The sequence below is a fragment of the Balaenoptera acutorostrata genome, chromosome 5, assembly GCF_949987535.1.
Source record: "Balaenoptera acutorostrata chromosome 5, mBalAcu1.1, whole genome shotgun sequence".
NCBI classification, from domain to species: domain Eukaryota; kingdom Metazoa; phylum Chordata; class Mammalia; order Artiodactyla; family Balaenopteridae; genus Balaenoptera; species Balaenoptera acutorostrata.
Window position 1 is genome coordinate 59,147,128 of NC_080068.1, and position 576,716 is coordinate 59,723,843.

General features: G+C 33.7%; 1 protein-coding gene and 2 pseudogenes across 2 annotated transcripts; all 3 read left to right on the forward strand.

The window, feature by feature from the left end:
• The first annotated feature begins 120,858 nt into the window (after nt 1–120,858).
• On the forward strand, nt 120,859–368,066 carry LOC103004772 (mitotic spindle assembly checkpoint protein MAD1-like; annotated as a pseudogene).
• A 26,212-nt stretch (nt 368,067–394,278) lies between these two features.
• Nucleotides 394,279–396,030, forward strand: LOC103004485 (importin subunit alpha-1-like; annotated as a pseudogene).
• Nucleotides 396,031–423,573: 27,543 nt separating this feature from the next.
• TECRL (trans-2,3-enoyl-CoA reductase like) lies at nt 423,574–533,537 on the forward strand. 2 transcript variants are annotated; one of them, XM_007193542.2, is made up of 12 exons: nt 423,574–423,886; nt 457,977–458,028; nt 486,481–486,525; nt 491,360–491,463; nt 498,538–498,653; nt 502,991–503,096; nt 504,358–504,430; nt 510,017–510,060; nt 520,454–520,511; nt 528,418–528,503; nt 529,051–529,096; nt 529,972–533,537. In XM_007193542.2, exons 1-12 carry the CDS (start codon nt 423,653–423,655, stop codon nt 530,097–530,099), a joined length of 1,092 nt encoding a protein of 363 aa, XP_007193604.1. In that variant the 5' UTR covers nt 423,574–423,652; the 3' UTR covers nt 530,100–533,537. The 2 variants fall into 2 exon arrangements, with proteins under 2 accessions (XP_007193604.1, XP_007193605.1); XM_007193543.2 differs by having other exon boundaries at nt 491,435–491,463.
• Nucleotides 533,538–576,716: the final 43,179 nt, after the last annotated feature.

The following is a 576,716-nucleotide window of genomic DNA, read 5'->3' on the forward strand; positions in this document are numbered from 1 at the left end:
TGTGCTTTATGCTTAGAAATTAGTGATGTTAAAAATATCCAACATATTATCTCTGTTTATGATGTCTACTGTTCAGTAAAAAGTTAATCAACTTTAATTACAGTAAAAGATCCTTAATTTGGAAAAGTTTAATTTCCCTAAGTTAAAAGTATGAATTATATATGTTTCAAAATCTAATTGTATTACTTTCTACTAAAAACCATAAAAGACAGTTATGTAAAATATTAGTAGATAATTTATTTTAATAAGTTTTATAAGTATTTTTGTTTTCATAAAAACTTTCAAAAACATTTGAAATTATATAACCATTCTGAATAAAAGGAAACATAATTAGCTTTATAAAATTCAAATTTCCACAATCAAATTTTTATTACAATAAAAATATGCCTCTAGGTTGTTTTGCCTGAGGCAACCCAACACTGGAGCCTACCCGTGCTCTTTGGTGGGGTTAATGGCAGACTCTGGGAGGGCTCACGCCAAGGAGAACTTCCGAGGACCTCTGCTGCCAGTGTCCTTATCCCCACGGTGAAACAGAGCCACCACTTGCCTCTGCAGGAGACCCCCCAACACCAGCAGGAGAAGCTGGGGCCCCTCATCACGGAGCTCAATGCCCATCTGGCCCAGGAGTTAGAGAAGGTGAAGGAGGATTCAGGGGAAGGAGGAGCAGTTGCAGACCCAGCTGCCACCCCACACCCACAAAGCACATCAGCAGGCAAGTGACAACATGTGTGAGCCACAAAGTGGCGGCTGCTTGACTTCCACCCTCCAACCCTTACACTTGAATCTCTGGTCTCCCAGCCTATCGGGAAACCTACAGGTCTTTGGTGCATTTTTAAATTGGGTTCTTGAGAAGATGGCGGAAGAGTAAGACGCGGAGATCACGTTCCTTCCCACAGATACAGTAGAAATACATCTACACGTGGAACTGCTCCTACAGAACACCCACTGAACGCTGGCAGAAAACGTCCGACCTCCAAAAAGGCAAGAAACTCCCCCCGTACTTGGGGAGGGCAAAAGAAAAAAGAAATAACAGAGACAAAAGAATAGGGACGGCACCTGCACCAGTGGGAGGGAGCCGTGAAGGAGGAAAGGTTTCCACGCACTAGGAGCCCCTTCGCGGGCGGAGACTGCGGGGGGCAGAGGGGGGAAGCTTCAGAGCCACGGAGGAGAGCGCAGCCACAGAGGTGCGGAGGGCAAAGCGGAGAGGTTCCCGCACAGAGGCTCGGCGCCGAGCAGCACTCACCAGCCCGAGAGGCTTGTCTGCTCCCCCGCCGGGGCGGGCGGGGCTGGGAGCTGAGGCTTGGGCTTCGGTCGGATCGCAGGGAGAGGACTGGGGCTGGCGGCGTGAACACAGCCTGAAGGGGTTAGCGCACCACAGCTAGCCCGGAGGGAGTCCGGGAAAAAGTCTGCGGCTGCCGAAGAGGCAAGAGACTTTTTCTTGCCTCTTTGTTTCGCTGCGCGCAAGGAGAGGGGATTCAGAGCGCCGCCTAAACGAACTCCAGAGAAGGGCGCGAGCCACGGCGATCAGCGCGGACCCCAGAGACGGGCGTGAGACGCTGGGGCTGCTGCTGCCGCCTCCAAAAAGCCTGTGTGTGAGCACAGGTCACTCTCCACACCTCCCCTCCCGGGAGCCTGTGCAGCCCGCCACTGCCGGGGTCCCGGGATCCGGGGACAACATCCTCGGGAGAACGCACTGCGCGCCTCGAGCTGGTGCAACGTCACGCCGGCCTCGGCCGCCGCAGGCTCGCCCCGCCTCCTCCGTACCCCTCCCTCCCCGCGGCCTGGGTGAGCCAGAGCCCCCGAAGCAGCTGCTCCTTTAACCCCGTCCTGTCTGGGCGGGGAACAGACGCCCTCAGGCGACCTACACGCAGAGGCGGGTCCAAATCCAAAGCTGAACCCCAGGAGCTGTGCGAACAGGGAAGAGAAGGGGAAATCTCTCCCAGCAGCCTCAGAAGCAGCGGATTAAAACTCCACAAACAACGTGATGTGCCTGCATCTGTTGAATACCTGAATAGACAACGAATCATCCCAAATTCAGGAGGTGGACTCTGGGAGCAGGAGATATTAATTTTTCCCCTTTTCCTTTTTTTTGTGAGTGTATATGTATATGCTTCTGGGTGAGATTTTGTCTGTATAGCTTTGCTTTACAATAGCTTTATTTTACTTCACTATATTATAGCCTCTTTCTTTCTTTCTTTCTATTTTTTCTCCCTTTTGCTCTGAGCCGTGTGGACGAAAGGCTCTTGGTGCTCCAGCCAGGCATCAGGGCCGTGCCTCTGAGGTGGGAGAGCCAACTTCAGAACACTGGTCCACAAGAGACCTCCCAGCTCCACGTAATACCAAACGGCAAAAATCTCCCAGAGATCTCCATCTCAACATCAAGACCCAGCTTCACTCGACGACCAGCAAGCTACAGTGCTGGACACCCTATGCCAAACAACTAGCTAGACAGGAACACAACCCCATCCATTAGCAGAGAGGCTGCCTAAAATCAAAATAAGGCCACAGACACCCCAAAATACACCACCAGACGTGGACGTGCCCACCAGAAAGACAAGATCTAGCCTCATCCACCAGAACTCAGGCACTAGTTCCCTCCACCAGGAAGCCTACACAACCCACTGAACAAACCTTAGCCACTGGGGACAGATACCAAAAACAACGGGAACTACGAACCTGCAGCCTGTGAAAAGGAGACCCCAAACACAGTAAGATAGGCAAAATGAGACGACAGAAAAACCCACAGCAGATGAAGGAGCAGGCTCAAAACACACTGGACTTAACAAATGAAGAGGAAATAGGTAGTCTACCTGAAAAAGAATTCAGAATAATGATAGTAAGGATGATCCAAAATCTTGGAAATAGAATAGACAAAATGCAAGAAACATTTAACAAGGATGTAGAAGAACTAAAGAGGAACCAAGCAATGATGAAAAACACAATAAATGAAATTAAAAATACTCTAGATGGGATCAATAGTAGAATAACTGAGGCAGAAGAAAGGATAAGTGACCTGGAAGATAAAATGGTGGAAATAACTACTACAGAGCAGGATAAAGAAAAAAGAATGAAAAGAACTGAGGACAGTCTCAGGGACCTCTGGGACAACATTAAACGTGCCAACATTCGAATTATAGGGGTACCAGAAGAAGAAGAGAAAAAGAAAGGGACTGAGAAAATTTTTGAAGAGATTATAGTTGAAAACTTCCCTAATATGGGAAAGGAAATAGTTAATCAAGTCCTGGAAGCACAGAGAGTCCCATACAGGATAAACCCAAGGAGGAACACGCCAAGACACATATTAATCAAACTGTCAAAAATTAAATATAAGGAAAACATATTAAAGGCAGCAAGGGAAAAAAAACAAATAACACACAAGGGAATCCCCATAAGGTTAACATCTGATCTCTCAGCAGAAACTCTGCAAGCCAGAAGGGAGTGGCAGGATATACTTAAAGTCATGAAGGAGAAAAACCTACAACCAAGATTACTCTACCCAGCAAGGATCTCATTCAGATTCGATGGAGAAATTAAAACCTTTACAGACAAGCAAAAGCTGAGAGAGTTCAGCACCACCAAACCAGCTTTACAACAAATGCTAAAGGAAATTCTCTAGGCAAGAAACACAAGAGAAGGAAAACACCTACAATAACAAACCCAATACATTTAAGAAAATGGGAATAGGAACATACATATCGATAATTACCTTGAATGTAAATGGATTAAATGCTCCCACCAAAAGACACAGGCTGGCTGAATGGATACAAAAACAAGACCCATACATATGCTGTCTACAAGAGACCCACTTCAGACCTAGGGACACATACAGACTGAAAGTGAGGGGATGGAAAAAGATATTCCATGCAAATGGAAATCAAAAGAAAGCTGGAGTAGCAATTCTCATATCAGACAAAATAGACTTTAAAATAAAGACTACTACAAGAGACAAAGAAGGACACTATATAATGATCAAGGGATCGATCCAAGAGGAAGGTATAACAATTGTAAATATTTATGCACCCAACATAGGAGCACCTCAATACATAAGGCAAATACTAACAGCCATAAAAGGGGAAATTGACAGCAACACAATCATAGTAGGGGACTTTAACACCCCACTTTCACCAATGGACAGATCATCCAAAATGAAGATAAATAAGGAAACACAAGCTTTAAATGATACATTAAACAATATGGACTTAATTGATATTTATAGGACATTCCACCCAAAAACAACAGAATACACATTTTTCTCAAGTGCTCATGGAACATTCTCCAGGATAGATCATATCTTGGGTCACAAATCAAGCCTAGGTCAATTTAAGAAAATTGAAATCGTATCAAGTATCTTTTCCGACCACAACGCTATGAGACTAGATATCAATTACAGGAAAAGATCTGTAAAAAATACAAACACATGGAGGCTACACAATACATTACTTAATAACGAAGTGATTACGGAAGAAATCAAAGGGGAAATCAAAAAATACCTAGAAACAAATGACAATGGAGACACGACGACCCAAAACCTATGGGACACAGCAAAAGCAGTGCTAAGAGGGAAGTTTATAGCAATACAAGCCTACCTCAAGAAACAGGAAACATCTCGAATAAACAACCTAACCTTGCACCTAAAGCAATTAGAGAAAGAAGAACAAAAAAACCCCAAAGCCAGCAGAAGGAAAGAAATTATAAAGATCAGGTCAGAAATAAATGAAAAAGAAATGAAGGAAACAATAGCAAAAATCAATGAAACTAAAAGCTGGTTCTTTGAGAAGATAAACAAAATTGATAAACCATTAGCCAGACTCATCAAGAGAAAAAGGGAGAAGACTCAGATCAATAGAATTAGAAATGAAAAAGGAGAAGTAACCACTGACACTGCAGAAATACAAAAGATCATGAGAGATTACTACAAGCAACTATATGCCAATAAAATGGACAACCTGGAAGAAATGGACAGATTCTTAGAAATGCACAAACTGCCGAGACTGAACCAGGAAGAAATAGAAAATATGAACAGACCAATCACAAGCACTGAAATTGAAACTGTGATTAAAAACCTTCCAACAAACAAAAGCCCAGGACCAGATGGCTTCACAGGCGAATTCTATCAAACATTTAGAGAAGAGCTAACACCTATCCTTCTCAAACTCTTCCAAAATATTGCAGAGGGAGGAACACTCCCAAACTCATTCTACGAGGCCACCATCACCCTGATACCAAAACCAGACAAAGATGTCACAAAGAAAGAAAACTACAGGCCAATATCACTGATGAACATAGATGCAAAAATCCTCAACAAAATACTAGCAAACAGAATCCAACAGCACATTAAAAGGATCATACACCATGATCAAGTGGGGTTTATCCCAGGAATGCAAGGATTCTTCAATATACGCAAATCAATCAATGTGATACACCATATTAACAAATTGAAGGAGAAAAACCATATGATCATCTCAATAGATGCAGAGAAAGCTTTTGACAAAATTCAACACCCATTTATGATAAAAGCCCTGCAGAAAGTAGGCATAGAGGGAACTTTCCTCAACATAATAAAGGCCATATATGATAAACCCACAGCCAACATTGTCCTCAATGGTGAAAAACTGAAACCATTTCCACTAAGATCAGGAACAAGACAAGGATGTCCACTCTCACCACTATTATTCAACATAGTTCTGGAAGTCCTAGCCACGGCAATCAGAGAAGACAAAGAAATAAAAGGAATCCAAATCGGAAAAGAAGAAGTAAAGCTGTCACTATTTGCAGACGACATGATACTATACATAGAGAATCCTAAAGAGGCTACCAGAAAACTCCTAGAGCTAATCAATGAATTTGGTAAAGTAGCAGGATACAAAATTAATGCACAGAAATCTCTTGCATTTCTATACACTAATGACGAAAAATCTGAAAGTGAAATTAAGAAAACACTCCCATTTACCATTGCAACAAAAAGAATAAAATATCTAGGAATAAACCTACCTAAGGAGACAAAAGACCTGTATGCAGAAAATTATAAGACACTGATGAAAGAAATTAAAGATGATACAAATAGATGGAGAGATATACCATGTTCCTGGATTGGAAGAATCAACATTGTGAAAATGTCTCTACTACCCAAAGCAATCTACAGATTCAATGCAATCCCTATCAAACTACCACTGGCATTTTTCACAGAACTAGAACAAAAAATTTCACAATTTGTATGGAAACACAAAAGACCCCGAATAGCCAAAGCAATCTTGAGAACGAAAAATGGAGCTGGGGGAATCAGGCTCCCTGACTTCAGACTATATTACAAAGCTTCAGTAATCAAGACAGTTTGGTATTGGCACAAAAACAGAAATATAGATCAATGGAACAGGATAGAAAGCCCAGAGATAAACCCACACACATATGGTCAACTTATCTTTGATAAAGGAGGCAAGCATATACAGTGGAGAAAAGACAGCCTCTTCAATAAGTGGTGCTGGGAAAATTGGACAGGAACATGTAAAAGTATGAAATTAGAACACTCCCTGACACCATGCACAAAAATAAACTCAAAATGGATTAAAGACCTAAGTGTAAGGGCAGACACTATCAAACTCTTAGAGGAAAACATAGGCAGAACACTCTATGACATACATCACAGCAAGATTCTTTTTGACCCAGCTCCCAGAGAAATGGAAATAAGAACACAAATAAACAAATGGGACCTAATGAAACTGAAAAGCTTTTGCACAGCAAAGGAAACCATAAACAAGACCAAAAGACAACCCTCAGAATGGGAGAAAATATTTGCAAATGAAGCAACTGACAAAGGATTAATCTCCAAGATTTACAAGCAGCTCATGCAGCTCAATAACAAAAAAACGAACAACCCAATCCAAAAATGGGCAGAAGATCTAAATAGACATTTCTCCAAAGAAGATATACAGATGGCCTACAGACACATGAAAGAATGCTCAACATCATTAATCATTAGAGAAATGCAAATCAAAACTACAATGAGATATCATCTCACACCGGTCAGAATGGCCATCATCAAAAAATCTAGAAACAGTAAATGCTGGAGAGGGTGTGGAGGAAAGGGAACACTCTTGCACTGTTGGTGGGAATGTAAATTGATACAGCCACTATGGACAACAGTATGGAGGTTCCTTAAAAAACTACAAATAGAACTACCATACGACCCTGCAATCCCACTACTGGGCATATACCCTGAGAAAACCATAGGTCAAAAAGAGTCATGTACCAAAATGTTCATTGCAGCTCTATTTACAATAGCCAGGACATGGAAGCAACCTAAGTGTCCATCGACAGATGAATGGATAAAGAAGATGTGGCACATATATACAATGGAATATTACTCAGCCATAAAAAGAAATGAAATGGAGGGATTTGTAATGAGGTGGATGGAGTTAGAGTCTGTCATACAGAGTGAAGTAAGTCAGAAAGAGAAAAACAAATACAGTATGCTAAGACATATATATGGAATCTAAGGGAAAAAAAAAAAAAAAAAGGCCATGAAGAACCTAGTGGCAAGACAGGAATAAAGACACAGACCTACTAGAGAATGGACTTGAGGATATGGGGAGGGGGAGGGGTGAGATGTGACAGGGTGAGAGAGTGTCATGGACATATATACACTACCAAATGTAAAATAGATAGCTAGTGGGAAGCAGCCGCATAGCACAGGGAGATCAGCTTGGTGCTTTGTGACCACCTAGAGGGGTGGGATGGGGAGGGTGGGAGGGAGGGAGATGCAAGAGGGAAGAGAAATGGGAACATATTGTATATGTATAACTGATTCACTTTGTTATAAAGCAGATGCTAACACACTATTGTAAGGCAATTATACTTCAATAAAGATGTTTGAGAAAAAAAAAAAATATATGCCTCTAGATTTGCTTAGGAAAGGCAAATACTGAACTAAATTTAGACTCTAAATTCTAAATTATTCAAGTATAATTAATATAATATTTATATAGAATTAATAAAAAATTTTTTATGCTTTTGAAAGTGGAACATATTCTAAAATATATAATGATTATATTTTTAGCCTATTTATAAAATCAGATTTGGAAGAATCACTAAAGTTTTTCTAATTAAATCTTAATAGAGTTGCCTCAATAATATTATAATATCATAAATTAATGATTACCTTTTATATGCGTGTGTGTGAATTTGTGAGTCTATGTGTGTATACAATGTGTGTTTGCTATATATAGGGTATTTCAAAGTACTATTAGCTCAAATTTCTACCCCTTTTATGCTAGCTATTGAGGTCCTTTGGCGTTCATTTTTATTTCTCTACTGAATAATTGCACAATATCATGATGTCACATATGTGGCAGACATGCCATCACTCCTCTTTCCTACCCTCCTGGTTGACATCAATAATTAATCATGATATTTTTCCTTGCTAATTATCACATGCCTTTTCACTTCTCCTCCTCCTAACTGAGTATAAGACAGCCTCTAGCAATTGATCAGAAAGGGCTTACAAATTAAAACCCCTTGGCTAACTCTAGTAATTGTGTTCAATATTGAGAGGTCAATTTCATTAGTTTATCCCACTTATATTTATGGCATGGATACTATATATTAAACAATTATTCTTGTCTACATGTGTTATTTACCTTGTCTCAATGTATTACTGTCTCTATGGATTATTTATCTTCATGTAAAGAATGTCATCATTTTACCAAATGAAACCTAATTGAGGAAAAGAAAACGTTAAAAAAATACGAAGAGGGGGAATATTAAACCAAAAAAAATAGAGATGATTCCAAATTCTAGATTTATGGAGTGCGTGGGGAAAAAAATCTCATTTACTTAATAAATTTATGGAAATATTTGAATAAAGTGAAACATAAATATATACATATATCCAACTGTTTTGATCATTCATGATTTTTTAATAGACAAATGTATCACTGTTGCCTAACTAGCCAGGAGCATATGTGTCAGTGTATTCCTTCAGTTAACCGTGCATTTGCATGATTAAAAAAATAGTTACTAAGTATCATCTATGGACTATGCAAAGTTTTAGATCATAGATGTATAATGGTGAGCAAGATAATAGAGCCCCTGCTCTTATGGAGATTAAAGTTCAGTCAAGAAGACAGCTTAAAAAGCATATAAGTGCAGTGATAGGGGAAATACAGGATAGATAACATGGTAAACACAGTAGGACCTACTCTAGCCTAGAAGGACAAAGAAATCATCCTAGAAGAAATGGTCAATAATTTGTGCCTGAAGGATGCCTAAGAGTTATCTTGGCTAAGAAGAGAAATGGGAAAATATTGTAAGTAAAGCTATCAGCATATACAAAGTCCTGAAGGCCAAGAAGAATTAGGTAGATTCAAAAATTAAAACATAAATATTGCTGGAGATTAAAGTGGAGAGGTGAAGTGACAAGAGATGAGTCTGGAGACATGGGCAAGAGACAATCAAAAAGAGTCTTACCCTCATGCGTTGTTGGTGGGAATGTAAATTGATACAGCGACTATGGAGAACAGTATGGAGATTCCTTAAAAAACTAAAAATCGAACTACCATATGGCCCAGCAATCCCACTACTGGGCATATACCCAGAGGAAACCATAATTAAAAAAGACACATGCATGCCAATGTTCATTGCAGCACTATTTACAACAGCCAGGACATGGAAGCAACCTAAATGTCCATCAACAGAAGAATGGATAAAGAAGATGTGGGTACATATATACAATGGAATATTACTCAGCCATAAAAAGGAATGAAATTGGGTCATTTGTAGAGACATGGATGGACTTAGAGACTGTCATACAGAGTGAAGTAAGTCAGAAAGAGAAAAACAAATATCATATATTAACGCATATATGTGGAATCTGAAAAAAAATTGGTATAGACAATCATATTTGTAAAGCAGAAATAGAGACACAGACATAGAGAACAAACATATGGATACCAAGGGAGGGTGGGATGAATTGGGAGATTGGTATTGACATATATACACTATTGATACTAAGTATAAAATAGATAACTAATGAGAACCTACTGTACAGCACAGGGAACTCTACTTAGTGCTCTGTGGTGACCTAAATGAGAAGGAAATCCAGAAAAGAGGGGATATATGTATACATACAGCTGATTCACTTTGCTGTACAGTATAAACTATCACAATATTGTAAAGCAACTTTACGCCAATAAAAAAAAAATGAGTCTTGCAAGTTACAGTAAAGAGTTTGAACATTATTCCCAAGGGCTTGAAGACATTGAAAGGTAAACAGTAAGTGATGTGATACATTCTTCATTTTGGAGGAGTCACTCTCTCTAATTAGTAATTATACTGAATAGATGGAAACTGGAAGGAGGCAAAACAAGTAGAGAGATGGCAGAAAGTTCAGGCAGGAGATGATGGTGGCCTAGACTCAAATAATCATGGTGGATATAGAGAAAAGTAGCTGGTTCTTTGTACAGGTAGTAGTGCAGTTAGCAGAATTAGATATTGTGAGAGGAGCAGGTTTGTGCAGTTAGTTGGGAAAAGGAAAAGAGCATGAATTAGTTCAATTTTAGATGTGCTGAGTGTGTGTTATATCCAATAAGTATAACAGGTTGGCAGTTGGAAATACAAAATACATCTATGCTCTGTCTCTCTGTCTCTGTTTCTGTCTCTGTCTCTTTCTGTATCTATGTCTCTGCCTCTGTCTCTCTGTCTCTGTCGCTCTGTCTCTCTTTCTCTCTCTATATATATATTTATGTGTGTGCTTTGATTTTGTAATATATGTATATGCTTAAGAATCATCATATAGATAATAAATTGAGTTATATGAGTGGCTACAATTGCCAAAGTGTGGGTACGAAAAAGGCCTAATAAAGAGTGTTAAAATATAGTGCCAAAGAGACAAGAGAAAAACAAAAAAAGTAAAGTATAATAGAAGACTCTACCCCCAAAAAATGTGAGAGAGAGGAAGAAAAAGAGACATTTAAGTGTATGTTAAATGGAATAGTGGGAAGTTGAGATAAACAACTAGAAATAGTCATATGTATATATCCATACTTAGTAGCCTACAAACAAAAAGTAAAATTATCATTCAACAATATTGCTTTTTAAAGTAACAAGTATAAAATAAGTCCAGGCAATTGAGTGTTTGGTGAAATTAAAATATGCATATATTCAATACTCATGTGTAACACTAATTCATTCAAATTCTTGTCCTTGCAGAGACTGGATCATGATAACTGAGCATTGAATTCACTATATATTGGAGAAAATCTGGAATGCTATAGTTTTTCTCTTTTAACAATATCACTGAATATCTTCTGATTAGGATGAGGATATATTAATGTTAAGAATCTATGATCAATCATTTGCTTAAAATAAATATGTAATATTAGGTTTTGAAAATAAGCTGACTTAAAAATATAGAAAAAAAGATCTAGGAACGTTTCTGAACAACAATAGCATGTAAGATTGCTTCAGTTTAACTAGAAAATGCAAAAGAACAAAAATATATGGAAATATAATAAAGGTACCTAAACTTTTTTTCTTTGTGATTCATATCTTGATTTGAGCATAGAGATAAGCTTTAACCCTATCATGAACAATATTATACCAACCAAGAAAGTAATCTCATAGCATCTCATAGTTGCTTCCCTTACATTTTTGTCAATCAAAATCCTAATTAATGTACCTCAGTGTTCTCATTCCCAAAGCAGATCTTATGTCTACCTGAGAGCTTTAATATCATGAGAAAAATCCTCTATTCCGGTTTTGTCACCCCACTGAGATCTATACTCATTATCACTTCATCCACTGCAATCCAACTCTGTCAGTGCTGTGAAATCTACTGATTTTTTATTCTGAAACTTTTGGTGAATTCCAGATTTTCTGGTCTGATGCCAAGGAAATATGCCAGATGGAAGAAGGCTGGGAAGAAAACATGATCGTTGATGTAGAAGTTGCTGTGTAATATCGAAAATACACTTTTAATCTCTAGACCAAATGGGCATTTTTGAAATCAGTGTAGAGATTGACTTACCCACAGCTTTGCTACTGTCAGTATTTACAACACCAACCGTGTCAAAGGCAATATATATATTCAACCACATCCAACAGCAATAATAAAATTAGCTGGAAGCAGGTTAACATAAAATCCCACATTTTTTTAATATTGACTTATCCTGAAAGTGAAAGATTTCATTTTTTTTTAAAGTGTCATAAGCATAAGTTGGGATATTTTTGAGAGTAAAAAGCATAAGTTTTTCCAAAAAAAAAACCATTTTTTTCTCCCAGAGGCATATTTAAAAATGGTAGAGATAGAGAAAATGAACAGAAGTATAAAGTGTCATCATTTCATGACTTGCATTCACTCATTTAAATTAGTGACTTACAGATGTATATTTAAGCATCTATTCAATAAATATGTTAAGCAATGGGTAGGGGAACTATCATTTTCCTCATTCTAGGTATTGCCTCAACATTCACATTGAGAGTTAATTCACTGTGAAAGTTAAATATAAGAGAACAAAAGAAAACCAATGTTCATTAAATTACATCAAAGCCCAGCTTTCTGATTCCAACTCTTTTAGAATTTCACTGGTTATGATGATTACTTTTCTCTAAATTTTTTCTTAAAGAAATCAAACATTTAAAATACAGTTGGAGCCCCCTGCATTTCTGCCAATACTATTCTACAGTATTTTACACCAAGGAAACCATTATCTAAAATTCTTTGCTTCTTACTTTCATACAAGATTTTATTTTATTATAAATGTATAAATCCATAAACTATATAAAGTTTTTATTTTCATCTTTTAATATTTATCTACAGTAATTTGTATTTTTATATAAATCCATCTGCATTTTATATACATATATATATCCATCTATAAATTCTTATTTTTGTATGACAGCATAAGTTTTATTTATTTTTAACACATTCATATTAACATATGTAATTCTGATTCACTTTAAAAAGTTATAAAACTTCATGGTGTGCTTCTCTTTGGGGTGGACATTTGGGAAGTTTCCACTATGCTGCTATCACAAGAACTGCTTCATTCAACAGTCATTTACATGACTCCCTTGCACATATTGATGAGATTTTCTGGGGTTTATACCCACTATGCGTGAAATTGCTAGAGTATTGAACATATGCGTGTTAAACTTTACTATGTTTTGACACGTTTCTCTCAAAAGCACCAATCTGCATTCCAACCTGTAGTCTGTAAGAGTTTTCAGTGGGTGGAAAATTAATGAGTCAACTTACACTTGTGTTTAAATTCCTCAGAATTTTTTTTTGAGTCAGTTATAGTAATTTATAATTTTCAAAGTTATTTTATTTATTTATTATAGAAAAACTTGTTCACTTGATTTCAATAACTGTCATATATGTACTTATGTCCTGACTTTTACTTGTTCACTATTTTCAGTTTAATATAGAAAATATGTTTTTCTATGGTTGTTCTTATAGCTCATTTACTAGTGCATGATGCTAAAATGGTTTACGTCTTTGTTTTAATTGTGAAACATTTCAAACCTAAAGGGAAGTACAGAAAATGAAAGAAAAATCCTCTATAATTTAAATTAATAAATACTACACTTAAATAAAAAGAACACATTTTATAAGGAAGAAATTATTTTCATATTTCCTTCATGTCATTTTTAAGGGAATAAAAGGTTACTCATGGAGTTGATACCCTGTTATACTCTTCCTTAATTGTGCATATCTTTTTCACTCAACATTATTCTTTTGAGATTGATCTGTATTGAAAGTACAAATCCAGTTTATTAATTTTAACTGTCCAATATTATTCCCTTGTGTGACTATATTAGCATTTTCTTATCCATTTCTTTACTGATGGGCTATGTGCAGCTCCTCAGGGTGCATAGCCCTGAATGTGCCCATATTCACGCTGCAATGACAGTGGTTTTAGCAGGGTTCTGTGATAGTCTCTTTCCCTGACCACATCCAGCTATTAAGCTTCACTAATTGTTGGCTGATTGCATTATTGTTTTTAATAATATCCTGGGGCATAAATTGTTCCACAGACTAATCCAATCAAATTCAAGTTCTTTAAAAAGGATAGTTTCCTTGGATAATGTTTGAGATTTGTTCTGCTCCCAGAAGGCATCTTTCCACCTGACCCTGTTTTTCTGGCCAACTGTTCGGTCTGTATTTCTCCAGTGAATCTGCCAATCTCATCCTAGTTGCCTTTCACCACCATCTCCACTGTTTCTGAGAGTACTCTTAGTGTTGAACTTCACACTCAGCTGCAAATGAAGTCATTTCTTAAGGAGGGAGATATGGAGCTCTCTGTTGTATGCCTGCTTCTCCCCAGGGCAAAATCTCTGAGCAATGGCTCTGATGTTGGGGGCAGGGACAATGGTGAACTTCTTTCTAAATGACACCCTTGATTTAGTAGTTGAGAACTTGGTAGAGAGGGGCAGCAGCTCAATGTCTACTTGGCTTGCCTTTCCTTTTGTAAAACATTCTACCCCATGAGCTGGGGAAAGATGATCTAGGCCTCAGTATTCAGAAGCTTTGCACCCCATGAGTGGTGTTTGGGTGAAAGGGAGCCCTCACTTCTTGTTCATTCTGACTTGGAACTTAGTTTCAGAAACAGGGAGCAGGGGGCAGGAAAAGAAATGCTGACATCCTGCTCCTCCCAGGATGATAACCTCCACATCAGAGTAGGGGGAAAAGGAGTCTTGTGTTCTTGACTTCAACAACCCGAGTGGACTTTCCATATCACTGAGTTGGAGTGGGGAGGAACAGAGTAGGTCTTGGTTCAAAGACCATAGACTCTTGATTTTATTAAATGATTTTATTAGGCTTTATTAAACAAATATTTCTTCATTTGCTGTATTCCCTTAGGACTATTTTCAGAGACTTTAAATGTGCATGTTTAAAAATAAATTTCACCAGTTTTGCTGGAGGGGCGCAGGTCTGCAGAGCTCCTCATGCTGTCATCCTGGAAGTGAAACTTCTGCCTTATTAGCTTTTAGGTAGACTCCCACAGGTCTGATATATAGTGTTTTAGTTGTTGTTTACTTATACATATATTTATAATTGCCACATTATTCATTCTTTTCCCAAAAAACCATTTAAAAGCCTATGTTTTGTTTTAATGTATTATTTAATGAGTACGAGTTTTATAGAGTTATTTGTCATCCTCTACCATAGTACAGTCTCCTAATTGGCTCCTCATCTATTTGGGGACCATTTATGTTATTTTATTTTCCCCTTACATCCCAGATTCAAGAGCATATTTCTTCCTTACCATAAGCACTCATGTTAATAAATTTGATATATGTCTTTTACTATGAACTCATCCTTATAAAACCTATATGTGACATTGAATGCATGAGTTTTTATTTTTTTAAATTGTATCATGTTATAAAATTCACTTTGTTTCTTGACTTTTTCACTTAACGTATGTTTTAATATCTGCCTATTGTGCTCTATGCAAACTAGCTTTTTTCTTTCTAAGCTAATATTCCCAAGTACACATGTAACAAATGTTATTAGCTATTCTCCTAGAGATGAACTTCCAATTTCCCTCCAACTCTCTTTTACTAGAAATATCACCATAATGCACACCATGCAAGTTCAGACTGCAGCACATATGTGGGGAATAATGAAGCCCTTGATTTCTTCAAAATCACTTTTCATCTGAAATCCTAGTGATGAGATAAAAAGTTATATTTTATGGCAAGACAAGAAAACTTTAAACATGAAAAAAAAATTTCTCTGCCCTTGGCCTCCTCTCTCCCCTCTACTGTGCATTGTGTATCTGCATTATGCATCAACCAAACCTTCCCCATTGGCAGAAATACCTGCTCAACCATAAAGAGTACCATTCTCCTAGCACGTACAAAACAAATTCTTAAAAGATAACATTCCTTCTTGGTCTTGTAAGGGGTCACAGTGACTCACCACTTTGTACTTACAGATCTGCATTATGCAAAGTATCTACAGCATTTAATGTACAGCCCTCTGTCTCAAAAACCTATATAACTGTGCTTTGATTTCTAATGGACGGAACAGTTCTCAGAGCTTTGTGAGGGGTTGTTCCCACATAATAATCTTCATTTGGCTCGAATAAAATTCTCCGTTTCTTTCTTAGATCCACTGATTAATTTTTCATTGACACTGGTCACACTGCAAACTTCTTTATACTTGGTCTAGGCCGATGGGAAGAAGTGTTCTTTGTTCTGGATCCTGAGTTAGGGGAGCACTAGATTGTTTGGTTTTTATGGTGCACCTTACATTGGTTTAATAACAAGTTTCATGCCTTACAGTGAGCATTGGAAATCCAGATTCCTACTCCTAGATCCTGTTTTGACCTGAATCCTTCATAGGAGACCACAAAGTCACCTTGTCTTAAAGCTCTGGCTTTATTTGGTCTCTTAATTCGGTACTTGAGGCTATTCTTTTCTTTTGAATTAGGCTTCTTCTTTAACTGTTATGATTTCTCTAGCATTTCTATTTGTCTTAATGGGATAAGAGCACTTGTCCATCACCTGTATTTGTCATGTTGCTAAAAATTCTCCAAGCATTGCTTTCCAAAGTTTAATACATTTATATGGTTGGTAGTTGAGAATTTTGACTAATGAGAACATATGGTACTGTCAGTATAATGATGGTATGCTATTTAGAATGAAGTCAATTATCAATCAAAATAATCATTATTCTGCACTTAGAAGTGCAGTGCAGTTCTATGCACTGCACGGCCCAGAACACAATGCATAATGAGCCTCCTGGAGGTGTAAAATGTGGCAACATGGTAGACAATGAAAAGAAATATTGGTAAAGCAGAAATACTCATAAAAAGTAAACGTGTTATAAAATCAAATTTTCTGTGATCAGGTGGATAAGAATAAGTCAGAGCAACTACTGTATTGTAGCTTGGAGGAAAAATGAGACATTTAAATCAGTATTACCTTTATTCTTGATTTCTATTTCTTATTTTCTTCCCTCCAAGCAAAATTAGGATGTCAACCATCATTTCAGAAAGAAAAAAAGTTCACAATGTATGCAATGTATCCTAATAGGTTCATTGTTGTTCTTATGATGTGTTTATTAAAGTACAATTGTTGGCAGACCATTTGGAGAATGAGACTGTGGAGGAAGTGGGTAAATTTGACAGATTGCTGCATTGTTCTATAGCAATTTTCTGAAACTGTTTTGACAGGAATATCATTTTAATAGTTTTATTATTATTATTTTTGTCCATAATTGCTACTAGCAAGCAGAGGTATAGCAGAAATAGAGGAAAACTAAATATAGGAGCAACATAATCTTTTAGGGCTCTCTCTGGATTTGCTGAGGGTGGGGAAAGAAAACTAAGGATGATTTTTATGTCTATGAGAGTGTTTAGATATTCATTATATTTCATTTGATTGAAGAATAAAACTCTTAAGTGTTCATTTTGATTTGCAGAATTTTTTTAAATGAAATTAAGAACATGTACCTTCAAAGTTTGTTTAAAATGATTTGAGGCCTCAGAAATTCCAGATAAACAAGGTGGCATTTAGAGTTTAAGCATTTTAGCATGTTTTTCATTCAAAATAAAGTTAGGTTAGGTCTAGAAGACATTGTTTTAAAATAGAGGAGTTTAGCTTAACAATGCTAATCATATTAAAAACAAATGTTAGATAATAACCTTGGTATACCATGCTTAAAAAATTGAGAGTTGTTGGAACTTCATGAAGTTGGATACTAAAGTTTTATTTTTGATTGAGGAAATATACTTTAAAATCAAATCAGAGAGATCGTCCCTTAAAAACTGGTCCTATACAAATAAAAGTTTCAACTACTTATAAATGGTGAAAAGAAAAATATATAATTCTCAAATTTGATTTCTACAAAAACATTTTATTTTTATTATAAATAATATGTGCATAATAGGTGACTCAAATTAACTGGAAAGATGGTGATACTAGAAAAAATGTGTATAAAAATCTAACTAAAACATAGCCTTGTGTGCGTGTGTGTGCACGCACGTGTGTGTGTGTGTATGACAGGATGAACTGCTGAAATACTGGAGTGATTTGCTTTTTGCTATTGACTTTCAGAATCATAGAATAACAGAGTTGGTAGAATGCTTGGAAATTGATATGACATAATCTGTAGCTCTGAAGCTTGTTAGTGACTCAGCTATCTTGAATACATTTGTGTTGCATGCTACCATCTCAAAGACTTTCAGGGATAATATTTTATTATCAGGATAGTCAAAAGATATTTTATTTTGTTATTTCTATGTCTAGCTGAAAAATCTCTCTTCCTTTAACTTGATTCACTTTGGATTGTTCCTTTTGGGATAGGGAGAACTTGTCTTTTTTCCGCCCCCACAAATGCACAGACACAAATAAAGGCAATTGAGAGCTTGGTTTTAGCTACATCTTCACTCTCCAGCTACCTCTTTTTCAATGGTAATGAAAGTCAAGATCTTACTCCACACAAGAATTTAACTGTCTCTTAATAAGTTTGCCATTTCTCAATGCCATTGAAGATTTCTTCCATAGTCTTTGAATAAAGCAACCTAATGGGAATGACTGGATAAAACATTATAATACTAACATAGATATGAATCTTTAATACCTGAGTATAGTGGCTTTATTTTCTCTGATCCTACTTGCAAAATTCCTTTTTAATATCTTCCACTGACTTTTGTTGTGGTTTGGTCTTTTTCACTTAATAATATGATTTTGTTAGCTCTTACCAAACTTTTAATGAAGTATAAACCTCATATCCTTTTCCAGTTCTGTTGTATTGGACTCATTTTTTTCTCCATTCTTTGTTTATTATTTGTTGTTTAGAACTGTATGTATCACATGATCCTACCATTTACCTTTCTTTTAAATGCTTTCTACTTTAGTAAGTGTTACCTATAAAACTCTTAATTTATGTAAAACTTTGTGTAGATTAGAAAAATATATCATAGTGTCTGAAAGAGAAAAATTAGTTTTAATAACGGCAGGGCAATACATTCACCGAGGATGCTGATAACAAAGTATAGTCAAAACTATAAAAAAATTTATAATCAAAATCTCACTTTTACTCTCCCTGTAGGCAGATATTTTTATTAGTTTTTTTCTTTTCATTCTTCTACTCTTTCTTCATGAAAATACAAGCAAATACAAATTCTTATTTCTCCTTTCTTACACAGAATTGTAATAGCTAATATTTCCTTAATTCTTATTATATGTCTACTCCATTTAATAAATCATTACCTCAAACTTATGAGGTAGGTACTATATTATTCCTATTTATCATGGAAGGAATTGAAGTGCAGAACATTTTAGTATTTTGCCCAAAATAACACTGTTAAGTATGGGAGTTGGGCTTTGAATCTAGGAAGTCTGTCTTCTGAGCTTGAAATCTTAATCAATACACTCCACTGCTAAAATTATAGAAGAATGCCTAGGCTGATGTGCTTAAGCCTAACAGCAGATCTCACGATCTAAGTTCCATCAAATCATGTTCATTGATAAATGAATGAACAGTGAATTAAGCATAAGATATTCTTGTTTAAATGCATCTATATATTTTATTGGTGTTTATAAAGCAAATATATTATAGAAGTACAACACAGACTCTGGTATTTATCCCGGATTTTGCAACTCTATGGCCTTGACCTTAACTTCACTAAACTTAGATTTCCTGATCTCGACAAAGAGGATAATCATAGCATATGCCCACCTTCTAGTGCTGTTGCAAGGCTTAAGGGATATCATCTATGTATAGTTCTTAGTCTTGGACCTGTCACACTCTAGGTGCTCAATAAACAGCAGTTCAAATTCTCATTTGTGTTATGGCACATGAAATAATTACATATTTTTCAGAGAATAAGGGACATTATTTCTAACAAATCAAACTACATCACTGTTTTAGGTCTCTGAAGAGGATAATATATCCACAGGTATATCATCTTTATTGAGCAAAATGTCATATTATCCTGTTCACTTCTAATTGTCACTCACATGGGTTATTTCAATCTCACATACATGCCTAAGAAACACCTTAGTAAAATCCGACATCATTAGATGGAATTAAGGCTATGTGTTTGTACTTTTTTTTTCCTTTCTGGTTTTAAAGTGAACAATAAAGCATAATGCAAGTCACTTAAAATAACTTGTGGAAGCTCTCTTGCAACACTTCTGTTCCAAAGAAGATTTGCAGAACTATGTTTGACTTTGAGTGTTCTACACTAATTCTGGTACATTTTCAGATAGGGCACTCCAAGTGCTTCCCTCTTTAAATTCATAACGTTTTAGACTCTGACTTGAAATTTGAGAATTAGAATTAAAAATATGTAGTATAATGGATTCTTTACATTTGTGAACCTCTCGAGAAGAGAAATGGTATTTTTTTTTTTTTTTCCAAAATCTGGCACATAGTAAATAAAAACTCAAACTTGTTGAACTGGTTATTCAAAAAATTTAAAAGTACAACATTTTTTAAAGTATAGTTGGGTACTATATGGATAATGAAATTAGGTTTTATTACTTAATATAGTAATCTTTGAAGGCAATTGAAAATGAAATCCTGGATATGATTATCTGCAACGTGACTATCATAAAGGACAGTTTTACTTCCTATGGAAAATGGCAAAAACTCACTTTCTAACTTAAATATATATAAATATTATGGCACTAGAATTTGTATTCTCTCAAAAGAAAGAAATACCATAAATGGAAGAGTTATGTGTGTAGTCAGGCATTTCTTTATGCCAAAATATCATGAAAGAATATATTATAATATATTAGTTATAGGAACATTTATTCTTTTCTCTCTTCCTAAATCTTAATCTAAAAAAATGTACACAAGTGTCCCTACTAAAGATGACCATAAATCTATCTCTAAGTAGATTTAGGCTATACATTTATTTTACAGAAAATTAAATATCTATAATAAAAAGAATCCAAAAATCAGTTAATACATAATCCTGAGAAATTGATAATATCACAGAATGAGGTCCATTATTATTGGGTTGCTTTCAATTTCCTCCAAAAGACATAAGAAAATTCACTTTTTAAATTTTGACCACATTTTTCCTAAATTAGTCTCCCTCAATCTCTCTCTCTCTCTCTCTCTCTCTCTCTCTCTGTTACCCTAGAGTCATAAACTCTCTGCCAACAATTAATTGCCCTTAATGTGAAAGTGAGGGAGTAATTGGTGATCACTTGTAACCAAAGCTAAGCTACAAACATGGTACTTTATTTAGAGAAAAGAAAAAGAAATAGAAGCACTGTAGATGTCATCACAGTTGGCCTTCTCTTTGCTTATGAGTGATTTTTGATGGAGTATGGGGTCACAACATAATTAGTTGGCTTTTCTACCATGTGAGCCTCTGTAATATGTGATTTGGAGGCAGGATTGTGGGGAGAAAGCATAAAATATTTTGATATGAAAGCCAGTTTCATCCATCTGTGAGAAAAACAGATGATTTATGAGGCTTGTCTCCCTATAATTAAAAACAATATACAGACCTTCTGCTGTTTCAGAAGACACAATGATGGGCTAACTCATAGGACTGTGGGGATGTATTGAGTTAAGGTAAGTAAAGAAACTATTGAGGTGCCTAGCACGTATTAAGTATGTAACGTAAGTTTATAAGAACAATTATAGATGTTTTATTGCCGTTGTTTTGTTTTCACTGTTTCAATGATTTTTTTCTTTTGACTTTTGCTTCAGTCCACCACTACTTCTTGGTTATTAACTCTAAGACTTGAGCTGGCCTAGTCTTCAGCCAAGGACTTAACCATCCAACCAAACCACTGGCCACATCCCATGAGTTGCTATACAATCGAACCTCAGGCTATTTCTTGTTCCAGGTAAAATAAACAACGAGATGCATTGCTCAAAGTTCTGCCCACTGGAAGGATTCCTGTCACCACTGTCCTTCCTGGAAGGAGTGAGGCCCATGGGCATTTGGGCCATTTCCTCATAGTTTACTCCTGCTACTTTCCCTTATTCTCCTTGCCTGCATCTATGGCTTTTTTAGGGAATTTTCTACAATCAGTTGACTAAGAGAGAGAAAACAGGCCTAGTTTACAGATGGTTCTGCACAGTATACAGGCACCACCTAAAAGTGGACAGCCACAGCACTACTACTCCTCTATGAGATATCCATGAAGGTCAGAAATCCTCCCAGTAAACTGATTTGTTTCTTCAGGGTCTGCTGGAGCCTAACCATGCATATACCCCTTCCACTTGATGATGGGGTGCTACTGTGCATAATCTTATGGCTTGGTGGGTCAGAAGACATCCAGTTCATAGTGGACAGCTCAGGTGACATGGTAACTTGGTGGCACACAGCTCTGGAAAAGAGAGTAGCTATCTGCAGAGGATGCAGGGCTTTCCTCCAAAATCCTAAGGGTACATGCTGTGATTCGCATATAAGAGCCTGCCAAAGGCTAAAAACTGCATCTCTCTGCCACTGACACCTCAGGTACCATTGGATCTGATGAACAGTATGGCCAAAGTGGGTCTGTTGCTGAGCCTTCTCTTGTTCTAGGCCACACTGAAAACTAGCAGCTGTTTGAGTCCCTTGATACCAAGAGTAGCACTACCAAATGAGGAACATATTGCCTCCAAATCCCAAGAGACACCTTAAGTGCTGCGCCTCTCTTTTGGCTGTAAGAGGGACCAGATGCAACAACTTATACTTCACCTTAGAAGGGATATCTCAACACGCCCCCCACCACTGAAACCCTGGAGATTTCACTGAGGTGGAAAGGCCCCTGGATTTTTGTCAGATTTATTTTCTATCCTCTGATACGCTAATGCCTTACAAATAAGTCTAGGGTAGTTGTTACTTCTTGCTCACTAGGTTCAATCAGCATAATGTCATCAATGTGGTGTAATGGATCAGTGTGATGTATTGTGGAAGGGAAAGGCAGTTAAGGTTCCCACAGACTAGATTATGACATAGGGCTGGAGATTTGATATATCCCTAAAGTACATCTGTGAAATTGTGTTTCTAGTCTTGCCATCTGAAAGCAAATTGCTTCTGGTGGTTTTACTGACAAATATCAAGATTTGCCAGATAAACTGCTGCATATCAGGTACCAGGGTATGTGTTAATTTTCTCAAGCAGTGAAACTTCATCTGGTATAGCACCTGCAATTAGAGTCACCACATAGTTACCTTACAATAACCCACTGTCACTTCCAAGCTCTATTTGCTGCACAGGCCAAATAGGTGAGTTGAATGGGGATGAGGTGGGAAACAGTTCTCTACATCCTTTAAGCTCTTGATGGTGGCACTTTATCTCTGTAATCCCTCCAGGAATGCAGTATTGTTTTTGGTTTACTATTTTCCTAGGTAGAGGCAGGTCTAGTGGCTTCTATTTGAACTTTTCTACCATGATAGCCCACACTCCACAGGTCGGGGAATCAATGCGGGGATTGTGCCAGTTGCTGAGTATGTCTATTCCTTTGGTTACCTTCTTCTACCCCCAAGCTACAACACTGATTCCAGAATCTCTGCTTAATGGGCCAATATCAATGATTTCAACTGGATCCAACTTCATTCCTTCCATCATTATCCCATACTCCTATTTTCCATTCCCATACAAATCCTCCAGATTTCTATCTATGTAAATTGGATAACCCATGGAGTTCTATTGGCATGTAGAGTACTTCTTCATATTTCACAGATTTATCTAACTTCTCAGGGCTTGCTGGGACTTAAGTCTAGTTATAGGTCTAGAAGCAAAGAGAAGTGTTGGAGGTGGGTTCTGAGGAGAATCAGCAGGGTCTTGCAAGGAAATTACTTCAGGGGTAGCCATCACAATTTCCTCAAGCAAAGTGGGGTTAACCTTCTCAGATGACGGTGGGAGGACAACTACTGTTAAAAAGATTCATCAGAATTTAGGGTTCAGTATCTCCAGCTTCATCAGAATCTTCCCATATGTCCAATTTACAGAATCCAATTCCTTTCCAATCAGGTCCTCACTTTAACAGTAGACACCCTGCAAGGTTGGTAATTCAATTTGTACCGCAATTCAGGCGTTTGATGTTTGAGACTCTAGATTGGGGTTTTAGCAATCTCAACTCTGCAATTACAGGAGATAAAGACTTTTTTCAGAGAAGACATAGAAAATTTTAGGTCATTTATGTGATGCTTGAGTAGGGAATTGGAAGCCTTGAGCTCATCTTTTGCTATACTCATTTTGTTAGGTGCAATTAGGAGCAAGTAGCCAACTTCATTATACTTGTTGGTTTCACAAAAATGATCTAAGTTAAAAAATATATGGTCATCCATAACCTTGATTCTTATAAGTATTTGATTAGCAATATCCAAAGGTGATATTTTGCCTATCTCTATTCCGCATCACACCATGAACCATCCATGCTCTCTTTACTACTGGAAATTGTCATTAATGCCTTTAAAACTGATTAGCGAACCAATTAAACAAAACCCAGAACCAACTTAGAAAACACATTCTTAAGATTCTGTTTCTCTAGTACCACTTTAAGTAGCAAAATCTGTTCCCCAAAGAAATGCACATGTGTGTATGTGTGTGTGTGCGTGTGCGTGTGTGTGTGTATAAAATTAATGTACCCTTTCAGTACTTCCCAGTTCCGTGTCCCCAGGCATATTTTGCCCTCACGTTCTCTTCTCCTCCCCGTTATGAAACTCAGTATCAGGTCCTTTCCAAACATATACGGTTTAAAGTGTTGCTATATACCTATTTAGGGTGAGTTTATCTAAAGCAATGTATCTCTACGATTCAGAATTCTATCATGTGAGAACGGACTTGAGGACACAGAGGGGAAGGGGAGGCTGGGATGTAGTGAGAGAGTAGCATTGACATACATACACCACCAAATGTAAAATGGACGGCTGGTGGGAAGCTGCTGCACAGCACGGGGAGATCAGCTCGGTGCTCTGTGACCACCTAGAGGGGTGGGATAGGGAGGGTGTGAGGGAGGCTCAAGAGAGAGGGAATATGGGGATATATGCGTGCATATAGCTGATTCACTTTGTTGTACGGCAGAAACTAACATAACATTGTGAAGCAATTATGCTCCAATAAAGATGTATTTTAGGGCTTCCCTGGTGGCGCAGTGGTTGAGAATCTGCCTGCCAATGCAGGGCACACGGGTTCGAGCCTGGTCTGGGAAGATCCCACATGCCGCGGAGCAACTAGGCCCGTGCGCCACAGCTACTGAGCCTGCGTGTCTGGAGCCTGTGCTCCGCAACAAGAGAGGCCACGATAGTGAGAGGCCCGCGCACCGCGATGAAGAGTGGCCCCCGCTCGCCGCAACTAGAGAAAGCCCTCGCACAGAAACGAAGACCCTACACAGCCAAAAAAAAAAAAAAAAAAAAGATGTATTTTTTAAAAAAAAGAATTCTATCATGGTTTCTGAAGATTAGGCATATGGACATTCCCAGAGCAACACGCTAATACCAAGAGAGTGGCTGTCCATTCTGCTTTACTTTAAAGGGAAATGAATACTATGCATTTTAGAACTGGAAATAAAATTAGAACTAACTAAGTTCCAAGAAAACTTTGTAAATGAGAATTTACCACATATTTACATTGTTGTTCTGGATCAAATGTAAACCTCTAATAAAAAAAGTTTTGTGGAAGATGTGTGGCCTGGGGCTGAATTGTAAGTGGATGAACATAACTTTCTTTACTCATGCTGAACTGGGCCTATATATCAACTGATGTGACATTGTAAAATATCAGCTTAATTTGGGATAGAAGAGCAAATTCAACCTTATTGTTGATGCCTGGGGGATTAATGATTCTACATTTTCATTTTGATTCACTTATTCTGAACTTAAATTGTGAGACTCAATTACTAGAGATAAATCCCATCTAGTCTCATTGCATAATTGGTTTTTGTAGAGTCCATTATCCTAATAATTATACCCTAATTGGCATAAAAATGAAATATTCTGATAAGGAACATCAGGAAATAATAACAGCAATTAATAGTAATTAAATTCCACATAGCCATCATAGAGCACAGAGGTTGGAGGTGATTTTAAAAATTTTATCCAGGACTTAAGCAGAAATTACAAACACTTAATATGCATTTTGTTTGTTAATTTAGCTATACAAACTAAAATACATTAAAATTCAAAATAGAGTATTTTCCCCATACTTGAAATAATTCTGAGTGAATTCAATGACTATAGTTAAGCTAGAAAGTTTGTGTTTTTGCTCATTCATTCAATCCTATATGTCTACCCTATGTCAGGCATTGAGTTGAATCCTGAGGAAGAAACAACGTATAAAGACACATCCTGAACCTTAGAGATTATAAAAATTTTTTTTTTTTATAATAATTTTGTCTTTTTTTTTTTTTTTTCTTTCTTTTTTTTTTTTTTTAATAGCTACTTTATTTATTTATTTCTCTTTATTTTTGGCTGTGTTGGGTCTTCGGTTCGTGCGAGGGCTTTCTCTAGTTACGGCAAGTGGGGGCCACTCTTCATCACGGTGCAGGGACCGCTCTTCATCGCGGTGCGCGGGCCTCTCACTATCGCGGCCCCTCCCGTTGCGGGGCACAGGCTCCAGACGCGCAGGCTCAGTAGTTGTGGCTCACGGGCCCAGCTGCTCCGTGGCATGTGGGATCTTCCCAGACCAGGGCTCGAACCCGTGTCCCCTGCATTGGCAGGCAGACTCTCAACCACTGCGCCACCAGGGAAGCCCAAGATTATAAAATTTCATCAGAAACTCAGGTGATAAGGTCTCCTGATAGTTAGGGTATCTGTATATAGACTCTGTTGTGGCCTCAGCTGGTGGTAATGGTGGGGATGGGGATTGATCTTTTTCATGTGCTATTGCTTCCAAGTGGAGAGACAACAATAAAGATGGCATTCATGTCTCCTTTTCCTCCCTTACTGTCTACTGAATCCCTTGGGAAAAAGAAGTGTTATCTGATTAATTTGCAGAGAAAAAAATTGAGTTTGCATGGCCAAATCCCTTTTCTTTTCCTTTAAGAATGTTCCTGCCTGCACAGGGCATATTCAGTTCTGTTCCTTCATGCTGCAAGTTTTACATGAGAGAAATTCAACACCTATGGGGAGGGACTTTTAGTTGCCAGGCATTTTCCATGAGTGGGTGGGCATAAGACTATCTAATTCTGTGGTTCACTTTTAGGAAGCCAATTAGGCTATATACCTAAGCCATGTTCACCAACAGCCCTGTTGTTTGATCTACATCGGTGTTTTATTTACTTATTGCTATATAACAAACAAATTTAGTGGCTTAAAACAAATTTATTTTTTCTCATAATTCTGTGGATTCACTAGGCTTAGTTTGATACTTCTGCTGCTGCATATGGTTTAGATAAGGTCATTCATGTAAGCTGAATTCAAGGCAAGTCACATTACCAAGTCTGAGGTCAATGTGGGAGGGGATCGTACTTGGATGTGAATACTCAGATGTGTTCACTGGGGACTAACATGTAACAGTCTACCACAATCTACTTGACCCTTTTGTGTACCTCTCAATTGGTTCTGAACTTGGGTGAGGAAAAGGGTTACCATTTATTAGAGTCCTGAAACACCTTTATTCTTTCCATACTTCTTTCTTTCATTGATGCTATTTTTCCCATAAATGTTCTCTATTTTCAGAAATTTTTTCTTGCAATTCTATTATTTGAACTTCATTTACTGTGTCCCTGCTATGCCTGTTCCTAATTCCAATGCATTTCATATATTTCAGTAGTTAGCCAAGTCCCTCTGGCATAAGCAAATTATATCCAAATCATATATAATTGCTTATTTTTTATTTCCATGGTGGTTATTATTTTCACAAATAACAAAAGTTATATCTCATTAAAAGGTCATTTTTTCACCAAGTATTTATGATAATTTCTTCTTTATGATTTCTATAGTTTTCATATTTTAAACCTGCTAATACCATCTTGTGATTATCTGTGAGAGGTTTAACAAAATACTTCATACTTTTGTTCAAGTGTAATCTATCAGGTTCCACTTTAATGACATCCATCTGGCACACTGCTTTTCCTCAGAGTCACTTATAAGCACATAAGCAATACAGTGCTGAGGAGTACTATTTCGTTTGGATTAAGAAGAATAGCTTGAAATCCAAAAATGAAAAGAAAAGAAAAACTTGCAAAAAAAAAAAAAAAGGCAGAGAGGTAACCTTAATAAAGCACATGTTATGGCAAACAGGGTAGCAATATTGGATCCCACAAAGAGAATGGCCCATTTAGGCATGGACTACTCTAAATGGCAAAGATTTCAAAAAGTTTTTTTTTTTCATAAAAATGTTTGTGAAGATAGCACATACAGAGTATAACGACAGTGGGAATAATTGGATTTTTCTTGATGTACATTCCAAATCTAAACCAAATATGTAGACGTATATACTTAGATGACACTCCAGACGTTTAATATGGTTTGTATTATTGTTCAAGCCTTGGGGACAATTGTGCACTGATGCATTCATATCCTCTTATCCTTTTCCACTCATGATCATGCCATAAATAAGAGATAGAGGTTCCACTTGGAGTAATGGGATTGAGTGAAGCTAACTGATTCATGGAGTTCTGGAAACCACAATAAATAATTAATATCTGAAGGAGCTGGCTATATATAGCTTGGGGTTAGAATACAAAAAGAAAAATATGACTGTTTCAAACATTCAAAAATGACAGCTTCTTCAAACATTTTAAGAATTACCATGTGAAAATTTGAAAAAAAATTTGTTATTCTAGAAGAAAGACCTTAAGATCAATAAATAGTAATTATATGGAGGCAGATTTGAACTCACTGCAATGTGAAGCTTTCTAGAATTAAAGTTATCCAACAATAAAACCCAATTCAAGACAAGCAGAGAGATTTCCTTCATTAGAATTGTGTAAGTAGATGTAGCAACTCTTTGGCAACTACAGAACATATTTCTGCACTGGATGGAAGTTGAATTAGATGAACAATAATGTTGTTTCTAACCAGAAAATTTCACTAATTCTTTCTTAAACTTTATCGTAAGAGAATTTATAAGAGTTTACGATAATTACCCAAGTTTAGTGGGAAGAGAAATTAATACTATGTCTAATATTTTAAAGTAAATCAGTAATTAAAATCCTCTGACTTAATATTTGGTTCTAATATTATTTAGTGTTGTATGTCAGCATTTCTCTCTATTTGTTCCACAATTTCATGGAAAAATAAATGGCTTAGTTTCAAGATTCCAGGCACTTTAAATAATAATATTAATGCACATTAATTCTCTTAGCTGATAATTCTATTCCTATCCACCTTTTCTGTCTTAAAATCTCCTACTGATTAAATCAAGACCCAAAGCATAGACTTCTGCTAATCAGCAGTTATTAGTTACTTCTTCCTTTCTGTTTTCCTAGCACTGTAAAAAAGGCTATAAAAGAAGTATCAATATGTATATTGAACTGTAATTATTTGCTTATGTTTCTGTTTTTCTACTTAGATTTTGGGTATCATAGGTCAGAAAATGTATCTATGATTTTTGAACCCCCAATAACTTGCCCAATCTAAGAAATATTCATTTGAGTAGGTATTCATTATGTATTTGTTCAGTGAACTTTAGTCTTTCACTTTGTACATTTCTTGAAAAGTTTATGTCCAAGTACAGAAAAATAACCATGTATCATGGCAGCTGCAAAGGTTCTCCTCCTTATCTATATGCTATTGACCAGAGGCTAAACTGGCAGGATATACTGAATCTGAACCAAAGACTGTTTTGTTTGCTCCATTGTTTGGCTTGCAAATGTTTTTAAACTGCATTAACTACTAAGGTCTAAAAATAGTATTTCATGTAATAATCTGGATATCTAATTTCCCTTTAGAAACAGTCAAACTATCGTCTTTGTGTTTCATGCCTGACTCTTTAGACAGGACATATATTTTCTGATTTGCCACAATTCCCACGGGTCCCTGTTGTCTCCTGGTCACTAGAGCTCAAATACTGGTTGACATTTATCATTTTACAACCAGGACCATAATGTCCATTATGGTTTTTTTTTAGATTTATTTTTATTGGAGTATAATTGCTTTACAATGTTGTGTTAGTTTCTGCTGTATGATGAAGTGAATCAGCTATATGTATACATATATCCCCTCCCTCTTGAATCTCTCTCCCACCCTCCCCCCACCATCCCACCCCTCTAGGTCATCACAGAGCACCGAGCTGAGCTCCCTGTGCTATACGGCAGCTTCCCCCTAGCTATCTATTTTACACATGGTAGTGTATATATGTCAATCCTAATCTCCCAATTTTGATCCTATTCATCATTTGGCTCTAGAATCCCTGTAGATATGTCTTCTTAAGATGAAATCCAGTGCTTAGCTTTCTAATATAATATGCAGATATATCCCATACACCATTTTTTTGGTCGGGATTTGTACTCTTTAGAAGAAAAATATCAGGATTTTTATAGTGATGGGCTGGGAGTAGTGTGCAGTAGATAAAGGTTTATAGCAATACCTTTTATTTAGAAAGAAGTCTCCTTCATTTCACAAGTATGCTAATATAAGTGATCACTCATATCCCATTCTTAAGTAAACATCATTACTAATCTATAATTCTTGGACTACTAGATGCCATAGTGGATGTATTCAAACAGTGGTGTAATCAGTGAAGAATACAAACTGACCATTTGTTAAGAAACAACAGTGGAAAGCAATATAATATAGTGGTTAGGTATATAGGCTCTGTGTCAAAATTCTAGCTTTGATATAGCTAGACTGATCTGGGAGGATCAATGAATCTCTCTGTATCTCAGTTTACATGTCTCTAAAATGGGGAATATAACAATACTTATTTCTTAGTGTTTTGAGAATTAAATGAGAGTACCTGTAGAGTACTTCTATAAATGGCAGGTATATCAAAAGGACTCAATAAATATTAGTTATTTGGAAATTGATAGGTAATTCTCAATGTTATGTTTTAGTATTGATCCTAGCAAAAGTATTAAAAAAGTAAAATTTGAATTAGTATATTTTCACAATAAATAAACCAGATGACAAGTGTTTGCTATTAGGTCAATGCCAAGTAATGCAGAATTGATGGATGATTAATTTTCAATATTTATACACAGTTACATTTAAGAGCAAGTTAGTTGTGTTTTGTTATTCAACAAAAAGAAATGTATTTCAAATAAAACTCGTAAATTACAAACTTCACCTGGCAGAGGTTAGGATCTAACTTTCCAAAAGAGATTACTGAATATACCTACCAATCTATATATCCGTGTGAATGCTTAAGAAGTGACTCCCTTTGAATGCTAGCAGAAGCTGCAAGTGAAATCTTCAAAATATTAGCAAATGACTTCTAAAAACTATCTTTTTAGGTTCCCTTAGAGGCTATATAGTTCTCCCTAGCCTTACCCAGGTAGAGGCAACTGGACTTAGTGTTACCTGGAAATTTCTTTCATTACTTTTGTTTTGTTTCCCACTATTAAATTTTCCTTAGTATTAAAACTTGGGGTAAAAAGTAATTTCATTTCAACATGAGCACAAGTTAGAAATTTGCTACTTAATATAATAGTCTATATACTGCTTCAGATAAAAACCACATGAGTAACGGAGTGAGAAAGGGAGTTAGCAAAGGGCAGTCAAATGATTTGAGCAGGATTCATGGTCAGCCTGAGGTAGGATATCATTCATTTTCTGTTACTTGCTTTTGTGATTGTTTCCACATGTGCCTAGAGACTAGAGTTGTTCAAAAATAATTTTTCTCTGGTAATTTAATAATACAATCATTTTGTTTCAACTTTTATATACAAACCAAGTAATTTACCAATGGAAGATTGTATTTTCTAAGAACTTTTATAGGACTCATGAAACTTACCCATGCTGTTTAAAATTTGGGTGTCATTTAGGTTGCTCCTATGACCTGGCTATTGTAAACAGTGCTGCAATGAACACTGGGGTGCCTAAATGCCCATCAACAGATGAACGGATAAAGAAGATGTGGTACATATATATATATACAATGGAATATTACTCAGCCATAAAAAGGAATGAAATTGGGTCATTTGTAGAGACGTGGATGGACCTAGAAACTGTCATACAGAGTGAAGTAAGTCAGAAAGAGAAAAACAAATATTTTATATTAAAGCATGTATGTGGAATCTAGAAAAATGGTACAGATGAACCGGTTTGCAGGGTAGAAATAGAGACACAGATGTAGAGAACAAACGTATGGACATCAAGGGGGGGAAAGTGGGGGGTGGGTGGTGGTGGTGTGATGAATTGGGAGATTGGAATTGACATATATACACTAATATGTATAAAATAGGTAACTAATAAGAACCTGCTGTATTTTAAAAAATAAAATAAAATCCAAAAAAAATTTGGGTGTCACACAATTTATTGTTCAAACTGGGGTACTTTTGAGAATGAAAGAAGCACTCTTAATAATCACACTAGGAATATAGGATTAAATCAGACCATCCCAGGCAAACTAGGGTGTATGGGCATCCTGATTATAAGGAGATTTACTAGATATGTTCTATCTCAAATAACTTGCTCAGGTCAGCAGTTAAGACTTGTGAAATGATTCTAAGTATTGCTTTTATATGACACCATTTAAATGAGGTGTTAATTAAAGAAAAACTGAAAAGAAACAGAGATGAGCCTGTGGTATTTTAAACTGAGGATGAGGGGGCGGGTAGTCCTCTCTCACCAGTAACAAAGGTACTATTCTAGGTGTCAAGCCTGGATTTTAGACTTGACCTTGTTTCACATTCACACTCGACAACTTCTCATCACAGTGTCCAGAAACAATTGGATTTGAAGCTAATATAAGTTTATTCTTCCTGACTAGCTCACTAATAGCATATTTCATTCCACTAACTTTCAGATTGGTATAAAATTAGACAAATCATATCTGGCAATGCAGTCAGGATCTATATGAATTAGTGTATCTGTATCTGTCAATTCTCTCTACGCTGCTATTTCTGTTGCCTTCTGAAATATTACTTTATGCAACTTGACAGAATTTTCTGGTCAGTTTATTATCTTTACATTATATTTACATATTATGTGCAAAATAATTACATTTGCATATTTTCTGTACAAAACTCTGCTATGTGTCCATGAGTTGAGAATTTTATATTCCATACTTTTGTGAGATAATGGTATGGATTCTGTATCAAAGAGTCAACAAAAAACCCATCCTTGCCATGTTTTCTCCTCAGCGGGGCTCCTTGATTTTAATACGTGCAATAATCTTTTGATTCTATTTCCAGAAATTTTATTTCAAAAGTTATTGGGTGGTATCCAAAAACTAGATATTTTAACGATGTCTCGGAAAGTTTTGATGTAGATGGTCTATGGGCTTTGTTTTTTGAAACGGCTCTGCAACAGAAATTAAGGGATAAGAGGGCATACATGTAAGCCTCCTATGAGTTGTTCCAGTATCAGTTCCTAAATAGAATTTCTTCATATCCCAAGCAAGGGAGCTTAACACTCAAGCCCTCAATAAATGTTTACCAAAAACTCTTCTGGATGGTAAGGATGAAACGGTTCGAAAGGGAGACAGGTTATTTTCCTCCAAGCAATTTACTGGGATGGACAGATTAGGCAAGATGATGGATTACAACAGGGCATACATAATGGTATGGAAGCACATAGAAATATTCTCAACCCAGAAAGAAATTCAGGGAAGTCTTCTCAGAGCAAGTGTCTAAATTAAGAACCAGAAGTTAGTAAGATTTAGTTAGATGAAAGGAAAAGAAAGAGAGGAAAAATGGTCCTGCAGTCTAAATAGTTTAGGGAACAGGATAATTATGCATCCTGCAGTGCTGTCTGTGGGGGCCGGAGGAAAAAGGAGGTATGATGGTGAGAGATACTACTGGTTTGGGCTTAGATTCAGTCATAATTCTTCAATAACTTGTATTGTTAACTTTTATTTACTCTAATATTCTCTAATAAAAATGAGTATTAAATATCTCCTTTTATTTCATGTTTACTTTGTTTCCAAATGATTTCTGGTGCTTTTTTAATACTTAGATTACTAAAATATTTAACATATGTCTTTCTTGTAACTTTTTCATTTTAAGTACCTCTATTTTTAAAATAGTGGTACTTTTAATTTATCAAGCAAAGCGTCTAAGTTCAAAGAAGATATCCTATGCCTGTTTTTGCCAGTAGCTGGTTTTATTACAAGCATGCTGCTTCTAACTGCATGGATTCCTCTTGGCTGTTTTTCTTATTAAGGATAAACTCACCTGATGAGTTCAATACCTCAGAAGCTTTAAAGTCATCATTAATTTAATGTCACTCACTCTTCATTTATTAGTGGTCTTAATTTCTAATCAACCCTGAACTATTTGGAGAAGCTGACCTATACAGTTTGATTCCAGTTGCAAGTATTAATTAATCAAACTCCCTGACTGCTCTTATGTTTCCCTGACAGTTTTAATATTGAAACAATCTTTACTGGGATTATTATACTCCTTCACCTATAGGACTATCTTCTTAGGTCAGTAAAAGTTGGAAAGAGACCTTCAGAAGAGTGATGTACAAATCATGTCAAAATGTAAGCATAAGCATTTCAAGCTGCTTAATATTTATTTAAATCAAATTTTATTTTAATTTCTGACTAAAGATATCAAGCCATTTGGAGATGTATACTAGAAGCAGTTCCAAACTGGTGTATATATAAAATGTGATCCTCATCACATTTTGTTTTGTAGGTTTTTAAAATCAAGGTATAGTTCATATACAATATTATATAATATCACATTTTCTTTTTAAATTAAATATTACTACCTCTTAGAAAAGTGTTTTTAAATGTGTGGTCTGTAGACCACCTACATTACTTAGGGTACTGGCTTAACTGATACTGACTGAAGTTGAATCTTAGAGGTAAGCCATCAATATTTTTTTAAAATTGCTAGATGATTTTTCTTCATATCAAAGCTCAAGAACAGCTATCCTACAAGCATTTAGCTGGTAAGATATTTGAAAAGTTTCTTTTTCTTTTTTTCCCCACAATTCAACATTACAGCTTTACCCTCTCAGACAGCTATGAATATGGTTAATATATACTACATATTGAACCAGGTTTTTTTATAGGAACATGCAAATATAGTTGTGGATTCTTATTAGTCTAATGTGTTGTTACATTGTGACTTTTCTACTATAGGACATAAATTGAGCATCTACAGTCACATATATGGATGTCAGATGGATACAAATTAATTGGGTAAGGTTGGTATTAGGTATAAAGTTTTGAGACATATTGGTTTGGAAATTGATTTCTGATATTATTATCCGGTTAACTGAACTAAAGAAAACCTACCGTACTCTTGTGTTGAAAATTACCCCTTTTTAAATTTAATGTTAAGGCATCACACTGTGATGTACTAGGAATGTTTTAACAACTGGCTCTGTAAAAAAAAGCCCTAATTTTTAGTTTGCTCATATTTTGTAAATAATCCTACAATGACAGATTTCAAGCTACGAACGTGACACCACTTTACAAAGAATTCAGAAGAGATTCACAGTTGCATACATTTTATAGTACCACAATCATACAAATATAATAGATGTAATTAACTTAAAGAACATAGATAATAGTAAAATGTAGTAATATAATTAAGAAATTATGACTTTTGATACTTCATTAACTTTGTTTTCACCATAATTTATTTTGTTGGCAGTTTACATAATTTAACTCTTAAAAATGACTGAATTTAACAGCTAGATGGCAAAATTCCTGAAAATTTAAAATTGGCTCTCACAAGTTGATGTTAGATCCAGAGCACAGATGGCACAATAGACTTGTATTCTTTTTGATATAGAAAAAGTAAACAGCACAGTGTGTGTGTATAAAGGTGTGTGCTTGTCTATGTTTGTGTGTTCCATATATGGTTCTCTTTTCCACTTGTAAATACTTTATGTAATCCAGGTCTCAACTGGACTCACTTTCCCTTTGGTGCACACTCATGGCATATGGTAGAAAACTCAGCACCCTGCCAACAGCCAGAGAACCCTAGTTACATCTACCTCTGACTCTGCATTCCTTCTTCTGCCGATGTCACTGCCTTTATGTTTTTTATTTTAATAGGTTGTCCCTTTTCTCTAAGACATTTCTACTAGGCTATGCCTAAAACTTTTAATCTCCAAAGTGCCACTGGATCTTGGATCAAGACAAGTCTGTGTGTGTGTGTGTGTGTGTGTGTGTGTGTGTGTGTGTGTGTTAACTCAGGAAGAAAAATCATACTCCAGTTTGAGGGAGCAGAGAGAGAGTGCATAGGTTTGAAGCAATACTAAGCACAAATATCTTACATTCTGATCCCTCTCTTGATTTAGTGACGCTCTGATATGTTTATACCACTCAGTGCAAAAATCTTTTCACCTTGACAGATTATTTTGGTGAAAACTTGAGTGTCTAAGTACTATTTTTCAATTTAGTCAAGTTTCTATGCTTAAAGTAAAAGTAATTGTAAATGAAACCTGGAGTAATGTATTATCATATAAGACTGTGCTATATTTTTTACCAAGTGAAATGTCTTCTGCTGTATATATGTATAAAATAAAAGCTTATTTGACTTAAATGCTCTATATCTATTATCCAGGTGAATTCTTGCTGGGTTTCGAATACTAGATATAGATTTAAACATGATTAATACATTCCTATTTTGATAGCCTATAAGACAGTAGGTGTTCAGGCAATACCACCTTTGGTCAAAACAAAATTGTAATTTCTAAAGATCCTTTGAAAGTTTTATACTCTACTAAGCAAGTCATGTTATGAACTAGTATTTTACTGACTGGGTTTTATAAAATTTTACTATCTATCTTGGCAGTGGCACATGTCTATCATTTTTGATAACTCTCACCTTTCCTAAGAGCTTTTAACCCAGAACTGGAGTTCACACCATTCATTTTTCACCCTAGTTTAACACACTGAATATTCTGAACCTTGCTTAAGGCTGTCAGGAAAACTAAGGGCACATTGGGAATCTCTGTTGAGATTCAGCTAACAGTGTTCTTCTCTCTTTCTTTCTCTTTTTTTTTTCTTATAAACTATTTAAATAAAACTCAAGATAAGTGTTTGAAGTTAAGTACTATCTTCTCAGCAAAGAAGCAGTCCAGTAGCTTTGATAGTGTAACATTTAAGAACCTTTGAGTGTTTATATGACAATGTTGAGATTTAGACTTGAAATCTACTTGCACAAACACCGCTTAATATACATTTCACAGGTTTGTTAAGACAAAAGGAAGTATGTTTGTTATTTATGTGAATCCAAAGAATCGCCTTGAGATGAACAAATTATCTTAACCACATTTTACACAGGAGATTTTTAAGGTCATTATGGAAACTGGTATTGGATCACTCAGAATTTTAGTTCTATAATAAAACTTGAAAGACAAGATAAAGACCTTCATTTAATAAGGACTTCAACCACAGATGTCCTAGGTAACAAATTTAGAACAAATGGAATTAGAGAACAGTTCATAGATGAAAAAGTACCTATTCTACAATCCAAGTATGCATATTGATGTTATTGAAGTTGAAAGATAGTAATTATTACTATCAGTGTCCCTGTTATGGAAATTAAGGGATGAAATTAGCAGAGTTAAAAGAAACTCTCTTGATTTTCTCATAACATTTGTTTGGTGCCTAGAATTTTTTTTGTCAGGAATAAATATTGTAACTGGAAAAATAATTGTATTTTCTTGACTACATGTGAAAAAATAAAAATATATAAAGAACATCTGAGGAGTAGTCAGGTGAAGAAGAAGGTTGCTTGGTAAAAGAGAAAAAGGAAAAATTAAACAGAGAAGCAGATAGTTTTAGGTCTTTTTCCATTGAGTCATATACAAAAGATGAAGTTACTGAGCACAGACCTTCAGATTTTCGTATTTATATTTGGCTACTTCCATTGATTCCAAGTTTTCTCCTTCAGATATTTGTTGACTTAAACCCCACAATGCAAGTTGTGTTTGACAGTCTGACATAAAAAGATTTTACAAACACATACACACATGATTTTTTTAAAAAACATGTAAATTGTGAATGAAGTGTCTACTTTAATTCACCATCATAGTCTAAGCCTTAAATCTCATGGTTGATTACAATTAAACCTTTATTACTTAAGCATGACTATTTATATTCAAGCAGTAGGGAATCAAGCCTCCTGCCAAAGTCTGTCTAAATGCTGCCTTCTAACCAAATTAGAGGACAGGACCATGCCAACTTTCCCAGCCATCATCCTCTCATTACCCTCCCCAAGCCTTTGTTGCTATCCAGTCTCCTTCTCATTCTGGTAGTTTGATGTCTTATGGTTTTGATTATTAGATAATAACACTTGGCTTCTAAATTTCTTCAGCTTCCCCAGAGTTGTCAGGTAAGACTGATACTTTTAAAAATTGTTTCAAGAATGTGTGTATGAAATATGCCTATTCAGGAATGCTTAAAGAACATTTTAAACATTCTCACTGCAAACCAACATGTTTGCTCATGTTCTCTTAATAAACACAGCTTTCAACAACTTTAACAATTTGACATCGTTATTTCATGGAGTAATCAGAATTTTTCCAAAGTACAATTCATAAAAGTTTGCTCTAGATGTTCACTGACAAAGCTTCCAATGAATGAGAATATTTTAGACACTTGCAAAACCCTAAAGGGCTTTATTATTACATTATATCTGTTTAAATCATTTTTTGTCACAATTTAATTAGAAAATAAATATTAAAAGTGCTGCTAGAAGTAAAATAGCCAGGGATCAACAAATCCATTAAAAATATGGAAGTATAATATTTACAGAACAGACAGTTTCCACCTAACCTTTTCAAGCATTGGAATCTTTTGTCATAATGGTTCTGAGAGAAATTAAAATAGAGTTGAACACTTCAGAGATGTCCTATGTGAAAAAAATATAATAACAATAACTTACAAGATAGCTTCTTGGCTCAGATTTATTGGATATTTAACTACTTAATCTGTTATTACTTTTTTTTAGAGCAATTGCATGGCTGGAGGAATAGAAATCTTATGTGAATTTGCACTCTATTTTCCTGTTTTCTTTAAAGTTCTTCATACAAAGTAGTAGTCACAGCATGAATCACTTCTAATAATATTTGGCAATTTGAGAAAATTGCTGACCATTCAGTAGCGGTTTCTGTATCAGCAGGAATTTTTGTGGCCTTTCAATTAAAGAGAATCATTCTAATAGTTATATTTTGATACTTTTCTTACTCATTTTAAAATGGGATTATAGTGTTCTTACAGTTAATAGTAATGGTTTCTGTTAAAATACCTAAGTTATCTATAAAAGGGAGGTGGTTAAAATACCTATCTGCTAATTGCTTTTTCTGCAATATTATTGGCGGAATTTAAATAAGGGATATAACAAAATTTGAACTCATTTGGGACAAATGTTTAGAAAATTCTAGAGCAGGATTAATACAAGTAGTAACAAAAATATATTTGCACTTTCTTACAAATATGATTTTGGGAGTGGCAGTCCAAACTCTGCACATTCACTTTTTATAATAGTACTTTTTCTCTTTATTAAAAAAAAACTCTCATTTTTTTATTCTACAATTTCTTTAGATTGAAGGTAAATTCAACCATTGAAAAATACACTTTAAGAAAGTGTTTAAATGACTATCACTCCCATTCTATTACCATGATAGCACCAGAAATACAATGGGAATTTTTGCAAAGGAAAAAAAAAAGTTAAAGCATTGTTCCTAAATTCAGCCATTTGTTTTATAACTATGATGTTTATGTATCTGCACATATCTGTAATGTATTTATTTATTTTTTAATTGTATTAAATTAGGTCTTGTCAAGAGCTGAGACAGAGAGAGAGAAGTGGAGATGGAGAGAGAGGGGGAGGGGGAGAGAGAGAGACAAAGGGAGGAAATGCAGGAGTGAGCTGAGCTGGCAGATGGTCAATTAGAGCAACAAGTCAACTAAAAGCAAGAGTCAAGTCTTTATTGATTTGCTGCAATCCTGTAACCAAGATACCAGAAGGAAGGTGCCAACATCTCCAATGTTCAAATGGCAGATAATAGGGCTGGAGTGTTAGCTCACTGCGGAGGAGACCAGAATAAAAGAATCCTGATGTTTTAAGGACCCAGGGACCAGGAACAGGGAGAGGGAAGAAAAATCAGATTAAAATACTCAGTAGTGGAGAATGTTGCCTTTGTAGACTTTACATAAGGATGTCTCCCCAGAGGCCTTGACTGAGGGCCCCCAAGAAGTGGTCCTTAAATGGAGGCATCTAGGTTAGGAATGCCAATGGCATTAAGAGTATGGCTGGCGGTGTGGGGGTGGGGTGGGTGTGTAACTGAGTCTTTGGCTGCAATTCTATTCAGAGACTGCATTACTGGCTGTATACCATTTCTGGAGTAGGGAGGGCAGCTTTCTCCTGAGAGGCCTGCAGGTAGAGCCTTTGAAATTGACCATGGTAATTTCATGGATGATAGCACATAGGATTTTAGCTTGCAGTCTGATTCCTCTGATTTTATTTAAACAAAGGGAAATTTTGTAACTACCATAAATGAAAAGCCATGCCACTTGCCATAATTAATTAGGACAAATACATAACTAATAAATTTTTTTGTTCAGGTTTTTGTGTACTATTTAAGAAACATCTGTTAAACACAAGGTCATAAATGTTTTTTCTTATATTTTCTTTTAGGCTTTTAAAAAAAGTTTTAGCTATTATATTCAGGTCTATGATCTATTTTGGGTAATATTTTGTATGGTGTGAAGATACGCTTCTTTCAAATGGATTTCCAATTGTTCCAGGAGAAAACTGTTGAGAAAACTATGTCTTCCCCATTGAATTACTTTGGTACTTTTCTTAAAAACCAATTGATCATATATGAGTGGATCTATTTCTGGACCTCCTATTTGGTTCTATATGTCTACATGATCTAATTGTATATCCTTATTGGCTTGTCTACTGTGATATTATTATGAGTCTTGTAATGTGTCATTCAAATTGTTCTACCATTCAAAATATCTTTTGCTATTAGATATCACTTTAGAATGAGCTTGTTCATCTCTACAACATAAGGTTGATGGGATTTTTATTGAGTTTGCTTTGAATCCATAGATTAGTTTGAGAAGAACTGCCATCTTAATAGTATTGAATTTCTCTGATCCATGAACATAGTATACTTCTCCATTTGTTTGTCTTCTTTAGACTTTAGTTAGCTAGTTTGAAGACTGATGACCATTAATAACATTGTTTCTTTGAGAACACATGTTACAGACAAAAAAATTGGTGCTTCCCTGGTGGTGCAGTGGTTGAGAATCTGCCTGCCAATACAGGGGACATGGGTTCAAGCCCTGGTCTGGGAAGATCCCACATGCTGAGGAGCAACTGGGCCTGTGAGCCACAACTACTGAGCCTGCGCGTCTGGAGCCTGTGCTCCGCAAAAGGAGAGGCCACGATAGTGAGAGGCCCACGCACCGCAATGAAGAGTGGCCCCCGCTCGCTGCAACTAGAGAAAGCCCTCGCACAGAAACGAAGACCCAACACAGCTAAAATAAATAAATAAATAAATTTATATAAAAAAAAAAATGAACAAGTGAAAACGTTACATATATTTGGATAGAATTAGTTTCAAGGGGTCTAATAGCTCTTATTTTATTTAGCTAAATATCGCAAATGGCATTATGAGTTATTGTGAGAATATTCATTATAATCAATAACTGATTTTAAGTTTTTCATTCAGAAAATAAGAATTTGGCTTTATAAATAAAGTTTAAAACATTTTAATATTTATGGGGAAAGATGAGAATTATCAATTTTAAAAAATGACACGAGAACTGCAAAGAGCACGCTGAAAGCTCATTTTACTGATCATGAAGCCTTAAAGTGCCTGCCTGTTATTTTCAAGGAGGAAAAGTTTGAAATCACAAGGAAGCAGAACGTGATGGTTGTCCCATGCCAAACCTATTTCAATTTTATTTTTTTGCCATAGAACATCATAATTACAAATTTTATGTTTTGACCATGAATTATTTTATAGCCAAAAGGGCATTTCTCTAAAATTACCCATGATAAACTTGTTTGGGAAAAAGTGTGAGTATTATGAGAAAACAGATTTGAAATGTACTCCTTTAAGTAAAGGAAGTAGATAAAGCATTTTAATTTCATTAACAGATGCTTCCTTATTTTATTTTTTAAAATTTCACGTGTGTGTGTGTGACCAAACTTGTTTCACTAGGTAAGATAAGGATGTTGAATCAATATCAATTGTCATCCTAAGAACAGTTAATGATGTTCCATGTTTGTAGTGCCAAGTCGCTACATATCAAGGAGCCCTGTATGTGGTACCAACTGAAAAGGAGAGATTATCTATTATGCCTATGCACTATCATAGTAACATTACCCAGAAAAGTGGGCAACTATGCCGTTTGGGGTGAATTTGGACCAGTAACAAGTAGGGGGGTGGGAGGGAGCCAACTGATTATTTCCTCTTCCTTCCGCCAGCAATAAACTTTATGGCTTCTTAGAAGACAGTGATTGAACAAGCAATTGCATTTGATAAGAATCCATGGCGAGCTCATTAACATACTTCCTTCTATTTTTTTCTCCTCTTTCCTTGCCTCACATCCCTTTTACCCTTTTTCCTACTTCTCTGGTATTGCGATGCAAAGAAGTATCCACAGGTAAGCCTTTGAATCAGGCTCTCATTTATAGGGATTTGAGGCTAAGACAAATGGCAAAAGTTAAAATACATTTAAAATTTCAACTTACACTTTTCACTGGATTTTACTTTCTGGTATTTGATATTTCGAAATTGCTTTTCTTGAAAATTTCTATAATATAGACTATGACTAGCTCAAACTTGGGTTTAGATTTCTTCAAATTTTTGTTTGTCCCACATGGACCTGAAAACAATATTCACAGTCCCTCTTCCTAATTCTTAATAGGAAAAAAGTATGTATATATATATATACACACACAATATGCAGGAAGGAAAATCTTTAAAGTCACCTGGATCAGTTTAGCCACAGTTAAAACAAAATGATGGTTTTATAAGCTCCACCGCCATTCACAAGATCTTTTTCCTCAGGGCTCTCTTAGCCAGAGCTAGGCTTTAACTTTTTGGTTTCTTAATGCTTATGTTGTCCTTACATATTTTCATATTTTCCTCATAAAACTTTTTTCTTTATATCTAAGGTAAATTTTTTTCAGCAGAAAGCAATTTCTTTCTTTTGTTTTGCTATGTTTCTGTAATACTATTTACATTTGTTTGGCCTGATCAAAATAAATTCCTCTTCTTTTTTGTCTTTCAGTCCTTTTCTTTTTTCTCTCTGTTTCTTCCTTTCTTCCTCTCTCTCCTCCTTTTATACTTAATAACATCTTTTCTTTGTTAAGAACATTAAAGTAATAGTAAAAGGACATTTTGCCATAACCTAACAGTATCACGTAATTTTTAATATTTTCCATTATTTTCTTTTAATGAGTTTTTCTATGTAACAAAACAGAAAAATTAGAACACACTCAAAAATCTAATGAAAAGTGTATTCTGCTTGTCTACTTCAAAGAAACTAGAAGACAAAAACATTTTAATTCAAATTACAAACCATGTTATCCTTTATTATACTCATTTCCAATTGAAAAAATGTTTTTCTACTTTCACAGAATATGTTTTTTTAAAATTTGAACTTTTAAATGTAGAAATAATATAAATGCTAATACTAGTATAAAAATTTCCTATTCTTTTTATATTCCTAGTCAGATCTGGTCCAATTTATATGTGAAATCTTGCAAATAATTCCATTCAGTAACACTTTATACCATGTTTAAAATCTGAATTTCTAAATCGTTTGGTTGAAACTTTGAGTTGAATATAATAAAACTTTTGTATATACCAGTGATATAACCATGTATCTCTGAAAATATAACACTATTATCCAATCCTGCAAATTTTGTTACTTTGTGCCTACTTATTTTATTTTACCAGTTTAAAATAGATATCTGTGTATTTGATATTTTGTACCCTGTGCTTCTGTTTAAACTAATAAATTTCACAAACTTCATAACCAAATGAAATGGGCTTTCTAGCATTAGATCATTAACCAGATTGCAACAAAAATTAAACAAAACACAAAAAGTACTACTACTAAATGAGGTCCATAAATTGGACTACATTACCATTAAGCACTTCCGAGGTTCCCTGGGTGATTTTTAATCTCCTCAAATCCACCACCTACGACAAAAAGTGTATTTCAGTTGTTTAGTGCTGTATAACAAACCTCCTTAGGACTTAGTGGCTTAAGACAAATATATATATATTTTTTTCTCCAATTTGCAATTTGTTAAGGGATTGGAAGTAAAAATTCATTTCTGCTCTACACAGTATCAGCTCGGCAGCTCAAACACTGGGAGCTGGAATCATCTGAAAGTTTTTTCACTTCACTGTCATATTTAGCAGTTGATGTTGCTATCAGCTGAGACTTCAACTGGTGGGGTGCGAGGGGAGGGGTCAGTCCTAATGCCTGCAAGTGCCCTCTCATGTGGGATTTCCCAGAACATGCTGGCTATCTTCCAAGAACAATGGAGAGAAAGAGAGACAGAGACACAGGGAGACAGAGACAGATGTTGAGAGAGAGAGAAACCGTGAGCAAAGTAGAACTCATATTGCCTTTTATGATCTTGACCCTTGAAGTCACACAGAATCATTTAGATCATGTGTTATTAATGAAGGCAGTCATGTCTCAGTGAAGGTCAAGAGAGGAAAGGAAATATAACAGACTCCAGCTTTTGATGGTAAATGACAACTTTCTGGAAGTCCATATGAGATGGTAGATATTGTTGTGACCATTTTTGGAAAAAAATCAATCTATCACACATAACAAGCAGGACAGAAAAAAGAAAATGACCAAAAACACACCTCTACAGCAAAACTAAATGATAAAGTGTCCTGACTATGAACAGGAATATTTACTAACACTGGGGGAAAAAATCCCTGTGGTTTTGCTAAGTGTTTGAGAGGAAGCAGAGGGTAGGCAGAGTTCTGATGAGCCTGAGAGCTGGAGAACCAAAAAATCAAGTTTCCCAAGGTACTAAGCCACAAATTGAAGGATTCTCCAATTGCCCACACCCTCCAAAAAAAATTCCGTAAAATCTGAAAATGGGTTGCAGAGTTCTTCAGGCTGCGATTGCATGGGTGCAAGAAAACTACAGAAATGGTCCTCTGACCATTCAAAAATTAAATAACTGAAGCTTTCTTCTAAGACAAAGTCCTGCTCTGAGGAAGATCTGCTGAATAGAATTTATATTTAACTACATAGAAACACAAGAGACAACGGAAAGAAAACATCCAGAAAAAAGTGGGAGAGGGAAGCAGAGAAAGTGAGTATAGAATGCAAAAGGGCATATTTTTGGACACGGATTACATTAACAACAGCAATGGGAGTCCAAGAGTCACTTAACAAGGGAAGCTAGCCTAACTTACTCATATTGCTTGAGAATATATTTTTAAAGAAAATCTTGAGTAATAGAGTTGGCTAAAAAAAATGTATATTTTAAACTTTGTAAGAGTAGGGCTGGCATTAAAAACAGTTGAAAGTTGTAAGCATTTAAGAGACCTATTTACAAAGGAAATAGTTGTAATCATCACAACTTTTCTTATCTATTGATTAAAACTTTTATTATATAATAATTAGGAGCTTAGATTACTAATTACCTGAAAGATACATTTTTACATTTATTTAATTAAGACTCATAACCAGTTCAAATCACTAACCTCACCAATTAGATAAATGCTTTTGTTTTTCCTATTCAGAGAACTTAATTTTAACAGACTTATTTTTACATAACCTTGTATATATATTAAACCTTGTCACCTGAAATTTATCTTTACAAGATTAATACCTGATATAGCTATGGTTGTCCAATATGTGGAATAAATATTACTAAGGACTTTGACCATTTTTGTTTAGTTTCATGTAGTTTAAAATGCTTTAGTTTTAGTTTAAAAATGTTTTTACTGATTCTCTCTCCAACTGCTCCCTCCATTAATAGGAAAGAGAAGATGTTTATTGAAATGTCGTAATTTCCCAAGTAAAACAATTGACAATTGTTTATAGTTACTCACTCCAATGTTTAGGGAAATTAATTTTAACCTTTGATAACCCCTTTATCCAGAAAGAAGATGTCAATTAAGTCTTATTTAAAAGAGCTTAAGCTTTTCTATCTTTACTGGCAAGTGGAAAGTTTAATTGATTTAGAATAATTCATAGAGATGTGTTTGTTTACTATGGGTAAAAAAAGCAAAAGACATTTTTACATTCTCAAATCTGTAACTTCATTATCAATAAGATCCTATGGATGGAAGGTCAATTGGAAGAGAGGTTAGCAATTAGAGGTCAATTAGAAGAGAAGTTAGCAATGTCAGAAGGCTTCTAGGTTGTACCCAAGTTGGGGACATTGTTTGAAAGAGACAGGAAGAAATGAGCAGTAATTGAAATATGGTCATGTAGATAGTGCTCTTCCAATGTTTTCCTTTGGGTTTTCTTGCCATATGTTCATATTTCAAATGAAAGAAGTAGTTGCATATAATAAATATACTAAAGTGATCAAAATTTGATATATATGTAAGGTGCTCTCCTCTGTTATTTTGTGGACATAATCTTTCAAGCTATATTAAGTGAAAAAGAAGTTTCATGGCCAGATGGATTATGGGAAATGCTGAGTTAACAGACATTTGCTCTGGCGTTTATAGGCATGAGTGTTAATAGACTTGAAAATCAATTGGTTACTGTCACTCTTACTTTAATTACATATAGACATGCATTTCTCTTTTCTCTTCTCCCTTTCCCAGTTCCTCTAAAGATAACACTGAAGTCCTACTCTTCACTTTCCAAAGAATTACACTGTGACTCTTTTGTATCTCTCTCATCTCTTTTTAGGGAAAGGTTGTGGAAAATATGTGGTGCTACAAGGCGTGAATGTCAGGACTGAAAGTCTTTTCTTTTGGGATGGGAGGATTGTTCCCACAAGGGGCAAAAAAATAATAAGTTTTCTTTGCTTATTTTCTCTTTAATGCAGAAGGTAGGTCATTCCTGGAAGAAATTTCTGGTATTTCATTTAGGCACAACACTTTAGGCTTAATTTTTCACTTTGGAGAAATTATGTCAGTTTTATACCATAAAAACAAAATGATGTGTCTCCTCTGGTACTGATTGTATGATGACTTGGTTTCCAGTTTATACAGGTCATTAATTTCCCACTTGGTAAAGTGTACATATGAGCTCCAATGCATTTTTATTTTAGGATAAAGAAAACATATTGCCCCTGAAATAATCTATCCTGTCATATGCTTGCATCTACCAAGTTATGCCCTTAGCACGTTGAGTTAGTGCAGTAAGGACATATTTTAAAAATGTAAGACTAGGTTCTGTTTTCAAAGTTATCTAGTTTGACAGAACAGGTCAGAACATGCAAAACAACAGGGAATCCAATAAGAAATATAAATATTGTTCTTGGGCAAGAGTGAAAAAGAAGCCTCAGAGTGCTCCAGGATGCTGGAGAGCTTCACATTGGTTCACTCTCTCCAACCCTCACCGCCTCAACATCACGGTTTTCCCCAGAGACCCTCAGGATGACTTTCACATGCCCTACAGTCTTCTTTCCATTAACCCTCACAAGAATACTGAACCATCTGCTCGGTCATTCCTCACCAGCTAGGCTCTCAGCTCCACCAGACTCTAATATGTTCAATCTAACCCCATCTCCCACTCATACCTAAGTCCACAAAACCTTCCACTCTGTCTTATGGAACTCATGATCTGACACAAATAAAATTTCCCATACATATGACTTCCTTCGAAACGTTCCCTTCTACTTCTACTTTTTGATCTAATTGAAATCTGCTTCTTTCTTGGAGACATTAATTTCTCTTTGATCCTTTCAAATATGGCTGCTGTTCCACATCCTTCATATCTCTGACCCTGGAGATGATGTGATAGTCTACAATATGCATCATTGGTGCTTCTAGAAATTTTTCTCTCTCTTGTCCATAAAAATGCCAGCCTTAAAGTACAAGCCATGAGATTATATTTTCCATGATTGCTCTTTATAGCAACACCCAGAGGCTCCCAAAGGCACTTTGTCTCTGTCTTTGACTATTTCAAAACCTAGTCTACTCTCACTGTCTCCAAAGATATTCTTGTCATAATTATTAATAATTTCCATTTTCATAGACTATAACCTTGTCATTAAAAATAACTGCACTTTCTTTGTAATCTCATTTGCAAGCATTTCATTCTTGAAACACCCCAGCTATTTTCCTACCTCTCTCCTTGGATTTCAACTCCAACTTTTCTTGGACTCTACTGGGACCTTCTTTCTACTGACCTAACATTTTAATGTCCTTCATTCCCTCGGGTTCACATTTGTGTTTATTTGGCTTAAATTCCGTGTCCCATTAGTATAATTGCTTCCTTGCATATAACTTTATCTTTATTTCCTCTCTCCACTCATACTTACCAGACAAAACTCAAACTGGTCAAAACCATTTCTATGTGCTTTTCTCTTGAACTCTAAAGCGAAATGTTACCAGAGAAAAACTCACAATGATGCCAACTCTTCTCACTTTAATCATAATTGGTATTACGTAGAATGTTAGTACTGCCTAACCATTTGGCCTCATTTCCCTAGTTGTTAAATTTCCTTCTCTTTGCATGACTATTTCACATTTTCCTCTTATCACGTTTTCAATAGAGCATCTATCATTTACTCTCCGCTGATGATGCTGATTCTTATTTCTTCTAGAAAATAGAAACTGCTAAAAAAAAAAGAAAAGAAAAGAAAGCATCCATAAACTCATACTAAAACTACCATCCTACCTGTCTCCGAATCCACATACTTCAGTTTTACTATAATGGATAGACAGTCCTTGTTCCTGTATAAAATCAGTCTTTTACTCCTGCCCTGCATTCTATCTCATTTTCCCTCCACAAGGATATTGTACCATCAGCTGTCTCTTTTGTCCCTGACTTGTTATTTTTCCCCTTTACTGGATCATTCCCCAGGAGCATATAAATAGTCTTCAATATCTCCTATTTTAAAAAAGAAAAGAATAAACTTCCTAACTCCAACTATTGCTCCATTTATTACCTTTATAGAAAATTCCTTAAATTCTTGTCTCTACTCACAATGCCCCACAGGAAATGACTCTAATCTTATTGCCTTCAATTTCTAAGTCAATACCATCTTGGTTCAAGAAAGAGCCATATCCCAACAAAATTGCTGCAATAGCCTCCTGATTGACTCCTGGGATCCAGCCCTCTCTTCATAGGCTGCTGCACAAAACTGCTAAGGTGATCCTTCCAAAATATACGTGTAAGCATATCATTCCTCTGCTAAATCCACTTTACTCAGAGCAAAATCCAAATCCGTATGTGGCCCTACAATGATGTAAACTCCACCACCTTTCCCAAGTCCTTCTCTGTTCTTGTTCTTAGCATTTTTCCTCTCTTTCTCTTCTCAAGCTATTTTGGCCTCCAGTTTTAGGGCTTCTTTACCTGAAACACTTCCTCTAGATTTCCAGATTTCCACATGATTATTCCCACACTTCTTTCAGGTCTCTGCTCAGATGTTATCTACCTGTTGGGTGATAGACATGATGTTGCAAACTTATAACAAGTTCTACTCCAGAGTGAGCTGTACTGAAGTGGGGGTTTCAGTTTATTACACTTTTCAATCTATAATCTCTGATTAAAATAAATGTTTGCATGAATATATTTTCTGGACTGATTATTCAATTAGTGTTTAAATGATACTATATTGATAATTCTCACAAAAGACAGTTTTAAGTGATTAAAATGATGGAACATATTAATGTTTAATTAAATGTAAAGCAACACCAGGATATATATTAAAATACTATAAATAATTATGAAAATAGGGAACATTTTTAATGTGAAAGAATCTAAAACACCTTTTTTTTGGTCCAAATCCCTGGGAAGATAATTCAAGAACAACAGCTATGTTGAATAATTTTTCTATTACAGTCTATCTTATAAGGACCTATAGAAGGCAGTGCCCTTCACCAAACTAACTTCTCTTGTTTTATTATTCTCCTGAGATGGCCTGTCCTTAACCTCAAATCTTCAGGCTGTGAAGTTTAGTTATCTTTAAATGCTAACATCCTGGGAATAATTTTACATAAAATCTGCCATAACAAGAGATTTAATAAATTAACTTATAGCCATATACTTTGCCCTTTGAAGGTCCTATTGAATATATAAAGTCAACCTTCTCAAAATGTTTGTTCCAGTGTTTAACATGAGTTGGGATTTGATTTGGTTTGTATTTTGAGAGAAAGCTCATAACTTTGGGGATTGATTTTAAAAATTCCCCTGAAGGTTGGCTTGCTTATTTTTCTTCTTTAAGATGAGTTGTTTTTTAAAAATTTTATTATTAATGGACTCACTTTATCTTCTTATAACAATAGTTTTTTTATGTCAGAGAATATATACTTTCTTTCTTTATTCCCAAGCTTAGCGATAGAGTAAGTGCTAATTAAACCTTAAATGAATAGAAATTATGTATTTCTAAGAAAATGGATTTTCTGCATGTTTTTCAATTTTGCATTTGTTTGATTTGCTATGGGAGATCTATGTAATTTGTTTCTGTAATTTATGTATATGCGGATTTATGTAATATTTTCAGGTGCAACAATTATATAACATTCAACTACAACATATATTTACTTTTTAGCTGGGAAGCTAAGTGATATAATTAAAGAACTTTGAAATGTATATATTTCAAATCCTTACTGCACCTGGCTTTGATTTTCTCATTGAAAAAATAGAATGGAAAAGATTGTTTTAAAGTTCTTTTCCAATTCCAAAATTTCATTACCTCAAAGCACAGAATATCTGAAAAATTGTCCAGTTAAATAGGGTTCCATTCTGGTGCATTAAATGATAGCCTATTCCTCTGTCTCTGTCTGCCTCTCTCTCTGTTTCTCTCTGTCTGTCTGTCTCTCTTTTCCTTTCTTTCTCTTTCCTTACAGTAATAGAATAGGCCAATTCAATCCCAGTTCTAATATTTACTTGTAGTGTGTTCTTAGGTAAGTAATTAAATCTCTCTGTAGCCCATTCTTTTTATCTTTACAGTGAAGATGCTTATAGTATCCATTTTATGGCATTACTGTAAAAATTAAATTACACAACACTTTAAAGTACATAGTACAGTACTTGTCACAATGTAAGCAACCCATAAATTTTACCTATATTATTAAATGCATCATATTCCTTCACCTTCTACTCTATCATTACTTTTCATTCATTTGTTTATTCAAAAAAAATTTATTGAATTGCTCTTAATTCATTTATTCATTCAAAAAAGTAATCCCTATTATGCTCTAGGAACCTGGGATAAGGCGAAATAAGACAAAATGCTCAGCATTATGGAGATTACATTTTGTTGAGGAGGATAAACAATAAACATAAAACATGAATAAATTATGTAGTACATAGATAGAAATTATAGGTGAATGGGAAAAAGAGAATGAAGAGCAGGATAAAAGGAATCTAAATTCAGGGAGGATGGAATGCAATTTTAAAAGAGTGGTCAGAATAAGACAGAGTGACAAGGTGATACGTGAGCAAAGCTTAAAGGAGATAAGAAGTAGGAATCCACATAGGTCTATCATATATTTACCCATAATTTTGGACTGGATATTTTATTTTGGTAAAATTCACTTTCAAAGTACAATTACACTAACAATGTGTTCAGTGTGAGGATCACTTCCTCCAAGAAGAATTCTATGACCTCCTTGAGCATGTTGGAATCCTTCTTATGTGCTTCTATGTACATAGGGCATACTGGATTTATTTTGATTCTCATTGTAATTATTTTAATTAAAAAACATGATTGATTAGAAAATATTATTTACTAATTAGTAATCAATTGACTTAGTTGATACCTGGGCTTAAACTGCTGACCCCAAATAGTGATAGATAAACGTTCAATCAAAACAAGTTGATTTGTGGTTAGTGTTTGGACTCCTTTGTATATCATCTACTGTGAGATATTTATATAACATTGTAGGTAAACTATTTTAACTGAAGAGAAAATTCCATTAAACCTCATTATTCACTCAATAATTTATTTGTTAATCTGCTCATTCTTCCTTTTAAATTATTTTCCCTTATATATTTGAGTATCCCCTGTGTTCTCTAAGGGCTGTGGATATAGTGGTGAGCTGGTTTCTGAGCAAATCCTATATTCCTCTCACATTCAAAGAGGAAGGCTTTCATCCATTTTCCAAAGGCTAATCTTGCAAACCTTTTCAAACTTAGTTATTGAAGGAACATAATTATCAGTGTAGGAGTTCAGGGTAACATATTTGATACTCTATTATCTATAGAATGTAGTATGAGGCAGATGAAATAAAACAGCTTGACAAGTAATGTAAACAATATGAAGTCAGGAGAGAGGTCTTATTGACTTGTTCACATCTCTATGCAGTTCAGCAACTTGTATGTCCACGACTGCCCAAAGTCGAAAAATGTCAAGTTCTTCTTGCCTGTGACACGAACATAATGAATTACATGTGTCTTAAAGGAACATAAAACACCAGACCTGTAGAGTTAGAAATATAAATGTAAATAACCTCATGCTATTTTTCCTGCAGACAACTAAATAGCATGAAAACATCTTTGTAAATTCAATCTCTCTGATAAAGGGTTAAAGATTGAGCCCTTAACAAATTAGCCATTTGCAATGGACTAATTGCCTTCTTTTTATCTTATTTTTATACTTGTATTATAGAGTTACATATTTTCCTTTAGCTTAAAATGGCAAATAACTTATTTCTTAATCTTTTTAAACCAATAAAAAAGATTAAATATTCATTATAGATAAATTTTCTAATTGACTTTAACTGGTAAATCAAAGTTAAATTTTCCTGACTAAATGCAATAAAATAATGTCTTCCACAGTGAAAAAGATTAATAAATTAATAATGTTTTTGAAGTTAAGTGTATTATTAAATGAGTTCCATATCAATCAAAAAGTATGTAACCCAATACATTTCTAACTGCATAGATATTTTTATGACTAAAATGAATCATAAAAGTATGTATAATAATTGAAAGGAAAATATATTTTCATGGAATGAAAAGATAATGATTATTGTGATAGTTTGGTGATTTTTCTTTTCTCATTTTCCCAAATTTTTCATAATATTATGAAAGCAGAGTGGAGAAAGCATACATTTTGCACATCAGAGAGACCTGTGTTTAAAAATCAATTCTGAGGGTTATGAAATGGATAATATTTGGCAAGTTATTTAACCTCTTAGAGACTCAATTTTTTAATCTGTAAAATGGGAGTTAAGAACACCCACCTCATAAGGTTGTTATGAAGATGAATGACATTGAAAATTACCTCTGCTTAATTTAGTACATACAATAGAATGGTGACTTAGTTAACAATATGTTAAGAATTTATAAATAAAATTTAAATCACTTTTAGTTCAAACTTACTTTAAAGAACATCTCTAAGGCTAATAGTCAAGTACCATAGCTGTCTTGAAAAATTTACTTTACAATAACTGTGAGCTATGTATTATTATTTAACCTCATTTTATAGATGAGAAAAGTAAGTCTTTAAAGGGTCAAGCAACATGCCAATGGTAATCAACTAATAAGTGTCCAAAACTGACCTTTGAATCCCAGTCTCTCAGACATATTTACTCATGCTCTTTCAACAACATTTTACTAAACTACACAGTAACAACATTATTAGAAAAGGATTTAACAGTAGCAGAGCTCATGGTAGCAGAACAAGAGGTCCTCAAATCTGTGTAAATCTGCTGACTCCATTGCCTCCATGATAACATTTCTTATCTACATGATTATTACTGGTTGTACTGGTATTTGTAGATAAATTTTCCAGCTCGTATATTTCCAGGTGTGGTCTTTAGGCTTGGTTAGTGTCAAGATGGTCAGTGGTCCCTAAGACACTGGTAGCTACTAGGTTGATTCACCACACTTCCATAGTTTCAGTCAGTAAAGAAACAACGAACTTAAATGCATTTAGAAAGTTTATTACTCAAAGCACAGCAAGCACATAAGCTTCATATTTGTAACTGTTCCTCTCCTCCACTAAGTCTCAGGGGGGCAATTCAGAGGTGGTCTAATTGTGTCTGTGCATATGGTCTGTTTCATGGCTGAAGATTTCTAAGATTAGAAAATCTCCAACCTTATAAAAGAATTGCCAGCAAACCTGTCTTCCTCCCTTCCCAAGACGTATATTTTTTATAACCCAGGAATATAAGCAAGGAAGGTAGGGAGACATTCCCTACCTTCATTGTACTGGTTAGAAAATGTATATACCCTCTACCTCAGAAAGAGACTCTATCTCTAGCCTCCAAGGCTATTTGCTGTGCAAGCATCCTTGTCCAGGACAAAAGTCATCACAAGACATGAAAAAATGCCATGGAGAATTGCCCTTACAACAGTTAGGCATAGTAGGTATTCTTGTCCAATTTGCCTCAACTTGGTCCTTGACAGTAATTTAGGCCATTTGAGAATCTGCTATACTCTGCACTGAACCCCTGGTCTAGCTAATTTTCCAAGACTCTGTCAAAGATTTACTTCATTCCTTGCTACATGGACCCCATGGCAAGCCCATTAACTCAACTCAAAGACCCTTCTTGGGGCCTGAGAAAGTGAAATTCTAGCTCTCTCCCTGTCCCAATCATGCTGTATTTCTTTGCTGAATTTGGCATGGACACTGCCCCAGGTTGGGGTAGGAACAGCTTGTGAGGAAATACCTTTGTAGAATCTACATGGATATAACAGCAAGAATACCGTATTTCCAGGTTACCCTTAACCTACCTAACACATCTTCCTCTCATAAAGCTGAAGGTCAGAACCGAAGTGAACCCCATGCCTCTGTCCCCAGTTACTATCTCTGAAATGTACTAGGAACAGAAGGGTCAAGCTTTGTGTTTCAACTTTCAGTCAACTTCACATGCCAAAAGCATAGGATGTATCTGTCTATCCATCTATTTACCCATCTATCGATCTGTCATATGTCTGTCTATCCATTCGTTTGTCCATCCATCCATTCATGCATCTACCTGCTCATCTATCTATCTATTTATTACAAATGCTATTATTTGAGTTCTCCTGCCCTGACTTTTGTGGTTTAAAGGAACTCAGAAAACCTCTGCTCTCTCTTGTTCTCTACAAAGCCTATCTTTCAACCATGTTGCTTTATAGTAAAATATTTTATAGAATGTCAGAAAGTGATATTAATATTTTTTCACTTTTATACTTCTATGGTGATGATCTAAATGCCTCATCATCTCAGCCTCAGCCCCAAATCTTGCTCTGACTAGGAAAAATGATACATTCAGGAAAATGCAAATGAGAAATTATGTCAATGTAGCTCTAAATATTATCCTGCTTGCAAATAATTATTTATTACATCTTAGTTTTCTAGGATTAAATTCAGGACCACCATAGTTGGTTAACCGTTCCATCTAAAACTGATTAGTTTTCTCCATTTTAACAGTCACAGGTTTGTATCTGTCCCAACTATTGTTTTCCAGAGAATAATTTTATTATTCCTCAGAACTAGGGGTGGTGCTATACATGTTGGCACTGTTGTTTTCACAGGGAAAAATTAGATGCAGTTCTGGAAGGAATAACTTCTAGACAGAAGGCTAACAGGAAGACGACCCTTTTGAGTACATTATGGTTCCTTTTTATGGCTTCTACCTATTCCCAGTTCCTAGAGCTATGAACATGAAAAACAATGGTAAAATTCTAAAAGCTACATTCTACTTTCTAAGTGTTTCCCACATTTAACCACTTAACTATTTTGTTATATATTGATATGACCATGCTGTTTAATTGTTAACATTATATATTTTAGTACACATTATGAAAATGAATCAGTTTGGCTACTGAATCACTCATTTATTTTCAGCTGCCTAATATTCATTACTCTCCTCCCAGATGCTCAATTTTATATCCATTTTTATCTTCTGCATTCGTTTTCAATATAATGAATACAGGCAATAGTAATTTCAGACAATTAGCATCTCTTAGCAACTTCAAACAAATCACCCCCATGGCAGTTTACATGCTACCATTGATTTTTATTTTCAAATATTCAGAAGATATTCTTGAATATCCATACATCTTTGTTTTAACTATGGCCAAAAAATTTGACGAAATATAGGCAAGAACTCTTGTCTAGAAATTAGGAGGTCTGATTTTTCCTCTGTTCTGACAATGACTAAATATGAAGCCTTTAGAAAGAAAGAAACAAGTTCCATGAAACTCTGTTTTTTCATCCCTAAAGTGAAGAGGTTGAAATATACACTCCTAAGATCCTTTTCCATTCTATAATTCCATGATTCTTTCTATTTATTATAATTACTTATCCAAATAAAAGTATAATTTAAACAAAAGTATAATTGTGAATGAAGGCTTAAATGAACCTAAGTGTAATTCATTGGTCCATTAATTTGTTCAATATTGAATATGTCACATGTTAAATGCAGATATTCTACCTGAGTGTAGAGTAGAATGAGTGACACATAGTTCTCATCAGGACAGGAGGAAGAGGATGAGAGAAAGAGAAAAGTCAATGATGACTCAGAATTTTTTGCCTGATCAAATTGGTGATGATAATGCCAATTCTTGAAATGTTGAAGACTGGAGGATGTGCAGAGTTGCAGGGAGGAAACCGAGTCTCCTCTTTTATGTTTTATGTTTGAGAAGCCAGTTATGTGTGAAGGTGAACATGTAGAATTAGCAGTTGGATTTAAGAGTTTGAAGGTCTGAGAACCTATCGGGACCAGTAATATAAATTTGGGATTATTCAGCATGTCAATGATATATAAAGTCATGAGACTTTAATTAAACCACCTGGAGAATTAAAATTGACAGAGAAAAGAAAAAATTTTCATTATCCTGTGAGGTGAGACAGCATTGAATGTGTTATAAAATTGTAAAAATAATATAATTTAGGGGAAAATTGATTTGTTTGTACACTAGAGTCTGAATTGAAAATTAATTTTATTTCATATATCTCTCTTATTGGTAGGTCTTATGACATAGAATGAGAACTATCTCAAGGAGCTGGAAACAAAATTAGAAAAAAGAAAATAAGAATTACTGCAGAACAGATGATAAGGAATGAAAAGGAAGATATATATAGGACCAGCCTCATCTTTTATTTACCTACTCATTTACATTTAAGTATATTTATACTTCAAGCACTTTGTTTCTTTCATATCATAGTTTCTTTTATTATTTTCTTTTTGCCAATAACTCATGAAATATTTCTATATGACAATGAACAGTGTTTAAGATAATTTTTCTCTGTTTTTTCAATTAACAGGGATGAAAAGAGTTATGGGGAAATGAATTATGTTTCACAGTAGAAGTTAGAAATATCATCTAACTTGTTGAGTCAGATGGATACATGCTTCTATATCTGTACTACAGAACTGTAGAGTACGAAGAAAAGTAACAGAAGGTAAGTTGCAGGTAACGTCTAGATATGCATACATCTTCACTGAAAATAGCCACATTTTCCTACTGGTAACTGGGACCTGTGACTATGGGGGCTTAGTGTGAGTACATCTAGAGAATGATAGACTTGCAGAATTTTTACAACTAATAATACATTTATACACCTAAGGTATTATTAAATGTTTGGTGCTGAAGTTCAAGTCATCAATTATGCTGGAGCATTGTCCTTTTCCTAATAGATATTTTTATATTCTAAAATATTTTATTATACCTTAAAAATGACACAGAAGCATATGTAGAGATTCTCAAAATCCTTAACAGCCAGAAAATGTAATTTCAGACTAAAAATAACTTTATAACTATTAGACTAGCAAAAGTTGAAAGTTGGGTATTGCCAGGCACTGCCTGCAACATGCGTTGGTCTTGGGAATGTAAATGATAGAGTCATTTTCAAAGAGGAGAAATGCCTCAGCAATTCTCCTCCTAAATATTTTAAATAAATTATTTCAGAGATCCACACAGAGATATAGGCATGCGTGCTCACTTAGCTTTGCTCAGGGGATCAGTGAGTTGGATGTAATGTGGGTGTTCATTGCAAGTGGTAGAAACAAAAATTAGAAGCAACAAACTAGATGTACACAAAGCAATAAGCATAGCTCTTAAAGCATACTATTTAGTAGAAAAAAAGGAAAAAAGTAAGACACAATAAGTAAATCGCAGTACAATTTACTTAGAAATACATTTACATAAACATCTTGTAAACAATACAAAATGCATATTAAACACAATTGTGTGGTTGCTTATTGTTGGGGAGGGGGATGGAGGGAGAAGAGAGAGGATCCTTGAATAGAGAAAAGGTAATAATCTCACATAAACTGTACTACAAAGTATTAAAAACACTTTTTTTGGTCATAAATACATACATGCTATTTAAACTCATGGGACTTAATGAAGTTCTCTAGGGAAGAGTGTAAGATAAAAGAGAGGAAGAGTCCACCCATGTAACTCTAACATTACAAATATTTAGATGGAGGACAGAGAATATGCATGATATGGAAAAATCAGTAATACCTAACACTTAAATAGTCCTTACTGATTAGAACAGTTGGGGTTCTTAAACAGCAGACTAAACCACAATGCTGAGCAGTGGCAGAAAGGACTACAGATCTCAATGAATCCCAAAGAGAAATAACTTTTAAAGGAGCTCAAATGCCCTGAAGCTTTGAATGAAATGAAAAGCTGAGCCCGAATTCACTCAATATCCTCTGTGGACTATCACAGCCTAACAGAGCCTCAAGGATATTCCTACTATCATTGACTCCTAGTTATCAAAGAAAGATAAAATTATGTTCAGTAAACTTTCTTACGTATGTTTTAAAGTGTTCTATCAAAAACAAAGGAGGAGAGCTTCCCTGGTGGCGTAGTGGTTGAGAATCTGCCTGCTAATGCAGGGGACACGAGTTAAGGCCCTGGTCTGGGAAGATCCCACATGTCGCGGAGCAACTAGGCTCGTGAGCCACAACTGCTGAGCCTGTGCGTCTGGAGCCTGTGCTCCGCAACAAGAGAGGTCGCGATAGTGAGAGGCCCGCGCACCGCGATGAAGAGTGGCCCCCACTTGCCGCAACTAGGGAAAGCCTTCGCACAAAAACGAAGACCCAACACAGCCAATAAATAAATAAATAAATAAATAAATAAATAAATAAAGGTGTTAATAATTTAAAAAAAAAAACAAAGGAGGATTTAAAATGGAGCCCGGGAGAGAGGAGAAGATGGCGGAAGAGAAAGACGCAGAGATCACCTTCCTCCCCACAGATACATCAGAAATACATCTACACGTGGAACTGCTCCTATAGAACACCTACTGAACGCTGGCAGAAGACGTCAGACCTCCCAAAAGGCAAGAAACTCCCCAAGTACCTGGGTAGGGCAAAAGAAAAAAGAAATAACAGAGACAAAAGAAAAGGGACGGGACCTGTACCAGTGGGAGGGAGCCGTGAAGGATGAAAGGTTTCCACACACTAAGAAGGCCCTTCGCAGGCGGAGACTGCGGGTAGCAGAGGGGGGAAGCTTCGGAGTCACGGAGGAGAGCGCAGCCGCAGGGGTGCGGAGGGCAAAGCGGAGAGATTCCCACACAGAGGATCAGTGCCGAGCAGCACTCACCAGCCCGAGAGGCTTGTCTGCTCACCCGCCAGGGCGGGCGGGGGCTGGGAGCTGAGGCTCGGGCTTCGGTCGGATCGCAGGGAGAGGACTGGGGTTGGCGGCGTGAACACAGCCTGAAGGGGTTAGCGCACCACAGCTAACCGGGAGGGAGTCCGGGAAAAGGTCTGGAGCTGCCGAACAGGCAAGAGACTTTTTCTTACCTCTTTGTTTCCTGGTGCGCGAGGAGAGGGGATTCAGAGCGCCGCTTAAAGGAGCTCCAGAGACGGGCGTGAGCCGTGGCTATCAGCGTGGACACCAGAGAGGGGCATGAGACGCTAAGGCTGCTGCTGCCGCCACCAAGAAGCCTGTGTGCAAGCACAGGTCACACCTCCCCTCCCCGGAGCCTGTGCAGCCTGCCACTGCCAGGGTCCTGTGATCCAGGGACAACTTCCCCGGGAGAACGCATGGCATGCCTGAGGCTGCTGCAACGTCATGCCGGCCTCTGCCGCGCAGACTCGCCCCGCCTCCGTACCGCTCCCTCCCCCCGGCCTGAGTGAGCCAGAGCCCCTGAAGGAGCTGCTCCTTTAACCCCGTCCTGTCTGAGCGAAAAACAGACGCCCTCAGGCGACCTACATGCAGAGGCGGGTCCAAACCCAAAGCTGAACCCCGGGAGCTGTGTGAACAAAGAAGAGACAAGGAAATCTCTCCCAGCAGCCTAATAAACAGCAGATTAAAACTACACAAACAACTTGATGTACCTGCATCTGTGGAATACCTGAATAGGCAACAAATCATCCCAAATTGAGGAGGTGGATTTTGGGAGCAAGATATATTAATTTTTCCCCTTTTCCTCTTTTTGTGAGTGTGTATGTGTATGGTTCTGTGTGAGATTTTGTCTGTATAGCTTTGCTTTCACCATTTGTCCTAGGGTTCTGTCCATCCGTTTTTTTTTTTTTTAACTTAAAAATTTTTATTCTGAATAATTATTTTTTATTTTAATTACTTTATTTTATTTTATCTTACTTTATTTTATTTAATTTAATACTCTTTCTTTCTTTCTTTCTATTTTTTCTCCTTTTTATTCTGAGCCATGTGAATGAAAGGCTCTTGGTGGTCCAGCCAGGCATCAGGGCTGTGCCTCCTAGGTGGGAGAGCCAACTTCAGGACACTGGTCCACAAGAGACCTCCCAGATCCAGGTAGTACGGAACGGTGAAAATCTCCCACAGATCTCCATCTCAACACCAAGATCCAGCTTCACTCAACGACCAGCAAGCTACAGTGCTGGACACCCTATGCCAAACAACTAGCAAGACAGGAACACAGCCCCAACCATTAGCAGAGAGGCTGCCTAAAATCATAATAAGGCCACAGACACCCCAGAACACACCACCAGACTTGGACCTGCCCACCAGAAAGACAAGATCCAGCCTCATCCACCAGAACACAGGCACTAGTCCCCTCCACCAGGAAGCCTACACAACCCACTGAACCAACCTTAGCCACTGGGGACAGATACCAAAAACAACAGGAACTACGAACCTGCAGCCTGTGAAAAGGAGACCCCAAAAACAGTAAGATAAGCAAAATGAGAAGACAGAAAAATACACAGCAGATGAAGGAGCAAGGTAAATACACACCAGGCCTAACAAATGAAGAGGAAATAGGCAGTCTACCTGAAAAAGAATTCAGAATAATGATAGTAAAGATGATCCAAAATCTTGGAAATAGAATAGACAAAATGCAAGAAACATTTAACAATGACCTAGAAGAACTAAAGAGTAAACAAGCAATGATGAACAACACAATAAATGAAATTAAAAATACTCTAAAAGGGATCAATAGCAGAATAACTGAGGCAGAAGAACGGATAAGTGACCTGGAAGATAAAATAGTGGAAATAACTAGTGCAGAGCAAAATAAAGAAAAAAGAATGAAAAGAACTGAGGACAGTCTCAGAGACCTCTGGGACAACATTAAACGCACCAACATTCGAATTATAGGGGTCCCAGAAGAAGAAGAGAAAAAGAAAGGGACTGAGAAAATATTTGAAGTGATTATAGTTGAAAACTTCCCTAATATGGGAAAGGAAATAGTTAATCAAGTCCTGGAAGCACAGAGTCCCATACAGGATAAATCCAAGGAGAAACACGTCAAGACACATATTAATCAAACTATCAAAAATTAAATATAAAGAAAACATATTAAAAGCAGCAAGGGAAAAACAACCAGTAACAAACAAGGGAATCCCCATAAGGTTAACAGCTGATCTTTCAGCAGAAACTCTGCAAGCCAGAAGGGAGTAGCAAGACATATTTAAAGTGATGAAGGAGAAAAACCTACAACCAAGATTACTCTACCCAGCAAGGATCTCATTCAGATTTGATGGAGAAATTAAAAACATTGCAGACAAGCAAAAGCTGAGAGAGTTCAGCACCACCAAACCAGCTTTACAACAAATGCTAAAGGAACTTCTCTAGGCAAGAAACACAAGAGAAGGAAAACACCTACAATAACAAACCCAAAACATTTAAGAAAATGGGAATAGGAACATACATATCAATAATTACCTTAAATGTAAATGGATTAAATGCTCCAACCAAAAGACACAGACTGGCTGAATGGATACAAAAACAAGACCCGTATATAGGCTGTATACAAGAGACCCACTTCAGACCTAGGGACACATACAGAATAAAAGTGAGGGGATGGAAAAAGATATTCCATGCCAATGGAAATCAAAAGAAAGCTGGAGTAGCAATTCTCATACCAGACAAAATACACTTTAAAATAAAGACTATTACAAGAGACAAAGAAGGACACTATATAATGATCAAGGGATCAATCCAGGAAGAAGATATAACAATTGAAAATATTTATGCACCCAACATAGGAGCACCTCAATACATAAGGCAAATACTATCAGCCATAAAAGGGGAAATCGACAGTAACACAATCATAATAGGGGACTTTACCACCCCACTTTCACCAATGGAGAGATTATCCAAAATGAAAATAAATAAGGAAACACAAGCTTTAAATGATACATTAAACAAGATGGACTTAATTGATATTTATAGGACATTCCACCCAAAAACAACAGAATACACATTTTTCTCAAGTGCTCATGGAACATTCTCCAGAATAGATCATATCTTGGGTCACAAATCAAGCCTTCGTAAATTTAAGAAAATTCAAATCATATCAAGTATCTTTTCTGAGCACAATGCTATGACACTAGATATCAATTAGAGGAAAAGATCTGTAAAAAATACAAACTCATGGAGGCTAAACAATACACTACTTAATAACGAAGTGATCACTGAAGAAATCAAAGGGGAAATCTAAAAATACCTAGAAACAAATGATAATGGAGACACGATGACCCAAAACCTATGGGATGCAGCAAAAGCAGTTCTAAGAGGGAAGTTTATAGCACTACAAGCCTACCTCAAGAAACAGGAAACATCTCAAATAAACAACCTAACTTTGCACCTAAATCAATTAGAGAAAGAAGAACAAAAAACCCCCAAATTTAGCAGAAGGAAAGAAATCACAAAGATCAGATCAGAAATAAATGAAAAAGAAATGAAGGAAACAATAGCAAAGATCAATAAAAGTAAAAGCTGGTTCTTTGAGAAGATAAACAAAATTGATAAACCATTAGCCAGACTCATCAAGAAAAAAAGGGCAAAGAATCAAATCAATAGAATTAGAAATGAAAAAGGAGAAGTAACAACTAACACTGCAAAAATACAAACGATCATGAGAGATTACTACAAGCAACTCGATGCCAATGAAATGGACAACCTGGAAGAAATGGACAAATTCTTAGAAATGCACAACCTGCCGAGACTGAACCAGGAAGAAATAGAAAATATGAACAGACCAATCACAAGCACTGAAATTGAAACTGTGATTAAAAATCTTCCAACAAACAAAAGCCCAGGACCACAGGGCTTCACAGGCGAATTCTAGCAAACATTTAGAGAAGAGATAACACCTATCCTTCTCAAACTCTTCCAAAATATTGCAGAGGGAGGAACACTCCCCAATTCATTCTACAAGGCCACCATCACCCTGATACCAGAACCAGACAAAGATGTCACAAAGAAAGAAAACTACAGGCCAATATCACTGATGAAAATAGATGCAAAAATCCTCAACAAAATACTAGCAAACAGAATCCAACAGCACATTAAAAGGATCATACACCATGATCAAGTGGGGTTTATTCCAGGAATGCAAGGATTCTTTAATATACACAAATCAATCAATGTTATACACCATATTAACAAATTGAAGGAGAAAAACCATATGATCATCTCAATCGATGCAGAGAAAGCTTTCGACAAAATTCAATACCCATTTATGATAAAAACCCTGCAGAAAGTAGGCATAGAGGGAACTTTCCTCAACATAATAAAGGCCATATATGAAAAACCCACAGCCAACATTGTCCTCAATGGTGAAAAACTGAAAACATTTCCACTAAGATCAGGAAAAAGACAAGGTTGCCCACTCTCACCACTATTATTCAACATAGTTTTGGAAGTTTTAGCCACAGCAACCAGAGAAGAAAAAGATATAAAAGGATTCCAAATCGGAAAAGAAGACGTAAAGCTGTCACTGTTTGCAGATGACATGATACTATACATAGAGAATCCTAAAGATGCTACCAGAAAACTACTAGAGCTAATCAATGAATTTGGTAAAGTGGCAGGATACAAAATTAATGCACAGAAATCTCTTGCATTCCTATACACTAATGATGAAAAATCTGAAAGTGAAATTAAGAAAACACTCCCATTTACCATTGCAACAAAAAGAATAAAATATATAGGAATAAACCTACCTAAGGAGACAAAAGACCTGTATGAAGAAAATTATAAGACACTGATGAAAGAAATTAAAGATGATACAAATAGATGGAGAGATATACCATGTTCTTGGATTGGAAGAATCAATATTGTGAGAATGACTCTACTACCCATAGCAATTTACAGATTCAATGCAATCCCTATCAAACTACCACTGGCATTTTTCACAGAACTAGAACAAAAAATTGCACAATTTGTATGGAAACACAAAAGACCCCGAATAGCCAAAGCAATCTTGAGAAGGAAAATTGGAGCTGGCGGAATCAGGCTCCCTGACTTCAGACTATATTACAAAGCTTCAGTAATCAAGACAGTTTGGTACTGGCACAAAAACAGAAATATAGATCAATGGAACAGGATAGAAAGCCCAGAGATAAACCCACGCATATATGGTCACCTTATCTTTGATAAAGGAGGCAAGCATATACAATGGAGAAAAGACAGCCTCTTCAATAAGTGGTGCTGGGAAAACTGGACAACTACATGTAAAAGTATGAAATTAGAACACTCCCTAACACCATACACAAAAATAAACTCAAAATGAATTAAAGACCTAAATGTAAGGCCAGACACTATCAAACTCTTAGAGAAAAACATAGGCAGAACACTCTTTGACATAAATCACAGCAAGATCCTTTTTGACCCAGGTCCTAGAGAAATGGAAATAAAAACAAAAATAAACAAATGGGACCTAATGAAACTTAAAAGCTTTTGCACAGCAAAGGAAACCATAAACAAGACGAAAAGACAACCCTCATAATGGGAGAAAATATTTGCAAATGAAGTAACTGACAAAGGTTTAATCTCCAAAATTTACAAGCAGCTCATGCAGCTCATTAACAAAAAAACAAACAACCCAATCCAAAAGTGGGCAGAAGACCTAAATAGACATTTCTCCAAAGAAGATATACAGATTGCCAACAAACACATGAAAGAATGCTCAACATCATTAATCATTTGAGAAATGCAAATCAAAACTACAATGAGATATCATCTCACACCAGTCAGAATGGCCATCATCAAAAAATCTAGAAACAATAAATGCTGGAGAGGGTGTGGAGAAAAGGGAACTTTCTTGCACTGTTGGTGGGAATGTAAATTGATACAGCCACTATGGGGAACAGTATGGAGGTTCCTTAAAAAACTACAAATAGAACTACCATACGACCCAGCAATCCCACTACTGGGCATATACCCTGAGAAAACCATAATTCAAAAAGAGTCATGTACCAAAATGTTCATTGCAGCTCTATTTACAATAGCCAGGACATGGAAGCAACCTATGTGTCCATCATCAGTTAAATGGATAAAGAAGATGTGGCACATATATACAAGGGAATATTTCTCAGCCATAAAAAGAAACGAAATTGAGTTATTTGTAGTGAGGTGGATGGAGTTAGAGTCTGTCATACAGAGTGAAGTAAGTCAGAAAGAGAAAAACAAATACAGTATGCTAACACATATATATGGAATCTAAGAAAAAAAAAAAAAAGGTCACGAAGTACCTAGTGGCAAGATGGGAATAAAGACACAGACCTACTAGAGAATGGACTTGAGGATATGGGGAGGGGGAAGGGTAAGATGTGACAAAGTGAGAGAGTGGCATGGACATATATACACCACCAAACGTAAAATAGATAGCTAGTGGGAATCAACCTCATAGCACAGGGAGATCAGCTCTGTGCTTTGTGATCACCTAGAGGGGTGGGATAGGGAGGGTGATGCAAGAGGGAAGAGATATGGAGATATAGGTATATGTATAACTGATTCACTTTGTTATAAAGCAGAAACTAACACACCATTGTAAAGCAATTATATTCCAATAAAGATGTAAAAAAAACAAAACAAACAAACAAAACAAAAAACAAAAAACAAAGGAGGTTGACCTTCATAATAGACTGGGGTCTTAATGTATCCAGAATACAACACTCTCTACTGAAATCATGTTGGATAATGAAGGTGTCATAATGAGTAATTATAGATTGCAATGATATGCTATGGCTAGAACCTGACTTCTATATGCATGGTGTAGGTTTCTTCAATGTTCATAAATCATCATTCAAGGTAATCTTGATAAAAGCCAGAAAAAAATGAAAAGATATTAGAAAAGTTATTCAACATGTAATAGGATAGAATGAACCCATACATTTATAAAACAATGCACAGCAACGCAGGGGAAATAGTTATAACTAATCTTAACCTGAATGAGGATGCATGCAGAGGAGAGTTTCTAATTTGTTTAGCAAATGGTTTTGTTACGTTTAATTTTAGGTTGTATTGATAAAAGGAGTGTGATGCTTTTAAAAGAAAGGTCATAACATATATGCAAACTTAGCAGTACTAAAAAAAGAAGGTAGAGCTGATTAATTGCAGGCTTCAGCTAGAGAAAGATACAAATGAAAAAATTAATGAGTGAATGAATAATCTGATTGAGGAGAAGGATGGGTGATCTATAGAAAATGTGTGGAACAAGAATCCATGGTAATGAGTACTAATTTTGATTCTTATTAACAGAAAACACGTTACAAAAAGTCATAGTTGCTTTCAGGTCAGAATTTATATAAGACAAGAATTAAAAGATGCACTGACTCTGGAGTTAAATTGCTTGGCTTTGAATCACAGCTCTACAACACATTGGAAATGTAACATTGTTGATTTACTTAACCTTTCATGCTTCCATTTCCTTTTCTGTGAATTCAGAATATTAGCACTTATTTTGTCCGGCTGTTGTGAATACTAAAATATCTATTGTGTGTGAAGCACATAGAACAATACCTGGTATGTAACTATTACTATAAAAGCAAAGACTTAAACGTAACTCAGATGATGAACAATTTCTGCTGTTCTCAACTTTTTTTTTTTTTTCTTAACATCGTTTTTGGAGTATAATTGATTTACAATGGTGTGTTACTTTCTGCTTTATAACAAAGTGAATCACCTGTACATATATATATATCCCCATATCTCCTAACTCTTGCATCTTCCTCCCACCCTCCCTACCCCACCCCTCTAGGTGGTCACAAAGCACTTAGCTGATCTCCCTGTGCTATGCGGCTGCTTCCCACTAGCTATCTATTTTACATTTCGTAGTGTATATATGTCCATGCCACTCTCTCACTTCATCTCAGCTTACCCTTCGCCCTCCCCTGTCCTCAAGTCCATTCTCTACATCTGCGTCTTTATTCCTGTCCTGCCCCTAGGTTTTTCAGAAAATTTTTCTTTTTTTCTTTTTTTAGATTCCATATATATGTGTGAGCATACAGTATTTGTTTTTCTCTTTCTGACTTACTTCACTCTGTATGACAGACTCTAGGTCCATCCACCTCACTACAAATAACTCAATTTTGTTTCTTTTTATGGCTGAGTAATATTCCATTGTATATATGTGTCACATCTTTATCCATTCATCTGTTGATGGACATTTAGGTGGCTTACATGTCCTGGCTATTGTAAATAGAGCTGCAATGAACATTGTGGAACATGACTATTTTGGAATTCTGGTTTTCTCAGGGTATATGCCCAGTAGTGGGATTGCTGGGTCGTATGGTAGTTCTATTTGTAGTTTTTTAAGGAACCTCCATACTGTTCTCCATAGTGGCTGTATCAATTTACATTCCCACCAACAGTGCAAGAGGGTTCCCTTTCTCCACACCCTCTCCAGCATTTGTTGTTTGTAGATTTTCAGATGATACCCAGTCTAGCTGGTGTGAGGTGATACATCACTGTAGTTTTGATTTGCATTTCTCTGATAAGTAGTGATGTTGAGCAGCTTTTCATGTGTCTCTTCGCCATCTGCATATCTTCTTTGGAGAAATGTCTATTTAGATCTTTGGGCCATTTTTGGATTGGGTTGTTTGTTTTTTGATATTGAGCTGATGAGCTGCTTGTATATTTTGGAGATTAATCCTTTGTCAGTTGCTTCATTTTCAAATATTTTCTCCCATTCTGAGGGTTGTCTTTTCGTCTTCTTTAGGGTTTCCTTGGCTGTGCAAAAGCTTTTAAGTTTCATTAGGTCTCATTTGTGTATTTTTGTTTTTATTTCCATTTCTCTAGGAGGTGAGTCAAAAAGGATCTTGCTGTGATTTATGTCATAAAGTGTTCTATGTTTTCCTCTAAGAGTTTTATAGTGCCTGGCCTTACATTTTGATCTTTAATTCATTTGAGTTTATTTTTGTGTATCGTGTTAGGAAGTGTTCTAATTTCATTGTTTTACATGTAGCTGTCCAGTTTTCCCAGCACCATTTATTGAAGAGGCTGTCTTTTCTCCATTGTATATTCTTGCCTCCTATATCAAAAATAAGGTGACCATATGTGTGTGGGTTTATCTCTGGGCTATCTATCCTGTTCCATTGATCTATATTTCTGTTTTTGTGCCAGTACAATACTGTCTTGATTTCTGTAGATTTGTAGTATAGTCTAAAGTCCAGGAGCCTGATTCCTCCAGCTGCATTTTTCTTTCACAAAATTGCTATTGCTATATCACAAATTGCTATTTGGCTATTCGGGTCTTTTGTTTTTCCATACAAATTGTGCAATTTTTTGTTCTAGTTCTGTGAAAAATGCCATTGGTAGTTTGATAGGGATTGCACAGAACCTGTAGAATGCTTTGGGTAGTAGAGTCATTTTCACAATATTGATTCTTCCAGTCCAAGGACATGGTATATCTCTCCATCTGTGTGTATCATATTTAATTTCTTCATCAGTGTTTTATAGTTTTCTGCATATAGGTCTTTTGTCTCCTTAGGTAGGTTTATTCCTAGGTATTTTATTCTTTGAGTTGCAATGGTAAATGGGAGTGCTTTCTTAATTTCTCTATCAGAGTTTTCATCATTAGTCTACAGGGATGCAAGAGAATTCTGTGCATTAATTTTGTATACTGTTACTTTTCCAAATTCATTGATTAGTTCTAGTAGTTTTCTGGTAGCATCTTTAGGATTCTCTATGTATAGTATGTCATCAGCAAACAGTGACAGCTTTACATCTTCTTTTCCGATTAGGATTCCTTTTATTTCTTTTTCTTCTCTGATTGCTGTGGGTAAAACTTCCAAAACTGTGTTGAATAATAGTGGTGAGAGTGGGCAACCTTATCTTGCTCCTGATCTTAGTGGAAATGGTTTCAGTTTTTACCATTGAGAAGGATGTTGGCTGTGAGTTTGTCATATATGGCCTTTATTATGTTGAGGTAAGTCCCCTCTATGCCTACTTTCTGGAGAGTTTTTATCATAAATGGGTGCTGAATGTTTTCAAAAGCTTTTTCTGCATCTATTGAGATGATCCTATGGTTTTTCTCCTTCAACTTGTTAATATGGTTTATCACATTGATTGATTTGCATATATTGAAGAATCCTTGCATTCTTGGCATAAACCCCACTTGATCATGGTGTATGATGCTTTTAATGTGCTGTTGGGTCTGTTTACTAGTATTTTGTTGAGGATCTTTACATCTATGTTCATCAGTTATATTGGCCTGTAGTTTTCTTTTTTGTGACATCTTTGTCTGGTTTTGGTATCAGGGTGATGGTGGCCTCATAGAATGAGTTTGGGAGTGTTCCTCCCTCTGCATATTTTAGAAGAGTCTGAGGTGTTAGATCTTCTCTAATGGTTTGATAGAATTCACCTGTGAAGCTATCTGGTCCTTGGCTTTTGTTTGTTGGAAGATTTTTAATCACAGTTTCAATTTCAGTGCTTGTTATCACTCTGTTTAAATTTTCTATTTCTTCCTGGTTCAGTCTCAGAAGGTTGTGCTTTTCTATGAATTTGTCCATTTCTTTTAGGTTGTCCATTTTATTGGCGCATAGTTGCTTGTAGGAATCTCTCATGATCCTTTTTATTTCTGCAGTGTCAGTGGTTACGTCTCCTTTTTCATTTCTGGTTCTATTGATTTGACTCTTCTCCCTTATTTTCTTGATGAGTCTGGCTAATGGTTCATCAATTTTGTTTATCTTCTCAAAGAACCTGCTTTTAGTTTTATTGATCTTTGCTATTGTTTCCTTCATTTCTTTTTCATTTATTTCTGATCTGATTTTCATGATTTCTTTCCTTCTGCTACCTTTGGGGTTTTTTTGTTCTTGTTTCTCTAATTGCTTTATGTAAGGTTAGGTTGTTTATTTGAGATGTTTCTTGTTTCTTGAGGTAGGATTGTATTGCTTTAAACTTCCCTCTTAGAACTGCTTTTGCTGCATCCCATAGGTTTTGGGTCATCGTCTTTTTATTGTTATTTGTTTCTAGGTATTTTTTGATTTCCTTTTTGATTTCTTCAGTGATGTCTTGGTCATTTAGTAGTGTATTGTTTAGCGTCCATGTGTTTGTATTTTTTACAGATTTTTTCCTGTAATTGATATCTAGTCTCATAATGTTGCGGTCAGAAAAGATGCTTGATATGATTTCCATTTTCTTAAATTTACCAATGCTTGATTTGTGACCCAAGATATGATCTAATCTGGAGAATGTTCCATGAGCACTTGAGAAGAAAGTGTATTCTGTCGTTTTTGGATGGAATATTCTATAAATATCAATTAAGTCCACCTTGTTAAATGTGTCATTTAAAGCTTGTGTTTCCTTATTAATTTTCAATTTGGATGATCTGTCCATTGGTGAAAGTGGTGTGTTAAACTCCCGTACTATTATTGTGTTAATTTTGATTTCCACTTTTATAGCCATTAGCATTTGCCTTATGTATTGAGGTACTCCTATGTTGTGTGCATGAATATTTAAAATTGTTATATCTTCTTCTTGGATTGATCTCTTGATCTTGATGTAGTGTCCTTCTTCGTCTCTTGTAATAGTTTTTATTTTAAAGTCTATTTTGTCTGATATGAGAATTGCTACTCCAGCTTTCATTTGATTTCCATTTGCATGGAATATCTTTTTCCATCCCATCACTTTCAGTCTGTATGTGTCCCTAGGTCTGAAGTAGGTGTCTTTTAGACAGCATATATACCGGTCTTGTTTTTGTATCCATTAAGCCAGTCTATGTCTTTTGGTTGGAGCATTTAATCCATTTACATTTAAGGTAGTTATCAATATGTATGTTCCTATTACCATTTTCTTAATTGTTTTGGGTTTGTTATTGTAGGTCTTTTCCTTCTCTTGTGCTTCCTGCCTAGACAAGTTCCTTTAGCATTTGTTGAAAAGCTGGTTTGGTGGTGCTGAATTCTCTTAGCTTTTGCTTGTCTGTAAATGTTTTAATTTCTCCGTCAAATCTGAATGAGATACTTGCTGGGTACAGTATTCTTTGTTGTAGGTTTTTCCCTTTCTTCACTTTAAAGATGTCCTCCGACTCCCTTCTGGCTTTTAGAGTTTCTGCTGAAAGTTCAGCTGTTAAACTTATGGGTTTCCCTTGTATGTTATTTGTTGTTTTTCCCTTGCTGCTTTTAATATTTTTTCTTTGTATTTAATTTTTGGTAGTTTGATTAATATGTGTCTTGGCATGTTTCTCCTTGGATTTAACCTGTATGGGACTCTGTGCTTCCTGGATGTGATTGACTATTTCCTTTCCCATATTAGGGAAGTTTTCAGCTAAAATCTCTTCAAATATTTTCTCCGTCCCTTTCTTTCTCTATTCTTCTTCTGGGACCCCTATAATTCGAATGTTGGTGCGTTTAATGTTGTCTCAGAGGTCTCTGAGACTGTCCTCAATTCTTTTCATTCTTTTTTCTTTATTTTGCTCTGCGGTAGTTATTTCCACTATTTTATGTTCCAGGTCAGTTATCTGCTCTTCTGCCTCAGTTATTCTGCTATTGATTCCTTCTAGAGTATTTTTAATTTCATTTATTGTGTTGTTCATCATTGTTTGTTTGCTCTTTAGTTCTTCTAGGTCTTTGTTAAACGTTTCTTGTATTTTCTCCATTCTATTTCCAAGAGTTTGGATCATCTTTACTATCATTACTCTGAATTCTTTTTCAGGTAGACTGCCTATTTCCTCTTCATTTGTTTGGTCTGGTGGGGTTTTGCCTTGCTCCTTCATCTGCTGTTTGTTTCTCTGTCTTCTCATTTTGCTTAACTTACTGTGTTTGGGGTCTCCTTTTCTCAGGCTGCAGGTTCATAGTTACCCTTGTTTTTGGTGTCTGCCACCAGTGGGTAAGGTTGGTTCAGTGGGTTGTGTAGTCTTCCTGTTGGAGGGGTCTGGTGCCTGTGTTTGGTAGATGAGGCTGGATCTTTCTGGAGACTGCACCTGGTGGTCTTTTTTGGGGTTTCTGTGCACTTATTATGATTTTAGGCAGCCTCTCTGCTAATGGGTGGGGTTGTGTTCCTGTCTTCCTAGTTGTTTGGCATAGGGTGTCCAGCCTTGTAGCTTGCTGGTCATTGAGTGAAGCTGGGTCTTAGCATTGAGATAGAGATCTCTGGGAGAGCCTTTGCCGTTTGATATTACGTGGAGACGGGAGGTCTCCGGTGGACCAATGTCCTGAACTCGGCTCTCCCACCTCAGAGGCACAGGCCTGACACCCGGCCGAAGCACCAAGACCCTGTCAGCCATACGGCTCAGAAGAAAAGGGAGAGAAAAAGAAAGAAAACATAAAATAAAATAGTTATTAAAATAAAAAATAAAAAAATTATTAGAAATTTGAAAAATTAAAACGTATTTAAAAAAAGAGAAAGAAAGAAGAGAGCAACCAAACCAAAAACAAATCCACCAATTATAACAGCAGTAAAAAACTATACTAAAAACAAAAACAAAAAAACAAAACACGGGCAGACAAAACTCTAGGACAAATGGTAAAAGCAAAGCTATACAGACAAAAATCACACAAAGTCTACCATGTAAATTTTTGTGTGATTCGTTGTCTATTCAGGTATTCCAGATATGCAGGTACATCAAGTTGCTTGTGGAGATTTAATCTGCCGTTCCTGTGGCTGCTGGGAGAAATTTCCCTTTCTCTTCTTTGTTCGCACAGCTCCTGGGATTTAGCTTTGTATTTGGCCCACCTCTGAGTGTAGCTCTCCTGAGGGCATCTGTTCTTCGCTCAGGCAGGATGGGGTTAAAGGAGCAGTTGATTAGGGCACTCTGGCTCATTCAGGCCAGGGGGAGGGAGGGGTACGGATGCGGGATGAGACTGAGGTGGCAGAGGCCAGCGTGATGTTGCACTAGCCTGAGGTGTGCCGTGTGTTCTACCAGGGAAGTTGTCCCTGGTTCTTGGGACCCTGGCAGTGGCGGGCTGCACAGGCTCCCAGGAGGGGAGGTGTGGATAGTGACCTGTGCTTGCACACAGGCTTCTTGGTGGTGGCAGCAGCAGCCTTAGTGTTTCATGCCCGTCTCTGGTGTCCGCGCTGATAGCCGCGGCTCGAGCCCTTATTTGGAGCTTGTTTAGGCGGTGCTCTGAATCCCCTCTCCTCGCCCACCCTGAAACAATGGTCTCTTACCTCTTAGGCAGTTCTAGACTTTTTCCTGGACTCTCTCCCGGCTAGCTGTGGTGCACTAGCCCCCTTCAGGCTGTGTTCATGCAGCCAGCCCCCGTCCTCTCCCTGGGATCTGAACTCTGAAGCTGGAGCCTCAGCTCCCAGCCCCCACCCATCCCGGTGGGTGAGCAGACAAGCCTCTCAGGCTGGTGAGTGCTGGTCAGCACTGATCCTCTGTGCAGGAATCTCTCTGCTTTCCCTCTGCACCCCTGTTGCTGTGCTCTCCTCGTGGCTCTGATGTTTCCCCCCTGCCACTTGTCGTCTCTGCCAGTGAAGGGGCTTCTTAGTGTGTGGAAACTTTTCCTTCTTCACGGCTCCCTCCCACTGGTGCAGGTCCTGTCCCTATTCTTTTGTCTCTGTTTTTCCTTTTTATTTTTGCCCTACCCAGGTACGTGGGGAGTTTTTTGCCTTTTGGGAAGTCTGAGGTCTTCTGCCATTGTTCAGTAGGTGTTCTGTAGGAGTTGCTCCACATGTAGATGTATTTCTGATGTATTTGTGGAGAGGAAGGTGATCTCCACATCTTACTCCTCCTCCATCTTGAATGTCTCCCTGTTCTCATCTTTGAAATGTAGACTGATGTCATCTTTATCATTTGGATACTTTATTAGCAAAAATCAGCTTTATTCATATATATATATATATATATGTATGTATATAAACTTAATTATAACCCTATGGCAGCATAATTTGAAAAATCAAGAGGATTCTGAAAAATTAGACAGGTTATAAAGGGGAAAAATCAACAGCAAAAACAAGTAGCTCCAGAACAGACAGATGGAATAAAACTGCATATTCTGAAGTAAATTGCACAATTCAAGGCAAACTATAAGCAGGGGTATATGATGCCAGACATAATATTTTGAAATCAAATCCCAGATATTAGTCATTGCCAAATCCCTTCTGCAGATGATCAAATTGGTCTTGGAGACCATGATTAGGCTGACCCTGCTGGTGTAGCTTGAGTTTCTCTAAAGATGGAAAGAGAATAAGTGATAGAACATTGGAAAACAATAGTTGGTTTTCATAACAGTGGTTGTGCCATTCATTAATATATTTTTACATAGAATGGTAATGTCATCAATTAAATCATATTATAAATGCCAGACTTGAAAACACTTCTTATGTTCATCCCCACAAAACAGAATTCTCAAGAGATTTCATTGTTGTGTTTTAAGTACCTGTAAATATACAAAGAAGACACCTAGGATGACTCTCAAGAGACCAGAAAAAGAATCTTAATTGCAGTTGTTACCCATCTGTGTTTTAATGGGAAATTACTGCTTCTATGATGAAACCATCAGTCACAAGTTCAAAAACTGTAACTTAGGTGTTAGAAATTTTTAATACTTCTTCTATTTAACTGTTATGAAACAATGAGAAATTACATGTTGTAAAGACATAACTAATGAGTTTGGAGAAAGACCTAAGCTAAAATCTAGCTCAAAACTAAGCCCGACCAAGTCATTTAAACTCATGTCAATTTTCATTTTTGTAAATGAAGATGAATCAAACATGTTCTGCCTTCTACAGAGTCGTGAGAGCCAAATCAAGGAGTGAAAAGATAAAATGTATAAACTATAGAATGTCCTTTAGATGCAAGTTATTATCAAATACCACGGTACCTGATCTCAGTCTTGTTCTAGGGTAATCTATCATTATTTATATGCCTGAATAATCAATGTTTTCTGTTGGCCAGTGGACTTTACGGCTCTCCTAGAATAGGGTGACTCCAAAAGAATGAAACATTTTAAAATTGTGCTATCCAATAATTAGTTTATATATGAACATGTTTGTAAACACATTTGTAAAAGAACTATCACATTTATTTATATAATTTTAAAAAGATTCATTGTGTACTCCTCATGTCACATTGCATAATCAACCCTGCAGTCTAATTCATCCCAGAGTGCCAGGAATATATCACTATTATTGGGTGAAATATATACTGTATAATTTATCACCCACCAGGATATTTCTGACAGTGAAAGATGGTATTAAAAATCATTAAAATAATATTTTTTAAATATTTATTTTAATTATCAATGATTATTTATTATTCTGGTGTACTTATATAATAGTTCTATCCAAAGTAATTTCAAAAGATATTTTCTTTTAAAAATTGTAATATTATAATCTGTATATTTATAAATAAGCAAAATTTATAATAATTCTTCATATATATTTTCTGATCATCCAAAAATATATGCAAAATAGTTATTCTTGGCAAAAAGTAATGTATTTTAATCATTTTCTTAGCCATAGATGTCTCTAATAGTATGTCACTGTTATTTTTCTGAAAAATGTTTTTTTTCAAATATGGTCTATTATTATTAGTCTATATTATAGTAGTCTATTACATGGTCTGCTTATTCCTTTATAAAATTGGCAGCCATATTCCTCAAACTTTCATTTTATGGCTAATTGATTCTTCTCTGTAGATCATAATATTTTAATCAATAAATATTTTCTATATAGTAACTGACATACTTGGTAAACTCTGGGAAGATTCTGCTAAATGGAGGTTATCTCAAGTCTCATATTTTCCATGTTAAAAATATCGAAATATCTCAGCTTTAACATTTTTATGTATACTGTAGTTTTGCCTCTGAACATAGTCTGTTGTTTGACAATTATTTTATGAGCATTATATGTACACTCTCTGCCATATTTTATTACTTATTCAAATTGGACTCCAGAAAGTTTGTATATTTCCAGAAGCAATGAATATGAAGGAATCTTTTTCTCATATCCAAAATTTACCTCTAAATGAGGTTTTGTTATTTTTGTTTCATCAATTAGACAGGTGCAAAAAATAGAACCTTATTTTTAAATGTCTGTGTTTTTTTTAATCACCTTGTGAGAATCAAACTGCCTATTTGTATTTTTATGAGTTATAAAATTATGAGTTTAATACCAATAATGATGTTTCACATACTATTACTAGCAGTAATAATAGATTATTTGAGAATTACATGAGACAATTCAGGTTGTTATTAGCACAGTTCCTGTCCAATAGCAAGAGCTCCACACTTAAGCTGCAATTGTTATTTCTCAGGTAAGTTTTCTGCTTAGTTTCGTTTTCCAGTTTTCATTCAGTATGTTTATTCTTTTTCATTACCTTATGAATTCTTTATATATGTTAAAGTCACCAATCCTTGTTACGTATTTTACATTTTTTCCTGTTTATCATTTCCTTTTAACTTCATACATTGTATTACTTGGGTATTTAGGAGCTGGTATGACCTAATGCATACTTTATTTAGCTACTAAGTAAATCCACATTTTTTCAGGCATAATACTGAGTGGAGAGTTTAAACATTAGACATTGAAAGTAGGAAAAGATAAAATAAATCCAATAGTCACACAAGAAATTCCACAGCTAATTCTATGTTGTAGTAGGTAATACACAAGCAAATAAACAAATGTAAAAACAAAAGCTCCTTTTTAACTTTGATTCAAGTAAAAACTTAAAAATTAAAAATTGACTGCTCTAACATTTGGCATGGTTTTAATAAGAGACTTGCCTTGAATTCAGGATGATGTGTGGAAAAGCAGGATTATTCACAGAAACTAATCTCATGTTTCTTTTATATAAAGGCAAATCCCAAATCAATTCTGCTTTAAAAAAATCTGATTTGGGATCGGAACTACATAAAAATGCTGAATCAACATTCAAGATAACGAACTGTATTGAAGACATTCTTAATGCCTACTGACAGATACTAGACGAAGATAACATGATTGATCCTAGTTCTTGTTCTAATAATTATTCATTCATTCATTCATGTCCAAATGATTTCCAAGGAAAAAACCCTCCCCTTCCTTCCTTCTGTATTTAAATTATCTCCACTGTCCTAAAGTTCGAATTTTCTAAAATTTCCAGTTTTATTTATTTATTTAAAATAAATTTATTTATTTATTTATTTTTGGTTGCGTTGGGTCTTCATTGCTGCACATGGGCTTCCTCTAGTTGTGGCGAGTGGGGCTACTCTTTGTTGAGGTGTGCAGGCTTCTCATTGCAGTGGCTTCTCTTGTTGTGGAGCATGGGCTCTAGGTGCACAGGCTTCATAGTTGTGGCATGCAGGCTCAGTAGTTGTGGCTCGCGGGCTCTAGAGTGCAGGCTCAGTGGTTGTGGCGCATGGGCTTCATTGGTCCTCGGTGTGTGGGATCTTCCTGGACCAGGGATCGAACCCATGTCCCCTGCCTTGGCAGGCAGATTCTTAACCACTGCACCACCAGGGAAGTCCCAGCATTTTAAAATACATCTTAAAACTATTTGACACTCCTCCATGCCAAAGATGGAAACTAATATCCCATGCCTTTTGAATGTAGGCCAGATTTAGTGACTCTCTTCTAATGAACAGAATGTGACAGGAAGTGACAGTATGCAACTTCAGAGGCTATATCATTAAAGGCAATGCCACAGCACACAATGTATAAAGATACATTTTGTGACATCAATAACTGAAATAGGTGGTAACAAAGCAGTAAAGGAGCAGAGTTTTTGAATGTCATTGAAATTAAGCTGTTATAGAGTATTATAACTTTAGGATGTTAAATGTAATTCCCATGGTAACCACAGAGAAAATTGTTATAGAATATACACAAAAAGAAATGAAAAAGTAATGAAAATGTTTCACTACAAAATATAAACTAAACACAATGACAGTCATGAAGGAAATGAGGGTCAAGAAAACTATAAGGCATATAACCCCAATGTTCATTGCAGCACTATTTACAATAGCCAGGTCATGGAAGCAACCTAAATGCCCATCGACAGACGAATGGATAAAGAAGATGTGGTACATATATATAATGGAATATTACTCAGCCATAAAAAGAAGAAAATTGGGTCATTTGTAGAGACGTGGGTGGATCTAGAGATTGTCATACAGAGTGAAGTAAGTCAGAAAGAGAAAAACCAATATCGTATATTAACACATATATGTGGAACCTAGAAAAATGGTACAGATTAACCAGTTTGCAGGGCAGAAATAGAGACACAGTTGTAGAAAACAAACATATGGACACCAAGGCGGGAAAGTGGCGGGGGGTGGGTGGTGGTGGTGGGATGAATTGGGAGATTGGGATTGACATATATACACTAATATGTATAAAATGGATAACTAATAAGAACCTGCTGAATAAAAAATAAATAAAATTAAATTAAAAAAAAACTATAAGGCATATAGAAAACAAACAGTAATATGAGGAAGGAAGTCCTCCTTTCTCAGTAATTACATACAAATGGATTAAATCTCCAATCAAAAGACAGATTGGCAGAATGGATTTAAAACATGATCTAATTGGGAATTCCCTGGTGGTCCAGTGGTTAGGACTCCATGCTTTTACTGCCAAGTGCCTGGGTTCAATCCCTCATCGGGGAACTAAGATAGCACGAGCCGCACGGTGTGGCTGAAGTTTTCACTGTTTGAAGTCACTTCTTTGGGTTAAGGCGCTGTCTCCAGAAGGCCACTGTTAAATGCATGTTACCGGGACTCAGGGTGGCGGCGACTCTTCAGTCCCTCGACTAAGATCTAAAATTTCCAGTTTTAATATATTAAGAACAATTCCTAAAAAGCTAAAAGTACTGAGAAATTTGGTGATTTACTTATCTGAATAACTCCCTGGGAAATAAGCAAATTAAAAATTATTAATATTCGGGAATGTTATTTTGAAGATATTCCCTGGTGGATTTTTTAGGTGAATATGAAAATTTTTGTTTCAAATTTGAAAGATTAATATAGTTTTATGTCTGTTTTTAAATTTCTTCTTTCTCTCCCTTAAAGCTACCCTTTCATTTCTGGTTTCAATGTTACCGCAACTTCATAACTTCAAATATATATTTAATCGCCTTGCAAACATGTTCTTGTTTTCACCGTATCACTCATAGTGCCATATAGAACCTTTATTTCAACAGGACTATGATCTTTGACCTTACCAGTAAGAGTTAAAAATGTGCTGAACACCTTGACTGGTATCCTATGAGTTTATTAAGAAAACTGTCCTCCCTTCACCAACGCTACTGTAGTTGAACAGTAACTTTCTGCATAACCCTTCTACCCATGATTCATACACCCTCTTGACAATCAAGTTCGCTGGCCATAACCAATCTAAACGTGGCCTTATCTGACTTTATCTTCTTTAGTGTAAAAGAAACCATTTTGTTTTTTCGTAAATTTAGTCTTGTCTGGCTCAACACTTGTACTGGAAAGAATATATCCCATGATTCCTTACACTGACTTACTCCACTCCAAAGAATGAATTGTCTGATTAAGATTCAGAAAAATCTCTGCCTCTTTCTTTTTCCTCTCCCATCTTGCTCTTTCTCTGTCTTGTTCTCTTTCCATATGAAAAATTGGTGGTTCTACTTTGTTACTTCTAGAAGATATTGACCTTGCATTCTGGCCCCTTCTAGAGGTAAATATGGAAGCCCACTTTTCTCTCTGTTTCAAGTAAGGGACTTAAAGGATGGAAGATAATGATTCTAAATTGAGTGTATCATCTCTGCATATGCAAAATCTCCTTTGGTTGGATTGCCCAGAGTTCAATAATCTAATCATTTATGGAGGTTATAAGAATACTTGACTATGGCTTATATCTAACCCACAATTTCCAATCTAGTCTTTACTGGTATTAATTTATTAGTATTAATACCAATACTTGGATATCCTTCTCTTTGACTCCACTGTTTGATTTCTCAGTTGAGTCTGAACTTAGATGAGGCATTAGGGGTGTGGGAAATTATTACTAGTAAACCCGAACACAGGAATATAAACCCAATAAAATAGGTTTGTAGCCCTGACAGCCATGTTAGCATATTTTCTTCACCTTACCCACAGCTGAATGACCAGAGTTAAATATTTTGACTCATAAATGGATTTATCAGGTTCTATTTCTTCAGCATTAAATTTTATACTGAGATATTCACTATCTCCATGTATCTTAGAAACTATAAAATTACCAATATTTGGCCTGCCCTGTAAGAGGAAGGATATAAAATGTATTAAGAGAATAAAAATAAACCAAATCAGAGCAGAGATAACGTATTGAGAGAACTAGCATGGCTTGGTTTCAAGGTTTAGTTTGAGCTGAATGTATAACTTTGGATTCCTTGCATCTATATAATACTTAAGTTATGTTTAGGTGTCTTAAAACAAATAATTTATTATAGAAATAATTCTGCCTGTAGCAGATACTAATACCTAGTTAACCCAATACAAATTGCCAAGTTCTTTATTCCTTGTTTGCCTCCACTATGGGAAAAGTTAAATATTTACCTCCCCAGATTTTCTGGGAGTTAAGCATTATAGAAATCTAAGTCTACTTAGTGCTCCTATGAAAGTTTTGCTTTCTTCATAATAATGACTGAGTAAACTGGTACCAAACACTCCCTAAAACTGGGATGAATATCTCCTAGAACTTATTTTCCCAAGGGAAATTACTCATTAATAACTAGCTACCCCAGGACAAAGGGAAGTATTGAGTCAGATAATACGGATCCATATATGATATGCTATACTTAGAAACTTTGATTTCAAGGTCACTTTTATAAGGTAGAGTTTGTCTCATAGTGCTCAATTATACTGATTCAAAAGACGAAATTGTAATTTGACACTACCATTACGAAAACAGTGGTTCTAGGGAGTATAAAGGTTTCAGGAGTAGAGCTGAAATTACTGTCACTGGGAACAGTGCTTAATTAGTTTTAGATATCTTCTCTACTTAAGACTGATATATTAACTTGCTGGAGCTTTATTTTTCATTACCAAAGTCCCAGGCTGATTAACTTGTTCTGTGATCTGTGTAATCAATTCTTTATCATGCATTGAACCAACAGCTGCAGAACACAGTTGGAAATAACCCAGGAGTAAAGGAAGATATGATTTCAGGAATAGAAAAACAAAATGTAAGGAATCAAGCCAACTGAAATATAACTTATGCAGAGATGAGTTTAAAGGTGTCTCTTGTGTGCTACTTCTTATGTGTTAACAAGAATTAGTCACAGCACTTAGGTCTTAAAGTAAAAATACTGACACAATGTAGGAAGTAAATTATCTGTCAGCATAACTGAAAAGTTTGGGCTTTTACTTTTACACTGAAAAGTTTAATTATGTTGCCAGAAAAACTTACGGTGTTCTTCAGAGGTTTTTTATTATTGGTGTTCTAGTTATATACATCTATTGGACTTAAGTCCTTTTATTATTTTCATGTATAAAATATAATAAACCACTTTATTTACTTTTTGATACATTATTAAGGAACGCTTATTTAAAATAGATTTCTAATTTATTTATTTATTTTTAAATTGATTGATTGATTGATTGATTGGCTGCGTCAGGTCTTAGTTGCAGCACGCAGGATCTTTCATTGCAGCACGCAGGCTTAGTTGCCGTGCAGTATGTGGGATCTTAGTTCCCCGGCCAGGAATCAAACCAGCATCCCCTGCATTGCAAGACAGATTCTTAACCACTGGACCACCAGGGAAGTCCCTCAATTGTTATTTATTTTAATGACAAATTATGTTAGTAAATGGTTAGTGTGAGCTGTAAACAGTGCATTCCATAGCAATGAATATTCATTTGTTATTTATTTATTTTAATTTAATTAGTTAATATTTAACACTGAGGTAAATTACGTTTTCACAAAAATATTTTAGTATTTAATTTCAAAACTATCAGCTTTCAAAAAGAAAACAGCAGGAAATGATAAAATAGAGCAAATTTAATTTTTAGTTATAATTCAAATTTTAAATGATTTTCTTCATTTTGCTTTCATTTTGTTTATTTTTTCAGTAATTTGCCTTGTTTCCTTTCACAGGATTTGAATCTTAAAAAAATTTTTTGCACATCACACTCCACCTCAGCATCTGCTTCTGGAGAACCCAATTTGTGACAATATCCTACATGTAAATCAGTTAAAATTCATTTTATAGCATTTTCTTCTAAACAGTATTTATCTTATTAATTTAGAAGATTTCATTTTTCTTTCTGGATATAATTTTAATGACTTAGAGAAAATATAGTTTCTCTGTACAAAATGATTGATCTCATTAGTTTTAGAAGCTTCCTTTAAGAAAATTAATAACACGTCTTCCTAAACACCTCATTGACTGTCTCCACTATATCAATTCATTTTCTCAGAAAAAATTAAGGAATGAGATCAGAATGTGGATATGTCGCAATAGGCGGAGCTATAGAACAAGTGAGAAAAAATGTGCTTTCAAATTTTTCTAAATTTGCTTTACTATTATTTTTCTATCTATCTATCTATCTATCTATCTATCTATCTATCTATCTATCATCTATCTATCTATCTATCATCTATTTTTGTTGGGGAAGGAAGAAGGAAGATAGTATTGGAATCTTTTTAAAAGAAAAATATTAGAGAAACATTTATATTTTCTCTTTAACAATTTCAAGGTCAGTTTTATTTAGGAATTTTTTTTTTTTTTTTTTTTTTTGGCCGCATCACAGGGCCTGTGGAACCTTAGTTCCCTGACCAGAGATTGAACCTGGGCCCTCGGCAGTGAAAGTGTGGAGTCCTAACCACTGGACCACCAGGGAATTCCTTATTCAGGATTTTTAAATTGCCCAAGTTATTGTTACTTTTAAGCATGTACAAATTATCCACACTATTGAGAAGTGAGTATTAATTACATATATTTCATTGTAGATAATATGTTAAGCTTCAGAATGTAATTCTATTTTTTCTTTGAAAAAAGTTAGAGGTAAACATAACCAGAAAATATTGATATATTCATTCATTCACACATTCTTTAGATACTTATCCAGGTCCACTGCATGAAAGATAATCTGCCACACAAGGCAAATGCAAAGATAATTAACAAATTATGCCCTTTAAAGGGCTTACAACTTACTGAGGGAGATGAACATACAATTATGTAACTACAGTATGGTGTAACAATCCCTGATAAAGGAACTGTGATGAAGAAAATCATATGTACTTGAAGGAACAACTAAATCAAACTTGGATGAGCTGAGAGGGGGGTGGAAAGACAACACAACACACAAACATGCACACACAGACACACACTCCTTCCAACTTCCAATACTACAATTCTGTATTATATTCCATTTTTGGTTTAGTCATAATTATATGCAAAATGAATATTTAATAAAACTTATGACTATGTAAAAACTAATTCAAACAATAGGTACATAGCATATTCTGTTTCTACCTTTTACAATGTTTTCTTTTTTATGAAGTTATTTGATGCTTTTCTTTTTGCTTTTTTATTTTTCCATCTACTTATCACTATTTCTCACCCAAATGCTCTTCACAGGATCATTTCATGTGACTCTTTGCCACAGCCCACCCCACTTCCAACCCCTTGAAAGTTTTCATCATCTTACTCCAGTCTGCATCGGAGTTTCTAGGCTTACTATTCATTTTCATCCTCAGACTTCCCTCATCATCATCGTTGAAATTCCTACCTGTATTCTTTGGGGAGGTTTTAAGATATATTCATTAATCCTAGTATTCTAAACATTTAAGGAATCCTGACTATGAATTCTTTTCACTCATTTTCTTGACTGTTTGTGTGATTTATATTTTTATTTTGGGGAAAAATTCTTGTGATATTTATTTAATTATGACCTTCCATCTTTTTCTTATGTTCTTAATTTCTGGATATCTTACTGAATTGAATCAGTAGATTTTATGTGATATTTTACAATATTTTTCCTTTTTGTTCTGCCTTTTGAACAATTTCATAAACTTTATCTTCTGATTCTTCTACTGATTTTTAAATTACAGTAATAATGTTTTTATTTTTAAAATATATTTCTTATTTTCTGAATATTTCTTTTATCATTGCATCCAAGTATTTTTTCTCAGCTAATATATCTCCACTTGTCTCTGAGTATTTTTCAAAGACTTTTTTTTTCTGATTCCTTTGATTCCCTCTGTTTATATTCAGTTCAGTTTTTCTTTTTTATTGTTTTGGTTTTGGTGTCTTGTGTTAAACTTTCTCCTAATGTCTGATGATCTGGAAACCTTCATTCAGATTTAAGATAAACGTCTTTGAAACTGGTCAGAAGCCCATGGGGAATAGGTTGGGCTTGTGAACCTTGTGATTCCCCGATGGAGGATGTGACTTGCCAAGTCACTGAGAAAATCCTATAAAAGGAAGAGGCCTGCAATCTATTGACTTTCTGTACTAAAGGGATGTCTGTGGAGGAAAGAAAAGAAGGCAAGTGACCCAGTCTAATCTCTTTGTCAATCTTAATTCTGAGTAAACAGACTAATGATATTTGTTAGGAGCAAGAGAACTTCACTATGAAATGTCCTTAGCAAGATGTCCTTAGCTAGAGATTATCTATAGTAAATAACAGAGAGTCTATGAATCATTGGTCTCTGGAGGATGCCACACGGATTACATATTTAAGGCAAAATACAGAGAGTTGTGATCATTTAAATATTCCCTCTGTATGGGTGAACCTGTGACTCTCACATAGCAATCTTATCTATTCTGGACCTGAGTGTCGTGGACTAAATGGGAAGAACTTGGGATGCTATTCTTGATATCCCAGACAACTCACTGCCTTGTCTGAGCTTTTTTATTGGTTGTATCATTCAAATTATTTAGCAAAATCTTTGATTTGTATGAGTCTAATTTGACAATCTGAGCTTCTGTATTAGCTCACCTGACTTCTAACATTCTGAGAGCTAAGCATGGCAAGAAAGCTGGAATTATTTCTTTTTAGTCTGTAGTCTTCTGCTTAATCCAACTTCTTTTTTCATTATGACACCTGTTCTCCTGTTCCTTATGTACATTGTGTCTGATACCCTGTGTTTGGAGACACTTTGGTTCAATTTTTCCCCCAGAAATTAAATTTATTTTTTCTTTCTTGAAGAGGAGAAGTGCCCTGTCAGCTGAATGGGTAAGGGATAGGATAGAGAATTGTCCAACTTAACTTTATAAATAGTTTCTGTAACCTCCCCATTTCAGCTCCACCATTGTCTTGACTCTTATGGAGTTACTTGGGGTCTGCAATGTCTGAAAGTTTTTAGCTACTTCAGTTCTTTTTTTTTTTTTTTTTGGTTAACATCCCAATATGTAGGCATCTTTTTTTTCAGTTACTTTGAAACCATCACTTTTCTATTTTTCAAAATTGTGCTGCAAACTGTTTTCTGCTTTTTCCCTTTCTCTTTGTGCATGATTATGCAGTTTAATCATGTACTCTCATTTTTGTAGGGTTTACCTCCATATTCATTACAAATGCCTATCTTCAGGAATGGCCTCAGACTGGCACCTGGGAAATGAGTTCTGATCCATTAGAATATTATGTCTGAGAAGAACATTTTTGTATGTTTGACATTTTAGGCCAAGTGGCACAACTCTGATTAAATAGTTTATTCTTAGGATGTTATATATGAGGTATGCATATCTTTGCTCTGGGGGTCTGAAATCTGAATAGCTGAAATTTTTATGCAGGTATTTCAGCCTTCCTGACAGATTTGCAATAAAATTCCTGGACACCAAGGCTTGGGTGGGCTAATCTGACTGGCCAGACTTCATATGTGTTGACACACATCACTGCTGGGACAATTAGCCATATCCATGTAACTCCACTGGAAGAGGACACCTGGAAGTGTGTGCCTTGCTTCTGGACTTTGTCCCATATACCTTCAGGCTTTGCTAACTTCAGAGGATGTTCTGGGTTAATGGTAATGTTCTATACCTCGATAGTGTTGGTTACACAGACATATTTATTTGTCAAAACTTATCAAATGGTACGCTTAATATTTATGAATTTCATTGTATGTAAACTTTACCTAGAAATAATTTTAAAGAAATAGTAAAACCTAGTTAATGACATGTATACTGAAATTTTCAGGGTAGCCTGTGTGGATGTCTGTACTTATTGTAAAATGTCTCAAAAAGAAACATAGAGTAATGGATGGAAATTGGGATAGAAAAGTGGATAGATACTCATATAAAGCAAGTCTAGTAAAATATTAATGCTTGACTCTAGGTGATGAGTATATGAGTGTTCAGTGTAAACTCTCTTCAAATTTTATGTTTAAAATTTTCCTAATAAAAGATTTGAAAAATCACAACTGGAACATTACAACAAACTCTCCATTTTTACTGTGATTTTGAAATTGAAATATTGATCTCAATAAAGTTTCCTCAAGAAAGCTTTTTGAAAATTTTATGTTTTCCCTATTGACCTCTTACTTATCTTAAAAATGTCATGAGAAAAGTCATCTTCTACTGTTCCCACTATTTTGGTTTTAGAACTGTCACTACAAATTGCTACATACTTAAAATTTGCTAGTCTTAAAGCAACAGTCTATTTTAGAATCTTGGGATTATAGCATAAAATGCCAACTGGATCCATTAGTTAATAATAAAAAGAAATTGTTGCCTGTACAATTGTGAACTCAATAAAGAAAATGAACTAGAAAGAATGAAATAAAAAGTTCTATTAGGCTTATTATACTCTATAATGTTCTCATTGTTCAGAAATAATCTACTGGAATCTGTTTATAGTTCATGATTATGCCCTTATATTGTCCCTATTCTTTCTGTTTGGAAGGAAAAATTTTCAAATCATGTATATGATAAGGGATCAATATCTAGAATATATAAAGAACTCCTACAACTGAATAATAAGAACAGTATAAAACCAAACAACCTGATTTAAAAATGAGCAAAGGACTTAAAGAGACATTTCTCCAAAGAAGATATACAGAGGGCCAATAAGGACATGAAAGGACACTCAATGTGACTAATCATCAGGGACATGAGGAAAATGCAAATCAAAACCATAATGGGATATCAATTCACACCCATTAGGATACCTATTGTTAAAAAAAAGAAATCAGTGTTGGTAAGAATGTGGAGAAATTGAAACCCCTGTGTACTGCTACTGGAGACATAAAATGGTGCAGCCATTATGGAAAATGGTATGGCAGCTTCTCAAAGAAATAAATGTAGAATTACCAACTATTTCACTTCTGGGTATATACCCAAAAGAATCAAAAGTAGTGGCTCAAACATGTATTGTGCACTCACAGCACAGCATTATTCACCACAGCCCTATAGCAGCATTATTCACAATAGCCAAAAGGTGGAAGCGACCTAGTTGTTCATTCACAGATGTAGGGATAAGCAATATGTGGTATATACATAAAATGGAACACTACTCAGCCTTCAAAATGAAAAAAATTCTGACACATGCTACAGTATAGATGAAATTTGAAGATATTTTACTAAGTGAAATAAAGCTAGTTACAACAGGACAAATATTGTATGACGCCATTTACATATGAATACCTAGAATAGTCAGATTCACAGAGAAAGTGGAGTGGTGGTTGTCAGAGACTGGAGGAAGAGAATTCAGAGTTAGTTTAATCAATATGGAGGTTCAGGTTGCGAAGATGTAAAAAGTTCTGGAGGTGAACGGTGGTGATGGTTGTAGGGCAATGTGAATGTAATTGATGCCACTGAACTGTATGTTTAAAAATGGTTAAGGGGCTTCCCTGGTGGCGCAGTGGTTGAGAATCTGCCTGCTAGTGCGGGGGACGCGGGTTCGAGCCCTGGTCTGGGAGGATCCCGCGTGCCGCGGAGCAACTGGGCCCGTGAGCCACAACTGCTGAGCCTGCGCGTCTGGAGCCTGTGCTCTGCAACAAGAGAGGCCGCGATGCTGAGAGGCCCGCGCACCGCGATGAAGGGTGGCCCCTGCTTGCCACAACTGGAGAGAGCCCATGCACAGAAACGAAGACCCAACACAGCCAAAAATAAATAAATAAATAAATAAATAATTTTAAAAAATGGTTAAAATGATAAAATTTATGTTATGTATATTTTGCCACAATAAAACAAAATAAATGGGAAGAACATAGACAAATCTCCAGTGGAGAATAATTCTAAATAATTTATACAGAAACCTGCCATCATTAGAGTCTACCCAGTAAGTGCGAGCTACACATAATGACTTTCTTCCAAAGGGTACAGTATGTAAGAGAGGGAAAAAGAATAACTTTACAATGGAGAAATCTGGCAAATACCACCTCAGCCAGGTGATCAAGGTCAATATCAACAGTGATGTCATATTGATAGCATGTACTCTGGATGTGATGTAACAAGAATGGCAAATTTCCTTTGTGTTCTTCCTTCTAAAAATCCATAACAAGGTAAACCATGAGAAAATCATTAGACATAGCCCAATTGAGATATGTTCTACAAAATCCTTGACCAGTATTCCTCAAAACTTTGAATGTCATCAAAAACAAGTCTGAGTAACTGTCACAGTCAAGAGGAACCTTAGCTATGTGACATGGCAACTAAATGCACAGTGGTACCCTTGATGGGATCCTTAAACAGACAAAAGGTAGTAGGTAAAAATTAAAGAAACATGAATAAAGTATGGACTCTAGTTAATAATAATGTATCAGTATTGGTTCATTAATTGTAACAAATACACCTACTAATATAATAATGCGTTAAAAGGGGAAACTTGGTGTGGGATACATTTGAACTCTTTATTCCAACTTTGCAATTTTTCTATAAATCTAAAACTGGTCTAAGATAAAATATTTATTTAAAAAAGAGTGAGAAAATGAGTAGAAAACCACAGACTATGAAAAAAAATCATACAGTATTTATCTAGTAGGAATTTTATTTATCATATATAAAATTCTTATAATTCAACAATAAAATGCAAACACTTTAAACTGAGGAAAAGTTATTTTCTTAGGTTATTTTCAGGGGAACTGTTTCAGTTGACTTTTTTTCCTGGATGAATATTTTACTGGGGAGATCAAAGTAAATAGTTACTCTCTGTCCTCTAACGAACATGCTAACACATTAAGCAGAATTCACATTTAACCAGGGATACTGAGAGTGGTATCATGCTGGAACATACAGTGAAATTCTTCTCTATGAAATGATGTTGCTTTGCATTATAGGTTATATTTGAGTGGATGAATAGAGGGAGAAATAAAGGGTGAAGCCATAACTCATGAGGCTTAGCTAAGAATTTAAATTTCATAGTCTGCCTGACTTGGGCAAGTCAACTGCATAATCTGTGAATAGCCAGTATTAAGGCATTTGTCAGTATTTTTTATCAATTAATTTTTTTCTTAAATCAAATTAAAGTGCATGGTTCTTAACTACTCAAACTCAGAGACTATATTATTTATATAAATGTGTTATATTTACTCCACTTTGGGAAGACATTTATGCGTTTCACTAATAAGTATTCTCTTTTGTTCTGTTTACAGTTTGTATGATGAGTGGGAATAGGTAGTAAAGCTCTGGGTTGAGACAGGACACAAATATGGTCTAGAATTTCCCCTAAATGAACATGTCAGGATAAAAAAAGATATGATTTGAAGGTTGTGGACATAATGCTTTGTTTCACATAATAAATTTTTATATTTTAAGTTCTCAGTAGGAGCCTCTTCATTTAAAAGTTAAATTGAATGAACCAGATACTGTATTTGTTGCTTACTCAAAAATTAGCCATTCAATTAATAAGAAATGTTGGCAAGGGTTAAGGATCAAGGACACTGCATTATTCATTCATGTATTTATTATGTATTTCCTGCCACAGTACATTACTCCATATCTATGTCTTACAAATAAGAATTGGGAACCTTGCAACACACTGAATACCAATTCGTCTTAGCTGTGTGGAAAGGTGTTACATGCACATGCATTAAAATCACAGCACATTAGACTTGGGACTTTATAGGTCATTTAGTCCAATTTTATCATTTTTTAAATGGTTTGGGGTGGGGATGGGAGTTGCAGTGCAGAACTGAGAAAGGCTAGGTTAAACATCTCAAAATTCACAGGCATACTTGGTTTCAGAACTAGAGCTAGAATCCAGGCATCTTTATTTTCAATGTAACACACTCTACACTTCATTAGGCTGATAATTTGAAAAATGTGACAATTAATATTATATCAACTTTATATGAAAATGTATGAACTCTGGTAAAAAATAAAATTTAAATAACCTGTACATATATTTTAAACATTTAAAAAATATTATAGATTATGTTAAATATAATTTGCCATTTTATATGTGAGTGCAATAGGAAACCCTAGTCTGATATAATAAGGCCTAAACTCTTAAGATTCTGCATTTCAGGAGATTTAGGTTCTTTTCCTTTCCATTATTCTTATATCCCTAATGTAAGTATTTTTTCCTAAAAATAATTAATTTGGAAAATATGTGATTCAATTTTGCATATTGAATGTGTATAGTCTCAGTCTTCCTAAAGGTGAAAGATACATACATTCTGACAGTTTTTTATGTAAATTATTTTTTAATGAATTCTAAATATTTGGCAAAATATAAAAGGATAGAACATAGGGCAATAATTTATTTGGGACTGGCTAAAATATCATCCCAAAGTTTTTCTGTCCCTCTACTTCTAAATCTTTTCTTATCAATAGGCATAAATAATCTAAAAGGTAATTTTAAATAAAATAAATAAAAGCTAACTTTAAATAAAGCTGAATATTAGAATAAGCTTAACATGGTAGAAAGGAAAATGAATGAGAGTTAGAAGGCCATATACACTATCTAGCATTGCCACTGGCCTGGGTTACTGAACATTTCACTGGTCCTCATTTTCTTTAATCTTGTGGAACAACAGGGACAAATAACATATCTTTGCAACAGTTGTGTCTGCTTCATAAATTCCATGTTTATGATTCATTTTTACTATGAAAAATGTCAGGTCTTGTAGTTTACTTCACTGATTTTAGATCATACAAACTGAAATTTAAAAAAATAACAGCAATAATAATTAAAATAGGATACAGAGTTCACTGAAAAACTGGCATAAAATAAAGAACTAGCTATTACTTAAATGAATGTAGACTAAAAATCAACTATTTAGGACACTACAATTTAATTAAAGACTATTGAAAGAATCATTCACTAATTGTTCTTCAACTCTTCAAGGTAAGTAATAGCTTTTCTTTGTTTATCTTTAGAACCAGTTCTTCAAATCTCTAGCTGAAATGTTGTTTAAGGGTACAAATTTACAACCAGTATACATATAATTCCTGGAGATCTAATACACAGTGTAGTGAATATAAACAACAATATTGAATTATAATTATCAAATTTGTTAAGAGAATAGATCCCACTACAAAAAAGAAGTGAAAATTATGTGAAGTGATAGAGTTACTAATTATGCCCACAATGGCAGTCATGTTAAAATATATACATATATTAAATCAACATGTTGTATACAAATTTACAAAATGTTATATGTCAAAAAAATAAAATATGTATTGATGGAAAAAAGAGGTAGCAGAGGTTCTGAAATAAAATTTGACTTTCAGGAAGAAATAAGAAATAAATTTTATCAGATGTCCTATATTAGGGTCAAATAATGAATATCTGAGCAAAGTTTAAGAGTCTGATTGATTAGTGATTATTGATCAGTGAACCAAGTGGGTTAGAGAATTTTTTTTTTAACCATACCCCACATACTTGTTTTTGTACACTATTTAAATGTAGAAGGTCAATACACAGGCTTCTGTTTCCAGCAATGTGGCTGACTCAATGCCCTGAATCACCTTTGAAATATATAGCTGAGCTGACAGAAAAATAAGTAAAATTCCTATTGGTCAAATGAGAGAGAATTGAGAATCAGAGCAATGAGAGATGAGCTGACATTATAGTAGTTCTGGGTGGTTCTGTTGTCTTCCAGTCTCAGTAATCATAATCCTTTAGTTTTATTGTCCAGACATGGAAATGAAGAATGAGACATAGGGCCACATGAAGTGAGGGGGTTAGACTGTGTCCTCCACATAATACCAGGGACTATGATAGGCTGTGACCTCAGTGAAAAGGTGGCACATACACAAAAATCAATCTTACAAACAGAAAGCTTATGTCTACCTTTTTTTCAAAATGGTATAATTTACATTTCTACTTCATTTTACATTATTGTCACTTTTATTGAAAGCACTTACTGAAAATATATTCATTTATTTGCAGATTTCTGCCAAAATATACTGGCTCACTCAGTTCCAATATACTTTGATAAGAGAGAATTGTAAGAGTGCACACAAAACAGAGTTCGTTTGAGAAAGGTAAGACTACATATAAGTTTGCAAGCCATTTTTGTATATTTATGACATTTTCATATAATAATTATACATGGAGAATAGCAATTCAGAATGTTTTTGTAGTCAATGGTGGGAGGGATCTCGTTTTACATATGACGAAAATAAACCATACTTTTGATTGAAAGAATTGCTATTGTACATAATGCATCTGGAGCTTTTCACTTAGAAGTCAGATGTTTCATTCATGAGTATCACAGTCAGTGAATGTTAAAAGAAGGCAATGATTTTAGATTGGTAAGGCTGTACTAGCATCCTATTTTGTAGAGCATCTGTAATAGCTCTATAATTACAAGGGAATTACATGTTCCGACAAATTACTTGATAATTATACTTGATATTACCAAGTAATTCAAAGATTAGTTACTATGTAACTAACAATTTTGAGATCTCATTGCAACATTTCTCTTTCCTTATTTTAAGGGTTTGCTGATACCCGAAATAGTGGACACTCAGAGTATATTTCTAATTATGTTTATGTTATTTGCTACATAAATTTGTTAGAAAAAAGCAAGTGTTTCTCAGAAAGAATAAATTTGAAGGGATAGGTGATCATTTGTCTTCATACTTAATTTGTATTAATGATATATTTCAGCATTACATTTCCTTTAATCTAAATGGTTCTGTGGGACAAGCCAGAATTTCTGATAAAAATGACTTTAAACCAAATTGATTAATTAGGTAAATTAATGTATAGTAAGTTGATATAATCAAATATTACACTGAGTCCAAGAACTTACATCTTTATGTAGATTGACATCAAATCTTAAGGATCAAATGGAGTGTCAATTAGGTTACACCAGAGACTCAATAACATTTATTGGCATAAAGAAATTATAAGATTTTGGAAACAATATAGCTAATATAAATGTAACTATAGAGCAACTAAAATGTATTTGAATATTTGTGAGTTTTACCAGCAACCAAGGAAGAAACAGAATATTTGTTTGATATCCTATGTCTAAATGTCAATTAATATTTTATATTGGGATTATGAGATGCATAGATGTTTGCTTGCAAGGAGACAATGCAATGAGAAAAGAGCAGAGTTCTGCCACTACACCTTCTTTCATAGATGGAACAAGAATCACTTATTTCAGAGAATAACTAGAGGGATTCATCCAGATAGGCATAGCTCTGATGAAACTGAGGTATTAAGCCCCTCAAATAAAAAATCAGGGCCTCTTGTTCAAAATTAAGATTTTCAAGACAGTAACAGTTGAACACTAAACCAAACATGAGGCCTTTCTGAGCAGAAGTTGCATACCCATGTAGAATATTTGCTTTCTTGGCTAACATTGGGCAGGGCACAACAAAAGGGAATCCAGAATGGATGGCACTTAGAACTCCAAGCTAGTAAGTGAAATTACAAAATATTTTATAATCTTTAGAATAAAGAAGATAAAATAATTGAAATGATCAACTAGGTAGAAAATAATAAAACAATTTCACCCTAAAATGATTGGGACAATTTTAAAATTTCATTTTTGAAAGCAATTTAACCATATATGCTTTATTATTAAAAAAAACAAAAACACTGAACACAATGATATAGATATTAATTTCAAGAAATCAAAGACTAAACTATACACTGAAATATTATGATACATTATAGCTTAATTGAAGAATTATTTCAAATAATAAAGCATTATAAGAATCAATACATATTGATTCTTACAGAATCGAGTTCAAAAAAATGAAGATTAGGAAATTCAGGGACTTTGGTTTTGACTTAACAGATAAGTAGTGATGCAGAGAGGAAATTGACATTGGACTGTATTATTTTGGATTACAAAGTAAGTGTACTAAAAATAAGTAAAGCTTGGTCCATATTAGGGATGGGGATAGAGACCAATTGTCTGTGTTCTGCAAAACTGTATATTTGGTCAGACGAACGTGAAGAAAATGGAGGGAGGTAAGAAGAAGGGAAAAGACAAGGTTATCAGACAGAAGATGTTTGAGGAACCAGAATTATTCTGTTAACTGTGTGGGCATCAGCCTTTCCATATGAAGACAAACAGTTCATTGGTGGAAAGATAAAGAACACAGACACAAGGTAATGAGTTAGATTTTGCCATGATCCTACCTGGGATTTTAATGTATAATTATCTCAATTTATTTAGCATTAAATATTGAAGAACTCTACTTTGAGTAAATATGCTATAGTGGCTACAAAAATACAATAGACAGAGCTCTAGTGCAAATATTTCACTTAAGGAATATGAGAATGAGATTCAATATAAAACATGCTTATGAATAACTCAAATTAAGAACTGATATGGCAAACTATAAAACAGTATACAACTCTGTATATGTTTAAAGGAAGCAAAGGAAGAAGAAAAGAATACATTCATTTGAGTGAGTCAAAGAAAGTCATTTTGGGAAAATACTCAGTTTTCCTACAAAATAAGAGGAGATTCACAGATCTAGATATGCTATTTCATGAAAGAGTTATTCAAATACATAGAAAGCCATATCTTGTTCTTGGAGAGGAAGTCCTCACAATTTAATAATGTTATTTGATCTATAATTCAATTTAATCTGTGCATTCAAAGAAACTGGAATCAAAATACCAACAGGGTTTTGGAAGTAAGCAATGGGAAGAAAGGACATTTAGTAAAAGTTAAAAATTTTCACTTGAAAAATTAAACTTAACAGCATAAACAGAAAATGTCAAAAACAAAGAAAAATATGGGAAATATTAGAATGTATTTAAGCAATAATAATTAATCCAGTAATGTAGTAAGTTTAGAGAGGGTGATCAAAAAAAGGTAGAATACATCCACAGAGAAATTTTGTTCATAATGAAGTTTTTAAGTTAGTACAGTAATAGATTACTCAATAAATTGTGCTGGTGTATCCACCTATCAATTTTTTCAAAAGAACATATTTTTCACCTCACTACTTATATTAAAATATATTTCAATTTAATCAAGCTTTAAACATTAAAAATAATAATAATAGCTCTGAGCAAAAGCCAAAGAAAGTTATAGACAAGTACTTTATATTATCATGGGATGGAGTAGTTATGGAGGGAAAAATAGATAAAAGACCATAAACAAAGTTAAAGTAATTCAATACTCTCTCATTACCCATAACAAAGAGCTCTTAGAGTTAGGACTAATTTCGTTAATATACAATGAACTTTATACATAAATAAGAAACAGCCTAAAATGTAACGGAAAAATTTGAACTGAGGACATGAACATATGGTTCATAGCAAAAGAAATATTCATGGATAACAACCATAAAGAAAGATTCCCAACTTTCTCCATAAAGAAATGCAAATTAAATCAAGGCTTCATTTTCTTACCCTATTAGATTATCAAGCAGTAAAGATTTCGATGACTGCCAGTATTGGGAGGTTGTGTATACACAGGTACTCTTATGCACTGTTTTGACAATGTATAGTGATTCTACCTGTTCAGAAGACAATTTGTTGGGCTTCCCTGGTGGCGCAGGGGCTAGGAATCTGCCTGCCAATGAAGGGGACACAGGTTCGAGCCCTGGTCCAGGAAGATCCCACAGGCTGCGGAACAACTGGGCCGGTGCGCCACAACTACTGAGCCCGTGTGCCATAATTACTGAAGCCCACGTGCCTAGAGCCCGTGCTCCGCAACAAGAGAAGCCATAGCAATGAGAAGCCGGCGCACCGCAACAAAGAGTAGCCTCTGCTCGCCGCAACTAGAGAAAAGCCCACCCGCAGTTTGCAGGGCAGAAATAGAGACACAGATGTAGAGTAAAAACATATGGACACCAAGGCGGGAAAGTGGCAGGGGGTGTGTTGTGGTGGTGGGATGAATTGGGACATTGGGATTGACATATATACACTAATATGTATAAAATGGATAGCTAATAAGAGCCTGATGTATAAAAAAATAAGTAAAATAAAATTCAAAAATTCAAAAAAAATAAGTAAAAAAAATTAAAAAAAATTACACGTCTATGGGGGTGGCACAGGTGGAAAAATAAATACAGGTCAGTTGCTAGCAGCTGGAAATACTGGTGTATGTCTCAACTTGAGTTTGGATTCAAGCCTATTCAGTTTAAAATTGAAGTTTTGGAAAAATTGGAAGAAGGTAAGGGAGGAAATAACATTAAGACATATCTCATTTACTGTGGTGTATTATATATTTTGCAAGTTTTAAAATCAAATAAATTATAATGTTATAATTTGGGGTTTCTTCAAATTTCATCACAAATATGGAAAGAGAAGAGGAAGATGAGAGGATTGGAGGAATAAAGTTTGAAATAATCAGTTCTGATATCTAGTCACAATAAGGAAGCAATTAATGCATGGTGGTGTTATTAGGCTAGAATAAAATGTTTCATGAATTAATGGGATCACAGAATAGTTTCAGGAACTGGAGGAAGAGTGGAATCTGTAGTTAAACATGGATCCTTAGGGTTTAATGTTTTTAACGAGGAAACTCTCAAGAAATGGTCAGGTCAATCTTATGCCTCACCTAGCGTTTGTATAGAACAAGCTCAACATATAAAAGAATCCTGGTTTGAATAAGCAATGAAACATGACATTTACAAATAACAATAATCTAAACTATAGTCAAATAGAATGGGCATATCTATAGATATATAGAAATTGATACCCTGTTTTTAAATATTCATATCTAAAACTATTTTTCTTGTGTTTATACTTATTTTCTTTTACCCTCACCGGTAATCCATGTTTTGGGAAAGGTTTTGAAGAAGAAAATTAAGATTGCCTCTGAAAGTAATAGAAAGCATTCACAAGTCAGTACTAGCCAGAGGCTGGAGAGTCTGCAGCTAAAATTAAATTACTTGTTAGAAAAATGTAAGGCAAAAGGCAGTGTTTCAACAAAAATGTATACTTATTTTATGCTACAGGCTGTGTGCACATGAAGTCACATGTGAATGAACCCCATAGGGTGAAGTGGTGTTTCAGTTATCTATTGCTACATTTAAAAAAATACTACCAAACCTAAAATATTTGGTACTTATTTTAGACTGGAAGGTAGAAAGGGCCCAAGAGTAGCAAAGCTTCTCATTGGAAGCTTCAAAGACAGTGAGGAAAGTATTGAAACCTGAGAAAAAGTGACACATTATAAAGTGGCAGGATATTTGGCAATACTGATGCCTGTGGGCAATTCAAAAATATACCTAATGAACTTGTGGACGTGGCTATGAAGATTTCCAGGCAGAATGTGAAAAGTGACAAATGCCTCTTTTAACTGTGTATGATAAAACTGGGGAGGAGAGAAATGTATTGAAGAGGAAACTGTCCAGTTTCAAGGAAAATTTAAGAAATGTATTGAAGAGAAAAACTTACAGAGCGAATATTTCTACCTAAGGACTTGCTTGACTGCAAAAGAAAACTATTTCTCCTTTCAGGTTCTCTAGCCTGCAAAATGTTCTTAAAGTTAAAAAGTGCTTCAGGGCGACACTGGGGCTAAGAAAAAGCTCAGAATGTAGAGCAGACAGTGAAAGAGTACCAACCCTTGGGAGCGGAACTGGGTCTTTTCTACATCCAATTCATGCTCTTTATTAAGCAGAGAGATTTGGTGACATATGCCTGGCTCTGTCTCAGACATACTTTGAAGCAGTGACTGCTACATGTCTTTCATGTTCCTCTTTTTGAACTACTACTATTATCACAGTGTTACCACCATGACTACTATTTCTATTACTATATAACAATTCCCTTCCTGTGAATCTTTGTCTTTTTAGATTCAGCAACCCAATTCTCTTAAACACACATACAAACCAGTTCGTTGCCCAGGTATTTTAGACAACTGATCATCACAATTTTTTTGGAAATGTGGTTCACTTGGTAGGTCTTTGTGACTCTCAGACAGCATTTGGTCATTAAGAAAAATGATTAGTGAATTGATTTTGAAAAAATGCAGTTATATTGTTTGGATAAAATGGGATTAACATGTGGTGTAAATACAATACTGTACTCAAAATATCTGAATGTTGTCTCTTGAATAGTGAATACCCACTTCTTTACATTCATTTATGACAAAATTAAATTGACATCATGCACACTTCAAAGTAACAATACAATCTCTGGTTAAGAGCTTAAATGGTGAATTTTTCTTTCCTGGACACTTCTAGATGGTTGAGTTTTTCCTAGGAACATCATGTTGACATACCATTTATACTTAACGAGAATTTTGATATAGTTACAAAGCTATAAATTAAGCAGACTTTCCATAGTTCAAAAGGAAGACAGTGAACAAAATAAGGACCCTGAGAAAAAACTAATTACATTATAAATCCTTAGTCTTGGGGCATGTTATAATGGAAATAAAAGTTTCTAGAGGCTTGGAAGAGAGCCTTCAAAAATTGATAATTTTACTGCAGTGATACTGTCATTTAAAACTACATAAATTGGTGAGCTATATTTTAAGCTTAATTTGTTTCTTTGATTTCCAATCTACATAAATTGTACAACTACTTACGTAAATACAGTATGCCAAATAAAATTCATTGCCAAAATCCAAAAACATTGTTCAGACATGTCAGGCTACCACATTATAATGCGGTGGTTCTTGTAAGGAAAAATACATCAAAATTACTTTTTTCTATCCTGAAAACGATACAGCTTTATAATTATGTGCGCTGTTCAATCATTTTCATCTACATTTTTGCAATAGGAATTTCAGAGGATTTTAGGGAATTTGTGTTCATTTTTGAAACTAGATTTTTTCTTACAGCAAATTTTAGAGCAACTTTACAGGGAAAAGAATGTTGTCAAAATAAATTTTTCTTGAAGTATACCAAATGTAGCAATTTCAAAATAGCAAATTGCTATATCTTCAATAGTAATACGATGATTTGTAAAGACTTCTAGCGTTATATTAAGCATCTTTATTGTGAAACTCTAGTCTTCAAATAGTTTCACCTGTTTCTCCTCTGTGCTTATGTAGAAATTATTGAAACACTTTCTAAAACATTAAAAGTGACTCATAGACATTCAGCTACTGTCAAGGGGAGGGATATATACAGCCAGGAACCATCATCTAACATCCTTCTAAAGACTTGTCAAATCTGTATGTAACGGAGAGATCATTTCTGCATTATAGGCATGAAAATGGTTATAATTAACTTCTCAAGCCCAACTGCATGGTGAGAAGGATAATTATAAAAGAATTCAAACCAATCTAAGCTTAATTATTCTGCACAGTGATGGGGTGGGGGCATTTCCAATAGCCTCCTGTTGTGCTATTGGAACCAAAGCAAGCTTGATTAGTACAGATTACGTCATGTCCTTCTTTGTCCAAATAGTTATATTTACTTTCAAAGTAAAATTCAAGTGGTAACCTTTGTCAACTTATTGAAGTATTTCAGAGAATTTAGTTTAAAGGTATTTGAAAGAGGAGGGTGGGTTACAGATTAGGTTGAGGTTGTACACCTTGGAGAAAATACTCTTAGACAAGGATTCAAATCTGATTTGACAACAATGGCAACAAATTAAAACATGTCACTTTTGACAAGTTTGGTACTGAAAGGCCCCTTTTACTTGATTTGTGCCACTGTAGTCTTTAGTGTGAAGAGGAGTACTGCAATTTCTATTAAGAGAGCAACTATACAAGTGCTATTATTATTGTTATTAACCTGAGCATCAGTGTATTTCTGATCTTTATGATTTTAATTTACATAGTTTTAAAACTTAGTAAAATCTTATTTTCTTACTCATTTTATATCAAGAGAGAAGGATAGAATGCCACTGCTATTGTACTTAAGTATACAAATAATTACAACGATGGATGAAGCACATATTATGAAATGATAGGCGCTGAAGAGAAAGTTATTAAAGGACTAATTCATATTTTATGAGTGATTCCTATGAAATGCCCTGCACGGACCATCTCAGAGGCATTGCTATATGCTTTTTATAAACATATTTTTTTCTTTCTGTTCTGTCATCTAAAAATGATTTAGAAACTTATAATAAAATATACCCAAACACATAAAAATAAAGATTAAAAAAATACACCATGTAGAGGAGACTGCTGGATTATATCTACAGATAAGCTAAACCTATTTACTACAAATGAATCTCAAGCTCTGAGCTCCTGGAAGTCTGGGAAAATACAAAATAAATAACATAAACCTCATTGACTAATAGATATGAGATGCAAAGTATTTGTTATACGTAATTTTGAGAAGAAATTTGTTTACATAATATTAAGTAACCTGCCTTATACCAACTTTTGTTTAAAGAATAAGAGCATGAAAATTAATCATTATTTTATTTAACAATTGTTCTATATGTAATAGAATATCTATGAGAGTATGATGTTATGTAAGCTAATATATAGCCTTAATACATTTTTTTCTATTTTATATATGCACTCAGTTGTTTTAAAATTTTCAATTCCATTTATATATGTATATATTTTATATATATACATACATATATTTAGTTCAGTTCTGTTTTTTCTTTTAGTACTGGTGATAGAAAGTTACACTGAAAGTAAACTATGTGATAGGCTGAAAATATTTTGCGGAAAATGAGAGAATCAGTTATCTCATGATTGTATAGATATATGGACTATGTGGAGTTTAAATGATAATGCTTAATTGATTTGAATTAAGCCATTCTGACTTATTTTTCAAGTGTACATTTATGAAAGGTTAGTTTCTATAAATAGTAGGTACACGTGGCAAAATTATGGGATTAGCTGTTTAGAATTATTTTAAGGGCTACTAAATAAGTGATTATTCTTAGTTATTTTTTCTCCTTCTTAAATTTTTTGTCTCTCACTTCAATGGGTACTTCAAAATTATGTGGTCTTAAAATGTCTTAATAAATGTTCTAGAAAAATAAATCCTAGAAGCAGAATTTCTAGTGTTAGCTCTGAAAAGGCTAATGGCAGCAGTGATCATTTCTTTGTAACAAATATCTCATGGTGGCTTATAAGGACAATGATAAATATTTTGGCTAAAGAACAAAACAAAACAGGATCTCCAAATTGGGTAGACTCAAGATACAGGAAGAAAGAAAACATATGTTTCAAACACCATTTCAGTAGCAAAAGGAAAATCCAATACTTTAGTTTTACCTCAAAATTTCTACAAATTATCAACTAGTGATGATATACCTTCCTAAATTCACACACTGCCAATCACCTCACAGGCACTTCTTTGGAATCTCTAAATAACTTTGATGTTCAGGAACAGAACTATTATCAATTTTGTAGATACTCTCACGTAAAGAATCCTGGAGTTATAAGGCAGTTTATAAATATTTAGTCCAAACTACCTCCTATTATTAGGTTCCTTCTGCCAACTCTGCTAAATTGCATGCTTCCACAAAAGAATTAGCTGTACTTTTTTAGGGAAATGTAAAATGTCTTCAACATAGCAAATTCAAATGATATTTTATAAATATAATTGTGGTTCCTAATAGTCTTACAAAGCAGCAACACAGTGACAAAATTGAGAAGCGTGACTGTGTGTATATGTGTATGTTAGAGTGCATGTGTGCACATGTATCTGTGTTTTATTAATATTGATCAAGTTGATGGCAAGGCCCATTTTAAGCCTCTCTTCTGATAGAATCACTCCTGTTTTTACACTGTAGTAAGATATTTTTGCTTTACAATTAGAATTCAATTGAATGGTATACTTATTGCCTGATTTGGTTTAGATAGTTTTCTGTAAATGTGAATTCTTCCTGCTGGCTATTAAATTAATCTGCCACGATAAACAACAAGGATATGTTATATAGCACAGAGAATTACAGCTATTATCTTGTAATATCTTTTAATGGACTATAATCTGTAAAAATACTGAATCACTGTGCTGTATACCTGAAACTAATATAATATGGTAAATCAACTATACTTCAATAAAAAAATTCTGCCACGTACTTAATAAATAGTTCCAGAGTATTGTGCTAGACATTTTTCTGTTTGCTCTCAGATCTACTTCTCTTCTTTCTTCCTGCCTCACTGTGTGCTGACTCATGCAAACTAGGTTTTCCCATCCTCCTTGTCAACGAACCAAGCTTCCGTCATTGAGAGGTACTGGCAAGAGATTGGGGTGCGCAGGGGTCAGGAAGAAAGCAGATCAGTTCTGCCCCTTTCTCTCTCTGCATCAGTAGCATCTTGAGCCGTGGCCCTTTCTCATCCATAGTCCCAGCTCCCCCTAGCAGATTCCCTGTGCTTCTGCTGAGTGGCCACAGATCCTGGGCTCAGGTCACTTTGTCTCCTCCCTTTGCCCTTCCATCCCTCAGAGTGGTTGCCGCTTCCTGTGTTTGCTAATCTCTGGATTGCCTCACTAGCCACTGTTTGCACTTCTAGCATCTCTAGGCATATTGGCATTTAAATCCCCTGCTTACATGCCTTTCATTGAATTACTTAGTGTTCTTTCAGTTTCCTTGCTAGACAATGACTTAAACCAGTACTATTTTTTTTGATGATGGACCAAGTTAGTTACAATCTAGGGGAACAAATGCATTACATTAATATTATTTATTCCAACAAGTTATGCAAAACAAAGAAAAAGGGATTAATGAGAATAATAAAAAAACTGGCAATAATACCTCTAGACATAACGTTAGGGTTACTGTTCTGGAACAGAAAAACCTGAACTGATAAAGTCACAGTTTCCCTCAATCACAACTTGAAGACTGAGTGAAAAAAAATCTACAACAAAAATTTAGTCAGTAACTACTTTTTAACATGTAAACACATATTTTACATATAAATATTAAAATGCAATCCAAAATACCAAATTAGGTTCTGCTAGAATTTCCTGGAATTCCTCAGAGAAAAATGTCCAATAATACCCATTCATTTGCAAATATTCATAAACTTAAGTTATGCAGGTAATATTACATTGAATAAAGAAATAAATGTGACGTTCCTCCACCTTTTTCTACCACTGACACAGAATGTCATATTCCTTTCTGCTGTAAATCTCTAGAACATTTTTCTTTATTATTAAGCACAACTTTCTGCAAATAACAGATTTTGGCATTTTCATTTTATGCTCTATTAAACAGCAATTTTAAAAAATGAAACAAGTAATATTTCTTTTTAAGGCATTTTATCCTTGACTCCATTTTCTTTTGGAGTTTTTTTTTTTTTACCTTTGTGACAAGAGAAAGGAAGACAAAATATTTTCTTTTCCTATACTTGTGTTGCCTAGAAGTGGTTCATATTTAAACTTTATTCTTTCACCTTGGACAATCTGACAAGGACAAATGGTTCATATATCAGGAAATACCCCAAACTGCTAGGTGAGGCTGTCACACTTTGTGTACATAGTGTCTTACAGAGGTGACTATAATGACTGTAATACATCATTTGGAAATGGGGCTGCAGAAACAGGGTGAATCAACATCCCAGGAACAAAGTTTATTTATTTCCGCTGTTGTGATAGGAGCTGCTAGAAGCATTTTTCTAATGGCCCTAATGAGTCTCTGAAGACCTTGCTTCCTGTCTTATTTCTTACAGTACCTAAGAATAGAAGTCAGTATTTGTGTAGCAATAGAGCTAGATAAATAGCTTCAAAAGCATTCAACAAACCATGTTGATTCTTTTCCCCTGAATGGACTGCAGGAGGGTTTAAGCTTGTATTCTATGGTTAACTTTAATCTCCTCAGGAAGCACTCAGAGTTGATATAAAATATACGTAACGTATGCTAAAATTTTGATTCATATTCTTTGGGTCATAAAGGTACAGTACTTCCTAGCCATGTCCAGAATCATTCAACTATATTTTAATCCTATACTCTGCTGTTTATTTAGCACACTGACTACTATGACCTCTGAATACCAAATACAAAAAGTGCTCCTTGAGAGAAGAATTCTGTTTATTACAAGAGTATTAACAATATTCCTGGAAATTTTATAATTTTGGAATTGTGTACAATACTTTATCAGCACAGTAATTTTCATAATTTTGTCTTTAGCTGGAAATTTTATTTTATGATCTCTTAAAGTTAGGAATAGAAGAACCTTGGATTTAAATATTATTGGGACAATATAAGCAGTGAATCTGGGAAAGATTTTAAGCTGGACCCTATCAACATTGCAGCTGGATAGGTGATCAGGAATCCTAGCCAGTCATTTATCACCATAGGTCTGAAACTAGAACATTCCATCCGAGGAGGGATCAGATCCTCAGAAAAATCTGCTTAAATCTTAAAATTTATATAAACTTAATTTGGACCAGAGAGGAAAACTCAATGAAGCTTTTTGAGTTAATAAACAACTAAAATGGTTATATATTTATATTGAATAACTAGTTTATTTCTTTGTGTAGAGAAAAAATATATATATTTATGTAAACCTAATGGCTCAGTGACTTTGTCAAGCCTCTTGGCATTTCATACTATGTCCTTTTTTTACTTTTGAAAGGACACATCACTAGTCACACTTCTCCTTCCTTTGCTTCTTTGCTCATCCAATTGTTAACATCTTCCCATCCTTTTCTTGTCTTTCTCTTATAAATAATCTTCTATATGGTTCATTTTCTATTAAAGGGAGCATAAAAATTACTATTCAAACTTATTAGTGATATTATAAAGACAAATTTTCCAGTGTCCACTGAATTCCTGAATACATCAAATAAAGCATTTGAGTCCCTACACCATAAAAAAGAATCACTGCATACAAGAGGGAGTGTTTTTATTTTTTCCTCTTATCAACAAGAGTGGATATATATTTTACCTTTTAACTAGATGAAATGAATTCATGCATTTCTAAATATATACTACAGGTTTTAGTTTCTATTAGATGTTATATATTAAGTGAGATAAATAGTTATTTTCAAAATAACAAAAGCAAAACTGAAATTCTGCTAAAACCAAGAATGAAAAATGCAGATTTCCCCCACAAAAATTTGAAACTAGGAGAGTATGGACTCTTAACTCCATATGTAATAGCTTATTTTAAAATCTGTTTTAGCAATCAACTAAAGATGTCTAATTTGACCCCCAACTAAAGTCAATAAAATTTATAAAAATACATATGAAACAGAAGACTCTGTGTTGAACAAGAAAACACAATATGGATAGACATTAAAAAAAAACAAAGATTGTCTTATCTCTGAGTTAATTACATGACTGGATCAAGTCTTTTTTTTTTTTTTTGAATTTTTGAATTTTATTGTATTTATTTTTTTATACAGCAGGTTATTAGTTATCCATTTTATACATAATAGTATATATATGTCAGTCCTAATATCCCAATTCATCACACCACCATCCACAGCTCCCCACCACTTTCTCCCCTTGGTGTCCATACGTTTGTTCTCTACATCTGTGTCTCTATTTCTGCCCTGCAAACTGGTTCATCTGTACCATTTTTCTAGGTTCCACATATATGCGTTAATATATGATATTGGTTTTTCTCTTTCTGACTTACTTCATTCTGTATGACAGTCTCTAGATGCATCCACGTCTCTACAAATGACCCAATTTCGTTCCTTTTTATGGCTGAGTAATATTCCATTGTATATATGTACCACATCTTCTTTACCCATTCATCTGTCAATGGGCATTTAGGTGGCTTCCATGACCTGGCTATTGTAAATAGTGCTGCAATGAATATTGGGGTGCATGTGTCTTTTTGAATTATGGTTTTCTATGGGTATATGCCCAGTAGTGGGATTGCTGGGTCATATGGTAATTCTATTTTTAGTTTTTTAAGGAACCTCCATACTGTTCTCCATAGTGGCTGTATCAATTTACATTCCCACCAACAGTGCAAGAGGGTTCCCTTTTCTCCACACCCTCTCCAGCATTTGTTGTTTGTAGATTTTCAGATGATACCCAGTCTAGCTGGTGTGAGGTGATACCTCACTGTAGTTTTGATTTGCATTTCTCTAATAAGTAGTGATGTTGAGCAGCTTTTCATGTGTCTCTTCACCATCTGCATATCTTCTTTGGAGAAATGTCTATTTACGTCTCCTGCCTATTTTTTGATTGCGTTGTTTGTTTTTTTTAATACTGAGCTGCATGAGCTGTTTATATATTTTGGAGATTAATCTTCTGTCTGTTGATTCGTTTGTAAATATTTTCTCCCATTCTGAGGGTTGTCTTTTCATCTTGTTTGTAGTTTCCTTTGCTTTGCAAAAGCTTTTAAGTTTCATTAGGTCCCAATTGTTTACTTTTGTTTTTATTTCCATTACTCTAGGAGGTTGGTCAAAAAGGATCTTGCTGTGATTTATGTCAAAAAGCGTTCTTCCTATGTTTTCCTCTAAGAGTTTTACAGTGTCCGGTCTTACATTTAGGTCTATAATGCATTTTGAGTTAATTTTTGTGTATGGTGTTAGGGAGTGTTCTAATTTCATTCTTTTAAATGTAGCTGTCCAGTTTTCCCAGTACCACTTATTGAAGAGATTGTCTTTTCTCTATTGTATATCCTTGCCTCCACTGTCATAGATTAGTTAACCATAGGTGAGTGGGTTTATCTCTGGGCTTTCTATCCTGTTCCATTGATCTATATTTCTGTTTTTGTGCTAGCACCATATTGTCTTGATTACTGTAGCTTTGTAGTATAGTCTGAAGTCAGGGACTCTGATTCCTCCAGCTCCGTTTTTTTCCCCTCAAGTCTGCTTTGGCTATTCGGGGTCTTTTGTGTCTCCATACAAATTTTAAGATTTTTTGTTCTAGTTCTGTAAAACATGCCATTGGTATTTTGATAGGGATTGCATTGAATCTGTAGATTGCTTTGGGTAGTATAGACATTTTCACAATATTGATTCTTCCAATCCAAGAACATGGTATATCTCTCCATCTGTTTGTATCATCTTTAATTTCTCTCATCAATGTCTTATAGTTTTCTACATACAGGTCTTTTGTCCCCTTAGGTAGGTTTATTCCTAGGTATTTTATTCTTTTTGTTGCAATGGTAAACGGGAGTGTTTCCTTAATTTCTCTTTCAGATTTTTCATTATTAGTGTATAGGAATGCAAGAGATGTCTGTGCATTAATTTTGTATCCTGCAACTTTACAAAATTCATTGATCAGCTCTAGTAGTTTTCTGGTGGCATTTTTAGGATTCTCTATGTATAGTATCATGTCATCTGCAAACAGTGACAGTTTTACTTATTCTTTTCCAGTTTGTATTCCTTTTCCTTCTCTTGTCTGATCACCATGGCTAGGACTTCGAAAACTATGTTGAATAATAGTGGCGAGAGTGGACATCCTTGTCTCGTTCCTGATCTTAGAGGAAATGCTTTCAGTTTTTCACCATTGAGAATGATGTTTGCTGAGGGTTTGTCGCATATGATCGTTATGATGTTGAGGTAGGTTCCCTCTATGCCCACGTTCTGGAGAGTTTTTATCATAAATGGGTGTTGAATTTTGTCAAAAGCTTTTTCTGCATCTATTGAGATGATCATATGGTTTTTCTTCTTCAATTTGTTAATATGGTGTATCACATTGATTAATTTGCGTATATTGAAGAATCCTGCATCCCTGGGATAAATCCCACTTGATCATGGTGTATGATCCTTTTAATGTGTTGTTAGATTCTGTTTGCTAGTAGTTTGTTGAGCATTTTTGCATTTATATTCATCAGTGATATTGGTCTGTAATTTTCTTTTTTTGTAGTTTCTTTGTCTGGTTTTCGTATCAGGGAGATGGTGGCCTCGTAGAATGAGTTTGGGAGTGTTCCTTCCTCTGCAATTTTTTGGAAGAGTTTGAGAAGGATGGGTGTTAGCTCTTCTCTAAAGGTTTGATAGAATTCACCTGTGAAGCCGTCTGGTCCTGGACTTTTGTTTATTGGAAGATTTTTAATCACAGTTTCCATTTCATTACTTGTGATTGGTCTGTTCATATTTTCTATTTCTTCAGACTTGGAAGGTTATACCTTTGTAAGAATTTGTCCATTTCTTCCAGGTTGTCCGTTTTATTGGCATATAGTTGCTTGTAGTAATCTCTTAGGATGCTTTGTATTTCTGTGGTATCTCTTGTAACTTCTCCTTTTTCATTTCTAATTTTATTGATTTGAGTCCTCTCCCTCTTTTTCTTGATGAGTCTGGCTAATGGTTTATCAATTTTGTTTATCTTCTCAAAGAACCAGCTTTTAGTTTTATCGATCTTTGCTATTGTTTTCTTTGTTTCTATTTCATTTTTTTCTGCTCTGATCTTTATGATTTCTTTCCTCCTACTAACTTTGGGTTTTGTTTGTTCTTCTTTCTCGAGTTCATTTAGATGTAAGGTTAGATTGTTTATTTGAGATTTTTCTTGTTTCTTGATGTAGGCTTGTATTGCTATAAACTTCCCTCTTAGAACTGCTTTTGCTGCATCTCGTAGGTTTTGGATTGTCGTGTTTTCATTGTCATTTTTCTCTATGTATCTTTTGATTTCCTCTTTGCTTTCTTCAGTGATCTCTTGGTTATTTAGTAGTGTATTGTTTAGCCTCCATGTGTTTGTGTTTTTTACATTTTTTTCCCTGTAATTGATTTCTAATCTCAGAGCATTGTGATCAGAGAAGATGCTTGATATGATTTCAATTTTCTTAAATTTACTGAGGCTTGATTTGTGACCCAAGATGTGATCTATCCTAGAGAATGTTCTGTGTGTACTTGAGAAGCAAGTGTAATCTGCTGTTTTTGGATGGATTGTCCTATAAATATCAATTAAATCTATCTGGTCTATTGAGTCATTTAAAGCTTGTGTTTCCTTATTAATTTTCTGTTTGGATGATCTGTCCATTGGTGTAAGTGATGTGCTAAAGTCCCCCACTATTATTGTGTTACTTTCAATTTCCTCTTTTATAGCTGTTAGTAGTTGCCTTATATATTGAGGTATTCCTTTGTTTGGTACATATATATTTATAATTGTTATATTTTCTTCTTGGATTGATCCCTTGGTCATTATGTAGTATCCTTCCTTGTCTCTTGTAACATTCTTTATTCTAAAGTCTGTTTTATCTGATATGTGTATTGCTACTCCAGCTTTCTTTTAATATCCATTTGCATGGAATATCTTTTTCCTTCCCCTCATTTTCAGTCTGTATGTGTCCCTAGGTCTGAAGTGGGTGTCTTGTAGACAGCATATATATGGGTCTTTTGTATCCCTCAGTGAGCCTGTGTCTTTTGGTTGGAGGATTTAATCCATTCACGTTTAAGGTAATTATCAATATGTATGTTACTACTACCATTTTCTTGATTGTTATGGGTTTGTTTTAGTAGGTCCTTTTCTTCTCTTGTGTTTTCCACTTAGAGAAGTTTCTTTAGCATTTGTTGTAGAGCTGGTTTGGTGGTGCTGAATTCTCTTAGCTTTTGCTTGTCTGTAAACCTTTTGATCTCTTCGTCAAATCTGAATGAGATCCTTGCTGGGTAGAGTAATCTTTGTTGTAGTTTCTTACCTTTCATCACTTTAAATATATCATGTCACTCCCTTCTGGCTTGTAGAGTTTCTGCTGAGAAATCAGCTGTTAACCTTATGGGAGTTCCCTTGTATGTTATTTGTCGTTTTTCCCTTTCAATATTTTTTCTTTGTCTTTAATTTTTGTCAATTTGATTACTATGTGCCTCCGTGTGTTTCTTCTTGGGTTTATCCTGCCTGGGACTCTCTGTGCTTCCTGGCCTTGGGTGGCTATTTCCTTTCCCATGTTAGGGAAGTTTTTGACTATAATCTGTTCAAATATTTTCTCGGTTCCTTTCTCTCTCTTCTCCTTCTGGGACCCCTATAATGTGAATGTTGTTGCATTTAATGTTGTCCCAGAGATCTCTTAGGCTTTCTTCATATCTTTTCATTCTGTTTTCTTTATTCTGTTCTGTGGCAGTGAATTCCACCATTCTGTCTTCCAGGTCACTTATCTGTTCTTCTGCCTCAGTTATTCTGCTATTGATTCCTTCTTGGGTATTTTTCATTTCAGTTATTGTATTGTTCATCTCTGTTTGTTTGTTCTTTAATTCTTCTAGGTGTTTGTTCTTTAATTTTTCTAGGTCTTTGTTAAACATTTCTTGCATCTTCTTTATCTTTGCCCCCATTCATTTTCTGAGGTCCTGAATCATTTTCACTATCATTATTCTGAATTCTTTTTCCGGAAGGTTGCCTATCTCCACTTCATTCAGTTGTTTTTCTGTGGTTTTATCTTGTTCCTTCATCTGGTACATAGTCCTCTGCCTTTTCATTTTGTCTATCTTCTGTTTGTGTGGGTCTTGTTCCACAGGCTTCAGGATTGTAGTTTTTCTTCCTTCTGCTATCTGACCTCTGGTGGATGAGGTTATCTAAGAGGCCTGTGCCAGTTTCCTGATGGGAGGGACTGGTGGTGGGTAGAGCTGGCTGTTGCTCTGGTGGGCAGAGCTCAGTAAAACTTTAATCGGCTTGTCTGCTGATGGGTGTGGCTGGGTTCCCTCCCTGTTGGTTGTTTTGCCTGAGGCAATCCAACAGCAGAGCCTACCTGGCTCTTTGGTGGGGCTAATGGTGGACTCTGGGAGAGCTCAAACCGAGGAGTACATCCCAGAACTTCTGCTGCCCGTGTCCTTGTCCCTGCAGTGAGCCACAGCTGCCCCCTGCCTCTGCAGGAGACCCTCCAGCACTAGCAGGTAGGTCTGCTTCAGTCTCCTAAGGGGTCACTGCTCCTTCCCCTGGGTCCTGATGCACACACTACTATGTGTGTGCCCTCCAAGAGTGGAGTCTCTGTTTCCCCCAGTCCTGTCGAAGTCCTGCAATTAAATCCCGCTAGCCTTCAAAGTCTGATTCTCTAAGAATTCTTCCTCCCATTGCCAGACCCCCAGGTTGGGAAGCCTGACGTGGGGCTCAGAACCTTCACTCCAGTGGGTGGACTTCTGTGGTAAAAGTGTTCTCCAGTTTGTGAGTCAGCCACCCAGCAGTTATGGGATTTGATTTTATTGTGATTGCGCCCCTCCTACTATCTCACTGTGGTTTCTCCTTTGTCTTTGGATGTGGGGTATCTTTTTTGGTGAGTTCCAGTGTCTCCCTGTCGATGACTGTTCAGCAGTTAGTTGTGATTCTGGTGCTCTCGCAAGAGGGAGTGAGTGCACGTCCTTCTACTCTGCCATCTTGAACCAATCTCCTTGGATCTAGTCTTAAAGAGTCAGAATGACATCTTACTGAATTTGAAAATAAAAAGATACAAGAAAAGTGTTTATCTGCAGAAGATTTAGAATGTTAAATTATTGATAATTACCCTTGAATTTTCCCCTTGTATACATAATTTGAGAATATAAATTACATATGAATTTTTTCAAATTTCTTCAAAATTTTACCTATCATTGGAATTTATTGACACTCTCTAAGCTGAATTCCCATGAGCAGTCTGATTATAATAATGCACTTCTGTTGCTTTATTTTGGTGAGCAGGACCATTTATTTTACTTAACATGGGTGAGTAATTTACTCTCATGCTCCATATTATTTTAAATAAGTTCATGTTGCAAAAATAATGATGATTATTATTTTTATTGCCTATGACGATGTGAGTAGTGTATAACTTGCTCATAACTCTTTCATTTAGAATCAGTGCCATATAAAATACACATAAGGACAATTCATTATTAGAGTTTAAAATATACTATTTTCCAAACCCCAGAAATTTATCAAATCTGCTAATAAAGCTGCAATAACAGCAACAATGTTTTCCTTCATTGTAAATCTTTTATAATAATAATGCTTTATTTTTATTATCATCATTTATAAATAGAGACCAAGTATTTTCCCCTCAATCATAAACCTAAATGATATGGTACATTATTGACTACTTCATCAGTTTATAATTCAAAATCAGATGTGCTCCATTTAAATAACAGAATGAGAAATCAAATACTTATAAAAAATCATGTTCTAATATATTTTAAATGAATAAATTAAAATAGCAGGTTCACACTTACAGAACAAGTGAACATTATGATGGAAGTGAAAAATTGAGTCCAAAAACAGATTTCACGAAGTTGATAATCTGAATGGAAGTGATATATTTATAGGTCATGGAAAATACTTTGACAGAATTTTACTTTTAATATACTTTTAAAGCTGACAAATAAAATCACAGATATAATGCAAGCAGTCACATTCTTGAGGATTTTTTAAAAAGTCTTTACTTGTCTCTCTTAGGACAAGAATGATTCATGAATTAATGAATAGCTGCATTTTGCTTCACTATTAGCTAAGACCACACCTTTTTCTGTAAATGAGAATAAAACCATCCATGGAGTTCTTTGTAGGATGGTAGCCAGGAAATTTGTTATATTGAATGCATAAGGAAAAGGAATTGTTTAGGGTGACCCAAGGGTGTATAACTAGGAGTAATGGCATGAAATTAAAGAAAAAGAAAATTTAGGTTGATCTTCAGATCGATGTCCTAAGTTTATTAGGATACACAACTCTCTCCCAAGGGAAATGGTTAAAGCCTCATTATTTCAGTCTTTTAAAGTTAACCAGGCAGAATACCCCAGGACATAATGTAAAAAATAATCCTGTATTGTCAGAATCTGATGGAAGAGATGATCTAACAAGTCTTTTCCATCATTAATTTCCATGGTCATGAACTAGTGATTATGGCTGCAATTAGCACTGTTTAAAGGAAAGTGCAATTTCAATACTGAAACTAGCTTCCCTGGAGCTAAAAAGCCTGGACCTAATTCAAAGTAAAAACAAGGGGAGGAGGACTGGAGCCAAACCAAACTACAATAAATACACTTAGAAGTGACAAAAGAAGGAAATTCTGATATTGTCAGTGCTACTATACATGGCTGCTTAGTTCTTTCTCTCTCTTTCTTTCTTTCTTTCTTTTTTTTTTTTTTTATAAAGGAAACTTTGGTAGCAGTCCTAGTATTATTCTTTTTCATTCATGAATCATCTTGATTCACTGATTTATTTTCAAGTTTGGGGATGATGAGTGGAGAATATAAGGTTTGACTCTCTAGTTAGCTACTTGAAATTTGTCCAGGTCTTCATTCTCTTCATTTGTATGTTATTTTATCAAACAATTTCTAAAAGACTCAAAATGCACAAATGAATTCTCAGTGATGTCTGTAAAATTAAACTTCCCAGAGTAATGGAGCACAGGATTTCTAAATCAGCCTTAGTAAGCTACCCTTAGTAGCTATCCATGTGATAATTTTTTAAATTATTTAATTTTTCTTCAGTTATTTGTGAATTATTTTTATTCTCCTTTTTTATCATGCAAAAATGGGAGAAGTGAAAAGAAGCAGCTCCAGATTATTGACTCTAATTCTGAAAAATAATTTTCAAGAGAAGAATAATATTTGACTATCATATGTTCTAAAAGTAAATATTTCAGAAAGGCAAAATGAACACTGAATTGCAAAGGAGTTTCCCAAGGAAAAGAGAACCATTTTCATAACTATGATCATAGAAGTCTATCGAATGCTTGTGGAAAGGCAGAAAAAGCACTTAGCTGATTGTACTTTTAGTAAAAAGGAACAAACTGGCTTCATTATCCCCCTAATTCTTCAAACAAAATGATTCTTATGTTTTTGAACTCCACAGTTGTTACCAAGCCACATTCTCTGCCCTCAAAAAGTACATAGTCTAATGCGCAGGAGGAGATAAAAACATGCACTGAATATAGCACCAATTATAAGCAACTAGTTTAATAAATACAACTATATGTGACAGAAAGATGAATTTGCCTGACTGGTTCAAGGATAGGGCCACGGTTTGCTAATCTGTGATCTGTGTGTGTGTGTGTCTGTATTGTGAAGATATGAAAAGGCATTTCTACAAGTTGGGGCAGAATGAACAATTACATGGAAAAAAATGAAGTATATAATGTGTTTGGGGAATAACAGTTGTATGTTGCCAAAGAGAGGAGTTTAGAAATGAGTGGTAAGAAAAAGGTAGAAACAACAGAACAAGGATTCTGAATATTATGGATTTCATTCATTGGCAATAGAGAACCATTAAAACGTGTTTTTCATTTGTTTGTTTAGCTGGAGACTACCATTGTCAAATATACATACTGCGAAGATTACTTTGATGAACAGAATGGTAAGAAAAGGTTGCTGAAATCATGCAGATCAGTTAAAAGGCTAATGCAACAATGCAAACAAAAGGGTGGGTGTTTTTCTTTTCCCCAAATTTCTTCGAATTGAATTTGGCCCCTGCAGACCCATCAACAAAACTAAAAAATATTGCCAGATCTTAGATAATTATGAGTCTTTCTGTTATAATTCAGGGGAGATCAAATGTAATTAAGCTGAAAGAGATAAAAGAAAGTTTATCCATGTCACTTATGGGAAGACCAACGGCACAATAACCTTGGCAGAATTACATACAACATCAACAACGAGTAGTATTTCGAAAGGCTATCAAATGGAAGCAGAAATCACCCTGTAATCTAAGGTACTGAGTACAAAAATTTGCCTAAGGAATTTCAGCTGCCTTTGTGAACTTAACAGGGCAAGAATGGGATCTACTGCATTTGCTCAACTAATATTAAACTAGAAAACTTGAGAGGCAAAGCTTGGAAGACCACAGGGGGGCACTTTTACTGAAAGCAACATCATTCATTATGAAAAAGGAGCACCTCAAAAATACTTCTGAAGGAAGAAAAATGTATTTTTCTATGATCACTTTTAGAGACTTCTTTTTTCAGTCATATTTTGTGTGATGGCAGGCACATGAGCTTAGCAACATGAACATTCATGTGGCTATGGGCATCTTTAATGGAACATTCTCATAATCATTTTCGAAACCACCTCTATCACTGAGTACTACCTCGGTATGAACTTTTTTTTTTTTTTTTTAGCAGTTGCTCTACACATTGATGATTTATTTTAAACTTTTCAACTCACCTTTATCACAAACACTGGGACTTTCCCAAAGCCTATTACTACAGAGTAAACCTTACTACAGGGGCTGCTTAAACATCATCAGTGAAGGTATTTTCACCCATCCGATGTTTCTACAGCAATTGCTTCTGCAATTATTATCAAGCAAGCTCCAGTATGCTTAATGCCACAAATTGTTTATGTAGCCTCTCTTTGTGTATCCCAAAGAGAATATATACATTTTCCTAAAAGCTTTCTAGAATCTACTGGCACCTCATCCACCTCAGATGACCTTAAATCCCAAGGTCATCAGAGAACACTGAAGAGAATACAAAAACTGTTACAAATTTCTCAACACCTACATACATATAAACTTCCCTTCACTTACATTCATCTTCCTCTCCTTCGTTCCACTTTCATTAGAAGAGATGTTCTATGTGCATGTGGAAGCTGTTAAATTTCACAAGGTACTCAGAGCTAAAAATGAGTAGAAAGCAGGGCAACTTCAATGACAAGCACTTCCAAATCATGGGGCAAAACTGGCACACTCTTTGTGTCCCACCTAATACTGTTCCCCAGTCATCTCTCTTGACTTGTGAAACTTCATGACATGAGAGACAACTGAATTTAGGACAAGATTATGAAATATTGCACTGGATAAAGATATTTCTTTAAAAATTATATACATATACATATATATATATAATGTTTCTATTTGAAATGGACTTGTTGAACTCGAAAAACTCATTTTGATGTCTTTTTCCTTGTAATCCTAGGCTCTTAGAGAAAAATAAGATCTCCCAAGAGATGCAAGTCATAATCATCTCTGTTTTCATTAACTTACATTCACATGTCTGGGGAACCTGATTACTAAAGGATAGTGCTGATACCACCCTTACTCTGCAAAGCAGGAATTGGGTTTTTTTTGACCATTTTATAGTTGAGTAAAATGATCACTAGGTATTAAGTAACTATTCAAAGGTGACAAATTTGTCTGTCTGAATTCATGAAAATTTGCAGTAAACATTTTCAAAAACTATCTTTTTTTAAGATGTATTTTGTATGTTTGCTTTATGTTATGTGCTTTGCAAGTGTTTACTTCTCTTGTGAAGTAGGTATGATTATTCTGTTTTTGCAGATAAGAAAACTAAGGTTGAGTCTGATTAATCCTGGTAATGAAGTGTAAGTCCAAGAAAGCCCTTAGCAGACCGCCCTTAGCAGATCACCATCATTGGCCTGGCTAACATCACCATAAAGCAGGGCTGCAGTCATGACAGCAGGTCTTAGACATCATCTCAGTGACTGAGCAGGGAGGAAGGGACCTAGCTGTCACTCACCACTGAGTCTCCCTCAATTCTGGAAAATCGAGCCTGGAACCAGTGGCAGAGGTGAAGTGCAGAGGAATCAGCAGTTCAGTGACCTCATTCATGACATTTTCCAGTAGTATCTACTGTAAAAAGTACTTCATATATAATCAAATAAATGACACTGTGAAAGTTATTTTTGTGCAGAAGACTGCCATAAAGAAGGTAAATCAGGAAGCAACTTGGTGGTATAGAAGTGGAGAAACTAAGTAGTTTGATGTTATTGAAGGGAATTAGGTACAACAGCAGCTGTTACAGTTAAGTCCCCTACATCAGAACGAGCTCCATTCCGAGAGCGAGTTCTTAAGTCCAATTTGTTTGTAAGTCCAACAAAGTTAGCCTAGGTATCCAACTAACACAATCGGCTATATAGTACTGTACTGTAATAGGTTTATAATACTTTTCACACAAATAATACATAAAAAAAACCCACAAAAAATAAACATTTTTAATCTTACAGTATAGTACCTTGAAAAGTACAGTTGTACAGGACAACAGCTAGCATACAGGGGCTGGCATAGAGTGAACAGGCAAGAAGAGTTACTGACAGGAGGAGGGAGAGGAGGTGGGAGATGGGAGAGCTGAAGAATCATTAGCAATAGGAAACGGAGGGCAAGCTGCCCGTGACAATGTATGCCAGACACGTGAACTGACTGCATGATTGGACATACGAACACATGTTCGCACCTTTGAAAGTTCTCAACTTGAATGTTTGTATGTAGGGGACTTACTGTACAGATGGTGTTCCAGTTCAAGGCATTAAATATGTAGCAGATTGTGACCATCATAGGTGTTAACCACACCAAATTACCAACACCACCACCAACATAATGAGAATGGGAAAAAGGTGAATTCAAAGACTGGCCCCTGGAAAGCAACCCAATAATGCCATCCTTACTGCAAACAGTGGTGATTGTCACTTTGCTAGATGTGAAGACACTATGACCCTCAATCATGATATACTAAGCCTCCCTGGGCAGTGATGGAGGGTGCTGACAACCATGGTTAAGGTAAAGGAAGTAGACCAGTTAGACACTAGGGTTGCAGATTAATGCTCTGCAGAGGGCCTCTTTACCAATGACAGCCTAAAGAGGGCATCAATAAAGAGAATGAGTAAAATGGAGAAAATGAAACCCAGGAAAAACATCCACCTCAATTTTGGTACTGCTACATCTTCAATTACCTGCCCAGACATCCAGAAAACTATAAATTACAAGATGACAAAAAGAAGAAATGTAGCACATTAATCATCTGAAAAAATTCTTAGCGCAGAAAACCCTAAACTTAGCCAAGAAAACCTTAAATTCTTGCTACTCAAACTGTGATCCAGGGACAAATATCATCAACAACTCCTAGGATCTTGTTAGTGATGCAGAAAACTCAGGCCCCACTTCAGACCTACTAAATCAGAATCTGCAATTTAACAAGATCCCTAGGTGAATATGTATACACGTCAGGCTTAAGAAGCACTGCCTTAATTCACAAGAGGGCAAAAAGTTATTAGCATCAGATCCACCAGATGAGCAAAATATTTCTGCTCTGAGGCTGTGCAAGGGATTATTGATTAGACGCTGCCTTAGCAACTTTAACCTCATCCAGTTTTATCATTCAACTGGAAGTAACTGACATAAAATTACAGCAATAAGATTTGAGCTAAAGGAGATGGAAAGAACTCAGATGTTAGAAAAATATTTAGAAGTATAAATTTCTAAAGATTACTATCTTTGAAACCTTTCAGTTGATTCAATAAATCTTAAAATAAAAAGTAAAATAATGATAATTTATATGGCAAAAATAAGAAAATTAATATCACTTGCCATCTAAAGAAAAAAGTATATGAAAATGAGTAATCCTTTTGTTATTCTTGGGAACCAAATTTCCCACGTAGGAGACAGACTCTACAGATATAAGATTTAAGATACTAGGTTAAAAAAAAACAGAACCTCAAAACCCCATGAACTTCTAAATTTGAATTGGAAATACTGTTTTGAACTCATGATGCATATCTTTAAAATGTAATATTCCTTAGATATAACAAATAAATGCAATGTATGATTCTAATATGGATCCTAGATTGGAAAATAATTGCTATGCAGGATTGCTAATTAGTTCAAATTAGAATAATTGAGCTAGAATAATGTCAAATATGGGATATATTTTAGAGAATACTATTTTATCATTATTTTAAATTTTATATTTCTAATAGGGTTATCTATGATAATATTCTTATTCCTAAGAGACATATGGTGAATCTAGGAAATGTACAGAATAAGTTGCCATATGTGAAAGCAAAGATGCTATCAAACACAGCTGGAGTTGCATCATAAACTCCCTTGAAAAGGTTCCCACAAGGTCAAAGGTGGAAAAATATGAGTATTGATAAGAATAACCACTGCAATATATTAAAACATAATATAGCTAATTCTATGAATTTGTAAAGATACAAAAATATATATGTTTAAATTCCTATTCTTCGCTTTTGGAAGATATCTAGAATTAACTTGCTGTTTTAAAACTGGTAAATGAAAGGAAATGAAAGGAAAATGAAAAACCAGACATTTATCCTGACAATGATATCAGAGATAGCCAACAAATTATTGAGGACATGTTTCTCTCTATGGAAATATTGCAGCTAAAAAACACAGAAAAAAACATAGAAAAATACCATTTTTCAAACTCCTAATGAAATCCTGAATTTAGGCAATGGTAATCAATGGCCACTGGCATCATAAAAACAAAGACAACTAGCTAATTTGTACCTCCTGATGCAAGTACACAATCCACCTATGAAGCATTCTTGCCAAAAATATCTAACCTGAATCTAGTTCCAGTTCCAAGAAAGAAAGAAAGGGAGGGAGGGAGGGAAGGAGGGAGAGAGGAAGGAAGGAAGGAAGGAAGGAATGGAGAAAAAAGAAAAGAAAGGAACGGAAAAGAAAAGAAAAGGCAGGGAAAGGAAAGAGACAGAAAGGGAAGGAGGGAGAAGATGAACAAAAGAATGGAAATGAAAACTTTTTAAGTACTTGCTGTGTGCTCATTGACTAGATACCTAGAACTGTCTGCATTACCTACACAGCAGAAGTTCTGTTATTGTATTTATATAATGTCCCTTTTTGATTATATTTTTTCTTATGTCTAGATTTTTTTAAGGCACCTTTAGATTTCACGTTCTCATATACAGTCAAGTTGAACAAGTTGCAATTTTTGAGAACTTCATTTTAAAGTTGCAATTTAATTTTTAAAATGATTTTCAAGTGTTAAAATGTAAGCACCTGTAAATTAAGGACTTAAATAGCAACAACAGCTAAAATCAATAGTGGGAGTATAAGAAGGATAACGTTTGAGAATTTAGTCATTGAACTGAATGAGGAAACATGAGCTAGGCCTTCAGAAATAACAGATGTTATAAAGAAGTTGTGAGGGAATTTTAGAATTAATATCAAAAACAGGTCAAGCTTGGATGTTCAATAGAGACAAAATATAGCCCATATAAAATATTTGATCAGAATTTTATATAGAGAAAAGTGACAAATGATAATTCTCTACTTTCATGAACTTTCACAAATGTAACCAGCACCTAGCTTAAGAAACAGAAAATAAGCAGCACCCTAGAAGCCCTTTTCCTGGGACTGATGAAAGTAAGAACCAAAAATGGAAAATCAGTATGATGATGTTACCTTTAGTACAGGATAAAAAGAAGAGAGAAGGAAAGGAGGAAAAGACGGAAGGAAGGAAGGAAGGAAGGGTGGGAGGGAGGGAAGAAAGAAGGAGCTGGAACATGGAACACCTGGGGGAAAACGCCACCTTCCTATCCACCCTAAGGTCTTGAAAAATTTCATTTCTCAGGGAGTGGAGGGAGGATTTGGACTGGATGTTTCCACCTCTACCCAAGGTTCTCTGCAGACGCAGTACCAGCAGAGATGCAGTTGGACAAACACACAAAGCATATCCGTTCAGACTTGCCTCATCCAGATGGAGCGGGAAAAGATGCAGATGGCGCCGAGTCACAAGAGGGCTTGAGTGGAACTGGAGCGAGCGTCCAGCACCAGTGCCAGGGGTCGGCAGCTCGAGCCTGACCACAACAAGGAGCTCTTGACACGCATGCAGCAGCTTCAGGAGCAGGAGGCCGAGGCGGACGAGGAGATGAAAGAGCAGCTGGAGCGCAACAGATGGCGGAAGCAGAGCCTGGACGCAGCCAGCGAGAACCCGCGGGAGAAGGAGGGCCTGGCAGAAGCCAGCGAGACCATCAGCGCTTTAAAGGGGAAGGTCTCGGAATGGCAGTGGAGTGCGGAGCTAGGAGGCGCAGTTGAAGTTCCTGGAGTCTGAGAAGCAGAAGCTGAAGGTGCGTGCAGCTGGACTTGCAGCACACACAGGCAAAAAAAAAAAAAATGACAGGAAGCTAGTCAGAAAATTTAGGAATTCCAGGCCGGCCAAGAAGGGAGAGCAGACCAGGAGCATAAGGTTAAGGAGTTGGAGCATCAATGATTCCTGCTGCGAGGCTGAAGAACCGGAAGTCTGAGCGGTGCCGCTGCCCAAGATGGCGGGAGCTGAACGAACTGAGGGAAGAGAAGCCTCCCCGCCGGAAGAGTGAGAGACCAACAAACAGGCAGCTCAGACAAGAACCGGAGGGGCTGCAGCGAAGGCTGGGACGTCAGGAGATGCACGAAAATCTGCTGAATGTGGAGCTAGAGAAGGCGAGGCTGCTGGCGAAGCTGCAAAGCTGGGCGAGACCGGACCAGACCCTGGACCTGAACATTAGGACCCGGGAGACAGTTCCATGTTCTTTGTTGGGCCGCAGCAGAGAGAGCTTGCCCTGAAGCAAGCAAGGAGCAGCTCCATCACCAGCAGCGTCCCGGGCTGGAGAAGGTCAGGCAGCTGTTCAAGGAGGAGGTCCGCCAGGTCAGCAGTCAGCTGCTGGAGGAGAGGAAGAAGCGCGAGACTCGGGAGTCGTGGCCCAGAGACCAGCACCGGCCCTGCAGCTGAAGAAGGTGAGGAAGACGAGGCCCAGAGAGCGACTTGGCCGGAGCCCTTGTCAGGTAAGCGGCAGCATCCCGCCTCCGTTCCTTACCCAGACCCTGTGCAGCCTCCCTCCCGGGTGCACTTCTGTCCCTCAGAATCCCTGCCTTTGTCTTTGAGCATCTCCCTTCCACCTTCCCACCTGTACTTGGGCGGTACCCTGAAAGGAGTAGCTCCGTTGCTACCCGCTTCCGGCCGCCATCGAGTGGACGCTTCGGAACATCAAAAGTGCTTGCTGCGAGACAGTGGATACAGGTCTGTCCATTTCTGATGCTATGATTTCAAATTAGGAACTTGGAAAATGGTGTTAATTGCCTTTCTACCCCAATGAAAAGAATTGCGGCTTTCAGGGGCTTAGGGCGGGAAGGTGAGCAGTGGTGGCAGCAGGCGCCCAGGCTTGGAACAGGGCTCTGCCCTAGCATTAGACGGGGCTTGGAGACGCCTGCTCTTCCTTCTTCAGGTCTTTGGAGTCACCTGTGCTTGCTGCTGGGTGGGTTTAGGTGACTCAGGCAGCTCCTGATTTTCTTTGTCCCTCAGATGCCCTCTGAGCTAGGTTCCTTCTCCTCCACCTATTCAGAAGGTTCGCATACCCTGTCTTCCGGAGCACACCTCAGTCCTTTCCTCAATCCTTGTCCTGTCACTCCTCCACCACAGGCACAAGGCTAGGCTGCACCGGCCACACTGAGCTGTCGTAGGCTCGTCCCAGCTGTTTTCTCCAGACTTGCTTGATTGTGCACCCCTTTGTAAAAAAAATGTGCAGTATGCACGCCAATATGTGCATATTCATTTTTAAAGCATACGTGTGATCCACGGTCCATAATTAAATATTAAATAATTCAATATTGAATACATTTATTTTGAAAATTTTTTACAAATAAAATTACACAAAGTTTTGAAAATGCTTTTTTTTTAAATTGAAGTATAATTGACATATAGCATATTAGGTTCAGCCGTAAATGGAATGATTCTATATTTGTATAAGTTTTGAAATGATACCACAGTAAGTCTAGTTAACGTCAGTCACCATACATAGCTACAGATTTTTTCCTCATGATGAGAACTTTTAAGATTTCTTCTCTTAGCAACATTCAAATATACAATACAGTAGTATTAACTATAGTCATCATGCTGTACCTACATTCCCAGTGGCTTATTTATTTTTTAACTGGAAGCTCATACCTTTTGACTACCTTCACCCATTTTGCCAGCCCCCAGCCCCTGCCCCTGGCAACCACCAGTCTGTTTTCTGTGTCCATGAGTTTATTTTTCTGGATTGTTTTTCGGATTCCAAATATAAGACAGGCTATACAGTATTTGTCTTTCTCTGTGTAACTTATTTCACTTGGCATAATGCCCTCGAGGTCCATCCATGTTGTCACAAATAGCAAGGTTTCCTACTTTTTTATTGCTGAATAATATTATGTATATAATATTTAATTATATATATTATATATATCACATATTCTTTATCCATTCATTCATTGTTGGACACAGATTGTTTCCATGTCTTGGCTATTGTAAATAATGTTGCAGGGCTTCCCTGATGGCGCAGTGGTTGAGAATCTGCCTGCCAATGCAGGGGACACGGGTTCGAGCCCTGGTCTGGGAAGATCCCACATGCCACGGAGCAACTAGGCCCATGAGCCACAACTACTGAGCCTGCGCGTCTGGAGCCTGTGCTCTGCAACAAGAGAGGCCACGATAGTGAGAGGCCCGCGCACCGCGATGAAGAGTGGTCCCCGCTTGCCGCAACTAGAGAAAGCCCTTGCACAGAAACGAAGACCCAACACAGCCAAAAATAAATAAATAAATAAAAAAGTTAAAAAAAATGTTAAAAAATAAAAAAATAAAAATAATGTTGCAGTGAACATGGGGGTGCATGTTATCTTTGAATTAGTGTTTTTTATTTTCTTTGGATAAATACCCAGAAATGGAATTGCTGGATGATATGGTAGTTCTTTTTTTTAAGTTTTTGAGGAACCCCCATACTGTTTTCCATAGTGGTTGCACTAATTTACATTCCCACTAACAGTGTACAACTGTTCCTTTTTCTGCACATCCTTGCCAAAACTTTTTATTTCTTGTCTTTTTAATAATAGCCATTCTGACAGGTGTGAGGTTAAATCTCACTGTGGTTTTGATTTGCATATACCTGATGATTAGTGATATTGAACATCTTTTCATGTACCTGTTGGCATCTGTGTGTCTTTTTTGGAAAAATGTCTATTCGGAAACTCTGCCCATTTTTTTAATCAGATTTGTGTGTGTGTGTGTGTGTGTGTGTGTGTGTGTGTGTGTGTGTTGCTATTGAGCTATAATGCCTTCTTTATATATTTTGGACATTAGTACCTTATCAGATCTGTGATTTGCAAATATTTCCTCGCATTCTGTAGGTTGCCTTTTCATTTTGCTGAAGGCTTCCTTTGCTGTGTAGCAGCTTTTTAAATTGATGTAGTCCCACTTTTTTACTTTTACTTTTGTTGCCATTGCTTTTGGTGTCAAATTCAAAAAAAAAAATATCTCCAAGGCTAATGTCAAGGAGCTTACTGCCACCTATATTTTCTGCTAGGAGTTTTATAGTTTCAGGTCCTACATTAAAGTTTTTAATCCATTTTTTTTTTAATTTATTTATTATTTATGGCTGTATTGGGTCTTCGTTTCTGTGCGAGGGCTTTCTCTAGTTGTGGCAAGCGGGGGCCACTCCTCATCGCGGTGCACGGGCCTCTCACTATCGCGGCCTCTCCCGTTGTGGAGCACAGGCTCCAGACGCGCAGGCCCAGCAATTGTGGCTCACGGGCCCAGCCGCTCCGCGGCACGTGGGATCCTCCCAGACCAGGGCTCGAACCCGTGTCCCCTGCATCGGCAGGCAGATTCTCAACCACTGCGCCACCAGGGAAGCCCCTTAATCCATTTTGAGTTAATTCTTATGTGCAGCGAAAGATAGTAGTACAGTTTCACTGTCATCTGCAAATAGTGACAGTTTCAATTCTTCCTTTCAAAATTTGTATGCCTTTTGTTTCTTTTTCTTGTTTAATCGCTGTGGCTAGAACTCCCAGTACTATATTGCACAGAGTGGTAAGAGTGAGCATCCTTGTCTTGTTCCTGATCTTAGAGGGAAAGCTTTCAGGTTTTCACCATTGAGGATGACATTAACAGTGGGTTTGTCATATATGGCCTTTATTACACTACGGTACATTTCCTCTATACCCACTTTGTTATGAGTTTTTATCATAAATGGATGTTGAATTTCATCAAGTACTTTTTCTGCATTTATTGAGATGATTGTATTATTTTTTTATCATTCATTTTGTTAATGTAGCATATTACATTGATCAATTTGCTGTTGTTGAACCATACTTGCATCCTTGGAATAAATTCCAATTGATCACAGTGTATGATTCTTTAAATGCATTGTTGAATTCAGTTTGTTAATATTTTCCTGAGGATTTTTGCATCTATATTTACCAGTGACATTAGCCTCTAATTTTCTTTTCTTGTAGTATCCTTGTCTGGTTTTGGTATTAGGGTAATGCTGGCTTTGTGAAGTGAGTTTGGAAGTATTCTCTCCTCGTCTATTTTTTGGAAGAGTTTGAGATGGATTGGTATTAATTCTTCTTTGAATGTTGGGTAGAATTCACCTGGCCCTAGACTTTTGTTTGCTGGGAGTTTTTTGGATTACTGATTCAATTTTCTTACTAGTAATCAGTCTGTTCAGATTTTCTTTCTTTATGATCCTGTCTTAATAGGTTATATGTTCCTAGGAATTTATCCATTACTTCTAGGTTGTTAGTGTGCCAAAGATTTTAAACTGCTAGAAGAAAGCACATCCCTCAGGAAAAAAAAAATGACATTAAATCATGTTCTGAGCAAATATACACCTTATTCTGGCTCAAGGAGAATGAAACACATAATAGAATCTTTTTTTCAAAGTTAACTCCAAAAATTAACTCCTCCTCCTTAGCTAAGGAGTGTCAACAAAGAACAACAAATTTGGTGCCACTTATGTAAGACGTACTGGGAGACTAAAATCTAAAGTGTAACAGCATATTCCTTTTCATTCTTAAATAGGATTGTGCTTCTACAGGAGACTCCCTGAACAAATAATGCTATAATTTACCTGATACTTCTGTTGATTCAACTTCTGATATGAAATGCTAAAAATCCAAAACAAGTATCAAAATGTTTCAGCATGTCAGAATCAGCAGTCAACACAACTTTGATGTTTCTACATTTTATCTTATCTGCTTTGTAAATACATCAGTCTACTTAGGAGTTCTAAATCCTAGTATTAAGAGTCTATTGCTACCTGACAGGCAGCTGTCTTTCTAAAACAGCCTTTTCCCTAGTATTTCTAAACTTCCATTGATCAAAACACCCAAACATATTCCTCAATAAAAGCAGACATCTGGTAATTCAAGTATACTTCACAAATGCTGAATTGTTAAAAGCTCCTTTACAAATCAGGAAGGCAAGTGTGATTTAATAAGTAATAAACCACACAGAATTTTTTTTTCAGGGAAAGCACGTAAAAAATAGGAGGGTGAATAAACTGGCAAGATGTTTTCATTTACTCAAGTGACAACCTTGAAATAAACTAAAAATATACCCTGCCAAATTGATCTAAACTGAGGAAATGTCATTGTATAACTGTGGTTATGAATCACCTTCCCATGACGTAATATGACAAAGATTGTGTGTACCTGAAAATCTACTTAACACAATGAAAAGGGAGATTAAGCTTCTCTATCTATTTGAAAGCTATTTCCTCAGAAGTCTATATATTGGAAAATTTTTTTCTTTTCTAAAATGCATTTATTATTTTCAGTAAGAAGAAACCATTCAAAACTCTTATTACAATGGGGAACTTTTAACTCCCCAATTTTATGCTACCTTTTATTAGGCTAAAAATTAACTTTATATATCTTTTAACTAGCCCTTTTAAAGCTGAAAATATCTTTCAAAAATCTACACAATACAGCTTAAGCCTGTATAATAGTCCACTATGCCTAAAAATTACATAATAAAGTTCCTTGATAATAAATTCCATCATAATTAGTGGTGCCAGAGTACTCTCAAGAAAATAAAACTAGATTTTACCAGTTTGATTTCTCTTTGTTAACAAATTGATAAACAAATATTTATATTTTTTTTTAGATAAATCCATGGCTATTTTCTTTTTAATATATATTTTAAAAATGACACACTGGGAACAATATGCATCTTATTACTTTACAACCTACAATAACTTCTACTTCTGGCTATATAACGGCATAACTGCAATCTTTTTTACTATATTTTACAAAGTTAAAATTGGCCTTCATTACAGATCATTTGAGAAGCACGTTTCTATTCTACTGGAGTACAGATTAGAAGCAAGTTCAAATGGATTCTGCCCTGTTCCCCTCTTCAGGGGCTAAGCTTCCACTTTATGTACTATTATACAAAAGCATGTCCAAGTCCTCTCAACCCCTATTCTATTAGCTTTGAGGATTAATTAAATTATTAATACACTAAAATAAAATCTCTAGACACAACAAGGCATTCATTGCTCCAAACTGAACAATCAGTGGGTAGTTGGCTGGGTGCTAGTAACAAAATGTGCATATTGGCCCTGAGTTTGTTTCCACACAGATTGATGGTATTTTGACCTGTCCAACCACACCTAGTCTCTCATCCATCTTGTTTGCCAAAGTTAAAGGGCTCAGTTTTCTCTCTCCAGTTCCATAGAACCTGAATTTCCAAGGCACTGGTGTCCCTTCTCCTTTTATGTAACTTCCTCAAACAATTATCAAATTTCTGCTTCTGAAAAACTCTTCTTAAAAAAACATGCATTTGAATCTTTTTGACTAATGCCATAAGCAAAGCCCTTTGTCTGACTTTGTAATAAATAAATCTAACTATTCAGGGCAAAAAAGAAGAGGTACATGAAGTACAATTTTAAAAAAAGACCAAGAAGAAGAGAAAAGTGCACAGATTAATATTCTGGATATTATCTCAACCAAGTTTTTAATACTTGAAAATTTATTTTTATAAAACTATCTATTCTTAAAAAAAAAACCAAAAAAAACCCAAAAAACGATATATTCTTATTTTATATATTTTGAACTGAAATTAAGAAGGAAGCAAGGGCAGAACACAGGTGGTGGTAGAGCCAGTAATCAAACTCAGTTCTGTCCAATTTTAAACTTCTTTACACTAGACTCAATTTTTTTTGATCAGTCCATTTCACTTACACCACAATAATGGAATACATGAGTAAGTAACATTTTCATACCTTTCATTTATTCTTTTCTGGTTGGCAGCTAACCGGGATAATTGGAAGTTGTAGGTGACATGTTCAGAACGAATCTACTCCATAGGAAGCAATCTGCGTTAGTTACAAGACTAAGACTAAGGTTGAAGAAACACCCTAAATAAATGAAATATATAAATAAATAAAAATATTATCTAGCTTACTCAGACAGAAAAGCCTGTAGGGCTTCAAGTTTAAAAATAAAATTAGTCTGCAAATGATATTCACATAAATTGCAAAATAAGATAGGGGTTAGGATATGAGACAACATTACAAACATTTGTTTTTCTAGTATATTAGAATAAAATGAACATTAAAACAATATAAATCAGATTAGCATCTTAAGATGTCAAATTTTTTCCTATTTTCAATATTTTACTATTATTTTTTCTTTGCAGAGAGAACTGTATTGGGTGGAAAGAATAAAATTTCATTCCACGTACTTTACCTTGGCCAAATACAAATGACTTAGAATGGTGTTTATCTTATTAATCTAAATAGCATTAGGTAGGGGAGAGAAATGAACAGAAGTACAATTCTTATTTCTGAGTCTGCAAATGGAAATAGTTATCAGACTATAGTCTAACTGTGTGATCTGCTGAATAGAAATAAGGGAACAATGTGCATGATTTGTTAACTAGGTTTATCCTATGAAGTGTAATAATGTAATTGTCTGCTACATCAAACAAATAGAAGTATGCAGACTTATTCACTTAGTTTCATCTGAGAAATGTCCTAATTCTTTTTTATTTGTTTTTTATAATTTATTTTATTTTTATGATGCTAGTATATATTCCAAAGGAAGAAAAAAGAAAAAGAAACATGAGCTATTTTCTACAAATGATTTTAAAATTCTATTTTGGATTTAAAAAATTTATTTATAATAAAGCTAATTCCAGTAAGGAGCTATTAAAGTGTTTCTAGTGGTATATTCATTCTCAACTACATGATAAACACTTTTTAATACAACATGATATTTTAGGGTCAGGTATACATAAAAGTTAAGCAATGCTATTTACTTTGTGTTATGCTTCCAAATTGCTATCTATCGGGGACAGCATGTTATAATGAGCCCTCTGTAGTTCTTGACTACAGTAAGCTCTGTGCAGGCAGGAAGCACACTGATCCGGTCACTATCAAGGGAATAGATTCATCATTAAATTTACACGTTTATGTATAAAGAAATTAATCTACTAGTTAAATAGATGATTCTAAAAGACAACTAACCAAATGCCAACTTATAAAAAAATAAAACAAGCTCTGAGCTAAAATCAGGATATTTGACCTCTTATTTTGTCTTACAAGTTTTGTTAATCTAAATACTTGCTTAGATAGGCTTTTTTACATTTGCTTCTTCTCCAAGTGCTAAGCAAGACTCTTTTTTACAAGTCTCCATTCACTGGTCATCACTTTGCAAAATTACTTTCTACTGTGACATAGTTATGAGTTAATTGGTTTGTAAACTCTGCTTTAATTCTTTGATCACTTGCTTACTGCTCTGCTTTTGTCTTCACTGTCAATCAGAGATCAACCTTAACTTTTCCCAGGTTATAATTCAAAGCTGTCTTGCTGGATGTCAAGTCAACCATATATCAGATTTCAAAATTAATACTGTACACTCTATCATATGATTCTGTATCTTCCTCTTTTGTCTGAAATGTATTCCCTATTTCCATTTATTACATGGCACCTTATTTCTTAAAAGTGCCAGATAGTATGTTACTCTTAATGAATTAAATTCATTTATTTTAAAAAGGCAACTGTAGACAGAGCAGTATTCAAATAATTTTATAGGAGTTTCTTTAGGGGATTATTGTGTTTAGAACATTCATAGAAGGAGATGGGGAGAAGACTAGGGGCATCAGAGTAGGGGCAATGAAATCTTGACAAGGGAAGCAGATTTGAACCAATCTGACTAACTTCAGTTCCTTCACAGCTGGTCTATGACTAGATCTGGATATGCAATTAAGGTGTTGGGTGTGTGTATGTGTGTATGTATGTATGTGTGTGTGTGTGTGTGTGTGTGTGTGTACGTGTGTGTTTGCAAGGGACAGTGAATACATAAATCAATCTTTCTTCTCACCTATCAGAAAAAACTTAACAGGTAGCCAAAAAAGAAGAAAATGATAAGTATATTGCATTTTAGTTTTATGTCTCTTGTAATTAAAATTGACAAACAAAAATATATACCTTCTCTTACTTACGGGTTAAGATTTAATTCTCTGAGGCCAGGAATGGAAGTGATAAACATCTATACTTATGTGTAGTTTGTAAGACTTTTATTTGAAGCAGGCTAAAAATAAAAATATAAGCAATATTTAAAAAGGAATTTCTATGGAAAAATCTCTGATGTACAAGAATTCTAAAATATTTATGTAGATATCTCACTCTGAAGGAAGTGGAGCATAGCTCTCCACTCCAAAGTGGACCGTGCATTGTGACATCCTTCCAAAGACTACAGTACGGAAAGAGGTGGGGGCATTAACATTACAGTAGAAAACTCAGACAAACACTACCTCAGCCAGGCAATCAAGGTCAACTTCAACATCGAAAAGTCATGTTGATATATGTATTCTTGATATGATGTAATAAGAATGGCAGTTTTCCTATTGGTCTTCCTCATTAAAATCCATAACCAGTTTAATTGTGAGAAAACCACCAGACAAATCCTAATAATGGGATATTCTGCAAAATACTTGACCCAGTACTCTGAAAAACTGTTCAGGTCATCAAAAACAAGAAAAGTTTGTGAAATTGTCACAGTCAAGTGAGTCGTAGCTTTGAGACATGATAACTAAATGCAGTGTGGTATCTGGGATGGGATCTTGTGGCATAAAAATGATATTAGGTAAATCTTAGAAAATCTGAATAAATCATGGACTTTAGTTAATAATAATGTATCAATATTGGTCCTTTAATTATAAGAAATGTACCATACTACCATGTTAATAATAGGGAAAATTGGATGTGGATAATTATTTCTATAAATCTAAAGCTATTCTAAATTAAATAGTTTATTTCTAAAAAGCAATATCATCGTCAAATGATAAATTACATATACATATTTATTAATTTCATTCACTAAAACCAATAAATAGATATCGCTCTGAGTTATATACATGAAAATATTTTTCTGTGATTTTCCTTATTGATATCATTCAAATATTTATCAAATCTATATATATGTACATTTGTATCATATTTTCTCAACTATTTCACCATAAGTTTGATGTCACTGTATACAAACCAAAAAAGGTCAGGTGAGATTGTGTATAAGAGGTTACCAAAGTATAGTTTTGTTTCCACCCTGCCCACCTCCATTTTCTTATCTTGAGGGGAATGACACACAGACATCAAATCAATTGAGTGTGATGCAGTGAATATTAATTGACATCTACTAAATATCGTGTTTATGAACAACCCAATGAAAATAATGCAGTCTTCCCTCAAGGTGCTTACAGTTTAAAAATGACAAGAAACAATCACACCACATGGTGTGATTCTTCCATGATAGGAGTAAATAAAGGGTCATTATGGGAAGACACACCAGGCCAACTAACCAGTTCTGGGGTTGGGGGGCGTGGTTGTCCAGAATAATACTGACATCCAAAAATTATGTTGGAATTAGCCAGACAAACTGGTTGAAAATTATTTAGGCAAAGAAAATAACACATGTAAATTCCAGGAATAAAAGCAGGGCTTATTCAGGAACTATAAATAGTTCACTGTCTCAAACATACAGAATGCATAAGAGAGATGGTGACGTTGGGGAAAGAGATCATACAGAAGGGATCTTTTAACATTTGTTGAAGAACCTGATTTTACCTTCATGGCAATGAAGAACAAGTGGAGAATTGTACCTTCCTTTTGCCTTTCTTCCTTCCTTCTTTATTCAATCATCAAAGACTTTTCATCAAGAGAGTAACATGAGAGAATTTCCTTAAAAATGAATAAACCACACACCTATTAGAGTGGCCAAAATCCAAAACACTGACAACACCAAATTCTGGCGAGGATGTGGAGTGACAGGAACCCACAGTAGTTAATGGTAGGAATGCAAAATGGTATAGCCACTTTGGAAGACAGTTTAGCAGTTTCTTATAAAACTAAACATACTATTACTATATGATCCAGCAATTGTGCTCCTTGGTATTTACCCAAAGAAGTTGAAAACCTAGGTCCACACAAAAAACCTGCACATGAATGTTTATAGAAGCGTTATTCATAATTGCTAAAACTTGGAAGCAAAAGAGGTGTCCTTCAGTAGGTGAATGCATAAAGAAACTGTAGTACATCAGTGCAATGGAATATTATTCATTGCTAAAAAGAAATGAACTTTCAAGGCATGAAAAGACATGGAAGAAACAAATGCATATTTCTAAGTAAAAGAAGTCATTCTGAAAAGGCTATATACTATATGATTCCAACTAGGTGACCTTCTGGAAAAGGCAAAACTATGGAAACAATAAAATGATCAATGGTTGCCAGGGTGTTAGAGGGTAGAGAAGAAGAGAGAAATGACTAGGAGGATCACAGGGGATTTTTAGAGCAGAGAAAATACTCTGTATGGTACTCTAATGATGGATCCATGTTATTTTACATTTGTCCAAACCCATAGAATATACAATCCCAAGAGTGAACTGCAATGTAAACTATGGACTCTGGGTGATAATGAGGTGTCAACGTAGATTCACTGATGGTAACAAATATACCACTATGATGGGGCATGTCAATAACGAAGGAAGCTATGCCTGTGTGGGGGCAGACAGTATATGGGAAATAAAGTCTACTAAAAAAAACCAAAGCAAACAAGAAAACAGCACCAAGCCTGACCCCCAGATATATATCTCCTGGAATAATGGGAAATCTCTATACTTTCCTCTCAATTTTTCTGTGAACCTAAAACTTCTCTAAAAAATAAAGTCTTAAATAAGTAAATCTGGCTTTATTGTGGAGAGTAGACTTAGAGGGTAGAAAGACTGAAGAGTATGGATAAAGAACAATTAATGGATTAATTCAATTAATGTTTTAATTAATCATGGCCTGAATGGAGGGAACAGCTAGCCATGAGTTGAAGTCAGAGGAAAATAGGGTCAAAAGATCTGAAGAGATTTGCATAGATTTAGTGAGTCACTGGCTCCCTCAATGTTTTATCCTTACACCAGGAATCAAAGTCAAAGTCTTGACATAATTTACAAAATCTTTAGTTCACCTTGTCCTTGCTAATATAGCAGGTTCATCTAAGATGTTCTCTATCACTATGGTCATCCATCAATACTAATTTTCTTTCTGTTCTGTGAATGTGCCCAGAAATGTATATATGTACATTGGTTCTTTCTTCTTTCTGGAATAGACCCTGTTCCTTTATCTTTGCATGGCTGACTTCACCTGACAATGATCTTTTCATCTTAGATTATCATCTCCTCAGAGAGACCTTTCCTCAGTGATTCCTCACCCACCCTCCATTCACACTCTGTCACAGCACTCTTATATTCTTCTTTGGAATTATGACAGTCTGAAATTATTTTGCTCATCGATTTACATGACTATGAGTTCTTTACTTCACTAGAATGTAAGTTTCATGAGGACAGAAATATTTTATGCATCATAGGGTCTGGGAGGTACTCAATAAATGTTTGCTGATGGATGTATGAATCAATGCAGAAGATTTAGCCAGAGAAAGAGGAGGCAAGAATGACTCTTAGATTTGGCTTTAGCAACTATTTGAATAGTTAAGCAATTCAGTTAAACTATAAAGGAGGATGAGTAAGTTTGTGGGAGAGGAAGATGAATTCAATTTGAGATGTTTTCAGCTTGAGGTATTTATAGGACAACAGAGAAGAGATGTCCATTTGACATTGTAGATTTTCCTGGTTTACAACAAAAGATTTAGGCTGGGGATACATTTGAATAAGAACAGAAAAATCATAATTGTCCATCAAAATTCAAGTTTGATTGCACTGAAATATCATTATATTAAGTAAAGTTTCTATCTGCTAAGAATGGGATTTGAGTTTGCATCCCAGAAACTAATAGTCAAAACAAGAAAAATATTAGTGATCTAAGGGCCACATTAAATTTTTATTTGATATTATCAAAACAAGTTTTTTTAAAAATTTTCATCTAATTCCTAATTCCTTTATCTTCCCTCTTTTACTGTTATAAAAAACTGAGTGAAATAGTAAGTCCATAGTCCCTCAAGGTCCTGCCTATGATATGACATTATACATATATATATGTGGAAAGAGGTGGGGGCAGTGAGAGAAGGTATGCTATCCATTTTTGAGAGGGAAATCTAGTAATTGTGCCTTGGAATATTTACCCTTTGGCAGTGGAGCTCATATGGTGATAAATGTTTTCCCTGATGTGTGGAAGGCCCACAACATGAAAAGAAGACTGAAGACTAGTAGGGTGAGAAAAAGTAGAGTGCTATGAGCATTTTTAGTAACTGTACTTGTATTTTAATCATGTGACCCAACTCTTTAGATGTAATATAATATGGGTAGAATACAACACCACTAAATAAGTGTAGCAGAAGACTAATATTTACGGATATCACCAGGACACCAGGCAACCTATGACCTCACAACAGCTCTGCAAGGTATTGTTAGCCTATATTAGAGATAACGAGATTGAATTTCATCAAGATTAACTTCACAAAGCTAGCAAATGGCTGAGTTGTGATTTGAAAGAAGATATATCTGATTTCATAGACTATGTTCTTAGCACCATACCATGCTGCCTCCCTTGTCAAACTTACTTCCCCTGCATTAACTTTTAAATCCATCCAACATATTTATTGACTGCTTACTATGTGCTAGGCACTCTGTTAGAGCTTGGGAGACATAAATTAACTAAATAGACAAATATTTTTCCTCTCGTGGTTCTTACACGTTAATGATGAGCAAAGTCAATGAGAATAATACATAAATTAGGTAGATTATTATAAGGTGATGATTGCTATAAAGCAACAGATTTAGGTAAGGGGACTATGGATGCTGGGATAGGGGCAGGAGTTGTAATTTTAAATAAAAATGTCAGAATAGACCTCACTGAGAAAAGTGACATTTGAGCAACAACTTCATGGGAATAAACGAATAGCAATGAGGATATCTGGGAGAAAGGTGTTCCTAGCAGAAAGAATACTAAGTGCATATGCCCTGTAAAAATCAAAGTCCTAGCAGAGAATACATAGTTCATTCAAAATGGGTAACTGGAGAAGAGTTTAATAAAGGAACTATTTACAAGTGTGTGAACATTGTGTAGGGAAGCCACAGGAAAAGCATAATATCCTAGGGCTAGTGACAAAATGAGGGGATGAGAGAGCAGTTAAGACAAAGAAAGCAATGTAGAAAGATCACAGCCTCACAGGAGCTCCAATAGCCTTTGCTTGAGGAACTCAGTCCACTTGCACTGACCCCACTGGGAAGGAGCCAGGGTTAAAACATGTGGACCTCTACCCTCTTTCCTCCTGATCCTGTCTTGATGATCCCCATTGGCTGAACAGAGGAAGGTGGAGAAACATGAAGAGAGGATCTAGATAGGCAAACCAAGTTCTCCAGCCCAGATCTTAAGGTCAAAGACATGCCATGTCTTTTCCAGCAGGCATAAGCAGATTGAGCAAACTGAGTACAAGGGAGAGTGGTAGGAAAAGAGTGTGAAATGCAGTAGATGGGAGGCACAACAATCAAGGAAAGAGTGAGTTTTAATTTCGATTGAAATTTCAGTTTGAAATTACATGGGTACATGTAGCTATTGATGATGAAATTTCCAAACATCCTTACTAATTTTACACTTTATATGAAAAGTGTATTTCTCATTTGAAGAATTTCCAGAATTTAGTAGCTCTTTGAATGGAAAGAAAGCCAGAAATTCTCTAAAAAGAAAAATAACTAATTTAACATTAAAAATCAATGTTGTACTGTGTTTAAGACTCTGGGCCCCTGTCACAAGCCAGCTTATACTGAAATCTGTAGTTTCTATTTTCATATTACGTGATTTACAGTGTTGACCTAAAACAGGCTACCAGTTTTTTCTCCAGTAAAAATAGGTTTATTTGTGATCAGCAGATCATTGCAATTTGGGGTCTGCAACCATGACAAGCCACATGCAAGTCCCCAGCAAAAATGTTGAGAAGAACTCTTTTTATAGAGGGAAAAGGAAGTTGGGAGGGCTCTAGTAAAGAGTCCATGGCTTTTCATTGGCTGAGTCCTTGCCAGGAAAGAAGAGGAGTCTTTCTTTTTCCTGTTGGGCTCTGCTGTAGTCACAGCGCATGAGAACTCCCCATTCTGGCCTCCTGACTGTATTTAATTGAAGTTTCTGTTTATTCTTTTTTTTACATTATTTACTGTAACCTTTCTAAGCTGTAATTTTATCATCTAAAAATTAAGAATAATAATAAAACAGTTTAAAAATGTTGCTATAAAGATTGAATGAGTTAATATAAATATAAAGCAGTTATTATAATCCCTAGCACACTCCTATAAGTCTAAAGACAGTATTAGTTTGTAAGCTAAAATATATTTCTTAATCTTCCCCCAGTGCGTCACATAGTACCTTTCAGAAATTTAAGAATAACTCAAGGAAAGGAGATATCCACCCATGCTAATCCTAGTAGTGTACGATGAGATCCAATATAGAGTAGATAGCCACTTTTATCTACCAGACATTTTTCTAAATATTTTACAACACTGTTGAAGTGCAAGAACAGCTAGAATGAAGGGAAAAACATTGTGAGTAGACAGTAGTTTCATCCAATCTACAGGGCAATTAAAACAATTCAAATGTAAGCAAGTTCACATTAGCATGTGCCTTTAGGAACTTCTGAGTTTTGTCCCAAATCCTGGCCTATAATTTGGGATTTCCTCTATTCAAGTAAAAAGTTACAAAGTGTGTAAAATGAAGTGTTGGAAACTCCATATACATGGGGCTGCTCATTTAACTGGGGATTGTCTCTCTGTGTTATTGTTTTGTCAATTGAGAACCTAAGTGTCTTTGAAGTATACCCTTCTGACCACTCATTTTGACATAGAGCTGCCAGGCATCATGCATCGCAATAAGTGACAGTCCTAAGATTAAACTATCATTTCCTTATGAAGATTGTGAAGGTACTTTTACTTATAATTAGTATGCATGCTTTGACGAACCAGACATTTGCAGCACTCTTTCAAATAAAAAGACTAATTAACTATATATTAATATTTATAAGGCAATCTAGTGCCTGAATTTGACTATACATATAGAAAGATGATTCCAAAAAGAAAAACAATAAACTAGGGTTAGCTGTCTTTCTGGGGTTAAAAAAAAAAAAGTTTAAATAAGATCTGATCTGTTTTTTCTTTCCTGGTTTGAAGTATTTTATTTTGGGCTTTTAAATTTTTATTTAGGAAAAGCTCTTTTGACTAACACAGATTTTTCTATGTAGACAGGTGGTTGCATTGGCTGACTATTTATGTCTTAATTAAAAAGCATTGTCCTGAGTGGTATGCTGAATATATTCTATATGTAAAAGGAAGCTGTATTTGAATTTTATCCAGCCCTAAGATAGATAGATAGGTAGATAGATAGATAGACAGATGGACAGATAAAACCTAGTATCATTTAGAAGGTACCTCCAAAACCAGATGGAACCTTGAACATGGTATAGTAGAACCTAAGGAAATGCATAATAGCTCCATTAATGTTGGACTACAGAACAACTTTACATAGTTTACCTTTTCTTTGTTATTTTATACAGATATACAGTATCAATATTACAAAATCTAATAACACCTTTTCAGTCTCAATATGTAATACCATAATCACCCTATTTACTGCAGCAATTGGCTCCCTACTACAAGTCCCCCTAGAACCTTCTTGCTCCTTATACTACTTCTTATTTTTTCCCAAACACTGTTGAGTTCTAATATAATATTTAATTTGCCATTTATATATATAGCATAAACCATACAAGTCAACATAGGTAAGCTAGCTTGGACATTGAGTAAAAATCTATCATAGAAATCTGCATACCCTTTAGGATTCTTCTAGACTATGAGTTATTTTTAGTATTTTCCCAACATTTTCCTCCCTCTGTCCATGAACCACTGATCTCCTCCCTTCAAACCCACCCTCTGGGCTTCATTGTACAGTATTGGTAATTGAATGTAACTATAGTAATACAGCACAGCACTAATAGTTACTAAGAATACATTCCCAAACCTTTATCATCCTCTTCTTGGAACTTTCTTCATTTCCATCATGACCACCAACAAGAAGTTTTCTTTTGTAAAGCATGTTTTACATAATGGTAGTGCATACACGATGATGGCAGAGATACAATGAGGATGATTTCCTCTAGGCATTGAAGTGTTGAAAGCAGAAAAGACACCAATTTTTGCTTACCATTTTACTTCTTTCGTATCACATGCTGCTTGCATATGGTATGTAGAGTGAAGGTATTCTGGGAAATTTATTTGGCTCTGTACATTAGCTAGGTGACTGGTTCAAGTCACCTCTGCAGTATTGTTACACCAGGCAGATAGCTAGATATGAGCAGAGAGGAAGGGGTGGGACATGGACCAGGTGGCAAGAAATCACACATCTTGTAAACAGCGGGGGTCCATGGGCAAAGAAAAGCAGCAACCTTCAGACTGACAGGAAACCACACATTTTGGGGTGATGAGGGTCCTGGAGACAGGCAAAGAAAGGTGGGGAAATACATGAATCTCCTGCATCTGAATGTAACGTGTTGCTCATTATGCTTTCATTACAATAAAATTAGCCTTGCAGATAAGAAGTACCCACCATGCACTGATGCCATGACACTTCAGATAAAGCTAAATAAGGACAAAAATCCCTCCTCCCCTTGGGAAGGTGGAGCTGGGATGAAAATCAGGAAATACGACCCCCAAACTCCTCCTTCCCCAATGAATATTCTGCCCCTTCATTTGTATGCCCCTCATAACCGGCTTGCCAAAGAAACCCGGGATAGCTACTCACCTGTCTGCCCGCTCTCTGCTTAAATAAATGCTCACTTTACTTTCTTGATCTCCCTATCTCATCTCTGAGTTCTTTCTACAAGAGATAAGAAACTTGCCACTCCGGGAATAGTATTACCAGTGTAAAAAATCACTCTGTGCTATTTCAGGACTGCAGTGGATAATCCAGGTCATAGATATCAAATCCTCAAAACCCACAGACCTACTTCAATTGACATATGCAATATTTTTATATATGTTAATGTGTAAATTTTAATTGCCAACTTTATCTAGAGACATATCCAAGTCCTAGAATGGACTGAAAGAAGCTGTCAAGGAAAAAGAAAAAGGAAAAGAAACAAACAGCAATAAACACTCCAGATTTCTCTTTCCAAACCCAGCTATATTGAAAACAGGAATTCAACTCCAACTAAACATGAACATGATGACTTCAAGTAACTGCCTCCAACAGCATATTCAGTCCTTTTACAGACACACCTTGGGGGGAATCCAAAGCATCTTTAATTAATTTAATTAGACACAATTTTGTCAATTAACCTGATAAAATGGAGCTACCTATGGGCTGTCTGCTTATGTGCTCAAGAGCCCTGCTGCCTGGCTCCTGCCTTTTCAAAAACCAGCTGCTAATTATTTGCCAAATTTATAGGCAGTGCTTTTGTTAAGGGTGGTGTATTTGTTGAAACTATAACATGTTTTCAGCTGACTTTCAGCAATCTAGAATTTCCTGTCAAGTTGTATCTGTTGTATGTTGTAACCTCTGTATGCCTTCAGTTTCACATGCTCAGGAGAAGTGTTGGACTTGGTATATCATGTAGGTAACAGAAGAACTAATAAATATCAGTCCTACCATGTTAGAAATGGTTTCTCTGCCAACATAAACACAGACACACACACAGTTCCTGCTGCACCAGACACATCATTGGATATCACTGTGAGTAAAAACTTTACCGTGTGTTTACTATTCTGTTTCGTATACCTGATGTATTATATTTGAAGCTCAAATATTTAACCAGTGACAGAAACAACAAGACCTAGTTTTTTGTACAAATTACTGACCAGGCAGGATGAAGAGGATCAATAGAAAGGAATCAAATATGTTTGGTAATAAAGGCACAAATTTAGCCATCATGTTTTTGCCATTAACAACTTCCCTTTAATGGCTTTAGGCAAGAGATGGCAAAGATCAATAAGACTCACCTAATGATAAAAACCAAAATATAGACATTTCAAAACAAAGCATTTTTCTCTCAAAGACACTATATTTATTAGTTGGATTTCTATGACAGCTAGAACACTATGAGAAGAGGAGAGTAATACCAATCCAACTCAAGCTATATGTGTAGAAAATTAAGGTATAATTATATATAAACAAAGATATATATCTAATTTTTATGTTTCTAATATTTGTATATATTTATAATAATCCTCAAATAATACTCAAAATCCTTGGAATAGATGGAGTACATATTATAGCCAATTCACAATAACCCTCATAATATGTTAATGTTAAATTTCAAAATGGGAAGTTGAGTGACTCCTCTGGTTGCTCAGTGGTTAAGAACCCGCCTGCCAATGAAGGGGACACGGGTTCGATCCCTGGTCTGGGAAGATCCCACATGCTGCAGAGCAACTAAGCCCGTGTGCCACAACTACTGAGCCTGTGTTCTAGAGCCCATGAGCCACAACTACTGAGCCCACATGCCACAACTGCTGAAGCACATGCACCTAGAGCTGGCACTCCACAACAAGAGAAGCCACCGCAATGAGAAGCCGTCGCACCGCAGCAAAGAGTAGCCCCCACTCGCCGCAACTAGAGAAAGCCCGCGAGCAGCAATGAAGACCCAACACAACCAAAAATAAATAAATTAAAAAAATTGATTCTTTAAAAAAAAAAATTAAGGAGTTGAGGATGATAAAGAAAGAATATGATATTTCAAAATTCCTAGAAACACAATCAAAATTCCATGACACCTTTCTAAAATACCAGGTGACATCAATTGATTAACCTGCCTTTGATTTTATAATTTTATTAGATATGTAGTTTATTATATGTATTTTATATAAATAAATATATATCTCTCTCATTACATTTACATACATACACACGCACATGTAATCCTTTCAAGTGGTAGAACATAACTCTCTTTTTAACACTGGTGATTGAATCATGATAACTTCTTGAAGAAAGAAACACCAATCTGATTCAAGTAGGAATAGTACTTGAGAGTGTTTTAGAAGAGTCATTTTATGATAAAAGATGAAGATATTGAGTCATGATGAACAGGGGATATGATGGAAACACAGGAGGCAAGGAGGAAAATGAAGGAGGCAAGGAAAATACCGACTTCGATAGCTGTTACACCAGATGCTTTAAACAAAAGTGCTTGAGATTGGGAGAACTAGAGAACAGCTTTTCAATAAAATTATGCAAAATGGGTAAATTGGACCAAAAGCTTTTATGTTGGCAAAAATAAATTCCTTCAATTACTTTTAAGACTAAAAGGCTAATATATAGGAGACCCCAAAGCTGGATAACACATGAAAACTAACAAAAAGTATGCAGAAAACATGACTCCAAAATGCGATTATATGAAAAAGAACTATGAATTCATCACTTTTATTAATTATTGTTGATTCTTAGACATGATTTATAAACTTAAAAGTATATAACAAAATCACAGAGAATCATTTAGGGAAATAAAAGAAACAATGAATGATAAAAATTACTGAGCCTAATGTAAAAGATCATTTAAATGCATAGTTAAAAATCTTGCCAACCAATAATGAAGGGATCATAACATCCATACTAAATATATTTATACATAGTGCTTTCCATCATAAAGTTAAAGAATTCTATGACTATAAACAACAAATCCAAAACCTCAATTATACCACAACCAAGAAAATTATAGTGAACTGATAAGAAATCCCACTAAAGTTAGTGTGTTTTACAAAGACTATTGCTTCCTATTTTATTTTAATTGTTTCATTTGAAATAAAAGTGTTAAAGCAAGTCATTGCTTTTAACTAAAAGAAACCACTAGCCTTATTTCTTAATTTTACTTACCAAATGGCTAGAGTCAGTAAAGAAATAGTACTATTTTTCCCAGTTATTATTTTTTAGAACTGTGAAATATAAAGACCTATCTGAGCCTTTTCCATTTCTTCCCTTATCTTAGCCCTCAGATCTACAAAGTTTAGAACACAAGTTTTCAAACTTTATTCTGTAGTGTGGTGCTATTAAAAGTGTAATTTCTTTAATCCCATCTATTAATTCCTCAGGTCTGGGGTAGGTCCCAGGAACCTGAATTTTTAAAATTCTTTCAGGAAATTGTATGCATGTTTTCTACAGACATTTTCGTTGTTGATGTTAAACAATGGTTTGGACCACACTGCATCCATCTGAAGGTTCAGTTTTCCTTAGGATCTAGGCCTTTGAAGAAGGCACCTACTCTTCCATGCTATTCTTTAAAAATAAAAGAATATTACTTCAGTATCAAGATGATTTCTATATTATACTGCCAAGCATACAGTTCTAAGATATGACACCTACTCAAGTGCCTTGATGCATGAGGAAGCTTTTCATCTAGATGTTGCTAAATGAATACCTAATGTTATACTTATCAACACTAATGGGATCATTACTTTACAAAATTTTATAATTATACAAGTAATGAATGTTATGGTAACTATTTTTTTAAAAAAGAAAACTATGTATTGAAAAAAGACTCCAAGCTATATTCCCCCTACTAGGTCTTTTGTCTTATGATAACCACTATATGAACGTGATCAGGGTTTCTGTACTGAAAATTACTTTTTCACTTAAAAACGTATTTTGGATATATAGCTATACCATTGTAATTAATTATACCTCATTCTCTTTAATACTTTATGCCACTCAACTTTATGGTTATAATATTAATTCTTTCATCTTCCCCATTTTGAGGTTATTTATGCTATCTCTTATGATTTTCTCTCTAAATACACAATGTTGCAAACCATGTAACTTCTGTATATCTTTGTTAATTCACAAATATATTTCTAGGATGTATTCTAAAAATTGAAATTGCACCAAACGTATTCTTTTGATAGAAATGACCAAATCATTCTATCAAAAAAAATCCTATAATTTGTGAGCATTTTTCCCCCCATATATTCTGAACTGAATATTATGGCCATTTCTGTCTTTGCTTTTGCCCACTTCATAGGTGAAAAACTTTTATTCATGTGACATCTTTTATTACTTATATTTGTATTTCTCCAGTTATGAAACTTGTACTGTATGCTATAAGACTATGGTTATAGTTATGTTAATAGCTTAGATTATGGTTTAGTTATTTTTTATATCTGTTTATATGTACTTTTCAAAATTTTGATATTATTTTCTTGTGAGTTTTAAGTATTCTTTACATCAGGGCATTCAGTTTTTAGTATATTTTGTAAAGAGTTATCAGAAGGTTAAGTACTAAGGCGCTATGAGCATGAAATTCTTAGTTTCTGCAAACATGGAGGAGAAAAGGGCTAAATTTGGGGAGGGAGGTTTATAAAAAGGAAAGTGAAGAGTTAAATGACCATGTCACAAATTTGTCTTGAACTAATGTTGTATCCAGAAGGGAAAAATTTCCCCAAATTCTCCTTTAATAAAAAGGAGCAGCATTCCGATTTCAGTCTTTCCAGTGAAAGACAAGTCAGCACACCTAAGATCTGTGGGAGTCGAGGCTGGCTCTGTGTGCTCCTAAATATCCAGTTGGAATTGTGTGGGAAATTTCAATCCCAGATAGATCAGACTACTATTTAGGAGTAGGTATTATTTTTTCTGGGTTTTGTGGGGGTTTTTTTGCCAGTGATTTTTGATTTTTGTAATCATACCACTATTACTTTGTTATTCTCTGCTAGCATTATTAGTTGACATTTAATATCATTGCATTTGAAATCTGTTACTTTATTGTTAATTAGAATTGATAATAGTAGTAGTAACTCTTACAAATATGTGTTAGGTGTTTTAGGTACTTTATGTTTCAATTTTTTTCAGTTTCACAGTAAACCTTTGTGGTGGCGCGGGAGCTGGTGATTTATGCACAATCTTTTGTTACATACCTCTGATGAAGTAGTCTGATCCATTCCTGGGCCAAGAATTTAGAATTATTCTCAGACTTTCACAATTAAATACTATCTTTGATTAACTTGCACGTAGTTTTTAAATATTATAGATCTCACTGTGAAATAGTCTGGAGATACTTGACATTTAGACTCTATGAGATATCCATCTAGCCAACTCTAACTTAAGGCGTCTTTACATAAGAAAGGTAGTCTAATATACAAGTAAACCACAGGGAATTCATACCTTAGCAAAGACTAACATACATAATAGTGGAAGCGCGTTCCACTGTTCTTTTCTGGCAATATTTCCTCTAGTCAATCTTAGTCACGTGCAGGAGTCTTTCTAAGCCACTGAAACGTCTCTGCGTTTATAGACCCCAACTTTTAATCCTCAGATGATTTGAATGTCTTAGATTGTCTACTCAAAGTATGACACCTAAAAAGCAAATGACCAGACAACAAGCTGGCTGGCTGCTGTTGAATGTTGATCCTTAATGGAGAAAGACAGTAGGTGGGTGAGGACTCTGATTTCAGGGAATTCTCAGGTGCTGGCAAAAGACTGTGTTTGCTCATGAAGAGTCTTGTGTTCTCTTGAACATATGGTCCTCTTGTGTGGTCTTTTCTTTATCTCCCTCCTAAAGTCAATGGGACCAGAGTGGAAAACTGCTGATCAAGCGTGCATACAAATCTTTAGTCCAATGCTTAGGTGCATGTCTGTTAAATTTTAATTATCAAGATCTTCTTTCCCTTTTTCTTGCTTCATGTTTGTCTTCTTTCCCACAGAGCAGTGAATAATTAATGTCTGGCTATTTAGACTGGGATATTGGGTTGAGAAATCTTTAGTACCCAAGTGAAGGCATTTGATGAATGCAAGGACAGAGGATATTATTGTGGTTACTATTTTGAAATATATTTCCATCACAAACATAATGCAAAAGATAAAGTTTTTAATGAAGTTACAGCCAAATGTTCATAGGAAGGAGTAAGAAGTCAAGGAAAGGTTTGCATATAAGGTGACAGTCAAACATAAAGGGTATAGGGCAAAAGGTTCTCGTATATTTATAGTAGAAGTGAAAATTAGTACAACGTTTTTAGCGTGATACTTAGCAAGATCAGAGGTAAAGTATTTTTCATTTCAGGTCCATTTATATTATACTTAGCTGAGATTCTTCCCAGAATTGTTTTTTTGTTTATTGTTGTCTTCATAGCTATCACAAAATTATTTTTCTCACCCAGTCTTCATGAGACTAATACTATACTAGATAGATCTTTTTGTTATTTTTTTAAAAGCTCTTTAGTAATGAGTTTCTAAATCTACTCAACTGTGATCAAAGACTAAATCCTGTGTTATTTTCATCTATTATAGGATACATATAAAACATGTATAATGTTTTATAAGCATTAAAAAAGATACATTAATTTTAGGATACATTAAAAAAGATACATTAATTTTAAACATCTATCTAACCTTTAGGTATCTATAACTAAATCTTGATTTATATACATGCAAACACAATTTGATTATATTATTTACATTATCCAAATATTCTGTAGTTGAATTTTCATCTAGTTACCTGTCATTGACTTCTAGTGATATGACAACAGCTCTAAGTAAAATTAAGTTTTGATATGATCTACATTGATTGACTTGAATATATTGACATGTAATTTTACATGTAAGGATTTATATAAATTTGTTTTTGTTAAATTACTTTGTTATATAATCAACTAATTTTTATTTTGAAATCTATTATGCTTGAGATTAGTAATGACTCCATTTTTATTTGTATTTGCATAGTATATTTTGCTCATCCTCTATGAAATACAGATGTAGGTGTGTTATTATGAGCCTCATATCATTAAGTTTTATTTATTACATTAAATGAAAGTATTTTCTTTTTATTAGGAGAAGGTCAAATCATTTATATTTTTCAGAAAATGTGGTTTTATGTTTTCATTTACTTATTTAAAAAATGTTTTCATATCTTAATGTTTCATTGATATTCTTCTTCTTTTTTCCTGAATTAAATTCTTAAAAGATTGAACCTAAACTTTGTTTTGGGGCCAGTGCTTTAAGAAAATTTTTCTGTGACACTCTAACCTATGTCTTAGAAATTGTATTATCTGGTTCAGAATGGGGAAGTTCTCAGTATCATGCTCAGTATCATGCTCATGTTCTCAAGGTAGAAAATATAAAATCTGATAAATCAATTTAATTTTAGAAAAACATAGAAGCAGATGCCAAAAGTTCATGTCTTATTCCTTCTTAATAATTTGTTAGTTTAAGAAATGACTTTTCCCTGCTTAGAATTTCTCTCTTGACCCAGTAATTCTCAACCAGGGAAAATTTTTACTTCCCTGAGAGTGTTTGTCAGTATCTGGAGACATTTTTACTTGTCAGGATTGGTGAAAGGGTGCTCCTGGCATTTAGTGGGTAGAGGCCAGGGATGATGGTAAACATTCTACATTGCACAGAACAACAAGGAATTATTTGGTCAAAATATCAATCATGCTGAAATTGAGAATCTTTGCATTAACCTAAAATTTAATGTCTAAGCTTGGAAATATTCTGTTATTAAAGAGGTATTTTCAAGTCAGAAACTTATGATCCTCATAAGCAGTTGTCTGCTATACATATATGTTTTCCTAGAAAAATTCATGAGATAAGAAGTAAACTGAAAAAATAAAAATTGCCACAGTTCTTTCCCTCTGTTATGGGCTGAATTGTATACCCCCAAAATTTGTATGTTTAAGTCCTAAGTCCCAGTACCTCACAATGTGACTATATTTGGAGAAAAGGCCTTTAAATAGGTAATTAAGATAAAATGAGGTCATATGGGCAAGCCCTAATCTAATATAATGGGTGTCCTTATAAGAGGAGATTAGGACACAGACAGACACAGAGGTAAAACCATGTGAAGACAGTGGAAGAAGATGGCCATCTATTAACCAAGGAAAGAGGGTGTTAGAAGAAACCAGCCCTGCTGACACCTTGATCTTAGATTTCTAGACTCCAGAAGGGTGAGGAAATAAATTTCTGTTGTTTCAGGCACCCAGTCTGTTATGACAGCTTTAGCAAACTCATACACCCTCCCTGTAACCAGATCCCCTTGCCATGTAACTGAGTGCCATCCCATGACTTGCTTTGGCTAATGGCATATTAATAAGCATGATATAAGCAGATACTTGAGAAGGACTGGTACATGAGGCTGTTGCTTGCTTGCTTCTCTTGGAAACCCTGTGACCATCTTCATGTGAATAACCCTGGGCTAGTTTGCTGATGATGAGAGACACATGACTCAGCAACACTCCCCTACCATGCACCAGTCCATTTCCCCAGCCGACAATCATCCCACAACCAGAAATGGAGTCATTTTGTTGAGCAGAGTATTGCTCAGTGGAGCACGGTTCAAATTACTAACCCACAGAATCTTGAGTTAAATCTTGATTTGGGTGGTTTGTTATGACAGCCAAAGCTAATTGCCAGGGAATCAATAAAAATGTACAAGGTAAGGGTCAGTTTTCTTAGATTTTAGGGGTTTTTCCTGCAACAAAAGTTAAATCCCTTTTTTAGTACTCTAATCAGGAAAAGTCTACCAGTTACTATTGCCATTAGTGGGACTGGACATTTTCCTTAGTCCTTTATTGTAAATCAGATAATTTTCTTGCAACTACAGGATTCAGCAAATGTAGGCCAGTAGCCAAAAGCCATTAGACTGTGGATACTATCAAGAGGAAAATAGGATGCCTTCAGTACTCAGATAAGTGCTAAGCTAAACTCAAAAGACTGATTATAACAAAAGTTTTGGGAGTATATTTTTGATATCATTTATTACATTGCACTGTTTGACACAGGGTAGTATATTACACCTATAAATCAGTTGTAGCAAATTATTTAATGATGCATTAACTGTAGAATTTCTCATATATTACTGTTCTTTAGCCAATGTTGAGTGCTTTTTCAATAGCTTAATCCATCCCTGAAGTACTGGGGCACACATAGTCATCCATCATTGCAGGACACATAGTTTGAACTGCAGTTTTCTTATATTCTTTTATTTTATATAAAAGTAGCCCTATCAATATTAGGTCAGATACTAAATGAGAACTGCCACTAAAGATACACTTACATGTGTAGGCAAAATGTGTGCCCTTAATCCTTTTTAAAACTCATATCTTGTTTATTTTTTTTTTTTTTTTTTTTTTTTTTTTTATAGCTACTTTATTTATTTATTTATTTACTTATTATTTTTGGCTGTGTTGGGTCTTCGGTTCGTGCGAGGGCTTTCTCTGGTTACGGCAAGTGGGGGCCACTCTTCATCGCGGTGCGGGGACCGCTCTTCATCGCGGTGCGCGGGCCTTTCACTATCGCGGCCCCTCCCGTTGCGGGGCACAGGCTCCAGACGCGCAGGCTCAGTAGTTGTGGCTCACGGGCCCAGCTGCTCCGTGGCATGTGGGATCTTCCCAGACCAGGGCTCGAACCCGTGTCCCCTGCATTAGCAGGCAGATTCTCAACCACTGCGCCACCAGGGAAGCCCTCTTGTTTATTTTTTATTGACTTTTTCTTTCTTCTTCCACTGCTGTCTCTCCAGTGTACCTTACAGGTAAGAAATTAGGCAAAATAAAACTGGGAAATAAATTTTAAAAAAATGACTTGAAAAAATTACTTTAAACATCATTGTAAGAGATATTTAGATAGGGATAATTCAAATAACTTGGAAAAAAACAAGATTAATTTGTTTCATAGAAAATTTTGCATCATTAGTTCTGTTGTTTGCATTAATATAATAAACCAAATAAATCCCATATAGGTCCCAGGTAGATAGTATGTAGGGAATGAATTATTGGAGTTTCATTGAACAGGGAGGACTGAACACGCTTATTTATCCCTACTCCCTCCTGAAATTTAACTAAAATGATAGTAATTAAATATGAAAGTTACTAATCCATAAGGAACCTTCAAAATTAAATCTGGGATTAGAGTTTTAATTTTGAAAGACTCAATATATGGATAGCTTTCCTTCAAATGTTCACCCCCAAACCCTGGAGTTATCTTTAACTACTCTTTCCCTCAATGCCCACATAAAATTCATCAGCAAATCTTTTTAGCTCAAGTTTAAATTATATCTGACTTCTCACCGTACCCTTCATGATCCAAAGCACTATTATTTTTCACCTAGCTTATTACAGTAGCTTTCTTGCTGGCTTCCATTCTCATACCCTTATTCCTTCCCATAAATCACCAGTGAATCAAAAATGAAAGTCAATGAGGTATCACACCAGTCAGAATGGCCATCATCAAAAAATCTACAAACAAGAAATGCTGGAGAGGGTGTGGAGAAAAGGGGACCTTCCTACACTGTTTCTGGGAATGTAAACTGGTATAGCCACTATGGAGATCAGTATGGAGGTTCTTTAAAAAGCTAAAAATAGAGCTAGCATATGATCCAGCAATCCCACTCCTGGGCATGTATCCAGAGAAGATCATAATTCGAAAAGATACATACACCCCAGTGTTTATTGCAGCACTATTTACAATAGCCAAGACATTGAAGCAACCTAAATATCCATCGACAGAGGAATGGATAAAGAAGATGTGGTACAATGGAATACTACTCACCCATAAAAAAGAATGAAATAATGCCATTTACAGCAACATGGATGGACCTAGAGATTGTCATACTGAGTGAAGTAAGTCAGACAGAGAAAGACAAATATCATATATCACTTATATGTGGAATCTAAAAAAAGGGTACAAATGAATTTATCTACAAAAAGAAATAGTTACAGATGTAGAAAACAAACTTATGGTTACCAGGGAGTATGGGGGAGAGGGATGAATTGGAAGACTGGGATCGACATATACACACTACTATATATAAAATAGATAACTAATAAGGACCTACTGTATAGCACAGGGAACTCTATTCAATACTCTGTAATGGTCTATATGGGAAAAGAATCTAAAAGAGTGAATATATGTATAACTGATTAACTTTGCTGTACACCTGAAACTAACACAACATTGTAAATCAACTATACGTCAATAAAATTTTTTTTAAAAGTCAGATTATTAAAACCATCTTCTTAAAACTCTCCAATGTGAAGATATTCTACTGGACAAAGAAGTACTCATGTTGAGGCCCCTTATGATCTAGCCCTCTGCTCTCTGAATTTCTACCTCTTTCCTCTAGCTTACTCTACTCCAGTTCCTAGAACACACTAAGTAAGGCCCTGCTGCTGTGGATCTTTGAATGTACTCTTCTCTCCCCCTGAAACATTCCTCTATCAGAATGTTCACTCTTCATTTTTTTTCAGGTTTCTCCTAATTATTCCCATATCAGCAATACCTTCCGTTCACCCCACATGAAATAGCAACCCCTTAACCACTCTGATTCCTTAACTCTTAGTCTGCAGTATTTTTCTCCATAGCATTTATCAACATCTGATCTCTATGCCTAATTATTTATTTTTGTCTATCTTTCCATATTAGAATTTAACCTCCATGAATACAGGGACTTTTTCTGTTTCTGTAGCTATATTGCTCTATACCCAGCATATAGAAGAATGCCTAGTATTTAAAAGTAAGGGTTAATATAAGTTTGTGGAATGATAAAATAAATGATTACCTTGGAATGCATCATACCTGAGAGGTTCTCTACCACCAAGATCTTTCATTTTGGAAGTCTTTAGTTTGACCTATTTCCTACTTCTGTCTGTTCTATTTTCTGAATTACTCCCTTCAAGCTTAAAACTTCTGCCTGTTCTTATATCTCAACATACCCAATACATCAGTGGGCAAACCCTATTATTCTATCATTTTTTCTCATCTCTTTGATATAGATACCAAGAAAAGACCCCACAGTTAACCTTCTTAAAGGTGTTGTCATCAATAAATTAGTACTACATTTCCACATTAACTTCTATCAGGGCCCCTCAATAATGATCAGGCATGAGAAATCACTACTATGTGTTTTCTCTACAGTTTGACAATCGTACAAAGTTTCACAAAACTGTACTCTTTGGATGTACTATGCATTTTGCTTTCTATATATCCATGTTCAAAATGATATTAGCTCTTTTCGGGCCACTTGAATAATAATGTTTGGTAAAGAAAGCACATGCTATTTTTTAAAACACTGAATAATTCACTACAAAAAATAACAAGCTATGTTTCTTTCACCTGCTTATTTTAAAAATAGGTTCAGTTTAACAGATCTTGCTGTCTACTTGATGCCCAGTAATGGATCAAAAGTCTTTTTAAGGAATGGCAATATAGTATAATGTGCTTCGATTAATATATTAATTCCCAAAGACATTCCTATTGTACTAAAGACGTTAATTTACGGAGAAGTACCTGATGTTGGTGCCTAAGTTTCACCTAAGTAAATAATGATACGTAAGTTCATGATCTTGAGGCAAGTTTAAAAAACAAACAAGAAGATATATAATACAGATCACTGAAAGTAAAGCAATGGGTGTTTTCAAACAGTTCAGTGGAGAACTTGAGAGGGGGGAAAAAAAACAACTATACTCTATGGATTAGAACCAATCAAATCTTCACTGTTGCTTGACATACTATACCATTGGTTCTCTTCTAATCTCACCTATTTCTGCATATTGAATGATCTTATCACAAATTGTAGCTTTAATCCTATCACTGACATGATGGAAAATCTTATTGTCACACTATAGAAATAAGAAACATCTCAAACATGAGGAGTCTTAAAAACAAGTGAACATCGATGCTTCTTATAAGTTGTGGTTTCCAGTCAGTAAATTCTAGCCTGTTCTGGCCACTTTTTTACTAGTTTTAGAAATGGACTTCATCATCTTCACTAATGTATCTGGAACTGCCAGTTTCTCTGGGATCAAGGTCCTGTCTACCTTCTTTCAGTTGCCATGAACTTTACTTCCTATTATTAGGCCTTTGTCACATCTTGCCAAACCTACTCAGAGCCAAATACATGCTTACATTGTCTTCTCATCATTACTTGATTCAATACCTTCCTAACCATTGATTGTCTCCCTGGCTTCCTGGTGTTGTCATATCTTCAGGGCCCTTCCATTCCTGGACATACCAGTCTGTAGCCAATCCTGTCTCATGTCTTCTTGACTTTCTTTTGTAATACTTTATCTGAGTGTCATCTTTAAACTTATTTCTCATTCTCCTATTTTTGTCTTCTTTTTCTCTCAGATGTGACCTCTTACCTCTTACAGACACCCTTTCACCTAATATCAGGTTTTTATTATTTCCTTTCTTTAGAAAATTACTTTCTTTTCTCTCTCTCCCTGTCCTTTACTTCCTCTGTCCCCATAAACACAACCATACCCACTACTTCCCTAAACTAAAATGAAAATAATCTCTCTGAATTTAACTACTTACTGAATTATCTCGTGTTTATGTAATTCCCAAACTTCTTGAAAGGACAGTCTATTGACCTGATTTCTTTCTTCTCAAGTATTAATCTAGTCAGTCCTTAATACCTCATAAAAGGCAATTTTCATGATTCCATTCCATATTTCAACAAATGCTCCTCTCAAAGTAATCAATATCCTTATTGTTTCCAGATTATTGATAACCATTCTTTAGTTCTTATCTTTTTCTGTGGTATTTAAATTATCTCTTATTTTTAACATTATCTCATTCCTTGACGTTAATAGTCCACATACTTCCAGTCTTCTTTTTTCTTGGACCACTTTTTCTTATTCATCCCTTTGACATCTCTTCCTTCTTGTTATAGCATTCTTTTCTTGATCTAGTATGTGTTTTTAAATTTTTGTTTTAAATCCTTATTCTTCTCTTTACATTTTCTCTCTGATGTATTTCATCAGTCCCTTAGCTGCATAGAGATAATAGTTGAAGGTAATGAACAAATGTATATATCACAATCCTTTTCTCAAGTTCTATGAGTGGATTCCATAGGGTGCTGAAGATAATGACCTGAATATACAATGGCATTTTACATTTATAATAATCATATCCAAATTCATTATTTTCTCACAGGTAAACTCTTTATCCCAATTCTATTCTTAGTAACTAGCAGGTCCCATATTACAATTACCCCGAATTAATATTCAGAATAATACTCTACTTTTTCAAGTTTGTCACATCATATATCCTAATAGTTGCCAAAACCTGTATATTCTGCTTTCTGTTAAATTGTCAGCACTCTGATATAAATTATTATTACCTTTTGTTGGGTTGTTTAAATAGGTTCTTAAATAGCATTAGGGACTCCAACCATTACTGACCCACTATAAAAATAAACACTCCCAAATAGTTACTTAATCGTTCTCTCTGTTTATAGTATTAAACTTTGTCTTTTTATAACCTCCAAACTCTCAAAAATAAAATATTAATTGGACTTTTCAACAAGTATTATGAGTATTTTCCTGTACTCACTCATATACCATCAAATTTACCAGTCCTTGAGTATCTCTGTACTTTCTTACATTTGCTTGTTCCACTTGTTTTTACCGAAAAGCTTTCCCAATAGCTCATGTTTAATCTCAATCTCTCAAACCTGTACATTCTTCAAAACCTAGGTCTTATATCACTTTCTCTATAAAACTATTCCTAGTTTATTCCTTATTGATATAATCATTTTCCACAAGTTCTCATCACATCTCATCTTTTGGGGGTATTTATTAAACTGTCTTTTCTTAAGGTTTCAAGCATTCTTTTGAAAAACAATTGTTGAGGATCTCATGTCCTTCTTAATGAGGCCAATCCTACCCACCCATTTAAACATTGCAACTTTTCCCCCATACTGACAGTCCCCATTATTTTCTATTTTCATAGCACTCATCAACTTCTAATATACCATGCCTTTATATATTTATTATGCTTATTGTATACTCTTTCTTTTGTGCACTATGATGAAAGCTTTATGAATACAGGAGTTTTTATCTAATTTGTTCACTAGTATATTCCCAGTATCTAAAATTATGCCTAGTACCAAGTAGACATTCAACAAAAATTTGTTGAATAAGTGAACATCAACACTAGTCCATGTACAATGGGTACTGCAGTAAACAATACAGACACAACTCATGGGATTACTATTTAGGGAGGGCAATAGATATTAAACACAAAATTAACCTAGGTTTAGAGCTCTTGAAAAAGAAAATAATAACCTAGTTACATAAATGACATTTAATCTAAGACCTGGAAGATTTATGTATGTTTTTCTGCAATGAACTGTCCAGGTGAAAAAATAGCCTGTCTAAAATAGTTGCTCTAAAATAGTTCATGCAGCTTAAGTGATATAAGATGTACACCAAGTGGTTGGAAAGGGAAGCCCAGGTTATATTATATAGGATTTTAACCTAAGAGCATTGAGCAGTCATTACAAAGGACTACAATGATCATACTTATATTGTTTAAAATATAACCTTGGCTGTTTCTATTAGAAATGGATTGGAGGGAAACAAGGGTTGAGCAGGAAAAAAAAAAAAAACTGCTTAGTAGCTTATTATTACAGTTTATGTGTGTGTGGCAGGGGATGGTGACTTGGATTTAGATGGTAGCATTAGAACATGGAGACAAATGAAAGACAGTAACTTTTCACATATATGATTTTCACAAAGGACATTACAAATGGCTTAAGGGCAAGAACAAAAGTTCATACACTTTGTTGTCTGGCGCCTTCATACTGAGGAGATGACATTAGGTTTGGATTCAGATAAACCAGAATTTGTAGTTCACTTTCATCCTTTTTAAATGATGTCAGTTTATTAGATATTCAATTTCCTAAGCCTCAGTTTCTCCTCCTATATATTGGAAACAATCTCATTACTTATGGAGCTTTGGTAAAGGCTAAATATGATTGTGCGTACAAATCCCATAACAGAAATCCCTTAATAAACATGCTCCCTTAAGGGACTGTACAGTTATTTAAGTGCTTTTTTTACACTTATATTTGCTCAAAAAATTATAAATACTGGTACCAGATAATTTGGGGGGAATTCTGATTTCCTTTTCAAAAATACAAGTGAAAAAAACCTTTTAAATTATGTTAGAAATAATTTAGATAATCTCAAATGGTTACAGCCATTCAAAACCACCAATTTTAATAATAAGATATCTAAAATAAATGAGTTCTCTGATATTAAATTTATGTATGCTTTAAATATGATACTTTTTAATTTGGAGATAACCGCTCTTCCCACAGTTTACTGAGATTTGTCTTCTAATTTTCATTTTGATATATCTTTTTGGGTCCAAACAGAACAGGTAATCACTTAAGGACGTACATATAAAATTTATTAAATGGGATTCATAACATGGCTTTACTAGCAATTTACTAGCAGTTTTAAAATAAATATTATTTTTCTGCTGGCATCTCCTTCATGTATCTTCCAGGTGTATATATGCTTTACATATCCGATAATTTAATAATCCTTTTTTAAATTTTATAAATGAGAAAACTGCACCCAAAGGTAATTAATTGGTGTGCTCAATATTACATAGTTACCTTGATGTCAAAATTTATTTAGTCTTTTATTTCTAAGTTAGTACATCTTTTGGGTATACCAACAACTTCTTATAAGTTATTTCTTTTCTCACATATAACCTCTTCTACTAACATTACACGCCTGATAATCCAAAAAGATTCAATGAAAACAAAAAGCGAGAGAAAGCAAGCAAGAAAGGGAGGGAAATAGGAAGTGAAAGTGGGGCAGGGATTAGGGGAAATTCTTTCCTAGAGTCTTGGGAGAGAGCATGGCCCTGCAGACACTTTGATTTTGAACTTCCAGCTTCTAGAACAATGAGACAATACATTTCTTTTGTTTTAAGACATCCAGTCAGTGGTACTTTGTTACAGCAGCCCTAAGAAGCTAATATGGCCATAATCATCATCATCTTCTGAATAGTTTTGTTTTTGAGGATGACTGCTAAGGGTCCCTCTCGTAGAGTGATGTTTTTTGAACTGCTTACTAAAGCTCCCATAGGGAATACTCCTTGCATGTCAGATTTCAGGAATCTCAGTTGTTCCAAAAGCTTGATCTTTATCACCAGAATATAAAGAAAAGATAATTTGTTCAAGGACATGTAGATTAGGAGGTTTCAAAACTCACTATTACAGCTGATGTGAGCTGTGGATCTTTGCTGGGTCTGCAGATTTACAGTGAAACATCTGGCTTTGGGAAAGAAGTGCCTCAACTAATTACCAGGATCAAGAAATACTGTCTCAGTGATCAAGTAGGCCATAGTAAGATGAAAAAAAACACTTGTTAAAATATTAAATTATTAAGTCATTGACTGTTGTTTTTTAATATGGGTACAATCAATCATTTATAATGATTATCTTTACTATAAAATGTAGACTTAAATATGTTGAGAGATCACAGAAATTTTAAGCAGCACATGTGAATGAGTAATACAAAACCAAAGTACTGAAAAATGTCTTCTTTGGTTATCCACATGGAAACATTCAAGTTTTGATTTAACCTCATTTGATTGTAGTGTGGCCCATAAAAATATGGGGCAAGATTTTAAATGGCACCTATTTAAAATGAAATACCAATGAAACACAGGAAAATGAATCTCAGGGGAAGACAACTTAATAAGACTATAAATTTCTCAATATAAATTTAAATGAAATGCCTTACGAGATTGTGAAGGATTGCTGGTTAGCCCCTGGCTATCAGGGAAATTGTGGAAAGGTCCCATGAGAACAAGAGCTTCTGAGAAAGAAAGGTTTTCTGTAAAAGGGGGATGTTATGTTGGGAAATTAATCTCAACTGGAAAACCTAAAAGGGTCGAATTTAATGGGTTTTTGATAACCCTTATGTATATGTGTGGTATTACCTAGCTTTGAGGAACATTCTCTTTGTGTAATAGGCTTTGATATAATTTACAACTGCCACTCATTTTTTGAGTTGTAAGTGGTATATTTTCTTAACCACCCCAGAACTGACATGCTGTGTGTCAAATCAGAAAATGTTTCATTTCATATAAAAAGAAAATGCTTTCATCAAAAACTGTTTCTTTCCAGAGAAATACTTGCAACACACATTTTTGACATACATTTTGGGGAAAAATTTCTTTTTTATTATCACAAAAAGTCACTTCAGGCTGTGCTGAGGTACTGATTAATACTTGCCTGGGTGATACTGAAGGTACTCATGTTACACTGTGCTCTCTAGACAGGCATTAATCACTTCCAACACACCATGTTGTCATTTCTGCTCCCAGGTTGGAAGCACTTTTAAAAAAAATGCTTCAAACATGGGGCAGAAAACATGGTAAGGAAAAAAAAATATGAATGGGAAGTTGAAAGGACTATTATCCTCATTACCCAGTTTCTATTACCTAATTATTTAAATTACTGCTGAATTAGGAGACTGCTAAGCCAACAGAAAAGGAAGAAAATCTTTTTCAATCTTTTGTCTTCAAGTCTTAATAGAGGTAAAAATAAAATTGAAGTCAAGATTAATATAACTTTGCTACAACTTTGTAGGAAAAGTAAGGCTTATTGTTACAGTCGTCCTTGATCAATAATTTGTAGGGAGGACTTTATAAGTCTTTGGTCTCCATCTATTTGATCTGAATAAATTGCTTGATGATGAACTTAGACATTGATTAAAGTATGGCAGTCTTCGACCATGCTCCCTGTTTAGTGCTGGCTGGCTGAAAAACCAGAGGCACTCAGGCATAATTTTCAGGCATTTCTCCTTTGCACTTCCTTGAATCAGCTGTTAAACTTCATTCTTTGCACACTGTCAAAATGACTAATTATAATATCAGTAAAGAGTACATGGCAAATAATAACGAACACTGATAGAATGTCTCGTCTGTTCCAGACATTAAAATAAGCATCTTACAAATATCAACTTACTAAATTTTTCAGAATAATCCTGAAGTGTATTCTAATATTATCTTTATTTTGCAGAATTTTTATAAATTAAGGTACATAGAAATTAGATAAATTTTGCAGAAACACTAGGTAACAAGTGAAAGAACCAGAATTTAAACACAGTTATATTTGATTACTTTCACTACACTCTTAGCCACTACTCTAAGATACTTTACTGATAGCACCTTGAGTGTTTTAGGTTCTTCATAGAAAGAACAAAGAACCATAGCTATGAGCTTTATAAATCTATAAATAACAAAATTAAATGACTGATTAAAGGTGCTGGGATGACAGGAAAGTTTTTCATATGCATACTATTTCAGTCATTAGGGCCATAAATTCTTTTTAAGAGAAAAATAATTCTTAATAGGAAACAAGAAACATTGGCATGTAAAAGATGATTTCAACTAGATTGCCTACAAATATGTCCCTTAATCAAATCTATGCTTCAAATATTATTCCTTAAATATACTACAATAAAATGTAGTAAAGATTGCATGTTATTACCAAATAGATAAGTAAACAAAAGGTTGTGTACAGAAGGTAACAGAATGAACTTGTTGATTATAGTTATCATTCATCTTTATTGTTTTCATAACTCAATATTACAAAGGATATTTTTCTTAAGTGGTAGAACATCATGTGGTTTGGTCATGTCCAGGCTTACACTAAAGAACATTTGTAAAGTATAATGAGAGAGAAAGAGAGGAAAATAGAGAGCAAGAGAGATACCTGCTTACCTTTATCCAAAAGAATAGTAAAAATATTGTAATAACACAATCACTACTTTCATAGCTTATTCTATATTAAATATATTTCAGTTATTTCCAGTTTACCTTGAAGTTGATTTGTCATGAAGAAAGTTTTAGTTTATAGTAATTATATTGCCACAAATATACAGTATATGTAATGATGACACATTATATATGTAATAATTATATATATACGTATGTGTATATGATGGTAGGTACTTTTCAGTGGAACATAGCAAGGGGTTATGGGCAGTGGATATGGTTCTCTCCTTTTTCAGGAGATAAGACCTGCCTGCAGAGAATTTAAATGCAATAATAACAGTGAATAAAGGTTACTCTGTTTTTCATTATTACCATATGTCAATTCTAAATAATGCTAATGACAAAATTTTTCTTGATATGCTACTTTTTTCCTTGCTATTCCACTGATACTCCACTATAAAGATTTATGAACAACAAATAAGTTAATACTAGCTTATTTAGGACATTGTCTAATTGAGAAAATGTCATAATTCACATGGTGATTTTATGTTTGTTCATTCTTATATTTTCAAAAATTGTTTACTATATACCTGTAAATACAGGCCCTAGGAATTCACAGATGAACATGATATCACTTCCTTCCCAAAGGAGTCCAGCAGCAGGAATGCTGGAGAGAGACCTTTAAATATACAAATGAAATAAAACTAATATCATTAATTCTGTATCTTAAACTTCCATGTGTTCACATCATAAAAACTCATCAAGTACACTATAATGTGTACTCTTTATATGTATTTTAAACTTCAATAAAAAGTTGATTGAAAAGCTAAGAAGTTTAATTGAATATGTATGGAACCAACATCATGTTAACTTCATTAATTGTAAAATTTTTATTCATAAGTTTTCAATTATTACATTTTTTTAATTAAAAACTTTATTTTTAGGGCAGTTTTAGGTCCATAACAAAACTGAGCAGAAATTACAGAGTTCCCATATGCTCCCTGTCTCTATACAAGCACAACCTCCTCTACTATGGGCACTCTGCATTAGAGTGGTACATTTGTTAAAACTGATGAACCTACTGTGACTCATCATTATCACTCAAAATTCCTAATTTGCATTAGGGTTCACTTTCGTATAGAATATTCTATGGGTTTGGACAAATGTATAATGACATGTATCCATCATTATTATGTCATACAGCATATTTTCACTGCCCTAAAAATCCAGTGTGTTCTGCCCATTTACTCCTCCCTCCCCCTTTAGCCCTGGCAACCACTGATCTATATATATTTACTATCTACATAGTTTTGTCTTTTCCAGAATGTCATCTAGTTGGAACCGTATATATGTCTTTTCAGCCCAGATTCTTCCACTTAGTAATATGAATTTAAGTTTCTTCCATGTCTTTTCATGGCTTGATAGTTCAACTCTTTTTAGCACTGAATAATATTCCATTGTATAGATATACCACTGTTTATTTATGCATTCACCTACTGAAGGACATCTCGGTTGCTTCCAAGGTATGGCAATTATGAATTAAGCTGCTATAAACATCCATGTGTGGGTTTTGTTTGGATGTAAGATTTCAACTCCTTTGGGAAATACCAAGGAGTACAAGAGCTTATATGATATGATAAGAGTATGTCTTATTTTATAAGGAAGATTATATATATAATTTTTAAATTTGAAAGTCAGGTTTCTTGATTCACAGGAATTCCTAGAATACATGATAATTGTCATAACAAGCCATAGCCATTAGATGAGTTACTTTGGGCTAAATTTAAAATCCGAAGAAAGAATAACTATTTCATAATATTCTAAAAGAAAAATTGCAACGCAAAATACAGATACATTTTCATATAATGACATCAAGTAGATTGAGGCCTTCAAAATAATGGTACCCATTTCATTTTTTTCTCCTCCTCTAGATATTAGAAAGAAATAAATTCCAGAAAATTAGGGCCTGGTTAATCATACAATGGTTAATATCTTTAATATCTAACATAATCTAACTTGACATATATATATCTATATATAGATATATATATATCAGAAATGCTGTTTTGATCGTGCATTGTGCATGAAGTTTCAGTAAGTCATTTTGGAAATTAACCACTTCTTAAATAAAGTTTTGACTTAATTGCATAGAAAAACATTACCTACTCTAAAGTAATGTAAATTAAAAGCAAAGAAATACTGAACTTGGTAGAACGTTATAGAAACCAGGAAGTTTATTGAGCAATAATTAAATATCTAATAAATTATAAATATAATAGTGGTGTGCAGTAGAATTTCATAAAACTGATGTGCTTGTTCTTTATAAGGGGGATTTATACTAGAAAAAGAGGAAAACTGAATCTATGCTAAAAACTAAATTTTTTATCAATTTATTACTCTACATTTTTCTGCTTTTGAATTTCATTTTAAATTGAGTCCACCCCTATTAGTTTAAAAGAGAAAAACTGTGACTATCCTAAAACTTCTCAAGAGTTTTAAGCAAAGTACCAAGTATATTATATATGTATATGTATATATATATATATATATATATATATATATATATATATATATATATATTATCAGTTCTTGTTTAAGGCCAATTTGCATTCAAAAAATAAAGAAAAAAAGAAAAGAAAAGAAAGAAAACTTTGGAAGAATGAGTAGCATTTTATAGTGGTAACTGGGGTTCCTGGGCCCAGGGATTAATATATAGCAACTGTTGGTATAGCCCAGAAATGTCTTTCTAACAACCTGCCAGGTGCTGCTGGTTTTGCTGGAATCCCTGTCCCTACTTGCTTCTCACCCACTGTGTAGTCTGTACAGCAGCAACCTCAGCTTCCCCAGAGAGACTGTTAGAAATGCAGAAGCCCAGACCTACTGAATCTGATTTTAACAAGACTCCCAGATGATGTATATGTACATTATAGTTTTTGAGAAGCAATACCCAGAGCATAAGAATATGGAAATTTTCTTCGGGAAGGTGGCAAATATGAACGATGTATAACAAAATTAACTCTAGAGAACTACCATACTGTTATACACTCTAAAATTTTGTGTACATTAACATGAAACAGGAGGTAAAAGGAAATTGGAATGATACACTTTATGTGACACTTCATAAAATACAAACATATAGATAAAAAGATCATGGGAATTAGTAAAAGTACTGAATACAGATAGGATTATTATACAGCAGCTGAATAGCATTGATTATTGGATTATATGAACTATTGAGATCATGATTTATTTATATGCTGTCTATCTTCATTTCTAATTTGAAAAATTGTAATCTTAGTTTGAATGCTACTAAGAATCAATATTATGTACACTTAGCAATAGAAAAATAATCTCTTAGAGAAATAACCCTATAGGGCCCAAATGCAGCTGAAGGATGAGCCTTGTGTGTACTAAATGTCAGGAAAATCCAGGATAACCTCTCTCACTGTCATTCAGTGTAAAGCATGCCTTTTTCTGTTTCTTTCTTTCCCCATGATTCTTACTCTTCTAATGGGGTCATTTCTAACTTGACAATTCAGGTGCTTCATCTCTGCAGAGCGTATTTTCTAATGTGTCACCAAAGTGGTAATTTATCTCTCCTTGTCCCTTATCACTGGGTATGAAACATTTAATAATTGACACTTTACACGGTCTGTATTAAATCACTTTGTCAGCAGTCTTTCATTTACTGGGCTCCACACAATCATAGCTCTCAGTCCCCATGGTTTGAAAAGAAGCAAATATATATTGTCTTGAGAAACATCACCTTCTTCAATAGTGGAAGTGTCAAATAGTCATCATGTTTGTTTTCTAGTGAGTTTCAAATAACTTGAGAAAAGGACAATAGCTGCAAAAATTCAGATCCTGCATTTCTGGAAATTACAATCAGTATGGAAAAGGAAAGTACTGTGATTAGTGTGAAAACATTTCTTTAGGAAGAGTTAGAAAAGTCAAAGCACTCTCTTTTTTACGGTCTTGAGCAAGGCTTTACCTTTGAACCTATTTCTCTTCTATAAAAATGGACAGATTGTACCAGATGAGCATTAACTCACATTCTAGCTTTAACATTACCTAATTCTATGTGAATGACTCATGTTGCCTCTTGGAGAATAAAAACGTTATGAAAACTGTTTTATAAATTATATATCAGCATTTAAAACTAAACGTGAATATTGAATGCTTCTTACTTTATTTACCCTGAAGGAATGAGTACAGTGATGGGATTTGAAACATTATGTGCCGTAATGGCATAGGAATATCTGAGCCAGTGAAATTTTCAATGTCCTTTTAATTCCACCACAGTAGTAACCACACACAGACACACAGACACACAGACACACAGACACACACACACACACACACACACACAAGTTTCTGCTGTAATTTCTTGATGGGCAGGTCATATTAACACAAAAAATGATTCGCTAAAATCTAGAAATATGACCAATTAGTCATGTGGAGGAAAAAAAGTGATGAAGGATACTTCAGGATACAAAAAGAAATTGGATGGAGGTTCATGCCTCCCACCTAGACAGTTGTGTTCACGTGCTGAAGTGAGAGAGTAAAACCCATCATTATAAACACTATTAAAAAAAAATCCCAAAGCATGTCAGTGTTAATTTAAACTTGTTTTAATCCACAGTTTTTAATATTATATTGAACCTGCCATAGATCATGGTCCCTGAAACATATGATTACTCATTAAAAACTGATATATTCCAGTTGCTGCATAAGAAAACACCATTAAATAATTTACCTGAGTAAAATTAGAGATAAAAAGTAAGCATTGCTAAAGATTAGGAAACACTCCTTTTATAAGTATACTTGTAATAAACCTTTGGTTATATTTATATTTGATCTGTCAAAACTATGATTTTTCTTATAAGTAAAAGATGACTATATAGTTAGATGTTAAACAAAAACAAAATACTGCATTTCCTCTCAGTACATATACATTCTGGCACAATTGCCACTGAATCAACTTAGAAAGAATATCACCTGAGTTTGCTCTGATATTTCTTTAAGGTGCAAAAGTTTATTTTTTTCTGTGTATTCTTTCTGATAAATTTGCCTTTTAAGAAGAAAATTAAAATTGTATTTGTGACCTTAAGTTAGTGTGAAAAATGTCATCTGGAATAGGCCTAAGATATGATTATCTCATTTAATCTGAGTTCATCAGTTTGATACAATTCTGGCCTAAAGCGGAGAGACTAAGAGACTTTATGCAAAACAATAGGTTATTATTACTATTAATGTAAAAAGAATTTTATATTATTTTCTGACTGAGAATTTTCCTATTCAACTTTATAACCCTGCCATTGTAGTGGAAACTGATACATAATATGGTGAATATTTCCTAAAGACTTATTTGTGATGATATAAAATCTGTGATTCATTGGCTGAAAGCAACATAAAATTAGGTGTTAGTGGTCTACTGGGAATTTTTCCACTGCTGAGTACTATTATGTTACGTTTTTCATATCCTGGCCCCTGAAAACAATTTAAAAGATACACAAGTCATATTTTTTTGTTATTTTTTGTTCTTGTTTGTTAAAAATTGTAATATGTAAGATTTGGTTTATATTTTACAGTGGATCAGAGATCATTTTAAACTGGTCAGCCATGATTCAACAGAGAGTTATATTAATTTTTAGAACTACAAAAACTCCTTTTGCATTTATTTTTCTAGTAAGATAAATGAGACAATGAAGAAGAAAAAAATACATTCTTTTCTATTGAAATTAATGTTTATTCTTCATTATATAATAGTGACTATTCATTGTAGAAATGTAAAAAAATAAAAAGAAAGCATGAAAAATAAAATTAAAATAGCCTACAACTCTGAGACCCACAAATAATGGGTAAGTCCTAATTTTTTTGGTAATCGTTTTAATTTTAAGTATTTTTTAATCAAGCAAGTGATATATAAGTAAATGTTCCATAAAAGAAATTCAAATATTATTACAGAAAGTATTTAAATCCCCACAAAATAAAAGAAAGAACACATTCTGAAAACCAGTTCTGTTAAAAGTTTACTTTTCCTCTCAAATATATTCCTGTATTTTAATATGTGAACCATAGAAATAAATGTATGACTCATTAAAGAGATATCTTTGATTGTGATATAAGCAAATTTATCAAATTTCCCTCTGTGATTTTGTTCCTTGTGTCTTCTTTAATAAATCTTTTCTTAGTCCAACATGAAAAGTTATTCTTTTTCATTTTTTTTCCCAGTTCACAAGTCTTCATGGTTAGGTCTTTAACACATCTGGAGTTCATATTTTTGTATGAACTAAGTTAGGGTTTCAATTTATATTTTTATCCATATATTGGGTTGGCCAAAAAGTTCGTTTAGGTTTTTTGTAAGGGCGTCAGAAAAACCCGAACGAACTTTTTGGCCAATGCAATACTACTAATACTATGCCAGTTTTTACAAAACTATTTTAAAAATCCTTAATTTCTAACTGATCTTTTAACATTTCTTTGAAATAACAATTATTGCATATGTATAAATCTTTCTGTTCCACTGATTTAGTTTATTCCACTTTCACTAGTAGCACACCATTTTTATTATCATGAATTAAAATGTTTTCTTAATATATCTGTACAGGAGCATTCCTTGAAATGTGAATATCATTTCATAAATTTTCCAAGATATTTGTGAATCATTATTTTTCTATCAATATATACATTTTAGAATCAGTTTGCACAATTTCAAAAATAAAATCTAGCTTGGGTTTTGATTTGAATTGCAGAAGTGATATAGATTAATTTGAGGAATGTTGACATGTTTATAATATGTAGTTGTTTCTTCTGCAAACATGGAATCCCTATTTGTTTGGAACTTCTTTTATATATAAACATGTTTAAAAACTATCTGTGGTAGGCTAAATAGTGACCTCCAAGATGTTCACATTCTAACCTCTGGAATCTGTGAATGTTATGTGGATGGGAAAATTATCCTAGATTATCTGGGTGGGCCCTAAAAGTATTCACAAATGTTCTTAAGAGAGAAGAGCAGAGGAATATTTGACACAGAAGAGAAGGCAGTGTAACCCTGGAGGCAGAAATTAGGAATAAAGCTTCACAAGTTAAGGAATGCCAGCAGTCACCTGAAGCTGGAATAGTCAAGGAATGTTATCATCCTCTAAAACGTCCTTTTTTTTTCTTTTTCTTTTTGGCTGTGTTGCGTCTTCATTGCTGTGCGTGGACTTTCTCTAGTTGCGGTGAGGTGTGCAGGTTTCTCATTGCAGTGGCTTCTTTTGTTGCAGAGCAGGGGCTCTAGGCGCATGGGCTTCAGTAGTTGTGGCACACGGGCCTAGTTGCTCCGAGGCATGTGGGATCTTCCCGGACCAGGGCTCGAACCCATGTCCCCTGCAGTGGGGAAGGAGCAGCGTCTTGCTGACGCCTTGATTTCCACTCAGTGAAACTGACTTTGGACTTCTGACCTCTCCAAAAGTAGGAGAATAAATGTGTGTTCTTTTAAGTCACCAAGTTTTTAGTAATTTGTTACAATAGCCAGTGTTATATGGCTTTTGGTTAGGTTCATGCCTAGGTTCATTATAGCTTTTTTTTTTTTTTTTTGGCAGTTGCAGATGATATAGATTTTCTATTATATTTTCAATTAGCTTTTTTATGGTGATAAAAGCATCCTTGTATCCATCAGAAATATTAATGATCTTATTGATCTCTAAGGCTTTATATGTAAATGATCATTTTATGGGGTTTTCTTATCTCATCCATTTCTTACATATCTCTTTGCTTTTTCATTTGTTTGCATCGGTCAGGCTTTTTATGTTTAATAATCGTAGTGATTCTGATCTTCCTTGCCTTCTCAATAACAAAGGGAATACTTGTATCTCTTAAATATTCTATTTGGCCTGGATTTATTTATTTATTTATTTTTTTAACATCTTTATTGGAGTATAATTGCTTTACAATGGTGTGTTAGTTTCTGCTTTATAACAAAGTGAATCAGTTATACATATACATATGTTCCCATATCTCTTCCCTCTTGCGTCTCCCTCCCTCCCACCCTCCCTATCCCACCCCTCTAGGTGGTCACAAAGCACCGAGCTGATCTCCCTGTGCTATGCGTCTGCTTCCCACTAGCTATCTATTTTATGTTTGGTAGTGTATATATGTTGGCCTGGATTTATTTTTATATGAATTTTTTGACGTTAAGGAACTTGCTTTCAGTGGAGGTTTGTACATGTTAACTTTATTAGGCTGGAACTGTGTTCTCCAGAATGCATTTTTTTCTGTAGAGCTCCAAGTTAAAATTCTCTGAAGGAGAAATTTGCTCAGAAGTTGGAAGTCATAAGTGAAGCAGTAGCTATTACTCTGTGAAAGTCAGTGGCCTTAGATATAGAGACAGGGATGCAGAAGTGCTGGTAGTTTCCAGGCTGTTCTCACTTTATCTGCTTCACTTTCAACTCCCCTTTCTGATTGCTGACCACATAAACCAACTGCAGTCCAAGGTTTACTAGCTGATTCTTGGTGGTGGATCTACATGTCAGCTTCCCATGGACCAAGCTATGAATCTTCTATTCCTTTATATGGTGCACTTTACAGAGATTCTGGATTTACTGTGTTAGCTCAACTGGCTGGAAAAGGTTCTAACAGGTTGACTGTTTGTTGACTGAAACCAGGACATGAAGATGACCTACGTTAAGTTCTATTGACATGACAGAAATTCTTGGTATCCTGTAGAGGAAGATATACAAAGGCAAAGAAAGATTGAAAGCTGCTGTGGATTTATTATGTAAGATTTGCTTATCCTCTTGTTAATTATATCCTGTAGGAAGTTTCATAGAACAATCTCTTAACAAAGGCTTTGAGAAATATATTGGAAATGAAAGAATGACATCCTTTAAAGCCCTGTAATGACTGTTCTCTGCAGATTAAGAATAACAGTGAGAAATGCTGCTATTGAATGGCAAGGGCCAAGTGGTGTCATTTACACACTAGTGACAATGTACATATGATTACCATATAGAGGTCACAGAGATCGTTTGCTTTTGGTAGTTGATCATGATGTCCCTGGACTGCAGTAGGTGGGCAACCTACTAAAATTTCATTGATTTGTACAAGTAGAAGAGCTCAGGGCAGTTGAACAGAAGTCTGATTTGAATCACAACGGAATCACTACTTAAACAATCCTCAGAATTGAGCCAGTTTATAGATGCATTGCCTCTTAAATTAAGGAGAGGACATGTCCTTCTGAGGAAGAATCTTGATACACTGGCAAATTTTAAATCTTTCTTCTAACTTTCCCTAAAATGACTTGGCTTATACACTTCCTATGCTGTGAGAAAAACACCCCAAAACTGAGTGGCTCATAACAAAAACCTTTGATCACTTCTTAGGTATCTGAAATAAGTCAGTTGGGCAGATCTCCTGGTCTCAGTTTTGATCAACTGACCTGTGTTACTGAAAATTGTGGGTCTGGGAGCTGGCCAGTCTAAAAGGCCACAACCAGGACAACTCAGTTCTACTCATGTGTTCTTTCATCTATAGCATGCTAGATTGAGCTTTTTCTTATGGTAATGGTAGGTTCTCAAGAGAAAACTAGCCCGGGCATATTCTCTTATTAAAGGCAGAGGATCAAGAAAGAAGTAGAAAAGCTCAGCACTCTTCGAAGCCTTTTTATGCATCAAATCTGCTAACATTCTACTCATGGAAGATAGTCACAGATACCCATAACCAAAGTCAGAGGGGAAGGAGATCACATGTTTTCAGGGAAAGCATAGATAAAGGGAGATCATTAACTGAGGCCATTAATGATATCAATTTACCACATATATCTAGTTTTGTGATATATGTTCTTATTCACAAAGAGGTGATGAAATGTATCAGATGCATTAAAGGTCAAAGTTAAAAGGTAGTATAATGAGCAGCAATATTTGCAACATACAAAATCAACAAAGGATTGCTATTGCAAATGTATAAGAAGTGTTTAATAAATATAGAGAATACCCAATGCAAAAATGAGCAAGTAAAAAATAATAAATACAGCATAAACCAAAATATCAAATAAGCATAGGAAGATATGTTATGCTTCATTGTTAATAAATATGAAAAAAACTAAAATAATGAGATACAATTCTATACATATATTAGCAAAAGCAAAAAGTGTAAGTCTGATAATAATTATTGGTAAGGCTGTGGAGCGGCAGTAAGCTTCAGACTCTATTGGTGGAAGTACACGTTAGTACAGACATTCTGGAGAGAATGTAAAAGATATGTAGGGAAGTGCTTTTGTACACACATGACTGGAACCCAGAAATTCCACAGTTCCACTTCTACGTATATACACCAGGGAAGATCTCTTACAGGTACATAGAGATTTGTATATGGATGTTTATCATTGCATTTTTATTATGACAAATATTTGTAAACAAAACAAATTCCCATAAATGAAGGATAACAAGTAACATATGGCATATTTAGAATTTAGGAGGAATGAGATATATTCACATATAAAACAAATATATATATATATATGATATATATAAAACAAATAAAAATGAACACATCTTAAATCTGTATCTTTCAGCATTTGCATGAGGAAAATGAGTAAACAGAGTAGTGTACGTGTGTGTGTGTGTGTAAATAAACTACATAAAAGTGGATACCTTTTGGAGGGAAAATGAATGGGATATGGACTTAGCATTAATATTAAAATGTAATTAAATTAGACAAATATGTACACGCATATGTGCATGTGCACACACACACACACACACACACACACACGAGTGGCCAAGAATGGTTGAAGTAAGCTAGTGTGCCAAAAATTCCAGGTTATGATCCATCCTAGGTTGTGTATCCAATTTCAAAGAAACAGTGCTTGTGGTAGCCGGCCTCCAGGATGGTCTCCAATGAGCCTTACCCCTTGGTATTCATGCACTTGTATATTCTCCCTTTTTACTGAATTAACCTGACATATGTTACCAATAGGATACTGTGGTATTCACAGATATTATGTGGCATCTGAGACTAAGTAATTTGTTACACATTAATTTTTTTATGACCACATCCTATGTCCAGGTACAGAAAACTGTACTAGCTATTGCTGTGTAATAAATTATCTCAAAACTTAGTAGCTTAAAACAACCATAAACATTTATTATCTTACAGTTTCTGTGGACCATAAATTTGGGAGTAGCATAGTTGGATGATTCTCACTTGGGGTATGCCATGAAATTGCAGTCAAGATGTAAGCTAAGGCTGCAGTCACCTGAAGGCTTGACTAGGACTGGAGGATCAGTTTCCATGATGACTCATTCAATTTGTGTCAAGTTAGTGCTGGCTGTTAGCACAAAGCCTCAGTTCATTACCAAGAGAGAACAAGTCACAAGTCTTAGTGTCTTTTATGACTTAATCTCAGAAAGTCACGCACCATTTCCTCAGTTTCCTATAGGCTACAAAGGTCACCACTATTTAATTTGGTAGGGAAGTACAGAAGGCATCACTAAAAGGACATGAGGCACATTGGGTACCTTGTATGCATGGGTCTATTTCTGGATTCTTTATTCTATTCCATTGGTCCACTACTCTACTTGCACTAATGCATTACTATTTTAATGAACATGAACTAAAAATATGCATTCTTATCTGGTAGGACAAATATTCTCTCATTTCTTTTTTAATGTGCATTTATTTTTCCTTATGGGTTTTAAAACCTAAAATAATTTTCCATAAAAAACTCACATTGGGCTTTTGATCAGGATTTCATTGAATCAATAGATTAAATTATGGAAAATAAACATCTTTGCAGTATTGACCTTTCCCATTCGTGAACATGTATTTTTCTTTTTTGTTCTTATTAGTTATCTATTTTATACATATTAATGCATATATGTCAATCCCAATCCCCCAATTCATCCCACCACCACCCCCCTACCTGCCGCGCTTTCCCCTCTTGGTGTCCATACGTTTGTTCTCTACATCTGTGTCTCTATTTCTGCCTTGCAAACCAGTTCATCTGTACCATTTTTCTAGATTCCACATATATACGTTAAGATACGATATTGGTTTTTCTGTTTCTGACTTCCTTCACTCTGTATGACAGTCTCTAGGTACACACACATCTCTACAAAAGACCCAATTTAATTCCTTTTTATGGCTGAGTAATATTCCATTGTATATATAAACCACACCTTCTTTATCCATTCATCTGTCGATGGGCATTTAGGTGGCTTCCATGACCTGGCTATTGTAAACAGTGCTGCAATGAATATTGGGGTGCATGTGTCTTTTTGAATTATGCTTTTCTATGGGTATATGCCCAGTAGTGGGATTGCTGGGTCATATGGTAATTCTATTTTTAGTTTTTTAAGGAACCTCCATACTGTTCTCCATAGTGGCTGTATCAATTTACATTCCCACCAACAGTGCAAGAGGGTTCCCTTTTCTCCACACCCTCTCCAGCATTTGTTGTTTGTAGATTTTCAGATGATACCCAGTCTAGCTGGTGTGAGGTGATACCTCATTGTAGTTTTGATTTGCATTTCTCTTATAAGTAGTGATGTTGAGCAGCTTTTCATGTGCCTCTTGGCCATCTGCATATCTTCTTTGGAGAAATGTCTATTTACATCTTCTGCCCATTTTTGATTGGGTTGTTTGTTTTTTTACTATTGAGCTGCATGAGCTATTTATATATTTTGGAGATTAATGCTTTGTCCATTGATTCATTTGCAAATATTTTCTCCCATTCTGAGGGTGGTCTTTTTGTCTTATTTATAGTTTCCTTTGTTGTGCAAAAGCTTTTAAGTTTCATTAGGTCCCATTTATTTATTTTTGTTTTTATTTCCGTTACTCTAGGAGATGGGTCAAAAAAGATCTTGCTGTGATTTATGTCAAAGAGTGTTCTGCCTATGTTTTCCTCTAAGAGTTTTATAGTGTCCTGTCTTACATTTAGGTCTTTAATCCATTTTGAGTTTATTTTTGTGTATGGTGTTAGGGAGTGTTCGAATTTCATTCTTTTACATATAGATGTCCAGTTTTCCCAGCATCACTTATTGAAGAGGATGTCTTTTCTCCATTGTATATCCTTACCTCCTTTGTCATAGATTAGTTGACCGTAGGTGTGCCGGTTTATCTCTGGGCTATCTATCCTGTTCCATTTATCTATATTTCTGCATTTGTGCCAGTATCATATTGTCTGGATTACTGTAACTGTGTAGTGTAGTCTGAAGTGAGGGAGTCTGATTCCTCCAGCTTTGCTTTTTTCCCTCAAGTCTGCTTTGGCTATTTGGGGTCTTTTGTGTCTCCATACAAATTTTCAGATTTTTTGTTCTAGTTCTGTAAAAAAGGCCACTGGTAATTTGATAGGGATTGCATTAAATCTGTAGATTACTTTGGGTAGTATAGTCATTTTTGCAATATTGATTCTTCCAATCCACAAACATGGAATATCTCTCCATATGTGTGTGTCATCTTTGATTTCTTTCATCAGTGTCTTATAGTTTTCTGAGTACAGGTCTTTTACCTCATTAGGTAGGTTTATTCCTTGGTATTTTATTCTTTTTGTTGCAATGGTTAATCTTTCGTTGTTAGTGTATAGGAATGCAAGAGATTTCTGTGCATTAATTTTGTATCCTGCAACTTTACCAAATTCACTGATTAGCTCTAGTAGTTTTCTGGTGGCATCTTTAGGATTATCTATGTATAGGATCATGTCATCCGCAAACAGTGACAGTTTTACTTCTTCTTTTCCAATCTGTAATACTTTTATTTCTTTTTCTTCTCTGATTGCCATGGCTAGGACTTCAAACTATGTTGAATAGTAGTGGCAAGAGTGGACATCCTTGTCTTGTTCCTGATCTTAGAGGAAATGCTTTCAGTTTTTCACCATTGGGAATGATGTTTGCTGTGGGTTTGTCGTATATGGTCTTCATTATGTGGAGGTAGGTTCCCTCTGTGCCCACTTTCTGGAGAGTTTTTTTTCATAAATCGGTGTTGAATTTTGTCAAAAGCTTTTTCCCCATCTATTGAGATGATCATATGTTTTTTTCTTCAATTTGTTAATATGGTGTATCACATTTATTGCTTTGCGTATATTGAAGAATCCTTGCATCCCTTGGATAAATCCCACTTGGTCATAGTGTACAATCCTTTTAATGTGTTGTTGGATTCTGTTTGCTAGTAGTTTGTTGAGGATTTTTGCATCTATATTCATCAGTGATATTGGTCTGTAATTTTCTTTTTTGTAGTATCTTTGTCTGGTTTTGGTATCAGGGTGATGGTAGCCTCATAGAATGAGTTTGGGAGTGTCCCTTCCTCTGCAATTTTTTGGAAGAGTGTGAGAAGGATGGGTGTTAGCTCTTCTCTAAATGTTTGATAGAATTCACTGTGAAGCCATCTGGTCCTGGACTTCTGTTTGTTGGAAGATTTTTAATCACAGTTTCAATTTCATTACTTGTGATTGGTCTGTTCGTATTTTCTATTTCTTCCTGGTTGAGGCTTGGAAGTTTATACCTTTCCAAGAATTTTTCCATTTCTTCCAGGTTCTCCATTTTATTGGCATAGAGCTGCTTATAGTAGTCTCTTATAATGCTTTGTATTTCTGCAGTGTCCGTTGTAACTTCTCCTTTTTCATTTCTAATTTTATTTGAGTCCTCTCCGTCTTTTTCGTGATGAGTCTGGCTAATGGTTTATCAATTTTTTTAATCTTCTCAAAGAACCAGCTTTTAGTTTTATTGATCTTTGCTATTGTTTTCTTTGTGTCTATGTCATTTATTTCTGCTCTGATCTTTATGATTTCTTTCCTTCTACTAACTTTGGGTTTTGTTTGTTCTTCTTTCTCTAGTTCCTTTAGGTGTAAGGTCAGATGGTTTATTTGAAATTTTTCTTGTTTCTTGAGGTAGGATTGTATTGCTATAAACTCCTCTTTTAGAACTGATTTTGCTGCATCCCATAGGTTTTCGTTGTCACGTGTCTGTAGGTATTTTTTGACTTCCTCTTTGATTTCTTCAGTGATCTCTTGGTTATTTAGTAATGTATTGTTTAGCCCCCATGTGTTTGTGTTTTTTACTTTTTTTTTTCCTGTAATTGATTTCTAATCTCATATCCTTGTGTTCAGAAAAGATGCTTGATTCATTTCAATTTTCCTAAATTTACCGAGGCTTGATTTGTGACCCAAGATGTGATCTATCCTGGAGAATGTTCCACGCGCGCTTGAGAAGAAAGTGTAATCTGCTGTTTTCTGATGGAATGTCCTATAAATATCAATTAAATCTATCTGGTGTGTTGTGTCATTTAAAGCTTGTGTTTCCTTATTAATTTTCTGTTTGGATGATCTGTCCATTGGTGTAAGTGAGATGTTAAAGTCCCCACTATTATTGTGTTACTGTCAATTTCCTCTTTTATAGCTGTTAGCATTTGCCTTATGTATTGAGGTGTTCCTATGTTGGGTGCATATATATTTATAATTGTTATATCTTCTTCTTGGATTGATCCCCTGATCATTATGTGGTGCCCTTCCTTGTCTCTTGTAACATTCTTTATTTTAAAGTCTATTTTATCTGATATGAGTGTTGCTACTCCAGCTTTCTTTTGATTTCCATTTGCATGGAATATCTTTTTCCATCCCCTCAGTTTTAGTCTGTATGTGCCCCTAGGTCTGAAGTGGGTCTCTTGTAGACAGCATATATATGGTTCTTGTTTTTGTATCCATTCAGCCAGGCTGTGACTTTTGGTTGGGGCATTGAATCCATTTATGTTCGAAGTTATTATCAATATGTATGTTCCTCTTACCATTTTCTTAATTGTTTTGGGTTTGTTTTTGTGGGTCTTTTTCTTCTCTTGTGTTTCCCACATAGAGAAGTTTTTTTAGCATTTGTTGTAAAGCTGGTTTGGTGGTGCTGAATTCTCTTAGCTTTTGCTTGTCTGAAAAACTTTTGATTTCTCCATCAAATCTGAATAAGATCCTTGCTGGGTAGAGTAATGTTTGTTGTATGTTCTTCCCTTTCATCACTTTAAGTATATTGTAACACTCCCTTCTGGCTTGTAGAATTTCTGCTGAGAAATCAGCTGTTAACCTTATGGGAGTTCCCTTGTATGTTATTTGTCATTTTTCCCTTGTTGCTTTTAATAATTTTTCTCTGTCTTTAATTATTGTTAATTTGATTACTATATGTCTCAGCATGTTTCTCCTTGGATTTATCCCATATGGGACTCTCTGCGCTTCCTGGACTTGGGTGCTATTTCCATTCCCATGTTAGGGGAGTTTTTGACTATAATCTGTTCAAATATTTTCTCAGGTCCTTTCTCTCTCTGTTCTCCTTCTGGGACCCCTGTAATGTGAATGTTGGTGTGTTTAATATTGTCCCAGAGGTCTCTTAGTCTGTCTACATTTCTTTTCATTCTGTTTTCTTTATTCTATTCCACAGCAGTGAATTCCACCATACTGTCTTCCAGCTCAATTATCCGTTCTTCTTCCTCAGTTATTCTGCTATTGATTCCTACTAGTGTATTTTTCATTTCAGTTATTGTATTGGTCATCCTGTTTTTTTGTTCTTTAATTCTTCTAGGTGTTTGTTCTTTAATTCTTCTAGATCTTTGTTAAACATTTCTTGCATCTTCTCGATCTTTGCCTCCATTCTTTTTCCGAGGTCATGGATCATCTTCACTTTCATTATTCTAAATTCTTTTTCTGGAAGGTGGCCTATCTCCACTTCATTTAGTTGTTTTTCTGGGGTTTTATCTTGTTCCTTCATCTGATACATAGTCCTCTGCCTTTTCATTTTGTCTATCTTCTGCAAAAGTGGTTATCGTTCCACAGGCTGCAGGATTATAGTTCTTCTTGCTTTTGCTGTCTGCCCTCTGGTGGATGAGGCTATCTGAGAGGCTTGTGCCAGTTTCCTGATGGGAAGGACTGGTGGTGGGTAGAGCTGGGTGTTGCTCTGGTGGGCATAGCTCAGTAAAACTTTAATCTGCTTGTCTGCTGATGGTTGTGGCTGAGTTCCCTCCCTGTTGGTTGTTTGGCCTGAGGAGATCCAGCACTGGAGTCTTCGGGCTCTTTGGTGGGGCTAATGGTGGACTTTGGGAGGGCTCTCACCAAGGAGTACTTTCCAGACTTCTGCTGCCAGTGTCCTTGTCCCTGCGGTGAGCTACAGCTACCCCCCACCCCTACAGAAGACCCTCCAACATTAGCAGTTAGGTCTGGTTCAGTCTCTTATGGGGCCACTGCTCCTTTCCCCTGGATCCTGATGTGCACACTACTTTGTGTGTGCTCTCCAAGAGTGGAGTCTCTGTTTCCCCCAGTCCTGTTGAAGTCTTGCAATCAAATCCCGCTAGCCTTCAAACTCTGATTCTCAGAGAATTCCTCTTCCCATTGTTGGACCCCCAGGTTGGGAAGCCTGACATGGGGCTCAGAACCTTCACTCCAGTGGGTGGACTTCTGTGGTAAAAGTGTTCTCCAGTTTGTGAGTCACCCACCTAGTGGTTATGGGATTAGATTTTATTGTGATTGCACCCCTCCTACCATCTCATTGCAGCTTCTGCTTTGTCTTTGGACGTGGAGTACCCCTTTTGGTGAATTCCAGTGTCTTCCTGTCAATGATTGTTCAGCAGTTAGTTGTGATTCTGGTGCTCTCGCAAGAGGGAGTGAGTGCAAGTCCTTCTACTCCGCCATCTTGAACCAATGTCCCCTGTATGTTTCTTTCATTTCAATTCCTTTCTTTTTAAAAATTTTTTCCATCATTTATTGAGATATAACACTATATTAGTTTCAGGTGCACAACATAATGATTCTATATATGTATATATTACAAAATGAGCCCCACAATAAGTCTAATTGACATCCATCACCACAGAGAGTTTCAAAAATTTTTTCTTGTAATGAGAACTTTTAAGATTTACTCTCTTAGCAGCTTTCAAATATGTAATACAGTGTTATTAACATAATCATCATGCTGTACGTTACGTCCTCAGTACTTATTTTATAACTGGAAGTTTGTACCTATTTCAATTATTTTAATATTTTTGACTAAAATTCATTTTTTTCTTACCAAAATCTCACATATTTCTTGTTATGGTTATTTTTACATACCTTATCAGATTGTTGCAATTGTGAGGAGGACAATTTTGTGAAAATTTTAATAAATTGTTATCATTGCAAAAGAAAAGTTCTTTTTTCAATATTCTATCTCATATACATCCATATTTTGGAACTCTCTAATTTTTTCTAATAGTAAATCGTTGCCATTTCTCTTATTTCCTTTTGATCTATACATCTAAAAATAAGCCAATTTCTTACCTTTCATAAAGACTTCTAAATTTACTTGTAGTATGCAATGGCCTGTGGAGATAGAGCTAGAAATAATCTATGTGAATAAACTGCCACAAAGAATTGTCAAACATAAAAGACATAATCAGAGAGACAATTTTTTACCATTAGTTTCTTTATCCCCTGTTTCTCTTTCTTTTTTAAGATCTTATTTTAACAGGGGAGTGGCCAAGTATTTGATTTAGGATGCATGTTTTCAATGTTTTATCTTTGGAAAGCTGATGTATTTGTCAATAAACCTTTAAAATAAAGTATTTATTATATATTTTTCCAAATTAGGAATGTATATAATTCATAGGAAAAATAAATAATTAAAGTTGTCTGTTACTTTGAATAAATCTTCAATAGAAATTTCTATGTCAACCCATTTGGGAAAAATTGATAATAAATTCAGAAATTGTAATTTATAAACTGAAAAATTTCTATAAACAGATCCCCCCTAGAGAGCTGTGCCTTAAGAACTGATATTTGTATGCTTTGAAACTTTTGGATATAAGCTGAAAAAAAATCTGTTGAATTAGACCAACATAAGATCATGACAAATTAATTCTTTGATTCCATTCAGTGTTAGTCCAGCTTCTTGAATGGGTTTTTCATGCAAACTAGGTGATTTTCACTGGTTTAGCCAGATTTTGCCTCCCTTTTTCTCTCATGACATACAATTGGCATATTTTACATAGACATATGGTGCACAGCTGCACAGTTCATTTTCAGAAGCTGGCATACCTCTTCTTTTTATTTCCTTTGACTCACTCCTAGAACTCTTAATGTGAATGCTGTTTCTTCCTTAAAAATGATGAAAGGAGAAAAGGCATTTTCTCATAAATTTAATGTGTAGCTAATAAGTATACGATAAAATTTCCTGCAAACAAAGTTTTCAGATCAGAAATATTGATTTTTCTCAATACAAGGAAACCTGAGAAATTTCTTGACATAAAGATGAAAAGTAAAGGACCAAGAACTTGATAGGGAAGTTTGGAAACAAAACAATCAATATAGCTGAGAGAAGCAGCACTCCAAGTTGTGGATGAATGAATAGCTTGAGAAACCGGTAAAATCTTTCGTCATGCCAACTTGACCTGTTTCCACAGTGTTAATGTATGTGAAACATTAAGTCATTTCTGCTTAGTGGCTTTCTCTAGGGCAGCATTAGTTCTAGCTTGCCAATTGGAATAGGCCACATATATGAGATTGCAGATGTTCCAGAATAAAATAAATTATTCCAGAAGAAAATTAATTAAATTTAGATTTGTAAACCATAGGGGAAAAAATTTTATATTTTCAGAGTCCCAGTGCTCAAAGAATCTTTAAGTCTTCTTTTAATACCTGTTATTCAAAGAAATTAATGATTTGTTTGCATTAGGAGGGTCTTGCTGAGTAACATGTAGAGTTTGAGAGGGAGAGAAAGAGAGAGAGAAATTTCCTGGTATCGCTTTGCTTACTTGGGTAATTAGACATTGTATTTTCATGCCTCAAAGTAGGGATGCCTCAGAGTAAGTGCAGAAATGCTGAACAGAGCTAAATATTGGCCTTGTATTTCAAATTCTTGAAGCTCAAAGCAGAAAACACACATTACATGTTTTGAATATCTATAATTACCACATTTGAGGCTTTTAAAATAATTTCCCCAGAGGATATAGAGAATATGCAATCAGTGGCTAAATAGTGCTCCATTCAAAGACTAGTAAAAATTCCCTGGACTTGTGGAAGGAGGGAGCAAAGGGAAGGCAATAATTGTTTCAACTGTGTCTTCTGCAGTAGAATACCAGAGTGATATCAGGATTTGAGAATAGGGAAAGACTTATCCAGTATATGTGTATAGTTCTCCTAATACTTAGAGGGGAGAGCAGAAGAAACATCTACAGGGCTGTAAAGGGAGAGGTCACATTGACCATCACAGTTCATGTGTAGCCTAACAGTGGGAAGCCACAGTAGACATATCCATTGAGCAGACTAAAGGGGAGTGGTCAATATTTATCTCTGTGCCTAAGTGAGACTTAGTAATTCTCAAATAGAGGCAAACCTGATAAAGAGGAGAAAGAAAAATGCAGCTGTAACCACATACATTGACAGTTAAAAGACAGATAGGTGAGTGGGCAGGACCAGATAGGATGGTATAAGACTCAGAGGATACCAGCATAGACAGATGACCAGATAACCCCCAAACACAAGAACACTATATAAACACCTTGGCATTCACTCCAACTTTAGAAAAAAGATGAAACTTGAATTTACTGAGATTTTCATAGGGCAGAATTGGATTCCAAAGTTGAATCTATGTTCAGCCACAAGATAAAAATCACAGTTCTTACACAGCTACTTTGTGGGTGAAATATATGCCTTTTCTAGTACAGTTTGGGTGTTTGATTGAGCGCTTTCTCTACCAATGTATTAATTTGTCCTCATTACAACTTAAGATAGTATTTAGATCACTGAGTTAAACTGTAGGCAATCATGTTCTTAGAAAATTGAATGATTTGGTTGCCATAAGATAGACAAATGTGTTCTTTGCTTGCTTAACCTATAAATGATCAGTCTTTTCAAATGCTGTTAACTAATGTTTTTACAGGTACTTATTTATTTTCTTACCTTCTTATAAAGATCCAGAAGGATAAGAGGGTTAGGGGCATTTGTTAAAAACTCAAAGTCTTACATACAAAATCCTACATATATTTATTTATCTTTTCATTCATTAATTCGTTTAGCACAATTTACAGATTTCTATATTTTAGACAATGGAGCAAGAGTAATGGATAAGGCAGACATCGTCCTTGCCATCTCAGAACTTGTAATGTAAGGCATGAACCCAGAAATCATAAACGTTAATATTTAAATCAGACAATTATAGTGTATGTTTAGTTATATGAAGACTTGAGAGAAGGGGGTATGAGAAGAACATATGAAATGGAGAATTACCACTTGCCAAAAGATAAACACTGAGTTGAGATTAAAGGATGAGAAGCCTGACTAGAGAAGGTCTGGTAGGTCTCAAAGCTTGTACAATTCTGGGAACTCTGTTTTTGAAAAAGGATACTAAATTATAATAAAGTTAGGTTCAGGTGGCTAGTGCAATTGCAAGGTCTATGTCTCATTAATTTCAAGCAATTTGACGTATGGTAGGCAGGGGTTATATCATGCAGTTTTTTGGTTAGGTGCACAATCTAGATTTTCTCTTTTCTATCCTTTTTTTTTTTTTTTGGTAACGCTATGCTATTAAGTCCCTGGAGATCCCTCAAAGACCAGGTAAAATGAGAAAGCCCTAGAATGAAGTTCAGAAAAACTGTAATTTTTGTTCCGTTCCTCCCTCTAATTGTATAACCTTAGGCAGTTTATTTTACCTCTTTGTTTCGATTTTTTTCTCATGCTGAGGAGTTAAGAACAATTATTTAAACCTTAAGCATATGATAACTCTGTTTTTTCCAGTAGAAAATGGAAAAAACTGACATTTATTGCTCAGCAAGAAAACTTCCTATCAAAAAGAACAGTAAACATCAAAAATATGGAAGATAAACTTGTCACTCCGTGACCTTCATCTGTGTATGTGTTGCCTTCAAAAATGTTTAATCTTTATACTTCTCTGCATTTATTTTTAAATAAATGGTAACAATCAATGTCAATTTTTACTTTACTATAGAAAAAGAGGTATATAATTAGTTCTCTTAGTTTTACAGTTCAGAAAAGTCATTGTCATTCAATCTTTCATTGAAAGGATGGACAGGTTCTGAGTTCTATACAGGTTTCTAAGACACTAGGAATGAACCAGTTAAGAGTCTAGTGACAAGAAGGTGCACAAACATTATCACAATACTGACTACCAATGATGTGCATTTCTGCCATTCTGAGTCACTTTAATTTTTATTTTAATTTTTTTCTGATTAAAAAAAGGAATGCCTATGCCTGATTTTAAAATTCAAATATGGAAATGATTAACTTAGAGAGAATCTCTCCACAGAGATAATCACTGTTACCAGTTTATTATACATGCTTTCAAACACATACATATACTTTTGTGTGTGTCCAAAAATTGGATTATAACTTCTATAACTGGATACTTTCCACTTAAAATTATATCTGAGTAACTTACACAATGTTATATGTCAATTATATCTCTGAGAAAAATTACATCTGGGAGGATGATAAAACAGATATTGTAAAATGAGGACATTTAGAGAAGCTGGTGAAAGGTATATTGGAAATATTTGTACTAATTTTAAAGCTTATCTGTTGAGTTAAACTATTTCAAAATAAAGAAAAATATATATGGGTCTTCTTTCCTCAAATATATATTTCTATCAAAAATTGAGTGGGAAATCACCAAAGAGATCAGTTGCATAGCTGGCTACAAAATAGGATAAAAATATATAAGAATTTAAGTTTAGTATGAGGCCATGGGAGTTAAACTAGTGAGAGATGATGGTGGCCCGGTCTGCAATGGCCACGGTGAAGAGCAAAAGAGGATGGCCCCATGACATGGGGAGATAACAGCGACAGGAGTTGCTAGCAGGTCAAATGCGAGAAATAGAAGCAAGTGAGGAATCAAGAAAGACTTCTAGGAGTGGTGGCTTTTACAAAAACGGAAAGATCAAGGGAGGAATAGTTTTGAGAGTTTATTTTGGAATCTATTGAACATCCAAGTTGGCAGCTACATCAAAAAGTCAGGAGTGTGATGTTTGGGGAGGAAAAGGCTTGTGTTGTTATCCATGGGAAGACGCTAGTGTTATCCAGAAAGGGTAGCATATTTCAAAAGGTGCACAGACATTTGAAAGGGGTTCACATTTTGTCTACCCAGTACCTTTTGAAGATTAACCACTTTGCTAAGACTATAGCCGTTGGTTTGTGGAGACATAACTTTCTTTTCTTGTTATGTGGGGCAATGTCTTCATCAGTGTCATCAGTAAGGGACAGTGCCATATGCACTCAACTGGCAAGAGCTACATGTGTGATTTTAACATTGATCAACATGTACTTTATGAACTCCCAAAGAGAAGGGAAGAAGCTATTTCTTGCTGACACATCAGTGACTCATTGTAGGTCCTCAACAATTATTTGATGTGCTCCTAGAGATCACAATGTAGGAATCCTTTCAGTGAATGTTTCTTCATATTTACTACCATGTCAGATACCAGTATTGAAAAACTGTTGCCTAGTGGGGGAAGCATACAATTAAACAGACAATATAATAAATATAATAAAGGGCATAAAATGTTATTACGATTAAGCACTTAGGAGAAGATCCAAGCAGAGTAGCAGATTAGGCAAGACTGATCTGGAGAAGAGAATGCCTCTGCTGAGTCTAGAGAATAGGTGGTAATTAGGAAAAAAGAAAAAAAAAAAAAAAGTGGCTCTGCTTGGCCACTTACAGTGGCAGCACTCCCCTACTCTGTCTCTGGAAATTTCAGATTGAGGCAAGAACTTACATTATGCTGAGGCTAAAAAAAAAATTCCATTTAATACTTATCCATAATTGCATTTCTGCTTTGTGCAGCTCTATTGTGTCTACTTCCTTTCACATGACAGGACTTCAGGTTCTCTCTTTCAAAGGCTATTGCCCCAGTTTCTTTAACTATTTTTCAATAATATATTTTCAGAACATTCACCATCCTAATCACCATCAGCTGGTAACACTAACTTTCTACAATGTACTTAAAATCTTATGTGTAGAATTGAACACACCATTCAAGCTGTATTTAAAACAACAGGGAGAATTAAGGCAGAACTATTTTGTTTTTAGAGTATTGAAAACAACCATTTTAGAAGCTTTAAAGTGGTAGTTTTCACATAATCCATAATTTAGGCAATCAGACACATTTGTGTTTTATGAAAGGTTTCCATAGTTAAGCAGCATGTGAAACACACTTAGAACGTAGATTTATTACTCAATAGATTTTATGGTTCCTTTGTAACCATTAGTGTATATTGTGTGAATGTGTGTTTTAGCAAACTACATGACTACAGTGAAAAGGACATAGACGTTATCAAAGTCTTCATGAGATTTCTTAAGAACCTAATTATATGTACCTAAAAACTAGGGACCGCAACGCAGCAAAAGGAGCTCTGGACACACATATGTCCTTTAAATAACTTAATAGTATGACCCCCAATCCAATTGGCCTTCAAAATATATTTTACATTTAAAACAATGATTCTTAAAACAAGGTGGAGAGGACAGGTGTAACAGAATCCACTTTGAGCAGAGGAGAGAGATAAAACTGAATCATTTGTGAGACTTTTTCAAGCACCTCACTTACCTAAATGCTGAGATTTTGGCCATGGTTGAAATTTGAAAATTTGCTGGGGAATAGCATGTGTAATATTTAAAAGACTTTTTGTGAAAAGTTGCTGATTATTTTTTAATGAAAAAATGAGAAACAAACCTCAATTAAACACATCAATTTTGTGCCTCTCCCACCAAATTTTTCTGGCAAAGGTGTTTTTGTTCTTTTATTGGGTTTTGTTTTGTTTTAATTTACATGTGTACTCTGCATAGAAGAGGCTGGAGCAATCATTAAATACAGGGGAAATGTAGAAGGCTCTTGAATGAGTATAAAATTAGAACTCTTTCATGTGCCTGTCAAGAATGGCTGCCCAATATTTTTCATGTATACTGCGACTTTTCTGTCTACTGAACAACCCAAAGGGGTATCCTTCGAAAATTAGCATTTGAAGGGTGATGTGAGGAACTTTGTAGTGATGTAAAGGAGAACTTACCTTACAAACAACTCTACTTATTCTCACCTGACCCTATTTCAGTTAGAGACCAGGTCAGTTAGAAGGGCTTTTTAGATAAGGACATGCATATGCATAGTCTTGTAGCAGCCTCCTGCCAATGAGGAAGAAAGGAAAGGAATCTTACTTGTTTCCATGCCTCCCCCCCACATAAAACAACAACAACAACAAAAATTGAGGATGTGAGCTATTAACTAATGTGATGGGTTTTATATTTGGCGATATATATTACTATTTCAGTTTTGTTTCTAAATGAATGGGAAAGGGCTATAATTACTTAGTAAAAGGCCATATTTGAAACCTCATAAAATAAATGAATAATATCAGCATATTTTATCTTTTGCAAACGGATACTTAAAATAATTTTTCTCAAAAATTTTTACAACACCCACAGGCAAATCACAACTAGATAAATTCCTATTAAGTTGTTCTAAAAACCCCTCCTTTATATACATTTAGCATCATTGAGGACCTTAATTCCAGGCTAGAAAGAGAAAGTATGTACTTTCTCCAGAGGAACACTCACTTTGGATAGGAAAATTCTCTAGGAATGAAGCACATTTAAATATTAAAATTTTATTCTTGTAATAGTGAGTCCCATTTAAACATTTAAAATTTTTTTAAAAGATCTTTTTTTTTCCTTTCCTTGAGTCTGCTCCATAAAACTTTTGGAGGAAAAGAATGTAATTTTTTGTTAGAAAAAAATGATTACTTTTTCTTAGTATTTCTTAAAAATACTCAGCATTTTTAGGAAACATTGTGAAACACTTTGAAATGGGCAAATGAGATTACTGGTTACTATCTAGCAACCAGACAGTAACCAGTAATCTAGGATTATCTGATTCTATAGATGTATATATGTTTGACTGTATTCTACTAGGATATTTTGCAACTCTGTAAGCTGCTGATAGTAATGCAAAAGGTTCCTGTCTATAAAAATATAAAAGGATGTTGTCTGGGAGAGATGTGATTTATTTTAGCCCAGTAAAAAGATTATTCCAAATATTATATTTTATTGCCCTGTATGCTCTAAACCAATTTTTCATCTATTAACAAATTCCTATCAACATTACTAATTGCCTCTATACGCGTATGTTCTACAGATCTTCCTTTGAACCTGTTTTAACCTCTTATTGTTTTCCTTACTAATTAATGAGCTAGAGAATCTCCTTATCATGATTTCAATTTTTTGGAAAATTTTACTTTATCAGCATGCAAATAAAAATGTTTAGCAATGTAAAATCTCTATTGTACCCAATAAGGGTATACATTTTCTACTAAAATTATTGATAAGTAACATGTGAGTAAAATTCAGGTTTCTGGTTATGAGGGTAAATGTGCATTTTCTATACCATGATGAATATATTACCACTCATCCCTGTAAATAGTTCAGGGGGTAATGGAGTCATTGTAATCACTATCAATTATATTTCAAAAATAAAGTAATAAAGGTGACTATATAAACAGAGAATATCTTGTATGATTTGCATTTTACTGGTGTGATTTAATTCTTTTCATATATATGATGAATTATTTACATAATAATTGGAATTGTCTTTGGCATAAAATTGATGACTAAAGAGCTGAAAGAGACTTGAAAGAAAGCATGAAAGAGAGGCAAAGTGTCATGGGGAATCAACGTGAAGTTGTAAATTGAGTACTTGTAAATGCTCCTTTTCTGAATAATGATTCTTTAAATGTTATAAATGCTCTTCCATACAATTTGGATAGGTATTCAGAGGGTGACAATTCTGTCTAGGCGCCGGTCTAGGTATTTTTGTAATAACCACACATTTATATCTTCATCTGCTAAAGATAAAACTCTACCATATGGAATGACAATTTTTCTTTTTTTTCAAAATAATGTAACTCCTTAGATCACTCTTTTACATCAAATTTTTCATACCTTAGAACTAAAATCTTCCTCCATCAAAGCTAGGGTCTTCTCTTTTATAGACCTATATGTCATGCTCCCACAATCTTTTCCTCGAAGAACCCTTCAGGGCTACAGGGTTGGGCCTCTTTCACTGAGATTTTCCCCCATTGTTCTACCACATCAGGGCGATGCAAGTTATAGAGAAGATGTTTTTCTCCCCTCATTAGCATGAAGGCCTGAAAACGTTTCTGTGTAATTTAAAATTCCTTCTCTGATCTTTTTTTTTTCATATTAAGTAGATACCTATTGCAACCCTAAAGATTATGGAATAGGGTAAAGAAATCTCTATTTCTTTTATTTTTATGACACATTTTTACCAATAAAATGGCATTACTGTGACATTCTGAACAGTGAAGGAAAACAACCAAAATGAGTCTTTCATTCATAACTTTTCTTAAAGAAGTGCGACTCACAGTGTGTTCCATAGACCCAGCATATCAGCATCACCTGGGGGTGTTAGATATACAAACTCTTGTGCCAACCCTAGACCTACTGAGTCAGAATGTCTGGAGGTGGGCTCAGGAATCTGGATTTTTATCAGGCCCTCCAGTTATGCATTACAGTATCACATTAAAATTTGAGAAGCACTGCTTTAAAGCATCTGAGGATCTTGTTAAAATGCAAATTGCAATTTAGTAAATCTGAGGCTAAGCCAGAGATTCTGTGTCTCTTAAGTAGCTCCTGGGTGATTGGTCTGTGGACCACAATTCGAATAGCAAGGTCTTATAGAACCCCAGTGAACATCTGAAATTAATCTGATCTTGGACACTGCCTTTAATTTGCTTATTTGTTTGCTATGTGTTTATTTTGATGTTAAAATCAAGAAAAATCTAGAAAACACCGTGTTTATTTTGGTATGAAGACCCAGAAAACTGTAAGAAACATGGAAAATTATTGAAAACCTGCAGTTGTAAGAATTTTCTTAAAATATAAAACCTATATTGAGGAGAAATTTAATGTGTAACTTTATCAATAAAAACATGAGGAGTGTTGTCAAAACATAACTAAAATGTGTATTTTACAAAGTATAGTAAATTACAGCCCTATATCAAAAGCAAAATCCCTGTTTTGATGTATATGCACTGGCTACTGTTGCCACCTGACATATCAAATTGCCTACAATGATGCTAGCATGCAACTGTTGATTTATCACCACTGTCAGCGGCATATAACACTCAATCTCCAATGAGCTGGCACTACTCTAACCTTTCCTGTTGGTAATTTAGGCTTTCTTCCTTCCTTTCTATTTTGTTAATTCAAACCATGCCTAGATGGGTCGTCATAGCGTGTATTTGCCCTCCACTGTCACATAATAGTTCTAGCTCATTCAAACAGCTTACATCTCTTTCAGGATTCTCAGCTCCCACTTGTATGATATACTGATGACCTTAGTTTCATTGGTATTCTGTAAATGTCAGAGATATGCTTGCCTCAGCTGCCTGGGCCCTGGTGAGCAGGTGGAAAAATGACCAGTTGAAAATGAGTTGTTAAGACCACTACAGTGAAAAGATTGATGCAATTAATTTTTCATTACACACAGCGTCTGCAGATTCTAATCAGTGTGGATTGTTCCTCCTTTGAGGCACAAATAAAATGCAAATGGCTTTGGAATGAAAGGGAGCATTCTTTATGGTATAGACTTTCCAAAGCTGTAAAATGGCTCAGAACTAATCTGTGGCGTTAGAAATATTTTATGAATTAGGCCCTGGCAGGCTAATGTAAGTCCTTTCTGGGAAATCCAAGTTGTAGCAACAGCAGGAAGCAGCTTGAGAGGTAGATTTCAAGGGCACAAACAACAAATGGGAATAAGCCTTGAGGTAAACTTGACTGAAAAGGGAGAAGGTTGGGGCAGAGAATTTTTATTTACAAAACAAATTATGTCAATTAATATGATACAAATAATCTAAAATCAATCATTATATGTATAGACTTATTTTCATAATCCATGCAAATAACTTGCAAAAACAGGATTATGTATTTAGAGTTTTCTTTAGTCTCATGATGATTTTTTTTTTCCTTTGTTATGTCATCTACTACAATTTAGTGAAGTGGATATTGGCAGCCATACCTCATGAATTATCACAGACAATCCAAATTTAAAATCGTTAATATGCTTATAATAACATATATTCCATTTTCTCTTAAAATAAAGTCACTTTAATTATTAAACCAATGACTGATAATCTTTTATTGTTTATTGTTAGTTGTTATTGGTTATTGTTATCATTTACTGTTAGTGACTATTCAACTGTTTTCACTTGTTTCAGTAAATGGTAATACCTTTAAGTTATATATTGATGCTATCTAGACAAGATATTTCCTTTTATTTGGTTTAAAATTGCTAAGAAAAAATGTAGAGATACAATTTAAAAGTTAATCTTGAAAAAATATTATGAGCATGGATAACAGAGGAGGATGCTCTGTCGTCCTTAGGTGCCGTGTCACACATGTTCCGGAATTGAAGACATGTTCCTTTTTACGGATATTGTTCAGTGCATACAACTAAACTGTTTGCATGCTTTTTTCTAAGATATGTAAGGAGGAATTAAAATATGCGTATAGTGAAGCTATCTTTCAAAATGTGGTCTAAATTGGAGATCATATTTTTCTATGAGTTCTAAAAAGCTTTTTACAACATTATTTTGTGACATGATTTAGGAACAAAGAGTTGGAATTGCCACTTTTCACATCAGAATACTTCCTAACATGAGAAACTGAGAAAATCTTCCTTATACATTTCTTTAACAGAAAAGATACTATTTGTGATCATGCTTTACAATGCTTTCTTACAAAATTGACTTACCTAAGGAGATAGCAAATGTGCTGAAAATTTTAAATGTTCAACTCCAGAAGGAATATATATTTTTAAAAATTATTACTGGATATGTACATTTTAAACCTGTCTCAATTCTCTCTTTAACGTCAATTTAACCAAAGACAAATCTTTATGGGTGCATTCAATGTGTGTGATACAAAGAGCAGAAATCTGTCATCTCTATTGTTCTCACCAGAACTTTATTCTAGGCCTTACCAGTTTTGCCTAAACACTCCCCTAAAATTTCCAAATAGATAATGCTTTCTTTTCTTTTCCATTTTTATTCAATTCTCACTTCCTTTATTTGCTCAAGTGAGCAAAGCGAAACAAACTGAGGATCAGATTACAATAATTAAAAATCAGTTGCAAACCTCTCTTCTCTATTTAATATTAAAAATATCTGTGGTAGACAGGAGGGCAGGTAGAATTTGTGAGAACCTCCTGTCTACATCACATGTTACCTTTCCTAACCACTTCCTTGTCCTTCAAACACTAAAAGAATGTGCATCAGTAAAATTTCATCCAGTTTCTGAAATTTTATGTTGCCATTGTAAAACCTGAAAAATTATTCATTACATTTATTACCACTCTACTATATTCCAAACACCATGCCAGGACTCTGTAAGTAAGGAAACATAATATTCCTGTGAGTGAATTCACATTCTCTCTAGAAAGATGGGTATCTATCCAAATAATTATAATATAGGATATATGTTTTAAAAATAGAAATATACAAAGTGTTGTGGACACTTAGAGGAGGAAATTTCATCTTCCTGGAGTAGATTCTATTCAAGCAGAAGCTGAGAAAATGAGTAGGTTGAAAAAAGAATTCAGGTTAAAAAATGAGATTTTGGATAGAGACTATTGATTGAGCCAAGGCTCATGTGACCTTAAAATGCTATCATCTAGGAAATAAACTCCAGTAGTACTAATGGGTTTGGATGTTAAAAGTAGGTAAGAAATGGCAGGCAATGAGATTGGAAAGGCCAAATTGTAAAGTATCTATATTGTCCTGCTAATAATGCCTTTATGCCTTTTTTGGTAGGCAAGTTGTAAAATCTCTAATACCTCCAAAAACATTTGGGTAATCTCCAAGCACAAAGCGGACTCTGTGAAGACTGACAAACTGGAGAGTGTATACCACAACTTGCAGTCATTCAAATTTGGAGGTTTATTAAAGTAAGGTTTTGAATGTAATGCTGACAGATCTCTACTTCTCAGAGTAGATGGAAAATGGGTTTCTGACGATTTCCAACTCAGGATGGATAAAAAATCTCTTGATTTAAATTTGATAATTATGAATGCCTTAAATGTACCTAACTTTCGTAGGTAATGATGACCTATGAAAAGTTGTAAACAGGGAAATAGTATGACCTCATTTGTGCTTAAAGTGAAACAAATGAAGAATGAATGAATGAATGCATGAAAGAAGCTGTATCATCTCGTTTGTGATCTGAAGAATTGTTTGGAGAAAGAATAAGACAGAGATAGGAATTCTAAATAATATTTAGAAATCAAATTGCAACAGAAAATGGAACTATTTAGGGCTATTAGTGAGGTTGAAATGAATATTTTTAGGAATCGTATTTTTCCTACTATTGGTAAGACTTGATTAAAGATTGATTGAAGGGTGAGGTATTCAGCTTTGGCATGCTAATAAACCTAAATTTTAATTCCCATCCTTTAGTTTAGGAAACTGAGAAAAAGAGGTTAAATACTTTTTTCAGGGTAACACATCTGATGAGAAGTAAAGCCAAGAATGGACCCAGGAAATCTGGCTTCAGGGTCTTAGATTGTAAATACTGTATTTTAGTGAATCTCAAGCAGTAACATAGGTCAGTTCCCAAGGAATAAATAATTGTTTCAGTTATGCTCAGCGTGAAGTAACAGTGAAACTTCTAGGCGAAGATGCCCAGTTAGCACTTAAAAGAACTCTTAAGAACAGTTAAGACTTTTCAATCTAGATGTCAAATGTATGGAAATAAATGTTATCTGTGTGTGTGTGTGTGTGTGTGTGTGAGAGAGAGAGAGAGCGAGAGAGAGAGCGAGGATGGCTGAACATATTAAGAAAAAACAATCTTCATGAAATAGGTAGAGAATAAAGATCAAGTGAGAGAGAATGCCTAAGGCTAAAATGAAAATTAGAAGAATCAAAAAGAAAGAAAAGCCATTGCACAAGTTGACAGGAAAGAGATTCCTAAAAGATGATATCAAACTTGTTAAGCTAAAGTGTTGTCAAGAAAGAGAACACTGAATCTGGAAATAAAAAGGTATTTGATAGTAATAGAGATTCAGCAAATTCATGAGTGTATGTGGTAGGCTGGATTCTAAGATGTCCCCCCAACTTAATGACTCTCATGATTAGGTTATGTTATATGGTAGAGATAATTTTAAAAAATAGATATTATCTCGTCTTAACCTAATCATCTGAGCCCTTTAAAAAGCAGAGATTTTTCTCCAGCTGGTTGCAGAAGGAAAGTCAAAGTGTTTCAAAGCACAAAAAGGATTCAGTTCTCTGTTATGTTGTTATTGGATTTGAAGATGGAGCGTATGCTAGCCACTTCTAAGAGATGAGAGTGGCCCCCGGCTTCAGGGGACTTCAGTCGTGTAGCCACAAAGAACTGTATCCTTCCAACAATATGAATAAGTTGGAATTGGACTCTTCTTTAGTCAAGACTGGAGATGAGAACACAACTGGCCAACGCCTTGATTTCAGCTGTGTAAGATACTGAGCAGGGAACCCAGTCATGTCATGCTAGACTTCTGACCTACAGAAATGTGACCTAATAAGTGGGTGTTAGTTTAAGCCACTAAATTTGTAGTAATTTGTTGTAAAACAATAGAAAACTAATACAATATGGAAACCAGACTACTTTGGAAAAGAAGCGATGCAAAACTAAATGAAATGTCATATATAGATAGCCATGCTTTCATTCTTATTATACCTCATTCAAAAATCCTTTAGTTTCCTAAGGTAAGCTTGAATCTCTATAAACTTCCCTCTTAGAACTGCTTTTGCTGGGTGCCATAGAAAAATCTCAAATAAATGTCCTAACATTACACTTAAAGCACTAGAGAAAGAAAAACAAAACCCAAAGTTAGTAGAAGGAAAGAAATCATAAAGATCAGAGCAGAAATAAATGAAATAGAGACTAAAAAAAAAAAATGGAAAAGATCAATGAAACTAAAAGCTGGTTCTAGGAAAAGATAAACAAAATTGATAAGCCTTTAACCGGACTCATCAAGAAAAAAACAGAGGGGGCCCAAATCAATAAAATCAGAAATAAAGAAGGGGTTACAACCGGCACCACAAAAATACAAAGGCCATAAGAGACTACTACTATGAAAAACTATATGCCAATAAAATGGGCAACCTAGAAAAAGTGGACAGATTTTTAGAGGTACAATCTCCTATGACTGAACCAGGAAGAAATAGAAAATGTGGACAGACCAACTACCAATAATGAAATGGAATCAGTAATAAAAATCTCCCAACAAACAGACGTCTAGGACCAGGTGGCTTCACAGGTGAATTCTACCAAACATTTAGAGAAGTGTTAACACCTATCCTTCTTAAACTATTCCAAAAAATTTCAGAGGAAGGAACACTTTTGAACTCATTCTATGAGGCCAGCATCACCCTGGTATGAAAACCAGAAAAAGATATCACATAAAAAAGAAAATTACAAGTCAGTATCACTGATGAACATAGATGCAAAAATCCTCAACAAAATATTAGCAAACCAAATCCAACAATATATTTAAAGGATCATATACCATGATCGAGTGGAATTTTTCCCAGGGATGCAAGGATTTTTCAATATCCAAATATCAATCAATGTGATACACCCCATTAACAAATTGAATAAAGAAACCATGTGATCATTTCAATAGATGTAGAAAAAGCTTTTGACCAAATTCAACATCCATTTATGTACAATATTATATAAGTTACAAGTGTACAATATAGTGTTCACAGTTTTTAAAGTTACACAACATTTATAGTTATTATAAAATTTTGGCTGTATTCCTCGTGTTGTAAAATATTAGCTCAAGGGGAAAAATAAACACTATAAATGTAATCTCTTAACAAAGACCTTGTTCATATATTTTAGAATAAATAATGGTAGTATTGAATCATCATGTTTATATGCCTTTGGGTACATTTAAAAGAGATATGCTAAACTTCTATCGAGTGTCAATATATACAATATGCTAAACAGGATAACCTTTGCAATTAGAGGCATAGTTTACTGTGGAGCTAATGAAGCTTAAGTTCAGGACCCTTCATTTGCACAGGCTTTATCTAAGCCTGAGAAAGGCTCTAACAATGTGTTTATAGGGCCACATGTTCCTATTAAATTTTCAAAACCAAGTTATTTTAACTGTAATCAGTTAAGATCTCTGTTGCATTCCAATTCGACTTACCCTCCATCGTATTCCTTCTGTATATGTTTTTAAAGTGGCCTTGGGAATTTTGTGATCCAAAGGGGAAATTGAGTTTGCAATACATTTAGTTTGGTGAGAAAAATTTATACAGTTCAAACTCACTTGGTGTAGGGCTATTATTGCTAGCTGTTCTAGTGTAAAAATGGCTTCTGTACCATTCTATATCCTTCCCACTCACTGTGACAGCCTATCATTATCATCAAAAGGCCAGAGGTCATGTTGTGATATCAGCATGTCCACTGGCATCCAGCACTTGAAATATGTGGATAATGGAGGAGAAACAAGATTTGAGAAGAGCCAGAGCTGTTTTGAGAAAAATTTTTCCAGTAATGATATATATATACAATTGCTAGTAGAAGATTCTCATTAATACCTACTTTAAACAGAAATTCTCTCCTCTCAGAAATATACTTGATAATGCATTTTTTGACAATTAGAAATACACTATACCATCTCTAGTTTTTTGTCTAGGTATTGCACAAAACAGAAATTTTAGAATTTTAAGGTGCATGGGATAAAACCTGTGCATTACTACAAATAGTAAGTATATATCTTTGTAAAGTCACATGCATTATATATCCCAACCAAAATAATGGAAAATAAATTCCAACCAACTATATTAAAAGAGAGACGGGTTGTCTTTCTTTTCTTTGTAGAAAGTATGACAAAATCATTATCATATGAAGACATGATCAAAAACTATTTTGCCAACAACATTGGAATCAAAAAGTATTATAGATGACTATCAGGCAATAAATTAATAAAAATATGTTGTTTTTCTGGATATTTTCGTGTTTATGTTACTTGTCAGTTTTTTAAATGTGTAATTTGTTGTGATTTCTTTCTTATTCTATGTAAATATTTTTCACATCTATTTTTGCATTCATGATTTTGTATTGTTTTCCATAAAGAGAGTTCACAAAATTGTATAAATTTCGTGTGGCGCAAAATGGAATCCACTTCCATTTGCGAGTATTTAAACTTAAAGGAAAATATAAATATATATGTGTGTATGTATATACTATATATCTACTTGCACAGTAGTTTTGGAAAATAATTTTGAAGCATATAGAAGTAAAACTAATTTTAGGCTATTGCTGTGAGATAAACATGCATGTCAGTGAGCGGTAACAACTTCCCAATGCCTCTTTAATTCCTCTAGCAAGCAAGCCTACAGTTTCATTATTGATGTAGCCAGGGTGGAGGGAAGACTGTACCAGCCCACAAAGACCCACAGCCTTCGGTAATGTGCTTGGCATGTCATTGGTTTGGCAGGAGTGACATCGGCACACGATGGTCTGTGTTCTACCCTACCATATGTATGAAGACTAACTGTACCACAGTTAGATAGCTCCCCACTCCACTTCATCTGCAACACTGTCCCTACCCAATAGCCGATGCTTTATAAAAAAATCTGAAACTGAAGATAGACTATTTTAATCTGATTTTTCGTTACTATTATTTTAAAGATAATTAATTGATATTACCCATGACTATTTTACTCTTTGGTCATCTATAAAAGTTTATAATATGATAAACTAAATCATATTTTATTCAGATTATACTTCCAAAGAACATTTACACTAATTAAAGTATACGCCAGTTAAAAAATTCAGATGAATATGGAAATTGTGCAGTTTTAAAAAATCAGTAAAATTACAGTAGTTATATTAAGATGAAACAGACACTCGAAATTAACATGAAATGATCTCATCTTAAACTGCAAGTAATATATGACATATAGTAGAAGGGGAATTTTTAAGAGAAGAAAAGCTGAGAGGTTCACAAGTAAATCATAGTAGTAGTCAGGAACCATATCATTCTTAATGGTGTGAAAATGGGGAAGTGAAATAGCCACACATCCTGGGGACCATGGAGTCACACAGTGTAAGGGTTTCTTAGCTGAGCCAATGAAAGTTTCTGTCCTGCATCACTACATGATACTCTCATTTGAGGCCAATTCAGAAAACTTTTGAGAACATTAGACCTTTGGTCTCTAAATTTCCACCCTTCTTCTTTGCTATGAACTAGTTTGGCCTTTAGTGACTGTGTTACCCACAGATTTTCAATTTTTTTTTCATTTTTGTGTTTTTAAAATTGATATTTATTGTTAATGACTCTTTCCAAAGCTTTGGTAGAATGATGCCTGCAGTGTCTGAAATGTGGCTTTAGACAAATGAATAAACAAACAAATGCTGTATTCTAACAAACCGTCACATATTCTAACCAATTCCCTTTCAAAATGGGGAATTTTTAGCCACTAATAAATGCCTTTAGAACTACTGATTTCTTTATTAGCATTCATACAAAAACATTTTCAAATGATCTCTGACCATGGTAACAATGAAAGTTCTGCTGCAATGAATATTAATGGCATTTATTCTGAGCATCAGGCATTAATAGCTCAGAAGAAATACTTTTCTATTTGACACTTTTTGGAGCTATTTTTGATAAAGAACTAGAAAGCAGATTTCAATGGCAATCCTACACCAACCCTCAGGGTTTGACAAGATGACCTAATAAGTGTTAGGAAACCTCTATTCCTATTACTGATTGATTTTCTTCATGTAAAGTTATTACTATCCTATTTTCCTTGCTTTATTTGCTTTATCTCTTTTGAGAACTAACAGGTATGTTAGGAAGAAATGAAAGCAAACAGACATCAAAATTATATTCTTTGATATTCATCATGACTAAAGAATTCACAGTGTTCTAAATCCACCACCAATACTCCAACACTTGAAGAAATTTAATTATAAGGTTTTGCATATCAAATGTATGTATGCATATGAATATATATCAGATTTGAGTCAACTGAATGCATTGTAGTGCTCATGCTGGCATATGATACCTAAGCTAACAGTTAATCAGGAAAGAAAAATGACATGTAGATAAAATATATTTTGGGTCTTTATGCTTTACAAATTTTCTAACAGGGAAACTATGAGATACTCATTATGAGACTGTAATTGGGGTTCTGAGCAAATACTCTAACTCTTCTCCTTGTTAGCTAAGTGACATTAAACATATGTTTAACATATATTTAAGTATTTTAAGCTCAGTTTCCTCATTTGTATAATATGAAAAAAATAATGTAAAAATTCCTGGTGTATTAGAGTCAATTACATTATATATATTCACAATTATAGATGTATACAATTATATATATATACACATACACAATGTTATATACACATATGTATATATTATACCTATAAATAAAATAAAGTTATACACACATATATGTACACACTTACATACCGGCACATACTTTTACAACAGACCCTTACCACCCACTGCTGCTAAATAATATATACACTTTCTTTATAAATTCTGTCCATATATTATGCTTTGGAATAATAATAAGAATAACTACTGTGGAAATTCTTATTTAAAATCTCAAGAAAAATATCTATAACAACATTGGATTGTAACTGTCAGAGTTTGATCCATTGGAGGAGTCTATTGAAAATCCTAAGCCCGTTCTCCTGTTGCTTGGAGGAGGTGCTAGAGGATCTTAGACTCTTCCTCCTCATGAATTTCCCTAAAGCAAAAGTAATAGCCTTAACCACCCACTACTTAAATTAGAGTACCCTAAAAGGATGCATATTCAATCTAAAACATGATTCTCCCAATCCTGTAAGGTGGGCTAGGGCCCCAGCTGTAGGAGCAGAAGATTGCATCCGGGTCCGCCACAGCAACTCCTCCTTCCTGCCACCATTGCACACTCCTGTTTCAAAAGTGCACTTGTGGGAAGGAATTCTTCTAGGAAGGCCACCTATCTACCTATTGTCTCTTACTTTACAGCTCTTTCATACCATCTTTTTTTATTTATGCAAACCACATATCCTTTTTGGAGGCCTGCTGTATACTTGGCAATGTGCTCAGGTACAGGAATTAAAAGTTCTTACTCTCATGGATTACATTGGATCATGAGAGAGAACAAATCAATCATGAACAGGTAGATGAATAAAACTCTGTGACAGAAACCAATTAAAGCCTGAGACAGAAAAAAATGGAGGGAAGAGAGATGCTGAGACAGATGTGGGTGGGGGCAATCAGATATTTTGGATATTTCATTTTTTTCTGAAGAACTGAAAGCTTTCAACTCAAAGAGTCTTAGTCACTCACTCATTGTTCTGTTCAAGCATGAGACAGAATTGTTTTACTATATGGTAATAGGTGGGGAGAGGGGTATCTCCCCAGCTATTGATTGGGCTTTAGGGAAAGTCTGAGATGGTCTCCAGCTACAGCCTCTTGAATTGACGAGAACAAATGACACGGTGGGTAAGAGGGAGTCTAGATAGTCAAAAATACAAAGCTTAGGCAGTTGTCCTCAGTGTTGGTTGCATATTAGAATCACCTGAGGGTATTTTTAAATCCCAGAACATAGTACAGGAATATTACACAAGGACCTCTTGGGATGGAACCTAGGATTTTTTAAAAGCTCCTCAGATATTGAATGGAGACAAAACTGAGAACCATTGGATGAGGGAACAATTCTCTTAAATATTACTATTTTTTTGTTAAGGAATCTGCCCAATATTGGTGGCTTTCCCACCACCCATTACCAAAAGTCTCCCCTTAACCAGATAGAAGGTAGGTTGGACCTCAGGCCTTAATAATGTTAAATGACAAATCATGTAAGACCGTGTGTGTATGTGTGTTTGTACATCCCTAAAAACTTTAGTGACACTTTGTAATTTAATTAATATATTTGGAATAATCAGACCAAAGCTCTTTTATTTGCACCAAACTGTTTCAGGAGGTGGCTGTAGTGTGGGGATGGTTGTTTATTGGTAAATATAAAGGAGCCTCATTACTTCCAAAACTTTTGGGCAAAAATTATCTCCTTTGGAGAAGTACTGAAGATGCTTTAATGTTTAACTCCTCCTGAACTATATTCAGAATTGAACACAATGTTTCCTAAGTCTATTATATCAACAACATATTTGGGTTTTATTAAAAGTACTAAAATATTTTTAAGAAAATGTATTTATCACATTTTGTTAGAATGTAAATGGCATATTTTGCAAATGTCCAAGCAAAATGTGAACAGTCATTGAAGAGGAATGCCCCTGTGATGCCCTAGGCAAAGGGAAGAGGTCAGGGCTGATTGCTGTTCATTCTTATTTCCTCTGACACATGCTAGTTTAGTCATTACATTATAGCTTATGAATGGCTTCATTTTTATTTGTCGGTTACAATTACCCTTTATTGCTTTGGGAAGAGGACAATATCAAATGAATTTGGCCAATGTCAGATTTTTGCTATTATGACCAGAACTCCCTTTAAAGTTTATGCTTTTTTTTCAATTTTTTGATATAGGTATATGTTCTAAATCAGAGAATTCTAATCATTGATGATTTGAAGTATGATATTATATATTTACAAATATTGCGCTAAGGGCCTACAGTTATTCTGAATACTAATTCAATGGATTAGGTGTGTTTTGAATTGCAGTTCCACAGTTTCAGTTATTTTTAGAAGACTGTAAGTCCTTATTTTCATACAATATTGCCTTATAGGTGAGTGATAGTGGTATAAGAACATCTCTCTTTCTGAATATTCATGAAGCATTTTTTACTTTCCCTTGTAAGAAGAAAAAAGGGAAATATATTATTGAGGAGGAGACCTCATTGAAACTGAGGTGTCCTGATTCAGAAACAGTCTTCAATGACAAGGAACTTGCTGTTCTCTTCAGTAACAAAAACAAAACTCCACTGAAGACCTCTAGACAAAGAAACAGGGTATAGAAAAGACGAGACTAGGTCAGTAAGGGTTGTTTGGTACTTCATTTTTTTTTTTTAAGATTTTTTGATGTGGACCATTTTTAAAGTCTTTTAATTGAATTTGTTACAATATTGCTTCTGTTTTATGTTTTGTTTTTTTTCGGCCTGGAGACATCTGGGATCTTAGCTCCCCAACCAGGGATTGAACCCACGCCTCCTGCACTAGAAAGTGAAGTCTTAACCACTGGATCGCCAGGGAAGTCCCTTGGTACTTCATGTTTAAGAAGCAACTTAGAGTTCTTGAAAAACTATTTTAGATATTTGGTCTTTGAATAATGCATACTTGGGTCTAAATTCATGCTCCAGCACTAATGAGATATGTAAACTTTGACAAATTGTTCAAGTTCTCAGTCTTTGTTCCCTCATTTGAACAATGGAGATAATAGCATCAAATTTTCAAGGTTGTTTTGAGGTTCTGACAAAGACCTGACATATAGTTAGGGCAAGGCAAATGTATGTTCCCTTACCTGCATGCCTTTTTAGTCCTTTGACTGTTGGTAAGAATAATAGCTGAGAGACATTGCAGTAGTTTCCTTGCCCTGCATCTCAGCTGTCAGTGAGGCAAAGCTATATAAATCTATGGTCATTAGCATTTATTTCTGGTTATGTGAATCCATAGAGTATCTTAGAATTGCTTTAACTACCTGCCTGATGAATCATATCCCTATATCCCTTCTGTTCACTTTATTTTCTCTGCCTCCTTAGCCTTAAGCAGTAAGAGAAATGGGGAGAACAGAAAAGCAAAATTTCTATTTTATAAAGAGGGGTCCACTTTATGCTCAGATTCACCATTCTCTAGCCTCACAGGGACTGAGGGATTGAGACTGTTCAGTTTTGACTTTGGGAAAATTTAGAGGACAGAACTTATCTAATGAGTAAAGCAAAGCCATATACTAAAAAGATAGCAAACCATTCTTCTCCATAAGGTAGTTAACATTTTGAAAACGATTTATTTGACGGCACTATTGTATATAATCATAAACCAAGTCAAACAAGATGAGCATATGCACATTGTTGAACTGAGTGGGGGAATGGCTTTTCCAGCAGCAACACACCTGTGTAACAACATCATTTCCGGGTAAATAGCTCTTTTATTGCTAATTAGAATTGAGTTTGAGATACTGTTTTGAAGCTCCAGTCAAGAAGCCCAGCTATTTGCACATCCCTGACTGAAGAATCACGTTCCTAGAGCTGGAAAGGTCATTCTCTCATCGTGTTTTGTTAATATCACACCTGCTGAAGAAAAGGACAGCCCCTGAAACTATTGCCTTGATCCTCAGCAACTATGGGGTGCTGGATATCACAGTGAGGGAGTCCCAGCACGCAGTCCCTTTACTCAACTTTTTCATCAAGAGAAATTCATTTCTTAGCGTGCTAACTGTAGACTTTGAGAAAGTCTGGAGGCTCGTATTATAGATTATAGATTATAACATAATTTGCTCCCCTCTGCTTACTACATACAATTCTTGGGATGTGTTTTTGCATCAAGAAGAAAGCTGTTATTAAGCTCTCATTTTACCTTTGATCTAAAGTCCTGAGTCCTATGTCCTTTAAGGATTTGAGTAAGAAGTTTAAGAAGCAGTGTAAAAAATAATAATAATAAGATAAACCAACGGACTTTTAAACGCTATTGGTTTGAAATCAGTTGGCATTTAAATCTGCTCCACAAACACTATCCTTATTAAAGCAATGCTAGACTAGAGCTGAATCAGGTGCAGCATGGATTAACGCCTGTTCTTTATGATCTTCACAGTGTGAAAAGGACATATCAACATTAAAGGAAAGAATGGGGGAAAAAAGTAAAGGAAACATCTCCAAGTATAGATAGTCAAGCGTTTCATTTTACGCATAAAACAACCAAGGTAATCAGTGAGAATTCATTGGTTTCCATAGATTATACTGCTTGGTTAATAAGTAATAGACCTGGGATGAGAATTCACATCTCCTGTTTTACTTGCAATAGCGTTTCATACACTGGGCTATCCAAATTTAAAAACAACAGAGGAATAAACATTTTCTCTTGGTACAGATCTTGTTAAATATTTTCAGCCAAGCACTCGAGTAGAATAAAAAGCAAAACCAATCTTGTAGTAAATTAGTGGAAAAAGAAAACGTGTGGGTTTCTCCTAAAGAGAAGAAGAGGATAATTTACCCAAACTAATAGAATCCATGTATAATTTGAGATTCTCTGCTTTTTCTTCACAAAATTCCACAAGGATAGGATTCTTTGAAAAATAGTTGTACTTGGAAAAGCATTATTTAGTTAATCAAGACACCCTTACTGCTAAAATTGGATGTTATGATTACTAATGTATCATGGTTGATCCCCATTTATTTCCTTTTATCTACATTATTCTGTAGCGAAACAGCTTTAAATACTTGTGGTTATAAAAATGGTAGGTCATAAATTGTAACTTCAACACAATCTCTAAAATTTGAATTTTAATAGTGTCATGCTGATATAAGGAAAACAAAAACATTACAATTTTCCTATGGGAAGGCTACCCTCCTGTGGCTTGAATTGGTACTACAACTGTCTACCTTTTTTCAGGTCTGGATCCCTACAATGGGAATTGGAATAGGTAGACTTGAGAGCTAAAACTTACCTTAACAATATTCTTATAAATTCTACTAATCTAGTAAAGTATCATTATTTTTAAGGTATCGAACCAGAGTCCTGGATATTCAGTAACATTTGATTACTAATATTGAATACTTTGAGATTTTTAGCCTTAAGAAATGAAACACTAGCTAATTAATATTTAAAGTTGTCCATCATGTTCACTACCATATTATTAATTCTTAATTTTAACTCTATAAACTTATTTCACAATAAACTAAAATTCATGCCTCACACTAGCAGCCTCACAACCACCAAAAATACTCAATGTTAATAATTACTTATTCCAGCTATTAAGTGTTCAAAATGTCACAAATTAAATTACAGATTTTATGCTGTGTGAAAATATTACATAAAGTCAGTCGTTTATCTGTTCAAGTCCAGTGATACTTAAGAATATTTGTCAAACAAGGATTAGTTTCTTCCCGCTAAGTGGAGGATAAGTAGTTAGGGAATTTCTCAGTACCAACTTAAACCTTGTTACAAATTTGAAATTTTGAGATTGCTTAGAAGCGCTAATTTGTCTGAAGTCAATTCTCACATTGATGGAAGAAAAAATACAGTGATCTTGCAGTCTGTTCGTACCCAAACTCTAGCCACAGTGGTGCCGTGGCTTCCTGAGGTTTCCCTGCTTCTCACGAGAACAATACCTCCATGCCTTTACACGGTGTAGTAAATTAACAGTAAAATAGTAAAGTCAGGATGAAAGGTACATAGGAATGCCTTTGAATGCTAAAGGATGCTTTAAAATTTTATCTTTATTCTTACTTCTGTGGTAGCTTAGATTATTGTTTGGAAATAGTCACACCATTCCTTCACATCCATAGGAGGAGTACACTTACTCGATCGTGGACATTGATCTTAAAACTGTGAGTGACTCTGGACCACTGGATGTCACCACACATGATGGGGCATGAGCCTGAATTGTGCTTGTGAGTGTTTGTTTACTCACTTGCTCCTCAGTCGTGATCATCATAAGAACGTGCTTAGTTAGCCACACCTGCTGGTCCCAGGAGGGTGAGAGGCATGTTGGGCAGAGCCTACCTCTCCTAACTAAGCCCAGCCTAGATCCTTTGACTCCCAACTGTCACAGATTTCTGATTTAGGTAAAAGCTTATTATTGTATGCTGCTGAGATTTTGTGGCTTTTTTGTTGCACTGCATACTGTGGTCAAGTTTAATAGAGATAACTTTATTTCTCCATATGGCAAATATCTGATTTATAGTCATATAGAGACAGTACCTACATAATTGTTCCATCCATTTTCTTCATCTGTATGAAACTCACTCTCTTGATCCTTGGAGTCAAATAAATGTCACCTTCTCAGAGGACAGTTTCTAACTACTCTGTCTAGACTCTCTCTCACCAAATAACTATTTGTTTAATCAACTTGTTTATTTTCTTCATAACAATATTATTTTAAATTTCAATGTTCTTATTCATTAGTTTATTTTCAAGTCCCAATCAAATACAAATTTTATGAAGGTAAAATCCTATCTTGGGCTTCCCTGGTGGCGCAGTGGTTGAGAGTCTGCCTGCCAATGCAGGGGACACGGGTTCGGGCCCTGGTCTGGGAGGATCCCACATGCCGCGGAGCGGCTGGGCCCGTGGGCCACAATTACTGAGCCTGCGCGTCTGGAGCCTGTGCTCCGCAACAAGAGAGGCCGCGATGGTGAGAGGCCTGCGCACGGCGATGAAGAGTGGTCCCCACTTGCCATAACTGGAGAAAGCCCTCGCACAGAAGCGGGGACCCAACACAGCCAAAAATAAATAAATAAAAAAATAAAAAAAAAAAAAAAAAAAAAAAAAAATCCTATCTTTTTGTTCCCTGCTATGTCTCCAGTTTCTACCTCATATAATTCTCTCATTAAATACTTTTGGATGAACAAATGAATGATTCATTCAGTCCATTAATACATCAATCAGTTTCATTACCTGATCTGGTAGACTCCCACTTCAGACATCACTTAAAAAATAAGTCATCATTAGTTTTAATTATCTCCATAACTTCTTTCATTTCACCTGTGTGTCAACTGTAAAGGAGCCAGTAGCTGAGGTGATAACGAATTATTCCCATGCTCTGAATTGGGCATATATATATATATATATATATATATATATATATATATATATGCATATATATATACACACACACATATATATATATATACACACACACACATATATATATACATATATACTCATATATATTCATATATCTATAATATTATAAAATATTATACATATTCATATATATATATCTGGTTTCTTCTTCTCGTTATATTAAACAAATAAGATGAGAACTCTCCTTAACATTGATGTCAAGCCTACATCCTTAAAATCAGAAATCCAAAACTATTCCTTTGCCATTTTCTGGGTGTAAGTTGGGTCACATGTAGTAATTATCTTATTCAAAAATTTTTTTAGGCAAACAATTTTCAAATTGATACATAATGTTTATGAATCCAGGAACAGAAAATATTTAGTGAAGTAAAATGAGTACAGCACCCCTCCCTGGCTGTACCCCAGCCCCTCGGGGGTACCTGGCCACCACCCATGTGAAAGTAGAAATGAAAAAGGAAGGAAGGGAGAAAGGAGTAAAGCGTAGAGATAAAAATAGAGGAAGAGAAAAAGGAGAGAAAAAAGGGAAGAGAAGGGAGGCAGGAAGCACTTTGCCATGGATTTTGGTAAATTCTTTCTGTTACATTTTAGGTCCTAACCCAAATCTTGCTAAGAAGAGGATATATAACATGAGTCAGGCCTTGAAAGGTGGGTAGAATATTGATAAGCTGATAGGAATGGGAAGGTGTATATGTGAGTAAACAGAAGATGTATTTGGGAGATGATTAATGAACCACCTTGAATGGAAAGGCAGGATCACATCTCTTATCAGAATACCCAAATGTGATCCACAGGAAGCCTTTAAAATATGTATTGATGCTAGTTACAGGCTGAAAAGAGTCCTCCCCAGAATTCATATGTTGAAGTCCTAACCCCCAGGACCTGAGAATGTGACTATATTTTGAGATAAGGCCTTTAAAGAAGTAATTGAATAAAACCATTTGGGTGGTCTCTAGTCCAGTACGACTTATAAGAAGAAACAGAGGGGAGACCATGTGAAGACAGCAGGGAAAGATGACCAACTACCAGCCAAGGAGAGAGGCCTCAGAAGAAACTAACCTGCTGATACCCTAATATTAGACTCCAGAATTGTGTGAAAATACATTTTTGTTGTTTAAGCTACTCACTTCTATTTTCCTACTCCCCACACTACTCTCCATTTCATTATTCAGCACCAAGTGTTTTGCTGTTATTGTTGTTTCTAAATCAAAGAACAGATCATGTCACCCCCCTGCCTATGTCCATCTGGTGACTCTCTTGACAAACAGAATAAAATCCAAACATCTTACTTTGAGTGCTAAGGCCCTGCTGAACTGGCCCTTAGTATTTTTCCTCACCTCATCCACTTTCTATTCCATCCAACACATTCTGGACACATTGAAGTTTTCCCCCTTGTTTCTCACAGTACTACATGTCTTTTATTTATCCTTAAGGGCAGTGTACTAAATTTGTATTTGGTTTCTTTTCCTCCCAGGTTTTTATAGGCACTTTTTCATGATTAAATTCTCAGTGTTAAGTGCTAGCCACATTGTCAGAGAATTCTTGTTTAAGCTAAAAAAAATCTGTCTCTATTCTTCTGGTTACTATCTACCATGCTATGCTATTTTAGTTTCTTCACGTTTATTTAGTTTTGGGGACATCCTCTTTGAAGACAGGGACTGTGTTTCATTTTGTGATTTGTTATCAGTGGCCAGAGCTGTGCTACCCAAATTTGTAACCAAATGAGGCTATTGAGCACTTAAAAATGTGTTTACTCCCCATTAGGATGTGCTGTTAGTGTAAAACGCACACCAAATTTTGAATGTTTTATATAAAATCATGTCAAATTTGTTAATAATTTTATATTGAATCAGATGTTAAAATGAAAACATTATGGACATATTTACTTAAATAAAATATATTAATACACTTATTTTTACCTGCTTCATTTTACTTGACCATGGCTAGCAAAAAGTTAAAATGATATATGTGGCTTGTAATTGCGGCTCACAAATCTATTTTTTAAAATTACTTTATTGAAGTATGATTGACATACAAAATGCTGTATAAAATTAATGTATAGAACTTAATGAGCTTGGAGATAAGTGTGCATCCATGAAACCATCACCAGAATCTATGCTGTAAATGTATCCATTATCTTCAAAAGTTTCCTTCCACTCCCTTTTTGTATTATTATTACTGTGTGTGATAAGAACACAACATAATATCTACCCTCTTAGCAAATGTTTAAGTATTCAATACAGTATTATTAACTCTAGGCACTATACAGTAGATCTCCAGGATTTACTCATCTGTAAAACTAAAACATTGTATCCTTTGACTAATACCTCCCCATTTCCCCTTCCCTCTAGTCCCTGGCAACATCATTCTACTCTCTGCTTCCGTAAGCCAGACTATTTTAGATTCTTCATATAAGTGGTAGCATGTAATATTTGTCCTTCTGTGTCTCTCTTATTTCACTTGGCATAATATCTTCCAGGCTCACCCATGTTGTCACAAGACTGAATAATATTCCATTGAATATATACACCACATTTTCGTTATCCATTCATCTGAAGATAGACATTTCAGTTGCTTCCATCTCTTGGCTATTTGAGTAATGCTGCAATGAACATGAGATTGCAGGTATCTCTCTGAGATCTTGATTTAACTTCCTATGAACATATACCCGGAAGTAAGATTGCTGGATCACACGGCAGCTGTATTTTTAATTTTCAGAGGAATCTCTGTAATGTTTTCCACTGTGGCTGCACCAAGTTACAGTCCCACTCATAGCGTACAATGTTTTTCTTTTTTTCTCCACATCCTCACCAACACTGATCTTTTGGTTTTTTTGATAATAGCCACCTTAAATGGTGTGAGGTGATATCTCATTGTAGTTTTCATGTGCATTTCCCTGATGATTAGTGACGTTGAGCATCTTTTTATATACCTGTTGGCCATTTGTGTGTCTTCTTTGGAGAAATGTCTGTTAAGTTCCTTGTCCATTTTTTAATGGGTTTATTATTTTTTTTGCTATTGTATGGTAGCAGTTCCTTATGTATATACTGCATACTAACCCTTCCTCAGATATGGTTTGCAAATATTTTCTCCAGTTCCATAGGTTGTCTTTTTATTTTGTTGACAGTTTCCACTGCTGTGAAAAAAGCTTTTTACTTTGATGTAGTCCCACTTACCTATTTTTGCTTGTGTTGCCTGTGCTTTTGGTATCATGTCTAAGAAGTCATTAGAAAGATCAATGTTAAGAAGCTATTTCTCTATGTTTTCCTCTAGGAGTTTTATGCTTTCAGGAATTATGTTAAATTTTTTTTTTCAATTTTGGGTTTATTTTTTCCAATAAAGGTCCAATTTCATTGTTTTGCATGTGCCTATCCAGTTTTCTCAACCACATTTACAGAAGAGAGTATCCTTTCCTCATTGTGTACTTTTGGGGAATATTCAAAGATTAGTTGAGAATATATGCATGGGTTTATATCTGGTCTATTTTATTCCATTGTTCTATACATCTGTTTTCATTCTAGTACCATACTACTTTGATTGCTGTAGCTTTATAATACAGTAAGTCCCCCTGCATACGAACCTTCAAGTTGCAAACGTTCAAAGATGCAAACATGCCCCTGTATGCCAGCTGTTGTGCTGTACTACTATACTTTTCAAGGTACTGTACTGTAAGATTAAAAATGTTTTCTTTATTTTTTGTGTTTGTTTTTAATGCATTATTTGTGTGAAAAGTACTATAAACCTATTACAGTTCAGTACTATATAGCCAACTGTGCTAGTTGGGTACCTAGGCTAACTTCGTTGGACTTATGAACAAATTGGACTTATGAACGTGCTCTTGGAATGGAACGCATTTGTATGTAGGGGACTTACTGTATGTTATGAAGTTAGGAAATGTGATGCCTCCAGCATTGTTTTTCTTTCTCAAGAGGGCTTTGGCTATGTGGGGTCTTTGGGGTTTCATGTGAATTTTAGGATTTTTTTTTATTCTGTAAAAAAAATTCCAGTGAAATTTTGATTGGCATTACATTGAATCTGTAGATCATTTTTGGTAGTATGGGTATTTTAACAATACTAATTCTTTCAATCCATGAACATGGAATGCCTTGCCATTTATTTGTTTATAATTTAATTTCTTTTATCAGTGTTTTATAGTTTTCAGTGTAGAAGTCTTTCACCTCTTTAGATAAATTTATTCATAAATATGGTATTCTTTTTGATGCAATTATAAATGGGATAGTTTTCTTAAATTCCTTTTCAAATAATTCATTGTTGGTATATAGAAATGCGACTGATTTTTGTATGTTGATTTTGTATCCTGCAACTTTACTTAATTAGCTTTTTAGTACTAACAGTTTTTTCATTTGTTTGTTTTGTTTGTTTTTTTGTTTTTTGTCAAATCTTTAGGGTTTTCTATGTATAAGATTATCTCATCTGTAAACAGAGATAATTTTACTTCTTTTCCAATTGGTATACCTTTTATCCATTTCTCTTGCCTGAGTTCTCTGGCTAGGACTTCCAGTACTTTGCTGAGTAGTAGTGGCAAGAAAGAATGGGCATCTTTGACTTACAGATATTAGATAAAAAGTTTTCATTTTTGTTTTCAATGAGTATCATGTGAGGTGTGGGCTTTTCATATATGGCCTTTACTGAGTTGACGTAACCTCCTTTTTTTTTTTTTTTTTTTAGTAATACGCAGGGTTTTACTTTTTTTTTAATTTAATTTAATTTTATTTTTTTATACAGCAGGTTCTTATTAGTTATCCATTTTATACATATTAGTGTATATATGTAAGTCTCAATCTCCCAATTCATCACACCACCACCCACCCACCCCCCGCCACTTTCCCCCCTTGGCGTCCATACGTTTGTTCTCTACATCTGTGTCTCTATTTCTGCCCTGCAAACTGGTCCATCTGTACCATTTTTCTAGGTTCCACATATATGCATTAATATACGATATTTGTAGAGATCTGGGTGGATCTAGAAACTGTCATACAGAGTGAAGTAAGTCAGAAAGAGTAACCTCCTTTTATACCTAGTTTGTTGAGTTTCTGTCATGAAGGTTATTGAATATTGTCAAACATTTCTTCTGCATTTTTTGAGATGATCATGTTATTTTTATCCTTCATTATGACAATGTGGTGTGTCACATTCATTGATTTGCATACGTTTAACCATTTTTGCATTCCAGAGGTAACTTCCACTTGGTCATGGTGTATGATCCTTTTAATGCACTGTGTTTTTTTTTAATATAAATTTATTTATTTTATTTATTTATTTTTGGCTGTGCTGGGTCTTTGTTGCTGCACATGGGCTTTCTCTAGTTGCAGCAAGTGGGGGCTACTCTTCCTTGCGGTGCGCAGGCTTCTAACTGTGGTGGTTTCTCACTGCGGTGGCTTCTCACTGCGGTGGCTTCTCTTGTTGCAGAGCACGGGCTCTAGGCACACGGGCTTCAGCAGTTGTGGCTCGCGGACTCTAGAGCACAGGCTCAGTAGTTGTGGCGCACAGACTTAGTTGCTCCGCGGCATGTGGGATCTTCCCGGACCAGGGCTCTAACCCGTGTCCCCTGCATTGGCAGGTGGATTCTTAACCACTGCGCTACCAGGGAAGCCCTTAATGCACTGTTGAATTTAGTTTGCTAATATTTCATTAAGGATTTGCATCTATATTTATCAGAAATAGTGGCCTGTATTTTTCTTCCCTGGAGGTGTCTATATTAGGCTTTGTTATTAGGATGATGCCAGCCTCATAAAATGAGTGTGGAAGTGTTCCTTCTTCTACTATTTTTGGAAGAGTTTAAGAAGTATTGATAGTAATTCTTTAAATGTTTGGTAGAATTCATTTGTGGATTTGTCTGGTCCCGGACGTTTCTGGGTTGGGAGGTTTTTGATTGCAGCTTCAATCTCCTTACTCATAATTGGTCTATTCAGCACTTCTATTTCTGTTTGATTCAGTTCTGGTAAGTTGTATTTTCTAGGAATGTCTCAATTTCTTCTAGGTTGTCTAATTTGTTGTCATACAATTGTTCATAATATGGTAAGTCCCCTACATGTGAAAGAGTTCCATTCCAAGAGCACATTCATAAGTCCAATTTGTTCATAAGTCCAACAAAATTAGCCTAGGTACCCAACTAACACAATTGACTATATAGTACTGTACTGTAATAGGTTTATAATACTTTTCACACAAATAATACATAAAAAACAAACACAAAAAATAAACATTTTTAATCTTACAGTACAGTACTTTAAAAAGTACAGTAGTACAGTACAACAGCTGGCATACAGGGGGTGGCATCGTGTGAACAGGCAAGAAGAGTTACTGACTGGAGGAAGGAGAGGAGGTGGGAGATGGTAGAGCCGAAGGGTTGTCAGCAATAGGAGACAGAGGGCAAGCTGCAATTTCAATCGTGCGTGATGTTGATGGCACAGGTTCTGGTTCCTTGCTGGATTCAATTCTATCTACCCTCTTGAAAAAACGATCCAGTGATGTCTGGCTATGTTTTTAAGGGCTATTGGTTTCTCTTATAAACTAAGAGAGGCTTCAGCTTCATATTGCCAGAAGCATTGCCACCAAACAATAGAGTTAGCCTATCCTTTGCTGCTTTATAGCCTGGCATCAACTTTTCCTCCTTACTGATGTAACTTTGGTCTGGCATCCTCTTCTAGTACAGTCCTGTCTCATCCACATTAAAAACCTGCTCAGGTAAATATGTTCCTTTATCAATAATTTCTCAAAGTGTTTCAGGAAATTCCCGGGCAGGTACCATATCTGCACTCGCACAGATGCGCCCTCTGATTCTTCTCCGTGTTTCTTCTTCAAGTCTTCATAAAGGCTTTTAGCTTTCTCTTGAATCAGCATTAAGCTGAGCAGGACTCGACGCTGATGCTGATCCTGCATCCACACACTGAGAAGTTTCTCCATCTCCTCCATCACTTTTCCACGCTTCTTCATTATTATTGTCGGCACAGCAGACTTCATGTGTTCCATGATCTTGTGCTTGTTCTACAGAATCATGTCAATGGTTGAATGATTCATATTATAAAACATGACGTCTACCATCTTTTTGCCTCGCCTCACTCTCAATTATTTTCACTTTTGTTTCCATCGTTGTCGCTTGGTGCTTCTTTGTAGTACCAGCTACATCACCACTACTTTTAGGCTTGCTTCCAGACATCCTGGGCTTGAAATAAAGATACTGTACTACTGTACTCTATACAGTACTGTACAGTAAAGTACACAGAAGCATAACCACACTTCTCACCACTTGTAGAGTACGCACACACGTGACAATGTATACCAGACACATGAACTAATTTACGTGATTGGACATGCAAATGCATGTTCACATCTTTGAAAGTCTGAAACTTGAAGCTTCATATGTAGGTGACCTACTGTAGTCCCTTAAGGTTTTGTTTAATTTCTGTGGCATCATTTGTAATGTTTTCCCTTTGTTTCTGATTTTGTCTTCTTTCTTTTTCCATTGATTAGTCTACCTAAAGATTTGTCACCTTTCCTTTTCTTTTCAAAAAAAAATCTTTTTTTTTTTTTTGCCACACCACGCTGCATGTGGGATCTTAGTTCCCCGACCAGGGATTGAACCCGTGCCCCCGTCAGTTAAGAAACCACTGGACTGCCAGAGAAGTCACCCTGCTCTAATCTTTATTATTACCTTCTATCTGGTAGTTTTGAGCTTAGTTTGTTCTTTTCATAGTTTCTTGAGGTGTAAATTTAGGTTGTTTATTTGAGATCTTTCTTCTTCTTTGATGTAGGTGCTTTCACATTATGCTTCTACCACATAGCTGTGATCACATACAGCAGCTGGGATATAATCAGTTTTAAAGAAATATTCATTGTTTGATAAGAGCATTCTAGTTAAGGCCAATAATTGCTCTAAAAGTTTTACATTTTATCTTCACAAGTTTTTCATGAAGGTACTTTTTCTAACTCTACAAATGAGGAAACAGAGGAGAGAAGATTACTTAGTATGTGGAGTTCGAATAATTGCTTAATTGAGGAAAAAATGAAAATAATAGCTGGAATATATGCAACACATTTTAATAGTGATAATCTCTAGCTAGGTAGAGTAATTAGTGATTTTTAAAATGTGTACTTTTTGGCATTTTCCCATGTTTTCTGCAAAAAGCATATACTTTTTAATGTTATATATGTGTACATGTATATATGAAACAAAGCAATAACTAAGTAAACTAAGTAATATTAGGAGCCTGAAGACAGCGGCTTAAGAAAAAAACAATATTATGCCCATAAAATTGAAGGATATTCTACAAACTAATCTCCTTTATTCTAGTCTCCATATTTTTAATCAACACTAATAATAATAATTAGTATTTATCCTACCCTTATTATATACCTGTTAAAATTTTAACTCTTCCCTGAAGGCACGCTTCTTCCTTCTTGCTTTTTAATCCTGTTATATTTCTCAAATACTTAACTTATATTAGTTCCTCAGAGTTAATACTGATTAGGTTTTTCTTCCCTCACTTTAAATGAGAAGGCTAAGACCTTCTTTAAAGAATAAATAAAAACATCCCTGGAGTTTGCAATTACATGGAGCAGATTTAATTGCTTTTCTTTTCTCTCTTTTTTTGGAGTAAGTATGTGTGGTTTGTTCCCTAAGACACTCTACATCTTGATAGAATTATTCCTGCTTTGAAAGAAAAAGAATCCTCTTAGCAATAAATGCAAAGATTATCATCAGATAAGGGCCATCAGGTGGCATAAGAGAGAAGGCATTTAACAACTCTTTTGCCATATGATGAAATTATCCTTTAAGAGTTTCTTCTTGTATTGGACTTTCATCAAAGGTGAGAGTATATCAATCTCAATTTTTAAAAAATTTCTTTGTTTGTATTACCTTGGTGTTTCACCTTTTCAGAGTCAGTTCAGACAGAGTTCTCTCTGCTGCCTCCCATAAATGTACACATGTTTATGTGTGTGTAAATTAGACCTTCTTTTGCATTTTCATTCACTTGTGAAGTAAAATACATATTAAATAAGAAATAGCATTAGTGAGATTATTAATGACTGGCTTTGAGATCCCATTCTTTCCTCCTTCTTTGCTTTCTTCTTTCCTATTAATAAATACACACACATTCATTGCCATATATATACATTAATATATACAAACATGTTCGTATTTTTATATATATATATGTGTGTAGAAAACTTTTCTTGAAGTAAAAACTTTCATAAATGGCGTTATTTAAAAAGTAAATATAATCTTAGCAAAAGCAATTTGTTTCTACCTGAGTCCTCCCAGTATCAATCACCCTTTTTTTCTTTACTGAGTGAAAGAATGACCTGCTGCAGCTTGCAACACATCAGGTTCCTGAGATGAAACTTATTAGAATAATAATATGATGAATTTTACCATTTCCGTATGTCCAATCAGTCTGCTCATTGTCTGAGAGCTCACCCGATGACTAAAGATGTCAGTTGTTTCTCCCCAGGTTTTTCCAGTAGCCTGTGCTTTAATCCAGCTGCTGCTTTGCATTTGAAAACTAAATCAGCCTCAATATTTCATAGTCTTTTTGATCTTGGATTTTATGATAATGAGACTTTGGCTAAAGAAACCTCTATTCATAGAATTCGAACAGATTTTAGCACCTGTTAGCAGGTGTAAAAAAAAAAACAAGTGCATCATTTAAATTCTCCCATTCTTTTGAATTTGCTTATCTATAACTAAAACCATTTTGTCCATGAAAAGTGGTCTAGAAAAAGAAAGCAATTCTTATGCATTTTTATTTCTATTTTATTATTGTATATTCCTTGAATTGTTAGATTCTTTTCTGTAAATCTCAATCTTTCCATCTCTAAAATGGGGAAGGAGGATAGGAGAATTAGAGTTTTGTTGAGTCATCTAATGGACATTTCTGTAGTAGCATAAAGACTCACAAATCTGTTTATAATACCAGTGTCACTATTGCAGTGAAAATAACAAAATTTGGATTCCAAGGAGCAATGTGCAAGCCCAGTTTAGGACTTAGTTACCAGGGGACACAGGGCATTGTATTTTTGAGGTTCTTGTTTTATAGCTAAGGTTCTATATATCAATGTAAGTAACTTGTTTTTAAAACTTGTTCAGCTAGAAAAATCCATGGTATGTTATTATTATTAATTATGAAAGAACCTCCAAATAAAACTTTAATGAAGTTATTAACTATAGGAAAATCAAGGACCCTATTTTGATTTTCTTCTTTAACATTAAGTGAAGAGTTCTTCACTAGAATTGCAATTGCAAAAGCATAAACATTTAAATATATTCAGTACATATTCCATTAATGAAGTAGTAAAAAGTTTTTTGATCAAGACATATTTATAGCATTTCATAATTCTTTGTCTTCTGACAAATCATTGGAATGATCATGGTATGTGAATCATTAGTAGAGAAATCTGAGCATTGTTTTCTATTAAAAAAGGAAAATAGAAAGATCTCTATTTGTTAGAATACTTAAAAAATGGAAGTAGGAGAATAAGATTTGGTCAGGGAGCAAAAAGCTGACAGTAAAATGTAAATAGATATTGTCTGGGGCTGGGGGCGGATGGGGAAATAAGGTGTGCCAGGAATAGAAAGAGATGGATACATATTTTCTTTCCTTCCTTTTTTTCTTTTTTCTTTCCTTTCTTAATGTTTAACTTACTGGCAACTTTGCAACAAATGCCCACTTCACAAGAATGTCTAAAGATGCATAGTTATGTTTTTGAAAAATGTACTGATTTAAGAAATAATCTTCAAATTGGAAGTCTATCTGGGTCCATATCACAACATTTAACTTGGCTGAACACACCCTCGTATTTGACATGTAATATCTCACTTTATTTGCACAATATGCTCCCACTTCATGCTTTCTTTCAGAGTTCTCTCTCAGGCTTCTTTACCAGTTCTTTACAGCCCAGTTCCCAGCTTTTTTTTCTCATTTTACACATTCTCTGAAAGATAATACAGTCATTCACAGAGCTTAGTTGTTATTACTTAGGAACAGCCCCAATTTTGCATACTACTCAGGCTTTAATTGTTTATATTTAAGTCTTTGTGTCTGGTTTCAGAGCAAATTTGAAAACAATCTGTCACAAAATAGGGGGGAAAACATATTTCTGAATAGATTTAAATCTTAGGACAAGAATTACACTTAAGACATTTGAGAATGGTTGAAGCAACAGTGGATATTATCATAGAGAAGAATAGATTTCCAGAAAAATGACAGCAAACTTCAAACATTTTAAGGCAGTAATTCTAAGAGAGAAAGAAAAAGCATATATTCCCCTTAAGTGCTTTTAAAATCTGAAAATGAGAGAAGTATTTTCAAACTGATAATTTTTTAAATCATATTACTTATTGTGAAATTTAAGATATTAACAAAATGACTCAGAAGATTTTTGTTGTTGTTGCTGTTCATTGAAATTGGCCATAAATTTGGTGCTTGAGATACCTGCCATATATTATTGGAAGAAGAACTTGAATTTTCTACATGTTGTAAAAGTCTCTACCTAAAACCTTTGTTTGGAATCTACAGTGAGACAAAAATTTTATAAGCAAAAGGATAAATTGCCTAACAGTCTATGTAAGGAGTGAAATTTTTTATTAGATACGTATATATACTCCACCATTGAAGGTATTCCACCATATACCGACCATAAATTATGTAATTTTTTCTATCCAAGTGGATAAGAGAGGAGAAATTAACCTACATTGATGGCATATAGGAAGAGGACAGTCTGCAACACAGGCACTAGTGGGCTGATTTTGTCCTCACTTTTCATAATTCAATCTTCCAAGACAAATAATAGGAAGGTATATTTTAGAAGAGATATTATGTTATAAACGTAGAGCCTTTGTAACATAGAGAAAACATGATTACAGGACTAAGGATTTGATCTGTCATTATTAAAAACTCCATAGAGGATACTTCCTATGCTTTTTCCATTAAATTTTATTAAGTGCCTCTTTAAAGCTAGATTTTGTGTTTGGCATGTAAACAATGAAAGAAAAGCAAAATATAGACTCTGCTCTCCAAGAGTTTACCAAGAAATTGGGTAGGGGGTAAGATGAATTAAAAACTTACAATGCAAAGAAACAGTTTTACTTCTTTAAATGTATTTAAACGCAGCATAAATGATGAAAGGTGTTTTTCATATGTACTCTTTAACGGAAACACACACACGCAAATTCTAACTGTAGTTGTGTATGTGTGTATAGGGATGTGTGTATGTGTGTGTGTGTGTGTGTAGGGAGGATCATAATGTATATACAGCTACAATCTTAATATAAAATTGTGTTGGGTTAAGAGTTTTACAGTAGCTATAGTTTTACTTCACCTTTAATTGCAAAAATTCCCTGTACCTAATGAAAATTCAGATGACAGTTAAACTAGTAACCCTGTTTGTCCTGAGAGTTATATTTTATTTTGCTGCAAACTTACAATTAGGGTACGTATTACGAAACTGCAAGAAGATGCAAAAATATTTATGTCTATGAATAGAAGAATATATTAAATACAGGATTAAAAAGTATTCATAAGGAATTAATTCCTTGGCATTGAGTTTCAGAATATGTTTAAGTCAAAGGCTGGTGATAAATTTTGGAGTACTTATTATTGCAGTTTCACCTATTCTTTGAGTATATGAAGAATTCAAAATATTAATTCACATTAAATGTTACATTTACATTTTAAGGTAATTTAGTTTATTTTTAACAATGTTTACAAGTTACAAAATTAATTTTCAAAGTCTAGTGTAATAAATTAAGAAATTGGTACAAATAGTTGTAGGTGTTTTTTATATAGAAATCTTCTTGTAAACTGCATTAGGTTCATCTGAGAGTAACCAACAACCAAGATAACTGTGAATTAATATAAATGTTTAATTTTTCTATTATATAAAAGTCCAAGAGGCTTTATTAAGGACCAATTACAAAATCAAAAGGAAGGAAACACTTTTACAAATTTACCTAGGCAAAAACTCTGGTAAGTCTATAGGAGAGATTCTAACAGTGCCATACCAGAAAATGATGAACATAATTTTGTGATAACTCAGGTTAAATTACAGGTCTGTGTGACATTCTAGATATTCTAGATGCAATGAGCTAGCTGAAGCAGCTGACTAAAGCTTAAATCCTACCATAAATGAGACAAAATTAAATTGTGATGCCAGAAAGCCCTTGAGATAATGCAGAGCAAGGAATCCAAAACCATAAAAAGAAGACAATGTTGAGTGGATTTATCATATCACCATCTTAATCATCATCTAAATATTTTCCCAGTGGGGCCTGAAGTCACTCCTTTCATCAAGATATTAAGAAAAATATTAACAAAATGAGAGCAAGAATTTTTAAAAAGTAACTATAATGACTATTCTCTGTAGAGCAGGGATGAAGGTAGAAGATGCTGAATGAAGGGATGGTAGGGCAGATAGTAGCAGCACTAACTATTCAGGGGAAATGTCACGCTTTTCTATAATAAGAAGAAATTTGTAGTAGTAATTAATAATATTAAATGGATCTATGAACTAATTGATTACAGGGTCTCCAGGACCAATAAAAAAGGAAGGCCAATTAATTCTGTTTGAGCTGAATAAACAACTACAATTATAATTTAAAATATAAGTCTGGGAAGTATGACATTAGCAAAATGGCAGACTAAGAAGCTCTAAGCCCTCCTTCCTCCATGGAAACAACCAGAGTCTGACTTTAATAGTTTTATAAGAGTTCTAGAAATTAGTCAGAGATCTACAGCAGCCAAAGAAATGCCCCATGAAGAAAAAGCCTCCTTCATAATGGTAATAAATTTTGTGGTGTTTATACTTGCCCTTTTTCCTCCCTCTCCCCAGCATGGCACGGTTTGGGGGAATCAGTGGCCCAGTTCTCAGTACCCTTCCTAAGACCAGAGAGATCAGCATGGATGGAATTTGCAATGTTGTAACCCGTTTGGTTGTTGCCTGTGTGATTTGTTTCTATGTCACCTAACTCAAGAATTCAGATGTTCAAAAGTGGCATAGTTAGATCTCAGGCTAAGAGAAACTGTGATAAGCAGCTGGCATTGCAAGGGGAATATAGACCCATAGATGTTTAGGCCAAGAGATTACTAACTGAAGAATACAACAGCTGGATCCCTAAGCAAAAGTGCCATTAAGGCTCTTAATGAAATTAAGGCATTTAACAGCAACTGTGTATATGGAGGAATCAGGTTAAAAAAAAGCACATGTAGAGGCCCAGGGAAAAGTCATGCCCAGAAATGCCTGAGAAAACCTTAAGCCTTCACCTATATGAGGTACCTAGGGTAGTCAAATTCATAGAGACAGAAAGTAGAATGGTGGCTAATAGAGACTTGGGGAAGAAAGTGATGTCGAGTTACTGTTTAATGAGTATGGATTTCAGTTTGGGAAGACGAAAAAAGTTCTTGAGGAGGATAGTGGTGATGGTGGTACAACAGTGTGAATGTACTTAATGCCATTGAACTGTACACTTAACAGTGGATAAATAAAATGGTAAATCTTATGTTATGTATATTTTACCACAATGAAAAGTCTATCTCTGTTGAAAATAGCCCTCCCTTGAGCCTTTGTAGTCATTGCAGCCATACCATTCCAAGATCTGGATTACTTGCGGACTCAGAGTTCCTGCAATAAAGGATAGTACATATAGCTTGAAAAATAACTATATAATAAAATCATAAATGTAGGCCACAAATCTTTCATCTAGTCACCTCTAAAGGGTCATCTGTCAGGTAGCTCATAGGTTATTGCACACTACCTCTAATCTAAAACTAATGCTGGTGCTTTGAATCCAGACCACCACTATAGTCCACTTACTGGTCAAAATGGATACTCACTAAGTTTAGGTGATGAGTGGGTTTTTACCCAAGCCTGTAGTACAATGGAACTACAGGTCCACAGACCTATGTTGTTTTTATTTCCCCAGTTTCTTCATATATAGTTAGAATAATTATACTCAGCAAATGAGGGAATTTCTACTTTGTGCCCTGTTATTTGGAGTGAGGGTTGTATAGTAAGAATATTAGAAAGCTTTGGATCTCACTCATTTATAAAAATAGTAAGCCAAATGCAAAACTACATCCCTTGTGATTTTGCAGAGATAATTGCCATACTCAAAAATTTGAAAATACAGGGATGGGGATTCCCATTACACTCTCATTTAACTTACCTTTTCAGTAAGACAGATGGGTCTTGGAAGAAGATAGTGGATTAGTGTACATTACACTAGGTGGTGTCTTCCACTGTGGCTGTTGTTCCAGATGTGATCTCTTTACCAGAGTAAATCAATACAGCCCCAGGTACTTGTTATTCAGCCCTTGTAATTTTTGATAACATTTGTGTGATAGATCATTACAATAATGGCTCCTAAGAAATCACCCCTCTCATATCCATTACTTTGTTTAATCCCTTCATTTGTTAACTCTGGTCTTTACCATTGTGCCTTGCTTAGGCTAATGGGATAGTAGTAAAAATGACTCAAGAGGCTTGACAAATGCTTGTGCATTAGGGTTTGCCCTCTCTTGCTTGTTGCTTTTGAAAACTAGTTATAATGCAAAGAAGCTTTAGCTAGCTTACTGGAGACATGTGGCCCAGACAAAGGCCAGCATCAATTTCCATACATGGCCATAAAACTGAACAAAATTATATGAGATAATGATTTTCAGAAATTGGAAAAAAAGGTAGAGCAGGGCTGTGATCCCAGAAAGAATGGAATTAAACAAGGTGAGCCCTCTATGATCTCACGACTTTCTAATTTCCTGTATGGTGCAAAGGCACCTCCTCAGACTGCAAAGCAGGAACAAAGTTTCCAAAGCAAGGTTGGTCTTGTGTTTCTCTAAGGTGAGAAGACAGAGATTCAAGTTCATGTAGAACAAAGCAGTTAGTTAGAATGGTAGGGCAGAGTACCAGGGAGAACATGACTATCAGGAAAAGAGTTCAAGACATTTTTATAGGAGTTTCTTTGATTTGATTTTTTAATGAATTTTAATCTAAGCAAGTGTAGGGCACAATTTCATGAAACCAGATACAGAATTTTCAAGGAAAGAACAGGAAGCCTTGACTTCACTCAAGGCTTAGGAAGTAGCAAGTAGAACAATTATTGAAGCTCATACCGGGCTGGGGATAGTTTATGTTTATACAAGTGAGAGTGGAAAGACCAAATAATACATGAGCAGAATCTTCTGAATTATATCAACTTAGTAGTAAGATTTACTTACCTCTTGACTAAAATCTACTCTGGCCCTGTTCTAACAAATTAGAAAAATAATCTTAGAAATGATTAAACTAAATTCAGGAAATTTATCTGAACATAAGAACAAAATCAAACATGATTTAAAGGACTCTATCAAAATTGAACAACTGACAGTTTAAAATCGGCAAAGTGCAACCTAAAATAAAGGAAAAAATAGAGACAACAATCAAGCAAATAACAGGGAAATCCATAACCAAATAAAAACATTATTTAATTTAAATCAACACAGAAGTGAGAAGAGATGATGAAAAGACAGGGATATTATATGCTTAAACGTTTCAAGAAGTCAGAGGAATCACATGACTGATGAAGATAAAAATGGAAGATATATAAAAAACAAAAATAGAATTTATAGAGATTAAAAATAAAACATTTTAAATTACAAGTACACCGGAATTAATACAGAGCACAGACCACAGAAGAAAACATCATAGAAATTAAAGACATAGAAACTATGTAAAATCAAATATAGAGAGACAAATAAATGAAAAAAAAAAAACAACAGAGCAACTGTGAACTGTGAAACAATATTATTCAGACTAGCATACATGCAACCAAAATCCCAGAAGAAGAGGAAAGTGTGAGAGATAAAAAATATATATTTGAAGAAATTATAGCCAAATATTTTTTAAAACCTTATAAAAATTTTAAACCCACAGATCCAAGAAGCTCAATAAAACAAAGCAGAATAAACATAAAGAAAACCATACCAAAGTATATAAGAATCAAATCCTAAATACAAGGTAAGGAGAAAATCTCAAACACAGCAAAATTTCACTAAGCATTAAGAACTCAAGACAAGATCAAAGATAAGAATGACTGTGAAATTTATATCAGAAATTATATAAGCCAGAGGACAAAAGAAAGCTATATCTTTAATTTATTGAAATAAAATAATTAATCTAGAATTCTTTAACCAGCAAAAAACATTTTTCAATATTGAATGTGAAATAAGGACTTTTTCAGACAAATGGCAGCTGAAAGTATCAATCATCAGCAAAATGATACTATAAGAAATGTGAAAGGAAGTACTTCAGGCAGAAGAAAAATGACACCATAAGTTAAATTAAATCTACATGAATGAATGAAGAGTACTGATAATGGAAAATATGTTGATATATTTTTCCTAGTTTTTTACACTTAAAATAATAAATGACCAAATGTAAAAGCAATATATCATGAGGTCTATAATGTATATGGATGTGACATATATGACAACAATAGCACAAAGGATGGAAGGGGATATAAAAGTGTTCCAGTGTAAGAGTCTTTCACTGTACATGAAGTGGTATAATATTTGAAAATAGATTTTGATAAGTTAAATATATTATAAAACCTAGAAATACCTTTAAAAATTTTTTAAATATATAAATAATCAACCAATAGTGAAGATAAAATCATTCAAAATATTCAATAAAAGACCAGAAAAGAAGAGGAAAAAAAACCCACAAAGAACAGGTGGGAATGATAGAAACCAAACAGCAGGATAGTAGATTAAAACTGTAAACTTATGGATTATTACATTAAATATTAATTTTCTAAACTTTACAATTAAAGGCACAGATTTTGAGACTGTAAGATATAAATCAAGACACAACTATAGACTGTCTACAAGAAAGCAGCTTAGAAATATATAAATACAGATAGATTAAAAGTAAATGTTAGTTTCAACTTCTAGTTAAGATGGAGTTACAGGAAATGGATCTCCCTTTCCTCATAAAACATGTAAAATGCAATATGGAACAAATGAAATAATGAAACTCAAAAAATTGAACAGCAGGAGAATGTCCCTAAATGATGAGAAACAATAAAGGTAGGCTATATGATTGCCAGCATACTTCCTGGAGAATGTTTCTAAGTCATGATCCAGAGAGGAGGCACCCAGGCAAAGACCATTAGTCTTTCTGACTTGAGGAGGTGGGGCTGGAATTCTGGGGAAGACAAAATGGCAAGAGTTCACAGAACAGAGTATCAGAAAGGACAGAGCTACAATAGCAAGAACTCCAGAGGTCTGTGGATGGTCCCCTTTGGACATTTAGTTGACTATTGATAACCACATGTATGTGTGGAAGTGATCCAATGCTGAGAAAAGAACTCTCTGACAGGATTATAGGGAATACTGCTTGGAACTCCTATAGGGTCAAGAGAAGTGTCTCTTTTCAACAGCCCAGAGTAGAAAAACTCATAATTCAGGGAGTATCATTTAGGGCACTAAGTAGGATCTTGCCTTAGTTAATGGGAAAAAATTAACCCTAGACTAAATGTATCTCTGGATCTACCTACTAAAGATTAAATAATACACTAAGATATCAAACTGTTAATAAGTAACTTTCTATGTCCCGCAACACTGGTATATTTTTCAGTTCAAAACTTTCCATTTGATTCTTCTGTGTATCTTTCATTTACTTGCTGAGATTTTCAACTTTTTCATTTGTTTCAAGAGTGTTTTAATTGTTTGTTGAAGCATTTTTATCCTGGCTGCTTTAAATTTTTTGTCAAGTAATTCTATCATCTTTATTATCTTGGTGTTGTCATTTATTGATTGTCTTTTTTCATTCAGTTTGAGGTATTCCTGGTTCTTGGTATGCTGAATGATTTTTTATTGAAACCTGGATTTTTGTATTATGAGATTCTGGATCTTTTAAAATTTTCATATTTTAGCTGGGTTTTATTTATTTATTTTTTTGGTTACTGCTCTGGCAGGGGAAAGGTGATGCCACCTCACTACTACCAGGTAAAGATAAGTCTCAATTCCCCACTAGGTCACCACCTACACCTGAAGGGGTAGAAGAGCTTTTCCTTATTCCTAAGCAGGGGTGGGAATACTGGCTTCCCATGCTGTCTTCACTGACAGTGCAGTGGGGATGATCATTTTACTGCTGGGCTGTGGTTAAAGTCCTGCCTTTTTCCACTAAGCCTCCTCTGACACCTCCCCAGTATAGGGAAGAGCACCTTGTTACTGCTGGGTGGAGGTGGTGGAATTACATGCAAGCTATATATTATTCACTGACACTGGGGGAAGGGAATGCCTTGTCACTAGCCAGAGTGACAAGGGATAAATGTTTCATCTCTTTAGGACCAGTTTTGTCTGAAATAGAGTGGGTGCAGTCTAAAAGATTTACATCTATTAGGCTGGTTCTGGTCCATTACTAGAGAGTATCACCTTTTTTCATCTCTGTTTTTGTCTGTGCCTATTACATTTCTAGGTATCCAGCTTCTTCAGCTCTAAATCTAGGAATGAGAAGCAAAACAGAATCCCAAGTAACTCACACCCGTGTAATTTCTCTGGTCTTCCTTCTTCATTCCAGCTTTCATAGTCTTTTGTTTGTTTTATATATAATGTTCATAGTTTTTATTTGTGCTTAGTGGAAGCAATAAGGAAAAAGTACATCTACTCTGTCTTCCCAGAAGCAGCAGTTTATGTTTTTTTTAATATTGTTTGTGATTGATAAAATAATATTAGTATACATAAACATTTGATCACATGTCCTCAGAGCTTGTTTCCTAATCCACAATAAATTTTAGAGTAGCTGTTTTGTAATATTTTAAACTCAGATCTAGTGAATCATGCCTATAGGGTGATTTAAAGCTGTGAGTATAACAAGGGGTAGATATGGAATTCTCCCTAAGAATTCAGTGATATTTGCAATGAAACTGTGATTTGTGGCATTAAATCTGCTTGATCTATATATTTTTAACAGCTTTAGATTTAATCTATCAAGTAGAATTAATTAAAAGAGATGATTTAGAAATAGTTTTGAAACTGAAAGTATTGTGGAAGAAAGGAGTAGATTAAGTAAACCTTGTTTGAGTTGAAGTACTGCCTCCACTTTTCCTAGCTCTGTGAAGTGAAAATAATTGTTAAAACTTTCAATTCCATTTCTTCATCTCTAAAAGAACAATGATGTTTTCCATGATTACCCCACTGTGTTGCTTTGTCCCTAAATTTTAAGTTTTATAAAAATCATTACTCACCAATACAAATCATTGTAATATTCCCTATTCAAACCACGTGTTTCTGAGACCACATTGGTCTAAGTTGAGTCACTGATATTTTTCAGAAAGAAAAAAAAATCAATAAAACTGAAATTTAAGAACACCAAATATACCTAATAATAATAATAACATAAATTTAGAGATTCATAAAGCTCAATAAAGAGTAATCAGGATAAAAACAAAGAAATCCAAGACTACACACTTAATAAAGAAATAACTGCAACATGATTTGAGAAGTGAAGCATGCACATATATATATAGATATATACACTCTGAGTGGGCTGAGTCTCCTGCAGAAATCAATTTAAAACTCTGTAGAAAATACCCAGACAACTAAACAACAACATAAAGAATCTACTCAAATGCTCTGGAGCATAAACAAAGCCAAGTAGATTTTGAGGATCAGCTGCCAAGTAGAAGAGAAGACTATCAACATGGGTGAATTTTCTGTTGTTATGACTTTTAGCCAGAGGAAGGCCACACATAGCTCTGTGTAGTATATTTACAACTTGGATAGAAAGAAAACTCATATTTTTGGCGTGAAGACCTAGAGGACAGAGTTTAGTACAATCATAGCCACAGTAAAATGCAGAGTGAATTTTGTGGGAAGCAAGCAAAAGAGGAGGTGCCCATATTCTATGTATAAACTGTCCAAAATCTGGTTGATACTTGAAGCACCACATGCCTGGTGTAGACTAACAAGCAACCAAACTATAGATGAAGACACTGAAATCATCTTTCAACTTCTGTCCAGGTCACAGAGTTTGAATTTTGAGTCTATGCAAGTAAATATCTCGTTAAACACACTAATGTCCTTAAAAAGAATATAACAGAATCATTATTATCCACAGTATTATTTTCACAATGTCCAAATATAAACCAAAATTACTCTACATCTGAGGAACCAGGAAAATGTGATTTATTCTCAAAAATAAAAGACAGTCAACAGAGATGATCTCCGATATGACCAGATAGTGATATCACCAGAGAAGGGCTTTAAAGTCAACATAATAACTATACTCATTAATATGAAGCAAAATATATCTGTAATAAGTGAAAAGATATCAGCAGAGTGTTACAAAAAATAAAAAGCAGCCATATAGCACAGGGAGATCAGCTCGGTGCTTTGTGACCACCTAGAAGGGTGGGAGAGGGAGGGTGGGAGGGAGAGGCAAGAGGGAAGAGATATGGGGATATATATATATGTATAGCTGATTCACTTTGCTATAAAGCAGAAACTAACACACCATTGTAAAGCAATTATACTCCAATAAGGATGTTAAAAAAATAAAATAATAAAACATTTTAAAATGGAAAAATAAATAAAATGCTTTGTTCTTTAAAAAAAAAAAAAAAGACAAATGAAAACTATCCAAATGAAAAATATATAATATCCAGAATAAAATTTTACTGATTGGTCTTAACAGCAAAATGGTGATTACAGAGGAAAGAATCAGCATAACTGAAAATGATCAACACGAATTATCCAATATAAAAAACAGATAAAAAAACTGAAAAATACCAATACTGGTTCAGGGACCTTCAAGACAATATCAAAATGTATAAAATATTTCTTATTTCAGTGCTTGAAGGGGAACAGGAAATATTTGAAAAAAATATTGGATAAAAGTTTTCCTAATGTAGTAAAAAATATAAATGTAGAGTTCCAAAAAAACTCAGCAAATATAAGACATAAGAAAACAATACTTACAAATACCATAGACAAATCATTGCACACCAAAAATAAGAAAAATCCTGAAAGAAACCAGAGTAACATGACACGTTATACAGGGAAGCATGTGACTTTTCAACAAAATCTATGGATGACAGAAGGCAGTGGAATGAGGTCTTCAAAATGCTGAGAGAAAAATAATTCTGTCAACTCAGAAATATTATATCCTTCAAAAAAATCCTTTAAGAATAAAAACAGAAGTGAACAGATATTTTTCCAAAGAGGAAATGCAGATGACCAGTGGGTACGTGAAAATATGCTCAACAACACTAATTGTTAGGGAAATGCAAATCAAAACCACAATGAGATAGCACCTCACAGACGTAAGAATGCCTATTAAAAATAACAAATGACGAATGTTGGTGAGGATCTGAGGAAAAGGGAACCCTTGTACACTGTTGGTGGGAATTTAAATTGGTACTGTCACTGTGAAAAACCATATGGAGGTTTCTTAAAAAACTAAAAATAGAACTACCATATGACCCAGCAATTCCACTCCTGGATATATATCCCCCCCCCCCCAAAAAAAATACTAATTTGAAAAGATACATGCACCCCAATATCCATAGCAGCATTATTTATAATTGCCAAGATATGGAAGCAACCTAAGTATACATCAACAGATGAATGGATAAAGAAGATGTGGTATACAACTGAGCCATAAAAAAGAATGAAATTTTGCCATTTGTAGCAACATGGATGGACTTGGATTGCATTATTCTAAGTGAAATAAATCAGACAGAGAAAGACAAATACTGTATGATATCATTTATATGTGGAATCTTACAAATACAACAAACATGAATATAACCAAAAAGAAGCAGACTCACAGATATAGAGAACAAACTATTGGTTACCAGTGGGGAGGGGGAAGGGGCATTATAGCGTTGGGTGAGTGGGAGGTACAAACTATTGGGTGTAAGATAAGCCACAAGGGTGTATTGTACAACACAGGGAACATAGCCAATATTTTGTAATAACGGTAAATGGAGTATAATCTTTTAAAATTGTATAAAAAATAAAAGTGCCATAAAGACATTATCAGACAAAATTTATTGCCATCAGTATGTAATATAAGAAATGCTAAAAAATGTCTAAAAGGAAATGACACGAGGATTTTCAGGAAGGAATGAAAAGGGGGTCTTTTTCATTAATGTAAAAGACTGTGTTTCCTTATTGTCTTTAAAGTACACATACGGTTTAAAGTAACATTATCTTGCAAAGATTATTATACATATTGGGATTATATTATTAAGGCTGGGATAATTTCCCACATGGTTCAATGTTTCTACATTTTACATAAAGCAGTACAATATTAAACATAAGTATAATATTGTGAGAATATGTGCAAAATAATTATAGTAATTGCTATTTGTTTTGAGTTAGATAATTATATATATATAAGTAATCAAAGAGAATGAGATTAGAACAAATTAATGATACACCTTCACGTGTTGGTGGTAGAAATGGCAAACTGTTTGAGAAAGGTTTTCAAGAGGAATATCCACAAAATGAAATACCTTTATGGACAAAACTGCCAAGATGACAGACCACATAAGATTGTGCAGAAAAACTGTGTAAAATTCCTGGACCCCAGTGTACCAACTGTAAAGATATCAGGACATTTCATCAAAGAAAACAAACCAATGAGGAAAGTCTGCTTCAAGGATATCATACTAAGTATCAATATATAGAAACCTAGTTCATGCACATTCTCTTCTCATCACTAAAGATCCATGTAAATTGAATTCCTTGAAACATTTTATGATCTGCCCACTTTCTCTAGATTTGCTCAGCTAGGATCATATCAATTATAACTTTGTGATGAATATATGAATTATATAATTAGTATAAATCTTTGTGGTAAATAAAACTATAGAAAAAAAGATGTAAGGATGCTTCCAATAATCACAGAATAGATACATATAAATATATGTGGGATATATATATGTGTGTGTGTACATATAATTGCACATAGTTACATGTATATTATTATATATTACATTATGTAAAATAGTTACACAAATAGTTATATGTACTATTATATATACTATAGTAAATGTAAGCTATATATAACATATAATATATATACTTATACTTAGTAGTTGAGTCTGGTGAGGCAAAGAACATTACAAGCACATCACATTCACATTTAAATAAGGCCAATGTTGCAGATGCTAAGGTTAGGAGGGCACACCAATCAACGCAGCTGCTGTGTTTTACTCTAATTTCCATTGCTGTTGCTCTTTTATAAGGAGTCCACATGCTGTAAGAAAGAAATAGATGATTTCAAATCTACTAATTATTATCATGATGTTATTAATTTAGACCAAGATAATAATAAGATGGTGTCTGTGAAGAAAGACTTCATTATGGAATTAATTGCTTTGATTAGGGTCAACACAGGAGAAAAGATTTGCATACCATTTAAGAAACAATTACGTTGATGGCTATTCAGGAGCCAAAGACATGCAAATTTAAAGAAAGCATTTTACAATTTCCCTTTTACATTCAGATGCTAAGTTCTCTGATAAACCCCACTTGTTCTACAGAAAATTAAAATCACTGAATTGAAGAAGATCTGGGTAATGATGTATTATTGATGTATTCTGTAAATGTTCAAATTATTCTTGGCTTCAATTTTGAATTTATTTCATAGAAACCAAAAAAAATGGCATTACAAAGTCAATTTTAATCTTAGTGTTGATGTTGTGGTTGTTTTCCCCTAATAGATATCCATAGAAGTAAATTATAGTTATCCTTATGAATTTACTGTTACTCTTTTTATTCTCATAGTTCTTGACTCTAAGACACATATGGAATGAGGAACTTTGTGTTTAACACCTGCTTCCAATTCATTGACTAAAAATGCAACTTAATTCTTTTGTTTTGCTGTTACTCAGTATTTTTTATTGCATTTTCCCCTTTGATGAGTGTTTAAACTCAATTTGAGAGGAAGCATGTCTCAGATATATATATCTTATATAAAAATATATTCTTCATGAGAAATTAAAAAATTACCAATAGATTTGGTATGTATAAGTAATCTAATTTTGTTTTCCCTTTTCTCATTCTCATGTATTCTCTTGGTTGCTTTTCACTGTAATGTCCCTTTCAAGTAAATGACCAGAACCATACTCAGGGTCAGATTTGACCATTAAAATTTAGAGTCATGAGGCTATAAATATCAAGATGTGTGACTCTTACTGAATATTAAGAAAACTAAAAATAGGTTTCTGATTCTAAAACACCTGCTTTATATTGGAAAATGACCATTAACCAAATAATCAAATGTTCCTTTAAAGGCATACATATACAAGCAATATTTCCCTTTTACATTCTTTATTTATTAGGCTCTTATATCAGCAAAACACCTTACTTTGGGAATAAAAGGAAAAGGGTAAAAAACCAAAAGTAATAACAAAGGAAGTCAGATCCATCTTTGATGTTTTAATTGACAACAACAAAAGAACATCTAGAAGATAGAGTGTTCCTGATTTTTCTTTCCTATAGTCTTTTCATGGCCACATGAGACTTTGTAATTACAAGGTTATGGGTAAATTCTCATCAAAATTTCCTTATTCAGTATCCATAAAACCTTAAGTAAAAGTATCATTAAACCAAAATTACATCTATAAGGAATTTATCTTTCATTCTAAAGATTTTTAGAGCAGTTTTAGGTACATAGCAAAATAGAGAGGAAGGTACAGAAATTTGCTATATACCTTCTTGCTCCCCAGCATGCATAGTTTCTCCCATTATCAATATCCTCCACCAGCATGGTATATTTGTTGCAATTGATGGACCTGCATGGACACATCATAGTCATCCAAAGTCTATAGTTTACATTAGGGTTCACTCTTGATGTTATACATTGTATGGGTTTGGATAAATATATAAATAACATGCATGCATCATTATATTATCTTACAGAGTATTTTCACTGCTCTAAAAATACTCTGTGCCTTTGTGTTCATTCCTCACCTACCTCCCCAACCTCTAGTTACCATTGAACATTTTACTGTCTCCATAATTTTGCTTTTTCTTGAATGTCATAGAGTTGGAATCATACAACATGTAGCTTTTTCAGATTGGCATCTTTCTTTTAGTAATATGCAATTAAATTTCCTCCATTTATTTTCATGGCTTGATAGCACATTTCTCTTTAGTGCTGTATAGTATTCCACTGTCTGGATGCACTACATTTTATCTATCTATTCGGAGGAATATTTTAAACTAAGATTTAAAAAAAAAAAAAAAAAACAAAGAATGACATAGTAAGATGAAATCTGAGCTGCACTCAGAAAGGTTTCCCTCAGTCACATTTCAATACCAGAACTGATGAATTGGAATCTAAGCTAAGGGTAATCTTTTTGGCACACAAAGTGACTCAGTCTGCACTCCCTAGGAACCTAGGAGCTTCAAAATGAGCTTCAAACATGCTAGAAGAGAAGGCTAGAAAATCCAGGGGTTATAATGCTTAATGACTCCCATCTAAGCAAATTATACCTGGAGAAATACACATCTTATTCAATACATAAGCATTGCTACACATTGATTAGTTAAATATAAGAAATATAAGCTTAAATATGAAATTTCCAGTCCTACCTGAACAAAAAAGGCCACTGTGTGTACAAATGAGCCAAAGCAACCAACAGTAGATATTGACTCCAGAGACTGTATGTATTATCCATCTGATTCAGGATCTAATATTATAGAAATTATACACTGAATAATAAAGAAATTATTTTAAAATTACAAAAGTGAGCAGGCAGATTTTAAAATCAATTAAATAGAACTTATAGAAATAAAAATAATTTTTGACATTAATTCAGTGATGTTAGTATTAAAATTTTTTTAATTTTGTTAAAGAGAATATTAGAAATTGTTGATGGGAAAATAGCAAATTAGAAAAAAAATACCTAAAGATGTTACACATTAAGCATCAAGAGTTTGGAAAATAGGAAAGTGATATAAAGGAATACAGAAAATAAAATTTTAAAAATCCCTAGGTCTTTCACATATTTCTAATTAAATCCCCTGAAGAGAGAGATGAGAGAGCAACAAAATTCAAAGAGGTAGTTCTGTGAATTGTGCCAAAATTATGAAAGATAAAACTATATAAACATGGAGAGCACAAAGAATGCTGAATAAAATATAATCTAACATGTCAACAACAAATCACATAGTAGTAGTATTTTAGAGGACCAAAGTCAAAGAGATTATCTTAATAGTAATAGAACAGAAAGTGCACATAATTTAAGGAAACCCAACAATTAATTGAAAACTGGAAGACATTGGAATAATATCCTCAAAATACTAAGAGAAAATAAATGCTAATCTTGAATTGTGTAGCCTGGAAAATTATCTTTCAAGAGTGATGAAATATAGAAATATTTTAAGATTAAAACAGAGAAATAAGCAAACAAAGTCTGAAAAATTTGTCCAAAGAGGCACTATTGCAGGAACTTATGAAGATGCATTTCAGCCATAGGTGTTGAGGTGCCAGTAAGGATATTAGTTACGAAAATTATAAATGTATAAGCAAATCAAAACATTCATTGGCTGAATAAAGTAACAACGACAACCACAGCAACAGACACAACTACAATAATGCCAAATTTGGGGGTAAAAGTTCAAAATGACAATAGTGAATTTCAGAAGCAAGTAATTTTGGGAGAAAGAGAAATGGAGTTAAAATATTATAAGTTCCTAATGGTACTTACAAGGAATGTGTGATCACAGTTACAAGGAAAGTCTCCCCTCCTCCAATGAATAATGCCTCCTTCTATCCGCAGTTATGTATAATTTCCTCCTATATTGACTTGGGGCATGACCATTCGACTTACTTTGCCTAATGTTTAAACAGAATATTGAAAAGCATTTATGCATTAGGGTTTGTCTTCTTCTATTGCTCGGGACTCTTCTGCCATCAAGAAAGAAGCTTGGGCTAGCCTACTGGAAGAGGAGACTTCTCTAGTAAAACCAAACCACCTTAGCTGGGGTAACCCAGGAACCGGTCCCTGGCCAATTGGCCAGATGACCGAATTTCCATGTAAGACCCCAGAGGAGAGCAGCTCAAATTGCTAAATCATATGATACTGAGAAATTAAAATCAGTATTGTTTTAAGCTACTAAATTTGGAGATAGTTTTTATGCAACAAATAGAAATGAATTTAGGCTTTGTAAAGTTATATGCATGGTAAGTTATTTTTTTTTAAATCCCTGAAAGAATAGAGTATACAATTTCCAAAACAGTAGAGAGGGAGAAAACGAGGGAGGATTAGTTATTTTACAAAAGTGTGACAAAGATAAAGTCAGTGAAAACAAAAAAAATTATGTTGAGAGAATTAAGTCCAATATTTCTGTTCCTACAAGAAATATAAAGACCAAACTGCCCTATTACAAGATGGGTTTTCAGATGGATTAAAATAAAGACTTACCTAAATCAAGAAGACTTTCATAGTGTGAAAGTACAAGTTTGAGAAAAAAACAATCAAAAGAAAGTAAGCATAGCTCAACTTCCTCTTCCACAATGATTTTTTTTTCTTTTCAAGTACAAAAACTCCAGTTTCTCAAAGTTATGACATTATCAAAGGGAATATAGTGTGATTTATAGTGCTGACACTGTGCATGACCTTGTGCTTGTAATTTGTGCAGAGTTTAATAGATAATTTTAAAAAGTCTAGTTTGCTTATCTTGGATATTTAAATTTTAACACAGTTACTGACACATATTTAGCCTGTAAATATATGCTAGTAAATAAACTTAGCCCATATCTGGTTCTAACTACAGTTTTTATTTCATATGATCAAATGGACAGCATTTATACTTGTATTTTATCTACACACCACCACTGCCAACAACAGAAATATAATAACAAACTTAAGAATATTTACAAAGTTTCCTTTTCTATTAATTCCTACAAAGTTACCTAGGGTCTTTATGTCTTAATAATTACTACCAACATCAATTCACCTGGATTAGAACAGACTGAGGTCTCTGTCTCTTTTGTTGCTCTCTTCCCATTGGATAGAATATTTCCAAAATGTTAACCAAATCATATTGTTACCTGACTAAAACTCCCAAGATATCTTCCCATAGAATTTGAGTGGAATCTAAATTCCTTAGCAGGATGGTTAGGATGATAACGCTGACACCGTTGCAATGGACAGCAATGGGTATCTGTTACTTGATTCTGCTGTTGCTACTTTGCTCAACAGCACCATTGCTGGGAGTCACTAATTGACAATTTGCCACCATGACTTATCACTGTAATTAGTTTTGTGTTCTTTTTGCATTACTTGCTTTATATTTAAAGTTCTAGGTGGAAATTTTAGTTTGCTGTGTATAGATAAGGTAGCCATGCCCTAGATGTCTGGGTGTGGAGAGAGCAATTATCTGCTCCCTTGAGGTTCATAGTGAGAGAAGGGGATATGTCTCCTATTGAAACGACATAAAAGCTACAGGTTCTACTTAAATTATCTCCTTTCATTGACAAGCTTTCTTATATACCCTCCTTCTTATGCTTATACTTAAAAAATAGTTTTGCCAAACAAAATGCAGTTATCACTCATAAAACCAAATATAAACTGAATTCCTCCCCTAAATCATATGTATTACAAGATCCAACTTGCTACACAAGATTTCTTGATTAAAATCTTTCTTTTCTAGGATTATTTTTTAATCTTTTGGACTAAATTTCACAGGTCATCGGCAACAATACATTATGTGTGTGTGTGTGTGTGTGAAAAGGGAATGAGCATAAAGAGAATTAAGATAATATATACAAATATATATATATGACACAGAAATATTTAGAATATTGGTAGATGTTAGGGTCCTCATTTCTGGAACTGGCTTCTGGCCATGGCTAGTACTTATGATTTTCCTTTTCCACTGACCATTCTTTGCATCCTTGCTTTAGATTTAAATGTTCTGGGTGGAGCTTCTAAATACTTTTTAGTCAATGTTTCAGCTATTCTGAATTCTGTGTTTGCTACAGTAATTCTATTCTTACCTACTAAGGAATCTTGAACTGGTACTTCCTATGTATGGTGAAAGTAGTACTCCATTAATTTTATTGCTAGACATGGGTTATCCTTACTTTAAGTCACACACCTCTTGTTCCTATTTTCATAGAAGCAACAATATTTCCACTAATTATTAAGGATAAATCACCTCACACTATAAACTCTCTTTTTACTGGTTTGGTTAATGGAATGCCAAGCCAAAAATAACAAGGTAATACTCTTACCCACATATTAAATTAGGCTCTTTCCAATTGAATGGAACCTTGAAGGAAGTACTGTTTTCTTAAGAACTAAAATGTCTAAATCAGTGGAGTCTAGGCTTATGGAGAAAGGAAGAAATAATAAGAGTGAATCATTAAATGGAATTATGAGATATTCCATTTCAATGTTAATTCCTTTAGATCACAGTTGCTTTGATGAAGTGTACAGAAAGCTTCATTTTACACTCTAGTATTATTATTGTATGCAAGGTCTTTCTTCTTCTTTGTGTCTGTGGGAGGATCATAGCCTTATCTAATGTAGACTCAAATCTAGCTTCTATTTGTCATAACTTGACTTGATGTTGTTATTATACAGTTTATGTGAGGCTTCTCAAGTAGGCTGTCAATCTTTTTCAGCTCAAGGGATCCCATGGTATCTGAAGTTCAAATCATTGTTACTCTCAAACTAGCCAGACAGGCTTTGATGTTAACCATGCCCAGTTTGTATCAAATTGCAATTGACCCTTGAACAACAAAGGTTTGAACATTGTGGATCCAATTATACCTGGATTTTTTCAAGAGCAAATACAGTAGTACATGACCTGCAGTTGATGGAATCTGCAGATGCAGAACCATGGGTATGAAGGGCCTAGTATGAGACTTAAGTATCCATGGATTTGGGTATATGTGGGGCTTCTGGAACCAGTCCTCTGTGGAGACTGAGGGATGACTAAGTTTCGCTACTTAGTCTCTGACACTCTGGGATGAGATGTAATGTTGTGTGACAAATGCAGATTCTTGATTCAGACAACATGGATTTAAATTCTACCTTCACTCTTTTATTGCTCTGACCTTGAGCAAGTTCCTTAATCTCTCTCTGGTTTATTTTCCATATCTATTAAGTGGGAACTGTTAGGAGGGAATGTTGATGTAATAAGTAAACCTAAAATTTATTTTTTTATATGTGTACTGTGAAACTTGAAAGTTATAGCCTCCACAAAGAAATCAATGAAACATAATGGCTGACAAAGGTTTGATATGCAAATCATATAGGAATATGGGAGAGTTATAGGAATGGAGGGTCAGATACAGAAATAAAATATAGGTATATGAAGTGCAAGTTAAAATATGTAAGCTACGTTGTAAGGTTTATATTTAGAGGGAAAAGGTACAATGTGTCAAAAGTTAATGGAGTTCAACTATGCGGTTTTTAGAATGTTGAGTACAGCAGTGCAATGTCATGTGATAATATAAAGTATATACATGAAGGTTTGGGCAAACACATATTCAATGGATAAGTAATAGCAAGAGAAGTAGTAATTATATGAAGCTGGATAAGAAGTAAAATAGGCACATGGGTCACCAGAGAATGTTCTTGGAAGATTTAGAGAATCTTCACATGCCGAAAATTCCTTGGGAAGTCAAAGCAACGATCTCACCCAAAGGAATTGTGAGTCTTATGGACTGGTCACATTTAGCCACAAGTCTAAAGTCATAAGTGGGCTGGATACAGAGATTCATATCAACTACATTGGACTGGTTGAAAGAAGTATGGAAAACACTTATTCACTTGTCAGGCTGCCAAAGTAATGGTTACACTAGGAAAATTAGCAATGAGGTGTTAGGCATGAATACTAGCTTTAGAAGGTTTCAATATATCACTACTAATATGGTCTTTGACCTCTGTTGTATTGTATGACTATATTTTATTGCCTAATTGTCTGTTTTTCATGATGTATTGTCTTTAGTGTATTGTGTAATTGTATTGTCCAGAGCCCCAAGTCAATCATTGTGAAGATCTTAGTAGGATGAAATGTTGAATATAAAGAATATTTAACAGTAAATTAAAAATCTATGAAAATGAGCATTTAAACTAAAAAGACATTCCTAAAAAGAATATAAATGGTTAATGAACTCATACTAGCACAATCATTCCAAATAAATACAAATTAAATAATAATGAGATGCTTGTGTTAATCTATTAAATAACAAATGCCATTTTTACTACTTAGGAAGAGTAGAAATGGTGGGATTTTGAGGCAGAAGAGCGGGCTAATCCTTTTGAATTCAATTATATCCAGTAGAAATGGAGTACCCATTAAACTAATTGGCAGAGAAAAATCAATACTTTTTTTCCTCTTAAACTTTAGCTTTGAACAAATACTAAAAAGAGGATAAATTTCTTTAGAACACCACAAACAAAAATTATTGGCTTTACAAAGGGGTTTTCAAAATCCTAGGCAGCTCCATGTGAGATTCATGAGATTTTAGATGCTTTTACCCTCCTCCCCATCCCCCCAAATACATGCCTTTTAACTCTCAGAATTTAACATAGTGTCTGGCACATACTAGGCACCAAATAAGTATTTATTGAATAAATAAATTAGTGATTTAAGTCAGTTACCTCCTTTTTGATTAGAATTTGAAAAAAATTAATGCAAACTGTTTACCTTAAAAGTTTCGCTCAGGAATCAGATGCAAATGTTTATTTGTATATAATATTTAAGATAAAAATTAATGTTTTATATATAAGGGTAAATTAGAAATTAATATTTTATATATAGGAATAAGATTTAATATTAATATTTCATATTTCATATTATAAATAATATAAAATACTATAACATTAAATAAAATAAAACAAATAATGTAAACTAAAATTTTAATATTATGTATAGAGGATACAAATAGAAACATATCTTCCTAAAAACAACAACAAAGTACAAACCTTAAATGTAATCTAGACTATGACATATACTGTGAAAATATTTACTAGTTTATTTCTTGGATTGCAAAAGATAACATTTTCATTCATTAAATAAATATCTGTTGAGAATATGCTTGGTGCCAAATACTCTACTAGACATTGGGTCTATATTGTGAACCAAACAACTCTTCCCACTTACTCCTTCCCATTCAAAGGTTAAGAGAGTGCTGGCAGATAGGTGTTGATATTTCTCTTGGGTACATACCTAGGACTGGAATTTCCTATTTCTAATGGTAACTCAGTAGTTTGTGGAACTGATAGACAGTTTTCCAAAGTGGCTGCATCATTTTACATTCTGACAGCAGTGTATGAGGATTCCAATTTCTCCATATCCTCTCTAATACTTATTATCAGACTTTTTGATTCTAGCCATCCCAGTGGTTGTGAAGTGTTACCTCCTTGTGGTTTTGATTTACATTTCCTTGATGGCTAATGACATGGATTCTCTTTTTATGTGCTTATTAGCCATTTATATATCATCCTTGGATGAGAAAGAATATTTAGATGCTTTTCCCATCTTAAAAATTAGGCTATTTTTCCTTTGATGATTGAGTTGTGTGAGTTTTATATATTCTAGATACAAGCCTCTTATCAGATACATGATTTGTAAATATTTTCTCCCATTCTGGGGTTGTCTTTGCACTTTTAAAAAATAGTCTTTGCACTTTTTGCTAGTGTCCTTTGAAGCATAAAAGATTTTACTTTACATGAAATTTAACTTAGCTATTTGTTTCTTTTTTCTTGTTTTTTTTTCTTATTTGTGCTTTTGTGTCACATTTAAGAATCATTTGTCAACTCTGAGGTCGTGAGGATTTACACCTATGTCTTTTTCTAAGAGTTTTATAATTTTAGTTCTCACAGGTAAGTCTTTGATTCATTTTGAGTTAATTTTTGTATGTGACATAAGGGTCCAACTTCATTCTTTTCCATGTGGCTATTTATTTAGTTATCCTAGCACCTTCTGTTGGAAAGACTATTCTATCCCTCATTGAATGGTCTTGGAACCCCTGTCAAAAATCAGTTGACTATAGGTATATGGTTTTATTTCTGGACTTTCAATTCCATTCCATTGATTAATAGGTATATCCTTGTGCCAGGACCACAAACTCTTGATTACTATTGCTTTGTAGTAAGTTTTGAAATTAGGAAGTGTGTGTCCTACTGTATCGTTCTTTTTCAGGATTGCTTTGGCTATTCAATGTCCCTTGCAATTTCATATGAATTTTATTTTTATTTATTTTTAACATCTTTATTGGCATATAATTGCTTTACAATGTTGTGTTAGTTTATGCTGTATAACAAACTGAATCAGCTATACATATACATATATCCCCATATCCCCTCCCTCTTGCATCTCCCTCCCACCCTCCCTATCCCACCCCTCTAGGTGGCCACAAAGCACTGAGCTGATCTCCCTGTGCTCTACAGCTGCTTCCCACTAGCTATCTAATTTACATTTGGTAGTTTATATATGTCCATGCCACTTTCTGACTTCATCCCAGTTTACCCTTCCCCCTCCCCATGTCCTCAAGTCCATTCTCTATGTCTGCATCTTTATTCCTGTCCTGTCCATAGGTTCATCAGAACCATTTTTTTTTTTAGATTGATATATATGTGTTAGCATGTGGTATTTGTTTTTCTCTTTCTGACTTACTTCACTGTGTATGACAGCCTCTAGGTCCATCCACCTCACTACAAATAACTCAATTTCGTTTCTTTTTATGGCTGAGTAATATTCCATTGTATATAAGTGCCACAACTTCTTTATCCATAAATCTGTTGATGGACACTTAGGTTGATTCCATGTCCTAGCTATTGTAAATACAGCTGCAATGAACATTGGGGTACATGACTCTTTTTGAATTATGGTTTTCTCAGGGTATATGCCCAGTAGTGGGATTGATGGGTCATATGGTAGTTATATTTTTAGTTTCTTAAGGAACCTCCATACTGTTCCCCATAGTGGCTGTATCAATTTACATTCCCACCAACAGTGCAAGAGTGTTCCCTTTTCTCCACAGCTTCTCCAGCATTTATTGTTTGCTGATTTTTTGATGATGGCCATTCTGACGGGTGTGAGGTGATACCTCACTGTGGTTTTGATTTGCATTTCTCTAATGATTAGTGATGTTGAGCATCCTTTCATGTGTTTTTTGGCAATCTGTATGTCTTCTTTGGAGAAATGTCTACTTAGGTCTTTCACCCATTTTTGGATTGGGTTGTTTGTTTTTTTTTTGATATTGAGCTGCATGAGCTGCTTGTATATTTTGGAGATTAATCCTTTGTCAGTTGCTTCATTTGCAAATATTTTCTCCCATTCTGAGGGTTGTCTTTTCATTTTGTATATGGTTTCCTTTGCTGTGCAAAAGCTTTTAAGTTTCATTAGGTCCCATTTGTTTACTTTTGTTTTTATTTCCATTTCTCTAGGAGGTGGGTCAAAATAAGGAAACACTCCCATTTACCATTGCAACAAAATGAAGAAAATACCTAGGAATAAACCTACCTAAGGAGACAAAAGACCTGTATGCAGAAAACCATAAGACACTGATGAAAGAAATTAAAGATGATACAAACAGATGGAGAGATATACCATGTTCTTGGATTGGAAGAATCAACATTGTGAAAATGACTATACTACCCAAAACAATCTACAGATTCAGTGCAATCCCTATCAAACTACCAGTGGCATTTTTCAAAGAACTAGAAAATTTTACAATTTGTATGGAAACACAAAAGACCCTGAATAGCCTAAGCAATCTTGAGAAAGAAAAATGGAGCTGGAGGAATCAGGCTCCCTGACTTCAGACTATAGTACAAAACTACAATAATCAAGACAGTATGGCACTAGCACAAAAAACAGAAATATAGATCAATGGAACAGGATAGAAAGCCCAGAGATAAACCCACGCACATATGGTCACCTTATCTTTGATAAAGGAGGCAAGAGTATACAATGGAGAAAAGACAGCCTCTTCAATAAGTGGTGCTGGGAAAACTGGACAGTAAAACAATGAAATTAGAACACTTCCTAACACCATACACAAAAATAATCTCAAAATGGATTAAAGACTTAACTGTAAGGCCAGACACTATAAAACTCTTAGAGGAAAACATAGGCAGAACACTCTATGTCATATGAATTTTAGAATCAGCTTGTCCATTTCAGTGGAGAAGTTAACTGGGATTCTGATAGGTATTGCTTTGAATCTAGAGTTCAGTTTGGGGATTATGGCCATCTTCACAATGTTAAATCTTCTCATTCATGAACATGGCATGGTTTTCTATTTATTTAGAACTTATTTAATTTTTTTCAAAAATGTTTTATAGTTTTCACATTAAAAGTTTTGCACTTTTTTGTTAAATTTATCCCTAAGTATTTTATTCCTTTTGATGCTATTGTGAATATGTTTTCTTAATTTCATTTTTAGATTATTAATTTCAAGTATATAAAAATACAATTGCTTTCTGTGTAGAGGTCTTGTAAGCTGCAATCTTGCTGAACTTATTAGTTCTTATAGTTTTTTAGTTGATATCTTAGGATTTTTTTAATGTATATAAAATCATGTCATCTGCTAATATTGCTAATTTTACTTCATCCTTCCCAATCTGGATATCCTTTCTTTCTTCTTCTCTCTCTCCCTCCTTTCTTTCCTTCATTCCTTCCTTCCTCTCTTCCTTCCTTTTCTCTCTCTCTCTCTCTTTAATTCCCCTGCTTAGAACCACTAGTACAATGTTGATAGAAGTGGTGAGAGTAGACATCCTTGTCTGGTTCCTGATCTTAGGAGAAAGTGTTCAGTTTTTCACTATTGAGTAAGATGATAGCTGTGGGGCTTACATAGATGTTCTTTATCAGGTTCACAGTGTTCATTTCTATTCCTAGTTTTTTGAGGGTTTTCATTATGAAAGTATGTTCCAAGCATTTACTTTTAGGATCCTCCAAAGGACCTCTTATACTGGTCTTTCTGCTGCTCCTGTGGCCGTCATTCTGGCTTCTTTCTAGACAAATGTCAAGAGTTTAGTGAGGCTATTCCATGGTATTCGTGCCTCAGCATCCATTTTGTTTGGCCAAATGGCCTACAGGGTCCTTAAACTAACACTAAGCCCCTCATGCAAGTGCATGCCCTAGGTAACAGTGCACAGAGTCACAAACAAATGTAAGTTCCTGATATGACTTTCAAACAGACTTTGTGATCAACAGTCTTTCCTGCTTCCTAGTGCCTTCTCCTTGTGTGCCTTTTAGATAAGACCCCTGTGGACCTTAACAAAATCATGCTTTTTTGGTTTGAATGGACCAATCCAGCGTTTGCCCCAAAACCCCAAAGCACTCTGCCTGCAGACTCTAATAAAGGTGTGTGCCCCAAGTCTTGTCTCTCTCTCTGTCTGCACTCTGCCTTGACCTCCCCATGTGGACCCTAGGCCTGCAGTGGACTTCCTCCAGGACCTGTGAGTGATAAATTTCTCTATTTCAGTTTCCTTTGTGGTCTACTGTTGAACCTCGGCTCAGTATCTTGTATCCCGTGCTCCACTTAACAAGTGTTAATTTAACAGTTACAACACCAAGGCTCTTCTGCTCTCTCAGGTACTTGTAGACACATTGAAACTGCTTGCAATATCTCTACTGAGTTGAGGATCTGGCACTGGTATGTAGATTCATGCAACCCACTCTAATTACACAAGCTTCAATCTTCACAGTACTAAGACAGCCTGCACCCTGTTGTGAAGTGAGAAGAGCTATGTCTACTCATGTTGGGGTTATACTGTTATAGGGATCCTACAGAACTTAGTGAGACAGCTCCTTTACTTAACTCAAATCTTTTCTCTTTCCTCTAAGATATATCCTGCTACTGGGTCAAGTATCAGATACTTTGCTATCTGAAACTATTACTTTCCTTTGATTATCAGGCTTTTTAGCCACCCACACTACAACATCACTTCATCAGATCATATTAAGACAAATTCTCTCTAAATAAGCTGCATCCCAAAATCTCACTTCATTTTGACTTGATAATCTAATGCCACACTTTTGCTCTCAGCCTTATCATCATGCCATATATTATTGTCTTGATATAAATAATATTTATGCTTCTAGGGTTTTGTTTTTCTTTATTTGTGCTCCCCAATCTAAATCACTGAATATAATTGGATAGTTGTGATGATATAAATCTCTCTGTTCTTGCAGTCAACAGACTGCATTAAATATTGCAAACCTTACATTATTTTCCTGTTTAAAAGTATTTATACCTAATACCTATAAGATATTATTCAAACTAAGGATATATGCTACTAAAATCAGATAGAGTACTTCAAAGCAGGGGACTGACAAAGATGGCATATACTGGTAGTCAAAAGTCCAGCCTACGGTTTAGTACACAAAGTAAGATAGGAGGGCTGTACATGAATGCAATCTCATCCACTCTCCTCGTTATGTGCCTACTTCCCTACAAGAATGCTATATGTTATGTATCCAGCAGGAGGACCAATTCCAGATCAAGCCCCTTGTCTATAAGGTGCCCAGGGCTTCTAGTGTAGTGGGAGAAGGGTAAACAGAGAGGGGGGTGGGTCAGTTGGGAATAGAGGATCAGGAGAAAGAGAAAAAATGAGGTTCAAAACAGACTTTCTTCCAAAGGGATTAGCTAATCGGAAAAGACAGAATGTTGAACTTGTAGATGAAGGACACTTAGCTGAGCTACCATGGGGAAGACTGAAATATCAGACTGTCTCAGGCAAGTAGGAAGGACCCCCAAGTCTGATGACCTAATTTAATTAATCTCTTAGAAGAGGAGAGAGTGTGTGATATCAGGGAAAAAACACACATAATACATTTCTCCACTCCTTTCTGCATTGGTAACAAAGTAACTAAAGATGAAGTTTTTTACTAGAATCTGTATTTTTGATTAATAGACATTATCATTTTATGTTCTCTAATAGAGAACAGTTATTATCTAGGAATTGGGTCTTTATTTTATTCTACCCATATGAATGTCACAATAAATTTTAAAAAGATTAAATTAATGAAGAAGTTAACATCTTTCAATTTTATTAGGTTATTCAAGGGATTATATGTATAAAACTATGTTTTACCTAGAATCCTATTGAATTTTAGAGTTCTTAATCACTGTCCCTGTTATAAATACTTTAAAATAAGATCCAACTGTTATGTCTGTTTCTCCTTCCTGGCTGTTAATTCTACATGGAAGAATTATTTTAAAACACACTAAAATCCCATAGGCTAGAAGCATGCTACTTGTTTCATGGGGTTGATATATAACTTTCTTTTAAGATGAGAAAAAAGGAGGTGGACACAGCAAGACAGTTCTCTGCTTGAATGCTACTACACAACATCAGAGATTTTTTTTTTAATCATTCAATTTAGATTTGTCTTCTGTAGCTGGAAGAAGAAAAATGACCAGCAGTTCCCATAAAAACATTTCCAGGTGGTTATCGGTTATCAGGTACAATTACACCTTCATAGTTAGGTATGTCTCAACTTGCTAAGGAATTGGAAAGTGATGCAAAGAACAAATCAGGAGGCATTTATCATAAATGATAATTAGAATAGAAAGTTATTGTTATATAGAAGATTATTATATAGATGTTATAGATTAAACTTATTCATGTCCACTTAAGACACAACAAAGAAACTGTATTTTAAAGCCAACTGGATAAATGAAAAAGCATACTTGGAAAATTCCACATGGTGCTCAATTAAAATGATACATTCAAAAATAAAGATTTTAAAATAGTTGTTCTCATATCCTGATAGGTGGCACAGAGGACATTGAACTAAAGTTTATTTGCCACAAATTCTGAGAGGCAGATTAATATGTACAAGTCAGTCTAGCAATTTTTCATTATAATAAAAGAGCTTGGTAGTGTCACTTACCAGATAAGCTTAGAAAAAGAAGGTCATTTGCCATGTAACATGAGGCATTTCCTATATTCTAAGTTACTACATAATTGCATTCAAATATGAAAACAGGATTTTAAAAGTAAGTTTATCCTCCACTGTTAAAATCAAATTAAGACAGAGAGAAAATATTTTAAAAATTAAAATAAGTGAAGCAAAAATTTCTAAGAACTAAGGAAAAAACATATGTATCATTAATATTTCTCTTCTTACTAGGTTCAGTGTATTTTTTTATATGTCATATTAATACTAGAGAAACTGGTTTCCAGTATATTTTATTTCCTTGGACAGATGTATGAAAATATACTTTTTAGCACTGTGCATTCAGATCACTATATACCACAAAATCCTACATGGAGCTATAAACTGGCTTTCTCTGATAATCACTAACACTCTGCTTTGTGAAATCATGCTTTTAAGGAAAAAGGTAAGCAGCAGTAATTCTCTTCAGTTCTTGATTGTGCAATTTCCAGTGCTGCATATAGCTGTAGTTTGAATCTAAAAAACTCAAGAGATGAATGGATACTATACTTAGGTTGTCCACTTTGTATGTCAGATGATTTAATTGAACATAAAGGTTGAGTTGGCATGAAGTGTAAAATCTTGAGAAAATTATTTTAAGACTATAGAGAAAGGTGCATAACAATGATGAAAATAGTTTTCAAATTGTATTAAATAAATGGATGGCTTCTTAATGGCTGAAGAGAAGTGATAATGAGAAATTAGGTAAAATAAGCATATTTATTTTCATCAAAACCGCTGTCACAATTTTTCATTTAGTAATCTATATTGGGGAAATATGAACAAAGATATGATCAAAGATTCATGTACTTGGATAGACTGTGTAGTTTTTTGTGTTGTATCAAAAATTTAGAACCAACCAAAAGTTTAATGATAGAGCAATTGTAAATGATAAATATAAATCGACATGATATGCCATTAGTAGTCATTACATCACTTGTTTGATGAATCTTTACCAACGTGAGAAAAAGGTACTGATAATTATAGAGAATTGATAAAAATCAAGATTAAACATGTATATACTAACAAGAATTTTATGTTATATACATATATGAAAATAAAATACTACAGAAAAAGAGATCATCATGATAATATTTTTCTTTAAATAGTGGGATTTTTTGCATTTTGTTGTACTTTCCAAATTATCTACAGTGGGACATAGCATGTTTTATAATTGGACAACAAAAATGATCAAAACTTTTCCAAAATTTTGATACAGTGACATCTATGAGAAATAGCTAATTTTATGTGATTAAAATTAGAAAGTAAAGCAGAATAAATCCTATTCCACCTTTTCCATAGCAACATGTTATTATATGTGGATAAAATTAATTTGAACAGAAACGTATTTATCTTTCACTCAAAGTAAAGGCCATAAGAAAATTCCTAAATAGTGTAAAATAATTAATGAAATTATTTTATCCTACCATTGCATAAAATTAATTCTCATGCTACATTTATTTTTAGGAATTTGTTTATTTGTGTTTATTTATTTTTAAGAATTGACATGTCCCTAAATTCCTAAGATCGTCTTTGCCTTTTTAAATTTTGAAAATGTGGTCTCTGGGTAAAGAGTAATTTCCCATTATTTCTCTATTTGTCTTTTAAGAGTTCAGTTGCTAAATTCTTAGGGTTTATACTCAATTCAGATAGAAATTAGGTTTAAAGATAAGAAGCCAATGTTATCTTAAGTGAAAAGATTTAGCAAAGATGGAGTTATGTATTTATACCAGCATGGGTTTGCTTTTTCTGGGCACACTAATTTTTCTTAATTAAAACCTACCTAGATATACATTTCAGAAGAAAAGAAACTCAGCTAATAATTGCAATTACTTCACTGAGACATAATGCCACAGATACTTAGTACTAAAAATATTTCTGTACAGTATTCAATAGTAGAACTAGACAAGGCTAATCAATTACTTTGATTATAACAATACATAGAAACAGCAGTCTAATACCAAGGAAATAAAAACCAATAAACTGATTAATAGACAAATCTTCTATCAGGATTTTGAAGCACTTCTGTCAGGCTTTCTGCTCTAATCGTCTCTTGATGAACCTAACATGTTTAATGACTGTGAAATTGTATTTCTATTGAGACAATGCACATCTGGAATAACAGCATGCAATTCAGCTGCTTCCTGAGTACCACGCCATTGAGCACAAGACTTCAAATAGAGTCCTCACAGTGAAAATGAAGTTTATTCTTTGACATGCTAATGCCTGTCTTGGCTGGGTCTCATTTTAGACTTGCCAGTGCAGCAGACAACTTCAAAGTGTCAAGGGGTTTCTTTAAAGTTACTGTACCATTTGCTTATTTTGAGGAATACACACTCTTACACGGCTTGGACCTTCTCTGACTCACTTTCACCTTATCATCTTTAATTAGTGCAAAACCCAGGAGTACCAGCCTGTGAGATCAAATGGAAATGCCTGTTTGATGATCCAAATGCCTTAAGAGGCAAACGGAGGAGCAGCTGTTTTGTTTAAAATCAAGGAAAACAGAAGGTAGCATGGAAGAACAGTGTGTGAAAACTTAATCATCCCCAAATGTTAAATGGCCTTGTAATAGTTATAAGATATGAAGGGTAGTAACTGGAAATGTTTTGTACCGAGGGTTCTTGCTCTACAAAGATCCCTCCCCTCTTAGCTCTGGTATTGGGGGCTTAGTTCAGACATGCAAATTACCCCTTGAGCTAGTATTTGGCCCTGTCAGACTAAGGAATGTTCTGTGAGTGCAATTTCCCAGTTTGAGCTTGAGTTCCCACCCATGGAGGAAAAACTCTGAAGCCTGGAAGAGTGAAACTATGATAGTTTGAAAGTTTGAAGTTCTATGCCATTAAATGAGAGTTGATTCTCATAAAATTTGTCATGTCTTACACCCATGCTAATTACATTAAAAATATAATAAGGTATTGGTGTTCATTAGCCTTTAAAAAATTGCTAGAAATATATAGAATACAAAGTTGAGTTTTGGACTGGATTATATTCCACAAAATAAGGAAATAAAATTTTAATATTTGTTTTGTTTAGCCATAGGATCTGTAAAATAAGATTTTTTATCAAAACCACCATAGTATGAATAGAAATATGTATATTGACCAAAGTATTATCAACTGGTACAGACAGACAACAAGGTTTTTATTTGTATCATGCACCTTGTCTGGAGAACCATATCAAAGTAAGGTAAAACTGATGGAAGTGAGAAATTTAACAAAGTTGTTCCAGTTTTTAGATGGCTAGAGCTCTAGACTTATGACTGTTATTTATACCACACTATATTGATTTGACTAATCATAGTTTTCGTGCTTAGTTTATAGGATTAGATAACATAATACTTCATGCTATTTATATGTTAAATTGAATTGACTCAACAGCTGAGAGAAATGGTACTACAGTTGAAAATTTCTCTTCTGGCAGGAGCCTTACCTCCAATATAGCCCTCAATGTTGTTGTAGCTGTTTCTCCCCTCCTTGGGCCCCAGAGAGTAGACATTTCTAATATTATCTCATACCCTCTTAGAAACAGAATGTCAAGTAGTGCACTGTTTCTGAATAGACTCTATAGATTTTTGTGTGCTTAAAGCAAGTGCTATTAGTTTTAGTGCTCTTGAGTAAAACGATTAAACATAATTACCGGCATGCATTTTGTGAAGAAGCACATAACAAGCAGTGCAGTAATCTTGATAAGGCACCAGATACATCAGAGTGTCGATGTTTTCCTCTGAGCTTGATACAAGGGCAATGCAAGAGCTTCTACAGAGAATTCAGTCCATTAAACAGTGATGACTGTTTAATTCATATTCAGGTCAGTAATTGGGTCAAGATGCAATGACTTTTCATAGACTCATGCAATTTTCGACCTAAAAGAGCTAAGAAGACATTATGTACATGCTTCTTATTTTACTGAAGCTTGGGCTAAAATGAGTTAAAAGCAAAAAGGAAAAGGTACATGATGTGGTAATGAGAATCTTAGAAATTTAGAACTGAAGGGAATTTTTTATGTCTCTTATCCAAGTCCCCCATTTTACAGTTGTGGTAAAACAAAGCTCAGAAGGATAAATGGTATGCTTATGATCACATTTTAAGTTATAGAACTGAAATTACACCTTATGTGTTCCTACAGAAGTCTTTAAGCCATTAATGTCACAGACTCAGAAATTAGATTGTCATGACTCAATTCCTGGATCTCCTAATAATTATATCTGTGATTTTCAAAATGTTAATTAAGGTCTGTGTGCCTTCATTTTATTACTTATGAAATGGGAATAAAAATGGAGCATATATTTTATTATGTATATCTATATCCTCATTTATCCTGAGGATTAAATGAGCTGATACGTGTTAAGTGCCTTATTCAGTGATTAGCACATGCTCAGTGTTCTTTTGTGTATGTGTGTGTGTGTGTGTGTGTGTGTGTGTATGTGTTTGTACGTATGGGGAAGATCATTGGGAAATATCTTACAGATGTGCTACTTCCTTCCTAAATAATTCAGCTTTGGCAAACTGTTGTCCATACGCCAAATCTGGCCCATCAGCTGTATTTGTAAATAGTTTTGTTGGAATGAAGCCATGTTTATACATTTATGTATTGTTTGTGCCTGCTTTCATGTTAGAGCAGCAGACTTGAATAGTTGTATATAAGACCTGCAAAACTACAAATATTCACTATCAGGCCATTTATAGAAAAGATTGAAGACCCATTCCTTAGAACAGGGGTATTCTCTTACACAACAACCCTACCATCATCATACCAAAGGAATTTAACATTCATATAATATTGACTAATATGTAGTCCATTTTCAAATTACTCCAATTGTTTGCAGGGTATTCTTCCACGTATTTTCCCATGCTCTTTCAAACCCCTTTCTTTCAAATGCTAGTAGTCAGTGCTCTGATTCAAAAGGTTCACACCAGTATTTAGTCACTTAGAATGGGCCTTCCTTTGATATGGAGTGATTTTGTCACATCTTCTAGGGATCTGCCGCTTTATTTTCTTTCCACACAATCCCCAACTGACACTCCACTCCTGAGGGGCTTTACTTTTATGAAGCTGAAGTTTGTAATTTCTTCCATTTATGTTATTAGCAAGGGTTCTGCTAATCTGTGATAGGAGATATGGATTAAAGTTGTTGACATTAACTTATGGAAAATTCAAAGGCTTCTCTTCTCTTTATTATGTTCCTCCTCCTTTTGCTTCTTCATATAATTTCCATCATGATCATCACCTTTATCCTCATCATCTCCAACCAGTGCTTTTTTATAAATTCAACAATCAATACTACAGAGATAACTTCTGATATAGACTGGAATCTATTGGGAGGGGCTGTTTGCAAACAGAATAGTTGATATAAAATTAAGATGAACTTACTTATTTTGATCCTACTACTTATTTACCTTATTTTCTTTCCTGTTTTTTTCCCTGTAATGTGGTTCCCTTATATTCCTGGAGAGTGGCCATTTTCCTTAGTGTATTTTGCTTATTGTCTTGAATTCAGCTATCATGTTCTTCTTACTTTAAAATATTTTAGTATATCTTATTATAAGTAGAAGTTGCATTTGTATATGTGCTTGTGTGTATTATTTGTATATCTATTAATATTTCCCAGGTTTTTACTAGAGAGGAAAATCATTGATTAATGTAGATTCAGAAGGAACCTTAGAGTTTAACCTTAAGTTTCATATATAACAGCTCCCTAAAAGGGAAAATGTTCTCAGCTCCAATAATATCTCTCCATTTTTTTAGTATACAATTTGAGAATAAATTCTAGTGTTCTCATCCAAGTTCCAGAAAGGTTTCATTAAGGAAAATTACCCACAGAAGAATGGTTCTTCCATGCAATCTCATTTCAGGTTTTCCCTATGCTACACACAAACACAAAACTGAGAATATTAATAGGGCCAGAGTATTAAAAGGAAAATATCTCAGTCCATCTACTTGTGAGAAATTAACTCCTTTATCCAATGCTGATTTATCCCAAGCAGCCTGGAAATCCCAAGTGACTGTCTCACAATTACTCTATAAACATGTCTTCCTAGCTGGCCACTGCCTCATCCTATGTTTTTAATTTCCTCCACCGGTTACCTTGGTGATGTCTCCAGTTGCTTTATACTTAAAAAATGGCATCTGTGTTGCTGATGCTAGGCAAAGATATTGCTATGTCCTAAAATATCAATTTTGCTATCAGTACCTCCTAATATCAAGATTTAGAGCTCTTGCTGCCTTTAAAATAAATATTATCCAGAAGGTTATGATAGTTTGACTTTTGATTTTTCAACTTTACGATGGTGCAAAAGTGATACACATTCAATAGAAGCCATACTTGGAATTTGAATTTTGGTCTTTTCCCAGGCTAGAGATGTGCAGTGATACTCTCTCGTGATGCTGGGCAGTGGCAGTGAGCTGCAGGTACCAAATAGCCATGCGGTGTGAATGATGGATATGCTTGCAACTATTCTGTACCAAACAACCTTTCTGGTTTTCACTTACAGTACAGTATTTGATAAAGTATATGAGATATTCAATACTTTATTATAAAATAGGCTTTGTGTTAGATAATTTTGCCTAACTATAAACTAATGTAAGTGTTCTGAGCACATTTATGGAAGGCTAAGCTAGGTTATGATTTTGGTAGGTCAGGTGTATTAAGTGCATTTTTGACTTAATGATATTTTCAATTTAGGATGGGTTTATGGTCATAATCCCATCATAAGTCAAAGAGGATCTGTAATCATTCTTGTCAGTTTGCTGGTATCAGTGCTGTAGTCCTTTCAATAGAAATAGTCATATAAGAGGTCTTTTAATTTTATTTTGTTTTTCTTTTACACTCTCTAAGCCCTTGATCTTGGATACAAGTTCATGGATATGTGATTGTTCATTTAAAGGTATTATTTAGTTAAACATAATATTCTTTCACTAACTACTGAATAGTGTTGTTTTAACGTAAGGCATTCTTCTATGAGATATGAGAGAGAAAAAAGGGAAAAGTTTCTATATTCACAAAGGCTTCTGTTATCCAGGATATTCGATATTAAATATGTAATTTAATTAAAATATGAGTAAAGTTGCAATAGTGAAACCACAGGATAATATTATAATACAGGCATACCTCAGAGATATTGCAGGCATATTTCTAGACCTCTGTGCAGTAAAGTGAATCACAAAAAATTTTGGTTTCCCAGTGCATATAAAAGTTATGTTTACACCATACTGTGGTTCATTAAGTGTGCAAGAGTCTTATGTCTAAAAAATCAATCTACATACATTAATTTAAAAAATACTTTATTGCTAAAAAATGTTAACTATCATCTGAGCCTTCAGTGGCCATAATTTTTTGCAATAGTAACATCAAAGATTACTGATCACAGATAACCATAACAAATATAATAATGAAAGTTTGAAATATTGCAAGAATTACCAAAACATGACACAGACACACTAAGTGAGCAAATGCTATTGGAAAACTTGTGTAAATAGACTTGCTTGATGCAATGTTGCCACAAACCTTCAATTTGCAAAAAGCAGTATCTTCAAAGCAAAATAAAACAAGATATGCCTATATATAGGTGGGAGGCTAAACTCTTGTAGAGGTCATCAAGGTCTTTTGGGGAAGTGATATTTAAGAATTTGAGATGTGGAAGAAGGATGAGATTTAGGCAGGTCAAAGAGTACAGTGCGAAAAGTGTGTTTCAGAAAGAAGAAACAGCTCTGGTGAGAGCAGTTTGAGAAACTGGAAGATATCCAGGATTACTCAAGGCTGTCCAATTTAGAATGGTGTAGAGAAATGGTGTAGAGGCAGAAATAATTGCAGGCTCAAATTCTGAAAGATCCAGTAAGCTGCATTAAGGAATTTATATTTTCCCTCAAATGAAATAAACTGCTAAATGGTTTGGGTTTGTCAATGACATGATCTGATTCATGTTTAACAGTAAATTGCTCTGAGAGAGAGAGAGGGAGAGAGAGAGAGAAAGAGAAAGCTGCCATTTGCAACAACAGGGATGAACCCTAAGGGCATTATATTAAATGAGATTAGTCAGACAGAGGAAGACAAATACTGTATGATATCACTTATATACATAATTTAAAAAAACGACTTGTAAAAGCAGAGAGTGGAATGGTAATTACCAAGGGCTAGGGGGTGGGGGAATTGGAAAGATGTTAAGGATACAAATTTGCAGCGAATAGATAAATAAGTTCTGGAGATCTAATACACAACATAGTGATTATAGTCAACAGTACTGTATTACAAACTTCAAACTTTTCAACACACAAAAATGATAATTATGTGACATGATAAAGACGTTAGCTAACGCTACCATGGTAATTATATTGCAATATATAAATGTGTCAAACCAACACATACCACACCTGAAACTTACACAATATCATATGTCAATTATATCCAATAAAATTCAGAATAAAACATTAAAAAATTAAAAATAAATAAATATATAAATAGCTCTGGGTTTACGGTAAAGAATAGACTATAGAGGAGAACGTGTGGCAGCAGGAATACTAATCAGCAGTTGTTTCTGCCTCTGTGTGAGAGGTGAGCATGGCTTGGAACAGAGGTATTGTGAGGGTCACAGAACTGGATTAAAAAGACATTAAGGAGGTAGAACCAGTAATGTTAAATGATTAAATATTTTCAAACAGGAAGATCTAGCAATAATGTATGATTTTTTAGCATTTTGGTTGGGAAAGTAGGTTGGATTTTGTTTCCATGTAATGTGATAGTCCTGGAGGGATAAGTCACAGGTTTTGGAGCAGACTAGAGATACAGCCTGAGTGACAGTGATACCACAGAAGTAGGATGTCTAGAATGAGAAAAAAAGATTACCTAAGTTAGAGCTCTTAAATTGACCGAAAAAAAGATGTACAGAACAGAGAAGTTTTCAAAACAAAAAGAGAATGAGGACACAGAGAGGTGGAATAAAAATGAGGGGATTACTTGGTCATGAAAACGATGTGCACATAATGAGGGCAAAGGTGGAAAATATGATGCTTCACATAGGTAAAGCAATTTAAAATGGAAGAGAATTAAGGAAACAGAAGTGGGTTTCCAAGCATAGCTCGTTCACGGCATAGCTGAGATAAATGGGGATTCTAAATGTAATGTGGACTCAATCTATATTTGTTTCTCTAAAAACGTTTTGGTAAAGTAGAAAGCCTAGTGGACTGGTGTTAGCCATGAGGTTGAAAAACAGGCATATAGCAAATAGAAGGGCTTTAAGTATTATAGGCCTGGGTTCAAATCTGAGAATTGCTGTTCATTAGATTGCTTCCTTGGGCAAATTACCTGACTCTCTAAACCTCATTTTCTTATGAATACTACATCACATTCAATTCCATGAGCATTACATTACATCCTGATTCAAAAGGATGAGCACTTGGTAACTGTTTTCTGCTTTTATATTTTCTAAATATAAATATTTAAAATATAAGCCTGGGGTCCATGTTATTTAAACCTTGCATGGTCTCACATTTCAAGAATACTATTCAGCAAAATGAATTTTAAAAGAATTTTAATACTTTCATCCACCTTGTAAATTATCCTATAAAACCCACAGTAATACATTTAAAAAGTATTTTTAATACTTTATTTTCTCATCAATATTCTTTCACCCTCAATCTGCTTTGGAACATCTCATATTTTATGCTGAAACATCCAAATTATCCCTGACAGCCCTGATTAGCAAGGCAGTTTCTCCACAGAAATGCATTACCTGCCTCACTTACTATAATAATGGTTTATTTCTTGCTTACTCTATAGCTTTGCCCCATGTGTCTTTCCATTCTAGGGCTCAGGCTAAGGTGCAGTCTTAAATCGGAGCACATTGTTCTTTTGGCAAAATTAATGAGCAATAGCACTGCTGGAAACGTGTAAGTGTGGTTAAATCTTCTGCTTAGAACTTATACTCACATGTTATTGGCCAAAAACAAGGCACACGGCTAAATCTGACAGTGGGGTGAGAAGAATGCTCTTCACTTTGAAAACATTATAAATCACAAGGAAATGGGTAGGCATGCATAATCATCTTCCAGAGAAGTAAAGAATTGAGAACCGTTACATAATCAACCACAATAGGCAACAAAAGTTTAAAAATAAAGTTTGGTAAGTGTTTTAGTCATCATTCTCTTCAATCTTCAAATAATGACCCATCTCAGGCAAGCAGAAGTTAAAATTATCTTATGGAGGTATCTTATTATCTTATCATACATTAATAAATCTTGATCCTGATACATTATTATTACCAATATAAGAGCAACAAGTGAGCAATCTAGGAATCTAGGAATTTTTTTTTTAATCAGAAAGTCTACATTTGAAATTTTAGAAGGTGTAAAATTTCTAGGTAGTAAGAATGTCTGAGATAAAAGCATGCAAATAGGTGGCTAAAATAGGATGTAGAAGATTACTAGGGCTGAAGAGGTGAAGAAATCCCGAGGCTAAATTTTTGAATGAATGTGTAAAATGCTGGCAGGGTACAGAGTAGAGAGGAAGACTATGACCCAGATGCCAAAGCTTTAATTGACTGAAGGGACTGATACATGGCAGTGACAAGGAGAAATGGAGGCTGGTACGTAAGGATCACAGATTTAACTGATAATGGAGAGAGAAATATTTGGAAATATTATCGGCCAGCATTATCATCCATGAATGTTTAATGTCTTCCAAATTTGGATGAGGTGGTTAAAATTAGCAGAAAGTGTGGCTTCAGATTTTGGTGAGCAGGCTGCTATAAGTTCCTACTATACTCTGGTCTAGGTATACTCTAAAAAGATTCAGAACTAATGGTCTTTTTTAATACTGGTTGTTCCCCCAGATGGAATTAAAATGCTGATTTGTAATTCATCTCAAAGTGGCAGAACGGAGTCATTACCCCAAATGGGAGTGGATTTCAAATTGGAATATCTGAATTTGAGCATCCTTTCTCCATGTCATGTAATCTAAGAACTGAATGGTTTCTTATTCTTTCCAGGTCTAAAATTCTTATGCCCTTAGCATCAAGCCCATACTTAATTTTTAGTGCTTTGCGTTTTTGATTAACTTCCTTTGCAAAGTTCTTGCATTTTCTAAGTACTTTTGGCTATGGAATTTCAATTGTTTGAGACCCTGTTGTGGTTTCTTATCTACTCATGATGGATGAGTATTTTCAGTTCCACTTAAGTCACTTTCTATCTTCCAAAGTAAGGGAAAAAAAGACCATTAAGTTTCTGCTGTTCTGAATTTGAAACACCTTATGATTAGTTTGCTGTAAGCTTTATGCAGTTATATTCAGCCTTTAGCAATCAAACTTCATTGTTTCACAAAATAATAATGATAGAGTTTGAATCTGAACAACATTGAATTAGAATTCATTAAGACATCTATCATTAAAACACAACAAATTTTTGAATTTTAATTTATTAACATTTAATATCTTCTAGGAATCACTGAACTTTTAAGTCATGAAAACTTCATACCATAAATTTGTAGTAATGATATCTTTCTTCTCAAGAGGAAAAAGTATTGCCATATGTCAGTGAAAAAAAAGAAGAAAGATCTTTTGAGAAGAAAAAGTTAAAATACAGTATTAATTAAAGTAAAAATAATTTAAGGAAATTTGAATGACATTGAATTTGATTTCTCTATTCTGCAATGCAATGTAGAATAATATAAGAGTTTGGAAAAAAATCTGCCAGATCCAAGTAGAATGAAAAAAACTAACAGAAATGTATGTATTATTTAAAATTTATCAACATTTACATGTATATTATGCCATATTGATTTTAGGGAAAAAATTGAAGGAGTGCTTGTCTCTATTGCATGATAAAGGATGTTAATACCAATGGGAAAATAAGCACACTTCCATATGGAAGGAATACAGTAGAGAAAATTTTCTCTTAGGACTTTATATTTGTGTAATAATTATATGAATGTATAACCTTGAATTCACATGTACAAATGGGGATATAGGAACACAGTTACTTTGCAAAATATAACATTAAGCAATGTGCCAAGCCTAATGGGAAACCTATTTAAGGTAATCATCAGACTTATGTGACTAAAAGGTTTTTTTCCTGATCCAATGTCAGTTCTATGTTTCATGACCTATCACCATGCTACACAGATTAGAGCATTAATCAAAATTAAAATTGAAGATAGATTTATTTTTAAATCAATGTTTCATATTTGTAGAGTTACCTTTAGAGTTTTTAAATTCATTGCTCATATTTGAAAAATATTTTGACAGGCTTTGTTTTTGATTTCGTATCATTAAAAAACTAAGGCTCTCTTCACTGGCATTAAAAAACCATTAAAATAATTTTTGAGGTGATGATCTGGATTACTGTATCTTACATAGCTCTATATTAGCTGAAATAACTTCAACTCATATGTATTTTTAAAAAGTTGAAACATGATTTTCATGGTATTTTTTGATAGATGTTTTATACAAATCCATTTTTTTTTTATTCTTTATTTCCAGTTTTTCAGGCTTCCTTTTACACCAGTAAACAATGGGAAACTGTCCCATTGATTGGCAAAGAATGCACACTGATGAATACCACTATGCCATACATTATGCAAAAGCCAAGCTGCCTGAAATATCCCTGTAATATGTTATTGTTCTCTTTGACAAAGAAGTAAAACTAATGGTGAATGCTGGTTGATTTTCACAATATTTAGCAAGGTCTTGGACTTTTTTTTTTAACTGTTTCTGATTTTAGATTTTCTTTATTACCACATAAATTGTATTTTAAATTTCACCCTATTTTATAGAATAACCAAGTAAATAGTTTTAATTTGTCTTAAGATTATATTTTACCTACTACTGTCAGTATCGTGGCCAATAGTATGTAATCTTTGGGACTTTGTGGTCCTTTAAGATCTGTACATTTGCCCTCTGTATCCTATGTATGATACAGTTCTTTAAAATATATGGGCTTAATTCTAAAGTTTCATGCATGTGCTTATTTGATAATTATATAACATTGAAGCAGGTAATTCCTATTTATGCTAAAACAATTTTTTAAATGTCTGAATTTCTTAAATACTCCATGAAAAGAAATTCTGTGAAATGACCCATGTCACCCCCAAATACTTTTGGAAAAATCTGGCTAAATAAAGTTAAATATTTTATTTGTTGAAGGACTTCACATTTGTTTTGTTTTTTTTTTAATTTATTTATTTATTTATTTATTTATTTATGGCTGTGTTGGGTCTTCGTTTCTGTGCGAGGGCTTTCTCTAGTTGTGGCAAGTGGGGGCCACTCTTCATCGCGGTGCGCGGGCCTCTCACTATCACGGTCTCTCTTGTTGCGGAGCACAGGCTCCAGACGCGCAGGCTCAGTAATTGTGGCTCACGGGCCCAGCTGCTCCGTGGCATGTGGGATCTTCCCAGACCAGGGCTCGAACCTGTGTCCCCTGCATTGGCAGGCAGATTCTCAACCACTGCGCCACCAGGGAAGCCCTTCACATTTGTTTTTATTTTTCACAGAATGCTGCTTGGGACCCTGCAGGATTGTTGTTTTATAAAACACATTCAGAGAAGTGTTCCTTTATCCTCTTCTTGTTATCGATAATGCTTATACTTCTGGATTCCTTTTATAAATGAATATTATTACTGTAATTCAGGTTTCAATAGAGATCTCTCAGTGTCTAGTAATGGCAAAAGGAAAAAAAAATACACTATAAAATTAACACTAATCGAAACTTTCTTCCTTTAATTTTTATCTCTGAAGCATAATATGCTGATTTGTTAGTCCATTCCATACAATAGCCACATATAACTAAGGCTATGTTTTTTTCCAGATAAAAAGCTAATTTCAGTACTTGTGATGTCAAAGAAGTCCTAAATATTATTAACAATATTTGAAAGTTATTATGTTTAAAAAGAGCATTCTTTAGTATTTTAAATGCCAGGACAAAACTATAGAATGATACAAATTTAAATTTAGGATTTAAGATGAATGTCATGATCCTAAAAATGAATGGAAGCAAAAGGTCAAAATTAAGAAAAAAGGACATCAGTTAAACTTTTCACAACCTAAATCTTCATTTGTTTTAGCTGGAAGAAATGTAGTGGTAATTTGGTTAAAATAACACCAACAACAGATGTGTCAAGGCAAATTTTCTAAATGCTTTTCAAGTTAAAGGAAAGGATAAATATTTATGTTGACTTCACTAAGAGAAAAAAAAATCTAGGTAAAGGGAGTGAATACTGTTTTAGAATCAAATTCTTTATGAACCCAGAGACAAACCACACTTCTATTTATGCTTTGTTCTCTTGGCAGGTTGTTCTTAAATAAGACAATAATAGAAAGATCATTTGTCTTTGAGTAAATTGAAAATAATGCAGATGTTAAGAATTAATCTGTAGAGCTTCCTCGTTTTGATACTTCACATATTTACAATTAATGTACTGATTACTTTGCCCTGGATTTGAGGTAGTTGTATTTTTCTATAAACAACCATAAACTAAAGCTAAAAGTAGCTCCGGATAAAATTTAGTAAGTGGTTTTTACTTTTCTTTTACTTTTTAAAGATTTCCTACACATTAAGAGAAAAACTAATTATAATTCTATAAAATAGTTGTCAGATTTGCTTCTGGAATGTGATAGTAATAGAGGTCATGTCAAGTGAAGCAAACTTACTAGTAGATTTATGCTAATGATTGCATATTAAAATTATAATTTTCGGGCTTCCCTGGTGGCGCAGTGGTTGAGAATCTGCCTGCTAATGCAGGGGACACGGGTTCGAGCCCTGGTCTGGGAAGATCCCACGTGCCGCGGAGCAGCTGGGCCCGTGAGCCACAACTGCTGAGCCTGCGCGTCTGGAGCCTGTGCCCCGCAACGGGAGGGGCCGCGATAGTGAAAGGCCCGCGCACCGCGATGAAGAGCGGTCCCCGCACCGCGATGAAGAGTGGCCCCCACTTGCCGTAACCGGAGAAAGCCCTCGCGCGAACCGAAGACCCAACACAGCCAAAAATAAATAAATAAAGTAGCTATAAAAAAAAAAAAAAAATTAAAATTATAATTTTCACATACAATGAAACATAGAGCTGTCATCCATTTGTTTCTAGTACGGTGCATTATTTTTTGTATCAGATATATAATTTGTTTTTGTGATAAACTTAGAGTAGGCTTGTCTCAAAATATCTGGGAACTTACTTAACATTTTTCTCTTATTTTCAATGCTTTGGATAACTTACTGAACGACTCTGGCTAATTGGAACTTCATACATGGTTTGTCTTAGAAAATTCAGCAGCTCTCATAATCATTTACTTTTTTTATATACAGAAGTGATAGAGAGGCATAGCTAGATGCTTAATGAAGAATATCTCAGAAACCAAACTATGCCTGATGCACTAAAGAATAGGATTCCTTAGGAAGGTCAATGTGTAGGAAACTGATGTTTCTTTTTTTTTAATTATTATTATTATTTTTTTTGTAAGTGAAGTAGGGAGCATTTTCTTTCTTTTTTTTAAATTTTATTTATTTATTTTTATTTATGGCTGTGTTGGGTCTTCATTTCTGTGCGAGGGCTTTCTCTAGTTGTGGCAAGCAGGGGCCACTCTTCATCGCGGTGCGCGGGCCTCTCACCATCGTGGCCTCTCTTGTTGCGGAGCACAGGCTCCAGACGCGCAGGCTCAGTAATTGTGGCTCACGGGCCCAGCTGCTCCGCGGCATGCGGGATCCTCCCAGACCAGGGCTCGAACCCGTGTCCCCTGCATTGGCAGGCAGATTCTCAACCACTGCGCCACCAGGGAAGCCCCCTGATGTTTCTTAAGCACTGCCAGGATCATCATGTAAGAGCTATGTACTGCATACCTTCATATATGTTGTGTCATACACTAACTCATTAGGCTCAATTACTGAACCTCACGTTTTGAAGGTAAAAAAGTGATTTAGCTCAGAGAAATCAGGTAATTTTCCAGGGCTGGTTATTATTGATAAGAGTTCCAATCTAGGCCTTCCCGACTCCAATCTTCTGCTCATTCTAATACGACAAATGTATTCACTTATTTCCCTGTCACTTTGATACTCACTGTTATTACAGAATACTTCTGTAGTCCCTGAGGCTCGTTCTGACAGTGCTATCATTTTAAACTGCCTAGCTTGGGTGTGTTTTAAATTTCAAACTTTTTATTAGCTTCAGAAGATTTCTGGCATTTATTTTATATCAAATTCCTAGCAGAACAGGGTTCCATCTCTGCATAATGCAGAATTACAGAAATACTCTTACCAGGCAGGCTACATGAAAACAAAGAACAAGATTACAGGTGCCTTGAAAATGGCAATATTCAGAAACTCCACACCTGAGTTTAAGACACTAGGTTAGCTGTTCTTCAGAGAACAGTGGTACTAACTTTTGAGAGACCATTTGCATGCCAACAACATCTAGAGAAAACACTAGATGCATTTCAAGTATCAATTTCAAAATTTGGAATTTTATAGTATTTTCAAAAAGAAAAAGTCAATTCCCCACAACTTAAAATAAAAGGCTAAGCCTATGTAGAGGAGGAAAAAATTGTTTTCCTCTAACTCTCCTTGGTTCTCCTTCTGGGGACCTACAAATTATACTGACAAAAGACAGATTAACAATAGAAAACAGAGTTTATTAACATATGCTTATTAATATAGGCAGGGGAAACTCAATGATGAGTAACTCAAAAAGGTGCTTGGAATTTAGATTTGCATGGCATCTAACAAAGAACAATGCAACCTGTAATGAAGTGAAAAGTCAAAGAAAAAGCAGATTAAGCTTTTAAGGCCAGAAACAGGGAAGGTAAATACATGGGGAAAGCTAATGGAAGATGAGTTGATTTAGTAAGGTTTGTTATGTACATTCCTCTCAGTGCCATCTCCAAGATGATAAGAGTCTCCTCCTTTTAGGCAAATGGGGGAAAGGCAGAGAGTGGTTTTTTTGTTTTGTTTTTTTTGTTTTTTTTCCTTTGGTGTCTGCTGTTTCTTTATAGTCTTTAGTTCAAATTAATCCTTATGTCAAAGTGGCTTATTTTGGGGAGGTGTATTCTCATGCCCTATACACCTACATCTTTAAATAGGCTATAAGGCTTTGTTAATTGTTAGGCCCCTTGCGTACTTTGTTCACAAAACAAAACAAAATAAAAATTATTAATGAGTCAGTAACTTAACTCTTTGAGTTTGTTAATTGCTTTTAGGAAGAAATCCTATGGCATACATAATAAACATGACAAATGGTTCCTATTTGCAAATATCTTTCTTCACAGTATAGGTTATATATACACATTTTATTATCATTTACTTCAGTATACGGTCGGTCATGGGAAAAGAAATAAATAAAATATTAATATTTTAACAATAAAGGCATATCATCACTACGTAACAATGACAACAGCATGAAAAATTAATCATCGTGGCTATTTTTATTTAACTACATACCAGCAGACTACCAGCACAAACATGGATCAATGAATTTTGCTGTTGCTAGGAATATATTAATGCCTGTGGAGTGCATAGGGTAGCACCTGACATATAGACAGTGCTCAATAAAAATGAGCTATCATTATTAGGAAAGTACAAGAGTTTAATTAATATAAAACTTTCCTCAGACCTTCCAATGTGCAATGTGTGTGTGCAAGCAACACATGCAAATGTTGTGAGCTCTATTAACAATGAGGCAGTGTCTGGCTCATTTAGGAATTCACTCCAAGCACTAACCAACTGAAACCTGTAGCTCACAGCTAATGAATCCCATATGTTTTAGTGCAAAGTTGTTCATAGCCTCTATCTTTAAGCAACTCTGCTATGGTTGCTCTGAATGACTTGATAATGGTACTCCTTGATGTCTCTGAACCTGCTCTCCACTTTGCCCTCTGTTCTAGTCATACTGTCCATGCTCTCCATGGGAAATATTTTTCAGACATTTATTTGTAAAGTTTAAATGCTTGCTAAAAATGTATTAAAGCAAGATCTCAAAAAAGGAGGTTACTTAACATTTACAGTCTACATTGATGACTAACCTTCCCTGAGAACAGAGAATTTAACAGGAGTGATACCAATATTGTTATTTATATAAGGCTACTTAACAATACTTAATGAATCTATTATTACTTTATTATTAGATTTATAACTGTTAGTTTATCCTCAGCAAATTCCTATGAGAGATATATGATATACATTACTCATATTTTATAAGGGACAGAAACACAGGTAAATTAAACTACTTAGAATTATGGGATTTTAGAAGTAAAAGAGAACTGATTAATCATCTAGGTTAGGTTAAAAATTCTGGATACTCTTTACAATCAGGAAGAATTTTTAAAATCACTGATGATGATGACTGGGCCCTGGACCAGGAGTTCTGATTTACTTTATTTTATGTATGTTCATGGCTCTGTTTGTTTTTAATTTTAAGAATCCTGAGAAATTCTAACTATATACAGGAATGAGAATCACTAATCTATTTCAAAGCATTCACTCTAAAGACAAGGGAATCAAAATACAAACTGTGCTTTTATATGGCTTCATAACTGTATCTTATTTAGAGACAGAACTAGGCCTGGAAACTAGGGCCCTGATTCCTACTCCAGGGTTCTTTCCACTAATCAACAAGTGGCCATGATCCTCACAGCAAACACTTAACATAGTGTTTAATCTATTTCAGGCAATTTTCTAAGTGATTTAGATATATTAACTCATTTAATTCTCACACTAACCCTTTGAAGTAGGTATATATAAATTAATTATTTCTCATTTTATAGATGAGGATGATGAGGACAAGTAATTAAAGGGTAATTAGAGTAATTAAACTTCCCAAGGTTACTTGGCTAGTACTTTGTAGAGCTGTGATTTAAATCTAAACCATCTGGCTCCAGAGTATTTTAACTGTTATTCTTTAATGTCTTCATCATTTTTTATAGCATGTTCTAATCTGATTTATGTTTTATTGTCATACAAAATGTTACATAATAAGTCATTCAAAATACCACTTAGTACATCATAAATAGATAATTTAACCAGAAATTATGACCATTATTTAGTATATTTCATGAAACACTTTACTAGATTCTTTTAAACAGGTGGCTTACTATTATTCAAATCCATAGCTAAAATACAGGTGTTAATCCGCAAAATGCTGATTTAAAATATTTTAGTATTCACATTCACTGATTTAAAATAGTATTCATACATTTACCATATATTTTAATTATATTCTATCTGATATTCTATTCTATCTATTCTATTCTATATGATTCTATTCTGTCTGATAGTTGTCTTGCCGATCGACTACACATCTTCTGGTCAGGGGAATTATGAGCTCAGACAGTCGGCTACATTAAAAATTACTCTTAAGAATGTGATTTTATAGAGTAAATGATCAAAAATTCTTCCTATATTTACTGAATTATCAGTAAAATTGCTTAGATCAGCAAAAACTTTGTATAATCAATGGGGCATAATCCATTGTCAATCAAAAGTGATTAGTTTAATGACAGAGCTAGTGAAGAAATGGTATATCAAGAGCAGAAAGTCACTCTAGGAAGATGATTTTATAAAATATCCTGCCTAAAGTAATTATGTAATATTGATATTTATGAAGGATTTCAAATTTTATATGTGACAAAGGAGGAAGTGAATATTAGATAGTCTCATTTACCTGATAAGAAATTTCTCAGTACATGTTCCTTTGCTATGTTAAAATGGACTGATTTCAGATTATCTTTAGTAGTACATATTTGTCCTATCACCAGGTAACAGAAAACTCTAGAAAAGTCGGAGTTTTGACATGTAAGTACAAATTGAGAAAATGGATAATTTAAATATGCAGTTAATATTTTAATTCATAATCTGGAGGTATCATTAATTGCTACTGATATATTTTTAACTTGAAACTATTAATGACAATGACTATTTTAAAAATTCTTTCTTGTATATGCTAGAATGCCATAACCACATAGATGACACATAGATAGATAAATAGATAATTTCCTGGTAATAGATCATTAAACTATCTATCTTTGAATAAAAGCTATTTATTATATTTACAGAAAAGTTAATAATATAATTTTGCAATTTTGGTTCTATTTGTTAGTGATGTTTAATGGTAAGTTTTTTAAGATTTTAATGACTCTTTTGGGGACTTAACCTACTGTTCCCTTATCCTGGGCCATGGTAATTATCCTCTGGGAAAACAAAGTGAAAAAAAGGCTGACCAAATGCCAGTTCTAATTGTTGGGGTGTGCATTTACCATGTAATTTTTCTAATTTATCATGAAGATGCAAATGGACTTCAGAATTGATTTTATTTTTGATTAAACCCTTTATGCAAATTATTATGCAAATTTATGCCCCTGAGTTCAAGGCAATTTGCCAATACAGTACCACTGAAACAGGCAAGAGAAGCATAGCATATTGAAGCCAGTCTACAGAAGCATTATGTATATGGTCATTGGCAGTTATCTGGTAGGTTTGTCTTATACATAGAGCCAATCAGAAATTTAAAGACCAAAAACAACAGGAAAATAGAGACTAAGATTATTAGCCAGGTAATCTAAGTTGAGTAAAAACACAGTTATTTTTGGAAATGTATTTTTAGTCTTTCTTTTCTAAATTTGACTTGGTTGATGATTTGATTGATTAAGCATGCTAGATAATTGGTCCATCTATATTAATTTGAAGAATATATATTACATATATGAAGAATACATATCAGAATAATTTTATAGGAATCAGTTTACCATTTTTAATTTTAGCAGCTGAAAATAATTTGAAATTGTGAACAGACAAGTTCTTAGAAGTTTCTCTAAATCATCTTAATTCTTTAAGTGAGATAATCTGGTGAGATAAGGGTACAATTGAAAATAAGGAAAATAGAAAGAGTTGTGACAATCACCTGAAATAATTTATGTTAAAGTGCTTTGTAAACTTAAAGCAATAAACCTCTTAGTTTTGACAGAGATCATCTTATTTTCAAGCTTCACTGAGCTGCCTCATTCTGGTGTACCAATAAAAAAGAAGGCAATTTAGAAATACAAATTTTCCTTTTTAGAAATTTCTTTAACTTGTGTATTTGTTCATCTGAATTGATATTCTCTGTTATCTCTTCTGAATTGTTAGAAGATCCCATATCAAGTCAGTCATTCAATATTTTTAATAATACCCTCTGTACTAGTTACATCATGGGAGTATTCTAAAATCCTACACAACACAGTTCATTTGCACTCACTAATCTTTCATAGTAACTATTCAAGAAATGTTTAGTGTCACAAATTCAGTTAAAGTAGAAAGGTTTTGCAGTTTCAAAATATTTGAGACACAATGGTCTTTATTTTGATCCTATATTTAAAATACTGTTTAAAATTTTTTTTATATGTATACTCCAAACTTAGGCTATGAATAAGGTCTCAAAAAATTACTGTTATTAAAAATATAACAGCACAGGGACTTCCCTGGCTGTTCAGTGGTTAAGACTTTGCCCCTCAATTCAGGGGTGGTGGGTTTGATCCCTGGTTGGGGAGCTAAGATTCCCACATGACTTGCGGCCAAAAAACCAAAACATAAAACAGAAGCAATATTGTAGCAAATTCAATAAAGACTTTAAAAATGGCCCACATCAAAAAAAATCTTAAAAAAAATATAACAACACATAACCCAAGTTTAAAATCATATTTCTCCTCCTCAAGGTTTTTGTCTATTAAAAATACACTTTATTTAAAAATACTTTCAAAATATATATTTAGCAGAATTCAAACATTCCATATAGACACTTAAGATACCATTTTTTGTCTTTACGCTATCCAGCTCATTCCCAAACAGCTTTTACTCCTAGATCATGTAATATAATCAAGTTCATATAATAAAGTCTATTGATGCTCAGTAAACTTTTAATGAATCTATAAACATAGTTTGTAAACAAAATCTGATATGAATTATTTGATCTAATGTATTGATTGGATTCCCAAGTAAGAAAGGTTAAAAAAAATCTATCTAAATGAAATATACACAGGCTGTTGTAACCCTACACTTCTCTCCAACTATGCTTAAAATATAAATTTAACATTAAACAGTGATGGAAAAGCTGGTTAAAATTTAGTTTCATGTAGTCACAGAATTCTCTCTATTGAATTTTTGAGACTCTAAGTGTTCTAACTTCGTTTTAAAAACCACACTCTGCCCGAACTTGGGCAAGAACATAGGCAATGATTTCCTGTCATTAATACATAGCAATTTAAGTAAGTAAATTAAGCAAGTTGAAAATGTATTTATTATGTTCCTTCTGTAAATATTGTGACTTTGTCACTTTTTGTCAAACCTAGAAATGTATATTTAGGTTATTTCCATCACTATGAACATGCTTATGTCATTTTTTGGATTTGATTTCTTGGTTGCTCTGAGCATTTCTGGTTTCATTAAAATAGTTGGATTAGAAATCAGACTGTGCTCTGCTTAAAAAAAAATGCAAATTGAAAAAGTGGAGTAAAATTTGAGGGTTCTTTTCAATCCTTAGTTTGCCATTTGAGATTTTGCAAATTCACTATGTCCGTCACCAAGGTTATCATCTTTCTCCTAAAAGTCACACCTCTTTCATTTTCTCTGTCTTATATTCACCTAAACCAAAAAACTGGAGTTCATTCTACACTGTACTCTGTTCCTGTCTTCTCACATCTGGTCAATTAAAAAATTATTTTAACTTCTTAAATACATCTGAACTTCAAAATGTGTTCTCCATTTCCACTAAAAGATACTCCAGTTTTCTGAAGTGAGACTTGGGTAGCCTCTCTACCAAGGTTACCTTATTTTCCCACAAATCTCCCTCAACTTTAGTCATCCCGACCTACCCCAGTGTTAGTGACCCCCTCACTCCTTTCCCAGTCCACTGGTCTTACACACTAACACACACACAATGACACAATAACATACATTCACAGAGACACACTATGTACATATACTGTTCAATTCCTCGAATGTTCCAGGTTTTCTCACGCCTCTGTGCTTAAATGATTTTTCCTAACTCCTTTGGCAAATTCTGGAAGATTTGAAGTTTGCATCAAGTACTATGTTCCTATGGAAGCTTTTATAATCACTTTAGGCTAAATTATGAGCGTCTCTCTTCTCTTTGGAGGCAGCAGAGAACAATGCTAATCTAGATGACACACTTAAGAGGAGGAGAAGAGGGACATTTAGAGGAATCCTGCCTGGTAAATTTTTTGTTGTTTCCTTCCTTGTTTTTAACTACATGACAACATCAGTCTGAAAATGTGAAAAGGTGAGAGTGAAATACAGGCTTTAGGTGAAAGGGGCTATTTTAGAATGGGTACTATGGAAATTATATAAGAGAGTTGAGTTGGCATTAAGTAAAATGATTTGTGAGTGACACTGAGTGCTTAATAGTGGTTGGAAATAATAATGATGAGTTTGTTTTCAGAAGTCAGAGTTAAACACCTTTACCTGAAGCCACCTGTCAGTCTGGGAGTGGTAAAAGGGGAAACTGATTAAGAATTAACCAGGCATAAGAATTAGAAGGTCAAAAATCAGTGAGAATTTGAGGATGATTAAAATAGTATCATAAAAATGAATTATAAGGAATCTAGGCTGATTTAGGTGGCAAAGCCAACATGTAAAAATAGACCCCAGAAAGCTCAAGGCTTGGCAATTTCAAGAATTAGCACAAGCAATTCAATAAAAATACCAATGGCAAAGTAACTTTCTGAATTTCTAACAAGTGTGTCACATATATATTTAGTAGTATAATAACCCTGATTAATGTTTTGGGACAAACATTATAGATGCATTCTTAAACGTATCTATACTTTTTCTCTCTGCAACCAGCAAAATACCTATCAATTTACATTGCTCTTCCAAAGTTAAAGAGATTAAGATAATAAATAATTGAAAGGATTTATTAAGCCTTCACCTGGTACTATGAAAGACTTCATCTGCTCCTATAAAGTTTCTATTAAATAAAATATTTATTTTAAATACAGAATTCTATGCATTTTAAAAACATGTATTTGATGCCTAAATTAGCATTACACTGTGGCTCCACAGTCATGCAGTTAAAATGAGACTTTATATAATATTTCATTAATAATAATAGATACTTTCAAAACAAGGTAAATACAATTATTTAATATAGAGTAGTAAAATTGATTCCTTTTGGAGTATAATTTAACAAATAAGAACTTGGGAGAATGCCTCCTTTCATTTTTAATTAATATGATTTAAGAAAATTAAAGGAAAGATTTTGAAATTCTAGGATCATCCCTGTAGGCAAAAAATAATCCATTTAAAAAAATTATCAGATGCAAAATTAATTGATTTAAATTCAATGGATTGATATATTTCTAATCTAGCTTTTTAAAATGCAAGTGAACTTAAACTAGCAATGGACTTTAAAAAATACATTAAATACCTTGTAAATTTAAGACAAATGTTTTTCTGCTAATGGTGTGCTTTTCCCTTGAGACTGCATTATCTTTGGTACTTACAAGAGTTCTTTCTGTACTACATCAACAATAAATATTCGAAGCAGCAAACATTTATACAAATCATGATGAGCATATTTTAGCTACATGAAAGTACCTCTGATTTCACTGATAAATTTATAGTGACAGTATGAGCTAAATTTCTAAAATAAAAATGACTGAATTGTTTGTTTAGAAAACAGGATCCAGTTGCTTAAATTTTATCATTTTGTTCAACGTAAGTGAAATAAATTGTTTGAAGATTAATTTATAAAATAGATGCTCTGGGTTACTTAAGAATCCTCAACTCTTTTAGCAGATTGTTGTCTAGATAACTCCAGAAATAAATGAATATTTTCATTTATATCCTGTCTTTGTTTTAGTGATTTTAGAATTTATATATCTGAGTAACTACATTTCCTCATTTATTTTTGTTCATGACTATATTATTTTTCCAAATTAATCCTCAATATACACTACAATAAAGATCATAAATTATATTTTGTCTAACAATGTATTTTTTTAAAGACTTTATTTTTCAGGAGCAGTTTCAGATTCATAGCCAAATTGAGAGGACGTTACAAAGATTTCCCATTTACTCTCTGCCCTCACACATGCCTTGCCTCCCCCATTATCAACATCACTTACCAGAATTTTTTTTTTACCAAGGATGAGCCTACATTGACACATCATAGTCATCCAAAGTCCATAGTTTACCTTAGGGTTCACTCTTGGTATTGTACATTCTATGGATTTGGACAAATGTATAATGACATATCATAATTAAAATATCATACAGAGTATCTTTACTGCCTTAAAATCTTCCATGGTCTGCCTATCCATCTCTCTCTTCACCTGCACCCTTATCAGTGACTGACCTTTTCATTGTCACCATAACTGTATCTTTTCCAGAATGTCATAGATTTGGAATCATACAGTTTGTAGCCTTTCAAATTGGCTTCTTTCACTTAGTAATATGCATTTGACTTCTCCATATCTTTTCATGGATTGATAGCTCATTTCTTTTTAGTGCTGTATAATATTGTCTTGATATACCACAGTTTATCAGCTCATGTACTAGAAGACATTTTGGTTGCTTCCAAGTTTCAGCAATTATGAATAAGGCTACTGTAAACATCCACGTGCAGGCTTTTGAGTGGACCTAAGTTTTCAACTCCTTTGGGTAAATACCAAGTAGTACAATTGCTGAATCATACGGTAATACTTTGTTTAGTTTTGTAAGAAATCGCCAAACTGTCTTTCAAAGTATCTGTACCATTTGAATTCCCACCAGCAATGGATGAGAAATCCTGTTGGTCCATATCCTTACCAACATTTGGAGTTGGTGGTTTCAAATAGGCAAAACCAAAGCAACATTTTATAAGAATGTATATTTAGGTCGCTGAAGGAAATGATTACCAAAAAGGCAGCAATGATTATCTCTGTCAGGTAAAGTGGGTTTTGAGATCTGTCAGGGACAGTGGAAAAAATCTGGAGTTCTGAGAATATTTTATATCGTAACCCAAGATGTTGTTACATAAGTGTAACAACTTTACACTCATGTGAAGTGTAATATAATTTAACATGCATATTTATGTTTTATTTCCTTTTTTGTATGCCTATTCATTGACACAATTAAAAGTGTTAAAAAACAAAAGAAATAGAGTGACTTAGAAATTGGGAAAGTACAATTCCCATAAAAGTAACATAGACATGTGGTGGAATCAAAATAACTTTCACTGATCATAACCAGTGCAGTAATTCTGTTAGGGTGTCAACTCTGGATATAAAATTATTAGGTAAAACAATATTGCATTTAGTTCTTTTACAACTTATTTTTCTTGATCAAAGACTTTTGAATGTCAAAGAATTTATGGCTGGTAATTTAATTTAATTAGATTTTAATCATAAAAGTACAGTCAGCATTTAAGTGATATATCATATTAAAATTTATTAAATAAACTTCTAAAAATGGAAATTTAAAATATGCAAATTAAATAGTTCAAATTAATTTTAACCACTGTTTTTCTGTTTGCCAATAAAAGAAAGGAAAAAGGAAATAATAAATGGTGACAGATTACCAAGAGAAAATAATTGTAAAATATTTATTAACTTTATTTTTCATTTGGTTAAAGAATAGGCCGCTAAACTTAATTTAACCTAGAAACTAAATATATAAACATATAATAGTCCCAGCAGCTCTAATTAGTTGGAGAAACTGAACTTTTACCATATAACCTTCAAATCATCTCTTTGAATTTACTCTTTGCTTCTAAATCTCACTGTTTTCCCAAGTGTTTCATGTGTCTCATTTCATATTGTTAATGAAACAACTCAATCAACAAGCCAGGTTTGTACATGAGCAGATTTAGGCTGAGGTGGAATTAAAAGCCAAGCACTGAAAAAAAAAAAAAAAAAAAAAAGCCAAGCACTGCCTTATACATTTTTATTTTCATTTTTAAAAGTGAAACATTTCATCACCTTCTAATGATCCATTCAAAACTTGCCTTTTAACTTGATCATATTTTCTCTACACTTAGTTCTCCTCAGAAAAGATAGATCTGCAGGAAAACAGTGTTAATCTGATATATTCACCTTTCTTGTTTTATAATATAACAAGTATTATAACACTATATATAGCTATAATAATAGCCTTTTGTAATTATGTGATTACCTTTTTTTTTCCTCTTATTGTGTTTCTATACATTTCTCTGTTTAGATTTACTCAATATATTAAGATACACATACACATACATACAGGCACACACACACAAAAGTTTACAAATGCATGAAGACATGGAGGGGTACAACATATTCAGAATTAGAAAGAAGTTAGGGTTAATCAGAAAACCTTAAGCAGCTCTAAATATTGGAAAGATACACCAGTTCTCAGCCACACAATTCAAAAATAAAATATATAATACTAAACTGAAATAATGTATAAGGAAGTCAAGTGTTATTGTTTTTCTCTAGAACACAAGAATGTTTTCTAGAGGTACCCAATATGAAAAATTTTTCAATAGAAATTCTGCTTCCCCTGCTTTGATAGAGAGAGAGAGAGAGAGAGAGAGAGAGAACTAAAATAATTATTATCTCAATAAACTCAACACTTCAATACACAAACAATCTTGCTATTGAAACACTACCTCAATCACCTTCACAACTGCCAGTGAGTTTAACTCTGAAAGAAGTGTTTGCATTTCAGAGTATGTGGGAAGCCTCAAATATCATGAATTTTAATAGTATGACTGTAGTAAATCATTTGAAATGTACCCCTCAAATTATTCATACACCATTTCAGGGCAGGACCCACCAGCTGCTGTGTCACTCAACAAAGACCATCAAGAGTAGTAGTGCTAAGAGACAGATCAGGGGACTAGAATCTCATCCAAAGGTACAGAATGCAGCAATGGTGGAACTGTTTGAAAGGAAACAATTAATGGCAGAGCAGATGGGTTTATAGGTGCAACTTAAGACCCCTCTGGGGTTTGCAACAAATACTCTTTTTATGGTGAAATATGTACAGATGAATACATATTTTTTGGAGGACAAGATTTGATCCTATGAAAAAATGGGAAAACAAAATTAGCATAGTGATATTAATGAAATCTTGTTTGCCCTAAATGCTTATAAGGTCTTTTGATGCTCAGGTTATACTAAGATGGTTAAAAAAGTGAATCAAGATAACATATATCTAATAATAAATTATTTCTTAAGTGAGTAAACACTGTTTGGGTCCTGGAAATCATAGCTATATATAATAGTTTCGAAATTTAATAGTGAAAAGAGTTGCTACCCTATTCACACATATATACACACACAAAGGTACATAAATCAAAATACTTCTCTTTAGCCCTGTCTCTGAAGTTGTGGAATACATTTTATAACATGAGCCAATATAGGACTGTAAATATAAGTAATACTTTTAAGTAAATTCAGAATGCATTTTATTGTTGCAATTTATATTATTGTGACAAGAGCTGAAACATGATCTATTAATTGCTATATATGCAAAAATTTTAAATATTTCTAACCTTAAATGAGAATCAAAGGGAAAGTGTGGTTTGTTACTTGTTAAGCAATAAGAGCCAGATGGTTGGGACTAAACATTTACTCTTGGGTGTTCAATGTGATATCAAGGAATAGGAAAGCAAAAGGCCATGTCTCACAAAGAAAAAGCAAGGTTGAGTATATCCACAGAAGAGTAAGATCAGCCTAATTAAGAGACCTCTTATTACACATTTGTGCTGAGTAGTACATTAAAATATTCAGGATTAAATCAGCCCCCGAGTTGGGGAAACACACACACACACCAAATTTGAAAACAGAAATGGGCAGAAACAGTGCAGGTAACCAAGAATAAATTTCTCTCAAGAAGTGGTTTAGCTCAGCCCTTTGAATTGACAAATTGGAATCTTCTCTAACTCACCACTAAAGTCATTATTTATTTCAAAGTATGACGTTAGTAGGATACTTATGTAGACAAGCTACTGCCTAAATTTGTGTTTTGATATCTTTGGACCCATCTTTACCTGGTATTTTGTGAAAGGCAATCATCTGTGACATCCTTTAGTTTACTGCTTTCATGTAGAAATGCTAAATATGTATACTGTCTGAACAAGCTTGGTACTGGGAGTCATTATCTAGTTCAATATATAATTTTCCTGTACAATTTCAATTTGCTAAAAACTAATTTAGGACTAAATAAATATTTAGGCATTCAGGAAAATAATTTTCACACAAATGAGCTTCTGTTATTCATTATTTTGGCTTTGTCACTCATACAAAAGTCATTGACTCCTACCTTCCTGAGTCTCACTGCCATCCCAGAGACCATCTTCAAATACCCAGTCTCCTTTCCCTCAATGAAATGCAAAAAAAGAGTACAAGTTTAAGATTCATTCTTTATCTTTCTAAGTTAGTTTGTTATGTATATCCAAAGGAATAAATTGTGCTTAGTAGAATTTTTAAATGAATGAAATTTTAGTTTGTGAAGAATTTTCTATATTTAAAGAAAAAATATAATTTATTAGTTATAATCTGCACCACACCCAAGGTTGTTATTAGACCAAAGATGTTTTATAAAGTGTTATCATCTTCATAAAAGCCATTCCCAACTTGAACAGCATGGTGAGAATTGGTGTGATGAAACACAAAAAGACGATTTAGTTTTTTCCCCCTGTGAAATTGATGGAGAGGCAGGTAAACCCAGATTTCAAAAATCTGGAAGGTGTGAAGGCTGGAGACAGGAGGCGGATTTATGTGTGTGGGGAGGAACCCATGTAGTAGATATTGTGGTGTGCCTCAATTCGCTGCCTTAGGCACTGTTTTCCTCAGCTGCCAAGAGGTTTGGCTGCTGAGTTTTTCGTGGGTTACTGCTTCCCACTGAAAAGAGCTCCTTCACTTAAGGCTGTGCCTTTCTTTGCGACAACCTAACCAGGAGTACAAAATCTCTTTCTCCGTGCTTCAGTTCAGGACAAGTCTACAGCGACATTCCGGTTCAAGTAGGATGTTGGATCAGCTGAGCCCTTTGTTGGAGGTGAATTGCAGTTCAATTTCTCTTTTTGCCCAGTTTTTTCTCTTTTTTAGAAAACACTCCCTAGTATATTTCCTGAAAAATAGTCTCTGTCTCAGAGTCAGTTTCCCAGGATTCTAACCTAGGCTAGCCCAGGGGGACATAACAGAACAATTCATCCCAGAGTAACCTAGGGAAAAGTTAGATTTGAAATGACTTATCAGTTTGGGTCTTAACAAAAATTATTTTGGCTACAAACCTATCCCCACTTACCCAACAAAACCATTAATAAAATAACAGTTTTTGAGTAAACTTCTTTACATTGCAAAATGTTGATAATTGCTGATTCCAGTATTATCTGGGAAGAGAAACTTGATTTCCAAAAGATGATAGTCATATAGGGTTTCATACTTTTCACAAACCAGCCTACTGCCAATACCAGTGTTAGAATTAGCCGATGGTTTGGATGAAGCATGTGGTTAAATCATCTCTTAAATATATTTGAAAAAGATATTCAATCATCCATTTATTAACATGATTCAGTGACAATTAGGAGAAAGGAAATGAAGAAGTATTTGGCTTGTGACAGTTTACAATCTAGGAAGAGAGAGATTTTTGCACAAATCTTACAAGACAGAAAATTGGCAAATGTTATGAAACATACAAGTAAACAACAATGGAGTCAGAGAAAACAATGATCACTTCCTGCTTGGAGGATCAAAGGGGATCTTATGGTTTCATAAAAGTAGTAGTAGAGAAGGTTGGAGGGAGAGAGATGTCTAATTGTCTGAATGCTTTGATAAAAGTTTCCATATTAATTTGAAATTAATTAGCAAAAATATGATAGGAGAAAGAGCTGCTATGGAAGGAAAAATGATTGTTATTAAATTTGTCATAGGAGCTGACGTTGAAAATGACATTTAGAGTTGAGACAGCAAAGAATGCACTACTATCCTGGTATGGGGAGACCCACTAAGGCAGCTGCTAGAAACCCAAACAAAATAGTATCTTCTTAATTTCTGAAGTTGTCATCTTCTCCCCCCCCTTTTTTTGACTGTGTTATTAGAAACCTGAGTCCCAGGCACCCACTAAATAGTGCGTAGTCATTGGTGGTAAGGGAAGCAATTGCTGATGCTCCTCTTTGGTATGGCTAGGAGCTGTGGAGAAGGAGGCAGAGTATCAATTTGTCATCAAGACTTCCAAAATTTAGGCACTCCCTGTTCCTATGTTCCTACACACTAGATCCTAAAAGGGTGGAGAAGACCATTTGTCTACATCAGCATGAGTTAAGGGGTCTTAAGCATGATCTTAGAACTGATTTTTTTTTTAATGGTTCGATTTTTCTCTTCTATACATGCCTCCCCAAATATACTTTGTTTCTAAATTTATTTAAAAGTGAAATTATCATCATTTACATGAAATGTATCCTATTTATGCTTAATTACCATTGCCATGTAATAAATATAACCTGTGTCAGATTATAATTGCTATACATTCTGCTTAATTTCAATATTATAATCTATTAATGAACTTACATTTTTATGTAATTCCTTGCTTATTTATTAAAGTAATTTGTGCATACACATATATACCATACACTTGCATTCTAAATTAAGAGAAAATACAGAAATTTAATTTACAGCACATTAGTACAAAAAATATGATAATTAATAAAACATTTCAAGAAATAGTACACATCATAATTCACACATTAAAAATTTTAGACTGAATTAGAACATACATATTCTATTCTCTTTAATGGCTTCTAAGACCCTGACACAGGAATCCATTCAAAATAAGAATGGAAGCAACCATTATGAAACTAAGAACAGTAGTAGTTTAATAGCTCACAATAATGTCTCTTTGGAACAAGGCAATTAACTGCTGTATCCAATGAAAACAGCCATGGGAATTTAGGTAGGTAAAGTGTAATTAACTAAATTAGAAGTAATGAAAATGCTACACTTAAACTGTAGCAAAATTGTATAGAGACTTGATATGCTATAGTGGTTTGTGGTCCATTTGAACTCCTACATACAATTAAAAGACATTTCCTCTAAAAAGATCAAGGGATTTTTATCAGGGAAAATTGCTGCTGCTTGCCAGCTCTTTGCTAATGAACTTTAAAATGCCTATATTGTACATTTGCCAATTGGCCCCATTTTGTCTGCAGGCAGGTGGTTGATGCCATGCTCTTGTCACTGCTATCTGGATGATAACAGCGATGCAGTGGAAAATCTCAATGTCCTTCTGATCAAGTCTCAGATCCAAACTCTTTATATCTTAGTAAATATCAAACATGTCCGAAGGAAATGACATTCAAGGTCTAGTTAGACAGTGGTAGACATGATATTAAATTAAGTAAATTCATAAGATTTGGTAAAATAAACTTTTATTATCTAGTTAATAATTGAGGTTAACAATTGCAAAATAATTACCTTTAAATTATGGCCATTACATTTATTTTTAAATGAAAACCATAATAAAATGCATCTATTTATGCAAATGTTATTTTATAAAAGGTGGACTCAAAAATTGTCCTGTATTTATTGGGTTTTTATTGAGAATAATTGCACTTAATTTTTAATCCATCACCTTGTCAAAAATATAGGTCATGAAATCATTATAGGCAGAGGTATTTCAGCCATCCCATCATCCTCAACGTTTAGTAACCCACAACGCTATTAAAAACATGTATTAGAAACTAAATTTGAATGAAATTAATATCACCTGGATTTTGAGCTGTCTTCCCAAATTTCTTCTGTACATTGCAATCATACTAACACATCCAACCAGAGTGTATTCTTATGGAGGCTGTTTGTAGATAAATGGCACAAAAGGCCATGAGATTATAATTTAAGGAATTATATTAGTTCCGTTTCTTTCTTAACTAAAATAACTAATAGATTTTTTTTTGCTCAAAACATGTGAAATATAAAAGGAAATAAAAGAAAAAAACTAATATATTATTGTTTTATCTATAAAATATATTTTTATTTTCATTTAAAGGATATTTTATTTATTGCCCATGCAGCAAATCTCCATTATACTTCAACTGTGTCAGAAATTATAACTTCAAAATATCACCAGTGCTTATGTACAGGTGATAAAAATCCTCTTCAAGAAAAACATTGACTGCTCCCAATTGTTTATTTATCTGAAAATATATTTTTGTTGGTGGTGTTGTTGTTAAAGTGGTCATTGTTTATCTCTTCCCAACTGGATGTTAAATTCTGAGATAAGAAACGTTGTTTTATGTTTTGCTGTATTGCCTCAGAGTTTTAACAGTGTTTGGAAAGTAACATTTGGCATTCAATAAACATTAATTAAAGAAAAAAGAGTGCTCACCTTATTCGAAATTGTATTCTAACTTCTTAAAGATTACGTGATCAATTCATATTTCATTTCATAATTACATTTTAGTGTTGTATTTCTCTTGAATATATTAATATTGTAATCATTATTCTAAAATCTTAATTTTGTTACATTAATAGAAACATTAATGGGAGCAATCATACAATTAGTCAAGTTGTATATTTTTACTAAAAGATTACTAACAGAAAGGACAAAATATTAATCAAAATTTTAAATTTGGAATAAATTCAGTTTCAAAGATAGCTTCCACAGAATTATTTTAAAGCCCTTATTTTTTAATAAAAATAATATTTAAAATCATATATCTGTTAGTAAGAATTTGTGTGAGTTAGATACAAACTTTCAGAGAAAGAGAACTTATTTTTACCTAAAAGGACTGAGTAATAGATGTTAATAGACACCTCATTTTCAATATTGAAAGGTAAGAAAGAATACACAAGTATTTATAAAATCTGAGGAAAACCAAATGTGACCCTAGATTTTTGTATCTGGTTAAATTCATGAGAGAAAACAACATTTTTCAACAAGAAAAGTTTTCAGAAAATGTTGCCCATAACGTTTTCTCAAAAGGATAAATGTATTTACCCATTGAAGTACCAAACTCAAATGAAAAAAAAAAAAGTTTTAGTTCTAAATAAATGTTAATTTATGTGTACACCTAAAGCTGTGCATGTGTGTGTATTTTCTGAATACAAAAAGCATTGTATCAATGTAATACCAAAATGAGTGAGAAGTAAAAAGTTGTTAGCCTCTTTGGGCCTACTAAATGCCAAGAAATTCATAAGCAACAGAAACCCAAGTACTACAGGATCGACATTTATTATTTCCCTCCACAACTTATTCTCTGGCACATAAATTCCAGCTGCTATTGCACTGCGTAAAGTGTTGAAAAGCACATTGGTGCTTCCCAAAGTACATTTCCCTTCATTGTGCTTTTAGAACCTTGAAACTTTCACCTGGGAAATTAAAGACAAGAGAAAGATCTTTCAAATTTACTTGGGTTTATCCCCACAAACTCAAATATATTCCACACATTCTACAATTCAAGAGAAAGCCCTAATTTTGATCTGGTCAGTTCTACTTTCTACCCCTTGTTATTCTGTAAATTCAAGATTTGTTCCATAAAAGATCCTGCATGTGTTGCAGTTTTATTTCTTCACTATTCTAGACCTGTTTTGCAATTTTTCTGCCTCCTTTTTATGTAGTGAAAAAAAAGCAAGAAAAAAGTAAGTTTCTGTCAAAATGAGTTTATGCTGCAATTATAATTAACTACTCATGATGCCCAAAATATGAGCTACTGCCATAGTTAATGTTTTGTTTTTGAAATGGTTGAGTAAAGACTAGAATATTTAAGAGTCTTTTATGAGTCAAAGCTTTGAAAATTTAATATAATTAAATAGGCAAGTACCTAACAAATGTTCCTTTTTGGTTTCAAATATAATCAAGTAAACATAACTTAAATCCTAAAATAATGACAATCATTTACATTGACAATAGACAAACTGTGTAAGACATAGATATGAAATGCACATAAAACTTCTCTAAAATTACAGAAAGAGTTGCTGGTTAAAAGAAATATTTTGGAAAATATTCATCTTTGTAAAAATCACTGGAATAATTAATTCTGTTTTCAATATTTATAGAAAAATTTAGAGGTGCAGAGATGGGTATAAAGGTTTCAATTTTAAGTAATTTTTGTAAGGATATTATACTCTTGTGTCAGATCTTAAAAACACATTGCCAACCTCTAATGTTTTCTAGCATATTATTCTGCACATAGTAGATTCTCAATAAGTATTTGTTAACATGTACTTTTAAAATATGAAGCTATTAATTTAAAATCTGCAAATAGATAAAGAATGCTAGGGTTTTCTATACCATCACTTTGTTGGGGTGACATATTGAGAAATTAGTATGGTCATTTTTACAAATAAAAATTATTGGCTGGGCCTTCCCTGGTGGCGCAGTGGTTAAGAATCCGCCTGCCAATGCAGGGGACACGAGTTCGAACCCTGGTCCGGGAAGATCCCACATGCCGCGGAGCAACTAAGCCTGTGCGCCACAGCTACTGAGCCTGCGCTCCAGAGCCCGTGAGCCACAACTACTGAGCCCACGAGCCGCAACTACTGAAGCCCACGCGCCTAGAGCCCGTGCTCCGCAACAAGAGAAGCCACTGCAATGAGAAGCCTGCACACCGCAACAAAGAGTAGCCCCCGCTCGCCGCAACTAGAGAAAGCCCGCATGCAGCAACAAAGACCCAATGCAGCCAAAAATAAAAATAAATAAATCAATTTAAAAAAATTATTGGCATAAAAAAACATGTAACTCTTTATAATGTGTATAATGTAGGTACATATATTTATATCTAAAATCCCCATCACTTAAATTATTCATACCTATGAACATTCAGAACATGGAGCCCTGGTGCATCATTTAGAAAATGAATAACTCTTCTTTGATATTTTTAACATAACATTAAGATTAATTTTTTTTACATGTGTTGAAATAAATAGTTCTCATTCAGCATACGTTATTAATATGAGTTTTAAGGTTAAAAAATCACTCTAGTTCTTTTGGAATAAAATAATCATTTATATTAGTTGGCCTTTTATTCTAAAAGCAATAGACTTAACTGTAGAAAGTGGATTTTATAAAGTTTGTAGATTATTAAAAACCTGCTGAGTTGATCACTCTGAAAGTGATCATGAAGCAATCATCTTAAATGTAAATCCAGCAGGGGTTATGGTAATTTCCAAGGATGACACATTAATAAAAACGATGCAATTTGCATCATAAACTAATGTAAAATGTTGCATACTTGTGTGTTTACTATTTTACTGCTGTGCATATTTTAAATATCTACTGTATATTAAAAATTAAAGGAAAACTTCTTTGAGTGTTTTATTCAAGATTACACAATATCTAAAAAATGAAAGCTGAGGAAGGAACAATGAAAATGTCAGATTTGGGATTTTATGAAAAAAATTAAAACTACAGAAGTGATATTTAGCTGGGCAATCCACAGAGTGGATTGGAAGATGGCTGGAGATGGGATTGATTCAACATAATACAGTATTTGAAGCATGAGCAGATACGGGAGTTGTCAGAAAGAACTGGCATGGAAAGAATACCTATTGGTATGGAATGAAGAATCAACAGGACTTAGGGTAACTTAAAAATGAGAAATAAACTTGAGATGATTTCTGAGGTTTAATATGACAGAGTCTGTGATAATGGTGATGTAAATTATGGACAGGGTTATTAACAGCAGGATTTCTGTTAAATGGGGAAATGGTGGTTTTGTTTTAGACATTAATAGGCTATTCAAGTTTGAGCTTAAATATTTTACAAAGACATCAACAATGTTTGGTTGCTTTTTGTTATTGTAGTATAGGGAATAAAAAAATTCATTTTGGAGCTCTAAAAACCAGATATGGAAAAATAATCCTATAGAAATGTAGAATACTAACTCATAATGGCTTAGATTTTTAATTGGCTGTAGAAAGTATTTACTTGAGGTCTTTCGTTTAACAGAAAGATGGAGGATCAGAGAGTTTAAGTGATGCTCCTCAAATCTACACACAGAGACATTTAGAGAACTGGTACTGCAATCGAAATCGAGTGTACTTTAAGTTCAGAGCTGTTGCCTCACTACCATCCTGTCTTCCAATTAATGTCAGTGCAGCGCCTCTGGTTGTATTTGATTCAGTCTTATGTGAATTAGATTTTAGAAAGAATATGGCAATAGTTATGGATAACATTTTATTTTACAGGTGCTTTGTGATTTATCATAAAGCATTGAATTAGACATTTGGTAGAGCCTAAAAAATAGACATTTTAAACTCAATTATCAAGTTTGAGAGCAATGGATAAATGAATCTCTAGCTATATAAACGTACCTATTTTAATAATTTGAGAATAAAAACAATTTGATTTAGTAAATATGTTTTTTGGTTACAAATTGTTCTATCTAATAGCCCACTTTTCACTATTCTACCAGTTATTTTTGTAACTTGAGGGCAAGGCTGAAACTATCAGTTTTTAGTATAATTATGAACTAGAGTAGTTACAGCATCATATTTTTCAAAAATTGGTATGGCATAAATACATACCATGGTGGGAAAACAAAAATATAGTTCAAGTAGAAAATATTTTCTTATTTATCAGGATGATCAGTGTACATCTATTAGTATCAATTCCTAATTAAGCTATCAGTTCTGGAAACTGTAGGCATATGGTAAAAATAGACAACAGAAATGTTTTTATCCCAAGGTAAATAAGACTTAGCCACAACATGTTCAATACTCCATCCGGTATGGTAAAAAAAGTAATAGTACAGTAACTGCCAATTTCCAATATGCCATGTTATCATTTGGTTATTCAGTTATAGAAGATAAACATCTTCCGGAAATCTATACAGCATAGTGCTTATAGGTAACAAAACTGCGTTGTATACTTAAAGTTTGCTAGGAAGGTAGAAGTGCTTACCACACACACATAATAATAATATTGCTTTGCGACGACCTAGAGGGGTGGGATAGCGAGGGTGGGAGGGAGGCTCACGAGGGAGGGGATATAGGGATATATGTATGCATATAGCTGATTCACTTTATTATACAACAGAAACTAACACAGTATTGTGAAGCAATTATACTCTAGTAAAGATCTATTAAAAAAATAATAATAAAGAGGGTGGGAGACAACTATAAGAAGGGAAGGATATGTTTATGGCCTTGATAGTGGTGATGTTCTTATGGTATATATTTATCCCCAAACTCATCAAGTTGTATACATAAATAAGTACAGATTTTTACATTAATTTGAAATTCTAGCACAGGCAAATAGATACCTCTTGTGGGAGATGTAGGACTGGGAATTACTGGGAAGGGGTATGAGGGAACTTTCTGGAGTGACTTTGCTCTTCTATATATTTATAGGATTTCGACTTACACAGTTCTTGCATTGGTCAAAACTCAAGTATTGATAAATTTAAGATTTGTGGACTTTATTTACTTTTATTTTCTCTCCCCCCAAAAATAAACAAATAACAAATTCTAGTTTCTGGATAGGCATGCCAAAGTATTTAGGGGTTGTATTTTAAGGTCTGTAACTTATCTTGAATCACAATAAAAATTTAAGATTGGTTGATGGATAGCTATAGGGACTGATTGGTGGATAAATATGTTTTGAAGCCAATACTGTAAAATACTAATTGTAGAATCTGTATGGTGACTATGTGGGAGTTAACTGTGTAGTTTTTCCCAATTTTCTAAATGTTTGAAACATTTTATTTAAAAAATGTTCTAATAAACCTCATACTGAGATGAGACTATATAGTCACTGGGATGTCCAAAATTAAAAATATGGACAATCTGTGGGGCAATTTGAATTCTCACAGACTGCTTATGAGAACATAAGTTGATATTACAACTTTGGAAGATTCTTACATTTCCTAACAAAGTTCAACATATGCAATATGATGTGGATATAGGAATTTCACCTCTAGGTGAACACACACTAATTCTCAAAAGTAATTAAAAAACTGTTCATAGCAGCATTATTCATAATAGCTCCAAACTTGAAACAACCTAAATTTCCATAGAGTGGGTACATATATTTTAGTTTCTTCATTTAACACACTGGTTTACACCAATGGAATGGAATGGACTATAGCTATACAAAAGTCAAGATGAATCACACATGTTAACATAATGTTAACTAAAAAGAGCCAAATATAAAAACTTAATCAAATGTATGATTCCATTCATATGAAGTTCCAAAACAGGCAAAACAAATCTATGGCTTTAGAAATCAGTAGTGATTACTTTTAGGGAGGAGTGAAGGTCTAATAATTGGATAAAGCATGACACATGCTTGTGAGGTATATTTTTATTTCTTGACATTAGCAGTGGTTACACAGGTGTGTTTATTTTATGATAATTCCTGGAGATGAATTATTTTTTCATGTGTGATTTTGCATATGTTATCAATATATTTCAATTAGTGATATTAAACCATATTTAGGATTTTATCCAATAACCAAATGGAAAACTATACTTCTAAGCCCAGAATTACACAATACATTATCTATTTTACATGAGTATGTCTAACAGAACAAGAGTACACAAAGTTCTTTCCTTAATATTTAGCAGCAATCCGGACATATATGTGAATTAGGACAATTTGGTAATAAAACAGACAACAAAATATAGGCTTATTTTTTTTTTCTCAAAAACTGTAAGATTGACTGAATGTAATGGAAAAAGAGAAAGGAAGTCAACAGTGTTGCTTAGAGTAAAAAACGGTCAACAGGAATGGAAAGATAAGTGCAGATAAATAGTAAAGAACTGATTAAGAGGCAATCTGAGAAGGCTCTATAATAACAACACACTGAACTCTACAAGACTAGACAAATAATTAAGATAGAATAAAGGAATAAATTGAAGGAATGGTAATCACACAAACAGTGGGATCGTCCCAGGGAAACAATGCAGTAAATTTTGACACAAAGGGACATGGGAATACAATCATCTTCGCTGAAAATTCTTGAAGCTGATAGAAAATGCATCATTTGAGTATATTCTGGAAGTTTACATCAAGAGTTATGGCTACGTTACGACAATAATAATAGCTATGTGTCATTTGTTAAGGTTGTCCTGAAAGGTAGGTCCTATTACTTCCATATTATGGCCGTGGAAACTAAGGCTTAGAGAATTTAAGTAACACACCAAAAGTGAGGAAGCCACTATTTCTACATGTGTCTGTCTGACACCAGCAACTGTGCTGTGTGCTTTCACTTGTTCTTACATTCTATCAAAATTTGAAAACAAAGTATGTTTTTATGTTTTTGCTCCATATAGAGTTTTACTGTGGTTGTTGGAATTGTAAAACTAAATTGTGAAAAATAGATTCAGGAAATTACTCTCTTCCACCAGCTTACATGAGAGAGGAAAGGATAAGGAGCAGCCTTCTTTTGTATCACCTCCTTAGGAAAAAACAAATCAGCAAAAAATAAATTGGTGCAAGGAAGAATCATTGCATTTAAGCTGCCTGCCTGAGGCTTAATATATTTATGTCAAATTCATCTACTTTTCTGATTATTTTCTATATTTAGACCTGACTCCCATGGTTACTGTTTTAAGGTATTTTCTCTATTTGGAGACTCAAGGTTTTGTTTGTTTTCTTTTATGAATAATAGACATTATTAACATTAATGTTACACTACTGCCATCTTGTGAGTGCTCAGGATTTCTACTATTTCTTGGAAAGGGCTTTTGCCAAATTGCATAAGCAGGTAGTTTTATTGTAGAGACTGACAAATTACTTTTGATGATATATTACAAGTTGCGGTTGAATAGTACTTTACAACCAAAAGTCATGCTTAATTAGAAAGGGCTTTAAATAATTTCAGTATGAATTTCACAGGGAATCACTCTTTGCTACTTACCTTAGCTACATAATTTTACTTATTTGTATATATAAATATATAAAATATAAATTAGCCTAAATTAATATACATTAGATAAGACTTCTATGCGGTTAGTCAAAATTTTGAAGGGTAAACCTTAAAAAAGGGAATTAAATAATAATTGTCTATTTTTTCTTAGCAGCCTTGTAAGTAGCTAGTTGGCTACAATGAAGAGCTTTTGATCAATGGTAATACAAAATTATTTATTGATGGATAGTGTGAGCGTCTTAGGTACTCTGAAGTGTGAGTCTTTGTTAATCAGTCGTGAAATTTTGTTTTATTTGCAGATAATTTTTTTAAAAGTTTGAAGTCATAGTTATTAAGGAACAATAATCTAGCAATCTACGCTTGCCACCAAAGCTATACTTTCTCTTGAAATATTTGAACTGAATTGAATTAAAAACATCTATCCTTTCAGATCTCTGAATTACCCAATGATATATATCAATATTTTAATATATTCCCAATTTAAATGGATGACATATTTTCTATTCTTCTGTTATGTTTCACAAAGAACAACATGCTTTATTTAAGAAAAGTATGTTAACATAGGTAGAATAAACTTTCCTTAGAACAGATAACATTAAATGAATAAAAGGTATGGAATTATATGCTTGCATTATTTGACAAGACAATCCAGATAATTCAGAAATCTAAATTTTTACTTTATCAATATTTGGTAAAAATCCCAAATGATTGGTTAGAATCAATGGATGTTTGCCTGTCATTAAGCTCATGATCTCAAACTTACACTAACAAATTCTCAGTTATTTATCAATAACTCTACAAATTATTTCCCAATTTTGAAAATCAATTTTACTTGCACATCAGTTTTTACTGAATAATTTTGTCTCAAATAATTTGTCTTGTCTCCTTTTAAGGGATCTTCGTACATAAATAAATAAAACTAAGGTCTTTAGAATAAGTTGAGTACACTTTGTGGTTAACCTATATAAAAATGTTGTTCTTCAGAGAAATAACTAAATAATCAATTTCATCTATTTAGTCAAGATGGAGAGAGATCGTTTAGGCTTGCAGGAAGGAAGAAAGAATAAAGAAAAAATAAGCAAGAAGAAATGAGAAAAGAAGGAGGAAGGGAGGAGAGAGAAAGAAAGAGAAAAGATAAGAAAACTTGTTTTAAAACTTTTAACAGAGAGAGAAACCCATTTGCTTTTTTGCAGCTTACATTTAGATTGCATTTATTTATAATTCTCTCATTAATTTTCAAAAATTGAGACATAAACTAGATCTAAAACACATTTTTGTCTCATAAAGAAAATGATTTTTTTTTTTTTAGAAGAACATCTAGAGGAATAGAATCAGAGTGAAAAATGTGTTTCCAGGGTAAATTCGTATTGAATCAAATAACTTTAGAGTTAAAAGCAAAGCCAAATTGATGGTTGGCTGTTTTAAATAAGTGATTTAGAGGAAGAGTGAAGACTTAAGCTGCTACTACCACTGTAGAAATTAAGAAAATTAAATGCCATATAGTTTCTTCTATCAAAGAGTGCACCGATTTATATTGATATCAAAGAGTGATTATCAATGTTACGCTTAAGTGCAAAATTACTAGAATGCATCTTTCTTTTCTCTATGTAGCTTGTTTTCTTGTGTTCAATTAGCTAAAATTTCCTTCAGTTTTCTTTCATTTTTCATTAGGTTATGAATAATAATGAGTGTAGATTTCTGACTCTCTTGTTGAACTATCTTAAAATGCAGAGCTCCTAGAAAGAGGTTAATACATAAATTTAAAGACAGTTTCAAATGCTTTTTTTTTTTTACATCACACAGAAATGTAAAAGATTGGTTAACTTGTAATTGTTAATAAAAAAATAACATGAAAACACTGGAGCTTCACCTTGAAACACCCAATAAACAAACAACACTTGAAAAACAACCACATACATCACCACATATGACTAGTGCTTAATAAAATTTATTTGCTAATTAAGGTAGAAAAACTTCACTTTTCCATTTATAGATAGCAGATGGATGTGTTTGAATCTGTGTATCTCATCAATTATTTCTATTATATTTCAAATAAATCCATTTTCAGTTAACATTAGCTAAAATTGAGTTTTGTCATTTTCAACTGTAGGTACCTGTTCATTAAATACTTTTACTTATAGAGCAAATATTCTTGACTTTTACATATTTTTCTAATATACTATTAACATTAATAGATTATTTGTAAGACAGCCATATAATCAAATAGCTTTTTTGATAGAGTCAACCTAACCTAATCACTGCTCCCCAATTTCCTACTGGTTTATTTTTACTAATTTAAACAATTTCCAAGGAATCCCATTTACCTGTGGAAATAACTCCATGTAAATAGCCACTTTCTCTAGCCATTGGATCCCTTTCTCACTATATGGAAACCTCCCAAGTTGGTGATTTGACCTCTAAAATTACACTGAGGGATCAAGAAAATATATGGAAGGGATAACCTTATATAAGATGGAGCTTCACTTTCATTAGAGCCTTTGAAACTATCTGAAAACATTTGAATTAGGCAAAAATCCTTCTTATAGGATTACAGAACCTGTTACTTTCTTATGATTGAGCAGGCCAATGAGTTTTAACTATGCTCTGCTGCTTGATAACTTCTTCAAATGAAGTTTTATCTTATTTTTGCAAAGGGCTTGAAATTACTTCCAGTGATATGTGAGGCTCATCAGTTTCTATTTAAAACTCTCTAATATTTAAGCCTGTGATAGGCATCAGTGCACTGAACATCCTACAGAGATTCACAATCTCATTTACATGCTGATTCAACCTGGACTGGCATTTGCAATAATGATCCAAAGACCTTTAAACTCTTTACAAAACTCCCTAATAAAAGACTGGCCCTTGTTTGTTTGGAAGGCTGTACTTTATGGTCTTTTAATTATTGCTGTACATTATTGCTTTCTAAATCACTTGAGGGCATATATATTGGACATGTCATGGTTCTTTATCAAAAGCTGAAAGAAAAAATGGCCATCATCATTGTTACTTAAACATTGCAGACATGGATCTGTAATAGCTGTATAGCACAGGGAACTCTACTCAGTGCTCTGTGGTGACCTAAATGAGAAGGAAATCCAAAAAAGAGGGTATATATGCATACATATAGCTGATTCACTTTGCGGTACAATATAAACTAACACAATATTTTAAAGCAACTATACTCCAATAAAAAAAATAGAGGGCATTTAGGTTGGGGGGAGGACTTTTTACACACTCTGTACCATTTGAATTTTTAATATTTCTTGAAAATTATATACAGACCCTGTAACTATTTAAATCTCTTCCAAAACACGTTATAAATTCTTTGTGCCACCTTTATATTTGGTATACTGTGGGGAAATATCACAGTGGTCATGAAGCTAATTGCTTAAAATAGCAATACATAAAAATAGTTCTTTATGCCTAATGCACCCTGACTTCTGAAAGATTTTCTATAATATGATCTTAGTGCTAATTACATAGATCAATAAAGATGTTAGGTTTGCTTTTTTGGGTACAGTTAGTGCAGCAATGATAAAAAGCTAGAGAAAATAACAAAATTATGTTTCCAATATAGGCAAATTAAGTGATTAAATATAAGCCTTAATTAGAGCATCAATATAATGTTACTGCTCAGGTCTCACCACATAAATAGAAAACTGAGACATAGAATTGTCAGACCATCTGGATCATATTACTAACACTTTTTTACCTATAGCACTTCATTTGAATTTATATCTTTAGGGAGTAAGTAAGATCCTCATTAAAAGATAAAATAGAGTATGCATCTAGCAGAAGTAGTACTATAAAGCATAATAGAAAATTAAGACACTCTCTGTTTAACCCAAAGTTAATAATTCACTGCAAAGGATTTTGGAGACATCATATGCTGCTATAAGAACACTCTACTAGGCACTTGAAGGTCAACCCCAATTTGTAAAAGGGTTGCCACAAATGCTGCAAGACATGTCCTTCTAAAGTCATAGTGGTGTTTTATATTACAACTTAGAATATCAAATAGTATTCTAACCAGAACATGTGTTATCAAATACTTCAAATTCTGTTTCTGTCTGAACACTGAATGTTCCTAGTTAAATCCTGCAACTCTTTTTTTTTTAATTTTTAATTTATTTTTTAATTTTTTATTTTTTTAACATCTTTATTGGAGTATAATTGTTTTACAATGGTGTGTTAGTTTCTGCTTTATAACAAAGTGAGTCAGCTATACATATACATATATCCCCACATCTCCTCCCTCTTTCATCTCCCTCCCACCCTCCTTATGCCACCCCTCCCTGTGCTATGCAGCTGCTTCCCACTAGCTATCTATTTTACATTTGGTAGCATGTAAGTCCATGCCACTCTCTCACTTCGTCCCAGCTTACCTCTCCCCCTCCCCATGTCCTCAAGTCCATTCTCTACATCTGCGTCTTTATTCCTGCAACTCTTGAATGCACCACATTCTTGGGAATTGACACTGTTATTAGGAGCCTACGCATTATGGTTCTAATGAATTTTTGACAAACTGAAACATCCTCCATTATTATATCCTCCCTTTTTCTCGTCTTGATGTCTATTTTTGTTTATTGTTAACACAGCTACTCAAGGTTTCTCTTGATTAGTGTTTGCATGGAACAGTTTTTCACCCTTTTACTTTTAACCTATCTAGGTCTTTTTTTTTAAATTTATTTATTTAATTTATTTATTTTTGGTTGCATTGGGTCTTCGTTGCTTCGTGTGGGCTTTCTCTAGTTGCAACGAGCAGGAGTTGCAGTGCATGGGCTTCTCATTGTGGTGGCTTCTCTTGTTGTGGAGCATGGGCTCTAGGGGCTCGGGCTTCAGTAGTTGTGGCTCACAGGCTCTAGAGAGCAGGCTCAATAGTTGTGGTGCTCCGGCCTAGTTGCTCTGCGACATGCTGGATCTTCCCAGACCAGGGCTCGAATCCGTGTCCCCTGCACTGGCAGGCAGATTCTTAACCACTGCGCCACCAGGGAAGCCCCCTATCTGGGTCTTTATATTGAAACTAATGTCACACAGGACACCAGCTTATCAAAACAGACATTGGTATTAGTCCTGGAGTAGGGTCCTACTGTTGAAACAGCCCCAATGCAAGACAAGTAAAATGGGGAAGCAGGAAACTTTGGAATTTTCTACTGATACTCTGTCAGGAAGGAGAGGTCAGGAGAGGAAAAATTCTTCTATTCCTCTTCTTAAAAAAAGATTTGAGTTTCTAGCATCTTAATATGGGGTTCTGTATCTGTATTATCACAGAAAAATTATTAGACTATAAACTGCTTTTTTTCTACATAAAATTCTATAAATCCATCTTTTTATAAAAAATCCAAATTATCAATCTCTGATTTTAATTGGAGTTTTTTTGTTTCATTTACCCTTATATATGATTGTGTTTGTCATTTTGCTATATGTTTTTTTACTTATGTAGTCTGTTTTTGTTCCTTTTTCTTTTTCCTATTTCCTTTTGAATCAGTCAGGTATTATCTGTTATTCCATTTTTCTTCTTTTACATTAAATGCACTTAATTTTTTTAGTTATTTATATTCTTTGTACATTTTTGTTTTTGATCATTTCATGGATTAGAATTTGCATACTTAATTTGTCATAGTCTACTTTGACTTAATATCATACTTCTTCATCTATAACATGAGAATTTAAAACAATATTTTTCCATTTATGCTATCCTTCTCCTTTGTTCCTGATTGTCATCTACTTTACTTCTTCATATTTTATAATATGACAATTCATTGTTATCATTTTCCTTTAGTCAATTTTCTTTTAAATAAATATTTAAAATAAAAGAAAATTTATATTTACTCACATATTTCCCACTTACGGTGTTTTGTTATTCCTTTGTGTAGTTCCAAGTGTCTGTTTATATTCTTCACTTCCCTTCAGCTTGAAAACTTTTCATTAGCATTTTTGATAATGTAAATCTTCCACTGATGAATTTTATTAGCTTTTTTTTTAGTTAAAATGTCTTTATTTTACCATTATTTTTCAAACAGACTTACTGGATTCAAATTGCAGATTGAAAGTTAATTTTTTCTTTTCTTCAGCATTTCTGAGATGTGAATAAGTTCAATATCCACTACTCTGTCATATCTAAATCTTTGATACAGATTTCAAGAATTATTTCCTAAGTGGTCTCCCTGAATGTTCTCTGTGACCTTTTCAGTACATACAAACCCCTCTAAGAAGTAGAATATTTCAAAATGCAGATCCACATTTCATTCTCATATTTAGGCTCATTTAGTAGCATACTATGACTTTCAATATAAAATTCAAATGCTTTAGTTTATAACTCCACTTTTTGAAGAAAGTTGGAAGTAGAGAAAGGGAAAATGATCATGTGCTACTTAGGGAAGGACTCACAGTTGAATAATTGCTATAGACTGAATGTGTTCTCTGAAAATTCACATGTTAAATCCGAATGCCCAATGTGTTTGGAGGTAGAGTCTTTGGGAGGTGATTAGGTCATAAGGGTGGAGTCCTCAGGAAAGGGATTAATGCCCTTATAAGAGAGACTACAGAGAGCTCCTTTGCCCCTTCCACCACGTGAGGACACATTGAGAAAACAGCCGTAATGACTCAGGAAGCAGACTCTGACTAGATGCCAAATCAGCCAGTGCCTTTGATCTTGGACTTCCCAGCCTCAAGAACCATGAGAAGTAAATGTTTGTTGTATACAAGCCAGCCAGTCTATTCTGTTATAGCAACCTAAATGACTAAAGCAATAATAGAACTAATGTTATAGTTGTAGCGCAGGATGACACAAAAAAGGTGAGAAAAAAACTGAGAATAGGGATATAATTACTGAAGTGAAGCTTCTGTGAAGAAAGAAGCATGGCTCAAAATATTAGTTTTAAGCAGGTCAAAGGGAATGGCTGAGAATTTGGAGGAAGACTCAAATCCCATAGCTTCTTAACTCCATACTCCTTTCACTCACTGTTCAGGTCCTTTGTTTTGTCCCCATTTGAAAACTTGGCTTCCCTGACTAGCTCTTTTCCCCAGTCCTATTCATTGAAACATTCCCTAGGCAAAATTAGGAAGTTCACTCTGACTTGGACTTTAGGAAATGCCTGTTCCTACAATGTCAAGAAGGAAAGATCAGAGGAGGAGAAATTTCTTTTTCTTTATCAATAGAAGGACATGAGTTTCTCACATCTCAATGTGGGATTCTGTATCATAGTAGAATTAATGTTAGATTTCTAACCTGCTCCTTCATATAGGAAACAGTAGTAAAATTTTCAAACAAAATTCAGCATAATACATAGTAGACCTTACCATTTGTACACACTTAAAGATTATAAGATATTTTCACTATATTAGTATCTTAAGTTTTAAGGACATTTTTATGTGTGTATAGTAATATATAAATATATATTTCTGATTCATTTACATATACAAAAATATATAAAATACATATATTACTTACTATTATATATAACTGTATATACACACTGGCAAATGTCTTTATATACATGTATACAAATATATATTTTTGTATACATTCACATACACACATATATTCTGCTTATCTGATTCTGTATTAGTTTCTTATTGCTGTTACAATAAATTACCACAAACATGGTATCCTAAAACAACACAAATTTATTATCTTACAGATGTGGAGGTCAGTAGTCTAAAATGGGTCAGCAGTGCTGTACCCTTTCTAGACCCTCTGGAGAGAATCTATTTACTTCCTTTTCTAGCTTCTGAAGGCTACCTGCATTCCTTTGCTTGTGGCCTCGCATCACTCTGACTTCTAGTTCCCTTGTCACATCTCATTCTCTGATCCTCCTGTTTTCTTCCAATGAGGACACTTGTGAATACATTAGGCCCAGCCAGATAATTCAGAATAATCTCCCCATCTCAAGATCATCAATGTATTGGGTTGGCCAAAAAGTTCGTTCAGTTTTAAGTAAAAATAAAAGCCACATGTTTCATTTTCATAAAGAACTTTATTGAAGAACGTGTTCACTAACCGAATGAACTTTTTGGCCAACCAAATAACATTTTCAAAGTCTGTTTTGCTACATAAGGTATGCTTAGGGTTCAAGAATTAGGATGTGGACTTTTTGAGGGAAGTGCACTTTTTGCCTACCACAGATTCAAGAAGATAGAAAGATAATATTAAAAGTTTTATACTTGCAGGTATGTTTGAAATGCTTTGTAGTTGCTTTTATATAGATCAACGTTTTTAGGAATTTAAATATAAGAGCAATCTTCAAATATATATCACTCTGTTAATAAAGTCTATTTTGCTTTTTCTAGATGACTACCTAATTGAATGTTTATTTTCAAAATTCATTATGTTAATATTGATAAGACCCATCGAATATACTATTTCATTACCTGAAATGACTCATTTTCTTTTGGGTGGTTGGTAAAGCCTCATTGCACAGTAATAGGAATTTAATGGCAGAACTCCTCAATTAAACCTCCAGGATCCCAGGAATATTCTTATCATAATTTTCAAATGTTATTATCTGCATGTGTGCTGATTGGCTCAAAATTATTTTAAAGGTGAAAAGATACTCATTATGAAGCCAAAGGTTAAGAGGATAGCCATCAACCTGCTACTAAAATAATTTGAAGTAAGTGATTTTTCATCCATGTGAATTACCTTTAATGATGTCATATACCAAAGTAGTTTGGTCTTCAGGCCTTTATTAGAAACTTGCTTTCTTCCTGAAATGATTTTTTTTTACTTTCTATGACTTTGTCCTTTATATTTTGCAAAGGTTAGGCCACTCTTTGGCTCATTAATGCTATTTCACATATGTAGCCCCAGAGCACCTTCTTCCCTGTATTTGTATTTGACTGACTCAGTCTCAGATATGAACATAATTCCCCATTAAGCTGAAAATCAAATTCTGGGCATCTTAGTTAACCACTTCAAGCCTAGAAATATGGACAAAAACACAATAAAAGACAAGAATTGAACATCTCTTAAAAAGAAGGAATAAAATGTCAGAGATGATATAATGTCTTATCAGAAACACATTTTCAGGATCAAAATTCTTCCAAATGCAATGTTTTTCTTTTTCTTTCACCAGAAGTGTACAAGCATAAATTTCATGTTCAAATATTATATAGGTGTTTGGAAAGAAGATAATGATATTCTAAGGTTTTATGGATCTGACTTATTATGATTCATAAAGAAAACATGTAGTAAGCATGCCCAAATGATATGTCATTAGAATGTAGAATATTTGACTGTGACTAAACAGCCTCTATTATGCGACAGACTAATATTCGGTTATATAAATGACATTGAATGATCCTTTTACCAGATTGTGAATTCCTTGAAGGCAGGAAGAATTTCTTTAACTTTTGTATCTCCAGTGTACAAGTGCCTAGTATATATTCAATAATTTAAAATATTAAATGAATAAATAAAATTTATGAAATATTAATGTTATAACAAGAAAAGAGAAATGCATATAATACAATTTAGAAAATAATACAATGAGTAACTATATTTTCTACTTCTGATTCTTAAAGAAATTTTGTCTTCTAAAAGCATATATTTATTTTTCTATTTCTGGAAAGGCTAATTCAGGCCATTGTTTCTCTCTATTTTAGTTATAAACATTTCTCTGGAATATGTGTTTCCAACCCTGGGTTTGCACCAGGGGATGCTCATTGCAGGGATTCAAATTCAGCAGGTATGTGACTGATCCCACATATATCAATTATTTTAATGTTTCATGGATGATTCTGGTGAGATTTAAAACAGCTGTTCTAGACTTAAGTAACAGTAGTTTCCAAAACCTCTGTCCTGTAAACTGAAAATGAATCATTTTTACTAGATCCAAGTTGTTTGCAAGAGGTGTTTACAACCTATATTAAGGAGCCACATCCATAAGTGAGTAGTCGCTACAGCAGTGTATCTTTATATGAATGGTTGGATGAGCTCTATTTCTCGCTCAGATCTTTTTCAATCAAATTACCTTTGAAATTCAAATTATTGAAAGGCTGCTGTTTTCTATTAACCATGATACCAATAGAAGATTGTGCTGGAGAAAAGAATAATGCATGAGGTCTGCCAGGATCCATAATTTCTCATCACTTGCACAAACATTATTAATTTGAATATTTAATTTGAACCAAGTGTTATATTCCTCCCTAGTATCACACCAAAGAAAATTATTCATACACAGAATTTCATACACATAATCTGTAGTGACAATGTTTCTTTGTCCTACATCCTCTTAGACTATATTAAATGTTAGTGAATTCCTATAAAGCACACTAGTGAACAGATTTATGAGAATGCTGGGAGCTATAGGAAGGTTCATGTCTATGTAAGAGATCAAGGAAAACAAGGAGTGAGAAAGAAGTTGTCATTGATTCAAAACAACACATGGAAAAGTTGGTTTTCTGTGAGTGTTAACATATTAGGAGGGATCACTCTTGGAGGTAATTAAAAGCAGAACATTCTCTGACTTCCTTCTCATCCTAGTCAGTGTTTATCACTCTCTTAACATAATTGATCTGGAATGCCCCTACTTTAGCATGAATTTCCTTGTTTGATTAGAAGCATTATGTCTGCTTCCCCTTTCTTCTTCCCACAACTGTTCAATCTTGTGTACCACCAGGTCGCAACCAGAAAATAGTAAAATCCTCAGGAAGCACAAACCTAGATGCAACTTAATAGCTAAACATTTATGATGGCCCTTTTTCTTTTTATTTGTACTTTTGATTTTTTTCAGAACTGGATTTACTTTCATTAAATCTTTATTCTGGTCAAGGTGGCAGAGTAGGAGGATTCTGGGATCACCTACCCTCATGAATACATCAAAACTACAACTACATATAAAATGACTCTTGCTGAAATACACCTGGGGACTAGGAGAACAGCTCTACTACAAAGGAGGCTGTGAAAAAAGATCCACATGAAGTCAGGTAAGAAGGGAAGAGAAAAAATCTAGTCAGGACTTGCACTCTTGACAAGGGACATAGAAGAAGAGGGGGATATCACAGCCCTGGGGATCCACCCTGGGGAACAAGGGGTCCCAGCCACATATTAGGCACCTAATCCCTGAGGTCCCAACAGTGAGAAAATAAGCCCCCTTAGCTGGTTGAAAAACCAGGGGTGCTTACCAGAGAACTGTAAGAAACTAAGACTCTGCTCTTAAAGAGCAGTTTCACAGATTTGCTTACTTCCAGTCATAGCACTGAGGCAGTAGATTGAAAATTACCTAGGGCTCTGGCCAGCTTGCCAGGACCATAGCAGCACACCCCAAGTCCACACTGGTCACCTGTGCCAGCAGTGGTCTTAAATGACACAATAGACCAGTTGGACTTAATAGATATCTATAGGATATTTAATCCAAAACCAGGAGAACACACATTGTTTTCAAGTGCACAAGGAATGTTCTCTGGGATAGATCACATGCTAGGCCACAAAACAAGTCTGAACAAATTTAAGAAGACAGAAATTATATCAAACATTTTTTCTGATCACAGCAGCATGAAACTAGAAATCAATTACAGGAAGAAAAATGGAAAAACACTAATGTGGAGACTAAACAGCATGCTACTAAAAAGCCAATGAATCAATAAGGAAATCAAAGAGGAAATCAGAAAATACCTCAAGACAAATGAAAATAAAATTACAACTTTCCAAAATTTGTGGGACACAGCAAAAGTAGTTCTAAGAGGGAAGTTTAGAGCGATAAAGACCTATATCAAAAGAAACAAGAAAAATCTCAAATAAACCACCTAACCTACCATCTAAAGGAATTAGAAAAAGAAGAACAAGCAAAGCTCAAAGTCAATAGAAGGAATAAAACAATAAAGACCAGAAAGAAAATAAAATAGAGACCCAAACAACAGTAGAAAAGATCAATAAAACCAAGAGCTGGTTCTTTGAAGAGATAAACAAAATTGATAAGCCTTTAGCCAGGCTCCTTAAGGAACAAGAGAGAACATAAATAAAATAAGAAATGAAAGAGGAGAAATTGCAACTGATATCACAGAATTACAAATAACCATAAGAGAATACTATGAACAGTTATATGTCAAAAAATTAGACAGCTTAGAAGAAATGGATAAATTCCTAGAAACATACAATCTTCCAAGACTGAATCAGAAAGAAATAGACAATCTGAAAAGACTGATTACTAGTACTGAAATTGAATCAGTAATCAAAAACTCCCGACAGAGGAGAGTCCAGGACCAGATGGCTTCTTAGGGGAATTCTACCAAACTCTTCTTTATATAGCAGAGTTAATACCTATCCTTCTCAAACTATTCCAAAAAAATGAAAAGAAGGGAACACTCCTAAATGCACTCCATGACATCACATTACTATGACATCACATTACCCTGATAACAAAACCAGACAAATGTACTAAACAAACAAACAAACAAACCATAAAATTACAGGCCAGTATCACTGATGAATATAGATGTAAAATCATCCCCAAATATTATCAAACCAAATTCAACAACATATAAAAAGGATTGTACAGCATGATCAAGTGGGATTCATTCCAGGGATGCAAGGATGGCTCAATGTCAGCAAATTAATCAATGTGATACATCACATTGACCAAACTAAAGATAAAAATCACATGATTATCTCAATAGACGCAGGAAAAGCATTTGATAAAATTGAACACAATTGTAATTCCACCACAGCCTTTGTTTGTGAAAGCCCTCTCTGGAACACTCTCATGTTACATATGAATGAAAGTCATGATCATTTCTTAAATCCCTAAAATGAGACAGGGTTTTAAAAAGCTGACACTTTATATTTCTTGTCTCTACCTATCATTTCAGTACTAAACCAAACCATTTTTTTTCTTTGACATGATTCTTTTCTTTACTTTTTTTTTTTCATTGCTTACAGCCACCTTATATTTCAATGTTTATTGCTTTACAATTGTATTACTCTAACAAATTTCTAAATAAGTTCTCTGTTCCTCTCTACTTCATAGTCTAGTTAGTTAGTCCTCTCTATATCATACTCTATACTTGTATCTGTCTCTTAGTTCTTCTTTAAACATTGTGCATATCTAATCCTATTCTTCATTGATTAAAAGTTGAACATTTATATATTGTGTGCCTAGGACTATGCTGGATCCTAATAATTGTGCAGACAACTTGACATGCCCAGTGCCTTCATTCAAGGAGCCTATCTTTTCAAATAGAAGCCAGATAATTAAACAAATAATCACAATAAAACATGATGCCTATTTTGAAAGAGAAAGAGTCTTCAAAATATTCTCACCATATACCATCTAAATAACTACTCCACTGAAATTCAGAAGCCTTTCTTATGTGGTTATATCATAAATATATGGATCCAGCATTCAATTAATTTGATTCTCTCATGGTACTGCAAATAATGTGTTTGATCCTGTCTTTTTGCCTTCTCATTTGTTACTGCACTCACTTGGAATGTACTCTTGACTGTGGTCCACTTTTCTGAAGATAAATCCTTCCCATTCTTTACCATTCCTTTCATTGTTATTCTATTTCTCCAAATTCTTATTGCACTTATAGCCAGTACTATGCAACTTAAAACTCAAAATAATAGTGCTTTATATATTTTAAAAATTATTATTAGATAAATTAATTTCTATGATGCCATTGTCTTCATTCACATCAACAAATATATGCATATTGCATATTTTCTATATTTTAAAATACAAATAAAAACATTCTGCAATATTTGGTTTCTCAGTTGCTTCTTGGTCTTCTAACTCTGTAACATAGCACCTATTTATTATAATATATAAATATTTCATGAAATCTCTCTCTTAACACCTGCTCCTTAATGATTTTACTCGACCACATGTCAACCTAGGGTGTCCTGACATATCTATTTCTTAATAACTTTTCAGTACATGTCCCAAAGACTGTTTACTAACTAACTAAAATATATATATATATATATATATATATATATATATATATATATATACTAACAGTAATTATTCCTACTAAAAGTAATTATTTCTGGGATGCTTATGCTGTTTTGTATTTCTAATAACATTATTGATTTCTGTAAAAACTAAAAAAAAAAAAAAAATGTTAAGTCAAATTTCCTAAAGTTAAAATGGAAACTTCAAGTTATCACAGGAAGCTCTCAGCTGAAAGAACTATTACCACTTGTTGAAGCTGACGTGCATTAAGCATTAACTCACTATTGAACTAAACTATAAATCAAACTATAAATAAACTATAAATCAAATCCCTCACAATAACAGAAATTTCCTGGGTATTTGATCCAGTCCATATCAGCAAGCCTAATAATCGTGCCTAGATATTGCACAAAGTCTTTTCTCAGATGACTCCCCACATTTTCCAGAATATATGGCCACTGTAGTTATGTCTTAACATTTATTAGCTGTCACTTCATGAATAGTGGTACCTAAAAAGAACATATTTTCCATCTGGAAAACATCTTCATTCTGTAAAACTTACCTAACATAAATATCTGCCATTTGGACATTCATTAAAAATTAAATTCATAATCTGCACACATCCTGAAATATCCTTTTTAAAATAAAGAGTGTAATTTATAGTTATTTATCTATTAAGCTACCACTTTTTTCTATTGGTTACTGATTTTCTCTTATTTGTCTAAGAATAATTTTCCAAAATTTTGCTTTTTGATACTTTGTCCAGTCATATTTAGCTATGTCTTAGACTTTGAGTAATAACTTGTAATGAATTATTTCTTTACACACTCATCCAAAAATACCCTTAGTACTATAATAATGTAAAATTACAATTGATGCTTTCTACCATTTTCTGTAGCACTCTGCTTCCATAGCTTGCCTTGCCTCTCTATTTTAATTTTTTTTTTCTTTTTCTTCTCATAATTACTTTGAGCTCAGTCATACCTAATATAGTTGCCTGAGCACCCATCTATTTGTAATAGGTTTAATATACTTTCTCACTTCAGGGTAGTATCTTTCTCCATTTAACATTTCAATTCATATAGAAGAAAATAATTTTCTAAAAATATATAATACCTCATGTTGTTTAAAAAATTAATTCACTAAAATTCATCAGCTATCTTTATAAGCAGTGAGTAGTAAAGTGCATTCTGTAGTTAAAAATATTTCCAGTCACTCTGTCAGCATGACAGTTGTCTACTGCTGAGCTTGCCACCTGCTATGCTATAGCACACAGTGGCTAATGAGTTACGAGGATGCCTTGTCTCAGCGAGAGGGCAGACTGCAGTGTGCTGAATATTGCCTTCCAAAATTCAGGTCTACTTTGAATGTCAGAATGTTATTTTATTTGAAATAAGGCCTTTGTATTATCATAATTATATTCATTAATATAAGGATCAAGATAATATTCTGGTTTAGTATGGGTCCTAAATGCAATGAAAATGTCATTATAGGAAACAGAAAAGGACTGACAGAGACACACAGAAACACTGCGAAAAAGGCACCATGAAATTGGAGGCAGAGATTGCAGTGATGCATCTGCAAGCTGAAGAACCCCAAGGATTGCCAGAAGCTAGAAAAAAAGCATGGGCCAATTTCTCTCTTAGATCCGTCAGAAGGTACCAACCCTGAGGACACTTTGATTTCAGACTTCTGGCCTCCTGAATTGTGATAGAATTAATTTTTCATGTTTTAAGACATTCTGTTTGTGGTAATTCATTATAGAAGCTCTAAAAAACTAATACAGATGCCTAGTGAAGTTTATGGACACAACTTCAACATAAAAGAAAACAGTATCCTTGTGGATTCTCTTTAATAACATCAAGTAGTGTCAAGTATGGAGAAAAAGCAACAGATGTAATATCAACAATAGTAATAGTAACAAATATTTATTAATACCCTAGTGAAGGAATTTATTTTTCCTCTAAATCCTCACATGTTCAGAGCCTGGAGGTAGGTAGATATTGTTTCCCATTGCTTTTCCAAAGTGTTTTCCCCTCTATCTTCGTGTCATCACACTTTATCATCTGCAATGTTTCATTATTACTGTCTTCTACACATATTTTAGTCTTATACCATATTCCCAGATAATTCTAGCAATTTTTCCCTTTTTTCTTTCTACATTCACATCCTTCAACACTTTTGGTGGCTTTAGCATCTACATTGGGTGGTCAAGCACTTCTTTCTAATTATATTTTCTTAACCTTATCACAGTCATCCTCTTCTATGGTCATATTCTTGATGGTCATGTCATTGTCAATACAATAACACTATAAAATTCTCACTTTCAGATATCTTAATCTCCTGTGTAGCTCGTATATACTAGTACTATTATTCTAGTATTTCTTTGATTTTATTAAGACCTTGACCACACTGATTCATCACTTTATTCTTTCATGAAGCATGCACTCCCATGCCTTTACATTACTACTTCATTGGACTTAGCTACAAGTAATTTTTTTTTAACATCTTTATAGGAGTATAATTGCTTTACATTGTTGTGTTAGTTTCTGCTGTATAACAAAGTGAATCAGCTATACGTATACATATATCGCCATATCCCCTCCCTCTTACGTCTCCCTCCCACCATCCCTATCCCACCCCTCTAGGTGGTCAGAAGGCACTGAGCTGATCTCCCTGTGCTATGTGGCTGCTTTCCACTAGCTATCTATTTTATATCTGGTAGTGTATATATGTCAATGCCACTCACCGTATGCTACAGCTAATTTAATGGCAAATCATTATTTTTACTCTCTTTATTCTTTATGTGCACAGCTTTGTTGTATGTGATTTCTTCTCTTAGGTATGTACTTTTTAACTTATCCAACTAACCTCCAATATATCATACAATAACTTGAGGAATAGGCTTAAGTTATTATCTCATGATAATCCCTACATCATGTCCACAGGTGACTTTTCATGTTCCAAACAGCTATTAATTAGAAAGACATGCTATCTCTTTTCTATATACCAATTATATGATGGTAGAAGAGGATAAAGGTAACAACAATAAATATTGTCATTCATAAGATAAAAATAGGTGGAACAGAGCAGTCAGTAATCCACAGCATACATGAAATTCTGCTGTTCCTTGGCTCTGCTACCTGGAGACTAAGAGGGGGTGGGTGTCCTTTCTTTTTACTTAGTGACTTCTAAATAGGGAATGGAAAATAGAGCCCCTCCCTATTTTTTTGCAGCCTAGTAGCTTTTTATATAGTTTCCTGTCCATAGAAATTTGGAGTTCAAAAATATTTTTGTATTTCCATCTTAGTTTCTTATATTCCAAGCTAGAGGTGATTTGCCAATACCAGTGTCTCAAACTAATTGTGGACATTCTGTTTATTTGTAGTCGATTATATGAATAAACAGTTTCATCCACAATTCATAAGAAACAGGGCTCTTTCTCTGTACCTAACTATAGTACCTTGAGTGAACCCGGCTTCTATGGGATCATGACCTTAAGCTTTCTCGGAGCCCTTAATTTCCAGTTAAAGGATTTAATAGACATCATTTTGATCTTTTAAGAATTCTTCTAAAAGGCTTAGCTCAGTCTTTACTGTAAAGCCTTTTGCTGCAGCACCTTGCATTTGGCCTTTTTTCTAAGTCTGTGCTGTAATGGCCACACCTTTCATTGGGTGAAGAACATCTTTTCAACAATGTCATTTCTGAACTCTATATTCTCTCTAAATTCTGCTGACACAGTGGCATCATATCTTCTAGTGTTTTATCAAATATAGTCAGTTAGCAACCAACTCAACTTTCAAATGGTCTGTGATATATTTCTCCCTCCAGAACTAAAAGTTTTTAGATATATTTTCTTCCAAGTTAAGGTAGGTTACAGTCTTACCAAATATTTTGCCACCACTTAACACAGGACCACATTTTCCAAATTTCTATAACCTGCTACTGGTTCTTAATGTCAATATCACATAGTTTTTTTAAAAAATAAATTTATTTATTTTATTTATTTATTTTTGGCTGTGTTGGGTCTTCATTGATGAACTTGGGCTTTCTCTAGTTGCAGCAAGCGGGGGCTACTCTTCATTGTGGTGTGTGGGCTTCTCATTGCAGTGGCTTCTCATGTGCAGAGCATGGGCTCTAGGCGGGCGGGCTTCAGTTGCTGTGGCACGTGGGCTCAGTAGTTGTGGCTCAGGGCTTAGGAGTTGTGGCTGGCAGGCTTTAGAGCACAGGCTTAGTAGTTGTGGCGCATGGGCTTAGTTGCTCCGTGGCATGTGTGATCTTCCTGGACCAGGGATGGAACCCATGTCCCCTGCATTGGCAGGTGGATTCTTAACTACCGCACCACCAGGGAAGTCCCAATATCACATAGTTTTGATACTTAGTACATTTGTAACAACTTCTGCATAACCAGGTATATTGGCAATATTGCTGGGTAATGAACCACTCAGAAACCTAGATGTATTCAATGATAAGCACACATTTCTTTTTGTTTTGTTTTGTTTTTACACATTTCTTTTTAATGTCTTTCTCATTTAGCTGCTTTAAACAGCAATGATTTGTTATTTCTTATGATTCTGTGGATTTCCTGAGGTGTTTCTCATCTACTTTTGTTTGAACTCAAATATGTTATTGTATAGAGTAGCTGCTGGGCTCAGTAGAAACAGCTAGGATACTGGGCCTCTCATTTATCCTGGAGTTCTTCACAATGTGACAAATTTAAGGTAGCATTCCATGAGGGCAAAAGAGGAAGACTCAAGATTCCTCAGAGCTAAGTTTCATCACTTCTACCTTGGTTTATTGCTCAAAGAAAGTAAAAATGACAGCCCAAATTTAAGAGAAAGAAAAATAAACCTGCATATTAAGCAAGAAAGGGGCAAAGCAACATATCAAAGATGGAAGGACCTGATCTCCCTATTTTTGAAAACAATTTAGTAAAGTTATCCTTGTCCCATTGCATTTCCATGATCTTAGCAATTTCAAAATACACACATATACCGTGTGTGTGTGTGTGTGCATATATATATACGTATATGCATGCATGGTGGTGCTGATAGGTTTGTTGGAATTACATTGAAACTATCAATTGGTGGATAATTGACTCATTTAAATATTAATTGTTTAATTCATGGACATTATATATCTTCTCATATATTTAGGTCATTTTATTTTATTTATTTATTTATTTTTAACATCTTCATTGGAGTATAATTGCTTTACAATGGTATGTTAGTTTCTGCTTTATAAAAAAGTGAATCAGCTATACATATACATATATCCCCATATCTCCTCCCTCTTGTGTCTCCCTCCCATGCTCTCTATCCCACCCCTCTAGGTGGTCACAAAGCACTGAGGTGATATCCCTGTGCCATGCAGCTGCTTCCCACTAGCTAGCTATTTTACATTTGGTAGTATATATAAGTCCATGCCACTCTCTCACTTCGTCCCAGGTTACACCTTCCCCTCCCTGTGTCCTCAGGAACATTCTCTATGTCTGCGTCTTTACTCCTATCCTGCCTCTAGGTTCATCAGAAACATTTTTTTTTTTTTTAGATTCCATATATATGTGTTAGCATACGGTATCTGTTTTTCTCTTTCTGACTTACTTTACTCTGTATGACAGACTCTAAGTCCATCCACCTCACTACAAATAACTCAATTTCGTTTCTTTTTATAGCTTGTATATATGTGCCATTGTATATATGTGCCACATCTTCTTTATCCATTCATCTGTCGATGGACACTTAGGTTGCTTTCATGTCCTGGCTATTGTAAATAGAGCTGCAATGAACATTGTGGTACATGACTCTTTTTGAATTATGGTTTTCTCTGGATATATGCCTAGTAGTTGGATTGCTGGGTCATATGGTAGTTCTATTTTTAGTTTTTTAAGGAACCTCCATACTGTTCTCCAAAGAGGTTGTATCAATTTACATTCCCACCAACAGTGCAAGAGGGTTCCCTTTCCTCCACACCCTCTCCAGCAATTACTGTTTGTAGATTTTTTGATGATGGCCATTCTGACTGATGTGAGGTGATACCTCATTGTGGTTTTGATTTGCATTTCTCTAATGATTAGTGATGTTGAGCATTCTTTCATGTGTTTGTTGACAATTTGTATATCTTCTTTGGAGAAATGTCTATTTAGGTCTTCTGCCCATTTTTGGATTGGGTTGTTTGTTGTTTTGATATTGAGATGCATGAGCTGCTTGTAAATTTTGGAGATTAATCCTTTGTAAATTGCTTCATTTGCAAATTTTTTCTCCCATTCTGAGAGTTGTCTTTTGGTCTTGTTTATGGTTTCCTTTGCTGTGCAAAAGCTTTTAAGTTTCATTAGGTCCCATTGCTTATTTTTGTTTTTATTTCCATTTCTCTAGGAGGTGGATCAAAAAGGAACTTGCTATGATTTATGTCATAGAGTGTTCTGCGTACGTTTTCCTCTAATAGTTTTATAGTGTCTGGCCTTACATTTAGGTCTTTAATCCATTTTGAGTTTATTTTTGTGTATGGTGTTAGGGAGTGTTCTAATTTCATTCTTTTACATGTAGCTGTCCAGTATTCCCAACACCACTTATTGAAGAGCCTGTCTTTTCTCCATTGTATATTCTTGCCTCCTTTATCAAAGATAATGTGACCCATCTGGTGCATGGGTTTATCTCGGGGCACTCTATCCTGTTCCATTGATATTTCTGTTTTTGTGTCAGTACCATACTGTCTTAATTACTGTAGCTTTGTAGTATAGTCTGAAGTCCAGGAGCCTGACTCCTCCAGCTCCATTTTCCTTTCTCAATATTGCTTTGGCTATTCAGGGTCTTTTGTGTTTCCATACAAATTGTGAAATTTTTTGCTCTAGTTCTGTGAAAAATGCCATTAGTAGTTTGATAGGGATTGCATTGGATCTGTAGATGGCTTTGGATAGTATAGTCATTTTCACAATATTGATTCTTCCAATCCAAGAACATGGTATATCTCTCCATCTGTTTGTATCATCTTTGATATCTTTCATCAGTGTCTTATAGTTTTCTGCATACAGGTCTTTTGTCTCCTTAGGTAGGTTTATTTCTAGGCATTTTATTCTTTTTGCTGTACTGGTAAATGGGAGTGTTTCCTTAATTTCTCTTTCAGATTTTTCATCATTAGTGTAAAGGAATGCAAGAGATTTCTGTGCATTAATTTTGCATCTTGCTACAAACAAATTCATTGATTAGCTCTAGCAGTTTTCTGGTAGCATCTTTAAGATTCTCTATGGATAGTATCATGTCATCTGCAAACAGTGACAGATTTACTTCTTCTTTTCCAATTTGTATTCCTTTTATTTCTTTTTCTTCTTTGATCGCTGTGGATAAAAATTCCAAAACTATGTTGAATAATAATGGTGAGAGTGGGCAACCTTGTCTTGTTCCTGAACTTAGAGGAAATGCTTTCAGTTTTTCACCATTGAAAATGATGTTGTCTGTGGGTTTGTCATATATGGCCTTTATTATGTTGAAGTAGGTTCCCTCTATGCCTACTCTCTGGAGAGTTTTTATAAATGTGTGTTGAATTTTGGTGAAAGCTTTTTCTGCATCTACTGAGATGATCATATGGTTTTTATCCTTCAATTGGTCAATATGGTGTATCACATTGATTGATTTGCATATATTGAAGAATCCTTGCATTCCTGGGGTAAACCCCACTTGATCATGGTGAATGATCCTTATAATGGGCTGTTGGATTCTGTTCGCTAGTATTCTGTTGAGGATTTTTTCATCTATGTTCATTAGTGATATTGACCTGTAGTTTTCCTTTTTTGGTGACATCTTTGGTTTTGGTATCAGGGTGATGGTAGCCTTGTAGAATGAGTTTGGGCGTGTTCCTCCTTCTGCTATATTTTGGAAGCATTTGAGACGATAGGTGATAGCTTTTCTCTAAATGTTTGATAGAATTCACCTGTGAAGCCATCTGGTCCTGGGCTTTTGTTTGTTCTAGATTTTTAATCACAGTTTCAATTTCAGTGCTTGTGATTGTTCTGTTTATATTTTCTATTTCTTCCTGATTCGGTCTCGGAATGTTGTGCTTTTCTAAGAATTTATCCATTTCTTCTAGGTTGTCCATTTTATTGGCATACAGTTGCCTGTAGTAATCTCTCATGATCCTTTGTATTTTTGCAGTGTCAGTTGTTACTTCTCCTTTTTCATTTCTAATTCTATGGATTTGAGTCTTCTCCCTTTTTTTCTTGATGAGTCTGGCTAATGGTTTATCAATTTGTTTATTAGGTCATTTTAAAATAGCTACCAGGAAGCAGCAAATTTAAGTTTCATTTTTTGAAACTTTCTGAAACATTCTTTTTTCAGAATATTTTCTGTCCACAGTCGGTTGCATCTGTGGTTGCAGAACCTGAGGGTATGGAAGGCTGGCTCTACTTTTAAACAGCAACTGATATGTGGCACTATCTATCTCATAGCAGAAATCTGAGAGTCAAGGGGTGAAAGGAAGAGTAGATCTTCTCATCATCATACCTAATAACTACCCACAGAATTTTTGCTTTCTGTCCTCAAAGCTTTGAGCTTTTCCTCATTGTTGCAGCTTGGGTCCCAAGGGAAGAATGTCTCCATCAGGGACCACAAATAAAATTCCACTGAACTGGTAGGCGAACCTGCCAGAATGTCATTTTGTACTTCTGGTACAGTGAATCAACAAGCAAAGAAGGAGGTTACTATATTCACTGGAATATTTGATTCTAATTAGCAAGGGGAAGTCTGTTTGCTACATTAATAGGGTCAGGAAGGATGATATTTTAATTTCAAGGGATTTTTCTGAGTTCCCATTCATTAATTCCATTTCTAATAGTATAAGTTAAGAGAAAATTATAGCAAGCAAGAATAGACAGGGCCATGGAGAACTCAGAGACTTTGATAACAAAATTTTGGGTCTCCCCCCTGACGGGGAAAGAGTACAAATTTAGTTCTTGCCTGAGAACAAAGGAAACAGAATTGGCTATGAAAGAAGGGAGTTATAAATGACAACTACAGCCTTATTAATTTACAACAATAAATTCTATAACAGTAATCTGTACCTTTGTAGCAGACTGCTTTTTGGAATAGACAGTTATATCAGTAGCCTCCAATGACCCACACAAACTAGTATTCACACCTTTTGATTAGTTTCCTTCACAATGACTCTGGGTTTGGCTCTGTGATATCTTTTGGTCAAATGAGACTTATCCAGCGGGGTGCAAGCAAAGCCTGAATTAATGCTTTGAATTGGGCAGCAGTCCTTCTCTTGAAAAGCTTTCTTTTTGTCTTGGTATCTGCAAATTCCTGGAAACATCTTATTTAATTTTGTTTTTTCATTTTTATCTGTATGCAGAGTACATTTACATCCAAGATCCAACATCTAACCAAGATCTCTTTCTTGAGTGCTAGTTATATATTTAGCTTCCTGTTAGAAAGTTTTGACTCATTAAAATTAAACTCGTTTATTTTTTTGATCATAGTCATCCTAACAGGTGTGAGGTGATATATCATTGTGGTTTTGATTTGAATTTTCCTAACTTTTTGTAATGTTGAGCACCTTTTCATATAATCTGTTGGCTATTTGTATGTTTTCTTTGGAAAAACGTCTATTCATGTCCTTTACCCAGTTCTTAATTGGGTTGTTTACTTTTTTGCTATTGAGTTGTATGAGTTTCTTAAATATTTTGGATAAAGCCTCTTATCAGATATTTTGTTTGCAAATATTTTCTCCCAATCTACATATAGTTTGGTTTTTCATTTAGTTGCTTGGTTCCTTTGTTGTGCAGAATCTTCTTTGTTTGATGTAGTCTTTCTTTTTTGTTTTTGATTTTGTTGCCTAAACTTTTGGTATTGTATTCAAAAAATCATTGCCAAGGTCATTATGCTATGTGAAATAAACCAGACACAAAAAGGGAAAAAAAGCCTGTACAATCTCACTTATATGTGGAATCTAAAAAGTTGAATACATAGAAGCAGAGAGTAGAATCTATAACCAGGGTTGGGGAGGTAGGGAAAATGGGGAGATGTTTGTCAGAGGGTACAAAGTTGCAGTTTTATGGGATGAATAAGTCTAGAGATCTAATTACAGCATGGTGAGTATAGTTAATAATATTGTACAGAATACTGCAAATTTTTTAAGTGAGTAGATTTCAGGTGCTCTCATCACATACAAAAAGAATGGTAACTATATGAGGAGATGGATATCTTAATTAGCTTGACTATGTATATGTCAAGTAACCATTTCACTATTATATGTATTAATATACATATCTTAATCATTTTAACATACAATATATAATATTTATTAAAAATTTAAATTAAAAAAACCCTTTTTCTTGACTTCTAAAACCTATTCTATGTTTCTATCTTAAAATATCCATCTGATCAAGACAGAAATATAGTAATTTTTCTTACTTTTACCATTTACCTCAACAAATTACTTTCAAATATTTTCAGTTTTTTTGTTCTGGGAAAAGAATGATCACAACAGAATTATTTCAACAGTCTCATAGCTGATCTTTTCACTTGGTTTTTAATGTTGGTCCCTATCCAACATATTCTCTAATATAGTCAAATCAAATCTCTTGTTGTGCAAATCTGTTATCCTAGAAAAAAACAGGAAACAAATAGCACTGCCAGAATTTTCGAGGAAAGTGTGGACAGGAAAAAAAATGACTAAAGAAAAGACCAGGAAATAGTTGAGATTTCTAGTAACACTAAGCAAGATATAACCTGAAGTATCTATTTTTCTTATTTTGTTTTCTTGTGCATATAAGCTAAGCAGTTCATGAAAATATCAGTTTCTCATATAGAGGATATTTTAAACAATTGTTACACTCTAAATTTAGATAACATTGCTTTAAAATTATTTACTTTTTCTCAAATCAATGCATCTCTAATTTTTAATAAAAGTGACTATAATAGTTATTTTCCACAGGTTGTTTTAAAAAAATTTTTTTAACAAATGAAACTATGCCTATATATCCTATATATAAAGGCCAATTTTTTTAAAGTGATATTTATAGTGTTTGAATGATGTGTATAGAATATCCTCTCATGTAATAAACTAAATTGTGTAATTTCTTAAGGTATTAGTTTTGACTTGAAAGATTTTAAAATAGAACTTAGCTGTACTCTACCAGCCAAAGATGTAGCAATAGAATTATTTAATTAAGCAAAATATTGTGGAGTCCACAAATCTCAGTAAGGGTTAGATTTTCAGTAAAGAGGCATTTTTTTTCCAAGGAGAATGTGGTTGCATGTTTACAACATTCATAGATGGATCTAAAATAGAATGAACAATATCATAGTAATTAAACCAGATATAATTCCTTATCTTATTAAAAATCATAATGTTTAGAAAAATATGTATGAATAAACTTGTTAGTGAAATCTGATTATGCATAAAACAGTAAGAAATATATATCATCAAAATATGTTTTATACATTTGAAGTAAGTTTATTTCAGTGTTGTTGAGGATCTTAACAAAATGGGATATTCTCATTGTTTAAAGAAATAATTTGTGTTGTTGAATCATATACATTGTGGGGGTGTTTTGTTACTATTTGTTTGCCTAACTTAATTGTTCTGATGAAAATCATCTATATTGTAAACTATCTCATGCATTCATTCTGTTTCATCTAAAAACTTAATGCAAGAGTAACTGATGATAGAGAGTTGATAAACCAGCTTTACACGTGGACCATAATTCAAATCTGATGTAGATGCTCTGTAGTTAGACCTTTTTGGCTCTATCACTTAATATCATTTAATATCTATTTGGCTTATTACTTAAACCTTCTGTGCTGTAGTTTCCTCATCTGAAAAATAAGATTGATGCTGTCTATTTCAAAGATCTGTAAAGAGGATAAATACACTCATATACAATGCACTTCTTAGAACACTGCCTTGAGCAGTATTTATTAAGTGTCAATTCTCATTATTGGGTTTGGTCAATATATGATGTGGGTTGATTGTTGATTTACAGATGTTTCCACAGGAAAAGATAAATCCTGTGCAGTATTTTCATTTTAAACTGAGCTTGGAAATAGGTTTAATCTTTTTAGATACAGCCCTAAGAAATATATCTTATTCCGGCTCCTGTTATCCTGACATATTGCAAATTGTTACGGACTAACAAACACTAGTTCAAAAGCTTTGAGTTATTTGTAGTTAAACTGTTTTTTAAACAAGTGTTATTATTATTATTATTTTAGAGAAAAACTTTCCCTGAAAAGTTTTCAGCATTTGAAAAGCTATTATATTATATTATTATACTATTATATTAATTGTCTTTATATCTCTATGGGGAAAATAAGGGAAAGTCATTATTTTGAATTGGAAAATAATGTTTTTAAAAAGGTCTGGAATTTTAGTTACTTTGTCCACATTCTATTTAGGACAATTATTAAAATAATTTCTCAGATTTTATTAAATATAATAACAAAATAAGCAATAAGAATTCTAGGCTATACAACTTTAAATATACTAAGAAATTCAACATACACTATTAATAGATATCTAAACATATATAGGACATTTTTTTTTCAAATTCTGGTATTTTACTTGTGGTCTGACTATTTGTGTCCCCGCAAAGTGTGTATGTTGAAATCCTAACCTTTAAAAATTATGGTATAAGGAGGTGGGGTTTGGGGGAGGTACTTAAGTCATGTAGGTAGAGCACTCACGAATGGAATTAGTGCCTTGCAAAAGAGACTACACAAAGATCCCTAGCAGCTCACACTCTCTGAGGACACAGCAGAAATAAACCCATCTATGAATCAGGAAGCCATCCCCTGAATCTGCTGGTGCCATAATCTTGGATTTCCTAGTCTCCAGACCTATGAGGAAGAAATGTCCACTGTTTACAAGGTACTGTGTCTGCTGTGGTATTTTGTTACAGCAGCCCAAATGGACTAAGACATTTCTGAACATCATGACGCATTTGAATCTGCAAGAGTAGGCTCTTTAAGAGTGACCCTTTAAGAAAAGAGTAGACTCTTTTAGGAGTGACTCTCATCTTTCAGGCTTTTGAGTTATAACTCAAGGTCTTTGTGTGGCCAAATAGAGGAACCAAATATCCTTCATTTAGGGAGTAATCTCAATTTGGTACAAGGAGAAGAAGGGAATTTTATCAGCCCCTGAACTAGATGGTTTGCATGTATTATGTAATTTAATCTTCATAACAACTCTGCAAGATTAATATTGTCAACATTATGATAAATTAAAAAAAAACAGAAGTTCAATAGTCAAGTAACTTTTTCAGGACATTCAGTTAGAAAGTACAAAAATATGTCTTCACTGCTCTGTGAATTCCTATATGTTTCATAATGTATTTCCTTTAAATACAGTTCACTTCACACACGTATTTAATTTACATATTTGTCATATTGTACTCTATTTAAATTGTCACTGAGGCTTGTTTTTTTTTAACTCACTTGAGGAATAATTATTAAAATGGAAATGTCTCCCTTGTGAAGCAGCACACATTAAATCCACTAAATATGGTTTAATTATTACCCTCATATCAAATAGTAACGCTCTGAAAATATGAGATGCAGGTAAATCCATGTTGCTTCATGGAGAGAGTTACTATAAAGTTGTCTATTGACAGTATGTTCCTAATAAGCAGAAATGATTCATAGCATGAGGTTTTGGGCAGTTAGAATGTCAAATACATGGAATAAGAGTAGTACTGAGGGAGCAGGTACAATAGAAATGTATGGAAATAAATTATCTCAGATGGTAATTTATTACATTTACATAAATTAACTTATTCAGTGAATTAAACATTTATATATATATATATACCATTTTAGATATAAATTTAAGTAAAAGGTAGAAATATTTTGTATTTAATAGAGTTCAAACAGATTCAACTGCAAAAAACAGACCTTAACTAACTTCAATAAAGAATTACTTTTCCGACTGGGTAGAAAGAAAGAAAACCCTACCTTTGTCCACCAGAGGGTGGTATTGTAACACTATAACATTTCAAATGAGCCTGGCATCAGAAAAAGTCCTCAACAGATTAAATGTCTCAAATAATTTTACTTTCTTTCTGAGAATTAGAGAAGGGAATAATTTTAACTCCATGTAATTTATACACTTTCCCTAAATCATAACTTTTGTAAATGTCCCCCCATAATATTATTGATTAAATTAAAAAAAATAGAAATCAGCAAACATGTACAGATGTACACATGCACACACAAAAAGATTTACTGTATTACGGGAATTGTTTCTAGATGTCCTAAATCACCCTCTCAGGAAAAATAGTTGAAATGCCAGATAGAATATAAAAATCTTAAATATATTGCAGTGCTAATGTCATACTATTTTAATTTGCCCAAAAATCAAAAGGAAGAAATTGAAAGATAAGACAATACAAAATTTCCTTTAACTCTGAAGATTCAAGCTCTGGAGGTCCTAATCTTCACATTACTAATTTGTTGAGAGTTTTCATCATGAATACGTGATAAAATTTGTCAAAATTTTCCTATGTGTCAGTGTGTCTATTGAATGATTAAATAGTTTTGTTCTATTAATATGCTGTTTTGTATTAATTCATTTTCAAATACCAAACCAATACTGCATTACTAGAAACAAATCCTTCTTGGTCATGGTGTATGATACTTTTTATATATTTCTCAATTCAGTTTGCTATTATTTTGTGAATATCTTTTTGTCTATGTTCATGAGGTTATATTTTGTAGTTTCCTTTCTATATGATATCTACCCACATATTATGGTAGTACAAAAGACCACTGAGTCAGTGACAAAGAATATATTACCATGGCATAACAGACATCATGTGGTTTATGTTTGCATCAGTCCTCATTGCCCCTTAAGGCTTTTTTAAAAATTAATTTTATTGGGGGTATAGTTGCTTTACAATGTGGTATTAGTTTCTACTGTATAGAAAAGTGAATCAGCTATATGTTTATCTATATCCCCTCTTTTTTGGATTTCCTTCCCATTTAGGTCACCATGGAGCATTGAGTAGAGTTCCCTGAGCTATAGAGTAGGTTCTCATTAGTTATCTATTTATTTTATACCTAGTATCAGTAGTGTATATCTGCCAATCCCAATCTCCCAGTTCATCCCACTCCACCTCCCATATGAACAAACATGTCCATACATTTGTTCTCTACGTTTGTGTCTCTATTTCTGCTTTGCAAATAAGATCATCTATACCATTTTTCTAGATTCCACATATATGCATTAATATACCACATTTGTTCTTCTCTTTCTGACTTCACTCTGTATAAGTCTCTATGTTCATCCAAGTCTCTACAAGTGACCCAATTTCATTCCTTTTTATGGCTGAGTAATATTCCATTATATATACGTACCACTTCGTCTTTATCCATACCTCTGTTGATGGACATTTAGGTTGCTTCCATGTCCTGGCTATTGTAAACAGTGCTGCAGTGAACACTGAGGTGCATGTGACTTTTTGAATTATGGTTTTCTCTGGGTATATGCCCAGTAGTGGAATTGCTGGGTCATATGGTAGTTCTATTTTTAGTTTTTTTAAGGAACCTCCATACTGTTCTCCATAGTGGCTGTATCAATTTACATTCCTACCAACAGCGCAAGAGGGTTCCCTTTTCTCCTCACCCTCTCCAGCATTTATTGTTTGTAGATTTTTTTGATGATGGCCATCCTGACTAGTGTGAGGTGATGTCATTGTAGTTTCCATTTGCATTTCTCTAATAATTAGTGATGTTGAGCATCTTCTCATGTGCTTGTTGGCCAACTGTATGTCTGTTTAAGTCTTCCACTCATTTTTTGATTGGTTTGTTTCTTTTTTTGATATTGAGCTGCATGAGCTGTTTGTATACTTTGGAGATTAATCCTTTGTCTGTTGTTTCATTTGCAAATATTTTCTCTCATTCTGAGGGCTGTCTTTTCATCCTGGTTATGGTTTCCTTTGCTGTGCAAAAGCTTTTAAGTTTCATCAGGTCCCATTTGTTTATTTTTGGTTTTATTTTCATTACTTTAAGAGGTGGGTCAAAAAAGATCTTGCTGTAATTTATGTCAAAGAGTGTTCTGCCTATGTTTTCCTCTAAGAGTTTTATACTGTCTGGCCTTACATTCAGGTCTTTAATCCATTTTGAGCCACAGCAGTCCAAGAAGAAAAGAAATAAAAGAAATCCAAATTGGAAAAGAAGAAGTAAAACTGTCACTGTTTGCACATGACATGATACTATACATAGAAAATCCTAAAGACTCTACCAGAAAACTACTACAGCTAATCAATGAATTTAGTAAAGTTGCAGGATACAAAATTAATACACAGAAATATCTTGCATTCCTATACACTAACAACAAAAGGTCAGAAAGAGAAATCAAGGAAATAATCCCATTTACCATTGCAACAAAAAGAATAAAATACCTAGGAATAAACCTACCTAAGGAGGCAAAAGCCCTGTATGCAAAAAACTATAAGATACTGATGAAAGAAATCAAAGATGATACAAACAGATGGAGAGATATACCATGTTCTTGGATTGGAAGAATCAATATTGTCAAAATGACTATATTAACCAAAGTAATCTACAGATTCAAAGCAATCCCTATCAAACTACCACTGGCATTTTTCACAGAACTAGAGCAAAAAATTTCACAATTTGTATGGAAACACAAAAGACCCCAAATAGCCAAAGCAATCTTGAGAAAGAAAAATGGAGCTGGGGGAATCAGGCTCTGGGACTTCAGACTATACTACAAAGCTACAGTAATCAAGACAGTATAGTACTGACACAAAAACAGAAATATAGATCAATGGAACAGGATAGAGTGCCCCGAGGTAAACCCACACACCTCTGGTCATGTAATATATGACAAAGGAGGCAAGAATATACAATGGAGAAAAGACAGTCTCTCCAATCATTGGTGCTGGGAAAACTGCACAGCTACATGTAAAAGAATGAAATTAAAACACTTCCTAACACCATACACAAAAATAAGCCCCTTAAGTCTTGTGGAGACAAGGAAGAGCCAGGTTCAGATGGATGGATGCCATGTGCATGATGGGCTTATGTTACATCTGAGGTACCCCAAGCTTAGGAAATCTCCCATCTTATAAGAGGTTTCTAGCAAAGCTGCCCAATCTCTTTTCAGAGGCAGATATTGTCTGTATTATCCAGAACAGCACAAAATTTGCCCTCTGTGCCAGAGGCTGAAAGTATCTCTATCTCCCAAGGATATTTGCCATGCAAACTTTCTTGGAACGATTGTGTAGGACAAAGGCTCATACAAGACATGCAGAAAATCCATAAAGAATTGTCTCCACTTAGCTAAAATAAATGAGTGGGACTACATAAAACTAAAAATCTCCTGCACTATGGTTGTCTCATTCCCCATGTCTCCTTATTAAACTTCTTGCTTATTTTCTGGTCTATGGCTTGCCCCAGCCTGTATCAAGACATCAGACAAGCAGTGATGTTGGCCTTCTCTCATTATTTCTCACTGAATTTTCTATTGTTTTTGGCAATGACTCTGCCCATAGAACTTTCAGCATAATCTTCCAAATTAAGATAGCTCCCTTCCACCGTGTTTAAACTTAGGTATTTAGACTATTCACATTTAATTGTACTTTTGATAGTGTTAGTGTGCTAGGAAGAATTCTAAGATGGCTCCAAAATTCCTTTACCTGTTGTACAGAACATGTACTTGTTAATGTGAGAGTACTTGTTAATATAATGGCATTTCACTGCTAATATTAGATTATGTTTTATGGCACCTTTTACTTTAGAAAAGGGATATTTTCCTGTATGATCCTAATCTAATCACTTGTGCCCAAGAAATGAACTGGGTTATTTCTAAAGAGAAGAAATGAACATGAGGGAGATTCTCCATTGCTGGCTTTGAGGGTGGAGGGAGCCACATGGCAAAGATCTCTAGGAGCTGACACTGACACCAAGTCAACAACTGTCAAGAAACTGAATTATACCAACTATAAGCTACCATAGGAATCCAAATATAATGATAACACAGCCTTGGTCAATGACATGATTTCAGCAATGTGAGACCCCGAGCAGATAACACAATCAAACCTTGACTAGAATTTTGACCTAAAGAGACTATAAGAAATAAAGTCACTATTGGCTTAAACTGATAAATTTATGGTAATTTATTATCCTGGATTAGAAAATATGCACATTTAATTTAAATCTATCATCTTGTTCTTTATTTTCTATTTTCTTATATGTTGTTTCCTTTTTTTCCCATTTTTCTGTCTTCTTTTGAATTAGTTTATAATTACATTTCATCTCACATTTTGGCCTTTTTTGTTATTTTATTATTAGTTTAGGGAATATAGCACATATCTATGACATCATATTTTGCCTTCAAGTTATACCACTTCCTTATTATATGACACCTACAGTAATATGCTTCCTTTTATCACCTCTTTGTACTATTTGTCATATATTTAATTTTTACTACCTTAGTTGAAGCTTCCATCATTTATCAGATAGAATATCATGAGAGTGCCTTAGCTTTTTTTATTTTTACTTTAAGCCTCAAGCCATTGTTGCTTATTCTCTGCAAAGTCAACATAGTCAACTTTCTAAGATCGTTCATCCTTGCTATGTCTCTAATATTTTAAAATGCTTCAGTTGAATAACATGCAAGCTACTTATCAAGTTAGACAAAAGTCTTTATGGTCTAAACAACACCTTTTCTCCAGTTTCATCTTCCATCACTAACAAGGTTTATTTTATATGTAGTTCCTTTTTCCATGCTATTCTTTCATTCTAGAACTACTCTCCCTCAGTGCATATCTCCCTGGACTCCAATTCTTTAAGCTTGGATTTTTGATTTCAGAGAGCAAACAACATATGACTCTCACCAAACCGAAGGGGAAAACCACATAAAAATAACCTTAGAAAATCCATTCTTCCTTTGAAGTTAATCTTTCAGTACATTAGCTATAGCCTTAATATAATTGATCAAAATTAGACATTCTATGACATCATCAACAAGAAAATCTAACCAAAGAGCAGAATAGGAGTAACATAAAAAGCCAACTCTCAAGACCTACAACTTACTGCACCTGAAAAAAACACCATAAGTCAGGAGAATTCAAGTGAGAATAAAATTGGATAAGAATGGAAAACAAGAGTATGAAATGAATAGGAAATGCTTGGGAAAAACATATTTGAAAATAACTGAAATGGGGTGAAATAGCATTCCTAAAAGGAAACCAAAGACCTAGAGGTTAAAAGTCAGGTACATTTTGAAATTATACATTGTTGTAAAAGAAAAGATAATAGCTCTAAAATTAGAGTCCTTAATTTGGTTGTTTCCATAGAATGCAGAATAATTTTTCTGAACTTTTCTAGTGCATCTCTTAGTTTCACTAACCAGCCTCACTTCTTTGACATGAAACTGCTGTTTACAAAAGTCTAGAAGTTATTGACTTAATTTATAACAATCCAGAACTATTATTGTTGTTAGGTTTGTTTTTCTACATTTAAGATCTGTGTATTAAGAGTTGAGGGATAAATAAAAGAAGTTCTTTATTTTCAGGGACCTTATAACCTGTCCTAGATCAATGATTTTTTTTCCCTTAACAGAAAGCTTGTGAAATGTGTGTAGGCTATACTCCACATATATCTTTTGTGGGATGTTATCAAAACAGAATTTGTTTCTGTCTTCCAGTTTCCCTTACTTACCAAAGGATTCTTTACATATGTCACTGTCATTTTTGCTTATATTTAAGTAGTAGTTGTAAGGTCACTTGAATTAAAACCACAATATCAGGTCTGTAATCACCGGGCTCAGTTCTATGGTATAATCAATACCCTAAACATTATTTATTTAGAGCAAAATCTTCTTCCTTTCCCAGCTCCATTGGGGCTATTTGACATTTGGCTCAGCCTACCTCATCTTGCAATGAATGGCCCCTCAAGCCACCAAAGGAAAGATAAAAGGAACATGGGTACAGAAATTTATTTGACATGCTTTAATCTAAGGTAGTTTCATATTCTCTGTCTGGCTTGCTAGTTGTTTTATAAAAAGCTACCATGGTTCTCTTGTGGATGAGTGTATTCTGTTCTTCCTTGCTGGGCCTACCTGATGATGAATCTTGTCACAAGGAAAGTACTTCTCCTTCAGCTGGCTACCCCAATTTCCAACTAGTCATTTGATTTTCCAACAGTTCACCCCACACAGTCTTTGTATTGGGGTTTCTACCCACTTCGGCAAGAGTCTTCTTGGGTGGAAGCTTTTAAGATGAATTCAGGTTGACTTTCCTAACCCAGGCTCTACTTCTGACCTTAAAATTTTCACTACTCTGATCTGTTGCCATGAGTCAATATTACAGCCTCTCATCAATAGATTGCTCAGGCTTACATACACCCCTCAGTACAGCAAACGCGTGTAAATGCTCTCCAAGCAACTCACAATAAGTTTCCTTCATAAAAAATTACAACTCTCTTTTTTTTTTTTTTTTTTTTTTTTAATTTTATTTATTTATTTATTTATGGCTGTGTTGGGTCTTCGTTTCTGTGCGAGGGCTTGCTCCAGTTGCGGCAAGCGGGGGCCACTCTTCATCGCGGTGCGCGGGCCTCTCACCATCGCGGCCCCTCCCGTAGCGGAGCACAGGCTCCAGACGCGCAGGCTCAGCAATTGTGGCTCACGGGCTTAGTCGCTCCGCGGCATGTGGGATCCTCCCAGACCAGGGCCCGAACCCGCGCCCCCCGCATTGGCAGGCAGACTCTCAACCACTGCACCACCAGGGAAGCCCGACAACTCTCTTAAATGATTCCTCAACACTGCTCTCAAAGTGAGTACCAATTGTTTACTTATTTACTTTTCATTTTATACTTTCTTCCATAATAATCTTACAAACATGATAAATATGTTAAGATCACAATAGGAAATGGAAGGTGATAAGATATGTACATACCTAGAGTTATCTTTACCTTTAGACTTGTTTTAAGATATTCTTAAAATGAATCGAAGCCTTATTTATCTTTGGGCTCCCAATGGCGCCTAGCAATGTGACTTTCATGTTTCTTTCAACAAAATTATTGAGGAATAAATGAAATTCTTTAGTTATATCTTAAATAATTTGTTTTGTGAGACAATCATATCTATGTCATCACTTAATTTCTACTACATAGTAAAGAAATTATCTTATTTATTTCCTACTTAAAATATCCCACTATTAACTGATGGGAGTTTCAAAATTGACAAAGCAAAATTAAAGGTTTTGAATATTTCTGATATCCAAACAGATATGTAATAATGATTAAGGACAATATATTTATGCCAAATATTTATAAATATTAGTATAAATGCAGCTATTTACTCACTATGGACTTGTCAAGTTACTTAAATTTCTAAGCAATTCTAAGCATTAATTCTCCACTGTAATGTGTAAATAATGTTAATGCCTCCATCATAGTATTTTTTGCCATAATTTAGGGAAATGAACACATAAAATAGTTATTATAATATTTGTTGCATTGTAAGTGCTCAGAACATATTAGCTAGTATTATTAATATTAATCCATTTATTAACAAGACGTTTGCAAATGTGAAGATGATTGGTACAGCGATCTTACTCTATTTCCTTATTATCAGTGTAATATTGATTGGGTTACTTTCCGTTTCTGGAATGAAAACTGCAACTCAAATTTGTTTACATCAAGAAAAAAGAATCTATTGTCTCACACAACAGCATAAGGATCTGTTTAGCTTCAAGTGCATTCTAGGTCTCAAATCATATCACCAGGACTAAAATGATCTCTTGTCATTTCTTTGCTCCACTTCTTCAGTGTTTGGTCAATTCTTGATCCAAATATGGGCATTGGTAACTTTGAGTCAAATCCCCACATTCTCTTTCACTAACGTCTAGAGGGAAGAGAGCAAGGGCATTTTTTCCAGCTTTCACAGGAAAAAAAAATGCATTGCAAAATGTCTTGCATGGCTCCCACTGGGTCAAGGGACTATTATTTTTACCAATTTATAAGGTCAGGGGAGATTTCATAAACCAATTGACTCACAGCAGGACCATGATTTTTTTTCCCCCTAAAGTTGAAGTTCAGGGTCTTACTTAAACTTTCAGTTACAAGAACATGTTAAATAAATGTCAAAATAAATTTTAACAGAAATATTCAGAATGCATTCTGAGTACCTTCATCACATAAAGCCTACACACTAAGTATTTAAATATTTCAAATTGCTGAGCATATCTAATATGTAAAATGAAAAAATATGGTTCTAATACAATTACTATTTTACTTTTTAAAAATTATAACATTAAAAAAAATCAAGCTATGCTTAAATTGTATTATTTTATGCCTGTTTTTATTATCTCACTTTTTCTTTCTAAATTGAAACATAAAACCAAAATTACAATTTTTGGATTCTTTTGGATTCAGTCAGAATAAAATCATTGACTTGGAAGAAAAGTGTAAGTGGAAACATAATATTATTGATATAATATAATATTATTGATGAAAAATAGCTAAATTTCAGTTCAAATAAATACTCCTTGGTACTAGGGATTTGGTAGAAACAAAGTAGACAAGTTTTCTACTCCAAATTATCTGAACTGCAAGAGGTTAGGAGTGTGAGATAAAATGATAATGTACAAAAAAAAAGGAAGGTAAATTTTTTCAAAAATTAATGTAATAACTAATGATAAGAGGTTAATTATACAAGAAAGTTCATGAACAATTTTAGGACTTGAATGACCCAATACAGATACAGATAAAAATCTGGAGATTGGTGTTGGGTAGTTTTGTTGTCCCGAACAGAGGGAACTGTGCGTACAAAGACTTCATGATACCATGTTTGAGAGAAAGAAAGCAAGATATATATTGTCTAAAGAATTCCATGTATGGTGAAGAGTGGAACATGGTTATTCAATGAGGTGGTGAAAAACCTAATTATGAAAGCACACATTATAATCAAAGTAAAAAGTTTGGATTTTATTTTGGCAATGGGAAACATTCAAACAGAAATTTATCATGAGACTGCTTTGATGTATATATGACATATATTTTTTCTTATTCGACTGAGAGAAGCAAGTCATGGGGATGGATATTCTGCAGACTGTTCTAATTCTTGGGCATATAAACTCACAATAGATATAATCAAGCTTGAAACTGCCAATGCTCATTGATTAAAATATATGGAAAGAATATTTTTAAGCGTTTGCAAATTACTGAAAAAAATAAGTTAAAAGATTTGCTTGGGTAGTCAAGATCGCTGAATGAAGACAGCTTCATTGACATTCTTTAAAAAAAGCAAAAAATTAATTGAGGTCCATAAAGAAACTTTGATTATAGAAAAATTAGAGTAACTGAAATGGATGCTACTTTGTGAATGATATAACAGCTTTTTAAGTGTAGTTTTTACCCTAATGAATTTTCACTCTTTGTGCTGACTTAAGAACCTAATATCCTGTAAAAATGCAACTCCAAGGTAATAATTTTATAACACAATATTGGAATTGAACTCTTTATATATTAATTACGGCTGATTCCACTATGGACTGCATAAAACAATACATTTAAGCACCATCATATTCAAAAGTATGAATTACTAAACAGAATCTGTCAACAGTGTCTGAAGTTCATCTTTAAGCATCAAAATAATGTAGTTTAAATAAGTTAAGAAAGAAGATTTCTTTGGAGATGATTTATAAGATTCTGTGGCTTCCTTAGCACCTCTCATATCCATGATAGGGATATATCTCCTTCAAACTGAACCAAGTGAGAGAATATTAATCTAAAGTACCTCTTGGAAAGGTTTATATCTACCCCCAAATTTTATGGCAGCTTACAGACTACTATTAAGAAAGGGCCTAAAATGATTAAAAGTGAGAATGTGTCTTAGCTGCCTAGCCTGACACTTGGAGAACTATATTTCCATTGAAAATTGTGTTCATTTCTCTTAAGTTCATTTTCTTTTTAGAAAACCAACCTGTCCAGAAGGACTTCCCATCAGGAGGTGACTGGCAATCAACTATCAGATGCAAAAGCTAAGGGGGATGTTTAAATAAGTCAGCTCAAGGGCAGAATTACCTATGTCAAAAAAGCTACCTCTAGAAGAGCCAGAGGGGGTCACTCAGAAAAGCCCATGAAATTACTTTAAAGGGAAAAGAATTAATGTTGAGAGTCTATCTCACCCAGAAAGCAACCATGCCGGGCTACATACAAAATGCTAGACTGTATAGCAATTAAGTTCTTTCCTACCTTTTACCTTCTCTTTTCCCCACCCCAGAGGAGCCAGAAATAGACTGAAGTTACAGTAAAGGAGAAGCATGTACCTGCTAGGAAAATAAAGAAGCTGCTTCACATTGACATCTACCACTGCAGGTTTTCTAGCCTAAAGCATGTCATACCAGGGGGACAAATAAAGCTGTATACTAGATTGGTATGTGGTACTAAGTATGTTACAAAAATGGTGCACCGAACATTTTAATTATTGAAATGAGACTGTTCTTAGCAATCAAAATGATCATAGGACTTTTATTATCTGAGAGGCCAAAAAAATTGTAGGTCCTCTAAGTGGTAGGGGGAAAAAATGGCCTTCAGAGTGGATTTGAAGTGGCAATAAATCAAGATTTTAGTTGATTTTTCTAATTTCCCATTTGTGTCTCATTTATTACAATAAATATACATGTACATTTATATATAATATATATAGATATTTATTTTCTCATTCACTAGTTTGTTATATTTTCATAGCCCATGCCAAAACTTGCCTCTGTGCTATGCTTAATGAAGTAAATTTAAGTAAGTAAATTGGCATGAATTAAACAACTGCACAGAAATATTGAATGCTTAAAAAAAAAAAAAAAAGAAAAAAAAAAGAAATATTGAATGCTTGAGGTAGGCAGAATGATTCAGACTTGATCTTGCCAGTACTAGGTTGTCATTATCGGTGATACCAAGGTTAAAGTGGTCTTCTAGGGCAATATGCAGGATAAATTAACTGCCGAGAACAAGGTGAAAGAACACTGTTTAAGAGGTTCTTATAGCTATCTATGTATTATGTAATACATATGTAATAGATACTTTATGTATTTATATTTATATGTATATATACTTATATACATTACTCTATGTAATACATACTTTAAAATTAGAATGTAGAGGAATATTTTTGAAATAATAATATTTCATGAGATGGAATGTAGAATGTACAAGAAATAGAAATTGAAAGATGGCTCAAATCTTTAAGCCTAAGAAATTTGAGAAAATTTTGGTTCTAATGACAGAAGAACTGATAAAAGGAGTTGAGGTGATGAGATAAATATTAAATAAAAATTACAGTTTAAAATTAAAATCCTTCTTGTGTATTCCTTTTAAGCGTTTACTCTTTTTCATTCTGCCCAATGACTATATTAAGTATACAGAAAAATATGTGTCTTGAAAGTGATAGAGAAAGAACAGTAGGCTCTTTGTTAATTTTTTATGTAATTTTCCTGCCTTTGTTGTACTCTGCTGAGTATTTGCTTTGATGCATGTAGCCAATGAACATTCTGCATATAACATCTGTATTCAAGTTACATTATCAAATTTTTAACCTATCAATGGGCATCAGAGCAGATATTTTAAAAGATGTTTTATTTAGTGAAAATTTTTTATAATAAACTTTATGCATTTGAAAATTTAGAATCTGATGAGTTTTGACCTAATATGTCAAAAATCACAAAATCACAACTACAATCAATGTACAGAATGTTTCCATCACTTCCCACAGTGCCCTCGTGTCTCTTTATAGTCCTGTCTCCCCCTTCCCTGTTGGCTCCAGACAATTACTTATCTGATTTTTACTATTATATATTAGTTTGCATTTTCTTAAACCCTATAAAAATGGAATCATGTGTTTTATAGACTTTTGTTTCTGGCATCTTTTACTCCATATGATATTTAATCCATGTTGTTCCATGGATCAACAGTTGCTGTGTTATTGTTTTGTTCTTTTTAAATTACTATATAGTGTTTCGTTGTACGGATATATTGCATGCTTTTAATCTTTTCATCATTAATGGATAATTAAATTGTCTTCAGAACTTGCTCTCCTAAAAAAAAGATATGTTGTGTATTCACGTTCAAACTTTTTGTGTGGATGTATGTTTTCACTTATTTTGGCTAAATACACAGGAATGGAATAATCGTATTTTAGGTAAATTTTTAATTTTATAAGAATGTGCCAAATCTTTTTCCAAAATAGCTGTATTGTTTTACATACTCAGCAGCAGTGTATGGGAGTTTGCCTTCCTACATTTTTGCTATTTTAATAGTTGTTTTCTGGTATTTAATTGTCACTTTAATTTTCATTTGTTTGATAGGTAATGATATTGAGCATTTTTTGATGTGGTTATTTGCCGTTCATTTATTTTCTTGTAAAAGTAGCTGTTCAAAGTTATGTCAATGATTAAATTTTATTTGTATTATTATTAAGTTTTAAGAGTCCCTTTTGTACTGTATATAATTCCCTGTCAGATATATGATTTGCAAATAACTTTCCCCATTCTGTGGCTTATAGTTTGTTTTCTCAACAATATTTTCTTTATTGTCTTTTGAAGAGAAAATGTTTTTAAACTTTGTGAATGCAATTTCTCATGTTTTTCTTTCACTTTTAAAATAATGCTTGCTTCCTATAAAACAAAGTTTTACTTATGGTGATGTGATATCAAGAGGCTGTATAATATGCTATCTTCTATGAGTTTTACAGTTTTAGCTTTTACATGTAAATCTATGATTCATTTGGTTTAATTTTGTAATTGTTGTAAACTACTGGTAAACTTTGTTTTTTTTTAATATGGGTATCAACTTTCCAGCATCGTTTACTGAAAAACATTTGTTGAAAAACTCAGAGTTTGAGATACACCCAGACTTTTGGGGATCTTATTCTCAATTCTTCCTTCACTGCAAAGTAAATAACATACAAGTCAGCCCACTGAGCTGACTTTTCTTACCTTCTTCGATAAGAGTTTTTCGACCAGATGGTCATAATGTGGTCATAGTGTGGTGGCCTTCCAAACAGCATGCTGTCTGTCCACCTTGGAACTTCTGTAAGCCAAGAAAAATTTTTTGGTCAATAGAGAGCAGTTCATAGGGTATTGCCTACTTGGCAATAGAATCCATGATCTCCTCAGGTGATTCCAAAGTCAGTCCTAGAGGAAAACAGTTGCCTGCACTTGAATGGAGTTAGTATCTCCTTACATTCCTCGGGTAGCTGGTTTCTGCATGAACCATTTCCATTTCATTATAGAGCTCTTCTCACTGCCTTCTTTATTAGAGTGTTTTTTCATCATTACTCATGACGTTATAGCTATTTCAGGTTTCAAGATGATTTTTTGTTCTTTCTCATAGGGAGAGTTTCAAATCATACCCAATAGTAAGCGCCAACAATTGTTTCTCAAACTGTGTGTACTAGAATGGCACATCTGGAATTTTCTGGTCAGATATTCCAGAGGTCACATTAGGCTTTTGTCGTAAGCTCCAGTCTGCATAAGTGTGAGTTGCATATACTTCCAAAATTATATTTGAGAGCGGATCATACAGACCGAAAGATATTGATTTAGTCACTGTCTTTTCCAGCTTAGATGTAGTCTGCTGTAGTTCAGCTGCATTCAAATATATCTTTTTGGGGGGAGGTTGTCGTATGAATAGGAGCTAGCAGTATGCTCAGATGTGGAATGTAAATCCTCTAAAATGCTAACAACATGACCAGGCTCTGTTCTTCTTGCTTAGTTCCAGGGGTTGGCAACGATAGCACTTTGAGATGCCTGTGAAAATCATGATCAGCTTCTGCCTAGGTTATTTTAAAGAATTCCACCATTTGGACAAACTCCTGGACTTTAGCTGGATTTATTAACCAGCCTCTGTTAGTCATGTGTGTCACTACTGTGCTTAAGTCAGTCCTAGCTTGCTTTTCAGTTTCTGATATTATTATGACAACATTATTGTAGGGTGTTATTACAATCAAGACTTGCTTCAAGATCAAGTCCAAATCCCTCCTAACTAAATTGTAACTGTAAGCTGGTGAAATCAAATAAGCCTCTGGCAATACAATAAATGTGAATTGGATTTTTCCCATGTGAAAGCAAACCAGTTAACTCTTTTCCTAGATTGGTTTCGAGATAAAAGCATTTACAAGATCCCTGATTACCAGTCTTTTTTAGCTTGTTGTAATGTTTGCACGATTGAAACTGTATCAAGGACTGCTGGTATTGTAGGTGGAAAGCAGAAACAATAAATCTGATATGACTTCTCATGGCTTAATTTTCCAGTAGTAGGTTTACATGGTGCTATAGGTTGGATTGTGTCTCCCCCAAAACTCATATGTTTAAGTCCTAAACCCTTGTACCTCAGAATGTGATCTCATTTGGTGATAGGGTCTTTACAGAGATAATCAAGCTAAAATGGGGTCATTAGGATGAGTATTAATCCAATATGACTGATAACCTTATAAAAAGGGAAAATTTGTATACAGAGATATAGGTAGAGGGGATACAATGTGAAGACCCATAGGTAGAAGACAGCCATCTATAAGCCAAGGAGAAAGGCTTGGAACAGACCCTTCCCTTACAGCCCTCAGAAGGAACCAACCCTACCAATACCTTGATATTGGACTTCTAGCCTCCAGAACTGTGAGATTAAAAATTTATATTGTTTAAGCCATGCAGTCTGTGGTACTTTGTAATGACATCCCTCCCAAACTAATGCACATGCAAAGAGGTTCCTCTTAATCAGAGAATTTACCACGTAATTGTAAGTGAACAGCTTGATCATCATAAAGTCAATCCAGCATGGCTTACATATACTTCATATCAGCTACCTCATCTGGGACTTCTACCTGGTTTTTAAAGGAGGGAAAAGCAAGTTTATCTTATAAAGGTAAAACAGTTTCATAAAACCTTTTATCCAGTCTACCAGGCTCTTCTTCCCTGGGGAGCAACCTGCTATGTGTTTAGATCATATATAGACATTGTGACTGTTCAGTAGTAATCTGTGCTTTTTGCATCAACCCAAACATCCATCTCCATTCTGTAGCATCAAACCCAAGGAGACTGCTTCTTAGTTAGTCACTCTCAAAATCCATTTCAGTGAAGTTCTTTAGGAAGCTGATAACATTGATTCACAAAAAAGACAACTCTTTTACACTATATCTCCTGGTTTCAGGGGTTTCTTGGATTCTCCTAGCCCCAGCACCTGGAATACTGCCTTGATAACCAGAGGTCATAGAGATACTATGTGTTGTTCCAGTTTAATTCTCCCTCTGGTACAAGCCCTGAGGCTAATAGCCATTGCTTGGACTCATAGAAATTTAAGCTCAGCACAAGGCCAAGATTTGCCTCAACACAGTCTTTAATTCCATTTTTTTTTTTTTTAATTTTTTTTTTATAGCTACTTTATTTATTTATTTATTTTATTTTTGGCTGTGTTGGGTCTTCGGTTCGTGCGAGGGCTTTCTCCAGTTGCGGCAAGCGGGGGCCACTCTTCATTGCGGTGCGGGGACCGCTCTTCATCGCGGTGCGCGGGCCTTTCACTATCGCGGCCCCTCCCGTTGCGGGGCACAGGCTCCAGACGCGCAAGCTCAGTAGCCGTGGCTCACGGGCCCAGCTGCTCCGTGGCATGTGGGATCTTCCCAGACCAGGGCTCGAACCCGTGTCCCCTGCATTAGCAGGCAGATTCTCAACCACTGCGCCACCAGGGAAGCCCTAATTCCATTTTTAAATTATTAGAGTTAACAATAACCAACTGATTGTATGTTTAGCTTGTGTCTCGTCATTTTACATTTCCTTATGTATCAATTGAGCCAATTCTTCAGAAGTTGGATGTGTCATTCCCAAGTTCCATTGGTTACCTTACTCTCCAGTAACTGACATCAGTGCCTATTCCCTGGGATATTCCCAAACAGTAATTTAACACAGCCACCTTAGTAGTGTCAACTCATTCTGATGGGCCATGAGATTTGAATAATGGGTAACTTTGGTTCTGGTCTTTCATTAGCCTAGCTGAAATTTTCAGACTTGTGCTGAAGTCTGAGAGTCTTTCTATCCAAGTCTCATTCTTTCATCCTCTCCTATTAGAGGTGTCAGACCTGCATTAGAGTCTGAAGGCTACTCCTTCTCACTACTCTTTATTCTTCACAGGAATTTCCTGCAATAAATGTCTTACAATCCAATTCCTTGTCAGCATCTGTTTCTTAGAGGACCCAGATCAAACCTCTGCCATTGAAGGAAAGTGTGTGTGTAATGAGAGAGAGAGAGAGAGAGAGAGAGAGAGAGAGAAAGAGAGAGAGAGTTAGAGGTAGTGTTATTAAAATTCATACTGTATGTGAAAAAATACTCTTCCTTTGACAGGCTGTATAAAGTGGTTGCTAAATAAAAATGAAGCTTATGCTAATATATTTCAATAATTTACAACATTCCAAATCTTTTTAAAAGTAAAAACAAGGAAACAGAAAACTTAATGGGAGAGATAAAATAAATTCCACCAGAAAATGAAGCCAAGACAAGAATTTAACCTTTTACTTCTTTCCAACGTTTTGCCATGTCCTAAACAACTAAAGAAAATGTTATAAAACTATCATTAATTGGATGACTCTTGAAATTGTTATCTGCATGCTTTTGAAAACCATAATGATGGTCAACAGTAAGATCAAAATATCTCTTACACATATTGATTATCTGGGTAATTCGTGCAGCTACAAATAACACCATATATTCTAGACACATATGCCCTTTCTACATGAACTTAAGAAGGCCAATATCACTTCTTCTTCCTTTCTGAGATCAATTACTTCCTCAGACTTTGAAATGTTCCTCTTTGTTAACCCTTTTGTCTCCTATTCTACAGTAAATCCTTGTCAGAATCAGCTTACTTATAGTTCTTCACTAAATAGAGTTGTTTTATTATCCCTAATTTTTCCTTTGAGGTTTCCATAAAAATGACATTTCCCCTGAATAAAACTATATTGTAAAATAAAATAAATTTCATTAAGTATAATTTACTGCTTAAGGAGATAAATATTCATGTTATGATACTTGCTTATTTTCTTTTATGCTTACATTTGTTATATAAAGCATTATTAGAAAAAATACTGTGATTATGTACAAAGAATAATTGAAATCATTGGAAGTACTTGTTGATAAATCCGGTTTCCAAACTCCTCTATGCCATGTCTTTGTCTGATCTGTTTGTTTGAAATTCCTTACCTATCTTCTCATCTGAAAAGAAAAGCTAATCCTCTGTGGCAGGTCTTACTCCCCAGGATTACCACAAACTAATTCTCTCATTACACAGGCTATTCTTTCAATGAGATGTTATGTTCCTTCTATAGGGAGGTGGGACTATTGCTTCCACTGGCATTTGGGCAGGCCTGTGCCTACAGTTGAAGTATATTTTGTAACTTCCAAGGCCAGGTTATAAAGGGAACACCACACACTTGGTTGTCTTGGGATGCTCACTCTTGTATTCCCGCCACCACACTGCAGGTAGGCAAGAACAGCTTGCAAATCATGGGAGGAAAGCATCTTGAAGGTGACTCTTCCAGTTCCTGGTCAAGCCACTTCAACTCAGGTCACATGCAGCAGAGATGAGCCTTCCCTACTGAGTACTTCCCAAATTGCAAGTTCAAGATCTCAACGGTTGATTATTTTTTGTTGTTGTTGATAATTGCTAATTGTTGTTTTAAGGCAATAAGTTTTGAAGAGCCTTGTTAGGTAACAATATTACATGAAACATCATTGTTTTAGTCTGTTCAGGCTGTTATAACAGAATACTACAAACTGGATGACTTATAAACAATAGAAATTTATTTCTCACAGTTCTGGGGGCTGGAAGTCTGAGATCAGGGTGCCACTATGGTTAGGTTCTGGTGAAGACCCTCTTTCGGGTTGTAGACTGCTGGCTTCTTGCTGTGTCCTCACAGGGTAGAAGGGCCAGGGATCTCTCTGGGACCTCTCTTATAAGGGCACTAATTCCATTCATAAGAGCTCTGTCCTCATGACTCAATCACAACCCAAAGGCCCAACTCCTAATATTATCACACAGTGAATTAGGTTTTAAACATATGAATTTGGGGGACATAAATAGAATACAGAAATAATCCTTCAATATCCAACTCAAATTCCTCCTCTGTGAACATTTTTGTCAAATCCTCCAGGTTCCAGTAAGTCATTGCTACTTTTTGTAGTGAAACATTATTTTCACATCTCTATTCTAATACTCACTTATATGCCTAGCTCACTTACTAGACTAGCATGTCTTCCAAAGCATGTATGAATGACTCATATAGTTTCACCGTTCTGGTCCATAACTCAGTGCATGGCACATGGGGATTTGTAAGAATGCATGTTAAATGAAAAATCTAAGAGTATATTAATGAAAACATAAATGATAGAAACAATAAATGACTGAATAAATAGTTGTCTGACTCTGAATATCTTAACATATCTGAATGTTAAGATAATTAAAACATTTTCATTTGTTTTGCTGACATATTGTTATATTTGCCTCTGCTTTACTGTGTGACCTTGATCAATTTTATGCCTTCAATTCCTGACTAATATTAGTCTTAGAATTTAGAAATAAATTCTAAATGGCCTTAGTCTTTATCAAATTGTTTTCTAATTGAGAAAAAACATACAGAGGTAATAAGAATTTACCCAAGACTATATAGCTAATAAGCATAAAAACTGGATCCTTACTCTAGGCCAATGGACTTTATTTTGTAACATTTTACTTCAACTCTCATGTTTTATTGATGGGGAAACCATAACCCAGAGAAGTTTAATAATTTACTCTAGATCACAAAGATAATTAGTGGCAAATCAAAACTAATTAGCGCTAGAAATCAGAATCTGGTCTCTAAATCACAAACCAATATCTCTTTTACAGGCACGTCTTGTTTTATTGTGCTTTGCTTTATTGAGCTTCACAAATACTATGTTTCTTATAAAAATGAAAGTCTGCAGTAACCCTGCATTCTGCAAGTCTATAGATACCACTTTTCCAATAGCATTTGCTAACTTTGAGTCTCTATGTCACATTTTGGTAATTCTCGAAATATTTCAAACTTTTTCACTATCATTATATTTGTTATGGTGATCTGTGTTCATTGATGTTGCTACTACAAATCTCTGAGGAATCAGATGATTGCTAGCATTTTTTAGCAATAAAGTGTTTTTTATTTAAGGTATGTACACTGTCTTTTTTAGACATAATACTATTGCACACTTAACAGACTACAATATATGTAAACATTACTTTTTTATGTACTGGGAAACCAAAAAATTCATGTGACTCACTTTATTGTGAGATTCCCTTTACTGAGATGGTCTGGAAATGAACTGTCAATATCTCAGAGGTATGCCTGTACTGCCATGAACTGTACGGGTGGTGGTTAATAATTTGTTTCAAAACCTAAATCAAAGAAGTTCATCAAAACTTGATAACTCAATATAATCTTAAATCTCATTTATTTAGAAAATTATAGTACTGTTCAAATTCCCCAACACCTTTTATTTCACTGGTCATTGAAGCACTAGTTAAGTCCTAAACTTTTTCTTGAGAATATGGTGCTTCTTTGACTTATGAGACTAAGTATGTACATTTTCCTCAGAGTATAAGTAAAAAGACAAGGAATAAGTTTGTTCCCCAATTTAAATTTAAAATTTTACCTATATAAACTCATGAGGACTCATTTTATCACTATAGTATGAATGTTATGCACAGTATTAAATAACAAGGCTTGTTGGCATCAGTAATGTGCTTTAAACATCTTTCACTCTTTATTTACTTAGCTAACAATATTGATGGATTTTGTGTATCTATGATTATTCCCTAAATGTTTTTGATAAATTTACCTATGCTTGCATAAGTTTATGTTCTGATTCATCCATTTCCCTGCTATTTCACTTTATTGTTCAGCATATGATAATAGAACAAAACCTCCAATTTTTGCCCTCTTATTTGGTTTTTACGCTACAAATTACTTCTTATGACATCATGACCGTTCTTAGACAAAGAATAAAATATTATGTTTTATCACTGAAAATGAATACATATAATAGCCAAAAGACATCTGTGTCTATTTAAAGTTAATATTAAATTATTTGAAATTAAATAAAATTTAAAATTCAGTTTTTAATCACACAGGCTATGTTTTAAGTGTTCAGTAGCTTAAAATGGATGGTGACTGTCGTTTTGGAGGGCACAGATTATGTAACACTTCCAGCAGTGCAAAAAACTCTATTGGACAGAGTGCTGTTTAATATAAGATCTTGTGTAGACCCCTACATCTTTGAATAATTAATTAAGTAATTAAAACAATTTCTTAGAATATCAAGATTCTGTATATAGCTCTTTTTAACCTTCTAATTCCCCAGTTAAGCCCACAAGAAAAAATTGACTTAAGTACAGTGATCTCCCTACTATTTTAAGAACAAGCCATTTCTACTTCAACACTATTGAATACATGTCATTGGCACTGTGTTTGACTACTACAGAGTAACTTTTAAGTTAAACGGAAGAATAAATTATCCGTATCAAAAACAACAACAAAATTGCCATGAGGCAAAACCATCAGCAAATTTTTGAATTATTGAGAGAGAGAAAATTCTTCTTTCTATCTCCTGATTTCCAAAAGGAAAGATTTTTTTCCTTAATTTACATTCTTCCACTCTTTTTACCCCTTTATTCATTACACTTCTGTAGAAGAGTGTTATTTATGTATTAGTAAATTTGGAAAGGTAGGCATGACTCTTTCCTGCCCTGATTCTTCTTGTTTGTACCATAAACAAGACGAAAAGACAGCCCTTGGAAGGGGAGAAAATATTTGCAAACAAAGCAGGTGACAAATGATTTATCTCCAAAATATACAAGCAGCTCATGCAGCTCAATATCAAAAAAACCCAAACAACCCAATCCAAAAATGGCAGAAGACCTAAGTAAACATTTCTCCAAAGAAGATATACAGATTGCCAAAAAACACATGAAAGGATGCTCAACATCACTAATAATTAGAGAAAAGCAAATCAAAACTACAGTGAGATATCCCCTCAAACCAGTCAGAATGGCCATCATCAAAAAATCTACAAACAATAAATGCTGGAGAGGGTGTGGAGAAAAGGGAAACTTCTTGCACTGTTGGTGGGAATGTAAATTGATACAGTCACTATGGAGAAGAGTATGGAGGTTCCTTAAAAAACTAAAAATAGACCATATGACCCAGCAATTACACTACTGGGCATACACCCTGAGAAAACCATAATTCAAAAGTGTCATGTACCACAATGTTCACTGTGGTACTATTTACAATAGTGTGTACATGGAAGCAACCTAAGTGTCCATCAACAGATTTATGGATAAAGAAGATGTGGCACATATATACAATGGAATATTACTCAGCTATAAAAAGAAACGAAATTGAGTTATTTTTAGTGAGGTGGATGGACCTAGAGTCTGTCATACAGAGTGAAGTAAGTCAGAAAGAGAAAAACAGATACCATATGCTAACACATATATATGGAATCTAAAAAAAAAAAAAAAAAAAGGTTCTGATGAACCTAGGGGCAGGACAGGAATAAAGACGTGGACATAGAGAATGTACTTGAGGACATGGGGAGGGGGAGGGGTAAGCTGGGCCGAAGTAAGAGAGTAGCCTTGACATATATCCTCTATCAAATGTAAAATAGATAGCTAGTGGGAAGCAGCTGCATAGCACAGGGAGATCAACTCAGTACTTTGTGACCACCTAGAGGGGTGGGATAGGGAGGGTGGGAGGGAGACGCAAGGGTGAGGGGATATGGGGATACAGGTATACATATAGCTGATTCACTTTGTTGCACAGCAGAAACTAGCACAACATTGTAAAGCAATTATACTCCAATAAAGATGTTAAAAAAAAAAATAGAACTAGAGGTATAACTTAAATATAGCCCAGTAAGTCATACCTGGGACACTAACACCTTTTGTTGTTCTTGTTGCATTTAAGGTCAAGATAGCAAATGTGAATAATGAAACAATAACAAGAACAAATTTTTTTCTATGTTGTTTTCTGTTTATTGACTCAAACCATGTATTCATTTTAGAAGTAAATATTCATTGACTAGTTTTAAATGTAAAGTATTTTTTGGGAAATTTTTACTAAATTGCACCCTGCTATGTATTGAATGTCTGTTGTCCATTTAACATTCATATACTGAAGCTCTAATCCCAATATAATGGTCTTGGATGCGGGGATTTGGGGAAGTAATTAGATCATAAGAGTGAAGGCTTCATGAATGGGATAACAAGAAGAGACACTTATAAGAAAAGACACTAGGGAGACAATCTCTGTCTTGCTCATATGAAAATAGAGTAAGAAGGCCACCATCTGCAAACTAGGCAAAGGACTCTCATCAGACACCAAATGTGCTGACAGTCTGATCGTGGAACCCCCCCAAGCCTCCAGAACTGTGAGAAATTAATGCTTGTTGTTTAAGTCATGAGTTTATGATATCTTTTTATAGCAGCCCTAGCACACTATAACACATTCCTTTGCATTGTGGAAGATGTAATTTTCAGATACCATCATTCATATTTGAATATATGGTTTAATAATACTTCTAAATACAGCCAAACTAGTATGAATTCACCTAGAAAAAGATAAGGAGTTTAGCCCACATTGGAAATCACATGAATTGTAAAATAATTTTTGCCAATGGGTATTGCTTAAAAGTCCATCATTCCTATCTCTCTTTTGAGACCTTGCTGATTACAACAGAGAGAACAACCATCCTATAGGAATGGAAAGATAAGAAATAGCTAAAGTCCTTTGGGCCTAAATATTAGATATACCATCCTTGGCTTGCTTGTTTTAAGTAAAGATCCCTTTACTACTTTATTTGAAATTGATAATTTCTTCAATGCGTGAAAGAGCTAATAATTAAAGTTGTACTCCAGCACAGGGTTCATTAGCTTAAACAAGAAGAGATAAAGGCAAATATGCTTCCTGTAGTTGGTTCATTTTTATCCCTAAAATACTTCAATCTGATTCCTGATTTTTGGAGTTAATCTTTAATGCTGTACATTATTTCTGATAAAAGTGCATTGACTTTTATGATAAAATCACAGCAATTAAACAGATAGAGGATGAGGATCTGCAGCGACTGGATGAGAGGATAGCAAATTGAGAAAAAGGCACAGAGAGAAAGAGGAACGATTTGAAAAAGGACCAAACAAATTTAAAACACTATAGACAATTACAAAATGGTAACAAAGAAAAGTAAATGGGAACAAGAAAAAAGGGGAAATTGAATAGAAACAAAGACAAAAGAGACAAGGAAATTAGCTTGTGGATTTTTTTTCCTCTCAACTTGCAAGATTCAGGTTTCTAAAAAGCAAGCTTTAATTACTTGTCTTTTTTAATGTCTCAGAGCCTCCACTCTTCATTTTACTTAGGATTAAACACACACAGAGCAGAGTGCTATATGGTTTAGAGGTTTTTGTTATAATTTCTTTCTCATGGAACAGGGAGAAACATATAAGATACATCATTTAAGCATTAAAAAATAATTTTTAGACAAAATAGTGAAAGACATCTGATTATATTCACTTAAGACCTTGAATACTCCATTAATGTGAGATTTATACATCAGACAAAGATTTCAAATTCCTTCCCTTGCTTCCAATTTTATCTAGAAAATTTCTTCTTAAGTATTAAATAATTGTATGGGAAATTATAATTATTTACCCTTATCATCAACCTTTAAATATATAAATTTTCTCTACCTAAACCAAGAATTGCTTTCACTGTAAGAAAAGGGTGAAGAGTGGCATGCATAAGTAAAACTCTAAAACCTGCACAATGCAGTGATTACTTAGCATAAATATGCATTCATTTTTGAAAGCAGCATATTTGACATTTCCAAAGGAGTAGAGAGAACAATATCTACAGGTCAACAGGCCAAGAATAGTTCCTTTTGCCATAAGTTAGAGTGAAAAACCTCACAATTTATAATTCATGAGACATTAGGTAGAGTTCCCAGAAGTAATTTTCCTCTGTACTGGGGGAATTTTAGTCCCAGATTAAGCATTGCTCTGTACTCTACTAAAAAACTTACAGAAAGAATTCAAAAGGATCTTAAATGGGTCTAAAATTAAAGCTTAATAATATTTTGGGGACTACAAAAATATCTAGTGCCCATCAGAGTATAATTTAAAAATATCTGGCATCCCATTAAAAATTACCAGTTATACAAAAAAACAGGAAAATTTGATCCACTATCAACCAATTGTAACCAACCAGAGATAATCGGGATTATAGAAGTAGTAGACAAAGACATTAAAACAATAATTATGACTGTATTCCACATGCTTAAGAAGCTAAGTATCAATGTGTTAAATAGAGATAAGGAAGATATAAAAAAGACACAAATAGAACTACTACAGATGAACACTACAATATCTGAGGATGTACTGGACCAAGTTCACAGCAGATTAGAAATTGCTAAAGAGTAGATTAGTAAATTTTTGATTTCATGAATTTGAACACATACATAGTGAAAGAAACTGTACAAAATAAAACAGAGAAAAAAGTCTGTCCTCTGACAAAGCTGAATTGAATTAGAGATTAATATAAGATACTTTGAAAATCTCCAAATATTTGGAAACTACTAGACACAATACAAAATATCCAATGGGTTAGAAACATAATTAAAAGGGAAATTAGAAAATGAAAACAAGACCAGTATTAGTGAGATGCAGTTTGAAAAATAAAGATATAACACAAAATACACATTTCAGAAGGAGAAAAGCCCCAAATCAAAGACCTCTCATTCCATCTAATAAATTGGAAAAGAAAGAGCAAGTGAAGGCCATAGTAAGCAGGAGAAAGGGAAGAATAAAGATCAGAATGGAAATCAACAAAATAGAAAACAAAAAAAATAGAAAAAACAAAGAAACCAAAGTAGTTTCTTTAAGTTCAATAACTATTGCTAAACCTCTAGACAAACTGATCAGGAAAAAATAGAGAAGAAACAAATTACAAAATCGGAAATGAGACAGATGTCATCAAAAGAGATATTAAAAGTATAGTAAGAGAATATTATAATCAAATCTATGCTAATAAATTCAAAAACAAATTAAATAGACCAATTCTAATAAAGATGCATACTACTAAACCCCACTTAAGAAGAAATAGATAATATATCTTTACTTCTATTTAAAATAAAATGAGTTTGCAGTAAAAAAAATATTCCCATGAAGGAGATTTCAAGTCCAGGTGGCTTTATTGGAAAATTTTACCAGGTATTTAAAGAAAAATTAAGACAAACTTGGCAACAAAAACAAAATCAAAGACTTTTGCAAGACAAGAAAAGTACTGGGCAATATCCCTTATGAACCTATGTTTAAAATTATTTTAAAAGAATAAATAAATCCAGCAACTTTTAAAAAGGATAATATATCATTACTAAGTGAAATGTACCTGAGGTCGGCTAGGTCCGTTTAATATTTGTAAATCAATGTAATGTACCATACTGATATACTAAAGTGAATACACACAAATATGATCACTTCAATAGAGCATGTCCAACAGGTGAATTAACATACAAATTGTGTTATACCAACACTAAAATACTACACAGCAATAAAAGAGAATGAACTAGATATATGTAACAACATGAGTGGGTGAATGCTAAAATAATTATGCTGAATTAAAGTCAGACAAAATATGCATATACACTACAGTTCCATTCACATGACATTCTAGAAAGTGCAAAGAAATCTTTAGTGACAGAAAGCAGATCAGGTGTTTCCTGGGGATGTATGTGTGTAGAAGAGAGGTATAAAGCAGGAGGGAGACGAAGTAGTTATTACAAAGGGGCATGAGGAATCTTTTGGGATTATAATAGGTTCATTATCTTGATTGTGGTCATGGTTCATGAGTATATTCATATGTCAAAACTTACCAAATTTTTCACTTTAAATATTTTAGTGTATTATATATCAATTACATAACAATAGTTCTGTTTAAGAAAGGATGTGTTATCTTGTGAACAGTCCTTGGTGAAAAAAGCCATCGAGAAAGCACAGATGAAGTGGCTGTTAATTTAGGGTTATGATACTTGAAACAATGAGTTTCTCAGATAACTCCCAAGTAATTATTCTTTTTCAGCTAACAGTAACAATTTTAAGTTCAAGTATTAAAATATTTATAAAAATATAAATGAATTAGACATGCAAGCTATTTTAATTCCTTTTATTCACTCCATCAATTACTACTATTTGCCAATTACATGTCTTTTGCTCCTGTGAATATAGCTGTGAAGAACAACAAAAAATGTTCTGTTGTCATAAGGATTGTATTACAATAAATGAGACAGAGAATAGAAAGAAAATAGATGATGATGATGATACATAGATACATAGATACATAGAGAGCAATAGATGTATATGTGTGTGTGTGTCTGAGAGAGAGAGAGAGAGAGAGAGAGAGAGTGTGGACAGGGAGAACGGGTGATGATTTAGACATAGTGGTCAAGTGAAGACCTCCTCAAGAAAGTGAATTATCAGAAAGTCACAGAGCAGTTCGCCTGGAAATTCCCTCCTCCTATTTAGAATATCCATACTATAGGGTGGATCCTTACCTAAATTTTGTGACTAGCTGTCTTAAATTAAAATGTTTTTTTTTTGATTTTGGAAATAACAGACTCAGTGTTGTTCTAAGTAATACTCTAATCAAATATATATAGTTAATCAGTAAAAAATATAACTATCTGACTCTAAGTGAGATAAGTAAAATCTGTAGATAGCTTTATGTCAGCTCAGGTCAGATTTTGATACCATGTGATTTTAGGTTAGGCCAAGTTTTTCACCAAATAAGTTATGGAGAAACTTGTATCTGTACAGTCTTACTGAGCACAGCTTGGAAACACTAGACTAACTCTCTGTCTTTCTCAATTAGCTGTTTCTGAGGGTATAACACAGGATAGACACAAAGGGACCATAAAGAAAGGATATGTGTAAGGGATAGAGGGAAATAAAATGTACAGGCAATTAATTCTATCTAGCACATTAAATAAGTGTGATAGGTAAGAGTTAATGTTCTAGAGCAGGAAAACCTAGGTTTTAAACTTGACTTCAATATTAATAAGGTATAAGACCTTAAACAATTAACCTAAACTATCTAGAATTCAGTTTAACCACTTAAAATATGGCTGAATAATACTGTTAAGAAAGGCTATTAAAACTTGGAAATAAAGTTAAAAGATGAATGGTTATACAGGAGAACAGGCCCACCTGAGGACTACTTAACTATTTAGGAAACATGCTTTGTTCATTCCCTCTTACTGTTTATTAAAGGTCTCAGAATTGGTGAACTTACATGTTACTTGTAGACTTTTGCCTGGTACAGATGTAAATTATTTCTGTCCAGTGAAAAATATAGCCTCAAAGTTTATGGTTTATTATCTTGTAGGGTATTAACCACATTAATCACTTTTGTAGCTAGCCTATCAATCTTATTCTAATATTATTTTATTAAAATGTATATAAATGCTCAGATCTTCAAATGCATTTTGAACCAGGTTTACCACATTATTGATCCCAGTATGAATGAGTTGACTAAAATATTTTATATATATAAAATTTATATTTGTATAAGGGTCACATTTTGAAAATTATACTTTAACTATGCTAACATTGTAAGGCTGGTTCGAGAATTAAATGAGATGATCTAGGAAGAAGGTAGGCACTCAGTAACTTGGTATATGTTAGCTTGCTTTATTATCATCATTATTATTTTGTGTTCTATATAAATTGCCTTGTGCATCTGGTATATAGCAATATAATTGTTGCTTAGATGCATCTGTGAAGCATGTTATTAAAGTAATATATAACTCTTTGTAAATCTCAGATCTCAGCAGAAATGCTAAAAGTGTTATATTGGCTCTATGACATAGGTCATATTGGCTCTACAACCTTAGGCAAACTACTTAGCCTTCAGAGAGTCTCATCTCATAAAATGGGGATAATAAAACTAGTCACTTTGTAAGTTAGGTTTTCTGAGAATAAACAAGTTAATATATGGAAATTTTATATAACAGTGCCTAAAAGAATAAGTTTTTAATCAATGTTATTCATCAAAAGAAGTCACACATTAAAAAAATTAAAATATAATGTAAGAACCCAATAACTTGGGTTACTAGAATATAGGTAATTTGGGTCCTAGTCTTGACCTGTGAGTTTGTATGAGATATGCAAGTTTTTTCAACCTCTCTTTCCTGATTGATTTTAAAAGCATATTAATATGTATCCTGCTTATCTCATGAGTTGGTTAAGATAGAATTAAATAATAAATATGAAATCAGTTAACGAGTTTGAAATTATACTATCTTCTGTAATACTAAATGAGAGAAATAATGGAAATAATTTTCAATGGTAATTTTTAAAAATATATTTTAACATATTTTCTAATGTAAGAATTAAGTAAGATCAAACTCAGGGACATTTAACTAATAACCCTATCAAACTTTAGTTGTGTGTACACTATATTTCAGACACTGTATTATACACTTTACATGTATACTTTCTCATTTAATCTGCAACATCAAGATACAATATTGATGTTATAACAACAACAATGAAGAATTCTTTTCATTTAATCCATAATATCATCAATATACAGTCTGTTAGTATTTACATTTTACCAATGAGGAAACTGAGGCCTACAGAAGTTAAGTAATTTGCCCAAAGCATGTAATTAACAACATTTGCAATTCAAATTCGGTTGCATTGAGTTTTATGGAGAACTGAAGCTCTTACCACAATGATGTGCTATTTCTCCACTCTAGATTTACCCACCCTGTAGGGGTCTTAATTAGATGATAGAAATATTAACAAAACCAACAATAAATCAGTTGTTTTTCATACCAGTCCCTGAAATGCCAACAGCTGCTGCAAAGAGTACTTTGAACATGGATCAGGATGACAACTTTTAGCTTCCAGAGAAACAAATATGCTAAAAGTTTATTGGAATGAGAAACACTATTGTGCTAAATATATGATCTGGATTCTCAATGGGGAGTTAAATGACAGGAAGCAGAAAGCAGATGTGAATAAACACCTGATTGAAAGTTATGGGAACACAATCATAAAAAGAAATACTAGTCCAAGACTTGGGAAGTGAAAGGTGTCTGACTTAAAACAGAAATAACAGGAAATGAGTGAATATAGTGAGATGTGAGACGATTGCTCTGTATAAACAAGAGGGTGTGTGTCATTCAACATTAAGAATTGGAAGCTTCGTGCAGCATGAGTGTATTGGACTGGTTTCAAAATTCAAGTAGACTAATTTTGTGCTTTACCTATTTTAAGCTTTGAGGGAGGCAAAGTAAAGCCTTCAGTCCTTTTATGATTGTAATCTACTATGAACATACTCTCATATTATTATTCTAATTCATTTTTTGTAAGATTTAATTACCAATTTTAATACTCCAAAAATGCGTTTTTAAGTAACTTTTACCATGTGGAGGGACTGTGTCTTTAACAGAGTAGGGAAGGGGACGGTTAATCTTTTTAAGCACCTAATCTGTACTAACCACGGGGAATAGGACAGTGAATTGAACTTTCAATGCCATTCCCCAAAGAAGCTTATATTTTAAGGGTAGGTATGTAAAGATATTTTTTATATGAATAAAAATGAAACAGATTCAGGGGTTGATAAGATTATGTAGAGGCAACGATTTGTCATTTCCATTTGAACAGAGAAGTGAGGGGGAAAGCTTTGTGAATATCTGTGGAAAAATGTTTCAGTCAGAAGGAATAACATATTCAAAGACCAAGTTGGGAATGAGATTGACAGACTGCTATGGAGTGAATGTTGTGTTCCCCCAAATTCATGTGTTAAATCCTGACCCCCAATGTGATGATACTGGGAGGCAGGGCCTTTGGAAGGTGATTAAATCATGAGGGTAGATGCCTCAGAAATAGGACAAATGCTCTTATACAAAAGATCCCAGAGACCTCCCTTGCCCTTTCTGCCGTGTGAGGGCACAGCAAGAAGTGGGCTCTCACCAGAGACAGAATCTACCTACATCTTGATCTTGGATTTCCCAGCCTCCAGACCGTGAGAAATAAATGCTTGTTGTTTAAGCCACCCAGTCTATGGTATTCTGGTATAGTAACCTGAACGGAACACATATCCAAAGGACACTAAGGACATTGCTTGGGCTGGATTGTGGTAAATGAGGGAGTCTGGCAGGATACAAGTTCAGAAAGGGAAGCAGGACAGATCATATTGACTTTGCCTCCTTGAATAAGAAATTTGGATGTCACCCTAGTGAATGGCCAAAATATTGATATGTTTTATCATTTATGACTTAGCATATGATTAGGACTTGGTGGGTTGTTTGGACTAGAGGAAAACCTATAGGTAAGGAAGAGTTAGGAGGTTGGTACAGGATTCTGGTCAAGTTAATGAGAACTTAGACTAAGCTTATGAAGATGAGCTTAGAGATAGAGATGATAAGACAGGAAGAATTTGGTGATGGACTAGTTGTGAAGCCTAAGAAAGAGAGTGAGCAATTAACCTATTTATTAGATAAAGTTTACTGTGAGCATATTTAGAAGGGGAAATGTGAATAATTGTGTTTTGGAAATTTAAGTATGATATATCTATGAGATATCACAGAAATGGTGAGTAGTTTGTGGAGGATACAATTCTAGAGCTCATATCTAGCCTGGAGATAAGTTTGAGAATCAGGGGTCATGATATAATGTGATAAATATGACAATTGATGTGTTGCCAGATTATTAACATGCCTGGCCAATGCAGGGATATTTTACAGAAAAATTTACTTTGAAAATAAGATTTTTAAGAGACAACATTTGATATTTATTGAGCATTTATTTCCTATCAAGCCCTTAATATGTATTATTTGTGGTTCAACAACCTAAACATTATGAGGAAACTGAGATACGGTGATAATATGGTATTAAAGCCATGCAATCATGAGAACCATGGTTGGAACCCACTTTCGTTTTGAGTTGATACAAGTATCTCTTTCCTTTCGACCACACAAACCCTGGATTTTGTCCCACAGAGGAGAGAACAATGTCAAGCAGAGAGAGAAATAGGGCAAATGTAGGAGATGGAACAGTGTTTGACTGAAGAACGGAGCTCTCTGTGAGCTGAATTGTGTATGTGTCAGGTTGGACCTCGTAGGTTGGGGGTTAGGCAGAGGCTAGGTGATGAAAGCCCTAGCTTCATTTGTCTAGGATTTTGACCTTGATCCTATAGAAAAAGAAGGGGCCATTGAAGACTGCAAGAGGGGGAATGGAACTATGAAGCTAGGGTTTCAGGAAGATCGGATGTGTAGGTAGCACGGAGATGGAGCAACCTATGTTTCTTTTCAGTTACCAGTTAATTAAAATAACTGTATTTTATAATAACCATGTACATACTAACATGCGTACCAATAATTTGCACTGGGATATGGATGAATAAATCATTTCTTACACCTGAGGAGTTGGTATCACAATTAAATACTTATTTTCAGACTCTGGAAAAGACACTTCATTCTTTAATAAAACTGTCTTTAGGAGGCAGATGAGGAAGTTTAATGATTCAGACAAAGAGAGGGTTCTTCAATATTCTTCTATATTGGACTTAATTGTTTTCGAGGGTCTTAAAACGATTTCACTCCCTCACCAAGATAGCAAATACCGAGTAAAAGTAAATACATTATTTTCTTACTGATTTATTACTTGACAAGTTACTTATTACCTAACAAATTAATTAGAATCTCTACGGTCTCAATGAATAATCATGATTCTCATATCCCCACTTGTTTTGCTTACAGATACACACAAACACACATCCACATGTCTCAAAGAAGACAGGTTATAGAATATGTCATGGTACATCAGTGATAATACTTTTTAATTGTTATAATTATTTTCTCATAGATTATAGCAGTTGAGGATCTGTGGAAACGATTGTATAGCTATGCTCCCTAACTAGTTGATCTTTTATTTCACTAGTGTCGCTGTGTGTCCACTAGGTGTCAGCCTTACACTAGTAACTTTAGGATATTGGCAACAAAGTGAAATGCCATTCGCATCTGTTCTACTTAATGTGTTTTCCAATAGAAACTTACCTTGTTAATTGATAATAATAATAATAAAAAGGTATGGTTCTCTAATGACAATAGAAAAACCATAAGCTGGAGTGTGAAGGATATTCAAAATGGAAACTGCAAATTGATTTACAAATTCGGTGTCTCCAAACAGTATTCCAACATTCAGTCTTTTCTCTTTTATTACAGTTAAGGTACTGTATAGAATTTCACATACTTTCTGCATTTGATAAAACAGGGCTTGAAAAATATCATTGATTTTATAACAATGAAACTCCATGAGGTGAGAGAACAGCTAGGTGTTCTCCATTTTCATGATCACCAAAATAATAAGGAAGGTTAAGTAGTACCATCCTAGATATCTTCCCATTATAGCCCTGCCAGTCATTGATCTGAAAGTATTCAGAATGGTTATAAGCGTCTCTCAAACAAAAGTCATTTGAAGCCGTGGAGACAGACCACAAAGGCTTAGAAACTTCAAGGATGCATTTACCTTTTGGCTTTAATTACTTTTCTGGTTTTGTGAAAGGACTGAAATGTCTCAAGTGACATTTCAATAAGACGATTTTTCTGTCAGGTTAGGGAGAAGACTGATAGGTAGCTGAAAGAAGTCTGCAGTGTTCCAGGAAATGCTGCAAGATTTTCAGGTTTGTTTTGCAATTGAAAAGGAAATACTATTCAAAGGGATAAAAGGAAGAGGCAATGGTGGGAGCAGTAGAGGAGGGCAGTATGACAAGGATGTGGAATGGGCTGTAGACCGATTTTGGCCTAGAAAGTAATTTGTCCACTTAGGTTTTCCCTGCTTCTAAAGTAATTTGGTTCAAGTGGTATAGATGTGAAAAAACCTGTATAGCTAAAGGGTCAAAAACATTATAGAGAAAAGAGCATTTCTTTAACAATACTAAAAGTACATAAAATGTTGTCTTTTATATATTGCCTTTTATTGTTTCCTTCATTTCTATCTTGATCAGTTTTACTCTTTTCCTAACTTCCGTTTCCCTTTTATTTTGGCTTTTGCCTCTTTTCTTCTCTAATCCCCCCAACTTTTTAAAAAAATTTGCTTTCTCAACACATGAGAAATAAATTTCCTCTAATTTATTCAGATAAGTATATTTACTAGATTTTTTGCCATTTTTGTGTTCGTAATTTTCAGTTTTAAAATAAAGAACCATTTGAGAAGAAACAGCATATATATACACGTATATACATGTGTATATGTGTATATATATTAGATCAAAGGTGGAGCATTCATGAACTCATCTATTTGTTTCGTGTGTGTGTGTGTGTGTGTGTGTGTGTGTGAATAAATAACTTCCTGAGCGAAAGCCATGCCTTTTGGGAAGCTACCACAGCTTTCAGCCTATTCAGCCAAATTCAGTGGCAGTGATTCAGTTCAAAATACACAAAACTATTATTGCTTATAGATAAAACTTAAATTTTTGCTTCAAGTACAAATCATTAACATGTTATGCTGACAAAAGAAATAATTCTTATCTAGCAACACCTACATTTCTGTTCTGATGTTATTCTTTTATTATTTTCTGCTTGGTCAGGATTCCTGCAGCAGAGATATTTATATAATGATGCAAAATCTAAATTCATGCTTTACAATACAGATTGAAATGCCATAAAGCTCAGGATATATAGAAAAGTGCATCTTAATTTCTTTATTATATTATTATTATGAGCATGGCTAGTGACGTGTTCTGTAGCAGTGATGTGTTATATTTTATTTCCTTCAGGTGTCAACTGTTTGCAATCCATTGGTTTCATATAATTTTATTGAAGTTCTTATTGGATTATTGAAAAGGCATTTCATTTCTCTAGGCTTGGAGATTTCTGAGGTGTCCAAATTTTCCCTTAGCTACAAGATTTGTACCTGTTACAGATGTCAGATTTAGATGTTTTTAAGTAGCTTAAATAGCATTTGCTGTGAAGCACTCCTAACAAGGCAGAATGACAAGGAATAGTACACGGGCTTACTAATTCAACCTGAGCTCTGATATATTGCTTTCTCTCTCTAAGCATATGGATACAGAAGATAAATATTCTTGTTATGAATTTAAGAGTATTAAAGGAGGTACAGTGGAGTAGTCACTTATAGGACAATAACAGCATGTGATAGACTGCAACAACAACAACAAAATCTTACCCTAGAGTTCCAGAAAAACACACAGGTTTGTGAATGTTAGTGGTCAGAAGATTGGTGAATCATTTTGAAGAAAAAAGTATATGCAGACAAGAAATCCAGGAGGAAAACCACTAACAAAATTAGACTGACCAATATCAAGTATAGTCATGGAAACAGGATAATATTAGTAACAGCATGATACGAGAAAGCCAAAGGTCTTGATCCTATGAAATTCTACTTAATTACTTGTATGAATGATAGACCATAAGTAATGCCGTCAAGGGATGAATGGATATATAGACCTTGAAGAAAGTGCCATATGCATGCTGTAGACACGCAGTAGGTACTGAAACTCACCTATTCACAAACTCAGAAACTTCAACATCTAACAGAGACCCCCCTCTTATACAACAACTCTATAGCCTAAACAAACACTCTGGCAGACATTGAGTGTAATCTTGTCCATTGTTCTTAATGGACTCTGCTTTTCTTCTTCTACAAAACAAATACTTCATCCTAACTAGGAAATGAATGGCAATTTTACCAATAGCTGCATAGCACAGGGAGATCAACTCAGTACTTTGTGACCACCTAGAGGGGTGGGATAGGGAGGGTGGGAGGGAGACGCAAGGGTGAGGGGATATGGGGATACAGGTATACATATAGCTGATTCACTTTGTTGCACAGCAACACAACAAACATCAAGTTTGAATGATATTCATTCATTCATTTATCTATTCATTCCATAGATATTAAGAACACTAGCTATGTTGAGAAGCGTTCCAGACACTTGGGACATAGCCTGAAACAGAGAGACCTGGTTCTTGTTCTCTGCATTAAAAAGAAAATATTTTTTTTTTATTATATGTCACAGGTGTACAATATAGTGATTCACAATTTTTAAAGGTTATACTCCATTTATAGTTATTATAAAATATTGGCTATATTCCCATATTGTATAATACATCTTTGTAGCTTATTTTATACTTAACAGTTTGTACCTCTTAATTCCCTACTCCTATTTTGCCCCTCCCCCTTTTCCTCTCCCCACTGGTAACCACTAATTTGTTCTGTATATCTGTGAATTTGCTTCTTCTTTGTTATATTAACTAGTTTTTTATATTTTTTAGATTCCACATATAAGTGATTTCATACAGTATTTGCCATTCTCTGTCTGACTTATTTCACTTAGCATAATGCCCTTGTTCTTTGCATTTTAGTGAGAGGAGGCAGATAATATGTAAGTTAATAAATTGGTTAACAAGGCAAACATCAAATATGTAAGACAGAAACTTTGATAAATTTTCTGTAGAAAATAAATCATGAGTAACTTTGTTATACTCTAAACCCCATATAAGCAGACACTTTGCCCTCCTCATCCCCGGACTCTAACTAAGTGGTTTTATTTTTGGAAGGGTGTGAATATATAAAAAGCTAAAGAGACAGTTGAAAAGTAGACGCAAGTAGTTTGTTGTACACGTGGGTTAATGCATGGAAATAAATATTAAATGGAATATATCATATTTCTATGTAAATTTTCAAAATAAAAAAAATCAAATATCATGTTTGGCTAGATTAGAAGATTTGGTGTGGTAACTCCCAGAAGGAAATGAAAAACAAACAAAATATATTTTTTCCTTTCCTTGTTTAATGACACCCTCTCTTTTACCAAGCATGACTATGTAATATTTTGGTCTTAGAAAGGGTATCATTTCCTCAGGGGTGCCTTCTGTAACCCCTCAATGAGCTTTACATTCTTACTCTGTAGGTGAAATCTACATTCCTAAAGTATGTAAAGACTTATTTTGCCATAATGCTCCTATTATCTTACTTTAGGTTGTTCCTTGATTATTTTTCTTGCCCACAGTTTACAAGCTCTTCAAGAGCAGAGCCTTTAACATCTTGTTTCTGACAGTATGCCCACTGTTTAGAAGAATTACCAGCATATGATAGGTATTTAATAAGTATTTCTTGAATGAATTACAGAATGACAGTTGCAAATAGACAATCGTGATCAAATTCAATCCTGTAACTACTCCACAGTGACTTCCATGAAGGCTAAGTTAGTTGAAGAAAAACAGAAACCTGAAGATTTTTCTCATCTTAAATTCATTAAAGCCGACACACTATATTCCTTTGGTCCTTTCACACTTCCACAGTTCTAGGAGAACAGTTTTTTTTATTGTCGTCTCTCTTCAAATCTCCAACAACCCCTCTTCAGTCTCCACTCCCCATTATTTGTCTTGCTTCCTATTTCACAGAGAAAATTGACTAAATCAGAAGAGAATTTCTAGAAACTATCACTAGTCTGCATCTTTGCCCACTTTCTCGGCCATTTTTCCTATTACTACTGTTCATGCCCCCTTGAAGGTGGCTCCTCTCCTTGACAGCCCTATTCCAACTCCCCTGTTCCACTCAAGGATGAAGTTTCAACAGTTCTCACCTCCTTCTACCAAATCAGAGGGTTTTGTTCTGAGTTTGACCTTTCTCTAAATTTGATCTTTCTCATCTATGCTGCTAATATTCTCTTTAGAAAAAAAGAGAAAGAAGTCTTACTTGGAGGATTCATCTTCCAGATATCACTCAAATTCCTTTTACAGCAGGGATTCTCAATACAGCATTCATGCAAGAGGAGTGTGGACAGAATTTAGGAGGTCGATCTTCAAGGAAAAAAAAAGAAGAAAACAAAAACCTTGATCTTTAAGTGAATGAAGCATAATGTTCCTCAGTTATGCATCTTGACAATCCACCCCAAACAATAGTAGCTCTAACTAAACACTTTTAATCATGTTATACTACTGTAATATCACAAAATATCTTTCATACTCACTGTCACTTTGAAATTGGGATATTAGACTTTTCTATACATTACTATTTAAAGGTAAAGAACTCTTGCTTTAGAATAAGATTCTTTGAAATGTTCCTTGATGTTCACTGTTTAAAATTGCTTTTTTTCCCAACACTGTGAACATTTCTCAGCCAGGCTTTTGTCCATACTGCTCTACAAAGTAGCTTTCTTATAATCACTGATAACATGCATTTGCTAAATCTAATAATCAAGGCTCTTCTTCTCACTTGACAAAGCATTTGTCACACTTTACTATCTTATCTTGGAAACACTGCCTTCACTTCCAAGGTCACACTCTCCTGTTTTCCTCCTACCTTCTTGGTCGCTTATTCTGAGTTTCCTTTGCAGGTCCATCTTCATAAACAAGACTTTTTTATGTTGAAGTACTATAGTTCTTAGTACTTAGACCTGTTTTTTACTTAATTTAATTGATCCTCTCTTGTGTGATCTCATGCAGTTCCATGACTTTAAGTAGACTAAATGATGGTGATTCCAAATGTATAACTCTCTAAACCTCTCTCCTGAACAACAGGTTGGTACTTCAGACTGCCTCCACAACATCTATCTTGAAAGTCTAACAGATATCTCAAAACGAACCTGTTCAAAAGTGAATCTGGGTCTCTCTCCCTACCCCAACGCCATACCTCCTCCTACAGTCATATTCATTTCAGTTATAGCAACTCTAACTTTTCAGTCCCTTGGCCCAAAATCTCAGAGTCATCCTTCAATCCTCACGACTAATTGTCAGCAAATCTTGGCAAGTCTACATTGAAAATATATTCTACATCTAACCACTTCTCATTTCCGAAACAGTTACCATGCTGGTCCAAGCCACAACTTTTTGTAGCTTACATTATTGTAAGAGCCCACTAACGATCTCTCTGTTTACATCCATGCTTCCCTCCAATATATGCCAAAGGTAGAAGTCTAAATAATCTTGTTAAATAGAAAGTCAAACCACATCACTTCTCCACTCTGAACTCTCCAATAGTTTTGCATTGTACTTGGGAGAAAAGCAGAGACCAGCACATATTTTGGTTACTCATTTACATCTTTCACATCTTCTAACACATTCCTCCTGCACAAGCCACAGTACCCTTCTTGTTCTCCTCTGAACACACAGCTGTATCCTTTTCTCAGGATATTTGCATTTTCTTCCCCTTATTTCTAGAAAACTATGATTCTAACTGTGTGATAGGCTTGCTCACCATCAGGCTTTATTAAATGTCCACTTCTAAGTAAGGCCTTTCCTTGCCAATTTAATTATACTTTGACAATTGTCACCATCCCCATTTCTATTTTGCTTTATCTATTTATTTATCTCTGTGAAAATTATTCCCACCTAACATATATTTTACTTATTGTGTTTGTTGTCTGTTCCCACCCCTGCCTATAGAATATAAGTTCTATGACTGAAACAACTTTGTCTATAACCTCTGAGGCCTGGAATATTATCTTATTATCTGATTGAAATAGTCACTTGATATTTTTAATGAATTAATAAATAAGTGAATAAATGAACAAATACATTTTTGCCATACATCTCTTCCTTTATCTGTTTTAATCATCTGCTTTCAGAGGATACAGTGGCAAACTGTAATAGCCCAATAAATAAATGATGAGTGAATGAAGCACTGTTATAAATTATTTGTCTCAAAAATTATTATTGTTTTACTTCTTAAAAGACTACCATGTACATTTCGAATGTTTCAGTCCCTACTCAGTGTAGGTATGGTTATGTCATACAAGTCTTTATTTAAAGTTTCAAAACAAAACCATAACTTTTAATCAAAAAGAGCATAAAAGTAAAACAAAATATTGATATTTTCTAAATATCATATCAGTAACACCATCGTTTCACATATTAAATCTTATTTTGAAGCCATCTTCTCATAGCTCTCTGAGTTATCCCTCATTCATATTATTTTATTAGTTGAGGGAACAAGTTAAAATATTCATTACTTTAATTTTTATTTTATTAAAGATAGATATATTATTTAATTCTACTTGGATAAATTTCTTAGAGTTTATAGAAACTCTATCTACTTCTAAACAAAGATACCTGTACAACTAACTGCAAAATGCTATTGAAAATGCAGACGGTAATAAGTGAATTAGTCTAAGTAATATTATATACTACTGGTCTATTGAAAAGTTTCATACATAAACTAGTAACTTTGTTCAAACTGGCATTTATCGAAGTAGGTTTGAAAAATATAATTTCACTTGAGATTATTTTAAACTACTTTCAGGGCCTTTACAAATATTTTTGTAATTTATTGACTAACTATTTTTCTTCCTAATTAACCTCTTTTTGAAAACAAATAGTATTTCCTGTATCTCATTTCAACACTAATGAAAAGGACATATTAACCACAGACTGATATTGACCTTTTATATCATTTTATAGTACAATTCTTTAGAAAAAATATTGACTGGCATCTAGCAGATTGTTCCATCTATTTAATTGGACAGATAGAAAATGTCATCACTTGTTTTCAGCATACAACAAGAAAACATAATAATTCTATTTCAGATTTCTCTCATTACAAAATTTGAGCAGAGTTAGATATCTTAATTATGTTAAACACTTAAATATTTGAAAAAATATTAAAAGCTTTACTTTTAAAAAGTTTATTATAAAACATGGCCCTATCTAGTTGCACTGATTAGGAAACATCTCAAGGATGTAATCCCATATAGCCCACAACGCTTCACATACAGGCAAATTAGATCTGTATAGAGAAATATGGATTGTAGCATAAAACTTCAGTTTTAAAATTCTCTAACTTCATTAAATCAGATCTTTAATAATTCCTGTTCTCACATTAAGCTTTCCTTTAAATACAAATGTTCCTGAAATACTAATACATTTGGTTACAGACACTTTATTATATAACATGTGTTAATGATTTCTTTATATCAGAGAAAGGTCAAGAAATGCACTAATTACATTAGCGTAATGAGGAGATGAAAAGGGAGATGATAAAGAGACTATAAAATGCAGGCACTGACCTACAGAATGTTGCTCACATTTGCCTCTGTCTAGGAAAAACTTGAAAGTAAACCTTGTTCCCAGATATTAGTGGTGACAAGGGAAAAATATTTTTTCCAAAAAATTGAATAGGAGAGAATACTCCCAAACTCATTCTACAAGGCCAGCATCACCCTGATAGTAAAGGCAGAGAAGCACTGTACAAGAAAAGAAAACTACAGGCCAGTATCCCTGATGAATATACATCAAAGAATCTCACCAACATACTAGCAAATTGGATTTAGCGACACATTAAAAGGATCAAACACCATGATCCAGTGAGATTTATCCCTGGGATGTAAAGACGGTTCAACATAGGAAAATTAATAAATTGTGATACACCACATTAATAGAGTGAAGGATAAAAATCCTATGATTGTCTCGATAGATAGAGAAAAAGCATTTGCCAAAATTCAATGTCATTTTATGATAAAATCTTCCATAATTCTTTAACTAAGAATGCTATAACCATCTGGTAGAGTGTTAGAATTCTATATTTTTTTCTTATTGAAATAGAATATCAGAGAATGTTTCTTTGAGGAAACCTCTGGATGAGATATTCCAATTGTGGTGGAACCCACCATAGTCTCACTAATGTAGTCAGTCTGCAACCAGCTCTATCCTTAGTTACATGAGCTTAACCATGATTAAAAACCTGTGTCTCCATCCTCCAAGGCTTAAAACCTCCTATGGGAGGATTACATTTATATAAATAAGACAAAAATTAATTAAAATTCGATAAAGTATCCTTTTGATTGATTTATTGATAAAAGACATGCATAAAAAGATGGCAAATATGTAAAATATGTGATTAGAACACAAAGAGATGAAGAAATCAACTTCAGGATCACATGTTCTCAATAGACTTTGCTAATGAGATAGCATGTGAAGTTGGCCTTGAATGTATACCATGGAGTTAGAAGCAGCACTAGGTGGGTTACAGTTAACCAATAGGGAGATGGTAAGGGGATCTGTTTACTTATAGACATTAGTATACAGAAGACCCAAAGAAAAGCTTTGAGTGTGAAAGACTATATTGAAGGCAGATTATGGAGAACCTTTAAATCCAGGGGCCAATGTTTAAATTTGATTCATAAAATAATAGAAACCTAAAATACTTTCTTTAGCTAAGTTATGGACTACAATTTTTTAAAAGTATTAACTAAGTAAAAGTAATTTAAAAAAATACTATGGATCAGATACTATAATAATGCCTTTCATTTATTATTTCACCTAATCTGTGCAACAAATGTATGAACTAGGTATGATTAATACCATCATCCCTCTGGAAATGAGAAATATAGGTAAAAAAATTTAATATTTTTAAATATAACACTATAGCTGGTAAGCAATGAGGCTGAGATCTAAACCCAGAGCCCATTTTTTTCCCTGGAACCCATACTAAGATTCACTTTTTAAAGTGAAACATTTAAGAAAATAAGAGCTAGTACATTGCAACAAGACTTCTAGAACATTATTAGTATTGCTACCCTACTCTGTACATATACCTAAACTTTTTAAGGAATTTTCCATATGCCTAAACTTTCCATGTGCCAGAAACTCTTGTAATCTTTTTCTTGGACACTGTTATTATCCTTATAATAAAGAAGATATGAAGATAAATTGAAGAGCATTAAATGGAAGCAATTTCATCGGGGAGGGGATGATTATAGAATTCAAATTCATGCTATTGAAGTCTAAGCCGAAACAATTCTGTGCTAGAACTTCTTCTTGTGACAAAATATATCTTCTGGAGTCCATTTGTCTTCCTTTGAGATTGAGATGAAAAAAAAGATGCTTATGAGTCTATTTTTTTAATAAAAAAGGGATATTGGATATTATTCAACATCTATATTATAACAGATTATGTGTGTAACTACGCAATATTTTAGGAGATTTATTGAGGTGGTACTGTATATTTTTTTCTGGATATGAGCAAACCTAATTAAAAGCAGTTGTGATAACTAAAATTAGGAGGGATGAATGCTTACTATGTGTAAATGCATTATGGCAGCTATGCATGTATATTTTCTTACTCAATTTTCATAAAAATTACATATTATTTGTCATGACATATGAGAAAACTTTGGCTCAGAAATGTTCACTAATTTCCTCAAGATGACATAGCTAGAAATTGGCAGATTATAAATTTGAACACAGGTGTTTTTGTTTTAATTTCAAAATCAATACTTTTTGCAACTCAATGACAAAAAAGAGTGTTTATGTTAAATCAAAATCAAATTATATTTTAACTCTCTAATTATGCTTTCATATATAATTGATACCATTGTACATATAGTCAAAGATGTTAAAATGTAAAGTCATGTTTAGGATTTATAACCAGCATGTGTATATGGGCATTTTCATAAACATACATTTTATTGATTATTGGTAACATCTTAGTTGAAATGATCAGAAAATGAGGAATAATAATGGAGTGTACATTGAACTTCTTTTCTCTCTTTTTAAATAAAAATAATTTATTTAAACTTCTGGAGTAAAGAATCATCCCAAATCAATGATTTGAAAATATTATTTATATTTCCAATGCAACTGTCTATAACTATTTCTCTAGAGTTTTCCGTTCCTGTGGCTGCATTCTACTATATACCACAGTTTCAAGGTGGAGCTGTAAACTCAGTCCTATCACTGCCACATTGACACATACATTTCTTGCACTTGTTCAACGTTGATCTGATTTACAAGTCTGCTCTTGTAGTTGTAATTTTATAGAGAGTTCATTTAAAGTTTACTTTTATGTGAATACCTTTAATGCACTTTTTCTGTGCCTAGAATTTTTCCTTCCAAGGAGGTTCTTTTTTTTTAAGAAGGAAGTTTTACTTTATGGGTGAAATCAATTTCAGGACATTCATACATTTTCTAAGTGCAGATTTTCTTTCATTTATTGCCTGAACTTTGTTTCTCTTAATGACATAAATTTACTCCAAATACAACACAGAAGTTTCTAATACTTGATTCAGACTTTTGCAAAACATCTCGAATATGGGCTTTTAAAAAATAAATTCAGAAGGCAGTTGGTCTCAGATCCAATCTGATTCCAGGTAATTAAATGGCAACAAATAGAGGGCATGGATCCCTAGCTTTTCTCCTTAAGGAGTGGCGGTTTGCTGGATGGTTAAAGAAACAGACGAGTGTCCATCCTCACCAGCAAAACTGGCTTCTACACATGAACGACTATTTTTTTTTTTTTTTTTTTACAAAGTCACTTTAGCTCTCTGCTTCTGGGTAATCCATCTGTAAAAGAGAAATACAGTTATCTCCCACTTTCCAAAAAAGCTGTGGAGAGTGTAATTAATTAGTATATTCAAACAGATTTAGAAACTTCAAATTAAATGTAGGTATGGGGCTTCCCTGGTGGCGCAGTGGTTGAGAATCTGCCTGCCAATGCAGGGGACAAGGGTTCGAGCCCTGGTCTGGGAAGATCCCACATGCCACGGAGCAACTGGGCCCGTGAGCCACAACTACTGAGCCTGCGCGTCTGGAGCCTCTGCTCCGCAACAAGAGAGGCCGCGATAGTGAGAGGCCCGCGCACCGCGATGAAGAGTGGCCCCCGCTCGCCGCAACTAGAGAAAGCCCTCGCACAGAAACAAAGACCCAACACAGCCATAAATAAAGTAATTAATTAATTAATTAAAAAACAAAAAACAGAAAAAAAAAATGTAGGTATGAAAAAACATTGTGGCTTTCCCATAATTTCTTTAGGTATCTCAAACACAGCAAAAGCAATTTTTCCAGGCAAATTAAATTGAGTCATATTTTAAGAAGTACATGAAATGTTGGTGGTATTTACTATTTAATAACATAAATGATTAATGCTTGTGAGAAAGAGTTCCAGTTTAGGGCATTTTTTTCCACCCTTCCTCTCTCCCTTCCTCCCTCCCTTCCTTCCTTCCATTCAGCCTTCAGTCTTTCAAGGTTTGCCCTATATATTCTTGAAGTGCTTAACTTCTATGAGTCCATCGGCATATTTTCTTCATTGTTTGCAGGCAGCTGTTTGTGTGCTGGACATTTATTATTCTAATTCCCAGCTACTTGTGCTCCAATAACAGCACACCAGCTCCAGTAACAACAACCCATGTTCTGGAAACTCCAGTTTCTCTTCTTTGCAGAAACTATCTTTCTCTTGTTCTTTTATTGTGTTTGTCAGAGGGGAGCTGATATCTTCCCACATGATTTCATTTCCTCTTCATCCTGTGATGGGATGTAATTTATAAGAACCTGCCCCAAACAAAGCCAGTCTTCATATTTCATTCATTTCACCTCCAGAATACCAAGGACTGCAAACAAGTGGGGTGAATTAAAGTCCTACCTCAGAATTATTTTTAAGTGGAGCTTTTCAAAATAATCATTTCATTTTTTTTTAATTTTACATTTTTATTGAGATATAATTGACATACAATATTATATTAATTTCAGGTGTACAACATAATGATTCGATATTTGTATATATTGTGAAATGATCACCACAATGTCTAATAGCATCCATCACCATGCATAGTTACATAATTTTTTTTCTTGTCATGAGAGCTTTTAAATTTCACTCTCTTAGCAACTTTCAAGTATACAATACAGTATTGTCAACTATAGTCACCATGCTGTGCATTACATCCCCATGATTTATTTTACAGCTGGAAGTTTGTGCATTTTAACTCCCTTCACCCAATTTGCCCACCTTCCACCCCCTCCTCCACTATTTCAGTTTTAATAGTTAAATAGTAGGATTGTAATAGTTCAGTTTCCACTAGACATGTATTTCCTCTCACCACCAATACATCTGCATTGCGTATTTCCCTATCAATATAGATAAAACTACAACAGAAGCAAATGGAGCCAATATATAGAAAGAAACAAGATCGAGAGATAGCATCCCGATGGTATTCAAGTCTGTGAATCTAGGCATCGCTGCCTTTCCTGCAGCTTAGTTATCTGAGTTACTAAGTCCCAACCACACAGACCTGTATGTATGTATGTATGTATAGGGTTTCTGTGACTTACAAGAAAAGAGTACAGTACTGGCAAATACACTATGCCTCTGAGCAACAAATCATAAAATAGAGTGAACATAAAGATATTTATGACAGAAAAGTCAACTATCCTATTTTCCCTTTTTTTTTTAATACTTGAATATCTATATCTGAACATATGGACTGAAACGTGCTAAGCTCAACTCAAGGCAACTCATAAATAAGGCCTGGATTGTCTGTAGTATTCATAATGGATGAAAGTATCTGAGGAAGAATAAAGAATTACCATGGAAATAGGCAAATTGTACACTGGCAATTTAGCTAAATTCAGTCATGTAATCAATCCACATGCCTAAGGTAAGATTAAAACACAATGACAGAATACTTTGAACTAGTTTTCAAACACTTTTTCCCCTTTTATTCTGAATACTCTATAATCTATTAATGATTCAGCTATTATAGGATTAGATCTAAATCTCGTATTTGATTAACTTTCTCCCTTTCAGACTATGCAGGTTTGTTCTACTTCTCATGGGTTTGATAGAAAAGAAACTTAACATTCTTGAGGAGACTAATTAATTTTAATAGAAGGATACTTTTTGAAATGAGCACACTTTCTGCACATCAGCAAATGCATACTTCAGTTTATGGCAGTTTTAGCAGATTCTCAGTACAAATGTTGCACAATACACTTCCTGTCGTTAAATGATGTTTTAGGCATCTGTCATCAGGAATGTATCCAAGAAAAATTGTTCAGTGGCTGGTGTGATGGTAAAAGAACCAAGGTTCCAGAGCTCTTATTCTGGTGATGGCAACGATTATTGTTGAATATTTCTGACACTTTGGCATGATAAAATTTCTCTTCTAATCACTAGCAAGTAAAGACAAAGATGAAAATAAAGTAAATATAGCTATTCCTGATGTTAGCTACTCTCTGATATCTGGGAAAATCTGAAATTGTTTGCTGATATTTGTTATATTAGCTGGTGTCACAGGTGGGCATTTAGGACAAGAGCTTAAGATTACCAAAAAAATTAAAGGTTAGGAAATCAATACAGCCTTGCCTTTAATCTTTCACCATGCTATTTCTCCAATAGCACTTTGGCTATAAAACCAGTCCAAGATGCTTTTACATCTAGTAATTACAGAAATAGAGTTTACATATATCAACCTGGCTGCTGCCTTACTCAAGTATTATTTATGTAAACATTTACACAGGTCTTGCTGAATATCACATACTCTAAGGTAAAAGCATCTTTACTTTCTTGGGTGAGTTATGGTTAATTGGATGAAGAAAAGAATGATAAACTCAAAATTTGCAGAAAAAGACTCCAGCCTAGAATATTTTTGCCCAGGCCAAGTATCAGTAGGCTTCCATTTGAGATTCCTATTGGGCTTTTGACTGGAAGATTGTTTCAGAGAAGAAAATCACCTTCCTTACTAGTTATCAACATTAATTATCTCCTTTTCTCTGATTAAGTAAATGACACCAGTAGTCATTCATCCAGGTAAAAAATATAAGATATTATTTTAAAAGGTAAACGTTATAGGTCATATAAATTGGAATCAACTAGAGTTCTCCAATTTTCTTCACCCACACATGCCATCCCCTCATCAGCCAGCAACCACATTAGCTCTATTTCAAAAATAGCTTCCAAATGTATCCACACTGTAACATCATTACCATCACCGCCAGAGTTCAAGGCAACAACCTTTTCTTTGACTATTGTATAACCTCCCACATGACCTCTATGCACCTACTTTTGTCTTCTCCTAACCGTTTATCAAATAGGTGGTCTTTCCCCAAGGGAAATTAGATCTTGCATGCCCCCGTTTAAACTCTCTTGTTAGTTCCTCACGCCATTTAGAAGAAAATCTAAATTCTTAACCGTAGCACACAAGGTACTATGTGATCATCAGCTGCCTATTTTATTTTCTCTCTTCCCCACTAAATTCCAGTCACAATGGCCTTCTTATTTTTCTTCCTAAATTCACCAGTAGTTTTGCTGCCGTGGTACCTTTTTTTGCTGCTGCCACTGCCTAAAATTGTCTCCATTGGCTCTTTAAAAAAGCTGATATCTTAAGGTCTCAGGCCTGTGCCATCTTGTCCGCGAGGTTTTTCCTTCTCACTCAGATGCCCCCCTCTCAGGACATCTTTTTTGTTTGTTTGTTTCTAGGTGCTTATCAGTAACAGAATGGATACTGTTAATTTATTTTCTTATTTGTCCAAAATGTAAGGCCTGTACAGCAAATTACCGCAGCTCACTGCCTATATCAATGTCTTGAAAATAGAAGATACTCCATAAATATTCCTTGAACATTTATTTGCCAGAATAGGTACAGTTATTTTTTCCTTATACGTGATTTCTTATTTCAAGTTCCACTGTTACTACCAAATTTGCCCCTCCCAACATCAATGAAAATTGTGATTGAAAAGGATACTACAAATCAATAATGAAAAAACAGTTAACTCAATTTAAAAATGGGCAAGTTGTTAAACAGAAATTTTCTCTGAAGAAGATATACAAGTGAACAATAAGCACATGAAAACATATTCAACATCATTACTCATTAGAGGAATGCAAATCAAAACCACAGTGAGATACCATTTCACACACACTAGGATGGCTATAATCAAAAAGATATATAATAACAAATGTTGGCAAGGATGCTGAGAAATTGGAACACTCCTATATTGGTATTGGCAAAGTAACATGCCGTAGCCACAATGGAAAACAATTTTTCCTCACAGTGTTAAACAGAGTTACCATATGATTCAGCAATTCCACTCTTACATATACACTAAAAAGAAATGAAAACATATTTCTACACAAAATGTTGTATATATGTATTCAAAGCAGCATTATTCATAGTAGCCAAAAACTGGAAACAAAACATGAAATGATGAATGGATGAACAAAAATAATATATACTTATGATAGAATATTGTTTAGCATTACAAAGGAATGAGGTCCTGATACATAATAATATGAAATTTGAAACCATTATTTAATGAAAGAAGCCAGTTATTGCATGAGTCTGCTTATTTAAAATGTGCAGAATAGACAAATTAAAAAAAACCGGAAAACAGATTAGTGGTTTCCAGGGGCTAGGGGGAAGGGGAAATGGGTAGTGACTGCTAATGGTATGAAATTTCTTTTTGTGGTGATAAAAATCTTCAAAAATCAGATAGAAGTGATGTTTGTACAACGTTGTGAATATACTAAAAACCACTGAATTGTGCTTTAAAAGGATGAATTGTGTAGTATGTCAATTATATATCAATAATGCTATAAGTAATAAATTTGTTTTAAAAAAGTAAAAATACAAATGAAAAATGTAATGTCCATTTTGTTTCTTTTCAGTGTAGCTAAATCAATCTGATAATTTAAATAAAACTGAAAGTTAAAGCAATACACAAAATAAGCTAAGATCCTTACTAAATTATATAGTGAACAAAAGATTCAAAGGAAAATTTAAAAAACTTTGCAAACATTCCATTTACAAAAGATTTCAGAGCTATCATAGCTAACCAGATTCCAAGGTCTCTATGCTAGTCCCTTTATTATCTCATAAATTAGCTAACTATATGGCAACTCCAAAAGCCTGCAACTCTACTTGAATTCCTTGGTTTATTGGATCCGGATGAACTTTTTCTCATTCTTCAGAAACACTTAAGTTCTTGACATACTGGCCCTTCCAGGTCAGTCAAAAAAACAAACAAAACAAACAAAAATAAAAAAACTGTTCTACTTCTACCAAGGATCCTCCTACAAATCGCTCCTTCCTGTCTAAGACAATTAAGGGAATTTTCATGATTTCTAAAAGACTAGTACTGTCTGAGCAAATGAAGACCTCACCATTAAGGCAATATCCTCTGTAATCATAATGATAAGTGATTAAAAATTATATAATAGTATTTGCTGTATGCTTATTTTGAGTTTTGGAATATTCTAAATAGTCTACTTGTATTTTTTTTTTCACTTAATTTTCGAAAGAACTCAATGAGTTAGGCACTGTTATAATTTCTCTTTAAAAAATTTAGTAAGAGGCACAAATTTAAAAAATTCCCCAAGGTCACACAATTAGTAAATGACAGAACAAGTGTGTGAACTCATAGCATGTAACTCATAGCATGATGCTATTATACTTCCCATGTGCGTATAACCAATAATTTTTTGTGTGATAAATACAATATCCATTCAATGAGGATTGTATACGTTGGTTAGACATGGGATAAGGCCTTCATTTTACCCACTAAGTCTGGATGCTTCCCTTTTGTTGGCCAAAATGTGTCTTTTGCTTTACTGACTCCAATGTCTCAACAAAACAAGAGATGCTAAGATCAGGTATTAGATTTGGAGAAATTATTTAAAACTAGCATGATTCTTAGCAAGTCATTCTCCATATAGAATCACCTAGACTCTTGCTACAAGTTAACAAAAATTAGGACATCATGAATAAAAAGGGACATGGAGTAGTCCATGTATAAAGATAAAGACAAAAGTGTTTCCCCATGTACAATCCATTGTATGACTACTATAAATGATATTGGTAATACATTTAAAAACCTGGGTGTATCCCTTATACATACTTGAGAAACTGTTTGCAATTAGGAAAGTGGATTACTTGTGCTTGATTAAAATTTTTTGAATATATTTTTCAGCTCCCATTTCTTAAAGGACACTAAATTTTACACTTATTTGGAATCCCATTTGTTTGTTTAAAGTAACATTGTCTTACGGACTCTGATAACTGTACCATCTCCATTCTGACAGACTTCTCTTTATGGTATGTGGTAGAATAAAATATATCTCTTTTGCCCTTTGTACAAAAATGCACCTTTCCAGTTCAAAAATATTTAAAAATTAAATTATGCGTATAAGTATTCCAGTTTATAAAATTTGATGTAGGGAATACAACAGCTTTTGTAAAGACCATAGGATTAAGTGTTGGTCTGTTTCTTAGAATAGATCAATGTCTGGAATTAAGAATGTAAGTAAATTAAACTATAAATCATACTCTGGAATTGGAAAGAACTTAGAAATCATAGTGTCAGTATAATTTGATAACCTAAAGCATGCATTTAATTTCTAATAAACTCTTTTTGAGTGTTTTATAACAAGTTGTATTGATCACATTAAATCACAAAAAAAATATAGTTCCTCATAGATCAGGTAAAGTACTAAACTTATTACTTATGATAAAATTAAAATGGACTAAAGTTTACTGCAATAAGAAGAAAAATTTTCTAGGAAGTTGGTGACATGTACATAAGATTTACCTACGAATATGCAGAATACAAACAAAGTTAGTAGCTTTTTAAAAGTGAATATCTTAAGTCTGAGATATTTAATTTTAATGGTTAAGTTTTCTAGTTATATTTTACAAAAAATTAAATTTGTTTTATAATGGATTGGAATAGACAAAATTCAACCTTATGCTTTTAAGCAGTAAATTAGACATCATTATAGATTTTTCATTTTATGTTTGCCTGAAAGATAATTATAATTTAGGATGGTTTATTATAGGAACCAGATTAAAAGTAAAAAAATTAGTTGATATAATTTAGAGATACTGGGGCACTTAACAGAATTCTATTTGGTATATTAAATTATTTTAAAATAATATTTTTGTCCTTTATTAGAGGAATCTATTCCAGAAACAAATTCCGATTCACTGCATTTCACTTTCCTACTATCATAGAAAATGTCTAATTGTTTCAAGCATGTAATAACTTCTCAATAATAAAAAGAAATCATTTTTATGGAACACTAACACATTGATCTAAGAGTACTTTCACTTCTTTAGAGTTTCTTGTGTACTCCTCTTTTACTAACTCTGTGACAGGTTCCTATCTGCTAAATCAACTCCCGGATGGGCAGAGAAAACATAAGGAATCTGTTGAGAGACACCTTGTCTCAATGTCAGTGTGGTGCACACCATTAATTTGATAGGGAAGGTGTCTTGCCCTTTTTACTCTGATAAGTTTCAGAGTGTCAGTGACATACATCATAGTTTTCCATTAGAGAGACCAAAAGAAAGAAAGGCTACAGATTAGAGATTTAGATTTTATCCCATAGATTGTCGACAGTGCTTGAGTGTCCTTAAGATACATAAATTATTTGGCTTGCCTTTAAACTAGACATTCTTAAGGCTTCATTGATGAAATTAATAGTCAGGGTATTAAAAAAAAACCCAATAATATTTTTGGAAAAATCTCTTTACCTTTAGTTTCTATTGCAGGAAATAGAAAAAAAAAAAAAGAAAGAAAAACAATAAAGAACTACCCAAAAGCATTTAATAAACAATCAGATAACTGCAGTAGGACTCTACTGAATAGTTACATTTTGTTATACATTTCATTGTTATTAATTTAGAAGACACTTCCAAAAAGAAAAAAAAAAATCAAACTTAAGTATAATTTCATCCCTCAGTGAGAACGATTGTAAATCACATTCTGGTTTGTAATCTTTGAATGTTAATACAATAATAATGTTTTTTAATGTGGTATTTATCATACTGTATTCTAATTTTTAAGCAATTTTTATTGTAACAATAGAGATGAGATTCTCCATGTTGGGGATCCCTTTTCGTGAATTTTTAAATCTCCTATATCTATTACCGTATCTGGAACACTACGCTAAGTATATATTTCATAAAAAATATGAAAAAATAATAAGTAGATTTTGTCCACTTATCAGGCTTTAACTAATATTTATACTCATATGACTCACAAATTTAAGTTTTCAGGTTTGTTTTATCACCATAACTTCAAGATCGTATTCCCACTGTCAGTTCATTATGAATACAATTTGTAGCAAATTCAAATTCAACAGGTCAAAATCCAAGTTTACCTATTTAAAAAATAAGATATATTTTATATATTGTCATGGCCAACTATTTACCTTGTCTAAGTGAAAAATCTGAAAATGTATCTCTGATTCCATCATTTTCCATTCAGTCTTCTAAGACAATAAATATTCTTCAGTGATAACTCTGCAATCTGTATTACTCTCCATGACCAATATTATGTCATTAGTTTCAACTCTACTTCTCTTTTGTCTAGATCGTTATAATGATACAGATACATTTCCTCATTTCTGTTCTCTCCCATCTTAAATCCCTCCTCTGCAATTCTCACTGCTTTCATAATATAGGCATATTATGGGCATAGCTAAATACTATATTTCCCCTCACCTCACACTTGCTGCATGACTGGTTCTATGTGAGCAGTTGTGCTCATAGAATATGAAAGGAAATGGTGTACTTCAGTCTTTGAACTAGACTCTTAAAAGGTCACACTTGATCTTCTATTTCTTCTTTCTCTGTCTTATTCACAATACCGGAAAGGACGAAATGCAAGATTTTAGAGAGATCATATTGGTCCCCAGATCCTTGTGTCATCAATTTCAGTGGGATGTCTGGGGTGGGGGTGGAGAGCATCTGATCCTCGTTTGGACAGTGCCATGAGTGAGCAATAATTTTTATTGAGTAAAGCCATTGAGAACTGTAACTTCACCTGTTATGGCAACATAATTTAGAGTATCTTGACAGAAACTGGTATTAGAATAAGGGTGCTATTTTGACCAAAAACTGAAATGCTTAGCATTAGCTTAGCATTTAGGAAGTGGGTCCCTAGGAAATGAACACCAGAGGCTAGAAATTTTGTGATCCATGTTATACAGTGGCAAAACATTAGTTACAATTGTCATCTACAATAATTTTAGAAGCAGAAAAATGTGCTTGCTTGCCTGACAGCTCTAAGAAAAGAGTTAGAAAATAAAACTTCCAAGTAGTGTGTGCTGGCTACTAATGATTGTTTTGGCAAGATGTTGCTAAAGGTGGATAGGCTCAAAATGGTTTGACTGGTTAGAAAGAGTTCACAAGTTTAATACCTGGCAGGACTAGAAAAGTTTCTCTTCTCTACAGCAGGAAATAGAATTGAAGAGAGTTTTTTTAGTAACAAAGATCCAGTAAAAGTTAACAGTTGAATAAGTGACCTGGAGTAAGATTTTAATTCAATTTGACTTTCCAGTGTACACTATCACCCAAAGCTACAGACACAGTGAAATATTTGCTCTTCTGAAATCTATTTTATGATTTCATGCCTTCATGTATTATTTTTCTGTAAAATCTCTTTTGTCCTCTTTTTCCAAGTGGATAAAATTTGAGTCATCCTCCATAAACAAACTTGTGTCATGTCAAATATAATGCCTTTTATTCTTTGTTTGATTATCAAACACCTGATGTAGGAACCATATATTTCCTGTTCTCTATTGTGCCCAACTTTCCCTCCTGACCGAGAATTAGACACTTCACAGCTATTTTGCAGAGTGATTTTCTCCTTGAGGATTACATACCACAGCCGTCAGCTCTTTGTGACTAAGCGTCTACCCCAAATTGGGCTTACTGTAACATCTCCTCAACAAAGGTGGAAATCTCACTAACAGAAATTAAATTTTGACCTAATTTTCTTTGTATCATTTTCCTTCTTTATTTTCTTTCATTCTACTCTTTCTACCTTTTTTACTCTTTCCCGTGTATTTTCATTAAATGTGAATGAGTATATACAATATTTCAGGTACTAAGCTAGGTAATGTAGACTTGAGTTTGAATATAATGAGATACTCCTAGATAAGAAGAGTCTATGGACAGAGACTGAAGGTTCTGAAATTATTTTGGTGGGATTTGGACAAGGCCTATTTAAATATATTTTTATTTTTATTATTATCTCTAAATAGGAACTTTGTGACACATCTACCTGTAAAATTAGATCCATCTTCCATTGTGGCATTACTAGTTAATGCATTTGCAAATTAATTATTTTCTAATAAGGTAACATGTATAGTTCTCTAAATCTCATTGCGCTAGGAAAATGACTGATTCCTATTCTGGCTTTTTTTAAAAAATAAATATTGGATGTTTTATATTTCTAAAGGTTAAGTGATTTTTGTGTGTGTGTTGGTAAACATATTGTAATTCTATGTTACAAAAAATTTTTAAAGTGTATAAAATTGATGGTTTTCAAATAGATTTTAAATTAGACTTCTTGAAATAATATTAGTTTCTAAATACCACTACCCAATATACAGAAGAATCAGGCTCTTAAAGAAATTGATAATTCCAGGGAGAGGGCAGAAAAAGTTCACAGATAAGTTTGGAGTATCTTTTTGTGGCAAAAATAAAAACTAAATAGAGAAATCCTCAGAAAATGATGGAGATGTATCAAAAATTCAAAGGAGCTAGAGTGAATGGGCTTACATTGACTAAACTGGGATAATATGGGAATGAACATAAATAGTTATAGCAATGGATTTTAATCCAATAAGATTCTTTGTCTATCATATACATTTTTTTTAAAATAGGAGAGAAGGAAATATTTCCCTTACAGCAGAATATTAACTAATAACCGTAAAAGGACAATCATTATCTTGCAACAATTATGGTAATGACAGATTATGGAAAAATGGATATTAAAACTAACAACCAAAATTTTGGTGGTTTACAGGGTATTTACATTGTCTCAAATTATAACCCCATTCCTATTACTTAGTTATTCCTCAACTAAGCAGTTTCTATAGAGAGAGAAATCTGGAGGATGCTATTTAAACAAGTGATCAAAATTTACTTCACCAATATGGGACAGACCTATATTATATGCCTCTCGCTATGTTGCACTAAAGAAGGAGCACTTCTATAGCATTACTGTCCAAAATGTATATCCTGAATGAAATGATAAGGAATAAACAGACATACCAAAACTGAGGGATGTTATACAAATAAATGGTCCACAGTCTTAAAAATATGAAAGTTCTGAAAGACAAAACATAACTGATAAATCAATTAAGATTAAAGCAGATAAAAGAAAAGTGAAAAGTAAATTTGGTGTGTGATCTTGGATGAGAAACATTCTAAGAGGGAAATTTTGGGCAAAATTGGCAAAATGTGAGTAAAGTTATATTTTGGATTATAGTATTACATCAATATAAAATTTTCTGCTCTGATAGTTTTATTATAATTATATAAATAATGTTTTTATCTTAAATATATACTGAGGTATTTAGGAGAAAGGTGTCATGATGCTCTCAAGTTATTCTCAAGTGGTTCTAAAAATGGTAAAATGGTAAAAATACACATATATGTGGTTCTATGTTTACATATCTATGTATACATGCACACATATGTATAAAAGAGAGAAAGAGAGATAGATTGAGAATAACTCACATGTAGCAAAATATTAGAATAGGCGCATCTCAATGAAGATTACCAGGAGTTTTTTGTACTATGCTTGCAACTTTTCTCTAAGTTTAAACTTGTTTCAAAATTTTTAAAAATTTTTAAAACTTTAATTATTTCTCTTTTTAGTTTCAAGGTGTTATCGTTTTGAGACTCAACTGATGCACTTTGAGGATGACAGAAGAAAAGCAAGGGGTTTATGAATTCAATAACAACAACAAAAACAACAACTACAAAGAAGAATAACACTTTAAGTAAACAATTGGTAGTATTTAAGATAAATACTCTCGGTTGTCTGGTCACTTTTATTAAATACCCTACTCATTTTTGATGCACATAGAGACAAGTTAGTGAAAAGGGATTAAGTTAGTGAAAAGGGATTAATATTAGTAGTAATAATAAAAATAAGGTTTTGTGTAGCAGCAGGAGTGGAATTCAGTGAGATAGAAGGATGTGTCTCTCAGGATTTCCAGAACACCTTTCCAAAGTACAACTTGCCTAGAGGAAATAATATCATACTAAAATTTGCTAGAATGTCATTAATGAGAGCTGTACACATTTCAGTCCAAACTGACTTTAATATTTCATCTACACACCCCAAAACTGGCTCTCTGGCATTATCATCAGAGGGGAGCTTGTCTTCATGCACATGAAAATGAGGAAAGCTAATTACAAATCTTGAGACTGTAGGAAAAGAAGAACTAGAAAGACTTTTACAACTAAATAACAATTTCCAATGTTATTTCAAACTATCCAGATTCATAGTGCAAAAATAGATTTGATTAATTTCTTTAACAGACTCTCAAAGTAACTCTAAATCAAACATTAATACCCATGGTTTTAGTATGCACTAGTAATTGCTAAGAACTGGAAATTAATGTTATCATTTTTTTTCTAATTACAACATTAATTTCTCTATCATAGTTATATATATTTTTAATTAATCATCTAATCAACAAATGTGAGTGGATACTCTCTTCATAATTATAAACAATAATATTTACATACTAAGTAAAATATAGATGTATTGATTACAATTGCTTCTATATGATACAAAGATATAGAATTAATGTCAGATAGTTGCATTAAATATTGATTAAAATATGAATAATGTTCAGCTATAAAATGCATGTTTCATTCTTCACTGAAGTGCTATATATGTTTTCTCCATGTATGATTAAAATTATATCTCCATATCTGTCATAAAATAGATTTTATTTGTTCCAAATTTTGACAATGTACGACAATATATGACAGCTTGCTTAACTGTCTATTCATTTGAAAACTCAAGTTAGAAAAAAACCCATTGTGTCTTCCTTTGTTTATTGTTGAAAACTATAAAAAGGGTAACCTAAAGAAGAAAATAACTGATAATAAACCATGTTTATTGTTTTAAATATGCTTTATAAACAATATTCGTATCCTTTATATAAACTATGGCTTTATTCTATTCCAGGTAAAAGTATCAAACAGCCCTTAAAATATTTTTTAGCTAAAATGTTCTCTACATTCTGGCCTATGTTTGAAAAAACAAAAATAAGTAAAAAAAATTAATCAATGAATATATATACTAAAATTCTCAAGCAAAATGTAAAGGATAAAAATGATTGTCAATTTCAGTAAAAAAATTTTATTATATGCCAATCTCTCTCTCTTTTAATGTATGTGTTTTCATTTTCATGATTCAGAAATTAGTGTTCACTGAACTACAATTGCCCACATAAAGTAATAAACTGAGGTGGAAAATTGACAATCATCAGGCTAATTAAATTAATTAAATTGGATACCTCAATATTCTCTCCTCATTCATATTAAGTAGTATCTGAATTATTCAACTGATTGTCAGCATTAGTCAAGTCATTGAGGGAAACTTGATTCTGACAACCTAACGCAAAATATCCCACATGTGATGTGGACATACTCAATTTCACTCCATGAAAACACCCTGTTCTATTTTCTGATACAATGTTAGGTACAGAACCTGATCAGCAAGTGCTTGAGCACTGCAAAGTTAAGCTCACAGTACTTTTTTGTCATATGAATGATGGGTAATGCCTAACACCAGCTGTCTTTTCAGCTGTGACCTGCCATCTAGCCTGTCAAATGGCTCAATCAAAAAATCAGTATGATGTGCTGTTCCCTTCACTGAGAGAAAAATGCCTCAAGTCACGAAATTTTGTAATCTCCTCTGGTGGTTCACATAAAGCTGTTTTCATACAGTATTTTCTTCTTCTCTTATTCATTTTAACTAATGGCAGATTTATATGAGGCTCCTTTTGATAGTCACTTGACACTTTTTGCAGTTTTCTTTACATATTTATTAGCAGACTCATTATATTATTTTCCAGATGGCACTGAATTATCAAAGGGTCCTGTTTCTTACTGAGCCTAAATTGTTTGGTTGTTCTATTTAGTTCTAGTATTCAGGTCTAGGAGATATGTAAATCAAAACAAAACACTTTGGTTTCTTGTTAATTTCAACTCCGAGACAACTCTGTAAAAATAAATGTAAAATCTCAAAATTGGGAGAATGAGATCCTCAACTTACTGGGGTAGCTAAGATGACCATGTCACAGATACTATGCTGTGTAAATAACTTATTTTTTCAGGAACCTCATAAACAGATATGTATTTCCTCTGCCACTTACTTTCATACTAAAACATTTTAGGCAGTTCATCAGCAGAATGAAAAATGAATGAATGTTATATTTTTCTGCTGTTACATGCTAATGTTATAAACCAGGAAAACTTCTGTATTGATAGGGACATTGAAAGTTAGGAGACCATTACATTTATGTGACAAACTGAAACAGAACTGAATATTTAGAATTGAACTACTGAATTATATGAGTAAAGGGATCCAATTCAAGTGAAATTTCTCTAACACCTTTACAGTAGAAGCTGATTCAGATCACTGGTTATCAAATTCCTGTGCTTATGGAACTTGTTAAAAAATTTTTCAAGAAAGAATTTTTGGCTCCCTTATCCAGAGATGTGGGTTCTATAGGTGTGGTTTCACCAATGTTTCTCTTTTCTCTTTTCCAGAGACAGGAGATTTATACTTTTTACCCACTTAAAGTTATGTGATATGATGACTGGTTCTAACCAACCAGATGTGACAACGGTGGCACCCAGGGCTAAAATATTTACTTAAAAGTGATTTGTTCTCCTCTCACATTAAGCTGGGGCAGAGGTCTCCCCTCTTATGATGACCATATGAAACATGTTAGATGTGTAAAATAATCTTTCTTTTTCCAAGCAACTGTGATTTGGGCATTGTGTGTTAATACAGAATAACTTTGTCTCTCCTAATAGCAGACTAGAAGTAGAATTGGACTACAAGTCAGAATTTTTAAAAGTCTCCCAAGTTACACATTATGCATGTAATTTATGGATCACATTTTAAGAAATATTATTGGTTTAGACCACCCCTTTGCAACTTTAACATTTTTTCCACTATGATATATGATCATAGTGGAAATCTGATAACTTGAAATGTAATTGCCACTGTTCTTAATTAGGTTTTGCTGTAAACATCTTAGAGAAATCTCACTTGAAATATCAGGCCAGATCTCTTTATTCATTTCATTCAAGAAATTTATTCAAAATGTTCAGTTGTGTTTTAGTTTTAGTTTTTCACATGAATAAAATGGTCTCAACTTTTTAAAAAAGACCTTATTTTATTTTATTCTTTTAAAGACTATTTTTCAGAGAAATTTTAGATTTACTACAAAATTGAGAAGGAGGTACAGAGATTTATCATTTACTACAAAATTGAGAGGGAAGTACAGATATTCATCATAAACTACCTGCCCCAACACATGCGTGACCTCCCCCATATTTAACATTACTTGCCAGAATGGTAAATTTTTACCAAGGATGAAGCTATATCAATGCATCCTAATAACCCAAAGTCCATAGTGCACCTTAGGGTTCATTCTTGCATTGTATATTCTGTAGCTTTGAACAAATGTATAATGACATATATCTACCTTTAGAATATACAAAGTATTTTCACTGCTCTAAAAATCCTCTCTGCTCTGCCTATTCATCTCTATGCCCCACTCCGCCACCAGCAAATACTTATCTTTTTATTATCTCCATAGTTTTGCCTTTTCCAGAATGTCTTATTGTTGGAATCACACAGTATGTAGCCTTTTCAGATTGACTTCTTTCACTTAGTATTATGCATTTAAGCTTCCTCTATGTCTTTTCATGGCTTGGTAGCACATTTCTTTTCAGTGCTGAATAATATTCTATTGTCTGGATGACCCACCGTTTATTTATCTGTTCACTTCCTGAAGGACATCTTGGTTGCTTTCAAGTTTTGGCAATTATGAATAAAACTTCTATGTGCATAGTTTTATGTAGACATAACTTTTCAACTCTTGTAGGTAAATACTAAGCAGTGTGATTGCTGGACCTTATGTTAAGAGTATATTTAGTTTTGTAAGAAACTGCCCAACTGTGGCATTATATTATTATTTTGCATTTCCACCAGCAATGAATAAGAGTTCCTGTTTCTCCATATCCTGGCCAGCATTTAATATTGTCAGTGATCTGGCCATTCTAATAGATGTGCAGTGTTATCTCACTGTTGTCATAATTTACATTTTCCCAATGATATATTATGTGGAAAAATTTTTCATATGCTTAACATTTTCTCCCAGTAAGTGGCTTTTCTTCTCATTCTCTTGATAATGTTATTCTCAAAGCAGAAGTCTTTAATTTTATTGAAGTCCAAATTATCAATTACGTCTTTCATTGATCGTGTCTTTGTTGTTGTATCTAAAAAGGCATCACCAGTCTCTTAGCTTTTCAATGTTCTTGGCAATCTAGAACAGAAGTCAAAATATATTCCTTTCCCAGTAGACACACTCATTAATTTATACATAGACTTTGCTCACGCAATAATTACACATGCTTTTTGAAGCACTAAATATGTGATAAACCCTGATATAATCTATGTGGAAATAATAGTGAACAGAGAAATTCACATGTCAAAGATTTGCTTGTTTTAGGGTTCAGATTCAGAGGTAAATTAAAGCCCTTTCTCAGATTTGTTCTAAAGTACATTACCAGTTAAAACTTAATGGTCCTGGACAATTAGATACTTTTTCATTTTATTTGATATATGGGACTAATGATTTAGTGGCATGGCCCGGAACAAAGTATCTCTTCTTTTTTTAGTTGTTCTCATTTCATTCTCATTGAATGATACATTAGTGGCCTGAAGGAGAAATTTAATTCCCAAGAATCTTCTGTATTTCTAGCAGCAAATTTACCCTTTTACAGTTGGGAGAATATTAAGACTAGATTTGTTATTGCTATTCTAGAAAAAAAAAACAACAACAAAACACTTTTTAAGAGCCTTAAAGAAAAGTAGCAAAGGTAGCCTGGAATTTAATATTTGTCTTGGTTAATTTGTAGATTATTTTTATAACAGACTGGGATAAACCAGATATGATTGCTCTTTGAACATATGTAGAGGAAATTACACACTTTCTAGTATTTTCAGCCTCAAATCATTTGCTTTTCAACTCCTGATAAATGTCCACCCGGGAACAAGAATACTTTTGGTAAGCAGTTTTTCTGGTTTTTCTGGCCATCTGGTTCTCTTAGTTTCTATCTTTCTATTAAATCAACATAAAGCCATATTACCTGAACCATATTATATAATTTCCAAAGTATGGGATCTAACCAAACTCCTTTATAATATATAGCCATCATTTTAATAAGTAATAAGTACATGAAATTCCTCAATTTCTTTTTTCTTTACATCACTAGCACAAGGATATAAATAACCTTATGAGATGCTTTTCTGCTCTCCCAGAGTAACTGACTACTTTATTAATTACCATGGAAGCAGCTATGAGCTGATGCCACCCTGCATTTATCTTAGGGGTCTACTAATACTTCATTCTATCTCCCGAGGGACATACAATTTCATAAGAAAAAATGAAATTTTATTTTATACTAAAACTTCTGCAGGGAGATAAGGACATACATTCATTCACTCATTCATTCAGTAAATATTTACTAAATCTCCTTCACGTGCTAGGATACAAGAATAAACAGAATAGGCTAGATGCTTTCATGAAGAAGATATTTTTATGAGGGAAGATAGACAATAACAATAAAAATCAATCAACATTATATCACAACATGATAATGTGAAAAAATAAAGCGAAATGAGAAAAGTCACAATGGGTGGTGAAATTTGATTTAGGACTGTCAAGGAAGTCTGCCTTGATATTGAGCAGAGAGCTGAAGGTAGTGATAAGCAAGCCTTGTGGATATCTGGGATAGAGGATACAGATGCTACAATGGGCTTCAATTGTGAGTGTACTTGGAACATTTAGAAAATTGTAATGGCTGTAGTGTGGCTAGAACAGAATAAACTATTGTGGAGAATGGTAAGATGTGAGATCAGAAAGGTAGTCAGAGGTAAAATCATTTATTAACTTTTAAGGCATATTAAGTATCTTGAATTTTACTCATTTTAAGAGGCAAAGCCATTCGAACTTTTAGTTTGAGGAGTGAATACGGATGCAATTTAGAACAATAGTAAAATTCCTTTTAAGATAACAATGACTTTTTCATGAGGTTTTGTTTGTTTTGGGGTGTGTTTTTGTTTTTGTTTTTGTTTTAATTCCCCATGTGCTCCATTTCTCCACTGGATTTTATTCCACAGAGGTTCTACAATTCCTTTTTACTGACCCCCAAAATTCCATGCTGTTATAGTTCATATTTCCCACCAGTACAATAACAGCCTTGAATTATGGTCATAAAAATTATTTTATTCTTCAAGATTAACTTTTGGTTGTTTCACTGAATCTCCTCCCTCCTTCTAAGCATTTTATCACATTATTTCTTTCCAAAAACAAAATGCAAACCAAAACAAATGGATCAGTTAAAAATGGTGTTTTTCTGTTGGAGGGAGTTGTGGTTTAGAGAATAAGATTCCTTTTATATTTTTATGCTCCTCTCTGCCCCATTTTCTTAGGAAAATTTCCTTAACTTTCCAATAGCTTAATGTTCCTATGGGGCTTAAGTATTTTTATCCTTAGCCTTTTAATAACTTTGGGGAAGTGAGATGAAATGAATTGAAATGATTACTGAACTGCTAGCACTTAATACAAAAATATTAAATGGTCAAAGTTTTAATTAAGCTGTATTGATTCTATTGCTCTTAATCTACATCAAACAGGTAGAATTGACCTGTGAATACATTCCATCACTTTTACACTTTATTTTCTAGTACTAAATTACATAGAGGAAGTGGCTGGATGTATATTTCTGTTTATCTTCTAGAATATCATCACCTGTCAAAATATTTGTTCAATAATAAAATGCTAGAATAACATTCTCTGAAATTTTGAGAGATAGGGTTTCATGAATAAATAGCAGCTAGCGTATTTACCGTGTCTGTAAGAGAAGTAACAGAAGGGCTTTGTGTCAATCAATATGAAAATGTAATTTAATCCAATGAGATAAAAATCAATTTTCCTTTTTTGAAGTTTCAAAGTAGTTAAATATCACCTGTTCTGCTTAATTAGTTTTTGATATTTGTACAAACTCACCTTTAAACTTCAAAACAATATAGCTTTTGTTTGAGCTTCAGATTTCTTTTCTCTGTTCTAATTACATTCTGTGTTAGCTGGCTAGAGAGAGGAAAGGAAAGCTTTTTCTGCAGAGAAACCCTGTAGTTTTAATGGGGATACATAGGATTTTCAGGCTCCAATGATCAGAACAGTCTTCTGCTACATTCTCAACTGTGGTAGTCAATAAATGAAGCTTTGTCTGCAAACCGCAAATTTACCACAAACCCACCACGCATTTGGAAAAAGGTTAAGAGTATAGTTGAAAGTTATATTGTTGTTGGTGTTTATGAAAGCAGAAAGAGGAACTTTTGCAATTGGCTACTGGCATGTTTGAGTAATTTAAGAATTCAAAGCCTGATACATAAATGAATTAGGTAAATTTTAGAAAGGAGATAGGTGGAATGGACACATACAAATGTGCAGACACATCATATAATCTGGTACTTTTAGGACAAAAGTACTCAAGTTTAAGAAGAAAGAAATCTTCTTCATTATTGCCAGTATTAGTTTGCTTATCTTAGTAGAGCAATATATCTGTGATGGAAATAGGGAGGTACAACCCAGATTTCCCTTCAAGGAATAATATATTGTCCTGGCTTCTAGAATACTGTCTGCTGACAACCTTAAGCTCTCAGAACTTTTAGGATGGTCTCTACTGCAAACAGTGCCCTGCTCAAGGTCATTCCCTTCCTGGGGTGACATATAACTAATGATTGATGGGGGGACATAAAGAGGAGGGCATAAGGGGTTCATCATTCTTGCTCAACACCAGACAGCTTAGATGGACCATTTCAATTCCAGAGCTTCTAAGGGGTGGGCTGAGGCTCTTGGGCCCACCCTATTTTTCCTTGCTCCCTTTCCATTGTCCCTTTGGTATTGATAGCAATGGTTTATTCCTAATAAACATCCTGACACTAAACTCTTACTCACACTTGGTTTCCCTCAGAATATGACCTAGGACAGCACTACTGTCCAGTCTCCAGAAAGTCACTGGTTCTTGAAAGGTATGTGCATCTATTATAGTGATTTCTTTGTGTTGTCAGCCAAATATTTTATATTTGGCAACAGATTATAGTAAAAAAAAAAAAAAGTGACAATAATATATTCCATGAAGTTTTACTAGCAAGTACTGTCATCTCTCTGGGACTATAAGTTTTTTTACCTTTAAATTAATAAAACCTATCTTAGATAACTGTGGTTAAGATTAGCAAATTAAGTAAAACTCTCTGGATACTAATTAGATAAATGGATACTTTTAAGAGAGAAAAAGAATGTATAATTGTTAAGAAAGTGACCTTTTGTGTTAGTCTGATTTTGTTCAGGAAATAGCTTTGCCCCTTGATGATAATGAGCGCTTGGCCAATTGTTAGCCGAAGTTTCCTCTTCCATAAAATGGGGATAAGGGAAAACCAGAAATACCATTTATATATGATTAAATTAAATAATGTATATAAAGTTTCATATAATATGTGGCTCATAGTAAGCCCTCCATACATATTAGTTATTTTTTTTTCTTTTTTTTTTTTTTAATTTTATAGCTACTTTATTTATTTATTTATTTATTTTTGGCTGTGTTGGGTCTTCGGTTCGTGCGAGGGCTTTCTCTAGTTGCGGCAAGTGGGGGCCACTCTTCATCGCGGTGTGGGGACCGCTCTTCATCGCTGTGCGCGGGCCTTTCACTATTGCGGCCCCTCCCGTTGCGGGGCACAGGCTCCAGACGCGCAGGCTCAGTAGTTGTGGCTCACGGGCCCAGCTGCTCCGTGGCATGTGGGATCTTCCCAGACCAGGGCTCGAACCCGTGTCCCCTGCATTAGCAGGCAGATTCTCAACCACTGCGCCACCAGGGAAGCCCTATTAGTTATTTTTTAATTAAAAAGGAGGAAAGTGAAATATAAACTTCATTAGTATAAATTCTACATGCTTAAAAAATGTGGAGTTCATAACATAAAAACCATGATGATCAATTATTAGATAGTAATGTTAGCTCTTTCCAAAGAAAGAAAAAAAAAGGACATTGATAAATCTTCCATTCAACTTAGGTTTAAGGAATTATGAATAAGGACTTTTTTTTCATGACTAAAAATGTGTGTTGGCAGGGCAGAGAATTCTTCTCATTCTACAAGCTCATTTAAGATACTGTTTGTTACTACTATCCCTTCTAAATTACCATCAAAGTGACTAAATAAAAATACAAAATTTGGGGGAGAAATCTATAGATTCACCAGAAATCGACAAAGTACTCTGCTGGTTATTCTCCATTTGCCCCATACTCCCATCCTCTGACTTTCTTTCCCTTAATCTGCACCCAAAAGGTTATATCCCAAGGATAACATGACAAGAATTTCCGACCAGCTGGCTTCTAGAAGTTCAAGCAGTGGGATATACCTGCAGGTTATGGGAGGTACAGAGAAGAGTGAGATTTTTTTTAAAATTTCATTTGTATAAGGGTTTTTGTTTTTTGCTCCCTTCCTATTTCCTCACAGCATCTCAAGCAATTACTGCTTCCCTCCTAGACTTTTGCTCCTCCTCCACAGTTCCGGATCTCACTCATCTCCAGTAACCCTAGTTCTTCCTTGTGTCCATTCAGCCCTGGGATAGTTTTGGATTTTGCTATTGCTAATTACTTATTACCTCACAATCCCTTGCTTATTTCTTTGTCTGCCTATGCCTGTGAAAGGGATGCCTGTATTAGATCCTTTTTGTTTGAATCACTTGAAGTGAATTCTGGTTTCTCCTGGGATTCAGAACAGTCACATACCATCCCTTGTTTATGTATATGAATATTTGTTGATTTTTATGGTTATACTATAAGCACTTTTTTTCCTTCCATTCTTTGAACTTACAATGACGCATACATTACACTCAATAAATAACTCTATGTTAACAGATATACTTTCTCTTATTACATTTTAGTGTAATATTTTTTATATTGGAATAATATAAAAGGAGATATATTATGGGTATTTACTTCTCTGCTACATACATACAATGACTACATACATTTTTGTCTATGGTTCTTTTGGTTCTCTCAAACTGATGCTCATCTTGAAGAAACTACTACTTAAGCTTCACTTAAGTTAAAAAAGTTTATACATAACAAATCTATTTCTAAAAATAATAATCAAATATGCCACTAATTCAAAAGCCAAAAATTAACAGAATTTACACCTACTTTCAAAGTGTTCTTTTATTTGCCTGAGAAATCTTGAGTCAAAGTAGTTTTAATTTCCTAGATAGGAACAGAGTTGGCTAGTGATTATAATCCATATTTTTTTCCTTAAAGAATTCTAATCTGCTTTATATGTTCAAATCTAGACAAATTCTAAAATTGACTGTCTACAATTGTAAGATGGTAATAGAGTGACTTACTACGCATTTACCATTGCTTCTGAAAATTTTTGTAACTTTATTACTTGGTAATGATTCACAAGAAAAATCACCATGGTGACTCAGGCTAGAGAAACAAAGATGCTAGATGCTAAAATTCATACAATTTCTTACAACATTTAAAACTAAAAACACAACAAAGAAAACCACTTGCAGATTCTTACGTTCTTATTGGATTCAATATTTTTATCCAACTTAAATTCCTTATTGGATAGGTCTTAAAATCCAACTCAGTGAAAGGTATTCACCAAATTTGATATTCACTGAGTGGAAATCATAGAGCACCTCACTGATAGTAAACAGGAACCCAAGAATAGTTATTTCTTTATTATCGTTTCTGTTTAAATAATAATATTTTAAATGATGGAAAAATTAAAAGATGCAAAGGAGTACAACCACTAGATAGTTCAAAACAGGAAAATGGTAAAATGAAGTTTTGGGGAAGACAATAACGAATAATTTTTAAAAGAGGTGAGAATCTTATTCAAGAGTATGAAATGTGGAAGAGAGTAGTATGATGTATTGATCTGCCTCACAGTAAAATTCAGAATCCAATTCAGATGACTTTAAAAAGTTTAATAAAGGAATCCTTTGATGAGGTATATGATTTTTCTTCCCAGGGGATATTTGTCAATGAGTACATACATTTTTGTCTGTCATGATGGAGTACAGGGGTGCTACTGACATCTAGTGAGAGGTCAGGCATGTGGCTACACATGACCAATAATGGTCATTCTGGTCATCATTTATTATAAACCACAATTTAAACTGATTGCACTGCTTATTTCAAAATCAACTCTGAAAGGTTTTAAGCTTTACCACTGATCTTTTGAGTGTGCACACCTCACACTTGAAAATAAACCCATATAGTGGGTTTTTCTTAATTTAAATATTTTACTAAAACCATAATCTCATTTTTTTGTAATTAGCAGGTAGGTGGAGCCAAGTGTCAATCCCCCTGATGGGATGCATTAACTTGCTTATCACCCCAGCAGAAGTATATGTGTTTCTGTGTGTGTGTTTGTGTGAAGGTGAGATCACATAACTAAATGTATCAAGAGCCATACATGGTCACCAGGGTGACTTCTGAAGCCACATTTTGAAGATGGTACCTTTGAAAAAAGGGAAAGAAGACAACCTGGCTGGCACATAGGTATCAATGTCAGTACAACACACAATCAAGCTATTGAGAGAGCAAGGAACAGATTAGGGTCTTTTAGGCCATTTAAGAGTTTTTGCCACTAATTTTAGAAAAAGTTTTTAAGAATGAAAATTATCTAGTGTAATACAGCTACATATTAACACAGACAAGTTTTATTGGCTGTAATTTAAAACAAAGTATTTTTTTCTTTTCTTGTCCCATTAAATGTGTTCATTGGACAAGGTTCCTTCCTGATTCTGTATGAAAATTCATACAGTCTTACAAAATTTCTGACTACTGTTAGTTTAAAAAAAGAAGGCTACTGTCAATTAATATCACCAAATATACCCTGAATTCGAATATTCTGCTTGTTAAATAACAACACTTAAATCTTCATGCACAGGTGAATTTCTCTACTTTTCTTAATCAAGGATGCTAAGCAGAGAAATGCAGGGCTGCTCTGACTAAGGCAGATGGCTGGCTGTCTAGAGTTCTGCTCAGCTGACCCTGGCCTTTCTCCCAGAGGTGACACAGAGTCACCATAGAGGCAGTCATATGAGATAGGGTTTGGAAACTACTAATATGGAGGCAGGTATAAAGGGAAATACTAAGATGAATACAGATTGTCTCATAATGTCCTTACTTTATGAGTAATGAAATACAGGATGAGAAATATTTGTTACTGTAGCTAATCTTGGAAAATAAACTGGGAAGGAATAGTCAGAAGAGTAGATTTGACACCAACATCCTACACGGTCCATTACGTCTTTAAAATTCTGGATGAAGTTCTTTTTGACATATTTTTTAAATGATTCCTCTTCTCCTCGCTGAAGGTTAATGGTATGTTTCTTATGATCTATTTCTTATACCCACTAGTTTTTTTCTGATATATGTTTTACTTTTCCTTGACAATAGAGCCTTGCCCTGAACCCCAGCCGTCTTTATTGGATCTTGGAAGCCTGCTTGGCTCTCCCTGTCTTTCTCCCCATGCCCATAGTCTCAAACTACCTTAATTTTAAGTTGGAGCCTTATCTCAGTCATGTTTTTTATCACCACAATGAATTATGCTGCCATCTGTCTTACTTCTCATATTGCCTGCTAGCCATAATGTCCATTATTCTCTACTGTATTAAACCTATTGGATATAAATCAAGCACAAAAAAATCAATCAAAAGTACAAAATCAAAAGGTGACAAAATGGAATTAAGACGTATACAGCATAAAGGCCAGTCCAAGAGTTGGTCCAGTTCCTAAAACCTCAATTCTTTCTATTTTTGAATGTTTCCTCTTCTTTGCTTGTCTAAATGAGAAGTCCCAGGATGCTTTTTAGTCAAGTACTGTTCAGATCCTCTTTTTTGTTATATTTATGTTTGAGAATATTAATGCCAGAGCCCCTATCCACAGTCCTAATAGTCCCTCAGTGACTTTCCAATACGTGACACAAAATTTTCTTATTATTTCTTTTTATATTTTGTATAGCCCACCTGTAATACAAGAAAATTCTTATGGTATATCTGCTGCATATATCAACTTCAACATGTAAACTTGAGTTGTTATTTTTAAAAGTTAATTAATTAATTAATTAATTTTTAATATCTATTTTTGGCTGTGTTGGGTCTTCGTTTCTGTGCGAGGGCTTTCTCCAGTTGCGGCAAGTGGGGGCCACTCTTCATCGCGGTGCGCGGGCCTCTCACTATTGCGGCCTCTCTTGTTGCGGAGCACAGGCTCCAGAAGCGCAGGCTCAGTAGTTGTGGCTCACGGGCCTAGTTGCTCCGCGGCATGTGGGATCCTCCCAGACCAGGGCTCGAACCCTTGTCCCCTGCATTGGCAGGCAGATTCTCAACCACTGCGCCACCAGGGAAACCCTTTTTTTTTTTTTTTTTTTAACAAATAATAGAAGTGGTTTATGAATAAAATCTGTTTTTCAACATTTACAAATGTATCCTATACATATTTTATTAGCTCCCACAACCATTAACAGGAAAAAAATAGCAGGTATAAAAAAATATGATTTTGGAATTTTATTATACATTAATATATGAGAAAATAAATCTGCAAGCTTTCATCCATTCACTTTTGAAGCATATTTATTTAGGGTCTGTTATTTGGTAGTGTGGATCAGGCATAAAATAAATCCAGAGCCCCATTGTTCCAATTTTTAATCTAGATCTCTAACCTCAGAACATCTACTACTGTATTTATAGCCATAATTTGTTTTAATCTTTTGGCTAGTCTTGTGATTCAGTTTTGTTACAAATAAGTATTCATCCTTTGGCATCTTCATCCTTTTAAATATGGCCCCAAGTTGTTTTATAATTTCTACACATATTAATGCATATAGGTTTAGGTCATGCAACCTGGAAAATATTAAAAATAAAAAAGTAGGTTTGATTTATTCTCAAGAACATCAAGCATCATCAGAGTTTGGTTTGGTTTGTTGGGTATATTTCATTAATAGAAATATTTATTATAAATATATATTTACTGTTAATATTTCAAAAAGACAATATTTTTTAAAGTTTCCACTTAAAGATTCATCTTAATCTTGACAAATGATTTTCAACTGTGTTTAGCCAAGTAACCCTAGAATACTGGTAATTATAACACAGAATATGTATACTAACTATAGATCTGTAGTATGTATATATTTTTTTCTTCCAGTTTTATTAAGATATAATTGACATACAGAACTGTATAAGTTTAAGGTGTACAGCATAGTGATGTGACTTACATACATCATGAAATTATCACCACAGTAAGTTTAGCGAACATCCATCATCTCATATAGATACAACATGAAAGAAAAAGAAAGAAAATTATTTCTTCCTTGTAATGAGAACTCAGGATTTACTCTCTTAACAACTTTCATATATAACATATAGCAGTAATTATATTTATTATATTGTACATTACATCCCTAGTACTTATTTGTCTTATAACTGGAAACTTGACCTTTTGACCAGCTTCATCCAATTCCCCCTCCCCCTTCCCCCACGCTTCTGATAACCACAAATCTGATCTCTTTTCCCTGGTAGCGCAGTGGTTAAGAATCCGCCTGCCAATGCAGGGGACATGGGTTCGAGCCCCGGTCTGGGAAGATCCCACATCTTTTGAGTTTGTGTGTTTGTTTTTGAAGTATAATTGACCTACAACACTATGTTATATCTTGTGTGTATATTTAATATGAGAAACTGACAAAGTATAATAAATGAGTATAATAAAACACATTGGGCTTCCCTGGTGGCGCAGTGGTTGAGAATCTGCCTGCTAATGCAGTGGACACGGGTTTGAGCCCTGGTCTGGGAAGATCCCACATGCCGCGGAGCAACTGGGCCCGTGAGCCACAACTACTGAGCCTGCGAGTCTGGAGCCTGTGCTCCGCCAACAAGAGAGGCCGCGATAGTGAGAGGCCCGCGCACCGCGATGAAGAGTGGCCCCCTCTCGCCACAACTAGAGAAAGCCCTCGCACAGAAACGAAGACCCAACACAGCCAAAAATAATAAATAAATAAATAAATAAAATCAAAATAAACAATGCTGTTAAACTAAATCTATAAAAAACTAAATAAATAAAAATAAAAAAAATAAAACACATTTATACACAGGCCCCAGGTATATCTTTTAATGGAAAAGGATTAAATATAAGAAATTATTAAGTATTAGCGAGTTGATTTTCTATGGAGCCTCCTCAACAAATATTTTTATAAAGTGTCCTTTATAAATTAAATCAGCAAATACCATATATTGTAACAGCAATTTTCTATCAATACTTCATCAACAAAGTTTTCAAGAAAATATTTTAGATTAAAATGCTCTATATAATTCTATTAAGATAATAGTCAGAATATTTCTGTATTATATATTTCTAAATGAATCTAACATAAGGCAATTTTATTGATCTGCTCTTAGATCTTTGTATTAAAATGGGGAATATATAATATCACCTTTATTTTCTCTAAGTTATAAAAATTACAGTGTTTCTAATGCACACCAGATATGTGCAAAATCCCTTTCTTTTCTGTTATAAAATCTGTTTTGTAGCACTAGGGGGGTTACTTTCATTTACATGTTAATTGAAAAGAAAATAGTGGGAAAATGTTAGGAAGACGATAAAAAGAAGCCTATTTATCCTACCTAAACTTAGGTGTCACTTACTCATTCCTGTTAGATAGAAAAATAACAAGACTATCCAATTAATTACTCACATAGATTGCAATTTTGCAGCTATCTCCTGGCAAAAATGAGAAATCTATTAATCAATGAAAATGGAATGAATCATAAGCTTCCCTTCCCCCTACACACAACTTTAATTTTTGTCTGATATGGGCTGGGACTTTTGTGTAGATTTGAAGATGAAGAAGCTCATTTATTTAGACAGATTTCATTCCTAAAATGTTTCATTAGTCTCTGCTGTTATGAAATCAAACTACTCTGTATAAAATCTTGTTTAGTTTTCAAGATGACAGCCTTGCTATCCCTAAAGAATGGCTAGAATGGTGTGATATGTCTATAACTCCCTTGTTTTCAGTATAATTGAGAAAATACTATTTATAAAGCAGAGGGAGCTGTATTACTTCATATATTTAATCATACTGAAAAATATCTGGTGAAAATTATAGAAATATTTCCTATTCAATCAACTACATGTATGTGAGTAAAATAGCTAACTGTTTAGCTAAACAAAAAAAAACTACCTATCTATCTTACTTCTGTGGGAAAATATAATATTTGTAAGGACATATATATTTCAGGTTGGTTGTCTTCTAAACTCCTGCATACTTTTTTCTTTATCTTTGGGATAGCTTGATCTAATGTCTCCCATTCAAATCTGCAGAGGATTCTGTGCTTGATAATAATTATAATTTCAATTCTCTATCAAAATAATTAAATGACATATATAGGACTAATTCTAAGTTTATTACAAAAAAAAATCACTGGATTTAGAAAGGGGACAAACAAGGAAATACCAAATCATTCCATAGTATAAAAGGTAATATTTTTAACTTAAGCAAACTCTATCAAAAAGCAAATTGAGCAATAGATAAATACTAGTTGTCATGAGATAAAATGTAAATAGTAGTTTTAAATGGATATCTTTATACTTTCATAAAATCTATTAACACTACATCTATAAACAGATTTTTGAGGCTTCCATTAAGCCAATTAGAAACATCCCCACAAACCATGCCTCTGAACTCTGAAGAGTTTTGAAATTTAACAGTAAGAAAAGGAAGAAAATGTAAAGTCAGTCACCACTCATTTCATCCTATATCTTGGAAAAATTGTTTTATTTTGCCAAAACTGGAAGAAAAAGTGTCTCAGCTCTTCTTAATACTATTAACTCCTGAAGAGATTCTCTGAGAAATCCATCACCTCATGACCCCAACTCCTTCACCTCCATCATCTATCCATGAAGATCTCAATGGAATTTCCCTTACTGCAAGCCCTCTGCCTACTTCAGTCCCAACTAACTCTCTTAGCTATTTCTATTCTACCTCAAAGCTTAAAATAATTTTTCTCCTGGCCCAGCACTGGTAAGCCTGTGAGGCTAAGATCTGTATGCATAAAGGCATAGTAAACAAACTTTTATCTGGAATCTTGCTTTATCCTTGAGGTTTATCCTGTAATTAGGACAACATCCTCTGTTTCAAATGCACAAGTGTTTTTAGAAGAAATTACTCCTTCATGTTTGGTCTGTGGAACAGTATAAAGGTTCTAATCTCTGATACCACAATATAACCATCATTTGTCCATTAATTCATCCATCTATCCATTATTTTGACAATATTTATTGAACATCTACTGAGTATTAGGTAATATTCCTGGTGCAGGGACTGTCATTCCACAAAACAGATAACGTTCTTGACATCCACTCAAATACCACATTCAGGTGGAGTAAGAAATAAACAAATAAATTATCTGTACTCTATAGTTATGTGATGCATGGTAAGAGGGACAGGGCATCTTGGGTAAGTCTGACTATTTTATAGAGAGTGATCAGGCAGAGCCTCTGTGACGAAGTCACAATAGTTCAGATAACAGGAAGAGGTGTCAAAGTGAGCATCTCCCACATGGAGGCATGGGGAGGTTTCAGGGAGAGGAAAAAGCAAGTGCAGAGGACTTGAAATAACAACATCCTTGGTGTGTTTGGTGCCCATAAAGGAAGTAAATAGTCCCGGAAGAGAATAAACTACAGAGATGGAGGTTGAAAATGAAGTTAGAGAACCATATATGTGGTGGGGAGAAGATCACATGTAGCTCTATAGACCACTGGAGATGTTACCGGGTTGGCGTGCGTTGTGTCAAATAGCTTCGATCCAGGAGGTCAACAGAAGATGTGGACCAGCAGTCTTGGTCCTTGTGATAGCAAGCAAAGAATTGCAGACTACCACTTCGGGCTTAAGCGCAAGGCAAGTTTTATTAAAGCATAGTTACACTCTCAGAGGGAGAGCAGGCTGTTTCTGTGAAGTGAAACCAGCCATCCTGTACAGGCTTAAGGGCATTTATAAGAAATGTTCATCGAGGAGGTGGGGTGCGATCATGGGTGAGTGACAGGGGATCATTATTCGATTGACAGTCCAGAGTTATGTAACAAGTTCATTATTGTGCATGCCGTTACCCTTGATTCACTAAGAAAAGGCCACGGGCGGGGGGAGGGGCAAAACCACATGCAGATTTTATTATAGTGATGGTATAATGAGTTTGGGTTTACTATAGGTTATACGCCTGTGTAGTCTGGGCATGCGCAGCCTGGGGAAGTTTCCTCATGTCACTCTACTCCCTCTTTATCAGGATAAGTTGCCTACCACCCGACCATAGTTTCGCCTGTTCTGAGTGGGGTCAGGGGAGGGTCCTCAGATGGTTGGGGTGTAACTTGACTACTACCCTCTTGTCCTTCCGCCACTGTCACCTCCTTGCTGCTAATGTCTGACTACCTAACAGAAAGACTTTGACTTACACTTTGAATAAGATGGGAAGCCATCGCAATGCTTTATGAAGAGTGTTGATATGATCTAATTTTGGTTAAAAAAAAATCTCTGGCTGCTATATGGAGACTGCATGTTGGAAGCAGGGAGAACACTTAAGAGAATACTGAAATAGTCCAAGTGACATAGATTAGATTGTGCTACAGTACAGGGCATGATTTGATTGTGTATGTGTTTGTGTGTGTGTGTGGTGTGTGTGTGTGTAAATTTTAAGGGAAAAACTTATTGGCTATTAACATGACTTGGATGTGGGGTGAAAGAAAAAGAGAGAGTCAAAGATTGTTCTACTTGTGACCTTGATAAAAGGTTTCTTTGAACTGGTAGGTATGAACATCTGATTAGAGTGAATTTAGGAAATAATTGGGGGTAAAGAAATGGAGTCAGTGAGTAAGGCAATGTTTATTTAGAAGTTTTGGTTTCAAGAAAGAAGGAAAAATGAGATAGTTACTGAAGGGGAATGTGAGGTCAAGACAAATTTTTTTTTTTTTTTGTAAATAAGAGATATTATAGAATCTTTTGCTATTATATCTGTAGAATTTGTTTGTTCTAAGAATGATACACTAGAGAAACAAAATGATGGATGAGGAAGGGTAAACTACCTGAAGCAATGTCTTTGTTATGCAAGAAGGGATGAGATCTAGTTTACAAAGGAGGTTGGGTGTAGAAAGGAGTATAAGAGTTTCCCCATCCTAACAGTAGTTAAAACAATTTACATGAAAGCAAAATTTCCTTATTCATGGGTAGAAGGAATGTGTGGAATATCTCTTTTGATTGATTCTATTTTCACTAAGAAATGTCAGCATGTTCATCTATTGATAACTTGTGGATGGAAGAAGTAGTTTTTGAGTCTGAAAAGATGAAAAATTTGGAGAAACAAAACTAGGAAACTAGGAGAGTAGAGTAAAAATTGTAAAACGGTTAAATTGGTTCTCATGACTTGTAATTGACTGTTTTTTAGGTTCATCAGAATGGAATTTAGATTGAATACGAGACTATTTTTCCTGCAGAAGATAGTTTATTTTTCCCTTATTTGTATCAGTAATAGCTGAGAGAGAGAGAAAGAAAGAGAGGGATTTTTCTTCACTTTGCTACCATTCTTACATTGTATTATCTTAAGACTTGATTTAAGCAAAATAATTATTTCCCCCAACAGATTTTGCATATAGAGCTAATTTTTCTAATCTCATTGATGCAAGGTTAATCGCATGACTTTTCTTTTTACTTTTATATAGTAAAATTATCTAATTATCCTTAGTTCAAAATAAATTTATTTTAATGACTAAAATATCTGCCTATATGTAATGATTAATTTTATGTGTCAACTTGGCTAGGCCATGATACATAGATATTTGGTCAAATACCAGTCTAGATTTTTCTTTGAAGGTATTTTTTTTAGATAAGATTAACATTTAAGCCAGTAGACTTTGAGTAGAGCAGACTACCCTTCATCATGTGTGTGGGTCTTGTAAAACAAAGAATGTTGCTTGCCATCAAGTCATTAGCCATTGTAGTTACTGTCATACAGTATACCCTGAAAGGAATTCAGGATGAAGTGTTCTGTGTTTTGGATATAGGGACCCTTAAATAGTTCAGATAGTTCAGGTTCAAATTGTAAAAAAGAATTTCAATGACCTCAGATTCTTGTATCTTCCAATACATAAAGAAGTCCTCAAATGATTAACTTGAGGTATCTGTTCTTTGTGATTAGAAGTAATATTTTTAGCCTTGACTACATGTATGACCCAGCCAAAAAATTCATATGTATATACTGGCCCCTCCCCTATCTCTTCAGAGCAGTTCCTCAGAGCTATCTGAGAGGTTCTCCCAGGTTATAGTCCTCAGTAAGGTCTCCAAATAAAACTGAAGCTCACAGCTCATGTGGTGCATTGTTTTCAGTTGACAGCCTCATCCAATCAGTTGAAGGCTTTAATACAAAAGAGACTGAGCTCCCTAAAGGAAAAGGGAATTCTACCAGCAGACTGCCTTTGGACTCAAACTGAAAGTCTTCCCTGGATCTCTAGTCTGCTAGCTTGGCCTGAAGATTTTGGATTTGGCAGCCTCTACAATCACATGAGCCAATTTCTTAAAATCTCTCTCTATATATCTATCTCTGTATCTATCAATCTATCTGTATCTATCTATCCATCTATCTACATATACACACATGCACACACACATGCACATCCTATTGTTCTGTTTCTCTGGAGAAACCTAACTAATAATATACTATATAACAGGCAAACTTTGAATGATATTTCTGAATCATATTTCAAGTTCAGCTTATATTCTCCCTCTGACCTAACCTGCTCCAACAGGACACCTGAAGTGAGTACAATTGATTTTCTTTCTAATTTCCCCTAGTCTTATGCTTCTTTTCCTCACAATCTCTCCAACTTGCTAAACATGGTTTATAAGCATTCCAATGTTGTAGCAGTAGCCAGGCCAGGTCTAGTTGACTAGTACTATCATGATTTATCACTGACATCCTCTAAGTTTAGTGGGTAATCAAACTCTATCTCTTGTGGAAAGCTTTGTGGACTTTTCAGAGACTGTTCTCCACTGGGGATCCCTCATCTGTATTTCACTTAAAAGAAGTCATACTTGCACCATATGGTCACGTAAAATCCCTCCTGTAACACTTCTGAGAGGGCCCACGCCTCCTCAAGGCAGTCAGTTGAGAAAGGTTTAAAAATAACTGGTCTCCATCCCCTTTTTTAGTCCCTGAGAGAAAGCTCTCATAATTTTGTTCCCCAACAAACTCTGGGAGGTGTCCTCATGAAGATACATCTCCTGGTTCTTTCCTTCACAAAGTCTTCATGAAACTACCCCTCCTGGCTCTGTAAGCAGACTGCACGGGACAAATATCAAAATCTGTTTGGTCTTTCATAAAGCCACTTGACTGAACCTGACTTGAGAGAGAAAATAATTCTCTCCCTTTCTTCATTGTGAGACAAGAGAATATATTACAGAGCTGTGATATTTACCAAAGAAATTCTAATCTCCAATTTCTTGAGATCTTAATTAATCATTTTATATCCACAATCTGAATCAGCCACTAGTGCTACAAAATATAATTGTTAAACCTAAGTGAAGCAAATTGTTTTCATTTGATAGTTTCTGTTTTCCTCTGTATCTCAGAACCATAAATTCTAATTCTAATGATATAATATGTAATTCTAAACATAAATATTTACATAATCTTTTCTATTCCAAATAAGGATACTAATTATAAGGCATTGTTGTTGGGACTGTTTTGTTTTTTGAGTTGATTTCTTTTTTAAAGTTTGCTCATTTCTGGTATAGAATTAGTCGCCTTTATTCCTTTAAGATTTAATTATATATTTCCATCAAACAGTTGGAACAAAAGTACATGAACACATAATGAATAAACTTACATAATTTAACAATTGTGTGAGGATCCTGGCAGTTTATGCTAATGACCTGAAGTTTGGCTGAACCCAAATGAGTGAGTTCCTGGCCACTCAAATAACAGAATAAAATGTGAAGAAGTTCACAGGCAAATTCTATCAAACATTTAGAGAAGAGCTAACACCTATCCTTCTCAAACTCTTCCAAAATATAGAAGAGGGAGGAAGACTCCCAAACTCATTCTATGAGGCCATCATCACCCTGATACCAAAACCAGACAAAGATGTCACAAAAAAAGAAAACTACGGGCCAATATCACTGAAGAACATAGATGCAAAAATCCTCAACAAAATACTAGCAAACAGAATCCAACAGCACATTAAAAGGATCATACACTATGATCAAGTGGGGTTTATCCCAGGAATGCAAGGATTCTTTAATATACCCAAATCAATCAATGTGATACACCATATTAAAAAACTGAAGGCAAAAAACCATATGATCATCTCAATAGATGCAGAGAAAGCTTTTGACAAAATTCAACACCCATTTATGATAAAAACCCTCCAGAAAGTAGGCATAGAGGGAACTTACCTCAACATAATAAAGGCCATATATGACAAACCCACAGCCAACATCGTCCTCAATGGTGAAAAACTGAAACCATTTCCACTAAGATCAGGAACAAGACAAGGTTGCCCACTCTCATCACTATTATTCAACATAGTTTTGGAAGTTTTAGCCACAGCAATCAGAGAAGAAAAAGAAATAAAAGGAATCCAAATTGGAAAAGAAGCAAAGCTGTCACTGTTTGTAGATGACATGATGCTATATGTAGAGAATCTTAAAGATGCTACCAGAAAACTACTAGAGTTAATCAATGAATTTGGTAAAGTAGCAGGATACAAAATTAACGCACAGAATTCTCTTGCATTCCTATACACTAATATGAAAAATCTGAAAGTGAAATTAAGAAAACACTCCCATTTACCATTGCAACAAAAAGAATAAAATATCTAGGAATAAACCTACCTAAGGAGACAAAAGACCTGTATGCAGAAAATTATAAGACACTGATGAAAGAAATTAAAGATGATATAAATAGATGGAGAGATATACCATGTTCTTGGATTGGAAGAATCAACATTGTGAAAATGACTCTACTACCCAAAACAATCTACAGATTCAATGCAATCCCTATCAAACTACCACTGGCATTTTTCACAGAACTAGAACAAAAAATTTCACAATTTGTATGGAAACACAAAAGACCCTGAATAGCCAAAGCAATCTTGAGAACGAAAAATGGAACTGGAGGAATCAGGCTCCCTGACTTCAGACTATACTACAAAGCTACAGTCATCAAGACAGTATGGTACTGGCACAAAAACAGAAATATAGATCAATGGAACAGGATAGAAAGCCCAGAGATAAACCCACGCACATATGGTCACCTTATCTTTGATAAAGGAGGCAAGCATATACAGTGGAGAAAAGAGAGCCTCTTCAATAACTGGTGCTGGGAAAACTGGACAGCTACATGTAAAAGAATGAAATTAGAACACTCCGTAACATCATACACAAAAATAAACTCAAAATGGATTGGATTAAAGACCTAAATGTAAGGCCAGACACCATCAAACTCTTAGAGGAAAACATAGGCCGAACACTCTATGACATAAATCACAGCAAGATCCTTTTTGACCCACCTCCTACAGAAGTGGAAATAAAAAACAAAAATAAACAGATGTGAACTAATGAAACTTAAAAGCTTTTGCACAGCAAAGGAAACGATAAACAAGACAAAAGACAACCCTCAGAATGGGAGAAAATATTTGCAAATGAAGCAACTGACAAAGGATTAATCTCCAAAATTTACAAGCAGCTCATGCAGCTCAATATCAAAAAACAAACAACCCAATCCAAAAATGGGCAGAAGACCTAAACAGACATTTCTCCAAAGAAGATATACAGATTGCCAACAAACACATGAAAGAATGCTCAACATCACTAATCATTAGAGAAATGCAAATCAAAACTACAATGAGATATCATATCACACAGGTCAGAATGGCCATCATCAAAAAATCTACAAACAATAAATGCTGGAAAGGGTGTGGAGAAAAGGGATCCCTCTTGCACTGTTGGTGGGAATGTAAATTGATACAGCCACTATGGAGAACAGTATGGAGGTTCCTTAAAAAACTAAAAATAGAACTACCATACGACCCAGCAATCCCACTGCTGGGCATATACCCTGAGGAAACCATAATTCAAAAAGACTCATGTACCAAAATGTTCATTGCAGCTCTATTTACAGTAGCCAGGACATGGAAGCAACCTAAGTGTCCACCGTCGGATGAATGGATAAAGAAGATGTGGTACATATATACAATGGAATATTACTCAGCCATTAAAAGGTACGAAACTGAGTTATTTGTAGTGAGGTGGATGGACCTACAGACTGTCTTTCAGAGTGAAGTAAGTCAGAAAGAGAAAAACAAATACTGTATGCTAACACATATATATGGAATTTAAAAAAAAATGGTCATGAAGAAACTAGGGGCAAGATGGGAATAAAGATGCAGACCTACTAGAGAATGGACTTGAGGATACGGGGAGGGGGAAGGGTAAGCTGGGTCAAAGTGAGAGAGTGGCATGGACAAATATACAGTAGCAAACGTAAAATAGATAGCTAGTGGGAAGCAACCGCATAGCACAGGGAGATCAGCTCTGTGCTTTGTGATCACCTAGAGGGGTGGGATAGGGAGGGTGTGAGGGAGGGAGATGCAAGAAGGAAGAGATATGGGGACATATGTATATGTATAACTGATTCACTTTGTTATAAAGCAGAAACTAACACACCATTGTAAAGCAATTATACTCCAATAAAGATGTTTAAAAAAAATGTGAAGAAGTTTAGATACACAAATGGTTTTACTCATTAACTAAAAAATACGGATGACTTTCTGTTGAAATCTAAAATAAGTGTTTCTTTTGTTGAGTATTAGAATATATTTTTCCTTTCTATGTTCAACTAATCTACAATAAAGGAGGCAAGAATATACAGTGGAGAAAGAGAGTATCTTCAGTAAGTGGTGCCTGGAAAACTGGGCAGCTACATGTAAAAAAATAAAATTAGAACACTCTCTAACACCATACACAAAAATAAACTTGAAATGGACCAAAGACCTAAATATAAGGCCAGACATTATAAACTCTTAGAGAAAAACTCAGGCAGAACACTCTTTGACATAAATCACAGCATAATCTTTTTTGATCCACCTCCTAGAGTAATGAAAATGAAAACAAAAATGAACAAATGGGTCCTAAATAAACTTTAAATCTTCTGCATAGCAAAGGAAATCATATACAAAATGAAAAGACAACCCACAGAATGGGAGAAAATATTTGCAAACAAAGTGACCAACAAGGGATAAATTTCTAAAATATACAAACAGCTCATGCAGCTTTATGTCCAAAAAAACCAAGCAACCCAACCAAAAAACAGGCAGAAGATCTAAATAGACATTTCTCCAAAGAAGACATACAGATAACTAAAAAGCACATGAAAAATGCTCAGCATCACTGATTATCTGAGAAATGCAAATCAAAACTACAATGAGGTATCACCTCACACCGGTCAGAATGGCCATCATCAAAAAGTCTACAAAGAATAAATGCTGGAGAGGGTGTGGAGAAAAGGGAACCCTCCTCCACTGTTGGTGGGAATGTAAATTGGTACAACCATCAGGGAGAACAGTATGGAGGTTCCTTAAAACACTAAAAATAGAACTGCCATATGATCCAGCAATCCCACTCCTGGGAATATATCCAGAGAAAACCATAATTTGAAAAGATATATGCACCTCAGTATTCATAGCAACACTATTTAAAATAGCTAAGACACCATCCTCGGGCTGACCGTGGTGGACGTTTAGTGCAGTTGATCCGTAGCCTGTGCGCCCCGCACCGCCTCCTGTGGAAGCTTGAGCCGGCTGTGTAGCTTTCTCCCTTTGTCTCATAACGATGTCCACCAGTGAGAATGCTAATTCACCATCTCCCCGCCTTAACAGATTCAAGAACAAGGGGAAAGACAGTACAGAAATGAGGCGGCGCAGAATAGAAGTTAATGTGGAGCTCAGGAAAGCTAAGAAGGGTGACCAGATGCTGAAAAGGAGAAATGTCAGCTCTTTTCCAGATGCTGCTGCTTCTCCACTGCAGGAAAACCGCAACAACCAGCGCACTGTAAATCGGTCTGTTGATGACATTGTCAAAGGCATAAATAGCAACAATTTGGAAAGCCAGCTCCAAGCTACTCAAGCTGCTAGGTAACTGCTTTCCAGGGAAAAACAGCCCCCTATAGTCAGCATAATCCGGGCTGGTTTGATTCCAAAATATGTGTCCTTCTTGGGCAGAACTGATTGTAGTCCCATTCAGTTTGAATCTGCTTGGGCCCTCACTAACATTGCTTCCGGGACATCAGAACAGACCAAGGCTGTGGTAGATGGAGGTGCTATCCCAGCATTCATTTCTCTGTTGGCATCTCCCCACACTCACATCAGTGAACAATCTGTATGGGCTCTAGGAAACATTGCAGGTGATGGATCGGTTTTCCAAGACTTGGTTATCAAGTATGGTGCAGTTGACCCACTGTTGGCACTTTTAGAGGTTCCTGATTTGTCATCTTTAGCATGTGGTTACTTACGTAATCTTACCTGGACACTTTCAAATCTTTGTCACAACAAGAATCCTGCACCCCCCTTAGATGCTGTTGAGTAAATTCTTCCTACTTTAGTTCGTCTCCTGCATCACGATGATCCAGAAGTTTTAGCTGATAACTGCTGGGCTATTTCCTACCTTACCGATGGTCCAAATGAATGGATTGAAATGGTTGTGAAAACTGGGGTTGTACCCCAACTTGTGAAGCTTTTAGGAGCTACTGAATTGCCAATTGTGACTCCCGCGCTAAGAGCCATAGGGAATATTGTCACTGGGACAGATGAACAGACTCAGGTTGTAACAGATGCAGGAGCACTTGCCATCTTTCCCAGCCTGCTAACAAACTCCAAAACTAATATTCAGAAGGAAGCTACGTGGACAATGTCAAACATCACGGCTGGCCACCAGGACCAGATACAACAAGTTGTAAATCATGGATTAGTCCCATTTCTTGTTGGCGTTCTCTCTAAAGCCAACTTTAGGACACAAAAGGAAGCTGTATGGGCTGTGACCAACTACACAAGTGGCGGAATAGTTGAGCAGATCGTATACCTTGTTCACTGTGGCATAATAGAACCGTTGATGAACCTCCTAACTGTGAAAGACACTAAAATTATTCTGGTTATTCTGGATACCATCTCAAATATCTTTCAGGCTGCTGAGAAACTAGGTGAAACTGAGAAACTTAGTATAAAGATTGAAGAATGTGGAGGTTTGGACAAAATTGAAGCTCTACAAAACCATGAAAATGAGTCTGTACAAAGCTTCATTAAACTTGATTGAGAAGTATTTCTCTGTGGAGGAAGAGGAAGATCAAAATGTTGTGCCAGAAACTACCTCTGAAGGGTATACATTCCAAGTTCAGGATGGCACTGCTGGGACCTTCAACTTTTAGATTGTACATCTGAGGCATAAAGTTGTTTGTTGTGTACTATGTTTGGCAGAAGTTTGTCTTACTGTTTCTCTACTAAGAACTCTTTACACGTGGTTTGTTATTGTAGCACTTTTTACAAAGAAACTATACTTGAACAGTTCCAAACGGTACATACTGTATGAAGCTTCTCCTCTCAATGGATTTCTTATTTCTATGTGGAATTTCATATCTTGCAGTGTCCTGTAAATAAAGATTAAATTCCACTCTTTTCTTTAAAGAAAATAAAAAATAAAAAATAAAATAGCCATGACATGGAAGCAACCTAAATGCCCATCAACAGATGAATGGATTAAGAGGATGTGGTACATATATACAATGGAAACTACTCAGCCATATAAAAAATGAAATAATGTCATTTGCAGCAACATGGACGGACCTAGAGATTATCATACTATGTGAAGTAAGTCAGACAAAGACAAATATCATATGATATCGCTTATATGTGGAATCTAAAAAAATGATACAAATGCACTTATTTACAAAACAGAAATAGAGTCGCAAATGTAGAAAACAAACTTATGGTTACTAGGGTGGGAAGAAGGGGAGGGATAAACTGGGAGCTTGGAATTGACATATACACACTACTATATATAGTACAGGGAACTCTACTCAGTACTCTATAATGACCTATATGGGAAAAGAGTCTAAAAATGAGTGGATATATGTATATGTTTAACTGATTCACTTTGCTGTATAGCACAAACAAACACAACATTGTAAATCAACTATATTCCAATAAAAATTAAAAATTTAAGAAAAATTTGAAAGGAATTTGTAATGGGATTTTTGGTATCTCCACTCACTGAAACATTTTCTTATTTCTGTGCTGAATTTTTAATGGAAAAAAATTCTCAGTTGGAAAAAATCACAAATATATGTATTATAAACATGATCTTTTTTAAAATATGAAGTTAGTTCTTCTCACAGCCAGTATTTAAAGAGAAAGTAGCCAGGTAATTTATCTTGTGAATTTCCCCAGAAGATAGCCTGTTTGTCAAGAAGTAGAGGAAGAGCACAATGAAATTTGTATTAGTACCATTGTACAAGCTTTTTCTTTTTATATATACAGCAGTTTCTTATTAGTTATCTATTTTATACATATTAGTGTATATATGTCAACCCCAATCTCCCAATTCATCCCACCACCACCCCCCACCACTTTCCCCCCTTGGTGTCCATACATTTCTTCTGTACATCTGTGTCTCTATTTCTGTCTTGCAAACCGGCTCATCTGTACCATTTTTCTAGATTCCACATATATGCATTAATATATGATATCTGTTTTTCTCTTTCTGACATACATCACTCTGTATGACAGTCTCTAGATCCATCCACATCTCTACAAATGACCCAATTTCATTCCTTTTTATGGCTGAGTAATATTCCATTGTATATATGTACCACATCTTCTTTATCCACTCATCTGTCGATGGGCATTTAGGTTGCTTTCATGACTTGGCTATTGTAAATAGTGCTGCAATGAACATTGGGGTGCGTGTGTCATTTTGAATTATGGTTTTCTCTGGGTATATGCCCACTAGTGGGATTGCTGGGTCATATGTTAATTCTATTTTTAGTTTTTTAAGGAACTTCCATACTGTTCTCCAAAGTGGCTGTGTCAATTTACATTCCCACCAACAGTGCAGGAAGGTTGTGTTTTCTCCACACTGTCTCCAGCATTTGTTGTTTGTAGATTTTCTGATGACGCCCATTCTAACTGGTGTGAGGTGATACCTCATTGTAGTTTTGATTTGCATTTCTCTAATAATTAGTAATGTTGAGCAGCTTTTCATGTGCCTCTTGGCCATCTGTATGTCTTCTTTGGAGAGATGTCTATTTAGGTCTTCTGCCCAATTTTTGATTGGTTTCTTTGGTTTTGTAATATTGAGCTGCATGAGCTGTTTATATATTTTGGAGATTAATCCTTTGTCTGTTGATTCATTTGCAAATATTTTCTCCCATTCTGAGGGTTGTGTTTTCATTTTGTTTATAGTTTCCTTTGCTGTGCAAAAGATTTTAAGTTTAATTAGTTCCCATTTGTTTATTTTTGTTTTTATTTCCATTACTCTAGGAGGTGGATCAAAAAAGATCTTGCTGTGATTTATGTCAAAGAGTGTTCTTCCTATGTTTTCCTCTAGGAGTTTGATGGTGTCTGGCCTTACATTTAGGTCTTTAATCCATTTTGAGTTTCTTTTTGTGTATGGTGTTAGGGAGTGTTCTAATTTCATTCATGTAGCTGTACAGTTATCCCAGCACCACTTATTGAAGAGACTGTCTTTTCTCCATTGTATATCCTTGCCTCCTTTGTCATAGATTAGTTGACCATAGGTGTGTGGGTTTATCTCTGGGTTTTCTATCCTGTTCCATTGATCTATATTTCTGTTTTTGTGTCAGTACCATATTGTCTTGATTACTGTAGCTTTGTAGTATAATCTGAAGTCAGAGAGTCTGATTCTTCCAGCTCCATGTTCTTCCCTCAAGACTGCTTTGGATACCATTGTACAAGCTTATATGAAAAACGTATATAAAATACATGTGCATTGATTTATCTTGCTTGAATTGAAAGCAAAATGTAAATTTTTAAGATATGTAAAAATTATTTTATTGTTTCATTTCCCTATAACTTTTTTGAATTTTTAATTTTATGCTGCAGAACTAGATATTTAGAACTTAAAAAATTATGGCATTTTGTTTCATTAATAATATTTAGTTAAAAGGGGAGTTTCAATAGAAGACATTAAAATTTGAGGTAAGTTTTGATAGTTAAAATCTTTAGCTAAACTTATGACTAATTTTAAGACAATTTATTTAAACAGTTCTTTATACAAGTACTTATTTTTGATAATGATTTACTATGCACATTTAGCAGTTATCAACTCTATTACACATATATCAAAGCTGGAAATAGATTAAATGATTCAATTTGGAGGAAGTAAAATCAATGGTGTAATCTTAGTTAAGTTGCTAACTACATGATTTTTTTTTTTCTGAGATGAATCTTTCTAGTGATACTCAAATCAAGCACACATAAAATCAGCTGAACCTTAAATAAACTCTAACCAGTTTATATTTATTATTATTAAATTGAGTCTTATCTGGATTGTTGATTTTTAGTAAAACATATTATTCAGTATTTTATACAGTTTTATTAAAAATTATCTGTGCTAGACACTGCATTAAACCTTTGTAAGATTTAAAACATAAAATGGACATTATTTGTTTGTGAATAATCTATTGGAGAATCCACACTAAGTAACTGGGAACTGCCTAGGACACACAGCATATGTGATACCCCACTGAGTTAGAGACACTGTATATTAATAGTGATTGCATTGTAATAACAGTTACCAGGTTTACAAAGTTATAGACAATTTCTGAATTCAAAAGATATTTTATATGCATATGGTCTCTTTTAACCATTAGTAAAATGTGATCCTTCCTCAGGATTTTTGAACTTGGGGACCAAGAGATAGTAGGTTTTATATGTTTCTTAAACTGTCTAAATCTCTAAATATCACCAGCTATAGGTTAGCTCAATTTTCTTCACATATAGGAAGCTAATGTATAGAAATAAAGTAAAATTAAACAGATCTGCAGCAAGGAGTAGAGATCACAAGTCAATGGAAAAACCCAAGACCCAAACAAAGGCTCTCTAGACCTAATTCTGGATATCAAATTCCCTGTTGCAGGTTTGCTGGATGAGAGGCTTTTTGCTTAACTCTCCCTTATTCATGAAATATTCTAGTATCCCAACCATAAATCTCCCTTTCCTCTCTTTTCCTTTTGTTTTGTTTTTCACAGTTAAAGGTGGTTTCAGTCACTTGCAATTGAAGTAGTACTTATCAATACCAAATTTGATATTTTTATACTGGGAGGAAATATTTTTTGAAAACAGAATGCTATACTCTGATCCATAGGGATTATACCACCCAAATCCAATTTTTAACCAAACTTTTATCCATATGCATATGCCATATATCTCTCAAAATAAGAATTCAAAATGAGTAAATTATAATTGAAAAGATCGTGGAATGCACACGAGGAATCTAAACAAAATAACCTACCAAAAGAAAAGACTTAATTCTGATATGCCTCAGTTATTGTTATGGTAACAAAGAGTATAAGTGACTAAAACAAAAATCTTGAAAAGTCGTACTTAAATATAATACATTATGGGTTCATAATTTATTTTAGGATTACTTGTATATTTATTAATAATATGTTTATAAGTCTACCTCTGAATAATCATCTTGAGTCATTATATAATCACATTGCTATGATAGGTACCAACTCCTACTTGCCCTGTATTTCCAATTTTGATAGTAATATTAATATTTAATTTTTCTTTTGTTTTGTTTTTAATAAGAAAAAATTAAATTGTTCAGCTCCATAGCCTTATGCCATCTCACTGGCAGCAATCTCTCCCTCTGTCTCATATTTTCTTTCTTAGGAGTAATAAAATTTTTGTTTTATCTTATGCTAATCATTTAGTGAGGGTCTCAGTCTCAGTTCCAAGTGGCTTAACAAAAATATTGCATAACGGTTCATGCAATGCTCTCACCAAGAGGATTTCTAATGAATAAAAATAGCTTTGCCCCATTAAAGTACCAAACAACAGCAATATGCAAGAACCATTTTGAGCCTAATGGGATACTGTAGTCAGTTCTTGTCAGGGTTCTAGCTTACAAGCAACAGAATACAGCTCTGGCAGAAGTAAGAAAAAAAGTGGAATTATTTTAAAGGTATGGAGGATGAAAAGGGTCACTAAAGCCTGGAGAAACAGATTTTATATAGGACCACATCTAGCATGTCTGCAGAAGTTAATAATTAAGAACAGTCAGTCAAGGCACTTCCCCACTCCTGTGCATCACCACTACCAATGGATGTCGTTGCCCTTGCTAGACACCTTTGAATATTACAGTTTCCTCTCTCTTTTCAATGGAGTCATTCAATCAAGAAACTAAGTTGTTGGCAGGAAAGACTACTTACATAAGCCTAGGCTACCAATATCTTGTCTGGCAAAAAATGGAAATAAGAAGGACATTCCCCTTTCAGATTGCCATGTCCAAGGGGCATAATGAGAATTCCCAAAACTTGTAAGAGGATTCAAATGTCCTGAGGGCAAGAAATTACAAATGTCAGTATCCCTATTTATTAAACAGACTAAAACTATGGACAGCGAATAATAAAAAAGAGTAAAAGAGGAAGTAGGAAGAAGTCAAATCTTGCAGTATTTTGACTCAAGTATTTTAAATTAAGTTTGTTTGTTCTAATTAAAGAGCACATTAAATCAATATTGAGATGCACTTTTGCTCATAAAATTTACAGCAATTAAAAATAGCAATATTAGTATTTTAGAGTGTGAAGGGAAATAGTTACATGTACTGCTCAAATGCATAAACTAGTAAAATACACACTGGAAAATTATTTGACCGTAGATAGAAAAATATTTAAAATGTACACATATTTCTATATACATTTCATGTTCAGGGACTTATAAATAAAAGAGTAGAAATATTCACAATATTTACCTATAAATATGACCTCCTGATAGTCTCTGCCCCTCTCCTAACATATCTCCTTCTGCAGTCTTGGTTGTTTATAACAAACCTACCAGCAACTCCTGTTTGCGTCTTGCTCCAGAATTTGATCTGGGGACCAAATTATCCCCACTATTGCCTCTTCAGTATAAGTCCATCATCTTTGGCCTAGAACATTAAAGCAACCTCCTAACTGGTCTCACTGCTTCTGTTGTCCACTCTTTAGTCTATCCTCAACAAAGTAGTCAAAATGATACTATTAGTTCAGATCATACCACTTCTCTCCTCAGAATCCCCAAAGACTTCTCATTTCTTTCCCAGTAAAAGGTAAATCCTCACTACGACCCCTAAAATCCAACATGACCTGACCCTCTGGTACCATCTGATGTCATCCCATGCTCTCCAATGCCTCCTTCAATCCAGAATTCTGGCTTCCTACTCATGGCATGTTACCACTTTGAGACTTTGTACTTGCTGTTTTCTCTTCCTGGCATGATCTTCCAGATATCTGTATGACTGGTTTCTGATTCATATGTTAATCAAAACACTTTCTCAGAGAAACCTTTCCTGGACTTGCTAATATTTCACACAGCAAGCCCTAATAATCTGTATCCACCTTTCCCACTTCATATGTTTTTTTCCTCAACATTCCCCACATTAAAAAAATACTATATATTTACTACTGTGTTATTTAGTGCTTGCTTTCACCAAGTAGATTGCAAGGTTTCTGCAGACAAAGATTTTTCCACATTTATTTCACTATCATATCCTGATAACTGAGCATAAGAATGGAGAGATGGGAACAACTTAAATATTTGAAAGCTAGATGATTGGTTAAATTGGTTTATATATATAATACCATAGAGTCACCAAATTTATGTTGTAGAAGAATATTAATTAACTTGAGAAATAGTCTATGAAACTCATTTATATTAAATTTTCTATGTATACTTTTTATATCTTAGTAAAGCAAAAACAAAATAGTTGCTTATATTAAGATGTTATCATTTCTTGGAGTTGTGTTTAAAAGTGTTTTTTTTAACTTTTCATATACCACAAATTTGCTAAAATGAACCTGAACTATAATTGTAAATAAAAATTCACACTATTTTCAAAAAAGCTTATCCTAAAGTGAATTTTTGAAGACAAAATGACCAAGACATACATACTTGAATGACATCAATTCTCACACTCTGTTAACCTAGTGACTCCAAAGGATGATAAGTAAAAAGAAATCCCCAGCAAGATATATTTTAGTGAAATCAGAACCAAAGATAAAGAGGGTATCTTTAGAGCATCCTGAAAGGGAAAAAGAGGAGTTGGATGGGATAGATAGATTACTCAGGAAAAAATGAAAATAGAGTGCCAGTTGATATCTTAGTAGTAACAATGGTTGCATAAACAACAAAATGATATCTTCAAACAACTGACATTAATTACACACCTAATGAAACTCTCTCTTGAGAAGAAAAGGGGGAAATATTTCCAGATATACAGTATCATACTGGGTTAGTTCCAACAGAGCATCTCTGTAGAAAACTGAAGGATGAGATTCAAGGAAAAAGAAAAATCATCTAAGAAATCTGAGGGGAAAAAATGGTAATCAAAGGAAATAGTAAATATTTGGAAAATCTAGACAATCATTACTTATAGCATTACTGCATAATAATACCAAATATGTGGGATAAATAAATCAATATAAAATAAACATACTGAATAACAATAGCATGTGTTAATCACACAAAATAATCTAAAGTTCATTATATCATTTCAGAACTGAGAAAATCTATCAAATAGCATTCACAGTCTTAAGTTGAATGTGAGTACCAAAATTTTAAGATAAACCATTAACGAATATAAATATGTGTAAAATTCCCCCCAAAAAAGAAATAGGAAAAAATAGTGTAACAAAAAGGAAAACAAAGAATGCATTAGAAAACAATCTAAGAAAGTGGTTAAAGACAGAATAGGCAAGAAACATATAAAAAAATAGAAATGAATCCATATTCATCATATTGGCATATGAGAAATATGTGATAAATGTAAATGGTCTTAATACTCCAGTTAAAGAAAGCTATTATCAGAGTTGATTTTGAAAATCAGATTTCAGTTTCCTTGTTCAAAATAGGATATGACAGTCTGTGGCAGGCTAATCCTTACACTGAGAACAATCAGTAAAACAATTTAAAATATAAAAGTGATTTGTTCAGTCCAGGCAGAGGACTACTGCTGGTGGAAAAAGAAAACAACAGAGCTTTTGGTGGTTGCATGGGGCTGCAGTGACAAATTTGGACACTTGAGAGTCCTGAACAACCAATGGGTCAAAGAAGACATCAACAGAGAAATCAGAGTGTCTCGAGACAAACAAAAATAGAAATGCAACAGCCCAAAACTTATAGGATGCAGCAACAGCAGTTCTATGAATGAAGCTTATGGCAATAAATGTCTATATTAAGAAAAAAGAAAGATTTCCAATAAGCAAGCTAACTAGGAACTAGAAAAAGGAACAAACTAAGGAACCAGAAAAAGAACAAACTAAGCCCAAAGTTAGTAGAATGAAGAAATAACAAAGGTGAGCAAAAATAAATGAAATTGAAAGTAGAAAGGCAATAGAAAAAATCAACAAACTGAGTTTGGTTTTTTGAAAAGATAAACAAAATTGTCAAGATTTTAGCTAGACTAAGAAAACCAATGAGCAAACACTGAAATAAATAAAATCAGAAATGAAATAGGAGACATTATAACTGATACAACAGATATGTGAAGAATCATAAGAGATTACTATGAATAATTATATACCAACTAACCTAGAAGAAAGAAAATTCCTGGAAACATACAACCCTCCAATAATGAGTCATGACAAAATAGAAAATCTGAACAGACAAGTAAAGAGATCGAAGTAGCACTAGAGAATTTTCCAAAAAAGAGAAGTCCAGAAACAAATAGCTTCACTGGAAAATTCTACCAAACTTTTAAAGAAAAATTAATGCCAATCCTTCTCAAATTCTTCCAAAGAATTGAATAGAGAAGAACATTTCTCAACTTATTTTACAAGGCCAGCATTTCCTTGATATCAAAGTCAGATGAGGACACTACAAGAAAAGAAAACTATAGGCCAATATTTCTGATGACTATAGATGGAAAAGTCCTCAATCTGGTCTGAGATTCTGGCGCCTCTAAAGTCTTTGTGTTTTTCCAAATCCCTGCCTCTGTTCTTAGCGGCCCCCAGGAGATTAGAATATGTCAAGTCCAGTCAGTGACCCAAAGGTGGGGAAATTTCCACATTCCCATTCACACTCCCAGAGGACTTCTAATAGCCTGCCCTGTCAGCTCCCAGATAGGGGCTGATTGGAAGCCTTTCAGGCAGCAGCTGTGAAAGCTGGGATGTTCTATAGGCAGCCTAGCTCTTCTCAGGCAGAAACTGGGAACTGGTTATTTTGCCTGCTAGCTCTTTGCTGAGCCAGAGGGAATAACCGCTGGGGTGCTTGTGCATCCATATAAAACTGCCCTTTGTCTTTGTGTTCTGGGGGACTTGAAATTGCAGAACTCCATCATCTCCTAGAACTAGGTGATTTAGGAGCCAGTCTCTTGAGTGGCAGCCTTAGAAATTGGGGCACAAGACGGTGGACATTTCCTTCTAGGGAGAAACTGGAGACTGTTTTATTGTTGGAGCAAGCTGGGAGGAGAAGACAGGGCAAGTGTCCAAAAGCCCTTTCAAGCTCCCAGAGGATCCCAGTCAGCTCCCAGATGCAAGCTGATTAGAAGTTTGACCCTCAGCTGGGAAAGTATGCAGTGAAACCCCATTCAGGGAAAAACTGGGAGCCTTGAGTTTTCACCTGCTCCTTCTGAGCTGGTCAGGGTTGGGTTGGTGGTGAAACAAAGCTGCCTCTTTGTTTCATATGGTCTGGGAGACTTGCAAATGCTGAGACTCATCAGCTCTCAGAGGTAGGTAATTTGGGAGCCAGTTTCTCAGATAGCAGCCTTAAAAGTTGGGGTGCTAAATGTGCATCTCTGGGAGAAGCTGAGAGTTGAGGGTTCCATCCTGAATAGAAAACTCTGTACCAGGGGCTGTGTTGTATGGTATGAGTGTTTCTCAGATTTTCCTACTCTTTTCAGTGTGGGTATTTTCTCAGTCACTGAATGTATAGGAGTCACTCAATTAATTTTTGTATTTCTCTCAGAGGGAATTGATCCCTGTGTAGTAGTTTATTCAGTGTGTCTGTAAGAGGAGAGAAAATCAGAAGTCTCTTATTTCATCATTCTTGCTGACATTTTGTCAGCATTTCTTTTTAAAAATGAGTTACAAGTCCTAACCAGCAGAATAAGAAAAAAAGACAATGTAAAGATTCAAAATATTGTTATTTGCAGACAATTCAGAGAAAAAATATAAATCATACAAAATGATTTAATAAAATATTAAATAAAATATTATTAGGTAATAAAATATTAGTTTCTCTAAATTGTAATCACAGTCAAAATCTACACACTTTTCCAAGGAATGTAATAGCATATATCTAAAATTAATATAAAAGAGAAAGAAGCCAAACATATACAAGATACACCTGCTGAACAACCAAATGGGAGGATTTGTCCTAGTTTATATTAGGGCTCCTTATAGTAATAAAAATACTGTGGTAATGGTACAGGAATGGGCAATTTCACCAGTTGCACCAAATAGAGACCCTGGAATCAGATTTATATGGAAACTTCATAGAGAGCTGGTGTTGCAAATTAGCAAGGCAATGGTGGCCCATTAAATCAATGGTGCTGTGTCCATTTGTTATTCATGTGGGAAAAAATATGAACCCTTCATTATAACATAAATTTTCAGTTCTAATGAATTATGTAGTTATATTTGGAAGGACAATTTTGAAAACCTTTAGAAGAAAATATAGAGGAAAAACTTTACCATTTTAGTAAATAGAAAGTTTTCTTAAAGATCCAAAAGCAGTTAGGCAAAGAAAAATACCAACAAATTATACTACCTTGAAATTAAGAATTTGTGTTTATTAAATACACTACAGAGAGGGAGAAATGACAATTCAAAAATTTGTATATTAACAATATACATAAGCTATAAAATTTAAATACAGGAACTGTAAAAAGCCTATACAAATTACTTGAATGAGCAAACAATTCAATATGTAAATAAATATATAAATATATAAACAAAAATCTTGAGTTGGCTGTATTGAACAAGGAAAAGCATGTCATCCAAAAATCTATGATGACATGCTTGACCATATGAATAATCTAGAAAATGGAACTTAAGTTTGCAGTCAAAAAATATTTTACACATATTGTGTTGGAAAAAATGAAGTTGGTGATAATATCAAGTGCAGAAAAGGTTGTAGGGCAAGGGAAATTTTATGCACTCTACTGAAAGTTTATGCAACAACTTTGGAAAAGAATTTTTATTTCCCAATACAATTGAACATGTATGCACATGTACTTCTGGGTGTACAGCACAGCTAACGTGTGTACCGAAGTCATGTTCTTACATTTTTGTTGCAGAATTGTTTGCAAAATAAAAAATTGCAAACAAAAACCCTGACAAACATATAATAAAAATATTATGTCCAATCACAATTAAATAAATTTTACTATATGCCAAAACATGGAACGATATGATCTGACCATGTCATGTCTAATGATTGGTGACTATATTCTTCAATTGGAATCCCCTCTCACTGCATGCATGAATATATCTAAGTCTCAAAAAAAGAATATTTGGGAGAAAATGCAAATCACAGAAGAATGAGCACTGCTTATATAAATATCAAAAATTGGTTCTCCAAACCTCAAACAATACTATGTTTTTTAGGAATAAATAATCCAAAATTAAGGAAAGGGTTAACTGAAAGAGAAAGCAAGATGCTTTTGTGGAGGGGCACAAAAAAAACTTTAAATATTATTTTTTAATGCTATGCCATGATACTTAGTTTTGTCTTATTAATAGACTTTAAAGTTTAAAGCTATGTTATGTGGAGAATTTTGTATTCACAATACATTTCAGAAATAAAACGACTGAAACTCAAATGTACAATCACATGTTTATGTATATTTTCTTTTATATAGACACAGTACCCACTACATCTATATAAGCATGCACAAACGCACAGATTGGAGCCTGTTAGGGTTAAAGTTTTAATATATGTCTCCGTCATACAAGGAAACCTCCATTTTGCTTACAAATATTTTCGCTTCTCTTCATATTTTCTCCTGAACAAACTTTTGGGTTGAAATACTTTGTATCAGGCAGTCATTTAAATTTTCCTCAGAAGACTTGGAGTCAAGCCCAGATGTGTCCTTTTTATAACTCTGTCAAATTGCTTAACCACCAGTTAAAGGTTTGCTGTATCCAGTTCTATTTGATGAAGATTAAAAAACCTTTAAAAGCACACACACACAAAAACCCTATTACACATGATTGTTTTGAGGAGCAGCTAAGATTATTAGAAAGTGTATGAATGGCATTACACAAAATGTGATAATTTATTTGCTGTTTGTTTTCCAAAATCAACTTGTATGCTTTTCTGAAGTACAAATTGAAATAGTATTAATGTAATTTGAATCAAGAATATAGTTAGTTCTTCTCTGTCCTTCTATAATAAAAGCAAACGTTATCTCATAGCATATGACTTATTTGCTAAACTAATGATGACACAATTCAAATAATTCAGTGTGCCAGGAGCTATTCCACACAATGGAGTTTTCAACATCCAACATGACCTGCCACAGACAGTTTAAGATTATGACTAATGATAGTGCCAGAGAACTATTAAAAATGTCAATTTATTTGTCTCATGTTGGCATTGGATCTTCAATTAAAGTATGTAATTATTAAGTAGAAAATCAAACAAAATTATATTTCAGTTTTTCAAAAACATACATTCAGTGAAATGAATGTACAATCAAATATGATGATTAAACTGTATTTTAAAATTAGCTTAGATTTTTCTTAATCAGATTTGAACTAGAAGAGTAAGATCCTATAACTTTGAAGCGTCTTTCCTGAAATCTCTTCAGACATAGAATTTACAAATTTATTACAAACAGTATAAATGGATATTAATTGCTTTAGTAATCTAAAGAGCATATCTTAAAAAAATTAGTCAGACTTTATAACAAGCTGAAATGAAAAGTGGTATAGAATGAATATGTGAGTCTGAGCAGCATACATGTGTGATAAATATGTTATTTTACTGTTGTAAAACTTTAACACTTTATGTAATGTAACACTAGTATGGACCATAAACCCATTACAGGCTGAGCACATAAGGGAAAGTAACATTTAAGAGAAAACCCCAAATCTGAATCTACTGAAGCAGCCATCAGTACACATTAGTTTTTACCGTAAAAATATATTGTCGCTCTGCAAAAGGTAAGCAGTCTTTTTTTTAGTGCTGTGGGAAAAGTTTCATATCCCCATGTGTTCCTTATTATGCCAGGTAGTGTATTTATTTTCCATTCTCTATTGATTCTAAATTTTCATGTCAATATTCTATTCAATATTATTCTTTATCAGAGTAACTGGATTAATAGATCATTTAGTTTTGCCAAACTAGTAAGCATCGATGTGGAGAATATGAAATACTGAATGACACAGGTTGATTTTTATGAGAAAAATGTATATTTAGAAATTTGAAAAAAAATACTTTATATAATTATGATGTGGATTAGGGGGAAATGAGAGGCTGTGGGATAGTGCATTAAATAAAATATACATAACTTTGTTTAAAGAACAATTTCATGATTACTAAAAACATTTTTTAAAGAATTGTGATGTATAAGCACATTTAAAAATTTAAACTGTTGCTGAACACATTAGCTAGCCAGTGTTTGTGTCTGTTCTCAAAATTGGGATGGTCTACATCCACACTTTTTCTCACTTACTACATGGAAAATTCAAGATATCTATTTAAATTGGCAGCTAAGAAATATTACTTATTCTATATTATACTTGCATAATGTAGTCTACCTGAAGAAACAAGAAAAATCCTAGAAATTCTTTTAAGAAAAGCTTCTGGTCTAAAAAATTTTCTAAATGCAGAGGCAAATACATGTATATTTACATATACATACATTATTGTGTATCTTGTCCATTTTGGTTTTGATAGCTACAAAACTACTAAATCTTAAAGACTACTTTCAGCTACAATGATCTGCAGTACATTTAGACTGTCTGCTTTGTTTCATGTTTAACTTATTCAAGATACATTTAATAAATATTTTTCTTATACCTACTATATGCCTGACAATTATTCTTGGTGTTGAATATACCATGGTAAACAAACAGATTACTTCCTACTCTGTGGAGCTTATATTCCAGTGGAAGTAGGAGGAGAATGTTTAAAATACATTCTTAATGTGTCAAATGATGATATGTGCTCGGAAGAAACGATGGAGGATAAGGACCCAGACTTATGGCCAATAGAGACAGAATGGTTAAGAACTTCCTCTTTAAAATGATGATATTTAAGCAGAGACCTGGAAAAAAATTTTTAAGTGGTCTTGCAAATTATCTGAGTAATTGGACTCCAAGGAGAGTGAAGACAAGTTGCAAATCTCAGGGGAGAGATGCTTGATGTTTTCCAGAAACAGCTGAACCAGAGTGATGGAGCAGAGTAAGCAAAGAGAACAGTGGGGAAAGACAAGAGACGGGGGCTCCAGCAGTACAAGACTCTGCAGTGTACCTTATCTTTGCGTTTACTTTTTAGGGAGATGATAAGATAGATTTGGTTTACTCAGGGCTTGGCTTTTGAGAAACAAGATTAGAAGAAGGAATAGGAGTTTGGAGGTTATTGCCATATTCAAAATGAGAGATGATGATGTGTTGAGCGATGTGACGTCTTCACAGCATTTTCTGTGAAGGTTGTGAAAATGCTCAGACTCCAGTTATTTTTAAACAATAAACTCAACAGCATTTGCTGTTGGACTGGCTATGGGTTGTGAGAAAGGAGAGAGATAAGGTTGATACATGAATGCTGGTCAGAAAAACTAGAATTGCCATTTACTGAAATGTAAATGACTGCAGGGAGAATGTCGGAGAAAATCAGGATTTTCAAATTTTGTTTTGTTTTTAGACATGCCATACTTGAGATGTCTCTTAGGTTATTTATCCACATGAGATATAAGTAAGTAATTGGACATGGGAGTGTGGTGTTTATGGTACAGACCAGAGCTGGAGCTGTGATTTTTTTCCCCATGCATAGGCTGCATTTAAAAGTATATGACTTCCTGAGAATCCATTGCTCACTATTCCACTTTCTTCATGCCTTTGCTCAAGTACCACCTACCCAACTTTTCTTAGCACTGATTTATTTTTCTCCTTAATATTTACCACCTTCTACTACACTATATAATTTGCTGTATATTACAGGTCTCTCTACCCAACAGAATGTGCACTCCAGGAGGCAGGTTGCTTGTTTATTTTGTTCATTGATATATCTCTACCTGTTGAAGGAGGCCATCAAAAATATGTGACCACCAATTGACCCATGAGCTGGACCTGGGCAATTGGAGGCTCCCCACCCCCTCCCTGTCCTTTGAATATGCTTTCAGCTTGCCTTCCCTGCTCCCAGAAGCTGCTCCAAGCATGCAACCTTGAAATAGAAATGTGAAGCTATCCTTACTGGTATGTGACTGTGACTGAACCCAGTTAGGCTCTAAATAAACTTTTAAGGTTCTGGTGGGCAGGTGAAGAAATCTACTTGTCTTTTGGCTGCCCAAGACAAACCTCATAAGTAAATTCCCTTGCTTTTTAAAAGTTACCCCTGCCAATCTGGAGTGGCTACCTTTTTCTTAGGTTTCTCCCTACCCTCTGTGTAAGGGGGCCAGTTTCAGACAATACCCAGAAAGATCCGAGGAGTTTTTGAAGTAACACTATCACCCAGCATAGTGTCTGGAACGTAGCAGGTGCTAAGTGAATATTTGTTGATTAAAGAAAAAGCCATAAAGCAGGATAGTATTACTTAGAGAGTGATTGTTATATGGAGAAAGCAAGAGTTTTTGGACTAACACAAGGGAAGAGCAGCAGCATTTAGGGGTTCAGGAGGAATTCTAGAAAGAAATCCTTGGGAAACTATGCAAGTGATAAAGAAAGAATGAGGGGAGATGGAGTCTCAGAGGTCAAAGGTTGAAAATGTTTTAGAGATTGTGACTTACTCGGTTACACACTGCAGACTGGTTTGAAAACTGAAGACAGAATTGAAAATTTGATTTGTAAGAAGAGGAAAGGAAATGGGATAAGGATTTCAGATAAGATTTGTAAGGGTTTCTATACAGAGAGGAACATAGAAATAAAGGGTAGATAGATGGAAGAAGACATGGGGTAAAGAGAAGTTGTTTATTTTTTAATATCAGTGATATTATGACATTTATAAGCTAATATTAATGATACTGTAAGAAGAATTTAAAATGATGATACAGAAAACAAAGGACTAATTGCTGGAACAATGTTCTTAACCAGCAAAAGGAAATGGGAATTTGTGTACAATTGGAGGCTCTGTCCTTAGGTGGGAGAAGGTCAGTCTTGCAATATGAGTGCAAAGAAGTAGGAATATATGGGCACAGAGGCAGGTTTATTGACAGATGTGGAACTTGTCTTACCACTGCTTATATTTTCTTATTGGTATCTGAAGAAAATTCAACAGTTGAGAGAGAGAAGAGTGGGGTAAAAGTGTTAGAAGAATAAGAAAAAAGGGAAAGTTCCAGACACTAAGATATGTCCAGTTAAATACAGATGTGTCAGGAGTGGGTGGCAAAATGTACAGATTAGCCCTTTCCAAACAAAGTCTTTTACTATACATATTGGGCAGAAGAGAAATGATTTTATAGCACATAATTTTCTGTTAACTTTTATTATTAAGAACTCATTTTATACATAGTTTGATATATATGAATATTATCACATTTACATATATACACATATGCACTTTCCTTTTTCATTAGCATTTAACCTTCAAAAATTTTAGTTTAATTTTCAGTAACTTATTCATTTTAAGTGCTTTTAAGGTCGACAGGCATAATAATAAGATTTATTAACAAGAAAGTTAATAGACATAATACTTGTTACATAAACTTGAATAGATGTAAAATAATGTTAACAGACACATACTTGTTTATAGAAAGATTTTAAATTGTGTTATATCAATCAGGAGTGAAATAATAAGCACATTAATATTCATCACTTAGCTGATGACCTATGTGATATTTAGAACCAAACTTTAGAGTGTTTATAAAATCATCCTGCAGATTTACTATTTACAGACAGAAGAAAAGAGTCAAGAGAAATAACTCTAAATTAGAAGAAAAACAATTTATGGCATTTTTCATAGTTCCTGGTATAAGGTATTGGTGCAATGTAAATTTCATAGTAATTTTATGGTAATTATTCATTTCTATAATTTATTCTAAAGTGCCCTTTATGTGTAGACACCACTAAAATATAAATGATGTAATGTCATAACAGTGAAACTCATTGCTCTGAAGACAAGCCAGGAAACAAAGCTACTAATACACTTACTAGGAGGTTCAAACTTGCAAGATGCCATGGATACCTGGAGGAAAACTCCAGATCCCTACTATTTTTTTCCATTTAATCTCATCGCAGATGAGAAATACATTTTAAATTAAAAGCTTGTAGCCTTATATATCTATTCTTCATCTCTTTTGAGTCATATAGTTTGAGCCTTTTTCATTTATACCAAAAGTACTTCTTATTTTTAAGTAGTTACAAGGTTAAAGAGTAACAATAATAATATAAAGAACATCCTTAACCAAGATTTACCATTTTTTGACTTGTATAAATACATTTTATTTTCCTAAAACTATTTGAGATTTAGTTCCAAACATCAAGGCGCTTTCTTCCTAAATAAATCAGCATTTATTTCCCAAGTACACTTTCTTACATAATTATGTTAAAAATTATTCAACTTAGAACATTAACTATTTATACAAAGATATTATTTAATATACAGTTCAATGTGTCTTCAATTATCTCAGATTCATCCTTTATAGCATTACACAAATTTCTACCTTATCCTGCATCCAACTGAGAAGTAAATATTAATTATTGTTCATGTTTCTTTAGTATTTCTTCATCTGAAACAGCTATTTAGTAATTCTTTTACATTGTAATTTTGAGGAATTTAGTTCAGATGTCTTATTTATTTTTATCTGACATTCCCTTATGATTAAAGTGAACAATTATTTTTGGAAGGAGTACTACAGAATTAATATAGCCTTCTCAGTATATCATATCAGGAGATACAAGATATCAGTTTATGGTATTTTGTTGATGTTAATATAGATCACTTATGGTGATGGCTCCCATATTTCTTCAATGAAACATTACCACTTTCCCTCTTTAATCTGTGATTATTTGATAGACACATTGAAACTATGTACATATCATGTTTTATTGTCCATTGAAGATTCTTGCCAGAAAAATTTTAATATAATGATAGCAAAATGGTGTTTTTGTGGTTCTCTTATTCCTTATTACTTGATATTCTACTGTAAAGAATTACCATTCTTCACTATTTATGTAATTGCATAGACCAATAAGAGAAGAGATACAATAAAAATCTTGTATTTTATATCTTTCTGATATATGATATTTCTTAATTCATCTATTGTCAGTACATTCTACCAGGGGACAGAAATGGCGGAGTTTGAGTATGACTCTTCTGTTTTCTTTTTCTTTTTTTTTTTTTTACTGGAGTATAGTTGCTTTACAATATTGTGTTAGTTTCTGCTGTACAGCAAAGTGAATCAGCTATACATATACATATATTCCCTCTTTTTTGGATTTCCTTCCTATTTAGGTCACCACAGAGCATTGAGTAGAGTTCCCTGTGCTATAAAGTTAGTTCTCATTAGTTATCTATTTTATACATAGTAGTGTATATATGTCAATCCCAATCTCCCAATCCATCCCACCTCCTCCTTCCCCCCTTGGTATCCATACATTTGTTCTCTACAGAGTATGACTATTCTTGATTGGATGTTTCTTTGCTAATATAATCAAAGGAATATTCTGGTCCCACATATAATCTAACCCAATATTGATATTCACTGTACTTATTAACATAAAACTATATCTTACCCATTGTTTTATACCATCTTAAGCATAATTTTTATATTGCCATTCATTTGTACATTCATTAAATTTTTTTGAGCACCTTCCATACTACACACTAGGTATTGTGCTGTATTCTTTCAAAAACAGGTTAAGATAAATACTGATATTTAAAGAAAATACAATTCCTTTAGAGAAACTGCATAATATACCAAATCAAAAGACAAAAGAACATAGCTCTGAGTATAGTGCAGTTTAATTTCCTTATATAGTAAACAGAAGGATCTTGTGATGGCCTACTTTAGTCCTTAAGAAAATTGTGTAATTCTGGGTATCACTATGGCCCAAGTAAATTCCAGAATGGCTAGGATGTAGGAATGGCAGGAAAATTGACTCATGGTGCAAATTTAGAGTGAATTGAAGTCAGAGAAGCAGAAGCCTATATATATATGTCAAGGGACATTATGTTTGTTATTTCATTAAGAGCAAGCTCCCCAAAGAGCAGCATCAATTGTTCTAAGATATCACACACACACACACACACACACACACACACACACACACACACATGCATTTGTAAGCATAGATATACTCACACATAGATGATATTGTGTGTTTGCCATTGCAAAGTGTGTGTTTATCATTTTGCAGTCACATTTATATTTTGATAGTATATACATATAGCTTGTTGAATGATTTTAACTATGCAATGACAAACAATAGATCCCTACATACGTATTTAGCTCTGTATGTGTATGTATGTGGCCATAAAAGGTGATGCTGGAAAGTGATTAAGAACTTGGACTGGTTTGTGACTATGCCACTTTTTGACTATTCACTTTGGTGAAGTTACTTATATTCTCTGTGCCTCTTTCTGCATCTATAATAAAAACTATATTATACAGTTGCTATGTGGATAAGCACTGAGTATATTGCCTGCACCATAATAAGCCTCACATGGTCACTGACTATTATTCTGTGAATACCAAATACTTCACTACAAGCATAACTTCTGCTGTTTTTTCTAAATAGATTAAACTATGCAAATCTTGTGGCATAAAATGTATAAAAATGAAAACAACATTACAACCCCAGAGAATCACCAGACAAGATAATATTTCAAATAGTGCTAGTTAACCTCTTTCCTTCAAGGTGAAAATGCACCTCAAACATCTCAGGTCATACTACTTAAATTATTTGAAATGTGCATGAAAAACCTAAATAAAAATAATATTATTGACTTTTAAATTATGAGGATGAAGAGTTAATACCCTCACTCTGTTTGTACTGTCTCATTCTTATCTTTCTGATGTTTTTAAGTTTTCTTGAAAATCTATGAAACCAAAAAATGTGCTGGCCTCAATCCCCCAAGCCCAATGAAGAAAGAAGCTGTACATAATAAAAAATGAACACACTGAGTCCTTATTTCTCAAATGGAAAACTTTTTGTTTGACCATGATTTCCTCACAACTTACCAAAGTAGAGATAAAACTGCCTAGAAAGTGTATGCATTTGCTTCTAAATATATAGACCCCAGGTATTTGGATTTTTTTTTTTTTTTCAAGTTTTTCTTTCAACATTGAGAAAGGAACTCTGTAGTGCACACAGTTCATGGCAACAAATCCCTTACAGAGGAGGAATAGGCATGGCCTCAGCTCCCAAAATAAAGGACAGCACTTGCCAACACACATCAGAGAACAACTGCAATCGCGTGGCAGACTCTGGGAAGGGCAAGCCTGAATGTCTGGAAACTCTCCAGGGATGAATCAGAGAACACAGGAGAGGGCACAGCCAACTGCCGTAATGAAAACATAGTGTGCAATCAAGAAAAAATGAAGAAGGCAGAGCTGAGTTAAAGACTGAGATTAAATGGTTTGTGGTGAGTTTGTAATTTATGTAAATGGCCCAAAGAAAACATTTTGGTAAATACTGAACTCAAAATTAAAAAAAAATAAAGACAAGTTAAATAGAAATACATGGTCTGCTTGAAACTGAATATGAAGTAAGTTCCATCTCCTTTGCACTTTTCCTTTTCTACAGATATTTTAATTTTACAAGAAACTTGAACCTTGTACACACAAGATGAGACTATGTTTTCCTCAATTTACAAAAATGATTAAATCTCCGTTCAATTGATTCACTTTTCAGGAAACCATTTAGTTTCACCATAGTCTTAGTGAAATAGAGAGACTTCCAATCCAGTCTAATTTATTAGTTACTAATAATGTATAGGATTTCACGGTTCATTTTCACAAACATTATTTTAATGGTACAATAATCTTGTGAGGGAAAGACTACTATGCAGATCTTATTTCTATTTGTTTTTTTATTATAGCTGATTTTAAACAGGGAGCAAACTTTTAAATATTACTTGGATATTATAGTTAGAAGGATCATTAGATATCATTCTGAGCGTGCATTCATTTCATGAATGATACAACCAGTATTAAGAGAGGTTTCCCAGTTTATCCAGTATCACACAGCAGACATTGGCAGAGTTAGACCAAGAATCTACATTTCTGAATTTAACTCCAGAGTTCTTTCCCCTACGTTTCAGCTACAGTCTTTTTTAATAGAACAACTATTATTTATCTATAATCTGAATGAATTTATTCATCATTATTTCTTATTGATGACTGTTTTAGATCAACTCTCCTAATTTGTTGGTCAAAACTGTAAAACTGAAACTTTGTCATGGTAAAAACACCTGTTTTTCTCTCTTAATCCTTTCCTTTATTACAAGTAATTTATTTCATATAACCAAAATAAATACTCAATTATTATATAAAATGTTTCAATCATTATCTATTAGTTCAAATGTTAACATCAGTGGTTTTAACCACTTAGTAGTTTCAGGACTTTAAGAAGCTTGTGTAACAAATCAGGATATAAAACATTCTTCTGGGAAAACTCATATCCTCTGGAGACTCAGAAAATAATTTATGTTCATATTACTGAAGTCCTTTCTATCTGCCTTTAGCCTGCTGATTCAGAGCCCATTTCATAGTTCATTGGTATCACTAAAATTGAGAAAATTAGAGAAAAAAATAAGACTATATCAACTTTATAGAGGAAGAGGATGATAAATATACTTGCAGGTATTTTAAGGAGTCAATTGAACTAGGTTAGAAATCTGTCGGCCCATCAGTGTGGTAATTATGAGTAAATTTCATTTTCCAGTGACTGTAACCATTTAGATTTAGAAAAGTAGAGAAGAGGAATAATCTGAATGCTTGAGTAGGGTGATGGGGTAAAGAAAAACATAGATCTGATTTTGGGAGGTATAAATCTGATTTTGGAGACAACACTGAGAATGTATGTTGTATGTGTATATTGAATGCCCTCCATTTTTCAGAAACTTCTCTATTTACTTTATATGCATTGTCTGACTATATTTCATAAGAGTCTTGTGAAATTCATAATGTTATCAAAATGTGACTGATAATGGAAAGCTTGACATCACATAGCTATTTAACTATTACAAGGAACTTCTTGAACCCATACTATTTCCACTAAAAATGTTATTTGCTAGACACATATTACTTGCTTATATATTTGCCTAGGTCCAAGTATAGTATGACTTGATGTTTATTTTAATATTCTGCTCCCACCTTAACTTCCTAAACTCTAATTCTTTGTACCTTATATATAAAATTTTCTTATGAACATTGACCAAAAAATATCCATGACAAGTGGTTTGTCTTTGGCTTCCTATTTCTTTCTCTTTCACCCAACTAACTCCAGGTTTAGTGTCTTTGAGGATTTACTCAGGTGACAGTACAGATTAAAGACATAGGTCTTATCATGAAGTTTTTTCTATTATCAAAGGAGTCCAGTGACTACCTTATCGTGATGTCATTGATTAGTATCTCAACTTAAAGAGGAAAATTTATTCACATGATGATTTATTCATTCAACAAACAATGTTGAGTACTTAGTATATGCCAGGAATTATACTATGCCTTGAAGGTAGAGTGATGGACAAAATTAGATCTGATCTTTGCCTCATGAATTTTATGCTGTGGTGGTTAAATATCACAAATATGTTTGGATAATTACAATTTTCATTACTTGACTAAAGTATCAACAAAAAATGTAACTACAGAGAAATGAACTACTCTCCAGAAAAATGGCTGAGAATAATTTATCCAACGATGGGCATAATGTCCTTTCTTTTTACATTTTTGCCATTGATTCAGAGCAAAAGTGTATCAATTCTGTAAATTCCCAATATTATAATTTTATAAGAATATTCATTGTTAACATGGAGATGTTCAAATTTAAGAAACTATGAGTTAGAAAATCCACAATGCAATTTTGGAAATACATGGAGTATCTATCATAAAAACTGAACTACGAAGACCCTCAACATTGAAGAAGAACAAAGTCAGATGGCCAACATTACCAGACATTAAGACTTATTATGAAGTTACCATAATAAGGATGATGTGGTGTTGGCAAAAGAATAGACAGATAGATCAGTGGAACAGAATAGACAGCCTAGAAATAGACCCACACAAGTATAATCAAGCAATTATAGGCAGGCCAATGGAGAAAGGATAGTCTTTCCAACAAATGGTACTGGGACAGCTTGAAACCCACATGCAAAAAGAAAATGAATCTATTCACAGACCTTATATCTTTCACATACATTAACTCAAAATGGATCATAGACATAAATGTAAAATGCAAAACCATACAATTTACAGAAAACAACACACCAAAAGCCCAGTCCATGAATGAGAAAAAGTGGTAAGTTGGACTTCATTAAAATTTAAAACCCTTGCTCTGCAAAAGATACTCTTAAGAAAATTAGAAAACAAGACAAACAGGTAGAAGGCATGTGGAAAACACATATCTGATAAAGGACTTATATCCAAAATACAAAAAGAACTCTCAAAAATCAACAGTAGGGGGAAAAAAAAGCAATTACAATATGGACAAGAGATCTGGACAGGCACCTCACCAAAGACATACAGATGGCAAATAAGCATAAGAAAAGATGCTCTACATCATTTGTCATTAGAGAATTGCATATTTAAACAATGAGATACCACAACACACCTACTAGAATGGCCAAATTCCAGCAACAGTGATAATACCAAACACTGTAGAGGATGTGGCGCAACAGGAACTCTCATTCACTGCTGGTAGGAATGCAAAATGGTACAACCATTTTGGAAGGCAGTCTGACAGTTTCATACAAAGCTAAACATAGGCCTACCATTGAATTAAGCAATCACACTCTTAGTTCTTTACCCAAATAAATTGAAATTATACTCATACATAAACCTGAAAACAAATGTTCATGGCAACAACGAAGATGTCCTTCAATAGATGAATGAATAAGTAAACTGTGGTACATTCATATAATGGGGTATTATTCAGTGATTTTTTAAAAAGCTCTAATTTTAAATGCATATTGTTAAGTGAAAGAAGCCAGTCTGAAAACATTACATACTGTATGATTCCAACTAATGATATTCTGGAAAAGGCAAAACTACAAAGACAGTAAAAATATCAGTGGTTGCCAGGAATTCAGGAGGAGTGCAGAGAGGGATGGAAAGGTAGAGTACAGGACATTCTCAGGTCAGTGAAACTATTCTGTATGTTGTTATCATGGTGGATACATGAATTTATCCATTTGTCAAAAGTCATAGAACTTTAGTTTAGTTTAGTCCTAAAACACCAAGACTAAACTCTAAAATAAAGTATGGACTTTAATTCATAAATATCTATCAATATTGGTTCATCAATTGTAACAAATGTTTCACACTAATGCAAGATATTAATAATAGGATGTATAGTGTGTTGGGAGGGAAGAGAATAAATATATGGGAACTCCGCACTTTTAATTGCCCAAATTTTGTTTGAACTAAAACTGCTCTAAAAATGTCTATTAATTATTTTAAATGATCTCATAGGAAGTAGCACTTCAAATGGAAAATAAACGGAAATAATATGCTTTCTGTCAAAAAGAAATGAAAAAAAAAAGAAATGAAAAATATGAGGATAAAGAAAAATGACATTGTAAGCCCCCCTCTTCACATTTTACTGTAAGTAAATGCAATTGGAATAAAGATTCCTGTTTTATAGTGCATTGTTTTATAATAGTTTTCTATTATAAATATATTTAAACTGCAATCTAGTTCAAAGTGGTATGCCAGGTCTAGTATTAAACAAATAGTAATTCATGGTATTAATTTCATTACGATGTATTTAGCAATAATCTTAAAAGAACACCTTAGCATATATAAAACATTTTATTTTTAAAGTTACTTCAAAATACAAAATGAAACAATGAATAGCATAATATCTGAAATGTTTTTTATTCTCTTCCAAAATTTTTAACTTAGGTGACCAGCACAGACAAAAATCTACAATTTTCTCCTTTTAAATAATGCCATTTTGCACCCATTTTTTCTTTCTCCATTCCTTTTTTTTTTTTTTTGCATGTGTCAGTATATGTTTACTTCATACCTTTTACTTTAGCATAATTTTACAAAAACATTGAAAAGAAAGTTTTTTGTGTAGTTTTTTACTCAGTTTCCCCTATCTTAACATCTTGCATAACCTTGGTCAAAACTCAGAAATTAATATTGGTATAATACTATTAATTAAACTTCAGATGTTATTCTTATTTTACTGGATTTTCTATTCATTTATTTTCTCTTCCAGAAAACAATCAGGATACCATATTGCATTTTTATTCATGTCTTTACATAGTCTCTTTTGATCTGCCATAGTATCTCAATTTTTCCTCATTTTTTATATTCTTGACAGTTTGAGAGAATATTAGGTCTTTTTGTAGAACGTCCCTCAATTTGTGTTTGTCTGATATTTTCTCATGGTTAGACTGAGGTAATGAACTTTTGGAAGAATACCCCAGAGGTGAAGTACCCTCATCTCATGATATCAGTTGGTACATGATATCAGCATGACTCTTCATGGTGATATTAGACTTGGCCTCTAGGTTAAAATGCTATTTGCCTGCCAGGTTTTTCCACCATCAAGCTTCTATTTTCCACTTCCATTCATTGTGTTACTTAAGTGAAACCCACATTCAAGGGGAGATTTTTATATATAATTTGCAATTCTTGTGTATGAAAATTTCACCCCTTGTCCCAATTTATTTATCTATTATTTATTCAATCACTTATGTATAACAGTATGGACTCAGATATTTACACTGTTCTTTGAGTTAGAATATATTATCATCAGTATTTATGTTCTTACTTGAATTATTCCAGTGTTGGCAATGGGAGCTCTTGCAGTTTGGCACCTGTGTCCTTCAACTATTCCTTTTTTTTTTTTTTTAAATAGAAACTATCTCTGAAGATTATATTATATGGGTTGCACAGTTATGTTACCTTGCTATAATGTGCTAGTAGTTTACCTCAGCATGCAATTAATTTACATCATTCTGCCTACACCGTTAAGATACATTTATTGATCGATTATTTATTAGTTGATTATTTGTTTAATACATATGTATTAGGCACCTGCTGTGTGCCAGACACTGTTCTGAGCACTGTGGATAGATAAGAGGATGAGATCAGAGATATAAAAAAATGCTGATGATGCAGAGCCTTGTAGACCTTTTCAGAGGAATTTGGCTTTTTCATTACATAAAATAGGAATCCCCAAGCAGTGTGTTAAGCAGATAACTGCATTACCTGTTTTAATATAAGGATTGATCACTAGCTGCTGCCTTAAAAAGAGACTATAAATTGAACAATACTGACAAAGGGAGGCCAGTTTGGAAAAGCAATACAGGTGAGATTGATGCTTTGAAGTTAGCTGTGGAGATGGTGATAGGATTGTGTTCTGGATTTCTGATGGATTAGATCTGAGGTGTGGGAGGAAGGGAAATGTTAAGGGTAATCCCAAGTTTAAAGTCCTGAACAACTGGGGTGATAAAATTGACAATGCGTGTGTGTGTGTGTGTGTGTGTGTGTGTGTGTGTGTGCACAAATATATATACACATACATCCCTCTCTTCTACTTTAAATAATAAATATTAGTGTGCTGGTGGTCTAGAGTATGAAAATGATAACTGAACAATGTGTAAGTGAATCTCCAGCACATAATGTGCAGTCCAAATTTTTAAAACTACATTATTTTATTTAATTATAAAAGTTAAGATTAGTTTCATGTAGATGTTTAGATTTCCCCCTCTACTATTGTAGCCATTTTCTTTTTCATGTTTTCATTGAAAATAACATCCCAGAATACTTTCCTGTAATATTCCTTTGAATCGGTGACACTATAGTTTGGATTTTTGTCAGTTGTTCCTTCACCAGATTTACAGGTCTCAGAGTACCTGGAATCTTTCACAAACACTTCTTTCCAGTTTGTTTATCACTTTTCAGTGTTCATTCTGAATTATTTGAATTTGCCATAACCTAGTTTTGTGATAAATGTGATGTTCAGTACTGATTTTGTATACAAACTTAATGATTTCCTTATGATGTAATGTGCATAAAAATGTCAAAATAAGGTTTACTTCCTTTTCCTTAAATTATAAAGTTCCTCTGTATATATTCCAATCTCATAGATGATTTGCCATTTTTCTACTCCCTGTACGGAATGAAGAACTTGTCTGTTTTCTATCAGATGTATATGTGTGTATTCAAAACATGGCACAAATCTTTATCCTAGGCAGCATTTACCAAAAAATGTTGTTATGTAATAATGTACTAGGTATTTTAAAATCTAACTATAAGCAATATGCTAATTTTAAATACATCTACATGTGAATGTGTGAATAATAATATATGTGTTTAAAGATTAGTGAATTCAGAGATAAAACTCTTGTCTATTCTTTTCTTACTTTGGAATTTCAGATACTACTGGCCATATTAAGAAGCAGAGATAAAAGGAGAAAGCTAGAAATAATTTGAATGCTGGTCAAGTAATCTACATTGCAGCAATTCACAATAGTGTGTTATATATAGAAAGAGATCAGTCATTGTTTTCAAGCCTGCTAAATAAAACTGAACTCTTGGAATTGCATGCCACTTGACCTTTCCAGGTTTCACCAGCAGTATTTAACTTGTTTGAAGGGAACACACTTGCAAGTGTCTCCTGTTGACAAGACAGATTCTCCTGGTAGTTCACACAATGTTCAAAAGGCACAAGTTCCTTGCTTCAGAACGCAGGAGAGAATTAATTTCCCCAGGAGCTACACGGTCCATACTGAAGAATGACCTGAGAAATTTTCACTCTTTGTCGCAATTTATACTCTCAGCAGGCCCTCTAAGATCAACTCCAGCAGTTAAACATTCAAAAACTACTCACTTTGAGATTGAAATACTTGATGCTCAAACCAGAAAGCAGATATGTATTGTGGACAAGGTGAGTTTTATTTATTTATTTAAACTTCTCTTTTTTGCCCCAAAGATTATTGATCACTTGCTTAATGCTGATAAGACAATACCAAAATGTATCTCTGGATTTTAATATTAATTTTAAGATGAGTGGGATGGATACTTTATAATATACTTTAAAGTATACTTTATATACTTTGTTTCAGTAGAAAATATTCACTGAATTTTCATACTCAATTTAAATGGTACCTAATAATTATTAGGTTTTGGTTTTCCTCCTAACATTGGCCATTGGCAGGAGGTAAAATTTTAGTGCTCACCTTCTCAGCCTACATGACAAAATATCTTTCTCTTCATGTACTTCCTTGCATATTCAAATTTTCATAGAGTCTTAATAGTGTTTGTAGAAAACAGCAAGCAAAAGGCCCCAAAGTTATTAAAAGTAATATTTAGCATATGTGATAAAATCTAGTCATGTGAAAATTATTTATAATCGATTTAACTGTCTTGAAATATAACCATTTCACTTTTTATGAAAAGTTAACTCATTTCAAAACTACAGTGTTTAAGTTCTTAAAAAGAATGTCTTGCTTAATATGCTATTCCTCTATATTCATATCACATATCAATGTTTCACTAAGGAAAGATAAGATATATACTTCCTAGGTTAGAAAATTTAAAAAACAAATATATGTGTGTATTGTAGATATACATGTGTATGTACAATATTCTAGTCATTTTCAGTTTTTCTAAAGTTTGAAAAAACATTAGTATTTCAATTTATTATGAGAAAGATTGACATTTTTAATAAAACATATCTTTATTTTGCTTTACAGACAGGTTGAATAAGTTTTTTTTCTGTTGTTCTAAAATTAAAATTCAATCACTGATTCCATTTATCTATGCTCTAGCTGTGTTTCTAGATAAGAGGAAAAGAGAAGAAATTGTTTACTTGCTTCTAATTGCCAAGAAGATAATATATACTTTCTTATTTAGTAATTATAACACTATGACCAGCCCATTACTCGTGTAATATTAACATTTATTTACATATGGAAATGAAAAATACAGACCTTTTACAAGTTCATGCAGGTCATATGTGGACTATATGAAATTCAAAACCATTTCTTTGCAACTCTAAATCATATTCTTTTCTATAGTACCACTGGGGCCATGTATAAATGATAAATATGAATTACGTATAATAGACTTAAATTACAAACTTCAGGCATGTTACCATTTATTTTAAGTATCTCAGTAAAATGTATTTTTTATATCATACAGGAATAAGACAATTTTGTTTAATTGAAGTATAGTTGATTTACAATGTTGTGTTAGTTTCAGGTGTACAGCAATGTGAATCAGTTATACATATACATATATCCACTCTTTTTTATTTAGATTCTTTTCCCATATAGGCCATTACAGAGTACTGAATAGAGTTCCCTGTGCTACAAGGCAGGTTCTTATTAGTTACCTATTTTATAAATAGTAGTGTGTATATGTCAATCCCAATCTCCCAATTTATCCCTCCCCCCCATCCCCTGGTAACCATAAGTTTTTTTTCTACATCCATAGAATTTTAAAAATAAAATTATCATCCAGAGGTTGTTGATGTTTGCAGTTTCTCACTACTGAAAATTTAAAACTTACAAGGAAAATACAATGAAATGAAGGGGAATAAAACAATAAATGGAATAGATGTTATACTTGTCAAGGATTTCCAAAGACCAAAATTCTAAAATGAGGCTGGTTGTGTCTTTTCTGATATGTGTCTAAATGTTAACACAAAATCTACTTTAAAGTAATGAGAAAATGTTGGGCTCCTAATTATTTTCCTAGTACATTTAAAATTTCTGTTTTTGAGTTTTTATTTGAAGCTAAGACATGGAGCTTTACATTTTTAGGTATTACTTAAACTGCACAAAATTTAAGCATGCAGAAAGCCATCATTCTTTCGAGGTAAGGATTTGGTTACACTTGAACTTTAAGAGTCCTGGTAATTGCATCTCCAGTGGCAAACCTTTAGGGAAACTCAGTAGGCTAGCTAGAGGATTAATTTTGGATTCCTCACAGCCTTTATTGCACAATCAACACCATCTGATGTGCAACTTACTACATCCAAATCTCTGACTTGTCAGCAGCACAAATTTTGTTTTGTCTTGTTTTAGCTTTGTAATTTGGTAAATTGTCTTATAATAATGGCAAGACATTTAAAAGAAAAATAAATCTGGATTAGTTTACTTTTTTTTTTGCTTAATGATTGTAAACATGAGAAAAATTTTGTTTGTTGTCCAATATATTGTTTTTTTCTTGGACAAATTAACAACTATATTATGAGTAAGGTCATGTTAATTGCGTCTCATTAGACTTGGTTCTACCCAGTATTCAAAAGAAGTGTTGCTTATAACTTAGTCCCTGTCTTTCAGTAACTATAATGTTATAAGGTAGTCAAAGTTCAAGGTCATATATTTTGGAACTAAGTATACCTGGACTGAATCCCTGCTACATCAGTCATATTTATCAAAGGCTCGGGAAAGTCACTGAATTGCTGATCCCCAGGACTCTTATTTAGAACATAGGTTAATAAAATCTATTTTGTAAGCCTAAAGTGAAGAGTAAGATATGTAACACATTTAGCATAGTGTCTTGAACGTAATAGGGAAAATAATTTTTTTAATTCAATAATCACTTGGAAAGAGAAATTTAATTTGCATACAAATCCAAGAAAAAATAAGTGATGAAACTCGTGATACTGGCACAGTCTGTAAATTTGACTTCTTGACAATTACCTATTGACATGATCTGGTATAATGCTTATGTTAGATATGAATTTTCAAATATGAGTAGGATGTATGTATTTTAGTAATATATGCTGATCTCATAAATTTTGCTTGCATCTAGATATTATAACTTTAACTTCAGAATGGACAAAGTATTTACTCAAGATATTCATAAGACAAAAACATTAAATGAATTCCTTGGATTAAAGAGAACATATTGAATTATGTTCTTTTACTTACAAACACACACACACACACACACACACACACACACACACACACACCCCAAAGAACCACAAATCCTTCTATTGCCTTCATTATTTTCTCCAGCTTCTATCCCATTTCTCTCCTTACTTTCATTGTGGTCATGTTGTCTGTACACATTTTCCTCTTCTCATTCTATACTGAACCCACTGTATTCAGGCATTTGCCTCTATCACTTCTCAGAATATGAACTTGCTGAGGTCACCAGTGAGGCAGTGATAAATACCTTGCTAAATCCAAAGGTCAGTTCTCATGCTTCACTTACTCAGTATATGGGCAATATTTGCCACTGCTAAGCACATCCTTCTCCTGAAAACATGTTTGCTATTTGAGTTCCAGAATAACACACACATTTTTAAAAAACCCACATCATTGGCTTCTCCCTTTTCTCTTGCTGCTTCTTCATTATTTGACTTATTAGGTGTGGACTGTCACCAACTCAGTCATCAGGACTTTTCCACATCTTTAATCATTTACTTTATGGAGTCCTATAGCTTTAAATATCATCTGCATATTCATGACTCATAAACATAAAACTACAGCTTATTCTTTTCCCCTGAAATACAAATCCATTTATCTATGTATGTATCTATCTGTGTATTTATCTATGTATCTATGTATTCATCCATCTATCTATCCATCTATTTGGATGTTTACTAGGCATTTCAAACAGTGTATCTAAAACTGAGCACTTTGTCTTCCCAAAAAAATTTTCTACAGAGTTTTCCAAATCAACAAGTAGCAACTACATCTTTCAAATAGCTCAAACCAAACACTTAGAGGCATCATGACTCATCTCTTATTCTCAAAGCCCACATACAATCCATCTTCATGGTGATATTTTCAAATATATCCAGACTGACAAATTTTCACCACCTCTAATGCCCGCACTCCTAAATCTTTCCTCTGCTCTGTCCTTAGCGCATTCAATATATTCTCTACATAGCAACCAGAACTAGCCTGTTAAAATCATGTCAGATAATATCATTCCCTACTCAGAACTAGTCAGTGTCTTCCTTTAGGTCTTTACTTACCTGTCACTTTTTCCTTGGGGCCCTTCCTGACTACCTGCGTAAAATTGCAAAATCTGCCAGTATCCTCTATTACTCTTCCCTGTTCTACTTCTTTACTAACACTTACCATTATTTAACATACTGCTTATTTTCCTTTTTTTAATTTTGGTTATTATTTGGCCTACCCCTATTATGCCAGTTTCACAAAATCTGGGCTTTGGGTATTTTCACTCCTGTATCTCCAACATTTAAAACAGTGCTTGGCCTAAAGAAAGTGTTTAACCAATATTTACTGAATAAATCGATGCCTGTTCAAGGGATATATGGATTTGACAATGCACTCATGTTTAGCAGCGACAGTTTCTGGATGGAGGAGTATGATATTTGAAAGTACTTTTTACTATTTTCTAAATCTAATTATAAATCAAATAAATGTAAATATATTCACATAAAAGGACATTTAATTAAATCATTCCACTGAATGCCCAAATTCCTCTTGGCTTGCTCCCAACAAAAATGTATAGAATTCAACTTTGTACTGTGTATAATTTACTAACAAATAGTCATGTTCTGATTACAAAGGCTAAACAAGCTCTTCATAAAGAAGGAAATGCAGATGGGAATATTTAACTGATGTAGTTATTTCTCATGAATAATTAAAATAATATAACTATAAAGAATGATGAAAATGGAGAGCAGATTTTTTAAAAATATTGTTAAATATCACCTTAATTATTTTTTGGAACATCAAAAATGTATATGAAAAATACATTTTAAAAATTTAACAGTGTCAAATGGAATAATTTCCAGTTGCTAACTATTCCTGTCTCACTTCTATTTTTTAAAATGTCAGAAGCTTATCTAGTGACAAGTGGATGATTCAAGAGCAAGGAAAGAACTCTAAAATGCTAGGGTTGATAAACATTTCCAATATCATCACATTCTTTTTTCTTTAATCTTTTCTTCAAGGAACTTGACCTCAAGAGCCCTCTATCACCTATATACTCTAAGTAAAAATTCTCAAAAGTTTTTTAAAGGCTTCTTATGAATAAAATAAAGTACTCAATAATTCTCCTATCCTTTTAATGATAAAAATACCAATGTTCACCAGAAAACTGTAGAGAGAATAATAGGGTAGTAAGACATAAAAACTGTACTTTTAATACTTCAGTTAGAAAATTTGAGAATTCTTAATGTCTGAGTTTGCCACTTTTAATATTTCACCTTGTGCATGCGATTTAGCATATTTATGCCTTAATTTGCTCATCTGTAAAAAGAGAATAGCACCTGCCTTAAAATGGCCTAATGGCAGTTTTCAGAATTTCATGTATAAGCAAGTAACAATATCTTCTTTCTCTTCCATTACTCCTCTTCTTTCTCCTTCTCTTCTGTTTTTTATTCCTCTTTTCCTCCTCTATTTTGTTACTCTCTTCTTCCCATACCAGTCCCCTTTCTTCTCTCCACCCCCATCCCCTTCATCCTATTTCTTATGATGCAGAATGATATAATTGAAAGTTCATGACCTTTGGATTTACATAGACTACAATTTTAATATAAGTGTGGCCTGCTTTTTCTTTTTCCTTGGATATGGTCCAATACCTCTGCCCCTTATTATCTTTTTCTATAAAAGGATTTAGATATTATTATTCTTCCCCTGTGTAGATGAAGAAAAGGTGGCACAGAGACTTGAAAAGAAGAACTTAGTGTGTGTTAGAACCAAGCTTTGAACCTGGTTAATACACATTCTCTGCCTTGCTCTTAACTATTATACACTATAATGTGAAAGATTAATGACCTCCATTAGCCAAAATTCTCATGTTCTGTTTAATTTCATGATTGGGGCATCTGACTTCCAATACAATGTGTTTCAGGACAGAGGTAGGAAGGATCTTAAGCATTCTATTTTATATATATAAATATAAAATAGCATTAGTTCATATTCAAACCTAGAAATTAAAAATATTTTAAATTCCTTTTAATAATAAAGACAAAATGTGCTCAAATTTTTACATCATTAAAAATTAAGAAATTAAAATAAATAGTTCCTCCCAAAAGAGGTAATTAATATAATCATTTTCTATGAACCCAGAGGGTTCCCAATGTCAACCTCTCTTTTATATATACTTGAGAATTCCATAATACAGCATGTGGTTCTAATTTCAAAAAAATCAGTGTTTAATATTACCTGCTCTGACTTATATTTCTCTCAGAAAAGGTGGACCTATTATATATATTTGGTCACAATATATAGTCCAAATATATAATGTGGTAAAATTGTTTAAGCTCTGAAGTCAGACATATTTGTGTCTGCGTTTGAGCTTTGCAAATCATTAATGGCTTATCACCTTAACATATTACTTAACTACTCTGAGTTTTGGTTTTCCAAGTAGGGTAAATCACAAATCAAAGTAGGGTAAATATCTATCTTCCAGGAGTATCTAAGGATTTTATATTTGTATGCAAAATGTATCACCTTGTCTGCCACATGGTTATTTTTCTGCTAATGAACATTGTATTTTAGATAGTGGCAATATATTTTAAAATATTATTATTCCATTAACGTGGGAAAATAACTGAACTGATACTTTTCTATTATGACTCTAAAAATTTAGGCATTTTTAAATGATAGTTACTATTATCCCTTTCTGAAATGATTAGGAAGCATTAGAATTAGAAAGCATAGTTACAGGGACCCATCTTTGTAGCATCAGTTTCTAGAATTCTATAACCAACTCTCATACTACAAATAATATGCATTGGTTACTTATACTATGTTATACCATGAAAGATACCAATGGATATACAAACATTGCATGTCAATTTAATAGTAGAGAAAAAAAATATATACTCTAGGTACCTATTCATGAGTGGCATTTACAAAACTAATATATAGCATTACATATAATCAACTAAATTATATCTATATTTTTCTACTTTCCAATTGTATCACCATCTAAGAAAACTGTTTTTGTTTACAGTTAAGCTAAGAAGATGTCATTTCTATCTCCTAATATATAAGATGCAATGATACTCCATTTAGAAGGTCAACATAGATGAGTAAGTTTTGGAGGATGCCTCTAGAAAGAAAATAGTTGAAACTTATCAGATTCAGTCATTCTCCCATTCTCTATTTTGACATTTTATAGTATCACAATCAAGTATTTATTAGTTCAAAAGATATTTGTTGAGAGATGTGTTCAATGTTCTATTACCTGTTTGAGATAATGCATTAACATAAACAGATACAATTCCTATTTTCATAGATTTTATTCTCTCCTGTGGAAGACAAATAGTGTAGAAGTAATTTTAGGTGCAAAGATATCTACATTGTGAGAGGAAAAACGAGGTAATTTGGGGTGGTAAACAAAGGAAGATAACTTGGTCTGTGGAACAGAAAAATCTCCCTGGAGAAACGGTTTTTATGTGTGGCCCAGATAGTGAATAATATGAAGAGAAGTAGGAGGATGTGACAGACACTTAGGAGATAGAAATAACAGGACATGTTGTTTGGTTGTCAAGAATGAGGGACATGAAGGATGTAACTATGATGTTAAATTGCTGTTTGAGCAACTGTAGATCCTGAGGATGCTATAATTTACTGAATTTTTTTTGTGGATTCTTATGTTTGCTATTAGTTTTCTTTCCTATTATTTTTCAGACAAGTAGAGAAGCAGAGAGGACACAAACACTCAGTTTTGTTCATTTTAAGTTGGAGATCTTTGTGAGATCAGTAGGCTTTTGATTGTGAAGATCTAGAACTCAGGAAGGTGGTCATAATGAACTATGTTGACTTGGGAAGTAAAAACATATAGGTAGGGCTTCCCTGGTGACGCAGTGGTTGAGAATCTGCCTGCCAATGCAGGGGACACGGGTTCGAGCCCTGGTCTGGGAAGATCCCACATGCCGCGGAGCAACTAGGCCTGTGAGCCACAACTACTGAGCCTGCACGTCTGGAGCCTGTGCTCCGCAACAAGAGAGGTCACGATAGTGAGAGGCCCACACACCGCGATGAAGAGTGGCCCCCGCTTGCCACAACTAGAGAAAGTCCTCGTACAGAAACGAAGACCCAACACAGCCAAAAATCAATCAATAAATAAAAAACAAAAACATATAGGTGGTCTGCATTTCTCTAGTAACTATACTAAAATAAAAATTTTAAAAAATACAGGTGGCCTCTGCAGACATTGGAGTAGAGAAGATAAAATTAAGAGAGAACAATAAGATGGATGGGAAGGGAAAAGAATCAACTATAGAAACCTGAGGAATTCTAAAATGTAAAGATTTCAAATAAAGAAGAGATGAAAAAGGAAACTAAGGAGAACGCCCCAGAGTGTTAGAAGAAATATGGCAAATGTTATATTACAGAAGCTTAAGAAAAAATATTTGAGTAAGAAGTGAGAGATCAGTAGAGTCAAAAGCAGCTAAGAAACAGAGAAATACTATAAGTATCCCTTGAATTGAATGCTGCAGCGTTCATTGTTGAATTTAATGAGACTACTTTAGGTACAGTGACTTGGGGGAAAATCTAGTCTAGAATGGGGATGACAAGCAATGGAGAATAAGAAATTTGAGTTTCCTGGAAGGCCCTTCTTTTGTAGGTAGGAGTCTTGAAAAACAAACTTGTCCCAAACTCTTCATTCTTTAACTCTATTCTGACTCTTAGGTAAGCTGATTCACATATTTGGGATTATCTCCTACCTTTTCTTTATTACTCCATGTTTCAATATTCTATAATACTCATTAGTCCCAAAGAGTCTTGGAATTGGCATTTCTTTCAGTTTTGATCAAATTTGATTCCTCTGCCTGCAGTGTTCTGTCACAGTCTTATGTCTAACTCATGTTCATTCTTCATTGTCCAACTGAGATGGCAACCCTTTCGTGTGCCAGTATTATCCCCTATAAGCAGATGTGTTCTTTGTCCCAGTAATATCAATAATTGGTTGAAATCTCCATTATGTACATTATATAATCTATTAGCTGGGAATGGGCATTGGTACCTGTCATAACAATTTGAAAGAGTAATTTTGTGCTTGTTCAATCGAATAATCTTTTTAAAATTAGGATTATTTGGTGTATCAGTATTTAATTTTTTTTAGCAATTTATTTTCATTGTATTTTACAAATGTATTAGTTCACAACAAAATATAATTTTTTCCAAAATTATACTTTACCCTACATAGTTTGGGAAGCACTAAACTAGATGACATGAAAATGACCTTTTCAACATTGCCACGATTCAAGCAGATCAAATGACCTAAATGCTCTTGTACAATAAATGTACCTTGGATGCAAAATTAGAACATGCCATATTCATGCTCCTCTTGGATTTCATTCTAAAGATTGCATTTTCTTGAAAGGCAAAGTATCAATAAAGTAATAACTCTCAAAGTTTGTGTTGTAAATATAGAACAAAACTTATAACTAAAATGGCACATTTTTAGACAAATGAAAGTGAACGATATCTCCCTTGGAAATTTAAAATGAATCATATTTCCCTTGGAAATTTAAAGATGAGGTGTAAAAAGAAAGCTAACCATTAAAGGAAGAAAATTAGGAGGGTTATATTGTGCAATCAAAATAGAACCTGTTGGGACTTCCCTGGCAGTCCAGTGGTTAAGACTTTGCCTTCCAATGCAGTGGGTGTGGGTTCGACCCCTGGTCAGGGAGCTAAGATCCCACATGCCTCGCAGCCAAAATACCAAAACATAAAATGGAAGAAATATTGTAACAAATTCAATAAAGACTTTAAAAATGGTCCACATCAAAAAAAAAAAAAAAAAAAAAAAAAAAAAAAAAAAAAAGAACCTGTTTCCTATTAATTCAAGACTGAATGAAGAAAGTTAATAGTTGGAATCACATGTTTAAAAAATACATAAGACTTAGACAATATTTTCCATGTAAAGAACGTAGCTGTGAAGTGTTGTGAATTGGTGACTATATCCTAGATAGACATGTAAAGGTGAGAAGGTTATGTGTACTTTGTTATTCAAATTAGACAAAGAGCTACTGTATTTTAGGTTACATGGGGTTGAAAATTAAACACATTTCTTTTACCCTGATATGCATGAGTCAAACTGGAAAGAGAGACTACAAATTTTAAAACGAATTTTATAATATGGCAAAAAGCATAGGAGAGTTTAATACAAATTATACTAAGAAGGTTGGGGAAAGAATACTTTTATCTAACAGAGGTTTAGGCATGAGGATGAGAAAGCTGAACTCATTGGAAGGAGGGACTCAAAAAGATCTTTAAAAATATGTAGTACAATACGTTCCCATATGTGGGGTAGAAAAAACATCCTCTCAGAAAAATAATTAGCATAACAAAGGCAAAGAGACAGAAAAGTAACAAGCAAGGTTTCTGGCCAGATGTAAATAAGTCCATGGTGTGATGCTGCAGAACTCAGTGAACTGAGAATAGTTGGTATGAGTGGGACTGATGGTAGGGGGCCTACATGCCTTGCAAAGGCACCTGGACCATTTAATTCTCTTTCAAACCAGAGGGGTAATGTTTTCAGATCTGCCATTCAGAAAATTAAATCTGGCAACCATGTGGAAGATAGAATTAATATTAGAAAGACTGAAGACAGAGAGTTCAGTAAAACTGGGAAGCGAATCTTTTGTGAGCCTGTTCAGGACCAACACATTGGGAGGCAACATGACATCAGAGGATCTGCATAGGCTTTGAGGATACTCAGTCACTTCTCACACTTAACCAGCTTGTGACATTGGGCAACGACTTTGTTTTCTTTGCCCTTATATTTTACTGACACAAGTTATCTCATTGGAGGCACCTGAACAAATACCACCTTCCATGAGGAATTTCCACTAGGAAATGGCTAAGGCCCAGAGCCTTGAATAAAGTAGGCTAACAAAATTTACAAATTTAATAATACTAGGAGAATTCTCAAATCAGCTAAATATACTAAAAAACTATAAAATGAAGGAAGGTTTAACAAAATGTTTACATTGTAATAAAAGTATTAAAGTTAAATTATTTTTTCTTGTATGTATGTGTGTATCATCAAAGTTTGAGGAATAAGTATAAAATAATTCAAATTAAATATAAATCATTGGGCACATCTTTAGGATACATTTGAATCTTTAAGTAAATATACTATATATATGTATATATATATGTATTTCTAATTTAATCTTTACTGAATACCAAGTATATAACAAAACAGAATAATTATGCAATGAATATACAGTAGTTTCTATCAAATATAGTTACAGCCCACATAGGTTAGACAAATATATGTATCCAGGTTCAATAGAATAGAATGTGGTATTACAGGTGAAAGGAATATTCCATTGCCATTTTATTTCAGTTTAATTTTGTTCTCCTGGGATTCTGCTGTTTGGATTTGTAATGAATTTATCAAATTAACACTTGTTAAGTGGAGCACATGGTGCCAGATGGTAAGCTAAGATTCAACAACACACCAGAGAGAAACTGAAATTGAGTTTCACACTCACAGGTCCTGGAGGAAGTATCCAGCAGGCTTCAAGGGACTACACTGCAGAGTACAGACAGAGAGAGACAGGACCTGGACACATGCCTTCCTTATGGTCCATGAATGGAGTGCTTTGGGGTTTCTGGGCTAAGGCCAGATTGGCCAATTCAAACCAAAAGAGTGGGGTTTTGGTAATACCTGTGGCAGTCTTATCTAAGGAGCATATAAGGAGGAGGCCTTGGCAGGCAGGTGAAACTGTGATCATAAGAGCAGTTGGGGAGTCATATCAGAAACTTACATTTACTTGTGACTTTGAGGGCTGCTATTAAGGGCATTCTTGTCTGAGGGGCAGGGCAGTTTAAGGTCACTGCAGGCTGGTTGGTCAAACAATAGTGAAGCCAGGCAGCAATATCATGGAGTGGCTTAGCTAAAGTACAAAACCTGAAGATGTGCATGCTGTACTAATTATCAGAAAGTTCACAATGAAGCAATTCTTAGTTCTTTCACAATCTAACTGTTCAAACAAAAAAGATAAAGACTGTGCTTACAAAATGTGTTTCTGGGAAATATTTTTGGTGTGACCTTTTTATGTTTTCATTAGATTTTTTTAAAGAAATTAAAGGAAATTTATTTTAAGCATGTACCTTGTCCAGATTAACATTTTACTGTACCTTTTGGTAACCTGACAACAAAATCATTACCGAATTTGTTGCCATGGTCTTAATGTTACTAAAATATAACAGACTCTTAAAAAATTGTTCCTTTTACTGACCTCAGTGCTCAAAGTTATCTAGTTACAATTTTCTTTTCTGTAACTATTCCTCATAAGTATTTAACAAATGAGCAATAATTTAAGGCAACGTTAAGAAATAAATATTCCATTTTTAAAATATATTTTAAATTAGCTAAAGGCTTAAGGGAGAGGGGACTGAAGAGGCAATATTGCAGCAAGTGGAAACTGATGTTTACATCACATTAAGATTTTTAATATCCTCATGACGCATGTTTTTTGGAACGTGTGTGCTTCCTTGAGGCCTTCAGTTTGCATTAGTATTAGAAATTAATACTAATAAGAGTGATGAAATTTATATTTTTGCTAGAATTTGTGTAATGGCAGTATCTAAGCTCCACATGGTCCTAAATTATACATAAATGTAAGTGATCTTAGATTTATGTATATTTACATTGCATCTTACTTTCTGCTGTAAAAGCTATGTTATTTGCATGGCTACATGATATGAGCTCAAAGGTTTGGAGGCAATCATTGTTTGAAGTGATATTACCCTTAAAATGTTTTCAGTTGACTATTATCAAGTACCTACAAGAATATCTTGCAGGGGCATAATCCTAGAACAGCACCTGCTTTCCATTTCTCTCCTCCCCTCCTTCCTACTTTCCTTTTTCCCTGTTTTTCTTCATATACGTGGAAGAATACCAGCCTTCCAGTTGGTAGGCCCTTTAATAGACACTAGGAACATCAGCACAGAAACCAATCCAAACCACAAAAAATCTGTTCCCTCCTCTTCCAATGTTCACCATATTGTAATGGATAATTACATGTAAATAGTCCAACACAATAATATAACCTAAGCTAAACTAGAGGTAAGAACAAGGTGCTGAGCACAGATGGATGATTTTTTATCTTCTATTGAAGAAAGCGGCTTTAGAAATCTCTTCCAGTTATAAGGAGTCCCAGCACACTGAAGGATCATCCTGGGGATGGCTCTAACAGTAAAGGGCAATCTCCTAAAGTAGAAATTATCTCCTCTAAATGCCTTACATCCTTGGCCTTTCAGGCTTTAACCGAAAGCATATTGCTATAAGGACACCTCTGGAGAATTTAGGAAGGAAGGCAAAGATGAACTCCCTACCTACTTAAGAATGTCAAATGTGCACACTTTTCAGGCTCCATACCATTAGTATACTATATTTTATTAGTGAATTTTTAAACTGACAGTCATTAAATAATTTTCAATCCCTGTTGATCTACTGGGATTCAACTAAGTAACCTGAGCCCACCAGTCTGTCACCACATAAAGCCTATGAATGTCACACACATTTATTTTCCTATGAGAAGTTAGTTCTCCTTTAGACAGATTTATTTTGAACTGCCTACTACATCTAGCTAACATATATTTTATTTCAGAATTGATCTTACTCTTAAACCAAGGAATGTTGGACTTCTGCCTTCTTATAAACTCATCATTCTAACATCATATTGTAAAAAGACTGAATTAATTATTACCTCTCCTTTTTTTCTTATTGTAGTTTAAGTTTTCTCATTACACATTTTTACTGCCTCCCAAATAACCATGTAATATTACTTCATGTTGGGTGTCTCTGAATTGTAATTATTGGTTATTTGATTTTTAAAAAAAATCAAAATGTGATGTAGTTGGTAATTTCTTTTTGCAAGACATTTGATGAATTACTGCCTAACTGAGCCCTTTAGTTGTCAATACTAATCTGTGTGCCATTAAATATATATTTATTATCTGCTTCTCATAAACTTTATTTAATAAAATCCTGTAATAGTCTGAATTTAATTTAATTGCAACTTTAACATAGAATCCTGAGGCCATCATTCAGATATAGGCTACTACTTTTTTTTTTTAACATCTTTATTGGAGTATAATTGCTTTACAATGGTGTGTTAGTTTCTGCTTTATAACAAAGTGAATCAGTTATACGTATACATATGTTCCCATATCTCTTCCCTCTTCCGTCTCCCTCCCTCCCACCCTCCCCATCCCACCCCTCTAGGTGGTCACAAAGCACCGAGCTGATCTCCCTGTGCTATGCGGCTGCTTCCCACTAGCTAGCTATTTTACGTTTGGTAGTGTATATATGTCCATGCCACTCTCTCACCCTGTCACATCTTACCCCTCCCCCTCCCCATATCCTCAAGTCCATTCTCTAGTAGGTCTGAGTCTTTATTCCCGTCTTGCCACTAGGTTCTTCATGACCTTTTTTTTTTTTTTCCTTATATTCCATATATATGTGTTAGCATACTGTATTTGTTTTTCTCTTTCTGACTTACTTCACTCTGTATGACAGACTCTAACTCCATCCACCTCACTACAAATACCTCCATTTCATTTCTTTTTATGGCTGAGTAATATTCCATTGTATATATGTGCCACATCTTCTTTATCCATTCACCCGATGATGGACACTTAGGTTGCTTCCATGTCCTGGCTATTGTAAATAGAGCTGCAATGAACATTTTGGTACATGACTCTTTTTGAATTATGGTTTTCTCAGGGTATATGCCCAGTAGTGGGATTGCTGGGTTGTATGGTAGTTCTATTTTTAGTTTTTTAAGGACCCTCCATACTGTACTCCATACTGGCTGTATCAATTTACATTCCCACCAACAGTGCAAGAGGGTTTCCTTTTCTCCACACCCTCTCCAGCATTTATTGTTTCTAGATTTTTTGATGATGGCCATTCTGACCGGTGTGAGATGATATCTCATTGTAGTTTTGATTTGCATTTCTCTAATGATTAAGGATGTTGAGCATTGTTTCATGTGTCTGTTGGCAATCTGTATATCTTCTTTGGAGAAATGTCTATTTAGGTCTTCTGCCCATTTTTGGATTGGGTTGTTTGTTTTTTTGCTATTGAGCTGCATGAGCTGCTTGTAAATCTTGGAGATTAATCCTTTGTCAGTTGCTTCATTTGCAAATATTTTCTCCCATTCTGAGGGTTGTCTTTTGGTCTTGTTTATGGTTTCCTTTGCTGTGCAAAAGCTTTTAAGTTTCATTAGGTCCCATTTGTTTATTTGTGTTTTTATTTCCATTTCTCTAGGAGCTGGGTCAAAAAGGATCTTGCTGTGATTTATGTCATACAGTGTTCTGCCTATGTTTTCCTCTAAGAGTTTGATAGTGTCTGGCCTTACACTTAGGTTTTTAGTCCATTTTGAGTTTATTTTTGTGTATGATGTTATGGAGTGTTCTAATTTCATACTTTTACATGTACCTGTCCAGTTTTCCCAGCACCACTTATTGAAGAGGCTGTCTTTTCTCCACTGTATATGCTTGCCTCCTTTATCAAAGATAAGGTGACCATATGTGCATTGGTTTATCTCTGGGCTTTCTAGTCTGTTCCATTGATCTATGTTTCTGCTTTTGTGCCAGTACCAAACTGTCTTGATTATTGTAGCTTTGTAATATAGTCTGAAGTCAGGGAGCCTGATTCCTCCAGCTCCATTTTTCGTTCTCAAGATTGCTTTGGCTATTCGGGGTCTTTTGTGTTTCCATACAAATTGTGAAATTTTTTGTTCTAGTTCTGTGAAAAATGCCAGTGGTAGTTTGATAGGGATTGCATGGAATCTGTAGATTGTTTTGGGTAGTAGAGTCATTTTCACAATGTTGATTCTTCCAATCCAAGAACATGGTATATCTCTCCATCTATTTTTATCATCTTTAATTTCTTTCATCAGTGTCTTATAATTTTCTGCATACAGGTCTTTTGTCTCCTTAGGTAGGTTTATTCCTAGATATTTTATTCTTTTTGTTGCAATGGTAAATGGGAGTGTTTTCTTAATTTCACTTTCAGATTTTTCATTATTAGTGTATAGGAATGCAAGAGATTTCTGTGCATTAATTTTGTATCCTGCTACTTTACCAAATTCATTGATTAGCTCTAGTAGTTTTCTGGTAGCATCTTTAGGATTCTCTATGTATAGTATCATGTCATCTGCAAACAGTTACAGCTTTACTTCTTCTTTTCCTATTTGGATTCCTTTTATTTCTTTTTCTTCTCTGATTGCTGTGGCTAACACTTCCAAAACTATGTTGAATAACAGTGGTGAGAGTGGGCAACCTTGTCTTGTTCCTGATCTTAGTGGAAATGGTTTCAGCTTTTCACCATTGAGGACAATGTTGGCTGTGGGTTTGTCATATATGGCCTTTATTATGTTGAGGAAAGTTTCCTCTATGCCTACTTTCTGCAGGGATTTTATCATAAATGGGTGTTGAATTTTGTCGAAAGCTTTCTCTGCATCTGTTGAGATGATCATATGGTTTTTCTTCTTCAATTTGTTAATATGATGTATCACATTGATTGATTTGCATATATTGAAGAATCCTTGCATTCCTGGAATAAACCCCACTTGATCATGGTGTATGATCTTTTTAATGTGCTGTTACTACTTTTTTATAGATAGAAAAGTTTCAAAAAGCTCTCACTCTAAAATCCCTGAGAAGCTACTTTTATCTAAAGAGCTATTTTATGTAGAATTCTTTTAACTCTTGACATGATAAGAACACAAACAGCAAGTATAGCCACAAACCCTGAGGTGTTGATTGCTAAAATAAAACTGGCTTTATTTCAAACTGGGAAGAAAGAAATCAAATAGGTTTTTTGTAATTATAAATAAATAGATCCATAAATTTACTCGTTTGCTTTTACTTTTCAATTGGCATTTCTGGCACTGTATAGACATAATGTCTTCTTAGGCCTTTGTTGATAATAGAATTCAATAACTTAATGCTCCATGTCATAGTTTAAGTATGTAAGTACAATTTGGCTAAAATACCTAATTTTCTAGTTAACTGATATTGAGGCTATTCTGTATTATAATAGAAAAAATCTGGACTCAAAGGTTAGCTTTGCTTTTGTACAGAAACACACCCATTTCCCCTTTACCTGATTATGGCTCTTCTATTTACACATACTACTCATCACTAAAATGATGCATAATGTGTATGTGATGGAATGTGCAATTTTTCCATATCTGCTCATTGCCTCAAAGTTATTCATTTGGAGGTTAAAGAGGCCAACAATCAGCAAGTGATTGCAACATGATCAAAGTGTCCCCATCAATAGAGAATTCACCTATGAATATAATTCTTTAATGAACTGATGGAGAAAGTCTCACCTTAGCCAGTTTATCAAGCTGCTGACTTTCTAGAATCTCTCCCTGTTTTTACTACATGCAATCAATCAGTAAATCACTTCATTCCATACACAATATATCTCCTTACTGAACTGTACCCATCCTAGTTTAAATTACCATCATCTCTAACATACGGACTGATCTACACTCTGCATGATTCTTCACTGAACACCCACAGTATATGTAGCAAAACAGAGTAAATATACTATATACACTAAAAATATACTATTTCTATCAGATGTAGTTACAGCCCACAGAGTTTCCACAATATTGCCAGGTGAAATAGAATTTGGCATTTGTTATTGCAGGTGAAATAGTTTTGTTATTGCATTATCACTTTGTCACCTAGAGTCTGTTCAGTTTACAGAAGCCAGAAAACATATGTCCAGAGGTAGAATTCCTTACCTGTAAAATACTTCTTATTCTTGTGTTGTGGTGTATTTAATGAAAACATTTTTCATTTAAAACTGTCAATTGGGACTACAAATTATGTGCTTGCCTTTTCTACATTTAAGCCTGTGAGATGAGTGTACTCTAGAAGACTATGCCCTGCATAACTACTGAAGACTAATTTTTCTAGTTTCAAAAGAAACTGATAGAAGTTTCAAAAAAATGTTAACTGTACAACAATGAAGAGAACGATAATGTTATCGTGCCTAATAGCTACCACTTCTGGACCATGAGGAACAGAGACTAAACTGCCTGACATATGCAGTGGGGAAGGAATATTGATTATTATTTGCTATCATGATTTTATGGACACTATATATAAGATCACACTGGTGATAGAGGTAACTTTGTAATTCATGTAACAAAATAGTTGATCTTATATTTATTTAATAGCTGATGAGCTGACTATATTTTATTTCTGTCATGTGCCTAGGAAACTAATGTCTTTCTTGGTCAATGATGGAAAGCCTATGTCTTATGTAAAGCAGGGAAAATGAATTATATTTCTATTCTGTCTTCCCAACCTGAAAAGAACTAACTTATCTGGCCTCCCTCTCTTCTCTCCTCCCTCCCTCTCTTCTCTCTCTCTCTCTCTCTCTCTCTCTCTCTCTATCTAGCATGTATAAAATAATGTTTGAAATATATATGTAACATTATATCTATATACCTATATCTATCTATCATGAGAGTAAAATAACATGCATTGTGTATTCTTACTTAAGACACACAGAGAAACAATGGAAATAATGCCTGGTTTTATGGTCTTCTAGAATATTCTAGATAAAATTTTAATCATTTTGGACACTGACTTTAGAAGCATTAAAAGCATTTTTGGTTTCTCAACATCCATGGGTAGGAAGTGGGCTCTTGGAGAGCAGATACCTTGTCTTTTAGTTCATAGGTCTCTGAGTTGCATAAGTATATAATACCTCACATCATTCAGACATCTTGGACATTGAGATTGATACCATAATTGAAAATAATTTTTCATTGCTTCTGTGAGGACATGGTGTTGTATTTTGAGTAAATGATAGGGGTGAGTAAAGGATACACATGAGTAAAGGATAGGGGACCAACTAGTTGATCAGAAGGTAAATATTAAACTCTGGTAAATATTAGTATTGTTTATTAAGATTTTTTCTTGTTCTCACACAGAAACATGGTAGAATTAAACTTGCCTACCACTTCAAAGTAACGGATTTTGTTCTGTGAAATGGGAGTGAAAGACATGTATTTATTTCCTGAGGGAAGCTTTAAAAACCTAATCTAATTTCACTACCATTTTTCTCCCTAACTTTTGCCTTGGAAACAAGCAATGTTCCATATGTTGTCTGTTATGTCAATATAGATCCTAGACTAAGGAAAATGCAGAGTAGTTGCATCAGTCAACCTGTGATATACATGTAGTGCATGTGAAAACATAGCATATATTGTTTCAAACCAATGAGTTTTGCAACACAACCTAAACTATTCTGACAGGTGCATTCAATGAAACTTGAATTAAAGATGAGGTTCATGATTTTGTCATTTCAATATTAATGATCCTTTCATCATTAGAAAAATATAACAGAAAGAGAGAGAGGAAAAACAGTTATACATATATATATGTATATATATACATATATATATGTAATGTCTCCTCTTCCATTTAAAACTGTAGGATTACAGTAAGGCAGGACTACTCAAACTAAAAAGCTTCTTCATGGTAAAGAAAACCATCAATAAAATGTAAAGACAACCTATGAAATGGGAGAAAAATTTGCAAACCATATATCCAACAAGGGATTAATATCCAAAATATATAAGGAATTCATATACCTCAATAGCAAAAGAATAGATAACCCAACTTTAAAATAAACAAAGGATCTAAACAGAGATTTTTTCCAAAGACATACAGATGGCCAACAGGTACATGAAAAGATTTTCAAAATCACTAGTCATCAGGAAAATGAAAATCAAAACCACAATATCACCTCAAACCTGTTACAATGGCTATCATCAAAACTACAAGAGATAATATGTGTTGGCCAGGATGTGAAGAAAAGGGAACTCCTGTGCACTAGTTGGTGGGAATGCAAATTGGCACAGACACTATGGAAAACAGTATGGATATTCCTCAAGAAATCGAAAATAGAACTACCATATAATCCAATAATTGAACTTTTGTGTATATGTCCAATGGAAGTGAAATCATTATCTCAGAGATATCTGTACTCCCATGATTATAGCAGTATTATTTACAAAAGCCAAGTATTATTTACAAAAGCAGTATTATTTACAAAGTATTATTTCCAGTATTATGGAAATAACCTAAGTGTCTATCTACAGATGAATGGATAAAGAAAATATGTATATATATTGTGTATATATATATATTCATTGTATATATATTCAATGAAATATTAGTCAGCCTTTAAAAAGAAGGAAATTCTGTCACTTGCAACAATATGAATGAAACTAAAGGGCATTATGGTAAGAGAAATGCCAGACAGAGAAAAATAAATACTGCATGGTATCACTTATATGTGGATTTTGTTTTTAAGTTAAACTCATAGAATCAGAGAGTAGAAAAGTGATTGCTGTTGGCTGTGGGTTGGAGGAAATAAAGAGAGGTTGTTAAAAGGGTATGAAATTTCAGTTATAAGATGAATAAGGCCAGAGGATCTATTGTATAACATGATGACTATAGCTGACACCACTGTATCGTATAATTGAAATTTGCTGAGAGTACAACTTAAATGTTCTCACCAAAACCAAAAAAGTAAATATGTATGGTGATGGATGTGTTAATTAACTCACTGGGGGAGTTCTTTAATAATGTATACGTATATCAAGTCATCGTGTTGTACATTTTAAGTATCTTATCATTTAATTTTTAATTTTACCTCAATAAACCTGAAACAAATTTTAAATAAAAAAATTTTAATAAACACGTACAAAAAACTGTAAAGTGGGTTAATAAAATATCTTATTATACAAAGAAGATAATTCAATAAATTGACTATATTAGATACTCCACCTATTCACTGGATATTAATTTCTTCAGTGAATGTTTAATGAGTACTTAGTGTCTTTCTAGTAGGAGATATTGAATAAAATAGGCAGCAGAAGGGGGATGATTCTAAATATAGGAGGAGAACTCTGAAATTTCTCAGATAATGAAGTTGAAAATTCATGGTTTATAAAAAAGATTCTAGTTTGAAAAACTCTTTGAATATTGGTGTCATTAATAGAATAGAAATAGTTCTTGGCTTAACCCACATAGCATTCAGTTCTGGATGTTTAAATTTGTGATCACTGTCAGATATCCATGTAAATGTATTAAATGTCCAGTTGTATATATAAGTTTGCAGCTATGAAAACAAGTTAGTGCTGGAGATATACATCTGAGGGTATGAAAATATATGGCATTCAAAGTCATGAGAATGAATTAGATCAGCTTTACAGATAAAGCATGTCTTATTTTTACCCGGGATGCAATGTAAACTGATGTAATGAAGGTATTGAAGCTTCATGGCTCATTTAATCATCAAACATTTTTTAGATTTTCAGGCATATTAATTAAATAATAAATTTTTCATTGTTCTAAGATGAAATATACTCAGAATTTGTTTAACTGTTGATGAATTTGTCCACGAACATGCAATACACAGGTAAATGTGAAAAGTAATGCTATCACTTTCAGTGGCTGGCACTCTGTAGTAGCATTTATGAGGGCAGTGAGCCAGTGATGCAGAAATAATTGTAGCATCTATCTCTGTGGTTTGATGTCAAACAATTAATTAATAATATAAACTTTCTAAAGTTGGTTTTTCTCCCTAATTATTTTTGCTTGAAACTCATTTCACGTTCTCCACATCTTAAAAACTGTAACATAAATCTTGAAGTAGCTAAAAAGAAGTTTATGACCATCACTTCAAAATTTGAAGTGATCTCTGATGTTTTGGAAGTCATTTTAAATCTATCTACCAAGGTTATAAGATATGGAGTCCTTCCACATCAATAGGTTTAATCTAGTTATCTAAAAAAAGTCCCATGACTTTTTGAACAAGTAAAATTTATTTTATAAAACAAGTAAGAGTGACTTTCAGTCTAGATTAAGCAATGACTCCAACTAATCAATGATGGACAGTAACAAAGGTTTACTTCTCACTTGTGGCATGCCAGTGTGGATGAGCTATGGCTGTCCTCTGAGCTCTCTGTTCTGTAACCAGGTTGATGAAGCAGCTCTTGTCATTGTCCTATCATGTCAGTTTCCAAGTAGAGTGAACAGAGAGGAGGCATCTTAGTTTCGACTGCTATAAAAAGTGACATAGACGGGGTGGCTTTTAAACAACAGAAATTTACTTCTCAGTTCTGGAGGCTCGAAGTCCAAGATCAGGGTGCCAGCATGGTCAGGTTCTGGTTAGGATCCCCTTTTGGGTTGCAGACTGTCATTCTCTTATTTTATTTAGAGGACTAAACGCTCTCTGGAGTTTCTTTCATAAGGGCACTAACTCCATCATGAAAGCTCCACCCTCATGTCATAATTACCTCCCAAAGACCCCCAGCTCCTAATAACATAACATTGTGGGTTAGGATTTCAGCATTTGGATTTTGGGACACACAAACATTCAGTCCATGGCAGTTGGTGAGCCAAACTCTGGCTTGTAAATCTTCTGCTTGGACATTAAACATTTGTTTTCCTCTCATATTTCACTGGTCAATCTGTGTCAGGGCTGAGTTCAACATGGTAGAGATACCAATTATTCCCTCTAGAAGGCCTGCCCTGGGAAGGACAACAAGTATTTTGAGCAATTATAAATCTACCAGAGTAAGCAGACTCTTTGCAATGAAGTTATTTATTCCAAAATTCATATTCCAAACTTCATTCACTTTAATCATACATGGAGCCCCAATTTCTCATTCAAATTCTACTCACTGATTTACTTAGTTGAAACAATATTGGATGCCTGGTTTATAAGCAAAAAAGAGAAGTGACACTGTAGCAAGAGAATGAAGGGAAAAGTTAAGAAATGAGAGCCAGCTTCCAGAACATGTACTTGTCATGGTAGAATTCAGTAGCTCCCAGATGGTCACGTGAAAGCTCATAATGCCTTTTAGGACCTAAGGCTTGAAATTGACATTGCCTCATCTGTCCACATTCCACTGTACAAAGCAAGCCAAAGAGCCAAGTCCAACACAACCAGCATCACTTTCTAGAGAAGTGGAAATGATGAATAGAACAAATATTTGCTAAAATAACTAATACGCCACAGATACACAGTTTCTAAGAACCATTAAAATTATCCTTCTTTTGGTAGGGCAATAAATATAATATATTTTAGGAAGAAAATTATTCAAAGTGGATGGATTTAAATATTTGATGCATAAAGAGGTAGTTAAAATCCTACATTTCTAGAAAACTGGCCACCCATAATAACTCTTTTCCCAAGAGATACTGTGAATCTTAAACTGTGGATTTCCTTGAATCACCAGGGGAAAAACAACCTCATGTTTTAAGATCTTATGCAGTATAAAATTTTGGTTATATTTTTTGTTACTGTTTTTTGTTTTGTGTTGTTTTGGTTTTTGCTGAAATTCAGTTTAACTGCATTGTGCATCTTTCAAAAGCAAATACTAGGTATCTTGAATATTAAGGTTAAATATTTATGGAGTCATGAATAGTTTCAGATTTATTATAAAACTAAACATATGACATATTTCACAGTGGTACCATGTTAGTTTCATTTTTGCATATAGAATTTGACATTTGAATGTATTTTTTTTAAAGTTAATTGACATATCTCTTTAACATCGTCAGTAGAAAAAAGCCAAAAATTAATTACACCACAGAGTTAACATCGCAGGTGATTTACAAACCTGATGTACATTTTTAAAAAGTAAACATCACCCTTATGAATTTGTTTGTAATCTGTACAATGAAATGATTGAGCAATAAATTTCTTTTCCTTGTCCTCCTTACATGATTAATGTTTTTAATAGTTCTTTACCACTTGAGAGAAAATACGCAATAACTTAGCAACTTAAAACAAAGGCCACTTATTTATCTCATTATTCTGTTATTTGGTGATTTAGCTTATAGTTGTTCAGCAGATCTGCTGATGTCTGCTGGGCTCAAGCCTGCTGCCATGTAGCTGGGTGATCGATCTGGGAGTGAGCTCTAGGAAAGGGTGCAACAGGGCCATGTGTCTGTCATCACTGGGGAAGCTAACTCAGGCTTCTTTATGTGAGGGTGTTAGCAGAAAGAATAGAAATACATGGCCTGTCGAGTCTTAGATTCATGACTTGCACAGCCTCACTTTCAACACATGCTTTTGGTTAAATCAAATCATAAGGCTAGCTTAAATATAACGTCCGGGGAAATAAACTCTACTTCTTGATGGGAGGATCTGCAAAATATTGTGGCCAATTTTACAATCACCACAATAGTATATAGAATAACGTATACTTTTATTACTAATAAATAGTATATACATATGTACATATATACAAAACAGATTGATAGATACTACTAATACTGAGCCCATTAATACTTATCACTTTCATTGTTATTTTCACTATATTTGAGCCTTTATTCAAAATACATTTCATGACACATAAGTTATAATTGAAGTATTCATAAATATCACCTTTTCCATTTACAACTAAAAGCAAAGCAACTTTGGTAAATGTTCTTGTCATTGTCACTGCAAATCAACAAATAGAAACCAATTATGTTTTAAGCAATAATTTTTCAATGGACTATAAATCCTTACTTCTTCCAAGACTTTTTATTCTGATTATCATTAGGCAATTATATCACTTAAATATGGCCCTGAAACATTTTACAGACTGCAATTAAGAAAATTCAAACTAGATTTAAAATATATCACATGGACTTTTTATTTCCCCTTTATCTGCATTTATATTTTGATGCACAGTATTATTGATGTAGAATATTTTTACTTATGGAAAAATCACCTTTTTCAAAGAAATGAATATAAATTAATTTGGATTATGCATAGATACATTAAGTCTTTTCCCTATGATTATGAAGCTGAATGATTAATCAGTAGGTAGTAGAATATCATTCATTTGTTAACTATTTTCTTCATATAGTTAATTTTCATGTAATAATATGTGTGACAATTTAGAAAGGAATATGATTGTCATTTGATCACTACAGGGTTTTTTTTGTTTTGTTTTTTTCTTTTTAACATAACAAAAGACACCTTATTACTCTCATCACTTAGGAAGTTCCAAGGGTTTTAGGAGCCAGAAACAAGAGGAAGACAAAATATATATTTCTTAATATAAATCACAATGCCACACAAACCAAAAGAGTTTATAAGAACACATGAAATAACCCCCACTGCACACATACCTTTTATACCTTCTTCGTGGCAATCTGACTGACACAAAGATCTACCTACTTCATGACATATAAAAATAAGAAGCAAAGCTAGATATAGACTACACCTCATGACCAATGTTTGAGCCTCCTATATTACTTAGAAATTACCCAGATATCCAGAATTATACTCACCATTCATAATAGATTTTAAAGTTAACTAAGGGTCTTGGGAATTATATTTAAGCTGACATATTACAGAACTTAATTATTGTTGCTATCAAAAAGTTTGTCAGAATTGTACTTCGGTTTAAATAAGCATACAATTTTTTTCTTACTAGTTATCTATTTTATACATAGTAGTGTATCTATGTCAATCCCAATCTCCCAATTCATCACACCACCACCACCACCACCACCCCCACCACTTTCCGCCCTTGGTGTCCATACATTTGTTATTTACATCTGTGTTCTATTTCTGCCCTGCAAACTGATTCATCTGTACCATTTTTCTAGGTTCCACATATATGTGTTAATATACAATATTTGTTTTTCCCTTTCTGACATATGTCACTCTGTATGACAGTCTCTAGATCCACCCACGTCTCTACAAATGACCCAATTTCATTCTTTTTATGGCTGAGTAATATTCCATTGTATATATGTACCACATCTTCTTTATCCATTCGTCTGTTGATGGGCATTTAAGTTGTTTCCATGTCCTGGCTATTGTAAATGATGCTTCAGTGAACATTGTGGTACATGACTCTTTTTGAATTATGGTTTTCACAGGGTATATGCCCAGTAGTGGGATTGCTGGGTCATATGGTAATTCTATTTATAGTTTTTGAAGGAACCTCCATACTGTTCTCCATAGTGGCTGTATCAATTTACATTCCCACCAACAGTGCAAGAAGGTTCCCTTTTCTCCACACACTCTCTAGCATTTGTTTATTGTAGATTTTCTGACAATGCCCATTCTAACTGGTGTGAGATGATACCTCATTGTAGCTTTGATTTGCATTTCTCTAATAATTAGTGATATTGAGCAGCTTTTCATGTGCTTCTTGGCCATCTGTATATCTTTTCTGGAGAAATGTCTATTTACGTCTTCTGCCTATTTTTTGATTGGGTTGTTTTTTTAATATTGAGCTGCATGAGCTGATTATATAATTTGGAGATTAATCCTTTGTTTATTGATTCATTTGCAAATATTTTCTCCCATTCTGAGGGTTGTCTTTTCATCTTGTTTGCAGTTCCCTTTGCTTTGTAAGAGCTTTTAAGTTTTATTAGGTCCCATTTGTTTATTTTTGTTTTTATTTCCATTACTCTAGGAGGTGGATCAAAAAAGATCTTGCTGTGATTTATGTCAGAGTGTTCTTCCTATGTTTTCCTCTAAGAATTGTATAGTGTCCAGTCTTACATTTAGGTCTTTAATCCATTTTGAGTTTATTTTTGTGTATGGTGTTAGGGAGTGTTCTAATTTCATTCTTTTACATGTAGCTGTCCAGTTTTCCCAGCACCACTTATTGAAGAGACTGTCTTTTCTCCATTGTATATCCTTGCCTCCTGTGTCATAGATTAGTTGACCATAGGTGCATGGGTTTATCTCTGAGCTTCCTATCCTGTTCCATTGATCTATATTTCTGTTTCTGTACCAGTACCATATTGTCTTGATTACTGTAGCATTGTAGTATAGTTTGAAGTCAGGGAGTCTGATTCCGCCAGCTCCGTTTTTTTCCCTCAAGACTGCTTTGGCTATTTGGGGTCTTTTGTGTCTCCATACAAATTTTAAGATATTTTGTTCTAGTTTTGTAAAGAATGCCACTGGTAATTTGATAGGGATTGCATTGAATCTGTAGATTGCTTTGGGTAGTATAGTCATTTTCACAATATTGATTCTTCCAATCCAAGAAAATGGTATATCTCTCCATCTGTTTGTGTCATCTTTGATTCCTTTCATCAGTGTCTTATAGTTTTCTGAGTACAAGTCTTTTACCTCCTTAGGTAGGTTTATTCCTGGGTATTTTATTCTTTTTGTTGCAATGGTAAATGGGAGTATTTCCTTAATTTCTCTTTCAGATTTTTCATCATTAGAGTATAAGAATGCAAGAGATTTCTGTGCATTAATTTTGTATCCTGCAACTTTACCAAATTCATTGATTAGCTCTAGTAGTTTTCTGGTGGCATCTTTAGAATTCTCTATGTATAGTATCATGTCATCCAGAAACAAGAAAGGACACTACATAATGATCAAGGGATCAATCCAAGAAGAAGATATAACAATTATAAATATATATGCACCCATCATAGGAGCACCTCAATACATAAGGCAACTACTAACAGCTATAAAAGAGGAAATCAACAGTAACACAATAATAGTGAAGGACTTTAACACCTCACTTACACGAATGGACAGATCATCCAGACAAAAAATTAATAAGGAAACCCAAGCTTTAAAAGACAAAATAGACCAGATAGATATTTATAAGATATTCCATCAAAAACAGCAGATTACACTTTCTTCTCAAGTGCACATGGAACATTCTCCAGGATAGATTACATCCTGGGTCACAAATCAAACCTTGGTAAATGTAAAAAATTGAAATCATATCAAGCCTCTTTTCTGACCACAACGCTATGAGATTAGAAACCAATTACAGGGGAAAAAAACGTAAAAAACACAAAAACATGGAGGCTAAACAATACGTTACTAAATAACCAAGAGATCACTGAATAAATCAAACAGGAAATCAGAAAATACCTAGAGACAAATGACAATGAAAACACGATGATCCAAAACCTATGGGAGGCAGCAAAAGCAGTTCTAAGAGGGAAGTTTATAGCTATACAAGCCTACCTCAAGAAACAAGAAAAATCCCAAATAAACAATCTAACCTTACACCTAAAGGAACTAGAGAAAGAAGAACAAACAAAACCCAAAGTTAGTAGAAGGAAAGAAATCATAAAGATCACACCTGAAATAAATGAAATAGAAACAAAGAAAAGAGTAGGAAAGATCAATAAAACTTAAAGCTGGTTCTTTGAGAAGATAAACAAAATTGATAAACCTTTAGCCAGACTCATCAAGAAAAAGAGGGAGAGGACTCAAATCAATAAAATTAGAAATGAGAAAGGAGACATTACAACGGACACCACAGAAATACAAAGCATCATAAGAGACTACTACAAGCAACTCTATGCCAATAAAATGGACAACCTGGAAGAAATGGACAAATACTTAGAAAGGTATAACCTTCCAAGACTGAACCAAGAAGAAATAGAAAATATGAACAGACCAATCACAATAATGAAATTGAAGCTGTGATTAAAAATCTTCCAACAAAAAAAGTCCAGGACCAGATGGGTTCACAGGTGAATTCTATCAAACATTTAGAGAAGAGCTGACACCCATCCTTCTCAAACTCTTCCAAAAAATTGCAGAGGAAGGAACACTCCCGAACTCATTCTATGAGGCCACCATCACCCTGATACCAAAACCATACAAAGAACTACAAAAAAAGAAAATTACAGACCAATATCACTGATGAATATAGATGCAAAACTCCTCAACAAAATACTAGCAAACAGAATCCAACAACACATTAAAAGGATCATACACCATGATCAAGTGGGATTTATCCCAGGGATGCAAGGATTCTTCAGTGTACGCAACTCAATCAATGTGATACACCATATTAAGAAACTGAAGAATAAAAACCATATGATCATCTCAATAGATGCAGAAAAAGCTTTTGACAAAATTTAACACCAATTTATGATAAAAACTCTCCAGAAAGTGGACATAAAGGGAACCTACGTCAACATAATAAAGGCTATATACGACAAACCCACAGCAAACATCATTCTCAATGGTGAAAAACTGAAAGCATTTCCTCTAAGATCAGGAACAAGACAAGGATGTCCACTCTTGCCACTATAATTTAACATAGTTTTGGAAGTCCTAGTCACGACAATCAGAGAAGAAAAAGAAATAAAAGGAATACAATTGGAAGAGAAAAAGTAAAACTGATCATAGTGTTTTTAACAGATTGTTTTCTTAATGATTACTTATTAGTTTACCCATAGGTAATACTATTTTATTTGAAATAGTCCTTCAGTATTTATACAGAAACCACTTCATTTAAATAGGATTTGAGCTTCCTTATTTCAGTAATATCATGTTAAGTCTAAACTTTCCTGAATGCAAGGATTATTTTCTTGACCTCACAAACCTGCAATAGGAAAGCATAATTAAAGTCATCTAAGAAGTAATCATACACATTAATTTCACCAGGCTTTATTTTATTCTTAAATATATGCTTTTAATTTGTGGTCTTCATGATCCTCTCTAGTCCTAAAATATTCTCGCCTAGGTTATAAATCATACATCCTAAAAAATATTCCAGAAAGACTATTCACCATGGAAAATTGTGTGTTCTATAAAACCAGAATTATTTTCTACTTTAAGAAAACATATTTCTTTTTCTTTCTTTATTTTGATAGGGTATCAAACTCTAGTTGCAATTTTTAATTTTCTTTCACATTTTCCATATGTTAGAATTTCAAGTCATAAGACAGAAAACAAGTGTATAGAAATAACCATTTATTCAATACATAATATATAAAGACTACCATTTTCATATTGAATAGAAATGGAATGGCTTTGCAATAAATACTATAAATAAATATTCTAGTCACTAAAGGACATTTAATTTTATTGAAGAATTATAAAAATTAAATATTAGTTTTAGAGTGGTTACTGAGATTTTATTTATGTCTGCAATGTTGAAATAATATAATAACTATACAAAAATTATATACAATAAAATCAGATATTCAGTCATATTTTTCACCATATTTTCCCTCTACTCATATTTATTATATTTATATGAGATATATGTATATGTAATAAGAAAATAAATAATATCTAGGCTATACTCCTAAATAAAATTTATATTTACACATAATTTACTGGGGAGTAAAGTATTTATTTAAAAGCTTATTATTCAAGCTAGTGGGAAGCAGCTGCATAGCACAGGGAGATCAGCTCAGTGCTTTGTGACAACTTAGAGGGGTGGGATAGGGAGGGTGGGAGGGAGATGCAAGAGGGAGGGGATATGGGGATATATGTATACATACAGATGATTCACTTTGTTATACAGAAGAAACTAACACAACATTGTAAAGCAACTATACTCCAATAAAGATGTTTTAAAAATTAGATAAATAAATAAATAAATAAAATAAAATCAATATCATCAGGGTAATGTTATATTAAAACAATGTGCAAATAGAGTTTTTCCAGTTATGAAACTTGAGGATAATAATAAAGGGTCTTTTTTTTTTAAAAAAAGCATATTATTTCAGAAGGATATATTTTTGAAAATTTCTATGGTGAAAATTTTAAAGAATTTATTAATGTTTATTTTCTTTTTGAATTAAAAATGAATTGACCAAATGCATTACTGCAACATATAAAGAACAATTTGTTATGATACTAAAAATTGAAAAATGTGTATATATGTACATATATTATTTTGACATAACAAAAACTCATTTTAAATAATCCAGTGTAGTATGTAAAGAAATAAAATTGATAGGCTAAAAAACAATTATCAAATTTCTTAAATAGTAAAGAAATCCAGTTAAATTTAAAACGTTTAAACCTTATTAAAAGTGATATTTCTGCATATCTATAGTATCATGTCAATTTCATTCATAGCAAAAATTCTTGATATTCTATAAAATACCAAACATGTTTGGAATTTATAAGAATGTTTTCATATAGATTGCTTATTTGTATCTTAGTTACAATCTGAAGGTTATTCACTAGTAAAATAATATATTTTTACTCAGAAAACTTCCTGTCCATTCTGAGTAATGTATATGCAACTATATATTCTATGTGTCTTTTTGTTTTATGTATACTATATATTCTCTCTGTGTCTTTAGTAAACACATCTTTTTACAAAGTTCATTAACAGTTTTTGGTTTGCACTTTGCAATTACTCTGTCAAACAAATTTCAAGTTGTTATTTTTCCTTACCATTTAATGTTCATTTCTCTAAGCAGGATAAACAGTATTCTGGAGATATCTGTTCATTTTAAGGAGTTCCTGAGAAAGTGGCTAAAATATAGTTTTAAAAATCAGTAATAGTGCAAAAAAAAGTTTTTTGTGAAATACTGCAGTATCTTCACAGGGGGCAAATTCAAGCAAATCCTAAATTTCACTTGAATGTGAAAAGCTTTTTCTAAGTCCATCAACTTAAGTGTTGAATAAAGTAATGATGGCCCAAAATTCAACTATGATCAGTTGAAATTCAGAGGTAGATTTCTGTTTCAAACATCATTTACCTTGTGTACTTAACATTTTAAGATTAATTTCCTCTAATTAGAATGAAACATTAATGAAGAGAATTTCAGGATTTCAGATGACGGAATACTTATTTCTTCCATCTGCACAATTAATGGTGATTTATAAAAGTGAACACATTATTGTAATGATAGTTTGTCCTTTTTAAGAGGTAAAACTGGCTAAAAAGTAGAAGTTATTACGAATAAACTTCTTGATGAAGCTACAGAGTCATCAATTTAGTAATCAGAAAGTCCTATATGCTCTGTTAATTATCATCTTTTCCTCTCTTTGTGCTCTGAGTACAGCTAAAGTACTGAAAGAGTTGATCAAGCATAGTCTTGTGGCTAATTGAGCAACACTGTCTGAATCATTTAATGGTTAATTATATTCTTTTCTGCTGTATTTGACTAAAATTGCTCCAGAAAGGTCAGTTCTCAAAGACTTATGCAAAATCAACATTTTAACAAGTGAAAGTCCAATGTAATTTAAAAAAATAAAAAATAAATTTAAAACTTTGTGAGAAAGCTTTTAATAACAACCCACTTCCCACATGTAGGTATTTTCAGGAGAACATAATCTTAGTCTTGAAAGTTTCTAAATTCAGAAAAAAATATGCATATGTAAATTAGAAGATTGTCATTTAATGTATGCTGGTTTGGGAAAAAAGCATACAGCTTTTCCATAGTAATCTACTTGTGAAACACTTCATATCAGATCAAGGAGCTTCTGTTTTCATGTGACTGCATTCACAGCTTTATTTTTGACTTCAACAAAAGTGACTTAACACTTCCTTATATGCTATATGGTGTGCTACATGTTGAAACACAAACTGCAATACACCAGATCATTGTTTTCAAGGACCTGATAGATTGTTGGAACCGCCAGCGCGTAAACACAAGATTATGTGCCCTCATAAAGCGGAAGCTGAGCATATAGCAAATCCTAACAGAGGAGTTGTTAATCATGAAAATTATTATTTTTTAAAAATTAGATGGCCCTTGAAAAGACTGATGGACCGGTATCTGTTACTCTAGAGATAGCACGTGGATTTTAGTCATCCCTGTCAGAGGACACAACATATAATAGTGCTTCGTGATTAAGTAACAGTGAGATAAAGCAATGAACATTGTTAAAACAAATCATCCCCTTTTAAAAACATAATTCAAATATCAAATTCAATAATCAAAATTAAAATGAAATATGACATGTTCAAGCAAATAAATTTATATTACCCTCTCTAAAAACTTTTTCAAATATTTCCTAACATCTTCCAGAAAAGGACAGTGCTATGAACAATTTAAAATTTCATAGTAACAGAATCATTTAGGGTTCTTTTGTTATTTAAAGCATAACATAAATGGAAATTAATATCATTTTTCAGTGCCCAAATCTTAGAACTTTCTTGTTAGTAAACTATATACATAGAAAAAATAAGAAAAAAATTCTGAATGGTATATCACACACTTGGTTATGGGAGGGAGTGGAATATAGTAAAAGAAATGTATTCATCATCATGCTTCTGATATATAAGACAATATTAAATATAGTATAATAATGTAAATAAGAACTGCCTGGAGTGGCATCCCTTTATGCACTTTTTTTTTTCATTTTGTCCTCCAAAATAGCCATAAGAAGATTTTTAGTGTAGCAAAAAATAAAATTATGTATGCAATATTCTGTACATGTTTAGAGAAAGGAAATAAATTTGACTTGCATGATCATGAAAATGTCTTTGATGTAGACTTTGAAGGATTGTTGGGTTTTTCATAAGCCAGTGAAGAATCAGAGGCAGAGGGGAACTTCAGTTTGCAAGTTTGATATGAACAAAATCAGAAAGTCAAAAAGTACTGTGATGGCTTGAGGTGTTTGGATAAAGCTCTTATCCTCATGAATTTTCCTATTTAGATGAAGAAACATTTTTCCCTTATTCACTTTTCTAACATTAGAAAGAGGTAATTTTAGTAGATTAGGATCAAATAACAATAATATACTTAAAGATTCCAAAATAAAAAGGTATCTAACATAGATTTTTGATGGACCTATTATATTTTTGGATGGAAGTTTTAAAAACATAACTAACTACAGGGCTTAGATAGGATATTTTTTTTTCTTATAATATTTTGAAGTAAACATTTCCCTCTTTTGTCCATGTAAATCAATTTTATATTCCTGGCCTCCTCTGATAAACTCTTTTACTATATATTTTTTCTCTTTTTGCATTTACTCATACTTTTAATTGATAGTCTCATCAATTTGGAAACCAGAAATTGAATATTATGGGCAGAGAAAATTCAAAAATATATTTTGAGATAAAAATTTGGATGAACTCACATAATTACACTATTATTATTATATACAAATATAAAACTTTGGAAAAGCTATATTGATGAAAATGTTCAAGGTTGTCAAAGCAGTAGTGCCTAAAGAGCTAAACAAAACAAGCAGGCTATTTTGTACTTATTTTACATTTTAAATATATTAAATTATGTTTTCTTCTTAAACAAATATGTAGCAAACAAATGAACACTTTTTCCTTATAATTCTATTTTCTTTTTCAGGTGACACAAAAATCTACTATTCATGATGTGAAACAAAAATTTCACAAAGCATGTAAGTTTTATATACAATTTTGAATTTATATTTCAGTCTTTTTTTTTCTCAAACTGGTTAAGATTTACCTATAAGAATAAGTTCAATATTATGATGGAAAGAGTGTGTGGAAATCATATTTTTACATGGAACTCAGAAATAATACTATGCTAAATACTTCTTCATTGTGAACATTTTCATATCTAACTTTCTAATTCACATTTTAATCTTCAACACTCTTTCAGTTTTTTATTTGAACTTTTTTCATACTAACAAGAAACTTCCTATATGTGAAAGGCATTAATCAATACAAGATATTTCTTTACATTTAAGCAAATATAGAGCAAAATTTTTACTTCAGTATTTATACTGGTCAAATATCTTCCACATAGGAATTCTTTAAACAATGCATTTAAATTGTTATTTAATTTTATTAATAGCTAAATTTAAGAGATCTCATTAAGAGATCTCCTATTACTATTTATCGGGAAATAATTATATGAGATTTCAATTTTTATTTTTACAACATTTCAATTAGTTTAGCTATAATTGTTAACATAGTGATAATGTCTATAATTCTTAGGTAACAATTTTTAAGAAACTAAATTTTTAGAGCAGTTTTAGATTCACAGAAAAATTATGCAGAAAATAGAGTTCCCATATACCCCTGCCCCACAGGGGTACAGCATTCTCCACCATAAATATACAGAGAAGTACATTTTTACACCCGCCAAACCTGCATTGACACATCATTATTAACTAAAGTCCACAGTTTACATTAGGATTCATTTTTGGTGTTGTACAGTCTGTGGATTTTGCTAAGGAGCATTTTCAATACTTTTGGATTTAGTTGAACAACATTTCTTTTCTGAAAATAGTTAAAGTTCACAATTTAATACATCAAATTGTTTAACAATGCTTGAGAGTAAAATTGGTAGAACTGTTTTATTATTTTCATTATTTTATTTCAGGAAAAATGTAGACTATTTACTGAATACTTTTTGTGTATATGACATTATGCTAGGCATAATGAATAATCAAATGAAGATAGAAGACATCTTAGCTTTCAAAAACTTGCTCATGAAGAAGAATATATATATATATATATATATATATATATATATATATATATATATATATATATATATATATATATATATAAAGAATATAAAAATAAAACCCAAGTAGTCAATGTATATAAAATTTATAAATATTTGGGGAAAGCTCTATTTAGAATTTTTAATAGGAACATAAAGCAGATACAGGATAAAATAGAATTATTTGAAATATGCTTAGCCAGTTTAAAATTCTTGAGGCAGGTGAGTTCTGATATTTTGCCATAAAGACATGTAGGATTTGGATATGCAGAAGAGAACCAGAAATGCATTATAGTAGAGAAAAAAGAATAAAACAAGAGAAGTGCAGAGATCTGTCGGGATTAATTCTCTAACCTTTAGCTTAGTAATTAACTTCTCTGTATATTTATGCCAATATTTTCTAAATTATTGAAAACTCAAAATTTGTATCTTAGTACATAATATATGTGAAAGATGTTACCCTGGTTATTTCCACAAGTATTTCCAGCTTATTTACATTCTAAATGCATTTGTTTTGTTAAGCTAGCAATTGAATTTCCATCCTTTGAAAGACTTAGTAATTTTATCTAGTAAAGTGGTTTCAGAAAGTTTAGATTGTAGTAATAAGTGCGAAGACATTTGAAAAAGACTTTTTTACTATAAAGTCGAAAGATACAACAAAATTATTTCATGTAAGTTAATAATGACAGTGTAAGAATATATTATGTCTATCACTGTCTGGAAACAAGGAAGTTAATCAAAAGCTAATCTATGAAAAAAAAAAAAAGCTAATGTATGTTTAGAAAGAATGGGCAGTCACCTTGATGTGTGATATTATGACTATTTTTATGTTAGTTTGTATCTACATATAGACATAATTATACGGTGACTTAAAATTTTAGAGCCAGTTCTACATTTATGTGGTCTAGAGCCTTTTCTAGTAATTAGGAAAGTGAGGTGTAGTAGTTTGTGAAAAATCCTAGTAACATCCAGTTTCAGAACTGGATAGTTGAAAATATGACGATAATATGGTTAGTTTTAATACCTATATCAAGACTTAAGGATTTCTTGACCCCTATTATTTTATTCACTTTTTGAAGCACAGTTCTAAACTTTATCAGCTTTAAATAAATTGTAACTTTTTCTACTTTTTCAAAATTACCTTTACTTTAAAGTATACCCATCACTTAAAGAAAAATAATATTCAGAAGATCTTGTATTTATTATAGTGTATTTCAAAAACGTATTGGTCTTTAGGTTTTACAAAGTACAGAAACACAAAAACATTTTTTTCTGTATCACATTACAGAGAAATATCTAGAAGTGAATTAAATCGGACATTATGCTTAATACATTCGCCAAATGGTGAAAGGAAATAAAAAAATATTGCTAAATCTAACAATATGTGACTCTATATATAATGGCAAAAAAAATATTATGTGTTGATTGCCTTAATATTTCATGTTTTTAGCATATTTTAAGATTGACCAATATTGAATACTTTATTCAAATTCATAAATTATTTTAACAATAAAAATATATATTATATATGTAGTTTTATATCTACAGTTGTTTTATAACTACAGTTTTGTAACAGTAAGGTTTTTACAGTTACTTCTTTACTTTCTGACAACAAATCATTTTTTATTAAGATGTTTTGGATGATGTTTATTTTTAGGCCCTGGAGTTACAATAGGAATTGTTAATCTTGTAAAGAAAAAAAAAAAAAAATATATATATATATATATATCAGAAGACTAGGTTTCCTGAGGGGAAAATTCTCCCTACATGTCATTTATCTCTATCCTTTCTTCTCTTAGGTGTTCTGACTGAACTTGATTTCTTGTCTTCCTCCTATTTCTCTGACTTGTGTCAGTGTAACATTTTTCTTAGCTCTATTTTAGAACTTTCTTTACTGTGATTTTTCTTGTCCTATAAAGTGACTATCTTATGTTCTTCTAAGGCTCATAATTTTTCAGTTCTGCTTTGTTATGAGTCATATTTTAGATTGCCCCGGTGACACCATAACAATCGGGCTGGTGAAGAGGTAGAACGGGGAGGAAACTACAGTCATAATATTAGCTGTTAAGGCAAAAGGGAAAGAGCAATGGTTTTCATGAAAAAGAGATACCTATAAAATTATAAATTATATATATGCATACACACACATAAATATATACTTTTGCCTATTTCTCCTCTTCTTATTTCATGTACCAAAATGGTAAAAAGCCCTCAGCTGCAAATCCTCCACTAGTCTTTCTTTATCTCCATCTATTTATTCATTAACACTTGTAATTATCATTCTTGTTTGTATCTTGAAGTCTCCCCTGGAGAGCTTCAGTGATTTTCATACTCATGTCTCTATACACCACACTCTAGTCATTCTCATCTTCTCACAAAGGTCTCACAGAAGAATTAAACCTTGCTTTGAAAACTGAGATGAAAAATAAAGAATTATACAAGTCCACATGACACTCTGCCTAAAACTATGTGAATCTTTTTTAAGATTTCAAGAGACTTAAAAAAAACTTCCCGTATGTATACTATTACATATGCTAGTTGAGTAGGATTATCCTATTTCATGTTACTCAATTCAACACCTATTCCACATATTCTTTATTCCAAAAGTAATTTATTCCTCCCTTGGGATACAATATAACTTTAATAGAATAATAATCGTTACTATTTTTGGAAAATAATAGAACTCACAAAGAGCCACAACCATGTATCTATTTATTTATTTATTTATTTCAAATTCACTATATGTTTATTATGAAAGTAACTACAAAGATTACGTTTATTTTAAAGTTGTAACATATTTTAGCTTTGTTTCTTTTTTTTTTTTTTTTTGGAATTTTTGAATTTTATTTTATTTATTTTTTTATACAGCAAGTTCTTATTAATTATCCATTTTATACATATTAGTGTATATATGTCAATCCCAATCTCCCAATTCATCATACCACCACCACCGCCCCACTGCCACTTTCTCCCCTTGGTGTCCATACGTTTGTTCTCTACATCTGTGTCTCAATTTCTGCCCTGCAAACCGGTTCATCTGTACCATTTTTCTAGGTTCCACATATATGCATTAATATACGATATTTGTTTTTCTCTTTCTGACTTACTTCACTCTGTATGACAGTCTCTAGATTCATCCACGTCTCTACAAATGACCCAATTTCGTTCCTTTTTATGGCTGAGTAATATTCCATTGTATATATGTACCACATCTTCTTTATCCATTCGTCTGTCAATGGGCATTTAGGTTACTTCCATGACCTGGCTATTGTAAATAGTGCTGCAATGAACATTGGGGTGCACATGTCTTTTTGAAATATGGTATTTATTAATTTAAATCTGTAATGATGTACTCTATTTTGTGGGTTTAATTAATTAACAATCAAAATGTTTGCCAGAATAACAAATAAATTCCAGTAAACAAATTCTGCCTGAATGTTACAAGTTATTTTGTTATGCTTTATCATACTCAAAATTATTTAAATTCCTACAGTCTATATCTCCACAGAAGAGGGATGAATGTGCTAGTTGGCATTGATAAAATTATTATTTTATTTTAATAAAACTAATTTAAAGAATTCTCAAAGCAAAGGCCTAGTGAATGTATGCTTTAGGAACTGTGTCCTTGTTGAAAACCAAGGAATCTCTAACAGAAATTGGAAAAATACCATTGCTGTACAAAAGTTTATAGAGATAGTTTTCATATAAATTTTATTAAAACAACTTTTGTTCTAATTTTTTAAAACTGCTATAGGTTTTGTAGTTCAAATGGTTTGCAATCACAAGATAAGTTACCCCAAAAAGCATTCCAATATCATGCAGAATATCTAAAAACAAAGTAGCTACCAAACAGTTATTATGAATGTCCACTTTTATGATTGTTTAGTGTAGGTAAATACCCTCATTATATAACTAAAACCATAGTTTTAAAGGTGATTGAGATGTAAATTCCAATGAATATTTCAAGAATATTGAATGAGATTCAATCTTTTTGCAGTAACAGATCATATAACATTTACTAAATAACTTCAAAGTTATATCAAAACATATTTTCAAAGTTTATATCAAAGCTTATACATAATTGACAAAATTAACTGTATGAGATTCTGACTCATGTAAGCATATGTACCAAACACCTGATGAATTGCTTCTAGATAATTCACCATAAATATTTTGGATCCTTATTTGAAACAAAGTTTTATTACTTTTTTATTTAGAAATTTTTAAGTAGTAAATGCTTTTTAGTGTTTCTAGCTCATATTTCTTATCAAAATATATTAGGATGCTGTGATATTGTGATTTATAATAAAAATATATATATATATATTTGGTCTTCATCCCCTTTTTCTGGCACAGAGCTCCAAAAATCCTTGGAATTTCCTAAGTGATAACAGCAGTAAAGGTGTTTTTTGTCATGTTAATTAGGTGAATTTTGGACCACACCAAAAAATGGGGGTTGATTGTCAAGCTATAATTAGAGGGTTGGAACTCTCAGAGGGGCTGGAAATTGAATCAATTGTCAATGGACTGTGATTTACTCAATCATGTCCATGTAATGAAGCTTCCATAAAATCCCCAAAGGATGGGGTTCAGAGAGGTTGGTGAACAGGTGGAGATTTGGAGAGGGAGCCTGGACACTCTGTGATTTTTCCCCACACCTTGCCCTTTGCATCTCTTCCATCTGGCTGTTCCTGAGTTATATCCTTTTATAAGAAACCCATTATATAGTTAAGTACAATGTTTCTCTGAGTTCTGTGAGCTGCAGTAGCAAATTAATTGAGCCCAAGGAGGGGGTCATGAGAACCTCTGAAGCCTCTTGAAGTTGGTCAGAAGCGCAGGTTATAACCTGGACTTGCAACTGGCATCTGAAGTGTGGGGGGAGGGGGAGGGCAGTTCTGTAGGATTGAACATTTAACCTGTGGAACCTGATGCTATCTCCAGGTAGACAGCATTAGAAATGAATCAAATTGTAGGATACCATGGTGGTGTCCTGAGCATTGTTTGTTGGTGTAGGGGGGAACTCTGCCTTACCACACACTTGTTGCAGTTGGGTGCAGAAACCAAAATAGATGTTTAAAAATTAAATAAAGAAAACCATCAGAAATAATACCAGCATGAAATTAGAATAGCAATCTATGGAATTTTTCTATTCACAGAGTTTATATGGACTAGCAACATATTTGTCAAAATTGATAAACACTTGTATAAGCAAATTGGAGGAAACCATGAAGAAGGAAAAGGAAAGCTCTTTTCTTGTGACATTTGTCTTGTGGTTTATAATTCTAGCCAACATCAAAGTTCAGCACTTGCTATGAAATACTATGCCTTATAGTATCTTTGCATGTCAAGCTCTAGCTACCTTGCATTAACATTTATAATAATAAAAATAAATATAGTTAGCTTTTATCAAATACTTTATGTCATGAATCCCCTAAGATATTCCCATGTAGCAAATTTTAAAAAATATTCACAACACCTTTATGATCATCTAGTAGTAATATAATGTTCATTTTACAGATAAAAGTCTTCAAAAAAATGATTAGGTAACTTGCCCAAGGTCATATAGCTAAGTGGCTGAGCTGGAATTTAAACTGGACTCTATACCCTGTATTCTAACCACTAACCTCCATTGCCTCTGTTTTACTGAGACATATATTTGTTAATTTCTTCAGGCAGAAATCCAAACAATACCTATTTATTTTACATGGGAAAGGCTATTGTTAATCCCCATTGGCAAGTAGGGAACTAGGTAGAAAGTTGGTTTTAGAAATTATGTAATAAATAGTAGTGCTATCAGTCTAAGCATAGTTCTCAATTTGTTATAATAACTGAAATCCCTGTCTAATGTCATATGATACCATAAGACCAACTACTAAATTAAAAACACCTATTAATATGAATAAAAGGAAGGAATGCAAATATGGCTTAAAATTGCTAATGGAATTTTCTACTGGGAAACTAATCTAAGAATTAGTAGTATATAAACTGAGGTGAAAAAAAAAAAAGAACTACAATCAGCTGAGGTGTAATTTGTACACTGACTCTATGTCATAAAATTCATTTCTGAAAGAAAAATCATTTTGCCCATGACTTGCATGGTATCAATTAGTTGACAACATCATAAGAAGTTTCAATGATATTTGTAATCTATTGGACCACTTGTCTCTGCAGCTGTCAAAAAGAGCTCTGGGAAAAAAAGCAAGAGAAGGAACAATGGAATTAGCAATCCAGTTGTAGATTCAGCCAGATGAAGGGATATATAATTTATTGTGACAGTATAAATGCATATACATCTTTGCCAAAAGGTCAGGGGGATATAATCAATGCTAAACTCTGAAAGGCTCAAGGAGAGTAACTCCAAACAAAGATAACACAGTTGAAGGATTTATCACATATAGGATAAAATAATGAGCATTCTCCAGGCAATCTGAAAGGAGCCTCCAGGACAAGGCTGTAGAATTCCCTGATCTCTCAATAAAAGAAGCTAGAAAAATGATAAATGCCACCAAAGAAAGAAGTGCCAGAATGCTTTTCTTTAAAAAGCCCTCTACTGCTAATTCAAGAAGCAGCTAATATTCTTTCTCTAGTAGTTTCCTCAGCTAAAGGAATTATGAGCCTTGTCAATAAATTACACGGAGAAATGCAGTAATTTGGCAGCTTATTTATTCTTTGGTAACAGTCAAGGTTATATTCTGTGAAAGCTATGGGAATTAAGTGGCTATTTGCCTTCTAGAAATTTAATCACTAATAGGACCCTTTTACAAGTGGGCAGCAATATCACCAGTTTTTTCATGTTACATGTATATTTCAAGACTGAGATAAGTTAATAATACTTGTCAATGCTGATGCTCTGGTCTTTGAAGAAATGCTAACAAATGTGCCACTGGACAAAAAGAAACTGGATTATATGGGCCCCCGTAAACTGAAAATAACAAAAGATATCCATCAGTTAGCTGTATTCCTGATGACCTTCAGAAAAAAATATTTCAGGAAAAGAGAGTGAAATTTCATGAATCATATTTCACTCATTTTAAAATTTGACAGAATTTTCAAAATATCTCTTCTTCAGCATATTGTATGCTATTGTATTATTTACAATTTTATGCCACATACTTTTCTTTTTCTTCAGTTTTAGAGAAAGAATCATAATAATTTTGAAGCCAGTGTATATGGTAATTTACAAAATTTTATTTCACAGATGTTTTCTGTTTCCACATGATTACCTCACAACGTAATAGTTTAAATTGTTTCTGTTTTAAATTTTATCCCTAAAAAACACTTTTTGTTTGCTACTTGAGTAACAAAAGATAATTATTTAATTCAATTTAATTCATCAGATACTTATTAAGCAAGTTAACTAATCAGGAACTATGCTATACTACTAAAAAGGTGAATATTCATAGTCTAGCCATCAGGCCTTTCTAGCATGCAGAAACATGCACGTGTGCATGCACACACACACACACACACACACACAAATTGAATAACCTTCTAATATTGATTAATACTGAATGTATTAGTTAGAAATTTCAAAAATTTTACCTTACATTAGTGTTAATCAATATTATTGTTTATCCACAGATCCTCTCTTGATCCTCAAAAGTAGTTGACAGGATATTTCCACCTTTCTTTTTCTTAAGCAAATTTCAAAATAGGTCAACAACTTACAAGTTAATAAAGAGAAATGTTAAATCTTTTTTAAAAAGTGATGCTAGATGAAGACGGCTTCCCTAATCTTGAAATTTCAGGAAAATTATAATTTATTTGCTCTTAAGATTGACATATTGAGATAAAAAATAAAACAACTAAATAATGTATAATCCATCAACATATTAAGAGCTGCAAACATACTGAAACAATATCTTGAGAAGAAACTCTATTTCAGATCTATCTTATTATGCTATGTGATACGTACTGTAAGTCACAAAGTATAATAAAATGTTCAAAACATATTTTTATGATATGTTTTATGTTTTCTATTTTGAAAATCAACTAATGATGTAAAGAATAGTGCAATTTTGTTGTCTCTAAGTCTTCTTAGCTGACTTACAGGCCCTTACCATATTTACATCTCTTGAATTTCTTACTTTAGCCAGTGATTACTTTGGGGTTTCAATCTAAACCACAGTATAAACCACTGGCACATATTAATATCCCAGGTATTGAAAATGGACCACTTCTCACTGTGGCTACTTTAAAATATTAGTCAAATTTACACTGCTGTATTCTTAATGTCATTGGATACTCACATAAGTGTTGAGAATTCTGTTTATATATGTGACAGGATTGTTTGCAGAATCTTAGGAAAGCGAACAGTTAAGGGATGGCCATTCTGCCAGTCAAGGTTCAAGTAATAAAACTGTCATAACTAATAACAATTCAAAAAGTGCATGAGGTGTGATCCTGTGTAAATTGTTCTGTCTCTCATTATGATGTAGCATTTAAGCCTGTGTATTGCTTGCAGTGTCAGGGTTATTTTGATTCATCTTTCATGACATGCTGATGTTTCCTGAGTCTGATATTATGAAATATTTTATTTTATAATCCCCAAGCACCAAAATGGTCGGGTTAGCAATATTTGATCTTGAGCAAGTACCTATATTATAGATGCACCAACTATTAGAAGAGTTAGTCTATCGACAGCAAATTATTGATTCCCAGTTCATATTTGAATGTGAGACTACGTGAGAACATTTAAATTTCAAAGAGATCCTTTTTCTTTTCTTTCTTTTTCTAAACTTTGTTTTGTTTTGTTTTTGGCGACTACTGTTTCTGATTAAATTGTATTCATTAGCAGCATTATGGAAATAATGTATGATAAGTAATGTAAAAAAGCAAGGGAGACTATTAAGACATAGCTTGAAGTAGCATTAGTCTTCTCTCTTCCCTGGGATTTTCTTCCTTAAGGAAATGTTCTAAAAGACTGGGAATGCATCACAGTGGAATTCTATGTAAACAATCTAAAAATAAGTACATGAGCTTTTAAAATGTTTTATTAATAATGCTTCATTATTGTAAGAAAATGTCATAAAGTGGTTTATTTATTCATATACATTTTCTCATCTATCTAGTTGGTGAAAAACAATTTCATTTTCCACATTCCACAAAACAGGTCATATTCAAATAGTTACTCAGATCCTGTTATAAACCTCTTGAAAATATAAATAATCTCACTGTTAAATTTAGATGTGCTAAATTATAGGACAATATTCTCTATAATCTCAAAAGATAGTAGTGTGCCAATGTCTCATTTTCATGTGTGATTTTTTTGCTTAATTTGTATATCCTTTGTTGGCAAAACAACAGATTCAATGAATAAGATTATTTTTGCAAGATAATAATAGCTTCACTTTTTGCTATAATAAAATGATGAGTATACAAGATAAATTTCCAAAAATATGAAAATTTAAAAGAATAAAGCATTATCCACCTATTATTAACATTTTCACTAATATGATGCTGATATCTCTCTATGTCTATATACATAATTTCACGTATTTTACACATTGTTCTCTAATAGCTTTTTCTGTCAGCATATTTTCTAGATAAATTTTTGTGTAAATAGTTTATGATCTACATGGTCAGTATTACTGGAGATATACTTTTGCTTGGATGAGCAATACACATTCTCTGGATACATACCTAACTGTTTCCATAATAAAGCAATATTATGTTTGTTTATTCAGCAATATTTGTTGAATGTTGAAAAATATTTATTGAACATTTACCATGTACTATGCATTGATGTATTCATTATTGATGTAATACATTATTCATTATGTATTCATGTTTGTGAACTTTAGTCATACTTGTAAGAATAATAAGCTCATTTGAAATCCTAATTTTGTATTGCAAAATTTACCCTCCTAATTTACAGACTCAAAACAGTACTTCAGAATGTCTTTTTTCCCTTTTCTCAATAACCCTGGCTATTCACAGATATCAATTTTTAGTAATTAAGGATTGGAAAAACAATTTCATTTAGTATTAGATTCCATGTATTGGATCACTAGAGAAGTTTTTCATACTCTTGTTTGTGATTTATATGTATTTTTTCTGGATATTGCCCATTCAAGGTCTTTACCCACATTTTTGTTTATTTAGATGTTTTTATTGCCTTAATAATATATGTCTTTATGAATTGGTGTACAGGCCACAGTCACTGTTTTTTATTTTCTTCTGGAAAAAAATAAATCTTATAAATCTAAATTTGCCAATTACATATTTCATATTTCCTGTTTTGTGTAGCTTAGAATTATGTTTTCATCCCCCAAACTTTAAAAATGTTATTGATGTTTTATTTTCACACTTGTAAGTTATGGTTTTGTTTTTACATAAAATATTTTTGGTATCTGGAATATATCCTGGTATAAGGAATGGATATAGGATTCTCACCATTTCAATTATCTTTGTCATTTTTAAAATTTTAGATTCTACTCATATTATTAATAAATTTATATAGCTATTTTCTCTCATATAGATATTTTATATATTTTCTTTTTTAAATATCTAAATCTTAGATATTTAAATCTTAGAGAATTAATTCTACTTTAAAAATGTTCTCATGGTCATTTATTTTGTATCATGATTTCTCTGTTTTTCATTCATAATTCTCAGAAGATAACTTCTTGATATCACTTTCATTTATTTTTAGGGTTCTATAAATTTGAATTCTAAACATTTTCAGGGGCATAGTGTTTTACAAAATTATAATCCCAATATTTATATAAATCAGTAATATTTAATTTTTAATAGTTACCAAATATCACCCTGAATAGCACTCTTATCTTTTCACCATATAGTTTATTTTTTTAATAAATTTATTTATTTTTGGCTGCATTGGGTCTTCATTGCTGCGCACAGGCTTTCTCTAGTTGTGGCGAGCAGGGGCCACTCTTTGCCGCGGTGCAGGGGCCTCTCATTGCGGTGGCCTCTCCTGTTGTGGAGCACAGTCTCTAGGAGCACGGGTTTCAGTAGCTGCAGCAAGCAGGCTCATCAGTTGTGGCTTGCGGGCTCCAGAGCACTGGCTCAGCAGTTGTGGTGCATGGCTCAGTTGCTCCGCGGCATGTGGGATCTTCCTGGACCAGGGCTCAAACCAATGTCCCCTGCATTGGCAGGTGGATTCCCAACCACTGCGCCACCAGGGAAGCCCTCACCATATATTTTAATGAGTACTAGTTCTCTCTTGAAATGCGTTAAACTATTTGTCAAATAAAGCCACACTGAAACAGCTTTTATTCATAGTATCATCTAAATGATTATAGGGTAGCATTATGCGGTATTATATAAGTATTCTGTGCATTTTAATATACAGGACTTAGGGGGGTGTGTGTCTGTGTGTATGATTAGATGTTAGGGCAAGGCATATCATCAATTGAACATATTGTTAAAATATTTACCTTTTCCATCATAGAGCTGGGAAAGTATAGAGATGTTCCAAAGTCTTTTCAGAAAATTATAAAATGCATTTGTATGAATTAAGCAATCTTTCCTGGCTAACTTATTTAGTATAGACAAAAGATTTTCAGAAACCCCAAATAATGTATATATAATACAAATATATTATGATTAACACATTACTACTCGTTATATCTATATGTTCTTAACAAGAGAATATCTTAATTCCCTATTAAAGTATCACTTGAGTCTAAAAGCCTATCTTGGTCATTTCTGAGCTGTACCTAAATAATGTAGGAGAGTCAAAAGTAAAATGATTTAACCTAAAAAGAATATTTTAGATAGATATATCTATAGTATAATTTGAGGTTGACTGTATGTTCATCAAGCAAAATTCCTATATTTTGTCATAATCCACAGTACATCATTCATCTAGTTAACTTTTAAAATGTAAGTCATTAAATTTTCTTTCACATAAAACTTCACCTTCTGTAAGATTCATGTTATTCTAGTTTACTACCTTTCATTCTTCTTTGTTTCGTACTTACCTACATAACCTTTCTCTATTTTCTTTGATGGCTCTAGAATCTGACTAAAATTACACCTTCATTTGAAGTTCTGGCATTTCATTGAAAATTACATCTAAAATAATAACCATCCAGTATGCTAGTTCCAGAACTACTTGATTTTCTGTTATTTTCACTTCCACTCTGCTTTAGCTACTTACCCCCTTATCAATACCATTAGATTTGTCATTAGTTAGAAGTTAATTTCAATATTTGAAACTCTGAACAAGTCTCTTGACCATCTATTATTCTAAACATCTCACTCTTTTGCTTCAGGACTTCCAGTTTCTGGAACTCAGGGAGATACATAGTCTCTAGAACACCACCTGTCTTTGGATTTATCATCTAGCTTAACACTGCTTTTTTTTTTTTTTTTTTTTTTGTACTTTATCTAAACTGCTCTCTTTCTGGTTGATCCATATCAAATTCTTAGCTCCACTGTGCAATCCTCTCTCCACATCCTTAAAATAAATGAGATTTATTCCTTTAATCTCATTCTCCCTATATCTTCAAATGCTTCCTCTTTATTCTTTTATCAAGAATATCTGATGAAGCAACTGACAAAGGATTAATCTCCAAAGTTTAGAAGCAGCTCATGCAGCTCAATATCAAAAAAAAAACAAACAACCCAATCCAAAAATGGGCAGAAGACCTAAATAGACATTTCTCCAAAGAAGATATACAGATTGCCAACAGACACATGAAACAATGCTCAACATCATTAATCATTAGAGAAATGCAAATCAAAACTACAATGAGATATCATCTCACACCAGTCAGAATGGCCATCATCAAAAAATCTAGAAACAATGAATGCTGGAAAGGGTGTGGAGAAAAGGGAACACTCTTGCACTGTTGGTGGGAATGTAAATTGATACAGCCACTATGGATAACAGTATGGAGGTTCCTTTAAAAACTAAAAATAGAACTACCATACGACCCAGCAATCCCACGACTGGGCATATACCCTGAGAAAACCATAATTCAAAAAGGGACATGTACCAAAATGTTCATTGCAGCTCTATTTACAATAGCCAGGACATGGAAGCAACCTAAGTGTCCATCAACAGATGAATGGATAAAGAAGATGTGGCACATATATACAATGGAATATTACTCAGCCATAAAAAGAAATGAAATTGAGTTATTTGTAGTGAGGTGGATGGACCTAGAGTCTGTCATACAGAGTGAAGTCAGAAAGAGAAAAACAAACACTGTATGCTAACACATATATATGGAATCTAAGAAGAAAAAAAAAAAGGTCATGAAGAACCTAGGGGTGAGACGGGAATAAAGACACAGACCTACTAGAGAATGGACTTGAGGATACGGGGAGGGGGAAGGGTAAGCTGTGACAAAGTGAGAGAGTGGCATGGACATATATACACTACCAAACGTAAAATAGATAGCTAGTGGGAAGCAGCCGCATAGCACAGGGAGATCAGCTCGGTGCTTTGTGACCACCTAGAGGGGTGGAATAGGGAGGGTGGGAGGGAGGGAGACACAAGAGGGAAGAGATATGGGAACATATGTATATATATATAACTGATTCACTTTGTTATAAAGCAGAAACTAACACACCATTGTAAAGCAATTATACTCCAATAAAGATGTTAAAAAATATATATCTGTATAAAATAGATAACTAATAAGAACCTGCTGTATAAAATACATAAATAAATTAAATTTTAAAAAGAATAAAAAAGAATATCTCAACTTACAAACCACTTCTAGCAATACCACCACTCCTTCTTCTGTCCATCACTTAGCACTCACTTCAAAATAGTTTTCTTTGTCAGCATGCCAAAGACCTATCTAAGGTCACTGTCCTTTTTTTTTTGCTGAGGCGGTGGATCCTTTTTGGTCATGTGTAACTTGAACTCTCGGTTGCATTTGACCTAATACACCGTTCTTCTCTTTGATTGTCTTCTTTTGTTTGTTTGATTTTAACTCTCTGCCCATTTGATTTTAAGATATTATATTTCACTTTTGTCATCTCTAACTTCTTGTTCCCAGACTCCTTTGAGGACTGCTTATCATTTTTTGGCCTCTTAAATATTCATTACTTCTCAGATTCTATCTTCAACAATTTCCCCTTTTAATTCTACATTTCTTTCTCTTATGTTCTCAACAATTCCCATGGCTTAGAAAACATCACTAATGAATAAATGAAATCAAAACTGTCTCCTTCTTAGAACTTTCAACTGTATATTAAACAGCCAATCTGGCATCTCAATATCTTGTACATATTGCAAACACCTAAAAGCAATTCATTAGAATTTTGACACACACGCCTGGGGGAATAGACTCAATCTGGAAACATTCAAGGTTTTTTCCAAGTCCTAACAATTGGTGAAAACTGAAAAGAAGTAATCTTTGGGACAATATATAATAAAATGTACTTCATATTCAATCATCTTGTGATGTAAAAATGTCATTTAAAAAGTCCTAGGGTTTATTGACATGGAAGATTTTCACCTTATGAACTGCTTATCTGCCTAAGCTGAAAACTGTGTTTGGATTTCTCAGTAATTGTAGTAGTTTGATAATGAGAAGTCATATATATCCTAAGCATTTTGCTCATATTTGAAGCTACTGGGTTTGGGGAATGACAAATTAATGTAAACTTTCCTAATCCCAAAAAAGGTGAAGTATCTCAATTATAAGAGCAACTATTTGTGTTTGTTTGTATATAGGTATGGCTGTGTAGGCATGTGTATATAAAGCCATATTACAAGTATATTTATTAAAATTCTTAGATTGTGTTCAGAAATTGCAATGCGATTTTCTGAAAGGGGCCTCTGATTAATAAATAAATACTACTGAAAAAATTAAAAATTTGATACCATTGGTATATTTGAAATCTGCAAATCACCGTAATTCTCATAACCACAGTCTAAGTCTTTGTAATTTTTAATCTAGATACCTGCATAGGCTCCTGTTGGATACATTTTCTCATATATTGACCTGCTCTAGTATCTTGTCCTTACTACCTAACTACCTCCAGCATCAGGTTCAAGCTTCTTATGGCACAGAAGATTCTCATAATGTCCTCATACTCTGCATGTATGTGTGTATGTTTATCTTGGTGGAGGCAAAGAAAAATCTATTTAATGTATAATTTGAGGTGTGGGGTGAGGAATGTTTCCTTGGTTTTGTCCCTGTTGAAGAGCAACTGTGTTTTGACTGTGACATTATTCATACTCTATTATTTATTTGCTCTATTTGTTTCGGTAACTCTAGTGAGTTCGTATATGATTGATAAATAGGAGAATTATATTAGCATAGTGTGAAATTTACAATTGTTCATACACATTTTTTATGAGCATGATCACTTTGCACCACTGAGAAACAGTAACTTACTGCAAAGTAAATAACATGAACACATGAAGAAGATGTAGGCAAATAGACACTGTATCACAGTATTTATTTCTTACCTGGCTCAATTTGCCCATGCACTCTGTCTTGGAAATGATTACCATCTATTTCCCCCTTATCTTTGTTAATTTCAGCAGTCACAAATCTTTCTTACACACATCACATCTTTCAATTAGTTGTTAAGAGTTTTTGGTTATTTGCATGCATTGTCTTGTTGAAGTCTCAAAACATCCCTAAGAGTTAGATAACTTTGTTACCCCTCTTTTATTTGTTTTCAAAAAATTTTGCTTAACATATGAGAAAAATAGGATTCAGAAAGGTGACTTGCTCAAGATAAATAAGACAACTAGTAGATTATAGTCTCAGGATTTAAACCCAGTCAATGTCCACAGACTTTGCAATTAACTAGTAACAAGACACTGATTCATTATACAGGGAAAATAATTTATTATAAGTAACTAATATTACATTTTATTAAAACTCTGGTGCATATCTTCTGCCAATTATTCTTCAATAAGAGGCCATATGTTTATTCAAATCTTATAAATTCACACATTCCTCTGTGCCAGATAATCTTCTAATCTCTCTATATAGTGGTAATACAAATGACTATAGCTACCTATCCTGATGATGTTGCACAACAGTAAGGAGGAATGTATACTAAGCATCTTAATAGCTACATAAAATCATTTCAGATAGAAAGATCAAAAAGCAAGGTAATGGGAAAAAGTAACTGGGAAGTAGTACTGGGGTCTGCTCATTCTGATAGTATCAGGGAAACTAGGGAAGTGATAGCATCAGAGGAAAACCATTCAAAAACTCAGATTCAGACACAGAGAATGGAATAGTTGAATATAACAAGGTTTAGCATTTTCTAAGTAGCGAAGTAGTTAATATCATTGATTAGGTGTGATTACAATTATGGATACTAGAATTGAGCCTAGAGAAAAATTTAAATGTGGGAGAAATAAAAAAGTTATAATAGTGAAAATAGTAAGGTAATTGTTGGGAAGTCCTTGGAGAATCAAAAATTATCTGAGCTAGAAATACTAACTTAATTAAATAGGAAGGAATGGTAGTGATGATGAGGAAGTAGGATGTTGGAAATATGTGTTTTGGAGGCAATGCATTTATTGGTGAGCATGAGACTCTGGGAAAGAGTGAGAGAGTAGACAGAGAATATTTGGATGAGTAGATCAAGGAACTAAAGGACAGGGAATTTAAGTGATATTAAAATCACCTACAATGGTACAATGATAAATGAGTAGTGGTAGAGAGGTTGCTCTGAGTTAAGTCCTCAGTGACTTAGATGGAAATACCTGTGGATCATAGATGGCAACAAGAAGAAATAATGCTAGGTAGTAAAGTCTGTTGATAGGCATTACCTGAGGAGAATGGAGAAAAAATGTTTTGGATTTAATAGCAAGGAGGATTCCTAATATACTTTTAGGCACACGATTGGGTTTGGCATAAAGAATAAATACCAGTTGAAGAAGATGCAGAAAAGTTTTATATTAAAGTAAGAAGATTGAGGGATTTTTTGAGTGGAAGTTGTTGATTTAAAAGTTGTTGCTGATGACAGACTATAAATGCCCTGAAGTACATTGGAGGAGTCTGAGAAAACATGGAGAAGTGGACAGTAAGGTCTGATTAGTTGTTGTACAAAGCCAAATTGGGAGAAGTATCACTCTGATGTTGGATGCTCTGAGACACTTGAACAACTAAATGATATCTAAAGTAAATGGGAGTATAGGCATGATGATCAATCCTGGTGGTTCCTTAGAAGTATGGTGGGTAATTACGTGAACAAACTGGTTATAAACTTAAACCAGGGAAGACAAAGAAATAGTTCAGTTGTACTCTGTATGTTCTTCTTCCTGTCCCACATTTTCTTGCTTTGTGCCCTGTATTTTACTGTGAAATTGGCTTGTTACTTTATGTCTCTTGCTTTCATACTCTTTATTTTATAATTCTGAATATTTGTTTATGCAACTTCTAAATATTTTTAGAACCATGTCTGTTTTCCTACAGAAGGCTTGCTTTGTGGTTGCTGATTATACAGCATTATAACACTTTGTCTTTCTTATTTGAGAACTTTGTAATAGCAAACTCTCTAGCAGATGCATTTTCTTTTCAAGGTCAGCAAAATTATACACATTGGTTGATGCTGGTTTCAGTGTTAAAACTTGTTGTTGTTATTGGGTATAAGATAGGAAATTGTTCTCTTATTTTTCAGATACATAAACACTATCACACATATTTTTACTGGTTTCCTTGATTCCATTTTAGCGTTTTCACTTAATTGCGTAGGTGGCATTTATAAGACTGCAAAGAAATGGTGTACAGGGAATAAAATGGTTCATTTATTTCTAGTGAAGTACTATAAGGAAGGAATCATTTCTCACAAATAAAACAACTGATTCAACAACATTAAATCACCAGAAAGTATTTTAGTACATCAAGGAAGGGTTTTGTATGATACTTGGTGTTTATTTCCAATGAAAAAAGAAACAGAATTCACGTGTTTGCCCTTTTGTTCAGGCTTTTAGGCTTTTACTGTTTGGAAAGAGTATAAAAGTACTACTAAAGCAATGTAGCTAAAGTGATAATTCAATGTACACAGGACATTCTGTAATGCTACCATGTTTCCTATTGAGCATTCCATGGCCTGGTCAATATTTCCTGTCCCTTAATTTTGTTACACATGAGAACTTCCCATTGGAGCAGGGCTTTTGCTGGACAGGAAAGGAGAAAGTTGTGTACATCTCTGGATGCCAGAATAAGGAAAATAGTTGGCCATTATTAAGAAAAAGTTTGGATTCCCAGATGTATAAAATTTTACTAATAAAACTGCTCAAAAATTTAAAAAACCTTTTATCAAAATCTGAGATTAACTACTATTTTTTACATCCTTCTTAAATTTTATAAGGTATTCAGAATGCTTAAATCCAAAGAATACTTTCCACTTTGTACATTATTGCTGTCCACTATTTTGTTTTTGTATATGAATGTAAATTATTATTTATCATTATTAATTTATATATTAAAATTATATAGATATTCTGCTATCTTATATAAAACATCTACTTATGTGCTAGTTTCTTTGCTCAATATTGTTTAGTTTATCTCATCTCAGTCCTAGAATCAATTTCTTTTTCTCAAAGTTGCTCCTTTGGATGTTCATCTACTAACAGACAACAAGGGTCTATTGATGGTAAGATTTGTCAGTCTAACTAATAATGTTACTATTTTATATTTCCTTTAAAAAATACTCCATTTGGAAGCTATTTGGACAATATCTCTTGTTGCCATCATTTTGAAATCTGTTCTCAGTCTAATTGCCCTTCATGAAATTTGAAAATATCAAAAAATGTGAGGTAATTAAAGACTCTGGATAAAATTGTATCTCTCCAGAGATTTACTTTTGCTTCCTCAGGCAGTAGGGCTGGACTTTGGAACTTACAGATCCCTTGAATCCAAACAAGTATTAAGATGATTCAAAATTCAGCTTCATTCCTTGTGAGAACTTGTGTTTCTGATTTGTCCTTATTTTGTGATACCGGTTGAAAAAGTGGGCTTTTACTAGGATTTCTCCTTGTTGATTGAGAATAAAATCTGCTTTTTTGTTTTCTCAGGCTTGTGAGTCTGTGCAAAGCCTTGCTCAGCTGTCTCTTTCAATATAAGCAGATATCCTGAGAGGAATGTGGCTTCAGTTGCTGGGCTCAGCTTTCTGGGATTCCCTTTCTCCCAGATATTAGCTTCATAATACTTCATTTTTATTATTAACTCTATGGAGATTTTGATAAAATATTTTGCCATACTTTCTTAGTTGTCCTCAATAGGAAGAATTGGGTAGAACATATAGTTTACTATTGCAGTTAATGTAATTCTTTGCATATGCTTAAGGATGTCTAATGTATGGAATATCATTCAACTTTCTATTTCTTTTAATGTTTTTTATATTCTCTTATTCCTTTTAATTTTCTACCTTTTGAGTAATTTCTTCTGGTTCATCTTCCAATTGACAAATTCTCTCTTCTGCCTCGTCTTATTGACTATGTCATCATTCCATTATATTTGTATTACTATAAAATTAACTGTTTTCTATAAATTTTATTTGGTATTTTATCAAATAAAACTAAATGTTTATGGTGCCATATTCTTTTCTCATGTTTTTGATTCTTTATTTTACATCATTACTCATTTTTTAATAAGTTTAGGTGATTAAGTTTATGAGACACTTTATATATCCGATGCTCTCTGGACTTAATCTTGGTCTTTGATCATTTATTGTATTATATGCTGCATTTCAAATGTTTATTTTAAAAAGTACTGATGGAGCTTCCCTGGTGGCGCAGTGGTTGAGAATCTGCCTGCCAATGCAGGGGACACGGGTTCGAGCCCTGGTCTGGGAAGATCCCACATGCCACGGAGCAACTGCGCCCGTGAGCCACAATCACTGAGCCTGCGCGTCTGCAGCCTGTGCTCCGCAACAAGAGAGGCCGCAATAGTGAGGGGCCCGTGCACCGCGATGAAGAGTGGCCCCCACTTGCCACAACTAGAGAAAGCCCTCGCACAGAAACGAAGACCCAACACAGCCATAAATAAAAATTAAAAAAAAAAGTACTGATGATTGAGTATATTAATTTGACTATTCATATCATAAACATACCTTGGAAGGTTTATTTATTATCCTTGTGAATACATTGAATCATGATCATGGAAATATAGTTTCCAACCAAATGCAATCATTGACTGTGGAAAGTCACAAAACTAATTATCCCTAAATGGAATCCATCAGCTTTGTTATCTGCTATTTTAATTTGTTATTTTTAGGGAAATAACATATTTTCTACAAAGTTACATTTACTTCAGTGCATGTATTGAAGATACACACACATATTGGAAGGTAAATGATTCAGTGTATCTTTTTAATTTTCCACATATATTTCTCACCTGACCTTTCCTATTTTCTTCTAATTAGTTATATATTATGTGTTAATAAAGTCTCTGCCCATGAAATACTCCCATGCTTTTCTAGTACTCAGTCACTTCAGCCTTCTCTGAATTCCAATGTCTCTTAAAAATGACACTGTAAAATATGTTATTTGCATCATTCTGAGTCATCAGTTGTTTTCTCTTTAATTTATAAAATACTGAAGAATGGTAATCATGCCATATAGATTCTGATAGTGTATAAGTGTGCACTTAGTACATATTAAATATAATTTATAACATTGCAGTGCATTTCAATTCCTGCATAAACAAGACATAGATAAATGATCATACATTTGGCAAACTTGCAATAAGTTTCCATCCAGAGAGACTCCACAGATTATGCAATACAAACAGTGATATGTCATTTAAACCATTTATAACTGACATGATTTTTTTGTCCTTTAAATTTGCTACTGAAATGTTTCAATTTCAAAGACATTAACATGCATAACAGAAAAAAAAGATAAGAGGAAACAAGAATTTACTTCAATGTTTATAGCAGCATTATTTACAGTTGCCAAGATATGCAAGCAACCTATGTGTCCATCAACAAATGAATGGATAAAGAAGATGTGATATAGATATATGCAATGGACTAATAGCCACAGAAACGAATGAAATTTTGCCATATGCAGCAACATGGATGGACTTGGAGGGTATTATGCTAAGTGAAATAAGCCAAACAGAGAAAGAAAAGTACTGTATGGTATCACTTATCTGTGGAATCTAAAAACATACAACAAACTAGTGACTATAACTAAAAGGAAGCAGACTCACAGATATGGAGAAGAAACTAGTGGTTACCAGTGGGGAGACAGAAAGGGAGAGGATCAACATAGGGGTAGGGGATTAAGAGGTACAAACTATTATATATAAAATAAGCTACAAGGATATATTGTACAACACGGGGAGTATAGCCAATATTTTATAATAACTATCAATAGAGTACAACCTTTAAAAATTGCAAATCACTATATTGTACATTTGTATATAATATTGTACATCAACTATATGTCAATAAGAAATAAATAAATAAAAGTCCCAGTTAAGGCTTAGAACAATCAAGGGATTGAGGAATAAGAGTGGCTACATATATTCATTTTCCTTTCCTTCACTTATTGTTTTCCTTTTACTACTCTTTGACATGCTATTTACTGATTTAAAAGAATCAGAAAAAAAAAACATGGTATATTAGAAAGTTTAGTAAATTGAGAATTGAGAGGCTTGGGTACTAGACCAGACTTAACCATTAAATCATTGATTTAATTTAGGCAAATAATTTCATCATACTTGGCCTTATCTTTTTCATTGTTATGATTAATAGTAGATATATTTTGAAGAATTTTACAGTATGAATATTCTATGATGAAAAATTTTGTCTGCTTATTATGCATAAAAGCATTATGCATGTTATGGGTAGTAGTTTATGTTTATTATGCCAGTTATTTTTCTTAATTTAATTTACCTTAAGCAAGGATTAAAACTATATATTATTAGGATGTTTGACAAAACCTGATGCAAAGTTTCAGGTATTCATTTTTTTAATAATACGGAATTATTAATAAATGCTTTTTTGAGAAGTGATATGTATCTTAAAAGTTTTTCAGTCCACCTCCCCACCAAATAGAAGAATTTATGCTACATTATCTTTTAAATATTCGCATTACACATATCTATGAGAGGAAACCAGTGGTTAACCACTTTCAGTGAAATTCTTACCTTGCACAAATACTCTTTCTTCCAGTTAACCCTAAAGGTGTTTTTAATAGTCCTTGTCTTTATTCTGCTTAATAATTTTTCAGTATTTAAAAATTATTTTCATTTTCCCCTAAATCTTTTTCTTTAGATAAAATATATACAATGTTTCAGAATCATCTCATGAAAAGCAGCATTTCAAGACCAATCATCATGCTTGATGTTTTCTACAAATGGCCTCTTGCCTGTTATCTTTTCCTCAAAGTGTTGTGTATAGATGTATGTTCAAAACTCAGATCTGGTTTCATAGAATTTAAGCACAGGAGACTACTACCATCCCTCTTCTGGAAAATTAATTTCTTTATTTTACCTCGTGCTTATAGTTCCTTTAATTTATTTCTCATTACACTCTGGTTTTATTTGCTTGCCTTACAAGATCATCCTGAAATGGGATGCCATTTGAAATGCACTTAGCAGCTACTGGTTCACAATTGTTTTTCAATTACACTTGCAGTTATTTTAGTTCATTTCAGGAAATCATTTTAGATTAAATCAAGTTGATTTCATAAGTTTTAGAGATTTTTAAAAAATTGTTTCTTTCCTATAGGATTTTAATGGCCTTCTACTTATGTTTATTTTAGCATTTATAGTATTACTGTCATTTTCTGTGGTAAGAAAAAAGTCCACTGAAGGTGAAATGCAGTGTTCTATGCTCAGAAATTTACCATCAAAACCTCTTCATCAACTATTGATGATATCCTTCCTTTATTAATTTTCATATAGGGAATATCATTAAGAGATTTTGCATTATATTAACTTTTAGTACATATTTACATTATGCCAGACTTTATTATTCCAGATAGAATTCTAAATGGTTCCTTTGTATTAATGTCTTGTTATTCATCCATTCATATAATTATTTTTTCCATTTTTTAATATTTTTTAACCTTAAAATGAATCTGCATTGTTTTATATATATATACATATAGTCATTTTATATTACTATATGTATATATATATACATATAGTTTTATATATATATACATATAGTCATTTTATATGTGCATGTATTTGAAAAAAGTAAATATATATAATATATAACATATTTATATTACATATAAACACATTAATTATATATAGTTCACTTTTCAAATGGGTTATTGAAAATAACAATTAATACACTTTAAATTTATGATGCTACATTTTTGAGGCTTTATTACCTAAAGGTTTTGTTGACATGTGGCATATTTATTTTTCTGAACATTTCAAATGTATTTCCTAATATCCTGTATATATCAATTATTTAGAAAATATGGGCTTTCTTTGCTTCTTCCTCTCTGGAACTGTCGTCTCCCAGATTAACTCTGACTGCAACACTTGTATCTAGTGGTAGGTCACAGTGAACAATCCAGACAAATTCACTTGTTTTCTCCTACGTGCAGTTATGGAATTTTGGGGCACTGATCTGAGCCACATAGAAACTTGTACAACATTGTTTTATCTTACTTCTGCTAAACTTTGAACACAGCCAGCTCTGCAGAGCATATTTTTAAGAACTGCATTCTATTTCTCTTTACTCTTCATCCCATCTCACCGCACCAGCCACAAAGCACCCAAGATGTAAACAACAAAAATAAATCACTGCTTTCTTTCCCCAAACGTCTCTGTGGTCCGCTATGAATACTCCACCACATTAATTAAGTGGTTTCTTTAATTAATCCTTAACTGCTCTCAGAATTTCTCCCTCCTAGTAGGACTGGTGATCAAGAAAATGGTAGAGGTTAGGGGGCAAGTTTTACCTAGAATCTTATGTAAGGGAGTCAAGTTCTAGGTCATGAAGGATACTAATTATTTCTGAAAAGTTCCTCCAGTACTTTTTCTTCTAAATTTCTCCTCTTTCAGTATTAATATGACACATATGTTTCAGTTAAGTATTCAATACCATGTGTAATCAAGAACTATCAAGAATAATTTTAATACCTTATAAACTATACCACACTAAATAATTTAATCTATGCATGCTTTAGTCTGTATGTTGTAACTACTAATTGGCTCTATATTTTCATATACACAGAGATAGAACACATGCCATCAGTGAGTCAAGAATAAAATATTTCTCTATTGCTGACTTTTATCATTTCTAAAATTGAATATCTGGAAATATGAATGGTGCATTTCAGTTAAAATTTATACTGTTGATCAATATTCTATAAGAGGAATTCCAATCATAATAAAAATGATGGCAGTCAACATGTTCTTAGGTTAAAAGAAAGTAAGGACAGGCATCTGGCATATGTACTTGAGTGTATGTAGCTTATAACATATTTTAGATGATTTATATCCAATATAATTTATATTATTGCCCTCTTCCTTTATCTTTCAAAATTTTAAAACAAATCTTTTTGAAGAAAGAAAATGTTCAAACCTTTTAAATCTGTTTTATTTATCTTACAGGATTTAATTCAATCACTGATGCCAATTTTTATGAAAAAGCTCTATAATACAGAGCTTTAGGAAATGTATTTTATTTTATAATAAAATACAATATATATATTAGATCCATATGATTCAGAATAAAGAATGTGTATTAATCATATAAAAACACAAATGTATCTCTACAATTTAAGTTATTGAAACAAAAGTTCAAGAAACAATACTGAACCTGTCTATCCAGAGTTTATTCTAATAGATGATATCCAGTGCCATGACAATCCATTTCTGCTTTATTCTATTCTATTCTACTCCTTTATATAATGCTGAAAATAACATTAATTCTATTTTTCAACTTACTAATGGGTCACAACCAGCAGTTTAGAAAACCCTATCTTATTAAAATAAATATATTTGAATTACATGCAGACATTACTTATTTAGGATGTTACTACATAGTGATATGAACACTTCCATTCATCAAGGATAGAACGTGAAGTCATGGCTAAAATATGACAGGAGTTACACAAGTCAAGTTCAACATCTTAAGTAATTTAAGATACTGGCAGATGCATTAGATCTACTACATAGTCATAATTCAGCTGTGAGCCAGTTGTCCAAGTTCAAATGTACTCAGCATTATAAATAATATTCTAGACCATTCATATATGCTAAAAAACCTTGTACAACATGGGTCCTTTATCCTTTATAAACTGTCTTTTTCTCTGCTGTTCTTCCAGCCTATTCCATCTCACCCCAACAATCAGAGCATTTCAGAAATGTATGTTTTGTTCTTTGAAAAGATGACTGAAACTAATCTATAGCTTTAATAGGCAGTTATTAATTCTCTTTCACTAGGACACAGTGTTCAAAGATCGCAACCATTAAGTGCCGGGTTTATTTCATAAGTAGATTTATAGTTTATCTTTGTTGAGAGAGTTGGAAGGACATGGTTTTCCCTGAAGGTGTTCAGAGCTTCTAACTCCTCTGACTGATCATTGTGGATTCAGCCAGTATTGATTAATCTAGTTCATAGACAGATCTATTTGCCTAGAATGATAGAGTTAGTTTTGCATTGGCATTTCCACCATTAAAGGCATCATAAAGTGCTATTGAAAATGATGTCTTACATTAATATTGTTAAAATGGACAGAACTTGACAGCTTATGCACACTAATCATAAGTGCTCAATGACTATTTGTCAAATATAAATGGAATGTCATAAGTTTTGTCTTTTCTTCAATATCCATAATCGGAAACAATTAAAACTGTAGACATCTTTTTGCATTTGTTTCCATCATGCTTCTTTGGCAGCAGATTTTCAGTATGAATAATAAAGGTAGCTATTTATAAATACTTTTCAACAGATAATGTTAACATGCATTTCAGAACAACAAATGGCTATATAAATAATAACAATTATTAGTAAATACAAAACAAAAATAAAGTCTCTTTACCTGCATATTTTCTAATTAAAAAAAATCAAATGTCAGAGTTAAATGTTTGTCTTCCTCATTTGCCTCGCTATTACTAAATTTTGTTTAGATATAATCCTAAATAGCTTTTAACTTGTGATTACAAGTTTTGACTTATGAGTTTTTTGTCCATGAGAACTTGCATGTATAGTTGTCTTTTTTGCAGTAAATTTAGAAAGAATTGATCCCAATAGTCTAGTTATGCCATGTTATCATTAATTACTGTGACACTTTAGAAAGTAATGTTTTGAGAATGAAATAACAACTGTGGAATATTCTTTTGATGATACTCCTCTTTTAATTTATTTTTTATTAACTGAATGTGCTTAAAATTGTACTTCAAAGTTAAGAATTAAATTTTCAATAGAGACTTTAAAATAGTAACATAGAATTCGTTTTAAGAGAAAATAATTATATTCTGGTAATTGTGAACCAACTTTTTTTTATGGCAGTGTGTAATAAAGGTATTTTGATTTTCCTAACCAGATAGAATTTTTAGTAATCTATGTATTACTAATAGTAGTATAAGTAGAAGATACTAAAGTGATGATTCTGCTATAATTAACATGCCCATAATACTAAAAGTCAATGGTATATATTATTCTGATAGAGTACCTTACTCCTGATAGAGAAAATAACCCACTTTCACATGCTAATGTTAAATAAATCTTAAATGAAGTCAGAGTTCTCCAGTTTTAAATGAAGATGTTTAAGACTATTTTCTGAAGAATAATTTTCAAAAAGCGCACAAGTCATACGTCACTTATTTTAGAACATGTCCACAAATCGAATGCAACTACTTAAAAAGTCCCCAGATCAAAAAGAAGAAAAACACCACCCCTAAAGGTCCCATCATGCTTTCTTCCAGAACTATCCACAGTGCTTCTCAGCACCCTGCAAAGGATAACCACTATCTCCATTTCTGGCACTGGATGATCATTTTTATTCACTTCCTGAGATCTAATCTGTCTTCCAATGGAAACTATTGCTTTTAAAATGTGTTTAGGGCTTCCTGGTGGCACAGTGGTTAAGAATCCGCCTGCCAATGCAGGGGGCACGGTTCGAGCCCTGGTCCGGGAAGATCCCACATGCCACAGAGCCCATGCGCTACAACTACTGAGCCTGCTCTCTAGAGCCCGCAAGCCACAACTACTGAGCCCACGTACCACAACTACTGAAGCCTGCACGCCTAGAGCCTGTGCTCTGCAAGAGAAGCCACTGCAATTAGAAGCCCGCACACCTCAACGAAGAGTAGCCCGCTCTCACAACTAGAGAAAGCCCCTAAGAAGTAATGAAGACCCAATGCAGCCATAAATACATACATACATACATACATACATACATACATACATACATACATACATTTATCTAAAAAATAAGTAAATAAAATGTGTTTACACCTGTGCTTACAATTAAATGTTATTTTTCATTGAATAGGTCCAAAGTGGTGCCCTTCTCGAGTGGGCCTGCAGCTAGAACGTGGTAAGAACCAATTTCACGAATCTATTTATTTAATTTAAAGTCCCTTTGCTGTCTCAATAGATAATATTTATTTATCACTTACTAAATGGCAGGTATTGTAATAAATACTTTAAATACATTATCTCATTTGATCCTCCCAAAAAGGTAGTGTTCCCCTCTTATGGGCAAGGAATTTTAGTCTCACAGAAATAAATTTCACACATTCACTGTCAGTGTGTATTGGAGACAGGATCTGAACTAACATCCTTCTGTCTCAAAAGCTTTTACTGCTATATTCCTGCAATCTACTGCTTCCTAATATATTCTCAGGGATACAGCTTAGCTCTGTTTCCTTTTTTTTTTCTATTTAAAAGCAGAATAAGGGAGGTAAGGAGGAACAGAATGAATGAATTATAGGGAAAAGTATTGTATCCATTAATAATTCTCAAGTATTTCAAAATTTCAAACCCTATTCTCCATTCAGAAAATTTATAAATATACACACTAAAGCGAACCCTGCTTAGAATCATTGTTTTTGACATTGCATCAACTTGACCTTAAATTTGGACTTGTTAGATAAAAGCTGTGGGTAGAATGTAGATTTGGGAGGGATACTCAGTTCAGGTCCATGATAGTAAATCTACAAGAGGCATCTATTAAGGAATTTCAATATCTAAATTTTTCCATTCAATCGTGAACTGCATTTTATTTTTCTGCAGTTTTTGCTTTTCCTAATATTCAGGGTATCATTTCTTAGATATCACATTCACTTAAGGACAAATGATGATTTTCTTGGATTTCTCTAAGATATTCTGTTGTTTTCATTGTTATCTTAAATATTCCATCTTTCTATGAGACTTCTATGTTGAAAACATAGGAATCCATGTCATTCTTAAAAGTCACACTTTCTTAAGGTCTCACATTTTTCCAAACTCAGTTGTTCAAGACAAATTCCCATCTGGCTAGAGTTTAAAAGAGAATCATTGTCTTGTTTATTTTTGCCTCTGCAGGGCATAGTGTGTGCCAGGCACATAAATACCTTTCAACACACGGATACTGAAATAACATAAAATGAAATAGTGGTTTTGTTTTCTGAACTTGACTCTTATATAAAGAAAACTGAGAATGCCACAGGCGTCAATGTCAAATGTAACTTCAATTTGAAGGACACTATATGGGACTGGGGGATTTCTGTTACTTCACCCTTTCTGATGAATGTGACTTTTTACTTTCCCCTCACTTATATACCTGATTGAGTGTTCCACGGTGTGATCTGAATAAAGTATAACTCTCCAAGTGTTCTTTGGTAGGAATATGATGGCATATTTTTAAAAATGAATTAATGGATTTAGTAATACAAGCAGGACATGGTGCAAAGAAAAGGTTATTTGCAGTAATGCAGAATTTTAAACCTGACTCTTCTACTTATGTTTAGGGTCTTCTTTTATAAAGTAGAGCTAATAAAGAACCTAACTTATGTTTTTTTGTGTGTGGGGGGGGCGGTGGGGAGGTTTGTAAGTATTAAATAAGATTATGTTTATAAAATGCTATAATGATTTGTACATGGTAGATGCTTCATTGAACATAGTTGTAACTATTAATATTAAGGAAAAAGACTTAACACCAAAACAAAGCAAGGCATGAATATTTACATTATAGTTGCTGCCAGAATATATTTGCCAGAATGACTGCACTATAAGTAATGACGCCATGTGAATTTAGAGTCCTTTACAGTTTCCTGACACAAAAGACTGCTAAAACACAAATAAAAGAGTGAGCGATTGATTTTTATGTGAAAAATAGCAAAGGTTTATTTAGCTCAGTGTTTCTGCTGAGCTGGGCTGGACTTGGCTTTGCTTGGCTAATCTCACTCAAATAGCTACAGTCAACTGGTGGATTGTTGAAGACTGACCGTTTTAGGATGGCCACGACTACAGTCACTCCTCTCTGCTCTATGCTTCATCAGAATATTCTGGGCTTGTTATCATGGTGGCGTCAGAGGTGCAAATAAATGAGCACAAGCACTCAAGAATTCATGAGATTCAGGCTTAGAACTGGGATATGATCCCTTGTCCCACATTCTACTCGTCAAAGCAAGACACTAGGCTAGCCTATATTCAAGGGGTGGGAAAATAGACACCAACTCTTAATAGAAGGAACTAAAAGTTATATTGCAAATGGTGTTGTTATGGTAATGGTGAATAATTGCAGTCATTATTGCAATAAATCTGTCATACAAACTGGTAACTAAAATGTGCTCTCTCTTATTACTGCGATTAATATACTTCATAATGTCCTGGAAGTACAGGGTTGAATTTCTAATTCTTAGAACCATTAGATTTGTTCAATAGAAAGTTGAAGCATGGGTAGAGTTGGTCCTTCTCTTCCCATCCCTGACTCCAACCATCCATACCCATTATACAACAGCCTTGACAAACCCGTAAGGTTAGAAGTATGCACCTTAGTGCCTGGCCCATTCTTGGGAGAAAATGCCCCCAAAAGATGTATTACTTGAGTTAATTCAGGCAGAAAATTCAGTGGTCTTAAATGGTCAAAGTATCATGTAGATGGATGGGCTTCCATTAGGCATGGTCTCCTGGGCCCACATATTCCTCTCCACTGGAAAATTTAAGCCAGCAATTGTACAGTGACTCTTCCTAGTGAGACAGGCTGGAGCCTGGAATCCTTTGCTGCAGTGCTGCAATGCTTGCACCTGGACACACCTCTCCTCAAGCAACAGAATACAAATAAACTGTATGGGACTAAAAATAAATTCATGTATGTGCAGTTGGGACAAATTCTGGACGGAAGATACAAAGAGACCAAAAAACCCAATTGCTACTTTTGAAGAGCCTGGAGCAAACGCGGGGGGATCGGGAGCAAGAGCAGGGTACTACACATGCCCCCTGCACACAACACCACCTAAGAGGTGGGCAAAACACCTAAGCCACCCCTCTGGCCCTATATCTGGACACACCCCTACCCTCACCCCATATAAGGGACAAGCACGCCCCCACCTCAGGGAGCGGGCAAGCAAGGAAATCTTTTGTTTGTTCTCTCTTCCCCCTGCTGTAGCAGGGGTCCCAATCAAACCTCATCTGAATTTCTTGTCTGGCCTCTAATCAAATTCTACTGATTAAGGAGGCCAGAACCCTGGTCGGTAAAACTAGTGTCAATATATTGAAGCTCTGTATTCCTCTTTCTGACTCCTTCATGCAGATTTAAAGAATTTGTTATTAACTCAGGGCCACCTAGATGATCTCTTTTGAAGCCATATATCATAACCTAATCAAGGAAGTGATAGCCTATTATATTCATGTTGTATTTATCAAAATTAATATATAACAATTTTATATTTTTATCTTACGTTAAAATACCTATAATTGTAATTGTAAATCTATGTCTTGGATTTTGAAAATCATCTAATGATAGTCATAAATTAACATCTTACTCTTTCTTTCAATAATAGGGAATAAAATGAAACTTGTACATGACTGGAGATAATATAAATCACAAATAGATTAGCATAAACTATAATATAAATAAAAACAACAACAGCAACACTAATAGCAATATACTTGTGAGATACATCCGTGTTGGTACATATAGCTCTAATCTATTCATTTTTCTTTCTGTACAGTATACTATTGTTTAAATAAAACAGAATCTAGTTATCCATATCTCATTTATGAACACAAGATTTTTTACAATGTTTTGCTATTACAAACAGTGCTAAAAAGGACATCTTTGTACATATTTTTCAGGACACACTTGCCAGATTTACCTAGTGTTTATTTTTAAGAACATTTCCCTTACACATCTTCCGTACATGTTCTGTTTTTTTTCCTCCTATTTAATGAGAAATTCCTTCTCAGTAATCTTTGCGGTATATATGTCTTCTTACTTCAAAAGCCTGGAGTGCTAGAAATCTCAGTCTTAGTTTCCATCTTTTCTTTTCAAACTGAATGCATGAATAATCTCATCATGCCCCATGGCTTTAACTGTTAATGACTTTTAAATCATCTACAGAGCTACCCAACTACCTACTTGACAGCTCCCACTTGCAGGTCTAATAGATATCAAACACTAAGTACACCCTAACCGGAATTTACATTTTCACCCCAAATCCCGCTCTTTCCTCAATCTTCTTCATGACAGTTAATGAGATTACAATGCACTTAAGTGCTCAGGTCAAAAATATAAGCACTGCCTGTATCTCACTGAATCCTTTTCTCTCAAGTTGAACCTGCTCTAAATTCAAAATACGTCTGGGATTGATGAAATTTTAACATTTCCACCAGTGCCATCTTAATCCAAACAAACCTCATACCCTGATTGACGAAGTTTGACTTCCTCCTAAGTAATCTTGCTCCCTTTCTTCCCAGTTACCACACAGCACCCATAACCATCTTTTAAAAAGGTGAATCATGCCTATCCCCAGGTGCTTTGCAATGACTTTTAAAATCATTCTACTCCAAATAATTTATCTTATAATAAAATCATTTATAGAACAGTTGATATGTATATCTACTGGCACACAAAATTATACTTTAAAAATACCTTGTATCATAGTTGATTATATCACCTAATATTACATTTTCTCAGAACACAATATGATAGTAGCTAGTGGTAGTCTGTACTTTGTTTAAATAGCATTGGGAAACCACCGTGTATTTGAAAATTTGCCAGATATATTTTATAAAATGGGTTTATTCATGTTATCTTACTTTAAAGATCTACTGTAAATTGCAATTTCTATGTAAAATTCATCCTTAGCTTTCACTGGTTTCACGTTAAAATTATTTATCATTATGCCTTGAAATTGTATTAAAATGATATTTCCTTGTTGTTTAAGGTGGGCCCTTTTTGAAGGACTACATAACCATTCAAAGTGTTGCATCTTCCTCCATTGTCACACTTTATTTTACAGACCTAGGTCAACAAGTCAGTTGGACTACAGTAAGTATCGATTTGAAATGCAATAAACATGTCCCACATTTTGACGTAATTTATTGACATAGAGGACATTTTCTGTCAAATAAATTCACAGTGAAACAAAATATTGTACTAAAGGTATTTTAAATTTTCCATTCTTACTATGATCAGTGGTCAAATTTCCATTCAAGAATTGGAGAAATGAAAATACATGGTTGAAAGAAGGAGGATAAATCCCTTTTTAAATGTCACTCTATCTTATGACCGATGGCTTTCTGCTTTCCCTATGCTTTGTCAGTTACATAGTGTTTCTTCAACTTTTCTTTCTAAGAGCCTCGGGATAATGAAGACCCATTTGTTTGGAAAGAGGGGAGAGAGAATATTCAATAAAAAATGTTCCAAGGCAGTGGGGAGGACATTTTAAAGACTGAGAGTGAAGTAGTAAGCCTTCTTTGTGTTGTCAGGGGTGGGGCATTCTTTTGACTTTCTTGAAGGAGGTGTTTTCAAAGTGGTGGCAACTGAATCCAATAACATTAGAAGAATGAAGACCATATTAAAAAACAGGAGGAATAAGAAACATAAAATACTTGACACTACTTCACAAGTATTGACGTATTCATGAGTAACGGAATAGATGGATCTTCAGTAGAAAGAAGCTATGAAGCTATGTGATATTTAGTGACAGGCAGTGAAGGAGTTAATCTGATAAATAATTTTGACAAGTTCAATCATTCTATTTTTCAATTAAATTAAACCTATTTTTATATTGTTCAGATTTTTAAAGTTTTTTTCTGATTACATTCTATTTCATATTTGTGATATGATTACTTTTAATATTTTCTATTCAAAATGGCTTTCTTTTGCCAGCATAGTGCTTTGAGTTTTCCCTTTATAGTTAAACAATCAATTTTTAAAATTATTACAGACACAGGATAATTTATACATTGTTATTTAATTCTCAAAAGGAGAAATTCCAGTTTCCATTCATTAATCAAAATGTTGTCACATGCTTTACTTTTCCAGCAATTTCTCCTTTAACATACATTATCTTCCTGTATTTAGATAATTATTTTAGTGTGTTGGGTTAAATGGTTCCTTTAGTTTCCAAGATTTTCTGGGCCTTTGAGTACTAATTTGTTGCACTAAAAACTGAGTTTATAGTATCCTGAATCCTTGTGAAGTATATCATAATGTTTACAAAACAATCTACTAATACATACATCATATAAGCAAAGGGCTTAATGCTTAAATGTGATATCTACAGACCTTTGCTAAAAGAGATTTTAGACTAGCAGATTTTGATTTTCAAAGGTTAAAATATTCACAGAGTCTTTGTCCACATTTATGATGAAAAGGGAATTCTGTCTACAGAAGTAGTATCAGAGTGAGCGACAATAACTGTGAGTTCATAAGAAATTCCAGCTGCAGCATTTGGATAAGCACTGAGGAGAACAAGTGCTAAGGTAGAATTCTATGACAATTGTACTAGAAAATTATAGCTTATTTGGGAAGAAAGTCATTTAGGTGACAAAGAGAACTCTGAAAATAGTCTGGATATTTTAAAATCAACCCTATGGTTCACACACTCTTTTGCTCCAAATGAGTCAGTCCTATTAAATGCTAAAAATATACACATTATATTGCAATCATACCCACTTTATATCAACCAAATTATACAATAAAAGCAATATTTTACCACACATAACATTCTTGCACATTCATAAAATACTAAAATGTACTCCTATAATAAAAGCATTATCATAAGTATTCTTTTTGTGAGAAATAATCTCTTTAATTTAGCAAAGTCAAAATTAAGATTTTAATAATATTTTTCATGAAATAAGAGTTTGTTACAGAATACTGAGAAAATTCTTGCCTCATGGAACTTATTGGAAGACTTAGGAGAAAGGCTTATTATAATAATATAATAATCCCCATCATGTAAATCCTATTAACTAAAGATCTTATTCAGTTTTCACAATTTTTATATCATTCATGTGTGTATATAGTCCTATGCAATTTATCTCTTGCATAGATTCATGTATCCACCACCAAAATCAGATACAGAATTATTCATTCCCACAGAGGAACTCCCTCATATTACCCCTCTGTATTCACACACTCTTTTTCCTATCCTGGGGCAACGACCAATCTGTTTTTCAACTCTATATTTCTGTCATGTGGCAATTGCTATATAAACAGAATCAAATATTTTTTGATTGATGTTTATTTTTCTCTAAGCATAGTGCCCTTGGGATCCATCCTGGCTGTTGCATGTATATCAATATTTAGCTTCTTTTTATTGGTGAGTGGTACTCAGTTGTATGTATGTAACAGGGTTTGTTTAATTATTCACCCACTGACAGACATTTGAGTGGTTGTCAGTATTTTGCTGTTACAAATAAAGCTACTACCTATCTGAGTGTAGGTGTTGGTATGAACATAGTTTTTTATTTCTCTGGGACCACTGTTGAGTTTTAAGAGAACTTTTATATTCTACATACAAGTCCTTTGTCTGATACGTGGTTTGCAAATATTTTCTCTCAGTTTTAACTAATCTTTTCACCCTCTTAACAGGACTTTAGTTGCTGTACAAAAAGTTTTCAATTTTAATGCAACCTAATTTAGTAATGTTTTCTTTTAAGGATCTTGCCTTCACTATCATATGTAAGAAACTTTTGCCTAGCCTTAGGCCCAGGAGTTTTTCTTTTATGAGCTCTTCTAATAGTTTAATAGTTTCATATTTTATGTTTTAATCATAGTTTTTTATTATAAAGAATTATCTATTTTTTAATTGTCAAAATTAATGTTTATTTTTAATTTGCCTCATGTGTCCTATAATCTATTTTTGGCTTTTTTTTTTCTTACTCCATATGGATTAATTGTCATACTATCTTTTCTATTAGCCTCTCTGGTATTTTGGTAGTTATATCTTATTTTTCACTAACTCTAGTGATTACCCAAGAGATTACAATGTGCATCTTTAAAATATTAAATACTAATAAAAATTGTTTGTTTATTAATGTGAAAATACTTCACAGTTGAATACCTTTAAGGTATTTAGGCTCCTCTTGACTTTTCTATTACTGTGATATATTTTAATTATATACTTTAAAGTTAAAATCCACTACTATAATATCTGGGGCCAATCTTTATTTAGATTTATCCTTTTTACTGCAATTTCATTTTTCCTTCTAATACTGAGCTTACATCTGGTATCATTATCCTTCTTCCTTAAAAACACTTTTAATGCTTTATTCTGGTCCTGTCTTTGATGAGTTCTCTCAATTCTTGTTCATCTTAAAATGTATTTATTGAACTTATTTAACTTCTATTCTTAGAGAATACTTTTACAGAAAAAAATATATGTTGGCAGTTATTTTTGTCCTTACTTCACAAAACTGCATTATTTTGACTTCTGACTCCCACTGTTTTTGTTGAAAAGTCTACTGTACTCAAGTCTTTTCCCTGGCTTATTTAAAATTCTACTTTTGTTTGATTATCAGAAGTTTGATTATGGTGTACATAGTTATGATTGTGGTTTTATTTATCCTGCTTTGGGTTTATGTGTTATCTGAGTCTATGGTTTGACATATATTTAATTTGAAAAATTAGCATAATCTTGTCATCTTTTGATTCTCTATTATTCTCTTTGTATTCTCCTTCTGGGATTCATATTATGTTTTCATACTTTTCTTTCCAGAGTTTTCAAATATCTGCCTAAATTCTCAACCTTTTATTATTCTTTGAACATTAAAAGATTGTTTTCTAAATCTAACTGATAATTCTGTTATGTGAATCTTTAGTTCTCCTGTTTTCAATGTCCTTCGGTTATGGTCACAATATCTTCACTCCTTGTATACCTGCATATTTCTGACTTAGTGCAGGAAAATTTATGTGAATAAATTTAAAGATAACTTGAGGCCTAGGATGATGTTATTGTCTTTCAAAGATAATCTATCATTCTGCAGATGGACTAATGGCACTATTGTGTACAGGTCATCTCATTCCAATCCATGATTGAAATGATTTCAGACTGAGCTTCAGTATCTATGAAGACAGATCTATTTCTGCCTCATCTTCACTCCTAAATTGTAACTCTTTTAGATCCCAGCCCAAATCCTGGAGATTTTATAGAGCCACCTCTGTCTTTGAAAGATACCAAGCAATAATTTTTGTACTTCCATTCTCAGGCACCCTCAAAAGATTTGGTCTTTTTATCAGGCTGTTACCAAGCTTCATATCCCAGGTCAATCACTACTCTGGAGCTCCATTTAAAACATCTTGACCTTCTAATTCTTCAGTGACGCAGTAGCTCTTTGGAGCATGAAAAACATTTCGATCAATTTTTCTTGCTGATCTCATTAGGATGGTTTGTTTGAATAACATGGGAATAGAATTCTCCATTATACGTTATGCATATAATAGTTAATTTTTCTTTAAAAATAAAACCCTTCTAGTATCATATTAGCTTCAATAGTATTCACTGAGTAAAAAGTGGTATTACTACTGGGAAATGTTTTTGTAATTTTACTTAGTAGCTCTCCTATCTTTGGAAAATTAAGGTTGGCACTACTTTATTTTTGTCAGCAATTTCTAACAACTGTGAAATGTGCAATTTATTTTGCTTTTGACTGTCAATTGCTATTTTAGAAAATAAGTAAAGCCAACACCACCCTAATAATGACAGGACTAAAAAAAAAATTTAAGGGAGAATGAAATACATTAAGTACAGTCTGAGTACAAGGGTCTTAATCAGTTCACAACAACTGCAGCTGAATGTTTCAATTTATATTCTCTAAACAGCTTATTGCCTTCTTCCTTTTCAATTTAGACATATACCAATTTGAATATTCCACAGAAGTTCCAAAAATCCCAATTACATAGCTTGCCTAGTAGAAATAATGGATTTCACATTTAAAGCAACACCTAAGTTTAAAACAGAGAACTTTCTATAAGGAGAAGCATGAAAATAACTTGATGTTAGAAATAAATTGGAATTTAAAAGTAGTATATATCTTCAAAGTAAAAAGAAAGTGCATCTGCTTATTTTGAATATAGAATCTCTATTAAACTTTTGGATTATGGAGTTCCCAGTCTTTGTAAATTCACCTGCTTTGCTTAGGCTGTATACCTGTAAATATATATGTTTGTATGTTTATTTTGGCTTTAGTCTTGTTTTTACTCTCTTTTGTGGTAGAAGAGCAATTCCTGTTTCAGAAGTCTGTTGTATTAATATTTCTCTACATGGCTCTTGTTTTTCTTTACTCTAAATCTATTTTCTGATTACTTCCTAAATATAATCAAACATCTCTATTCCTTCTATCTGCACCCAAATAGACATTTTGCTTGAAAGATGCATTGTCTAAAAGTTATTTCTTATTATCCTCCAGTTCTTTCAGGTCCGGATGTATCCTTCATACTTTGGTACTCTTTTAACCCCCATGTTTCAGCATGAACAATATTTGTGATAAAATGCTGGGTCTTCTAGAACATATTATTGTAAGCTAGCAGGCTCCCCTGATTTTTTTTAGGAGATGATAGAGATAAGATTGTCGTTTAATTTTCTCTGATCCAAAAAAGTTTCATATTTGTGATAACATTTTTAATAACTTAGTAAAGAGTGACATTTGGTCAGGTTAACTATTGTTTACAACACTTTTCATTTCTGACATATTACTATAGAACTTGCTCAAAATTGACTTGACTAGGTCAGAGGTATTGAAATAGATATTTTAAACTTTTTGTTGTAATAAAACAATCACTATCCTAATTATTCTAGAGTATTATTAACTAGATTCTATTATCAGACATTCAAAAGTGGTAAACATTTTTATTCCATATCTGAATAATCAGGAATGTTGTATGCCATAAATTAATATAGTCTCTTCTCTCAGTAAAAATGTTGCTTTAATACTGAATTTATCGGATGTTGCACTGTTCTTATCCTCACATAAACGTCTTTCTTGCCTCATGAGATAATAAATATCATTTAGAAAAAGTATAACTGAAGAAACCTGCATGTATAAATAGCTATTTATACGTGTGTATATATACATATATATGTAATTATATATGTATGTGCATATATCATATATCTTAACCATGTAGCTACACAAAGTTCTCACCAGAGATAAGAGCATAATAATCAATGTGAACACCTGTATTTTTGAGCAAAATATGTACAACTTCAAGTTTCCTACCTTAGAAAAATGATGAAAATTGGCAAAGACAAAGCAAAGTAGTAATGGCAGTCGAATTTATCATTGTCATGTTTGTATTCTTTCTCTTCTCTTTGAACACCTGTAGGGGAAATTATTTTCGATTTTCTGTCTGAAATTTTCAGAATGTGACTTTAACCTGGTTTTAGCATCAAAACAAAACCAAATAACTGACAGTCACCAGATTCAGAAAACTATTAGAAAGCAAGTCAATTATCTTTCTGCAATCACAAGGTCTCATTTTCAATTATCTTTCCAATTTTTATGATTGTCTCTCTGTAGATTGGATATCTCTCTCCACATACATGGTTGCCACTTAGCTCCAGAATTCAGAAGTCAATCTTATAAAACTACTCACTCAGACTCATTAGAATTAATCTAAAATTTCCAAAAGAGAGAAATTATTTCAATCTGAATAAGTGTCAAATCAATTGAGTTCAAAATGACATGGCCATAAAAAGATTAAAAGAAAGAAAGAGAAACTATTTCCCATTCCATTCAATGACAAAGACAGTTAACACAGAAGATTCATTTGTATGGGGCTGGAGAGACATGAGAAATGCATTTATGACTGTTTGATTAAATAAAAATTCCTGTGTACTATTTATGAAGAAATCATTATGTTCAATATTTTTAGTTAAATTAACCATTTATGATTGTCCTTTTCCTTAACACTTGGCTAATTCTTCCAAGGAAGACTTCTTGCTATTTGCGATAGCACTTAATTTAGTTCTTTTTCAAGAATAGATGCTCACCTGTCCATTTCACCTATTTATGTAGCAGGCTAAGTCTGTGGACATGCTTATTATGGTCCTAAGTAAATCTTAATCATATCTATAAAATGTACTGTTTAATCTAAATCACCTTCTTTTTTTAGGTATTTTTGGCTGAATACACAGGACCTCTGCTAATATATCTCCTCTTTTATTTGAGGATCCCATATATATATGACATGAAAGAGAGCTCTAGGAGATTACGTCACCCAGTGGTACAGTAAGTAATACATATACATGGAACATACAGATTAAGGAGGAGACAAACTAGTACACAGATATTATGCTAATAAATATTTTTTGTAAACGCAATTATAGTGGATTCAATTTTAGGGTAATATATTTTAGATAACAAGAAATAATGTATGCATGCCAACTTTTAAGTTTATAAACAGGAACTATTACTTAATATACTTAATACTTTAAGTATACCTTAAACAGAGGTAATTTCAATTAATTATGATCACAATCAACAAGAGAAAAGCTTAATATTACAAAGTTGAGAGGCCGTATATAGGACTCAAAATATGAATACTTCTCTAAAAACATGGGCAACATTGCGTAGAAAAGAAATAATGACTGAACTAATAAACTGGAAGAAAAAGGTTTTAAAAATTACAAAATCAAATTTTATTTTTAACCAGGACAGTTATCAAAGCAGAATATATAACTATAGTTCTTCACGTATTGTGGAAATAGTCTCCCTTTCTCTCTCTCTCTCTTCATATCAAATAACAAATTAAAGAGAAAGAATAATCATTCAAGATGCTACAGTGACATGTAGAGTTAGCAATTTGTTAAAAAAAAAAAAAAAGGAACCTGGGCAAATGACTAAACTCTAAGTGAATTAAGAAGCAAAATTCAGGTCATAAGGATGCTAGAAGAAAGAGAATAATTTGACTCCTGGATTTCTCATCTCAGATTTGTCTTTCCTTCACTCTTAATTCTGTACTCCAGCCACAATTACCACCCTTCTTGCCCTGATACCTACCATGCCCTTACACACCATCCTTCTTCCTCCATTCTTCCTCCACTGCCTCCCTCTTCTTTATTTTTTTCAAACTTCAAATAGAGCTCAATATTACTTAGTATTAGCCATTCCTATTCCTTCAATGAGAAATACGTTACTAAAATGTTTTTCCTTTATACAATTTATTACTTTAAAATTATATATTTACATAGTCATTTGTGTCCTTCCCTCTATAGAGTTTAATTTCTATAATGGGTGTCTTTTGGTGTTCAGTCAATTTTGCTGCTTAACGCATTACCTGATTTATAAAAAATACTCAATAGTAATGTTCTGAATGGATAAATACATGAACCAGTTACATGAAAATTTATTTTACATTAGGCACTTTTAGAGTATAAAAACAGAGGAACCTGATCTGGATGTGAGTTTTGAGATGGGCTTTTCTACGAAAGTTATGTTTGAACTTTTTTCTTTGTTTTCTGAAGGGACATGTCAGATTTTAACTAGTAAATCTGAGGAATCTTCATATGGAAATTATCTGTGGTACATAGCAGTTTGATGCTTTGTAGGAGCAGAGAGAAAGCTAGTAGAGCAGAGGTACAGAGAAGCAAGGGGAGATTGGATCTCAGGGATCATAGTCAGGTCAGTACCTGGCAAGTTGTTCAGGGCCTTTTGGAATGTTAAAGCCTACCTTTCTTTTTCTTAAGTTAAGAGAATGCCCAATTCATTTAGAAAGAGTCTGGGGTGGAGTGTTCATAGGAGAATGTAATTGCCCTCACTTTTTAGATCAAACATATAATGTGTACCAGATATATATCACAGCATGAAAAAAGAACACTTTTTTTTTTTTCCCCAGCAGCATTCTCAAAGGAATTGACCGATAGTTGGTTATTATTCTTAAACACAAACACAGCATGTTTTGTAACATCTCAGTGATAAATGTATCTGTGCCACATTCTTCCTAAGGAGCAAATATGTTAAGTTTATATTAAATCATTCAGAGGAGATACACACAAACACATAAACTACTTTTGAAATTTAAGTGTCTAGTAGAGGTCAGGTCATCCCTCATATCTCACACTCCATCTAAAAAAACTCTAAAATCTTCTATTTGTTGCCTTTCCTGAGCCCTTCTCAACTCCTGGAATCCTTCCACTGTGCCCTTTGCAATTCAAAGTCCACTGTTCACAAAATTTCTTATATCGTCAACCTTTTATCTGAACATTGCCTTCATATTCTTCCTCAACAGAAACCTGGTACACTGCCTCCCTTGCAGCTCTATAAAGTGTCTTCTTTCACAGCCCTCATACCTTGAAACTTACTTGATGAAACATAAGATATTTTCAAATATTACATTTGGAAAAAAGAGACCCAAGCCTATTTATGGATGTTCAATTAGTTTAGTACTGGAAAGAGAAAGAGTTGATGTTTGAAGGGAAGTCAACCATAATTAAATAGAAAGAATATTTTGGAATGAAATCAAACTTGGTAAGTGCAAAGTCCAATAATGTGCAAAGTGGTATATATCCAGATATTAAGTCATAGCTAGCTGCTATGCTAATATCTATGCCCTAATGGTGTAATATAAATTAAATATGTGAACTAATTTAATCATAGTTTAAATTAAAATTTCTCATTCAGTGCTCTGCTACATTGCTGGGCGTAAGATAATTTTTCTGCTTTCTTACAAAATGGAAAATTATACTACTCAGGTATTTATATAAATATTCTGCAAAAGAACCAACAAGTTAAGAGAGATGCTGATTCTCTTACCAGTCCTTTGAACCCACATGCAAACTTCTGTATCAGGATGTTTGTTTTTGCTTCTCTTACTGTCTAGAAAGCTCTGTCCCCAAATATCTACACTTTGTTTTCTCACTTCTTTCAGAATTCGTCTATTGTTCTTAGATATACACATCACACAGAACATGTCTCTCCCATAATAGGTGCACAATTATATTTTTATGAATTAATGAATAATGATATATTCCCTAATGATTTAGCCAGGTTGGTTTGTTTTTATTTGATTAATTATTTGTTTTCCCTAAAGTCATTCTTGTTAATACCAGAAATCATTAATTCATTGTGTTTAATATAAACTTACAGTGTAGACTCAATGTTTGATTTTACATATTGTAAATGAAATGCTTATTTTTATGCTTAACCTTTATACATTTAAGTATACAATCTTTGATTCTTATTGATTTTCTTGAATAACAACTATAGTTTTTGAAGTTTTACAGGTTTATTTATAATAAAATAGGTGCATATTTTAATAGAAATATATTTTAAATATAAACAAGAAAACATGCTTCTATAAATCATATTTGACATTTACTTTTTAAATATTAGTTATATAAATGACAAGAAGAGGTGATACGTTAGAACAGCAACAAAAACAAAGCAACTGAAGCAACACATAATACTGCAATATGTTAGGCAGTCAAAGACCAAACATAAAACAAACTAAACAAAACAAAACCTGCATTGACTCCATAGGAAAGGAAATTCGAACTTTTTCAGTCTATGGTACTTGCTAAAGGACAATCAGACAATGAAAAAAGTATTTTGAATATTATAAAATGTCAAATGCATTGTAAGTATGTTTTGAATACTTCTAAAGTTGTAAATTTTCTGCTTCAATCTTAAGGCATTTTGATATGAGCATATTTACAATTATTATATTGATATATATATTCCTTGGGCAGATGTGAACATACAGTTTATGACTGTTATTATGAAATATCATGAGAGTCATCAGAAGTAAATTTATAGAAACTGTTGTTACAGTACTTTTATTATTAAATAAATTTAGAAATTTTCTAGAATAAATAAAATAAAAATATCAAAAAAACTTGTGTTTTGGTTACCAGAAACAATATTTCCTGATAAATAGAAAGTTGTAGCATACAAATGAACCTATTTACAAAACAGAAATTAAGTCACAGATGTAGAAAACAAACTTATGATTACCAAGGGGGAAAAGTGGGGGAAGGATAAATTGAAAGATTGGCATTGACATATACACACTACTATGTATAAAATAGATAACTAATAAGAACCTACTGTATAGCACAGGGAACTCTATTCAATACTCTGTAATGATCTATATGGGAAAAGAATCTAATAAAGAGTGAATATATATGTATATGTATAACTGATTCACTTTGCTATACAGCAGAAACTAACACAACATTGTAAATCAACTATACTCCAGTAAAAATTAATTTTAAAAAAGATGTAACTTCAAAAATAAGAAAAAGGGACTTCCCTGGTGGTCCAATGGTTAAGACTTTGCCTTCCAATGTAGGGGATGCGGGTTCAATTCCTGGTCAGGGAGCTGAGATCCCACATGCCTCGAGGCCAAAAAACCAAAACATAAAGCAGAAGCAATATTGTAACAAATTCAATAAAGACTTTAAAAATGGTCCACATAAAAAAAATAATAAAATAAAAAATAAAAATAAATAAGAAAAAGAAAGTTGTAGTAAACTAAAAAAAAAAAAAAAATTAAAACATCTTATGTATAAGGCGACCCAGATTTTTGGAAGGGAATTTAATGTGTTTGTGTTTTATTCTCTTTCTAGCTTGGCCTGCTTCTGTCATTGTATACACTATATCCGATACCTTTTGGAAACCTTATTTGTTCACAAGGTTTCTGCAGGACATACACCTTTGAAAAATTTGATAAAGGTGGGAACGGATATGTTTTGTAATTTTAATTGTTATTGAGAAATTTTATGTATTGGATCATCTGCATCATCATTAAATCATGTTTATTTCTCTCAAGCTTAGATTTTTCTATTCAGCTGTATCAGTATATCTTAAACATTCTGCCCCTGAAATGCCATTTCCTGAGCGATCTAGTTCATTGGAGCTGCCCTCAACCAATAACATCACATAAAATATTTGGCATGACCTTACGTTACAAGTTACATACTTTTAGGCACCTTTAATTTTGGAAATACTTAGCACTGAATTCAGATTAAGTGCCACTTGAAGAGGAAGAATCTCATATATAAACCCTCTTATAAATATACATTTGTGTGATTAAAATGATGATGCTACACCCTATATTTGTGATTGGTGTCAGTGTAATGACAGTATCTTTGCTCTTCCCCAAAATGGTAAATACAAACGTTATTAACCATCAATTAACTATCAAGAAAACGGGAAATGTTCTGGAACATTGAAATGGAAATGTACATTAGATAACATGGTGCAATTCAGTTTTCCAATTCAAATTAAAATTTATTTTAATTTATTTTCCAATTTAAAATTTAGTTTCAGAATGAATTATTTCTTTACTAAAATATTCCTGAGTTTTAGCAAATATCTGTTTTCTAAAAATTTCAACAAGCAGACATTCTATTGTTGTCATTATAATGAAACAGTAAACTCTAGAACTTTTACAAACCTCAAAAAATCATTTAGACTAGCTTCTCTTTTGAGAGAAGGTATTAAAATTCGTCATGTAAGATCAGCATCATAGCCTAGTACACCTAACACCTAAAACCAGGACATTTCCCTCTATAATCAATCAAGAAACATTACTACTAATGATTAAATAATTCATTCTTTTGTTCATTTACTGTTGGAAAATAGCTATTTATTATTTTTATTACTTCACTCCTATTTACTACTTGATAGACAAAAGCTATTCTTGAAAAATCTTCATACAATACATTGTTACATTTCTCTATATCCTAAATACTCATTTATATTAACAAGTGTTGAGCAAAGAAATGCATTTTCTTAGTGATATCAGATAGGTACTTTTAAAATGCTACTTTACTGAATGAAGAAGCATTCCATTTAACTAGCTTAGAAAATTTATAACATTTTTTATACCAAAATGCTGCAGTGTGGCATATAAATGTATGGGGTGACTTCAAATGATGCGATATATATTATATATATATATTCCCTAACTTTTATTTTGTTTTATTTGTAGAGTTGTGCCTTTTATTGGGGATTCACTTCTTGGATTGCCTACTACATTAATCACCCACGGTATACACCACCATGTATGTAGAAATTACTCTTAACTATACCCATACTAAATTGCCAACATCAAAACTCTGTTCTAAACTACATAGAGATGATGAACGACATGGAACATATAAAGGAATAAGAAAATAATGAAAAAATGTCAATTTTAAATTGCTTTCATAATACTCCATTAAATTTTTATGTAGGCTTAAAAGACCATATTTGACTGACATATTTTGATTTATTTTCTTTCCATAGAAACTCTAGCAAAAAATGTAAGTTGATTATAAACCTTCAAAATGACAGATAGTAAAATGAAAGAGGAAAGATGAAAAAGAAACATGCCATATGATCACATAATCATGTACAACCATCAGGATTTTTAAAATAAATAATTAAATTATTCTTTTAATTATAACTTCAAAAGAAAAAAATAGAGGCTTTTTTTCCTGTGGCATATTGTTCCCTATTTATAACTTTATTAAATCTTGTCCCTTGACTCAGATGAAGCAATTTAGTGAACTGCACACTGGAACCAAATCTAAATCCTCAATTCCTAATCTTGGGGGAAACATACCTGTCCTGATCAAAGAATTCCATTTCTTTTATCTTCTGTGGACCTTTCTCTTCTCAGCTTTTACTGCAGCTCACAAGGCACACACAGCAGAGCCCTAGTGTTATGTGTTGACATTTCATATTTAACTGAGAGTTATTTTTTGTGGTCTATTTCTAGTTTATAAAGTTTGAAAATAAATGGATTAAATGATGTATTCAAGCTTTATTTTAGATTTTATAAAATAACATAAACCTTAAAGACATTAAAATAAATTAATATCTTTTCTTGAAGCACTGACACAGAGAATTACATTATTCAGGGTTTTTGCCAAAATCAGCAAATCTAGTTCAGCAATCACAGTAAATGATTGCAATGTTCAGAACTTTAACTCTTCTAAATACTAACAAATTAAGTATGAATATTGAAGGAGAAAATTCCCTGATCTCACAAAACTCTAACTGATTTTTAAAAATATTTTAACAAAAGATGTACATTCTAACTTTAGAACATGAACAGAAAAATTTTTTAAAAGACATTTTTTATCCATAGTATGTTTAAAAAGAGGAGCCTCTGAAAAATGCTACATTCATATAACTGATACAAAATAATAGAGGTTAACGGTGTTAATATATGCAAAATATTTATGGAAAACTTATTGTTTGTCAAGAACTGCAAAATTGCTATTTCTTTTGTAATTAGAAACAATATTATTATGTAGGTGTTAATATTCCCCACTATATATTAGGAAAATTAGGTTCTGAAAGTTTAATTTTACTGTGCTTAAGACTCTTAAATGAATATGATGTAAGTAGGACTCAAATAATGTGAAAATATATAGAGCATTACAATACCTATTCCAAATGGAGAGTGAATGTCATCTACAGGCACTGCATGCTTTGCATGGCTCTGATATGCATGGATTTCAGTTTTTATGGTTTATTTAAATAATACCATCCCCTAAAACCATGCTTCAAATTCAGTTACCACATATGCTAATTGCAATTGCACAAAGTATAAATTTTGCAGCTAGCTCTTTAGTCCACATATCACTCTATAAATAACGGATGCACATCATGGTCGGTGACATCTGATGGTGGTTGATAACTGCACATCTCTTATTCATTTCACTCACAACCAGCAAATAACTGGAACAATTGTGGATCAAGGTGCTGGCAGATGGGGTTCCCTGGTGGGGACTCTCTTCCTGACTTGCAGATTGCTCCCTTCTGTGTGCTCACGTGGTGGAGAGAGAGAAAGCAAGCTCTCTGGCATCTCTTCTATTAAGGACACTAATTCCCATCAAAAGGGCCTTAACCTCATGACCTCAACTAAACTTAATTACTTCCCAAAAGCTCCATCTCTAAACACCATTATATTGAAGGTTGTGGTTTCAACATCTAAATGTTGGGAGGCACCATTCAGTCTATAGCAATAATGGTGGGGGGCCTAGGATAATTAGCCCACATTGCAGGCAAATAATGGGATCTAATTTGTCATGTGATTATGACATTTGTTAGGTTTTATTTTTTCCTTAGAATTTCACTTTTCTGCTAAATGCTACAAAAAGTTCGATCCTTGCATTCATTATCTCTGCCTAAGATTTTTAAAGATTGTTCTTCCCCTTTTATAACTCTTTGATTAGAATTTATAGATTAAAATTTTTGATTATATATTAGATTGTAAATGCTGTTCCTTCAAAGTAGAACTAGTACAAACTACACTATCTTTATTTTTTTAATTAATTTTATTGAAGTATAGTTGATTTACAATGTTGTGTTAGTTTCCACTGTGCAGCAAAGAGAATCAGTTATACACATACCTGTATCCACACTTTTTTAGATTCTATTCCCTTATAGGTCATTACAGAGTATTGAGTAGAATTCCCTGTGCTATACAGTATGTTCTTATTAGTTATGTATTTTATATATAGTAGTGTATATATGTCAATCCCAATCTCCCAACTTATCCCTCCCCCCATTCCCCCTAGGTAACCATAAGTATGTTTTCTACATCTGTGACTCTATTTCTGTTTTGTAAATAGGCTTATATGTGGAATCCAAAAAGAAAAAAAAAAAAGGTACAAACTACATTATCTTTAGATGAGATGAACTAAACCTGAAAACATAGATAAGTACAAAAATTTTTAAACAAAAATTTTAAAACTAGATACTTAAAAACCTATTCCTAAATAACTATTGAATCTAAAAGTAAAAATACTAACATTACAGCAAAGACTATGACAAAGTGACAAAAGAGTAAACAGTACACATCAAAGCTTTTTTAGCCAAGTAGTTATAATCTTATTAAATAATCATATTTAAGGAAAATGAAACAAACATACTAATTAAACAAGTTAAAAATTCCTTTATATTAAAACACTGTACTCAAACTATATGCTGCGTTAAGTTCAGGTACTTAAGAGTTGTAGAATAGTTGAGCCAATTTTTAAATTATTTCCCTTGAAAATTTTCTTTAAAACCTGAATGCTTACAATGTAATCTTCCTTCATTTCATCCTTACAATTAGAAGAAAGAAAGAAACAGTGGTTGTATTTTTTATGTGTGTTTAATTTTTTCATCATATTTTTCTGTGCTTTCACTTTGTGTATGTACTTTTGACTTACATACTCAAGTATTTAATTCAGGATATTTTGTCCTTACTGCAGATATGATAATTAATTTTCCGTTATTTTTATGTTGTCATAATTTACATTGTGCTTTGCCCTTTACATCAACTGGGGTTTTTTTTCACCTCTTTCTGTATTCTCTGCATTAACAATTTCACATTTTTTATAGCCCTGTTCTCAACAGATTTGACTGCACAAAAGAAATAGCATCTGCACATTTACACACACAAAGTACTTAAATGAAAAACAACATATTGGTATGTATTTCCAACACATATACCATTAGGGAGGTCACTTTACATACTTGAACAATATTTAAAATAAATAAGAAAAATATATTATCATAATTGGACTGCCCAATGGCAAGAATATTCCATTAACCATAAACTGGAATGCATATGTTCAGGAAGTTTAATAGAAAAATATTTAGTATCAAAAACATTCAAGGAAAAATGACCTACATTTTTGCCTATCTAAATGTGAAATATTATACAAATTATAAAAACATTATAGGAAGTTTTAATGGTGTCTAACATTTTTTTCTTTGTTTCAAATTATATTATCTGCAACTTTTTTTGGAAATAAATATAAAAATACTTTAAAATTACACTCTTTGGCCCAGTACCTTTTTATCACATCATTATTTATTCTCACTAAAAAATGAAAACAAGGCATATCTTCACAGTCTTGATGCATGAAATGTTCTGAACCCTCTCATCCTTGTGTTAATATCTATTTATCTTTTTAGATAAAAGTTCAGTCATGTACTCAAAGTTCTCCCTGATCTCCCTGATTACAATAAATCCTCTTTTTAGCTCGTATATTAAATATTGCATAGATCCTTCTCAGTAACACATTAAAGTTGCATGCTTCCATTTGTTAGCATGTGATGAGTATTTGTTTCCTTGTCAGAAAATAATTTCTATTAAGATAAGGGTTGCATTTGTGTTTATTTATAATTAATTTCTCCACAATCACACAGCCTGCCATATAAATTTCTAAAAACTGGTGTTGAATTAGTGAAGTTTAGTCTAGTAGTAGATACAAATTTTTAAAAATTATGGTCTATAGGGATGAATACCAGCTAATTATTATGATTTAGCTAGAGAAAAATGTTTAATTATATGGCAAAACATGTATAACATAATATTAAGGGAATAAGTGATTATAAAATAATTCTATCAAATATGGTAAAAGTATATAACAAATATGTATATTTCCAAAGGGAAAAATCTGAATATTAACTGCTTTTCCATGGATGAATTTTGTTTTCCCTTTACACTTTTATCTCTTTCAAAAATGTGTCCATTAATATATTTTATTTTATAATAATATATATGTACTTTATAAAAACAAAACTTCCAATACATGTACATGTTTTACATATATCTATGCATAAATACTTATATAAAATTTAACTATATTACCCTCTTAAGTTTCTAGCCCATGGAAATAGAACTTAAATAAAAGATTTATATGGAAAGATGTTTGAAACAGTACTGTCTATTATTTATAAAATTAAAGTAATTCTAATTATGCAGCAATTGGATAATATTTAATGTTTTAAGACTAGCCCCATTATACATTATGATGTAGTTTCTACCATACCTTTGACAACGAATATTTAATAATATCGTAAAAGTCTTTAAATATATTCCTACGTTAAAAACCCGATTCAAAATGAGTAGTTATATTAATTTTTATTTGTAGATGTGTTTATATAAATAAATGCAATTTACATAAAACTAGAAGAAATGCAACTGTTAATACAGATAATGAGCTTATTAGATAATTTTATTTTTCATTATTTTTGTATATTCCAAATTCTCCACTATAAACAAGGTGAATTTAGAACTCTGTTTCAAATTCCATTTTGTTCATTACTCTTTATATGATTTGGCAAGTTATATAAAGTATAATTTTTTACTGTAAGGTGAGAACAATAATATTTGCTTCATGTGTTTGTTTTTATGATGAAAATATATAAAACACTTAAAATATTGCCTGTTGCAAAACATCAATGCAAAAATAAAAATTACTATTATTAGCATTTTTCTTTCTATTGTTGAACATTAAAAAAGAAGAGACATTATTGAGTGCAATTACACACTAGGTCATACTAATATGCTTTTAAAATGACGAACAAGGTAAATTAAATCTGCTTTCAAAGAGTTTACTAATAAAAATTATAAATAGACTCCATTTATATTCTAAATATCATTAGGTCACTGGAAGAAAAGTATATATAGAAAGCAAAATATTGTCATCTCTTTAGATTGCAAAAGTATCATTCCAAAAGGTCAGATAGTACATATCACATATCACATAGTACTTTTTATTAGAGGGTAGTGATATCCAATAAATCTTTCCTGAATTATATCTATAGTTTGCCAATCCAAAAAACTGAGTGTTTACATAACATCTTCTTCTGCTTTCTAGCATTTGGAAACAGGCAAGTCACAGTATCTGCTATCAATTTTCTGGTATGTATTATTTATATTATTTGCCATTCATGCTCTAATTGTGACATTATTAAGCATTCAAATAGATTGCATTTAAGGATTTGTCATGTAGAAAATATGGTTTATTTTTATATTATATGCATAATGGCATTAAATGAAATAAATCAAATAACTTCCCATAATCAAGTCATTAGCTCTCTAAATCTTTTCATCATAATGTTCTACTCATCTATAAAGGATGATTAGAATTATTTGAAATATAGTAAAATTTGGGGGAAAAATTAAACTTAGTAATTCTTCCAGTTGTCTGCACATTTACCAACTTACAAACTGCTAAGAGCAGAAAGTTTTACAAGTCTACCTGATGATTATCCAGAAAACTTTGGCGTAATTGTTAAGTAATTCTGAATGAAAACAAAGTCTACTTTTGTGAATGAAACAGGGCTCTACACTAATTGTCCTCAGTCCAGTTCTTTAGATCATTCTATTTAACTTCACATATGCATTGTCTGAATCTGATACAAACCAATCTGACTACAAGATTCTTTATTATTTCTGAAATGCATTAATTATTTTCTTAGATATATATTTAGCTCCACATGCCATATAACTCCATGATTTCATTCTTTAGTCGTGTTTTCCCTCATTCTTGCCCTTGATAGATTAACTCCCACTATTCCTGTCCCTGATACATTGATAAGCACCCATGATTCACGTACATGACAAGATCCTTTGTGAAGTTTGTATTGAACAACTTATATCCCACCATTTCATACAAGGAACAAATTATACACTACACTTTGTAAAAAGCTCTCATATGAACCTTTATGTGTATGTGTGTGTATATACACATAGATATATATGTATATAGAATTAATAATTTAGTTAATTACATCCACTACTGTGTTGGCTGTGAGAGGGGCAGGTTATGCTTTTATCATTTTAGCACCTAGTATTGTACAAGTGTACTCACCACTTGCTTGAATAAATTACAAATTATTTTATTTAGAATTTTAAAGCAAATAGTTTGTAAATATATCACTGCCTTTTAATTTTCCATGTGTGTATACTGTTTATAGTCAGCAATCTTGCAATTCATTTATTTTGATGCCTTCATTGTTAACCTATGTTGAACCAAGTCTAATGTTCTCTGTATATTAACTACTCAGTAAATGTAAGCAAATGGAAGAATAAATTGATGAGTGAAAACAATAATAACCACACACGTGGTATTTATTCAGATATGTATTTAGATTAATATCTGATTGTTTTATTTTTCCTCCTTAAGATATCTCCTACTTTTTTTTGCAACTCATTTACTGTCATTTATTTCATTGTAAATATTTACACAGCTCCCATTTTATATAATATTCTTGACTTCTTCCCTTTTTTCAAATGTGATACGGTTATAAATCCATGGCTCTGGTGTGAAAGAAAAATTTTAAGAAAAATTGTAACTTTTTAAAACACTATATGTCATAATAGTTATAATATTTTTCTTAAAAAGTGAAAAGAGACATAACTGGAAATAATCAAAATTCAAATAGTTTGTTATGTACACTTTCCCCTAAAGATTTTTTAAAACTCTGCCCTTTTTATTAACATACTAGTTCTTCCTCCTCATACATGCCTTTATTAGTCAGTGCTATTTTATACATTATCCACTGGAAAACATTTATTAAATAATAACAAGAAGAATTAGGCAAATAGGAAAACTTTACCGCAGTTGCTGTCTTATAGGAGCCAAGGCACCAAACTACACAAATACCAATTAATAGTAGCATAGACTATGTCCAATACAGACGTACTAGGTAAACGTAATAACTTTAATTCCACATTTCAAAGCAACATAAGTTCCACTGTGGCTCTGTTAAAATTGTAAATTGTGATGACAAATATAAAAGGTCTCTTAGCATAACCCTCCCAGACTTCAGACAAGACTACAAAGCTACAGTAATCAAAACAGCATGGTACTGGCACAAAAACAGATATATGGATCAATGGAACAGAACAGAGAGCCCAGAAATAAGCTCCCACACCTACAGTCAATTAATCTTCAACAAAGGAGGCAAGAATGTATAATAGAGAAAATAAAGTCTCTTTGGCAACCGGTGTTGGGAAAGCTGGACAGCGTCATGTAAATCATTGTAGTTAGAACACTCCCTCACACCACACACAAAAATAAACTCAAAATGGCTTTAAGACTTAAATATAAGACATGACACCACAAGACTCCTAGAAGAGAACATAGGCAAAAGATTCTCTGACATAATTCGTAGCAAAGTTTTCTTAGGTCAGTCTCCCAAGGCAGTAGAAATAAAAGCAAGAATAAACAAATAGGACCTAATCAAACTTATAGGCTTTTGCACAGTGAAGGAAACTATAAACAAATGAAAAGACAACCTATGTTCAGGGAGAAAATATTTGCAAACGATGCAACAGACAAGGGCTTAATTTCCAAGATATACAAACAGCTCATACAACTCAATAACAACAACAACAAAAACAAAAAACAACCCAATCAAAAAATGGGCAGAAGACCTAAATAGACATATCTCCAAAGAAGACATATGGATAGCCAATAAGCACATGAAAAGATGCTCAACACTGCTAATTATTAAAGAAACGCAAATGAAAACTACAATTATGTATCACCTCACACCATTCAGAATGGCAATCATTCAAAAGTCTACAAATAACAAATGTTGGAGATGGTGTGGAGAAAAGGGAACCCTCCTACACTGTTTGTAGGAATGTAAATTAGTGCAGCCACTATGGAAAACAGTATGGAGGTTCCTTAAAAAACTAAAAATAGAGGTACCATATGATCCAACAATGCCACTCCTGGGCATATATCTGGAGAAAACTCTAATTCAAAAAGATACATGCACCCAATGTTCACAGTGGCACTATTTACAATAGCTAAGACATGGAAGCAACCTAAGTGTCTATTGACAGATGAATGGATAACAAAGATGTGGTATATATAATGGAATATCACTCAGTCATTAAAAATAAAATAGTGCCATTTGCAGCAACATGGATGGACCTAGAGATTATCATACTAAGTGAAGTAAGTTAGACAGAGAAAGACAAATATCATATGATATCACTTTCATGTGGAATCTAAAATATGATACAAAACGGAAACAGACTCACAGACATAGAAAACAAACTTAGGGTTACAAAAGGGGAGAGTGGGGTGGGGGAAGGGATAAATTAGGAGCTTGGGATTGGCAGATGCAAGCTATTGTGTACAAAATAGATAAACTACAAGGCCCTAATGTATGGCATAGGGAAATATATTCAATATCTTGTAATAAACTATAATGGAAAAGAATAAAAATAAGTAAATAAAATAATAAGGCCTGCTAATCCTGGAACTTCTTAATGTAGGCAAGACACATTAAACTTTTACTAATAAAATACGATAGTAAGATATGAATTTTAGGAAATTTATTCTAATACAGAATATAACAACTAGTGAGTTTATTGAGCTTGTATATAATCACCTGAATTGAAGATTCCTACCATATTATTATGAGCATAACACCCTATAGTTCAAGGTTAAATTTTTCATTCATAATAACTGAAAACATATGTGTGAGTTTCAGGTTTATCACAAATACATATGTGCAAACAGTTTAGAAAGAATAAGCAACCTGTTTTTAAGTCCAATCTATTTTAAATTATTTTATATTAAAATTACCAGTATATAGTAGAATCAATTATATAGAAGAAACAATGGGGAAATTCGTGGGTCAATCTTGTATAATATAAAATTCAACCAGAAAATGTGTATCCTATTTGCAAGTGCTAATGTTTTTGCTAATAAAATGTTATGTTTGCAAAACATCACGTTCTTCATTTATTGATCTATACACTCTTTCAACACAGAAGAAGAAAAGTATTATTCATTAAAGTTGGTTTAGCTTCTGTAGTTATGTAGAGCCAGATTACCACTTGGTAAGAAGAAAATATGTTAGCACTGTGTTGAATACGATTATAGTTAATTATTAATGGATGAATCATCCCTTTTGCGGACTAACAATTAACAGTTATAACTTTTTCTTCTACTCCCTCCATTTTCTTTCTACTAATATTCTGATTTCCCTAATACACTAAACAAAATATGTCAAGCAAAACAGGACACTTCACAATGTGTACATAATATATTCCAAAATTAGGTAATGATTCTTTGTGGAAAATCTTTGATTTTGGTGAGTTTTGACATGTTTAAACTATGTTCTAAGAAGTATTTTATCACCTCTCCTTTTGTATAAATTCTTTTTGACTTTCAACACAATTTACTTCCCTTGAATATATTCTGGTATCACAAAATCTACATGGAAAAAGTCAAATATATGCAACTCTATAAGCACTTTAGAATATCGCTCTCCAAAACTTTTAGATGTAATTTTGATTTTCTGCTGCAAATATTGTTGAGACACACTATAATCCAGGCTCTTCATATTTCTATGACCCCCCTAATTATCCTCTGAACCCAACTTCACCCACAAAACACCAAAATTACCATTGCAAAACAATATATATTTTACATAAAAAATAATCCTGTTTCCTTTATCCACTCTTTCTTTCAACTTTATTTTTGCTCTCCAGAAGCAATTGACTGTCAATTCTTTGTACATTGAGCATTACATCAGAAAAGAAATTTTTTTTCTTGCTTTTCGTACTGTCTTCAATAATGTACAAAATGGGAGGAACAGATAATAATGCATAAGACATGGTTTGAAAAGTGGTGACATTAATTTTTCTCCCTGGTTTTACCTCTGTGTCCTCATTCTCACAATTAGTTATTCACTCATTTAGGTTGAGTTTGTTTTCTCATTATTAAAATGCAAATACTCTTGGAGAAATAATAAATTAGGCTCTTATCAAGAAGTCACACCTGCTCTGGTAGCATTTAGCTGAAAAGGACATTGTACATAGCACAATAATTTTTGATTAGGGGAGAGGATTGTGGGAATGATATATCATAGCTTTTAATAAGGGTGGAGGAGAGTGGGGCCCTGCTGTGGAAACCACAGAAAGGCTAGTGAAGTGCTTGTGAGTATTTAGTATTTGTGGATGAGATGAATGAAGGGAAAAAAAAATGTACCAAAGTTAAATATTTTCAGCAGTTTGCTCAGATTTGGTCATGACAATTTTTTTCTGATCCTCTGCCAACTCTTGAGAGATACCAATAAAATGATTTACATTTACTCCTTACTGCAGACTTAAAATCTAGGACTATGTTTTCTCATCATTTTCACTTCTTCTCAAAGCCCCTGAAATATCTGACATAAATAATAACATAAATAGGAATCAACATTTATACCTAAATTTGAACTCACTTCTTCTTAAATAACTTATTTAGAAAACTAGTTTTAAGAAATTAATGATATAAAATTAATACATATTATATTTTGCTATTTCATTATAATTTGTTATAATTATTGTTGTTTTTCAGCTAAAACTGACTTACTCTTAATTATAGTAATGATTTAAAATAAAATCAGCAGTTACTATAACCATAAAAATTGTCATCTTGATATATAATTATCAAAATATATAATTATAAATTATATATAAATATATATCAAAGCTAATGTAAAAGAATCCCCAAAATAATGACAAGTGTTTTAACAATAATTAACTACATAGTATATATTTATTTTTTTTAATAATATTTATTTTTAAAATTCTACTCTATTGTGCTATTCTTATACTATATTGTTATGCTATATGTGCACACTCTTATGTTATACAATATTTCATGAAAGCTCTATGGATTAAAAAAATTCAGATATCCCCAAAATTGTGGTAATGAGATGGATCAGAGAAATAAAATAAACTATTTTTAAACATTAAATCAATTCCAAATCAGACTTCGAGTTGCAATTTATGAGTGAAAATATCCTCTCCTATAGCAAAGTTTAGGCAATAAAATATTAGTCTCATGCAAAAAATAAATTACTAAAAGAACTAGTAAAATTTATCATTCATATCATACAATAATATAAATATGATGTCTGAAATTTTATTTAAAATCCTTCAGTTTTTCATTTTCAAAAGTATATTGGTTAAAGCAAAGAAAATACAATGGAGCAAAGACAGTCATAAGTGGTGCTGAAATGACTAGACATTTACATGCCAAAAAAAAAAAAAAAAAACAAATCTAGACCTAGAAATTACACTCAACACAAAATTTGACTCAAAATGGATCACAGACCTAAATGTGAAACACAAAACTATAACATCCTTAGAAGATAACATAGGAGAAAACCTAGATGACTTTAGGTATAGCAATGACTTTTTAAATACAATACCAAAACACAATCCATGAAAGCAATAAGTGGTAAGCTAATTTATTAAAATGTAACACTGCTTTGCAAAGACAATGTCAAGAGAATGAGAAGACAAGCATAGACTGGGAAAATAATTTGCAAAAGACATGTCTGATGAAATACTGTTATCCAAAATATTTTTTTAAAAAACCTCTTAAAACTCAACAATAAGACAAACAACTTGATTAAAAAATTGACCAAGACCTTAACCAATACTTCACAAAAGAAGATATACAGATGGAAAATAAGCATATGAAAAGATGCTCCACATCATTTGTCATCAGGGAAATGCAAATTAAGACAACAACATGATACCACTATACACCTATAGAATAGCCAAAATCCAAAACACTGATGACACCAAATGCTGGTGCGGATGCGGAGCAATGAGAACTATCATTCACTGCTGATGAGAATGGCACAGCCATTTTAAAAAGACTGACGTTTCTTACAAAACTAAACTTACTCTTACCATGTGACCCAGCAATCATGCTCCTGAGTATTACCCAGAGGAGTTGAAAACGTATGTCTATACAAAACCTTGCACAGGGATGTTTACAGCAGCTTTATTCATAATTGGCAAAATTTGGAAGCAGTAAAGATATCCTTCAGTAGGTGAATGGATAAATAAACTGTGGTATATCCAGACAATGGGAGAGTATTCAGTGTTAAAAAAAAAAAGAGCTATCAATCCATGAAAAAAACATGGAGGAACCTTAAATGTATATTTAAACCAATCTAAAAAGCTTATATACTATATGATTCCAACTCTATGATATTCTGGAATAGCCAAAGCTCTGGTGACAGTAAAAAAAAATCAGTGGTTTCCAGAAGTTGGAGGGAGAAGGATGAACAGGAGGAGTACAGAGGATTTTTAGGGCAGTGACAATACTCTGTATGATACCATAATGATGGATAAATGTCATACATTTGTCCAAACATAGAATGTTTCACACCAAGCAAACTGTAATGTAAACTGTGCACATCGGTTGATAATGATGTGTCAATGTAGGTTCATCAAATGTAACAAATGTACCAGTCTGGTGGTGGGTGTTGATAATGAAGGAGGTTATGCATGTATTGGCAGGGAGTCTGTAAGAAATCTCTGTTAACTTCTCCTCAATTTTGCTGTGTACTTCACACTGCTCTAAAAAAATTGTCTTAATGAAAAATAATCATAGGTTGGTATTCATGTACTTTCTGTTAAACCAATAATTAATATATTGAATATATTTCTTCTGAAACACATGTATATTATCCTTTTTAAAAAATGGAATCACATATAAGTGGGTTTCATAATAAAAGAGTAGAGATTAGGAATTAGAATAAAGTTCTATAATTTTATGATCATAGTAATATAAATTATCATAAGTTATGACTTAATGAATGCTGAGACAGTATAATATTGGCTTATATTATCAAATAGTATTTCAGTGTGTGTGATATACCTTATCCCTTAAAGTAGAAACTAACTCTCCAAAAAGAAAAAAGAAAAGAAACTAACATCCCAAGATCAGAAGTTGATATATTTTACAGGTGAAACTTTTTGTAATTATATATTTAGCCTAGATTTTCCTTATTCTTGAAATATTTATTAAGGTAAAATAAATATAACATAATAATTGTTATTATCATTATTATAGAGAAAAGATAGCTGAAACTCAAGCTTAAGAGTGTTAGAAACATTTTAGCAGATTCTGTTTCATATAAATTAGTAAAATGATTATCACATTGCTTAAATGATAAAGTTATAAGATATTAGAACTGCCAATAATTAATAATAATGCATATAAAAATGTAGGGATAACATATGCAGAAAAAAGATAGATTATGGTCATCCTCTAAAAATATTATGAGATCATAGAATAAAGGTTACTTGTTTTTGCTGTGGAAACTAAAAGTATTTTACTCTGATAATATGACAGCCTGACTACTTGATTGATGGCTACAAATTCTATATTAGGGCATTTGTCTGCTGTTGTTTGTTTTTCTATAGACACATCATTTTCACTATTTAAAGCAGAGAATGCTTAACATGATGAAACTTGTTAGGAAGAGCAAGATATATATCTCCCTGCAAGTTGGTCTCCCTGGAACCTTTGTTTTGGTCATTGGCCACTGGCATCTTTGCCACAATGCCAACATGATATGACTGAGGCACAATACAGTCATCTCCCCTTATCTGTGGGGGATACATTCCAAGGCTCTCATTGAATGTCTGAAACCTCATATAGTACTGAACCCTATATATATCATGTATTTTTTCTTAACATACATACCTATGGCTAAGTTTAATTTATAAATTAAGCACAGCAAGAGAATGTCAGAACAGATTAGAATGGCCTGAGATTTCATCATGCTGCTCAGGATGGCGGGCAATTTAAAACATATAAATTAATTTCTGTAATTTTCCACTTAATATTTTTGGACCTCAATTGACTGTGGGTAACTGAAACCACAGAAAGTGAAACTGCAGATAAGGGGGAGGGGCTACTGTGCCTAGTAGTAAACAATAAGAATCTTACTGCTGAAATTTTATATATTCTGATCCAATCATGTCTTTCAATCTGCAAACAGTGGAATTTAATCAGGAATATTTTCAGAAAAATCTGTGGAGTACAATGTGATGCATGATATATCACTTCTAATATATTAACCAAAGTCCTTTGTGGTTTATAAAAATTTAACATTCCCCACATTGTACATTGTTAAATGTTTAGGTGTACTGATTAAAAATAAAATTGTAATCTCAGCGAACTGAGAGTACAAAGGGTGCTGAAAGAAGTAAAAATGTTTTCATTACATTCTGAATCAAAACATTTTTTAAATGATGATTTTTTCCATGTAAAAACTGATTTTTTTCAATTCTGTTAGCTAGAAATTTCACATTTCTTATTTATCCACCTAATGATAACTCTGAAGAAGAGAGTGGACTATTGAATGACTTTTCAAATGAATGCTAGTGTGAAGCAACAAGTAGTCAATAAAGTTTTTATAAAATCAAGCACAAATGAATATTTTAAAATTTACTTTAAGCCACCCATATGCATCCAGGTACAAGTCTATTTGAATTTTTATCATTTACCATTCTAATGTTCTTTCTCACTTAAAACACTTTACCTAGTGGCTTCTTTTACTTTTAATTGTGGTAAAAAGAAAAATAGCATAACATTTACTATCTTAACCATTTTTAGTGTACAGGTCAGTAGTGTTATGTATATTCATACTGTTGTGCGATAGCAATTTTAAAATCTAGACCATCTTGTTCTTCACAACTAAAGCAATTTTGCTAATATCTGTGGGTTGCTTATATTTTGGATAGCATAACCTGCTATTAATAACGTAGTATGTATATATTGAATACATACTTTGCATTAAATCAGGTAAGGTGTATATGACAGACAAAGGAAACAGTTCTATCTTCAGAGGCTACATGTTGCAAATTCAAACAGTATTAGCCCAGGAGATATTGTTAACCCTGAAGCTTCTTAGAGGGTCATAGTGGTCTACTAAACAGGGACAACTAGTGGAGTGTACATGATTAAGAGGTCAGGTGACAGACAAGCAACAAGTGACTTTGTGGGGCAGTACTGCTTACAATACATTTTCTAAACTGAGCTGAAAGCAGTCAGGAACCATACTACTACCCTTGCAGTGGAAGGGTTGCTACTGTGTTAGTAAACCTGGAATATATAAACCTATGCCAAATCTATCTTCAGTGATATGGCTTGTCTCTTCATGCTGTGAAAATTTACCTATTGTAGCAAATACAAAGCAGATAATCAACAGGACCTGATTAACAAGGCAATTTGAACATAATTATCAAAAGGGATCAAGAATACGGTCAAAATCTCTACCTCAATGTGACTCATTCCTTTGATTCTACATATGTCCACAACAGCTTCTTTCATTGTTAAAATACAAAATTTCTTCTTCTTACAATTAGAGTAATAGTATATTTTTGGATCTTTAGAATCAATATATTACATGGATATTTGTATATCTGAAAATGTATTTTTAAAAGAGACCCAAGTATATCACACTGAAAAGGTTGAAATGTTTTGCAGATTTGTGAAGCTGGAAATCATTTCATCAATGTAGTGTTGGCTCATCCCAATCACACAGGTTAGTCACTTTTTTTAATCTCCTCTAGATTGAATTATGCTAATTGTTATTTTTTAAAGCAATAGTTGGAAACATTTAAGATTAGTTTTCCCCAATTATTGCCCTTTTATGCCTAAGTTTTCAAAATATTTGAACTATATTATATTCCCTAATTATGGTTTCTCTAAAGTGAAGTGTGCATATACAAACACATACACACATACACACAATCTCTCTCTCTCTCTCATTTAAATATATGCAGAAACAAACATGATTAAGAAGTAAAGAAGTATGAAATCCTTTGATGAATATCCACATTTCTTAGCTTAACTTTCAATTCTTCATCTAATTTGCACAGTATGTTACAATCCCACTGTATTTCGAATGACTTCTTAAACTTTTTCTAATAAAAGTGAATTTTCTCTGACAAATTCAATGGCAGCGAAATAGCAATGTTTGGGAGAACATTTTGAATTTAATGGTTTGCCAAAAGATTTGAAAAAATTTACAGTGTCTATATAATTTAAAGGTATTTTTGGTAAATCAATACTCTCATTCAGGTTAAATTATAGGTAGGGATTCACAATGGCTTATTGTACATTGTACATAATTTAACTGTAATTTCCAATAGCAATGGTCAACATTTGGATTTCATGTTTTTAGCAATCTAGTTGAAAATATAAAGTTGTGTCTGTCTCTTCAAGTTTGTTTTAACATCTACCTGAATTTCTTAACATTTTCTTGTCTTAAACAGTTCTGGCAGGCTGGGGAAATATATGAAACACTTTCCAGAATATTTTTTCCTATAATACATAAAATTACAAAAGAAATTTATTATATTAGAATATTTGTGAACACATAAAAAGCTGTAATATATATAATAACATAAATGTTTTGATTCCTACATTACATAACACTTTGATCAGTACCATATTGATGACCATAAATTATATATATGGAAATCTAAAACAACTGTAATATTATTTGAAAATATCTCTGCCTGAAAAAAATTAACAGAATAATGCAAATAGTATTGTGTTTTGTTGTCTGCATTTGTATTGAAGTAAATCTTACATTTTATTAAGAGGTTAAATGCCATTTTTATCTAATCCAAATTCATAGATCTACTGATTTCTCTTTGGAAGTATGTGAAGCCCAGATGAAAAACTTCTGAGAGTCTGATTTTTTTAAGTATAGAAGCAGAACACAATACAATTTTATAAAAATGCTAACATTGCCAAAGTTATGAATATCACAACTTTTAGTCTTGATCCTGACCCTCTAACAATGTGACTTTGCTCAAGTTTCTTCATCTATCTGGAATATGCAGTCATTATTTGAAAATGAAAATTTTAAATCATCATGTTTTCAAAGTCAAACTTTGGAAATGTTTATGTGAGAAAGACTTTTCTATGTGTGTGTGTGTATGCTTTTACTCCACCCTTTACCTTGCTTTGTATGTTGCTCTTGCCAAGTCAGAAGCCAATCTAATCTTCCCTCCTTGATTAATTGGCTTGATCTTTTGCCTCTAGACTCAGAACACTTTTTATCACTAAAGTCTATTAATTTTGTACAGAGTTTTTTAGGATGTGTCTTATATTTGATAATTCCAGATCTATTTTCCCAGAGACATGATGTATCATCTAGTAGGTTGACTCATGTCTTTTTTTAAATTCTAGAAAGTTTTCTTGTATTATAGTTGAAAATTTGGTTTGTTACATTGTGGACTGTGAGGAGAGGGTGGGGTTACATTACACACATGTTACATCTGCTTCTATTTTATATATCTATCACTTTCTGTTTTTAGCTTTTTGGGGTTTTTTTTCACTGTTTTTGTTCATCTACTTAATATCCCCTATTCTACTGAACACTCTACCCTTAGGCAAACTGAAATATGTACCATATTAGTAATGTGATTTTTTTCTTTTTCTACAATTTAATTCTTGAGAAGAATCAACTATTTTTTTGTTCCTGTTTTGTCCATACCTATTTTGAGTTCTGGGATTTCTTAACGGTTATGTTCTTTGTTATCTGCAAATGCTTCTGTGTGTTAAAATTTTTCTCTGTTTTCATTTTTGGGGGAGTTATTTTTATCAGTTGGAAAAAATTCTGGCTTTCGTTTTTATTCATATAGAAGCCTTATGTGAATATTGATCAACTTATGTTCAAGTGTGTAGATTGTCCCTGAAGAGAAATAACAAATGTTTTTACAGATGGGGTGATTGAAGTGAAGTCTCTAAAGAATAAAGTGTGCTCTGGAGGGGACGGGGTGTTTCATTGTGTCTTTTGATCCTCTGTACACTCCTTTGTTTTCTAAATTCCTTAATTCCCAGAAATACTACCTTCTTTCCCTTCCCCTCTAAGCCTCCGAAGCATTTTCTCCTTTCTTAGAAGCAGTGCCTTCTAATATGTAAACCTCCGGACTCACTACTCTCAAATCATTTCATTTCAGTTCTCTGTATCCAGTGTCCTGATAACCTCAGGTCTCAGACCTTTTCTCAGAGTAAACCCTCTTCTACATACACAGTGCACTCTTTTTCCTTACATAAAATCCTTATCCAACTCTCAGTTCCTGTGTCAGGTCTAAATGAGTCTCTGTTGCTCTTGGATATTTATTTCCCCACTTACATATTAATTGAGGTTTGTAGTAATATCTGTACCTTAGATATGCTTTAGGCATGAATTATGGATTGGGGGACCATTTTATATTGACTGTTTAAGCAAGATGTCACAAAATGTGTTTTCCCAGAAAACACAATTTGATGTAGAACACATTTTTAAAACACTTATTACAAAGTACTGAAAAAAAGGGAAGAATTGTGCCTAGTAGGAAACTGAGTTGTGATGTCTGAAGGGTGGCCTCAGTCATTTCTCTAGGGTTATCTGAAACTAGGATAACCCTTCTGAGTTACCCTAAGTTGGAATGACTAGAGAAAAGGTAGGTTGGATTTGGGGCTCCCTGGGAATGGGGAAATTATCTAGGATAAGGCAGTTCTCTTTTGTCAAGGCCATCCTTTCAGAGGGTATAATAGGTGAAAGCTTTCTGCTACCAGCAGAAATTTAAAAGAGACATATTAGTGGGAAATTACACAGCCTTCACTGCTGCACATGGCCTTGGTCTTACAACTGATTTGCACCATTTTCCTCCTCCACAAACTTCTAGATTCCCTTCACCCTCAATTGACACATTTAACATCTCAGGGATTATCTGTGGTATGACATGGACCCTCACTTGAGGGTCCTTATCAGGACATGGATGTGGCCCCTGTCCATGGGTCAAGGGAATACCAGAGATGTCCAAATACTAGAGGCAAAATATACTCTTCTTACCCCACTGTATAACAGCAGGTTTACCTCCTTTTCATGATCAGGATCAATTACTCTGCCAAGAGTAGTGATTCATTCCCCACAACACTGGGGTCTTCAGGTTTTAAGATCCTTGTTTCCAAGTGAGGAATTTTCTGTCATGGGACGTGGGTAGATTCCCATTCAACTATCAACCTTATCTTATAGATTTAAAGGTGTACTTTGCCCTAAGTCAGCATTTCAACTGTGCCTTCAACAGATTAGCCAATTAATCCATCAGGTTGGCAACTTTTTGATGATGCTGTATTTGATATAAGAAATTGTTCCTTTGGTTATGGGCCCACTTCTGTACCTCCTTTTTGAAAAATCGATTTCTTAAAGTAACAGTGTATTGTGGATGGACCTAGAGTCTGTCATACAGAGTGAAGTAAGTCAGAAAGAAAAAAACAAATACCATATGCTAACACATATATATGGAATTAAAAAGAAATGGTTATGAAGAACCTAGGGGCAGGACAGGAATAAAGACGCAGATGTAGAGAATGGACTTGAGGACACAGGGAGGGGGAAGTGTAAGCTGGGACGAAGTGAGAGAGTGGCATGGACTTATATATACTACCAAATGTAAAATAGATAGCTAGTGGGAAGCAGCCGCATAGCACAGGGAGATCAGCTCAGTGCTTTGTGACCGCCTAGAGGGGTGGGATAGGGAGGGTGGGAGGGAGACGCAAGAAGGAGGAGTTATGGGGATCTATGTATATGTATAGCTGATTCACTTTGTTATAAAGCAGAAACTAATACACCATTGTAAAGCAATTATACTCCAATAAAGATGTTAAAACAAACAAACAAACAACAACAAAAAATAGTGTATTGTGGAAGAGATGTGTTAATTGATCAAATACTGTGTAAATCCTCAGATAATAGGACTGACTCAGGACCTAAAGGAAGGAAAGGGAAATCCATTCACAGAGTATGTGTCTTTTCCTGCAAATATGAATTGCTGCCTCTTTCAAAATAGAAGGTGTTCAATAAATCACCTTGCCCTCAGTTTACTAGATCATATTTGTGCAGAATGGTGCCTTGTTACGGTCTTACTGGTGTTCTTTATTGGTGGCAGTTTGGACACTTGGTAGCGGCAGTAGTTATATCTGCCCTGGTAAGTGGGAGCTCATGCTATTGAGGCCAAGTATAGCTTCCATCCCTGCCACCATACTCCATTCATGCACCCATACTAGCAATAAGTAATCCATTTCAGAAACAGGCTGACAGTGACTGGCTAAGTCAAATTTTCTACCTGTTTTTTATTGTCTCTTCCATCACTGATGCTCCCTTTTGGGCATTAACATGTGGTACATATATCTTCATATTTCATAGCCACTCATATTCATGGGCAGTCTTGCAATCCTTACTAGTTGTCCATTTGACACTGCCTGTTATTTTATGTATATTGTAGGTTGGATGTATTTTGTTCAACTACAGAGACTCTGCCCACTGGGAGAATTTATCCCTCACTACTGTCTTTTAGGGTGTGACCCCTAAACGTGACTCTATTGTAGCTGCTGTGCATTTTTGGCTTCCTCCCACATGCCAGCCAACTCATCCCTGAACTAAGCTCAAGGTCTTCCTCCTTTTCAGCTGGCATGAAGGGATACCTAAAGTTTTCATGCATGTTGAGTTAGGAGACATGGTGGCTCAACAGTGGTGTGTGACATGTCTGGATGCCTGGTAATGCAGCTTGTTTGTATCCTATTGCCTATTTATGTTTCATTCTGAATATATCCCTTCTATCTTACAATGAATTATTACTAGTCTTACCTAACCTTATGACTTGGTACATCTAACAGAACTCAGTTTATAGTGCTCAGTTAGGACCACATGGTCACTTGGTGTCCCTAGAGTAGAGTCTTAATTATACCAGGATTCAATAGCATTCCAGGACTATCTTGTCAAAGAGATATAATTCTGTGCTACAAAGCCATGGCCTGCTCTAGAATACCAAGGTTCAGGATTGTGATTATTCCATTGGAGCTAACCATAAGTTCCACACATTAACTTTTTCCACCACTGATATATTTAATATGTAGAGTCTACCTGATTATAAGTCCAAGTGCAGGAGTGCTTGCACTAAAACTTGAACCTGTTGCAATTTTCTGCCTTGTTCCCTACTAAACTTTCACAGCTTTTTGTGCTCCATGGTGTGCAGTTCAGAGGAGATTTCCCTGGTGTATAATATGATACCTGCCAAACTAGAAGAGGCCTACAAGGCATTTTGCTTCCTTCTTAATGATATGGGTTTCAAGTTGCCACACATTTTCTCTGTTTTGGAAAGGATGCCTCACAATCATTTGGCCCCTAAATCTTTGTAGTGTTTATTAGCAACACCCCTTCTGTGGACCACACATGTCATAGTAAGGCCACCAACATACTAGCCACTTCTTATTCATTCAGTATGGATAGCATAATGTTATTGATCTAGTGATTTTCAGTGAGATGCCCAACCAACCTGGGTCTTGAGCTATTTTATAGCAAAGGGTGGGAGTATTAAACAGTTATAGAAAAAAAACAAAAACAAAAACAGAAACTCTATGCTATTGCCCATTTTAAAGAAAAGTAAACTATTCTGGCCTCCCTTTCTACTAGAGATTGAAAATACATTTGTCAATTCAGTGGCTATATCCATAGACCCAAGTTTGGGCTAATCTGCTTTAGTAAAGATATCATATCTGGTAATAAATTGCAATGGTGGATAATGTGTGACCAAGTTTGCAGTACTCCACTATCACCCTCCTAAATACATCTGGCTTCTGCAGGACCTAAAGAGGTGAATTAAATGGAGATATAATGGAGAATATCATACAAGCATACGTTAGATTTTAAATGTAGCACTAATCTCTCACTGGGATGCAGATTGTTTATATTTACAAAAGAATGAGTGCAATTTCAGAGGCTTCCACTTGGATTTCCCCACTAGTTCTTGCCCCAAAGGCCAATAAATCAACGCACAATGGGATTATGCAAACTACAAAGTATGTATATCCCAATTATTCATTCAGTGTCTGGGGAAATAACCCCTGTGAAGCAGTGGGCTAACTGTGTTTAGCAGTCCTTAAAATGTAGGGATAGTCTACTCTCACTAGTATACAGTTCCCCAGACAGATGACCGTAGATAGTTTAGTGAAGTGATTTTAATGAATGATTGTGAGAATCCATATATATATATATATATATATATATATATATATATATATATATACACATACATACATACACAGTTATTTCCATGCTGCAGTATTTCTCCCTGGGGTCCCAGACTGTTCTTCCATCAATGAGTTTAGTGTCTTACAACTAGTTTAAGTCCAAAAACTGGGAAAGAAAACTAGGTTTTTCTGTGTCACAAGACACATTGGTTATTTAATCTGCAAACCACATCTGGAAGAAATGTGTGTTTGTGGATCCTGACCATTCCACTACCTCCAGGAATTGAACAGTCATAAACTGGCTTTAACCCAAATTACCTTGTGTGCACATTCTGCATCTGAAAGTCAGTTACCATAACGTGGGCAGGTTCCTCAATTATCTTTCTTTTGATGAATATATGGATGCTACACAAAGGTGTTTACATAAATGTTACCAAGAGAATCTGTACTGTTAAATGGCTTACATATTTATCCTTATCTTGAAATGAGCAATGCATGAAATCTGCACATTGCCTAATATATTTTTCACTTTGATAGTTCAACAATAGTTACAATTTTGAAAACAACATACTGACATTTCATTATGACTTTAGAATTACAACTAAAAGAGATTAGTTGATGTGTTATCTGATTAAATCTTGCTATGGAGAATAAACAGTAATTTTATAATTCATATTTACTTTTACAAATGTCACAGCTCAAAGTTCAACTTGAAATCATTATAAATTTGTTATCCAAAATATTTCTCAAAAAAATTTGAAAGGCAAAAAGTAACTAACAAAAATCAAGTGACAATATGCTAAGTATAATGAGAGCTGTAAATAACAATCCTGATTACTGAGCAGAAATAATTTATATGGTATTTCTGAGTATTAACTTACTGATATTCATTGTAATCCTCTTATGAGCGATGTTCATACTTTTCTGATATAAATGACATAATTATGAACTTCCCTTTGGATTTTCACTAATTTGATAGAAAGAGGTTTGAGGTATTTAATAATCTCAACCAAAAATATATTCTTTGACACTAAAAGGAGAATAGGAAGAGGCATGTAATTGTGAAAACACACTTATGAATCTCAGTATGCAATACTGCTGCTCTACTTTGATAAAGTAATATCTATATATTGTTTGATTTTAAAACTTAAACAATTGATTATTGTGGTGATATTCTGTAATGTTACAGCAACATAGCTGTAGACATGGACAGAAAATGATAGGGATTCTATTTCAGTCAAAAGGTTATAACATTTGAAACTGGGTCTCTTCTGAGTAATTTGTGAAAAAGGTTTCTATAAATATATGATGACATTTCATGTGGTATATAGTTGTTCTAGGGAATTTAGAATTATACAATAAATATGTGATCAAATTTGCAATATGTAACATCATTGACATTTTACTCTCCTTTTTAAAAGGAAATAATGCCTGTTTTCCAAGTCCAAATTATAACCCCTTTACGTGGATGTTTTTCCTGGTTTCATGTCCTAACTACACCTATGAGGTATGCTAGCTATGTATGAAAATAACTGAACTTTATTTGATAATATACTAAATACATGTGTTTATGTACTTACATGTATTATAGATTAATATATATATGATAATATGTGTATATGTTTTGTCTGTAGATATAGGTATAGCCAGAGATATAGATGATGATATAGATTTCAATTTAAGTTATAGGCATAGGAAACTGGAATAGTTCAACCACAATTTTCCCTGCAGAATATAGAATATATGTGCATATATTTATCTAGATTTAAAGAAAATTTTATAATCATCATATAAAACATCTTGAGAAGCTTCAGGATTTTATTTTTATCAAAACTTTTGGAATAATGTCTCATTTTCTTATGAATATGATACTGTATTATGGGATTGTTTAATAACTTTATTATATTTAACAATGAAATTATTGTCTTTAGGAAATTTATTTCTACTTAGAATCTTCCTACTGTTTAGTTTTTAAATTACCTATTTAATGTCACAAGTGAACAAATTTCTAGACTGACTATAAATATTTGTTAATTTATGTTTTAATCTAACAGATTGGATCATGGATTAGTTTCACAGTCATGACGCAAACATTGCCAGGTGAGATCTATGTTTACTGACATTTAATTGAAGTAGATACACCTTTAGGAGAAGTGGTTTCTGAGAACAGATTGCTATAGTACTAAAATTAGGCATGTTTGTAAAGGGATTTTTTGCCTTTATTTTTATTTTGGATTTTTTAGCAGTATTAAAATATATTGGAACATTATTTACTATGCATCTCTATATAATTGTGGCTTAATCCAAGCTAGAAAATGTAGTCCAAATATACTAAGCAACAAGTTTTTTTTAAAAAGAAGTGGTAATAATAATAATACACTTCATTTTAAACTCTCTCTTGTGCATGTGCGCAGACTTGCATGTACTGTGTCTTCAAGCGTTCATATACATCTGTGAAGGGAAAGCTGGGAGCATGAGTGTGTAATCTTGAACACTGGTCATTTTAACAGACAAGGAAGTTAAATTGTAATGAACTGTATGTATTAAAGGGATATGTGTTATATCCTTTTCATCAATTCTTTGTTCCACTGTACAAAAATGTGGATTAAAATTAATGTTGCTTGTCGTATGTGTGTATGTGTGTGTAGAAGTATTTTATACACATATGAAAAACTATTATTGAGAAATTCAAGGAGATTTTTAAAATTCCTTATTTGGGAGTATTTTGTGGCAGTGGGATGTAAAAAACAGATTTATTTTGATCTCTATATACTTTTTATGTTTATTCAGCTATGCAATAAATATTGATTGAATGTATATGATGCTAGGCAATATACATGAGTAAAGAAAATTGACAGAGAACTATGCAACACGAGAAATATTTTAAGAACTATATATGATTTTTTTCTAATATAGCTTGCTATATCCATAATAAAAATAAGAAATAAAGAATAATTATTTCTTTTTTCTTCTAGTTGGGATTTTTACACTTCTGATGAGTATCCAGATGTCTTTGTGGGCACAAAAGAAACATAAGATTTATCTGAAGAAATTCAGTTCTTATATGCATAGGAAATCAGCAATGATTCCATTTATATTGTAAGAAAAAATAAGTGATCTTATCTCATATACAGAAAGCAGTATATAAACTCACTAAATCAAACTTGATAAAGGATAGATGCCTATTATGCTCCAGAAATTCACAAACAACAGTATTTTTGCTTGAGTAAAAATACAAAATGGTAGAATCTAGCTGAATTCAGAGTAATAAACTTGAGGTAAATGAAAAGTAGAAATTATTGATATAACTAATGGTAAATAGCATCCAATATGTTTGCAAGGGACTGATCCTTGAATGAGATGTTCTTACTGCATTAAATATTTCATAACTATTTGCTTAAGACCATTTAGAATATCTGAATTCTAAAAAGTAAATATTTTAAAAAGTTGTAACATTTAAATCACTTGAATTTTACATATTATTTTGATAGTAATTTAATTTTTTTCTTTATTGTTCAATATGTTATTGAGAAATATCAAATGTCTTATGTCAGTAGTTCAATTTCCTATATTACAAGTTAAGTATTTTTAATTAGCCATGCATCTTATTCATAACATATACAATGTATATCATTCTGAAATTATAACAATCAAAATATTTTCTAGACATTACTTATTAAATCATTTGAATATACTATATTGAAATATATATTTATATTTATACATACATCATGTTTATATATGCATATATATAGAAATATATATATATTTCAAATGGATTATATGTGATGATGAAGAGAGAGTGCATTGGAACTTAGAGATTTAGAGTGGAAAGATTTTTTGCTTTATTTTCATATTTTTAAATTCTTATGTCTTCTCAAAGCCAGTGTGGTTTGTGTATGAGTGTGTATGTAAATATGCATATATATTTTGACAAGGAGAGGGATGATATTACAAAAATTAAATACATGTTAGGTAAATATTTTTTAAAATCTTAGTTTATTCGTATTTAAATTGGGATTCTTTACATTGGTTAATTTCTAGAGCCTTTCCAATTATCAGATATAAATGTATCTAGATAAACAGATGGATAGATAGATGATAGATGGATATACATATATCAATGTATCCTCATTAAAGCATTTAGATATATACATATATAACAAAATATCCTTGGTAAAGGTAGGTCTATATGCATTTTGTGGGTGTTTACTGTTAATATATGTGACCAACTTTCAAGATATAACAAAAGCACCCATTTAAAAGCTTTATCATTCCCAAATGCACAGTATCAATATATCTCATGGGAAGATAACAACAAAGTTTAATTTACTAATATTCATTCAGCAAAATAGCATGGAATCATAATTATTTGTTGATGTAATAGGCTATCCCAAATATGTTTCATTATACTATATTCCCGAAAAATGTGACTACTCTCATCTTATAAATAAGATGTAATTACATAATCAAATTCTAAAGTTCTTTTGTGTGTATTTTCAACAATTGTGATTTTTATGTCAATGTAAAGATTATGATGATATTAGCAACTCATAAATTCCCTGCTTTCAATGGAGAAAGACAAATAGGTCTTATTTCTAATTTAAATAAGGTATGTATATGCATGATATCATCATCAAAGTCATATGGGATTGGTCAAAAGAAGTCTTGTAGTGTGGGAAAGGAACAAGTTAAATGCTATGATCAGCCATATCAACTGGGAAACAGTACTAAAATACTGCCACTTAACATTCAAATTTTCATACTCTATTTATTGATAGATTTGTTAAAGGAACTAAATGTCAACTGTAGACAAACAGTAGATGAGATTAGAAAAGGGAATAAATAATGCAGCCCTTGCTTTTTAGATAGTTTACTTAGTTAAAAGACAACATAATTCTTAAAGATAAAATGAATTGTTAGTAGCATTAATTGAAATTAATTAAAACATGTATGAAGACAATATTAAAGTTAGCCTTTGTTCTTTTATTCCTTGGGCTACATGGGATATAAAGGAATGGATATTACCTCAACCTGTATATGCCTGTTAAAAATTATCTGCCCTGGTTGTATTAAATGTCCTGGTTCACATGATCAGTCTTCTCTCAGGCCATTTCTCCATGATAATATATTAGAATGCATTTGCTCTCCATTTCTATCATTTTTGCAGAACATACCATTTAATAATCAAAAAAAAAAAACCCTCAAAAGTTTAAAAACTGAAAATATACCATTACTGGTTGGTATATAAAAATATACTATGAATCTTTCTTCTGGAAAATGCATAGATATATGAATTAATGTCCAATGATATCTTCATAGATTGAGTTATCCATTCATTTACTTTGTGTTTAGTAACACTCTTCTACATATTTACACATGAATCAGTTTAAGGGGTCTTCAGGAGGAAATTACTCAAAGTAGACTGGACCAAGTAGGGAGTGAGTTTTTCACATAAATCTACCCCTCATCCAAGTAGAACTTAAAAGGTCCCATTCCAAACAAATACTGGAAATAATCTTAAGCAGGCGTGGAAAAATAAAATCACAGGTCACAGATATTAGCTTCTGCCTCCAAATCATTTAATGTAACAATTAGGATGCCTGGCAAGCTATAGTTTTGCATCTTCAATTTAAATTAAATATTAATTTAAATATTAGGATGGTAGCTAATAATGTATTTAAATTTTATGAAAATAAGCATTCAAGATTTAATAAATTAACATTAGAATTTTCTGACAGATACTAGATTTGTGATTACATATAGTATTACAAAGAAGCATCATAGTTAAATTAATTTAGTCATTGATAGTTAATTTTTAAATAATTGTCTAGAATGATATTTTTTCTATCCAAAAATAAAAGCTGAAAACAGTGCTTTTAAAATACCACATCTTCATCTTTTATACATTTCTTATAAAAAGAGCTAGAGAGGGAGAGAAATCAAAAGAAAAACAAAAATACAAAAGTTGAATCAGCTGCTATACCACCCCGTATTATCACAGCCTCTTGCCTCTCTTCCCCACCCCTTCATCATTTCTCCCTCAAGCTACTACTTTAAAGGTGTTTTTGGTTTTTTTGCATGTGTGTTTTTTTGTAATTTCTGGCTAAGTTTAAATAAAAATAGACTCAACACATTTTGTCTTTTAGCAAGAATTTTGTGGAAAATTATTCTCTAACTCATACGCAGACACAGACACAGAAATTTTAAGCAATATCATTTCTTAAAAGAGACAATACAAATATGGTAGCATCAAATTTTTTTTAAATAAATGAAATATATTCTTATTTTATAAATGTGCATGCTCAATTTTATTTCTCTATGAAAAGATATTATGCCTAATACTGAGGGGTAATCAAATCATAAAATTCTACATTATAGCTGAATATCTTGTATATTGACCTTTAATCATCTTCCAGTAATTAAACATATTTTCAAGATATTTTAAGTTCAATTTTGAGTAACTATCGTTCAATGCATGTTAAATTTTAGCAGTTGTTGTACTTCATTTATAACATTTGTGCTCATAAAATAAAATGACCTGTGAATCAATAATGAGGGTTACTTATATTTTTATTTTAATAAAAAAGAAAAGATAACTGTTGTAGTTGCTCCTGGATATTAGAGGTGATTACAGCAAATGTTACTTTATAAGTACAATTAAAGGCATTTATGCAGCTTTTGCATAATGATAATAATTAAAAACCGTTTATTTTAAAGGCTGCTTAAAAGTTAATTTTCACCCAGGTGCATATTGAAGCCTATAATTAGCCTTCCTTCAGAGGAGGTTTGATCATGGAAATGTACAAAAGCATTTTTGGAGGCAGAAGTTCCCTGCTAAAATGGGATTTTGGCTTTTAACTGTAGTTCTATAATGGTACTTAAAACATGTAAGAAAAATATGCTCAGAAATATTTTTTAAAATGAATATAATCATAACAGATTTTTTTTCTTAAGAATATAGAAGACGTATTTTCATATTATTTGACTGAGTAATATGAGGGGCAGGATGAGTCAGATAGTGAGATTGTGAATTTTCTCTCTAATTGGGTGACCTTTCAAGTGACACTTCTAGGGTATTTAGCCAGGTGAATGATTACTGGAACAATGTTTTAGACAAATAAAACTGATTTATATAAGGCACTGAGACAGGAAAACCTTGGTGTGTTCGCGGACCAGCAAGTCACCCAGTGTAGTTGGAACATACTGAGTAAGAGAAAGAGTCATTTATCCTGGATTTGGAGAGGTATTGAAAGGACATGTCATGCATGGTTCTTAGACCAGTCTAGATCTATGTTACTTTGATGTATTATTTTAGAATATTCAATTTTGTCATAGAATACAAGAAAACGAGGAGTTGGAGGAGACACATATGAAATTGCATCAAGATAATTTCCGAGAGGATAGTAGAGAATTTATATTTTATTCTAACCAAAAGAAAAAATTTTATTCAGGGCAAATAAATATTATAATGCAATCTGATATGCTTTTTAAAATGTATTATTCCATCTCTTATCTGGACAAATTGTTATGGGTAAAGAGATGACATAGGAGTGCATTTAGAAGAATCCAGTAATATCCAAGGGGAGAAACATTTAGTTGTCATGAATGCTCTGGGTTTTGCTTTTGTTATAAAGAGAAGAAAATTTATGGGATCCCCACCACCATCTATGGGACATTCTAGATTACAGGGAAGGATTGGAGTGAGGGCAAGATGGGCCTAGATTTCAAGTCTTATTTAAGAAGCCCCTTTATTGCCCTGAGTGAGCAGACCAAAAACCACTTCAGTGTCAATAACCTATCCTCGAAGGGTTAGTAAGAGCTTCCCATGCCCATTCACATACCTATATTTGCCAAAAATGCCCCAGAACAACATTCCCAGTTAGAATATGTAGGACTTTGTCAAAGCCTGTGAGCCTGCACAAATGCATCTGTCTGAAAAGGCTGAAAGGACACAAAACCTGATTTTTCCAGATACACAAACTGGTCTTGAGGAAGATACCACTCCAGACAATTCTGATGAGTCCCCCACACAAACAATTTTATATGTACTGACCTGTCTGAACAGTGTAACCATCAAGATAAACTGTCCTGATCTTATTAGCCATATGAGACTGCTACATAAAAAGCTGGACACACTGAGTACATAAAGTGCTACAGCAGGTTCAGAGGTAGAATAAATTCATCAACCTTCATTAAATTTTAAATTCTGATTTTAGATCTAAAGAAATCTCCAGTAATTTTCCCACCAAAATCAATCAGACTTATTACACCCTAAAATTATGATACCCAGTTGACCTTTGAACAAGGTGGAGGTTACTCTGCATATTAGCTCTCCTTATCTGCAGTTCTTTTGTATCCCTGGATTCAACCAAGTACAGACTGTGTAGTACTCTGGTATTTACTATTGAAAATATCCCTGTATAAGTGGACCCCATGCAGCCCAAACCCATGTTGTTCAAGGGCCAACTGTATATTCAAATTTAGCACTGTGCATCAAACACTATTTTAGTATCAAGAATTTTATCTAGAAACAATTGAGACAGGCATGATAATGTATATATGTATGCATGATAATGTTCAGGCAGATATCAGGTGTGGACTGAATGGATAATGGATCCAACAAATCAATTTATGTTATAGCTAAATAATGGAGTTATATGTAGCTTTTAAAATACATATTCTAGGAATTTTAATTGGCATAATTAAATCCTCATATGAAAGATTAAATAAAATAGAATGTAAAAATAGGTAAACAATTATCCTGTAGGTATTTTACAAAACTAAAATAATAAACAAATAAACCTACCAAAGAAGACAAAAGAAATTTATTTACATATGAAATCATAATATAAAAGCAAGAATACCACAAATGATATCAAAATATTCACAATGATTTTAGGCTAGGATGATTAAAAAAACTTTTTCCTGTCTGTTTTATGCTTTCCAGATCATTTTCCATGAAAAGTATAATCGATTATAAATTTTTAAACAACTTTATTAAACACAACAGATTCCTTATGGACTGGTTCCTGCATTTTTTCTCTAGTGTAATCTCCACACATATTTTCTCATACTCCCTATGTTTAAATAATAACTGATCAACATAAAATGTACTGAATGTTTCAAGTGATTTTATATGGCTATATTTCTGTATATGTTCTTCATTTTATAATATGAACTCTCTTAAAGATCTTTTTTATTTTACTTTATATTAAAATTCACCTTTGTACATAAAATATATAGCAAAAAGTATACATTATGCTAAGTATAATTTTTCAAACTGCATATAGTCAGATTATTTCAGAAACAGAATGTTCCAGCATCCCAGAAGCCCCCCTTCTTGCTACCTTGTAGTTACTAACCTCCCCAAAATTAAAACTAGTATGACTTCTAATATAGATTAATTTTACAATTGCTGTAATTTATTCATTTTTTATTTTACTCAAAACATGCAAGATTAATATTGTTATATGTAGTTTTGCACACAGTTTTCTAATTTTGTATGTGACATCCTCATCCCTTTCAATATCTTGATCAGAACCCTATGACACTGGTACCCTGATCCCAGCCTTTAGAACTGGCAGAAATATTTTTCCCCCCTAAGGTACTCAGTCTATGGTATTTTGTTATAGCAGCCCCAAGTAAATAAGACACTGAAATTCTTATTTCCCAGCCATAATACATATAGCTACCCCTTCCAATAACAAATGAGAACAGGTAAAAACAGAGTTTCTTTTAGTTTTGAGGCTCCATTTCTTTGACGGTAGGTCATAATCACCTGCAGTCTAGATAAGATGCAAAAACAAACAAACAAACAAAAAAAACAATGTGGAGTATTGTTTATATCAACTAGAGAACTGTAACAACCTCTCTCTTCTTGGCATCTCTTTTCCAGCTCCAACATCTATATTCTTATTTCCCTAATTATTTATTCAATACACACCTATATTTACTACCTATTTCCATTATCTAATTAGCATATCTTTATTTAATAGAATTATTCAAAGTTTTCCAGTTTCACAAGAATAATTATTGTTTCCTCTTGGGGCTTTGCCATCTCCATCATCTCAAAACACAGAGCTGTACCCACCCACTTGAGTAAATCGTCTTCTCATTCTTCCATTTCCCACAAAAATCTAACATAATCACAACTTTCTTTATTCATAATTTATTTTTCAAACAGGTAGAAAAAACATATATGCATAATTTATATATAATAAAGTAATCCTTTGTAAAATATATACCTCTATAATTTATAGATATATATTTCACAAATAAAAAACACATCTATATATTAACATGTATTATGAAAAAATCAAAATAACATGAATAGCTAACATTTATTGACAATTGGGAACTACATATTTTCATTTAATGTGCTCCAAATCTTCACAGTATTACTGAAGACATTGAATTTTGAGAGGGTATACATCAGTGGCTTACCAACAGGGTGCTTTTCTCCCACAGGAAATATTTTACAATATTTGGGACATTTTTGATTGCCATGACTGGGAGGTTACTACTGGCACCTAGAGAGTAGATGCCAGCGGTCCTGCTAAGCATTCTACAATACACAAGATACACCTCCTCCAACACCCCCCACATATGTACAATAAAGTATTACCCAGTTAAAAATGGTAATAGAGCTGACATTGAGAATCTCAGATATATAGGGTAGGTAATTTGTCCACAATTACACTGTCTGTAATTAGTAGAGCTGAAATCAACTTTTTCATAGACTCTCTCTCTCTATATATATATACACATATATATTATAAGTCAACTAAAGAAAAAAGAACAAACAAAACCTAAAGTTAGTAGAAGAAAAGAAATAAAGATCAGAGCAGAAATAAATGAAATAGAGACAAAGAAAACAATAGCAAAGATCAATGAAACTAAAAGCTGGTTCTTTGAAAAGACAAAATTGATAAACCTTTAACCAGATTCATTAAGAAAAAAATGGAGAGGACTCAAATCAATAAAATTAGAAATGAAAAAGGAGAAGTTACAACTGACATTACAGAAATACAAAGGATCATAAGAGACTACTACCAACAACTCTACGCCAATAAAATGGACAACCACAAAGAAATGGGCAAATTCTTACAAAGGTATAATCTCCCAAGACTGAACCAGAAAGAAATAGAAAATATGAGCAGACCAATCATAAGTACTGAAATTGAAACTGTGATTAAAAAACACCCAAGAAACAAAAGTCCAGGACCAGATGGCTTCACAGGCAAATTCTATTAAACCTTTAGAGAAGAGCTAACACCTATCCTTCTGAAACTGTTCCAAAAAATTGCAGAGGAAGGAAAACTCCCAAACTCATTCCATGAAGCCACCATCACCCTGATACCAAAACTAGACAAAGATACCACAAAAAAAGAAAATTACAGGCCAATATCACTGATGAACAAAACTGCAAAATTCCTCAGCAAGATACTAGCAATTCAAATCCAACAGTACATTAAGAGGATCATACACCATGATCAAGTGGGATTTAACCCAGGGATGCAAGGATTTTTCAATATCTGAGAATCAATCAGTGTGATACACCAGATCAACAAACTGAAGACTAAAAACCATATGATCATCTCAATAGCTACAGAAAAAGCTTTTGACAAAATTCAACACACATTTATGATAAAAACTCTCCAGAAAGTGGGCATAGAGAGACTTAACATAATAAAGGCCATATACGACAAACCTGCAGCTAACATACTCAACGGTAAAAAGCTTGCATTTCCTCTAAGATCAGGAACAAGACAAGGACGTCCACTCTTGCCACTTATATTCAACATAGCTTTGGAAGTCCTAGATATGGCAATCAGAGAAGAAAAAGAAATAAAAGGAATCCAAATGGGAAAAGAAGTTAAACTGTCACTGTTTGGGGATGACATGATACTACACATTGAAAATCCTAAAGAAGCTACCAGAAAACTACTAGAGCTCATCAATGAATTTGGTAAAGTTGCAGGTTGAAAAATTAATACACAGAAATCGGTTGCATTTCTATACACTAACAACAAAAGATCAGAAGCAGAAATTCAAGACAATATATTAGTTCAAAATGTATCTCAAAACTTATTTCCTAAAAGTATGCCATAAATTGTTCTTCTCCTTATATTCTTTTGTGTTTATTAACTTTCACACTCTGTGGCATTTTTGAAACTACTCCTAGTTGATATACATTTTTTCAACAAAATGGATAAAGTGAGTTACATCAAATGGTAATCTGGACATATCTCTCCTATTTAAAGCCATTAAGTGGTTCTCCATTAATACTAAAATTAAGACCAAGCTGGTTGCTTTGTGGGTTTTTTGTTTCTTTCTTTTACTTTTTCCTGTTTTATTGAGCTATAATTGGCATGTAACATTGTGTAAGGTTAAGATATACAACATGGTGATCGGATATACATATATATTGCAAAATGATTACCACAGAAAGGTTAGTTAATACATATATCACCTCACATAAGCTTTTTTTAATTGGTTTTCTGTTTGTTTTTTGTGGTGAGGACATTTAAGATCTACTCTCTTAGCAATTGTTAAGTATAGAAGCAAGCTGATTACATTGGTACACAGGTCTCTCCATAATCAGGCCATAACTATCTCAATTCCTACTCAGCCAGAACAATCATTTATAGTTCCTCAATCATAATATCCTATTTTCAATATGTCTGCTTTCATTCATGCATTGTCCCTGCTTGTAATACACTTGATCTCATCCCAAGTTTTTCTAATACCCAAGATCCAGCTCAAGGTTTATGGTCTCTAGAAATTCTTTTCCAAATCTTTTCTTCTCCAGTAAGTTTTATATTTTCTTTCTCTTTTCCCCTAATATCATGTGCATATCTATTTATTTGCCTTGTATTTAAAGTCATGGAGCTAAAGATAGGCAGACAAGGCTTCAGATTGTGTCCTCATATATATTAAATATGTGGACAAATAACAAACTAAATAACTTTGGCAAAGACATTGTAAATATAGTCCAAATAAGAACTAATACAGAACATAAGTCAGTGATATAAACAATTTTCTGGAATCAAAATAGTAGGATACTTTTTCTCATTCAATATCTGTCTAAAATGTAGATAATCTGCCTCTGTATAACTTAGTTTCTTCCACAAGACACAGACATGTTAATTTACTCAAATAAATTTATCTTATTACTATCTTATAGGCCTTATCAGGATATGGTTTTGATATAAAGCTACTATAAAATATTATATACTATAGGAATTATGATTTGAAAATTTAAATATAAATACTAAATCTAATTCACACCAAATTAGTGTTTAAATTAGTATTAAATACTAAAAATATATTTAGCATTTACTAAAGTTAGTCTTTCAATACTATAAAGATGATAATTTGGAAATTATAAACTAGTAAACTGGTCCTAACTGTCCTGAAATTAATTACAGGGTATATGAGAAAAAGAATGTAATCGTTATAGATTTTAAAATAGTCTTCTATTACTACTTAATAGTCATGAAAAACCCCGTCACAAATTGTGTTTAGAATTCAAGGGGGAAAAAGATATCCGTATCCACAAATTTTTCATTTGGAAAATCTCTCCAAACTACTTAATTCATAAGCATCAGCAATAGGCACATCACGTGCATTTGGTGACTTTCTATGTTGGTACCATTGTGCAGTTTCACTTTGACTTTTCACTTCATGAGCAAAAAGTTATTTTACATACCTATAACCTATGTTATTCTCAGAGTACTTTCCAGTTTTTATAAATTATCCTGCTAAGCTGATTCTTAACCCAGTACCTGAAGTCATCCCACAACAGCAGCAGATCTTGATTACAATCTACCTTCTCATTTCTGCACACTCCAAGCCCTTGTATCAACTGGAACATTTCCACATTATTCACCAGTGTATCCTCTGTTGGTCCAGAAAATCTGTTTATTGATTCATTTGTGCACCTTCAGCATTTGAATACATATAATCTCCCTAAATAAACTAACCTCATTACTACTCAACAAAGTTTCATCAAGAGAAAAAATGAAAGCAAATGACTCTTTTAGCTATTTTGCTATTTAACATATTTTGTTTTAAATAGCTGTTTCTCCAACTGATTCTCCACACCTGTGATTAATTGGAGAAGAATAGGTACATATATACTTTTAAATGTTAAGGCCCTGATTATAATTACTTGTCACTATTTATTAAGCACTTACAACTTAATTAACATGTGGATTTAAGTTAAATTTAAATATAAGTGAAAATAACGCTCTGCCTTTGGGTAGTACTAGCTTCTGAGCCAACCGAACAGTATTGGGCCAAATTTTAATTTTCAAAATGTCCCTTGAAGGTGTTTGTCTAATCTGACTTTTAACAGCCTTCATCTCCATTACAATTAACTCTGTGTGTGTGTGTGTGTGTGAGAGAGAGAGAGAGAGAGAGAGAGAGTGTGTGTGTACGCACACACATGTGTGTTTATCCAGAAAGGGGAAAAATTTTATTTCATAAAGCTATGAAATCATCTTTAAAGATGAACTGAATTGACTGCTTCTCTATAAAACTTTCCATAACCTGACCCTTTCTTTTTCTCTTCTCTTCTGGCAGGTTCTGGTTGTTGTTTCTTTTGGGCACCCAAATATGCTTACTATACTCTGTTATACTCAAATATACTCTATTAGAGCAGGTTATCTATCTTATATCATATTACATGTACTTATTATCTTCCTGCATTAATACATAGTATACTCTCTGCTTTTCTTAAAGTAAAGAATCAAGCTTTAATCATCCGTGCATCTGAGTGATGAGTAATTATTCAAGAATACTATAGAGGTTTCAATCTAGAGATGACACACTTATAAAAGCTCAATTTTAGGGTTCTTTCTTTCCCTTTCTTTTTCTCTCTCAGTTGGAAACGTTGAATCTAGAGTTCTTAACGTGAAATCAGTTTTTGTTCTACGATAGTATGATTCAGATGACATCTTTTCTGGCAACTGCTACATGGGGAAAAGCTCAGTTTTAAAAGACTGACAATTGGACTATCATTCACTAAGTATTTAGAGAAAATGGTCACTTTTGTCTACTTGAACTCAGTTCATGTAAGAACACTACGTCTGTACATGTGCAACAGGCTACTGGGAAATGCAAAGCAAAGCAAGCAGTTTTATGTTCTAAGGACTATAAAACGTATAGCATGTGAGAAAAAAATTTTTTTAATTTTCTCATTCCTAGAGTAGGTATAGTGAATGATCACACTGCTTCTACACTATTATTTATGAATAGTGCATTATAAAACATGATGACAAGACATTTACCCCTGAGAAACACTGGGAATGTAATTTTTCAGAAATATTTTGAAAATGTAATTATAATTTTATTTCTCTTGTTGACATATACAATCTACAGACAATAACACACGAAAAAATTATAGTATCAAAAGAAATGAAAGTAGACAAAGGAGAACAGTCATTTAGGATTTGTTTTGATAGATTAAATAAACTAATGGGCTGGGGATATATTAGACAGATTACTAAAATTTGCCAAAATACTATTAAATGTTTGTGGTATTGAATGGAAAGTCTAGGCAGCATTAAATAAAATTAAACTTCAATTAAACATTTACCTTCAGAAATCAGTGATGTGGAACGGAAAGGTTAAATAAATCTATGGATAGATGTTTCTAGTCTACCAGAGATTAAAATAACATATTTCATTTTGGGAGCTTTATTTGAATTGTGTATTTTTCTGAGTCTTTTTAAGTCTTCCATTTCATGGAAGTGTAGTTGATTATTTTTTTTCCTCCCAAAGGATGATGGTGTAAATGTAAAGGTAGATTTCACACATGTCTTTATTGGCAAAATATGTTCATTAGAAACAATATAGTCTCAGATTGATTAGTTCTCTTTTTAGTCCACTGAATAAGAAGGTTTCTCTGAAGTACAGAAGACTATTTTAAAAATCAAGAGAACATTTTTAAGAGACAAATGGAAATGTCTTTGGTCATATGAATTATGAAATACATTTGAAAAGGCAGTACCATTTCACATAAATTTAATTCAAAAATGTGGTGAAAAACCTGAATATAAACATCCAAAAAGTTCAATGAACTCCATGTAGGATGACCTCAAAGAGGCTCAAACCAAGACATGTTATAATCAAATTGTGGAAAGACAAAGACAAAGAGAGAATCTTGAAAGCAACAAGAGAGAAGTGATTCATCACATACAAAGGATCCTCAGTAGTTTTCTCACCAGAAACACTGAAAGCCAGAAGACAGTGGGTGATATATTTAAGTGCTACAAGAAAAAACTTCCAAGCAAGAATCTTATATCTGGTAAAAATATCTTTCAAAAATGAGGGAGAAATTAAGACATTCCCAGATAAACAAAGCTGAGGAAGTTTGTTATCGCTAGGTTTATTCTGAAAGAAGTTCTAAAGGGATTCCTGCAGGTTGTAATAAAAGGATACAAGACAGTAACTAGAAATCCATATGAAGAAATAAAAATTTCAGTAAAGGAAAATACATGGGCGATTATAAAAGCTAGCGTTGTTGTAACAATGGTTTATGACTCCATTTTTTGTTTTCTACATGATATGAGACTAATACCTTACAAAGTTATTGGTCTAAAAGCTAGTATTATTGTAACTTTGGTTTATAACTCCTTGTTTTGTTTTCTAAATAATTTAAGAGACTAATGCATTAAAAATTATTACTTTATGATTTTGGACACACAATGTGCAAAGATGTAATTTTGTGGCGTCAATAAGTGAAAAGAGTAGGGACAGAGCTGTAAATGAGCAGAGTTTTTGTGTGTTATTGAAATTAAGCTGGTATAAATTCAAATTAGTGTGTTATAATGTTAGGATGCTAAATGTAATCCCCATGGTAACCAAAAATATAGTTATAGAAAATACACAAAAGGAAATTAGAAGGGAATTAAAACGTTTCACTAGAAAAAATCAGCTGAACATAAAAGAGACAGTAATGCAGGAAATGAGGGACAAAAAAAGTTAGAAGGCATATAGAAAACAAATAGCAAAATGACAAAATTAAGCCCTTCCTTATCAGTTAGTAATTTAAATATACATTGATTAAACTTTCCAACAAAAGAATGATATTGGTAGGATGGATTTAAAAAAATTACATGAGCCAACTATATGCTATCTACAAGAGTCTCACCTTTAGACCCAAAGACATAAATAGGTAGAAAGGGAAATGTTGGAAAAAGATATTCATTGCTGGCGTGGCTATATTAATATAAGACAAAATATACTTTAAATCAAAAATTTTACTAGAGACAAAAAAGACATCATCTATTAATAAAAGTTTCAATATATTGAGAAGACATAGCAATTATAAACACCTATGTCCCTAATAATAAACCATCAAATTATATGAAGCAAAAAGTTACAGAATTAAAGGGAGATATTGACATTTCTACAATAATAAAGGTTTCAATATCACATTTTAAATAATGAGTAGAGCAACCAGCAAGCAAATAGAGTACTTGAACAACGCAACCAACTAGATCTAACAGACATATACGGGATACTCTACCTGTTGAGCAGGAAGTTCCAAACTACCAATCACAAGTGAGGATTCCCATGGTGTGGAAGATGGCAAAAGTCATAATGCCAACCTCCAGAAGTAGGTGCTTGCAGATATAGGTCCACGGCATATTTTACAGGTTTGGAATCTCCAAGGAAGACTCAACTCACAAGTCACTGGTGGAGCAATGTTTTACTTACAGAAAGGAAAATAAATAAAACAATTCAGTGTTTGTAGTGTGTGCAGGTCTCCCACTAGCCAGCAGGCCCTCCCCATAGTTGATTCAGGGTGATGGACAGCATGTACCCCTCTTGTGATGCAGGTGAAGATACCATTCCCTTCCTGGAGGGACAGATATATTGGTGAGACTGGCCAAAAGCCATGTAATGCACACTCTTACGCAATACAAAGAAATTCACTGTGTACCCAGAAAATGGGAAAGGTTTCCCCTAATATGGAAGAAGAATCTGTTGCCAAGCAGCAAACAAGCGCTCAGCTTTCATATAGTGGAATGTTCCAAATTTGGTGGGTTTTTTGTTTTGTTTGTTTTGTTTTGTTTTACATATAGGTAGGGATTACAATATGTACAACTAACCTTTGCAATCTATTTAGAGTTGTTTTATTATTTCAAATAAAATATATAACACTTACAAGTCATATAAGTCCTTTTATTCCCCCCCTTTATGTTATTGGTGTCATATATATTTCATCTACATAAGTGAAAACCCCAATGTTCTAATTTTGTGTTAAATAGTAATATGTATTTTAAATTATTTAAAAGAAGAACATTAGTCCTTTATATGTATCCAGATATTCACCATTTCTTTTGTTTTCTTTTCAGTTTGGTGTGTAGAATGTCATATAATTTTTTGAAAATATTTTTAAGTTGTTCTTTTTTTCTACCTCCCGTGTTTCCGGCGATAAATCTACTGTAATTCATATTATTGTTACCATATGTAATACTTTATTTTTCTCTGCCTGATTTCAGGATTTTAAAAAATTTTCAGCAGCTTGTTTATAATATGTCTTTGTATTTTTATATTTGTTCGTTTCTTGTTTATTGAGCCTTTTACCAGATTCGGGAATTGGTTGAGGTCATACATTTTTCTTCTCTGGGAAGTCTCTGCTGAAGGCTACTATGACATGAATGCTAGATCATCTGACATTTTCTCATATGTCCTTGAGTCTTGATTCATTTTTAAAAAAATATCTTTATTCTCCATTCTTCAGATTGAGCAATGCTCATTGATCTATCTTTCCGAGTACTCTTTCATCAGTTCTCTATTTTGCCATTTGACCCATCTAGTAAATTATTTGTTAAACTTGAAGTATTTGTTTTTCAAATCTTAAAATTCCGTTTAGTTATTTTTTATAGTATCCATTTCTCTGCTGAAAATTTAATGTCTTTTCATCATTTCAAGGTTGTATACGTTTTATTACTATCACATCCAAAATCTTATTGAAATTAAAATAGTCAAAAAGGACAATGGTTATTATAATATGTATATTTTTATTTTGCCATCCATCAATTTTGCTAATTTATCCAAGATCTCCATGGATACCAAAATCTTCTGATGTTCAAGTCCCTCACAGTTGGCCCTCCATATCCACGAGTTACACATCTGCAGATACAGAAAGCCCACTGTATAAAATTTGGGCGCCATCAGTCTTCTAAATAGAGCTACATAGAAAATCCATGGTTTTGTAATTAATAATTTCACACACACATAAATATTTGCATTTGAGATTCTGTATGTTCAAATCTTACATTTATGAGTACTTTCTAATCCTATTTAATTTTGAGATAATTTTAACAGAAGAATTTTTTTTCATATTTCCAGTTTGGGGGTAAATTTCTAAAATCTCTAAAGATAACATACTAGATTTGCAAGTTTTTTCAACATTGCATGGAAAGTGAATGTTTAATTTACACAGAGTTTGTGCTTCAGATTTGATTTTTATTTGGAGAAGAAAGGATGGGCCTGCCAAGAAGAAAGGTATTTGAGAATTTAAAGAAAACTCACTTAAAACTCTTCTTAAATTGGAATGTCATTTTTGTCTTCCCCAAACATGCTCAGTTGCAGAAGAACTTTAATTGACACCTTCCAAGTTGACCTCTAGATGGGATTTTAAGTTTGTTATCAGCACATGGAATCTTTAAAGTAAATATATCTTTGATTTCTTATTTATAAAAATGGGAATTAAGATACTAAATTATTAGATTAAGTGAAACATTATATGCATAATGCACCTGCCACATAATAGGAACTCAATAATACTAGTTACTTTTCCATTCATTCCCACTTAAGTCTGACAATTGATAAATTTCCAGAGCCTTAGCCAAGTTTTAATCTCTTACCTTAACCTCCACACTCTGTTTCTAAATCATGTAATAAGCATCATCTTTATTCATGATTTATATTCATTTTATTTTGGTCTTAAGTCTTGCCTGAATGCACAGCCCACTTGTTGTTACAGAAAGTATTTATTGAACTCAGAGTGCTTGGGACCTTCAGTTCACATATCCAAAGACTGATTATGTATTAAGTTAACCAAATGGAGTGTCTGGAAGCTACACTACAATGCAGGACATAATATCTCTATAGCCTCAAAATTTCGAAGTTCATGTTCTTGCATTCCTCTGCCAAGAGAACTTAGTAAGCCACACAACTAAGTCCACTGGGTTGAATGAAAAGGTTTGCTGTCTGCACAGGAAATTTTTGAAAATAAATATTTTTATGTCAAAAATATTTGTACTTCAAGCTGGTTTTTTCTTATATGAAAAGAATCAAGGCAATTTAGCCAGGATTTGAAGGGTGTTGTGCTTTAGATTATAACACTTTCTACTTCCTATCTAATCATTAGATTCTCAATCACAGGTAACCCTTGAAACTGGAGAAAATCACTGAAATGGAAGGTAGAATTTTTATTTCAGTTAAGTAATATTGTCCTTTAATAAGACAATTGTTACATCTCTATTTTCTCATAAATAGAGACTTTTGAACTAAATCAGTTATTTTAAAAGATCAAGTATTTTTTCCTAACAAGATCTTATGATACTCTTGGTAATTTGAACAAAATTATGTAATCATAAAGAAAATTTTCATGGCTTTCTACTTAAAAACTCTTAAATCAGATATCTAAATATTATTGTAAATTAATTAACATATTTTCCGGGTTCCCTGAAAATGCACAAAATAGAGGATTGCATCTCATAATAGAAAGCAAAGTCACCTAAAAATCTAAGTCATTCATTCATTTTTTCAAAGGCTTCTTTATAATGGTAGCTCCTCTCAGAAAAATATCAATTTAACCTTCTCTGTTTCTCACATTCTAGATCTGCCATTTTTCTTCAATAAATAAATCTGATTTTAAATGTAAATCTGTTTAGATGTTCAATTTATATACTCATTTATATGATTACTGTGTATACCTTCCACCTCACAAAATTAAACCATATTTCACAAAGTTCCTAAAAAGACTAATATTAAGACAAAAAAATCTTATAATTTTTCTAGTAAAGGTAATCTAAAAGCACATTCTAACTGACCATAAATGACTGCACAGAGAAATATGTTGTAGTTATTTTTATCTCTTACATTTATAATTACTTTCCCTGGGTGTTCTGTATTGTTTGTATTTCTTAATCTTAATTGCTCATGTTTATTTTTAAATGATGTGATGAAGGCAACTTTCTCATTAGCATCCTTGAACTTACTGTTAAAATATTGACAGTTGTAGCTGAATATCATGTTTCTAAATATGAGCAATTATTTGTATCATTTCACTGAAATAGGAGGGGTCAATTCTTCTGGTATGATCATATAAGCAAAAAGATAAAGCTTCCAGAACTAAAATATCTATACATTTTTATACTGGATAAATAGCCAACTGTTAAATATAGTTTAAAAATAAGAGAAGTTGTGTTATTCTTTTTCAGCAGACTCTCAGTTTAGAAGCATTCACATATTTATTTCCATTCAGAATATTCATGTCTCTGATACACCTCCACTGGGGTCTATTTCTCCTCTTGCTCTATGGCAGTGAAGAGTGGATCATCCCACCAATTATAATATTTAGCAAGTATTGTTCTTAGGTCAATCCAATAAGCCTGGAGGAATAGATGGGTTATCTGCCTCATTAGCATTAGACACTATACCGTAGTGTTTTCACTGTACATTACTGAGTCAAGTACACAGGCCCAGATTCTGCTCAATTAAATTTACCTAGTAGCTAAAGTGAAAATATCTGAGTAGCTGATGGCTGAAATTGACCTTAGGTGTTTAACAGCTTGATTCCACTGAGAGGGTATCACTGATACTCATTACATCCTTTTCAATCCATTATCCTGGTCAATGCAGTATTGTTTTCATGGTTCATTTGCTAGACTTTTCTTGAAACTGAAATCACAGCAGTTTCAAGCTAAAAGAGATTTTACAAATGATAAAACTAAAGAATCAGGAAGGTTAAGTGTCTTCCTTTTAAGTCATTCTTCTGAAACTGGTTTCTATTTTATTTTTAACTTGAATGTTATGTAAGGATAATTAGAAATATGCCCTATTTGCTAGCTCTCTTCTAGCCTAACCCAGACTGATTTTTTAGATGAACATGCTCCAAAGACATGATTTTGTGGTTTAAAAATTCAATGAAGGAGAAAGCCTAAACAACAAAATCAAGCAACCAATAAAAACTTGTTTGGGACTTTACAAATGGTATATAGTAGAAAACAGTTGGTGCCCTGGCACAGACCCAAGCCTGATTACATCAAAACCTTGAAAGAAGTTCTTATAGCTCTCCTATATCATAGGGCCACATGTCATTATTAGAAGCACAGTGAAAAATTCTGGTTTACAATATATTTGCCACATAATGTTAGTTATTGACTGATTTCAGCAAAAGGCACTGATTCTGCTGTCATTTCTTTTAAGTCTTAGGCAATGCCTTTTTGCGTGTGATATGAAAATTGTTTTAAGTGTTAATTTAAAGCCTTTAAATCCAGAAACAGAATTATTTTTAGAGTCTAAGTTTTCACAATAAAGTTCAAACATATGTTGTTATTATTATATGAAAACAATGGGGAAAAGTTATATTTTTTTACCCTAATGTCATAGTAATCATTTTCCTGTTAATGATCATTTTGGTTCATGGTTCCATTTTTTATCTACTAATATCTATAGACTTTTTTTCACCAGAAAAAAAATCACATGCACAAGCATGCATACAATTTCAGGGGATTTAAGGACACCAAAATATGTCCATGTAGCTCAGTTAAAAATACCTGCCTGAATTAAAATCAAAGATGAAAATATCATCATTTACTTGGGAAAAAGGATGACATTCACTTTAAATGTCTAAAATTTAAGCTCAGTGTAAACTGAACAATCAACAGCTATAGTTGACTGACAGTGCTTTAACATTTCTAATAATGCCATTTCACATAGGGGAAAAAACAAATCTTCTTAATCAGTCACTGTTCAAAGTCAAAACATAGTGACATAAATATTCAATAGTATTTGAACTTTTGTGTACAATTAAGAATAGATTTTTTTAATTTGAAATGTAATTCTTCTCTCAGAGAAGCATGTCATATTACTCAAAATTCACATTAGTAATATTTGCAGATGAATATTTTTATCATTTGAGTGACAAAAATGTGTGTGGATTTAATACAACTAATGATTTACTTTAAGAAGTTCATTTATGGAGATTGGGATTGAGACATATACACTAATATGTATAAAATAGATAACTAATAAGAAATATATATATATATATATATATGAGAAAAAAAGAAGTTCAGTTATGGTATAAGAAAGAAACAGCTGGCTGTCAGAAATGTTTACTGTGACTTTAACAGACAACAGCAGCTACAGAATGTAGAGTCTTAATGAAGGAGAGGCTCTAAGCTGCCTGTGGATAGAATTACAAATGTTTCAGGAATGTCACAGTAATTTGTTTTCTTCTGAAGGTAACCAAATAAATCTGAGATTACATTGCCTAAAAGAGGTAAAGTCCACAAGATGTGAATGTTAACAAGTTCTTCAGGCTCTTTGAACTAGTGTTTCATTTATTCTATTTTTCACTCTTTAGGTGTTATATTATTTGCAAGGAGCAAAGGGAATAAATCCTCACATTTGCTTTACAAGCTGAAGTTCAGTATTGTGGGGCTTAATCAATTTAAATTTCATGTACCACTATTTCCCTTGACATTTTACCATGGGGGATCCCACACATTTACCATGTTTCCGTAACAAATATGAGAGGATATTTGGAGCATAAAATGAGCTGATACACAAGAGATTGTGAGAGTTTAAGTCTATGTAATTTGTCAACTGATATGTGGAATTAGACTTTAATTGGAAATGAGCTGTACATTTCAAAAGTCAAAGTGTAATATCTAAGATATTTAGTGTCAGAAGAAAAATGCAGGTGTGATAGAAATTAGGAAGTAATGAATGGTTAAGGCAGGAACATGTAATAAAATATGGTTTGTACATAGCAGTTTTGTAAGTTAATTAAGTAGAATCCAAAGTAGAATAGATTCTCAGATTCTTCTCTTTTTAGTTGTTTCAACCTAATTCCATAGACCATGTTCAGCAAACTATGGTCTGTGGACCAAGTCTGGCCTGTTAACAGTTGTTTTGTAAATAAAGTTTTATTGGAACATAGGACAGTCATTTTTTTATGTATTGTCTATGGCTGACTTAACACTGCACCTGCAGAGTTGAGTAGTTGTAACAGAGACTATAAGGCCTACAAACTCTAAAATATTATCTCATCCTTTGCAAAAAAAGGTTGCCAACCCCACTCTAGATGTATGAAAATCCTTGAAGGTTAAATATACATTGTTTGCTTTGCAAATTTTTTTATGTTCAAGATCTCTTATCCAATGATGTAGCATCTAATATAAGCAAGAAAATTAAAAAAAGGTTTATATTTCCCAAAGACATTTTTTTATATAATAGTGATAAATTCATGGTTGTATTAATCAGTGTTTAATTAGGACATAACTATTTAAAATGTTATAGGGCTAAAGAGTTTACTGTAGAAATTAAGACTGACACAAATGTGAGTGAAATTGTCTAAATGAAATAAGAATGATGGGAATTGGTAATAAGGTACAATCACTGTCAATAACAGCCTGAGTCACGGAACCAGTTGGGAAGATTTGAACTTTAAGGGAAATCCTGGAAGTCACGCATGTCTAGCTGTCAAAGTGAAACCATGAAGGGAAATCTGGTGGAGATACCTGTGGAATTTGCTATTTTTCAACTTCAGTGAAGGGTTTGGCAGCTGTCTTGGGTCCACAATTGGCTGCTGAGGCCAGTAGTCTGAAAGATCACCTGGATTCTGGAGTCCTCCAGAATAGGCACCTCTATGTCTAGCTCTGACCTGCTCCTAAGGTCTTTGGAAAGTAATGCTTCTTTATTTCCAACTTTTAATTCTTATTCATTTTCCTGTTTTGGTCAGCTCTAACTTAGAAATATATATGAAAGAGGAATATGGAAAATATAGTTTCCAGTTTTAGCTAAGTTGTCAACTATTTATTATGCTCACAGATTCTGTGAGCCAGAAATTTGGACAGGACACAGCAGGGAAGACTTGTCTCTGCTCTACTTGGCATCTCCTATTGCAGTTTGAAGGCCAGGATGTGGAATCATCTCAAAACATATTCATTTACAAGTCTGGTGGTTGGTGCTGGGAAAACTCAAAGAGCTAAGGGCCAGTAAGGCTGAAGCTCCTTGGGCATATTTATTTTATGTGGTGTCTACATGTGACCTCTTTAGCATAGAGGCTTCAAAGTATTTGGACTTTTTTGCATGTCCACTCAGGTATCCCATGGCACCTATCATTAGAGAGTGAGAAGTCATGTGGAAGGTCTAAGCTTTTTATGACCAAGTCTTAGACTTGACAGCATCATTCCAATATCCTCTGCTTAAATGCATAGTCCCAAGTTTCTGTTGAGATTCAAGGGAAGCAAATGAAGACCACACTTCCCTTTGTTGGGAGAAGAGTCAGTCATATTGTTGGAAGAGCACATATTTCTTCAACCAGCTTTAGAAAATAAAATCTGCCACACTTTTAAATTTTGTCATTCTTTTTGTAACTTCCTACAAGCACATTTAAAAATACATTTTTAGTGTTTCTAAATTTTTTGATATTAGCACTCAAGAATATACATTTTCCTCATGGAAGAGCTCAAATTATTTTAAAATTTGATTATTGTTTCTTCTTTGAATCATGAGATATTTACAAATAATATTCAGAACTGTGAATTTTTTTATAGCATAGCTTACAGTATTTTACAATTTGATTGCTACACTTTAACTCATGCGTTATTTATGGTGTTTACAAGTTTCCAAATGTATAATTATGTTCTAAATATATCTTTCTTCATTATTAATGTCTATCTAAATTCTGTTATTATCAGAGCATGTTATTTAATGATATCAATGATTTAAGTTTACAAACTTTCTTAAATGGTCCAGTTTGCTCTTAAATTATATAAATATCTTTTGTATGTTAAAAGAATGCATATTCTTCAGTTGTTCATTTTATTTTTTTAATACAGAGACGCACTAAATTATGCTGTTTAAACTTGGTCACGAAAGAAGTACTTACTGGTACCTTCTATATCCTGAGCCTTGGCCTTTATGTTTGGAAAATGTGAATGAAGAAAATTGGCAAAACTTTTAATGAGTTGAATTCTGTAATGACAGGTAAGGAATGATCAACATACTAACTAAATAATTAAATGGAAATTAGAGATGATAACTTGCATGAGGGAAACATGAGGTAATGTGTATCATTAACGTTACATAACATTTGCAACACTGTATAACCTGATTAACGTTGACCTCATTGAAAGGCAACTTCTGTACACAGATGTCTTAGATGTGAGGGAGGGAGCCAAACAGATACTCTTTCCAGTCAGAAGAGACAGTACAAATCCCCTTATTTGGGAATATCCCTGGCAGTTTTGAGAAATAGCAAACATGACCTTGTGTCATGAATGAGGTAATGAAACCTGAGTGAGGGTAATAGCAGATGAAGTCAGAGAAGAGACATGGAACTAAACCATGTAGTAAGATTTGGGCTTTTACTCATGTGAAATGGTGAGTTATGACATGTTCTGCTTTCTGTTTTAATGGGATTATCTGCTCTTTGAGAATACACTCAGTGGAAAGAGGCAATCATGAGGCAAGTGCAGAAATCCAGGTAGAAATGATGGTGACTAGAACTAGGGTCCTAGAAATGGAGATTGAGATAAGTAGCCAGGTTCTGAATATATTTTGAAGACAGATTTAATAGAACAGTCTAATAGGTAGGAATGGGTATGAGAGAAAAAGAAAGAGGAGGACTCTACAGTGATTTTTTTTTTTTTTTAGTTTGGCCAACTGGAAGGATGATACTGTAATGAACTAAGTAAGGAGGACTGCATATATAGAATGTTTTGGAAAATACCAGTGGCTCTGTATTTGGATATTGTAAGTTTTGGATGAAATTAAGACTTCCAAATGGAGATATTGAGTAGGAAAACTCTGGAATTTAGAAGAGTTGTATGGCCAAAAGATATACAACTGTGAGCTGAAAAAATATACACAGTATTTTATAGCAAGAGACAAAATGAGTGCACCCAAATAATGTTTGTAAATAGAAGAGAGAAGAAAATATCTTGATTCTGGGACACTCCAATGATTGTTTGTCAAAAACGTAAGATGATTCAGCAAAGAAAATTATGAAGGGCTTGCTAAATTTTTTAGAAAAGAAAGAGCACATGTGTTTCTTAAAAGCCAAGTTAAAAGTATTGATTTATCAACGAGGTGTGTTTGTCAATGTTAAATGCTGCTTATAGGTAAAGTAAGATTAATGAGATTTAAACAAATATTCTGTTTTCTCTGCTTGGCAATCCTTATATGACCCATGGGTATAGAAATATCTACTTCTTATAGTAAATTTGTTTCTTTTTCTACCAATTTATAAGATTTTTATTTTGAAAATATTCGAACATTTATTAAAGTTGAAAGAATTTTACAGTGAGCACATGTATACTCATCCCCTAGATTTACTATATTTAGCTATACCCATTTATTACATACATGGCCATTTGTTAAACTTCATATAAATGGAAACATGCAGTATTTGCTCTATGTAAAAGGTTGATCTCAATCAGCATAAGGTTTTGAGAGTCATTCAGTTTGCTGTGTGTTTTCCATGTAAGCACACTCTCCACCTCATACAGATGGATGACAAAGTTTTCAGGTTTTAGCTATTAAAAATAAAGCTTCTATGAACATTGTAGTATGAAGCTACTGTGAAATGTATGTTGCATTTTCTTGGGTAACTACCTGAAAGTGGAATTGCTGGGTCATAGGGTGAGTTTTATAAGAAATATTTGAAATATTTAAATATTTAGTTTTATAAGAAATGGTTAAAATGTTTCCTAAAGATGTGGGAATTTTTACACACCCACAAACAAGCTATAACATTTCCAGAAGCAACAGGAAATTTACCAACATTTAGTAATATTGGTGAGTGTAAAGTAGTATTCCATTGTGGTCTTACTTCACATTGCCTGATGTCTAATCATGTTGAGGAATTTTGCATGTGCTTGTAGGGCATTTGAATCCTTGATAAAATATCTGTTAAAATACTGCTTATTATTTAACTAGATTCTTTCTTTTGATAATATTGACTTTAAGTATTCTAAGTATATGTTGTATATCAGTATTATATATATGTATATTATAGTAATATTATATATAATAGTACATAAACTATGTACTGTAAATATTTATCATATATATTATCTATAAATAATTTTATTCCAGTATGTGTCTTGTATTTAAAACTTCTCAAATAGTGTAGGTTGATGAGCCAAAAGGTTTTAATTTTGATGAGGTCTAATTTATCATTTAAAACAAAAGAAAAATAAGCATTATTTCCTTCTGTAATTTTTCTAGATAAATTTTACATATTTCCAAATCACTAGGACCTTATGTTTTCTTTAAAAGCTTTACAGTTAATTTATAGTTAAATTACCCTCAATTTTTTTTTTTTTTTTTTTTTTGCATATGGTATAAGGTAGAGCCAACGTTTTGTTTTATTTTGTTTTGTTTTATTCTTTGTGGGTATCCAATTATGCCAGCACAATTGCTGAAAAGGCATTTCTTTCTCTATAGGATTGATTTGTGCCTTTTCTAAAAATCAGATAATCATAAAAGTGAGGATCTATTTCTGAGCTCTCTATTCCAGCTTACTGATCTATTTATCAATATTTATGCTAATGCTACTCTGTCTTGATTAATATCATTTTATAATAGGACTTGAAATGAGGTAGTTTAAGTTTTCTAAGTTTGTCTTAGTACTGTTCCTTGTATCATTACAAACAATGTTCCTCTTTATCTCAGGAAACACTTTTTGTGTTAAAGTTTATCTGATATTAATATTGCCATCTCATTCTTCTTATTCTTTTGGTTTGTATAACATTTTCCTTCCTATTTGTTTTGAAAACAACTATTTTTAATATTTAAAGAGCATTTAACATACGCAGCATTTAGTTGGAACTTGATTTTATGTCCTTTTCGACAGTTTTAAGAGTAAATGTAATTATTGATATGAATAGATTTACAACTACCATTTTAAAATTTCCTTTCTTTATTCCCTCTATTTTTTGTTTCTGTTCTTCCTTTTCTGCCTCTTTTGTGATTATTACTAATATTTTTTAGAATTTCTTTTTAGTTTGTTTTTTAACTATACCTATTTGCTGCTTCTCCCTTCCTTTTTTTCCTTGTTCTTCCTTCTTCTTTCTCTCCTTCCTCTCCGTCTTCTCCTTCTTAATTGCCCTAGGGATTATAATATGCATCCTTAAATTTTCATAATGTGTTTATAGTTAAATTTTCTGCTTTATGTGAAATATAGGTACCTTACCACTCTACAGATACATTTTCCAGTCTCACCACCCTTTATGCCACCTATGTTGTATGTATTACATCCATATGTATATTATGCTATTAAATTTGCTTTGAAAGGATATATGAGTGTTATTGAACTAAGAGGAAAAAACAAGTATTTTCTATTTACCACAATACATGCTATTTCTGATGCTCTTCATTTGTTCCAGAAGATTCGATTTTCCCTCAAGTGTGATTTCCCTTCATCTGAAGAATGTCTTCAGTTTTTTTTATAATCTACATCTGCTGGTGATAGATTCTCTTGATTTCCTTTCATCTGAAAATGTCTTTATTTCTCCTTAATTCTTGGTTGATATGTGGCTCAAAGCTTAGTTCTTTTTTTTTTTTTTTTTTCTTTTTTCCCCTTCAGTAGGCTCATTGTTGTGTGCTTCATGCTTGTATCTTTCAGGGATCTACTAGAAATGTGGGCAGTGTCTAGGCCAGAAGACTGTAAAATACCAGAGTTTTATCTGCCCCATACAGTGCTGTGGCTGAGGCCTAACTTCAGACTAGAAATCAAAGGGAAACAGAAATTCATCCTATGCCAATCCTGTCTTCAAATATTTCTTTGTATATGTATAACAGTATTATTGAGTTATACTGCAATTCATAATCCATAATGTTCACCCTTTTAAAGTACATAATTCAGTGGTTTCTAGTGTATTGACACAGCTGTACAATCATAACCACCATCAAAATTTAGAATATTTTCATTATCCCAGAAAGAACCCCAGTACCTATTAACACTCATTCTTCATCCACCCTTCTTTAAAGTTTTGACAGTCTTCCAGAAATTGGCAGCTTTGGTTCACTCTCCAAAATCTTAAGGTTGTTCTAATTGTTTTTGTATTTAATCTAGACTTTCAGTTATTGTATGAGGGACAGCCAATCAGTTGGGCATTTATTCACCCATATCAGCAGTTGAATTAATTTTTGCTTTATAAATATTTAAGACAATCATGTAAAGAGCATACAAGTATATACTGTTCTTTCTTCCTGTTGAATTATTTTTCCCTTACCTGGTACTCCGTCCATTATTAATAATATTTTGTGTAGAGAAGTAAATGTTAATGACATTAATATAGCCATGTAAGACTTATTTGTATTTATATCTGCCTAGACTATCCATTTAAATGGATATTTAAGGATTCTTATTTTTAGGTGTATGTACTTGTGATAACCAGCACACGGCTGGATTTTATTTTCCAGTAAACAATTATTTTCACTTTTCTGCATTATGTACTTAGTCCGTTTGCAATTGTAGTGCTTATTAATATATTTGGGCTTGTTTCCATCATCTTAATTATTTTGTTTTCAATTTTGTGCACTTTTGCCTATATTTTTTTCTTTATGAGTTATATTTTAAATTTGAAGTTTATCTTAATTTCTCTTTATTCAAATTTTTCATTTTCTTTGACATTTATACTCGTCTGGTTTGAAATTTATGTTCTGCACTCTTCCTTTTGTAAGGTTTAAACTTGAAATATTGCCAAGAATTTTAAACAAATGTTAAACTTCCAAATTAGATAAATTTATTGTTATTTTATACATTGAGTCATTTAAATAAATATAGATGCATGCTATTTCATTCTTTCTTCATTCCTTCTTGCCCTTTAAATTATCTTTCAGGAGTTATCTTCCTTTACTCTGAAATGCATCCTTAAAAGCTGCTTCTGGAAATGTCTATTTGTGCTGTGTGCTCTCAGTTGGCATTAATTTTTTCATTCAATCTTTTTTTTCAGCATCATAAGTGATATCTCATTCTCACATTTTTCTGATTAATAATTAGTTTCATCATGGTTTCACATTATTTTTAGCTTGTTGCAGACTTTAAGTCCATAATGTATTTGATTTCATTCTGTGGTCTTTATGTCACTTGATTATTTTCATACATTTTGGTCACTGCTCCCTTGTCATTTTCACACATTACAGTTATCTTCCAATATGTCATATGTTCATTAACTCTATTCACTGTGTCCTTCAGTAAACAGAAAAACTTGTTTGTGGTAACTAAATTCATTTTTTTTTGCCATGACAGTTATAAAGAATTATTTATGAAGCCCTTTTGCATATCTATATCATAGAAATATTCTCCTACATTTTCTTTTATTGATTTTCAGATTTAGGATCTATCATTAATTCATATGCATTTCACTTATATATGTGGTATTCTGAAAGGATTTAGTGGTTTTATTTGTTTGGGTTTCCTCCTTATTTTCAGCCATTCTTCCCAGCAACACATACTAATAAATCTTTCTTTTTCTTCTATTGAATGATAGTACAAATTATACCACATATTTATAGCCATTTTTTCTTGTTAGGTTATGCCAAGGATATTTCTACATTACTAATCTTTTCAAATAATTTGGTTTTATTAAACTTCTTATTCTCTTCTCTATTTCACTTATTTTGGCCTTTTTCTTTAATATTTCTTTCTCCTTATTTTAGATTTCCTGAGATGTTCTTTTTACAATTTTCTGAGTTGACTGTTCAGCTCACTACTTTATAACCCCATTTGATTCCTGTTAAGTTTATATAAAGTTATTTTATCTAAGTCCTAATTTAGTTTTATCTCATGAATTTATTTTTAAATAAACTGTTGAAGCAATAACATACCTAAAGAAAAATCCATGATTCATTAGTATATATTCAATGAAGTTTTAGAATGAAAATAACCATCCAACATATCAAGATGTAATATATTACTTGCATATCAGAAACCACAATCATGTCATTTCCTGCCTCCAAATTGTTCTTCATTTCTATCACCATGTATTATATTTGCTTGTTTCTGAACTTTTTATAAAGAATGAATCATGCAGAAATAGATTTTGTGTCTGACATCATTTGCTCATTTTTCTGAGAGATGTAACATACTATTTATTGTTGCAATAATTAGTCATTTTTCTTGGTATAAAATTTCAGTGTAAAAATGTATAAAATTTATCTGTTCTACTGTTAATGGCCACTTGAAGTATTTCTGTACTGTGGGTCACAAAGTCTGTCCTGCTTTCCTAACTAGGGTCAATCATTATCCAAAGTAATTATAGCAACTTATACTCCCATTTCACTGTATATAAGCACAATTACTCTGCATCCTTTCTAAATCCTGATGTTTTATTTAATTTTCTGTGTTATATATCATTTAACTTGTATGTGTCATACTGCATTTAATTTGTATTTCTCTTATACCTATCAATTTTTAGTATACTTATATAAATATGTATATATTTATTGGCCATTTTATATCTTATTTTGTAAAATGCATTTTTAAAATTTTCTTTCCATGATGGACTAGGGGTGAGGGCATTCAGTTGTTTTCACTTTCATTTGTGGAAGTTCATTAAATATTCTGGTTTCAGTATTTTTGTGAATGTATGATTTACAAATATAATTCCCTAATCAATGGCTTGCTTTTTTCATACTCTCATATTATATATGATGATCAAAAGTTAAAAATGTTGAGAAATCAAATTTATCAATCTTATATGGTTAGTGCTTTTTATAGTGGAAAGTAGCTTTTCTTCACTCAAATCATTAAGATATATTTCTATTTTATATTTTAAATATTTTACTGTTGTATCTGTCTCACTTAGAGCTGCAATCATCTGTAATTTTTTATACTGATATATGTAGAGATTAGGTTCCCTGATTTATTCCATAAGGATATTCAATGGACCTAGCACAATTTAATAAAAGCATCATTTTCCTACCATTCCCAAGCAGAAACTTTCTAGTAACGCAAATCATCAAATATATGTGTGTGCATGCACATGCATGTATGTGTGCCTATATGTTCCTGCTTCTGGACTCACTATTCTGTAACACTGGTCTATTAACCAGTCTCTCCTTTTGCCAATAACAGACTGTCACTTAAAGGAATGGTTGGGAATGGATGGAAGAAATGGGTGTTAAGGATGTTATAGAAATAATTGAGAAGGAATGACACTTGTCTGAGTATCTTTCTTTGTTTCTTTCTTACTTCTGGAATTTTGTTGATGTTTTACATCCACAGCCCTTCCTTCCAACAAAAACAAAGTCAACCAGGATGGAGGCCTAAAATGGAAGTCAACAGAAAATAAAACAAATAGTATTTCAAATGAATAAGAAAACTACTCTAAAGAAGGAAGAAAACAAAGATTGACTCAAAGTAACTTTTGAACACAGTATTGAGCAACTCAAAAGTATTCTATAATTTATATAACCAAAGCTGAACTCTGAAAAGACCAATAAAATCAATACGCCTCTACCAGTCTAGATGAGAAAAAAAGAGTGAGGACATAAATTACTAACATCAGAAATGAAGGGAACATCTCTACAGGTCACATTAAAAGGATACATGGCCATTAAAAGGATAATAAAAGAATAAAGTGAACAACTCATTGCCCTCAGATTTGTTTACCTGGATGAAATGGACCAATTCTTTGAAAGACACAATTTGCCAAAACTCACACAAGAAGAAATGTCATATTAATAGGGCTATATCTATTAAATAAATGGAATTAATAAGTAATAATCTTCCAAAACAGAAAACACAAGGCCCAGGCGGGTTTTGGAGATTTCTACCAAACATTTAAGGAAGAATTTATAACAATTCTCTACAATCTCTTTCAGAGGATAGAAGCAGACTGTTTACATTTATCATAATCACTGTTGCATTTTGATATAAATTCCTGATTGATTTTTATAAGCCATCTCAGTGTTAGGAGGACGTTCTTAACTTGAAGTTCCAGTGTATTAGTGAAATCAATACTTAAAATTTTAATACCTAAGATTATAGACAGTTGTTAATCTATGTATAAATATTAGAAATTATTCATATAAATTTACATAAGTGACATTATTAGTAAATATATTATTTTTTCTCCAAATTTTAGTATGGAACACTGTCACCTGAGAAGTTTGCTAAAGAATCATGTAATAGTAGCCTGATTCAATCCACCTTATCACAATATAATTGGGTGAGGATTCAATGTTTGTATTCTTAAGAACTTCAGCTGATGGTTCTAAATAATGCCAGAAATTGAGTTCCATTACACCAGTAGATTGTTTTGTTTTTGCTTTATTAGGAACTTCTTGGATATAAACTGTCAAAAATATATTCAGGATTCCCAAACCTTTAATTTGCATTGTATATGTTTAGTTTCAAAGCCTATTTTGCCTCACCAAGTGAGTTATTTCCCATTGTAGTCATAATATTTATCTGGTTTATCAAGATGACTTTTACCATTATTTTTAACATTAGCAATCAATATTTGTTGAGATCATAAATGCATTAGACATATATTGAAACCATTTCATGGTGATATTATATAAATTTTATGATTTCAAAAACATGCCTGTCTGCTATCTATCTATCATTTATCATCTGTTTATTTATCTTGCCCTTTAAGCTTATGAGCTTGGGGGAAAATGGGTTCTAATAAGAGTCCCAAGCATACAGTATCGATATAGGTAGGAATTATCCTAATCACCTCCAAGATTAAAGTGATAATAGAAAAGAATTACTGTAAGGTATGAATTTGTGTGTGTTTATAAAGGCTATCTTAGATTCCCAAGAATTGCTGGAAGTATTGTTTGATAACCTGTGATTTAAAAATACACACACAATCTATATGAATTGTCTTCTTATACCGCAGATTATCTGAATAAGTTTTTTGGGAATGTTTTAATTAATTTTGGTATCATTTCCCCATATGTGTTAAATGATTAAAATGTTTGCATTTAAATAAAGAATATATTAAATCTGTAATTCAGATTGGTTTTAAATTACAACGCAACTGTTACATTTCAATGGAATGTTGTAGTTAATATATTTTTATGAATTAAACTTTTTATTAGTCAATTATTAACAGTAATTTTATAACTAAAATACATATTATGAATCACGATAATACTAATATGCTCATAGACTAATAGATTAAAAATAATTTATATTATTAAGCACAGTTATTATACGAAAAGAATACGAGTGAGTGACAGTCTTTTTTTTTTTAAAAGAAAATTTCTGGTTTATTTGTCTCAGCATGGATTGTGAGTTTCATCCATATCGTTACCTGCCATTGTAGTGCCTTCTTTTTTTTTTTTTTTTAACATCTTTATTGGAGGATAATTGCTTTACAATGTCGTGTTAGTTTCTGCTGTATAATAAAGTGAATCAGCTATATGCATACGTCTTTCCCCATATCCCCTCCCTCTTGCGTCTCCCTCCCACCCTCTTTATACCACCCCTTTAGGTGGTCACAAAGCACTAAGCAGATATCCCTGTGCCATGCAGCTGCTTCCCACTAGCTATCTATTTTACATTTGGCAGTGTATATATGTCAGTGTTACTCTCTCACTTCATCCCAGCTTAGCCTTCCCCCTTCCCGTGTCCTCAAGTCCATTCTCTACGTCTGCGTCTTTATTCCTGTCTTGCCCCTACGTTCATCAGAACCATTTTTTTTTTTTAGATTCCATATACATGTGTTAGCATATGGTATTTGTTTTTCTCTTTCTGACTTACTTCACTCTGTATAACAGACTCTGGGTCCATCCACCTCACTACAAATAACTCAATTTCGGTTCTTTTTATGGCTGAGTAATATTCCATTGTATATATGTGCCACATATTCTTTATCCATTCATCTGTCGATGGACACTTAGCTTGCTTCCATGTCTTGGCTATTGTAAATAGTGCTGTAATGAACATTGTGGTGCAGACTCTTTTTGCATTATGGTTTTCTCAGGGTATATGCCCAGTAGTGGGATTGCTGGGTCATATGGTAGTTCCATTTTTAGTTTTTAAGGAACCTTCATACTGTACTCCCTAGTGGCTTTATCAATTTACATCCCCACCAACAGTGCAAGAGGGCTGCCTTTTCTCCACACCCTCTCCAGCATTTCTTGTTTGTAGATTTTTTGATGATGGCCATTCTGACCGGTGTGAGGTGATACCTCACTGTAGTTTTGAGTAAGTCTTAATTAAGATATACCAATGATTTCTTTTAAAAATTGAAAGGCTACATATTTGTAAGATTATTCTTTACTTGTATAAATGGGATTATAGTTCATCATTCCTTCTTGTTACTATAGAAATTTAACCTTATTATTTTTAATTATTCACATTGAATATAAATTTCTTTAAGTTATATTTCAGTTATTTGCATCTAACATATCTTAATTAAACTGTATGTTTCCTGGAGTTTGGGAGAAATTTTTATCTCAGCTTTGTGATATACAAATCACCTGGTAATTTAGTGAGAACATAGCAAATAGAATATGCATTTTCCTTTGATTATCAGTTAGTTTATTCAGGAGCTATATGCCCTGAACACAGTTTATTCAGGGCATATAGCTCCTGAATAAACTAACTGATAATCAAGGAAAATGCATATTCTATTAGATTTAATTGACTTACCTAGAAATCCTGGATAGTAAAAGAAATCATTTTATAATTCAAACATTTAAATGTTTTATGAAATAGTATAACTCAGGGTGATGCAGAAAAATATTAACTGTTACATATGTCTTGATCAAAATATAGACATAAAGAAAATAGCAAATACTGGGATGTGAGCTTCTGTATTAGTTTCAAAGGGCCACCATAACAAAGTATCAATACTTCAGGCTGCGTGGCTTAAATGACAGAAATGTATTGTCTTAGTTCTGGAAACCACAAGCCTAAAATCAAGGTGATATCTAGGTTGAGACTTTCTGAAAATTATGAGGGAAGGATCTGTTCCAAGCCTCTTTCCTTGTAGATGGCTGTCTTCTCCTTTTGCTTCTTCACATCACATTCCCTCTATGAATGTCTCTATATACAAATTTCCTCCTTTTAAAAGGACATCAGTCATATTGGATTAGGGCCTTCCCTAATGACTTCACTTTGACTTGATTACCTCTGTAAAGACTCTATGTCCAAATTAGGTCACATTCTGAGGTTCTGGGGGTTAGGACCTTAACATATCAGTTTTGGGGTGACAATTCAACCCATAATTGTGTCTTATTTTATATTTGCATTTGATAATGAACTTCCATTATTTTGGTCATCAGTGTGTTCTATGTGGTGGATAGTCTTCCTCATCCATTCCATCCTTTTTCCTGTGTGCCCTTCACTGCAGAGCCTGGAAATCTTTAAGCACTTTTTGCAGGTTGGATTATGAATGCATATTAAATTCTTACAAGCAGATGCACTCACTTGAGTTTGTGAAGTAGAAGTGAGTTTTAAATGACTTCATTGTTGTTTATTTAGTTTTTCTTGCATGCTGATTGCTTGCCTTTCTTTTCACTCACTAGCTCATAGGTACAAGGGACACTTGCAACAGCCATCAGATGGTTATAAATTGATATTCAATTTTTTAATTTTTAATTTTCTTGTTATTAGTAATTTTGAGCTGTTTTCAAACAAGTTAAACAAGAATATGCAGTTTCTATCTTGGAAATTAATTATTTGAGTTATGGGCCTACTATAATTCTCTTACCTGAGTTTCCATTTAAGTTTATTTAGCTGTTCTTTATCATTTTAAAGCATCCTAAAATGCACTAAATTATTATCCTCCCCCCAAAATGTGTTTATAAAATTAATTCCATGAGGTCCTCTGGGGAAAATGTTTTTACGTTCATTAAATTTTAGAAATATGAAAGTCACAATGCACATTAAATACTGCTGCTGCATCAAGCAGAAATAAGTAAATGCATTTGTTTGTTTCATACAGTTCTTTCTAACTTTACCAAGAACAAGAACAATATGTGATGCCATACACGAAACTTTCAATACAACTAATGAACCATGAGACATATTTTGGGAAGTGTACTAGGTTATCTTTCCCTTGTTAATGTTACTATATCATCTATTTCTTGCAGTTGTTCAAACTATAAAGAAAGACCCCATGTTCTAAGTGGATATTACATGATGTCATTAAGAAAGCAGACTATATTCCATCACCACTCAAGATACTAACATTTTCATTTTGGTGAAAACAATGTATTTACTTTTATTATGTAAGTGTAAGATTCTCCAAGTTGCCTTTTTTGCCTCCTGATAATTAGGTTAGATGATGTAAATAGAAAATTGAAAGGTAGGTTGTAGACATGTTATTTAGCTTATCAATAAGTGAATATTAATTTTATATATATTTCTCTTACAAATATACTTCACAGCTATATTTGTTATTTATATTAAATTGAGTAAATATATTTAAAATATAGAAAATAATGGACAGATTCAGTTTGTATATACAAAAATATAATGAAGATAAAGTACATTTAAAATTCAATTAAATTTTATCCAAACCAAAATCTTACCTAGTGAGTAATTAATTTTTATAAGCGTTAATGCCTTTCTTAGAAAAGCACACGTTTTAAAAGCAAAATGTTGGTGGGAATGTTAATGAAAATGATCTCATTTTAGTATTGTAAGCCAGAAAAAAATTGCATTTTATTTTTAGTTTGGAACATACTGATCTCTTTAAGTCTGTTAGAGGGGAGGGGTGTAGTAAGGGGGGGAAAAGGAAGGTCAGGATGAACAGCAAATGAGGCTGTCATTGCTAAGTTGCATCAATGGAGAAAATGCCACGGGACATTATTCAGCTAATCAGGGATAACATGAATGTCCTCATTCTGTCAGAAAATATGTACAAAAATGACCTCTCCTTTTATCAGGAACAGTAGGATACAACAGCTTGGCCATTATTTCTGTATAGATAAGGAGTTTTTTTTTTTTAATCGTGTTCTTTCTTTCTCAGTGATGCATCCTTACAGCTTTTTCTTATCATCTAGTATTCTTCATGCCTGAAACATTTTGAATAAAATATTAATAGAAATTATAAAAAAACATCGCTTTTATTGTAGTATTTTTTTCACTAATCAATTTTAATATTAGGTTTTAAGGCAATAGAATGGCATAAAACTTACTCTTTCAGTGAGTTTTTAAAGCAAACATAAGTATATACTATTGCAAAGCCTTAATGGCAAAAGTATCCAAACTTAGCATCAATTTAAAAGCATGTCATGGGAGAACATGTGAATCCAACATGTTCCACCTTATGGTAAAATCGTCATTGCTTTATACAGTTGATATACAATATTAATAAAATAATGTCCCCATTGTTTACATCAAATTATGAAATACTCTCTTCTTTATAGCATAGGTTGAAAAATTTTGTCCTATTATTAAATAAGATTTTTTAAAACTTAAAAATCTAAGTAAGTATTTTTTAGAAGGGATTTCTTAAACTTTTCTCTGTTACTCTTTAATTTTGAAAGATAGGGAAAATGTAAAGTAGGCATCACCCTCTGAATACAAATTCCATTGCTGAATACTTTTATATTTATTTTTGCATATGTTAAAAATACTTTATTTAAAATTCATAATAAGATAATGTTAACTGGTCATCAGGATCTAGTAAAGAAATATTTCATGTTTATTGGTACTAAATTTTCTTTCAAGTAACACAAAGATAATAAATGTTTTTCTATTTTCCCCTGGGTCTTAAGAAGGTAAAAAGCACATGAGAGATAAATTATTCATTTAATTGTAGCAGCCTTAGCCCAAGGCCCTTGGAGAAAACTGATGTTCAAAAGTAGGATTCTTTCTTCTTAAAGAACAAGAAAAGCAGAACCTCAGTCAAGGGTGGGTCTGCTATGTTGCAAACTCTGTCTGCTCTTTTGTGAACAATCTCTGCCTGCTCTGATGTTTTGTGACTAAACCTTATATCACCAAGTAATAAAAGAAGTATTCAAAAATGGAAGCCTAGCACAGCTAAGTATTGTTTTAAGGGAAGACATTAATTTTTTATTATATTTACCTTTATGCATAATCTTCTTGAAGAAGTTTGCAAAGATTATGGCAGTAATTTGTATTAATGCCTTGATAGTGAAGAAGCACTGGAGACTGGCACCACTGCTAACCTTTCTTTGTTCTCACTTAGCTATTACTGGCCATGTCTTGCAGGTTCATTTTGTGGTTGGATAAAGGAAATAGATGTCACCTAACATTAGCACACATGCAGCATTATAGCTGAGGCTAGGTATGGTCTTCCTCGGTGTTCAGAGGCTGGTGTATTATAGAATACACAGAGAATCTGTTTTTCAATTATTTCCCATTTAGCATCAAAAATTATTAACAGACAAATGAAAACACAATGAAATAGGAGGAACTTTTTTCTTATTTTTTAATGAAGAATTAGGATTAAATGTTATTTCTGTAATATAAATAAACATGTAAGAGTCACAATGCTAGTTTTAGAATGGAAGGGTTCTGTTACCAGAAATCATTTTTTTATTTTGCTAACTATTATATCCTCAGTATTTATATCAAGAATAGTGTCTGAAAGAGAATATCAGTAAAAATATGTTGATTGAAATTGTTGCTGAATGAAAGAATTCTCACATGCATTGCATGAAACAAACAAAATTGGTTGGAAAAATGTAAATAAGAAAAATAATCATGCATGTGCCCAATATGACCATCAATTTTTCTCTTAATTTCTACTACTCTTTTCTTATTTTAATGTTATCCATTAAGTTGTAACATTAGCTATATTATATATTATTTAATCACTCTGTAAATTTTTAAATGGTTATATTTTAATATGCTAATCTCTGTCTTGTGTATATTTCACACAATATTAATTTAAAAATTTTTGTGTTTCTTGAATAATATTTTTTGACTTGAGGTAAAACCTGTTCATTTTATGTTTTGTTTTTAACTCAAAATCTTCTTGACAGTATTTCAAAGACCAAATTATATAATGGACTCTTATTTAACAACCTGTTTACTTTTTATTCAAATATAGGATTAGGATTTTATTTTATTTACTTATTTTGCAATTATAAACCCAGCAAACTCAGAAACATGTTACAAGTTAGGAATGATTTAAAATTAAAATGAGAAAGCCAGAATTCAAAATACGTGTGACTTATTTGACATTAATTGTATAATATAAGCCTATCAACTCCATATAAAAAGCTTCACTTATTAGCATTTACCAACAATAAAATGGTAATTATATATTCTTCCTATAATTTATACCCTTAAATTCATTATCTGAATGTCAATAATTAAAATTAAAATCACTTGAAAACTTGTTAAATAATGTTTATAATTCCATAATACTGGTGTCTTCAATTTTTTTCTTGCATAATTTTATAATTTTATAATGCTGTTTATCTTTTTTAATATCTGTTTGCAACATTAGTACTAAAATACATTATTATATGTATTTAACACTTTATCTTACAGAAAGTTACTTTTAATGTTTTAATCAATATCTCACTGAAAATTTATAATTCAGGTTATTATCACTTGATCTCTTAAATATTATCCCTTTCTAGCCAGTTTCCAAACTTCCAGTTCCTTTATCTTCCAAAGTATGAAACACACAAGATACACATAAGAACCACAGTGAAGTATTTAGTATTCTACTTTGGAAAAGGCAGACCAGAGTTTAAGCTCTGGCTTCTAGCCTTTTGACTGAGTAAATTACATAAACTCTCTAAACCTAAGATTTCTAGTCTGCAACATGAACTAGTTACCCCTGTTTCATAAGAGTTTATTAAATATTAAGTAAGATGATACATGTAAAATACTTAATAAAATGACATGTTAATAATTCATTTAGTAGTATTATTGGTGTCAGAAGGACTGCAGTTTCTTTGGCTCTCAAATATTAAACTAAAATCAAGTTCTAAGGGCTTTCATTATTTTAATGAAACTTACATTTCTGAATTTTAAATAATAACCATTTTGTTCAAGCACCTATACTCCAGAACAATAATACCATGTGTCATTTTTTGAGATCTCAAGCATTGGTGCTGGAGTGCATCCATTATCTAACATGATCGAAATCTTAGCTTACTTTCAGAAAATTGAAAATAAAACATTTTGCTTTAAACTTCAGTGCCTATGCCAATCAGAATTAATCACTTTTTCATCTGTTTTGCAGTATTTTATCTATACCTCTCATATTTATTTGGAAGGTTTATATTAAGTAACAAGTCACTAGACAGAGAAAATTTTTCTTTCACACGCATGTTCATATTAATGAATGAGATTTTCTGGTTCAGGAGAGATATTCAGAGAATAGTAATCAGCCACATGGTTTAAACCTATTCAGCTCAATTAAATTAATTGTTCAATGGAGCAATATTGGCCTAAATTCATCACATTCAAAGTCAAAGCATTTTATATATTTGTCACCTACTATATTAAATTTCATTAGAAATCCTATTGCCTGAATATGTTTTATCTCATATAGTATTACAAGCTGTTTAAGAGCAGGGACACTTTCTTATTTATTTTTCACATTATATATTGCCTCCCAGACTGAGGTCTTTAAAAATATTTGTTCATTAATGAGTAAATAAGAAAAATACATTTAAAATTGTTTGAATTTAAAACAATGAGAGAGAAGTCTTAATTTAACATAAAAATAGGATAAACTCTCTGGACATTAAATGTAACATTTTTTTTTTGCAACATAAATGAGAAAACCTCCAAAGATATACAAAGTAGACCTGAACAAATTTTTTAATTTTGTACTAGACTTTTTGATAGAAGGACATGTCAGAAAAACATGTCAGTTCTCCCCAAAATCAATGTATATAATTATAAATTATTTTCTACTCTCTCTGGAAAAAGATTACTACATCCCACATATTGCCATGTGGCTTGCAATGCTTCACTGAGGGAGGAGTATACTTCTGCACTCTATTAAGGTAGGCATGACCATCTTTGGTTACATGCTTTAACCTAAATCAATCAATCAATCAATAAATAAATAAGGTTAAAAAAAATTGAGCTGTGCTATTTTGCAGCAGAAAATGTAGGAGCCTTCCCTTGGTTTTACCATGCACTTTTCTTCTGCTTCACAAATGAGATAGAAATTGTATTCTCTTAGTGTATTTATTCCCATAATAAATAACACACGGAACATAGCCAAAGTATAAATTGACATGTGCGTGAGATTTGGGGATTGTTAGACACCCTCAAATTCATGTGTTAAAATCTAATCCCAATGTGCTGATATATGGAAGTGGGCATTTGGGATGTAATTAGGTTATGAGAGTAGAGCCCTCATGAATGAAATTAGTGCCCATGTAAGAAGAGGCCAGAGAGCTACTTCTCCTGTGAGGATACAAAGAGAAGCAGCAGTCTGCAAGTAGGAAGTGGGCTCTCCTCAAACACCAGATCTGCCTTCACCTTGATCTTGGACTTGCCAATCTCCAGAACTGTGAGAAATAAATGTTTGCTCTTTAACCCAGTTTATGGTAATTTATTATAGCACCCTGAACTAAGACAGAAATTGGTACCAAGAAGTAGGGTGCTACTGTAACAAATACCCCTAAATCTGGAAGCAGCTTTGGAACTGGGTAATGGGTAGAAGCTGGAAAAGTACTGACACGTATGCTAGAAAAAGTTGATATTGCTGTGAAGGGAATTTGGAAGGCAATTCTGGTAAGGACTCAAAGAATAGAAGAGAGCTCTAAAGCAGTGGTCCCCACCGACTTTGGCACCAGGGACCGGTTCCATGGAAGACAATTTTTCCACAGCCGCGGGTGGGGGGTGGGGAATGGTTCAGGCGGTAATGTGAGCAATGGGGAGCTGCAGATGAAGCTTCCCTTGCTTGCCTGTCGCTCACCTCCTGCTGTGCGGCCTGGTTCCTAACAGGCCGCAGACCAGTACCAGTCAATGGCCCGGGGGTTGGGCACCCCTGCTCTAGAGAATCCATCTTCCTAGAGAAAACATAAATAATCACACCCAGAATGGTGTTAGAAATATGGATATTAAGGGAGGTCTGCTGAAGTCTCAGATGGAAATGAGGAGCATGCTACTGAAAATTGGAGGAAAGGCAATGCTTGTTATAAAATGGCAAAAAGAAATTCACTGAATTGTGTCCCTGTTCTAGTGATTTGTGGAAGGCAGAATTTGTGAGAAATGAAATTGGATACTTAACTAAAGACATTTCTAAGCAAAGTGTTAAAGGAACTTTGTGGTTCCTCTTGTCTGCTTATAGTAAAATGTGAGAAGAGAGAAGTAACCTGAAGACAGAATTGTTAAACAAAAAGGAACTAGAACATAAATTCAGAAATTCTTACCCTATCCATATTGCAGAGAAAGAGAAAGCACATTCAGAAGAGAACATTAGGAATAAGGTCAAGCAACTATTTGATAAAGAAATTAAGATGGGTGTGAACAAGGGGCTTAATCAGCAACCCAGCAGAAAACTTCCAGTTTGAACTGAATGAAAAGGAGATCAGAAAGAATGAAGGAAGTCTGTCAGACATTTTGGATTTTACAAGATAGGACTATAGAGTTATTTGGCTGTAAAAATCATTCTTCTAGACAAGGGAAGAATAACCCCTAAAGGCAATTCAAAGATAATCAGGACTGCCTCATTTGCTTCAAAAGGTGGAGCTATAGGCTTACTTCCCGCAGGCCAGCTGACCTCTGCCTAAAGCCACTAGGGGCTCTACCATTGCCCTACAGAATTCTGGGAGCAGGATCCCCAACCAACAGAGTTGCTGGGTCAAAACCACAGCCCTGGAGGGTCTAAAGAGCAAATATGGAGCCAAAGAGGATTTTTAAGTACTAAATATTCTCTAAGAGGGAGACCTTCAAGATGGCAGAGGAGTAAGATGTGAGGCTCACCTTCCTCCCCACAAATACATCAGAAATACATCTACATGCGGAACAACTCCTACAGAACACCTACTGAACACTGGCAGAGGACCTCAGACTTCCCAAAAGGCAAGAAACTCCCCACGTACCTGGGTAGGGCAAAAGAAAAAACAGAGACAAAAGAATAGGGACAGGACCTGCACCTCTGGGAGGGAGCTGTGAAGTAGGAAGTTTCCGCACACTACGAAGCCCCTTCACTGATGGAGATGGGGGGTGGTGGGGGGGAAGCTTCAGAGCCACGGAGGAAAACACAGCAATAGGGGTGCAGAGGGCAAAGCAGAGAGATTCCTGCACAGAGGATCAGTGCCGACCAGCACTCACCAGCCTGAGAGGGTTGTCTGCTCATGTGCTGGGGCAGGTGGGGGCTGGGAGCTGAGGCTCTGGCTTCGGAGGTCAGATCCCAGGGAGATGACTGGAGTTGGCTGCGTGAACACAGCCTGAAGGGGGCTAGTGCACCACAGCTAGCCGGAAGGGAGTCCGGAATAAAGTCTTCAACTGCCTAAGAGGCAAGAGACTATTGTTTCGCAGTGCGTGAAGACAGGGGATTCAGAGCACCGCCTAAACGAGCTCCAGAGAAGGGTGCGAGCTGCGGCTATCAGTGTGGATACCAGAGACAGGCATGAAACGTTAAGGCTGCTGCTGGACCACCAAGAAGTCTGTGTGCAAGCACAGGTTACTATCCATACCTCCCCTGCCAGGAGCCTGTGCAACCTGCCACTGCCAGGGTCCCGTGATCCAGGGACAACATCCCCAGGAAAACACACGGTGCGCCTCAGGCTGTTGCAACGTCACGCCAGCCTCTGCCACTGCAGGCTCGCCTCACATTCCATACCACTCCCTTCCCCAGGCCTGAGTGAGCCAGAGCTCCCTAATCAGCTGCTCCTTTAACCCCATCCTGTCTGAGTGAAGAGCAGACGCCTTCAGGTGACCTACACACAGAAGCAGGGCCAAATCCAAAGCTGAACCCCAGGAGCTGTGGGAACAAAGAAGAGAAAGGGAAATCTCACCCAGCAGCCTCAGGAGCAGCAGATTAAATCTCCACAATCAACTTGATGTATGCTGCATCTCTGGAATACCTGAATAGACAACGAATCATTCCACAATTGAGGTGGTGGACTTTGGGAGCAACTGTAGACTTGGGGTCTACTCTCTGCATCTAATTTGTTTCTGGTTTTATGTTTATCTTAGTTTAGTATTTAGAGTTTACTATCATTGGTAGATTTGTTTATTAATTTGGTTGTACTCTTCCTTTTTTCTTTTTATATGTAGATATATATATATTTTTTCCTTTTTCTCTTTTGTGAGTGTATATGTGTATGCTTCTTTGTGTAATTTTGTCTGTGTAGCTTTGCATTTACCATTTCTCCTAGGGTTCTGTCTGTCCTTTCATTTTTCTTTGTATAGTTTTTAATGCTTGTTATCATTGGTGGATTTGTTTTTTGGTTTGGTGGCTCTCTTCTTTCTTTTACTTTCTTTTTTAAATTACTTTTTAATTTTTTTGTTTGTAATGATTTTTTTATTTTTAATTTTAAAAACTTTATTTTATTTTTTCTTTCTTTCTTTCTTTTTTTCTCCCTTTTCTTCTGAGCCATGGAGCTGACAGGGTCTTAATGCTCAGGCCAGGTGTCAGGGCTGTGTCTATGAGGTGGGAGAGCTAAGTTCAGAACACTGGTCTACCAGAGACCTCCCAGTTCCACATAATATCAAATGGCAAAAGCTCTCCCATTGATCTCCATCTCAACGTTCCACTCAATGACCAGCAAGCTACAGTGCTGGACACCCTATGCCAAACAACTAGCAAGACAGGAACACAACCCTACCCATACCAGAGAGGCTGACTAAATTCATAATAAGGTCACATACACCCCAAAACACACCACTGGATGAGGTTCTGCCCACCAGAAAGACAAGATCCAGCCTCATCCACCAGAACACAGGCAACAGTCCCTTCCACCAGGAAGCCTACACAACCCACTGAACCAATCTTAGACACTGGGTGCAGATACCAAAAACAACGGGAACTACTAACCCACAGCCTGCGAAAAGAGGACACCAAACACTGTAAGTTATGCAAAATGAGAAGACAGAGAAACACACAGCAGATGAAGGAGCAAGGTAAAAACCCACCAGAACAAACAATAGAAGAGGAAATAGGCAGTATACCTGAAAAATGATTCAGAGTAATGATAGTAAAGATGATCCAAAATCTTGGAAATAGAATGGAGAAAATACAAGAAACGTTTAACAAGGACCTAGAAGAACTAAAGAGCAAACTAACAATGACGAACAACACAATAAATGAAATTAAAAATTCTCTAGGAGGAATCAATAGCAGAAAAACTGAGGGAGAAGAGCAGATAAGAGACCTGGAAGATAAAATAGTGGAAATAACTACCTCAGAGCAGAAAAAGGAAAAAAGAATGAAAAGAATTGAGGACAGTTTCAGAGACCTCTGGGACAAAATTAAATGCACCAACATTCGAATTATATGGGTCCCAGAAGAAAAAGAGAAAAAGAAAGGGACTGAGAAAATATTTGAAGAGATTAGAGTTGAAAACTTCCCTAATATGGGAAAGGAAATAGTCAATCAAGTCCAGGAAGCACAGAGAGTCCCATACAGGATAAATCCAAAGAGGAACACACCAAGACATATTAATAAAACTATAAAAAATTAAATACAAAGAAAAAATATTAAAAGCAGCAAGGGAAAAGCAACAAATAACATACAAGGGAATTCCCATAAGGTTAACAGCTGATCCTTCAGCAGAAACTCTGCAAGCCAGAAGAGAGTGACAGGACATATTTAAAGTGATGAAAGGGAAAAACCTACAAAGATTACTCTACCCAGCAAGGATCTCATTCAGATTCGACAGAGAAATTAAAAACTTTACAAACAAGCAAAAGTGAAGAGAATTCAGCACCACCAAACCAGCTTTACAACCAATGCTAAAGGAACTCCTCCAGGCAGGAAACATGAGAGAAGGAAAAGACCTACAGTAACAAATCCAAAACAATTAAGAAAATGGTAACAGGAACATACCTATTGATAACTACCTTGAATATAAATGGAATAAATACTCCAACCAAAAGACACAGACTGGCTGCTTGGATACAAAAACAAGACCTTTATATATGCTATCTACAAGAGACCCACTTCAGACCTGGGGACACATACAGACTGAAAGTGAGGGGATGGAAAAAGATATTCCATGCAAATGGAAACCAAAAGAAAGCTGGAGTAGCAATTTTCATATCAGAAAAAAATAGACTTTAAAATAAAGACTATTACAAGAGACAAAGAAGGACACTATATAATGATCAAGGGATCGATCCAAGAACAAGATATAACAACTGTAAATATATATGCACCCAATATAGGAGTACCTCAATACATAAGGCAAATGTTAACATCCATAAAAGGGGAAATCGAGAGTAACACAATCATAGTAGCAGACTTTCACACCCCACTTTCACCAAGGGACAGATCATCCAAAATGAAAATAAATAAGGAAAAACAAGCTTTAAATGACACATTAAACAAGATGGACTTAATTGATATTTATAGGACATTCCATCCCAAAACAACAGAATACACTTTCTTCTCAAGTGCTCATGGAACATTCTCCAGGATAGATCATATCCTGGGTCACAAACCAAGCCTTGGTAAATTTAAGAAAATTGAAATTGTATCAAGTATCTTTTCTGGTCACACGCTATGAGACTAGATATCAATAACAGGAAAAAATATGTAAAAAATGCAAACAATACACTACTAAATAACCAAGAGATCACTGAAGAAATCAAAAAGGAAATCAAAAAATACCTAGAAACAAATGAAAATGAAAACACAATGACCCAAAACCTATAGGAAGCAGCAAAAGCAGTTCTAAGAGGGAAGTTTATAGCAATACAATCATACTGCAAGAAACAAGAAACATCTCAAAAAAACAACCTAACCTTACACCTAAAGCAATTAGAGAAAGAAGTACAAAAATATCCCACAGTGTGCAGAAGGAAAGAAATCATAAAGATAAGATCAGGAATAAATGAAAAAGAAATGAAGGACAAAATAGCAAAGATCAATGAAACTAAAAGCTGGTTCTTTGAGAAGATAAACAAAATTCATAAACCATTAGCCACACTCATCAAGAAAAAAAGGGAGAAGACTGAAATCAATAGAATTAGAAATGAAAAAGGAGAAGTAACAACTGACACTGCAGAATTACAAAGGACCATGAGAGATTACTACAAGCAGCTATATGCCAATAAAACGGACAACCTGGAAGAAATGGACAAATTCTTAGAAAAGCACAACCTTCCGAGATTGAAACAGGAAGAAGTAGAAAATATAAGCAGACCAATCACAAGCACTGAAATTGAAACTGTGATTAAAAATGTTCCAACAAACAAAAGCCCATGACCAGATGGCTTCACAGGTGAATTCTATCAAACATTTAGAGAAGAGCTAACACCTATCCTTCTCAAACTCTTCCAAAATATAGCAGAGGGAGGAACACTCCCAAACTCATTCTCTGAGGCCACCATCCCCCTAATACCAAAACCAGAAAAGGATGT

Excerpts from the sequence above, each read along its gene's own strand:
- TECRL (XM_007193542.2), top strand. The coding sequence starts at position 423,653 with ATGTTCAAAAGGCACAAGTTCCTTGCTTCAGAACGCAGGAGAGAATTA. Across the intron at positions 423,887-457,976 it reads AGATATGTATTGTGGACAAG|GTGACACAAAAATCTACTAT; the intron begins GTGAGTTTTATT and ends TTTCTTTTTCAG. Across the intron at positions 529,097-529,971 it reads CATGACGCAAACATTGCCAG|TTGGGATTTTTACACTTCTG; the intron begins GTGAGATCTATG and ends TTTTTCTTCTAG.